Source organism: Eulemur rufifrons, chromosome 14 (genome assembly GCF_041146395.1).
Source record: "Eulemur rufifrons isolate Redbay chromosome 14, OSU_ERuf_1, whole genome shotgun sequence".
In the NCBI taxonomy this organism is placed as follows: Eukaryota; Metazoa; Chordata; class Mammalia; order Primates; family Lemuridae; genus Eulemur; species Eulemur rufifrons.
Window position 1 is genome coordinate 17947185 of NC_090996.1, and position 572124 is coordinate 18519308.

General features: G+C 50.2%; 5 protein-coding genes, 1 non-coding gene and 3 pseudogenes across 12 annotated transcripts; 3 read left to right on the top strand and 6 right to left on the bottom strand.

Annotated features, from left to right (window-relative positions):
- Positions 1-11555: 11555 nt before the first annotated feature.
- On the top strand, positions 11556-196823 carry GSG1L (GSG1 like). Of its 3 annotated transcripts, XM_069486679.1 has the most exons (8): positions 11556-11892; positions 79867-79914; positions 136822-136974; positions 164774-164885; positions 172663-172830; positions 176653-176706; positions 185810-185880; positions 196726-196823. In XM_069486679.1, the coding sequence occupies exons 1-8, from the start codon at positions 11556-11558 to the stop codon at positions 196821-196823; spliced, it is 1041 nt and encodes a 346-aa protein (XP_069342780.1). The 3 variants fall into 3 exon arrangements, with proteins under 3 accessions (XP_069342780.1, XP_069342781.1, XP_069342782.1); XM_069486680.1 differs by lacking the exon at positions 176653-176706; XM_069486681.1 differs by lacking the exons at positions 136822-136974; positions 176653-176706.
- Positions 196824-206470: 9647 nt separating this feature from the next.
- KATNIP (katanin interacting protein) lies at positions 206471-375524 on the bottom strand. The gene is made up of 29 exons (XM_069486777.1): positions 375505-375524; positions 355338-355393; positions 330139-330215; positions 321480-321649; positions 318917-319014; positions 307113-307244; positions 302559-302687; positions 286567-286822; positions 281661-281792; positions 269613-269770; positions 268540-268605; positions 266966-267072; positions 265302-265404; positions 260735-260950; positions 250033-250170; positions 239197-240070; positions 232158-232883; positions 230476-230681; positions 229154-229232; positions 223591-223768; positions 219316-219481; positions 216229-216386; positions 214599-214663; positions 213260-213370; positions 211030-211169; positions 209620-209721; positions 208924-209084; positions 208720-208808; positions 206471-208135 (listed from the first exon to the last, which is right to left on the bottom strand). Exons 1-29 carry the CDS (start codon positions 375509-375511, stop codon positions 208077-208079), a joined length of 4959 nt encoding a protein of 1652 aa, XP_069342878.1. The 5' UTR covers positions 375512-375524; the 3' UTR covers positions 206471-208076.
- Positions 375525-375792: 268 nt separating this feature from the next.
- On the top strand, positions 375793-450947 carry GTF3C1 (general transcription factor IIIC subunit 1). The gene is made up of 37 exons (XM_069486778.1): positions 375793-376013; positions 379389-379598; positions 384561-384737; positions 385008-385151; positions 388973-389069; positions 392591-392714; positions 402792-402953; positions 403899-404014; positions 405027-405342; positions 406112-406329; positions 411901-412037; positions 413190-413343; positions 415881-415984; positions 416789-416973; positions 418573-418845; positions 419147-419292; positions 420382-420479; positions 420938-421034; positions 421151-421328; positions 424125-424266; positions 424724-424859; positions 425318-425399; positions 425537-425725; positions 427813-427970; positions 430327-430469; positions 432549-432630; positions 434484-434596; positions 436660-436722; positions 438270-438363; positions 440930-441102; positions 442373-442660; positions 443346-443605; positions 447160-447440; positions 447761-448209; positions 448947-448985; positions 450016-450208; positions 450726-450947. Exons 1-37 carry the CDS (start codon positions 375793-375795, stop codon positions 450936-450938), a joined length of 6255 nt encoding a protein of 2084 aa, XP_069342879.1. The 3' UTR covers positions 450939-450947.
- Positions 377035-377095, bottom strand: LOC138394929 (U6 spliceosomal RNA; annotated as a pseudogene).
- Positions 387114-387300, top strand: LOC138394950 (small Cajal body-specific RNA 16). The gene has a single exon (XR_011235458.1). It is a non-coding gene; the product is annotated as a small Cajal body-specific RNA 16 (non-coding RNA).
- Positions 429102-429490, bottom strand: LOC138394688 (small ribosomal subunit protein uS8 pseudogene; annotated as a pseudogene).
- Positions 450948-460637: 9690 nt separating the features above from the next.
- Positions 460638-472955, bottom strand: IL21R (interleukin 21 receptor). Its single transcript, XM_069485681.1, has 9 exons — positions 472933-472955; positions 471954-472114; positions 468696-468798; positions 467652-467851; positions 465589-465743; positions 464443-464620; positions 463888-463990; positions 463148-463229; positions 460638-461405 (listed from the first exon to the last, which is right to left on the bottom strand). The coding sequence occupies exons 1-9, from the start codon at positions 472953-472955 to the stop codon at positions 460638-460640; spliced, it is 1773 nt and encodes a 590-aa protein (XP_069341782.1).
- An 18607-nt stretch (positions 472956-491562) lies between these two features.
- Positions 491563-491660, bottom strand: LOC138394895 (small nucleolar RNA U3; annotated as a pseudogene).
- A 25345-nt stretch (positions 491661-517005) lies between these two features.
- Positions 517006-553856, bottom strand: IL4R (interleukin 4 receptor). Of its 5 annotated transcripts, none has more exons than XM_069486788.1 (11): positions 553755-553856; positions 549519-549593; positions 534795-534882; positions 533217-533355; positions 531303-531454; positions 530012-530163; positions 524959-525115; positions 523747-523846; positions 522154-522232; positions 520377-520426; positions 517006-519565 (listed from the first exon to the last, which is right to left on the bottom strand). In XM_069486788.1, the coding sequence occupies exons 3-11, from the start codon at positions 534862-534864 to the stop codon at positions 518011-518013; spliced, it is 2454 nt and encodes an 817-aa protein (XP_069342889.1). In that variant the 5' UTR covers positions 534865-534882; positions 549519-549593; positions 553755-553856; the 3' UTR covers positions 517006-518010. The 5 variants fall into 5 exon arrangements, with proteins under 5 accessions (XP_069342889.1, XP_069342888.1, XP_069342887.1 ...); XM_069486787.1 differs by having other exon boundaries at positions 534795-534885; XM_069486786.1 differs by lacking the exon at positions 549519-549593.
- Between the last annotated feature and the right edge of the window lie 18268 nt (positions 553857-572124).

Sequence of the window (572124 nt, forward strand, 5' to 3'; positions counted from 1 at the left end):
AATTAATAAAAATTTATAATATCACAGGGTTGTCACGAAGATGAAAAGAGTCGTTGAATCTAAAGGGCCCAGCACTGCGGCTGGCACACAGGAAGCCGGGTGTGCGTGTGAGCTGCTGTCATTAGCATTAATTACATTACTGTTTTCTCTTATTAATCTGCTTTATTGTGAGTTGGTTTTTTAGCAAATGTCCCGAGGGTGAAGGGGAAGTTGTCCCTTCATCCCAACGCCAGCCTGCTGCGGACACCCCGAGAGGCCACGGAGGTCGCCCCAGGGTGGTGAGCAAGCTGACCTCAGCCACCCCTAGATGGAGGAGGGACCCCGTCAAGATCAACAGAGCTGTCCCAGCCAAGCTATGGGACATTCTAGATCATCCAGCTGCCATCAGCTGGCCCCCACCCCAAACTCAGGCAGCCCAGAAGCCCCCCAGCCCCTCTGGCCCCATTAGGGAGCAGCAGACCCCCGGGGAGGCTGCTCGGAGGCTGTTTGCCAGTGTGGCCGCCTGGTGCAGGTGACATGACAGATTTGTGAATCACCCGCTGGAGCTGCGCTTGTGGGGACTGTTCTCTGGGATAATTGACCTTGAAAGTCACAACAGGACAATCAGCCGGCCCCTCCCAAGCTGCTCCAAAGCCTCCTGCTGTCGCGGAAAACTCGTTTGCTCTTCAATCCTGGCCAGGCTGAATTTCTGTTCCCTCCAACTGGCCTCCCTTTTTCTTCTTTGTTTCTAGAAAACCCCTTCTGCAGGTGCTGGGAGGGAGCGGTGGGGCTGGGGACCCTGGGCTGAGATGCCAGCACCATGGCCTACTCCCTAACTGACCTCCCACGCGTCACCTTAGTGTCCTTATCAAAACAATGGTAGGTGTTTTGATATTATCATCCAAACAGTGAGTATAAACAACTTTGTGATGGAAAAAACAGTTCTTTTCTCTCGGCTCACACTCCACATGAACATTTCTAGGTCCAAGGGCTGTCCTCTAATTCGATTTAGTTCTGACATTACCCACCTAAAGGTAGCGGCAGACCCCACAGACTGAGGGCTCAGTCTTGCACGAGACCCCCCCCACTCCAGATGCCAACCCCCATCCCCGGATGTGACCTGTGCCTCCTACCCTGCCACGGCCCCCCCCTTGGTTTTGATAAACTTGCCGGAGCAGCTCACGGGACTCAGGGAAGCGTTTGGTTTATCCATCATTACAAGGGGTAATGTTACGGCCCAGCCAGGTTCGTTGCCCGCTGCTCGGGAGGAAGCCAATACACCGAGACAGCAGGGTCACAGCAGAGAAAGCGTTTGCTGTCGCAGGTGCCATGCGAGAAGATGGAAGGACTTGCTCAAATCCATCTCCCCGAAAATTGGAGAGGAAGGGTTTTGAAAGACAGTGTGGCGGGCAAAAGGCTGGGCAATTGGGTTGGGAAGGACCACAGTGGTATAGAAATTGTCTTCTTTGCTGTGTCGGTTCTTGGGTGGGGGTCGCAAGACCACATTAATGCTACAACTTGCATTTGCAACTTGTTCCCCTCTTTGGGAACAGTGGCCATATTATGATTATTAGGATTATGGTGAAGATTTGATTACTCCTACTACAACTATAAACCTCAGGACTCCCACACCCACAGCCCCACATCCTGCACCCCACACCCAGGGAGTAAATCTCAGTTTTAACCACCCAGCTACCAGGCCACGCCTCCTCCACCCACCCCTGCCCGCCACTGTTGGGTTCCGCCTAGCCCAGCCAGGCCATCTGGTCACCTTCAGTTGCAGGGGACAGGAAGGTGATATTCAGGTTTCTGGAGGGACAAAGCCATGCAGGATCCTCCTCCTTGGTTGATGGAGAAGTGACTGGGCACACGCACCCACGTCTGGTGGAAGCGGCTGTCACTCGTGTCTGCGACGGAGGCAGCTCTTCTGTGAAACCTTGGGGAAAATGGAGGTGGCCGCCGTGCTACGCTCTTCGGGGCCTTGGAAAGCACTTTGCACGTGCTCGGCGGACTGGACAGCCCCTTCTGCACACCCCTCTGTCTCCCCGCTCCTGTCACAATGCCATCAGAATTGGTGACTGCACTAGGGGAGAAGGATTTGCTCTTAATGACTCTGCCCAGAGCTGCCTTGTTTTCTCAGCGTTGACAAACTAGATCCCTTAATAAAAGTTTCATGACTCAATTTAGCGTGGGAGATAAGTCATTCCAGACCCTCCTACCCTGGAATCAAAGATGGTCTCTGAGTGTTGGTCCCAGGGACACTCCTGGGTTTGACGCAAGCTGTCTTCAGGGCCATGGCCCCAGAGATCCAACGGGGCGTCGGCAGGCAGAAGGCACCAACCTCTGGCCAGGACTCTCCGCCATTTCCTCTTTCTGCCCCCTTGTGGTGGTGGCAGGTCATTCTGGCCGTCCAGATCTGTCCTCGTCACCTGTGGTAGGGTGTTGGCAGAGTCAGCCACAAGTATTCCTCCCATCCCACCAGCCCAGACCCTCCCTCCTGTGTGGACCCAGCCAGGCCCCTCCCCAGGTCAGCATCCCCTTCCCACCGGGCTGCACCCCAGCTGCGCACGGGGCTTGCCTCACTCTTGGGGAGCAGGAGGGGACCACCTCTGCTCCTCCTGTTTCTGTGTCCTGCTTTCCCGACTTCACCTATTAATATTTCAATGAAACCCTCTTGTAATTTAATAGATTTCTTTTCTCAAAAACTCTCAATACACGGAATGGGGTTGACCACGCAGAGGGGTCTTGGAAAGGCCCCTTCTGCAGGTGACACCTGCCAGGTGGAGGCATCCTGGGCCACTGAGATTGGGGTCACACACCTGGAGTTGAAGCCTAGCCCTGCCACCGACCGTGGGCAGGTCACACCTCTTTTAGCCTCAGTCTTCCCATCTAGAGGATGGAGGTATAAGAGCCCCTGCCTTATAGGGCTGTGGCCATGAGTAAATGAAGTCACGTGTGTAAGGCCCTGGGTCCACTGTGTGGCACTTAGTAAATGCTCAATAAATTGTCTTTCTCTTTGCTTTACTTGGGAGACTGAACCAATAAAAGACGTGCAGGGGAGTGTGCGTGAGCATCTGCACTAGTTAAGGCACGCTCTGTGCGGTGAGGGAAGGGGAAGCGGCTGCAGAGGATACGTCTTGATCATCGACCCGGGTAGAGAAGGCCGTGCTCACTGAAAGCAAGGATTCACCCTTTCCCACCGAGCTCTGCGCCCTCTGCTTCCGTTAGAGCCTGGGACTTCGCGTCCCTTGTTCCCTGGGCCATAACCACAGGCCTGGAGCCAAACCTGCTAGAAACTCACGGTGTCTCCTGGGTGGTAGGGGAAGCTCTGGTTCCCTGGTTTGAGGGTCCCCATGTTCTCAGACTGACCCACCAACAGTCTCCTCTTTGACGGCATCCTCTGTCACACTCACAATAATGTCCTAAAAGGCTTTCCAAGTGAGCTCTCCCAGTTCTGCCACTTCCGGGCCTCAGTTTCCCCATCTGTCAAAGAGGACTAGAATCATACCTGCCTCACAGGTTGTCTGCGGACGTGATGACTTAGTACCTGTGAATCCGCTTACCACAGTGCCTGACACAGATGCAATCCTTTTTATTGTTATTTATTAGTGGTACTATTACTACTAAAAAGGAGACCTTCCTGGAGAAGACCCTTCAATGACACTTTGTTATGAGACAGGGAGTGACTGCAAGGCTAACTCCAAACAGCCGCTGAGCCTGAAGACGGGTTGTCATGGTTTTCTTTTATGAAAAAGACAAACACCCACATTTGCTGACCTCTTCTGGGGTGACACGTGACTGTCAGCTATTTGTCTGCCCCAAAACAAAGCAGCTAATCTGCCTCTTCAAGAGGAAGGTGATTTTTAAACAATGAAGGAGAGGGTAACTGCTTTTCGAGAGAAACTCATGTTTTGGAAAGAGCATTTTGAAAGCAGATGTTTGAAAATGCTTCCATTGTTATGAGTTTTTTTTTTTTTTGAGACAGAGTCTCTCTCTGGGTAGAGTGGTGTCATCACAGCTCACTGCAGCCTCCAACTCCTGGCCTCAAGCGATCCTCCTGCCTCAGCCTCCCAAATAGCTGGGACTACAGGCGCGCGCCACCACATCCAGCTAATTTTTTCTATTTCTTTCTTTCTTTTTTTTTTTTTTTGTAGAGACGGTGCCTTGTTCTTGCTCAGGCTGGTCTCGAACTCCTGAGCTCAAGCGATCCTCCCTCCTCAGCCTCCCAGGGTGAGCCACCGCACCAGGGCCTTTATGAGCTTTTATTGCCAAAAAGCAATGAAAATGTGTTTTCTTTTAAAAATTCTCCATGTCTGCATACTTTAAGAACTGGGAAACAAAAAATTCTAACCAATTTCAAAATCTTCCAAAAGAAAACTTTTAGGGCATTTTGAATCCATTTGTTAAAAATCCGCAAATGCCAATCTTCTGATTTGTTTGTAAGACCATACAAGGGACATTAGGGAAGATGGATGTATACAGTATTAGCCAAATTTCAGGGAAAAAAAATTACCGTATTTGGTGAATGGGATTAAAATATGAGTATTGATATTTAGAAAGTACAGCCTTCAGATACTGTTTCCATTTGGATTTACAAATCTCTCTGAGGCATTGCTTTTAGCTGTAAAAGCCACTGAAACCAAGTATGGAAGTGACTTTGCATAGAACGGGACCCTTGAAGCACCATAGCACTGGTGCTAAACTAAGCATTTCAAAAAATAAAAGAAGCAGATCCAATCTCACTGCTATCAGTAAAAAAATTAAGAATGTTTAAACGAAAGTCAAAAGGTTTGTTGTACTGTTGGTAAATGAAATAAAAACATTTAAAAGTAGTGCTTATTATATCTTTATGTCCTCCTCAAACAATTTCTAGTTTTTATACAAGTCGAGCATCCCAAATCCGAAAATCTGAAACTACATGATGCTCAAATGAAATGCTCCGCTGAGCAATTGCAGATTTCTGCTTTCCGGATTTGAGATGATCAGCTGGTACGTATAAAGGGAATATTCCAAACTCGGAAAAAAATCAGAAATCTGAAACACTTCTGGTCCCTAGCATTTTGGATGAGGGATACTCAACCTGCATACGATTTATATACTGTTTACAGTGTATTTGTGCATCATCATGTAGTTTATAAATATTTCTACCCCGTTGGAGACCTCTGCTCTTAACCATTTAATTGACTCCCAGGTCCCTCTCCCTGGCATTTTTTGCTCCTATGGTGGGAGGCTGGAGAGGGGTCTCTCTCTGCTTGGTCCTGGTGAGCCAGACTGCTGGCCCAGCCCTTGGCCCCTAGAGGGCAGCAGAGGGAAGCAAACAACAGCTTTGAAAACAGCAGAAAAACAGCCCAAGACCGGCTCGTCCAGTAGAAACCTTATAATGTCTGTTTGCTCTCCAAGCTTCCTTGCCATCCCTCCTCAGGACCAGGGTAAAATAAACCAGCTACGGACCCCGAGGACTGAGAGAAATCCCTTTGAGTGAGGGGTACGTGGAGGGAGTCAGGGACCCCCATGGCCCGTTTTGAGCTTTGGAGCTTTAACCTGAACACGTGATTCATCTGAAGACGACAGAGGGAAGATCGATTGAGGGGACCCAGGGTGGCCCTGGACTCTGACCCCTGTCCTGATATTTCTTAAGCCTCAGTTTCTCCAGCTGAGATCTAGTAAGAATTCTATAAGGGTTTATTTAACTGCATCCCTTTAGCCAAATTGCCTGACATGCAGTCGGTGCCAAATCAATGTTCACAGACTCTGACTTGAGTAACTATTTCTCAGCGTGATGTGTTTCTGTTCCATCCCACCAAAATCTTCCCTGACCTCGCACCGGTTCCCCTCCTGACCGGGAAGTCGGAGTCAGGGCTCATTTGCTGGCCGCTGTGTCGCTGGGGTCTCACGGCATCTTCCAGCAGACGCCCTGGAGCCCTTGCGTGGCGGGGCTTCGGGCTGGTTTTCTGAAAATGTGCTGGGGAACAAGTGTGCGGTTCCTTCTCATCGCTCAGAGCAGGCTTCAGTGCTTGGCATGGACCACATGGGAGCCTCCTGTCACATCTGCGCACGCCTCACCTCCCATCCACCTGCCTGCCAGCCCCGACAGCCGCCTTCCAGAGTCGCAGCCCCGAGCACATCAGGAACCTGTCCCGCAGTCCTCACTGGACCCTCATCGCTGACGAGTAAAATCCAAGCTCCTGGGCTGGTCCTGAGGGCCCTGGGATAGGAGCTTTCCTGACCTCAGTGCTCCCAGCCTTCTCCGCACGTGCCCAGGCTTCCGTCCAACAGGCATGGCGCCGGGCAGTTGATAGAACCTCTCCGAGCAGCCTGTTTCCTCATCTATAAAACGGACACAACTAACCCCTTGAGGGTTGATAGTGACAGGACATGGCGGCCGTGTGTGGAAAACTGCTCCTGTGGTGAGAGTACTCGGCACATGTTGATGTCCCTTCTCCATCCCATTTTACAGATGAGAAAACCGAGGCTCTCAGAGAGAGGTTCGGGAACGGGTCCAAAGATGCACAGCCCGGATGTGGCAGAGCCAGGGTTAGAATTCAGACCTTCCCACCCGTGATATGGAACATCTCCTAACTCTTCCCAGCTCTTTTTTTTATTAAGTAATTTTTAAGTTTATAATCGACACACAACAATTCTGCGTACTTACGGGGCGCAGTGTGATGTGTGGATGGCGCATGCGTACATTGTATATAACAATCCCTCCCCTGGGATCCTCTTTCCCTCCCTCCCCTGCATCTTACCACCATCTGCGACTATGGGATTTATTAGCTGCTTCCTTGTTTATTGTTGTCTCCCCTTCTAGAATGGAAGCCTCATGAAGGACCGGGCCTGGTCCGGCTTGTTCACTGAATGCCCCGCGTGCAAGAGGGGCCTGATGAATACGTCTTGAATAGCCAAAGAGCTCGGACAGTTTCGAAGAACACGCTGAGCTCCAGCTGATCACTTTCTGATGAAGCTGGTTTCTTTCTGCTAGGGAGAATCTACCCCCTGGGATGTCTTTGATTGCACAGAGCTCCAGGGCGTTCCCTCCCCTGGGACCAGCCACCAGAGAGCAGCCTCGTAAACACACCGGGGCTGCGAGTCTGGCTTTCCCGGAAAAACCCGGAGTGATGGGTTAACTAGGGTAGTAAAATGGGCATTAAGCCTCGATACCTTGGGAGTCAACGTTTAAAAGACCTCCCTGATAATTGGAAATTGGCTAATCTCCTTGTATAATTAGGACGGCGCGGAGGCGGGGGGGTGTTCGGTTTTCCCAAGCTCTGTTTTGAAGCTTTAGGAAACAGGAAGTGATTTAGGAAGCCCCAAAGCTAGTGCATGTCTTTGTAGCAGCCGACCACGAGGAAAAGTGGAAAGCGAAATGCATCTGGGACATGGCCCTTCAAAGCAGATTCACATTTCCTGAAAAATACGAACTTCTTTATTAATAGCAACAGTTTTTCTGGTAAAGTTTGTGGAGTAGAAAGAAATACACAATTTCCAACTGTACAGCTCCATGAGATTTCAGAACCTGAACAGGCTCGTGTCACTGGCCCCCAGAAGTCCCCCTCCCGGCCCCTCCCAGGCACTATTCCACCTCCTGAGGGGAACTATCACCTGACTTTCAGCGTCATACATGGGTTTTATCAAGAACGTTTTGGGCTTTAATACCGGGTTCTCCAATTCAAATGCTCCCAGGGGCTCGACAGGTGTCCTCAATGCTGGGAGGGCCCGTCTGCCCCTGTACAGGTGTACTTGCTGATGGTAGCCAAAGACTCAGGCCCGGTGTCCGCAGGTAATTTGATTATGCAAGAGAAGCTGGAAGTCTAGATTTTGATGTGAAATTGTATGATTCTGGAATGTTGGCAACTCATGAAAATTTAACGTGTTGTGGAGTCCAACTCCATCCAGAACAAACAACACATGCTTATGGGCCAAATGTGGCGGGCAGGGTGCCAGTGGGGACAAGCTGGAGGGGCCCCCAGGTGTGTGGGGAGACAGGTGTGACACCCCAGTTCAGAGTGATTCACTGACATTGAAGATCAGTGGAGGGGTGACCGACTGCCGGGGCGTGGAGGCGGGGTCAGGGAGGCTCTGCAGTGGCAGTGAGGTTTCAATGGGTGCCCTGAAGGATGACACCAGGGTGAGGACAGTAAGGATCTTCCAGACAGAGGCCTGGGCTCAGTCTGAGCATTGGGTGGTCGGGAACTGCAAAGCCATCTGGTGTGACCGTGGCGGGGGCTGGAGACGTGAGCAGAAGCTACTCACTAGGCTCTGCACGGGCTGACTTGGGCAGTGAGGCGGGACAGGCGCTGGAGCCTCAGAGGAGGTTAAGCAGAGGCACGTGTAGCTGCTCTCTCTGGCAGCAAGTGTGGGGGGTGGGGTAGGGCAGCTAGGGGACACCAGGGACACAGGAGGCTGCTGTGGGGCCTTGGCCTATAATTGGGGTTCAAAGAGAGGCTGCCAGAGGCTTGGGCCCAAATTTCTGGCCTCCTAAACAAATCTTAGTCCCCACCCACCCTTGTCCATGCCCAAGGTAATTCCAACTGTATGACTATTTGGGATAAAGAAAAGTCCCCATCCTATCTAAGGGGCTTGCTGGTAAGTTTGGATTTACTTCAGGAAGGGTGTGTAGACACCCTAAGCGGCAGATCTGCTTCCGTTTCAAACGGCCACCCCGTCCCTGCAGGAGCTCTCGCCGGACACCTTGGAGTCCTACTTCTCTCCCACCCCACGTCCTGTCCTTGAGCAAATTCTTCCACATCTGCCTTGAAAGCCAATCCGGACTCTCCACCGCCACTGCCACCACCCTGGTCTGAGCCCTGGCATCGCCCGCCAGGGTCCCCTCGCCAGCCCGCAGGCTGGTCTCCCTGCTTCTGCCCTCCTCCCTGCAGCAGCCAGAGTGGTCCCATTTGACCCTAAGCCAGACGTGGCTCCCTCTGCCCGGACCCTCCACCAGCTTCTGCCTGGCTCAGAGTGAAGGCCCGAGGCCCGGCAAGGGCTACGCAGACCTGTGATCTGTCGCCCCCAGCACCCCTCGCTCACCAGGTCCAGCCATGCCACGCCTCAGTTATCCCCCCAGGGCCAGGCAGGGCTTCCGTGCTGCCTGGAACTTTCTTCCCCTTATATCCTCATGGCTTGCTCCCATGTCTCCTTCAGGTCTTGGCTTTGATGTCACCTTCTCACGGAGGCCTTCCTCGAGGCTCTCCCTCTTCCCTCCCTCCCTGCTGTAGTTTCCTTCCCGGCCTTACCCTACGCACTTGCCCATGTTCCTTCTTATTGATGTTGTTCGTGTCCTTGCTTCTCCCTGGTGCCCAACATTCAGCAGGTGCTCAGTGAGTGGATAGAAATTTCAAATCCCTCTGTGCTTCCTCTGGGTGTTTCTTATAAGACTGTGGTCCCTGAGACGTAGTTCACCTGGGCTTCTATGGCTCTGGACGCCCAGGACAGGGTTCCCAGCTAGTAGGTCCCCGAGCCCCGCCCATGTGCACACCAACCCCAGTCTCAGGCCCAGAGAAGCACCTGCTAGAGCACGCGAGGTGGGACTGGTTTTCAATGGCATACAGACACTATTGTGATGAATGTTGGATGCCTGTTTAAAAGTGCTACTGGATTCCTTGTAGCTGTTTAGCCATGATACATTTCCTCTGTCAACCAATGTCCTCAATGTCACCATTATTACATGGAAGTCCTCTCCCTCAAAATAGCTGGGAACCTGTTGCCTAGCGCCAGAGAAAGGCTCTAATAAGCAAGTCTGGAGACCCCTGGCCATCCTTCATGTGGGTTCCTGCCGGGGACACTGGCCACGATGCTTTACTCTCACCTACCCCCGGGCAGGGTGGCAGCAGCTGAGGGCAAGCATGGGCTCACCCACAGGAGCAAGGCAATTCATAATCTGTTAACCTTGAATTCTGCAAAGCCTGCCACTTGGCAAGCCAGGGGTTGTTGGAACAGTTCTCAGCTTGGGCAGAATTCAAATTAGCTCTTGCAATCAACATGCAATTAATTGTTGCATATCCTGGGCATCCGGACACTCTGCGCTGTGCAGTGTGAGGGGAGTTCAGGGAACACGGTCATCTTCCAGCAGAGGTGGGGATGGGGTTGCACACAGTTCTTACTTTGCACAAGAGTGCCTAAAAGGGTTTGTGTGAGTTTGGCCAGCTGATCTTGTTCAGATGTTAACAATAGCGGCTAGCATTCATTGAATCTACTATGTGCTGAATGTTTTTTACAGGCATGATCTCATTACAGCAGGCCAATGTGATATACCTCTGAGGTCTATTCCTCCTCTTTTTATAGTTATGGAAATTGAGGCTCAGAGAGGGTAAGTGACTTGTTCAAAGCCACACAGCTGGTCAAACCCCAGATTTGCCTTATCCCAAAGTCACTATGCCTGACCACTCTGCCCCCACTCAACCTTGAAGATTTCAGATTGGCAGCCCCTGTACAATACCCCACAACAATTTTGTGTCTGGCCTGGGACTTCCGTGGGTCATTGGGTCACGCTGTTCAGGATCTTGGGGGGAGGGAGGGGAGAGCCTGCCTGCAGAAGCCCTATTTGTCCTGCCCAACACTTGGAACCCTATATGGGGTACCTCTTTGCCACTCTTCCTGCTGTTCCCTGACATGGCAGGGAGCACAAATGACTGCTTCATCCTCGGAGGGGAGCTCTTCCCAGACACTGGAGGTGACCCCTTCCCAGACACTGGAGGTGACCCCTTCCCAGACACTGGAGGTGACCCCCAGGGGGCAGACAAACCTTTCAAACTCTACAACCCTGCGTTCCGGTAGGATACCCCCCGACCAGTCCCCCCCCACCAGTCCTGCAACTCCAGGTGCATCATGAAGCGTCCCTTCCCGCGGGCCCTGCAGGCTCTGCAGCTTCCACCCTTTGGAGAGCTCCTTTCTCAGGATCTGGAGTGGGGCTCCTTTCCGGGACCCCTTCTGCAGGAGGGTTCTGCTGGTCTGTGCCCCTCCTGGGGAGCCCCAGCAGGCTCTGCCCCAGTCTCCCATGGGCAGGGCCTCTTTGGGTCTCACGTGAGATGCCCCCTCCAGGCCGCTTGTGTTGCCCCACGTCCAGCTGTGGAGATCCTTTCTCTGGGAGCGCCTAGCCTAGCACTGTCCTCGCTTCTCAGCCCCTCCACTCGGGTGAGGGTCTCTTTCGGGGCGTCCCTGCTTTCTCAGTGCCCCTCCCGCGCCCGCGCGGGGCGCCCCCTCTCCCCGTGCGGGCGGGCGCCGGAACAGTGTCGCCGGCCGCCTGCAGGTGTCTCCCCACGGAGGGGCGCGCGTCCCTGCGCCGTGGCCGCTGCCAGGCGCCAGCGGCTCCTCGCCGAGGTGCACTCGCGCTCTGGGCTCCGGGCGCGCCGGAGCCGCTCCGCCGCCGCCGCCCGCCCCGCGCGCCCCCCGCGCCCCCCGCGCCCGCCGCGCCGCGCCCCCACCCCGGGGGGGCCATGGGCCCGCGCCGTGTCCGCCGCCGCCGATCCCAGGCGCCTCAGCCCCGGGGCGCGGCAGGCAGCGGCCGCTGACGCGGGGCGCCGGCTGCCAACTTCGCGCGCGGAGCTCCCCGGCGGTGCGGTCCCGGCGGCGCGGGCGGCATGAAGACGAGCCGCCGCGGCCGAGCGCTCCTGGCCGTGGCCCTGAACCTGCTGGCGCTGCTCTTCGCCACCACCGCCTTCCTCACCACGTACTGGTGCCAGGGCACGCAGCGGGTGCCCAAGCCCGGCTGTGGCCAGGGCGGGCGCGCCAACTGCCCCAACTCGGGCGCCAACGCCACGGCCAACGGCACCGCCGCCCCCGCCGCCGCCGCCGCCGCCGGGAACGGCCCCCCTGGCGGCGCGCTCTACAGCTGGGAGACCGGCGACGACCGCTTCCTCTTCAGGAATTTCCACACCGGCATCTGGTACTCGTGCGAGGAGGAGCTCGGCGGGCTCGGTGAGTGAGCGGCGGCGCCGGCGGGCTCGGCTCGGCTCCCCCGGGCTGCGCGGCCCCGGCGGCCCGAGCCCCAGACCCGCGCTCGCTGCTCCGGCAGGGCGAGGGGCCCCGCGCCGCCGCCGCGACACCGATCCCCGCGCTCGGCAGCGCTGAGGGGACGTTCGGCGCGGGGGACGCGCGTGGCCAAGGTCCGGGGGCCAGAATGTTGGGCGTCCGGGACGCCCCGCGTTCGAAGGTTCGAGGCAGAGCTCCGGCCCCTGGTGAACGCCCGCTGGCTGCTCTGGGGACGTTGCCGCGCGCCGGGAAGGTGCGTGTCCCGGGCACCCACCCCAGCTGCCGGTCGGAGGGGCGCGCGTTCCTCTCGGCGCCTGAACTCATCTCCATGCGTGCCCCCTCCTCTTCGTCCTCTCCCGGGGCGCTGGGTACCCCCACCCACCCCGGGGCACCTCTGGGGGTGGCGGTGGTGCAGGGACTCCTGCTACAAGCCACCCCTCCCACCACAGATTCTCAGAGCCGGAGCCGAGGGGGTCATTCTACTCCCACCTTCAACCGCACAGAACCTCCCAGACGGAGTGGGGATTGGGGGGAGTCCCGTGGGTCCCCGGGAAAGCTGACCCGCCCAGAGGCACCCCTATTTCCAGAAGCCAGGGAGCCCTCGGTGCCCTGGCCCCTTCCGGGGAGAGGACGCGCCTGGGGAGAAAGGAGGCAGGCGGGAAAGCATGGACAGCTCGGCGAACTCCAGGTTGTGGAGTCCGAGGGGCTTAGCTTAGCCCAAGGCTGCGATCGGAATCGGGGGGCTGACTTTTCCGAAGGCCGATCAAATTGCCCCTTGCCTGTACCCCTTTCTCTGCCCTGATAGGCAGCCAGGGCTGGAGTGAGTGTCCCAAGGCGGACAGCTAGGCAATGGCAGGGCTCAGGGACCTCTGCCTGGCCAGATCCAGGGTGGTGCTGGCCCACAAGACCCGGTCCCTTTAAAGGGGTGCTGCTCCACGGGCAGGTGTGGGGACCCTCCTGAGTGAATTGACCCCTTTCCCCAAGGTTACAACTCCCCCAGGCATGTATAGCTCTTCCCTGTGGACGTGGCATGTGTGTGTGTACTCAAGGGTAGAGGGGAGTGGACGCCAACTCCTCCTTTGCCCTGAATAAGCGATCGGCCTAAGTGGCTTAAAGGACAGAGGGGTGAGGGTGTAAACCCAGCGAGGAGCTCCTGGCCTTTGCACTAGCTGCCCCTCTGCCTGGGGGGCCCTTCCCTCCCCTGGCCGGCTCCCCCTTAGCTTTGGTGGGACGCTCCTTCCTGCCTTCTGGGGCAGGATCTTCTGGGGAGAAGACCTTGGGACCCCCCCTTTGGAGGCAGGGTCTTGTGGTCTTTGCATCTCACCACTGCCTTTACCTCCCTGTCGTGCTTGGCACAACCTGACATTTTCTGGGGCCTGTCTTTGGTCATGAGCTTGTCGCCCTTGTTCCCATAGGATGTCACTCTGCGAGGGCCAGGCGGGGTTGGTCTCATTCACTGCTGCACCCCCCCCCCCGCCTCTGGGTAGTGTCCAGTGCACAGTAGGTTTTCAATAAGTATTTGCAGGATACATGTTGGATGAGGTCTTGGGACGATGGACTGCGGGAGGCTTCCTGGGGTGCTGCTGGCTCTGGCTCGATTCTGGGGGTGTCCAACAGAACTTTTCTGCGACTCCACTTGAGCGGTGCTGGCCGTTTGTGAAAGATACGTGGTGTTTGAGTAGATCCTGTCCCCAGCTGGTTCCACCCCAGAAGACTCACTTCTGGTGTACACCCAGGACTTGAATTTTTACTGTGGGATGTAATAAAACAAATTAACTTCAAAAGGCATCTTGGCTAAAATTCCCTGCCTTCCACACAGCCCAACCCTGCCCTCTCGTACAGAGGCCTTGCCCTTGGAAACATCTGCATCCTTCGAGGCAGAGGTCCCTACGCATCCTTCTCCAAATTCAAGATGTTTCCAAGGTTTAGGACTTAACACCTCTGCCTCTCGCCAAGTTTCTCCTTTGTGTAGAATCCAGCCTCCAAGCTCCCTCACTTGGAAATACAACGCCACGCCTGGCACCGGCAATGTCCCCTCCTATGGGGAGTGTCCTGGCCCAGGCTGGTCAGCTGAGCCTCTTAACTGTCCGTGGTCTCTTCTGGCCTGAAGGTCACGGCCCCAACGCTTGCAGTTATTTCCTTGTAGCTCATCCAGGGCTTGACTTGGGATGTTCAAGCCTGAGTAATTTAAAAAATTATTAATTGAAAAATATAGAAAAACGATGTCAGCTAACATTTACGGAGCCCTTAACATGCACCAGGCCCTGTTAAAACTTCTCACCTCCAGAATTTTGTGAAATTCTGGCCACTGCCTTAGAGGTAGACACTTCTTGGGGGTGGGGTGGGGTCACTTGATCAGATGAGGAATTGGAGGCTCAGAGAGGTTTCTGACAAGGGAGCCTGAACTGTCTTCTTGGGGACAGAAAAGAATCCCAGTAAAGTGACTCGGGAGAGAATGGCGCAGGTGGGGGAGGTCAGAGAAGGCGACATTCTGGGGCCTCGGCTAAGACCTCCGCTCCCAGTCCTCTGGTAGTTAAAAACACGGATGGTTAATTTGTTGAGCAAATAAATGAAACAAACCCACAATTTCCTCTTGGCCGCTGTTGGCTAGAGATCATCCCTCTCAGAAAATCACAGTTTTCCTCTCTGGGAGCTTGGAAAATAGTTATCGGCTTGTCAGTGCCGGTGAGAAATGTGGAAGGTTGGAGCCGGCGGGGGTGGTTTCTGAAGCTGATCCCACAGCGCCCAAATCCTGCCTTCCACAAGGCTGCGGTCCTAAAAGGATGTTAGGAAGTACCTGGCCACAAACTTTTGTTGCCTTGACAACCCTTTTTGTGGGTTCTGCGACCATTGTATTTTTTTTGACGTGAAGAGGAAATAACACCCCAACAATCCCCTGAACAAAATCCTGCCTCCCACCCCCAGACATCGAGGATGAACTAACTTCCTCCCCTCCCTTCCCGTGAAACTCCGGGCAAAGCTTCCTTCCCGTCTCTGTGTTTTCCATACACCCAGATGAAAACACCAGCCGGCAAATCCTAACCTCTCCGTGAGAAGCGGCCGCTAACTGTTCCTTCCTTCTCGAACGCCTGTTTGCCTGTTCGGTGATTTCTTTCTGTGCTCGGAAAAACCTCTCCCCACTCTGGGCAGCTACAGGGAAATCTAATAAGCCCTTTTTCCCACACTAAAAATCTCCAGCGTTCACAAAGGAAACTGCAGCCTGCCCTAAACAGACACACTTTCACCAGACCCGGCACAAAGGAACCTTTTCTCCTTGCTCCAAGAAGGAGCATCGGCGGCCTTCCACACAGAAAGGGAAGCGTGGCCTCGACACAGACTCACCCCAAGCCCTTCACGCAAATTGGATTTCTCTTCTGGTTTAGATGTGCGGGGAGGTGGGGTGGGGGAACGTGCAGCCTTCTTGGCGGCGTGGGTGGAGGGAGCAGAGGAGAGGCCTGGAGGAGGGAAGAGTGAGGGTCTGGGGTAGGAGCCATGCTGGAGCAGGTGGGGGCTCGCGCCAGCTGGAAGCACAGGTGACATTCGTGGGCATCGGGCCCACGCGTTGGACTTCATTCTGCACCCGTTCGAGCCTGAGAAGATGGGTGGCCTGGGGAGATTGCGGGAACAGCAGGGTCTTGCAGGGGCGGGTTGTAAGGCTGCCAGGAGGGAGGTGGGATTGGAGAGAGAAGGGAGAGACCAGTCACAGGGCCAGGTGGCCGGGTGAAGCCACAAGGTGCATGTGGGACCCAGCGTGCCCCGCACAGTGGCGGCCCCACCCGCAGTCCCAGAGACTTTGGAGGAGGAGCACGTTTCCAATGGACTCTATCTAGAACCACTCTCCCCTGTATGACAGGTGGAAGTTCAAGGCTGGGCTCCACCTCTTACTAGCAGTGTGGCTTCAGGACAGAGCCTCCCTCGGCTACCCGGCAGACGGGGATCGGAGCAGCTAGCACCTGCCCGAGGTGCGTGGAGTCAGTGAACACCCTGGGCACAATCTGGCCTCAGGGCCTTTGTATAGGCTGTTCCCTCTTCCTGGAATGCTCTTCCTGCAGACATGCCCACGAGCGTTTCCCACAACTTCAAGCCTGGGCTCAGCTCTCTCCAACCACCTCATTCAAGATCAATCCCCCACATCTGCTGCTTAACTTTTATTCAAGTGCTTCCCGCCATTGACCTTCCCTCAGTGGTACTTGCTTTGTGAATTGCGCTGATGTTTCATCTGCATTGCTCGCTGCTGGTTCCCTGGTGGTCAGAACGCCAGCACGTGGCAGGTGCTCAGTGAGTATTTGTGGCATGCACTTTGGTGATGGTTACTGCTGTCGCTCTTGGGATCCGGTTCTTTCCCCAGGCTGAGGCGGGGGGCTGACCGGGGACCCTGCCCCTTCTAGTGAGGTGCCCCTTCTACCTGCTCCCCCTCTCCCCTGAGCCTGGGAGAACCTCCCCCCCCCGCTAGCCTCCCAGTACCTCTCTTGCCTCCCCTTCTTTGCTGCATGAACCCCAGCTCTTCTGTCCAATCCCCTAAATTATGATGCTACATTTTTCACTAGCGTGATGTCCCCGACCAGGAGGTTTCTAGTACTTGGGAGTATGTTGGTATAATATATATTTTTTGGCTTTTTAAAATTTTTAATTTCTGGTTTTTAAATTTTAATAGATGGAGGGGGTCCAAGTTGAATTCCATGACATGTATACTTTGTATAGCGGTGGGGTGTAATGTTATATTAGCCAGGGTTCCTGCGGGAGCATCTGACGGGCAAAGATTGGGACTTTGGAAGGTGCTGCTCTAAGCCCTCGACAAGTGTTACTTCCTTTCACCCCCTAATAGCCCTATGAGGTGGGTGCCATGGTTATACCCCCATTTTCCAGATGAGGAAACCGAGGCACAGAGAGGTGAAGTGACTTGCTCAAGGTCACACAGCTAGTAAGTGGCAGAGCTGGGATCTGCACCAGGCAGGAGGCTCCAGAGCCTGGCTGTCACCTGCCCCCTCCACGCCCACACCCCCATTCATTCAGGCTCCCTGGGCTCCTCCATCCGGCCTCATGGGGAGGAGTCACGTGCCCCAGGCTCGACTGTAGGCTGATGCCATTGTGCTGGGTGGCTGGGGGTAAGTCACACTCCGCCTCTCTGGCCCTTTCTATCTCACGTGTGCAATGAGGGCTTTGTTCTGTTTTTGTCTGGACGATGGAGGTGGCTGATCACTGTTCTCGTGACCACAGGCTTTGGGGCCAGACAGTTTGGGTTCCAGTCCCCGTGTCACCACTTGCCTGCTGTGTAGCCTTGGGTAGGGCTTTGCCCTCACTGGGCCTCAGTTTCCCTGGCAGGGGCCTGAGGATGACACCTGCCTCGCCATCACATGGTGCCTGCTGTCACCTGACCCTCATGTCAGAGGCTGCACGCAGCTGGCCCTCGGTCAGATCGGGACTGGATCTTTGTTTTCTTTGGCCCTGCAGTGTTGACAGTGTGTTTGGATAAGTTGCCAACGTTTGAAAATTGAGGAACTTCACAGAAACATCTGGATTTATGGCTTTTCTTGAAAAGCTGGCAGATCTGTCGGTACCAGGCCAAGGTTCCTGTGGGAGGGGGCTGTCCTTCTGGGGAGCCCATAGCCTGTGCCCCTGTTCCACCTCCTCCCCGTTTTCATGAATTGCCACCCCTGCCAGTGCTGGGGCCTCTGCGTCCTCATCGATGCCCATGTCTGGTCCACTGGCCAGTCCTGCTGGCTGGTCATTCGGCGTCCAGCCCAGCCCGACCACACCCTGCAGCCCCGGCGCCCCCCTGGGCCAGGGCAGCAGCCCTTGCTGGGCCTTGCTTCTGCCTTTGGCCCCCAGGGTCTGTTCTCCACCCAGCAGCCAGAGGGGCCCTGTTACACCTGAGCCAGATCGCCTCCTTCCTCTGCTCAGGACCTCCAATGCATCCTGCCTCACTCAGGGCCACAGCTGAGGGCCTTTGATGCCTGCTAGGCCTACTCTGACTTGTCCCACTGCCTCTCCGACCATCCCTTCTCTTCTCCACCCCCGCAGTCACTCCGCCCCAGCCACACCAGCCCTCTTGCTGGGCCTTGAGCAGGACATGATGCTCCTGCCTCAGGACTCTTGCACTTGCTGTTCCTTCTGTCTGGGACTCCTCCCCCAGAAATCCACAAGGCACAAGCACAGGGACACACTCAGGCAGGTCACTGCTCAAATGTCCTCTTGTCAGTTAGGACTTCCTGGCCTACCCCACTGAAATCAGCCCCCTCATCGCCCTCAGCACGTCCTCCTCCCAGCCGGTTTCCCCAGTGCTCTGATTGCTGTCCTACTGCTACACAGCATGCTTGTTTCCCCTCAGTCTCCCTGTCCCCTGCCGACGCTGTGGGCATAGGCCGTGTCCAGTTCACATATGCTCCATCCCAGAACCCGGGCGAGCCGGCACTTAGTAAGGGTTCGGTGTGCCAGCTGGTCTAGGTTCTGCGATGGACATTGTGTGAATGCACCGAGCCTTTAGAAGGGCTCCGTGAGTACTCGTTGCATGCGCTTGGGGTTCTGGGAACTTCTGTGTGCAGAGAGAGGGTCTGTCCTCTGTGCCATCGTTCCCTGGACTCATCGCCTGTTCTTTCTTCCCTCCTCCCTCTCTTGTTTTGCTCCTGAGAAGAGGTGTTCGGTGGGACACCGTAGGGGCTGAAGGGGCTCACGGTCATCCCATGTTTAAATCCTGGGGTGCCAGACTCATCCCAGGGATACCGCGACCTCTGGCCTCTGCGCTGCCTGCAGGACAGTGGTGCTTAAGCTCTTTGGGTCCCAAGCGACAGGAACAGGCTTGATCCCAAGTAAGAGTAAAGGAGAGTTTATTAGGACGGTGCTGCTGCTCACAGGGGCCAGGGAAAGGGGAAATCGCTAGCCCTCAGGGTTGATGGTCCAGAGCCATCAACCAGAATCCCGCAGGGGCCAGGCTGGAAACCTAAGAGGGTGACAGGAAGAGGGAGTGGTGGGGGCTGGGAGGGCGGGGGCAAGAGCTCCTCACTCCAGGTGATTGTTACCATTGCAGGATGGGGGCCCAGGTGGGGCCAGTTGTCCTTTTTATCAAAACTCCAGGTTTTTATATGAAATCTCTTGATTGATTGTTAACATCTGACGATGCATTCAATTTATATAAACGACACCTGGCCTGCGGGCCAATGCCAAACACTTCGAGAGTTGGGAGATCCTCGTCCCGCCAGGTTGCAACTTCTAGGCCAGCGGTTCGCTGTCACAGGATTGGGGGCCAGTGCCCGGGTCTAATGGGCCGAGGTCTTGCGAGAGAGTCTGATTGGACAGTGGGGATCGGGCGGCCCTGGCTGTTCTGCGCTGGAAGTGGGGACGTCTGCGGCAGACCCCCACCCTGCAGGTAGGTGGGCACAACTCTGAGATGGGTGTACGGACCAGGCCTTGGGCAGATGACCCCAAAGGAGCAGCTCTGGTGGCCAAGACTCCAGGGCTCAGTGCCAGTGAGGGGGGCTCAATGGCAGTGGGCGCAGGGAAAAAGCGTCTCTCATCAGGGAATCTCATGGTAGAAAAGTCCAGGGTGGTGATGTGGCTGGGTTGCACGATGCTATTGGGACTTTGTCTCTTCCTAGCGCTTGGCTCTGCCTTCCTCTGGGTTAGCGTCACCTCCAGGTGGGCTCTCCCTATGTGGTAGTCCCTGAAGACTTTGAACTTACCTCTTATCCTTAACTTCAGGGGAGAAGAGAGATCTTCCTCCCCAAGGTGTACACAGAAGTCCCAGCACTGGTTCTCACTGGATCAGCTTGGCTGTGTCCTCACCCCTAGACCTGTTGGTGGGGCCCGTGGGGATGGATTGTGTTGAAAGGCCAGGCCTTGGTCACATGCCCACCCTCGGATGGGAGCTGAGGACAGCCCCACCTAAACCATGTAGAAGAGAGAGTACATGGGTTAGCTATTGTCACAGTCATGCTGTGTAACAACAACCGCAAAACCTCAGTGGCACACAATTGCAAGTATTTATTCAGAGTCTGTGGTCAGTAATTTAGGTTGGGCTGTGCTGGGTCCTTCCCATGTGTGGCTTTTCTGGAGCAGTGGGGGTAGCTGGGCTGTGTGTCTCTTGTACTCCAACAGGCTGGCCGGCCAGATCCTCATGGTGGTGGCAGAGATGTGAAAGCCAGAGCAGGCCACGTGGTGCCCATGCTTTTCAAGCCTCTACTTACGTGGCATTTGCCTATATCCCACTGGCCAAAGCAAGTGGCACGGCTGAGCCCAGCGTTGGCGTGGGAGGGCACTGCTGGGTTACAACCGCCAAGGGCCTGGGCACAGGGAGGGTTGAGGAATTGGGCCATTAAAACAATCACTTGTGGCCGGACACAGTGGCTCACGCCTGTAATCCCAGCACTCTGGGAGGCCGAGGTGGGAGGATCACTTGGGCCCAGGAGTTTGAGACCAGCCTGAGCAACATAGTAAGACCCTGTCTATACAAAACAATAGAAAAAAAATTAGCAGGGCGTGGTGTCGCAAGCCTGTAGTCCCAACTACTCAGGAGGCTGAGGCAGGAGGATCACTTGAACCCAGGAGTTTGAGGTTGCTGTGAGCTGTGATGACACCACTGCACGCTAGCCTGGGTGACAGAGTGAGACTCTGTCTCAAGAAATAAACAAACAAACAAATGAAAGCCTGAAAAACAATCACTCTGCCACAGGTGGTTCCTCAAAATTGGGGCTGGTCCCGTAAAGGGGCAACAGGTGCTGGTGATGGCGCACAACGAGGAAACTGAAGGAGTCTGTGGCCACGTCTTCCGTCCTGTTAGCCAAGTGGCTGCAGCTGTGCCTGAGTTCAGAGGTCTTTATTGTTTGGTGTAACAGGACGCTATGATGGTGCACTAGAACCTTCCTCCCAGAGACGTGCATCCCTGGAAACACACCATTTGGCCCAGGTCTTCCTCAGCGCCGTCACCAGAGCCCACCCCAGCCAGGGTGAGGAGCTCTGATCCATCTGGTGGGTCCCAGGCTTGGCAGTGCCACAGGATGATTGAGGGACCTTGTTGAGATTTAGAGGCCCAGGGCCTTGCCCTTGGACCGTCTGCTTGGTGGGTCTGGGGGGAGGCCCAGGAATCTGCATTTCTAACCGGCTCCCCAGGGCTTTCTGGAGCACAGCCAGGCAGGGGGCCAGTGTCCTGGTCCCCTTTCACTTTGCAGCCCAGAGTGGGCAGGGCTGGGTGGGCGTCTGCAGCATCTGGGGCGGAGCTGGGCGTGGGCCAGGGCCCTGCTGCCAGCCGGTGCTTGCTCTTGGTCTAGCCCCTGCCACTGCTGTGACCTCTCTCGGTGCCACCTTCTCTCACTCTGCTCCACCGCGCAGGCCTCCCTGCAGCTCCAGGGACACACCAGGCTCATTCGCCACCTCAGGGCATTTGCTCTTGCTGGTCCCTCGCCCGGAATTCCCTTTCTCTGTACGTGGAAGACTGTATGCTTTTGGTGTCAGCTCAGCTGCCACATCTGCGGGTGCCCCCAGCCCCCCAGCCCTCCCGCTGTCTCCTCTCAAGGCCTCTTTCCTTCGCTGCATGGACCACTTGCTGAAGTGACCTTGAGTCTTTATTTCTGTGTGTGTTTATGGTTCGTATCTCTTGTCCTTAAGTGAGCACCTTATGAGCAGAGCAGACACCGTGATTAACTTCCCCACTGTGGTGTCCCCGGGACCCAGTGGCCCTTAGTAGGCAGCAGAATCCCTTTGGACGGGAAAGCTGGTACCCCGTGTCTCACCAGGGTGTCTCTGGTCATTCTGTGGAACGTGCGTGTTACCTTGGAAATGCTCAAAACAGAATTAAGAGCAGGTGTACGAAGCAAAGCATTCAGGGCCACTGGGAGCCGGGGCAGCTGGGGGAGGAGATTGGGGGGTGGGGTGACTGCAGGACCACACAGACCAGGGCAGACGCCCTCCTGGGTGGAGCCCGGGCTCCAGGACCCCTTGACCCGAGGCCTGGGCAGGTGCTTGAGGGTCCTGAGGAAGGTGTGGCCCGGGAGGGACAGGGGTGGAGACAGTGTTCAGGACGGAGGAAGCTGGAGTTTTTCGGAACTCTTGCGGGTTGTCAGAGGAAACGCGGCTCTCGGTTTCCTTACCTGAAAGGTGGGGATAGTAGCGGCACTGAGTTCTTGCATTTTCCTTCCTGCGATTCCTGATTGCTTTTTATCTACTATAGCATTGAGTCCAAAAACTAATACAATGGAGCTGAGCTCTATCACCGGATGCAGCGAGGTGTGGAAGGTGGTCTGGCCCTGAACGTGGCTGTGGGAGGCAGGGTCCCCTGTCAGGGGCTGTCCCTGTCCCCGATGGTGGGGCCTGGGCACGGGCGCCTGTGCTCAGCTTCTGGCTGCAGAGCCAGGTGGGTGCTCAGGCCAGAGCCCGGGCAGGGCTGCAGCTGTGGCAGCCTTGTCCCGTGTCCCAGCCTCCCCAGGGTGTGGGTCAGGGATGGCCGTGGGGCAGGGGAGGGAAGGAGACAGGTATTGTGAGGGCTGACAGACACAGAGGGAGCGACACACACACTCTGAGAGGGACACACCGAATGGCTGAGATGGGGCAGAGGGAGCCAGAAGGGCAGGTGGAGGGGACAGAGACAGAGCGAGAGGGAGACGCAGGGACAGGGAGACATGTGCAGAGGGAAAGAGGGGGAGAGATGGAGACCCAGAGACAGACAAAGGACACGGAGGCACAAACATAGGGACACATACACAGGGGGAGATACAGAGAGAAACAAAGACAGAAACAGAAAAAGAGAAATAGACAAAGGGAGAGTGACGGAGACACGTGCACACACATGCACACATACAAGCACACAGGTGTGCTCACGCACAGGGAGGAGGGGGCCAGTGAGGGGAGGCGGGAGGTGCACGCATGTCCCCTCCCACTCTCTCTGTCCCAGGGCCTGTGTCTAGGCAAGAGGAGGCCCCTGCAGGGAGGCAGGTGCCAGGCCAGGCCCTCCGCCAGCCTCTCCTCCACACCCCAGGGTGGCAGTGGGTGGGCGCAGTGTTTGGACGAGGGGGCTTCAGTCCCTCCCTGGCCCCTGTCCAAGCTGCCCAAGTCACAGCAATAATAACAAGTCTTACATAAAGCATGAATAGAATAGTAAAAACATTTAGGAGAACTGTGCTATTTTTACAAGACTCTCACACTCTTAAGTAAACCCAGTACGTGGGAAGTCACTCGGAATGTGCCCTGTCCCCTCTGGATGCGCTCGTGGAGCCGTCACTCTCCTGTCTGTATCCTCGTCTCCCTTCTTTGCGGGCCTCTCTCCACCCTGCTTTCTCCACGGGGTCCCGTGCTGGAAGGGGGAGAGGGAGGCCACTGGCTACCCCGCCTGTGCCCTCTGTGTCCTTGTCCCCTGCAGCCCCACCCCCTGGGGGAGCTTACGGGTGGTCCCTGAAGGAGCCTCCCCAGATCACAGTTGCGTGGAGTGTGGGGGCAGGAGACTTGGACACAAGTCACTGGTCACTGTCTGCTCGGTGGCTCTCTCCATGTGGGGGCCTAACAGACGTCTCACATTAAGTCCCAAACCAGCCATCTGCTCCTCGGCCCTCCTTGGCCAGATCTCCCGATCTGGGAGGCTTCGGGTGAGCGTGGTTTGTTTCTTGCTCAGGTGACATCACAGCAGGTCAGCTGGGGCCATCCCATGCTGTCCTCCTCTGTCTCTGGGTCCCACGGCTGGCAAGGCAGGGGAGGCAGAGGCGTTCTTGCCTGCAGGTGGCACGTACCCTGCTGCCTGCATTTCACTGGCCACCTCTGCCTGCTCAGGGACTGGAGAATTGCAGTCCCACCGTGTGCCCGGAAAGCGGACAGCTGGGAACAATGGCGACAGCACAGGTGACGCTTCCACCCCCACGCACCCCTCCCTCAGCCCCATCTCAACACGTGGCAGCATCGTCCTTCCACTTTCTCAGGCAAAAGGCCTTGGACCCGTCTCACCTCCTTTTCTCTTGATCTTTCTTTCTCTCTCTCTTTCCTTCTCTCTCTTTCACACACCATTCGGTCCACAGGATCCGGCCATCTCTCCCTGTCCGTCTCCTCTGCAGTCTGCACCTGCACCGTCGCTTGTCTGGATGACTCCAGCTCCCCTCCCTGGTCCTCCTGCTTCCACATGTCCCCACAGTCTGCTGAGCGATCCCCCTGGACGCTGGTGATGTCCCTCTGCTCAGACCCTCCAGCGGCTCCCATCTCACTCTGGGCAAAGCCAGCGTCCTCCCAGTGGCTCCAAGCCCCGCCCTGCCCTTCTGTTTTATTCTCTGACTTACCTCTTCCTCGCCTTCTCTGCTCCAGCCCCACTGTCCTCTTGCCTTTTGCTCACACAGCTCCAGGCTGCTCCTGCCCCAGGGCCTTTGCACTTGAGGTTCCCTTAGCCTGAAACTCTTTCCCCAGTGTCCACTGCCTCACTTGGCCCAGAAGCTCCCTTGTGAGTGAGGTCTTCCCTGGCCACCCTGTTGGAAATTGCAGCCCGCACCCCCGGCCCACACCTTTTTCTACTACGCAGCTTCATTTTTTGTTTTTCATAACAGTTCTCCCCACCTGACATGCTGCCAGTCGCTGGATCTACCTCAGTGCCTCAGTGATGTGCAGCCCACGCTTGAAGAATCACTGTTTGCATTAACTCTTTGTTTTAGGAACAAGGAAACGCAAGTCTCTGCAGGAAAAGGCCCTTTTCCAAACCATCCCCCAGTCACTGGCAGAGCTGGCAGGAGAACCTGGGGCCTTGCTTTCTAGTTGCTGACCTTTGATTATCCCTTAGGGATCCACTAGACCTTGACCTTCACTTTTATGACTTACGCCCTGTTTGTCAGAACGACTGTTCTTTTAAAAATGCTTCCACACTCCTCCCCTAAAAGCCACATTTCCTGGGACAGGTAGGAAATGAACAGTTGAAATTACTTAGAAGAAAGGCTTTGAATTCTTGTTCATTCTTTTGTTCATTTTCATGAACACCTACTATGTGCTAGGTTTTGTCTGGGTGCGGGGGATTATAGCAGGAAACAAGACAGATGATGGTTTTACATTCTAGAGAAGGAAGACAGACAAGAGTTTGTTTCTCCATTCGTGCATGGAAACTATATTTACTGAGCCCCTGCCAAGGCCACCGTGGATTCAGTGGTGGATGAAACAGACAAAGCTCTTGTCTTCACGGAGCTTACACTCCAGTGGAGACAGACGATGAGAACAGATGTATTGGTGACTGTGGCTTAGACAGCACCAGACTCAGACTAAGAATGGCCCTTGGGACTCAGGGGGTCAGAGGAGCGGTTGGTTCCCTCTGAGGAGGGGAAAGCTAACAGGCTCTTGATCGTGTAAGCCAGTCCCAGCGTCTCTGTGACTTTTGAAGCCTATATTTAATTCTTCCTCTAATCGTAACGGAGTAGAATTTTGAGACCCGTGGTCAACTTCCCATCCATGAACTTGCTGGCTGAGTTGTTCAACCCTTGAAGTATTTTCTAGGAATGTTATTACTGTCTTTAAAGATTTGTCCTCCTTTATATCATAAGAGATTACTTGGAAGGATTTTCTGGAAGCCTGTCTTGCTTCCTTTGGTCTTCATTCATTGACTCATTCATCACATATATACCTAGAGGAATACTTGGTGAACAAGAGAAACAAGGTCCCTGCCCACAAGGAGCTTCCATTCCAGGGGAGGGAGAGCAAATGAATAAGTTCAAACATAGATAAATCAATAGTTTCATACAGACACCAGTGTGGTGAATGCTATGAAGCAGGGTCATGAGGTCGCTTTTGAGGGTGGAGCTTTTGATAGGATGTCTGGAAGTTTCTATGACATGGTGACATTTGAACTGAGACCTGAATGGCCAGAGGGGGCCAGCCACACAGAGTTCTGGGAGGTAGGGGGAGGGGAAGCATTCCTGGCAGAATAAGTTTGTCCTGGGTGATTGGTCACTAGTTTTCTACTTCTCGAGCCAATTTGTAGTGAGTTGTTTTCTCAGAAAATCATTTCTTCACCAAAAGTTTCAAATTTATTTGCATAAAATTTAGCTTAGTATATTCCAGGGATTAAAAGAAAAAGCCCCTCTATCATGAGTTTCCTTTTCTCACTCCTCATTGTATATATTTATGTTTTGTTTTTTTTTTTCCCCTCTTTCCCTTGTCTTGCCCAGTCTGTTGCAGGTGATAATTGCTTTGCAGAGAGAGCTGACTGGCTTGATGCCTTTACATGGATCTGTACTGAGATTTCACATCCTTGGACCCCAGGCTTGGTGATTTTGTTCCAGTCACTTCTTTTTTCCCCCCACCCCAGTCTGGATCTTGCCAGCTTGGCCGTTTTATTGCTCCCCACCCGTTCTCCCCTCCCTTTAAAAAAAAAAAAAAAAAAAAAAGAATCAGTACTCTTGTATTTATTGATTCTGTTTAAATTTTCTGATACGGCTTTGTTTTCTTTTGGCCTACTTTTCTGAGCTTTGTTCTTGTTTTCAAGTTTTTGGGTTGAAAACTTTATTTTCATGGTGAAAAAAATAATGAATGCATTTAATGCTATGAGTTTGCCTCTGAGCACCACTTTGGCCATATCCTATGAGTTTGAAAACGTGCTTTCTTTGGAATGATTTTCTAAAAATTCTGCAATTATAGTTTTGTTTCTAAAAGTTCTGATTTCAGTTTTGTTACTCCATGGATCCAAGAATAATTTGGTAGAGTGTTTAGAAATTTATCAGTGCTTTGTGTTCTTTTGCCTAAATTTTTGTCCTCAATTTCTGATTTTACTGAATGGTAGAGGAGAAGGTGCCCTGTGCAATTTCTGCTCCATATTTTTTTGTTGGTAAATGTTTTATTTGAAAAAGCAGGCATATTCCCTGTGTGGTTTAAAGCAGCTTTATAAATAGCATTATTTAAGGACTCTATATTATTTATTTATCTTTACTCTCTTGATCTGCCAAAAGCTGAATGAGGTAGGTCAAACTCTTTCTCTTCAATAGGATTCTTTCCCTTTTTGCTTGAATTTCTGATAGTTTTTGTTTTTATAAAGTTTGATTCTGTGTTATTCATCACAGAAAGATTCATGACAGTTATATTTTCATTGTGGAATTGTGGATTTTATCTTTTGTCAAGATAAAATGACTATTTTCCCCTAGCGAATGCTTTTTACTTTGAATTCTATTTTTTCATATTTTAATATTGCTATCCCTGAATTCTTTTGTTTGTGTTACCTTGGTAGATCTCTTAGTAGCCTTTTTATTTTAACTTTTCCATGTCTTTTTGTTGGGTGCATAGCTGGTAAGAACAGTAAAGTTGGCTTTATTTATTTATTTTTGGTGCAACCTGAGGGTCTTAACCAAATAACATTTATTTCTATAATGAATGCATTTGATCTCAGTTCTTTCTTTTTGTTGAATGCGTTTGATTCTTAATTCTTTTTTCTTGAAACATTTTCTCTGTTTTATCTTCTATAAGGTTTTGCTTCTTTTTTCTTTACCAATGATTTAAAAAGCATACATACTGATGTTAATTCTATTTTTAAGAGTTAGACTTCTATTTCTCTTATAATTATCAAGAACAAAACAGTATATGTTACATTTTCCCTGGTAGGATGGGAAAATTGGTTGCTCTTGAATGCTGTTTTTTACTCATATTTGTAACCATAATTGCAACTGAATTCCATGCTTAACTAATTTCATTGCTAACTGTAAGTCCCTTTAGTAAACTTTGTCCTTCTTTTTATTCACATGTCTTGGTGGTTTTTGAACGCTAGATATGACGGTGCCTGGGCTGGCCACGAGCTATGCTGTGTGCCAGATCCCTGCTGGGTAGCGGTGAAGAGGACCACTAGGTTCCTGCCCTTGTGGAACTATCAGTCATGTGTTTGTGTTCATGTATGTGTGTATGCATACACATGTGTGTACATGCGTGTGAACGATACACAATTCATCCTCCTCTGAGGAAGTGATATCTAAGTTCAACTTGAAGAGTGACAGGAAGCCGGCCATGGGCAATCAGAGGAAGTGGTGCCCAGACAGAGGGCACGGCACACGCAAAGGCCGTGTGTGTTACGGAGAGAAGCCTGGGGTGGCCGGAGCGCCGTGAGCAAGGGAGTGGTGTGAGCGCAGTGGGAGGGCGAGGGTGGACTCTGTCCTCAGTGCTCGTGTCGCCCTTCCCAGCTCTTGTTTACCTAAGAGTATCTCCGCCTGGCGACACAGCGGGGCAGAGAACCTACAGGTTCAAACCTTTCCCCTCAACATCTCGCAGGCATCACTCCCTACCTTCCGGCATCTAGTGTTGAGAAAGAGATGTCTGAGGTCAGCCCAATTTTGTTCCTTTGTGGGCCGCTTATTATTATTTTTTCCTGAATTCTTGTATGATTTTTTCCCCCATTCATCCTCAAAATAGAGAATTTCATCATGGAATATAGACATGTTGGTTTTCTCGTTGGCCTGGCACCTGTTGAGGTCAGCTTGGGAAGGCTTGATTGTACTATCATAATTTTTATTATTGGGGAAACTTTATTTTTTAAAGCAGTTTTAGGTTCACAGTGAAATTGAGCAGAAGGTATAGACATAGCCCACCTACTCCCTCCCCCGACACATGCACAGCCTCTGCCATTATCAACACCCCTGCCGGAGTGGTCATTTGTCACAATTGATGAACCTACCTTGACACATCGTCGTCACCCCAGGTGCGTAGTTTACATTAGAGTTCATTTGTGGTGCTGTGTGTTCGGTGAGTTTGGACAGCTGTAGAATGACATATATCAACTATTACAGCATCATACAATTTTTCACTTCCTTAAAAATCCTCTGTGCTCTGCTCGTTCATGCTTTCCTCCCCCGAACCCCATGACAACCACACATCTTTTTACTGTCTCCATAGTTTGCATGTTGCAGAATGTATATAGCTGAAATCATATACGTAGCCTTTTTGGATGGTTTCTTTCACTGACTAATATGCATGTAAGTTTTCTCCATGTCTTTTCCTGGCTTGATAGCACGTTTCTCTTTCGTGCAGAATTGCCTGGATATACCACAGTTGATTCATTCACTTCCTGAAGGACATCTTGGCTGCCTCCAAGTTTTGGCAATTGTGAATACAGCTGCTATAAACATCTGTGTGCAGCTTTTTGTGTGGGCATAAGTTTTCAACTAAATACCAAGAAGTGTGATTTTTGGGTCGTATGGGAAAGTTATATTTAGTTTTGTAAGAAACCACTAAACTGTCTTTCAAAGTGGCTGTACCATTTTTCATTCTCAGGAGCAATGAGTGAGAGTTCTCTTTCTCCACATCCTTGCCAGCATTGGGTGTTGTCAGTTTTCTGGGTTTTACATTTTAAATTGTTTCTATCATCCTGTTTCCTGCTACTTCCTCCCATCCATCCGGGCTTTTCTTGAGGAGCACCACTTATTTATGGGATTGGTTTCTGTTCTCTGACCTCTTGTCTATCATTTTAATGTTCTTTTTGTCTCATTCTTTTGTATTCTATACTTTAGAAAGTTCATTCTCCAGCTGTTGGTGTCTCCGAATGTTCGAGAGATAGGACTCCAAGCCTCAAATCCTTTATACTTTTCTACACTGGTCATCAAAGCTAGCCTCGCTAGACCAGCTTTGAGGATGCCTTTGTCTGGACTGAGAGCTCTCTTCCTTGCTGCCTCCCCCTTGCGGTCCAGCCTGACTCCTGTTTGGTCTTCTAAGGATGGGAAATGAGGTACTTCCACCAAAGCGAGAGAAGGCTCTAGGCCCTAGTTCCAGTTCCAGCTCAGAGAAGACACATAAAAGAAAGAAAAATTTCTCTCTGCCCCTAGTGTTGTGCCTAATTATGTCCCTGACTCATATCAAAATGCCTCCTCCTTGGCAGTGAATTAACTTTCTAGAGCTCAGTGTCACAAACACTCTACATTGTTGATTCAATTTTCTGTAGGATTGAGTCTGCTCTTTGCTGCTTCAAATATGTATTTAAACTCTGCTTTTGCATTTTTAGTTCCTTTTCAGTCCTCCCTTTCCTCATTTGGCTTCTATTTCACCTAGACCGCCTTTCTGGCAGCTTTCCGTAACTAAATCTGTTGTCTTATCTTCCAATCTGCCAAGTTTTAGTTATAGCGTTTGTATTTTCTTAGGGACACAAACACATGCTTTCATGAATGATTTCGTGTTTCCCGTAATAGTTACATCTCAAAGACCTGCTTTTATTCCCTACCTTGTGTGTATCCTTCCTCTGGTTAGGTTGTAGAATTGTCCGCAGCATCCCACTCGTAAGGATTTTCCCTCCTCTCCATTTTCTTTTGGGCGTGGGCGGGTCTCAGGCCTCGCGTTTACTCATAAGTAGGGTGAGTGGGTTCTCCTGGATTCTTCTCACTTTTCATGGGGTTGCCGTTGGCCCTCCTCTTCCACGGTACCGCTGGCTGGCGTTTGTATCACCGAACAGGTTTCTGTTCTTTCGGGTTTACATTTTGTGACTTTGTTAGCTGGAGGTAGGATCCGCCTCTCTCACCTCCTGGCGGTTTAATTATGGAAAAAAGGGACCATCTGCGTGTTATTTGGAGCACTCTGTAGTTCCTTTCTTAACAGAAATGGTTAATGTAAAACTACAGTTCCCAACGTGCACCGTTTCTACATTTCTCCTAGTCTCTGCCCGGTTTTCTTTTGCAGCTCAAGATGCTGAATGGATGGAAGTGGGGAATGCACAGTCCTGGTCGGCTCAGAAACTTCCAGCCATTCAGCATCTGCGACGCTCGGGGAAGGCACGTGGCTGCCGGGTGTAAAGGAGTGTGCCTGGCGTCTTGAGTGACAAAGAGTTTAGTGCTACAGACACCAGCCAGCGTTAGCACTGACAATATGAGAGGGAAGATCTGACAGCCACCAGGTGAAAAATGAGGCGGTTCAAAGAAAACCCACCTGCTCTATCTGTGAGTAAATGTTAGGCCTGGAGACACCTGTGCAGTGTAGGCTTTGCTGAAGGGCAGGGGAGGGCGTGGCAGACGTCATCACAGGATTTAGAATCAAAACGATGTGAGTAGAACTGTGGTCCATGTATTCATTCATTGACTTTCTCATTCACTCATTCGTTCCATGAGCATCAGTAAGCTGTGGGTGTGCATGAGTATTATATCAGGGGCTCTGTCCTCGTGAGTATCTTCGTCCCGATAGCTACTGGAGGTGAGAGACAATGCATTGGGTCTTTGTCCTGCGAGGAACCCTGCTATTGCTAGCTCTGTGTGACCTTGAGGACATGACTCCACCTAATAGGGCCTCATTTTACCCGGCAATAAAATGGCGATAAAAACCAAACATCTTAGGAGTTGTCATGAGGTTGAGAGGACACAGCACGTGATACACATTTGCTACCATGACGTCTACTTAGGCACTGGGAATGCACAGAGATGGCCTGAGAGGGCACGGGTTGGGAAGATGGAGTTTGGCCAGATCTTAAGTGATTCTAAGGGATGCCTGGTGGCCAGCACCGCCCTGCCTGCACATTCGCCACCTGCCCGGTGACCAGAGGGGCTGCCAGAGCCCAGTGGAGGGAAGGTTCTCAGGCTTAGAGGGGCTGTGAGTGCATCTTCATCTCCTGGGAGTCTCGGGTTGCTGGAAGGGCATGTGTTGTTGACATTTCATTCATTCATTTATTAAAATTTCTTTGAGTCCGTACTGTCTTCCAGGCAGTGACTTTTTGTTTTTGATACTGAGGATACAGTGGTGAACAAGACAGGGTCTCTACTCTTATAAATTCTTAATTAATTTGGAGGAGTGACCAGGCAACAAATAAACAAAGAAAATGGTTTTAGAGAGTGATAATTACAACGAGAGAAAGAAAAAATCTAGCGATGGCAGGGAGGGTCACAGAGGAGCTGCTCTGATTGGGTGCTCAGGAGAGGGAGGCCTCTTTTGAAACCTGAATGTTGAAAAGGAACCTCTCTGGGACTCTATCTGGAGAAAGGATAGCAGAGGGGACAGCAAGTGCAAAGGTCCTGAGGTGCGTGGCTGGGGTCCGGTTAGGAGGTGATTACAGTGGTTCATGGAAGAGATGACGGCAGCGTGAGCCATGGCCATGGGCTTAGCAGGCGTTTTCCGGGAAGAACTGATGGGACTTGACGAGGCCAGTGAAGGAAACAGAGGAGTCAGGAGTCCGGGATTTGGGCCTGGGAAACTGGCGGGTGATGCCATTTACCGAGATGGAGAAAAATGGGGAGGAACAGGTTTAGGGAGAAAATCAGGAGTTTTGTTTCTTACGTATGAAGGTATATCTAGATACTCATATTCACTCTGACCTGCCGAGGATCGAAGACAGAAGCCCACAGCGCTGTGTGTACGTGTGTGGGTGCGGGCATGAGAATGTGTATGTGTGTGTGGGTGTGTTTGCTGGGAGTTTCTCAACCTTGGCACTGTGGACATTTTGTGCTGGATCATTCTTTGTTGTGGGGGGCTGTCCTGGGCATTGTGGGGTTTTGAGAAGGCTCTGTGGCTCCTACCAGCCAGCTGCCGGTAGCACCCACCCCCGGCCGTGAACGTCTCCAGGCATTGCCAAATATCTCCCGGGAGGCAAAATTGCTCCCAGTTGAGAACCAGCATGAAACCCTCCTAGGGACATTGACTATTGGCATAGGATGGAATGGAAAATGCACAGCACCAGCCCTGGCACCGCCCCCTTCCTTGCCCGTGGTCAACATCCTTAGTCGATCACATTGCTTTTTCCTACACATCTCAGGTACTGCCTCAGAATCCTTCTCAACACAGCCGACCATTAGCCATTATCAATGACTAGGACTGACATCTAGATGAAACCCATTTGTTCTCTCTCTTCTAGAGTTAGGTAGAGAAAAGGAACCCAGAATCTCTCCGTGGCCCCCATACGGATTTGCAGCCAAGTCGTAGACAGCACTCTTCACACATCTATGCCTCAGTGTCCCTGTGTGTAAACGAAAACAACCCAAACTGTTTTCTGTGGATCTGACAGAGCCTTAAGTGGGAGGATCAATGAGATAATCTCAGTAACTCAATTCGAGTTTTTGGAGGTGGGCAGAATATTACAGAAATGTGCAGCAGGATCATTATCGCACGAGGCGCTGTGAAGGTGAACCTGTAAATAATTAGAAAACATTTAGCTGTTATAAAGTGCCAGGTTTAATCACGGGAATGATGAAAAAGGAAGGTGCTCGGAAGCGGGCGGGCAGGTTGGAAGGCCTGGCAGTCGGCTCTCGGGCTACTGCCGGCAGGACGGAGCGGCGGTGTTCAAGGCTGTGGAGTCTGTGTGTGATGTTTTGTTCAGGCTCAGGGTAACCATGGAGACAGACTCTCCCTCCTTTCCGTGGTGCCGATTCCACTCTCCTGCGCAGACGTACACACCATGCATTTACCTCCTCACTCCCTTCTACCCTCACTCCCTGCGACTTGGGCAGAAGTGGGGGAGTCAGGGGAGACCCCCCGGGAGGGGCAGGCTCTTGGAAGCTGGACTCCAGTGTTGGGAGCTCAAGTCTCGCCTCTGCCCCCTCCTGAGTGTGATCTTGGATAAGTCACTTTGCTTCTGGGAGATGCCTTTCTTAATCTGTAAAACGAAGGTCAAGTCCTTTTCCCCCAGCAGGGTGACTGGGAGGGGATCACACTGCATCAACAGGGGGAAGAGCAGTGAGCTCTCAAGTACTCCGCAGCGTGGCCGGACTTGCCGTGTTGCGATGGACCCCAGAGACCCAAAACTGTAGCAATCAAAATCTTTGGTTACAACGAAACAAAACAAAACCAAAGAAACTAAACCCTAGATTTGCCACGTCCTCTCACCCAGCTCTGTGTGTGGCTTTGCTGTGTTTTATTTGTGTATTTAGTAAGAGCCGCTGAGCACTAGACCGTGGCCTGGAGTTGTGCTGAGTGCGGGGGCTGGGGCCAGCCTGCCTGGGCTCCGTCTCAGCTCAGCCTTGCAGGATGCGGGACCGCAAGGTGACTGCTCTGTGCCTCAGGCTCCTCATCTGTGAAGCGGGATGATAATTGTACCTCCCCCAGAGGTCCCCAGCCTGCTGATGGGGACACAGTTAATCCATGATCTGCAAGAGGGAATGGGGCACTTTGATCAAACATGTAGATACTAGGCAGTCACAGGAGGGCTTGGGGTGCGCAGAGATGGGAGAGGCTGGAGTTGGCTGCATCCCACTGGGGAGATATTAGATGGGAAAATGTACCTTGTGGCACTTAGGTGCGAGCAAACAGACAGGATCTAATGGGTGAGTGCGGCAACATGGGAGAGACTCCTTAGGGCTTTGGTGAACTGTGAATTTGCTAGGAGAACAGGGCCCCTCACATAATGAAGATATATATGGGTCTTTATATTGTTGTTGTTATTGTTGCTGCTGCGATTTTTGTTATTGTTATTTTGTATCAACAGTGAAAAAATGGTTTCCAAAACCAGAATGTGACCTTAGGTTATATCAACAGGAACATTATCTACAGCATGAGGGAGGTGATGATCTCTCTCTTCTCTGCCATAGTAGGGACTCACCTGAAACATTTAGGTTCAGTTCTGGGTGGCCTCTATTGAGAGGGACCTTAATGAACTAGAATCTTCTGGAGAGGAACTGGATGGTGACATCCACGGGGAAACAGGCTGTGTTTTATTCATCCACTAATGGCTTGTGTTTCTAAGAATTAAGAAAGATACAAAGAAGAATGTGCCCAGGCAGAGAGCACAGTCTTCTAGGGGCGATAAACCAGGCACGTGACTCTCTTACCTGTGGGAAAGGTGTTAAAAGGGTGGGGAGTACGACGTGGAAAGAAGCATTTTAAGCCAAGGAGAGAGGAGAATGGGAGTGGGAGTCGTCTGGGGCATCTGGGAGCTGTCTTGAATGTGTCAAGGGCTTCTGTGGGGAAAAGGGCCCTGATTTGTCCTCTGAGAGCCCAGTCACCATCAGAGGGGGACGGTGATGGGGAGGACATGGTGAGGACTCGACTCAAACTGGACTGGGCAGCTTGGCTATGACCTGTGGGGGACCCCGGGAAGCCAGTCCTAAATAGTGAGCATTCTTGAGCGGGTCCCTCGGGGCAACATGGAATCCCACTGGAGGGCCCTGGGAGCTGGGGGCTTCCCCCACAACTGCCACCCACCATTGGTGGAGGGCTTCGCTGGCCGGGCACAGAGGGAGTCCCAGGAGCTTGCAGCAGGGAACCTCTGGCCTTCCGGGGTCTGGCGAGGTCCGCGGCTGTGGGGGTGGTAGTGAGTTTCCCGGCACAGGGTTATGTAAATGGTGCCTGCCTGCATGTCCGTTTGGTGAGGAGTCGGGCAGAGTCGACTCTGGCAATAGGGAATCTGTAAAGCGTTTTGTATGTGTTGCCCGCTTGAGAGATGATGTAATCGCAGACCTCGTCATCCTACAGATGATGTGGGGAGTTTGCAGGTGGGTGGATGCGGAGGAAGAATAACTTTCCAAGCTGTTTTTTTCCCCCCTAAACCTCCCACTCCAGCCTCACTCGCGGGCTAATTCCAAATAGGAGAGCCCACTCGGATGCTCAGCTTTCGGTCACAAGTGCCCATTTGCTGACCCAAACGAATCCTACACTGATTAATGGTGTTTTCCGGAGAGAGTGTGGTCTGGCGGCAAGGAGGGGCCCAGCAAACCAGGAGAACGGCTCTCGAGCCAGCTGTGTCCCGTATGTGCTGTGCAGCTTCAGCCAGGTCATTCCTGGGGGGGGGGAGGAGCTCAGACTTTCCATCTGTACAAAGAGGGGTCGGGTGAGAAAGTCTCTAAATCTAGATCTGTCATTCTCGGCCCCTGGAAAACTTCGAACGAGACTTGAAAGCGATTTATTATTGGAGCTGCCATTAAACTCCAGTGACCCCTGTGTGGAGCTCGGCGCTGTGACCGTGATGGAGCACTTTGCGTAGTAAAGTGCTTCCCGATATTTCATTGATTAAACATGGCCCCGGGAAAGCCCCCGCTGCCCGTCCGTGGGAGGGTGCAGACGTTGCCGTACAATCCACCAGTCCGTGTGCGGGGATGAGTAGATGGTGAGTAGTGATTGTCACTGAGATGCCACTGAAAAGCTGGCAGCTGGGATTCCCGTAAGAGAAGGATCCTCACCTATTTTCATTTAAAAGGCACTCTAAAAATCATTTAAAATGTAAATACTTTACAAACATATGGCTGTAATTAGTGCGTCCCTGGGGAGGGGAGAGAAGTTATCTCTGTGCTGGGTACTCCTCCTCCCCACCTCGTACAGGAGGGGAAACTGGCAGTCAGAGAAGTTATTTGCCTGGTACAGGGGTTATCTACTGTGTCCCAGGGGACGTTTGGCAATGTCTGGGGACGTTTCTGTTTGTCATGCCTGGAGGTGGCGGTGCTGCTGACATCCAGGGGTAGAGGCCAGGGATGCTGATAAATGGTGCCCAGGGCAGCTCCAACAGAGAATGACCCAGGCCCCGAATGTCAACAGTGCTGAGGCTGAGAAACCCTGGCCCCGCTGAGATCTCCCCGAGTCCTAACCTTGGCATCGCAGCCGCCTTTGCTGCCACCCCCGGTCCTGCTCGGGAAGCTTGGGGGCCTCGGGCCCTGATGTCTAAGATGGGCTGATGGTCAGAGCTGAGACGCTACCAGCAGTTCCCATGTTGCGGACTCCCTTGAGAAGGGATATGGAAGCTGAAGACCGGCCCTCTTCAACAGTCTTCCCCTTTCCACTGCACTGTTTTCTCTTCTTAACATACTCTTTGATAGTCTGCTTCTCCATGAATTATCCTCATAAGCGTTTCTCCACATTCCCGCAGTCCTAATAATGATCATTATTAATGGCTTCGTACTACTCCATCCTGTTCACAAAGCACTATTTCCTCAGTCAGTCCTGTGTTGCTGGACATTTATTTTATTTTATTTGTTTCCTTATAGTTTAATACACAACAGTTATTTTCTGGAATAGAACATTTTTGTTTGTTGAATTATTTCTTTAGGACAATTTCCTGAAATGATTTCTCTTTCTCTTTCTCCTTCTCTCTCTTCCATCCTTCTCTTTCTTTCTCTCTCCCTTTTCCTCCCTCTTTCCCTCCCTCCCTCCCTCTCTTCCTTCCTTCCTTCCTTCCTTCCTTCCTTCCTTCCTTCCTCCCTTCTTTCCTCATTTTATTTGATTTAATTAAATAATTTTTTTGAATAATGACATATGGACCTGGTTTAAAGTTCAAAGGTGGGAAACAATGCCTGGTAAAAAGTCTCCTTATTTCTAGCCACCCACTTCCTCCCAGGGGCAACCGTTGTAGCATTTTTCAAGTGTGTGTCTACATCTGTTTTTTGTAAATGGTATCACGCTGTCTGCACTCTTCTGCCCTTGGGGGTGCATATGGGGGGCAGATCTCCTTCAGATGGGGTGGACAGAGGCCTCTCTGAGGAGGTGACACTTTGAGTTATCTAGAAGATGGTCAGAGTGGAAGGAAGAGCAGTACAGGAAGAAGCGGTGGCAAGTGCAAAGGCCCTGGGGTAGGAATCCATGGGCAGATTTGAAGAACTCCAAGGAGGCCAGTGGGGCTGTTGTGGAATGAAAGAGGTCAAATTGCCCGGGAGGGTCGTGAAGAGTTGTTGGCTGTGTATAAGATTTGGACTTTATTCTAAATATACTAAAAAGATGCCTTTGAGGGCCTTTAAGCAGGGAGGTGTTAGGATATGATTTGCATTTAACAAAAGAGCATTCTGACCAGGGGGTGGAGAGTGCTACATAGAGGCAAGCAGAAGTGGAAGGGTTAACAGGTGCAGGGGAGAGATGCCAGTGGCTTGGTCTTTGGGGACATAGAGAGAACTGGGTGGATTCAGGATGTAGTTTGAAGACGGAGCCCATCAGACCTGCTGACCAATTCGAAGTGGAGTAAGGAGAAAAGGCATTGAGAATAACTCGTAGATTTTTGAAGAGATAGTTGTATCCGTTACTGAGATGGAGGAGATTGAAGTGGAAACAGATTTTGGTGTTTGTTTGTTTGTTTGATTATTTAGCGGGAGGGGAGAGATCTTGAATTCAGAGCTGGCCTGTTAACGTTTGTTATGTCTGTGTGACAGCCCAGAGGCAATGTCAGGTAGACAGGGGAACAACAAAATGTGTCCCAGAGCCCAGAAGTGCCATCCAGGCTGGAGACGTCATTGAAATGGCTCCAGGACAGGCTAAGACGACCGGGTGGCGCTTACTGCACGAATCTATTCACTTCACCCTAACTACACCAGCGTCGCCTGTTATGTTCATTTTTGTTATGTATTTTGTAATTTTCTAATTTTCAAAAGCAAACGCGGCCTATCGTGAATTTAAAGAAATGGTGCGACCGCCTGTATTTGGATTCTAGGGGCTTTCTTACTTGTTCTAGCGGCTTTACCTAATCCGAGGTGCGAATCCGAGTCTGACGGATACCAAAATTAAGAAAAACAGCCTTTCTGGTTTCCCCGTCATGTTCATGCATCTCCCGCTATTTCTGCCTCGAGAGTCAGAGGTGCTCACTGGAGAGGAACCTCCCGTGAAGCGCCGGGGCTGTCTCCTCCCTTCCGTGTCTCCTGCATACCCACGAGACGCGGCTCCCTTCCGATCTCGCTGTAATGAATTCTGGTCGCTTTGTCATTAGAAGTCCTCAGTCTCTCCACTTCCAGATGATTTCCCTTTCCAGTGGGGTTATTATTCCTTCTGGAAGCTCCAGAAGCCTCAGGACATATTCTTTTTTCGCTCTCTGACATCAAGACAAGGGATTAGGAAATGCATGAGGAGTCCTGCTCTTTGGCACCTGCTCGGGGTTCGCCTTCGATCAGAAACAGCTCTGCGCACATCCAGATAGTGACGGTCGTGTCCACGTCAACGTTTCCGTAAGGTAGCACTAGCTAATTGATCTAACAGATACTTGTGGAGCACCACCGAGTGCTAGGGTCAGAGGGGAGGTGTCCCTCGGCTTTACCACCGAGAATCTGGGATCTCTCAGATGGCAGGAAAGGGTAGGTCACCCCTCTGGTCAAGCCTGTCACAAATGGACAAACGGTGCATCCTTTTATAATCAAGCTCTTGGGACGGTAATAGATGAGCTCGAGTCACAGGCTTCCCAGGCTCAGCCAGGCGTGGTGGCTCTGAGTCGTGGCCTGGGCACTGGGATCCAAAAATGAATTAGGAAACCTGTTTGTTTGCAAATGACAGAATCCAACTCAAACCAGCACAAGCAAAAAGGGTGGATTTTTACCGGCTCACGTGAAAAGAAGGGTAGTGTGGCTTCCGCTCAGCCGGATGTGGGTGCTCATTTGGCGTCAACAGTTTTAGTGTCTCTCTCTCTCCCTCTTAACCTCTCTTTGTCCCTCGTCTCTGATTTTTTTCTCTTTCCTTCTATCTCTCAGACCTCTGCATCCTTTGTCGGTTTCCCTCTCTGGCAGCCCTCTTCGTGCAGCGGCCCCAGCATCTGCAGGTTTCTGTCCACCCAGTTTAGCCCAGTGAAAGTCCCCAGAGGGTTCTCGTTCGCCGGGTTTGGGTCCATTGCCACCCCCCAGCCTGCCACGGATGCGCGAGGGATGCGGTGTCCCCACAGGCCAGGCCTGGGTCATCCGCTGCCCTCGGGAGCTGGGGCGGGGCCGTCCCCAGCGGAGTCTCGGACTGACCTCGTGGCTCCCCAAAGGAAGGTCAAGGTGCCGTGACCAGGGAAGGGGGGCAGGGACGCTGGCAGACAGAAGCGCAGATGAACACTCCGCTCCGCCTTTCTTCAGAGAGCTGCTTCATGCCTCTGTGCCTTTTACAAGCAGTTCCCTTCTGAAATGGCCTTGTCTGGTCCTCCTGGAAAATTCCTTCTTGCTCGTCCTTCAGGGTTGTCTGAGGCCCCCCCCCGCCGCCGCCCGGTCTGTGATGTTTCCTCCTCCCCGCAGCCCTGCGTGTCTTACTGGGCCCTGCTCCTGGGTCACAGCTCCCAGAGAAGCTTGGAGACACGAAGTCACCTCTCTGCCCACATTCCACTGTGACTGTTTACCAGCGAACGCACAGCCAGCATGAGGGTGAGCCCCCAGAATATTCTGGACTGCGTGCTCTGCAAGCCACCCCAAGACTTCGGGTGGTCTCCTATTACTCTTCAAGCCTTAACTCGAAGTCAGACACCACTCTCTTGCTAAAACTTTCTTGGCCCCTTGCAGACGTGGCTAGCTACTCATTTGTGTTCCCATTGGGGAGGTTAGGGAGAGGGGCTGCGAATTGGGACACGCCAGATGACCACCTGTTGACAGGACTATTGCCCTGTCTCTACCTCCGGCCAAAGGAGGCCCCAAGAGACCTATGGTTAAGTGGGCAGGGCTGAGACCAACCCATCATACGCAGGCTTCCTAGAGCGTGGGCCACTCCAGGTAACGGAAAATTCTGGGAACGGACAGTTAACCAGAGAGCTCTCATTCCCAAACATTCATGAAAGTCCTTCTGAGCTAAATTAGTGCTCCCAGGACTGTGTGGTGTTGAGCACACAGTGGGTGCCTTCTCAGAGGGTCCTTCACCCTGCTGGACGGGCAGCCTCCTAAACACTAGCCGTCCTCGCATGGGGCTGCGGTGTGGCTGGTTAGGAGACACAGGAGCACGCGGACGGGCGGAAGGCGTACTCCCGAAATTGATTTTAAAGTGCACGCTTGTTTGAACTTTTTCCCCCACAGCCTGCTTTCTCTGCCAAATTCTCCTCAGGCCAGCAGAACCCATCAGCATGCTCGCGTGCATGCGCGGTGGGTGTACACACACACACACACACACACACACACAATATCCTTGTGGCTAGAGTTTTGTGTCGTTGGTGGCCCGGACTAGAGGTTCTGACTCAGCAAGAGTTGCATCCTAAACTGCACTTGGGTTTCATCACCTGTCCATCACCCATTCATCCGTCTGCCCAGTATCTATCCATCACCCACGAATTCATCCTCCTGTCCACGAGCACCCATCCATTCATCCAGCCACAATCCATTCATCCACCTGCCCATTATCCATCCATCCACCCACCCCGCCACCCCTCCACGCACCCATACATCCACACATCCAGCTATCCATTTATTCCTCACCCATAAGCCGTCCATCTGACAAATATTTTTTGATGCCTCTGCTGGGCCAGGCACTGCCTCAGGCAGTGAGCTACCCAGATCTATAAGAAAACCCCTTTCCTGGAGAGCAAACTATAGGAGGGAGACAGACACAGAATCAAAGGTAATTCAGAATGAAACAGGTGATCTCTTCTCAGTCTAGTGTCAGTGACTTCTGTTGATGATCCCACTTATAAATAATCCACTTACGCTCAAGAAATGCAAAGGGCAACAGTTCACATTTGTTCAGTTCTTCACAGAGCACTTTCTCAGGTATGGCCTCATTTGTTTCTTAGGACTGTTCTTTGTGGGGTAGATATTGTTATCTCTGTTTCTCAGATAAGGAAACTAAGGCCCGGAGAGGACAGGAAACAGCTCAAGGACCTTCACCTTGAACGTGGTGGAGAAGGTATCTTTGGCTTCTAACCCTGTGCTGTGAGGCAAGGTGCTTCCTGCGGTTCCACTTTCTGCAGGTAGAGCGTCTGATATTAGCTGATGCAGGCTGTGGTGTCGCAGAAGGCTGTTCCCTGGGTGCCCTGCCACCCATCACCCTCCAAAACATACCCGGGCCAGGAAGGAGAGCCTGGCTGGCTACTGGTCACCACTGTAGGCTCTGAGAGTTCCCAGAAGCCCAGGCCTCCCCTCTCTAACCACTGTCTGTCTGGCTACAGGGAGCCACAGCAACTGTATAGGGAGGCAGTTCCTGCATGGGCCTGGGGTGTATAACGCAGAGGTTAAGCACAAGGCATAGTAGGTCCCCTCTAGACAGGATAGTCTGTTTGGAGCCTGAGGCTCGCTCGCTCTTTGTTCAAAAGAGAGATTAGCAAGTGCTAGAGAGGCATTAACGACATATCAGCACCAAGCTGAGACTTTCTCCTTGGGATTAACAGAAGGACAGGAGGAACATTAAAAGGGGAATAATTTTCTTTCTCTGAGAGTTAAAAACTGGGGCTCTGAAGCAAAACTGCCTGGGATGTAAACTCTCGGGCATGCAATGAGTGCTAACTCTTATTAATATTACTCTCATTGTTACTATGCACAGAGTTAAAAAGCCACAAACAGGCTAATGTAGCTGTGAAGAGTGTACACACTGGACTCATAGGCCTATGTTCCAATCCCAGCTTTGTCACCTCTTTCTTTTGCCGATTTGCAAGTGAATTACCCTCTGTGAGCCTCAGCTTATTTGCCTTGCAAGATCAGGATAAAAATAACAAAAATACTCAACGCTAGGGAACTTTTACTACGTGCCTGGTTCTGTGCTGAGCAGTTCACTTGTAATAACGCCCTCGGCCTTCACAGTGCTGTAAGGTAGGTCTGCCATCATCCACAATGGATGGATGAGGAAACTGAGGCAGCTGGAAGTCCAGTCCAGAGCCCCACAGCCAGTAATGGGTGAAAGCGAGATTCAAACCCAGGTATCTGACTCCTGGGCTTGGGAAAGGTTAATGAAATGACACATGTTCGGTGATCAGCTGAGTGCCCAGCTCGTGGTGTGGCAGAGTAAATAGAGGTGTTAGTTAACTAGAGCGAAGGCATTAGTGGAGACACCCGCTTCTGGCGATGGAAACCCTACTAGCTTAAGCAAAGCAAGGAAAGTTATTTGCTCTTACAAAGTCTAGGTGACATCAGGTTCACTTGGACTCGGGGGCCCCAAAATGTCACAAAAGGCTCTTTTATTTCTTTGACTCCCTCTGTATCTATTCCATCCAATACAGTAGCCCCTATGCACATGCAGCTCTTAGATGGAAATGTAAGTTACTGAACACCAAATAAAATTTCAATTAAACTCCAAATAAAATTTAAAGTTCAGTTCCCCATTTGCCCCAGCCACATGTCACATGTGGTTAGTGGCCACCGTGTTGGACAGCAAGGACATTTCCATTATCACCACTGGATTGGGCTGTGTTACTCTCTGTGGAAATCAGTGTGGCCCCTTGTAAGCCCTGCACTCAAACCCCACCTGCCTTATACCCCTACAGGGAAGCAGGCTGGTTTCCTGTAACTTCAGCAGAAAGGCTCAAGGAAGACTGTCATTGGCCTGGTGCATATCACATGTCTATTTTTGAACCAATCACCACGGCCTGCAGGTGAGAATGAAGTACTCTGATTGGCTGGCTTAAATCATGCACCTACCTCCATAGTAGGGATGGTTAGGCCTGCACAAACCACATAGAACATGTTTCCAGAATGGGGGAGACACGTGGAGCCCAGAGTAGCCAAGATCATCTGGCCGGCTGCCCTCATGCAGCAAGAACAAGAAATACACGCTTGGTATGGAAACTTCTGAGATTTTAGGACTCTGTTGTGGCAACAAAGGTGACTCACACATTCCCTGACCCTCTTTTCCCAGTGCTGTCCCGCTTTCTGCTCTATAGTCCACCCTGGGCATCTGCTGAGGTCACACGATGGTGTGTGGCAAATCCGGAGCAGGATCACACTCTGGTGCAGAACAAGCCCAGGCTGGAGTAGAAGAGTGCGTGGCGTTTCTGATTTCTCTTCAGCTTGCTGCCGTCCGTTCAGCTGTAAGCATTGACTGAGCCCTGTGATTTGCCGGGTGCCAGAGTCGCAAGCTCCCATAAGACCCAGGCCCTGCACTAGGGTGCTCCCAGCCCCTGGGGAGAGAGATGGGCGAGCAGGTGATGAGGGCGCGGCAGGACCAGGGCTCCGGCAGACCCAGGCCCAGGACGACCTGGGAGCTCGTCAATTACTGGCTGGACCCAGAGCGATGTGCTGGTCTGATTAGTTTCTTTAAAAATGACCCTGGCTAGAAGTGCTATCCTAACCATGCAGGTCATCTGGCAAGGCCAAAGGACTCGGGCGATGCTGCTTCTCGTAGCGAGGAGCCTTCTCCCCGCACTCATTATCCCCCATCCAGTGCCTGCCCTGGCATTTCTCTGCCTGGGCTCTGGGTCACATTGCACTCGTGTTGCAGTCCCTGGGGCCATCAGAATGACAGGAGTGTCACGCCTAACTGTCAGCCTCTTCTGTCCCAACACCCTGTTCTCTGACTTCAGACTTTGCCGGTCCCAATTATAAAAGGACAGGCAAGGGATGGGGTCCCCGGTCTTTCATAGGGTTCCAGGCAAAGGCCCAGCGCGCTCTCTCATTTATTCATGAATTTATCTGACATCTATTGAAAGCCAATTGTGTCTGGCTGCTAGGGTGGGCAGGGGTGACAGAGATGATTAAGATACAGTCAGCCCTGCTAGCCTGGGCCTGGGTGGGGGGCGCTGGGGAGCCAGGGAGGGCTTTCTGGAGCAGGTAGAGCATTTGAGCCGGGCTCGAGAGGGATGCTGAGATCGATGCAGCACAGAGCATTTTCGGCAGAAAGGACAGCACAGACAAAGACACGGAGACTGGACATAGGGTTTGAGCACAGCCCTGTGCGTGTGGGGCTTACGTCCTCCTCATGTCCCTGCTCCTCAGAGGAGATAGCACGAACCTCTCTGGGGAGGTGTCAGGCTCTGCCCCCATCCCAGCCCAAGCTGTGGGCTGGCCAGGCACAGCGTCTCCCTCATGTCCCTTTCCTGCACCTGCTTTCTCGGTGACACGGCTCTCTGTGTGCACCTCCTTGGCAGGCACAGGACACAGTGACTCCTGGTACATTTGCTCTTCCTGGCGCCCCCAGCCTCTTGTGCAGGCTGCCACTGAGTCACGACTCATTCCTCTCAGTCCCGCAAGGTTGGCTTTCTCCTGGCTCTGAAGGGGAGCTGTTGTCACAGCAGTGGCCAGCATGGCCTGCACCCTCCAGGTGGGAACTCTGATGCCCTGATCATAACCCTCCCGTTTACTGAGCACCTACTGTGTGCCAGGAACTTTTGGGGTTGCTACAGTACATGGGGGGCTTTGGTGAATTTGAGAGAGCCTCCCGTCTGGGTGTGGAGGATGGGCCTCAGCTAAGTGTCCTTGTTTATGCACAACATGAACAGCTGTGCTTGGCAGCCCTGGATCTTTCTAGTCAATATGTCATTGAATCCTCATAACAGCCCTATGAGGTAGGCACGGTCTGTTTTGACTCCTATTTTATAGTCAAGGAAACCGAGGCTCTGAGAGCTTCAGAAACACGTTTAAGGTCACCCAGCCAGCAAGCGTGGGAGCCACTTCACACCAGCCGTCTCTGACTCCAGCTTCTGCCCTCGCCGCCTCCGCCGTCTCCTGCCCTCCGAAGCGAAGGTCTCCCTTCTGATGGGCTCTTAGCTGATTTCCCAATAATTCTCCCCTGCTGTTCCGGGGCCTGTTACCATTCATTATTGCATTTTCATCGTTTCCTAGATTGTTTTATTTTTCGCTCCCGGTGGCTCGTTGCTTGGGAGCAGCTGAGAACCTGGCGGTGGCCCTGCTCTAAATGCATCGTGTCAGACGCAAGTTTATCTAATTTACGATCAGAGTTGGCGGCAGCACCTTGTCGATTCCATTTCGAGCTAATTTCCTCCCTGGTGATTTGCATGGAGGTGGTGGTCTACTTGCCTTCTGGGATCTGCGCCAGCCCCGGAGCCGGGCTCCACACGCCTCACCTGGCTGTGAACCCTGGGGACGTGGCGGTGCCTTCAGCCCCATGGCAGAGGTGACTCGCAGCATGTCTCGGGAGCACCTGATCTTTAGGAAGCACCGTCTGATAGCTTGGGTTTGGAGGCAAAAGATCTGAAGTTAAGACCTCTTGCTGACACTTTCCTGCTGTGTGGTCTCAGTTTCTTCATCTGTGAAATGGACAATAACGCGGCACTCTTTTTCTTCCCCAAGATGGCAGGAAATGGAACACTCTGGTAATATCATTAGCTGGTAAGGAAGTAGGAACATGGCAGTCTGCACACAACGCTGGTGGGAGAGGAACTGGTACAACCACAACGGACAACAATTTGGCAACGTTCATTAAAACCAAAAATGTTCATGCTCTTTGCCCCAGCAATTTCAACTGGGGACATATCTAAAGGAACACACATGTGCACAAGGATGTTGGTTGCAGCCTTGTTCGAAATAGAGAAAAAGGAGAAACAAACAATATGTTCATTAATAGGGGGACGGTTAAATAAACTGTGGAACACTCTAGAATATGCTGCAGCCGTTAGAATGCAGGGACTCTACAGGTGAGAAGTGGATAAAATTATTGGCAAGTGGGAAAAAAAGCAGTGTTTAGAAAGATACTTAGAAAATAGAATGGTAAATTTGATATGAAACAAAAACAAAGAACAATAATTTATATTTTCTTGAACAAAAACCTTTTAAAATTATGAATTATAACATGTATACAGGAAGGTGCACAAAACAAAGATGCCTCGCTTAGTGCTTTATCCCACATTGGACCTCATGCCCCAACTTGGACCTCTGAGGTCAAAAACGGGACATTGCCACCATCCCAGAAACTCCCCTCGTGCTCTGCCAGTGATCCTCCCACCCGTACCCTGAGAAGTACCCACTGTCCTGGTGTTATGGTGGCCAATTCCTTGATTCACTTTATATTTTTGCCACCTAAGCCTACAACCCGAAACACATTATATGGTATCATTTTGCCTGTTTTTTTTTTTTTGTTGTTGTTTGTTTGTTTTTGCATTAAAGGAATCACAGTGATCTGTTGAGACTGGGGGCTTGCATGGTGGTGTTTCGTGAGACTCACCCTTCTGGTCGCTCTGCTGTGTAGTGTTTTGGGGACATAGATATGAATGTAAGTGATTAGGAGGAAAGGTCTGGAAAGATCCCCACTGAAGGGATGAGGTCAGTTTTGGAGAGGGCCCTGGGGGTAGGGACAGGAGTGTTCTAAGGAGAGATTGAGGGGTCTTACCTACTAGTTGAATTTTCCTAAAGGAGAAATGTATCGATGTGTTATCTGGCTGATTAAATTTTAAGAGGAAGAATAAAAGGGAGAAAATCAGATCTGTTTGCCCGAGTTGTTGGGAGGATGAAATTCGTTAATGTTGGGAAAACCTGGATCACGGAGCAGGCACTCAGAGGGCGGTGAATACAGGGAAACATGAACTGAATCTCTCTTGGAAGCAGCCAGAAGAGTGTGGAGGGTCAGCTGCTCTAGCCCGGATGGCCTGGGTTCAAATCCGGGCTCCACCACCTGCCAGTTGTGTGACCTTGGGCAGATCACTTACCCTCTGTCTCCCTCCCTGAGTTTTACCACCTGTATTCATTATCACTCACTGCCTAGCCGGTCACCCCAAAACTTAGTGGCTTAAAACAACAGTAATCTCTGATTATCTTTCACAGTTTTGTGGGTCAGGAATGCAGTTGGGTGGGCAGTTCTGGGTTGGGGTCTCTCAGGAGAGAAGTGGGTTGGGGCCGCAGTCATCTGGGGCTTTGGCTGGGCCCGGAGAATCCCTCCAGGACGGCTTGCTCATGCGGCTGCCAAGCTGGGGCCGGCTGGTTGTCCGCTCTCTGTTTGAGCGTCCTCACAGCATGGCGGCTGGCTTCCCCCAGAGCCAGCAACCCAAAGACCAAGCCAGGAGTTGCAGTGCCTTTTGTGACCTAGCCTTGGAGGTCACACATTGTCACTTCTGCAGTTCTGTTGGTCACTCGGGCCATCCCCGATTTGAGGTGAGAGGGGACCACACAAAGGCATGAAGACTAGGAGGTGAGGCTCACTGGGGCTCATGGAGGGGCTGGCTGTGACATCCTCTTTAAGATGGGGACAAGAGTACCCTTGTCTCTGTTTCATTTTTGTGAGGGTTAAGTGAATTAATCGGTGTAAAAATACTTGGAACAATGGCTGGCGCGTGGTAAGCTTCAGATGAGCACTCGTTATCATTATTATTTCAGACATGCTGCCAAATGCATCTCCTTTATGCATCCTGTTGGGTTTTATTTTACTTCCTAATTTTGGAATTGCAGATTGGTTCTCAGGTTCCCTGGAACGACACCCCATGTGACAACGATTGTGAACAGCAGCACTTTGGAGTAGCCGCCAGAGCCGGTTTGAGTCACTGCACAAAGCCGGCACCCCACTTGGCCATTTTGCATGTCTGCTTCACTGCGTGGACTGAGTCGCCAACGCCCAGCAAGACAGTAGGGCCGGTTTTGATCTCTTTGGGGACAGGCATGGAGCCTTTGACTTCAATCAGTCGCCGCGTCAATGCCTCAGAGCGAACGAAGGCATTGATGCGAGAGTAGACTTGCTACTTTCACCATAGAACAGGAAACTTGACCGTCTTCAGTGCTTCAGTCGAAGGCTCCAAAACTCAAGTGCCTGCAAGACCAGACAGGTGACCCAAATCTGGGAAGTGGCCAGGGGGAAGAGGAGCCATTTGAGCACGATGATAGACAGCAGTTGGCCCTGGGCCTTGGGGTTAGAGAAAGAACAGTGAGTGGCGGGGTCCAGTGTGGCCTGAGTTCCTGCTCCCTTCTCTCCATGTTCTGCTACTGTGGCACACCACCACGGTGGCCCTCTGGGCCCGTGACACTTGAGTTGTCCTATTGATTTGCATCCATTGTTTATAGGGGCTAGTGGCCACCTTGCCCAGCTTCTCCTCTTTCTCTGGGCCTCCAGCATGGAGGGCCCACCATGTACTAGGGTTCCGCCAGGGCACACCCCACCCCTGGGGAGGATTTACTGACTTTCATCTGAAAACGTCTGTTGATTGTCAGCGTGAGGTTCTCACTCTGTGCCAGGTCATGTGCTGCGGGCTGGAGATCAAAGGCAATTCAGAGCGTCCCTCTAGCCAACTCATGTCACCAGTTCATTTGGTGCAATGCAGTGTGTGCTCTGGTTTCCAGGTGAGGTGGGACCTGGGTTATTTGACAGGTTGAAGCCATCAACAGTGGGACAGGTGTACTTAACTTGCCTTGAGATGGAGCCAGGTTGTGACAGGCATTGTGGTTTCCTGCCCAATGACCATTCCCTCTTCTTTGTCATCCTTCCTTGTCTGTCTGACAAGCGGGTTGAAAGGGCAGATACTTTCCCAGCCTCCCTTGCAGCTAGCAGTGGTTTTGTGATCGAGTCTGGTCAGATATAAGCAGGACTCTGCTGGGGACATTTTGGGATGTATTTGTCCCTTGATTGAAGGTTGTGAGCATATGAGTGAAGTCTTTCTTACCCTACTGGGTGGTCCCTACCTCTTGCATTTGGAAGTGGTTGGATGAGGATGTGATGTCTGGAGCTGCAGCAGCCATATCATGCCTCTAGGAGAAGTCCCAGAGAATCACAGGCTTAAATTCCTAGCATTGCTGAGCAACTGGATCAACCCTACCTACTTCCAGCCTTCTTGTTATGAGAGATAGTTGAATGCCTTTGTCATTTAATCCACTGCTAATTAGGTTTTTGTTGCAGCCCAAAGCTACACTCCTAATGTTAGGGAGTGTTTGAGCATGTTCTCTGAGGGTATGGTGTAGAGAATTGGGTTCCCCTTAAATACCTATAAGGGCTTGAATTTGGCTATGCTGGCTCTATCCTATCCCTAGAACCATTTTCTATTTCTTTATATCTCTAAATTAAAAAAATTAAATGTGACATATATGACTTATGCAAAAGAATGTTTGAAACATATCTGTGTAGTCTAAGTAATAATAATAAGGTACCCATGTACTTACCACCTAAGTTAAGGATTAGAACGTTACCAAATCTTAGACACTCCTTGTGTCCCCTCCCCATCATGCCCCATCCCCAAAGCTAACCATTATCCTTGATTTTGTGTTAATCGCTTTCTGCCTTTCTTTATAGTTCTAGCGCCCGCATATCCCTAAACAATGATGATGTTTAATTTTACCTGTCCTTGAATTTTATGTAAACGGAAGCAGACTGTACCCATTCTTTTGTGACTTTCGTCTTTTGTCCTCCACGCTGTACACTGTGTTTTGAGTTTGTGTGTGTGGACGCGTGCAGGAGCGGCTGTGTTGTTCTCACAGTTGCACAGTTCTGCGTTGTAAGATTAGCTTGCGGGGTGTGTACTTGTTCTGCAGTTGGCAGACGATCGCGATGCCTCCAGTTCTTTCTCCATCACCAACCCGCCCGCTCTGAACATTTTTGTCCACGTCTCAGGGGGAAAATGGGCAAGAGTCGCTCTGGGGCGCATACCTTTGAGTGGAGTTGCTGGGGCGTGGGAATGCACACGTGACCTTCAACAGGTGACGCCAGAAGGTTTGCCAAAGTGGCTGCAGCGGATCACACTCCCACTGGCAGTGGCTGAATGCTCGTGTTGCCCACATCCTCACCGACATTAGGTCCTGGGTGTGTCCTGTTCTGAAAGGCCCAGTGTCCCAGCAAAGTTGACCTCTGACCTTTGAAGATGCCTTGCCTCATTTGGCATTAATTATCAGCATTCACACTTCTTTAAATGGTCACCCCAGAATGACGTTGGGGTCCTGAAATAAGGCCATGGTCTCATCCCTGGCCTTTATTTTGGGTTCTGCTGAGTTTCCAATAAGGAGAAAAAAACACTTTGATATTATCAGGCATCAAAACTGCACCTGATTCTATTTGCCCACAAGACTGGGGGAACTTTTCTTGAAGGTCAGTGCCCAATTTCTCTCCTCGGTCCTCTCTGCCTATGCACTTGGAATAATCAACTCTAAAGTGCAGGCAGTTCCAGGGTTCTCAGACTTGGACGCTGCAGGGAGCGGAGGATGCTGTGGACGTTATGGGACAGGCAAGAAGATGTCAAAGGTGAGAGGGTCCTCTCCTGACTCCAGTGACGGACCTTGGACAGATCATTTAACCTCTCCAAGCCTCAATTTCCTCTTCTGTTAAAACAGGGATGATAATGTCAGGTTACTGTGACGAGAGGGGGTGTAGAAGTCATTTAGCACAATGCCAGCATGCAGGGAGGGACTCGATAAATGTCATCAGCTGCTATTAGTAGCAGTTCTCATCTGCACAGTGGTCTGGTGGGGCTGAGAAAAGTGCCAGGCATTACTGCTAACATGCCCTATATGCATTCCTATAAAACCTCGTGATCTGTAAAATCCCGTGCTAGTAAGAAAGAGGCTTATGAGCAAAATAGAGTTGGGGTTAGATGGAGTAGATGGCGCAAAACTCAGGGAAGCTTGCGACCGGAGCACCAACCAAATCAATAACCATCCTAATAAAAATCTGAGCACAGGCATTTGCACCCAGCCGCACAGTCAGGCAAACATTTCAGCCTTCAACCCTGAGGCATCTGCTTCCTTCTTGGAGCTGTCGGTCTGGGAGGGCATTTGCTTTAAGTTGGGACCGTTTTCATCCACATTAAAAATATGATCCAAAGTGTAGCCTTTGCCATTAGTTTATTATTTCAGTAGAGGTGGAAAGGGCTTTGTAGCTTCTTCGTCTAAACGTGCCATGTTCCCAGGCCGCATGGCGCAGTGATAGCACAGAGGTTCTGGAAGCTGCTAATCCAGCCACCACTGGTACCAAGGGGAGACACTTCTACAGACTCCAGCCTTTTTCTTAAGTTCTTCAAATCTGGCTAAGGATATTTCTTTAATTGTGCTTGTTCCTGACTATTTACAAACATTAATATGCTATGGAAAATCATGTATGGACACACTTTCCCTATTATTTCACCGTCCTTTCTTTACTTACTAATCATGCATGAATTAGTAAAAAGCATGAATTGTTAAAGGAACCTGCCTCGTAGCAGAACAGACTGTGCCTTCTAAGGGCCAAAACCAGCCCAGGGGCCAAATCCAGCCTATGACCTGGTTTTTTTTTTTGTTTGTTTGTTTTGTTAATTTTAATTTTTAAGTGTAAAAAACACAAGAGATTTACCGTCTTAACCTTTTTTTTTTTTTTTTTTTTGAGACAGAGTCTCACTCTGTTGCCTGGGCTAGAGTGCAGTGGTGTCAGCCTAGCTCACAGCAACCTCAAACTCCTGGGCTCAAGCAATCCTCTTGCCTCAGCCTCCCGAGTAGCTGGGACTGCATGCGCCACCATGCCTGGCTAATTTTTTCTATATATTTTTTAGTTTTCCATATAATTTCTTTCTATTTTTAGTAGAGACAAGGTCTTGCTCTTGCTCAGGCTGGTCTCGAACTCCTGAGCTCAAACGATCCACCCGCCTCGGCCTCCCAGGGTGCTGGGATTACAGGCGTGAGCCACCATGCCCGGCCCATCTTAACCATTTCTAAGTGTCCGGTTCAGTAGTGTTGGTGTATACACCATGTTGTGCTCACTGCCTGTAGTTGTAAATAAAGTTTTATTGGAACACAGCCATGCCCATTTGTTTGTATATTATCTATGGCTGCCTTTTTGTTACAACGTCAGAATTGAATAATTGTGACAGGGACTGTGTGGCCTACAAAACCTGAGATATTTATTACTTGGCTATTTTCAGAAAAAGTTTTCTGACCCCTGTTGTAGAATTATAAAAATTCCCAGTTTTCTATGTCCAGGGCCTCTTTCTGCTCTGAGTTCTTATAGCCCCAGCCCTTTGCCAGTGTCACTCAGGATTAAGCTGTGCTGCTGTAACAGAGTCAGCGAGTACGAGTGAGCCATCACCAGCCAAGCTGCCTCAGTTTCTCCTTTGTGACTGAGGACAGATCCAATTTGAAGAGTAATCGAAGCAGCTGGGATTCATCTGGCCACCTTTTGAGTGGCTACCTTTTGAGCTCCCCCTTCTGAGTCACCATCCACGCATGGTGCCACCAGGGAACAAGGACCTGCCCCACGTTTGATAGGACGCTGCCCAGGCCTTCATGGGTTGGCCATGTCCTGGCCCCAGGAGATCGAATTTCCTGGCTCCCGGCCCAGGCAAAGAGGGTGCACTCCTTGCCCCTAAGACTTTTGCCTCTGGGAAATCACTGAGCTCAGATATAATTGGAAATTGATGCCTAAAATGACAGCGTTGGTCTCTGTCCTGGCAGCACCTGAGTTCTGTATGGGACTCAGAAGACTAGCAGTTACACCAGCGTCTCCTCTCTAAGCTCACGACCCGCCAGGAAAGGGCAATGTCCCGCTGAGCACAGAGAGCAGCTCCTTTCCTGAGAGGGCAGGATGAGCAGATTTCTAACTTGCTTTAGAAATACAAATAAGTTCTATCAAACCATAATAGATATTCATCGCCAAAAGACGTAACAGCCCAGGAGGATGAAAAAGTGAAAATTAAGATAATTCCACCCCTTTCCTGTGCTTGGCTCCACTCTCCTGTTTGGCCTGAATTTTCCCAGTTGTTTTGTCTGTAATCAACCACACACTTATGTAAAGAAATGGAAGCATGGAGGTGGTGTGATTTTGCCCTTTTGCTTTCTTCCCGTGACAACAGAACCCAGGCACTTTGCTATGTCCGCACATGTGGATCTGCCTCGTGTATTTAATAGCTGTTGATTAGTGTTTCCCCCAATGGATGCACCTTTTTTATTCAGACTTCCTTTGGGCCTAGTGCAAATGCCATCTTCCTCCAGGAAGTCTTCCGTGATTGCTGCATCTCAAAACAGCCACTTCCTTGGCTCTCGCATGTAATCCTAGCACTCTGGGAGGCCGAGGTGGGAGGACTGCTTGAGCTCAGGAGTTCAAGATCAAAATGACCACTTCCTGCTCCAAACTCCTAGGTTTGTAAGCTCCGTGATGACAGGTGTCTTTTTGTCTGCTCAGCACCTAGCAGAATAATGCCTGGTACACTGGTATTCTGCCTATACTTGTTCAATGTCTAATCAGTATTGCCACCAATTCACAGATGAAGAAATTGAGGCTCAGAGAGGTTGAGTGGTTGGCCTAAGATCACACAGCAAGTGAGTTTAGGCACTGGGGTTTCAGTGCCTGCCACCAGAGCCCTTGCTTTCACAGCTTTGATGCAGTTAGAATGCCACATGATGTGTGCTAGAATAGGGTATTAATAGGGTACGTTTAAGGGGTGGTGGGAGGGCAGAGGAGGGCGTGACTGACTCAGCCTGGGGGAGGGGGATGGCTGCTGGAGGAGGCGGTGACCTTGAGCGCTCAGAACCCGTGGGTAGTTCGGAGCAGCTGCGGCGACTGCGTGGGAGTGTGAGAGCGGAGACCAAAGCAGGGCTGGTTGTAAAGCCCCTGCTTTGGGTGCCAGGGACTTTGGATTCAGTTGAGCTGGTGGGAACTCTCAGAGGTTCGGGAGCAGGGGAGGGACATGGTCCAGTAGGTTCCGTTTAGAATATCACCTTAGGCCAGGGTTGCAGACTGGTGGCTGCTGGCTGACAGAGTTGGCTGGGCTCACTTAGCATCTTAAAATGGAATTTGTATTAGTTAGGATTTAAGTCCGACTGCTGAGCCAAATGCCCAAAAATAACAGTGGCTTAAACGAGATAGAAGCTTTTTTTCTCTCTCTCGTACAAGTCCTAACGAGTCAGGTGTCTCCACTCCCCATCCAGGGCCCAGGATCCTTCCAGATAGTTGCTCTGCCATCCCCAAGGCACTACCCTTGTCCCTGTGGTCCAAGGTGGCCCTGAAGCCACCAGAGGAGAAGGGGGGTGGGTGGGTGTTAGGGCCAAAGAGCAGTCTCTCTGACTTTGAACTTGAAAAATCAGGAGGTCCTATGTAAAAGCCAGGGTTCTGGCTTCTCTTGGACATCAGGAAGGATCTAGCAGCTCTGGGTCCCACCTGGCCACAGCAGGCTGGAGTTGAGCAGTGTCTGCCTTGAGTGCTCTAGTTCTCCAAAGTCCCCACTGCTCCCTTTTGTCCCTGACCACCAGGTGGTGTGTCCGCTGCCGTCAAATCCTCTTACATCAGCCCCTTTGCTCAGTTTCGTCACCCTTGGCCCCCGAGGTGCGTGAGTTCACGGCCCCCACCTCGGGCAGAGGGTGCCAGGTGGGCTGCTGAGCTGGGGTTCTCACTTAGGCGGGGGCGGCTGGCACGACGCAGTACTGGCTTTGTATGAGGACTACCCTTCCTTCCTCTGTCCTGGCGATGCCATCCAGCTAGTCCCTCTGCCTTCAAGATCCTTAGATGCCCCAGGAAACCTTGTTGGAAATCAGGGTGAGGCTCTTCTAAGGGCCCTTTGGGCCTGTATACAGGCTGCCATCTGTTCCCCTGGGAGTCTGCGCTCACGGGGGCTCCGACCCAGGGCTGAGCAGGCACAGGGGAGACGCCGGGTGACCTGGGATGGCTGCTTAGACTTCTGTCACGGGCTGGGCAGTTTGGCTGTGGATGAGCTCTACAGCTACAGTTCCGTGGGAGCTCCAGTTGACATCCTCCCCACTCCTGCTGGGAACCAGTTGCCAAGGACTGATTTCCTGTGCAGGGATGTTTGCCGCCATCTTTAGCCATCATGCCTGACCCCAGTCCTCCACAGCTGTGACGCGTCAGGCAGGACAGGGGACGAATGGCTTCTCCTTTCAGAGGCAATGTGAATGAGTACACCCCAGCTGGGAGCAGAAGAACCTGCTTCCCGGTGGGCACAGGTCTCCTATGGGCAGGAGGCAGCCTGGGGATGGTGGCACCTCAAGGCTGAGTAGCACTTTGTGGTTTCCAAAAGGTCGGCTGGAGCCTCCTGTGCCCCCTTGGGGAGCACTGGGTACATTTTGACAAAATTCCCCACAGAGCCTTCCTCTCTGGGGTCCAAGCCCTCCCACGGTTCCCAGATTCCCAAGAGGCCTCCTCTGCATCCGGGGTCTGGGCTCCTCATGGCTGACTCCTCCTTAATGGGGTTAGCTTCAAGATGAGATGCTGTCCCTTCTTGGGTTTCCATAGTGACAAATCCCTCTCAAAGAGCGTCTGAGGACTTAGCTGACTTTACTGAAGGTCCGTGGGAGGTTCCGTCGCACAGTGCAGGTTCCAGCGTGCACCTGGCTCCCTCCTCCTTCCACCTGGGCTTCCCGAGGGGTTCCCGGGCCTCTCCCTCGCTCATGCAGAGCTGCTTCTTGAGCCTTCTCTGTTGGCAGCCCATGCACAACTCCGTGTGCACTTGTGTGTGCGTGTGCATGCGTGCACGGGCACTTTGGGGCACCCGCCTTCTACTCAAGCGCTTGTCAAAACATTTTTCTCCAGAAAGTCATTTCTGTCCCCAAGAGGAATTCCGGTGCTGGCAGCCAGGACAAGACAGTTTCTTCCCCTGGTCACACTAACAGCTGTGAAGTGGGCTGAAGCATTGGCAACACCCCCATTTTACAGATGAGGAAACTGAGACTCGGAGAGGGGCAGTGACTCCCTCAGGGTCACCCCGCGGGGTGAGGTTCAGCCTGGGAGTCAGGGTCCCGCCAGGCACCTCTGCCTTGTGGAAGCCTCTTTCCTGGAGTGTGGTCCTGAGTTTGCTGCCGTGGGGAGCCTTGCCCTGGTAGGACCTGGGACCAGGGGTGACAGCAAAGCGTTTGTTTACTCATTCAACAAATACATAGTGAGCCTGCGCTCTGTGCTGGGGAGTCAGTGCGGAGTGAGATCCTGCCCTCTGGAGCTGACGGCCTAGTGAGGGGACAGATTCATACACACAAACGCCCTGTCCCCACAGTCGGGCACGCATGCAGGAGTGGAGTGCTATTTTATAATGGGGGGTCAAGAAAGCTTCCTTCTGCAGAAGCCCCAAAGGTATCAGGGCAAGCAGTGCAGTGTCTGAACCGGGACAGAGCGGACACTGGCTGTGGTTGGCTGAATAATGCCCTCCACTGTCCCCGTGGGCGCCCTCAGGTGTCTGCCTGGACTGGGCACAGATGCCCCTTGGCTTTTCCCTCTGCCTTCAGACGCTGTGCCAGCTTCAGAGGCCAGTGCGTTGGTCCCACCCCTGTTCCCGAGGGGTCCTCCCTCCCTGTGGCCACTAGAGCGGCTCCCTGCCCCTAGGGGGCGCTGGTGTCCACCTGGTTTCCTGTGAGCGGGCTTGGGGGACCAGATCACCCACTCGCATTGGACTGACGTTTTGAGAATGTATTAGTGTCCTGTGGCTGCTGTAACAAAGGACCACAAACAGCACAAACTTATCTCACGGTTCTGCAGGTCACAAATCCGGTACAGTCACATCCACCTAACATCAAGGTGTCCTCAGCTTGGTTCTCAGCCCTCGGTGTCCATTTGTGTCACCTGGGGAGCTTTTAGAAAAGAACCAATGTCCAGGACGTGGGGTCCAGGTGTCAGTACTTTTTAAACTCCCCGGCTGGCTCTAAAGGACAGCCAGGTCCGTTCTGGAAGCTCCGGGGGAGAATCTGTTCCTGCTTATTCTGACTGTTGGCAGAATCCTGTTCCCCAGTGTACGGGACTGAGGTCCCCATTTCCTTGCTAGCTCTGAGGGCTGTTCTCCTCGGGGTCTCCCTGTTCCTTGTCTGGGCACCCCCGTCCATCTCCAAAGCCAGCGGCGGAGGGTTGAGCCCTCACGTGGCATCTCCCTCTCTCCCCACCGCGGGGAAGGTTCTCTGCCGTTAAGGACTCATGATTACATTGGATCCACGTGGCTAATCTGGGATAATCGCCCCATCTCAAGGTCTGCAACCCTAATCACGTCTGCAAAGTCCCTTTTGTTTTGTAAAGTAACATAGTTACAGGTTCTAAGGATGTTTTGGGGGCCATTATTCTGCCTACCACACCAAATAATGAGAATAACAATGATAACGTAACTAGCGCTTCCTGAGCCTTGATCACTTGCTGGGCTGTACGTTTGGTAGCTCACTGACTGCTGGGAATGATCCGCTCAAGAAGGTACTATTATTATGCCCACTTTACAGTGAGGAAACTGAGGCACAGAGAGCTTAAGTAATGTGATGGGCTGTCCCCCAAATTCATATATCGACGTCCTAACCCCCAGTGCCTCAGAATGTGACATCTGAAGATAGGGTCTTTATGGAGGTAACTGGCGTCCTTATAAAAGGGGGAGATCAGAAATGCAAACACAGGGCAGACGCCTGGTGAGCGCAAAGACAGCCATCTGTGAGCCAAGGAGAGGCTGGACAGAGCCTCCCGCAATAGCCCTAGGAGGGAACCAACCCTGCCAACCCTTGGTTTCGAATTTCCAGCTTCCGGAACCAGGAGACAATAAATGTCTGCTGTTGAAGCCACCCATTTTGTGGCACATTGTTATGGCTTCCCCAGCAATCGAATACGTGTCACTTGTCAGCTGTGGCAGCTGGACCTGAGCCCCGGCAGTTCTCCCTCTGTGGCTCTCCGGCTGTTTTTCTCTTTGCTTGTGTCTCCATCTCTTTACTCTGCCCTGATCTTTCTTTTCTTGCTCACTCTCCCTGCCTCCCTCCTTCCCTCCTCCTGGCCCTGAGCAGGGGCCCCACCACTGCCTCTCAGCTCCCCCAACCTCTCCAGCCGCTCTTCCTCCCAGAACACCCTTTTGTAATTAAACCGCGACAGACTGAGGCCCAGATGCCAGTGTCCCGGATGCCCGCCCTGGCTTGTTGGGGTCTCAAGAGAGCTGCCAGTGCTGAGAAGGGTGGGTGGAGAGCTTCCCCCTCCAGGAGGAGCCCAGCAGGCCCCCCAACCCCGAGGGCTCTCTCCTGCCCGCTCCACACTGCTGCACACGGGTGCCTTGGGCTGAGTGGCTGGCAGCCCAGCTGCCCTACTAAAGCCTGGCTGGCACATGACACCCGCCATGGGCACCAGCAGCTGTTCCACCAGTGTCAGCCTGCCACATGGACTCTCGTTTTTATGCTCCTGGTTCCTGCTTCAGGGTCTTCAGACCAGTCTTCCTGCCCTCCAGATCCCAGCCTCCACCTTTTGGATTTGGCCTTTACCCTCTGTTGCCCCTGCTTCTGGGGCCCCTGTTGCTTCCAATGGGAAACTCCCTACTCCCCAAGCTCCAAGGAACGCCATGGTCTGGCCAGCCCGGTCCCCCTGTTGAGTTGGGGGTAGGGACTGAGATGGAGACAGGGATGGAGGAAGTCAACCTTGAATTCTGGGGAAGGGCCGAGGAGTGGACACTTTGGAGGGGCCTGCCCACTCCAGTCCTCCTCTGAGACGTCCCCACCCACAGTCATGGCCGTTGCTGGCAGCCATGTTTCCTTGGGCAGTGCTGATTGGCCGGTAGAGCCGGACACCTGACCTGAGCTGAGCCAATCAGCTCCTGTCCCCTGGGAATTTGGGGGACCCTGAGAGACTGGCCAGGCTCTATAGGGCTGGGTACAGAGCAGGGGCTGGAGAAGTTGCGGGAGGTAGGCCTGTGCTCAGAGGAGCAGAGAGGGGCTGCCCTGACTCTGATGGCTCCCCTTCCCTCCCTGCAGTCCCTGCTCCTGGGTTCAGCGGGACACTCTTGTACCCTTCTATGTTAACAAGCTTCCATGCTCAAGCTTGTGTGAGTGGGTTGCCTTTTGCAACCACCCAGCCTCCAGAATAAGCTCTTAAGAATGTAAATCAGATCACAGTGCTCTTCTGCTTGGATCTCTCCAGCAGCTTCCCAGAGCTGCAGCATTGCTCCTTGCAGCTGTCCTGGCCCGAGGCTGAGTGACCTGGCCCTGCCCACTCCTCCAGTTTCCTCTCCTGCTGTGGCCCCAGGACCCTCTCAGCCTCAGGCCTCCAGCCTCCCTGTGGCTCCTCGGCACTGCAAGCTCCTTCCTGCCCCAGGGCCTTTGTTCTTGATATGCCTTCTGCCTGGATGCTGTCCCCCTAGATCTTTGCAGGCTGGCTTGTCCTCATCGGGTTTTGGCTGGAATACTCTCTCATCAGAGAAAAGGCCCTGCTAAGGCTATCAGAGAAACCTTGCTCACCCGCTTACTCCATCGCAGCACCCTGTTTTATTTTATTCAGGGTGCACACACCATCTGTTGTTTATTTATTTATTTACTTGTTTGCTGCCTATCTCTCCTGCTGGAGTGAAAACTTCACGTTTTGTGCACCACAGAATCCTCTGTGCTTCCATCAGAGCCTGACGCATAGTAGGTGCTTAAGGAATGTTTGTTGATTGAATGCAAAAATGAGGCAGGAAGGGGCCAGAGTTTGATTGCCAGGAGTTTGACCGGGCTTGCTGGAAGACAGTTAAAGGACCCATCTCGTTCTCTCCCGCAGGACCCCTACTCCTGCCCATAGGCTGCTTGACCTTGTAGATGACAGTTCTGAAGGTTGCCAAGCAGCGGGTGGAGACCAGGCTGCTGGGCTGCAGGAGGTGGGGAGTGTAGCCAAGGTGACTCAGTTCTGCCTGGGCTGACCTCTGGCTCCCTTCTGGGCTGACACACACTCTGCCCACAGAGTGGTGTCTGTTCTTTCTCTTGTGGGCCCTGTGATGATCTCCCCAAAAGGATCCCCAGTTGTCCTACAATCCATCTATAAGGGACCATGGTTCACAGTCCAGGGGGTTTTGGTCTCTGGGAGAGCCTAGAGTCTCTTATCTGAAAACAAACCCCGTTTCGGCAGAGACCATTTCACGCGAGGGCAAATTGCCTTCCATCTGTCTCTTTCTCTGCTTTGTTTTTTAAAATTCATTGTATTTATTAGATATGCCTTCACACAATGGTCCCTCGACATATTTCACACTGCAAAGAGACAGCCCCTGCCATCAAGCCGTACTCGGTAGCTGACAACATCGGGTGTCTTGTGCATACACACGCGCACACTCACACGTGGGCACGCACTGTTGTCAAGCACGCAGACGTCACAGGCTGGTGGGAGCAGCCCTGGGGATGAAAGACCCAGGCTGGTGTGTTGGCTGTACCTCCCTCTGTTTCCTGGAAAAATCTGAATTATCTATGCTAATGGGGAAGAGGCAGCAGGAATGGACCAAGTCCAGAATCCCAGTCGCCTCCCTGGCCAAACACAAATGGCTAACGAGCTGCTGGTTTTGATGGATGGGAGTTTGGAAAACTTTCTTTCGTTTCTTGCCTGCTTGCGGAGGTGTTAATGAGTAGTAGGAAGCCCACAGAGAAAGGGGAAGCAGGAAGCCTGAACAATCCACTCCCTGAATAATCAGCCCTGAATAATTGACAATTGACTTGTAATTGCGATTGTCTCAGCATAGAGACGCTGACGTTGGAAGACGAGGAACAGGCAGAAGACAGTGGCAGGGTTTGGAGAGAGGGCTGCCACTCTGCACTGATGCCGGACAAAGCAAGTGGGGTGGGGGGTGAGGCTTGGGGGGACGAGGGGAAATTTTTTATTACAATTTTAAACTACAAGGGCAAAGGGCTAATGCTGCTGGGGAAGGTTGCAGGGAAGAGGAGGGGAGCAACATATACAGGAAGGAGCGATATTTCTTTCCAGACAGTAAACAACTGCCAAATAAACCCCAGAAATGACACTGTGAGAGTGTCTGTGGGAAGCTCAGAGAGCTGCTCGTCCTGAAAGAGTTATTGGTTTTGTTCAAGCTTCATCTGATGCTCGCTTAAAAAAATAGATTTTGTTTCCCCTCTTGCAACAATCTGGAGGGGAAAATCAGCGCATAACATCTGCCTCGTGTCATCGTTTAAATGCTTATGAATAAACTGACACTGGCAGGGATGAGCAAATAGATCGTGAAATCCGGGACCCAGCCAACTGCCGATTATCTCCTGGTGGATTATCCGCTGGGGGATTGTTCAGAGGAAATGTCCCACCCCGGGGTGGAGTCCTTCCTGCCATGCAGTGTGGAACTAGGCTTTGCCTTCCAACTTCTGAGCACACAGAATGTGGACAAGCGGTGGTTAAGAGCGTGGTCCGTGCAGGCAGGCAGATCTGCAGTTGAACTTGTCCCTCACACACACTAGCTGAAAAGTCTCGGGCAATGTTTCCATTTCTCTGTTTCTTCAACTCTAAGATCAGGAAGACAATGATTGTGGCTGTAACTGCGATGCTTATCGAGAGCCATGAGCTGTGCATTTTCTAGCCCCCTTTGCACTTGGATTGGCCACGTGACTGGTCCGGCCAATGGGGTATGAGTGGGAGTGATCTGTGTCACTTCTCAGCTGAGGGGGCGCTGTATACAGTGTGCCCTCCCCTACTTTGTCTCCCTCATGTATGGTACAGCTACACCATGCAAGGATCCTGGGTCCCTGAGTCACTGCATGGATGTGAGCCGTGCAGGAGAGGCAGCTGAGAAAGAAACCTTTACGATTTTGAGGTGTTTATACCAGGAGCTGCTATTAACTACCCCAATGAACACAGTAGTGCTTCCTTGAGAATTGTTGTGAAAAATTAAATGACGGAGGCAGAGCTTATAAGAGCTTAGCAAAGTGTCTGGCATATAGAAAATGCTTAGTACGTGTTAGGTGTGAGTACTAATTTATTTGCTCAGCAAGTATTTATTGAGGCCCCATCATGGGCCAGGCACGTGGAATGACAACAGACATGTAAGATCATATTTTGGATTGCATATTGAATAGTGCACTCCACAGTAAAATAGAGAAGGAGTCATTCATTCCGTCAGTGTTTATTAAACCCTACCCTGCACCAGGCGTGAGGAGTGGTGGGGATGTGTGGCTGAATAAATCAGTTTTTACTCTTAAATTGCTTGCAGGCTACTGGGAGGTGTACAAGTAGATGCATAATTCAAATGCCAAGTGACAAGTATCATAGAGAGAGATTTTCTTAACATACTAGCCGTGTCACTAATTCTGCTTAGGGGAATTAGGAAAGGCTTCACAGAGGAGGTGGCTTTTGAGTTCAGCCTTGAAGGTCTGAGTAGGATTTGGCAGATGAGAAAGAACTTTTCAGGCAGAGGGACCAGTATGTAGTTCTGAGGTCTTGTGTTGGATGAGATGTGATAAATGCTTTGGTGGCTGGCGTCTGGAGTATCTCTGCTCAGCAAAATAATGTCCCCTACTCCAAAGATGTCCACATCATAAACCTTGTGAATATGTCATTTTACATGGTGAAGGGGACTTTTTCAGATGTGATCACATTAAGGATTTTGAGGTGGGGACATTAGCTTGGATTATCCAGATGGGACCGACCTAATGACACGAGTCCTGAAAAGTGGAGAATCTTTCCCAGCTGTAGTCAGAGAGAGAGGTGTGTCGGTGGGCAGAGAGAGATTCAACACAGCTGGTTCCTAGAGTGGAGGGAGGGAGCCACCAGGCAAGGAATGTAGGTGGCCAGAAGCTGGAAAAGGCTGGGAAATGGAATCTTCCCTGGAGCCTCCACAAAGGAACATGGCCACCCCCACACCTTCACTGTAGCCCAGTGAGACCCGTGGTGGACTGCTGACCTGTACAATTATAAGATAAAAGATTTTGTGTTGTTTAAGCCATGAAGTTGGTGGTAATTTGTTACAGCAGCAATAGAAAACTAATAAAGTATCTGCTGAGGATGTCAAGAGACCACAGGGGACAGGAGGGGAGGCAGAGATGTTTGGACTTATTCTGCACAAGCAGTGGGTCTCAAGCTTCAGTGGGGTCCCCACTTTGTTATGTAACATTAATATTATGTGTAAATTTAAATTATTATTGATAGTCTGTGTTAATATCAGAGAGAGAGAGAGAGAGAGAGAGAGCGTGAGCTGCCTTATTTGTTTTAATGGGCTTGAGCCTTCCATAAATTGAATTTATGTTTCTTATTTAATTAATGGAAATTTAGGTTATTTCCAGTCCTTTGCTATTAAAATAATGCTGCAATGAATGATCTTGACCTTGTGTTATTTTGTACACGTGAATGTCTGTAAGACGAATTCCCAGAAATGAAATCATTGGGTCACAAAGAGTACGCATCTTTAGGAGTCTGAATTTTCCATAAATGTCCGAGGGCATGATGATTGCGCTGAGAACTGAAGGCAAGTGGAGGTTCCCGAACAGAATTCAGATATGGGCTCTACAAACACTCCTGTGGCTACGGTGCAGAGATAGTGGACCTGGAGGGAGATGAGTGTGTGTGTGTGTGTGTGTGTGTGTGTGTTCTCTCTCTCTCTCTCTCTCTTTTTTTTTTTAATCAGCATGGACAATTCCTTGGACATGACAGGTCCTTCTTCAATGGCCCCGGGTTAGAGAGCCACTGGGCATGGCATCCCTGAAGACAAGTGAGGCCCACTGTGTGTTCACATGTCAGGCCTGAATTCTAATCCTCATTCTCTCCTGCCTGGTCATTTTGACCCTGGGTAGATAACTTGGTGGTTTTTAGGGGGCAGGGAGGAAGAGACGTGTGTCATTGCAGTCTTTAAACCAGGTGTTTCCAGTACCAAACCACTTCGAAGAAATACGTGGTGACTAGCATTCACACTGCCTCTGACCTCCTGATTTTTGGTGTTTCTATGATTTTTATAGTATCAAGGTGTTCCAACTACAGTGTTTCCAATTGTTTCATTTTGGTTGTGTGCTTACATAGATTCCTTACTCGCCCTGGTGTTTTTGCTATGAATTCTCCATCTTTGGGTTTATTTTCATGCTTCCCCTGGTGAGCTGGCTTTCAATGTCAGCTAGCTTTTTCGTGGATACTGTTGTCTCCAAGTGCTTTCACGTCTGGGGACGTCTGCCTGCTGCCTTTACACTTGAACATGCAGCTCATCTTCCTGCAGCCTCGCCGGGATTGTGTTCATGAGTCTCCCTGGGGAAGAACCCTGGGCCTGTTTCTTCCATTCTTGCTCCCGAGGATGGGTTGGGTCCCAGAGCTGCCTGGGCTTCCTGGTGGCTCCTGAGCTTGGGGATTCCGTAAGAGGATCATGACCAGAAAACCACATAATTTGGAGTGAGGAACTTTGGCTGCCAATTTTAGGGCAGCCGACCAAGAGATTATCTATTTCTCTTCCCTCATATGTTTGGGATATTTGTTACTCTAAAAATATCCATGGCTGCTGTGTACAGCCGTTCAGGCTGTGCACTGCATGACTCCGAGGAATGTCATTCCCATAAACCGCAACGTGAACGGTGCTCCCAGTTTTAGGTACCGTGAACTCTCGGCCTGGAGTGGACCTGGAATGTAGAATTCTTTTATCCCAGTGTTTTCTAGACTGGTCATTTTTATTTCACCTGTATAAATTTATTCCTAGCCACATTCCTTGGTCTATGAATTTTTTTCTTTACATTGGTTCTAATATTCTTACATAAATGACTTTAAAAGGGAAGCCTTTCTATCATAATTGGAAGTGGAAAACCAGTGCAACTTGCTAAAAATAGAAGAAATATACACATACAGGTGTGTGTGTCCATGTGCGTGTGCATGTGTGAGCATAAAACAAAAACAAAGCTATCAAATTCTGGCTGAATACTTTGGCCTTTTCTCTCTTTTTAAAATAGGAAATCAGCCAGTATTAGAGTGATGTTAAGGAGAGGCTAGCACGAAACTGAAATTTTCTCCTGGAAGTCATCTGAAGGGTTGGAAAGGAATTGGGAGGTAAAATTGTTCCCCACGATGCAATTCAGTGTAACTTAACACCACATCCCCTCCTCATGGGCCATCCGAGGGACCTGTGCAAACACTGGCCCAGCCGATCTGCCACCAGCAGCTTGAACATCTTGGTGACAGCTTCACGTGGTGGTCCAAGCCTTTCTTATATCCTTCTGCTGTTGGGAAGTTTAATGCCACCACAGAGGGGCTCTTTCCGAGGCTGGACGGTTGTTTGATTGCATTGGATGGAGTCCTGCTCCTTGGGCCCACTGGGTTTGGTTCTGCTTCCTGGAGTCAAGCAGAATAGATCAAATCCTTTTTCCGAGTTCCATCCCTCCAAATGGGATCGAAAGTGGGGGCTGTGGAGTTGGAGTGCTTGGGTTGGAGTCCCGGATCCACCACTTGGTCTCTGCGCCTTCGATGAAGCTTTACTGTGCCTCAGTTTCTTCATCCCAAAAATGGGAATATTAAGAGTACGGTTTTAATATGGTTTTTATGAGAATTAGACAAGTTAGTGCATCGGGGCATTTAAACAGCCCCTGCCGCATAGTAAGTTCTCAATCAGCATTAGCTGTTGTTATTATTTTCTGTAGCTGGGGACTGTGGTGACCTGTGCTCTCATACCTTCTTCTAGATTATACGGTGGAGGACTTGGGTCCCAACTTCAGCTTAATATCTGACTTATGATGAGCTCTTAAGCCACTTAAGAACCTCTCTGGGCCTTGGTTTGTGCATCTGGAAACTGAGGGTTCTGGGCTCTGTGATGCGGACATCCCTCCCTGTCCCATCTGTAGCAGAGCTGGGTAATTCGATTCCAAGGGAGGACAGAGGAAAGACCATGTTCCGTGGTGGGCAGGTCTATGCAAACTTACCTCCAAAGGCTGAGGGGGCTGAGAGGCCAAAGAAAGAGGCTGTCAAATCCAATTTCTCAGAAAGAATTATTTAATAGAGACTTACGAACAGAAATGATGTCTCGGGTGGCTGTGACATGGTGGATCCCCACACCCATCCTCCAGAAAGTGTCCTTTATATAGCAAGCTTTCAGGGTAAAATGTGCAGTGGGTCATGCCCCAGACTTTCTTGCAAAATTCGTGTCCACTGGGGAGGTTAGATAAGCATTTTCATGAGGAGTTATCTATATTAGGGCATTGTTTCCTTATGAGGGGTTGTCTATGCTATGGGCATTGTTTAGAGACCTTGCTGCAGGCATTATGGTCCACTGTGGCAGTTTCGCTTCAAGATGGCGCCACTCTTGCCATGCAACAAGCTGTTTTCCTATCCTTCTCCACCCCTTGAAACCTGCCCTTATGATCTCTTGTACCCACCTCTTCCACAACAATCTCTGGGCCTGGGGGTGGGGGGTGCCTGATACCGCATGGTTTAGCAGCAGTGCGTTGCAATGGAAAACAGATCAGGCCTGGGGGATTCCGCAGGAGGAAGATTCACAGGCCTTGTTGAATCATCTCTGGTCTTTGGACTATCATGATCTTGGTTTTCTTGAAAGACATAAAACAACGAGAGATACATAACATTAATAATTTGAATAGCAGAAATACATTGCACGCAAGGATTACAATGAAAATGAGAATTTGTATGTCAGAACAGGGGAAAAAAAAAAACCCTATTCCATTAGGCAGCCAACTAAAGACATGAGGAAAACTAAATCCCAGTTCTCTTTAGAGACTTCTTGTAGCCAGGAAATAATTCAGGATTTAGTCCAAATAGTGGGCAAATAATAAAAACTCAAGAAGAATGGTCAGGGTTGGAATCTAATAACTGTGTGTTGTAGTTTTCTTCTGAGTCCCTTAAATCTTTTCTGAAACATAATTTTTATCTCTCTAGTCCTTTTTTACCAAAGAGAAATCATACTAAGACCAACTCATTTGCAAAATAAGTTTTAGTTTTATTTTACTTGGCCTGATTATTTGCATCAAGAATAATGATTTGCAACAAGAATTGTGATTGGCCATATGGGCTCTTTTTAAGTTGGCTTGGCTGGAACTTTCATGAGGAATTTCAGATTAGACTTTTAAAAGCTGCTTGAGGCTAGAAAGCCACGCCAAGAATTCGCCATCAGACCGTACCCGCAATGCCTGTACAAATTGCGCTAATTCCTCTCTTCTTGAGGTCCAAAAATATCTTGAAGTTCTTGGGCCTGTTAGAAAGTCACATACTTTACTAACTGCAAGATCAGGAACCTGGTAAGGGAACCGTATAGACAAGGCACCAGGCCAGTCTTTCCAGGGGGCCTTTTATGGGCTCTATAAAGTCAACCTCAATTCCTCAAAGTAGTCTCATCATAGCTGAAAATATGTCATTCCAGTCAGAACCTTGGCAAAATAACCAGTGTCTCCAATGTGTCCTGCTACAAAAGAAAACATATTCTTATTGAACTTATGCAAATAACTATATTGTCATAAAATAAGAATACTCACGAGTAGTTTCCAAATTTTGGAGAAATCAGGTTAGAGGGAAAGGTAAATGTTTCAGTTTTGCTCACGAAAGTCTATTTTAACCAATTGTTGTAAGCTATAAATAGTTCAAAAGGAAAAAAATTTTTTCCTGACTCTGGAAAACAAAACATAAAAAGAATTACCAATGTTTCAAGCAAAAGGAGTCATTAAAATTATTTCAGTCCTCTATTAGTTCAGTCCCATGTAATTAATTCTTGTTCTGCTTGATGTTGGGTTAGCAATCCTCATGAAAATAATCATCTTTTTAATTAGAGCCCTGAATGTTTTTTCCTAGTCCAATGGTATGATCTCCAAAGTTATCAGATACCTGTATTCAAGATTACTTGTCAGAGTCCTTTCCATGAATTTCCTTGAAGGTGTAACGCTTTAGGATTTGCAAAAAGCTTTTAGAAAACAGCATCAAAATAAACGAATTTACTGCATATACCAAGACATATCAGATTTTTAGGAACCACATGCAATTTTGGAATACATGTTATTAACACACTTACAAAAATAAAACTCGAAGTTAAATACCATTTCTTATCTGACAATTTCCTGTATAATTTTAACGTGCCGAATTAGCCTAATATGTCTCTTTTGGCTTTTCAGGGGCCCTATTTGTTATGACCAAGTTAGTTTAGGTCAAAAAGACTTAATTTTAGAATTTGAAATTTGATTTTGTGAAGTATGTCAAATAGCAAAGGTTTAAAACACTTAGTATCAAAATAAGAAAGGTTCAAAACACTTGATCAACATAGGATCACAGGTCACTGTATAATAATAGTCATTCATTTAGCCAAAGTGGTAATTCAAAGATTTCAAAAAGCAAAAACCTTTACTCTTTGATGGAGAGGAGATTCAGTTTTCCAAACAATCAAAAGACCTAATAAAGACAGCATGAAATTGTTTCTCCCTCTCTCCTTTTAAAAAAAAAATTGTAGTTTACTCAAAGGTAACAAAAATGTTACCTCTTATTAATACTGCATGAAATACATGTTCAAAGCAGAAAACCAAATTTTACTTTCATATTAGTGTATTAATGCTAAAGCTAATTTTAATAAAACCTTATAAATAAATCCATCCAATCACAATCAGCTTTCGACCACACAAGATGAAATTTCTATAAACCCTTTTATAACCTCTTTTAATTTTTTTCCTATTTTTTCCCAACTTCTTAGATCCATTTAGTTTTATCTCTATCATTTTTTTCCTTCATTTTGAAACAACCTTTAAATAACCTCTAAATTTGACAAAACTACTTTTCCTCTATCAAAACCACATCTTCATGTCTTTTTTATAACCTTTTTCATCAAAACACATCTTTCTTTATAAACTCTCCATATAGAATTTTCTCTTATAGCTAGTAGTTTTAATTACATGTATTAACTACAATTTTAACTCTTAGTAACCGTAATTTCGAATAAAACACCTAGGAAGTAAGTAATTTTAAACTGTTTTAGATCAGTATTTGTAGATGAAAGCCATTTCATAATTTTTCAGAAAGATGTGTCCTCAATTCTTTGTGTATGAGCAGATCTAAATATATTTAACTTTTCTATTCTATATAAAAATAACATGCCAAAGTATATAAACTTAAACTTATGTTTGATAATTAATGTTCCATTATTTTAACTTACCTAGAAATGACTCAGACATTTTATGATTATCTGTTCCTTCATTTAATGTCATGTGACTTTAATATTCTAAATTACTGGAAAGAATTTTGAAACTATGATATAGGTGCTCTCTCTGGTGTCTTCCTTAGTCATCCTGGGTCCCAGGTACCCATGTGGCACCCAAGGATGACTATGAAGGGTGGGGCCGGGCCCAGCTGGGTCCTGAATTTATACACCAAGTGGATACAGAGGACAGAGCTGGGAAGATAATGTCTGACCCTTCGCAGCATAGCCGGGAGGCACGGGGGGGGGGGCCAGGGAGAACTCCACATATGTCCCTAGGCCTCGCCATGGCCATTTGTTTCAAGCCCAGAAACCAATGGCTCTATGACATAGGTTCATAGACAGAAGCAACAGTTTTATGACCTTAAAACATCTAGCAGAGATAGCCTAAATCTGTCTGACCACTAGACCCAGGTGAAAATGTCTAACTTACATTTAATACTGACAATCCTGAAGACATTCCTATTTTGTTTTACCAACAATTTAAAAACTAGTTTTATTTACCGAAGATGACTAAAGTCATGTGAACTTGAAAAATATTGGGGCTGATTAATTTGTGGCTACTCATTTATTTATAAGTCAATTTGGTACCATGTAGACAATATACAAACAGGTGCATGGGTATGCATAAAAATACAGACAGGTAAAGATTTTATAGCTTTGACTTTAAAATTTTAATCACACGGTAGGTAAAACTCACTAGTTTAAAAGGACAGTTGGATTCAAACTTTATAAATGGAAAAGTTAAAGTTTATCCGTTCCACATGGCCAAAGCCCTTACTGAGTTTTAGAGAAAACAAGGTGGCAAATTTCCATATTGAAGGACGGAGCCAGAATTTAAGCTTTTTCAAGAAGGATTTGGATGGGTTAGAGGAAGATTAAAAATGAATGCCAAGGTAACACAAAATCATAGGAAATCACCACAGGATTTCATAAGGAGACCAATTTCATTGAGATAGTTAGCTTCTAATTTAGTCTCTGCTTTCTAACTGGAGCACTGAGCTCAGGGCAGAGCCCGTTAACAAGTAGGGCCAACAAAGCATTTGCAGTTTCCAGGGCCTACTACTTACAGTATGTGAAAAGCAGGCACAGCTGGAAGGCAGAACACTTAGGTGCCCCCAAATCAAGGACCCACTGAATCCTGGGTCCCCCAAAAGAGGGATGCCCCATGGGACTGGACAGTGTAACACTTCCACAGTGCATCTTGCTGCAAGGACAGTCCCCTGAGGCTGGTGGGCAGCCCAGTGCCAATCGGCCCACTCTGTGGTCAGCCTATCCCCCATGGCAGTCTTACCCCTCGGTGTCGAGTGTCTCCATAACCTCTAGGTATCCAAACCACACGCTTCCTATCCAAACAGACAAAGAAATGGGTAGTCCCCTGCAGTGATAACCGCTCACTGTAAACGCTGTCAGCCACCTCTCCAGTGGCTTCCCAGCCATTGCACACTCAGGGGTCATGTTATCTCATAGCACAGAGTAATCCCTGGTACCCCCTGAAGGCAAAGAGATCAGGGGCTCAGTGCAAAAGACAGCAGAAAGTGTCCTTTACATAGCAAGCTTTTAGGGTAAAACATGTGCAGTTGGTCCTGCCTCGGATTTTCTTAGGGTCTGACCACTGGGGAGGTTAGATAAGCATCTTTATGAGGGTTGTCTATGCTATGGGCATTGTTTAAAGACCTTGCTGCAGGAGTCAAACATCAGTCACCACGGCAGTTTCGCTTCAAGATGGTGTCACTCTCGCCAAGCACCAGGCTGTTTTCCTACAAACCGAGGCGCAGATAATCGTGGGCCGTAATCTCACGGCGTTAGGTGTCGTATGCCTCGGGAAAACTACCCAATAGCCCTTCCTGCTTTTTGATTTCTCTTTCAAAACATACTTTTGGGGAATGAGACAGGGCAGCTTGTGAAGCGTTCCTCATAGTGTCATAAAAGGGCGGAAGTTAGACTGAGGTATAGAGGAGAGAGATTTGCCTCGCTTTAGACCAAACCCAACATATGGGATGGCATAAAAAAAATCTCTAAACCCTTTATGTATCCAGCTTCCCTGTAAGATAATGGTCAAAACTGAGTCCTTGTCATGTGGCAGGTCCCTCACCTGTGTTGGTTACCTGATCTGAGCCCTGGCCGCCCTGTGCGTAGGGTGGCACCAGCTGCTGTAACAGATCAGCCTGGAAATGTCGATGGATTAACAATAGATGTTTATTTCTTGCTCACGTGACACTTCAGTGCACGTGGTCCTGAGGGGTGGCAGTTCTACTCTGCGTAGTGATTTGGGGACTGGACACCTTTCATATTGTGGCCCTGCCATTTCCTAGGGCCGTAGAGCCCCCTGCGTGGAGGTGGGAGAGGAAAAGGGAGACCCACCTACTTCATACATGAGGGCACCCCCCCAGGAAGTGTCCCCCACACTCACATGCACGTCACACAGGCAGCAGCCGGTCACACGACCCCACCAGGGTGCAGGGGCTGCTGGGAAATACTGTGGCTGGCTGGGAAGCCACTTCCGAGCAACAGCTCACGCTACAGAAAGAGCAGCACATTTGTCAGTAGACGGTTAGCTGTTTCTGTCATACCATATGTGGCAGAGATGACAGTTGCACCCATTTTACAGATGTGGAAACTAAGACCCAGAGAATCTGGCCCTGAGTCACAGAGTTTATAAGTAGCAGAGCTCAGGGCTTGAACTCGGGATGCTGCAAGCTCAGAGCTCTTACATTGAACCGCTGCGATGTTGATTTTAGATAAGCCTGTAGGTTCTTCCGCTTTAAAATTCTTCTCTTGGTCAACCCACAGTGCCCCAAATGCCCAAGCAAGGGGTGTCTGGAGGCCGGGACAGTGCAGTCACGATGCCAGGCAGAGTTTTAGTCTTCAGTATTTTATCCACTTGTAGAAACGATCATTCCCAGAAAGTTGACCCACATTTTGGACTCCAGCCAGAAATCAAGGCATGGTACCATCTGTAAGAGATAAATAAATCAAAATATCATCAGCAGATAAGTGTGTACCATCTGCTGCCCTGTCAGTTGAACTGGCAGAAGCCTCCGGAGAATTCCAAGGAAGCGCTTGCCAAGCCTCTACCGCCAGCCCCGATAGCGAGAGGAGAAGCTTCATGCAAGATCTCTGGGTATTTTTTTCCTCCTCCCAGCTTCCTGGTGCCGAATTCCTTGAACCCAGCTGGCGAAGATGTGTGAACTTTTGCCCTTGCCAGGCAGTTCAAATGGTTTCATATGGGCCACGTTTTTTGGGGCACCAGGACCAATTCTACTTTCCCTCCCAGCAAGTTGAAAGCACCTGCTATAGAGAAAACCAGCCGTGCGCCTGCCAGGAAGCTGAGCGCCTCGTGGAACGTGGGTCCCAGAACCAGAGTCAAACTTAGAACCAGCCAGGTTTGAGTCCCCTTGGCTGGGCATCTTGAAACGCAGCCACCTCGGGAAGGCTGCTGGTGTCTCTTGCCACATGTGGAGCTTTGGGAGGGCACCTTGGATGTCCCTTAGGAAGAATGGATTTCTCTAGAGCCTGTCTACTCTGCTGAGAGGGAGTACGGAGTAGTGGCCAAAACAGCGGCTCTGTGCCAAACTGTCGAGCTCCGCCACTAGCTGTGTGATGTTAGACAGGTGACTCAATATTCCTGTGCCTTGGTTTCTTCATCTGTAAAATGGGAGTAGTAGTAGCGCCTGCTGCACAGGGCTCTTGTGAAGGCTGGTCGGTTGATATCCATAAAGCACTTAGACCAGGGCTTGGCACAAAGTGTGTGTACGATATATGTGAACACACGTTATTTGTTGGCAGACTTCACGAGACTAGTGTTACTGCCTCTCTCTGCTGTCCCTGCCTTCCCCAGCCTCTCCCCACCCCCCTGCTCTGCAGAAACCTCAGCAACACCATCTGGTGGGGTGTGGAATGAAGTCACGATCCTCAGACCCAGGATCTGGGGACCCGGCCAAGGATGCTGGGCTCCTCTGTGCTCCTCCCCCTCGTTGCCCACATCTCCACTGCCGGCCAAGCCCTGGGCTCCCGGCGTCCGTGCCAAGGGTAACTTGGCAGCCCCTCCACGCTCTGCACACCTTCTGCCAGCGTCAGGCATCTGCCTTTGGCCACCTCCCTGGGTTCTGCCTGTGGCCCTGCCAGGTTCCCTCCACCTGCCCAGGCTGAGGTTGCAGAATTACAGCCTCCTGCTCCTGGCCTGGGAAGGCGCACAGGCTTACAAACAACCTCGTACTGATGGGACCGAGTACGAGGGCAGGCATTTCACACACTCCCTCCTGGTTTGATCCTTTTGGCAAGCCCGGAAGGCAGTTACCCCGATGACTTCCACTGGGCAAGTGAGGAAAAGGCTCCAAGAGGTAAAGCCCCACCCCCTGAGGGCACATGGCTAGGAGGAGGCAGAGCATGGATTGGAACTCACGTCCTGTGGCTTCTGAGCTCTCCGTTTGCCTTAGATCACCTCCTTCCCAGGAGGGAGCCTCGAGACCTGTCACCAATGACATTAGGGGTGTGGGTGTCAAAACACCGAGCTGATCCCTTTGCAGATGTTGTTTCTGATTTAAATCCTAACTGAAGACATCGTGTTTTATAGCCATGACCTTGTTTAGCCCTCACAACAATCGCGGGAGGCTGGAATAATCAGCCTTAACTGGCATAAACAAACAAACAACACACACACACACACACACACATCCATTATTTATCCCCAGTCCCACAGCGAGCAGATGGCAGAGTGGGGATTTGAACTTGGGTTCGTGTGAAGCTGCGTGAGGAGTTTTCCCCTGAAGGCGTGGTGGGTGTGAATATGCACTCACACTTCTAGGCAAGGAATGTCCCATCAATTTATTTCTCTAGTAGAACAGGATGCTGGAAACTCAGTCTCTACATGATTGAGGTTCCCTCTCACCCCTGGGCCATATGAAATTTTCAGATCTTTTGGGAGAACCTGTGGTCTTCACCTGCTTTTCTGCTCTCCATGGCTGATGGGTTCCTGGCCCCTTGTTGCTGAGCCTGTAACCCCTGGCCCTAAAGCCCGGTGCTCCCAGAACATTTCCCCTTGAACGTGCTGACATCCCCTGGCGTGCTGTGGGTCCCAAACCATTTCTCCCCTGGGGGCTGGGGGCTGCTGGCCCCTCCCTTCAACCAAGCTCCCCTGTTCCCCCCTCCCAGAAGCGGGATGACGTTATCCTCCCGTGGGCCTCTGGGCATGCAAGGGGCCTTCCAGGACTGTCCCTCCTGGGAGAGGAGGTTCTGACGCCCATGCACCTTCACCTCAGTAGCTGAGTGGGCCAGCCAGGGAGCGGGTGACAGGAGCAAGGGCATCTCCAAGGGGCAAACATGAGGCAGCTACCAGCCAATGACCTTTGGTATGGGGGAGACAACGTAAGGCACACGACCCAGGCAGGGGCCCCTCAAGTAGCCCATGGCACCCCTGCAGCTGCCATGGGGGTCTGCGCTGCTGCCCACTGAGCTGTCCCAGCTGTACCGCCTGGTGGTTGACACCAGCCCCTACTGGTCCACCCTGCAAAATGCACTGTAGAAGCACCAGTGTTGGTGATTTTCAGTTTTCATAAGGAAACTGAGGCACCAAAAGGCTCATGTTGGGGTCACACATCTATTAATAGTAAGTGACGGAGCCAGACTGCACCCAGGCAGGCCTGGCTCTAGAGTCCCTGCTCTGAACCAGTGCACGACAGCCCTCCATGTGCTAGTCTCTGATGGTGCCTGCGTGTCACTCTTGTCCCCCTGAATTAGATTGCAGAGGATGGTGTCCCGGGTTTCATCTGACCCTCACTTGGGCAGGAGTGACAGTGATGACAGCCACCATCTCCTAAGCATCTACTGTGTTCCAGGCACCGTGTCTAAGCTCTGCCCATGGGCAGTCTTCACAAGACCTTTACAGGTGCTGTGGCCATCTCACCAACAAGGAAATCAAGGCACAGAAAAACTGAGGACAGGAGGTGACACAGCCAGCATTTGAACTCAGCTCTGCTGATTCCAGAGCTCAGGCCCTTGGCCACTGTCCTGCCCCGTAAATGCAGTTGCATGAAGGAGGGTCCAGGGCGATTGCATGAACCACCACCGAAGTGACTCACTGTTTCACTAATGTCGAAAGTCCATTTCTTATAAGTCAGTTTGGAGTGTGATTCTGACCCTGGGTGCCCGTTGGAATCACCTGGGCAGCTTTAAAAACCCTACTGATGTATGCAATTAAATTGGACCGATTAAATCCAAGTCCCTGTGGGTGGCACCTGGGCTTCCCACAGCTGAGAACCACTTAAACTGAACGAACTTTAGGACCCTTCCCGGGTTCCAAGTTCCGTGGCTGACGGAAGGTACGCTGCCATCGGGGCGGTAACCTGCCACAGCTCTGCGATCTCGCTGTCATGCCTCAGTCTGAAGTGCGTGTGGTGAGAGAGAAGTGCTCTTGTCTTCTGTTTTACACCCAAAATAAACCCCTTAATTAAACATGTAAACTTAATAATAATTGACACTGATGTTAATGGTTTATGGGTCACTTCCAGAAGCGGTAAGTCAATATGGTGCAGTTGATGCTTATCTCGTTAATCCTTAGCTAATCTTTATCACGGTGACTAAGGGTTTGGAGAAAAAAAATCTCTGTGTTTGGATTTCAGCTGTTAGACTTTTGACCATTGAAGTAGCCTGTGTTACTCGTGTCATCTCTACGATTTTTCCTTAAACCTCAGCTTTGCCGGGCATAGGGAGTGTGGGCTAAATTTGACCATCTTGGCTCAAACATCTTCTTGTTCAGCCTTGTCCACGTAGCAGAAATAGAAGCGTGAAAGCCACTTATTTAGCCTCTCGTGGATTTTTCCTGTCTGCACAGAGGTATGTTCCCGGGGATTCCTTTCGGGACCCAGCAGCTGTCCCCAGTGGGAACAGCTGGCTGTTGTAGGAAATCCTGACATAGCACATGGGCATAGACAGCTGGGAAGATTTTAGAGCATGGAGTTTGGATTCTATGGACCTGGGTTGAGTCCTAGTCCATCACTTACTGGCTGTGTGGTCTTGGGCAAGCCACTGAAAGTTGAGAGCCTCAGTTTGCTTGTCTCTAAAATGGGGATTCTCATTGCAGGTTGTTGTGGGATTAAAGCGAAGACAAATACCCTTTCATGATAAAAGCACTCAACAAACTAGGAATAGAAGGGAACTTCCTCAGTCTCATAAAGGGCATATATGAAAACCGCACAGCTAACAATTAACTTTATGATACAAGAATGAATGCTTCCCCTCCCGCCCCCGCAAGATCAGGAATAAGACAAGGATGTCTGCTCTTGCCACTTCTATTTAATGTTATATTGGAGTTTTAGCCAGAGCAATTAGGCAAGAAAAATAAATAGAAGAGTGAGATTGGAAAGGAAGAAGTAAAACTGTATCTATTTGCAGATGACATGATCCTGTATATAGCAAATCCTAAGAATCCACTAAAAACTGTTAGAACTAATAAATGAGTTCGGCAAGATTGCAGGGTACAAGATCAATGTATAAAAATTAATCATATTTTACACATTAGCAATGAATAATCCAAAAATGAAACTAAGAAAACAATTCCATTTATATTAGCATCAAAAAGAATAAAATACTTAGAAATAAATTTAACATAAAAAGTGTAAAACCTATATTTTGAAAACTATAAAACATTGTTGAAAGAAATTAACAGATCTAAATAAATGGAAAGATAGTATATGTTCATGGATTGGAAGATTTAATATTGTTAAAATGGTAATACTCCCCAAATTGATCTACAGATTCAGTGCAATCCCTATCAAAATTCCAACTTGCTTTTTTGAAGAAATAGACAAGTTGATCTTAAAATTCATATTGAAGTGCAAGAGACCCAGAAAAACCAAAATTATCTTAAAAATGAAAGTCAAAGTTGGAAAACTCACACTTCCCAATTTCAAAACTTACTACAAAGCTACAGTCGTTCAGACAGTGCAGTACCGGTAAAAGTATAGATATGTAGATCAGTGGAATAGAATTAAGAATACGAAATAAACCCTCACATTTACAACCAATTAATTTTGACAAGTATACCAAGACAATTCAATGGAAAAAGAACAGTTTTGCAACAGATGGTGCTGTGACAATGGGTTATCCACATACAAAAGGATGAAGCCATCTACACCATACACATAAATCAACTCTAAATGGATAATTGATCTAAATGGAAAAACGAAAATTGCAAAACTCTTAGGAGAAAGAATAAGATTGAATCTTTACAACCTTGGGTTAGGCAAGGCCTTCTTAGATATGACACCAAAAACCACAAGCAACAAAAGAAAAAAAATAGATAAATTAGACATGATTAAAATTAAAAACGCATCTGCTTCCAAAAAAAATGGAAAGACAGAGGAAATGGAGAGACACAGAGGGAGAAAATATTTATAGATCAGCTATCTGATAAGGGACTTGTGTGCAGACTATATAAAGAACTCACAAATCAGTAATAAAAAGACAACTCAATTAAAAAGTGGGTAAATGATCTGAATAGACATTTTCCCAAAGAAGATACACAAATGGTCAATAAGCACATGAAAAGATGCTCAATATCATTAGTCATTAAGGAAAATGGTAGTTAAAACCACAATGAGATACCACACCACACTGGCAAGGATGCCTATAATAAAGAAAAGACAGACAATAGCAAGCGTTGGTGAAGACGTGGAGGCACTGGAGCCCTCATACATTGCTCGTGGAATGTATGATGGTGCATCTGCTTTGGAAAACAGTCTAGCAGTTTCTCAAAAGGTTAAACATGGAGCTACCCTATGACCCAGCAATTCCACGCCTTGGTTTTATACCCAAGGGAAATGAAAACTTGCCCACACAAACTTATACATGAATGTTCATAAATAGCCAAAAAGTGGAACAAACCCAAATGGCCATCAATGGATGAATGGATAAATAAAATGTGTCATAACCATGTAATGGAATATTATTCAGCCATTCTAAAGTATTGATGCATGCTACAACATGAGCGGTCTTTGAAACCATCATGTTAAGTAAAAGAAGCCCATCACTAAAAACCGTATATGGGATGATTCCATTCGTATGAAATGCCCAGATTAGGGAAGTCTATACAGACAGAAAATAGATTAGTTGTTGCCTAGGGCCGGGAGGGTTGGGGGAAGTGGGGAATGACTGCTGATAGGTAGGGGGTTTCTTTTTGGGGTGATGAAAATATTCTAAAATTAATTATGGTGATGGTCACATAACCTTGTGAATATACCAAGAAAATCCTAAAAACCATTCAATTGTACACTTTAAATGGATGAATTGTATGGCATGTGAATTATACCTTAATAAAACTGTTAAAGAAGCTGGGCACGGTGGCTCATGCCTGTAATCCTAGCACTCTGGGAGGCCGAGGTGGGAGGATCGCTTGAGCTCAGGAGTTCAAGACCAGCCTGAACAAGAGGGAGACCCCCGTCTCTACTAAAAATAGAAAAATTAGCTGGGCACAGCGATGCATACCTATAGTCCCAGCTACTCCTGATGGCTGAGGCAGGAGGATCGCTTGAGCCTAGGAGCGTGAGGTTGCAGTGAGCTATGATGATGCCACTGCACACTAGCCTGGGTAACAAAGAGTGAGACTCTGTCTCAAAAAAGCAAACAAACAACTGTTAAAGAAAAGAGAAGGCAAAATGCCTAAGACATAAATCTTAAATATTACTGAGGAGCCCAGCCGGTGGTGGGGGCCGGAGCCTGGTGTAGGAGGGCCCAGGAGGTGTAGAGCCGATTAGCCCATAATGCTTTTACAGGCTCATGAAAATGTTTTAATTTCCTTTGAAATCAGAAGAAAAAAAAAACTTTCAGGTGAAGGGGGGAAAATGTTTCATACTTAATACATTCATCTTTATACCAATGTGGTTGTAAAATAATTCTTAGTTTTTAAAAAAATTTTTAAATTTATTTAGCAAGGGGCCACGAAGGCAAAAGTTCATAGGGTCCACCAAAGTCTTACTATGGCCCTGGGTGCTGGTCTGAATTTGGCTACTACGTTTCTCCCCTCCAGCTTTTGAGGGAACAATATAGCATTAAAGGAAGTTTAAAATAATTCATTCAAAATCCATCCGCTCTAGCGCAGCACTTCTATGCTTTTCTCTTTTTCTGTTAATCCTCCCTTCCAGTTCTTGGGGGTCGGGAAACGTCTGTTTCAGGGGGTTATAATCTCGATTCTACCAGTGTGCATCCAAGAGTCACATGTGATGGTGACCGGGTGCCCCGCAGGAAAAGGCCAAGGCCCCAGTGCGTCCATGTTCCAGGCAGGGGAACAGCATGTGCAAAGCCTCATGGTGGGAGGGAGCACGGAGCGCACAGGAGCTGGGGCAGAGGTCAGCAGGGTGGGGGTGTGGTTGGACAGGCCACGTGTGTGGCATTTGGACTTTACTTTTTTGGGGAGTCATCAAGAGTTTTCAGCAGGAGCAAGCTGTGTGTGCGTGTGTGTGTTTGACGTGACCAGAGCTGTGCGTTTTGAAAGTATCCCTGCAGCTGCAGCATGGAGAGTGGATGGGACAGAGCGGAGGCCTAGGGAGGCTGGTGGGGTGAAGCCTGGGCTGGGGGGTGCATAGAAAGGGAACAGGGGCTGTCGTGGGGGTGGGGAGCAGTAGGACTGGCTGGGTTGGACTGGGCGGGTGGGAGTCGGCAAGTCTGCCCTCGACGTTCCCGGGACTTGGGTTGCTAAGGGTCAGGGTTACAGAAAGATGCCCCTTGTGTTGAGTCAGAGATGCCGGCTTGCTCCAGGGCTCACGGGAGGGGGGCAGGCAAACTCCTGAAGCCACGTGTCCTCTCGTATTCTGAAAACCCTTCTTTTCTTTTCAAAGGTGAAACATGTCGCAGCTTCATTGACCTGGCCCCAGCGTCGGAGAAAGGTGAGTGTGGGCCAGCTCTGGGGCGGCAGCCCCACCCTCTCTGGAGACAGCGTCCCTGCCCTGGTGGCTTCTCACGGCCTGTGATAGTTTCTCCTCCAGCATCCCTGGGTGATGGGCCCCGGAAGCCAGACATTCTGTTGCAAAGCCCTGAGTTTCTTGAGCATTCAGTGGGGTGGGACAGGCTGGGGAGGAGGGCCGCGTGCCTTCTCTGTCTGGTGGGGCTGTCCTGGGAGTCGTTACCTTCAACTCCGTCCAGTGCACCTGCGACTTTGGGTGTGATGGGTGTGTGGAAGTTGGGCTCAGGCAAGTCCCGTGGTGGCCGTTTGCTTCCAGCTGTAGGCTTTGACCTTGGGAAAGGGGAGCCAGGTGTCTGGGCTCTGTTGCCTCCCAGGTGTGGGGAGGGCCAGTCTGGTTGGACGCTGCCATCCAGAGAGGTCTCATTGGTGTGCGGGGCCCCGCAGCAGAGACTCCGAGCCCACAGCAATGCTGAGCGCTGTGCGGGGCAGTAGTTGGATGGTGAGGAGCCTGCCACGGCTCCAGCAGCGGGGAATAGTAGTCAGGATTAGGTTTAGCGGTAAGTAATAGTGACCCAAAAGGACTGGCTTCAGTGAGGAAATTTATTTATATCTCTTATAAAAGTTTGAAAGTAGGCCAGGCGCGGTGGCTCATGCCTGTAATCCTAGCACTCTGGGAGGACGAGGTTGGGGGATTGCTTGAGGTCAGGAGTTTGAGACCAGCCCGAGCAAGAGTGAGAACCCTGTCTCTGCAAAAAATAGAAAAATTAGCCCAGTGTTGTGGTGTGTGCCTGTAGTCCCAGCTGTTTGGGAGGCTGAGACAGGAGCATCACTTGAGCCCAGGAGTTTGAGGTTGCAGAGAGCTGTGATGATGCTACTGTACTCTAGCCTGGGCAACAGAGGGAGACCTTGTCTCAAAAGAAAACAAAACAGAAAACACCAAACAAAAAAAAGTGAGAGAAAGAAAGTATAGATGATCCAGGCAGGCTTTGCTCCATGAAGTCCTCAGGATCCAGGCCCCTGCTGCCCTCTCCATCATCCCATGGCCTTTGTCTTCGTAGTCTAAGATGGCTGCTACAGTGCCAGTTATCACACCTGCATTCCAGGCAGCAGGATGGAGGAAGGGCAAAGATCTCATGTCAACTCTAAGGTTCCCAGACGTTGCCCCACAACACCTGCCTGTATCTCCTTCGCCAGAGCTAATCACATGGCCACACGCAGCTGTGAAGGATGCTGGGAAATGTGGTCTTTATCCTGGGGAATGCTGTGCCCAGCCAGAAGTCAGGGATCTTGTTATTATGGAAGAACAAGAGAATGGACACTGGAGGATAGCCTGCCACAGGGAGGTAGGGGAGTGTGGCCACCTCCCCACCTGCCTACCCCTGCCACCTAGGAGAAAGACTGCTAAGAGAGAAACAGGTGTGCAGGTTTCTTCCAACAGCATGGAGATTAGGAGAGGGTTATGGGCCTGGGAGTCAGAGGAGGGGAAACTGAGGCAGGAGTCCAGTCATGTAACTTGTCCAACATGGAGAGCGTGGGGTGCTTGGCTCAGGGGAAATGCTTAAGTCTGGGGTGTGTGGCCACCCATGCCACCCGCTGGTGGGACAGAGCTTGTGTTTTCACTCCCCAGGTAGTCAGCAAAGGCAGAAGGGTCCAAGGGGCCACATGTCATGGCGGCTGGTGACGATACTGTCTTGCAGATGCCATCTTCACTAAGCTCCAGCTAAGTGGCAGCTGGCGAGACTGAGGGGAAAGTGACAGGGAACCCACTGGGCCCTCAGGCCCCAGAAAGAGGCAGGGACCCCCTTGAGTAAGCTCTTGGCAGTAGGGGACCTCCTCTGTGTCCTCAATTTCCCTGTGGCTGCATCCTGTTTAATTCCTATGTGTGGACATCTCTGAAGCATTTGACTGCGCAACTTGGGCCACAGCTTCCAAATCAAGGTCTCCAGGAAACACTGCTGCCACTATTACCAATGAATGGCTGATATTTATTGAGCAGTTACTATGTGCCGGGCCCTGTGCCAGGCATTTACACGTATTAACTGAGAAAGCCCCCAACAGCCTCGTGAGGAAGGGGCTGTCATTCTCAGTCCTACTTGGCAGAAGAGGAAATGGAGGCTTAGAGGGATTAAGTCATTTAAGTCTCACATCTCATAAGGGGCAGAGCTGGGTTTAATCCAGACCCAGGTGCCACACCCCTTGGTCGTCTGCAGCTCTCGAGGATGCAGGTCCCATAGTCTCCATGGCTCCTCGGTTAACCCTGCTCCAAATCTGGCTTCCAGGAAGCAGGGCCTGTGTGTGTGCACGTGTGTGTGCATCCCCTGTTGAGGGTAAGTGTGCATGTGAGCAGGTGCTCCTGTGTGTGTGCACGCCGGTGGGCGAGCTGTGTGAGCATGCATGAGCATGGGTGCGGAGGTGTGTACACATGCATGCACATGTGAGAACATAGATGTCTCGTGTGCCCGTGTGTGCATGTGCACAGATGTGTTCAAGTGTGAGCACACACGGGTGTGTGCACGTGTGGACGTGTATACACGCGTGTGAGTGTGTGCCTGTGCCTCTGTATAGTGGCACGCGGGTTGCTCGTGCTGCTCCCAGGAGGCGCCAGACCTTCATTCCTGCTGCTTTTATGAGGACCGAGGGCCCCACAGAGCTTGTATCTTTGTATTTTACTGCCCTTGTGATTTCTCTTTAGGACTTGGCGGCCATGCCGAGAAACTTCTGGTTGTGTACATAAAAACGTTTACAAAGAGGCTTTGCCACCTAGGTGTCGAACTCCTTGCTTCTCAAACGCTGTAGCTTTCACTCGGGCTGGCAGGGTTTGGTCTGTGGTGGCCCGTGTGGCCCTCGCGCAGGCACCTGCAGGAACAGGGCACTGTTGGTTCCATCCACGCGCTCGCCGGCCGCTCGCCATGTGGGGAATCTCCGTTTCACAGATGAGGAACCCCAGGGCAGAGAGATGGAGTGACTCGTTTCGAGCCACGCCGGGAGCCTGGGTGGATGTTTGCACCCAGGTGTGTTCCCACCCAAAGAGTGTGCTTCCCCCCGGTTCTGGCCCCTGCGGCAGCTCCCCCGTCACCTCCCCCCTGCATCTTTCTGATCTTCCAAATACGATAATAATCATGACACCAACACTAACTGGCCTTCGGGCCGTGCACCCCACATGCCCGGCACTATTCTGAGAACGCTACACACATTGGCTCATGTAATCCCCGTTTTACAAATAAGGAGACCGAGGCACAGAGCGATCACATAGCTGGGAAGCAGGGCGGCTGGGATTTGAACCTGAGCAATCTGGCTCTTAAACCCCTGGTTCTTCTGCTAAAAAGCTGGGCCTCCCAAGGCCTGGGGGATACACCCGCCACCCTCACCGCGACCTCTGGGCAGCGTTCAGCCTAGCGCTTCCCTTCCTGTCTGAAGCTCTTCCCACCTCACACAATTCCAGGCCCTTCTCAAAGGTCACCTCCTCCGTCCCATTTTCTCCACTATCCTCTTGCCCCTGCTCAGCCACTCTCATCCCCCTGGCAAAATGTTTGTGCTCAGAGCTTCCTACCACGGCATGATGCACTTGGCTTTGTTTGGCTGGCTCTTCTGGTTTTGTATTTCATGTGGGGAATATCTTTTTTGTTTTACCGTTGCCTGAGCCACAACCATTTTTTATCTGGATTCCTGCCACAATCTGGTAACCGATCACCTCCTTCCATTTTTGTCTCCCGATTGCCTTGGTATCCCAAAGGATCGTTTTAAAGCATAAATCATATCGTGTGAGTCCTGGGTTTAAAGCCCTCCTGTGGCTCCCATCTCACTTGGGGTAAAAGTCAGCGTCCTCACTGTGGCCTACAAGGTCCTGCACGACCTGGCCGGCCTTCCTTCCTCCCTTCCTTCCCTCCTCCCTCCCTTCCTTCCCTCCTCCCTCCCTTCCTTCCCTCCTCCCTCCCTTCCTTCCTCCCTCCCTTCCTTCCTCCCTCCCTTCCTTCCTCCCTTCCGAACTTTTCCTATGGAGCCTTTTGGCTCCAGCCCCAATTTGGCCCAATGAATGTCTAGGGTTGTTATTCTGGAAGCCCCTTTGCTGTTATTGTGGAATTTCCTCTCCTCTCTCCTGTCGGATCCTCCGCCTCCTGGGTCCCAGGGAGTCTTTTTTCCGGTTTACTTCCTCATTTTGGGGGAAAATATCTTCCAGTAGCTCCCTGCAAAATAGCGCATGGCTGATTGAGACTTCGCATGCTTACTGTTGTCTTTACTCCTGTGTCACGCTCGAATCAGTATTATATTTGGCTGGGTATAAAATTTCAGGATGAAAATAATTTTCCTACAAGATTTGGGAAGTGCTGGCTGCCCCCTTGTCCTCTTGCTTCCAGGCACGTTTTGTTAAGCTCAATGCCATTCTGATTCTTTTGTGCGATCTGATTTTTTTCCTCCCTGGAAGCTTTTAACATCTTATTTTCTGTTCTCATTTTTTTTATTTTCTATTTTCACTTTTATTTGCCTTTTTATTTAATCCTGAGATTATTTACTCAACTTTCATCTCTCAACCACTCTATTTTTAAAGTTTCTGCGGTAATATTTTTAATTTTAAGAGCTTTTCCTTGTTATCTGAATGTTCCTTTTTATAGTCTCCTGCCTTTGTTTTATTGACATGGTATCTTCTCATATTTCTCTAAGGATATTAATTTTTTAAAAGTTTTCTTCTGTATCCTTTAATGTCTCTGTTTCTTCCAAGTTCTTTTGTCTATTTGGTTTTAATAATGCCCTCTGTCTTTCTTATTGTAAGTTTTCCTCAAATATCTGATGTTTGTATGTCAGAGTGAGGCATGAACTTGCTATTTTGAGGCTAGATGTACAGTTGTGTGGGGTAGGGGAAGGATATTGACCAATGGGCTTCCCAAACATCTAGGTGATAAACCCCATCCAAAAAGTTCATCTGGTCAACCTGTTCCCGCCTTCATCAGGCTTTTTCTCTTGTGATGATCAGTTTCCCAAAGAAGAACCCTCCCATCTCCAGTGCATTAACTCAGCCACTAGCGTTCTGAATCCAGGAGGGGAAGGGTGCCAGCTGGGCAGGTATCTCAGCGTCCCAAACGTAGGCTTCCTCTTCGTGCTTGGTTTTCAGTGTGGAACTCAGCTGGTGCCTCCCTTCCAAGGACTTTCCGAAGTTTCTCACCAGCCTCCTCCAAGCAGGTGGTCGGCTTTCAGCTTTCTTCTGCCTGTTAAGTCATTACCCACCACTCCATGAACTTTCCAGCTTTTAAAATGTTGTTGCCATCTTTTTTTCTGTTGTCATCTCCTCTCCCACCCTCTTTGTGCTGTGGATTTACGACTTTCTTATTCCTCTGCTGTAATGCTTGGTGGCCTGGAAAGAGAGCAGAGATCAAGCTTTGGTTCAGCCGCCACATTCAATCCTGCTTTTGACTCGCTGGACCCAGACCTCTCCCCTGACTGCAAGACTCTCCCTATAGCTGCCTGCTGGACACCTCCTCCTGAAAGCCCCCAGGGCCTGCAAACTCAACTTGTCCACAGTGGAAATCACTAGACCTTTTCCTTTTCCATCCATTGCCCAAGCCAGGAAGCAGAACATTGTCTTTAACTCTTCCCCCTCCAAATTCAATGACTTGCCAAGTTCAATTTCTTTTGTCTCCTAAATATCTTTCAGGAGACCTCCGTCCACCCCTCTATCTCCACTGCCACTACCTTATTCAGCTTCTCATCACTTCTTTCCTGGAATACAGCAATGATCTCTTAGCTGGCCTCCCAGACTCCAGTCTGGGCTGCTTAAAACCCATTCCTCAATGCGCATCAACAGAGTGGAATACTATACAGCAACGAAAATGAACAATATACACTGTTCACAACAACATGGATGTTGAGCAGAAGAAACTCTTTATGATCCAATGTCTATAAAATAGGAAAACGTGGGAAACCGATCTATATTGTTAGAAGTCAGGACAGGGGTTGCCCTTGCAGAGAGGGTGTACCTGGAGGGAACCGGGGGACGGCTCTGGCAGCTGGCAATGTCCTGTTTCTTGATCTGAGTGCTCCTTTTGCACCTGTGTTCAGCTGATGGAAGTTCATCACGCTGTATACTTATGATATGTGCGCTTTTCTGTATGTGTTATCCTTCATTAAAAAGGAAAGAAAAATATTTCCCACACCGAATTCTGAATTATCTTTCCAAAGTGAACATCTAATTATAACAGGCCCCTGCTTAAAATCTTTCATGGCTCTCAAACTTGCCACACAGGGCATTTTAGATTCATGGTCTGTCGTGATGTATTCCCTTCTGCCTTTTCCACTCCTCCAATCTGTGACCTAAATCTCGTGCTCTAGTCCTGCCTGTCTACTCGCATACATTGTCCCCAAACTCTCCATCCTCTCTCTCGTCCCTCTGCGCCTTTGCACATGCTGTTCCCTCCACCTGACCTGCCTTTACCACCTCTTGACTGCTTTGCAAACTTCTGTTCATCCTTCAAAACCCAGCTTAGACATGACCTCTTCTGAAAAGCCACCCCTGAACCCCTAGAGGCACCTACCTGCAGTGACTGGTCTTATTAGCGCCCATCACACTGTATTGAGGTGACCTCCTCTACCAGCCTGGACACTCCTGAGGACCAGACATTGCATCTTGTATCCTGTGGCTCCCATGCCCCAGATGAGGTTGGGATAGAGCAAGAATTTAGGAAAGGTTTGTTGAGTGAAGGGAGGAAGGAACGAACAGGGACCATGTTATAGATACTGCGTGGCCCATTTGGGTTTAGAACGTGCATCTAACTCCTGAAGCTACGATCTCCTCTGACCCACCTGGGTTGAGCTGTGTTTTAAGTCATCCCTGCTACCTGCCCCTGTTCCCCAGTGAGCCGGGATTTCTGGCAGCCGCCAGCCAGCAATTTCTGTGAAACAGTCTCCAAAGCTTGTAGGTTTCATTTGTTTAATATTTCAGGGATGTGTAACAATGTGGTAGGCTCCGCGGCCACAATCCTGAGTCTTGCGTGAGTCATTTCTCACTTCAATTCCTATAATAGCCTCTTGTTGGTCTCCTCAACCTCTCTGTTCCCTGCCTGAAATCGATTTACAATTCTCCTGCTCACTTAATTTGTTTAGTGTATTTTATTGATTTATGTCATAGAACTGAAACGTGCATAGATCAGAACACGCTGAGCAGAGAAGGGAGAGGGGAATCAACCTCCGTGGCTGCCCAAACTCTGACATCAGAGCCAAAAACAGGTCAGCCTCCTGGCTGCAGCAGGAACATGCACGTGTGGCCTGTGCGTCTTGGACCTGCCTTAGTCCTGGATGGTCTTTTCAGCCCTGGATGTCTGGGCAACGCTCCATCGACCTTCATGAGCCAACCCCAAGGCCCTGTCTCCACGAAGCCCTCCCCCGCCCCTGGACTGTGTCAGTTACTCCCACTCTGTGCTCCCAGGTGGCCAGGTGCACATCTGTGGTCCCGGGCCCAGGAAAATGGGAGCTCCGATCGCATCTATCCCAGTGAGACACACACGTCAAGACACAGAGAAGCAGGAGACCGGCCCAAGTGGTCCGCATGTCCATGACTCCCTCTCACCTGCCATTCCCAGATAATATGGGAATAATTATTAGTAATACTCACAGCCATCTGGCCCCCGATGGGAATTGCCAGCCATCTGAATGGCCCTGGTCCATTCTGGAGCTCTGGAATCTTCCTGTCATTTCCTGGACGTTCTGAATAAACTCACAACAGAGGCCAGCGAACCTGGTGCCAATTATTAATAATTCTCAGAGGCAAGGCAGACGGCAGCCGGGCTTTCAGGAATGGGCTGCGGTGGACCATCGTCTGCCTTGCCAGTGCTGTGTCCCCCGGTGCCAGGCTGTGTGTCAGGGGCTGGAGCAGGGACGAGAAGCCCCCGGCCCCTGCTCTTGAGATGTTCGCCTCCCAGTGGGGACACACACAAAGGGACAGAGAGTCACAGTCTGTGAGGGGGGACGGAAGGCTGTGGAAGGAGTAGGCTGCATGGAGGAGCACCATAGGGGAAGGTCCTGGAAGAAGTGGAATCCTTCTTGTACGTAAGGGGCAGCAGGGAAGTCACTCCTGGTAGAATGAACAGCTCATGCGAAGGGACGAGACCAGGTGTCTCAGTGCTGGGCACGTGGCGGGTGCTCAGCGGATATTGCTGAATGATTGAAGGGTGGTAGAGCCCAGAGAGATTAAGTGCCTTGCGCAAGGTCCCACAGCAGGTTTAGGTCCAAGTCTGGCTCACCTGCCAGGCTCCTGAGGTCTTTTAAGCAGCGCCCGCCCGCCTGCCTCCCACCCCTCCTTCCCCGCCATCCCTCCAGCCTAGTTTGCTGGAAAATCACACCTGGCCCTCCCACCTCCTTAATTCTGAAGTGCTGGTGCTGCCACTTTCTTTTCTGAAATTCTGGATTCCTCTAATTATGCGCTCTTACTGAGGGTGATTGAATCCCTAAGCCTGGTGGAGGATTGCTCCCGGAGATCACAACATCTAATAATTGCTTTAGTTGCTCTAATTCCAATTATTCAAGATTATCTTTCCAGGTAATTAGGTATCTGGGCAGTCTCGCCTGCTCACTCTCTCGCAGAGCGTCACATTAACCCCAAACAGTGACCGGCTCTCATGTTTCATAATTGGAAGCCATTTCTCCATGGTGAGAAGACTCCGTTAAGGGTAAACAGTGGTAATTTAAATTTCTAAATAGCTCTGTGGTCTTATCATACTTTGGTGTGAGAAATGACTGTGCAACTCTGAGGCTTATGATTTGTTCTGGTCTATGTGAGTGGCATAGGGTTGTTCAGCGAACATCCTGTACAACTGTATAAGGGGTTCAGGGATACACAGAGGACAACATTCATCATACAAGTCTAGACTTGCATCTCATTGCTAAACCACACTGCCTGTGATGTGCTGCAAATTCGTAACCCTATTTTGTCATGTTTCCTTTTTTTATAAGCAATATAATTTCATTGGTATAATTTACAAGCAGTGAATTGCACAGGTTTTAAATGTACTGTTCAAAGAATTTAAAGAAATGCATGCATCCATATAACCCTTACGCTTGTTAAGGTAGAGAACCAGGGCCAGCGTTACAGGCAGGTGACCTGTACGGTCACATAGGGCCCCATACGTAGAAGGACCCCACACTTGGTTCCTTGCTCTACTGTCACTGGTCTTGAAATTCTTAACAATTTTTCAAAAAGGGGCTGTGCATTTTCATTTTGTGTTGCCTTGGGCTGTGTAAAAAGTCTAAGTGTTTTAGCCTCATAATAATAAAAACAGTAATACCCAAAGGTTATTTCTGTGTTAGCAACATGCCAGGCCCACTTGATTCCCCAATAACTTGAAGAGGTTTGTGCTGTTGTTATACCATGTTAAGATGGGGAAACTGAGGCCCAGACAGGTTATGTCATCTTGCCCAAGATCACGTGGGTTGTAAGTGGCAGAGGTGGGTTTGAACCTGAGTTGGGGCCTGCAGGCCTGGGCTTCCCCATTCCCCTCACTGCCCCACGTGAGCTATGCACGTGGAAAAGACTCCAGCCACGCCTCGACTGGGGAAGGAGTAAAATCCGGTGAGAGGAAAGGATGAAGTCAGTGTCGGCCAGGTGGGCTGGGGACGAAGAGAAAGGGGTGTCATACCATAAGGGTGACACTCGTGATTCTCCAAGGCCCTCAGGCCTCATGCACCTCCCTCTGCTCTCTTCTTGTCATGCTTCCAGTTCCAGGAAAGGAGTCTGAGCTTCACGTACAGGTTGTCAGGGTGTGAAGGGCTCGGAGAGCTGGTCTCACTGGGTCCATTTTACAGATGAAGAAACTGAGTCCCAAGATAACACTCTTTGTGGGTGCCGTGGACTGAGGATAGTAGCTATGCCTCCTGCACACCAGTCCCTAAGAAATGGGGTCCCCATGCTGGGGCAGCCTCCCTTAGCCTGGTCCTGACACATAGAGTGAACACTTACTGAGTGCCTACTGCATACCAGGCCCTTTCAGGCGTGTTCTCCCATTTAACCCTCCCGACAGCCCACAGAGCAGGTGTTCCTCTTGTCTTGTCTCACGTTGCAAAGCTGTGGCTCAGAGAAGTTAAGAAACTTGCTCCAGGTTAAGGTGATAGCAGAGCTTATATTTAAATGCGGACCTTCTGAACACAGGTTCTGGGTTTAAATTCCAGCTGTCTTTCCAGCTGTGGGACCTCATCGTCTTCTTCATCTGTGAAATGGGGATCACAGCATCAACTTCGTGGGATTCTTCCGAGAAGCAAATGCGATAATCTGCGAATGGAGTTAGTGCAAGATTTGGCTCAATAAATGCCAGCTTGAATATCCTGTTGTATCTCCCCCCTCTCTTCAGTTCGGCCCAGCCAGCTGGAAAGCTAACTTGGAAAGCAACTCAATTTGCGTTTATTTCTACTCAACTAACATTCAACTAACCTTTATTGAATAATGTTCAGAATTCCACTCACTGCCAGGTACTTTCACACCCGTTGCTTCATCTAATTCTGTTGACAGCTCTTTGGGGTAGGTGCTATTATCTCTGGTTTCCAGCGGAGTTGCTAGGCAGCTGGCTCAGAGAAGTTGAGCTACTTGCCTGAGGTCACACAGCAAAGTGATGTGTCCCATTGGTCCTGTGCTATTTCTGCCACGTCTCATGGGTTTTTCCACCCTGCCTGATGCCTCCTGGTCCCTCCTCTGCTTCTCAGGCCTGGGAAGTTCTTTCGTCTGCTTTGCTGTGTGTTCTGACTTGGCTGGGAGGCCCCCCTGGCTCACAGCTGTCCAGGCCTGCGTGGAGAAGGAGGGTGGTGGCAGCTGAGGGGACCCGAGTCATCCTCTGCTCCTCACGCATCCCATCTGCTGGCTCCTGCAGCCTCGTCATTTGCAGCCATCTGCCAGGCTCCCTGGAGGCACTGCAAAGTCTAGAATGTCATGCAGAACCTCCAAACATGCCACCTTCAGCCTGCGTGAGGATCTGAGGCCCTGAGACCCCTGCCCACGCCTTGAAGCCACTAGGAAGCAAAAACTTGGGAGAGAGGCCCTTTCACGGGGAATGCTCCTAGAGTGGTGGATTGCCCAGGAATCGGCTTCACAAGCCTGGCTCGGGCTCCGCAGCCGGCCGGACTCCCACAGGGCTTGGCTTTGCCCAGGCTTTTGTTGAAATTTCATTTCGAATTGAAAAAGGCCTGCATCTCTTGGCGGGAATGCCCTGGCCCCGGCTGGTTGGCATCGTCGCTGGCCTCTGGGGCTTCTGATTTTCAGCACGTGTTTTGCCAAAGGACTCGATGTGGAGGGTTGGGGGCTTCTGGAGCAGGAGAAAGGACAAGTGGTTTCTCTCCAAAGCCAGTTTCTGTCCGGCTGATCTCATGACACATGCCCTTCCCAGGCCTGGTGACAAGGGCAGAGGCTGTTGATTTTATTCATTAGTTTTAAATTAAAGAAAAATTTTTAGTAACAGCCTCATTGAGATGTAATTCACTTCCCATACAATTTGCCCACTTAAAGTGTACAATTCAGTGGTTTTTAGTATATTCACGGAGTTGTGCACCATCACCACTATCAATTTCAGGACATGCTCATTATCCCGAAAAAGAACCCATTTCCTGTAGCCAGCACTCTTCAATCCTCCCATCTCCGACAGACAGAGGCAACCGCTCATCTACTTTCTGCCTCTGTAGATTTGCCAATCCCGGGCATGTGTGAATGGAATCATGTAACGTGTGGCCTTTTGTGACTGGCTTCTTTCACTGAGCATAATGTTTGCAAGGTTCATCCGTGTTGTAGCACGTGTCAGTGCTTCATTTCTTTTGATTGCCAAATAAAATATAGTATTGCATGGATCTGCCACATTTTGTTGCTATGCTCATTATTTATTTATTTTTAAAACTTTTTTAAAATCAGGAAATACAATAAAAACTCAGAAAAGTATACAATGTATAAATATGTAGCTTAACAAATTATGGTAAAGCAAAAACTTTGTTACCACCGAGGTCAGGAAGTAGGTCATTGTCGGCCTCCTGGGAGACCCGCTCCTGGCCACTACCAAATCCCTTCCCCGGGAGAAGGTTCCTCGCTGCCTTGCTTAGCTTTATAGCAAGGGTGGGCAAGCTATGGCCCATTGTCTCTTTTTTGTAAATAAAGTTTTATTAGAACACAACCACACCCATTCCTTTTTGTTTCGTCTATGGCTGCTTTTGTGCTCTGACAGCAGAGCTGAGCAATCGTGACGGAGACCATCTGGCCTGCACAGCATAAAATATTTATTCTCTGGTGCTTTACAGAAAAAGTCTGCTGACCTTCCTTTATGGTTTTACCAAGTATCCGAACCTAAACTCTCTAGATTTGCTTGTTTCTGAACTTTGTACATAAATGTGATCAGTGTGGTTTTTTTGTGTGTCTGGCTTCTTTTGCCTGCTACTATGTTGATCACGTAACTGTAGTTTGTTTCTTTTCATTGCTGTATAATATCCGATTGCATGACGACACCACCTTCTATCTGTTCATTCTACTCGTAATGGATATTTGGGTCATTTTCAGTTTTTATTATGAATAATACTGCTGGTTCTTCAAGTGTGATTCTCAGACCGGCAGCATCAGCGATACCTGGAGCTTGTTAGAAGTGCAAATTCTCAGGCTCCACGACAGACCTCCTGAACCAGAAGCTCTGAGTCTGGGGCCTGCAGACCGTGTTTAACAAGCCTTCTGGGTGATTCCGATGCACACTCCAGCTTGAGAACCACGGCTCTGTATTTACCCAGAAGTGCAATTGCTGGGTTGACTTTGCGTATCTTCAGCTTTACGAAGTAAAGCCACCCCACTTTCCAAAGTGTGCGTACCCATTTACACCCCGACTAGCACACTGTGAAAATTCCCATCTCCCTATCCTTGACGATACTTGACATTATTAGATTTATAAATTTTGCCAATCTGGTGGGTGAGACATGGCATCTCATTGTGTTTCCAATTTGCATATCTCTGATTACTAATGAAGTTGAGCATCTTTTCATGTTTATGGCTATTTGGATTTTCTCTTGCATGAAGTGCCTGTTTGCGTTTTTTTTTGCCTGTGTCTGTCCGTCTTTTCCTTATTGATTTATAGGAGTTTTTTTTTTTTACATGCTATAATCTTTTGTTGCTTGTATGTATTGCAAATACCTTTTCCCACTCTGTGGCTTGCCTTTTCTCAGATGTCTTTTGATGAACAGAACTTCTTAATTGTTTTTATTATGGTAAAATATATATAATGTAAAATTCACCATTTTAACTATTTTTAAGTGTACGGGTCAGTAGCATTAAATATATTCACATTCTATACAACTGTCACTGCCATCGATCTTCAGAACTTTTTCATCTTCCCAAACTGAAACTCTGTACCCGTTAAACACCAACGCCTCATTTGCCCCTCCCCCAACCCCTGGCAGCCACCGTTCTACTTTCTATTTCTATGAACTTGACTACTTTAGGTGACTCATAGAAGTAAAATCAGCAATATCTGACCTTTTGTGTCTGGTTTATAATGTCTTCAAGGTTCATCCACGTGTCAGAATTTCCTTCCTTCATAAGACTGAATAATATTTCATTGTGTGTGTGTTCCACATTTTGTTTATCCATTTATCTGGCAAGGGACATTGGGGTTATGTCCATCTTTGGGTGCTGTGAATAACGCTGCTTTGATTATGAGTATATCAATATCTGTTCAAGTCCCTGCTTTCAATTCTTTTGGGTGTAGACCCCTAGGTGGACTTGCTGGATCACATGGTCATTTTACACATAACTGTTGGAAGTATGGCCACACCATTTTCCATGGCAGTGGCACCATTGCATGTTCTCACCAGCAATGCACAAAGGTTCCAGTTTCTTCACCTCCTGGCCAACACTTGGTATTTTCTTTTCTTTTTTTCCCTTTTTTGATAGTAGCTATCCTAATGGGTATGAAGTAGTAACTCATTGTGATATTGATTTGTATTTTCCTAATGATGAGTGATGTTGAACATCTTGTCATGTACTCATTGGCCATTATATATCTTCTTTGGAGAAATGTCTACTCAAGTTCTTTGCCCATGTTTGAATCAGAGTGGTTTTTTTTTTGTTGTTGTTGTTGTTGAGTTAGGAGAGTTCTTTACATAGTCTGGATGTTAACTCTTTATCAAATATGTGTCTTGAAAATATTTTCTGTCATTCCATGGGTTGCCTTTTCACTCTCTTGATAGTATTCCTTGTTGCGCAAGTTTTAATTTTGATGTAATTCCACATACCTATTTTTTTCTCTTATTTTTTTCTGTGCTTTTGATTTCCTACTCAAGAAATCACTAGGTACGAAATCAAATCTAATGTCGTGAAGCTTTTCCTCTACATTTTCTCCTAAGAGCTTTATAGTTTTAGCTCTTATGCTTAGGGCTCTGATTCATATTGAGTTAATTTTTATAGATGGTGTAAGGTAAGTATTCAAAGAAATTCTTAAGTTTAGAGCTGCTAAATTTATCTACCCTTTTCTTTAAGACTTACACTTTTTTAGTCCTATTTAAGAAATGGTCCCCTCCCCCGAGTTCATGAATGGCAGTATTTTTACCAGTGTTTTTATTTACGTCTTCATGTGGGTGCCTGGTGGGAAGTGCTGAGGGGCAGCGCTGCCTGGCCCCACCCTTACCCCACCACTGTCTCTTCCGGCTTCTCCATGGGATTCCCTGGCTGTAGGCCCTGCCCAGACCCCATGTGGGATTGGCTTTGCTTTAAACACATTCCACGGTTGTCACTGGTTCTCCCTCTCTCGCTGGACTGGTAAGTTCCTGCCCCTGATTAACTTGGCATACAGTAAATGTCCCTGGGCTTCTTCCAGGGGTCACAAATTAAATACCGACAGGACACAGACAGAAATCTTGGATGAAGGAAGTGGGTGCAGGGTCTAATCAGAGCCAGACGGATAGTAGGTGCTCAGTAATCATTGAAGTTCAACCTGGATTGTACATGCCCTACCTGAGGGGGCAGCTGCTACTTAGCTCTAGCCACTTGTTGCCATGCAGACATGGGGGCCCAGGTATGCCCAATGTGGCCAAGTGAACTGGAAATGTGGATTTTTTTATTTGGTGTGAACCCATCCAGGTAAAAAATATACTAATGGTGCTGGGCATGGTGACCAGGGCCTGTAGTTCTAGCTACTCGGGTGGCTGAGATGGGAGGATCCTTTGAGTCCAGGAATTCAAGGCTGCAGTGAGCTATGATCATGCCTGTGAATAGCTAGTACACTCCATCCTGGGTGACATGGTGAGACTTCATCTCTGTTAAAAAAATGTACGCATGGTTAAGTGCGTAAGGCTCTGGAACCAGACTGCCTGGGTTCAAATCCTACCACCTGCACTTTCTAGCTATGTGATTTGGAAAAAGTTATTTAAATCTTGTTAGACCTCAGTTTACTTATCTGTAATATGAGATAGTATTTAATAATGGCATCTGTCTGGCAGAGTTGCAATGAAGCTTAACTGTGGCAATACAAAGACTAATAACTGCCACCAAAGGAAGGGATTTATGTTTGCTTTGTTCATTACTGTATTTCTAGTACTTAGAACAGTGCCTGGCACACAGCCAAACAAAGACATGAGCACACCCAAAACGTCTTCATCTAATTCACACACTCACTCACCACCCACCCATCCATCTATCCATTCATCTATCCATTCATCCACCCACCCACCCCTGTATCCATCCATTCATCCATCCATCTACCCACCCATCTATCCATCCATCCACCCATCTACCTATCCATCTACCCCCTATCTACTATCAATCCACCACCCACCCACCCATCCATCTACCCACCCCCTATCCATCCATCCATCTCTCCATCTATTCATCCATCCACCCATCCATCCATCCATCCATCCATCTACCCACCCCTCTCTCTGTCCATCCATCTATCCATCTGTCCATTCATTCACCCATCCACCCGTCCATTCACCCACCCACTCACCCATCCATCCATCTACCAACCCATCTATCCATCCATTCATCCATCTACCCACCCATCTATCCATCCATCCACTCATCCACCCATCTATCCTTCCACTAAATAAACACTCACTGGGCTCCTGCCATGTGTCAGGCACTGGGAACATATGGGTTGATCTGTGCAGGTCCTACTGGGTCCTTCTTAATCGGACCTCAAAGCCTCATTAGTTCTGCCGATTCTCCAGCTGCATTCACGTCACTTTTGGCCCATGAGAAATACACTCCAAGGCCACACCAGTGCCGTTTGTCTGGAAACCCACGGCAAACATTCATTAGCTCCTGCACTGTGCCGGGTACAGGATAACTCTTGAATCTCGCTACTCTCCTTCTCTGCTTGGGAGATGGGGTGGTCCTCTCTGCTTTGAGATTTTCTGAAGTCGGTGATTCCCTCGCAGGAAAGCTGGTGTGTGTGTGTGTGTGTGTGTGTGTGTGCGCGCGCGCGCTTGTTGGGGAGGGTGCAGGGGCACTTAGCGATCCACTCCAGCATCTCTGCTTTCTTTGCTTCCCCTGTGTTAGTAACACCAGCTGCTATAACAAACAAGCCCCCAAATCTCAGGGGGCTCTTCGTGATGAAAGTTGACTTTGTGCTCAAGGGTAAGTGTCCCTGTGACAGGCTCCCTGTCATGTATTCGTTCAGAGATCAGGCTCCTTCCCTTTGGTGGTTTTGCCCCTGCTGGGCTTTGGCGGCTTCTCCATTCAGCCGGGGGATGGGGAAAGAGAGTGAGTAGGGGGTGGTGTGGAAGTTCCCTGCGGGCCAGGCTTGGACGTGGCTCCCTCATTTCCATCCACATTCCAGTAGCCGGACTCAGTCACCCAGTCGCACCCAGCTGTGAGGGAAGGGACATCGGGAAGTGTAGTTCCACCCTGTGCCCTTGAGGAAAAGGAAGTGGATTTTGGCGTATTCCTAGAAGTCTCTGTCATACCCTCTAACTCTACTTCCTCCATCCCCCAGGCCAGGGGAGGTTCCGAGCAGGGATGGGCAACCTGTGGCCTTGGGGCCACATGTGGCACTCTGGATCCTTGAGTGCAGCCTTTTGACTGAGTCCAAATTTTACAGAATAAATCCTTTTAATAAAATGGGTGCAGCAGAGAAAGGTGAAGCTGCTATTGCCTCCTCTGGTGCTTAAAAAAGAACAATCTTGAACTCAGAAGGCTGCGGGTTCCCCACCCATGCAGGCTCTTGCAACTCAAAAGTTCTGTTTTGTGGCCTGCGAGCTCTCTGCTCGCCACTGTGTCATCCTCCCATGTGGCAGTGGGTGGGGGCGGGGGGTGTAGAGACAAGTTCAAGGAAAGGCGTGGGGAGATCTCAGCTTGGGTCTAACATTTATTCTCATCATAACTCGAGAATTTCGGCTGCAGAGTCTGCCACCCTTTGTTTGCAGATTCTCCTTTCTCTCTCTGAAATTGGAATGTCGTTAGTGCTTCCAGGTGCTGGGTTCTTCACGAGTTCCCCGGGAGTCCCCGGTGTACGCTGACAAAGGGTGCGTCAGTCCATGCAGAGGGCCCCGTGCCCCGGTCTGCGTTTGTTCGCACTGGGAGGCTGGAACAAGTTCAGAAAGCGCGGAACCTTGGCCTGCATTTGGACTCGGTTCCGCCTTGCCGGTACTCCCTCTGCCCTTTCAGTTTAAATCGCCTTCTTTCTTGCCAGAGAAGTCGGAAAGAAAGCAGAAATGGGGGAGTTCTGCTCACTTCCTGTCTTGCTTTTGATGTCAGCCCTGCCTTGTGATTCTGTCCTGAACGTAACTGAAGAGCCCTTTCTTGCGCTCGCTAGCAGTTTCCAGAGTTCAGCCCCCGGTGTGGGTGCCTGCCCGTCCCGACAGAAACCTGGTGGCCTTTGCCATTCCCTAGTGTTCACCCCGACGTGCTGCCTGTGCAGCCTTTTGGAATCTCCTTCCCCGTTAGGGCATCTGCGTCTGTCCCTCCCAAGGCTCCTGCCAGCCCTTCGGGGGATGCTTGTCTCTATGGGAACCTTTGGGAGCCTAGAATTTTGGACCCTTAGGAAGTCAATGGTCGCCCTCTCTGACCCTCTGCCCTCTCATGGGACGATCTCCCTTGCTGACAGGGTCTCTGCAAAGGGGCCATCTTTTACCTCTAGGACATTCTCTGGGTAGGACAGATTGGAAGGGTGCTTCCTAAATCCTTGGCACCATTGTTGGGTTGAGGTTGGTGGGTTTTTAGGGAAGAAAGATGGGCTGCCAGGGCCAGAAGCCCACTCAAACTAGCCCAACTGCAAAGGAGTTTGTGAGCAGATGCAGGGGACTGTCACCAGCCCCAGACAAGACGTACTGGAAGCCCAGCCTTGGAGCATGAGACGGGGACTCCCTCTGTCTGACTACCAGGGGTCTCACCTCGACTCCTCTGCACATGGTGACCATGGGCCATGGTGGTCTACCCCACCTTCCAGCTCAGCACTGCTCCCCGTCACCCCACAGTTCACAAAGGCTCTAGGTCTCGTTTAAAAAAAAAAAAATGAGGATAGAGATTCTGCTTGGTTCATTTGGAACTAGACCAGCTCTGGTCCAATGAGCTGAGGAGGGGGCGGGAGCATGTGGTGTGGTTGGCTGCAGTCAGTTTTGTTAAGAAGCGGGTGTGGTTGGGGAGATGATGATTGGCCTGGCTACTCCGGGTTGGGTATGGAATGTGCACCATTGTTTGGTTTAATAGAAAGAGGACGATTCTGAGCCAGAGGAACACAAGATCAGGGTTCATATCCCGGCACTGACTAGCAAGCTGGGCAACCTTGGCCCTCTGAGCCTCAGTCGCCTTATTTGCGATTCGGACTGGGCTATCCCGAAGTGAGGGTTCTGTGAGCATGAGCACCTCCTCTTCCCTCCCTTGCCTGGGTGTGATCAGCCTGGGCACGTGAAACGCTTAGTGTCCAGGCTGGCAGTGCCTTGTGGGGTGGGGTCGAATCCTGGATCCTGGGATATAGGGGTCTTAGGTTCTGGCGCAGTTGCCGTGTGGGTCCCAGAGCCGGACCTGACCTTGCCTGGGGCAGGGGTTCATGGGAGGCGTCGTCTGTTATGTATCTGGCAGGCTGAGTGGCTAAGGTGGGAAAGGCTCTCCAGGTGAGAGAAACAGCATGTGCAAATCCTAGGAGGGTGGATGCTCGTGGCTTGTCCTGTCCACAGCAGCTACTGGCTCTAGCTAGACACCAAGGAGCAGGGAGCGGTGAGGAGCCGGGTGCAGCGAGCCTCAGCTCTTACACCAAGGAACTTGGTCTATATCTTAGAAGCCACCGGGAGGACTAACAATGAGATCAGGGGTGACATGATCCGATTTGACCTCTGAAAACTGATTCACAGCTGCCCATAGGCAGAGGGGTGGCACTGGTGTGAAGCAGCAGTCACCAGAACTTTGGCAGAGCCCCTGGATGGCCCGAGAGGTGGGCGTTCTTCCTATCTGTCTCTGGTGTACACCCGAGAGCCTGGTGCGAATGCTCATTTAAGATTTTGACTAAATATCACACAAATGCAGGATGGAAATAGCCTCAAGTCAGGCCCTGTGTCTTAGACACCACTTAGCATCAGAAATAAAACCCCAGCAGAGCCCCGCTGTAGACTCTGAAGCCCTCCCCTCCCCCATCGGCGTGGGACGAGTTCAGGAAGGCAGGCTGGTCCGAGGCTGGTCCGAGGCTGCTCTCAGAAGCCCGGGGGCTGCGGGCCGGCCCTTCTCAGCAGCCATCCCAGGGCAGGCGGGTGCTGTTTGCACCCGGGAGTGGGGTCCTCTTGCCCCTGCCATGTCAGTGCTCCCCATGGTGGGTTCCTTCTCAGCTCCAGGTCTCACCTCAATATCATCTCCTCGGAGAAACCATCCTGAGAGACTCCCCCTCTCAAAGCACTCTGCTCTCTCCTTCCTGCAGATCCCTGAATCGATCTTGTTTTACACATTTGCTGATTTTCTGTCTTGTTCTCTTTACAAGACCTTGAACTCCACCAGGGCACTGCCTTGCCTGTATTGTTCTGTGCCAAATCCCAGCACCCAGTAAGTGCTTGGCAAATATCTGAGCTACGTCATGGAGCCTTCTCTGAGCCTCGCACCATGCACAGACCATCTTATGGTCTCATAAATTCTCCCAACAGCCTCATGAAATAGGTGCTACTTTCATCCCCATTTTGCAGATGGGAAAACTGAGGCTCAGAGAAGCAAAGCACATTACTCACAGTCGCACAGTTATGATGTGATGGAGTCAGAACTTGAACCCAGGGCTGGTACATGCCAGAACCAGAACTCCAGTGGTGCCGTTCTGCTGTGGGTTTCTTCAACTTCCCATTCAGTGTCCTCTTTTCCTTGGAAATGAAATTTATAGCTCACTTTTTAAGCCTTCCCTCCCTTTTCTGCACCTCAGTGACTCTCCTGCCCTGGAGGTTTATTTCAAATTAAATGAGCGAGAGGATAGCGTTGGGGGCAGTGGCCCTCACAAATTGACCCAGTGACCTGCCCCCAGGGCAGGTTGTCCTGCCTTGTCCTGCCTCCGTGGCGCACTGCACCTCAGGCCTCTGCTGTCCCGTTATTACCCGTGGAGTTCTCATCAGCGTCCCTTTAGGACTGGGGTTAACCGACTAAACTGGCTGTCACAGTGAGGGAGATTTAATCGAGTGCAAGTCCGAGCCCTTCATCCTCCCAGTGGAGGGAGGCTGGGTTCGCCACGCGGGCTTCAGCCCCCAGCAGGTCCAGGGTCAGATGCAGGGCCCAGCCCTTAGCAGCCTGTTTCCGAGCCTCTCTCAGACTGTGAGATAAAGATGACAAAGAAAGACACCTCTGGACATTGGAGTTTTGCATTTTGACAGGATCACGTCAAACTTTCTTCCAGAAGGAGGTTTTGGGGTTCTAAGAGTCAATTGAGGGCTTCAGATTTTTAATCTTAGTCATTGGCTCAATAAGCATGTATTAAGCACCAGCTCTGCATCTCCCCAGCACGATTTCCAGGGCCCTGCCTCGTGGACTCGTTTCTGGTGAGGCAGAGAGTGAGCTAGAGTACTGCTCAGGTCGCGGCGTGGTCCCCAGTGGTCCCTGCAATGATTAAGCAGTTGCTGTTTCTTCATTGCCCTCTGCTACTGGCAACCATCCAGTTCCAATCTAAAGGATTTGTTTGTATGCTCTTACAAAGGTGTCACTTTTTGCATGTATTTTAAATTCGCGTGAATAACGTGTATTAGTTAGCACTTTCTTCAATAAAGCGGCATAATAAATCACCCCAAAACTCAGTAAGTGGCTTGAAAAACCAAGCATTATTTTTCTTTTTTGTGGGTCTGCAGGTTGGGTGGGCTGACTGGGCCTGGGTCCAGGCTGAGGGTTGGGTTCACATCTTGCTCTAAACGTCGCCTGTGGTTCTGAGGCCCGCGTCTACCCCAGAAGATGCTGGCAACGGCGGAAACGCCAGAGGGTGAGCAGCAGTTTGTGATGCCTCCTGAGCCTTGACTGGGGCATGGCATCTGGTCACCTCTGCACCTGTTCCACTGGACAAAGCATGTCACGTGGTCAGGCCCAAAGTTAGTGGGGTGGGGAAGCGTGTTCTGCCCCAAGAGTGAGGCTGTGAATGTTTGCTGAACAGTAATCCAGTGGGTCTCAGTCTGTGCCTCACACAGGCTCTCCTATTTCTGCAGTTTTCAGCACTCCACATTTCAGATCCATCCTCGTGGCTGTGTCTACAGCTAACCCGACACCTGCCGGATGCTCCGTGTCGAGCATCTCCTGTGCGCGCCTGTCGGTTCTCCTAGGGACGCACACCGAGGTTGTTTCCAACTCCCTGTCCCCGCACAAGATGCTGCAGAGAACCTCGTCGGGGCTGTCCTCCGAAGGGCCCGTGTGAGAGCCCCCTGGGGGTGCACACAGAAGCGGAGCTGCGGAGTCACAGGCTAGATTATACTTAATTTGCAAGATTGACGCCAGCCCTGCTTGAGGTTCCCACGTGCAGCCCAACGCGGGGCACGCCCGGCTTTCTGATGTTTGCCTACCTAATCAGCGGAGAGCGCAAAGTGATGTCTCATTGCCTCAATTTGCATTTCTCTGATTAGCGGCGCGTCTGAGTGTCTCCTCATGGGCTCCTCGGGTTTGGGTTTCCGCTTCTGGAAATTGCCTCTTCCCGTCCTTCGCATTGTGCGTTCCACGAGGAGGAGAAAGGCCGGCGGGGCTGGGCGGGGGGCAGCGGCACGGAGGCACCATCTGGGTGCAGTGGGCTGAGGTCGGAGCGGGACAGCCGTGGGCGCGGGCAGGAGCTCTCAGCCGGGAAGAGGTCCAGGCGCATCCTTCTTTGTCCCAGGCATTAATTATTTAACCTCCATTAGCAGCTCTGAGATGAGAAACTTGTTGTCCCCTTGATTAGCCCCATGAAGACCCGAGTGAAGGAGCAGATGTCAAATGATCTGCTTGATTATGAATGACCCGGGCAGACATCTGGCAAAGCCACCACCGAGTTCTTCTCCCTTGGCTGGCTCTGCAGACCAAGGAAAGAGCATTTTGGAGCCACATCAATCAGGGACCTGCCGTAGGCACGGGACCTCCTCCACGTGGAATTCTCAGGGAGAATGACGTCACCTTGGGGATGCTAATAGGACTTCCCTGACTGGTTGCTTGTGAGGATTGAGTCCATTCATTCCGTCTGTGCACACTTCTTGAGCACCTGCTGTGTGCCAGGCACAGCACTAGGCCCCGGGGAGACAGCAGTGAATGGATAAAAGAGAAACAGTCCTGCCTTCCTGGAGCTTACTCCAGTGGGGGGACGTCAGATGAAAAATGAATGTGTGACACGTGGAGCATGTTAGATGGGACAAAGAAACAAGCAGGGAGGCTTGCAATTGTGAATAGGGGGACCCAGGGACGGGCTCGCCTGGAAGGTGTCATCTGAGTAAAGGCCCACGGGAGGTGAGGGGGCAGCCACGTGAGCCAAGGAGACGTCACAGGAACAGCGATGACAGCAGGACCTGACACCTCCCAGGCACTCTGTACAGTTCTTACAGTTTCAAATTGAGGAAGCGGAGGCTCAGAGGGGTTATGTAACCTGCCCTAAGTCACTCAGCTGCTAGGAGCAGGCTGGGACGAAAATTAGGGACTTAGGGCACAAAAGTTGAGGAGACCCTCACTCAGAGGCACGTAAGTCCCAGCCCTGGCCAAGAAGTGGCCTTGGGGCTCAAACCCAAGTCTCTGACTCTGACACACAGAGAGTGGGGCCCCCGGGAAGTGCCGCATGCAGGGGACTTGCACAGGGTCTTTTCTGGGGTGTGATCTGGGGTGTAAGATGCGCGAACAGGAAAGGAAGATGACGGTAAGGAAGAGGGCGCAGTGGAGGAGGGCAGAGCACAGGACTCTTCCCACCCCTTCTGACTCTCTCGCTCCATGCCGGGCACTCTGGGGCGTGAGGAATGGAATCTGAGCCACAGCCTCCCATCCCCGGCTCACCATGCAGCAGATATACCAGTAACAACTGCATCAGTGAAGACTTTTAAAAACCACACATAACAGAAACACAACTCAGGCTGAAAGGAAAAAGGGAATTTATGGGCTCAAGTAACTGCGCACAACCTTCAGGCATGGCTGGATCCAGGACTCAAACTACATCACTAGAATTGAGTCTGTCTCCTTTGAGCTCTTGACTTTGTAGTTCCACACGTAGCATTCTTGGAGGGAAGAGAGCTTTTCTTCCTCAGCAGCACTCACAGAAGCCCCAGGGCTGGTTCTCCCTGGGCTGACTTGTATTATAAACCCTTTCTGAATCAATCACTGTCACTAGGGAGATTCAGAACTCTGATGGGCGATCCTTGGTTGTGTGACCATCCCTGGGGTTAGGAGAGAGACCAAAAGTCTCAAACCACAGGGACTGATGTTGGGGAGGAGGGTTCCCTAAGTCGGCTGTTACCAGAAGAACGGAGAATGGGCTGGGTGGATCCACCCCACACAATGTGATTTCACCTCCAAGGAGCCATTTATTTGTCCTCTAGCACAGTGGTTCTTGAGAGAACCAGTCCTCTCCTGGGTCCCAGCCCTTAATGAACTCTGAGTCTTACCATTCTGTGGTTAGGAAAGAGTTTTCAGTCTCCTCATTTGTAAGGAGGAAGAGAGACAAGGATACCCAGCTGGACTCTATCTAAGCCCCTTAGCCATTCTCTGGCTCATATTAAACTGAGCCCTGGTGGGCGACTGGTCTCCTGGGACGGAGATCAGGACAGCTCCGTGGGGAGTGTGGCTTTTGACACGTATCACAGCTGCCTGCTCTGGACTAGCCGAGGACCCATGTGTCGACCCTCTGTCCTAGCCCCTTGCCATGCCAAATGTGACCACCAGCCACGTGTCAGCAGGAAGCTAGGGGTGGCTGTACAGAATCCAGTTAGCGGCTTCTCCCTGGGGTGAGGTGGGCCAGACAGACCAAGCCTGGGCTTTGTTTTGTTTTCTCTGCACTCACAAGAATTTTGTTTTCTCTTAGAACTGGGCTCAGAGGCTGTCTCAGAAGGGCCCAGGGACTGGAAGGCCCAGGTCACACACTGAAGAGAGCCTTGGTCAGGGGGGCATCTTTGCAGATGCTGTGTCCTGTGTCCTTCACAATGTCCTGAGGAGCTGGGCAGGGTTGGGGAGGGAGAAATCTCTGCAAGGCGAGTTCTGGAGTCAAGTGGATGGGGCTGGAATCCACGCTCTGGGACTTGCTTCTCTCTGACCTCCTGAGCCTCAGTTTCCCCTCCTGAAAAGTGGGGATAGTACTAATACCCACTTCGCAGGGGTGTTGGAGTAATTAGATGGGACATAATTAAATGCTTCTATCCCAGTGGGTACTTAATTGATGTCAACCCTTTATGTATGTGAGTCCCTCTCACTGCTAAATACTCACCCCAGATGCCACGTCCGCCAGCTGTTGATTCTCCCCTGGGATTCCTTGTCAAAGCATCTCACCAACCATCTTGCACTTGCCTACCTCCCACCTAGACTGTCCACGAGCTCTGCAAGGGCAGGGATCCATTCCTGGCCTGGTGCCTGGCACACAGCAGGTACTTAAGGTTTGTGGGTGAATGAATGAATGAATGAATGAACAAATATGAGAAGGAATAAACAAATGGATAACCCCTCCTTCATTTTATAGAGCCAGGACAGAGTCCAGACTGGCTTGTGGTCAGGTGGTCGTAGAACTGCACACACCTGACACACCCATGCCCAACATCTAACGTCCATTGCCTTTCCTTAGAGAAGGGGGGACCACAGCAGTAGAAAAGGCTTTGTCACTCCTTTTCACTATCTTGAGTTTATGAAGTCTCTTATTTAAAAATCCTGTTAGAAGTCCCACCTCTGCTGGGCACAGAGGCTCATGCCTATAATCCTAGCACTGTGGGAGGCTAAGGTGGGTGGGTTGCTTGAGGTCAGGAGTTCGAGACCAGCCTTAGTAAGAGCGAGACCCCGTCTCTACTAAAAATAGAAAGATTAGCCAGGCAACTTGGTGTGCTCCTGTAGTCCCAGCTACTCAGGAGGCTGAGTCAGGAGGATCGCTTGAGCCCAGGAGTTTGAGGTTGCAGTGAGCTATGATGACACCACTGCACTCTACCTGGGGTGACAGAGCAAGACTCTGTCTCAAAAACAAACCAACAAAAAACCCCCAGAAATCCCACCTCAATTGATGTATGGAAACTTTCACAGAGCATGCCACTCAAACTTTTTTTTTTTTTTTTTGAGACAGAGTCTCACTCTGTTGCCCAGGCTAGAGTGCCGTGGCATCAGCCTAGCTCATAGCAACCTCAAACTTCTGGGCTCAAGCAATCCTCCTGCCTCAGCCTTCCGAGTAGCTGGGACTACAGGCATGCGCCACCATGCCCGGCTAATTTTTTCTATATATATTTTTAGTTGTCTAGCTAATTTCTTTCCACTTTTTAGTAGAGACTGGGTCTCGCTCTTGCTCAGGCTGGTCTCGAACTCCTCAGCTCAAACGATCCGCCCGCCTTGGCCTCCCAGAGTGCTAGGATTACAGGCATGAGCCACTGCACCCGGCCACACCCAAACTTTAATATGCACACCATTTCGTTCAGCTAATTTTTCCCCCTTCCCCTCTGATGTTAGCATAAATGCTCCTGGGCTGCTCTCTGCCATCAACCATGCGAGGTGCTGGCACCTTGCCCAGAAACCCAGGACTCTATGCACGGCCCAGGCTGATTCTTGGTAGATCCTTTGTCTTCTCTCCTTTGCTGGCTGGGTTAATGATGCCATCATTCACCTTGTCACCCCCTGCCCCTCGGCTCCTGTCCTAACATGAAGACGCCCACGGGTTCTGTGGAGCCCACCTTCCTGCCTCGGGGGAGTTGCTCACCTCCTTGCCTTGGACACTGCGTGGTTGGGATGAGCGTGTGGTCCCACCCTTGGATGGTCATGGCATGTTCCTAACGGGCCCATCTGTCCCCTGCTGTGCATCCTGTATCCACTGCCACGTTTTTCTCTCCCCAGAGCTCAGCTTTTCTGCATCTCTCTTCTTCTCTGAAATCTTCAGTGGCTTCTCATGGCCACAACATTCTGGGTCCAGCCCCCTCCATCAGCATTTAAGCACTTTCTCTAATTTGGCCCCAATCGGGCCTCACCTTCCACCACCTGACACCCCAACCTTCCAGGGACACGCATCCTTTCTAGAAAATGCCCCACAATTTACTCCTCTGTGGCCCTCCCCATGCTGGAACCTCAGCCTGAAACATTGGCCCCCCCTACTGTTGACATTTACACATCTTTAAATCCAGATCAAATGCCATCTCCTTTAAGAATTTTAATTCCTGTACTCAGAATTAATTGCTCCTCCAAGTTGGATGTAAGTGAAGTGTCCAAACTAGGAACAGTTACTGTTAGCTGTCTCCCCAGTATCTGTCCACCCTACTCTCCTTCAGAGAGGGATTTGATTTTATTCCCTTGTCCACTCTTAGGGAATGTGCTTTTAAATCCCCAGCCCGGGACTGAATCCTGGTTGGTCTAAATCAACAGGGTTATCCCATCACCTTGACAGATGGGGGTAGAAGTAGGTGTGTTGATCCAGTCCTGCTGGGAGACGGTGGGAAGGTTTCTTACTCTCAAGAAGAGATATGAGTTAGCCTCTTCTTCCACTTCAGCCGGGATTGCTGCAACCACATTACAGCCATGAGGGTCAAAATTAAAGACAACCCGCCATCCATCACCCTCAGATGGCAGAGCACAAATATGGAAAGGTCCTTTGTCCTTGATGAGATTGTTGAGCTGCTAAATTAATCAACCCCAGAGATGCTTTCCTTGTAAGGTTTCTTTTGTGTGAGATAAGAGAATCTTTATTGCCTAAGGGAACTGAACCTGGGCTCCCTGTTACTTGCAGCCTAAAGCACCCCAGCAGATACAGGGGAACAGCTAAGTTGATTCAGGTCTGCCTACTTATTGGGATATTGTACAGTCATAACAAAGAAGCTCTAAGGTTGTTGTAGTCACATGAAACAATGTTCATGCACTTATTTATGCAAAACAACTTAAGACACAAAACTATAGGTCCATCATGATGTAAAAATGTATGCAAAGAAAAAGAGATCAGAAGAAAATAATTTTTTAAATGATAGCTGTGTTAGTATGGTAAATTAGTTCATTTCTCCTCTCCTTCCAACCTTTAGTAAGGTGTGTATACACACACACACACACACACACACACACACGCATTTAAATTATATTTAATATACATTCTCTATCAAGTATAGTAAATAGTATACTATAATGATATACATTTACTATATAGATCAATAAGTATATAGAGTATATACTAAATATATGACACAAATATTTGTGCATATATACATTGTATATGCTTATATATACATGTATGAATATTTGTGTATATATAATTCTACTTTTACTGATTTAAGCACTTATAAATACTACATTTAAAAATATTAAGCACTTTAATTTTAAACTGAATTAATCCTCACAAATCCTATGAGTAAGTACTATTGTTATTCCCATTTGAGGAGGACAGAGAGGTTAGGTAACCTGCCCAAAGTCACAGAGCAAGTCAGTGGGAGAGCCAAGATCTGGGCACAGGCTCCAGAGTTTGTTCTCTTAATTACTGTGGAACACTCTCTCCGAGCATACCTGAAAAAATGGCTCCCCTCCCATGATACGATTTGTAATTGGTCTTTCTTGACCTTTCTGCAGTAAGCCAGGAACCATGGATATCTCGTGAGGTCTCCCCCTTGCCATTGGACTGTGGGTGCCCTGAGGTGGGGCTCTGATAGAGAGAGTCAGGCATGTGGAGTGAGGACGGTCCTCGTGCCGGGGAGCCGGAGCCTTCTGGGAGCACAGGGGCAGAGGCAGCAGCTCAGTCATGGTCCCCAGATGGCTGTGGTGTGCTGAGTGCCACATGGATGCCTGACCCTGGCCGGGAGCAGCAGAGCAAAGCTTGATGGTCTTGTCCAGCCTGTGTCCCGGCACCAGGCTTTACACAGCTATAAATACTGTTTCAATTTGTCAAATCTGTTTATATAAATAGTATGTTTAAAGGATGATGTGTTAGAGCAGTGGTGGAGGTTAGGAGGGACGAGGAGTTTCATCCACATGGGATGCTCTGTCTGTCTGTGTTTAGGGAGGAGGCTGGAGTAGAGGATGGATTGATTGTCATCCATCATTGGATGGTGCCGGGGAGCTGTCCAGAGGGCAGTGCTGAAGCCATGAGTCAGGAGAGGAAGAAGAGTGCAGAGTGAGCAGAGGGAAGTGTGTACGTGCCTGGTGGTCGGCGGGTTGGGCCGGGGGGCACAGGGGCTGGGAATTCAGGCCAGCATCTGCATCAGAGAGTCCCAGCTTCCCACAGAGGTTATTGGCAATATCGACCTGGGGGTGATCTATTATCATCGAGTAGGGGAACTTATTAGGTTAAGTACAAAGTATATAAAATGTAATTGGTTATAGGTATGTGAAGGGAAAAGTATAATGATATGGCTATCCATGTTGGGAAATATTTTGTAGTTATGTTTTGTTGGGAGAAATAGAATATATTGGATCAATAGAATTAGACAAATATCTTGGGCCGCACGAGACTTGCAGACGCAGGAATGATGAAGAGGAGGAAACTGCAGTTTTGACATTCTTGAGGCCACAAGAGAGATGGAGGAACTAGGGGAGTGCAGAGGAGAGAGGAATAAGTCATTTTCATGAGGGAAGGCACAGTAATGGATAAGGAGATGCCTGTGGGCATGGTCACAGCAAGGGCAAATAAATGGAATGTTGATGAATTTGTTTATTATGTTCTGTTTATCAGCACAGCTGATTGGAGGACGTATTGGACTCAGGAAGGCAAGGAGACTTCCTCTGGTGGTCTTTTGAGGGTTGGCTTGAGTTATTAGGAACTGTGACATCCTGATGCCTCAGTCTCCCTGTCTCTTGCTGCTGCCAAAAATGGTGGATGAGACAGGCACCATCAAAACAGGGTCCTTGTCTTGGGAGGAGGCTAGAATCTAAGACTTGTCACTAAAATGGGAACTTGGGAAGGCAACAAACACAGAGATCTGGTTATATACAGGACAGTATCCAAGCTATCCAGCCATTTTCCTGACTGAGCAGGAAGCCCAGTTATGTGAACTGGGGCACAATTTAGAAGGCTTTTGAAGGACGAGTAGGAGTTTTGGAGGGCAGATGAGGGAGAGGGAAAATCCGGGTAGGGAGAATGTGCCTTGCATGTCTCATTTTGGGGAATGGTGGGGAATTTTTGTCGCTGGGCTCGTGATAATTGTGCTGCGAGAGATGAGACTGGAAAATTTAGTGGGGGTGATGTTGAAGTTGGACATGGCAGATGTAAGGCATAGACTTAAATAGTGTCAAGAGATCACTCAAAATCTCTGTAACAACACAAGGCACCAACCATCAGAACAGACACTGGCCATGGTCCTGGACCAAGTCTTGGAAGCGGAACCCCGGGGTCTGGGGTGGGGGTGGGGCTGGGGGAAGTAGTGTATGTTGGGGGGAGGGGAGAATGACAGGGCGACACCTGGGGGAAAGTGCTCAAGATAGCAGCTACTTACTGGTATGAACTGGCATGAACGTACCTCAGTATTTGAACCATCAGAAGGGTTGTACAGATGCATATTGGCCGGCCATCGGGCCGGAGAGGGGAGCAGGAGAGTGATACAACTGGATTTTTGCTTTGAAAAGTGGCCCTGGCCACAGCAAATGTTTGTTCATCAGGTGGATGGATGGGCGATAGAATTTCAGACTGGGTAGGGACCTGGGCTGGTTTCTTTCCATCTGACGGAATGTAAAAGTTTCCAGCCCTTCTCAGCCTGGGCATGGCCAGAAATCACCTGCTTCCATCTGGCCCCTCATTCCCTATGACTAAGCATCTCCCAGCTCCCCATGATTTCTGCTCTTGGCCACTGCAGCCCGAGCTGCCTCTGTCCCTGGCTGGTTGTCTCCGCTCAGCCCTGTCTGGACACGCCTGCTGTGTCTTGCTCTTTCCTCTCCTCACCAGCAGGAGAATTGGCAATCTTCTGGGATTTAATTACAGCTTCCCCGAGGGCCTTTCAGCCCATCACAGGACTCCTGCGGGCTGCCGGCTGGGAAGGTGACAGGCGCATGCGGTGATGAACAGCGACTTCCCGGTATGGCTGCTGTACCAAGTGGCCGGCCCACGCTTCTTAGGCTGCTCTGCATTTTCCTGAGCAAAACATGTCTCACTCCCATTTTGCAAGATCAGATAGCAAACGGGGAAAACACTTGCAGCAGGGAAGATGATAAAAGAGAGAGGGCCACGCAGCCAGGGCGGAGGACAGACAGCACAGCAGTTCCCCTGGAGGTGGTGCCTGCCTCCTAACGACTCCTGCAAACTCTTTACATCGTTAAATAATGACTTGGTAATTCTGCTCGCTTTAATTAAGTCAGCCTGGTGTGCTGACAGCTCAGGTCCAGGTGGGGTTCTTTTTGGCCTCAGGCAGCCACGCTTCAGTCCAAAAAAGTCCACAGACTAGGGTCACCAAGCACACAGAAGGCAGACCATTGTTCCCCACGCCCTCCGCCACGGCAGACATTGCTAATTGATCATGCACGGTGAAGTCTGAATGTTTTAGGAGCCTGGATGTGAGTTCTGGCTGTTCGGGGCTTGGGGGTAGCTTAAAATAAGACAATTGGAGATTCCCCCTACTCAAGATTCCACAATCTTTTCCCAGCCCAGCCCCCTCTGAACATGGCGTTTGGTGGGGGGTAGGACGGACCCACCCTGGAAGGGATGGGAGGCATCCACTCACCTCTGCACCCTTTGTCCTTGCTCCTGGGAAAATAAATAAGCATGGAAAGATCTGGGCTTTTCTAAACATCCTGTCTCTCATGTTCCTCCTTCCAGGTGACAATCAAATGATACGGACTCTGCGTTATCAACTCGGGCGTAATGTTGAGCCCACTCCCCTTCCTGTGCCAGTGTAACGTGATTTCTCCATCTAGCAACTGGTCTCCGTCCCTCTCAGTCTGTGTGGGCAGCGTGAGGCCCCCTCTGTCTCCAGGGGTGGGCACGGGGTCCCTGCCTGGCCATTCAGAGTTTTTCATCTTCTTGGCTTTCGTGTCCATTTTCTTGGCATTGTTTTGAGGAACAGAAAGACAGAATGGCGGGGGCACGGAGCGGGGAGGAAGGGGTGGAAGGAGATGGAGTCAGAGAGGAAGGCAGGGACCAGATGACGGACAGCCTTGGAGGCCACAGTAGGGAATTTGGAGTTTATTCTAAGAGCAGTGGGAAGCTGTTGCCACTTTGAGTGTCCCCATACCCTGGAACCTTCTTTGCTCCTGACTCATTCCTTTGTCTTGAGACATCTTGGACATGAATAGGTTTGATTGGCAGTTGGAAGACTCCAGGTGTCCCTAGGCTCTGCCTCAGTGAAATGGGCAGGTTGCACTCCTCTCTGGGCCTGTTTCTGCTCTAGTTCATGATGGAATTGGGCTAGTTTAAGGAGAACAGAAGATTCACACTTTCATCCCTTCTTGCTCAGTTGGTAGTGCCTGCCTGGACAGCTGTGTGAAGAAGGATCATGAGGCATCTCCCAGGCTCTGTGGGAGAGTACTGTGATCAATTAGTCATGTCTGCCCTGGGTAAAGGAAGGGGAATGGTGAATCATTCATCTCAAGACCACATGCTCCCGGAGGTGTCTCCTATAGCATTTGATGGAACTTTAAGTCAGATGTATCAGCAGCTCAGAGCATCAGACCAAGAATAAAAACATCTAGCAAGTTAGAGAACCTGTATGGGGCTTCCCATTTTACAAAGACTTTTCACACCTATTTCCTCATTGGATCCTCTTGTCCTCTTCACACTGTCTCAATAGGAAAACAATCTATTGTGTTTGCCTCCCACTCAACCATCCCTTTTTCTGGTAACCATGCTCCAGTTTTTTCCGGGGCATCAATCCCTTCCTCTGCTCGGGCCATGTGCTTTGGGATTGAGGATGAAGCAGGAGACCTGGGCCCATGGCAATCAAAGCATCACAATCCCCTGACCTTGGCATTGGTTGAAAGATGGGTCCATGACCAAATCAGAGGTTATGTGATGTGACGAAATATTTGCTGCAATCTCAGGGGAAGGGGATTGTGCCCAGTGGATTTGAGGGTGCTAAGATAGGGGTCTGGGTGTGCCGGGGCTGTTTCTTATGAACAAGCAAAATTGAGAACCAATTTTGCACATTTATTCTCAACTTGGCATTCAAAATAAGCCACAGTAGAAGTATTTTCTATAAATCAGGGATTTTTATTTTTTTTATTTTTATTTTTTTTTTTTTTGCCCCCTGAGATCTGGGTTGGCTTCCAGCCACTTTCTCACCACTGCTTGGAGCCTGAGATGCAAGCCACAAAGTGGGAAGTGGAACCAAAAGATAGAAAAAGACTGAGTCTTCAATCCAGCTGTGCCTGAGGATAGATCTGCCTTTAAATTTTTTAGCCGATAAATTATTTTTCTGTTTAAGCCTGTTTGGGTTGTATTTCTGTCGTTTGCAACGAAGAGAGGCCTGATATAAATTTTATATTCAGCAGGCAAAAGAAGAGATGATTTAATACTCATTTCTTTAAAACTCTGGGAATAGTTCCCCACTGCCTTGAGAGGAATGTCCAAATTCTCACTTGGCACCCAAGGTTTTCCACAGTCTGGCTCCACTTTCTCTCTCTGGCCTCAGATTAAGTTCTCTTGTGCTCTGGGTTAATTAACTGTCCTCGACAAAGCCTCCTCTTTCCCTCCTCTGTGCCTTTACACATTCTGTTCCCTCTACCTGGAACACACTTTCTCTTTCCACATCTACTTTCCTGTCACTGTTTAAGGTCCAGATGTTTCTCCTCAACTTTCCCTGCCCCTCCCTGTCAGCACACAGCACTTTGTAGATTGTAGAGTCATAGGGCCCCGGGTCACTGCCCCTTCTGGATTTGAGCTCCTTGAGGTCAGAGAATGCATCGAGCTCATCTTCAAATCCTTCAAAGTACCGGTTATATCACTTTGCACAAAATAGGCCACCAGGAAATACTTGTTAAGCCAACAAATCTATTCTCAACCCAGCAGCCAGAGTGACCTACTGCAAATGCAAATTAAGTTAGGCCACATCCTTACTTAAAACCATCTGAAATTCCAGCCACACTGGCCTTTCTGTTACAGGAGCTATGCACAAAGCAAGCTTGTTCCTACCTCAGGACCTTTGCACTTGCTATGTGTGGATTTTTCTTCATCTAGCTCTATACTTAGCCAACTTTTTCCCATCACTCAGGCTTTAGCTCAAATGTCACCTTCTCATAGACACCTTCCCTGGACACTCTTAACTAATGTAGCCCCTTTCTAAACACTTTTTCTTGCATTAAACAATTTTATTTTTTTCGGTAATGATGATCAATGCTAAAACAGCACTTATAATGTGCTACATACTGTCCTAAGCATATATAAAAATATATTGACTCATTTCATCTTTAACAAGCCCCTAAGGGAGGTACCCCCCTTTACCAATGAAGAATGAGTATCTTAAGTTGGTTCCCCAGAAACATAGCCTGAGATGGGGATTCTGGCACCCGTGATTTTTAAAGAGATTTTCTTGGGAAAAGGGGAGTGAGGGGGCAGGATGTGGCAGGGAAGGGGCTGAGCAATGGTGTGGTCTCCCTAGAGAAGGAGACCTAGAGAAGGGAAGCTCTGGAGTGAGGATCGTGCCACAGAGTTGGTTCCACCTTCAGCAAAGGGGACAGGCTTTTGTCCTCATTGTCTGCCTGAGGGGTGAGGGGGAATAACCTTCCAGGTGAGGTGGCTCCAATCTAGCCAAGGGCCCAATTTTCTGCAGAAGGGGTTAGTGGGAGACTAGTGGCCCAGTCCTGGCAGCCAGGGGGTCATACACCCACTGTGGGAGGGGATCTGGGTAGGGTACCAGTATCATTCACTGCAGAGGGAGGTTAAGTAATTCCTAAGGGCTTTCCTTAGTAAGTGGCAGAGCCAGGATTTGAACCCAGGCTATCTGTCTGGCTCCAGAGTCTGTGCCTTCAACTGCTCTGCTGTGGCTGTCACTATCTAACGTGATCTTACTGACCTTTTTTTTTTTTTTTTTTAGAGATGGGGTCTGGCTGTGCTGTCCAGGCTAGAGTGCAGTGGCTATTCACAGGCACGATCATAATGCACTATAGCCTCAAACTCTTGGCCTTGAGCAATCCTCCCACCTCAGCCTCCCAAGTTCTATAGACTTTGGAAAGCTTCTTTTCTACCTCCCCCAGAGAGCAGATTCATTTGTTTCATGCATACCTATGTTCCCAGCACCTTGAACAGCATCCAGCACACGGTCGGTGCTCAGGAAATATTTGTGGAGTGAACGAGTGAATGAATGAATGAATGAGGACCGTGTGACTATGGGCTGCGAAGCCAAGCTGACACTCTTGCCTGTGGGCTGTTTGTTTAGTGCCCTGCCCGGTACGCCCAACCTTTATTCATAGCCCCACAAAGCCTTCTGCTGTTCATGGATTTCTTTGCTTTCAAATATTTCTTTTATAACTGAAATGAAAGTCTGGCGCACTGCCCCTAAATCACCAGACTCCCTTGGCTTTTCAACCCCCACCCTGCCCCTCCTTCCCTAGTCTCTGGTGAGTCTTCAAAACCAGCATGGGGTGTGTGTGTGTGTGTGTGTGTGTGTGTGTGTCTGTGTCCTCTGGGGGGAGGGACACCCCTGTTCTTCCGTCCCTTTTGTAGATGCCCCATTGCTCAGCTTGGGCTCAGCACCGATCAATAACTGCTTGGTGGCGGCTTACTCACGTCTGCAGTTGAGAGCCATTTGCTCCTTTCTTGCATGCAGTAGATTCTCATCAAAGCCCTTCTGGGATCACAGCCCTTCAATTATTACCACACAGATGATAAGGGGACAGTAATCACAATGCTTCAAAGTCGAGGCAGAAGAGTGGCACCTGCCACTTGTCTGGGGCCCCTTCCAGACACTTGTTACTTTCACTTAAGTGGGTGTAGCCAGGGCAATCTTCAAAATATTTAGCAGCTGGTAGGATGCAGGACCAACCACCATCCTGGTTGTATCCTTCCCCCCTCCCCCCAATTTAATATTATCGTTATTTAATAATAATAACTCTAGCATAGGGAATACAACCTATATGCCAGGCTCGTTTGTGCTAGAGGCTTTCAAAAATCCTCCTAAAACAACTGTGGGAGGCACTATCCTCACTTTGCAGATCAGGAAACCAAGACTCAGAGAGAGAGGCTCACAGAGATAACCGTTTTTCCATTCTTCATGATCACACTTAAAAGCTAAGAATATTCCATCCAATGATCTACCAGTTCATAAGACGACTCTCCCACCGCCAAGCCATTCATATTGTTCCCAGTCTTTTTGCTGGTATAAATAATGCAGCTGTGACAGTCTCTATATCATCAGAGATTCCTTGAAGAATTCATTTTGGACGACTATGTAATATTTCATGTTGTCAACGAAGACGTGTGTACAAGGATACTAATTGCATCATTACTTATAATAGCAAAAATGGAATGTTATGAAGACACACAGAAAAATGCTCTTGAGATGATATTAAGTGAAAGTATCAGGGTCCAAAAATTGCATAATCAGCATACTCCTTGTTATGGGGTGGGGAGAACTTATATGCCAAAAAAAACCAAAACAAAACTGGAAGGAAATCATTCCCAATTTAACCAATGATTATTGCTGGGTGGTGGCCTTATATGAAAAACTGTTTTTTAAATTTTCAAATTCTTCACAATGAGCATGTATTACCTTTAAATTAAAAAATGAGTAGAAAATAATTTTAAAAAATGAAGTTTAATCTGTAATTTTAGATCATTGCTCTAGCTCTGGGTTGGCAAACTCCTCTTAAACAGAGCCAGAAAGTAAACATCTGAATAGTAAGTACTGGCCTTGTGAGCCATACGGTCTCTGTTGCACCTACTCAACTGTACCATTGCTGTACGGAAGCAGCCATAGACAATACGGAACTGAATGGACACGGCTGTGTCCCAGTAAAACTTTATTTACAAAAATGGGAGGCAGGCCAGATTTGGCCCATGGGCTGTAGTTTGCCAACCCCTGGTTTAGCCTACCTGTATCATTATTTTCCTTTTATAAACTGACTGTATTAAATATTGGAGTAGATACAAAAGAATATTTATGAAAATAAGTTCAAAATACCATAACAAAAACGCAGTCAATCACCAGTTTAAGCAGTACATCATTGCTATTAGCTTTGGATTCCTGGGTCCTTCCATTCTTAGATCCCAACTCCTTCCCTCAAAGGGAGCCTCTTTCTTGACTTCTGTATATGAGATTCCCTTGTATTTGTTCCTAGTTTTGCCCCAAGTTAGTATCTCTAAATACGTTGTTTTGCCCATCTTTGAACTTTAGATAAACTGGATCATGGTGCATGTGTTAGCATGTTAAATTAACGTGGTACATATGCACATAATGTTAACTTGTTTGCATTGCTTCTTAGGATGCCTCCCTGTGGATGTCTGTAGCCATAATCCATTTCTTTTCCCAGCTGCGTAGCATTCCATTGTGTGAATACACCACAATTTATTTATCCATTCCCTTTTTGATGGCCATTTGGTTGTTTCTGTTTTTTTTTCCATTTTAAACTGTGCTGTTAAGAACATTCTTGCACTTGTATTATGGTGCAAGAATGTTTTTAAATTTTATAAATAGGACTAGGATTACTGGGACATAGGACAAGAAGATCTTCAACCACACTAGGTAAAGCCAAATTGCTCTCCAAGGTGGTAGCGACCATCCACACTCCCTCTACTGTGGGTCAAGATTCCCATTGCTTCCCATTCTTCCCAACACTTGCTATCGTCATACCTTAAAATTTTTAATCTTAATGTTGTTACTGAATATATTAACTTACCCACCAAAGATCTGTGAAATCTGAGAACATAACAACCAGACCTTTGGTCTTCATGACAGTTGTCTGACCTTGGGTGGGCTTGGCCTTGAGGCATGATGGGAGCTTGGGTGCATGGATGGGGGTGTCAGACCCCGGTAGGGTTTGCGGGAACTCACAAAACCCCAGCCTGACCCTCCCAAAGCAGGTGGCAAGTGTCCTGATAGCTGGAATTTGAAGCTGACAAATCAATTGTTCATTTATTGAACAAGTATTATGGAATGCTACTATGTAGCAGGCGCGGCTCACGATGCTGGGGTGCAGTGGTATACATGAGACACAAAAGTTCCTGCCTCCATGGAGCTAGCACTCGCAAAGAGAAACAAACTTTCAAAAACGTCAGTCATCAGTCACATGGTGTTATTAGATGGCGATAAGTGTGGAGAGGAATAAGGGGTGAGGGTATAAGGAGTGGCAGGGAGTGAGAGGGAGCCACAGAGGGCCACACTGAGAAGGTGACATTTGGGCAAAGATCAGAGGAGGTGCAGGAGCAAGCCATGAGGATGTGCAGTGGAGAATGTTCTCAGCAACAGAAAGAGCTGGTGCAAAGGCCCTGTGGCAGGGAAATGCCCAGTATATTCAAAGAGCAGCCAAGCAGCAAGGAGACCAATATGCCCAGAGTGAAGAGAGCAAGAAGGAGAGTGAGAGGAGATGGGGCTACAGAGGACAGGGGGCCGGACTGTGCTGGGCCACCAGGAAACTCCGAGGGAATGTGGTGAGGCTGGGGCTGGGGGCAGGGGCTGGTAGCTGCTAGGGAGGAAATGGGCAGGATCTACTGTGGGCGTCCTGGGGCTCTGGGCAGAGGACTGGGGCTCTTGGGGAGACTGAGGCAGGCTCCTACTTGTGTAATGCAGGCTGACCAGGGCTGTGTGTACCTGTAATCATGAAGTGTGTGGTTCGTGGTCTGCGGCAGTGAGACTCACGCCAGAACTCACAGGCTAGGAGGGCGCAGATAGGGGCACGTTGACCCCGGAGCAGGAGCCAGGAGAGCCAGGCTGAGCCCAGAATGGAGCACGAGCCCCAGGCCGAAGTGGCGGTGCTGGGTCGCCCTCTCCACCCCTTGTATCCTGTCCTCCTCCACAGCCCTTCAGCATCTGGGCCTAGAAAGTTCCACGGCACCAAGTAGCCTGCTTCAGATCCTGGTATTGCTGTTTAGCAGCTGTGTGACCTTAAGCAGTCAACGAACCTTCTGTGCCTCAGAGAGGTTTTGGTGAAGATGAAATCAATTAAAATAGGTCAAGTGATTAGAACGGCATGAGTAGTATAGTGAATGCTTTACAAATACTAGCTTTTATCATTAGTGGTAGTGTTTTTCCTGAAGGAAATCATTCATTTCCCTTGGATATCACATTTGTCCTTGTCCCAAATGTGTACCTGCTTGGGAAGGGCTCCCCAATATGTCCCAGGAGGTGCATGGAAGGATGCACGTGACTTCATGGCTGTGTGCTCATGTGCAGGGTACGCTGCTTCCCTGAAACTTGGTTTTCTGAACAATAAAATGGGACTATGCATTCCGCCTGCAGAGAACCCCCAGTGGCGGCTTATACAGAGCCGGGCGCAGTGCCGGGTCAGGGCAGGTGTCCGGTCAGTCCCTTCCCCTTCTCCGTCATTCCATGACAACTGTCCTCTCCTTCTGGGCCGAGGGCAGATAGTGCTGAACCAGGTGAGGGTCCTGGGTTCTCATAAGGGAGGTGAATAGTTGCATTTTGATGAGATAAACACCATAGTGACAAGAATGACAGCTACGATTGGGAACACTTACTATGTGTTGGACACTGTGTGAAGCGAGGTGAGCGATGTTGTCATCATCCCCATTTTCAGGTGGGGAAACTGAGGTTTACAAAGGTTGAATGATGGGCTCAAAGTCCCCAGAGCTGGTAAATGCTGGCACCAGGACTGGAACCACACTGAGTCCAGCCTGTTTTAACACAGAGGTGCTGCCAGGGCACAGGGATGTGAGCTGTCACCCTGTGGAGCGGGGCAGGAAGAGGACATTCCTGAAGGCCTCCGCTGGATGGGACACTGAGCTCAGTTTTGTAGGATGTGTAGGAGTTGACCGGGCCAAGTACTATGGTTTGAATGTTTTTGTCCCCTCCTAAAATTCATGTGTTGAGATTTAATCCCCAAGGAAACAGTGCTGGGAGGCGGGGCCTTTGGGAGCTTTTTAGGCCACAGGAGCTTTGTCCTCAAGCGTGGATTAACGCTGCTACAGAGGGGGCTCGCAGGAGCGGGTTAGCTCTCTCTGGTCCTTCCACCTCCTGCCCGGAGGGTGCGGCAAGAAGGCCCACGCCAGATGCCAGTGCCTTGATCTTGGACTTCCCAGCCTCTAGAACTGTGAGAAGTAAATTTCTGTTTTTTTATAAATTACCCAGTCTCGGGATTCTGTTATAGCTGCACAAAATGGACCAAGACACAGATCAAAGTGGAGACAGGAAGGGCCCTTGCCAAGGCTCAAGGGATTTGGGGGAAACTGTAACATGTATCAGTTCTCTATTGTCACAATAATGCTGTGGACTGGCCACAGCCCTCTGAGGCCTTATAAGAATGAGTGTTTATTGCTGAAACATGGGGAAGTCAGCTAGATGGCTGTGCTGGTTGTGGCTGGCTTGCTCCCATGTCTAGGTGCAAGCTGACTGTCAGCTGACCTCGGCTAGCCTCAGCGAGGATGATTAGAACACGGCCCTGAGCAATGGGTCCCTTGTCCTCCAGAAAACTAGCCTGGGCCTGTCCCTGTGGTGATGACAGGTGCAAACAAGAGGCATTGCACCGGTTGTGCAATGTGCTTGTGTCTCGTTCAGTAACACCCCGTTGGCCAAAGCAAGTCCCACGGCTGAGCTCAATGTCAGAGTGGGAGGATGCTGCAAAGGGCGCAGGCCCGGTAGGGGTGAAGAATTTGGGACCCTGCTTGCAATCTGCCACGTAGCGAGACGGGTGGGGGTGGGGAAGCTGCAGATGAAGTTGCAGGGGTCACCGGGGACAAGTTGTGGACGTGGACAAGCGTGGTCAGCGGGAAGTGGGGAGGAGTTAGGAAGCTGTTGCAAGCACAGGGAAGGACACAGGCCTCACCCCGGGCAACAGCATTGGGGATAGAAGAGATTGATTACGCTACATTCGTCCTATAAAAACCAAGACAGTCAGGCTGAGGCACTTGGTCTGTTACACAGATGTCACAGATGGCCCCCGGGATATAATTGGCCTTGGCCTCTGTAGAAAGGTTAATTGCTCAGATCACACAGTCTGACGCTTCCCGGACTGACAGAGCAGCTCCCCAATTAAGGCCCCGGAGCTGCCGAGCTTGCTGTCTTCTCTGGTCACTTGGCCAGGGCTACGCAGGGCAGTGGAGGGGCAGAGAGGCTGGGGGCCCTTTCCTGGGCCTCAGGGAGCTCGTAGCCCCAGGGGGACACTAACCAATAAACAGACATTCTGTCTGTAAGGACAGACATCCTTACAGGGACAGTGAAGGTGAAAGTCTGTTTTGGCTGTAAGAGAGAGAAAACTCATTTCAAATAGGCTTGAGCCAAAAGACGAATTTCCTGGCCCAGGTAACTCAGGGATCAGGGACAGATCTCGATAATGTGTGGCAGGGTCCAGATGCTCCAACGGTGCTCTTGGCTTCTCTGCCTCTCAGCTCGGCTCTCCTGGGCTCCATTCTCAGGTGGCTACATCCTGGCAGGGATGCTCCCGGAAGCTCCAGGTTCCCCCCCACCCCAGTTTAGAAACCCCCAGTGGAAAGGGAATGCCTCTTGACAGATGTTTCTATAGAGTCCCAGGACTGGCTCCGATTGGTCCAGCTTGAGTCACATGACCGTCTCTGAACCAATCATGGAGAACTCTGATGATTAGCCTGGGGCATAGCCTACCCTGCAGCCGGGAGCAGAGAGTCTGCCTCATCGCACCACAAGGGCTGAGGGGCTGAGAATGGGGCCATGGGGTGGTCTCTGAAAGGAAGAGCAGGTTCTATTCCCCAGAGGGATGCTGGCTGGCCCAGGGTGCAGGAGGGGCGGCGGTGGTGGAGACGGGATGTCAATATCCACCAGGCTCTCTGGAGTCATGTTGGAGAGGAAAAGGCCTTTAGGAATTGCCCATTTCACATAAGAGGAAACTGAGGCAAAGATATGATCATTTCAAAATGGGGACAGTGATAGAAAGACAGCTGAGCAAGATGTCAGAATGGGGAGTGTCCAGGGGAGGGGAGCACTGGGTAGGTGGAAAGGTTGAGAACTTTCTGGAGCCTTAATGAGAAGCTGATATTTGAACTGAGATCTGAATGTGGAAGAGGAGCCGGCCATGCACGTATAAGAGGAAAGAAGGTTCCAGAGGGAGCAGCTAGGTGCAGAGGGCCCCAGGCAGAAGCAAATGTGGTCTCTTAGGGACCCAGGCTGATGGACACACTAACGTCTCAACATGCGGCCTCCCCAGGCCCCGCAGCAGGTGACAGGAGGTAAGAGCTGGGCAGGTCACACACCACCTATTTTATGCATCATCCCTGAAGTGACACATGTTATTTCTGCTCAGTGCCTGGTGGCCAGGACTAGTCACACAGCCGTCCTTATCTGCAAGGGAGCCCGGGAAAGGAGGGGCTTGCCTGGCTTCTGAGTGAGAAGTTTGTAAATGTTTCCGCAAGAGAAACACACTTTCCCTTCACCATCTGATTCTACCCCAAGCTCTTATTTGAAAGATCTTTGCTTAATATGCTGGCGATGAGCACTATCTCATGGGTGTTTTAATTTAAATTTTATTACTAGTAAGGTTGAATCTATTTTTCCATGTGATTTTAACTAGGTTGGTTTCTTCTTTTGTGAACTATCTGGAAATCTAACCTTTCAGGCCTCCTTAAAAAACTTTTTTTTTTTTTTTTTAAACCTGAAACAGAAGGCATTTGGAAGCTACGATCTCAAAGGCCCCGTCCAGCTAGCATATTCCCTTGGATTCTCTGATCTTTAAAAATACCAAAGGAAATGCCATTTATATTGGCAAAAGCTTTGTGGGCACCTCCCAGATGAGAGAACAAACCCCTGAAGTTGTGAGTCTAGATATTTTTAGACTCTTCTGCCGGAGTGATCCTTTTGGTCAAGGTGGTGGTGGGAAGTGGGGGGTAGTGAGAAAAAAGATGCTGTCTGGTTCCAGGGTAAAAAAATAGACATTTTGCACACGCAATAGACTCAGGAAGGATCATGCATTATTTCCCCCCAACCCCTGGCCAAGACAAATGTCCTACTCAGACAGAAGAAGTCCATCCTTTGTGCCAAACCAGCCCTTCATGTACCCTTGCAGATAAGCCTTAAAAGATTTCTGTCCACAAACATTTTTTTTTCATTATTCTGTCCATGCCTTAAAGATGCCGAACATGAACTTGAACAGCATTTTCCCCTTTGTGTGGTCTAGCTGGGTGCATAGTAGGAGTTGTGGAAACATCTGCCGTTAAGAATCAGAAGTCCCATGCTGGAGCCGTGTGACCCTGTTCAAGTCTCGTTCCCTCTCTGGAATGAATTTTTTACCATCTGAACGATGACGTGAAACGCACTCGATGGCCAGTGGGTCTCTGAGCTCTGGGAAGGGTCGTAGCTGGTGTCCTGGGCCCTGCCACTGCTCAAATGTGTTTCATTAATTCACCTGACGTTTGAAAAAATTTGAATTCGTCATTATTTCAAAATGGGGAGATTTCACATAAAATTCAGGGTTTCTGGCTTCTTTTTAAAAGTCAGAAGATCTGGCAGTCCTGCGCACATTCCAGAGAGTTGGCTGGAGTCGAGCCGTGGCCTCTCCCTGGATGTGGGCCCCTCGGGCGGCTGCAGTTACCACGACTCTCTGTTGTCTTCTTGACGTGCGGCAGAGCGTTGCTTCCCGTTGATTATTGTACTTGTGCCCTTGCTTAAGGAGGAAAGGGAGAGAGTTCTCGTAGCCGTGTGTCTATCAAAGGTGGGGGAAGCACATGCAAAGGCCCTGAGGTGGGAGTGAGTTTTGTCCATTTGTGGATGGGGAGGATCTTTGCAGAGGAAGGGAAGGGGGGGCTGAGGCCGGTGAGGCAGGTGGGGCCAGGGCACTTAGGGTCCTGGAAGGAACTTGGATTTTTTTTTTTTTTTTTTTTTGTGGGATGGGAAACCATTGGAACATTGGAGGGCTTTAAGGAGGGGAGATTCAATTTACATTCTACAAAGATCCCTTTGGCTGCTGAATGGTGCTAAATGCTAGGGAGAACAAAAAGGAAGCAGCTAGGGAGTATTAGGGACGGGTGTTGGCAATTTAAAATAGTGGGATCAGGGCTGACATCACTGAGAAGTAACATTTAGGTAAAACTTAGAGGAGGTTGGGGAGACCCAGGGGAAGAGCATTCCAGGCAGAGGGAATAGCAAATGCAAAGGCCCTGGGGCAGGAGCGTGCCTGGTGCATTTAAGGAAGAGCAAGGAGGCTGTTGTGACAGGAGGGATGTGAGCCAGGGGGAGGGGGCAGGAGATGGGGTCAGAGGTGAGGGGGAATTCAAAGCCATCGTTCAGGTGGCTGCTGTCCCAAACAGGTGACTGAGTGCCCAGCCAGTGGGATGCACCCTGAGTGGCTTCATGGAGGACCTCGGGGGTGGGGGGTCTCAGTCTTGGTTGGAGCCCTCCTGGGTCTGGGACTTCCAAATCTGGCAGCATGGACAGCCCTGAACTCTGCCAGGGTACTGCCCTCTGACCACGAAGCCCCCGACTCCCGGCCTGCTCTGGAGGGCTTGGTCCGGGGGGCTCGTTCCAGCTTTGAGGCCGCTCCCCTCACCGCCCCAGCGTCTCAGCAGTGGACCCCTCCCTGTGCACCGAGAGCGGGCCGTGATGCAGTGGTGGGAATAGGGTTGACAGAGTTGGGGAGAGTCCCACAGTCCTTTAGGTACTTGTCCTTGTGGGACATACCAGACGCACGTGACCTGGAGTCCGCAGGGGGCAAGTCCGTTCGTCTTGCCTGGTGCTGCCTTGGTGGCCAGTGCTCCGGTGACTGGCGCTGCTTGCAGGGATCCCCACGGGAGTCTCCCCATGGGTGGCCTTGACTGCAGGCATGCCCCTCCCTCTCTCACGTGGCAGCCAGCGTGAGTCTTGGGCTGACAGTGTCACTCCCCCGGCGGGAGCCTCCAATAGCTCCCTGCTGCCTCGGGATCAAGCAGTCTCCTCTGCCCGCTTCCCGCCCTTCACGGTTTGGCCTCGGGGTCCTGCGCTAGCTCCTAGGTCCCACTCCCGGGGTCTGGCTCACCTTGCCTGGACTCCCTCTTGTCCTTGAAGACCCAGGGAGGCAGCACCTCCTCCAGAAATCCTGGGGACTCCCCAGCCTGGGCCAGGCTGGTCCCTTCTCTGCCCCCACACCCCTGTTCGCCTGGCTCGTTGGCTCAGCGTGGCTGGTTTGCCCCTAAGCTGCTGGTCTCTGTGGCCCAGCCCCCAGCTGCAACAAGGAGACAAAGGATTACACTTACGGGCACTTCCTGGTACCCCGCTGTGTTCCACAAACATCACTGAACCCTCACTATGACCCTTGAGGTGGGCATCATTATTCCATTTTACAGATGGGGAAACTGAGGCTTGGCAAGATTTAAATCGCTTGCCCAAGTCACCCGGCTGGTATGTGGAGGAGGTGAGATTTGAACCCACCCCACCCGGCTCCAGGGCCCTGCCTCTGGCCTCCCTTGCCCCTGCTTGCAGAAAGTGAATTAATGAGTGAGTCAGTGGAACCAGGTGACCAAGCCAGTGGCCCTCCTCTCCTCCCGCCTCTGCTCTGAGGCTTGAGTAAACCTCCCAGGGCTCATCAGTCCCTCTGGGTTCTGCCCCGCAGCCTCGCACCCCTCCCTCCCCACCCCTGCAGTCAGATTCCCCTTGGCAATAACCTCTCTGGAGAATCTGCTTCCTTCCCCCAAATGCCACCAGAAGGTCCAAATCACCAAAGCCCGTGGCCTTTTCTCAAGTCACGGTCCTCATCTCCCTTCCTTTGACCTTTTGGTGGCATTCACGGTGGCGGCTCCCTCCTCCTGGAAGCAGCTTCTTCCCTTGGCCCCTCTGCTGCTGAGGAATCTGGCTGTCTCCTCCTCCTCTTGGCTGCTGCCATTTCTTCACTCATTCATTTAGCAAGTGTTTGCTGAGTGCCTCCCGTGCCAGGCCAGATGCTGTTCCGGGAGCCGGAGCAGACGGCATCCTGCTAGCCTGGAACTGTCCTTACAGACGGAGGCAGACTGGACCTGAGCAAACCGTGAATAACGCCTCTTCCAGTACTGATGCAGGCGGGGAAAATCCAACAGGAGGAAGGGCGGAAAGTGACCATGCGTGATGGTGTGATGGGATGGAGGCTACCTTAGATGAAGGGGGCAGTGACGTCTGAGCTAGGAAGCAGCCAGCTGAGTGACACAGGGCGAAAGGCATTCTGGGCAGAGAGCAGAGCAAGTGCAAAGGGCCTGGGGAACCATCTCTGTGGCTGGAGTGTTGGGGTGAGGGAACGACAAAGGGTGGGCAGTGGCCTGACAGTTTGGTGGAATGTCAAAGGCCAAGGCAGGGAGTTGGGGTCTACCCCAAGTGTAATGGGAAGTCACAGGAGTTTGCAGCAGGAGAGAGACGGGATGGGATTCACGTTTTAAAAAGACGCCTCTGTCTCATAATACGGCCTGTCTTTCAGAATGACCTGGGGCGCTTGCTCCAAATGCAGATCCCAGCCTCTTCCCGAACCTGCAGCCTCCGTTTCCTTGGGGCCCAGCCCAGGAAGCTGCATTTTAACAGACACTTATAAACTTGAGAACCGCCGCTTTAGTAAAGATTCTTTCCCTGGCTGTTCCCAAGGGGCTGATGGACACAATCCAGAGGATGTAAGAACCTGGGTGGCAAAATATGACATCTTTACTCTCGCTAGCTTCTCAGTTGTCTCATGCAGCCCGTAGCCCCTACCTCAAATGCTGGTTGGAAGGGACCAGCCAGGCCCCCAGCATCAGGGAGGGGCTCTGGATCCCGGCCACTGTCCCAGAGCTGCCACTTCCCTGCCCGCTCTGGCCCTGTCATCTGTAACCTGGAGATAGCAAGGGCACCCAAGCCACAGGGTAGTCGTGGAGCTGGAACGAGTTTCTGTTTGTGAGGATACGGCACGGTGCTCGGCACTCCTTGGGTGCTGTAGGATGTGGCTGTCATTTTGCGTTCCCAGAGGCCTGGAGTCAAATCTTGCTGCCACCTGCACCCCCGTAGTACCTGACACAGAGTCTGGGTTTGGGACATTTGTTTGGTGCAGTGACTGCTAGTTTTCAGGTGGGATTAGGAGAGGAGGGACTTCAGCGCCCAGGATGGGGACAGCGAGGCAGAATGCCACCAGGGCGCAGGGGACCCCGGGTTCAGCGAGGGGCGGTGCGGAGAAACAAGGAGCAGAGGCTGGAGCCTGCGTGGTCCTGAGTGCCCGGGCCAATGTTGAACCCACGTCACGAGTGGCCCGGTGTCTCCCCACCGCCCACTCCGTCTGGCTCCGTCAGGCTTGAGACAGCCGAGTATTTTTCCCAAGCCTCAGCTGTTCCACGGGGACAGCTGGCACGGATCGGGGCCCATCACGCATGAACCTGGGTTGTGCCTCCGTATGCGTCTCATGTAATCCTCACAACCACCCTCCGAGGTGGATGAGGAAACTGAGGTGCAGACGGGGGAGGAAGCTCGCCCAGGGCCACACGGCAAGCCAGTAGCAGAGACGGGGGTTGCCTGCGGGTGGTCTGACACCCCAGGCCACCCCCAACCACTGGGTGACACTGCCACCTCACAGCAAGTAAGCGTTTTCTTTCTTTTCTCCCCTCCACTCCGCAGCGACCAGCCCCATGTCATGTTCACAGGCATGTTTTTGAGGGTGGCAGCAGGTGGCAGCTGGAGTGGGAGCTAGCGGGTGTCCCATGCAAGGTTCCTCCCTGAGCGCTGCCCACCTCTGCCCTCCATGACTGCACACCGCCTGGCATTTCCTTCCCTCTCCCTGCTTGCTTACAGCTCTCGTTATAAAGGCCCCTGCCCGCACTCTGGGATGGTTCTCTGGGCTGTAGCCCTTGGAGTCTTTGGTGGGAGACAATAGGGAGGAGTGGGGATTGCGGCAAACAGGAGCGCACCCACCCCACCTGAAGGGAGCAGCACCACTCGGCTCAGCCCCTGTCTTCATGTGGGAATATGGCCCTGGTCTGCTAGATTTTCCAAAGAATCGAGAGTTTCATGTGATTTTCCCACGTGTAAATATTGCCGGTGGTGTCTGACTCAAATTTTTAAAAATACCATGTGTTTACCAAGAGAGAAAGAGAGACAGTAAGAGAGACAGAAAGGGAGGAGGAGACAGAGAGAGAGAAAGAGAGAGAGAGAGAGAGAGAGAGAAGGAGGAGTCGGAGGTAAAGGTTGGGTGAGGGGATAAAACCAACAGAAAACAAAATGAAACAAAAAGTCTCAAAGACCCGTCTTTGGGCCAGGCTGGGACTTCTGATCTGCCCTATCTTAGTTCCTTTGCCTGAACTGCCACCCCCTTTTATACATGGGAAAAGGAGGCCCAGAGAGAGGAGAGGACTTTCCCCAGGCAGCCTGGCAGGGCAGGGGGGCCTTTGGGGCCAGAACTCAACCTTGGACTTCTAAGTTCTTCTGAGTCACCAGGCCCCCAGCCTGTGTGGCCAGAGCTTATTTTCAAAATTCACTTGTGGATCCTGAAGAGAAAGAAAAATCACTGTAGTCTGATGCTGAAGCCCTAGGTCACCATGACACATCTCAGCTGCTCGGCGATTGTCCCCAGGTCCCAACAGAGCCATTTCTAAAGGGCACGTCTGCCAGAGACATCTCTGAATTGACAGGGACTGAGCCTTGTGGAACCGTAGGGGCAATAAGACATTGTCAAAATCCGTTCCCATGATAAACTAGTTTGTTCAATTGTGAGTGTGGCGGAGAAAGGACATCAGCTGATGGTCACCATTTACTGAGGACCTGCCACGTGCCAAGAACTAGTCTGAGGCTTTGCAGCCATTACCTCATGGAACTTGCCAGCAAAACCTGTAAGGTTGGTAGTGTTGACTCCACTTTATAGCTAAAGAGACTGAGGCTTAGGTCAGGTAAGGGCCAAGGTCAAAGCCAGACCTGTTTGACCCCAAGTCAGGCTCTTCCCACCACAACGAGGTATCTCTCGTGGAGGTGATGGAGAAGCTTCCTTCTTTGCTGAGGTCTGTCTGGGAGCTGCAGGGTGCTGGGGTGGTCATGGGAGCCTTCTTGGAGGAGGTGATCTTGCACAAAGAAAGAGGCATATTCGTTTCCTATTGCTGATGTAACAGATTACCACAAACTTAGTGGCTAAAAACAACGTGGATTTATCTCACAGTTCTGGAGGTCAGAATTTCTAAATGCGTCTTATGGGGCTAAAATCAAAGTGTCGTAGGACTGTGTTCCTTCCGGGTGGCTCCAGGGGACAATGTGCTTCCTTGCATTTTCTGGCTTCTAGAGGCCACCTGCATCCCTTGGCTCACGGCCCCACATCACTCCAACCCCTCCTCTGACTCCGAGCCGCCTGCCTCCCTCTCACGAGGCCCCCGTGATCACATGGGGCCCACCCAGATAATCCGGATCCTCTCTCCATCTCAAGACTTTAATCACATCTGCAGAGTCCCTTCTGCCATGTGAAGTGACATGTTCACAGGATCCAGGGATCAGGATGTGGATGTCTTTGGGGGTCGTTGTCCAGCTGCCCCTAGAAGGGGACAGCAGTCCAAGGGGTGGGGCACGAGGGGATGGAATGATCCGCCGGCAGCTGCACTTCCGTCTTGTCGAGGGCACCGCACGCTGCATGGAGACACTGGGACGTCACCCTCCACAGCAGTGCCCCTCACACTCGCGCTGCGCCAGAGCCAGCCGGGGCTGTGGTTAGCGTGCAGCTCCAGGGTCAGTAGATCTGGGTGGGGCGTGGGATTCTGCATTTTCTGCATGCTCCCAGGTTGACACTGGTGCTGCTGGTTTGTGGCCCTCATTCTGAGTCGTGAGGCTGCAGAAAAGACCGTTACACAGAAAACAGTCACCAACACCGGCTCCCGCCGCTCCCCCCCCCCCCCCCCGCCCCCGCCGCCTCCACCCAGGCCCTGTGTTTCCGAAGTAGCACGTGGATTGGTGTTGGAGTGCTGTTATGTTCCCAAGTGCTTGCTTGCCCAGCTTTTTTTTGCACGTCCCATTAGAGCAGCCCCTGAAAGTCTCTCTATGACCTTGAGTCAAAGTCTGAAAGGTTTCCCGAGTCTTTAAAGGAAGATTCCAAGCGTTGTGACCTTGGGCAACTCATTTGCCCTCTCTGGGCGTTTGTGGAAAGGACGTGGGGCTGTCTGGACAGGATGACTCTGGGGAACAGAGCTCAGATCGGTGCTCTTGGCTCAGATAAGCCAACCCAGGCATCTGAGCTGAATGTCCTTCCTTTTAATCTACCTCTGAAAATCGACACCCTTGTGTATGGGATGACGGTGTGGCGTTTGCTAGAACCCTGGTCCCCGAGAAAGCTGGATAACAGAGTTTGTGGGATATTCACTCCTCTCTGTAGATACCGGGGGACCATACAGGGTCCTAAAATGTTGCACTGCTGTGGAATGTCAGGGACAGACACGACTTAGACAAAGTCCTGCAGGGAGGCTGCAAACGCTGCTCACCAGAGCCAGGCGGGAGCCATGAAGGGTTGGAGGGGGCTGGGCAGGGTCTGTGCGCCCGGTCTGCGGGGGGCTGCTCCGGCTCAGCCCCACAGTTGTTCTCACGTGAGGATGCCGGTCCAGTATTGCGGCATCCATCTATTTTGCAAATGAATCCAGAAATCTGGATTTTTATGTGAAGTCTCCTATTTTTAAATGTTGATAATGAATTCAGATATTTTTAAAAGACTGTGTGGGCCAAACAAGACATTTCTGTGGGCTGCATTCGGCCTGTTGGCAGCTTGTTGGAGAATCCACTCACTTTGCCGAGAGGGAAACTGAGGCTTGTGGCAGCGAAGGCATCTTCCAGAGGTCTGCGGCGGCAGGGTCTGAGCTCCAGGCTGCTGACACCTGGTGGAGCCACCCCGTGCTGGTCTCGCTACATCCCCTTCCCCCGAATTCCAGCCCCTGTGCCTCCGATGGAGCCAGTCCCTGCCTCCTACCCCGGCTCTGCCCCCGACTGGCTCTGTGACACGGGCACGTCCTAGCTTCTCTCTGGGCCTGAGATTCTCATCTGCAGAAGGGGAGGGATGGGGGCTCAGTGAACCCAAAGTCCCTCTGGCCTTTTTCTTCCAGCCCCCGAGCATCCCTTCCTCTGAGCTTCCAGTATTGGCATTTCGCAAACGGCAGCTGTCACCGAGCCGTCCCCAGCCCCAGAGGTCCGGGCCCACGTCATTTACATGATTTAACATGCTCAGTATCAGGAGGCCTGTCACCCATCTCGCAGCCAGCGGCCACTGCACTGTGCCTTATTGATTTGATGTATTAAACTGATGGATTTTTTGAGGGGAAAAAAATGTTTTCTGTTGAAATGCCGTTGCATCTTGGGATTTCATATGACTTTGCAACAATTTCCCTCTCATCCTCATAAAGGTTTTATTTGTCCAAGGGCTGATAAACATTTGTTCCAGGCTTCCTGATCCTCCTACATCACATGAGGAAAAAACAACAACAGTAACATCTCACAGGGCACTTTTAATGGGCCAGGAACTGCCCTAAACACTCATTGGTGAATTCACTTAATCCTTACAGCAGTCTGTGAACTGGGTACTATATTTACGCCCAATTTACAGGTGAGAAAACTGAGGTTCATGGGGACACATCATTTGCCTGGTGTCTTAGCTCGTCTTTGGCAGAAGTAGGAGTCACCTGGGTGGGCTGGCCCAGGTTCACGATCTTCACCCCTGGGCCTTACTGCCTTGAATAATTATTATAATGGCTAATAAGGATACTTATTAGCAAGTAATAGTGATGCTTCACTTTCTCCAACACTTTCCAGGTGCCAGGCTTGTGTGATTTACACACATTGGTCTCATTGAATATTCACAACTAATCTGTCATGCCCCTTTTAGGAACGAGGACCCCCCCACCAGGGACGGAGAGGTCAGGCTGCCACTCAAGGTCACACAAGACACGGTTCCCACCCTTGTTTTGCCCCTTGGCCAAGGAGCTGGCCCTGGAAACTCCCTCCACAAGGGAAGGATCCAGGGCGAGAGTGAAATCATTCTCGCAAACCCATCAATTCCATCAATGAAGGGTCAGAGTGGGTGTCACGGAGCTGTTTTTAAAAAAGGCAAAAAATGCAGCTAACAGGATTAGCTGTCACCCCGCAGTCCCAAACCTGATGAGAAATCATTTCATTTCTTCTGTCCCCCAGAGGTCACCTGTTCTCCGCTGCAAATCGAGCCATTAGCGAAAGTTTCAGAGGCGTGGGACAATCATCTCCACCACTGATGAGCCTTTCCCCAGTGTCACCAAGGCAGGGCCCGGCTGGCCTGCCTGGGGCTGTCATTTCTGCCTGCCTTTCTCACACGTGTGTGCATCCGTAGCATCAGTAACGAAGTGAGCGTGCGCCTCAGGCCGGACACTCTGCAGTGATTCCCAATTCTGTCATTATTCCCCTGCCACCCTCCATCTGCCAGACGCCAACACCTACCACCCTAGCATTGACTCAGTTTTTCCTGAAGACGACTCATTTTTTACATGTACATTTAAAACAGGACTTTAGATCACCAAATTTAAGCGTGTACCAACATCACCTGGAGGGCCCATTAAAACATAGAATGGGTCCCACTCTCAGAGTGTCTGATTTAGCAGGCCGGGGCTGGGGGTGGAGAATTTGCACCCCAAGTTCACAGGTGATGCCGATGCTGCTAGCAGGCACCGTGCTGGGACCCACAGTTAGGTGGCTACTTTAAGTGGAAACCAGGATTCTTGGTCATAAAAAACCGGTGTGTCACTGAGGGTCCCTGCAGGACATAGATTCCCCGGACGGTTCAGGTGAAGACAGTTTAATGAAAGAACTCCTTATAGAGGTGTGGGAAGGGCTAAGAGAACTTGAGGCCCCCCAAGGCTAGCAGCAGTGGGGAGCTGTTACTACCCTTGGGCTGGAAGGGGAAAAGGACAGGAACAGTGTCCTAGAGGGCAAACGGGGGGCAGTAGCCCCAGGCAGGAGGACGAGGTCATGCACAGATGCGGCTCACACAGGGAAGGAGCAGGGAAGAAATACCCCGGCCTCCCCCTCCTTACCCCTGCCCATCTCCAGCTGGTCCTCCCATTTGACGAACCCAGTGGCAGGGCTGGGGGCCTGGGTGACGGTTCCAAGGGGCGAGACTCCTGGTCTGGGGGAGGAGGAGCACCAGGCCATGGAGAAGGACCAGCACCCAAAGTCACTGTCAAAATGTTACTCGAGTTTGGCTGGGAACTGCGGAAGATTCTGAGCCTGGGGCCTGGCCTTGTCTTTGTTATGAAAAATTGACAACTGTTAGAAAGGTGTTAAGGACATATTGGCGCCACACAGAGACTCTTTTGGTTGAGGCAATAAGAATTTTAAAAATAATGAGAAACCAAATAGCTTTTTCCCTCTTTGGCTCAGACAGCTTAATGTTGTGACTCAACACCACCTTAAACCACCTCTCCCCTGGGGGGAAACACAATGTGTAGATCCCACCTCCTTCATGGGGCTTGGGGGAGGGCTGCTGCTGGGGTGGGGGCAGGGTGGCCTTCATGCCCCAGTGTGTCCAGCCTGCCTCCGAGGTGGGCAGAGTGGGCTCTGGTGGCCAGGGCAAGCCCCCAGGCAGAGAGATGCAGGTGCCAGCTGGGGGGCACCCACAGTGCCTGCTGCGCCTTCACGGCCCTCTGCTCCTGCCCCCTCCTCTTAGGTATTGGTGTCCCCTTGGGTCCCACCCTGTTCTCTTTTGCCCCACGTGCTTTCAGAAGCATCCCCTTGGCTCCAAGTACCATCTGTTTGACAATCGCAGCAAATACTAGGTGAGTGCCTACGCCTTGCCAACGCTCCCTGTCTGTCTGAGCTCCAGCTGCCTCCTGGACATCTCGGCTGGACGTCCCGCAGCTAATGTAGACTCTGCGTGTCATCGTCCTCCTGCCTTGGTGTCTTCCCATGCTCAGCGAAGAATATCACTGTCTGCTTAGGTGTCCAGGCCGGGAACACGGTGCCACTCTTGCACGGACCCTCACTTGCCTCTGAGCACGAGTCGTGCCCAGCTTTCCCAGCCAGGCTTCCCAGAGTCCTCAAGACCAACTTCTCCACCCTGTAGCCTCCTTCCGCATCACACCGCCTGGTGGCCGGCTGGGCTCAGGATCTCTGGGAACCAAAGGGCCACTCCATCCCACTCAGTGGCCACCCTCTTTCTGGAATCCTGGCTCAGGAGTTGCTTGGGGCACTGGATAATATCTCCAGTGACAGCCTTGGCCTGGGCCGAGAGCGGGAGAATTTGATCTCAAAGTGGCTACTCTTTCCCGATTGCAGCCTCCCTACTGTTAAACGAAAAACTTTAGATGAATTAAATTGAACAGAGTTTAATTGAGTAAAAAATAATTTGCTAATCAGGCAGCTCCCAGAACCAGAGTTCAGAGTGACACTGAGGCTGCCACATGGCCAGATAACATTTATGGACAGAAAAAAGAAAGTGACAGACAGAAAACAGAAGTCAGGTCCAGAAACAGCTGGATTGGTGACAGCTGGGCGTTTGCCCTACTTGAACATGGCTCGAACAGCTGGCTGCTTGTGATGGGCTGAAACCCTGTGATTGGTACAAGAGTAGATGACACATTCAGTTAGGTTACTGCTCACTATGTAACTAGAGAAACTTTTAGGCTGAACTCAAAATACGTAAGGAGACAGCTTTTCACTTAATTTAACACTACCCATCATGGGTCCTGCAGCCAGAGAAGCCCGGATTTGAATCTAGACTGTGCATGACCTAGCTTCGTAGAACAGTCCCTTAATCTCTAGGAACCTAAGTTTTCTCATCTGTGAAATGGGTGATGCATTGCTACCTTGCAGGGTTGTTAGGAGGATTTGGGGATATCATTCATGTGAATACTTGAGTCTGAGGTCAGATTCCCTAGAGGCAGACCCTGAGACGAGGACGAGGACGCATAGCAAAGTCATTTGCAAAGGCAATGCTCCCTGCGGAGGCTGGGGAGGGAATGGGGTTGCAGGACAGGGAAGGGAGAAGGGAAAGTGAGGGGACGATGTCAGGCCAGTCTGACCCCGTGGGGGCTTTGCAGTATGGGACACATCTCAGAGTTGTCCCAGCCAAAGCCACAGGACAGGACCCTGCTGGTCAGCCACTCGGTGACAGCAGTGCCGAAAGGGAAATGTAAGTTTCTAGTCACTTTCCAAACAAAGATGGACAAAATGGGCTCCCGTTGCCCACGGACAGTCTTCCAAAGAAAGAAACTCTAAAACGAAAGCCAAGGAGATTGGGTGGGACATCAACATTGTCCCTTTTGACTTGGCACGTCATAAAGACTTCATAACTTTTGGCCCTTATTTTGACTGGTGTTGCTACAACAGCAACAATTATTATTATTATTGTGAATTTCCATGGCTTGGGCGGGCTGCAACTTTCAGATAGATTCCCCTGAGCCCAGTGAGAAGACGAGGAAGCAAACCTGGCGATCTAGCACAGCCCCAGCCCGGCGTCTGAGCAGCAGTGCCGGTTTCTCCACAGTTAACTTATTTCCGCAGCATCCAGCCCCCACGGCCCAGCCCATCTCCCATCATGTCTGAAAGAGCAGAGCTGGCCCTGCTGTGAGGGGAGGTGGGAGGGGGAGGCCTGGCCCCGGGCCCATGTGGGCAGGGATGAGCTCACCCCCTGGGGCACGGGGGCCGTGCGAGGGTGGCAGCTGAGTCAGTGAGCCGCACTGTGATGAGGGTTCTGGAAATGCAGCGAGAGAAGCAGCAGCAGCTCTGAAGTGAAGGCTTGGAGTTGGGGACGCAACCTCCCGGGGGCAGCCACCCGCCTGGCAGGGCTCAGTGCTCCCTGAACTTCCTGCCTTCCACCCTGCTGCCGGGTGGGCCTTGGGCCAGCGAAGGGCCTCAGACGCTGTGCGTGTGCAGTGCCAGGGGGTGTTTTAACAACATCCAGGCTGCCAAGAGCACATTATTCTCTTACAGAAATCCAGGGAATTGCCCAGGAGATGCGATATTTTTGTAGCATTAAAAAAAAAAAAAAAAAAAAAAAAAAGGAGGAAAGAGAAAAAGAAAAGTTCTCCAAAACTCTAAAAGCCCTGTTGTGCTAGCAAGGATAGTGGGTGTTTCAGAATTTGGGTTCTTCATCAGGGAGCAGATAGGGACTCAGCATTGGCTGTTTGTTTGTTTCATTTGATAAATAGTATTTATCGGATATCCCCGGGACATTCCAGGTAGAAGGAACAACTTGTGCAAAGGCAGAGAGAGAGAGGTAGGAAAGGACGTGTTTGACAGCTTCGGAGAACAGAAAAGCTGAAGAGGAGGGCTCTTGTTTGTAAGTGATGGAAATTCTACCTCGGACTGGCTTAGGCATAGACAAGTAATTAATTGGTTCACGAGATTGAAAGAAGAAAGGACTGGTAACTTCAGGCACAGCGGGATCTGGGCGCTTAAACAATGTCATCAGGACACAGTGTTCCTTTGTCCCTTGGCTCTGCCTGCCTCGGCATTGGCTTCACTCTCAGGAAGGCTTTTGCCACCTGGTGGTTTAGTAAGTTCCATCCTTCCATCCTTCCAGGCTCAAAACTGGTAGAAAGAAAGGGCTTCTCTTTCCTAATAGTTCCCTGCAAAAGTCCCGTGGCCGACTCTCCTTGAATGGACTTGGGTCACAGGTCCAGCTCCGACTGGCCAGGCCTGCTCCGTAGTCCCTTCTCTAAAGTGTGGGCCTTGTTCATGCGGTCAAAGTCCTCGCGGTCACAGTCCTTGGGCTCTTGTCTGGGCTTCTTTCTCCCTCTTGGTCTGTTTCTGTGGTTCTACACACAGATTCCTAGAGAAGGGCTTTGATTGGCCAATTCTAGGTCAGATGATCATATTGGACGAATCATCTGTACCCAGGAGGGCGGGATCACACCAAAACATGGCAGCTCTCAGAAGAACCATGTGGTTGAAGCTGTTGGAGTAACTGTGGTGGTTTCTAGGAAAAAGTGGGGTAGGGTACAGGGCAGACAAAAGTGCAGGTGTCCCTTGAGGGCAAGCTTAATGTGTGTGTATGATTTGGGACACTTAGAGCTGCAGGTGACAGACAACCTCTCACTAACTGACTTAACAATAGGGCAACTTTCTCACAGAAAAAGTCTAGAATGGGGTAGTCCTCAGGGCTGGTGAGTGGCCTGGTGATGTCATCTTTCCGTCACTCTGCTCAGCAACAAGAGTGTCAGCTCCATCCTAAACTGATGCCTCGTGGCCCTAAAATGGCTCCCAATAGCAATCACCTGACAGGTGAGGAAGAGGAAGGGGAGCGTCTCGTCCAGCCACAGAATAAAAGTTTTTCCCCAATAACAACCACCCAGAGAATGCCACGCTCTGACTGACTTAGGGTTGGGTTCCTAAGCCGGTCCCTGGTGATGGGATGGGACTTGCGTGGGGTGGAATGGATGCAGGGAGAGTCTGCCGGGTGGGCCCCTCGTTTCACGGCCTTTCTGCCTCTGTTGGACAGGGGTTCTGTGGCTGTCGGTGGTCTCCGAGGTGCTGTATATCCTCCTGCTGGTGGTCGGCTTCAGCCTCATGTGTCTTGAGCTCTTCCACTCCAGCAATGTCATCGACGGACTCAAGCTCAACGCCTTCGCGGCCGTCTTCACGGTGCTCTCAGGTAAGGCCATGGGCCTCAGGCCAGCAGCCCAAGGGCACACCCAACTCAGGTGCTGCGAACAGAGGGGAGAACTGGAGCCTCCCTTGGGGTGAGTCCAGGTTGTACCAATGGGGAGACTTTGGGTGAATCACTTCTCTTCTCTGAGCCTCGGTTTTAGCATTTGTAGAAATGTCTGCTCACTATCCACTCATTCGACTATCGCATGCCGGGCGCTGTGCCAAGCACTGGGGTTATAGTGATGAATAAAAGCAGACAGTTCCAGCCCTCAAGGAGTGTAACACACGTGGGAGAGAGAGGCGGATTAACTTGAGATGCCTTTAGGAGATACACGCCACGTGGTCTGTGATGCACTGGATTTGTGACGTGAGGGAGAGGGCAGTGGTTGCACAGAGTGGGCTGACGGTGGTGCCTTTCATGGGGACATTAATGAGGAGCCTGTTTGGGGTGGAGGGAAGACACGTCACTACTCTGCTTGAGCTCATTTGCCTTTGAGACACCACAGGGAGATTCCAGGTAGGACGCTGAATGATCAAACACATCCAGAAGTTCAAGGGCAAGTGGGGGGGTGGGCAGAGGTTTTGCGCAAAGACCACAGAGCCAAGGGCCTTGAGGGTTTTTAGGAAGAATGGGATGGCAACAGCATCACATGATGCAGACAGGTGGGACTGAGGACTCTAAGACAAAGCTACGGGATCAGGTGGCCAGGTGCCCAGAGTCATTTCAAGAGACTCAGGTCATAAGGGGTTAAGTGGGGAGTGCACCAGAAAGGAATAAAGGAAGCCCATAAACTAGAACTTCAGGAAGCCTGACACAGAGAGCAGTGGCTTGGCCGTGTAAGACATTCGTTCCTAAAAAGCCAAATGTAAATTGAATTTCTATAAATCTAATCCTATTCTTCACGCATTGGAAGAACTCTCTACTTAATGAAACCGAAACGATGAGGCTTTGGGTAAGGGAAATAATCGCTCCCTAAATGTGGTATGTACGTATAACAGAGGGACCCCTCGAAGAATAGAGAGTGTGGAAGAGATTATAGCACCCGCCACAGATCAAAACATGCTGACTTGTCTTTCTCAGAGTGTGGGAAATCTCACCATCGTAAAGAAGAAAAGTAGAACAGTCATCATGGCACACAAAATGTCAAATTTGGCCTCCACTAATCCCATTCCTGGCTATGCAGGACTGACAGCCTGTTTATTGTTTTTTTTTTCCCCCCCATCTTTTATTTGTTTACTCAACCGACGTTCATTGATAGGCCTACTGGGAACCAGGCGCTGTACTAGGCTTGGGAGAGTCAAGGGAAAAAGGCTCAGTCCTCACCCTCATGAAGTTTGTGACATTGTGGAGAAGCATGTTGACCTCTATGGTGTGGGGCGAGCCCTGCATGGGGGCACCCACATTTGCCCAGGGAGTGGGGATGGGAGAGGGGGAGCGTGGGGAGCTGAGACTTGGAAAACAAGTGAAAGTTTGCTTGGTGGACAACTTGGGGAGGGCGTTCCAGTTGGAGGGCACAGCACGGGCAAAGGCCTGGGGAGGTGGTGTGTTCTGGGAACGTCATGTGGCTCAGAAGAGTGGGAAGGCAGAGAGTGGGGAGAGTGGGAGTGTGGAGAGATGAGGCTGGAGAGCTTGGTGGGTCTTGGTGCTTCCCAGAGGTCTTTAGATTTTACCATACAGGCAATAGGGAGCCGCTGAGGATTTTGGAGCACGGGGGTGACATGGTCAGGTTTGCATTTTGGGATGATCTCTCTGGGTGGGGCACAGATGGCGTGGAGCAAGAGTGCTGGTGGGGAGACCAGCCAGAGGGGCTGCCGGAAACGATGAGGCCCCAGGAGAGTATCAGTGGGGATGGGGAACCCCCACCACACAGGAGGTAAAGACAGCAGGGCCTGGGGGCTGGTTAGGGGAGTTGGGGAACTGGGTGGTTGAGGAAAAAAGAGAGTCAAGGTCAAGGGTTCCTAGCTCAGAGTCCACAGAATTCAGGAGGTCCGTGAGCCTGGATGGGGGACAATAACATCTTTATTTCTCTGACTCAAAACTGTCGTTTATCATTTCCTTCAACAAATCGCAGTAGTGGGGGCAGGACCCCTGACATACTCACTGAGAGTAACCCGTCCTTTTCAGATCACACGGACGTTTTTGTAGGGATCTCGGAACGCTCTCTTCCAACAGTGTGCTTCTTAGAGCTTCTACTGAATGTCGTTTACTATATTAACGAAACAGCACATAAATTCCTAGACAACAGTGTGTTTGAATAGTTTACTAATTGTATTTCGTGTCATCAGTTTTCTCTGTAAGCCCATGTGTTTTACTTTACGCAGCTGGAAACATGCATCTGGATGGCCAGAGAGCCCCAGATCAGGGTGACGCCTTGGCTGTCCTTTGGCGTGGGATGGGATGAACTGTGGTCTCACCAGATGGGGAAGGCAGGAAAAGAGCCGGAGAGGAGATGACCCGTCTGTTTTGGACAGACTGGGCGTACCATGCCATGGGGCATCATGGCTTCTGTCCTTTGTCAGTGGCTTCATCTCCCCTCCTTTTCTTTCCTTCCACCAAGCATCAGAGTCCCCTCTACCGTGCCAGGCATGCAGCCCTTCCTCTCCACCTGGTCGCTCCACTCACACAACGAAAGTTGGTTGCCGGCCCAAGGCAGCCACCTCCAGTTCTTCAGGCAGGCTCCTTTTGGGGCAGGAGGTGGGGGGCTCTTTCCTCTACCTTCAAGTTCTCATCAAAGTTTATATCCCTCCAAAAACCCCAGCTTTCCACCCAGTGGAATCCCACCACGAAAGCAAATAAGATTGTCTCCGTAACTCCAGGCAGATAAACAATCCAGGGATCAGGGAGGTTAATTAACTTGCCCAAGAGCACACAGCTGGTCAATTATGTAGCTGGGATTAAAGCCCCTCCGGTTAGCTTCAAAGCCCGGTACTTTTTTCACAGGGTCACATTGCGGGAGTGACCAGTTGGGAGGAAGAAGACTTTTTAAGTTCTCAGAAAACAGTAACCGAGAAGTATGTAGCAGCCAGATGATGTAATAAGACCAAAGTACCAAGTGGTGGAGAGAAAGGATTTTGTATTCACGCCCAGGAGGAGGTAAACGGGAGAGAGACGAGAGAGACGGGATCCGGGGAGATAAACTTTAAAGCTGCCATGGAAAGAGCCCTGCCTGGCCAGGAAGAAACGGGAGGCTGGTCGTTAGGGAGCCCCTCGAGAAACGGGCAAGGGTGGCGAGGGGCTTGGCGGAGGTGGCGTGGCTCTGGTTCGCTCCTGTGGGCGGGGCAGTGCTGCCGCGTCTAGGAAGGAGCTGGCAGGCAGCGGTGGGCACAGACCAGCAACCGCGTCCGCCTGGGGAGAGGCTGGTTTCTGACGCCTGCTGGACCAGCTCAGCCCAAAGGCAGTGCCGTCTGGCGCAGAGGAGAAAGCAGAGTTTGGGGCAGGCCCTACTCAAACAGTGATGGTCAGTCGGCCCTCCCCACCCGAGAGTTCCACAGCCATGGATTCAACCCACTGCAGATGAAAATATTTGGCCAAAAAAGAACAATTCAACAATACAAATAATAGAAAATTTAAAACAATACAGAATAACAGCTGTGTACATAGCATTTACATTGTGTTAGGTATTTTAAGTAATCTAGAGATGATTTAAAGTATAGGAGAGGATGTGCATAGGTTATATGCAAATGCTACACCACTTCGTATAAAGCAGTGGTCCCAACCTTTTTGGCACCAGGGATTGGTTTTATGGAAAACAAATTTTTCCACGGACAGAGGGTGGGGATGGTTTCCGGGATGATTCAAGCACATTACATTTATTGTGCAGTCAGACCTCTCTGCTAATGATAATCTGTATTTGCAGCTGCTCCCCAGCACTAGCATCGCCGCCTCAGCTCCACCTCAGATCATCAGGCATTAGATTCTCACAAGGAGCCACAACCTAGATCCCTCACATGTGCAGTTTACGGTAAGGTTCACGCTCCTATGAGAATCTAATGCTGCTGATGATCTGGCAGGAGGCGGAGCTCAGGTGGTGACGTGAGCCATGGGGAACGGCTGTAAACACAGATGAAGCTTTGCTCACTCACCTGACGCTCACCTCCTGCCGTGCAGCCTGATTCCTAACAGGTCATGGTCTGGGGGTGGAGGACTGCAGATATTGAAGACTTGAGCATCCACAGATTTTGATATCCATGGAAGGTCCTGGAACCAATACCCTGTAGATACAGAGGGACCACTGTATTAAAATTAATTATTATAATTAACTGATTATGACTTGTTGTAATAGCCAATGTGGACTGAAATGTGACAAAGCCTCTCTCTTTTGATCCACTTTGAATCCGGCTCCTCTGAGCCCTCTCTCCGACCAGGCCCCGACCTTGGGCTCCGTCCTTGGCTCACTTAGTCCAGTTTTAGCAAGAACCCTGCTGATGAGTTTATTGAAAATTCCACACCCTTGGTATGTGACCAGATTCCTCCTCCCTCACCCTCGATTATGTTATCACACCTTAGCCTTCCTTCAGCAAAACCCTGTCAGGTCGGTTTAGCCATAATCCCCCTTACCCCTTGTGTGTCCTCCTAGTAATTTTCCATCCACGGCTGCCCACCCTGCTCCTTGGCCATAAAGCCCTACTTGTCCTTGTGTTCAGAGTTGAGCCCGATCTCTCTCCCCTACTGCAAAACCCCCATTTCAGTGGTCCCTCTTGAATTAGGTCTTCCTGTCTTTAGCTAAAGTGTCCAAATAATTTTTTCTTTAATAGATGCTACCATGCACTGGCTCCAGGGGAAGCCTGCCACATGTGTTACTATCTTTACTCCTCGTAGTGTCCCTGTGAGGGAGGGACTAACATTATGTCCATTCTATGGATGAGAAAACTGACTTGCCCATAGTCGCTTAGCCAGTACGTTTTTGAACCCTAGAGTCTGCCATGTTGAAGTGCTCTGAGCAGGGCTTAGCACCTGGGACTTCAGGTTATTGTTGCTATTTTATTTTTTTAGAGACAGTGTCTTGCTCTGTTGACCAGGCTGGAGTGCAGTGGTGTGGTCACAGCTCACTGCAGCCTTGAACTCCTAGGCTCAAGCGATCCTCCTGCCTCAGCCTCCTGAGTAGCTTGGGACTACAGATGCATCACCATGACTGGCTAATTTTCTTTTGAAATTTTTTTTTGTAGAGATAGGTTCTCACTATGTTGTCCATGCTGGTCTCAAAGTCCTGGCCTCAAATCATGCTCCTGCCCTGGCTTCCCAAAGTGCTGGGATTGCAGGCGTGAGCCACTGTTATGATTATTCCCACTGGCCCACAGCTGCCCCTTCCAGCAGGTGCAGGGCTCTGAGCTCAGGGTACATCTAGGGACCCACGAAATGTTTAACTTTGACTTCTTTTCAAATCAGGGAAAAATAATGAATATAATAATAATGAAGATACAAGAATGAATCTGGACTGAATTATATTAGTCTTTATACCATTACAGTCATAAAAGGTAATTTTTAATGTATGTTTTATGGAGGAACAGGCCCATAAAGGCAGAAATGTCTAGGGCCCATGAAAGTCGTAATGTGGTTCTGAACTGGGCCACGGCTTTTCTCGGGCTCTTGGGACTGAGCAAGACTAATTCCAGACCAGGCGCAGTCCGGCTGCCCATGTCCCCCAGTCTCTGTCTTGTGACTGCAGCCGAGAGGTGCAGGAGGAGACAGGGCCCCATCACCTTCTCATCCCCAGTTGAGAGGGTCCCAGATCCTGGAAGGGCTGTGAGAGCAGGCTGGGCAGATTTCTGTTCTTCTCCAGCTCCTCTGAAAAACGAGGCTGATCTACTTGGGGTGGTGGGGGGGGGGGGGGGGGGAAGAAAGTCATTTAGAAAATTCCTGCATGGTCCAGCTAATTGTGGGCTTTTAGTAAAAATGTACCGGCACCAAGAGAAACCTGTCCATGTCTAGAAATGATCTGCCTCATGGAGAAGTCAGCAACAGTGGCGGGTTTGGGAACCTGGAGGCCTGGGGCCCGAGGGACAAAGCACACAGACCCGGCTGCACTGCCAACGCCCACATGCTCAAGAACTAGGTTGTGAGCAGGCGGAGTGCTACTCCCGTGGGTCATTACCAGCCCTGGGACCCAGGAAGCATGTGGCCACCTGGAAAAGCACGTTTGCAGAGCCACTTGCCTGAACACCTGGCCTGCGCTGCCTTTTGGGAGCAAACGTGAGCTGTGTGGCTCATCAGGTTTGCCTTTCCATTGGCTGCCGGGAAGCTAGGGGCTGAGTTCCGTGTTCTGCCCTGGTTCCTTCCCCCAAGCAGGGCTCCTGCCCGTTCCACCCCTCCCTTCATCCTTTGCCTTTTTCCTGGAGCCCATTCTTGTTGCAGTGGTTTGTGGTTTTACTGTGTTTATGCTTCTTATGATCAACTGCCACAAATTATTTTAGGACCCCGATTTCACTAGCCACCTCTGCCACCATAGTCTGTGCTGAAAGAATCCCCCACCATACCTCCCTCTGTTCAGTCTCCCTCCCTGGCAGACTGAGTCTCTTGCCCAGAACTTAGAGGGCAAGTACTTTTGTATATTCTTGCATCTAAAAATGCAGAGGGTCTAAATCAGAGAAATGAGTATTTACATATTATTAAAGATTCTTTTGGTTACAAGTGATGAGAATGCAACTAGCTGAAAGAAAAAAGGGGGCAGTGCTGGAAATCTGTTGGTTCAGTAATTGAAAGGTACAGTGGTAGGTTTCAGGCATAGCTGCATCCAGGAGATCGTGTAATCAGGAATCTGTCTGTATCTCTAAACTCTGCCTTCTTTTGTGTTAGCGTCATTCTCAGTCTGGCTCTGTCCATGCGGAGAGAAGGATGGTCACAGGCAGCTCCAGGCTCACGTAAGATTCCAGAGGTCGTGAGAGCTCCTTTCCAGTAGCTTCTGCCTGGAGTGTTCTCCAAGGAGGGCTGTGATTGGACCAACTAGGTTCATAGACTTATTTCTGAACCGGTCATCATGCCAGAGACGAACTACTCTGATTGAGGCCAGGCATGCCCATGGTGTGGGCTTAGTCATGGACCAGGCAGGATTATTATGCAACGATAGACAAGTGGTTGCCCAAACAAACTGGCTGACTACAAGTCCACATGTGTTGTCAAATTGGGAGATTATCAGAGGGTCAGTGGTGGAGTTGAAGGACTCAGAGCCCCAGAACTGGCCGAGTTCTTAATCTGGGTTCCTGCAAAGCAGATCTGAAGATGAAGCTATAGGTGCAAGTAGTTTATCTGGGAAGTGATCCAGGAAGTGTGGTGGGAGGGTGAAGAAGGAGGCCCGAAAGGGAGGCATGCCAACAGAGGGAGTCTTGATGAGGAGGTGACAACTGTGGCCCACTGGGCTCAGTCCCGCTTGTAGAACACACCTCTGAACTGCTCACCCAAGGGCCGAGCAAGCAGTGTTATTTATGTATTTCCCAGCTCTCATCTGCCGTCAGTTTAGGGTCGCTCCTGAGGCATTAACTCCCCACAATCTCCAGCCTTCCCCACCTAAGAAAGCAAGTGTTTAAGGAAAGAAACCACCAACATGCATGGGGTCTTCCCAGCCCAAACTGCAGGCGACCCCTGGCAAGGGCCAAGGAGGTGTGGGTGGGGGCCGGAGACGTCTGCTGCAGAGTCAAGACAGAGGGTGGTCCTGACGCCAGCCGGTGTCTGTAGTGCGACTGCCCAGAGGCAGCATCTGACTCCACAGGTTTAAGTGCATGGTCCCCAGCAAGACTGTCCCCACTTCAGATGCCAGCCGTGAGTTCAGGGGGTCCCCAGGCCACCCTCACTTCTGGCCAACTGACTACAAATTCAGGATCCCCATCCTCAGGCTCGATAATTCACTAGAGCAACACACAGAAATGGCTATACTTAGGATTATAGTTTTATTATAAGACTGTAATCAGTCTAGGAAGGTCCAAACACCCTGTACCCTGTCCTCGTGGAATCAGGGAGCGTCCCCCTCTGTCGCCAGGAAGCTCCCCTGTGCCTCAGTATCCAGAGTTTGTGTTGAGGTTTTATGGCAGAGACATGATTGACTGGATCCCGAGCCTTGCGGGTGACCTCAGTCTCCAGCCGCCCTTCCATCCCGGAGCTCAGCCTGGCCGGAAGCCCCGGCTCTCTAATCCTATGGCTGGTCCTTCTGGTGCCCCCCACCCCCATCCGGAGTCATCTCATCTCACTGCCATAAACTCCGACGGGATCCAGCCCATGAATAACAAAGACACTCCTATTACTCAGGAAATTCCAAGGATTTAGAATGTCCCTCCCAGGAATCAGAGATAAGGGCCAGTTACATTCTTTATTGTACAACAGGGGGTCTGGCTGGGCAGACAGGAGCGGTATCTGCAGCTGAGTATCTGCAGCTGAGCTGTCACCTGCTCCCGGCTGTGTTTTGTTTGGGCAGACTGGAGCCATTGATAATGTTTGAAGGAGGGAGGGGCCTGGACAGTCTTCCCTGATCTGGGGCAAATGCCTTTAGTATTTGCAAGAGAACTGGGCCCCCTTGGCCTGGGCCCCGGTGGGGAGTCCCTGTGAATTTTGGAGGCTGCAGCTTTGCCCCTCTGCCCATGCGATGGTGGCCCACGCTGAGACTCTCCAAACTCAGTCCTCTAAAACCAGTGTGGCCAGTGCTATTCTCATCTCCTGGACCTAGGTGTGCAAGCAGTGCTACAGCTCTGTCGTTTCTGGGGAGGTCCTTAATTTTAATTCTAAGCTCCCACCCCCACTGGGCTGGTAGAAGATTTATCTTCAGAATTTTGGGGGGTTTCTACCTCCTGCCTTTGCCCGGGGCTGTGCCACAATTTTATGGTCTTATGCAATGTTAGGCTAAGAGGGGAAGTGGTTTGGTTTTTCTCATTATCATCTTCATCAAGCAGGTCACAGTCCCTGATCTGAAACCCTTGAGGCCAAAAGTGTTCCAGAATTCAGAACCTTGCAGATTTTAGAGGGAAACATCATACCTAGACCATCTATTACATAACACCCCAGCAGGGGCTGGGGAAGAACCCTGTAATCAAACACACTCATATTTCTGCAGCCAAACACATGAATATGCACAGTGGGGGGATAAACGAAGACAATAAGTAGCCTCACATCCATTCAGTCAGACTTACGTTCTGAAGGAGTTTAGGCCAAATGGTCTTTGGTCTTATGGTCAAATGAGTTATGAAAAAGCTTTTGCATTTTAGAATTGCTGGGAATTTGAAACTGCAAACAAGGAGTTATGGAGTCAGTAGCTCACATTTGTTGAGCACCTACTGCATGCAAAGCACATTTCTTCTGACCTATGATGGCAGGTGCTCTTGTCTGCATTTCGTAGTTGAAAGAAGCGAGGCCCAGAGCTGATCAGTGGCAATGCCGGCTTCAAAGCTCACATGTTTTGCTACTAGACTGGTCCATGTAGGTTACTACTAAGCATCTACGGCCCTGTCCACATGGTCCCTTCTGGTGCTCAGGACTCTTTGCTGCTAAGGCCAGACGTGAGATGGGAGAATGGGGCTGGGACCTTCAGTACCTGTGATCTCATCACTGCAGATTGGGGGGTCTCATGTCTAATGCCCACAGGGACCACACAGGTGACATAAATTCGTGAAGCTGCCCAGAGGTAACACAAGAGAGAATGTGGGGCTGCGTCAAACCTGGGAGCGCACGCCCCGTCAGCAGCCCATCGCTGCTAGAGAGAAATGTGCATGGCATTCAAGGAAAGCCAAAGTCTGGGGTTTTGTGAAAAAAAAAAAAAAAAATAATAATAATAATAAAAATAAATAAATAAATAAAATAATAAAATCTGATTTTTTACTTCAAAATGTTTTTAAATAACTTTATTGAGGCATAATTTACATATCATGTTTACAGTATATATTAATAATTCAGTGATTTTTAGTAACCATTGCCATAACCTAATAATCTCAAAACATTTATTAATACATCATCCCCAAAAGAAACCCCATACCCATTAGCAGTCACTCCTTTTCCACCAACCCCTCTAGGCTTAAGCAAGCACTGATCTATTTTCTATGCTATAGATATTTGTGCCTATTCTAGACATTTTATATAAATGGGATTATGTGATATATGGTCTTTTATAACTGGCTTCTTTCACTTAACGTAATATTTTCAGGGTTCATCCACATTGTAGCTTATATCAGTACTTCATTCCTTTTCATGGCGGAATAATATTCCATTGTATGGCTATCCTACATTTTCTTTATACATTCATCAGCTGATAGACACTTGGGTTGTCTCTACCCCTTCCCTTTTATGAATAGTGCTACTATGAACATTCACGTACAAGTGTTTGTGTGGACATATGTTTTCATTTCTTTTGGGTCAGAACCTAGGAGAGGAATTGCTGGATTACATGGTTAACCCTATGTTTAGCTTTTAATTCAAAATGTTTTAAATCACTGTACCAGCCAACAAAACATCACCCCAGATCTTCAGCTCCCTCCTCTGCCTCAGCCAAGGAAAACCCAATGTCTTTTTGTTCTGAGAGTTAGAAGGTAACTACTCTTTCCCTCTCTCCCACAGAGATCCAGGCATAATCTCCTCAATAAATTGAAGCCAGGAAGGGAAGTAGTTTGCATATGGGTTCTGCTTCCTCCTTTCCTGCAAAGCCCCTGGGGCAGGAAGTCCAGGACCTGCTACTTGCTGGATGAAAGGAAAGAGAAGTGGGAAAATATAGGAGGAAAGGCAGAAAACATACATTAGCACATCGAAATATTATCCAGGTATACCCGCTTGCATCATGATCCATTTGTGTGCTAACAACTGCTTTAAAGTTGATGTTCATCGAATGTACAGCTCTGTGTGTGATAATAAACTTCCAGCCCCTTTAGAGAGTTAAAAATACATAGAAGTCTTTCCTAAGCCAAACTTGACCATTTTAAGGATTTATTAGATAGTCTATTTTTATCATTTCTAGTTGGTATTTATCAAATGTTCCATTTGTAGAATAAAATCCAAACTCCTTACCATGACTACAAAATGTGGCCCGTGCCTTTTCCCTTGACTTCGCCTCCGACCACCCAGGCTCCCGAATCGCTGTTCCGCACATCCTCAGAGCTTGTCCCTGCCCAGCTAAGCCCTCTGCCTCTCCCCCACTGTCTCCCTGTCACGTCCTGGGGTGCTCAGGCCTTGCTCCCCCACCACCTTCCGTTCTCTCCTGCTTTGTTTTTCTCATGCACACTCACCGCTTTCCCCACAGTTCCTAGAACATGGCAGGCACTCAATAAATGTTTGTCGAGTAGATAAAAGAACTTATATATTCATTCGTTTATTTTCTGCGCTCCCGATTCCCCAGGCCAGGCTCTCTCAACCTTGGCACTGCTGATGTCTTGGGCCAGCGCCTTCCCTGGTGTCCTCTGCACTGCAGGCTGTTCAGCGGCAGCCCTGGCCTTGATCCCGTAGATGCCAGTAGCCACCCCTCCCAAGTCATGACAACTCTGAGTTTTCAGCAGGGAATGTTCGGGACGGTGGCTCCCCTCGAGTGGCCGGACGGACGCAGAGTCAGGATGGGGAAGTGGAAAGTGGGGTCAGATCGTGGCTGACCTCGGGTGCCAGGCTAGGACACCGGGGCCTCACCCAGGGTGGGAGTGTAATGGGGAACCACTGAGGGCTTTGAGCGAAGGAGTGACAAAGTCAGGGTGAGTGTTGGAAAGACTGTTCTTTCTGGTATAGATTAGGGATCCCGGATGGGAGGTGACTGCAGGTGTCTGGCCATAAGGAGATGGTGGCAGAGGGAACCGAGGAATGTGGATGGATTGGAGAGAAGTAGAATTGGCAGGACTCGATGATCCATGAACTGGAGGGCAAGGGTGGGTGTCACTGAGGACGTAGATGCCCAGGTTGTGGCTGTGATGGGGAAACAGGGGAGATGTCCCCTGAGGTCAAGAACACTGGCGGAGGACAGTGGGTGCATTCTGGGTGTGAGAGGCTGCAGGCGGGACCTCCGGTGGGAAATACATCATCATCATGTCTGGGTCTCTGCAGGGCTGGGAGGGAGGGGCAGGGAGGAGAGCAGAGGGGAAGGCCCCAGTGAGGAAGGAGATGGAGCAGGAGATGGGAGGCAGAGGAGGATGAACAGAGCCACTGGGGCAGAGGGACAGGGACAGAGAAGACAGATGGAGACAGAGAGGGGGAGAGAAGGGGGGCGGGAAGGGAAAGCAAGGGAGAAACAGGGAGAAAACAGCAGCAAAGAGGCCAGCATTTACTGAGCACCTACTGTGTACCAGCCTGATCCCAAAGTTAATCCTAGGAGGGAGGGTCACTGACGCTTCTCAAAACCCCCTCCCCACTCCTAGGACCTTGAGGACCCTCCTTTTTATGTACCCTGTGCCTCTGTGGCCTACACTCACCTGTGGCCTTGTTCTCACCTGGCCTGGGCAGGTCCAGGACAGAAGGGGAACTGGGACCATCCTCCATCAGGAGACCCCCAGCTCTGGCAGGTCTGGGAGGCCCCAAGCCCCGCCTCTGGCTGCCGCACTGCCTCTGCCTTCCTCTTCCTCCCCTCCGGCTTCTTGGTGATAGTGTGCTGGGCCTTCCCCGCCCAGCTCCAAGCTCACCTCCTCTTTGAGGGCTTCCCCGTGCCCGGGAACACTGACCTCTTGTCTCCTTCAGGCTCCTTCAACTCTCAGGGGCTGAAGCTCAGATGCCTTCAGCAGCTGGAGGGAACGTGGGTGAGGGAGTGAGCTGGGGACACTGCAGGAGCCACAGCAAAGGGCAGAGGACAGGCAGTGGATGGCCACCGTGGGGCTGCGGGGTTGGCAGCCGCAGGCCCTAAGTGGGCCAGCTCTGGCCAAGGGTCGCCAGAGAGAAAATGTGGATCCAGTGTTGCCAGGAGTTTCTGATTTTTACAGGAGAAGCCAAAACCCCCATCTTTTGATGGAAATCCTCCAGATTTTTAAATGTTGGCCCCAAAATTCCTCATTTTTTTACAGTTTTTGCCAACATCTGCAGGTTGGATTTGGCCCATGGGCTGCCAATTTTAGATGGTGGCTGTATCTATTTCTATTTTAGCATTTGTAATAATTGATTCTACGTCACTGTTTATGTCATTCTCCTCGTTAGCCTCGGGGAATGGCCGTGCTGTATTTACGGCTGTATCCCCAGTGGCTGTCCCGGTGCTTTGCATATAGAGGATGCATAATAAATGTTAGCTGAATGAATGAGCTGGAGTGTTAGAAGCAAGTCAGCGGCCTGCAAAGGGGTCTGAAGATTCTAGAGGGGAACTGGAACCCGTCATCTGGGGGCAGCCAGTGAGTCTTCAGGAGGTGGGACTGAGGGGGCAGGCTGCGTCCTGTATCCTGTTGTCCTCCCACCCGAGCCTGGTCATTTTAATTTAAATTCCGCCACATCCTTTGCATGCTCCTAGAAGCAAGGACTGGGTGAGTTTGCAGGCCATGGGGCCTTTCATACAAATGAGCCTGGCCCCAGGCACAGGGCCAGGTAGAAACTGGGCTCTGGGGAGATGGGGAGAGGTACGAATTTTAAAAGTTTAATAAAAATTGGAAGTAAACCTCTAATGGAGGAACTGGGGTTGGTGTAGCAAGGGATTCTGGGAACTCAGGGGCATGGTCTGGGGAAAAGCAAGGGAAGCCCTGGCACCACCCCAACCTGGAAGCTGGGTCTGAGGGGCGTGGCTAGGAAGTGCCTGGCCTGAGGGGCGTGACCACGGGAAGAAACCATATCGGTGGGCGGGACCGTGGGAGATCCTCAGGCTGCGGCTCAGGTTGCTGTGTGTACACTCTTCCTGGTGGCCAGCAGAGGGCAGTACAGGTGTAGGATCCAGCCCCAGGGGAGTGGGTTGGGTAGGGACCCAGGCAGGGAAACTGAGGCCAACCCCTACTGTAGGGAAAGGCTGAGGGTCCGGAGGCTCAGTGGGGAGAGTCTAATCCAGTCTCTCCACCAGGACGGGGAGAGCCAGGGTCTGGGGAATCCTGGGATAGCCTGTGGGGTGAGGCCCACTGATCCAGGTGGGACCAGGCCTACCCTCTGCCTCCCAGGGGTTCCCACCTCATTGCCAAGGGGCCAGACCCTTGGGCATCTCACTCCATTTTAGAGAGGAGGAGGAGGTCCAGAGAGGTTCACTAACATGCCTAAAGTCACACATCTGTGAGTGGGAGAGCTGGGTCTAGAGCCATACAGTGTCTACCCTCTTGAACACCACATCACTTGCCTGCTCTGAAACGAGCTTGTGCATTGTTCTGAGTAGGTGTGAGCTAGAGTGTGAGCTTTAGGGCAGGACTTGGTCTGTCTTGGTCATTCCTGTATCCCTCGTACCAGGCACAAAGTTGGCCTCCGTAAATGCTGCTGAAGGAATGAGAGTAGCAGAAACCTTCCCTACTCTAGCCCACGGTGCTGTGTGTGGTGGGAGGTGGCGGTGCGGGGAGAGACATGTGAATCTGCCCCTAAAAAATAGGCCGCTCTCTCCTCTGCCCCTGGGCCAGGATGGGCCACTGGTGGGGGTTGGCGTGGGCTGTCCATCAGCCTGAGCTCATTCTTGGGGAGGGGCTGGACGTTCTCTACGTGCTCCACTGTAGGCCTGGAAAAGTGAAGGTGAGACGCTTCACTGCCCAGGTGCAGGTCCTGGCCTCACCACCAGCGTGTGCCTTTGGTCAAGTTCTCCATCTTCCCTGAGCCTCAGTTACCCGTCTCCAAAATGGGATGACAGTCATACCTACCAGGGGCTGTGATGACTCTTCCTTTTCTCTACCTCCACTGTGGGGTAGATTGTGGGGATCTAAGGAGTGAGTATGTGTAAACTGCTTAGCACAGAGCTTGGTGTGTGGTTGACTGTCAGGGTGATGACTAGAACAGAATTGGTAAGATCGTAGCAGCTCCGAGACCTTCATGGTGTGTCATGATTTGGTGTTACGGTGACAGCACATGTAGTTCATGTACTGGGGGTGGGGGACGTGGACCAGATCAGGTGCAGAGAGGAAAGGATGTGTCTGTATGGGAGATAGGGAGACAGAGATAGGGAGAAAGACAGAGAGAGAGGCAGGAAGAGACATACAGAGAAAAATAGAAGAGGAAAATAGAGACACAGGAAGGCAGAACTAGAGAGAGAAAGAAAAAGATACTAAGTGAATTTACTGCTAGTGATTAAAGCAGAAACAGAGATGGAGATAAAGAGAGGTAGAGGGAGGGAGGGAAAGAGAACGAGGAGAGGTGTGGACATTTATCCAGTGTGGCCACTCCCGCCTCCACTCTCCACCGTGTGGCAGTTGTCTCAATCCCCCAGGGGCTGAGAAGGCCGGTAGGGCTCCTAGTCATGTGATCAGAACAGCCAGGGATTGGACCTCGGGTGATGCTGGGGCAAAGGACTCTTCCCAAGGTGACCAGGAGCGTGTAAAGCCAAAGGAGCCTGTGGGTGAATCTCAGTGAATTCAGGAAAACACGTTCCAAGGCCCAGGCCAGGAGTGGGATGGCAAAGGGTCAGAGCCTGGCACACCTGAGCACAGCGGGATAGAGGTGGAGGAAAGTAAGGAGGGTCCCAGGAGATATGGGCCTGGAGCTCAGCGTGACCAGGAGGGGTGGGTCGGGCTGACTCACAGAAGAAAGGGAGGAGCTGGTGCCATCTGGATGTCAGGCACCAGACATCATAGCTGCCCCCAAATCTAAGGAGACCCAACAAACCTGTCTCCCAAGCCTGAACCAAACCCTGAGGCTCATGGCAGGGACCAGGTTCTGTTCATCTCCGTGTCTCTGAACTCCAGTGGGACTTGGTGGGGCCTCTGTGAATGTCAGTTGGACGAATGACTGGGTGTGATTGTAGTGTTAGAGGTGGCCCAGGCACATAGTCTGGGCTCCTTCCTGGTGACCCCAGGAGGGCAGGGTTTCACCTTCAGCTTTGTAGGCTGAGGTTCACAGCTCTCCTGAGGGTTCACAGGAGGGCTTTGTGACCTCCATTTTGCTGTGTCAGAGACTTTTTGGTCTCATTCCTAGGTTTTGGTTGCTCGTGGTCCTAGGGGCTGAGCTCTCTGATCCGAGGCAGAGCCATACCTTTCTAAAGGTCAGTCTGTAATTTCATCTCACAACGCTTTCCTTGGTGGTGGCTGCAGGCCGGCAGAGGGGAGGGCAGCTGCCTTTGAGAAGATTAAGTCCAGTCGATGACCTTGGCTTTGGGGGATTTTGCTAAGAACTACAGGGCCGTGGCAGTCTTAGGAGGGAGGCAGTGAAGGGCTGTGTTGCATCCAGCCTCTGACTGTCTCCGTGTTGCAGTGTTTGTAGTGGTTTTGTCTGTGGTTTTTTTCTTTCTAGCATCCTTTTCCCCTGCTTCGGCTCTTAGAACACCATGATTTTCCTTCAGAAACCATCTCTTCTCTGCTCTCAGGCCGTGTGGACCACACCCCACCCGCTACAGAAGTGGCCCCATGGCCTGGCCAATCAAAGCGTTCCATCCCCTTGGCCACAATGAATGGTCCAGGGATGAGCACGTGATACAAACCAGGGCAGTGAGGTTCAGTTCTATGATGTTTGTAGCAACTGCTGGAACACCAGAAATGCTTTTCTAAGATGAAAGAGTGTAAGCTTGGAGTGGATGGGTTCACCGTGGGGGGAGCCTACCTGAGAATGAAGCCAACACAGAGGAAGGAAGTATTTGAGAGAGGAAGAGAGAGATTCCTGACCTCACCATCTGAGCACCTGGATCACACTATACCTAATGCTGGATGATTCAGGGACCTTTCGGTTACATGAGTTTTTTTTTTTTTTTTCTATTTCCTCCACTTTTAAATCTAGTTGGCGCAATGTTGCCACCACTTGTGACAGTGAAGCCTAATACAGCTGGGATAGGCTTAGCCACAAAGTACTGCGGGTCTTCAGTGCAGCGTAGCTGAGCCAGGGCCACAGAAATTCCCTGGGCTGTTGATGCTATTTCTCCTGCCCCAATATGAGGAGGCTGGGCTTGCTTTTGGCTGTCACCTCTAAATTATAATATTTTCCTGAGCTGACTCAGGCCTCTGCGTTTGGGTCCCCCTGTTGCCTTGCCATACTGTGCCTCTGAGATATCAGTGGCACAACTAGTAAGCACTGGAGTTGGTAGAAATAAATTCAAATCACAATAAATGTAAGTGGGTTAAATTCACCAGTTATAATTCAGAGCTCTTGGGCTGTAGAAATAAAAGCAACCAGATCCAACAATACAAGAAGCACACTTTAAAAGACATAGAAGGGTAGAAGAGAAAAGAATGGAAAAAACATATGCCTGGAAAATATGAACAAAAGAAAGCTGGGTTAACAGCTTTGTTAACTGATTGAATAGAATTTAAAACCAAAAAGTTATAAGGGACAAATAAATAAATTATAGATGGGTAAAAAGAGTAACAAAGCAAGAAAAAATTTATCCATCCTAAGCATATGTTTGTCTAACAACATAAGCTTTAAATTATAACAAGCAAAAAGTGACAGAACCTCAAAAAGAAATAAATAAATCAAAATGATAGAGATTTTTAGCGCGCGCGTGCACACACATACACACACACACATCTCAGAAACTGACAGAGAAACAGACAAAAAATTCAGCCGAACCGCTGAAGATTTGAACAGTACAATCAGTAAGCTCAAATTATTAAGAATATGTAGGCCGGGTGCGGTGGCTCACGCCTGTAATCCTAGCACTCTGGGAGGCCGAGGTGGGCGGATCGCTTGAGGTCAGGAGTTCAAGACCAGCCTGAGCAAGAGCGAGACCCCGTCTCTACTAAAAATAGAAAGAAATTATACGGCCAACTAAAAATCTATATAGAAAAAATTAGCCGGGCATGGTGGCGCATGCCTGTAGTCCCAGCTACTCAGGAGGCTGAGGCAGTAGGATTGCTTAAGCCCAGGAGTTTGAGGTTGCTGTGAGCTAGGCTGACGCCACGGCACTCATTCTAGCCAGGGCAATAAAGCGACACTCTGTCTCAAAAAAAAAAAAAAAAAAAAAAAGAATATGTAGAACTCTGTTACTCTCCACTGCTCAAAAGACCCTAGAGAACACAGGTTTATTTCAAACCCACAGATACAGAACATAAACACACATGCTGGAGCCAGGATTTGAACCTGTAACACCTTGTTCTGTTTCCAAGGCTCTGTGGTATTCTGTGTGCTGTGTGTGTAGACAGGGTATAGGTGCTGGCAAAGAGAAACTGGCTGCAGCCAGGCTGGGGCTCGGGGATTGAGGGGACTAATCTCGGCAGGGTAGTTAGGTGTCAAGACCATATGTGTGGCCTGGGCTAGGCTGTGAATGCGACCCCCCCAGGAGAGAGCAACCAGCCCAGGCCCCCCAGCCAGCTGGGCTGAGCCCATGGCCGTCTTGCCTGCCCTAGGCAGGCCTTGGCTCAGGGCCCACAGCTGTATTTTCCAGATGTTTACCTGTGTGCCTGTTATCTGTGGTTGTGTAAACTTAGCAACTTCAAACAGCACACGTGTATTAGCTCACGGTTCTGTGGGTCGGGGGTCCTGGTCTGGCCTAGGTGGGTCTTTGCAGGGCTGCAGTCAAAGTGTCAGCCAGAGCTGGGTTCTCCCCGGGAGCCCCCCTGGGAAAGGGTCTACCTCAAGCTCAAACGATTGTCAGGAGATTTCGGTTCCTTGTGATTCCTTTCAGGGCTTCAGTTTCCTGTAGGTTGTAGGCTGGAGACCACCCTGAGGAGGTCACCTTCAGTCCCTTGCTGTGCAGAGCCCCAACGTGACTACTAATTTCATCAAACCATCAAGGGAAAGAGTCTCCTTGCCAGAGAGGCGTCACAATCTTATGTAACGCAATCATGTACATCCTGTCCCCTCTGCCGTAGCCTACTGATGTTGCAATTAACGGGAAGAGATTACACGAAGGCATGGGATCACCTGAGAATCGGTTCGCCATGTCTTAATAAATGGCAGTTTGGCAGGCTTGGCAGATGGTGCCCTGTAACTAGAAAGCTGAATGGTGTGTGACCCATCCACTCAGGCTAGGTCACCTCTGAGAGAGTCGAGACCCCCTAGGCCACCGGCTCCTCTGGGCTTGAGGGTCTCTGGCCACCCCCCAGAGTGGATGAGTCTGCACCGGTGTTTCTGAAGCCCAGGCAATACGGCCTTGAAATTGCTACAGCCATGCTTGTGGAGAGGACTGGAATCTGACCTGAGACAGTGATAACTAACAACACATGTGGATATCTGGGGTAAGAAGGGCTCAAGCAGCAGAAACAGCAGGTGCAAAGGCCCTGAGGCAGGAATATGCCTGCGGTATTCAAGGGACAGCAAGGAGGCCAGAGTGGGAAAAGGGGCAGGAGTTGAGGTCAGGGATGGACAGTAGATTTCCACTGCTGTAGCTTAATCTATTAGTTCCCTATTGGTAGACTTTTAGGGTATTTTCAGTCTTCTGCTGCAGTGAAAACCCTTGTCCATACGTCTTTGCCCACACTTGCAGATATGTCTGAGGGCAGATTCCTGGCGGTGGAATTGCTGGGTCAAGAGGAAGGTGCATTTTCAGTTTGACAGTCGTTGCCAAATTCTGGCCCCCCTCCCAGAGAGTTGACACCCCCGCCGGCCCCTCTGAGGGTCCTCCGTGCCCGTGACTTCCTTGGTCCCTGCCTGGGCCTGGCGTCCTGTCTTGGCTTCACAATGAAGAGCTGCTGCTGTCTCCCTGGGCTGCCGTCGTCCCTCCGTCCCGGCCCCTCCCTCCAGACGGCCGTTCTGCCGCCGCAGATGGCTGGGGAGCCCGAGAGCCCCACAGAGGACACTTTGCCGGGATGGAAATTCTCCACGCTGGGAAAATTCTCACAAACAATATTTTCCGTGTGCTTTTCCCAGGACTGGAAGCTCCCTGATGGCTACTCTGAGACAATGTGTGAGCTCGCGTTTACCCAGCATTTGTCTCTGGAAGGTGGCCGGCTGGCGGGGTCTGCCAGAGAACAGAGAGCACCTTGTCGGGAAGGAAGGGCTGCTGTCCTCTCGTTCTCCCCCCCCGCCCCCCCCCCCCCCATAAAGCCAACCCGCACATGCCCGTGTGATATTACAGGGGCTGGAGAGGCCCAGGGCTGAGACCCACCGGGACAGAGACCACGGAGCAGCCACTGTGTGAGCCCTGTAGACCCCACTTCCAGGAGGGGGGGCCCCTGTACTTCCCTGCTCGGCCAGGCCTGAAATTGCAGTCCCCAACCTGTCCCAGGTGTCCCTGTGCAGGTCAGGGGCCTTGGTGGGCAAAATGGGAGGAGAGGAGGAGGCTTACCATGGATGCCTGAATTCAGTGAATATTCCTGCTTGTAACCTGGGCAAATTTAATGGGACATTCTGAGGAAGGAAGGAGAGAAAGAGAGAGAGGGAGAGACAAAGGCAAGATAGAGGGAATGAGGGAAACAGAGATGGAAAGAGACAGAAAGAGAGAAAGACAAAAGACACCCCAGAGAGGGGGACTCTGCCCAGTGTCCCCAGAAGGAACGTGAGCCAGGCTTGTCCAGGGCGCCGCCCACCCCCTGCACTGATTTCAGGTCCCTCCACGCCTTTCCTGGTGTGAGCATCTTGCCTCAAAGAGCATGCTAGTGTCCAAAGATCCTTATCTTTCCCCCAAAGTGGAGCCAACCCCTTTCTATGGTGCCCGACCAAAGAGAGAGAATCTGTGGCCAGGCTGGAGGAAAGCTGGCCTTGAACTTCCGAAAGAAAGCGTGTGCACGCCCAGGTGGCACCTCCCTAAGGGATTCCCGGGCCTGTCACGTGTGTGCAGCACGTTTAGAGCCCACCCCCACGTGCGGGTGGGACCCCCTCCCCGCCAGACGTGGCATTTCTCACCTTTTACCTGTCTGGATCCCCCCGCCCCCGCTGCGACTGTTGCCGCATCCACCTGCCACAGGTGCATGGCTCACTTAGCATTTTTCTCTAAATCACTCACTTTTTTCGCAACTTATATTTATTCAGAAAGGAAACTTCAGCTCACTACCGGAAATGAAAAGCCAGTATCACTTGCAATAAATAGAAAAGAACTGTAAAAAAAAAAAAAAAAAAAAATTACCATTGTAAAAACGTTTGTGGAGCATCTAAACCAGTGTTCTCAACCAATGGGTGATTTTGCCCCCTCACTGCCCTCCCCAAGGACATTTGGCCAAGGTATGGAGACTGGGGTGGGTGTGCAGGGGGTGTGGCTATTCCTGGCATCGCGTGAATAGCGGCCAGGGATGCTGCTAGACGTCCTACAATGCCCAGGACAGGGCCCCACAACAAAGGCTTCTCTGTCCTCAAATGTCAGCGGTGCTGAGGTTTAGAAATCCTGCTCTAAAATAAGCTTGCACAGCCCAGAAGGGGGTGTCCCGTGCTTTGGGCAGCTCTGCCCTGGTTTACCCCTCCTCATCCTCAGGTGCAGCTGAAGCATCCCGCCTCCGGGAGGCCTTCTGACTCCCCGGGCAGAGGACCCCTGTACCGCCGTCTCCAACTCTCCGGCCCTTTGATGGTTATTTCCTGCCTGTGTCCGTCTCTTCCACTAGCGCAGGAGCTCCCAGCAGACACTGTCCCTGGTCTTTCTTTACAGTCCTTAGCACAGCGCCAGGCTCCTATCGGGGGCTCAAGAGCTGCATGCGGAATGAATGAATGAAGGTCGGCCACAATGAGACCCTCACTGTGCCCCTGGGTTTGCGGCAGTCTGCCAGGCAGCCAGCCTCACCTCAGCCCACTTTGGTTGTCACCTGTGCAGTGCACACCTCATAGGCCTGCTGTGCGGGTCAGAGAGACGGTACCTGGCAGGGGACAAGCTCTCGGGAAAGCAAGGGCATCCGAAAGCCGAAGGGTCCCTGGCGGATTGGGAGCTCGTTCCCGTGTTCATCTATTCTGCCCTCCTGAGCGGGTGCCCTGCACGCCTGTGGTTGTCCCAGGGTCATCTTTAGCAGCGCCCCTGTTCTCGCTCAGAAGTGTTCCGGCCTGGGCCATGCATCATCTGGGCCCCTAAGCCTCAGCCATTCTGGTCCAGTGAGGCACGTGGTGAGCGGAGAAGGTGATGGAGGCTTGACGGGGCATCTGCACGGGCCCTGCGGTGGGCTCCTTGGCCCCACCCTCCCCGTCCACTCACGCAGGCGCACGGCGTCTCCTGTTAGCAGCCCATCTCCAGGTGGGGGCTGGGCTGGTGGGGGCTGCTAAGAAGGTGACCAGTGGCAGACAGGGCGAGGGGATCACATCCAGGGTCAAAGGCCATTCCCCATAGGGGCAGCCGGAGTCCACGGCTTGGGCAGAACGTCAGGAGCACAGTCCGTGGTGTGTGAGTTTCTGGTGTAGACGCGTGGGAGAAGGGAGGAGGCGAGGGGGCAGGACCGTGACTTAGGGGTGTGTACACCCAAGGGCGTCTTCGCCTGTGTCCTGGCTCTCTGCACGAGACCTCCAGCTTGTTTTACGCATTCCCACCAAGCACAGGCTCGGGGACTTTCTCCTGTCCTCCCACCACCATCCTCTAGGTGAGGATCTCAGCTCTTGGGGCCCAGGGGGCATCCCAGGCCACCACTGTGGGGCTCAGCCCATGTGAAGAGGCACCGGGGAGTCAGGGCCACAGGTGGACGCGGGTGGAGAACACACCAGCTGTGTCGGTGACTCCCTGGGTGTTCACTGTCCACGCAGACTGGGAAAGGACCCTCTGTGGGTGCCGGCTTCACTTGTCATGGCTCCGGGGATGTAACAGAAGGGGCTGGAAGTGGAGGCTGGGGCCCTTTAGGGATGTCCTGCTTCATGTCTACCTAGTTTAGTATGTTCCTTCCTGGGACTCACCATCCCCCCTCCCCCCTCCCCCTCCCCCCTTTTCTCCTGCCCTGCCTCCCACTGTCCCCCAGGCGGGCACCTTTGCCTGGTCTGTGGGTGGGAGGGGAAGAGAAATGGGGCCTGCTCGATCTTGTATTCTTCCAGACCTTTTTCTTCCAGCACCTGACATAGGCTTTTGAAATCCCGGAAGCCAGAGTTTGGCTCTCTCTTCTGCAACAGCTGTGCCCGGAGGCCATGGGTGCTTTGTGTCTAGTTATCCACATGGGGAGGGTAGCGGGCAACAGGCAATGGTGGGGGTGCGGGGGCATAGCCATTAGTATCAAAAGTCGTCCCTCTACCATTTGCCCCTGGGTCACCCCAAGACCCACAAAGACCTGGGACCAGGGCCTCTGGACTCATTCTGGGCCCCAACTTGAGGGGAGTCTGAGCTCATTCATCATTGCCTCAGGGTTGGATGGGGTGGGCAAGGCTGGTGGGAGTTCAATAAACCCATTGCTTGAACTTGGAAGGTCCCCATTAGATGCTGCCTTGGTTTGGCCACTTCACTTTAAAAGGCAGAATCCAAACAAGAGTGACGCTAATGACTCAAGTAATCTAAAACGAGCCCTCGGGAGAAAGGGCAGAGAAATTGGAATGGTCCAGACACGACGAGGTTGGGGGCACCTGGGTAATTGCTGTGCTCCCGAAAGGCTCCTCTGAGGATGACACCAGCCGGCTCACCTCCCTCGTCCTCACAGGGCAAAGCAAGAAATTGGCTCAAATTGGAGCTGGAAAGATTTAGGTTATGTGTAAGGAGGAACTTTTTAAACCCTGAAATATGCTACCAAGAGAGGCTGTGGGTTCTCGAGAGAGTGGCTAAAAATAGCTTTTTCTTTAAAAATAGGTCTGGGCAAGCTTTAAACATAGCATCAGCTCAGCTTCTCGGGCTGGTTTTAAGTGCAGGTGCACCTGGCCATGTGGGGTCCCCCAGGCTGCGGGGCACGAGGACGAGTTGGCCTTTGGTCTCTGTCGTGACCAGCAGCTGGATATTTTAGATCTGTGTACATGAGGGATTTATTTTTTCACCTGCCCCCAGCTGACTGGTGTCATGGAATACCAGGCTTTAGGATTTCAAGGTTTTCTTTCTGCGGGAGCTCATTCCAGGGCTCATGTAAATTGGGTCAGTCCCCACAGCTTCTCCCAGTTGCTCCCAGTCGCCCCGAGTCCTTCCCCATTCCTGAGCCCAGGCTCCCCAGTGCCTGAAGGTTTGCCAGGATGTGATCCATCTCCGTGGTGCCTGCATCTCAGCACCCCGGCCTGCCTGGGGGGACTGCAGCTGCCCGGCCCCGGACACCCTGCCCGCTGCCCCCCCAGCAGCCAGAGGGGGCTTTCACCAAGCATGTCTGATGCTCGTTCCACCTCCGCCCCTTCCAGTGATTTCCAATGATGTAATTCCTGCCTCCTGCCCTTGGGGTAAAGTCCAGCCTCCCCCCCCCCCATGGCTTAGGACTTCTCAGGAAGTGTCCTTGTTTATACCTCCAGTAGCACCTCTCACCTCCCACGTGGCCCGCCTGCCTGTGACAGCCACACCCAACCATGTTGCCTGAGCGCTTCTGCATGCGCCTCCCTGCCTGCCCTGCCGTCCTCCTCCCTCTGACTTTCAACTCTCAGCTTGGGTATTGCCTCCTCTAGGGGCCTTTTCTCACCTCCCTTCCCCCCCCCCCCAGAGCCCTGGACCTCCCCTCTTGGCTGCTGTGACACACAGTGGCACCCAGTTCGTGTGTCCGTCCCTCCCATCCCGCTGGAGCACTGGGAGGGAAGCCTACGTCTCCCCAGGAGAAAAGCCTGGTACACAGCAGACACTTAGTGTTTGCTCAGCGACTAACCGATTGTCAGGGGTTTCCCTTTGCGACCGTCCTGCCCCATCTCATCCGGCTCCAGCTTCCCCCAGCTCCCCGCCAGCCCCTCTGTGGCTCACGTCCCCGACTTGACACGCTTGGAATGTTGGCACGTCCAGCTCCGTGCCCGACATCTACAAGAATATTTATTTAGACATGAGCGCTCTCCACGTGTTCTCAGTAATAACTTAGCATCTTTAATAATAAACCCTATTATAAATTAATTAACCAGCTACCTCCCTGATATCTCAATGAAATGGAGCATGGCATCCGCATAAAACATCTAAACCCTGCCAGGGAGAGCCAGGTCGGTGGCACGAGGAGTCTGGGATTCAGACGGCCACTGTGCTCCGTGTCCTTACCTGGCAGCAGGGCCAGGCTGGAGAGGGATCCCTCAGGAGGAGCCACCGGGGTGCTGGTCCACCCCACCTCGAGGCATAGCCAGGAACCTGCCGCCCCTTCCCCCAGCGATGAAACAAGAGGTGATGTGGGGAACCCCGAATTGGCAGTCCCGTGTGTCTTCCAGACCTATTGCCAGGCCGGCTCCTCTCTCCCCACCTGGATGCCACAGCCTTGCTCGCTGGGCTCACTTTAAATTCCCGAGCACAGTCTCACATGGCACGCAACGCTGGCCCGCACGCCGCATGCACTTGCTCGCTGTGTTCGTGCTTTTCCACTCTGGAAAAGACTGTTTCACACCTTTTCCTCGCTCCCCCCTCGCCGCCCATCTGCCGCCTCACTCTCAGCTGGTGACCTTGTCTCACGCTTGCTGGAGAAGAGGGAAGCGAATCTACCCAGGAACTGGGATCTCACTCGCAGGCTCTCCCGCCCGGGCTCCCTTGGGCGAGGCATCCCGACACCGGTCAAAAATCAGCCCCCTGTGTTCGGGAACCTCCCCCACCTGCTTGTCTTCTCTCCGCCTTGCTTCCACCGTCGCCCTCTCGCTCCTCTGCACCATCCATCTCTCCTGCTAGATCATTCTGGATGGGCATGGAAACATTCTCCGTCTCCCATCTTTAAAATCCCTTTCTGAACCCCAGGCCCTCTCCAGCTGTCACCCATTTTCCTGCTTTTCCAGGCAGCATGAGGCTTCGAAAGCACCCTCTGTCACTATCTGGTGTCCTCTCGACCTGTCCCAGCTGGCGACCCCGCACTGGTCTTCCTCCTAATTCCCTTCCCCGGCCTCTGAGCGTCCTTTGCTGTCCCTCTTACTCTGCTGGAGCGCCAGATGTTGCCTCCTTCCTGGCACCTGCCCCCTCTCTTCCTACAGTCTCTCTCCAGGTGGTGTCTTCTAGGCACATAGTATTATTTACCGTCCGTATGCCAGTGACATCACGCACCTTCTGGTGCACATGGTCTCTTCATTCTGAGCCCACGCCGGCCCCCTGGGCTGGGCGACAGAATTCGGTTTCCCCAGTCTGACCCACGGAGAGCAGGGCTGGGAATTAAGGCATCTCTTCCTGCCCTGGGTGGCACCAGCGCTGGCCCTTTGGCCAACATCCCACAGCCCTCAATGTCCTTCAGGGTCCCCCAGGGTCCAGGAGAGGTGATACTTACCTGTCCACTCCAGTTGGGAGATTCTGGAAACCACAAAGAGATGTTTACAGCTGTGGCTTTCCTGGGGTGCGTCCGAGCCAGGAAGTAATAGCAGCAGCAGGAAAGTCTCATTCATTCAGTCGTCCCTAATTTGGGAGGTGCAGTCACTCAGCAGAAAGTCACTTTTTAATTCAGCTGAGCTGGAAATGATCCTTTCTACCGAGGATTCGCAGGACAGATGCTTGGGATGGACCTCGCTTTGCAGAACAAACGTGCTTCTAGGAATGTGGACAAGGGCCAGATTTTTGAAGCAGAATCTTTAAAATGCAGAGAGTTCCACCCAGGTATCTTTGAGTGAATTGTAATTTTCATGTATTGAATTTTCTTAAGGCATGGCTTTTCATATTTGGCGATAAACAGAATTCAATTTAAGAATCAATGCCTTTCTAAATGAAGAATTTGGAAAATTAATTATTCTGCCACCAGGCTGGGTCCAGCTTCTGGGTCTAGCCGGGAGATTTTATAGTAAAATACTGTTACGGCCCTACTGTCCTGACACAGGCCGTGGGCTTTCTCATGAATGTTTTCCTTCGTCAGTGGATGCTCCTGTGTCTACCATGATCCCATGTTGTACGTGAGGAAACCACGGCACTGAGAGGTCAAATAACTCAGAGAGCATCTGGACGGGTATAGTGAGGAAGGAATCGGAGAAGCTGCAGCAACTGAGGATTTGGAGGGCAGGGTCCAGCCCAGCAAAGGGACTGCCAGAAACCTAAGTCTGCCTTACCTCCTTTCGCTGACTCTCCACCATACCTGTCGTGATCCTCATCTTCCGATTGAAAGATTTGAGGCTCAGCGGGGTGAAGGGCTTTGCCCAGGGCAGCAAGGGGACAGCGTGGTGGGAGAGGATTCCCGGTCAGACCCTCTGGGACCAGAGTTCTCCAAGCCAGTGGGTTTGGGAGCCACAGAAAAGACATTTCATATTATGAATACAATCACTACACACACCCACACATGGATAGAAGCGGAAAGTTTCACGAAACAATATTTCCTCCTGCTGCATTGGATAGTATCAGCTAGTCCCATCCCATTCCACATTCCTTTTTTTTTTTTTTGTTATGCTGGTTGCACTAAAAGTCCATGAAGCTGATTTCGTGACCCGCTAGTCTAATGATTCAAGACCTGCAGTTTGGAAAACAATCTCTAGGCTGCTTCCCTCAAATTGACTTTCTAACACAGGTGTGCGAAAACTACGACTCACAAGCTAAATCTGGCCCGATGCCTATTTGGTGTATAAAGTTTTATTGGAGCACAGCCAAGCTCTTTCATTTATGTATTGTCTGTGGCTCCTTTTGTGCTACAACAGTGGACTTGGGTAGCTGCAACAGAGACCACCTGGCCCACGGAACCTAAAGTATTTCCTTTTCTGGCTCTGTACGGAAAAGGTTTGCTGATGCACACACAGATCTGACTCTGTGTCTCCTTTGCTTAAATTTTTCCAGGGCTTCCCTTGGCCCTCTGGCCCGAACTCAAGCTCCTTGGCCTAGCTCAGAAAACTGCCCCTGTGGCCTCCCATGCTCTGTTCCTGCTATTCTCTCATTCCCAGGGGTCCCTGTTCTCCCCCAGCACTAACAAGGAGGCAGGAAAAGCCTAGAAAAGCCCTTTGTTGCTTCCTGACACCTGTTCTGCTCCCTGCCCCGCAGGCCTCCTGGGAATGGTGGCCCACATGATGTACACGCAGGTGTTCCAGGTCACCGTGAGCCTCGGCCCCGAAGACTGGAGACCCCATTCCTGGGACTACGGGTGGTCCTTCTGGTAAGTGGCTTTTGACCTTCAGGCAACAGAGCCTTGTGGCCTGCTGCCACTTCAGCAGCTCAGCCCAGTCGGGGAGGGCAGAGAAGGCGGGGTGGGGGGGCAGTAACCGCCCAAAGGTGTTTTGAGACCCTAGAGCTGGGATTGGCGAACACGGCCCGCTGGTCACATCCAGCCCAACACTTGTTTTTATGCAGCCCTCGAGCTAAGGGTGGGTTTTACATTTTCAAATGCTTGAAAACAAATCAGAAGATGATACTATTTTGTGACATGGGAAAATAATATGAAATTCAAATTTCAATGTCCATAAATAAATTTTTCTTGGAACACAGATAGCCCCATTGTTTGCGTATTATCTACGGCTGCTTTCACACTGCCACGGCAGCCTGAGCAGGGAGCAAAGTCTGAAATATTTACTCTCTGGTCCTTTGCCGACCCCTGCCTTAGCGACCTGCTCTGGAAGGGAGAACGGAAGCTGGCAAGACCTGGAGTCAGGAGAGCCGTGGAGGGTTCTGGGCGGTCTGATGGGGTGGGAGGACCCCAGGGAGGGCCCTGAATACTGGGAGTGGGTCAGCACCTCCGAGCAGGGTGTGCACGAGAAAGGCGGAATTAGTCAGGTTTCTTTTGCTTGCGAATGGTAGAATCCCAAGCTTAAATAAGCAAGGGGTGTTTATTATTAGTTCATGTAACTGAGAAGTCCCCGTAGGGAACTCCGGGTTGCAGCGGAAAAGTCCACCCACATCGGTCTAAGCAAAGAGATACGCTGGTCCATGAAAGGGAAAAGCACAGAGAGATGTGGACGTCAGGGCCCGTTTGATCCAGAGCGACTGGCGTCACCAGGGCCGAGTTCTGTTCTTCTGTGATCCTCCGAGTGTGGTCCTCTCTACATAGTAACTCTGTCCCTGGGCTGGCTTCCCCCTTGAGGGTGAGAAAGCTCCTCCTGAGGCTGGTGCACATACAGGAGAGAAAGGACTTCTCTTTCTAACACAGACTAGTTACCCAAGCTTCCCTCTGATGGGCTGAGGTCATCTTCTGTCTCCTGAATCATCACTGCGGCTGGGGGAATGTCATGAGCTTATTAGCTCAGCCCAGCCAGGCCCACCTCTGAAGCCAGGAATGAGTCCAAAATTCCCAAATGGCGAGCAGGTGGAGCAGGTGCTGGGTGAGCTACCACAAGGTCTGCTTCAGGAACAGCTGGATCCAGGTGATCAGGTGATTTCTTCAGGAATTCAGTCATTCTCTCCCCTTTTCCTGTCACTGTTCCTTTTGCATTGATGTTGGCTTCATTCTCAAGCAGATTTTCCCTAAGCGCTAGCAAAAATGGTCACCACACCCAGTTCCGGGCCTACATCTTAACAAATGTAATAGTATCAACAGAGAGACGGGGTTTCTTTCCAATATTTCAAGCTAAAATTCTGGTTATGACTTTCATTTGTCTAGCTTAAGTCATGTGACTATCTCTGAACCAATGGTTTAGACCCTGGGAAGGCTGAGATGCTCCAGTTGCTCTGGCCTGAGTCAGGTGGTCCAGGGAAGGGCGTGGCCCCACCCAAACTCTGGACAGAGGGAGAAGGAGGAGAGGTCTCTGATGGAAAATTGGCAGGGGTGATGGAGTGAGCTGCTATCAGAAGAGAGAATGGGCTGGGCGTGGTGGCTCAGGCCTGTAACTCCAGCACTTTGGGAGGCTGAAACAGGAGGTTCGCCTGAGTGCTCTGTAAACACCAGCTCTTCTTGCTGCTACTGACATGAAATTTAACACATGCAAGAAACTCCTGTTGTCTATGTGGAACTAAGGTTCAGAGAGGTTGGGCCACTTGCCCTGGGTCCCACAGCCTTAAGTGAAAACGGCCTTCTCCCCTAGGCCTCTCTTCCCAGAAGCCCCTGTGTCTGCAACGGAGCCTGCCGGTGTCGGCCATGGGCACCTTTCCTTCCCTGGAAGCCTCCCTGCCCCTCTGCTCCCTCGGTGCTGGCCTCTGAGGGGCACCGATTCCCACGGGACTTGTTAAAGGCCGGGGCCCACCGTGCGGCCCCTCTAAGAGCTGATCCGTTTCCCCCTGTCACTGAGCTGCAAGATGGATCAGCTCCATTTTCATCCCTCACATTTGTGGCCCTGCGGGGGCTGCGCCATGTCATCTCTCTCACTTAATATGTGTGAGGCCATTTGTCAAAACTCTGGCCCCAGAGCCTTCCCTGCTCCCGCCCCGGTACCAGAGAGGAGACAGGCTCTGAGGAGAGACAGCACCGGCCTCTGCGTTCCGGCCCAGCAGGGAGGAGGAACAAACAGGTTCTGAGGAGCTCGGAGGTCCCCATCTCACCCTGATGCCCATTGCCGGGCGGCAGAGGCAGCCTGGAGGGGCGGGTGAGGGTGTGGCCTCCAGAATCAGGCAGCTTGGGTTCAGGTCCTGACTCCAACCCTCTCCCCCTGTGGACCTTAGCCAAGGCACTCACCCTCTCTGTGCCTCATTGTACTCAGCTGTAAAATGGGGACAGCCCAAGTTGCTGCCTCGTGGGGCTCTCATGAGTAGCGTTCCAGTTCGCTATTGATGTGTAACATAATGCCCCAAAATCTAGTGGATTAACACTAACATTTATTATTGTCGCTTATGGTTTGGGTGGTTGACTGGGCTCGGCTGGGTGGTGCTTGCTGGGGTCTAACCCCGCAGCGTCAGTCGGATGTCAGCTGGGGCTAGAGCCACTAGGGCATGACTGGGGGGTATCTGAGAGGGCCCCTCGCGATGCTGGCAGCTGGTGCTGGCTGGTGATGGCCGGTGGTGACTGGCGGTGGCTGGTAGCCAGAGTGACTCCTCACAGCACAGAGGCTGAGTCCCTGGGGAGAAAGTCCCAAGAGCAAGCATTCCAAGACACCCAGGTGGAAGCTGCAGGGTTTTATGACCTTGCTCAGAAGCCACACAGTGTTGCTTCTGCTGCATTCTGTAAGTGACAGGGCCAGATGCAACGGGAAGCGTGAGCCGGTGGAGAGGTGGCTCAGGGCGGGGCATCTTTGGGGACTGGTGACCACAAGGGGTAAGTGACCTGATGCATGTGGAGCACTTAGGAAACAGGCTCAGACAGGGTTAATTCTGTTGTCCAAAGTCACACATTGATCCTCAGAGGCTGCAAATTCCGTGCAGTCTGAGGCCGAACCCAGCTGCCGATGTTTTGTTTGACCTTCCACTGTTTTTTATAAAAGTTTGTATTTGTTCTTAACACCTATCTAAAAAGGCAACATTTTACACAAAATCCAGGTTCCTGGTTTGTCTTGACCATGGGCAGATCTGTCCCTGTGTAACCAGCACTGCCTGTGGCAGCAGGCGGCGAGAGTTGAGTACGGCTGCCCCTTTGCATGGGGTGTATGCTCTCCAGTTTGCCCCAGTCCCCTCCACTCCCTATTGCCTTACACTTCCCACACTTCCCTCACTTAGTCATCTGCCTGACCCTGCAGGAATTTGAGTTTGTGGCCCCTGCTTGGAATGTCAACACCTCAGCTTCCCTGCTGATGGCGGGAGAGTAGAAAGCTAGTCCTGGACAAACACTTTCTGCTTCTGTTTTGCATTTGATCAAAGGCAGGGGGTGGGAAATGGGCCCCTTCTACCCCAACATGCACAGTGACACCCCATCCTGAGCATTCACTCTGCAGACTGAGGGCAGTGGGACATCATGGAGCTGTGGTAGCAGATCCTAAGAGCTGGAAGGCCCAGAGAGGTTAAGTATTTTGGCCCACATCACACAGCAAGAGAGTGGCAAGTTGGGCTGTGTCCCAGGAGAGTTCTCCTTCCTGTCCTGGTGGTGCCTCTCTGCTTCCGGGCCCCTGTCCCTATGGAATACGTGGCCTCACTGCTACCCGCCCCTCCTGTCTAGTCCCTACAACCCTGTGGAGACAGGAGGCCAGTCTCTTCCCTCTCTGGGGACCCCAGGCCACCTCTCCTGTCTCTGCAGGGCTTGGCTGGCATTTCTTTAGGCTCATCCCTTAGGGACACGGGTCTACCACTGTGACCCTGTGAGAGCCTCAGCCCCAAAGACCATGGGGGGACAGGTAGCTGGTGTCATTGCTGAGAGGCTGTGTGGTCAGCAGGAAGCTTGCTCTTACTCATCCTCCCCGAGGCAGGTGGCTCTGGCCTCCTTATCTCTGAGACCAGGGTTGGGGACAGGGGTGTGGCCACCCAAGGGTGCCCTGCTGGCTCCATGGAGGGACCAGCTGGGCCCTCAGAGCCTGCCGCCACTCAGCTCCCAGTCTCACCAGCTGTTGGGCCCTGAGGGTGGCGTGGCACCCAGGCATTTGTGCCGGGCCCTGTCCCACACCAGAGTCTGTGCCCCTCTGGCCTCAGGCAGCGAGGCCTCCCTTAGTGATCAGTTACAACTTTCCCACGGAGCAGGGCCTGGAGTACAGTGCAGGGTGGCGTCCACGTGTCCCTCTGCCCCCGTGCCCCTCTGCCCCTGCAGCTCCCGGGGGATGGCGAGGGGGCTGACAGCGCCCTCCTCCCCCATCACCGCTCTCCCCCCTCCTCCCCTTGGTGTCCACTCTTGCTCTTGGCTCTGAAAACCAGGCCAGCCACCCACGTGCCTCACTGCACCAGCTCAGAAATGCAAGCTGCCAACACCAGCAGGTGCTCCAGCCCCAGCGTTTTCAAACTGTGCCCTGTGTGGGCACCTCGAGGAGGAGGGTGAGAGGATTGGGGAGATGAGGGCTTATGGGTGTAGCCCTGAACCACGCCCCCCACTAAAACCAGAACATTGTTTTCATATCTGTTTTTACCAATCTGTTTTTATTTTATCTGTATTTGTTAATTCACTCATTCATTCTACAGGAATTTACAGAGCACCTACTATGTGCCAGGCACTGTTCTAGGTACTAACAGCTAGTGGTGACGCTTATACATTGCTGGCAGGAATACTGTTCAGTATAAAGGAACAAACTGCTGATACACACACCTTTGCTGATTCTCTACAGAATTATACTGAGTGGAAGAAGCCAATCCCAAACATACATACTGTATGATTTCGTTGACATAAAATTCTCAAAGTGGTAAAATTATAGAAATGAAGAAAAAAATCATGGTTTCCAGGAGTTGGGAGAGGTCGGGAGGGAAGTAGGTGTGGCTATAAAGTGGCAACCGGGCAAAATACAGTGGTCTGTGTTTTGACTGTGCTGATATCAGTATCCTTCTTGTGATACTGTGATATTTTATGACACTAGTTTTGCAAGATGTTACCGCTGGGGGCGACTGGCTAAAGTGTCCACAGGATCTTTCTCTGTATTACTTCTCACAGCTGCAATGTGAATCTGTAGTTATCTCAATATGAAAATTTTACTTGAAAAACAAAGGATACATACATGAAAGGGGGAAAAAGATACAAGAGAATTACAGGGTGTGATGAGACGAAGGCTGTGATGAAATTAAACAAGGACAGGTGACAGTGATGGGGAGGGGACAGCCCATAAAGGGAGGGGGTGACATTCAAGGGTGAGAAGGGACCAGCCTTCTCTATCCCCTGCCTGGGCCATCGGGGTTGAGAGTCAGCTTTGGCCATGGTTAAAATCTCTGGCTATATAGACTAGAAATTCACTTCGGCTAACTTATGCAAAAGAAGATAATTCATAAAAAGTAATCGTATAAGAACTTTTCTGCCACTGACAGAAACCCAATTCAAATTGGCTTAAGGGGAAAACAATTTTTTTAGAAAAAGGAATGTGGGCTCCCATGATGAAGAGTCCGGGGATAATGGCTTCAGCTTGGAGATCTGGCTGCTTTCCAAGGCTCTGCTTTCTCCTGGGTCAGCTTCATCCTCAGGCCAGCGGGTGGCAAGAGGGTCCCCATCAACGGCTGGCTCAGATCCCACTAGCTTAGTACCCCAGAAGAAAGAGGAGCTCTGCTTCCCAATAGCTTCACCCAAAGTCCTGGGAGTGAGTGTCACAAGTTTGACTTGGGTCCCATGCCTGTCCCTGAACCAATTACTGTGGCCGGAGGGAAGCAGCACTCTCATTGGCCAGGCCGAGGTCATGTGCTCTCCAGGAGAGGGTGGGGGTGGGGCCAGCCCACGTGGCCTTCGAGGAAGGGTGGGTGATCCCTTAGCAGGTTCAGGGTGCTGTCCCCGGAAGGAAGAACAGATGCGGGCCAGGCAAAACCAACGTCGTCGCAGAATGCCAGAGAAAGCCTCCTTCTGCATTCTCCATCTTCAGGTTCTGAGTTTCCACCATGCTGGTTCAAAGAGGCATCCCAGACTGAACTAGAATCTCCAGCTTCCCTGCTCGGGAGAGAGTGTCTGACGGGACCAGCTTTGGCCAGATGTTCAGCCGGTGTCCAGTCGTCTTTGAACAGGGAGTGGGTCACATACTGGACCCTTTGGTGAACAGAGAAGTTCTTAGAGGGGCCAGGCTGACACCCCAAAACTGTCCATTACAGACACTCAGGGCTTCCAGAAGATCTAAATTAGCTCCTCCTCTTCAGAATATCAGGAAAATCTATTAATGGGTTAGGTGTTAAGGGAAATAACATGATTATCGCCGATCCCTTTGGGAAGGGCTGAATCCTCAGATTTTCCCTTGCTTCCCCTGGGGTGCTCGGAGGCTGACGAGGGGAAGAGCGGTGGGCTGCCCTGACCGTGGGGAATGCGGGGGTGGGGGGGTGACGTTCAGAGACCAGCTGCGTGCACCAGCAGCAGGGGAGGCCTGGAGTGCTCAGGCAGGGCAGGGCTGGAACAGCAAAATTGAGCCCTTGATTTGGGGGAAACCAGTCACCAAGGCAGAGATGGAAGACGGGGACCCAGAAACTGGAGCCAGGAAGGCACCCCACTCCTGGAACTAAATGTGAATGCGTGGTCTCGGTCAGGGGGATTAGGCCGGAGGCCATGCCTAGAACTGGAACCGCTCGTTCCACTCCCACCTTTCCCGTCTTTCCAGATGTGGACGGGATATATTCTCCAGCATGGGGCGGGGCTCAGCACGCACCAGGTGAGGGCAGCTGTGGAGACAGAAAGGTGCAGAGGAAAGAGCCAGGCAGGTCATTATAACATCACCTCTCACAGGGAGAGCTTGCAAACCAAGTCCCATAGAAATAGGTGGGAAGAACGTTCCTAGTAACGGTGATAATGGCGGCATGCGTTTCTTGAGTGCCTACCCTGTGCCAGACACTGGGCTAACATGTCAATGGATCATCTTTAACCCCTGAAACAAGCCTTTGGGGTCGTGCTATTGGTATGTCCGTCAAAATGGACATGAGGAACGTGAGTCCGAGTAAGCATCTTGCCCAGGGCACAGGGGAACAAAGGTGATTTAGCGCTCACGGAAAACAAGCTCGCATCTCCTTCTCCATCATCAACTCCAACTAATCTCGTGCATCCTCGCTCCAGTACAAGCCTCCGACAGGAGTGGAAGGCTCCCTGCTGTCTCACGGCTCCGGGCCTTGGCACACGCTGCTCCCCTCTCCTGGAAGGCCCTGTCCCCTGGCCAGCTCCCAGTGACCCTACCAGACCCAGCACGAGCATTGCTGTATCCTGGGTAACCTTCCCTGTTGCCAGCCCCCTTGGACGGCATGATGTGCTCTCCTTGTGCCACCCCGTAATGAACTCTGTCTTATCACTGTCACAATGTGCAGATCATTCTGTCCCCAGACCAGCCTGTGAGTGGGGCAGGGACCAAGTCTGTTCTCTACGGCCGCACCTGCTCAGGGTCTGGCCCAGAGGAGGCAGCCGAGCAGGGATACATGAATGTTTGGTGGCTGGGGGATGTTTCCTGTCCCTTGCCCACCCTCACCATGGCATCTCTCTCCTGATCTCTTGGCAGCCTGGCATGGGGCTCCTTTACCTGCTGCATGGCAGCCTCTGTCACCACGCTCAACTCCTACACCAAGACGGTCATTGAGTTCCGGCACAAGCGCAAGGTCTTTGAGCAGGGCTACCGAGAGGAGCCGACCTTCATAGACCCTGAGGCCATCAAGTACTTCCGGGAGAGGTCAGTGCACACGGGGTCACCTCTTGCCACCACTGGCAATCTGAAGTGCAGGGCCTGGCCTCAATGGCCACAGGGCCCCCAGTCAAGAAGTGGAGTGAGTGGTCTGACAGAGGTGCTCCGGGAGGCTGTGGGGCAGAAGGGGCAGGCTGAGCGAGGCAGAGTTCGGACCCCACTGAGTTGGAATTTCTGGGACATTTTAATGTTTTATGGGGCATGAGGTTGCCTTGGGCTGACGTGATCACAGCACGTGAAACCCAGATGGGAACCAAGTTTGAGTGCCATCAGGCCCCGTGCTTCTCAGAACCATGATAAAGAGGCTGAAGCGAGATTTCCTTCTGGGGCTCTGTCATGGCACTGAGCAAAAAGAGGACCCACTGTGGGATTGGTGACAGCTGCTAGAGGAGGTGACTCCTCAGGGACAGGGACTATATCTGGTCACATGAGTCTTCAGAGTCCAGCTGGGAACAGGTGGCAATAAATGGTGGATGGATGGATAGGTAAGTGGATAGGTGGATGGATGGGTGGGTGGATGGATGGATGGATAGGTGGATGGATGGGTGGGTGGATAGCAGGACAGGTGAGTGGATAGGTGAGTGGATGGGTGGGTGGCTGGGTGGGTGGATGGATGGATAGATGGGTGGATGGATGGATGGATGGATGGATAGGTGAGTGGATGGGTGGGTGGGTGGATGGATAGATGAGTGGATAGATGAGTGGATAGATGGGTGGATGAGTGGGTTGATAATTAGGTGGATAGATTAGTGGATGGAGGGAGGGAGACAGGGAGGGAAGGAAGATGAGTGGAAAGACATAGGCAGATGGCTGGCTGGGTGGATTTCACAAGCTGGAGTTATCCTTAGGCAGAACTCCTCCCAGACCTCCTCTTCTGATGAAGCCACTCGGAACACCAGTGCCCTGAAATCTGGGATTTCCGAGCCCTCCCTGCAGAGAGTGAGCTCAGTGTTCCCGCTGTATCCACCTCGCCTCCCCCTGCTCTTCTCCTGGCTCCACCCAGAGCCGCTCCCTGGTCTGGCACCAGCCTACACCTCGGTAGCAGCTCCAGTCTCTTCTGGGCTGTGAGGGGCGCGGTCCTCCTTGGTCCGTCCCACGTCCCCGTGCCTGTGTGTGCAGCAGGCCCCACGTAACCACAGCTGTGCCACTGCCTGACCTCCATCTGCCTCCCAGGCCTGCCGCAGTCGGTGGCAACAGAGGTGGGGCCTGGGCTGTTCTGATTCACATCTTGGCCACACCCCAGCCCGTCCTACCTGGTCCCCTATACCTGTGGGGCCCAAGAACGATCAATGACCAATCTCCTCTTGAGAGAGGAGAGACAGCAGCAGCCCTAGGCCAGAGTCAGCCATCACAACTGCTGTTCATGGAGCATGAGTTGTGTGCCAGGCCCTGAGCCCCAGGCGTTTAACTTCATCCTCAGGACCTCCCTATGCCATTGGTATGTTAGCCCCAAGTTACAGATGAGGAAACTGAGGCTCGGAGAAATTAAGACATGTAAGCTTGCACAGTGGTGGAGGTGGAGTTGGGCCCTAGGTCTGTGTGGCTGTCTCCAAGACTGAAGACAGTCAGAGCTGGCAGTGCCCCCAGGGATCAGGCCACCCAGACGGAGGAAGCAGAGCCGGGATCACACCCAGGCAGCCGCTGGAGTCCAAGCAGGTGCTGTGATGCCCTGGACAGATGTGCTCAGTGCTGGTGGTTCGTGTGTAGTCTGGGGGCCTCCTCCCGCCCTCTCGGACCCTCCTCCTGCTCTCTCGGACCCTCCTCCTGCTCTCTTGGACCCTCCTCCTGCTCTCTCGGACCCGTGTGCTTTGTCTCCCACGGGTTGGGGGGGGAGCTGGGCTGGCAGGAGCTGGTGGGTGTTGGTGGCTGAAGACCCCAACTTCCTGCCCCTGGGTAAGACAGCGCCAGGGTGTGCTCTGCAGCACCTCTCAGAGGGCCCCAGCGGGACTGGGTGCCAGGTACCCTCAGCAGGGACCTGCCTGTCAACACACCCTGTACTGGTTCCTCCCTTCCCTGTCTCACTCCTCCTCCCCACCCCCCATGTGTGCTGGCACCCCCTCCCCAGTTAACTATCTGTCCCCAAATCCTTGTCACTGGGTCTACTTCTGGGGGAGCCCAACGCGACAGGCAGTGATGCCTTTCGGTAGCAGGGAGCTGAAAGCGCTTTGGGGCCCGAGACAGCAGAGCAGGAGCATGGGGGGCCATGGCAGGGCCACACAGGCACCCTCTCTGTCACGGAGCCCTCTCTTTCCTCTGCCACGTGGCCCTCCTTTCCATCCCTGGACACTTTGTGCTCAGCCCCACCGCACGGCATCTGTCCGTGCTGTGCCCCTGCCTGGAATGCTCCCGTGAGGCCTTCCCTGGTCACCTGATTTAAATGTGCACAGCCCACACGCCCCGTCCTGGTCACACTTTATCCTGTTGCTATTTTTTGTAGCACCTGACACCCCCTGCCAGGGTTTTCCTTGTTCCCCTGCTTGCTGGTTTGCAGGCTGCGAGCTCCGCGATAGAAGGTCTTTGCCGTTTTGTTCCCTGCCGTCTCCTGAGCCCCTAGCATTGGGCCGGACACTTAGAAGCGCTCATGCAGGGTTTTCTGGTGACCGACTGGATTCTTCTCTTTGGAGGCCTCAGCCCCGGCTCCCTCATGCCCTTTCAGCGCCACCCCCACCACCATCTCGAGGATGCCGAGTGCCAGCGCCTCTCTGCCAGAGCCCCGGGAGAGAGGATGGATTGCCCGGCGTGAGGCAGGTGTTTGGTGCCAGGCCGGTCGGCTGTGGCCAGGGAGGCCAGGCTGACCTGGTGCACGGCTCCCCTCGCCCCGGGCTGCGGAAGGTGCAGTGCCCAGCGTGGCACGGGGCCCAGAGCAGGCGCAGAAACAGCCTGATGTCTGAAACGGCCCCATTAACGCTGCTGTCAGTTGTTACCTCGGCCGGGGGAGATCTGCCTCCTGGGGCGTCAGAGGGTCAAACGCACCTTGTCCTGCTGAGGCAGAGGACAGGACCGCTCCGAATGCCATCAGCAAGACGCTGCTGTCCGCAGGCGCCCCAGTTCCAATGGTCCCTAACAGCTCAGGCCCCAGGACGAATGCTCTCCGGCATATGTGCAGATCGCTTTACACATTCATGACTTGAACGTTATGCAGAGGTTCATCAAATTTTATTTCCCTTTCCCTCTGAGGAGAGCATTTCAGCTTAGCTGGGCTGTTCTATTTCCTCCCCTACAAAGAGCTCAGAGCACATAGATCTCTGCACGTTTGCCAGGGGTTGGGGTGGGGGGGTTTGGAAGCAGGGCTGAAATCCCACAGTGGCCGGTGTCCCTGAAACCACAGGCAGGGACACAAGAGAAGGAGATCCACGGCCCCACCTGCCAATGTGTCCTCCTCCTCGGGGGACAGAGAGTGGTGTGGGAAGAGCAGGGGTTTGGAGCGAGTTTTCTAGTTTCTGTCCCTTCACTGCTGTGTGACTTGTGGCAAGGCAGTGAGCCCCTCTGGGCTTGTTTCTTCTGATCCAGGATGGGAGGGTCCAGAGTTCTCCACGTCTTGGGAAGACTGAAATTTGATCACCCAGGTGACATGCTGGGCACAATGCCTAGCACATGGAGGGCTTTGTGCATGACAGTTCCTGTCCCTTTTGCTCCTAATGCTGGACCTCAGAGCCAAGCATGAGCTTGGCCGTGACCAAGAGGTACTGCTAATAATCATGTTATTATATCTTGCCCTGAATCAGGCCCTCAAGTGCCTTAGATGTGACTCAGTTAATGTCCCCAATGCCTCTATGAAGTGTAGGTATTATTGTCATCCAGATTTTACAGATGCAAAATCGAGGCACAGAGAGGGAAAGTGACTTGTCCAAGGTCACGCAGCTGGTAAATGCCAGAGCTGGGATTTGAACCCAGGCCACACAGTCAATCCCCGTGCTGTGCAGTTGCTCGGGCCTGATCAGCAGTCTGTGCCGGGCACTGAGGTGGGACCTGGTACACGGGGGAGGGGAGTCCCATGGCAGACGAGCTCCCCTTGTGGGGGGCAGGCGAGGTGCAGAATGGGGGTCTGGGGTGATGCACGTCCTGGGTCGGGGTGTGAGGTCTCCCTGATGCCCTGCTGTTCCTCTCTGCAGGAGAGGCCTTTGTAGAGCCCACTCCATCCTGGCCTCTCACGCTGTCCTCCTGGAGACTGGGGTCAAGGTGGTGCCCTGTGGGGGCTGATGGCCAGGAAAGGCCTGGACTGTCCCTTCCCCACCCCGACCCCCTCCCAGCTCCTTGTAGATTGTTTTCATGCAAGAGATGATTGCAGATCTGAGGATCAGGTGGGCAGATTCCGAATGGTTTTCAGGGCCTTTCAAGTATAGTGGTGTGTGGAAGAAAGGTGTGTGTGCACGTGTGTGTGTGTGTGCGTGCGTGTACTCACGTGGGAGGGCCAGTATGCACCTGTGTCGGGTTGGGGGGGAGGAAAAGCCTGTACCCCCCTGCCTGGGAGCAGCCTCGCCTGTCCCAGCTCTGGGGAACATCCCAGATCAGCATCACCCTGCCCGCTGTCCCCAAGGAGGGTGTCTTAATTGGGCCTCCCAAAGGGAGGGTCGGAAGCTGCCGCACAAAAGGTAAATATTTGCAGATCGGGACTTTCCTGAATGCTTAATGCTCAGATCTGGTTTAACAATGTGTGCAAGAAAATGAGACCTGTTGGATTAGACTCCAGAGGGAATTCGGCCGCCCTGAGCAAACATCCTGCCCCACCCAGGAAGTGGCAGCCTGTGGTTGACAAGGCCCTGGAGCTCCCTGGGAGGGCAGCCCCTGCTCCTGGGGACAGCCTCCTCCCCGGGCCCTGCACCTCTTTCTGTGGCACTGGGACTCTCTGAAATTACTCGTTTATGTCTGTCCCCTTCCTATGTGTGCTCCACTCCACGAGAGCAGAGCGCTTGGCTTTCTCTGTCCCTAGCACCTAGAACCACAGGGGGTCCATAAATTATGGCATTCATTAAGAGTAATTATATTGTTAAGTATAGTAGAAAGTTATGCAGGGATTTCTGTTGCAGGCACGGTGTGAGTGCCTGGCCCGTAGCCACGCATTTGGCCTTCGTGTCGTGCATGAAGAAATAGACCAGAGTTGGAATCAACTCTGCAGTTGACGAGCTGCGAGTCCCCGGACAAGTCACTTCACCTCCCAGAGCGTCAGTTGCCTGGCTGGAAAATAGATTAATGCCCACTCCGAAGCTCTGTGGTGAGGGTTACGTGAGAGGCTGCCATGAAGTTTCTGGCACGAAGCTGGGGGTTCCTTCTCCCTACTCCCCCCCAGAGACCTCCCTCTCTCTGTACGAATAAGACACCCTCCCTGCCCGAAAAGGGGGCGTATAGCACCTGGCAAACTGGCAGCCCTGGAGAATCCTGCCTGGAGATGTACATTGTTTGACCCCAGGGTGGTTTCAAAATTCTTAAATTTTGGCTGAGTTATAACAACCGGGAGATTTCACATTAAAAATCAAGGTGTTGGGCTTCTCATGAAAAAGATCTGGCCACACTGGCCCGCATTCATGCATGGTGACAATGGCCCGAGGCGTGTGAGTTTGCAGCCGCCTGCTCTCAGTCTAGTGCCCGCAGCAAAGCAGTCTCCTGGGAGTGGCTCCAGGCAGGGAGGGGTCAGTCCCAGCCTGGTGGGAGGTATCGGATAGAAAAGGTTTCACAGAAGAGACCCTCAAGCCAAGGTTTTCAAGACCCAGGAAGTATTCACCGGCCGACTGGCGGTGGGTGAGGAAGGGTATTTCAGGCACAGGCAAAGGCCGGGAGTGGCCAGGACACTAAGGGTATTTAGGAAAACCTGGGTGTCGTGGTGTGGTGTGAGAGTAAGGCAGGAGAGGGAGCCGAGCCCGAGTCTCAGATTCCTCTGATCCTCCCACGGTGTTTGAGGCTGGGGGCTGGTGGCAGCAGCTATTCGGCTACTCCTGGGAAAATTTTACCTTCCGAGAGGGAAGAGATGGAGTAGAGACCGTCCCTCAGCCACAGTCCTTGGTGCCAGCCCTCACCGGGCTCCGAGCTGACACACAGCAGCCAGATCCCGGGTGTGGGGGGACAGCGTGGACATAAGTCACTCCCACGCGGGGAGGGGAGACCTCACTGCGGCTCTGCACACACCTCGGGGATTGGCTCCGGCGGGGGTGGGTGCGGCGACCCCGTGCCCCACCAGCTGTGTTCCCTCTCTCCTGTCTTTCCGAAGGGCTTGTCTCCACTTCGTCACCTCCCAGTCACCGCCCAGCCCACGCCAATCTGGCTCCCTCCCCCTCACTCCACGGAGCTGTCACCGCACACCCGCCTGGAGGGTTGCTCTTTCCTCCGCCCCAGGAGCCACTCCTCCCGCTCACAGGGCGGCCGTCCTCCGCTCCCTTCTGCTCCATGTTGGTCATTGTCCTCGGTGCCTGCGTGGCTGGCGATGATCACATTCTGAGAGTCCCCCCACTGCACCGCCCAGTGCCATACCTTGGCAGTTCCACTTCGGATTGTCAAAGGCACCTCACATCAACACGTCCAAGTCTCATGCGTGACACCCGCCCCCCGACCCCAGCTCAGGCTTACGGGTCTCTCTCTGTGAGCGGCTCTGCTCGTGCAAGCCGGACACCTGCACTCCTGACAGATGTCCCCTTCTTCACCACCCCCACCGCCCTCCTGTCACCGCAAGCCCAGTGCATTCTCCACTTCCGTCCAAAGCTGCACGGGGCTCACCTGGGCGATTCTAGCCGGCTCCTGGCTGGTCTTTGCACATCCACTTTGCCCCGTCTAGACCGGTCTCCCCTGGCAGCTGGAATGGCTCTTCAGTACGGTAATGCGATCCGGGTGACGCCACCCCAGCTTTCTGCCTAAAACACTGGAGTGGCTGCCCACGGCCGCCAGGACAAAGACCCAATTCCTCGCCGTAACTTCTAAGCCTCACAGTGTACCCCGTGCACGCAGCACCCCCCAGCCCCCTCCCCATGCACACAGCGCCCCCTCACCCCTGCAGTCCCCCAACCCGGCCATCCTCCTGCCTCGTAGCTCTGACCTCCTCTTCTCTGTGCTGCAGACTCCCCAACACCTCCCCCTCCTGGCCTCAGGTATCCCCACCTCCGGGACTTTGCTCACCTGTTCTCTCCCCTGGTGTCCAGTCTGGGCTGTGGAAGGAACTAGGCACATCCCGTCTAGAGGCTTTATGCTGCGGGTGAGGCCCTGGCGGCTGGAGGAACCCCCTAGGGGCTGTTGAAAGTGGCCGTGGGGAGTTTGGGGCAGGGGCACCACTAATGCTGGTGATTATTTATATTTCCAGATAATAATTTCCAACCCACATGATTGTAAAAATCATCCCAAGGTGTCAATACCTAGAGGTCTCTTTTTAAGACCCAGCATTGGAGAAACGGGAAATGGGCCGTAAACTGCACACAGGGACCAGGCTAAGGCATTGACACTGTGGATCGCTTTGTCTTCTGTTATTTCCCAAATGTTTTGTATCACGATGGTATTACTCAAAAAATGGGAAAGGGAGGAAAAAAAGAATCTTTTTAAAAAACCCATTTATTTCTCTCTATCTTGGAATGGCCTTTTTGCTACGATGTTATGGAATCTTAATTTACTGTCTGTGGTCATTTATTTGCCAAAATTCCTTTTAATTCCATTTTTCATTCCGTTGCAAATTGCTCGTTTAAAAATCAATGTGTTTTTTTGTCCTCTGCGACTGTTTGCTGGGTGTTTAACCTCCGAGACGTGAGCAATCACGGCTCCATTTTATCCGTCTGGTGTCCCGGCTGGAACGTCACTTCTCAGCAACACCTTGCGCTTCGCCGCTCTGTGCTGGGGGGGCTTCGAGATTGCTGTTGGTTCCCGAGAGGAGCGTGGTGCCCAGGAGTCAGAGATGGCACCGCAGAGACCGCGGGGCCCTCGCGTGGCTCACACGACGAGCTCACCGGCCAACGCCAGCGTACAAGGAAGGGGAGAAGCACAGGGTCGTCCTTGAAGTGGAAAATGATTGAAAGACGGTGGGAGGAACAACTGGGAGGAACGGCCGCTCCCTGAATGCCCACCTTTTCTCCTCCATGTCGCCAGCCAGAGGGACATTGAGAGGCTCTTTTGCCCACTGTCACCACAGCTGGCGCTTGATCATGCCCGCTTGTAACCAGGACTGTGGGGAGGGGACAGGGGACCAGGCTGAGCGGAGCCGCTCACATGCCCAAAGCCTCTTGAACTGTGAGGTGGGGCTGAGTGTGGATCACAGAGTGACGGGACCCCAAGGGCCCCACAGGTGAGGATGGTGACAATGGAAACAGTAATGACATGACGATCATCAAAGTCAGTGCCACGCAGTGTTCTAAGTACCACCCTAAATAGACTGAGCTTTGCATCTGTTAGTTCACGTAATCCTTACAAGAGGTAGGTGCATTATGTGCCCATTTAACAGATGAGGAAATCAAGGCTTGTCCAGACACAAGTAGCTGGTGAGTAGTGGAGCCACCACCCCACCCCCTGGGGGGACGTGACCCACTCGGGGCGCCTGGGTCCCAGCTGCTGCCAGCCCTGTGCGCTGTTTCACTCCAGGTGTCCCCGTTAACCCTTCAGGACACTTACTTAGATTTGTGGGTATTATCATACACCACCAATTCCTTGACAAAAGCAAATCTGTCTTTAGAGAACGCATAAGATTCCCTGTAGGAAATTACCGTTCAAATCAAAGGGAATTGTGCCTAGTGCCATTTGCGGTTGTTCCTTTCTTAACACAGAGCTCAGCATCCCTGCTGGCCCTGGGCTGCTCTTAGCTTCAGACTGTTTTACCTCGTGTCCTTCCCTCCCTCCCTCCCTCCCTTCCTTCCTTTACTTGAGATACTTTGTACTAAGCACCGTGCTAGACCTTGAGGCTACAAGCAGAGAATGAGATAAACTCCATCCTTCTCTCTGAACCGAAAATGTATCAGGGAAGACGGACTAGTAAGCAAGTTTAGAGATGGTGGTAGTTGACATGCCTGAGCCCTTCCTCTGTGCCAGGTCCTGGGCTCTAGTCTGTACAACCAGGCAGGCATTGGTGGCGGCTGTTACTGTCATGACTGTGGCTGCCACTGTTATGCCAATTGCACACATAAGAAAACTGGGATTCGGAGCGGCCAGAGGAGTTGCACAGGGTCGTGCTGCCTGCTCCTAGCAGAGCTGAGCTCAACCCCGATTTCTCCCCACTCCAGGGCCCAAGGTCTCGTGGCGCCCGAAGCCTCCCTTATCCTCTGTGTGTTTCCTGCTGGGAAGCCCAGATGCCAGGGCCACTTGGCCCTTGAGGAAGCTGCAGAAGGGTCGTCAGCCCTTGCCCAGAACCACTGCCCAGCCCTAGCCGTGCCCACGTGGCTGCCAAGAGGCTGCAGATTCTGCAGATCCGGTGCTGTCCCTGGTGAATCTGGTGGGGAGGGCTGTTTGTGCAAGGAAACCAGCTCTTTCCGCAATGGCAACACAGCGTCGTAGAAAGGTAGACCCGGGCTTGGAGCTCAGCTCCCTCTCTGAGAAGTAAGCAGGTGTCGTATGGTCTTCAGGAGGTGGCCCAGGCATCATGTCCCCGAGGAAGCCTCCGCTGGAACCTATGCCGGTGGTTCTCAGCCCTGGCTGCACATGGCAACCCCCTGGTAATCAAAAACTCCCCGGTGACTTCGATGGGCAGCAGAGTTGAGAACCACCGGGCTTGGCCACGCCACCTCCGCAAGCTGAATCCTGCCCACCACCTGCTGTTGTAAATGAACGGCGACACACACCACGGCCATCTGTTTACGTCTCGTCTGCGGCTGCTTTCACACGGCAGGGCAGGGTTGAGTAGTTGTGGGAGAGACCATGTGACTCGCAGAGCCTCCAATATTTACTATAGGGACCTTTACAGGAGTTCGCCGACCCCTGGACTAGGCCTAGGCCGTTATTCATCTTGCCAACCTTCTTAACGTCCTTCCAGCCTGAAACTTAGCATGTGACCCGTGATGATTTGTGTAAAACAAGCAGGAGCTCCTGGGGTGGGGGCCTCTCTGGGTCGTCCCTGTGGCCCCCAAGCCCAGCACAAGGCCTGGAGCACACAGATGCTCACTAGTGGCAGGTGTGACTTGATGTTTAGCTGTTGCACTGGGGGCTGGGCAGCAAGGTCTGGGTGAGCAGGGAGGGAAGGTTTGTGCCAGGCTGGGCTGGTTCTCTCCTTAGACACCAGCTCTTTTGCTCCGTGGGCCCCACTTCCCAGGGCTGAGGTTCCCAGCAAAGGCCAATGTGGTGCCCAGCAGGAAGCCTGGAGGAAGGTGAATCTCAAGGAACCAGGAGAATTGGGAGCCTGGGGTGGATGGAGGAATTGGCCCCAAGTTGAGGCCATGAAAAGCTGCCCTTAACCTGGCAGGACTGGCATCTGTTGACCCAGAGGTGCTGGATGTGGCCAGGCTGGTGGAGCTCTGGGATGAGGATGGGGCTCAGTTCCCTGGCCTGGCCTCCCATCCAATGTTTGAATCCAGTTACCACTTAATGACCAGTGATCCTCCAGTCTTGAATGCTTCTGGTGATGGGGAACTCACCACATGCACCATTATCTGGAAGAGGAAAAAATGAGAAAACACCTAAATGTCCATCAATAGACTATTGAGGCCAGGCACAGTGGCTCACACCTGTAATTCCAGCACTTTGAGAGGCTGAGGTGGGAGGATCGCTTGAGGCCAGGAGTTCAAGACCAGTCTGAGCAACATAGCAAGATCCTGTCTCTACCAAAAAATTTTCAAAAATTAGCTGGGTATGGTGGTGTGCACCTGTAGTCCCAGCCACTCAGGAGGCTGAGGCAGTAAGATCACTTCAGCCCAGAAGTGTGAGGTTGCAGTGAGCTGTAACAACGCCAGTGCACTCTAGACTGGGCAACAGAGCAAGACCCTATCTACAAAAAAATAAAATAAAGCATTGAATATTAATTATTCCTTCATATAACCTATAAGGAAAAAAAGATGCCTGAGATCTAGGTGTAGTAATACAGGAAAATTTCTGGGTAAGTAAAAAAAAAAACAATCAGGTTATAAGACAGTATTCATTTGCATCTATTTATGGAAAAAAAAAAGTATAAATTCTGAAAATATAAACAGCAGACTGCGAACAGTGGTGATCCCACTACATGCAGACGTGATTATAGGGGGACTTCAGCTCTCTCTATGGCACTGGAATTTCTTTTGTTTGTTTTTGGAACAAGCTTGTGTTATCAGGAAAATAAACAAGATGTTTCTATTAAAAGACAAGGAAAACAAAACATTCTCCCTTATATTGAACTAAAATTTGCCTTCCTACGGCATCAACACACATGCCTTTGTTTTGCCATCTGGGGCCACCCAGGCCACGGGAGATATTTGTGAACAGAACCTGTGTTCAGATTTTGCTCCCTGGGAAGCTCAGGCCTGGCCCCCTGGTACAGACGGCGTGGACAGTCCCCGTGTGGGGTGACTCAGAGCCTGCCTTTTTCTAACCCTGTGCGAGCGTGTCTCCCCTACCAGGCTGGAAGCTCTCTGAGGGCAGAGACTATGAAGTAGACATTTCTGTCCTCCACACAGCACCTGGTGCCAACCACACAGAGTAAGTCCACGGGACGTTCCTGGTGGACGGGTGAATGGATGAATGAATGATCTTAGGGGACCAAAATACGCATGTATGAGTAGCTGTTTCTCTTCTGCTGAGGACACTGTGGCATTGCTTGCCACCTTCCCCAAGTCTCTGCGCCAGCCCAGGCTCCTGGATATGCAGCTAGGAATAGGAGGTGTCAGGAAGAACCAGAGAACAGAGATGGGGCATTTGCTCTGGAAAGGACTGAGACATCCTTGCACGAGAGGAAAGAGGATGGCGGTGAGAAGACAGGGAGGGCCCTGGGGACCATTTGCGGGTAGCGTTGAGAGTGAGAGGTTTCAGGACAGGTGCAGGGCACGGGAAAGGCAGAGAGGGCAGTGGAGGAAGGATGCCAAGGTGTGTGAATTGGAGGACCTTCCGGGGTCTTTAGGAGATGCAAAAATGATTGGAGTTGTTTTTATTAGTTCAGGGGACTGGATTCTGTTCCTGTACACGTGATGCCCTTTGGGACTGAGCCACGTGGGGCTCTGGAATTTATCTGGGTTACAGTAGAATGACGTGCAGTGAGGGAACACAGCCCCACACATTCTCTGGCGCAGCCGTTGGTGGGATGCGGGTGAAGATCTAGGTTTGGAGCTATGTCAGAGAGTGTGTGATGGCCTCCACTGTCCAGGTCCCTGTCACCCTCTGCTCCATGCTACACCTGCTGCCACCCCACAGAGCCTGCTCCCTCTGGGACCACAGCAATCTTGAGATGCCGGAGAGGAGGGAAACCACACCCAAGAAGCTCTTACGGTGGTTGGTGGGAAGGAGCACTGTGCCAGAAGTTGGTAGACCGGGGCTGTGTTTGCATGCAGAATTATCTTTAGGAAGTGTTTTGATTTAGCTAAGAAATGTTATACAGCTCAGAAAAGACCATTGCCTCTCAAATCGGAAAATGGAGTTAAGCAAAAAGAAGACTCCAGATTTAATCCCCTGTATTTTTGGTATGTGGGATGATCACCACTAACCTTTTGATATATATTCTGCCAAATAATGTGTGTGCATGTCAATACACAACTTTTAAAACAAATCAAACTGGACGCATCTTTTGTAATACACCATTTGCACATAAATGATGTTTGTCTTTTTGCAAGAACAATGGGTTTGCATCCCTATTCTGCCAAATTTACTAGCTGCGTGGCACTGGTTGGTCACGCCAACTCCAAACGCCTCGGTTTCTCCATCAATAGAATGGGAATAATGATGCTCAGCTTGCAGGGTTGTGGTCCCTATGAGAGCCCGTGGGGCGGCAGGTGGAAAGTTACTTTGCAAGATGGTCTCCCAAGGGGAGGGACTGCCTGTTTTCAGGTCCTGGGCCTCTGCCTGTCTCAGCCTGCTCTTTCTCACACACCTTTTTTTTTGTTTGTTTTTTCCTCTGCAGGATCGAGAAGGGGGATGGAAGCGAGGAGGAGGACTTTCGCTTGGACTGCCGCCACGAGAGATACCCCACCCGTAAGTGGCCTCATCTGCAGGCGTCTGCCGCTACAGGTTCATGGGCCGTCGGAGGAGAGAGAAAGCCCGGGGATGAGCTAGGCCAGCCCCCTGTGTCCCTGCATTCTCCTGCAGACACCTGCCACACATGGGGAAACTGAGGCTGGTGTGTCAGTGTGGCAAGTGCCCTGCAAGCCGCAGCCGTAGCCCTTCCAGCGGGGGTGGGATGCTAAGAGAGGAGGCGGGACTGCGGTGCCTCAAAGGCAGGCAGGGAAACCACGGCGCAGGGGTCGACCACTGGCCCGAGGGAGAGCAGTCCCGGGTAGAATTAGCTGAGTCAGGGAGGTGACAGTGAACAAGAGACGTTTGAGCCACCGATGATGCTCTTGCTAGCTCAGAATGCGTGAACTTCATACGCCTCACTGTAAGACGGAATCCAGGGTGTACATCAGAAAGACAAATGTCAGGACTGGAAGGCCACGGGATGCAGGAGAGAAAGGGCCTTGCTCAAGAGAGAAAAGGAAAGAACCAACTTAAGACCAGAGTTAAAATGGTCCAATCTCGGCTGAGCCTGCTGAGGGCCCCCCACGTGTCTCCTTGCCCACCCCACCCTGCCCAAAGGGTGACCTGACCTCATATTCTTGCTGACCCCAACCCCTTCGGCCGGCATTGCTACCCACATTTTTCAGATGACGGAACTAAGGCTCAGAGAGGTGGAGTGACTTGCCCAAGGTCACCCAGCTTAGTCAGTGGCAGAGGAGTGACAGCAGACACTGTCAGTGCTCCGGTCACGTCTCTCAGGTCTCTCAGGAAGCTCCAGTGACTTCCATCTGTGTCTGCATCTCTGTGCCTGGCGGGCTCCCCCCCCTCCACCCGCAGAAGGCTGGAAGTGTCGCCGTATAGACACCCCGGCTCCCTCCCCCTGGAGTGGGATCCCCAGGGCATGGCCTCTGCACTTGCCCTGCGGCACGGACAGTCGGACAGTCAGTGGTCGTCAGGGTGGTAGCGCCCTCCCCTCCCCCGTGCCACCTTTCCTCTCTGCACCCCCTTACTCATCACCTGCGCTCCAGTTCTTATCTCAGCGTTTGCTCCTGGGGAATCCAAACTAAGGCAGGAGAGGTTTAAACGCAGGTCTATCTGCCCCAGGTCTGTCTGCCCCCTGACCCTGCCATCCTCAGAACTGAATGAGAAATGGCCCTGCGGGGGCGGCCCGGCTGGAGCAGAGGAGAGGAGGGGGTCTGGTCTTTACTGCGGGGAGGAAGCCCCTGAGGGAGGCATCAGCCCAGGGAGGTGGCCAAGACGCCAGTCACCTGCTTGAGGAGCAGGGTGGCACTGAAGTGGACGCTGCGTGTCTGTGTTAGCGTGGGGGGCTTCCTGGAAGGAGGGGTCAGGAACAATGGGGTGGAGGTGACTGGGACACTCCTGCCTTAAGGGCACCAGAGGGGAGAAATCCGTCGGGGAGGGGCTTAGGAGCACACAGCAGGGACGGAGGCTGGGAGCCCTGGCGCAGCCGGACCCCATCAGCTCCCTGCTTGGCCTGAGCCTCCTGGGCCCCCCACAGAGTGGCTGGAAACCCCGGGTGGGAAGAGGCTGTGGGGGTCGTCTTAGGGGCATTTGGGGGAACTGGGCAGAGGGAAGGCCGAAGTCCCAAGGCCTGGGAATGGAAGAAAGAGTCTGGGGGGGGAGGGCGGGCCACGGTGGCCCTAAAAGCATGCCTGGGATTGAGAAGGAGAGTGCCCAGGGCCAGGAAACTGCAAAAGACCCCCACAGCCCCCCACAAAACCCAGCTCCCACAGTCCTCACCCTGCCCTGGCACCAGCTCATCTCCTGGGCAGCGTTTGCCAGGCCAGCAGCCTGTGGGTAGCCCCGGCTGCCACTCCCTCGGCAAGTACTCGCCGGGCACCCACCGCGTGCCAGGCCGTGCCAGGCCGTGCCAGGCCGTGCCAGGCCGTGCCAGGCGCTGGAGAGACGGCAGGAGACCGGTCCGGGTCAGGGGGAGTCGTTTGATGAGTGAACTCATAACGCGCACGACCATGTCCCGTGCAGACAGTGCCAAGGGCGGGACGTGTGATGATAGAAAGGACACGGGAGAGGGGCTGTCCTGTAGAGTCAGCTCTCCGAGGGCCCGCTGGGCTGGGACCTGCAGGATGGGAAGGAGTCAGCCAGTGAACCCGCAGACGCAAAGGCTCGGAGCCGGGAGGGCCGTGGCTCGCTGTGCAGGGGGGGGAAGGGCCAAGTCTGCAGGGGGGCCTGGGTAGGAGCAGGTGGGAGACGTGCCCAAGTCGTATTTCTCTCCCACCTCCCCTCTCTCCCCCCCATATTTATTATCTCTGTTTATTATTTATCTTTGTCTCTCTCTCATGAGATAGAGAGATTTGTCTTTATCTCTCTATCATGAGACTTTCCAAATCCTGGCTTCTCGGGGAAGAAAAGACCCTCGGATCCCACAGCCCCTGCGCTGGGTGTGCCCTTAGAGGGAGGGAGCATTAGCGGGGATGGCCGTCTTTCCCCAGGGCCACAGAGGGGCTGGGGACACCATGTCCAACAAGGTGGAAGGAAAAGACCCATCCGTCGTCTGCGGAATGAGGACTGGAGGCTGGCACGAGAGATGGTCACCTCAGTTGTCCTAAACGGCTGCCTCATTTATTGCACAAATCCTTATTGAAGAGATTCCCGGGTCCCAGGCTTCTCTGGGTCCCGGGAACGTGGTGACCGATAAGGAACGTCACTGGCCCCTGGCGAGTTCCCGGTCCCGTGGGTGAGACAGACCCAAGTCATTACCTCAGAGCTGTAGCGGGGCCAGGCAGGCTCCAAGGTAGCAGAGACTCCTCATCCAGCTCAGGGGGATGGTGGGGGGCAGGAGACGGAGGGAGAGAGAGGAGGGGGACTGAGCCAGGGGTGCCCCAACTTTGTAGGATCTCTACAGCTACAGTGATGACACCTCATTTGATTATGAAAATGGCCAACAGGAAGAACTCAGTCCCCACAGATCCAATCATAGTATCTCACCCTTGTGTATGTTCCGAGGACTTTACGCTTACTCATGTCATCCTAAATACAGCCCCATTTTACAGATGGGGAAACTGAGCCCCAGGAGGTTAAAAGCGTGGCTTACCCAGCATGACACAGCCAGGAAGTGGCAGAGCTGGGGTTTGAACCGGCCAGTGTGACTCCACGGCCCACTGTCAGTCGGTGGCTGCGCTCCCGGGCCTGGGCGGGGTGCTGAGGGTGCGTGGGGCCCCTTCCTCGCAGAGCTCGTGGTCTAGATGAGCAGCCGATCAGACCGGCTGTGGAAAGGGTGCCGTCTCCAGAATTCGGCCTCTTAGCTGCTAGTGGGTTTTCAGCCAAGAAAATGTTTTGGAAATGCCTGGACGAGTTTTGCGATATGTCTGCAGGGAGCAGCTGCTCAGATCCTGCCAGGGGCTGACTGGCTGGCAGGAGGACGGGGGAGGAGGGTGTCAGGGAGCCCGCATGATCCACGCTGACTGTGTGCAGGTCTGTGCTAAGCACTCGGCTGTCTTCTCCCTTGATGGCCGACCCAGCCCCCAGGAAGAGGGATTATTCTTCCCCTTATGCAGATGGAGACATCGAGGCGCTGGAAGGCAAGTCGACCTTGCTGAGATCTCTGGTCCACGTGGCGATCAGACTCAGTTTGGCGTTTGGATCTTTCTCCTTACCTGGGGACGAGGCTGTTCCTGCTCAGGTCCCTGGGCCCCTGACCTCACTCCTCCCACTCTCGCCTCTCCCAGGCTGCCCCAGCCAGCCCGGCTTCCTCTTTCTTGAACATGCAAAACTCATTCCCTTTGCAGGGCCCTTGCGCTTGCTATTCTGTCTGCCTGAATGCTCTCCCTCCAAATCTGTGCATGGCTGGCTGTCTCATCTTGATGCCTTGGCCGGAAGGCCACCTCCTCCAAGAAGCTCTCCTTGATCTCCACCAGCGTCCCAGTTACCCTCGTATCTCCACGTTCTCTCTTCTTCACAGCATTCGTCCCTCTCTGAAATGATCTTTTATATTGATGTGCTTGGTTTTTGTTTTGTTATCTCTCTCCACTAAGCGCCATGAGAGCAGGCACCTTGTCTATATCCCAAGAGCCTAAAACAGTGTGTGCACATAGTAGGTGCTCAGTTGCCGGCTCTAAACCTCCAAGTGTCTCCCCCTGCCTCCCATCTGAGAAACCACTTTTGTATAAACAGTTACATAAAGTTTTGGTTGTCCTCACTGTCCCCGAAGTTGCTATTTTTGGGGGGCTGCTATGTTATGGATTCTGTCACAATCTTTTTCTTTTCCTGATGAAAGAGTTTGCTTTTCAAACCTGCCTTTGGGGCTTTGCAGTGCCACCAGCTAGCTCGGGAGCACATCAGACGTGACATTTGATGGAGGCGACGCTGCCGTGTGGTCCAGGTGTCTGCGTCTTCCTTTCGGGGGCGACTGAGGTTTGCAGCTGATTGCAGCTGTCAAGTTCAATGCCCAGGACGAGCTTTTGATTTTGCCAGGTGTGTCTGGAAGGCTCTGGGCTCGGCGAGAGGCTGTCACTCGCCGGGCACAGAGGTGGCTTCTGGGAGCTCCGTCTAGATGGGTCTCTGCCGATGCTGTCCCCAAAATAGCAGAGGGAATTTCAAGGAAGACTTTTTCTGGACCCAGAGCAACTTGGCATTTTTATTAGATCAAAATCAAATCCAATATAGCACTGCTTGAGTTGTTGCTTTTATTAAAATGGAAACAGACAATATTTCTGAAATAAGTATCAATGCGGGCCCCGCCCTCAGAGTTTCTGGCTCGGGAGCTCTGCAGTGGGACCCAGGATCCTGCATTTCTAGCAAGTTCCCAGAGTTGCTGGGAGCAGTCTTCAGCCCTTGGCCAATACTTGTCCCTCTGAAGCTGCTGCCAGCAGCGAGTCTGCATTTTGTCACTTGCTTGGGCTATTCAGCAACTTCCAGATGGGAATTGCTGCTTCTAGGGCCGGTCCCCCTCCAGTCCATCTTCCTGAGACGTAAACTTGACTGTGTCTTCCGGGGCCCCTCCCAGCCCCAAAGCCTCCTGTGGTGACAGCCCTGGTGGGCGTGGGCACTGTGCCAGCCCCTCTCTCGTGTTCCCGTGGAGGCGTCTCCCCATCCTCTCCCCATCCTCTTCCTTCAGTGACTCTGACCTGTCAGCCCTTCTTTGCTTTGCTAATTTGTTTATTTCCAGTCTCTCCCCACCGGACTGGAAATGTGACAAGGACAGGGGTCTTGTTGCTGCAGCCCCCGTGGCAGCCCCTGTGCCCAGCACACAGAAGGTCCCCGGTACATTTCTGGTGAATGATTTAGCTCACTTAGTCCTTGACTAGTATTTCCATTTTATAGGGGAGGATACTAGGCTCTGAGAAACAAAGTCATTTGTCCTGTTTCACAAAGCTATGTCATGGTTCTTCTATGTGCCCATTTTTTTCCCACAGTCGTGGTACCCCGATCATGCCCGCCCCTAAGAATCACTCTCACAGGTGTTTTGTTTTGTTTTGTTTTTTGAGACAGAGTCTCACTCTGTTGCTCTGGGTAGAGTGCAGTGGCGTTATCATAGCTCACTGCAGCCTCAAACTCCTGGGCTCAAGTGATCCTCCTGCCTCAGCCTCCCAAGTAGCTGGGACTAGACACTCACCATGACACCCGGCTAATTTTTCTTTTTTCTTTTTTTTGAGACAGAGTCTCACTCTGTTCCAGGGCTAGAGTGCCATGGTATCAGCCTAGCTCACAGCAACCTCAAACTCCTGGGCTCCAGTGATCCTCCTGTCTCAGCCTCCCAACTATCTGGGACTACAGGCATGTGCCACCATGCCTGGTTAATTTTTTCTATATATATTTTTAGTTGCCCAGCTAATTTCTTTCTATCTTTTTTTAGTAGAGACAGGGTCTTGCTCTTGCTTAGGCTGGTCTCAAACTCTTGAGTTCTAGTGATCCTCCCGCCTCGGCCTCCCGGAGTGCTAGGATTACAGGAGTGAGCCACTGCACCCGGCCCCAACACGTGTTTAATAAAGGAGCCAAGGAACCAGTGGCTCTGAGGAAGGGTGGCAGGCTAAGTGGATGCTACCTGATCCCCAGTATCAGAAAGAGACAGAGAGAACGTTATGATCCAGAGACATGGCGCCCCCGCAAAGATGAGTCCAGTGAAGAGAAGGATGGGGGCCCCCTTCAGTCTCCTAAAACAGCCAGCCCCGAGGTAGACCAGCAGACCCAACCTTCCCATCCACGTGGGTCCCCAACAGACCTGCTGTTCCTCCAGAATCCTCCACTGTTTGTCCATTCAACGGACAGGGATTGTGAACGCCTGGGACTGTGCCGGGTGCTGGGGCAGCAGCCATGAGTAAAAGCAGAGCTGGCCGTGTCCTCCTGTGACATACAGCCTGGCAGGGAGCCGAGACACTCCCAAGTACAGTGGTGCCTCTGACGCCCCCCCATGGTAGAGATTACAGGGCAGCAAGGACCTGGAGAGGCAGTCAGGGTGCCCTCGCTGAGGTGGTGACATTTTGGGCAACAGAAGAGGGATGATGGCGTCACTAGCTGACAGGTGTCCAAATCCAGATACCTGGGTGCCAGCCTTGATTCATTCTCCGTCACTCTCCACGTCTCATCTTCCTAGAGGGCAGAGTCAAGCTTGGGCAGCCAGACCGCGGGCTCTGAGCCTGCCGGCCTCGGGAGAGGCTTTCAGCACCTTGGACAGCGGGTGCGCGAGTTCCCGGAAGGAACTTCCTCATAAAGGGACTAAGCTCTTCCTTGAGACGGGGTTGGGAACAGCAATACCCCCCACCTGCCCACCCTCGAGGCCTGCCCACCCCCACTCCACCAGCTTCAGAGCCACCTTGGCCAAGTCAGTTTTCCTCTAAGTGCCTCAGTTTCTCTGCGCATTTATGGTGGTATTGACATTTTTGGTCACAAAGGGCCTTTCCAACCCAATGAATCCATTTTGAAACAGTAGATGCGATTTAATTCAATCCAGCAGGACGGGGAGCTGCTCCCTGGGGTGTTGGTGGCTTGGAGGGGGTTCGAGAGAGTGATTTCCCTCTGGAGGATTGGGAAGTCGGGACTGGAGGGGATCAGATGTTGAATGTCTTCATGTTTTGATACATGGATTCAAAAGGGAAGAGAAATCACATCTTTCAAGAACCTCCTATAGGTCAAATACTCTGCTAACCCTGAGGGGTTTCCAGTGAATTTAAAACACAGTGTCTGCTACCAACCCTCTGAGTGGGACCCTGCACAAACTTCTCCCCACCCATGGGCCCAGTTTCCCCGTCTGTGCAGAGAGGCTGTCGAACCCACCCCCTCCTAGTGCTGACCCCTCGTATGTTCACATCCATCAGTATCCGCGATCAGATGATGAAGGGCTTCTGTGCAGGGGTCCTGCTGGGCCCACTGACTCCTTTGCATCTTACATCCATTTGGAGGCTCAGAAAGGTGAAGTTGCTCGTCGAAAGCCACACAGCTTGAACAAAATTCACACAGCTTGTAAGTGGTGGAGCCTGGATTTGAACCTCTGGCTGCTAGACCCAAGCACAGTTCCCCCCGCACCCCCCCCCCCCGAGCTTGCACCCAGAGGAGGAGAGGCTGAGCGAAGAGATTCTTTATAATGTGCAGAGTCTGAGAGCGGGGAGGGTGGCTGGGGATCATGCCCCAAACTCAGGAATCCTTCCTCCTCTTCCATAGTTTCTTCATTTGTTAAAAACTGAAGTCAGCTCAGGACTTGCTCTGTGCTGGGCCTGGGGGCCGGGGGGCTCCAGGATGGAGCAGACCCCGTCCCCTTGCAGAGATGTCCTCCTCCCCCAGGTTAGTTGGGGAGAGCCATGCTGAGCTGGCTGTGACAGCACGGTGACAATCACAGGGAGAGGTTCGACAGCTGAAGGGCACAGAGGAGCGAGCGAGGCCTCTGCCCATAGGGCCGTGTTCTGCCTCCCAGAGGAGGGAGCATTTGAAAGAAGAGTCGAGAAGGGCAGGGAAGGGCACTCCCAGCCCAGGGATCAGCATGTGCAAAGCTGTGGAACAGAGTCATGCAGCAAAGACACAGACTGGGAAACACGCAGAGGTCACGAAATGACCTCGGGTGGGCTGGGACCACCCTGAGAGATACTACGTGGCCCGTAGACTATTCAAAATATTTTAAAAACCTTAATTGTCATAGCTGAAAACCCAGGAGGTTTTATTTTGAAATCCAGATTTTCAGTTTCTTGGAATGTTTGGAAGCTCTGAGCCCACATTCCCTGGGGTGTCAACTGTGGGAGCTCGGGGACCGCTGGCCCTGGCCCACCCCACCCGTCGGCATCCTCCGCTGGACTCTGGGGACATTTGGGGTTGAGATTCCCAATCTACCGCACAAGGCCTTTTTCTCTGGCTGGTGACTGGCCCCAAGGTAAAGGGCCCTGGAGAGAAAGAAAGTGAGTGGGGGGTCCTAGTGGGCCAGGGGGTGCTCCTCAGGCATGGTGAGGACCTCCTTCCCACGCACTCTGTAAATGGTTCTGGGCCCCAAGCCCCTCCCAGGAGGCCAGAGAAGGGGACGAGGGACCTAGTCCTCAGTGGCTAGCCCTCCAGATCCAGGGGACAGAGAGGCTGATTTTAACTCGAGGAAGAACAGGGATGGTGGCCTTTCTTTGTCCTTAAAAAATGGATGATTCACTTACCATTCTCCCTGGTTCTGCCTGTTGGCCACCATAAGAGCAGCTACAATCACTTCTAAATGCTCACTTAGAAAAACAATCAGACCTTTCTATGTGCCAAATATTTACTTCTAGATTAAAAAAAAACCCCAAACACCTTTATGCTGGCAGCAAGCACTTCCAAAACAATGTGACTGTTTCCTCAACTGAGGCCAAAACAAATGTTTTTTTTCCTGAGGCCAAATTATTCCAGAATGTTTGCAAAATATTTCCCGCTGCTTTAACAAATACAGTAAAATTTGCAAAGCACAAACGTCAAAGAACATTAAAAACAGAAGGAGAAAAAAAAGCAAAAAAAAAAAAAAAAAAAAATCCCCTCCCAGCACTGGCACAAGCATCTTCTTCTTTGCTGCTTCCCTGCCAGCCTTGTTATTAGGAAGAATCTCCTAACAGTCAGAGCTGCTTTGGAGATGGAGAAAGAGCAATGAGTGAGCTCTCCATCATTAGGGGTGTGCAAGCAGGAGCTTGGCTTCACTGGGAATTCCCACCTCAGTGGGTTTTCCACAAAGAACCAGTCTGACCCTGAAGTGTGGCCAGGTGTGTCTGAGCATCCATTGGAGCTCAGAGTAGGAAAACAACACGACATGGAACAAATTTCTTTCTTTTTTTAATTTTTTATTTTTTGAGACAGGGTCTCACTCTGTCACCCAGGCTGGAGTGCAGTGGCGTCATCGTAACTCACTGCAGCCTGGAACTCCTGGGCTCAGTTGATCCTCCTGCCTCAGCCTCCCGAGGAGCTGGGACTACAGGCGTGAGCCACCTTGCCCGGCACAAATTTCTTTTGATGCTGAGGTTTGGAGTCAGGAAGGAAAGGATTCCGTCCAGCCCCACCGGGCTGTGAATCCTAGGGCAGCTGCTCATCCTCGCGGAGCCGCAGCCCCAGTCTGTACGATGGGCAGCAGCTGCCCCGCGGCCGGCTGCGAGTGTGGACTCCAGCGAGCGCGGGCTGCGTGTGCTCAGGAACTCGGTTTCCTTCCTCCTGCCCTTCAGCCCCCAACCACCACACCATCTTCCTCAGCTCTCCTCTTTCCCCTCCACCTCGCTGATCCACCGCAGAGCACCCACCCTGGGGTCAGTCCTTGCTGTCCTGGGCTCGGGGTCCCACGGGGGCAAAGCTGGCAGGTGTGCCACTCGGGGCTCCGAGATGAGGAGAGCCCCCAGGGCCAGGGAGAGGACTCGGAGGGCTTCTTGGAGCAGGCGAACCTCTAGCCGGGCCTTGAGGGTTTCCTGCAGCAGGAGGTACTAGGACGTTTTGGGCGGGCCACGGCGGGAGATGGGACTGGTGCTGGGGTGCTAGAAAGACTCCGCAGAGACACGCGATCGAGGGCAGGGGAGGGGGCTTCCGAGAGTCAGGAAGCCCCCCAGCTCTCCCCGAGCCCGGGCGCCAAGAGCAGCAGGCAGTGGCGGGGGACGCAGAGCCCACGGCCCTGGCTCACGAGCAGTTGCTCTGAGTCACACACGTGCCACGTTCGCTGCTCCCGGGGTCTGTAAGGACGAGGCCCAGGGAGGCCTCTGCTCTTGTCCTCCTCTTACACCCCCCATGGCTCCCTGGACACGGATGGGCACACGGGGCACCTCGGAGGCCTGCCGGGTGGGGGACGGTTACAGGACGTGGCTGGGCGCTGGGTGGGTTGTGGGGCTGGGGCTCAGCCAAGGGGTGGGTGGCAGAAGGGACTGGGCGAGGGAAAGTGGGTGGGCGGTTGGCAGGGGTGGGTGGAGGTGGGGCGGGTGGGTGCATGGTGGTGAGGGTTCGTGCTGGGCTGTTGGGTGGGTGTGAGGGTGAGCTGGGGTCAGGAGGGCAGAGTGTGGGTGCAGTGGGCGGGTATGGGGACGTTTGGGGTGCGTGGAGAGGTGGCTGGTGGGTGTGTTACTGGTGGGACAGGATGGATGGGTTGGCGGGGGGAGGTGTGTGAGCGGGCAGGGGGTGAGCAGAGTGGGTGGAGAGCGGGTGGCCGTAGACGTTGGCACGAGTAGTCCAGGAGCGCTGGGGAACGGCGGGGAGGCCGGGTGGGCAGGGGCGGGATGGGCGGAGGGCCGGCTATGCGGGTGGGTTGACAGACGGGAGGACAGGTGGCGGGCGTGGTGAATGGCGTGGGTGAGGGACGTGCAGGTTGGGGCTGGGGGGCTGTCGGGGTGTGGGTGGAGGAAGGCGGCTTTCAGCACTGCCCACCTTGTCTCTTGGCAGGACACCAGGCACACCTGGGGGACTCCTGGCCCCGGAGCTCGGCACAGGAGGCCCCGGAGCTGAGCCGCCAGTGCTGGGTGCTAGGACACTGGGTGTGACCGAGATCCCAGCCCAGTGCCTGGTCCTCAGGCCGTCACCGGCGCCACCCCCTGCCGCAAGACCACCAGTCTGGTGCCCCTGGAACCCTGGCCTGTGGGCTGTGAACTCAGCCAGCCTGCGTGGGAGACACCAGGCCCGTCCTGCCCACTGCCGCCCGGGTCCCAGGGCCCTGGAAAGGGGACCACGTGGGCCTGAGGGAAGGGACAGGGCTGCACAGAGTGACTCTGGGACAGCGGCCACCGATCTTGCACCGTCACACGCGGAGCCCTTCCGGGTGCGGCTGCGACACCAGGAAATACACGGACACTGGCCACTGGACGCCGGGCACCCGCAAGCCCGCCAGGACCCTAAGGAGGTGCCCAGAGGGGCAGAGCCCGTGGGAGACAGGGAGTCGGCTTCCTGGAGGAGGGGGCAGCTGGCACTGCAGGGGGTCACGCAGCAGGCACACAGCAGGGGCTCAATAAATGCTTGCTGAACCTGTCTCCTTTCGGTGTGTGGAGGCCAGTTGCTGTCTGGGCCGTGCTGCCCCCTCATTGCCCCACCCCACTGCTGCCCCGGAGCCTCTCGGTGACACCCCGGAGCGTGCCGGGGCCAGGGCCAGCCCTGGGAGCCGAGGCTGGGAAGGACGGGCGGGAAGGACACAGGCTGGCAGGGCTGCGCGGGTCCCAAAGGGGGCGCAAGGCAGGGGCCAGGCAAGCGGGAAACGCGGGGTGGGCGAGAGATGGCCCCAAACTCAGGCCTTAAGCTGGGAGCGGGGAGAAGCCACATTGCTCCTGAGAGCTTAGCAACGTCACACCACCCTGACCCCTGTTGAGACCCTTCGCTCCGTGTCCAGGGCCACCTTTACACAAAATCCCAGGGCTTAGATGCCTGGGAGACGGATTCCTATTGTAAAGATGAGGGAACTTAGGGTTGCAGAGGTGAAGTAACTTGCCTAAGATTATAGAGCTAGTGAATGGCAGAGCTGGGCTTGAACTGGGACCCCTGACTGCAAGTTCAGGCATCTCCCAGGAGGCCTTATCCCTTTCGGGAAGGATTTCTAGAGCTTTTCCCCAAGTAGAACACGTTCTTTTACTCCATCCTTCCATAGTTCATTCCATCTATCCATCATCCATCCATTCGTTACCCAACCATCATCCAACCCTCCATCATCCCTCCATCATCCCTCCGTCCCTCCATCATCCCTCCATCTCTCCATCATCCCTCCAACCCTCTATCATCCCTCCATCATCCCTCCAACCCTCTATCATCCTTCCATCATCCCTCCAACCCTCTATCATCCCTCCAACCCTCTCATCCCTCCATCATCCCTCCATCTCTCCATCATCCCTCCAACCCTCTATCATCCCTCCATCATCCCTCCAACCCTCTATCATCCCTCCAACCCTCTATCATCCCTCCATCATCCCTCCAACCCTCTATCATCCCTCCATCATCCCTCCAACCCTCCATCATCCAACCCTCTATCATCCCTCCATCATCCCTCCAACCCTCTATCATCCCTCCATCCCTCCATCATCCCTCCATCATCCCTCCATCTCTTCATCCCTCCAACCCTCCATCATCCCTCCAACCCTCTATCATCCCTCCATCATCCCTCCATCTCTCCATCATCCCTCCAACCCTCTATCATCCCTCCATCTCTCCATCATCCCTCCAACCCTCTATCATCCCTCCATCATCCCTCCAACCCTCCATCATCCCTCCAACCCTCTATCATCCCTCCATCATCCCTCCAACCCTCCATCATCCCTCCAACCCTCTATCATCCCTCCATCATCCCTCCATCATCCCTCCAACCCTTCATCATCCCTCCATCCCTCCATCATCCCTCCATCTCTTCATCATCCCTCCAACCCTCCATCATCCCTCCAACCCTCCATCATCCCTCCATCCCTCCATCATCTCTCCATCCCTCCATCATTCCTCCAACCCTCCATCATCCCTCCAACCCTCCATTGTTCCTCCATCCCTCCATCATCCATCATCCATCCTTGTATCAGACATCCGTCCATCATCTTTCCATGCACCCATCCTCGCTATTCAGCCATGCACCTGTGCATCCATCATCCGCCATGGTAGAATTCATTGTGCCCTCCCATGTGCCAAGACCTGTGCCAGGCACCTGAGGTCGGGCACTGAGGCATCCAGAGAGGGCATCTGTGGTCACTGAGTGCCGTGGTGCCTGCTCCAGGGCCACTGCCTGGGTTCAGATTCCCCCTCCTCCTCATGACCTTGGGCAAGTTACTCCACCACTCTGTGCCTCAGTTTCCTCACCTATTAAATGGGGGTAATCATTATAGCTACCTCTTAAAGCTGCTGTGGGGATTCAATGAGCTGACGTAGGCGAAGCGTGTTCAGAACGGAGCCTGGTGCATGGCCAACGTGTAGTCATGGCTTCCTCTCGTGACGGTGAGGGAAGCCGGGGCGTGGGAGCCCACGGGCGGGGGGCAGGCTCCTTTGGGAGAAGGTGGGTGTCAGGTGGGCAAGAGTACAGAGGGGAACGAAAGCACGTTACGGGCTTTAAGATAGTCCAGGGGGCAGGTGTGGGGAGAAGGGGGGTCACGGGCGTGGCGGGAGATCAGGTCAGGGAGCCAGGAGGGACTGGATGCCCCGCTGGGAAGCATAGAGTTTACCCTGGGGGCAGAGGGCAGCGGGCTGCGCCCAGGTGTGCGCCCAGGTGTGTGTTCCAGGAAGCTCGCGCAGCTAAGGGCAGGGGATGGGGAGGGAGACACGCCGTCCTTGCCTCTCTCAAGTGAGAGAAGAGAGTGGTCTGGCTTAGGAACGCGGCCCTGAGAAGGGGACCGTGGGGGCAGATTGGGGAGCTAGCCAGGAGGGAAAATCAACAGGTGTGGGACGGCCTGGTGGGGGAGGAGCGAAGGTGGCGCTGACTTTCGGGTTATGGGGTTCAGGTGTGGGAAATGGGGAAGACGGAGACTTCGTGGTCCAGATGTCCTGAGTCACAGGGGCCCCGGGGACGTCCAGGTGGAGGTGTGCTCATTCAGTCACGCATTGACTAATCAAAGGAGTGACTTGTGAATTCACTTTTCATTCATTCAGTAAATACTGAGGACCTACTGTGCGGGGCTGGAGACGGGCCTGGGAGGAAGACTGGGGCCCAGCTACTCAGGCCTTGAAACGTCGGGACAAGGAGTTCAGGCTCTGGCCTCGTGCAAGAGGGGAACACTGTGATTTGGGGCTGGAATCCGGCCCAGGCCACCCGGCACCTCGGAGCTCTTGTTCTCACCCGGGGTCCTTCTGAAGTTGGCGAGCGGACGCAGGAGGCCAGAAGATGATTTTAGTTGACACATGGGCAAAATTTTAATCTATTTTAATAGTTGTGTTTATGTAAATGTGTATTAGAAAAAAATGTATAACGGGCACATCAGTGCTATGATTTCACAGACGTCGTCACTTAGGATGAAACCAAAATAGGCATTTAAGTAAAAAGAAAAAGAGTCGGTTTAAAGAAAAATATTAAATAAATAATTGTGCAAGTGGTATGTGACTATGATATGTGGATGGCTCGAATGAGGGCCATTGTCACAAAAGGGAAAGAGGACCTCAGGGCCACTTAGGCTTCAAGTCCTCCTGTATCCTTTTGGGCACCTCCTGGGCAGGGGCTGAGAACAAGCTGTCTTTCAGTCTCACGGAGCCTGCAGCAAGAAGGCTGCTAGTTAGATAAAAGGAAGCACTTCCAGGCAGGCGGGGTGAGTAATCCAGTGGGTCACTGAGAGGTACTGTGAGAGTTGTCTTCATACGGGGAGCAAATGCTGCTGTCGCCCCAGTCTGGGAGGAGGGCGGCACCAGCTGGATTGAAGAAAGAGGGTGGCTGGGTGAGGACCCAGAGAGACCTGGACAGGGAAGAAATGGCCTCCTCCTTCCACTCTGCAAACAGCTTTCCCAGCTAACGCCCCCGCCCCCGCCCCGCCCCGCACTGGGCAGACGTGTTCTGAGGGAACGGCTGGCTGGCTGTTGGCTTTACGTGTGTGCCTTTGACCTTGACACCTGCACACTGGCCTGACCCACAGCCCGAGGCTCGGCACCCGCACCCAGTGCCTCTGTAGCCACGTGCCCTGGGCTGGCATGCACAGTGGCCCAGGCACACATACACATGGACATCTGAGGCTGGCCTTGGCCAGAGGTGCCGACCCTACACACACACACACACACACACACACACAGACACACACACACACACACACACGTGCTGACATTGCATATGTGGAGTCAGCACTTTGTACGGACCTGCGTGCTGTGTGTACGCCGTGCTCATCCACGCCGTGTTCCCCTGTTGATCCTGTGTGCTCAGCCATGTGTGCGTGTGCGGGCCCTGGACAAAGTGCCACACAGGTGCTGGTGCTCACACACGGCCCTGTGCACCCATCTGCGCCCCCACACGCCGGGCGCTTCTCTCGTTTGCCGCCACCCGCTCTCTGCCTGGGGCCACAGTCCTTCCCCGGCCAAGCGTTGATGGGCAGGCCCAGGCCTCGGTCAGTAACGGAGCTGACGTCCCTCCCTGGCTGGTGGCTGAGATGAGCAGTCATCCCGCCACCCCCGCCCAAGCCGGAGTCCCGGCCACACACTTGCCTCCCTCAGGGTAATGGAAATGTCAGCGTGATTCATGGGCACCCGTCTGCGGCAGCCGGGCCTGAGGGCCAGGCTCTCCCGGGGAGCCTCGTCCCAGGGACGAGCCGCCGCTGCCAGGGTGCCAGCCCCTCGCTTGGGAGGAAGTGCGGACGGAGATGGGCAGCCTGGGCTCAGCCCTGCGGTGGGCCGCGCTCCCCCAGGCAGCACCGGTTACTGCGCCAGGCACTGAGCCGTGCCCTGCAGCCGCCACAACCCCCGAGAAACCATCTTCACCCTCCCCGGAGGGTGCCCTCTAGTGGAGGAGATGGAGGTTACGCAAATAATCCTAAACAATAAAAAGATCACTTCAAAGAGTGAGACGTGTTATGCAGGTGACCCAAGGAAAGATCTGATTTGGACCAGAGGGTGGGGGAGGCCCCTCAGAGGAAAAGCCATTGCAGCGCCGACCAGAGGAGAAAGAAGCCAGCGAGTAGAGTGTGGGCAGAGGGACAGCACGTGCAGAGGTCCTGGGGTTTGGGGGCGCGCCATGTGGCTGTGTGCAACACCAGGACAGGACAGAGTGCTTGGAGCGAGGTCTGCTGCGGGCCAGTCTCCTGGGCTCAGAGGTGCGGGGCCCCGTGGGGTGTGGCAAGGAGTTTGGCATTCACCTTGACGGCCATGGGAGCCGTTGATCAGAGGGTTTTAAAAGACAGATCAGGTCTGCATTTGGGGAACTTCCTTCTGGCCATGTGTGGGGCTGGCCTGGGAGATAGGGTGCAAGAGAGAGGCAGGGTGACCAGAGGGGCCCAGCGGGGTCCTTGTGGGAGGCGGTGGTGGCTTGGGCTGCATTGGCACTGGGCATGGAGGGAAGTGGGTGTCTGGGCAGTGGCAGCTATGGGGCTTGGAAGTGAGTGATGGGGTGGGGGTGCCTGGCTCCGCCCAGGCTCCTGTTTGGGGCTTTGATGCTATGCGGGGGGGTGGGGGGGGAACGCTGCAGCCATATGAGGCCTCGGTGCAGACCAGGGAAAGGTGCCTTCTGAGTGGGTGGGTTAGAAGAGGGTGCCCCTGCCTGCCCCCAAACACAGACTATGTGGCCCCAGAGCACGCAGCTCGGAGGGCTGGAGTTGAGTGTCAACCCGGCCCCATGGCCTGTAGGGCCGTGACCAACTGCACCTGCCCCGGGCCTGGGCTGTCTGTGGGCCGAGGACAAACTCAGCCCAGCCCAGGACCACCAGTCATGAGGAAAAACCAATCTCCTCTGCGTGGGGATTTACTGCCTGGACAGACAGGAAATCACCGTGCAGGACCCCTGCCCTGTCCCCAGCCCGGCCCAGCCCGTGTTACCCTGGCAATTGCTTCTAGGGCCACGTCTCATCCTGGTCTGACACTGTCTGAGCCTCTGCCTAGCGGGGGTTAGTTAGTGGCCGCGCTGATGGCTGCAGCCTGGCAGGGGCGTGGGCAGCCGCAGGGCAGGCCGGAGCGGGGAGTGAGGGGCCCTGGGGCTGCAGGGGGAGCGGCGGGGCCTCTGCGGGGGCGCAGCTCGGTGGTGGGAGGCCAAGCCCACCAGTGGGTGCACACCTGAGCCTGGTGCACCCACCCCGCCCCTTCCCTCCTGGGGACTTCCAGGGTGTGCGTGTTGGGGTGGGGGGGTGCAGGCAGAGTGGGTGAGGGAGAGGAGGCAGAGATGAAGAATACGGGAGGAAACTCAACCGCTGGGGGAAGGGGTGAACCAGAGCCAGGAAAAAAGTGGCAGCAGAAGGGGCGGGACATAGTCTCTGCCCAGCCAATGGGCTGGCTGCGCTAAGGCCAGTGCCCTTCATGGACCAATCAGCTGGGGCCACGAGGGCGCCCCGGAAACTCGCGAGGGCGCAGGTGGGAGTCGGTGCCGCTCCTCCTGTGAAGAGCCCAGGCTCAGGAATCACGTCCCTGCCCCGAGGTCACTCTTACTCAGCCTCAGGTTGCACACCCATAAGATGAGGGTGACCATGAAACGTAGTGCAGGCGTCCTCCCTCCCAGGAGGGCTGAGCTCCAAGGGCCAGGGGTCACTGATGCCCTCACAGCTCCATGCCACAGGTCCCGCCGGTGACCCTGCAGCCTGAGTAAGGAAGCCCAGCCTCCAGGGCGTAAGGCCCCTCGCCACGGTGGCACAGCCAGGAAGTGGTGCAGCCTGGACTCCACCCCATTGCCCGTGGGTCACCACCAGCTCGCTGGGGAGCTGAGGTCTCAGTGCTGTCACCGCACGTGCCTTCATGACGAACCTGCAGAGCATTCTCGCGGGGTGGAGGCTCAGCAGTATCAGCTGTTTTTGCTATCACAGCAGGCGCTGCTAAAGGCCGCCCCCTCCACAGGGGCTGTGGGTGTCCCAGAGAGGATGGGTGGCCTGAACACCACAGGGCACACGGAGATCCCAGACACGCCTGCACAGGGACAGACCCGCACAGACACCCCGAGGCACTCAGGGACACACACAACACAGTGCACAGAAGCCACTTGCCTTTCCCAGCCCCTGGGTGGCCCTGCTGCCTGGACGCCAGAGGCCTGAGTCCCAGGCCCGGGAGGGCCCTCTGCATGCCCGGGAAGCTGGGGCCTCATTGCCAGCCCCGCGCCTGCTGGACCCCGCAGCACTGTCTCTGCAGCACTGTCCCCACGTCCCCTTCTGCTTCTCCACGGTCCTCACCTACCTCTATCTCGGGGGTTGCAAATCCGCATGCTGGCAGGGGTGTGTGTGTGCGTGTGTGTGTGTGTGACGGTCATGCCAGTGACGGTGGCAGACCAAGGGTAGGGATGGGGGTGACCAGGAGAGCCCGCCAGGAACGTGGGACCAGACTGGCCAGATCTCCCCACCTTTCCAGAGAAGCGGGGAATCTGAATTTTAATGTGAAAGCTGATAGTGAAGGATGGCAAATAATTAAAAAAAAAATTAAACATTGTCTAGGCCAGCAGAGTTGGCCAAACCCAGCAGGCTGAGCCACCAGACTGAGGCCTGCGAAGAGCCCGGCAGGGCCTGGAGGGCTGGGAAAGGGACGGTCCTGGCTCCGGTGAGGAGGGAGGTGAGGCCCAGTCTCGGCACACAAGCCCGGGTAGGGGGCAGCTGCCATCCGCCTGCTGCAGAACCTGCCTTGGCGGCCCTGGGGGCCTTCTGGGGCCTTCTGAGGTGGTGGTGCCAGTGTTGGAACCAAACTGACTCTCAATAAAGGGAAGCAGGTCCTGGACAGAGAAGCGGGGTCCCTAGGGGCTGGCTGCTTGAGGGGAGCATCCTCTGGGAGCCCGAGCCTGCTCTTCCCAACCCTCTTGTCAGCTGCGGCCAAGACCCTTTTCCAGTGGCCTATGCCAGGGTGTCAGGAAGCCCCCAGCCTCTGACAGCTGCAGCCTTGGGGTCTTTTTGCCCCCTGTGTGTATGGCGGGGGCTGCACAGAGGGAAGCAGCAGGACGTGGGGGGAGGGGAGGGCCTCTGTCTACCCACGACAGCCGGGCTCACCCATCTCCGGGACCAAGGCTCACGATGGACGCCCTGTTCTCCTGCCCACACGGGGGCCGACAGGCCGGGAAGGGGCGGGGCGGAGGCCGGCAGGATCCAGCCCTGGGCATTCCTGGGCCGGGGCAGGAAAGAGGCAGGCCCACGGCCACGCAGGACTTGTGCAGGGACGGGCTCACTCAGTGTGTGTTTGCTTGTTTAAGCTGAGCCAGCATTTAAAATTTAGATTTCACATTAAAGATAAATATTAATAAAACGCCTGGATGTCTGGCATTGCTGGCCCCTCAGAGCCGAGCTGCAGCTAATCCCTTAGGGGGCCTGTGCTACGCGGTTGCCGTCCCTGCCGGCCAGCGTTGCTCCCTGACACTGCTTGCCTGGGCCCTGGATAGCTGGGAGGCTGGGACGCCCCCGCCAGCTGCCCACAGGGGTCTCCCAGGGTGGCCTAGAGATCCCTCCATGGGAGGAGTGAGGGTCTCTCTCCCGCACAGGATGGCTGGGCAGAGCAGGGCCCCTGTCTTCGTAGGAACTCAGGGAGGCAGGCAGTGGGGGGCGGAGCCCAGCTACTTTCCCTCCATGCTTAGGGCCGGGACAGTGGAGGGAAGGGCGGTTTCTTTTTTTTTTTTGAGACAGAGTCTCACTCTGTTGCCCGGGCTAGAGTGCCGTGGCGTCAGCCTAGCTCACAGCAACCTCAAACTCCTGGGCTCAGGCGATCCTCCTGCCTCAGCCTCCTGAGTAGCTGGGAGTACAGGCATGCGCCACCATGCCCAGCTAATTTTTTTTCCTCTCTCTATATATTTTTAGCTGTCCATATAATTTCTTTCTATTTTTAGTAGAGACGGGGGCGGGGGGGGGGGGGTCTCGCTCTTGCTCAGGCTGGTCTCGAACTCCTGACCTCGAGCGATCCACCTGCCTCAGCCTCCCAGAGTGCTAGGATTACAGGCGTGAGCCACCGCGCCCGGCTGGGAAGTGCGGTTTCTAAAGAACCTGCTTACTTGGGATTCATCCTGTTGCTGGCACCTGAGCTGCAGTTTAGACCTGCCCCACTGAACCTTCTCCCCCTATCCAGAAGCAACAGCAGCCAACACTCACCCCTGAAGGAAGCAGGCATCTGGGGGCCGGTGTCCCACAAGGTTATCACCCCAGCCTCACCAGGGATTTTGCATTGACTGTACCAGCTTCCAAAGCTGTGTGTCCTTGGAAAGTTACACCACCTCTCTGAGCTTCAGCTCGCTTATCTGTAAAGTGAAGATAATAATAGTGCCTGCCCCATAGGGTTGTTAGGTGGACTGAATAAGATACTGCCAGGCATGTAATAAGCAGTATATGTGTGTGGGCCACTCTCATCTGTCCACACGGCATGACAATCCCAGTGAGCAGGCAGGACCAGGACCACAGCGCCCTTGGCAGTGGGGAAAGGGCCGCTCAGAGAGGGCAACCCTTGCCCGTGTTGCCCAGCCAGCCTCCAGGGGCCTCTGACTCGGGTCTTGGAGGCAGCATGGGCTCCCTCCGTTTGCCCCCAAATCCAGTGGGTCAGACCGTATTCTTAATAACATCTTTTATTGATTTTGCAAGAGAAAAATAGAAATTTATTTTAGAGTTAATGCCTGTACAGCTTCTTTTTCCCCTCCCAGATTGCACGGTACATGCAATTGTTATAAACATCAACTGAGATTCCGGGAGCGGGCGTGTGTAGTGTGCGCGCCGCCTCCCTGAAGAATCTGACCTGTACCCACGCCTCGGGCAGGGAGGGGTAGGTGGGGCTTCCCTTTAAAGCAGTGGCACTGGTTTTGGTCACGAGAGCTGGTGTGCTCAGCCCCTGACTCCCCCAGGCGGGAGGTGCTCACCACATCTGGGAGCGGAGCAGAGGTGCCGGGGGCCTGGAAGCTTCCGAAATGATGGATCTTCTCGGAGAGAAACAATTCTTATCTGCGCATCAGCCCCGTGCTCCAAATGAAAAGCGCATTTGCATAGCTGCTCCAGCCGAGGCTGCAAAGCTCATAAAGTATTTGCTGGGGCTCTCGGTTGCATAGGAACGTACTTGGAGTACAGTACTGCGGCGGGGCCGGGCTGGGCGCCAGGAAAACAACGGATTAATATTTGGAACGAGAAATTACCCACCACTGGGAAACCAATTAGGTCCCTGATCTGCGCTTGTTACATCGATGGAAATAGATGCGTCCTGGGCCTCACTCGGCTGGGGGTGCAAGGCACGTTTCCAACTGGCTGGGAAGCGGGTGCAGAGGGAGAAGGGTGGGGGGCAACGAGAGCCTCCCCGCCTGACTCCAAGGGCGCGGGGCACGGACAAAGGGCGGGAAGCCAGCAAGTGAGGCCGGCGATCGGATCAGGAGGGACTTGGCAGCGGTGTGCGGTGAGGCCAGCCTTCGTCCACACTAAGTTCAAGTGTAAAAGGGAGTGGGGGGTGTGTCCTCAGCCTCCCCCCAACGCCTGCATCCAGAGGGCATTTGGAGGGTTCTTCTGGCCCTCTGGGTCTGAAGCCGCCACCCTGGAGCCTTTCTGGACCTGGTAGCAGCACAGAGAAGGTGCTCTGGCGTGCCAGAGTGGCCCAGCTCATGCTGGAGTGCCCAGCGGGTGGGTCTGGCTCAGTTTCTTTCCCAGCAGGACACGTACCCTTGGCCAGTCCCTTGATAAGAGGAGAGAGGCCCCTGCAGAGCCAGCGCCTCCCTCTCAACCGGACCGGAGGCACACTGGGGGCCAGGAAAGGACCCCAGCCTCTCAGCCAGCTCTGCCCATGCCCAGATGGGGCAGGGGGTGTTGGTCACCTCCGAGGGGGCCCCTGCCCCTGGGTGCTGGGGTTGGGGCGTGGGGCCTGGTCTCCCTGCTGCTCTGCTGAGCCGTGCTCTGGGCCCTGAGGAGGCTGGAGGTGGCCCCCCCGGCCCACCACACTGTCCTGGCGTCAGCCCAGGCCTGAGTGGTCACGGGCCCTGCTCTGCTGGATCTTGAAGGAGAAGCAGGAAGCACCAGCCCAGAGCTGCAGGGGATGGCCCAAGGCCACACCACTCATTATCTGTCACTCCTCTAGTTTCCAGGGTTGTCACCCCCGAGTCCCCTCTCCCCAGCGGGCTCCCCTCCCCGCTGCTGCAGTTCTCTTCCAGGCCCTGGGGCTGAGGGCGGGGGACACGGGTGCTGAGTGAGGCCGTGACGGAGCCCCAGCCTGGCTGGGAGGACCCGCTCTCCCTCCTCCGCCAGTCAGCACTGCCATCGTCTCGCTGGCTCCTTCTCGCTTATGCAGGTTTTGGGACGTAAGGCTGTCAAGGCAGAGCACGGAGGGACCTAGTTACCGAGCCTCAAACCCTTGAAGGGTGCCCCACGCCCTCGGGGTGAAATTGGAGTGCTTGGGTTGCCATTCAAGGCCCTTGGAGAACACCCCCCGCACGCTGGGCGCCTGGCACGCTGGCCCTTCCCTCTGCTGGAGTGGGCGCCGCCACGCCAGGCCCAGGCCTTTGCCCAGCTGCTGGGCACACCCCTCACATCCTCTAGCACCCAGCTCAAATATCACCCCCTCTGGGAAGCCTTGGGCACCCTCTACCGGTTTCCCACGGCACCGGGCAAAGGCCTTCCACACAGTACTGGTGCCCCCAACTGCCTGTCCCTTCTGTACCTGCTACTCTTGGCTACAGGGAGCCGCACCATGTGACAGGTGCCTGCAGGAAGCAGGTGACATGTTCCTCCCGAGGTTCTGTCCCCATCAGCGCCTTCCCAGCCCCTGGGCAGGCTCCTGGGTGGGGTCTGAGGCAGGCAGGGGCGAGGGCAGGGGTGAGGGCCCCAGCTCCTCCTGTAGTCAGACCAGACTCCAGGAGCCGGATGCTCTGGACGAGGACACGCCACTGACCTGGGTCAGCGGCACTCTGCTTCCTTTTCGAGTTGGTGATGATTTGGTTTTCGTTCATCATCTGGACGTCCTGATCCTCGACCTGGTTGCTGCGGGGATGGGGGAGACACAAGATGCAATCGGGCTCCAGGACGCGTGTCCGGCCCCCAGTCCTCGTTAGGGCTGGCGGTGGGGAGGGGGGCGTGGGTCCGACTGGGGCCGCACCTGATGGTGGTGTGTTTCTCCTGGTGACAGATGCTCGCGTCCTCGGTGAAGAGGATGGTGTGGTGGGGCACCATGGGCTCACACGTGGGCAGGATGCCCCCTACCAGGTGGCTCACCATGGCCAGGATCCCGTTGTACACGAGCAGGTCGTCCACCAGCAGCTGCACGGACAGAGGCGGGGCTGACGGATCCCCCCTCCCACCCACATTGACCTTGGGCAAAGCAGGTGACCGCTCTGAGCCCAGGCTTTCTCCCCTGGAAGACGGGTGTCGGCAACAGCGCCTACTGTGTGCCCAGCCTGCCTTAAGATGTCAGACCTGCCCGTGCTGTCAGCCCTGTGTCGCAGACAAGGAAGCTGAGGCTCGGAGGCTTAAATACCGTTGGCACAAGTGGCCGAGAGGGGAGGCAGACTCGGGTCTCTGGCCCCCAGGGTCCCCGCTCTCCCCATCTCAGAGTTGCCCCCCAGACCAGTGGGATTTCAGAGGAAAAGATGAAAGAAAAGCCACTTTCTATTCACTGCAAGGGGGTTTTGGATTCGTGGTTGGATGACACACTTCCCTGCCTCTGAGGACCAGGCATTTGTGTCTAAGGTTGCGACAGAGAGAAGTAAATCAAACTGCGACAAATGATAATTGCTGGTGGCCTAATTACCAATGAGCATAATTATCTCAAAAAATCCAGCTAATAAGTACTTACACCAAACTCCTTCACCCCTCGATGGGGTGTTTTCGCGTAATTCCACAGTTTGATCATTGACACGGTGGTAGGCAGATCGAAAATCACATAGACCCGGTTTACCTGTCAGAGAGCAGAACTAATTAAAACAGGCATGTTTGGAAACAGAGGCGCTCGGCTGGGCCGGGGGCGCCAGGCGAGGGCCGGGGCGAGCTGGGGGCTGGGGCGGCGCCTGCCCCTGTCGGCCAGCCGGGAGCTCCGCCCCCTCATCTTGAGTCAGGTCACGTGCGGCTGCGTTTGCAACAAACTGCTGAGCTGGCTCTTGGAGGGCCTGTGCTCTTGGAGCTGGAGTGGCCCTCATTTACATGCCAACGGAGAGCCGGGAACATCCTCCGCCTTCCCCCAGTTCAGGCCCAGAAACAGTCTGGGGCCCCACGGGCCGAAGGGGCAGTCCCCAACTCAAGTGGAGCACTAGCCACAGGCGAGCTCGCCTGACCCCTGCTTGTCCTTTCCTTGAGTCATAAGTGAGGAGCAGAGCAAAGGCACTGCGGGGGCGTTCCCAGCATGTGTCTTTGTGCCCCTGCTGGGGGTGTGTGCAGGGGCCTGTCCCGCTCAGGGGCAGAGTCAGCTGGCACAGTCGGACCCAACAGCCCTCTCCCTGTCCCTAACAAAGACTCTCAAATATTAGGGGCCCCTTGCAAGACCTAATAGAGAAATAAGCATGCCCTGTTGGCTACAAGCTGCAGCCTCAGTCTTGCCCAGGCCCTGGCCTGAGGTGGGGGGAGCTTTGGGGGAGGGTCCTCCTCCCGCTGTCCAGTGGCAACAATGCCTGATGCCTGCCCCACTGAGTCCAGCTGCCTCTCTGAGTCCAGCTGCGAGAGCGGCATAAAGATAAGCAGGGCCAAGAGCAGGGCTTGAGACCCCGGAAACTGAGTCAATTGGTCGGAAGAGCTGACCAGGCAGGTTTGGGGCCAGAGAGGGGCCAGGGCGGCCAGGTTGGGGTCCAGTGCGCGGTGACACAGGAAGGAGCAGAGGCAGTGAGTGTACAGGGAGGGGGTGGGGAGGAAGAGGGCAGAGCTGTCTGCAGAGAAGGGAGGCAGAACAGAGAACCAGACGGGGGTGTCCACAGGGACCCCAAGCCCTCAGGCTGCTGCATGGGGTTCCTGGCTTCAGAATCCCCTGTGGCCCCTTTAGCTCCTGGGGTCCCCTTATACTAAGTTCCCCCAGAGCAAAGAGAAAGAATTGCTGGCCCGGAGAGCTGAGCCCATCAGGCGCGTTAGCAAAGACCCAAGCCTTTCCAACGGCTCCCTCTCAAGCATCCTGACTTGTCTGAGATTAACTTGACCTTGGAAGAAAGAGACCAGGGACAGAAAGTTCCCCTGCCCGCCCCAGGGCCAGGCGCTGCCGTGGCTGCCGCCGCTGGGAACCCACCAGGCCTGGCAGGATGGGGGCCAGCCACATGTGCCTGCCGTCGCTGGTGTTGTTCACTTGGTCGATGAGCTTGTCCGGGGTGCGGATGTCCCCGTTCACGCCCTCCAGGGAGTTCACGCTGTCGGGGAAGGCGGCGATGTCTGAGGAGGTGTCAAAGCTGCCATAACCAAAAGGCTGCGTGCTCGGCACAGCGCGACGCTCTTGGGGCTGCAGCCTCCGTCAGGCTGACGGCGTGGCTCGGGGGGACGCTGGGGCTGGCGGGCCTGCTGCTCTGGGCAGCCAGAGCGCTGACAGCTAAATTAGACGTGTTCCTGGGAAACTGGGCACGTGGAGGCCAGGGGGCGCGGGCGTGTGTGTGGAGGGCTGGCCGGCTTCAAGCACAGAGGGGTGGAAACCACACAGAGGGCTGGCTGAAAAAGGGACTTTCACGGAACTGCCAGAGGTGGGAACAAAAAATGCTGTTGCTGTTTTGGAGAGCAAATGGCCAACTCCACGGAGGTTTTCTTTTGGATGGGGACAGGGTGATGGCTGAATGTGAAGATGATGCCAAGACTGTCTCCCTGGCCAGGTGGCGGGACTGCGGCAGCCTGACCCAGCTGTCGCCACTCAACCGATGGGCGTTACCGTGGATCTGCAGAGCCCAGGTTCTAGCGCCGGCCCTGCCACTATGACCGTGAGAGCTTGGGCAAGTCACGTGACCCCCGGGCCTGTTTCCTCATCTGTAAAATGGGTATGAAAACATCTATGTCTGGCCAGGCGTAGTGGCTCATGCCTGTAATCCTAGCATTCTGGGAGGCCGAGGTGGGAGGATCACTTGAGCTCAGGAGTTCGAGACCAGCCTGAGCAAGAGTGAGACCCTTGTCTCTACTAAAAATAGAAAGAAATTAGCTGGACAACTAAAAATATATATAGAAAAAATTAGCCAGGCATGGTGGCATATGCCTGTAGTCCCTGCTATCTGGAGGCTGAGGCAGGAGGATTGCTTGAGCCCAGGAGTTTGAGGTTGCAGTGAGCTAGGCTGATGCCACAGCACTTTAGCGCAGGCAACAGAGTGAGACTCTGTCTCAAGAAAACCCAAAAAACAAAAAAACATCCATGTCCCAGAAGTGGTGTGAGGATCTCAGAGGACACTGGACGTGAGCCCTCTTAGTAAAACCAGTGGAGCCTTATACATCCCAGCAATCACTAATAATGATCAAAACCATCAAGAATCATTAATCCCAGCTGAGGAGGGTGGTACAGTAGGAGAAGGCAGAAAAGGATCCAGCTGGAGCCCAGGAACCCCAAGCAGATGCAAGGCAGACTTTGTAACCTGCTCCGGCATTTCCCTAACTGGTGGGTTGGGATTATTGACGCAAGAGCCTAGAGGGGTCAGGACAGATTACATAAAAGAGAGGCAGGATAGCTTGGTGGTTAAAAGCCAGCATCTAGAGTCAGACTCACTGGCTGTGTGACCTTAGGCAAGTTACTCAACCTCTCTGTGTCTCGGGCTCCACATCTGTAAAATGGGATAACAACAGCACTTTCTTCACAAGATCACTGTGAGGGCAAACGAGGCACCAAGTGACAAGCTCTGACACAGTACCTGGCACAGAGTGAGCCCTCAGTAAATATTAACAGTATGTCTTGGGGGCCTGGCAGACAACAGTGGGAGGGGCGGGGACTTGGATGGATGTGCCGGGGAGGAAAGGCAGTGGCCACTCGGGTGCAGCCGTTATCGCTATACTTGACCGCGGGCCTCGTGTTGCCAATTTCTCAGAGAGAAGCTGGACAGCAGGGTTTTCATGTGAAACCTCCTGATTTTTAAAAATATTAGCAAGCAATTTAAAATATTTTAAAACACACTGGGCTTACAGTTTGCAAATTCTGGCGTGGGTATACCGGAAGCAAAGGGTTCCATGGTTAATAAATTTAGGACACGGTGAGTTGCATACAGCGCAACAGGTCAGAGCCTTTAGAACCCAAAATATCTACAGTTCTCTGCGAGGGGGCTGCAGCTGGCAGCCTCTCCCGATGCACTTGACCACAGGACTCTGGTGTGTGGAATTCCGGCTCCCGATGGCCTGGCAGGGTGCTGCTCTCTGCTTTTCCACCGCCCCCTCCCACGGCCAGGGGGACTCTGGTTCCCAGAGGGACACTTCCCCCTGCATTCAAGGATTCTGTCCCTGTCCAGACCCTCCTGTGCTCCCTCGGGTCTGGATGGAGCCCCTTCCCATCCTGGAAAGGATACTGTTCTCCGACAAGGGGATTTTCTCTCCCCGCTCGTCGTACAGCTCTAAGCCCGTGAGACCGATGTAATAGGGGTCGCCCCAGCTGGTCAGGAGCTGAAACTGGAAAATGACTGGGGACATTATTAAGGAAATCAGGCTTAAATTTTTGGAGAACAAAGTAAAACAATGACAAAGATAACAAGATTTTTTTTGGATTATATTGATGAAAAAGAAAATGTTTTCTCTCTCTGAGACTAAAGCCTATCAAAATATAGGTGGCATCAAAGTTTCTTTAATTTAAACTGCATACTCCTGTGTGTGTGTGTGCGTGTGTGTGCGTGTGTGTGTGTGTGTGTGTGTGAAGGATTCCAAACCTTTCTCCAGGCCTCAGGAGACGGGACAAGCGGAGGGTGCTCCCCAGGGAGCAGGCAGGATGGGGGAACATTGTGTCACAAACTCATTGGATGGTGTTGAACAAATTGCTTCCCTCTCTCATGCCTCAGTTTCCCTGGCTGTAGAATGGTAAGAGCAGAGTACCTGTTCCCTCCTCCACCCTTTTCAGGTATGCAGGGGGCTAAAAGGGGGGACACATGAGCCTTAGAGCATCAGGGGCTGTGGGACATGGCAGGGTGACCCACGTGTACAACCGGGCATCAAGCCCTTCCCAGGCTCTGTCCCCTGTTCCTGCCAGCATGCCCAGGAGCCCGCAGGGCAGGAGACCCGAGAAGGGTGAGGTGGCTCCCAGGCGATGTCATAGCAAGAGGCGGCACTTCTAGGAGAGCCGACTAGCTAGACAGCAGGTCTTAGAGCCAGGCTGCCAGGTCCACTAACCTGGTCCTACACCTTCCCAGCTGTGTAGCCCTGAGCGAGTGACTGAGCCTCTCCTGCCTCAGTCTTCCTAGCTGTGCAATGGGGTTGCTAGCAGTACCACCTCACAGGGCGGCGTGAAGACTGCGTGAAGACAGGTGAGGCACTGAGAACAGTGCTAGGCCACTTCTGTCTTCACCTCGTCCCAGCCTGGCTCCAGGACAGCCCCGGGTCCAGTCCCTGGGCTCAGTTTCAGCTTCTCCACCCCCAGCCCCATAGCTGGAGTCCTGGGTGCTGCCTTCTGCAGCCTCTGCCTGCCAGGAGGTGGGACCTAGAAGGAAGACCTAGAAGGAGGTGGGGCATGGCTGCCCCAGTCCCAGCAGCACCCAGTAGGCTGGGGAACCTGGGAGTCCTTCCATCCTCTGCCTCAGTTTCCCTACATGGCACTCCAGCTGCCTTAGCTGTGGCTGTCTGAAACCCCGGCCGGGCAGCTGAGGCCCAGAGCCTGCCCTGGGGCCCGGGCTGCGCTGCGGGGTGGGACGAGGAGGATACAGCCACACGGCATCAGCGGCGCCTCATAGTCCATGCTCGCCCGCTCCAGGCTGTTCCTGTCCAGCCTGAAAAAACACAAAACAGCAAATGAAGAAGATCACGACGGCCCCAAATCACTGGTCAGTTATTCCCCGGGCAACAGACTGAAGAAATACGCCAGTTGAGCATTCCCTGGGATGCAGAAGTGCTAAGACAGATGAGGGCCCTGCTCCCTGGAGTTCCCTTCCCAGATGACAGTCATTGCCGGGCCGGCGGGAGGCTGTGCCAGGAGGCCTGGTGCTCGGCTTTCCTGACACGGACTCTTTTATCCCTCAACACCACCCTGGGGGGTGGGTGCTTTGATGTCCCTGGGTTGTGGAGGAGGAAACTGGAACAATGAGAAATGCAGTCACTTGCTCAAGGCCATGGAGCTGGCAGGTGGTGGTGCTGGCATGTGACCTGAGGTTGTCTGGGCCCACTGCCCACTCTCTTATCCACCCCACTCTGCTGCCTCCATGAACAAGGAGAGTCCACGCTGTGCTGAGAACCATGAGAGACCCATGATGGGGTGATGGGACAGAGGGCCCGGGTGGGGCAGGGTACGTCAAGGGGTAGCCCAGGAAGGCCCCTCGGAGGGGGCAGCCATGGGAACGTCAGAGCTGAGCCTTCCACGCAGAGAAGCAGCAGAGCGAAGTCCCCAGGGTGGGAAGGAGCTGGGCGCTCCAGAGGGCTGGATCGGGGCAGGATGGGGAGAGGGAGTGAGAGGAGGCTGGAAGGTGGGGAGGGCCCTGAAGGCTTTGGCTTCACGATCCCGTGCACCTGCCTCCACCGGCCAGGGCCTCAGTTCCTATATCTGTAAAATGGGCATGATACTCCCTACTTCAAAGGGTGGAGGGTGGGATTCCCCAAAGGACGGATAGGAAGCACCCAGTGCTCAGCAGGCCCTCCAGAGAGAGCGACTCCCCCGCCAGCCTCCCCACCGCGCTCCGCTCCCTGGTCCATGGTCAAGGCCTCCAGCCCTGGCCTGGTTCTCTTCAATTTTAAGGGAAATGTTACAATTAATTGACTGTTCCCAGTGACCATACCAACAAGCCATCCCCACAACGGCGGAGGGAAGCTCATTTTGTTTCGAGAGCTTGGCCTCTGGTGTTTGGACATCAGGGAGTTTAAATGAGTAAACTTAATGTGACATTTACAAATCGTTATGAACTTCATGCAGCTGAGACTGGGGCCAAGAAATCCCAGCGAATCCATGAGATATTAGGCTCTACTTTTCTCTTTGAATCTTTCTAAATCAGGAACACAGAAACAAGAGAAGCAAGGCCCTTCCCCGAACTGGCCAGTGGACATTTCTGGCATTTCTGGAACGGAGGCCGGCTGTAGCCTCTTTTTCCCAGCGGGATGCGCAACAAAGTATTTAAAATCTTAAGCTCTCCAGACTATGAAAAATCCAAACATCCCCAGACAAGGCTGGTACATCCCACAGGCTTCCGGGGAGGCTTGGCTGAGCTTTAGAAAACGGTCAAGTTGAAAAGCAATGCGTTTGATCATCGTTTCAAAACCCTTTCAGTGTACACACTTCAGAGCAAGTCACACAGCAAGCGAGCCCAGGCACGGGGAGGACCTGTGCCCGGTGCCCAGTCCCCCTCACCTCCTGGCCGGCTGGGGCAGCAGTCGAGCCTGTAGGTAGTCCACGAAGAGGATTTCTTGAGCAAAATCAAAATGACAGTTGCCTGGCCCCTTCCGGATGAGAAAGCCCTCGGGAGGGGAGACGCACAAGCCGTCCAGGGAGACGTGCACGATTTTGGCCTGGCAAACAGAAGAAACAGCACACCTGAAGGGGAGAAGCCAGAGCAGGGTGGGCTGCGAGACTGACACGGCTGGGGCTGGGGCAGCTGGCGGTCACCACGGACGGCCCTTTGCAGAGCCCCAGGCTTGAGACACAGCCTGGGCTGGCCTTTCCCCTGAGCCAGAGCCACCTGGCCAGGGTCCGCTTTCCAGTGTCATCCCTACTCCGTGTCAGGCGCTGTGCCAGGTGCTGGGCAGAGAGCAGACGACAAGACAGGCAAGGCCCCTGCCGCAGTGGACATGTACATCCATTCTCTGGTCACAAGTTTCAGGGGTGGCACTTGACTTGGCCAAGGCCCCACCCACCTGCAGCAGCCTGGGGCGGTATGACATGGTGACCAAGGGCATGGACTCAGGTGCTCCAACATCCACCACCAGTAGCTGTGGATGTGACTTAACTTCCCTATGCCTCAATTTCCTCACCTGTTCAATGGGCACAGTAATGAGTTAACTTAGTAAAGTGCCCAAAACAGTGTGTGGCACAAAATGTGCACCCCATGGGGGATATCACTCATTCCTTCTTCAAATCCCGGCTCACACATCAACACTTCTCCTGGAACTTTCCCGCAGGACATGATCAGCTAATTCCTGATCTTTCTTCTCATAGCACTTAACTTTTTTTTTTTTTTTGGTGGTGAGGGGTGGCATGTACTACCTAGCAGTGTCCTCAGTGGTTTCTGGGGCTCTCTTATGGCAGAGACCCCAGCCGGACCATCTCTATATCTGTCTCAGGGCCTGGAACACAGTAGGTGCTTACTAAGAGCTTAGTGTATTCATGAGGATTTGGGCCAACCTGCCCCCCATTCTAGCCAGATCTCCAGCCAGATGGTGAGATGTACCAGTAAGTCTCAGGGTCTCGGGGCAGGAGAGGGCAGGCGGGCAGAGGGGTGGTAGCTGGCCCCCTCTTTCTCTCTACCGATTCCAGAGCCAGGTTCTCCTCAACACCTTACTCCGCCTTCATGGCCAGCAGTGGGCGCAGCTGCTGATGACATTGGTGGAGCCTCCCCTTCAGGAGATGCTGAGAAGAAGTGGGGGGCTGCCCTGGGTCTCATGTGCCCCTGGGGTCCTTTGCTCCCTCAGCATTGGGGGATCCCTCTGTCAGTCACCCACAGGACGTGCAAACCTGAGAAGTGTGGGCTTGTTGGCCGCAGGTGCGGCAGCCACGTGGACCTGGTCTCTGTCTCTCCGCACCTGTCCACCCTGCGTCCTCAAGGCTGACTCCTCGTGCGTCCCAGACTTTTGCCACTTGCCTCAAGGGGGCGCCTGCTGGGCTTGGAGCCAGCAGGACATAGCCTGGAGCTGCCAGGGTCACAGAGTAAAGCAGAGGTGGAGGAAGCCTCTTATCCACCCCCCAGGGCCAACGCCTCCTCCAGGAAGCAGCTGTGACTTCCCCCAGGCAGAGCCAGTCCCCTGTCCTCTGTTCATTCCCAGGGAGGTGGTTTCTATGATCAGCTTCATCTAAGGAAACCGGAGTTCAGAGAGGCCGAGCAACGTGCCCCAGGGCCCTGGCACCAAGCGCGTGCGGGGCCAGGACCAGGTGCTCAGGAGGGCCTCGGAGGGTGGGCATCTCAGTCACAGCCTCCACACACTGCACGTGGGGATCTGCCCCTCAGGCCACGTGCCGTCCCATCTCCCTCACCACAGGTGGCCCTTGTCATTGGCCCTGAGGCTGCTGGGGCCCAGACCTGTGAAGCAGGCACTCAGTCACAGAAGCTCAGCTAGTCAAGGGAACGTAAAGGCCCCAGGGCACGACTCAAGGCAGAAGATGGTGTTTCTAGTGCCGATATAGCCGACTCTCAACACGCGGAGCCTGAGGGACGGCACGAAACTGCCTGGTCAGAGGAGCCCCAGACACACGCTGGCTCGGCTCCCGCCATCCCCCGAGGGTTGCGGGGCTGCTGACCCCATGGCGGTAAATGTGACAGAGTCCTCGAGGCCCTACGGGTCTCACAGAAGAGACTCCCCGCCATGGTGCACAGTGAGGAGCCCACGGCTGGGGACCACCCAAGACCGGGTCCTGGCTTTGTTGACTTTTATGTGGCAAAGGTGAGGCCACCCCTCCTGAGGCAGGTGTCGCCCCCTCCTCATTTTACAGATGAGGACACAGCCCAGGGAAAGCTGGCCTCTCGCCAAACGTCACACAGCTGGTAAGGGTCAGAGCTGTGATCAGGCTCCGGTCCCCCTGAGATCAGGGCCCCAACTGCATTGCTGCCTTTTCGGTGGCCTTACATGATGGGAGGGACCAAACGTGCATCACCCATAGTCACCTGAGGTCAGAAAGGCCTGTGGAAAGGGGCTGTTCCGGTGCTGTCTTCTCCTTCCCACCCGGCTGTGTCTTATTAGCCCCCTGCTTCTTCACGCCCAGCAAGAGAAGACCACCAGGTGGAAGTCACAGGTGTGGGCTCCGGGCCTGGCGGGCCTGCACGGACCCTCTAGCTGTGTGACCTCGGGCCAGTGACTGAGACTTTCTGAGCGTCAGTTTAATACCCTGCGAGACAGGGGCAATGACACCTGGCTCCAGCGGCGGGACGAGGATCAGCGCAATGACAAATGCACGTGAGTGTCCGGCACAGGCCTGGCCACCGAGGTGCTCAGCGGGTATCAGAGCCGTAATGACCGAGACAAGCTGGGGGCCGGGCCTGCTGAGGGCCCCCCGGCACCAGAAGAATCAACGCTCTGTAGTCTCCTGAGGCTGCCCTGGGCTCTCTAGTCTGCGTTTGCTGTTTGCAGAAGGAAACAGCAGCGTGTGCCCTCCCTAGACATTACGCCCCCAGCTCCCTTTGGAAGGTTCTAGAGGATTTATGTTCCTCTCCGGCAGCCATGGCAGCCATTCATCAAGGTGCCATTTTCCTGACAGTGGACTGAGCGCGGCCGCTGTCCCCCGGCTTACCCCTCGATAGGTGTCCTCGGGAGATTTATTGTAGTTCCAGAAACGCAGGCCCGCGATGCTTTCGGCCCTGTCGAAGCGGATGGTGACCACGTGGTCCAGCCCCGGCGAGAAGGGGATCAGCCACATGTGCTCGTCCTCCATGGTGATGTTGGTGCCATCGATTAACCTGCACGCAGTGGGGACGGAGCGGCGGGCTGGGGCGGGGCAGAGGGGGATGCCCCCCGCCCACCCGTCTCCCCAGGGCACCCCCTGCCTGGCACTGGCCTGGCGGGGTCAGGCTCACTGGGGGGAGATGTGACTAATTAGAGCCACAGTGAGGAGTCATCTCTCATCTATGAAATTTGACAAAATTTTAAAGAAAGGGAAAAAAAAAAAAAAAAACCAGCCTATGCTCTTAAAGGAGTGGTGAAACAATCCCCAGCGTTTTTTTTAAAAAGGGAAAATGTGTCATTTTCAGAATTCTTTAACTCAACGATCCTATTTCTAGGATTTTTTTTTCCCCTAATGAAAATTGATTCCACATGTTGGAAAGGCTATCTGCACAAAGATATTCATTACAGAGTTAATTATGCTGGCAAAAGAAAAAAAAAAAAGATAACCTAAAAGATCTCAAAATAGGGAAATGGCTAAGTATTTTTTTTTTTTTTTATTTTTTAAAACCAACCTGACCTGGGATAAAGTAAATTGTCTAGTGGTTCACAGGACACTCATGAGGACGCTGCAGTGACATGGAAAAGGCTGGCCACGGGACGGCAGGGACACTGATTATAATGCTATAAAACGAGGACAAGGACCAGGGGGGGTTGTACAAAAGTAAAAAACATATTTGGGTCAGAGGGTATGGAAGTGAATATTTTCTCAATTTTCCAAACTTCCTGTACAGTTGCTGTGTTGACTTCATGGCGTATTTGGAAGGAAGTGTGGCCCTTCCTCCTTGTGCTGCGTAAGGGGACATCCTAAAGCTCCAGGGTGAACTTGGCAGCTCTTCGCTTGGGACAAGCACAGCAGGGGCAGGTGACTCTGTGTAACTGCGCAGCCTGGGAATCCCAGGGAGGCTCCTAGCCACTGGGAGGGCAGCCCCGGCGCCCTCGTGCTCTTCCCAGCCATTGTCCTGGGCCTGTCACCTCAGCCCCATCGCACTCTCGTCCTTGCCAATTTCTGCCTCCTCTGATTGGGATGTCCTGCCTCCGTCTCAAGTCTGCCTGTGTTTGTCCCAAGGACCAGACCTCTTCTGGCTGCCCGGGACTGCCCAGTGCGCCTTAGCACAGACCCCAGACCTTGTCCTCATGGCTCTGGCCACGTGTGCGGCATTGCCATTCAGAGGCCCGGCCCCGGAGAAAGGGGCCCAGCTCTCAGCCTCTTTAGCAAGCCCTGCCCTCTCCCCGCCCAGTTACCTGAGCTTCCTCTCCCCCCCACCCCTGGATTCCTGGTGCCTTGAGGCCGCTGCACTGGGAGAAACTCAGCCTGCTGCCACATTGCCTAGATTTTTCAAATAAACTTTTTTTCCTTTTATATTTTAAAGTTTTGGATTTAGAATAAATCTAAGTGTTCATCCAAGAAGGTAATGTTTCTTTTTTCTCTAAAAGGCTGTTATTAAATTGATGGATGATGTGTCTTACAATTGCTGGCATCTTAAAACTGAAGACATTCAGCAGTTCAACACGGGGATGTTTATGGAACTAAGCTGACTGAGGACTACCACTAGAGAACCTTTTATTTCTTTCCAAAAGCAATTACCCTTCTGTCCTAGAAATGGATCTGCCCCCATAGCAAAACTGCTGCCCAGTCTTGCGAGCAGAGAGAATTGCTGAGGAATTTATAGCTGACAGTGAAAAGAGGGCGCTACAGACACTCTCAGGAATATCTACATGAATTCCTAGCCCTGTCCATAAAAATCCCTGGAAACACTGACCAACCCAGTAGCAGAGTGCATCCCTAGTGGCCAGATTATGGTCTCTACATACCACTTCCCACTAAAAGGAATCAGGGCTTCTTGGAGAAATGCCTGATTCCAGGTCTGGGACAAGAAATATACAAGATGAGCCTGGAACATCCTGTACATCAAAAGGCAAGAAAGTTGGTAGAGATGACTTTGTCAAAAGGACCCAGGAGCTCCTAGTGTCCAAGAGGGGACCATTTGAGTATCAGTAAGGATTAAAACCCTTCCAACACAGTACTGTAAGTTTAAACCCATACATTTATAATAATATTCAAAAACAAACAGACAAATGTTTTAGAAGATGCTAGAGAAACAGTTTGTTATTTTGACAATTGAAGGAACAAAGGCTGCCTTTCCTGTTTGAATTGTACCGCAGAGTAACCAAATAATTGAGGATAATTTTCTCTTTACGGCAGTAATTTCAGCAAATACATGAAAACAGGAATGATACGACTAGAGAATTACCATTTTGCAATCTCTAATGAATTAACGGACTTAGGCACAGAGGAGAACTGGCCGCCATCATCACAAAAAGCCCAGACATTATGCACGTCCCGATCGATGCACACACAGAGCATCCACATGGTCATCTCACCCCGATGCTCAAACCTCAATCTGATCAGGCCTCTGGATCTAATTAACAATGTACCAGAAATACAGGGCACTGAGGAAGCAGTTTAGATGCAACCGGCAAAATCTACTTGGTTTCTTCAACACAGATACAAATTTATAAGAAAAAAAGAGAAAAAGATGGAAGGCAACTAGAGATTACATGAGGTTTCAGATACACATCAACCGATCCCAATGCACGGGTCTACGCGGATCTCAATTCCAGTGAGCACACCGTTAACAAGCGGGAGGGAGACTGTCAGGGGATCACGGACCTGCTGGGTATCTGGAATCTCAGAAATCACTGCTAACTTTTTAAAGTATAACAATGGTACTGAGATTACATTTTCTTTTTAAAGTCCTTATTGTTTAGAGATACATCTTGTAATACGTAGAGATGAAATGCTGTCAGGCCTGGGATTTGCTGCCCGATGACTGGGACCAAGGGGGTGGGTGGTAAGGGGGTGGGTGGATGAACACGCTGGGCCATGTGTCGATCACTTCTGCAGCTGACCGGGAGCTGGGTACACAGGCTCCAAGTCTAAGCCATCAGGAAGGTGACGGGCTGGGATCCAGGGGTTCAGAGTGGCCCATGAGCCGTCAATGACAGTAGGGGTGAGGGCCACCTTAAAGGAGAGCAGGGAAGAGCCCTCTACTGCCCCCCCAGGCATGCTCTGGGCCAGGCCAAGCGGAGGGTGGGGGGTGGGGCTGCAATGTGACAATCCCCTTCCCATCCCCCAGCCATGGGAATTATTGGCCCTGATTCCACTGGGAAGGAAACCAAGACGGAGGGGGACAGTATAACTCAGTGGTTAGGTGCATGGGTGTTGGTGTCCCACGGGCCTGCATTCAGACCATGACTCTGCCACTTAATTGGTCGGGGTGGCCTCTGGCCGGTTTTAGTGTCCCTGTATCTCAGTTTCCTCATCAGTAAAGTAGGGGTGATGATACCACTTTTCTCATAGGGCTGTTTGAGGCTCCAATGAATGAACATCTGTAACCTGCTTAGCATAGTCCAGTGCCTGGCATTTATTTAATAAGTGCTCAATAAATGGCAGCTATAGAAGAGTTACTATTACCATTACTGCTATGATTGGAGAGGTTAAGAAACTTACTTAATGGTTGGCGTGGGGCAGGGAGGGATTTGAACTCTCATCTCTCTGACTCCCCAAGCCTCTCGTTCACACCTCCAGGCAGTGCCCAGGCCCTGCAGCTGTCCAGAGCAGGGGGCCTGAGCGCCGGCCTGTGGGTTACAGGGTCCCTGTGGATCAGTGCTATCGCTGAGGTTTGTTCCCGTATCGACTTGATCCAACCTGGGCTTATGAAATCTGACAAGTGCAGGCGAAAGTGTAGCTGCAGCTGCCTGAGGAGACTTGCTCAGCAATCACCTCCAGCCTCAGTCCCCCAAGAGGCCTGGGTCACTCATGCGTAGACGCGGAGCCGTCCTCTGCAGAGGTTTACAGGCAGCCACTGCGGGTGAGGCACTACGCTAAGCACAGTGGAGAAAACAAACCACAGAGGTGTCTGGAAGCATGAAGACCTGCCTTTGAATCCTGCCTACCACTGCTGGCTGTGTGGCCCTGGGAGGCTCAGCCCCCTTTCCACAGGGTGGCCAGGGGAGGTGACATAGGGGATGCCATTTGATGTTTGTGTCTGAAGTCTAAGATGCTGAAAAGGGTCCCCAAAACCCTGCGGCCAGGAAAGTTAAGCTTCTAATAGCCACTTACTTGTCCAGGGTCCGGGAGTCATCGGTGTACTCGGGGAGGTCATTTAAGTCTCGGGGGGAGGCGGAGATCTGGTGCAGGAGGACGGGCAGGGCCTGTCCATCCTTGCCCACCACTTCCAGGCCAGTGAGCCCCAGGTAGTGGAGGTCCCCCCAGGACGCAGAGAAATTCAGCTGAAGGCCTGCAACAGCAACAAGAGTGGCCTATCAGCTCCAGACACTCCGTAGGGTATCTAAGACGGAGACAGGAAGAGGAGTGAGCCTCAGCCTCCTTCTATCAACTTGAACCCAGACTGAAAGTGCCTCGAGAGTGGGCTCTGCACCTTTCCTCCCGGTGACCTCAGGCCCAGGCCACTGCTGATGCTCAGGAAATGCCTGCAGGCTGAAGGGACTTAGTGTTTTTTAGACCCACACATGGCCCTCTCTTCACCTATCAGATCACGGCACCCTGCCCCACACTGAACACCCTTGTGCCACTTCCCATGCTGTTTGGCCAACAGGGCATTCCCCATATGGCTTCTGCCGCTTCTCCTGTCTCATCATGCACCAGGGACCCTGGGCCCACCCAGACTGTCTTCCAGTTGCTCATATTCATATTCCTCTCTCCCACCACAGGGCCTTTGCACATGCTGGTCCCCCCCTCTAGAACTCACCCTTCAGCTCCCAGCTCCCTTCCTCGGGGAAGCCCTCCTGACTTCTTTCCCCAGGTCAAACCTCCCTTTGTAGCCTCCCGTGCCACTGGGCACTTCCTCTTCCAAGCCCTGGTCACCACTGTAATCTTGTGATCTGGCATCTTCCCTGCTAGCTGGTTAACTCCCCGAGGGAGAAACCCCGTCTGTTTTTCTAGACTCTTGTGTCCTCAGAGCCTGGCACAGTGCCTAGCACATAGTAAGAGCTCGGTACAGATGGAATGATTGTTTTTTTTTTATCTGTTAATTGTTTATTTATCATGAGAAACTATTCCTTAGCCCTCCTATTCATGTCTCATCGCTCCGGAACACAGGTCAGTGACAAACTCCTGTGCAACTCAACCCAAAGAAATTTTTTTTTTTTTTTTTTTTTTTTGAGACAGAGTCTCACTCTGTTGCCCGGACTAGAGTGCCGTGGCGTCAGCCTAGCTCACAGCAACCTCAAACTCCTGAGCTCAAGCGATCCTCCTGTCTCAGCCTCCCGAGTAGCTGGGACTACAGGCATGCGCCACCATGCCCGGCTAATTTTTTCTATATATATTTTTAGCTGTCCATATAATTTCTTTCTATTTTTAGTAGAGATGGGGTCTCGTTCTTGCTCAGGCTGGTCTCGAACTCCTGAGCTCAAACGATCCGCCCACCTCGGCCTCCCAGAGTGCTAGGATTACAGGCGTGAGCCACCGCGCCCGGCCCCAAAGAAATTCTTTACATTCAAAAATCACTCTCCATTCTGAAAGATACCAGCCTTCCTCATCTCCTCAAAATCTTTCCCGGAATCATAATTTCTATAGAAATGTGCATATGCCTCCTCCTTTCTCAGTTCAGCCACAGCAAACTCAGAGAGAGCTGCAACCCCCAGGGATAGAGCAAATGTTCCAGCACTATGAAATTGCAGACGTCTGGCCAGAAGGCCGCACATCTGAGGCTCCGCTAAAGCACTGGAAGCAGTGGTAGTTATTGTCCTTGATAGGTTTGTCAACCTCAAGACGTCCTTCCTGGCTGACGGAGAAATGAACTGCCCGAATGATTAGGCAAGTCACTAAGTGGCGGCGGTTCCATCAGTGAACCCCGACGTCGGGAACTGACATCTTGTGCAAATTGGCTACCGTCATAAGGATTCACGTGGACTCAGGGTAAAAGAAGTGACCTGTGGTGACACCTCCATCCTTTTGCCCCTGCTCTATCAGAGACCATTTAGAAGTGACCTTCTGTGGCCCTGGGGCAAAATGGCCCAGGTGAGTCATTCATTTGCCCAGAAAGTTTACATCAAATGAATCTCTTGGTCAAGCCCTGTCTGATAACTGGCAGAACTTCTCTCTCCTTAATGGTCTCCCACTGGAGCAGGACCAAGCTCAATGAACGCTTCTACCCTTGGAGAATTTGTCGCTCATCTTAGCACCCTTTTGGGCGGCTGAGTTGAAAAGACACTCTTTGCAGGTTTGCAGAGTGCCAGCACTGCAGGTCTGGCAGGGGAAGGATGCCACCTGGTCCCAGTCCGCTGCAACTCAGACGGGGACCCGGAAGGCCAGAGAGGTGAAGGGGCTTCTTTGTGGCAGGAAGTGGGGCCGGGTCACCTAACCTCCCTGGAGCTCAGTGTCCTCTCTTATGTCCCTGTCATTTCCTGACATTCTTTTTGTAACTCAGCCCTCAGATCCTTCTGCACCTTACTTCCAAGAGTGAGGGAGCAACACCACCTCCCCTTGTGAAAACAAAAGAGATGGTGGCCCGGGTCCTCCCAAGCCTGAAATGTCTTTGTTTGCCTGGCAACTGTGCTATGATTCCATCGAATTTGGGGCAGATCCGAAAAGTGATTACTCTCCTTTTTGAGCTAATACCCAACGTTCCATATTCATTTTCCTCGGCTGTATCAATTAGTATTTATACAAATGGAAATTAATTTTGTTATTTCTCTCCCATGTTTCAGCCCTCTCAGCTCCTTTCTTATTCATCACTGCTGATATTTGCAAAACTTCCAAAATTAGTGTCATCCGCAAATTAGCAAGTCACATCTCCCCTTTCAAAACATTAATAGGATTGGCTGTATTTACCAGCCCCAACGTGCTCCCCGGGGTCACTTTATTGAAGCTCTCCCCATCTGCACAGGCTGGGGGAGCGGACTGAGGATTTTGGATCCAGTGAGGGAAAAGGCAAAGGTTCAGAGAGGAGAGACGCAGAAATCACAGGCCTCAAAACACACGCAGAACGTGCTCGGCTGAGAGGCTCTCCTGCCTTCCTACTGAGAGGAGGAGAGATGAGAAATTACATTTTTCCTTGTAGTAAAAAGGTCTCTGAGCTCTACTCCAGGGCGAAATTCCCAAAGGCATTGAAATAACATCTCTGGGAAAGGTCAGGAGCCGGTTCAGCAGGAAGCACACGTACAGACCGCATCATCAGAGGAAGGGGACAGCGGCTGCCTCTGCCCGGCCAGCACTCCCGCCTGCCTTCCTCCTTCTCCTGGTTATGCGGCACTCTGATCTCCTCCCGAGAACCGCCCAGTGCTCGGGCTACACTCTCTGAGTGGCTGACCCCTCGCCCTGGGCCCAGAGGTGGGCCTGTGACCCGTGTTTTCCATCTCCCACGGCCACCCACCGTGGTGAGTCACAGCGATGGGTTTCAGGAGGGACACCTGACCCAAACCAGGCCCAGAGACTTCATTCTAGGACAGTTATTGGACCTATTGGGAAACAGAAGTTCTCTTTTATCTGGGGCTTCTGTGTAGAAGGTAGATGAAACAGAGCTTCCAGGAGTTTCTATGTGGACAGGCCTGAATGGGAGAAGGGGAAGGGAGGAAAACAAGGCAGAAAGAAGGAGAGAGATACCAAGTCTCGATGGCATCACTTTTGTATCTGGATCCAGCTTTGTGGGAAACTAGCGACCCCTAACTTTTAGTAGCACAAGCCAATAAATTGCCTTTTTTGCTTAACTCAGTTTGAATTCAATTTCCATTCATTGTTCAACAACAACAACAACAACAACAACAAAAAAAAAAAAAAAAAAAAAAAAGAATCCTGACGAACCTAGGGAGCACCAAACTGAATAAAAAATGATTGCTGTCTTTTGGAACCTCGCAGCTTCATGGGAGATGCTGACTCTTGCATAAAGAGGAAGCTTTGAAGGTGGCCTGTAATCCCAGCACTTTGGGAGGCTGAGGCAGGAATATGGCCTGAGACCAGGAGTTTGAGACCAGCCTGGGCAACATAGTAAGACCCTGTCTCTAGAAAAAAAAAAAAAAAAAAATTAGCTGGGTGTGGTGGCACGAGCCTGTAGTCCCAGTTACTCAGGAGGCTGAGGCAGGAGGATCACTTGAGCCCAGAAGCTTGAGGCTGCAGTGAGCTATGATGGCACCACTGCACTCCAGCCTGAGTGACAGAGTGAGACTCTGTCTCTAACAAAAAGAGGAAGGGGATGTGGAGCACACCCAGGCACTGCCCAGACTCCCATCCCACCCCCAGGACCAAAGGACTTAGTCCTCCAGTGGCCGGAAGTGCTCACCCCTGGGCCCCCACCATGACTGTCTTTGGCTGAAGACAGTCGCCTTGCGGAAGGCCATGCTCCTCCTGAGGGACAGCCCACACCCGACGCCGTGTTGATGCAGATGTGTAAGGACGGCCTCCTCACCCAACTCAGACAGCCCCAGATCACCTTCCCAGCTCCCATGGTCCCCGTGGAGCTGGCTGAGGCCTCGATGTGGCCGCACCACAGACCAGCTTCTTCCTCTGCCCAGTCCTGCCTCCTGCCCTTGGCCGTAAGAGCCCGTCCCAGGAGACGCCAATTCAGAGTCTGCCTCTGGGGCACCCAAGCAGCACCAAGCAGGGATGGACAGAGCAGGCCCCAAGCTGAGGACGTGGCTTGCACAGAAGCCTGCGTGTGAGTGGTGTGGGGAGGAGTGTGACAGGGGCTAACACCGGAACACACGGGAATGTTCCAGCTTCCTTCTGAAGAGGAGGCTGGGGACGGGGGCAGAGGGAGAACGACAGTGTCACATCTTTTATTTTCAAAGATTAACTGGAAGCAGGTGACGGGCACAGGGGGCAGGAAAGAGCAGGAGGTGAGGCTCCTGCAGGAGCCTCGTTAACAGGGTCTGGCGGGGAGGAGATCACAGTCAGCCGTGACCTCAGGCCCGAGGCCTGCCCGGGGCGGACGCTGACGTGGATGGTGTGGATTAAGATGGAACTGTCTGGAAGGGTAAATGGAAAGAGAAGACAGATGAAGAGACAGGTGATGGACCTAGATGGGACCCAGATGGGACCTACTCAGAGGTCACAAACGGGCAGCTGGCTGGCCAGACACACAATATGTGTTTTATTTGGCTCATGCAATATTTTAAAACATTAAAAAATTAGTCACTAACATTTAAGGATCAGGAGATTTCACATAAAAGTCTGGATCTCCAACTTCTGAGATGAAGACCTGGTACCCTGGGCCCGCCCGTGGAGCAGGGGGATGCGGGTTTTTTCTGCTCACGTGTCTGCTCTGAGGTGGAGTTTGAAGAGGCCGCCTGACCCACTGCCCTGACAGAGGCTTTGCGTCTCTTCTGGCTCTAACGCCCTCTTGTTCTATACTTTCTAGGTGCCAACTACAGCCTCCTGGGTCAGGGGCACAGCTAACATGCAGGGCGCCTGCATGCAGAATGCAAAAATGCCTCTCTGGGAGGGCAAATGGCAAAGAGTTGCCCCTCTCTGGAGCGGCGCAGCCCTGCTAGGCCAGTGAGCCAAGTGCTGGCTGGTTTCAGCCCCTACTTGCCCCCATGGTGTGTCTGAACAGTGTACAACTGGCCCGACTGTCCAGGGAGACCCTATCCCAAGTGACCACAACCCCTCCCCCCAACCCATAAAAGTCCTCCTTCCACCTGACACTGTCCCAGGAGTTGGTACTCACAGATCCCATGGTAGATGCCTGGCTCTGGCGTGGTGACTTCAGGGACAGGGGGACAGGGTGGCAGCTCTAGCTCCAGGACCTGCACACGGGTTTGGGGAGAAGCAGAGGAAAAAGGTGGTGGTTTTAGTGATACCCACACAGCTGGCTGGCTGTTTCTCCAGACACTGCTGCCCACCCCATGCCCAGGGAAGTCCTGTGTCTTTTCTTGGATTCCCTGCCTCTGTGGAAGCTCCGTGACTAGCGAGATGGGCAGGCCCAGAGAGACTCGCGTGTCTGAATCCCTGCCGGCAGCTCCTGTTGGTAGGGGAGGGGCCGGAAGCTAACAGCTAAGATGCTGAGATTTTCTTGAACAAGGAAGGACTCAATAAATGTTTATCTAGTGATCTGGAGGAAGGAAGGAAGGAAGAAGGGAGGAGGTGGGGAGGGAAGGAGGAAGAATTCAAACCACAGAGAGTGATTCTCAGCCTTGGCTGTTCACTGAATCAGAATTTCTATGGGTGGGGCCCAGGCATCTGCATTTTTAAAGCTCGCCAGGTGATTCCCTTGGGTGCCCAGGACGAACAGTCCTGGTCTATATATAGACAGTCCAAGGGGGGCTGCTACATGCCACTTCTTGGGTCTCATGTATAAACTATTTGCTCATTATCTCTCTGCACCATAAATTAGGGCAAAGTGCCTCTACTACTTTACAGACAGGAAAGCGGAGAAGTGAAAAGATGAGAAGTTGCTGATCTTCCGTGACATGGAGAGAGGGCTCCCTCTCTGTCCTCTCAGGGCTGGGCCCCAATAGAGTGGCTTGTAAGGGCCTTTGTCATTTGGAAAATAGTTTCTGCTCAAAGGGCTGTCATGAGGGTGAAACACAATAACACCGTGCACCCTGCTTGGATCGCGATACACGTTCAACACACCATGGCTATGACGATCACTATTGGAGTCATAACTCTGCCTGCTAAAGGCATTTCTGCGCCCTTCCATCAAAAACAACAGTGAGTGATCAAAACGCAACCCAAAGCACAGATTCCCCGAGACTGCCAACCTCTAAATGACAGAGATGACACAAAGCCGATTTCTCCTGGCTTTGATTAAAATCTGAATACTTTCTTTACTTCGGCTAAAATAAATAAATAAATAAATAAATAAAAAATAAGAAATAATTAGAGAATGAAATATGACATCCAGGACAAAACAACGAAGTAGAAAAATGGGAAATGTCAAAACAGTGGCACCTGCAGCTTAAAAGACGTTCATCTTCATTCTCCTGACTCTACTCTGAATCAGGAGAAGAAACGTACCCAGGGGTCCCCCGGGGCCCCAGTTCCTACCGGGTCCCCAGCCCACAGGCCGGCCTGGGTGAAGGGCCGCTCGTCCCTGTCGCCGTCGGCCGTGCTGGGCCTCCTCAGCGCCTCCTCGTACTGCAGGCTGCCCGGGCCCTCCGTGTCGATGTCAAACGTCTCATCAGAACAGAATATGGCCTCGAGAATGTCGTCGTCGGTCGTGAATAAGATCGTGTCTCCAAAGTGCTCTGGGGCTGGTGGGTTACCAAGAAGACGGAACGGTCACCTCACCCCAAATCCCAATGATTTGTAGGTCAATAACCTAAACTCATTAACCTTTGTGCTACACAATCCCATACCACTAACCGGTATTGATTGGTGTAAGTGAACCTTATGATTCTTCACATGGTTGGGAATGGGATTCATGTATGGTAAGAACCACACAGATCTGAGGAAGGGACCTAATCTAATGAGAATCACTGTGATCCGTCATCAAGCAAGTGACATCTGTTTGATGTGGACAAGGCAGTGTAGCAGATGCTGTGGGTGCCTCACCCAGATCCCTGCTGATCCTTTTTGCAGACTGCCTTGCCTAGGAGTTACGCCTCCAACCGGGGCAGCCTGGCTCCCCTGACCCACCGGCCTGTGGGCTCCAGCAGCCTGCTCCTTTGCCTTACAGCAGGAAAGACCCTGCAGTTTATGCTCCAGAGCTCCCCCGGGATCGGGCTGAGGCTGGGCTTCCCCTGAACTATCCTTGCCTGACTGCCCCAGCTTTCTCTTAAAGACTCCCTCAATAAGTCACTCGTTGAAGAATCCCTTGTCAGACTGAAATTCTAGGAACCTAAGCCAGGTACCTAATGGAGGAGTTTTGGGTTTTTTTTGTTTGTTTGCTTTGTTTTGTTTTGAGACAGAGTCTTGCTCTGTCGCCCCAGCTGGAGTGCAGTGGGGTCATCATAGCTCACTGCAACCTCAAACTCCTGGGCTTAAGGGATCCTCCTGCCTCAGTCTCCTGAGTGGCTGGGACTACAGCGTGCACTAGCACACCCGGCTAATTTTTTCTATTTTTATTTGCCAGGCTAATTTTTTTTTTTCCTATTTTTTTTTTTTTTTTTTTGGTTGAGACAGAGTCTCACTGTTGCCCAGGCTAGAGTGAGTGCCGTGGCGTCAGCCTAGTTCACAGCAACCTCAGACTTCTCGGCTTAAGCGATCCTACTGCCTCAGCCTCCTGAGTAGCTGGGACTACAGGCATGTGCCACTATGTCCGGCTAATTTTTTCTATATAGATTTTTAGTTGTCCATATAATTTCTTTCTATTTTTAGTAGAGACGGGGTCTCGCTCTTGCTCAGGCTGGTCTCGAACTCCTGACCTCGAGCGATCCACCCGCCTCAGCCTCCCAGAGTGCTAGGATTACAGGTGTGAGCCACCACGCCCGGCCTTTTTCCTATTTTTTAGTAGAGACAGGGTCTCGCTCTTGCTCAGACTGGTCTCGAACTCCTGCCCTCAAGCAATCCTCCTGCCGCAGCCTCCCAGAGTGCTAGGATTACAGGCGTGAGCCACCGCACCCCGCCTTTAATGGAGGAGTTTAAGTGAGGTCTGCTCTAGCACACCCATGCTCCAAGAGGTGAGGAGTAGACCAGGTCTATGCTAGCCACTGGGTTTATTTTTATCCTCAGATCCTCAGTGAGTAGCAGACAGGGGCTTTGAGAACATTCTTATAGACATACCGTACCTCCCGTCAGGGTTCCGGAGGCCTTGGCGATTTCTCCTTCAAAGATGCACTGGGCGTCTAATAGCATCGTGATGTCCTTCACGCCGCGGAAGGAATGGATCCGAGATTTATTGTAATTCCAAATCCTGATCAGGGCGACATGGCAAGGGTACACGAAGTCGATGGAGATGGAGTGGGACTTGCCCGGCGTGAAAGGGGCCAGCCAGACGTGCATGTCATCCTGGGTCCTGTTCACCCCGTCGATGAGGTTGGTGACCACACGGGGGTCCTTCCCATAGGCTGGTAAAATATTGATGTCGGGGGGTTCTGCTTTAATGTTTGAAATTTGCACCGGCTCTCCCTTGGAACTGAATATTTCTACTCCGTTGAGGCCAACATAGTGTCTGTCCCCCCACGTAGACTGGATGTGGATGACCAAGTGCTGTCCATAAGGCAAGGTGGGGATTTTAAAGTCACCCCCATCATCTGTCTCTCCAGAGCAGCCATCCTGCGCTCTCAGTGGCTCTGGCTTCTCGTCCTTCCAGGGTGGCGGCTGGTCGCTGTGCCGGCCGCTCCTCTGCTGCTGCAGGAACTCGTCCAGGACGTCCCCCTGGAACTCCATGCTGGAGATGCGTCCCCGGTGGGAGCGGTCAAAGGCACTGAGGGAGTTCCACGACTCCTGCAGCATGTGTTCCTGTTCACTGTGCCACTTCGACCGTGGCGGCTTCCTGGTGGACCAGGGGTCTTCTGGAAGAAAGGACACAGGAGGGGTGAAGCCCTGTTAGCAGCACGTGTGGCAGTGGGGACCCTTAGAGACTGTCTCATATAGCAGCTCTCAGCTAACAGGGCCACCTCGCGGGGGGCGGGGGTGGTGCATTCTAGAAACCAGTGGGGCTGCTCTTGGCTGTCTCATTGCCAGAGAGGCCCTCCTGGCGCTTGACTTATGGGGCTGGGGATGCTACAACCCGCACTGCCTGGGACGGTCCCGGCACACAGTGTGGTCTCCTGTCCCACACAACTTTTGACTGTCCTGCTGGACACTAAGGTTGGTAAAAAAAAAAAAATTATTTATGATCACTCAAGTCTAGAACCTGTTTGTTTTTACAGAAAAACAAAGTATTTTTGATAGACTTTGAATTTTCTCAGAATGCAACTCTCATGACCGGGGCCAACGCAGCTGCCCGGGGCTCCTGAGTCAGCAACATGAGGATTCGCGCTCGCGGCTGACACAGTCATGTGACACTAACAGCGCTTTCAGAGACGATTTAATGGCAGGTGGAAGGCTCATAAAAGAATGTTAAATGGAAGAAAGCCAGATACGCAATTTTAGATGCAGCACATCTTAGAGCGGGTGACATGCACCAGTGTGCTAACAGCGATGTTCATAGTTTCTGGGTGGTGAGTCAGAAGGACTTTTATTTTCTTCTTTGTAAGTTTATCTTCTAAGTTCCCTCCGTGTATTGCTTTTATTTTTTTTTTATTTTAATTTATTTTATTTTATTTTAAAAAGAGAGATGGGGGTCTCATTCTTGCTCAGGCTGGTCTTGAACTCCTGACCTCAAGCAATCCTCCTGCCTTGGCCTCCCAGAGTGCTAGCATTACAGGCGTGAGCCACCCGTGCCTGGCCTTTTTAATTTAATTTTATAATTTTTTTTCTTTCCTTTCACTTTTTCTGGCCATGTGAGGTAGAACGTGTATTGCTTTTATAATCAAGAAAGAATGCTATTGAAAAAGCCAACGCGCCAGGTATATTACAAGGTAGGGAATTTCCTTCTCCACGTGGCTGAGCCCCGTGTCCCAAGCACGTGGAGGGCGCAGGCCCAGCCCTCAGAGGGGCAGCTCGGCAGGCCTCACTCTCCTCCCTGGAAAATCGAAAAGTCCCGGTGTGCGCATCAAGTAGGGGCCTGTCCTCACAGCCACGCCGCGGCTAACCGCCATCTAAGGGTGTCATTCTGGAAAAACAGCAGCTGATGACACTGACATTCTGTTTTTTCTGCTCTCATATCGTACTGTGCACTCCATTTTCTGCCTGTCTCCTAGGGGGCTTGGCGCCATCAATTATCTCCTCTCTCCAGAATCTTCAATCACTCCTTCCCCACTGGTGCCTTCCCCTCTCTCTGCCTGCAGACATGCATACATCTCTCCTACCTAAAAGAGAAGAAAGGAAAAGGAAGCTGCCCTGCTCCTGTGGCTCCCTCCGACCACTGTCCTATTTTCTCTCTGTCGCTCAGAGGCTCTGCCTCCCACCACTCCCAGCTTCTCTCAACCCCCTGCCACCTGGAGCCTCTTTCCAGTGTGATTGTTTGACCCACCCAAACTCCACTTCCCCCTCTCCTGGGAGCAACACCCTGGGTCCCCCCACCTTTGGGCCACCTAGGTCGGCGCTGACGGAATCTTTCTAAGCTAGGCTCGGAGGGGCTATCTTTAAACTGGCGGGGCTGAGCTGGTAGGACGGAGGCACGAAATTGCCAGGGGCCATACTGCTACTCTGTGGGGAGAACCAGCCAACCTGAGAATGAAGCCAACATGGGGAATGTGAGCCCAGAGATGGAGACAGAGTCCTGATGACATCATTTGAGCTCCTGGATCCAGCCATGCCTGAAGTCAATCTCCTGGTGGCTTTCTGTTCTTCGCATTTATAATAGTCCCACAGTTTCCTCGGCCCTCCACTGAAATGGCTTTCTCCAGGTGAACAATGACTCCCAGTCTTTGTCAGTCCTCATTCCGTGTTTGACATCACAGGCAAACCTCTTCCATTGCACCTGCCCCTCCACTGGCTTAGGAGACACTATATGTCCCTGGTTCTCTGCCTCCCCCACTCACAGCTCCTCTCTCTCCATCATCACAGTGCCACCCTTTGACACCCTCAGTCTGGGGGTGGCTCAAGGCCCGGGCCAGTCCTCTCCCGACATTGCCATCCCTTGTCACCCCTCTTCTGGCTCCTGGCTCCCAGGGAGGTACTGTTCAACTTTACACATCAAGTTCTGCCTTTTCTACCCCGGGCACCATCTTCCAATTCCAACCATCCTTGGGGGGCCCAGACATGTCCACTCTGTCACTTCAGTCCCCACGTGCCTGAAACTGAGTTTGTCATGACCCCTCTAGCTGGCATTGCCTCTCTTGCCCTGAGAATCAAGACAACCCAAGTCACCATGCCCACGGGGCCGAGTGTGGCCCTGCTGACTTCCCAGCCTCCCCCGCCTCCCCCAACAGCCATCTGCTCCAGCCACGCTGGCCCCTGATCATGGACACACCCAGTCCCTTTGTGCCCCTGCCAGAAATGCTCTGCCTCCAGATGCCCACTTAGCTGGCTTTCTTGTCACCTGCCTCCTTGGGGAGGCCTTCTCTGCCACCTCATCCTTGTTCCCCGATGTGTCCCAGAGCCTAGCACAGCACCTGGTACCTGGTACCTGGAAATGCCAGTGAAGGATGGACTGTTGGCACCATCCCTTCCGCAGCCCCTGGGATCAGGCCTGGAGGCTGAGGGACTCCCCCTTCAACTGTCCTCTCCCTTCCCCTCCTTCTCATCTGCCACTGAAAAAGATACCAGAAGTTTCTTCCATCCTGTCCTCCCAGGCATGATGCTTAACATCTGGCAGAAAGCACTACCCATATGGGTCACCATGACTTCAGTTTATGTGATTTGATTTCCACTGACTACAACGAATGGCCTGGGTCAGTCTGCAAGTGCATCGAGGAGACAGCACCAAGCGTCATGTGTCAGGGACTCACCCTGTGCTGCCTCTGCCTGGGTGTCTGAGATAGGCAGGGACTTTGGTGTCATTCTGTGTCTGTTTTCTAACCTATTCTCCCTGAGTTGCATACTCTGGGTTTAAAAGCAGAGAAGTGTAGCCTTGCTCCTGGACCTGTTAGATGTCACAGCTGGCTGGGGGCCCACGTGTCTCTCTGTCTGGAGAACACGCTGCTCACCACTCCTTGAGTGTTGGGAGCTGCTGGGATCAGTGCTTTGTCCTGTCATTGCCAACATTTCTATCTACAAGCTGAACAGACAGCAGAAAGCTGCTGCTTCAGTCTCCAGTCAACACAGTCTGGGCGGGACCACCAATTACGAGGTGACGGGATCAAAGATTCCAAAATACTCCTGGTTTGAGACTAATAGGAACCATGGAGCTCTGAATTTTAGTTTATCAAAATCGACTATACCACCACGAGATATGCAGTAATTGCTACTAAAACAAGAAATGAAAAAGGACATAGAGAGATATAACAGAGCCATGTTTATTCTAATGAACTGCCTTCCAGCCACTGCTGATTGGACAAGGACTGGACACTTGACCCAAGTAGACCAATCAGCGTCTCCCCTGAGACTGTGGAATTGGCTGCTGGAAGAAGAGCTGGGACACAGTCACTCTAGGGCTGTGAGGCCATTTCCTGCCATGGGAATAGAGCATAGAAAGCCAGTCTCACGAGGACGGTGAGGAGAAGTGGACCCACAGAGAAACAGAGGTAAGGCCTAGCAACCCTGGACAGACAGGGAGAAGCTTCCTTGGTTCCCTGGCTCTCTGGCTCCTCGTTCTGGTTCTGTGATGAGCAGCTATACTTCCTGCCTCTGGGGTTGAGGAGCTCTTTGAGCTTTCTCCAAATAACACTCCCTTTACTGCTCAAGCGGGGCTGATAAGATCTCATTTACCTACAGCCAACTGACCCCTCTGAAAGATGACCATACCTCTGAAATGCAGATGACATTCAATGAGACGCTCTGTTGGGCAAAAGGATTCCCAGGCTCTCTCTCATGGCGACAACGCGATTCCAATACCTGGGAAACACTTGGGCACTCACTCATTCTGCCAGCGTCGTTGGAGGGCTTGGCCTGCACCTTTCCTGAAGGGCATAGCTATGGGATTTGGCTCTGGGTAATGGAGAGTTTAAAATTTCTAAGCAACTTTCCTTTTTAGCATGACCAGCTTAACAAGCATTAAATCTCGAGGGCTCAGTATTTAATGTGTCATTGAAGCAAGCACTGAAATGCCTAGAAAGAAATTAAAGTGAGAGAAAGTCTTCTGATGTTAGAATAATGCCCGTCATCCTGGAACTCCCAGAGGCTCTGTGTGTCTGTTTACTGGGAAAGGTTGCAATTGCCCGGCTCTCCTGGGTGGGCTGCTGACAACAGCTGTGTTGACAGGCCACTGTAGTGATCTGAAGCATGTGTGTTGGAGCTGGCCAGCCTGGATTAGAATCACGCTCTCACCCTTACTGGCTATGACCAGAAGAAAACTACTGAAACCTTGCATTCTCTTTATCTGTAAAATGGGACTGTCGTGAGGCTTACAGCTCACTCAGGTAACATGCCTGGCCCACGCCATGCATGTGGCCGTCACAGTTCCTTCTTACCATCCTTCCTGCCACTCTGCAGAGGACCTGCCATCAGCCAGGCACCTGTCCTCAGAGAGCTTCTTGATTCTTCCCTCCCGCTCTGCTCTTCTTCCTGACACCCAGCCTCCGTGTTAAGTCTGAGAAGGGGTGAGTCACAAAAATCTGTAAGGCTGGGGAACCAGAGGGGCAGCTCTGCACAGGAAGGCACTCAGGGTCAGAGGAACTCGCTCCAGTATCCCAAGTGACATATCAGGTGTCTGTCTACCAGACAAACAGAGTAGATGCCGATTTGATTCATTAAAAAATAAGTGCATCAGTTTTGCATACAGATACACCACCTAGAGGCAGAACCAGAGTGGGGTGATGGTGATGACGACAGTAACAGCGACAGCTAACATCTTTGGGATGCTCCCATGGGCCAGACACTGTGCCACACGCTGGGCCAGTATGATCCCATCTGATCCTCCCAGCACCCCAGTGGGTACTATTAGCATCATTTTACAGATGAGGAAATGAGGTTCAGAGGAGTTTCAGAACCTGCCCAAGGGTGGACTGGAGTTGACAAAGCCAGGATACATGTCCAGGCAGTCTGACTCCAGGGCTTGTGCTCTCCTGCGGTGTGGGGTGGGCTTAAATTCAGAGAACCTTCAGGTAAGCCCTGGTGTGGTAGGTCTGAGTGCTCACATCCACGTGAGTGTAAAGTAGGGTAAAGGACGTCCACGTCTGAGCTAATGTTGAAATAATAGCCACTACTCCCCAAGCACTCTCCACATGCCAGGCCCTGTGTCACCATTTTGAAGCCATCATCTTATTCATTCCTTGAAACGCTAAGGGGAGGGAGTCATTCCCATTTTACAGATGAAAACAGTGAGGCTCATAAAGTGGAGCACCTGGCTAGAGGTCCCAGACCTATAAGTAGCAGAGCTTGGACTCAAATAGTTTGACCCCCAGCTGCTGCACTGCACTTCTTCCCAGGAGCCAAATCTGAGAGCAAATATTTAGACTCCCAGACTCCGCCAGATAGATCCTCCTTTCAGAATCGGGAACGTCCGAGGAGATAATCTACTGCAAAGTTCACACAGCTCTCACCGTGAGTCCTGCCGACAGATGTGACTTTCTGGACACACACAGTGGTTTATAAATAATTTCAATGAGTTGCTAATGTTGAAACAAAAGAATATTCCATTTTTCTAGCTTCTCTTGAAAAAAGGAAAGGGGAAGTCTGGCAGGCTGGCCTTGCATTCCTGAGTGCCGACCGGAAGCCCGAGTGGAACGGCAGGTGTCCCCTTAGTGGGGTTGGGCTTTCCAGTTTGCCAAACTCCTCACCACTCCCTATGCTACTTCTGACACCCAGGCAAGTATCCACTGCTAGGTGTCGTCACACTTGTGTCATTTTTCTAACAGAACAGTGAGAACAAAGTGAAGTAATTAGAGACCAATGTCTCTATTAAAGGTAGAATAACGAAGTCCAGATTGCAAAAGCCATGCATTATAAGAAAAATGGGCAAAGGGACATATCTTGGTTGCAATGACAAGTATATGTATGAGTTTATCATGCAAAAATGTATCTTGCCCATTTCACTTTTATCCCACCTCTGTGGCCCCTGAGACAGTGAATTTGTGACCCCTAATTGAAGACAATGCCCTGTTTCACAGATGAGGGAACTGAGGTCCAGGGAGGCTCAGGGATGACAGTGCCCGAGTCAGGCTGCTTCCTGGAGCTTACCTCTGCTGGCCGGTTGGTTGTCACCATGGCTGCCGCTGATGGTATCCTTCCTCATGCTCCTCCTCCCACTAGCAGGGCGCTCCCTGGTGGGGGGCTGGTTAAAGATGTCTAAGTCATCACTATACATTTTTGGGGTTCCCCTCTGCAGTCTCTCACTGGCGATGACATTCCGGCTGGTCACCCGCCCTTGCTCATGCCAGGGGCCTTTATCCCCAGCCTCGGTCTGTCCAGGACCTTCACCAGTGACATCTGACAGGAGTCTGCCCTTCTGGTCGGGGGGCTTCTCAGGACTCAGCCAGAGGGGTTTGGGCTTCCCGTCTTCCTGCTTCCTGCCTTTCCCTGTGGGAGAAGGTTGTAACCAGGATGGAGTTTTCCCAGGTGGCTCAGAGATTTTTCTGCTCGTGAGGTTTTCCAGTTGTTGGATCAGAGAGGGCTCCTCGTCAAGAGGAGGGCATCCCCCACGTGGGGAGGTGGCAGGGGCACCGGGCAGGTCACCCATCGAAGCAGGGGCTGCCAGCAATCTTAAATCTTCCTCCAACTTGGACAAACTGTCTTTCGTGCAATTAGTAGAATTCATCCTTTCTCCAGATAAATCACCTTGTGAAGAAAGCTTCACATCCACTAATGCTTCAGCTGGCTGCGAGCAACTGAGACCGGGCTCCTTGTCCCCATCGGTGCCAGGCATCTTGGGGACATCCTTGCTTTCCTCTGCGCAAGCACTCACGGAGATCTCTCGCTCACTGTCCTCCCTCTTCACACTGACCGGGATGCTGCGGTCCACTGGGGCCTCCCCATCTCCTTTGTCTAACTCGCCATCAAAGATGAGGTTTTTGTTGACATAAAGCTTCACGTTCTTGGCACCAATGCTGGGATCCTAAAAACACAAAATTTAACAAAATGAAGATGCTTGGCATCAGACTGCTGTATCAAATTTTGGAAGTAGAAGATACCAAAAGAGAAAAATGTAAAATGCTAGAAACGTGAGCTTTATAAAAACCCCAGCGCTGGGGGTGTTAAACAAGGCTTGGCCTCATTTCTGTGTGAACCGTTACATACTCTATAAATCAAAGGACTTTCACAAAGGGATGGCCTCAATCGCTGTCTTCGTCATCATTACCGCCTGGCGGGACATTTGTAACAGCCTACTAATTGGTCTCCCTGCTTCCCGGCTCTTGCTACTTCAACCTCAACTTCACATTGCCACCAGAGTTCATTTTCTCCAACAGCAAATCTGCCCAGTCATTCCCCTTTGTGAAATCCTTCATGTTTTTTCACAGCGGATGGCAACGGGTCTTTAAGCACGGTTCCTGGGCCGTCTGCATGAGAAGAGCCCGGCGTGTGTATTAAATGCAGGCTCCCTGGGCTCCACGGGTGACATAATTTGGGTGTCCTGAAAGCAAAGCCAGAGAAAGGACTCGGGGGGTGTAAGTAGCTTATTTGGCAAGTGATCCCAAGGGGAAGTGGAGAAGATAAGATAGGGAAGGGAAAAAACACAAAAACTTTTGATCTGGTCATTCTGTGGCCAGCTAGGGCTCCTTCCCACTGGTGCCCACTGAGGAACCCAAAGAATGAATGAACGCCTCTCAGAAACGCCGCTACAGAGACCGGGGCGTTTATCCACTGCTTGTTGAAGGCTGCCCTGGGGGGCACGGATGCCCCACACGTGTGCAAGCTGAGTGCGCCCCCATGGCAGAGGGCCTGGCAGCCCCTGAGGTGGAGCACGGTCCCCACGGCGGGGATGGGGGAGGCAAGGGCATGCGCTGTGGGGACCCCTGCCTCAAGGGTGGTCTCTAGGGAGTCTCCAACAAGTTTTCTAGATGATTCCTTTGCAGGAGGAGGTGGGGAACCCAGGACGACGGATGACTTCCAAACCCCTTGGCATGACACACAGTGACTTTCACAAAAGGGCCTCCCTCTAGCTTTCCCGTGTCCTTGTGCCCCTATGTCGTGCAGGTGTTCAGCGTCCCTCTGTTTATGCCTAAAATACAATCACACTTCCTCCTGCTGCTGTGTCTCGTCTGCTTTACAGTAAAACTCTGGGCTTTTTTTTTTTCACAGCTTTATCGAGGAAGATAATATATACCTCATACACTAACCTTTGCGTACTTAAAGGGAGCAACTTGATAAGTTTCAACACGTGTGTACACCCATGAAGCCACCTCCACTCTCAAGAGAATGAAATGCCCATCACCCCCAAAGTTTCCTCGTTCCCTTGGTAATCCCTCACCCGCCTTCTGCCCCGGCCCCAGGCCACCCTCCAGCTACTTTCCCTCACTACCCATTGTTTGCCTTTTTTGGAAATTTTATTTAAAGGAACCATGCAGTATGCACTCTTTTTTTTTGCCTGGCTTCTCTCACTCAGCATAACTACTCTTGAGATTTATCTGTGTTGTGTGAATCAATAGTTTTTTCCCTTTTTATGGCTGTGGAATATTCCATTGCAGGGGCACCCCACGATTCGTCTGTCACCCTTACAGCGAAACTCTGAGAGCTGCTGTCACTGTGGCCCCTCCTCCCGTGGCCTCCGTGGGGCTCCTGCCTGTGCCTCCCCATGGATCCAACAGCTAGGGTGAGGGACTGTCCTTGCTTGTCTGGGACGATGCTGATTTACACCTGTTGTCCTGGTGTAATCACTATAGAGTCCTCCTTTCACTCTCAGCAGTGTCCAGGTTCCAACAATAAATTACCAGGTGTGGGCAACTGCCAAAGCCAATGGAAAATTCTCGGTCCTCAGTAGTGCAGCAGCTCAGCAGTAACTAGGCAGTCAGCCACTCCTTCTCCTTGATGGATTTCCTTCCATGGGCTTCCATGGGCTTCTGCGACTCTGCATCCATCCGCTTTTCCTCCTGCCCCTTGGGCTGTCCCTGTCCGGGCAGGGGCCTGAGCCTCCCTGGGCTCCCCCCGGGGCTCCTGCGCTGCCCACTAGCTGGTCCCATCCAGCTCACCCTCGTGGCAATGGCTGCCAGTCATTTTAATCTGCACCCCTGGCCTCTCCCCAAGCGACCACTTGACCCCTCTTCCTGGCTATTGAATGGGTATCTCAACCTTAAAATGCCCCAAACAAAATTCTTAGATCACTTTCCCCAAACCTGGTCTTCTCCATCTTAAAGATGGTTCCACCACTGGAGAAGTTGCCAAGAAACTAGGGGTCGCCTCAGTCTTTCTCGCTTTCTCACTCACATGTCCAGTCTGTCGGCAAGTCCCTCAGCTCCATTTCCAAAACACACCCCGACTCTGACCCCTTCTCTCCCAGCGCGCTGCTGCCTCCCTCGCCCAGGCCACTGTCATCTCTCCCGGGGACGCCACCGTCGCCTCCTAACTGGTCTCTCTGCTTCCACTCTGGGCTCTCCCCACCCTGCACACCGCTTCATTTCTACGCAGCGGCAGTTGTTTTGTTTAACAACTTAAATCGGATCATGGTGGCCTCCTGTTGAAAGCTGCCCAACTGACGCTAAATCCTAACCCCCTCCAGGGGCCCCTGCCGACCTCTCTGGCTCTGCCTCCTGGCGTGTGTCCCCAGCTCACTCCACGCAGACACACTGGTCTGACTGCTGTCCTTGACGCTGCCAAGCTCGGTCCTGCCTTCGGACCTGTGCACTTGCCTGGAATGTTCTGCCCCAGGTGCTGGTGGTCTTGCTCCATCTTGTCTTCGGTGACTTCTCCTGACCACCCCTTTGGAGTGGCCCCCGCCCCGTGAGTCCCCTCCCCATCACACTGCCCTGTGTTCGTTCCTTTTCATCTCTGAAATGGTCCTATAAGCTTTTTAATTTATTTATTATCCCTCCCACTCGAAGTGCAGGACAGCCGAGGCCCTGCCAGTCTTACCCAGGGGCCTGGCACAGCAATGCTTACTTTGGAATTAATATATGAATACACACGGGCAGCTCTGCTCTCTGACAGTGTTCTAGGAATGCACCTGTTGGAAAAACGGCGGCCTGCTGGTGTCACCTCCAGGTCATTTCCATCTTGCTTTAGCTTCTGATCTGCTCTTGGGATCTGGGATCTGAGACCCTAGAGACGTCCACCTACACTTGTTCCCCTCCTCAGCCTTCCTGAAAGCGAGGGGAGTGAGCGCTGGCTGAATTTCAGCATCACTGAGTCGCAGGGGTTTCCGTCGCAATTGAGAATGAGAACCACCCGGCCTGCGTTACGCCACAGGAACTCGGCTTCAATCATCCAATTGCAGGCTGGCAGGCTACTATTTGTCGACTGTCAGAAAAGTCGATTCTCAAAGCACTCTTTTACATGTTTATACGGGTACGTTCTCTGTTTAGCAGAGGCGCAGAGCAGACGCGTGCTGTGAATGCATCAGGAAATCGCTGTTGGAGAAGGACATCACAGGCAGCTTTCAATGACTAGTTCCACAAAATTACTGTCACGGAGACATCTGGTGAGGCAGAAACACCCTCATTTAAAGAGGTGCTGTGTGGTGGGGACGCCGTCCAGCCCAGCGCAGTCAACGGGGGCATCCTAGCTTTCCTAACGGGATGTCTCGCTCCCACCGCACAGTTTAAAGCCGCATCTGCCCTCCAGCCATCTGCTGCCCAGCCCCCACCGAGAGGTCTGGCTCAGGGGACCCGGGGAGGGAGGCAGGCTGAGGCGGGGGTCAGGAGCAGGGGGCTCAGGTGGGAACCGTGGGGGGAGGCGCATGCCCTGCCTGATGGTGCAGAGAGCACGTTTCCAGCCCTCTGTGGGCCAAACGAGTCTTATCTGCGGTGGATGTGGCCCCCCGATCACCAGAGTGGGATCCCAGGGAGGGAACAAGTATTCATCACTTGTCTGGATATTCTAAGGCTAAAAAAATAAAAGACCGCATTGTCCCAGTCCATCCTCGGAACAACTCCGCAAGGTGGGCATTAGCTCCATCTTACAGATGAAGAAACTGAGGCACGTGCCTTCCCCAAAGTCACACAGCTGGTGTGCAGTGAGCTGCTCCGGCTGGCATGCCCAAGGTCTTCACTGCCACCTCCCTCTGGGTCAAGCTAGACCCCAAGAAGGCCCCAGCTCTGCCCCGTGTAGCCTGGCCACTGGCAGAAGCACCTGCACCAGGTAGAGCTCTGAGCCCTCACTCTTTCTTTTTAAAAATACAGTAAGTCCCTACAGACCAGCTGTCTCTTACCCACATCCTGGCTCCCTCCTCCCCACTGGGCGGTGTGTGTGTGTGTCCATGTGCATGTGATCGCGTTCTTCCAGACTTTTCTTTCTTTACACATATATGTGCGTACCATGTAAGTGTCATTATACCTCCAGGGCTGCACTTAGAAGCTGTACAAGAGCCACATCGGCACCATGGGGAACACAGGGTGAGGATCTTGCAGGTCCAGATTCCTCAACGTCCCCTCAGTGAAGCTCTGTATAAGGGACATCTTTAGGAAAGGATGGGGGCGGGGCGCGGAATCCTCTGTGTCCTAAAGGACCAGCCTGCTTCCTGCTTTCCAGTAACCAGCGCTTTAACCCCAGACTCTTTCTTCCTTTGGCCCAGCTTCCAGAAAGTCCACGGTGAAACGCCATCCTGCCAACTACCTTAACCTTTAGAACCGTGTGTGTGGGGGCACGTTTCTTGTCTGCTTGGTGGGAATATTTTCTTCCTTGTTCAATCAGAGTTACTGTTATACGTTTTGTTGACGTTGTGTCAAACCCCCTTTGCAATGGGTTTTCAAAAGGACACTTTGACACCCTGTGGCTGCCATGTGGTTAATGGAAGCACGTTTCCTGGCCCATATTTTGCCTTTATGCTCCTTTATAGTTGCTGAGAACTAACCGTGCGGAGACTGCAATGCATTTGTAATGCAACGATACTAATATTATTTCAATCTAAGCAATTAGTTAACTCGGCAGGCTACTTTCCTCCCTGGCCCCGGTGTAGAGTGGCATGTCTCTTCCAATGAACACACGGCTGCTCAACAAAGATTAATGACGGCGCACTTCCACTGTGACAGCCACCAAAGCAGAGCTGTGGGCTTTAGCACTGTCACGTCACTTTCCCCAGAGACAAGCACCTGTCAGCACAGCCAATACAGCCTGAAGGGAAGCCTCCGGAGCAAAGCATCGGCAAGGCCTGAACACCAATCCAGGGTGGGGCCATTAAAGCCGCTGTTCCTTGGCCTGACACAACTGGAGTCGGGCCAGATGTGCACGGGTCAGACTTCATTCATGCACCACCCTGGGCACCCACGCTGACAGTGACCCCACTCTGGAGGCTCTGCCATTGGCTGGGAGCACACACTGGTCCCTCTGTGTAGAGGAAGCATGAGCTGCCGTCCCTCCTTGCACTTTTGCTGGAGTGCTCGCTCCAGAACAGGAGGGAACCAGGGCTTTGGGCTGATTGGAAGGGGACCCAGGGTTTGCCTCCCAGGCCCACTGCTTCTCCCGTGACTGTAGGTGCATCCAGGCACAGGGTGCTTTGGGGAGTGAGCTGCTGCTGCCTGGAGCCCACAACCCATGCTTCGGGACCTGGCTCACAGCCAACTCCTCCAGGAAGCCCCTGGCCCCCTGTCTGCCCCTCCTCCCTGACTCCAGTTGAATTGGGGGTCTTCCTCTGGGCTCTCAGAGTTGGGCTTCCAACCCGGCCCCCTGCACATATTATTACTAGCCAAGTGTACGCATGTACCTGTCCTGGCCAGGATGCATGGACTTCAAGAACAGAGGATGGGCCTATTTCTATCTTGAGGCCTGCTCTGGGGACCAAACTTGCTCCTCCCCTTGAGTGCTTGAACTTGAGAAGTCCCAGAGAGTTCTGGTTTCATGGGGAGGAGACCTCCGTGGCCTTTCACATGTCCCTTGGGAGGAAGACTAATGAAAACCATGCTTTGTGATGTGAAAATTTAATTTCCTTGAAGGGGCAGAAGAAGATGGTGGGACACTGTGACATTGACAAGCGCCTACAACATACCAGGCTCTGAACAGACCACTCCGTGTCACACCCAACATCACTCAGACAATGAAGAGCATGGATGGCACCTGACAGATTAGACCACAAACTGGTGGCCCTGCTGGTGGCCTGAACTCATGCTGATTTAGCCGTAGACCATTTAATGATGTCAGAATTAGTTGACAATATTTAAAAATTGGGAGCTTTCCCATAACGATGTGCATTTCTGGCCTCTCTTGAAATCTTAAGCTACCTGGTGGCACCAGGCCAGTGCTAAGTGCTGAGTCACGGCTGCCCTCCAGCACATCATGGCGCTCCTGCGACCACAGTCTCTCCCTATTGAGGGCAGGACTGTGTAGTGGGCACCAGACTGCCTGGTAGTCATGTGATGACCAGCAAGTTGTTGCTCTGCTTTTCTGTGGCTCAATTTCCCCACCTGTAAAATGGAGCTGGTAATTGCAGGACCCATCTCATAGGTTCTGCTGTGTAGAACAAATGAGCTGATAATATATGTAAAGTGCTTTAAATGCCACCTGCCACGTGCTCAAGGAACGTGAGCTACCACCATGTCTAGTCCTCGATCCACTGCCTGGACGTACACCCCTGTCAAGGCTGGCTGCTCAGGGTTAGCACGGCCTGGAGGTGCCCTGCCCCTGTACGGCCCTGTACGGTGCAGCAACCCCCCTGTCACTCACACAGGCTGGCAGCAGGCATGGGAGGAACCTCATCCACTCTGGGGTGGGCCTTTTAATGACTCTCGCTACCTTAGGTCAAGACTCCACTGAGTCTGGGCTGAGGCCCCGATTTTTGCAATTTTATTCAATCCAACCAATACCACATGGAGGTCTGCTGGGGGGTCCTGGCCTGTGTGGGATGCAAGAAAGCAAGCAAGGGTCCTTGGACGGGGGGCAGCCTCTGTGTCCTCGCTTCCCCTCTACAGTCCCTGTCCCCAGGCCAGATCACACTTACCATATCGCCTAATGAGGGGGAAAGGAGCCCATAAATGTTAGCGCAGGGATTTAACAGGCGGCACATTTTCCAATAAAAAAGACTCCCCTTTTTCTAGTACCTTCTTTTCTTATGTTCTAAATAAGCCTTGGTTGGATTAGCTCCCCACATTTAACTTTTCTTCCTTGGATTCCCACACACAAAACACTGTATTAACAAGCCGTGTCTACCAGGCCGAGCTATATTTCCTATAAACTCTCATTTTATCTCCTCTAAAACACACAGTAATAGCATTCTCCGGAGAATATTAAATCAAACCAACCTGCAGCTGCATTTGTTTGCGCTTTTCTGCCCCCAGTAAATTCTGGCAACAGATGGGTGTGCGTTACATAAGCGGTGCCCTGGCAGGGCCTGCAGTCTTCCGCGCTCCCCCTGGTGTAGAAAGACCTCGGCTTTCTAATTCCCGCAGCCAGCGGCTCCCCAAGCACCGCAACGACACCGTGATGCTCCTGTGGGACTCCTGAGACCCTGGTCCTTTTTAAATTTGCATACGCACAAGGGAGGCTGAGCGCAGGTTAAAGAAGAAAGGCAGGCCTGGGCCAAAAGGGATGAGAAGCTTATCTTCTTTGTAATCCAGCACACAAAATCTGCTTTCCTGGGCCTGAGATGTATTAATATATTCACTGACAGGGCTGAGCTACAGGGTACAGGCTTGGGCAGCCAGTATTGTTCCATTCTCCATTCCAGAAGAGGGGGCTGGTGACCACCTGCCTGCAAGGGCTGAGCAGGACTTGGGAAGAGGGGACCGGGCCCTAGATGCTCGGAGCATGCTGCGGCTGTGAGGGCCCGGGCTGTGTCCTCGGCCTGGGGGTCAGCCTCTGGGCACACACGGGGCCAGCGCTGGCAGGTGGTATAAAGAGGAGGCTGACATGTCCGGAGGAACCTCCTCACTTCTTCCAGTGGCTTGGACTTCTTCTGCTCAGCTTTAAATTATAATTTCAATTTAAACTTTTTCCCAAATTAAAAAACTCATAAAACAGAAATCAGAGACAGCTTTCTATTATATTTCTCTGGGCAGCGTCGTGCACAAAGAGCCGGCTGGGGCCGTCTGCCCTGTCAGTCTCCAGCTCCGCAGTGCCTAGCGATTGACAGGCGCTCAGGACGTGGTCATGAGGAAGATGGACAGCCGGGTGGGTGGCAGAACCAGCAGGAAGCAGTGCAGGAAGGGAGGATGGGAAGGGGGGGGAGGACTGACTCTCCTGGACCAGGTCCCCAGCTCTGCCTGTCACCTGCTGTGTGGTCTTGTGCAAGCCACCTCGCCGATCCCCACGCTCTCAGCCGGATATCGGAAAGGATAATGCACCTGCTTATGGGTTACTGGGAACACCAGCTCATTCACTCGTTCATTCATTCACCGACCATTCATTTCTCTTGTCATTAGAGCAGGAGCGGAGACATCCTGGGCCATGCTCTCAAGGGGTCCATGGCACCTTGGGGGAGGTGGGGAAGTAGTGCAAGGGGCAGTGGGCAGCACTGGCTTCCTGGAGAAAATGACGTCTGGGTGTTCCTGAAATATGAGGCCAAGACGGGCCTCATATGTGGTTGAGTGAGACGGGAGGGGCTGGGGACGAAGGGAGTAACTCCCACGGGGCTTTGAAGCAGCAGAAAAGTGTTATCAGCCCTCCCCAGTGGCTGCTGGGGACAGACTGGAGGGTTGGGCCTAGGGCCAGGGAGAGAGAATCAGAGGCCGTATTCTTCCACATCTCTATGCACCCTCCACCTGGGATGTACTTTCTCCTTTCCTGCCTCAGTTTACTGCTGCTGTCTCTTCGCACCACAGCTCAGGTGTGTGTCCCTTCAAGAACCTTCTCTGATCTCTCCCAGCCTGAGGATGGCTTCCTCCTCCATGCTCCATGCAGACTGAGGCAGGCCAGTTCTAGCCCAAAGATGAGTTTTGTTTGAACAATATGGTAGTTTAAAAAGAATTCAAATTAGCTATTGACATTTACAAACCAGGAAGGTTCATATCAGGAGTCAGACTTCCAGCTCGCTGGGAAAATTTAGAAGATCTAGCAGCACTGGGATTCCTACAGAGCAATCATTAGTTGAAGCTAAAACGTGGCCTTCCCTTTACTTGGGGCATGGGCTTGCCAGGCTGCCACAGACCCCACTACTCCCTAGTGTCTCTCGACGATACCGAGGCTGAGGATCAGTTCCCTTTATAATCTCACTTGAACTATCACTTCCCTTATAGAAGATTTGAAAGGAAATTACAATTCTTGCCCCTACGTCTATCATAAGAGGGGAAACAAGACAGGCCGAGTGAGTTCCTGTCCTTCCTCGCTCATTGAGTCCCTTGCTGGAACCATGAATACCTGAAGAACAGTCCAGAGAAGGCAGGACAAGGGCATGGGTGCAGACAGTGGTGTGAGCACAAATAGTGGATAGTGTGATGACAGAAAGGAGTGGATGGGGTCTAAAACCTGAGGGCCAAAACGGCCAAAGGTCACGGCCTGGCTATGCAGAGTGGGGTCCTCAGACCAGGGAGGCTAGCACACCTGGGAGCTGGTTAGACACACAGAATCCTGGGCCCTGCCTCAGACTGGCCGGATTAGAATCCGCATTTTAGCAAGATCCCTGGGCGAGTCTTTATAGATTAATGTTAGAGAAGCCACAGCTAAGAGAACAGGCCTAGAGTGCGAACACATGGGTTCAAATTCTCATAACCTCCCTGCGTCTCTGTTTCCTTATCTGTAAAATTGAGTCTTGGTTCCTAGTTTTCCATTTCCCCAAAGGGTGGCCTGATATCGCTTCCCAAACCTTAGGAGCTGGAAGCTCTGTCCTGGTGGCCCTGAAGAACGTCGCGTGCACCCCCAGCAGGCCCCCGCTGCACACACGAGGAAGGGCAGCAGAGCCTCCCTGCATCCATGTTGCAGCTTTAGGAATCGGGCCATTGGCAAACCCCTAAGTGCTTCCACCAACCACGTGCCCAGGAGGAACTAGAGCCTGTTACTTACGCCATCCGTCATCCAGTAATTCCAAACCTTGATCTTGGCCAGATCGAAGTCGTGCAGTTGCCTTGTGTTGCGGATAACGAAAAAGAGCTGGAGCGGCGGGTGGAAGGGGCAGGTCCATAAGGAGGGCTCTTTCTTGCCCTGAAAGGTCAGCAAGAGAGGGGAGTCATTAGGCACACTCCTGCCTCTCCCCGGAGTAAAATGGTGGTGACTCTTTGGCTCACAAAAACCAGGAGAGGCCGGGGGCAGGGGGCCAGGCCACCTCTGCATCGTCCGGGTGGGACGAAGGTCTCATCCCATCTGGGCTGCGCTTCACAGCAGACTGGACTGCCCCTGTCCCCACACAAAGCTGCCACATGGGCCTCTCTGACCTGCCAACCAGATGAAATTTAAAGTGCAGTGGGCTTTATTTTAATCAACTTAATCAGCTTTGAGGAGAGCCCTGGGGGTGGGGAGAGACACCAGAGAGAAGGATGGGATGAGAGCCATCGCTTGGCCATTCCATTAACCTGGCAAACAGAGCCTCTGATTTTCTTTTGCAAAACCCTGTCGAATTTTTAAAATTTAAAAATAGAAAAGGAAGAAAGAAATTGGCTCAGGCATTTGTTGGCATTTTTTTCTCTCCTCTCAGCATCTCCAAGGCTCGAGGTCTCAGTTTGCAGTTTTTACCCAGCGGCGAGTCAGGGCTGCCCCTCAAGGCCTGAGGGGCAGAAGAGCGGAGAAGCCTCACTGCCACTGTTACTTACACCAACAAAACTGCACATCATGCGTGCTGTGGGTGCAGATGCACAGAAGCCACAGCAGGGGACTTTTCTCAGCCCCGGTGGCCTTCTCTCATCTCTTCGATACCTCTCCTGTTCTCCATCAGGAGCTGCCCCCAGACATGTCTATGCTGGCTCAACCCCAGTGCCTTTGCACAGGCTGGGCCTCCACTTCCTTGCCATTCTCCTCCTGCCCTGGCACATTCAGCTAAAATACAACGTAGCTCCCACGGTCACCTCTTCCTCTGAATCTATTGTCAATTACTGTCTCTTCGAGACACCGTCAGCTTCTGGTAGTCCCCAAGCTTGACACCTAACTCAGTGTCCCACGATCATCTCTTTTCACATCCATGTTATGCCCCCACTCAGCTGTGAGGGAAGGGGCCGTGTCATTCCAGAACCCTTAGCATTCAGCACAGTTCCTTGGCACATGGCAAATGCCAAAAAAAACTTTTTAGAATGAATAAATGACTGAATGAATGGATACACGAAATGTACCTCCTAGTATCTGCCCTCTCATGGAAACTTTAGACAAGAGATTAGAAGCTAGGTCTGGCTTGAAGAGGTATTCTGTTTCGTTCATGAAACAAAAAAAAACCAAAAAGGCAAAGACAAATTCATTGCTGACATTTAAAAATGGGAAGATTGCCCCCCCCAGCCAGATTTCTGGCTACTGCCTGGGGATTTATGTGCTCGGCCCCTGAAGCCGGCTGCTGTCTCCAGGGCCCCACAGTCCCCACCATTCCCTAGTGTTTTACACTGGTCTCACCTCCTTGTTATGTCCCTGCCTGACCGCTGCGGGCATCTGAGTTTGGGGCTCAGTCTCGGCAAGTCCCATTGGCCAATGAGCAACCACTGCGGCTGGGACACTGGCTGAGCTGTCCCTTTTATCTGCAAGGAGCAGTAACTCGTATCTGAGAACATCTCAACAGACCCTCATCGCCAGGAACGTGCCGGCTACTCCACAGAGCCAGGGAAGGGGGGTCGGCTGATCCGGGAGACGGGAGGCCCAGGCTCCAGCTGTGGGGGAGAACAAATGGGGCTTGTTTCGGTGACAATGGTGCCTTTCAGGAGGGAGGAGGTTGCCTTTGTTAAGGGGGAGTGATGTGTTCAAGGGGTTCTGACCTATTCTGGCAAGTTTCTCCAGCTCTGCAAGAACTTTCCGTGCTCTGGCCAGCTGCAAGGGGTCAAGAAACCACATCTCAAAATCCAGCATTTCAGTCTCATTCCTTCGCCGAGTGGGAGCCTGAAATGGCTCGCCGTGGCCGCCTGACAAAGGAAGAGACTGAAGACGGACCCTTAGATGCAGACGAGGGGACTGTAATTGATTTCCCTTCACATTTCTGTCGGCAGGAGGAAGAACAGGAGGGCTAAGTGGGAATTGTGGTGTTCAAAGTCAGAGAACATTAACCTGAGGATAGCTCCAGGCCTCATTAGCAAGCGAGCCTTCTGATGTTTCCTTCCCACAGACAGAATCTCAGAGAGAGGCGGGTGGAAAGCTGCCCAGGGCTGACCTGGCGCATGCTGGGCAAGCCCCTTGGTGGCAGGCCAGCAGGCAGAGCACCTCGGCTCCTCCCTCCCCATCGCAGGTGGTAAGGAAGATGGCAGACCAAGAATCAGGCAGGGCACCTACACGCTGCTGCCATTTCCCTTGGTTCGCTCAAAACCCCAGGGGGTGACTAGTGCTGTAACTAACACCTGCACTACTGATGAAGACCAACGCCCGACAAGGGTGTGATTTGCCCACGGGTGCTCAGTGCCCACGTGGTGGAGTGAAGATTTGAACCTCGATCTTTAATTCATTAATGCACTCTGTCTCAGTGCGGCTTCCCCCAGAAGCAGAGCCTGATGCACAGATCCAAGTGTGAGTATTTATTTAGACAGGGAAGGAGACGCCAGGAGGAGAGTGGGGAAGCGAGATAGGGGAGGGAAGGCAACCTGTAAAGGGCGTGTTAACAAGCCGGCTACTCCTGCGGGCACAGGGGCCCAGGGAAAGTGGGAGCCCGTGTGGAACATGCATCAGGGCGGTTCCGCCCTCGGGACAGGGCAGCTGGGATATTTACACCCCAACTCCCACAAGCGTTGGTTGGGGGCTACTCCTGGGGGCCTCAGTCCGCTCCCCCTAGTTAGGGCCTGCGACATAGGTGGCAAAGTGGGCCCTGGAGGCCAGACACAGAACCCTCCAGGATAGAAGTCTCCGTGCCAGCAGTCGGAAGAGCAGCCGGTGTGCACGGACGTAGTAGAACAAGCTGGTGTGCGGGCGAGCACGGACAGCCTCTGCTACAGGCTTGCCCAACAAATGGGGGGGGAACCGAGTCCCTTCTGGGGACAGACACTGAGCCAGACACCGGGATGTGTACAGGAACCTGACCTACCAGGTCCTAGTAGCTCTGTGCTTGTAGGGAAGGCGAACAGGTAACATTTCCAAGGAAAAAAAAAAAAAAAAAAAAAGTCAAGCAGGGATAAATTCTAGGAAGAAAATAAGAGAGAATTATTAATGGTCAGTGGAACAGCTATTTTAGAACAGGTGGTCAGGAAAGGCCTCTTTGAGGGGGTAACTTTTGAATTCCTAAACCAAAGGTGCTTTTCTATTCTAGCATTAACCTAACACAGACCCATCCACCAGCAGGGAGATGCCGGATCGCCCTTAAAAGTGGCTCTAGTTTAATAAATTATTGCATTAAAAAGGAACAAACTATGGATACATACAATAACTGGGAAGGATTTTAAAGGCAGGATGCTGAGTGAAAAAAGTCAATCTCAGAAAAGGTACCTACTATGTGATTCCATTTATATAGCATTCTTGAAATGACAAAATGTACAGAGAGGGACAGTTCAGTGGCTGCCAGTGTTAGGGATGGGCGTGGGGAGGTGTGGCTGTAAACAGAGGACAGCCTTAGGGAATTCCTTGGTGGTGATGGCACTAGTCTGTATCTTGACGTCGCAGTGATTATACAAATCTGCATATGCGATGGGATTACATAACTATATACACATGCACACAAATGAGTGTATGAAGGTCTGTACATTATACCAATGTCAAGGCCCTGGTTTTGGTGATGTATTACAGGTACATGAGATTTACCATGGGGGAAGCTGGGCAAAGACAGATGGGATTTCTGTCTTTTTAAAAAAATTGAGATATAGGGCCGGGTGCAGTGGCTTATGCCTGTAATCCTAGCACTCTGGAAGGCTGAGGAGGGTGGATCGTTTGAGCTCAGGAGTTCGAGACCAGCCTGAGCAAGAAGAGTGAGACCCCGTTCTCTACTAAAAAAATAGAAAGAAATTAGCTGGAGAACTGAAAAAATATATAGAAAAGAATTAGCCGGGCATGGTGGCACATGCCTGTAGTCCCAGCTACTCGGGAGGCTGAGGCAGGAGGATCGCTTGAGCCCACGAGTCTGAAGTTGCTGTGAGCTAGGCTGACACCACAGCACTCTAACCTGGGCAACAGAGTAAGACTCTGTCTCAAATAAATAAATAAATAAATAATTGAGATATAAATCACATACCATAAAATTCACCATTTTAAAGTATACAATTCAGTGTTTTTTTACTATATTCACAAGGTTGTGCAACCATCATCATTATGTTTTTCCGGTACATTTTCACCACCGCCAAAAGAAACCACATACCCATTACCCAGTCACTCTCCATCCCCTCCTACCCCAACCCCTGGCAACCATGAATCTACTTTTGTGTCTATGGACTTGCCTATTCTGAACATTTCATACAAATGGAATTATATGATATGCGGCCTTCTGTGTCTGGCTTTTTTTCACTTAGCATGGCATTTTCAAGGTTCATCCGGCATAAATCAATACTGCATCCCTTTTTATGGCTGAATAATACTCCATTGTATGGATAGACCACCTTTTCTTTATCTATTCATCAGTTGATGGACATTTGGGTTGTTTCTACCTCTTGGCTATTATGAATAATGTTGCTGTGAACATTCATGTACAAGTTTTTTTTAATGAACACATGTTTTTAATTCTCTTAGGAATACCTAGGAATGGCATTGCAAAGTCATAGGGTAACTCTACATTTACCTTTTGGAGAAATTGCCAAACTGTTTTCCAGAGTGGCTGTACCATTTTACATTCCCAACAGCAAAGTATGAGGGTTCTAATTTCTCCAAATGCTCACCAATACTTATTTTCACTTTTCCTTTTTTTAAATTATAGTCATCCTCGTGGGTGTGAAGTGCTATCTCATTGTTTTGATTTGCATTTTCCTAAAGATTAATAATGTTGAGTACCTTTTCATGTGCTTGTTAGTCATTTGTATATCTTCCTAGAGAAACGTCTACTCAAAGTCCTTTGGTCATACTTTAATTGGATTGTTCATCTTTTTGTTATTGAGTTTAAGATTTTTTTCTTTATATATTCTGGATACTAGATGCTGATCAGATCTAATATTGGCAGATATTTTACCTCATTTCGTGGGTTGTATTTTTACTTTCTTGATAGTGTCCTTTGAAGAAAAAATGCTTTCAATTTTGATGAAGTCTGATTTATCTAGTTTTTATACTGTTGCTTTTGCTTTGGATGTCATATCTAAGATTCCACCAACAATCGAAAACTTTAAAGATTTATACTTATGTTTTCTTCTAGGAGTTTTAAAGTTTTAGCTCTTACATTCAGGTCTTTGACTCAGTGAGTTTGTTTTGTATAAAGTATAAGATAGAAGTCCACCTTCATTTTTTTTTTAATGTGGAAATGCACTTGTCCCAATGCCACTTTTTGAAAGACTATGCTTTTTCCATTGAATGGTCTTGGCATCCTTGTCAGAATCAATTGACTATAGATGTATTGGTTTATTTCGCAACTCTCAATCCTATTCCATTGATCTATTATATGTTTTATACTTCTGTTAAATTTATTACTAAACATGTTCTTCTTTTGGTGCTGTTGTGAATAGAATTGTTTCTTAATTTCATTTTCCCTTACAATCCTTTTTACTTCCATAAAGTCCGTAGTAATGCCCCCTCTATCATTACTATAATTTGAGTAATTTGAATTTTCTTTTTTTTCTTGGTCACCCTAGCTAATGGTTTGTCAAATTTGTTGATCCTTTCAAAGAAAAAACTTTTGGTTTCAATGATCTCTTCTATTGTTTGTCTATTCCCTGTACTATTTTTACAACTTCCTGCGAGTCTATAATTATTTCTAAATAAAAAGTTTAAAAATGTGTATTATATATATTTATGTAGTGGGGACATAGTGTGAATAGGACAGATAAGACATAATAAACATGTGAACAAAGCTTTTCTTTTCTTTCTTTCTTTCTTTTCTTTCTTTCTTTCTTTTTTTTTTTTTTTTTGAGTTAGAGTCTTGTGCTGTCTTCCAGGCTAGAGTGCAATGCAGTGGCGTTATCATAGCTCACAGCAACCTCCAACTCCGGGGCTCAAGTGATCCTCCTGCCTCAGCCTCCTGAGTAGCTGGGATTACAGAGGTGTGTACCACCACTCCTGGCTAATTTTTCTACTTTTTGTATAGATGGGGTCTTGCTACGTTGCTCAGGCTGGTCTTGAATTCCTGGCCTCAAATGATCCTCCCACCTCAGCCTCCCAAAGTGCTGGCATTACAGGCGTGAGCCACTGCATGTGGCCTTTTTTTTTTTTTTTTTTTAAGATAATTTCTTATAGTGAGATGTGCTCTGAAGAAATGCAAAATGATGCCGTGATAGTGACTGGGATGGGAAGGAACAGGCCTGCTCCAGAGTGTCAGATCAGGAAAAGTCTTGCTTGGACAGTGATATTTGTGCTGAAATACGAATGTGGAGAAGCCACTTGAGAATCTGGAGGAACAGCGTTCTGGAGAGGTGGGCATGAGCTGGGCAGGTCAGAGGAGCAGAAGGCAGGCCTGTGGCTACTGGAGCCTGCGTAGGGGGGCGTCGGGAGCTGGGGGCCTGTTTGCAGAGAGACTCCAGGCCACGGGGAGGCATCTGGGCTTTATCTCTGAGGGCAAGTGGAAGTCGCAGCAGGGGCTTCAGGTTGGGGAGGGGCACAATTTTTAAAAGATAGCTTTGGATAGATACAGAGTGGGAAATGAAGTGGATGGGAAAAGAACAAAAGAAGAAAATAAGAAAGGAGGCTGTTTAATAGTCTAGGTGTGAGAAGACAGCTGATCAAACTTGGGAGGTCCCAGTGGTGACGGAGAGAAGGGGCCAGATTCAGGCTCTGTTTGGGAGGTAGAGGCCACAGGACTTGGTGTGCTGGGAGATGGTGAACAGAACAGTGTCCTGTTCACACGATATCCCTAGTACAGAAAAATGTGCAATGTATATTTTTAAATTTTTTATTTAGAAATAACTCTATACACACAGGAAATCTATAACTTCCTGGGGCAATCGAGGAAGACTCTAAGTGGCGGGCTTGGGCATCTGAGCAGACAGCGATGCCATTTACTAAACAAGAAATTCTAGAGGAGGAAGCAATGTGGGAGTGTGGGCAGGAGGAATCAAAACTTCGGTGTTAGATCTCTGATGGCTAGCGGAGGTCCAAGAGATGTCAAGCAGGAAGCTGACCTTCATGTCAGGAACTCAGAGGAACAAGCAGGGCTGGGTGTATAAATCTGGACTCATCTCAAGGCCATGGGCCAGGCTGCAGCCAGGGAGAGGTAGCGTGGGCACAGAAGGGAGGTGGGTTTGCATGGGGCCTGGGCACTCCCACATCTTCTGCATGACCCGCTCCCCCCAGCCAACTGAAGCACCTTCTCTTTGGAACCCAGACTCCACTTCCAGGTACCTCCGCTGGCAGCTGGGCTCCACCAGCCAGTGCTTCATGGTCTTGAGCAATTATAAAACAGGGAGAGTCATCCCAAGGTTCACGTGAGGGTTAAATGAAGTGGTGCACCAGGCCGTGCTGGCACACGCCAGCGAAATTGGACAGTTCTGAGAGGCAGCACGTTCTAGTCGCCCCAGGCCTGGTACACAGAGTGACCAGCAAGGAGGACCCTGCACCAGGGAAGCAGGGGGGCCAGCCTACCCAAAGCTGGGCCCCAAGATCCAGCAGCCCAGGGGGACAAAGCTGCCTCATGCCCCAACCTCGGGGCCAAAAAATAAAAAAACCCAAACCCACCAAAACCAGGGGCCATCACGTGGCAACGTTCCTCAGCCTCTGCTAAGCAGAGGAAAAGGGACAGTAAACATTAGAATTGGTCCCTATCAAATCCAATGATGCTTTTTATCGCCCCTGGTGTGCTCTGTTCTGTAGAGCAGGCATCCAAAATGCCACTGTTTTTTGAACGAGGGGGACAGCGAAGTGTGGCAAGGGCTGGAGCAAGCATCGGAGCCTACAGACTTCAATCTGGGGGCAGAGCAGGGACATGCAAGGCCAGAGCATCTCAGCAGCTCTTAAGGCCGGATCACACAGCTGCACATCTCGAAGGGGGCTCGGACCCACCCAGTCCAACCTTGGGCACGGCTGTGTCTAGGCTGTCTAGCATCTGGCCTGCCTTTTGTTTAAGGTGACAATCTTGAATTTCTTCGGGGAGAATCCCTCTGTGCCCTGTTGGGGTATCTTGGTGGAACTGGCAACAAGGTGCACCCCTGCCCCAAGCCAGGCGGGTCCATCAGCCTTCCCCTGCTGGGACTGCACATCTCCAGCAGAGTGACACGAGGACAAACGAACAAACACTGCCAAAATATCTCACTAACTGTTTGTTGTATGTACTAAGTGAAGGTAACTTTCTCTTTTTCTCCATCTCTCCTTCTCATTTTCTTCCCTTTCAGACAGTAGCCCACAACCACGAGTCCTGACCCAGCCTAAGGACACATTTCTGATGCTGTGGAAGGTGAACGCGCTACCCAAAGGCCAAATCAGTAAAGTCTCTAAGTAGGACAGCACCATCTTCCCCACAACCTCAAGTCCAACAGGAGGATCTTTCTGGCAGCATCTCATGCTCCCCTGCTCCTCCCCGCTCCCCACAGAAAGAAGACCAAGCTAATACTCAAGCTACCTAGAACCCCAGCATGACATGAGGCCTGTCCCCTTCTGGCCTGGGTGACATTGAGTACACCAGTTACTCAAAAGACTTCAAACAGATTTCTTTTTTTAAAAAAATGAGCTAATGTGAGCCAATCTCACTTTCTGCTGATAATCTAATAATCAACACGATGACCTACACCCATCTCCCATTTTACAGGGGGCAGACATACTGAATCTCAGGGAAGGCAGGTGACTCGCCCAAGGCCACAGAGGCAAGACCAGAATCTGGGTCTTGAGACCTGAGGATTTCAAAGACCCCCTTTCTTATTTCCTCTTCTTTAAAAAGGGAATAATATTACATATTTCTTAGTGTTACTAATACTATTAATAGTAGTAACAGTGAAAACAAAAATAGCTGATGTTTTGGAGCCCATAAGAGGAGCCAGGCATGATCCTTACAGCATTGCATCAAGGTAAGAGCCATTATTATCCTCAGTTTACAGATGGGGAAACCAGAGGTTAGGTGAGTTGCCTGTGGTCACAAAGTTAGAAGTGGTTGGCTTTGAACCCAGATCTTTCTGCTTCTCGAGTCTGTGCATTTAGGTATAAATAAGATCCTATGAACGAAGCATTTAGCACCATGATTAGCACAGCACAAGAACTAAACACGTGGTAGCTGTTTTCATTTTCAGGTCTTTTAAACAAATCAATAATTTGCTTTTTGGAATAGACAATACATGCACATGGTCTATGGCCATACCACCCTGAACAGCCTGATCTTGTCTCATCTCGGAAGCTAAGCAGGGTCGGGCCTGGTTAGTACTTGGATGGGAGACAAAACATGCACATGGAAGGACATGTAAAAGGTGCACAAGAGCACCCAAGGAAAAGTCTTCCTATCAGCCCTGCCCCCTGCCCACCCCGTCCCTGGCCCAGACGTGACTTCTGTTCCCAGTTTCTCAGGTTCCCGGGAGATAATCATGAACGATGCTGAGTACAGCATAGTAAAGATTACATGGCTGGTCATTCTGGCTCAACTTAGCTCGTAGTCTCTTACGTCCAACTTGCAAATGGCAGGAAGAAAAAAATGCCAGTACCTTTTTAAATTTTTTTTTTCTTTTTTTTTGAGACAGAGTCTCACTCTGTTGCCCGGGCTAGAGTGCCGTGGCATCAGCCTAGCTCACAGCAACCTCAAACTCCTGGGCTCAAGCAATCCCCCTGCCTCAGCCTCCCAAGGAGCTGGCGCTACAGGCATGCACCACCATGCCTGGCTAATTTTCTTCTATATATATTTTTAGTTGTCCAGCTAATTTCTTTCTTTCTTTTTTTTTTTTTTGTAGAGACGGGGTCTTGCTCTTGCTCAGGCTGGTCTCGAACTCCTGAGCTCAAACGATCCACCCATCTCAGCCTCCCAGAGTGCTAGGATTACAGGCGTGAGACACTGCGCCTGGCTGCCTTTTTAAAATTTTTTTAAAACTCTGTTTTAAAGGATATTTAAAGGAAAGAAACATTCGATGTTTGTTGGGTGTGCACCGCCCCCCCACCCGGCCTAGGGGAACAGGACCCTGAGCGGGTGTGGGCACAGGCCCTGGCCAGGCTGCAGGATGTGAACTTGGCTCCACTACCTTCCGGCTGTGTGACCTTGGCCAAGTCAATGCTCTTCTCCAAGCCTTAGTTTCTTCATCTGCAAAATGAGGGCATTGACCTCAATGACCCCTGAGGTCCTGTGTTTGGCAGTGACTGCAAGGTGGATCAAAGTGGGGTGAATGGGCTCCTGCAAGAAAACCCCACAGAGCGGGGAGCTAGGACAGGGCTCGGGGAGACACAGTTTGGAGGCCCCCACCAGGACCAGCCCTGAAGCTGCTCCCCTGCTTTGCCCAAATAAACGGCTGTAGGAGATTACGTTTTTCTTCCTCTCCCTGCACACACGCTTATCACACACTTAGCAAGGGCAGAGAGAATGCATAGAAAAAAGCAGCAAAGAACCAACCCAGTGTCCCCCTCCACTTACAGATAAGTTCCTGTTGACAAGGTAGCCCAGGTGCCCGGGTGTGTCTGTGTTCCGGATATCCACGTCATGGGGAGACACATAAAGCTTTGTGTCATTTAGGTCAAAGAACTCGACTTCTGTGAGACCCACCCACAGTGGGTTGCCCCAGTTGGACAGGATTTCCATGGTCACGTAGACAGCATCTTTGATCTCTTCCGCTCTCGTTCTCCGTTTGTCCTTAAAGAAGAGAAAAATAACAGCAAAGGATTAAAACGCGACAGGCTTAAATCCAGCTCTACCACTGCTGCTGGCCTTTGGCAAGTCCTTTAACCTTCAGAGTCTCAGTTTCTTCATCTGTACCATGGGGATAAGAATAGTACCCACTATGTGTGGTGATTATAAAGATTAAATGAACTCACATTGTAAAGCATTTAAAATATAGCTGCTGTGTAACCTGGCACTTAGTAAGTATTCTGTTTGAGAGTTTGCAAATAAATAAAAGTGTTTAAAAAACATCAGATTTTGCTGGGTGTGGTGACTCACGCCTGTAATCTCAGCACTTTGGAAGGCCGAAGCGGGAGGATTTCTTAAGGCCAGGAGTTCAAGACCAGCCCAGGCAACATAGCCAGACCTCATCTCTACAAAGAAATTTAAAAATTAGCCAAGTGTGGTGGCATGCACCTGTAGTCCCAGCTACTCGGGAGGCTGAGGCAGGAAGATCGCTTGAGCCCAGGAGTTTGAGGCTGCAGTGAGCTGTGATAATGCCACTGCAATCTAGACTGAGCAACAAAGTAAGACTCTGTTTCAAAAAGAAAAAAAAAAAAAAAAAAGAAAAAGAAAAGAAAAGCAAAAGCATCAGATTCTACCTGAACATGCGCATCTCTCCATCACTACCCAGGTGTCTGACATGTCACGACATCTGCTGACTTGGGTAAGTGATATGGGCTGAATTGTGTCCCTTCCAAATTCATCTGATGAAGCTCTAACCCCCAGTACCGCAGAATGTGACTGTATTTGGGGATAGGGCTTGTAAAGAGGTGATTAAATGAAAAGTAGGCTGTTAGGGTGGACCTTAATCCAATCTGATTGGTGTCCTTATAAGAAGAGGAAATCTGGACCACAGGGACACCCTAGGGACGGGTGCACACAGAAAAAAGACCATGTGATGACACAGCAACAAGGCAGCCATCTCTAAGGAGAAAGGCCTCAGAAGAAACCAAACCTGCCAACACCTTGACCTTGGACTTCCAGCCTCCAGAATTGTGAGAAAATAAATCTCTGTTGTTTAAGCTACCCAGTTTGTGGCATTTTGGTACGGCAGCCCAAGCAGACTAATACAGTAGGTAACGAGGCCCCATTGCCTTGGACAAGTCACTTTACGTCCCTGAGCCTGGTCAGGGAAGATGAGATGACACCATCTCTGTGATAATTCTGCCAAGGACATTAAGCAAGACACCAACACCCAAGAAGGTCCTATCATGAGCCCTGGCCCTGTGTGTACTCTGCAAGTGTCCATTTCTTTCTGTTTCTCTCCTTCATTGATTTTAATGCCGGCTCCTTCCAGGGTAGGCTGTCTGCTCTGAGCGTCTGCGTGAATGCCATCAGTAAACGGCCACCCTTCGCAATGGCTTCCCGAGGCCCTCGGGGCCGATTGCAGCACTGGTCGCCACGGATCAGTCACTCGTAAAATGGTGCATTCCCTCCCCGCACATGCCCTCTGTTAATTAGCGCCGCTAATCTGCAATGGTTCTGTGAGCAGGGAGCCGAGCAAATGAACAGCAACTGTTCCCCACTTATTTTTTTAATTAATAGCCAGCGAGACGTGCTATCGCTCTCAGCGTGTGTTTGGACGAGGCTTGATGGCCACGTGGTGGGAACGGGGATGGGGAGGAGGGAGGGAGGTCAGCTCCCAGCTCCCAGCAGAAACACACGGCCTGTTTTGATTAGCGCAGGCCTCGAAACCCATGGCTCCCTCCTTCTCTCCTCCCCCTCCTGGGGTCCTGGCCAAGCCCTGCGCTGCCCTGGGCTTGGGTCCCAGGCTTGCAGGATGGTGATAAAGCTAAACTGGCCTGGCCGACGCGGAGGGGACTGGGAGGTTTATGAGCTTTGTGCTTGTGAGGAGCAGTCCAGGGCCAGGTGAGCCGTGGGCCCGGGGGCGTGAAGAAGTGGCAGTGCTCACGGTGTTTGTTGGCGGGAGGGAGGAGGACCAGATGGGAGGCAGGCTGCCTCATGGAGGGGCTGCTGGATCTCCTGCCCGGTGCAATCTGAAATGTGTGAATTCCTGAGCTGAGTTTGTACATGAAGGAGCTGAAGGACCTATTAACTAAGGAAGTGTCACAACTTGTCAATGCCCTAACTCGATGGCGACTCCTGCTTTCGGTATTGCCTGGTTTAGGATCCCCGTCGTCGGTGTGAGGGGGGCACTGGCTGGGAAGTTCCTGGTCCCTGGCATTCACTGCCCCCTCTCTCACCAGGACAGCTGATTTTCCTTTGGGGAAGTCACCTCTTCTCTTTTCTCAGCCATGGAGTCGAAGGGGACTGACACTTTCCCACTCCAAGGAGGGGCCAGACTGGTCTAAGGAATCAATGCATCCTGTCCCCTGGGCCACCAAGAGGGAGCAGCTCAGCGATGGGCATGCACCCCAGCATGGGTCAGCGCGAGCACGCCAACCTCAGATTTACAGGGGGACAAACGCTCTTCTCTCTTGACAGTGGAGTCTGAGGGTGGGAGCTACCCTGCAATTTAGGGACCACGAGGAGAGAGCAGAGCTGGGACCGAGCTGCAGGGGGCAGCTGACACTGTGGAGACAGAGTGGAAAGACACGGTGTGAGCTGCTGGATCAAACCCCACCTGGCCCCACCTGTGCAATTTTCAATGACAAGTGTCTGTAATTTTTCTTCTCTTTGTTGCATAAGTCAATTTGCCTGGATTTTCTGTCTTCTGTAATATTAATATAAAGAGACTTAATTCAAGCTCTTTTTAATGTGGCTGAAGTCTCACCACACTTAGAACATTCACAGCTAAGAAAGCAATTATTCCACGTAGAGGGGGGCAAAGCTTTGATTTCTCCAGATGGCAAACCTTCAACTGATATTTACTTGTTCCTCTCTGCCACGTGCCAGGCGTTGAGTCGCACGTCCTCACAGCCCTTCCCTGTTTCCCCTTCACCGTGGCCCAGCAGGTGTGGATTATTGAGCCTATTTGACAGCCAGGACCAGAGAGCTTAAGAGGCTTGTCTGAGGTCACAGGACCTCTAAATGATGGTGCCAGATTCAAAGCTGGGACTCTAGTCCAGGCCTGCCCAGAGCCCTGTCTGCCATCATATGCGTTTTACATGTGGCTTTGGGAGGACGTGACATTAAGTCCTCATTGGCCAACAGTAAGACTGGTGACCACCATCCCAAATAGTTATAAGACTCCTTACTACGAAAACCATGGCTACCAACCGGAAAACCTCTACGCCCCCCAGCCCCCCGTGGCTCCCAGTATCTACCCAGCGTATCCGGCTCAGTACTACCCGGCCCAGGTTCCCCAGTACGCTCCGAGGGTTCTAACCAACGATCCGACTCCCGCCCTCCACACGCAGCCCAAATCCCGGTCGGGAGCCGTGTGCACCTCAAGTAGGACCCTCTTTGTGTTTGTTTCCTACCAGGTTTGAGTAAAGACAGGGGCAAGAAGGATGTGCCGGAACACACTCATTTTGACACGAAAGAAAAAAGAATCGTCACTAATCCTACCATCCTGACCCCACAGTTTCCTTTCGTATTAACGGTTTAGGTTGCAGTCCTGCGAACACGCTCACACGGACACATCTTTGTATGGTCGCAATCATTCTGGACTCGATGAAGATTAACATCACCTTTTACAGTTAAGTTTATATCCTTAACATTTTCTACCTGCATAATCTTCATAATGAGAGCTTCCATCTTTTTATACTACTGCATGGTGCTGATATATCACACTTTGCTGATTAACTCCATTGTTAGGAGACATTTAGGTGTTTTAAAAAAATTTTTCCCTACTTGCAATAATTCTGCAACAGACATCTTTGTGCCTACAGTTTTTTTGTTCCTTAGGATAAGGTAGTGGGATTGTTGGGCTGCAAGCTAAGTCTTTCTAAGGCTCTTCCTAAGTGCAACCACTCTGCTTTCCAAGAGGGTTTCACCTGCTTGTGTAGCTGCCTGCAGTGTACGCTGCCACGGCTCTAGGGTAACCTTGCCAGCACTGGAGGTTATCATCAAAAATAATTTACTATCTCAGATAGCGAATGGGACGTGGAAGTTGCTCTAATTTGCATCTCTTGATTGCCAGCAGTATGGGACATTTTCCTATGGGCTTACATGCTATTTATATTTCCTCTTGTGCAGACAGGCTTCTCTCTGTTGAAACTCCTGACCCACATCTTCCTCTCCCTCTACTCTCCACCACGTATGTGTCTGTGTGCTGGGGAGGTGGGGAGATGGAGGCACACGGGCACAGAGATGCTAAGTTGACAGTGGTCACAGCAATCCCCACCGAACAGAAATGATTGTCCCTAGGGGACCTTCCTGACTGCATTTGGACATCCCGGTAAGTCGAGGCCCTCACCTCTGGGTCTGGTAATTGTTCCTCAGTTGGTGAAACAACCCCGCCGAGGTGGGCAGAGTCACTTTCGATGGCCTGGAGGACTTTCAGAAGCTTCTGCTGTTGCCTGAAATGGGATTTTGTTTCAACAAAGAGGTAGTAACAAATGATGCACAAAACAGAACATTCTAGTCAAAGGCACCACACTGACTTTTCACCCTCCAGGAGAAGGAACAGTGTGAGAAGAAAGTTTGCACCCTGTGTACTGCTCGAAACCACAGGCAGGCAGGCCATCTTTCTCCGTTTATAAACAGCTGCACACTTAGTGATGGAATCAGAGCCCAGCGGGAGAAATAGTGCCTGGGGCAAGACAGCCCACTGACCACCTCCCTAAGCTAAGAACTTGTTCAGAGTCAAGAGCAGGGGTCCACCCAGCTGAGGCCTGCAGGTGAAATGCAGCCCAAGGCCTGTTTTTGTATGGCCTGTGAGCTAAGGATGGTGGTTACATTTTTAAAGGGTTGTTAAAACAAACAACAACTCAAGAAACAAACAACATCCTCCCCCCACCCCGCCATTTTACTATTTTACAGAAATAGTTTGCACACCCCGGGTTTGGAGATCTGCTCTGCTCCTCTTGTTTCTGGGGACATTCCAAACCCAGCAGAGTTGCAAATTTGCAAATGCTCCCACATACTCAGTTTAAGGCTGAGTGCCCCAAGACCCTGAAGCACAAAGGATCTTGATGACGAAGAAAGCAGCATTTGGCACAGTGTGTGCTCCTGTAAATAAAACTGCATCAGATGGAAAATAGCCTCCTGGTCCAGCCCTTTCACAGGCAGGAGAACCTGCAAGTTCTTACTCATGGCCACAAGGGTACACAGCCATGGCTTCCATCTAGGGTGTGCAGACTGTTGGAGCACTGCCTTCAGCCTATTCAGTTTGCCTACAGGTTAAAAGAAGGGGCTCCCTCTGGGTGGACCTAGACCTGGAGGGCACTCAGCTTGCTGGCAACTTCCTTCTTTGTGCAGAGGAAAAGCCCCCACTCTCCTTCTGGGCCGACACAGCTCCAAGTCGGGGCCTTAGCTTAGTGACAGCGTGCAGGCTGGATTTCGGCCCCCTCTAGCTCCTTAGCCAGGCACTTTGTGCAGTCCACAACGCACACAGCTGGGCACGGTGGCCCTGGGCTGGAAGTGTGTCTGTGTGCCAAGGAATGCTAGAAACTACAAGCTCAACCTGGCACATCTTTCCAAAGATCAATTTTGCCTGAAGACCAGAGGGAAGCCTTTATTTTGATAATAAAACTTGACAGTTCCAATAACTGATGCTACACGGTAATGGAACAGAATGCTGAGTTTGAACAAACTTTTAATAGAGAAAAGAAGCTTCAGAAGGATGCTGCTTTGGGCTACCTTTGCCTCCCAAGCCAGCTGAGGAACAAGTTCACCACCCTGTGCTGCATGGGGTTCTCCAATGGAAACCTGTGGGAGGTTGCAGTTTTATATAGGTTGGGAGTGAACTTAACAAGCCAAGGGCCATTTGCCGGAAGGAAATCAAGTCAATTTAATGCTTTAGGGCTGGAGAGGCAGGGAGGGTACAGTCTAAAGGAGCAGTTCAGAAGGGTCTGGAATAACACAGGAAAGGCCGCACTGCTATGGGGCTTTTGGTTTGGACTCAGCCTTGGTAAGTACCTGCTTCCCAAAAGGCCGATTCTGTCAATGGCTTGGTCGATGGCTTTGTCTCCCCCTGCTGCCCTGGACGGCTCCTGAGGGGTGGTCGCCGCGGCAATGGGAAGCAGCTGAGGATGGAAAAGCTTATTAAACAGCTGTCGAGGCAACGCTCCTGGCCCAGGGCACAGCAGGGCCACGGTCAAGGGCACATACTTCTCAGACTGTTTCCCTTTGTGGGAAACAGGAACAGGAATGTGAGGGTGACCGCGTCTGCCTGCGGCCGACTAGATCTAGAACCCATCACCCAAGCTCAGTTTCTCACGATCTGGGAGGTCCTAGGAAACAATCTGCTTCAATGAGACACTGAGAAATGTCTCTCATCAAAACCTTCCTTTCACCATCTCAATTGAGCCCCAGTTCTGTTTGCTACAAAGTAACCAGACTCCAGGGAGAATTCCAATAACATCGTTAGATCTTTTCATTTTTTTAATCGTCTGAGCCTTTTCCCCTTCTTTTCTCATTTATCATCTAAACTAGAAATGTGCCCTGCTGCTTATCTGCAGAAGATTTGAGTTGTTGGAAGCTCTGCGGGTCAGGAATCAGGTCACCCAGAGATCCTGGACCACGGCTCCTGAGTCTAAAGGAGTAGTTTTAAAGGGTCTGGAATAATGTAGGGAAAAAAAGAAAAACCTTCGTGCAGAAGAATCCTATGTCTGCACTGGCAGCCGAAGATAACCAGGAACTGGTAGGACAAGCGGGAACGATGTGAAAAGAAAACCTCTCTGGTGCTCTAGGGTGCTGTCTGCCCAGCCCCCTATCCCACTGGGGCACTGTGTCCCCTCCCTACTCCCCTCGTCCCCACCACACAAAGGGCTGCTTCTTCCTCCCTGACAGGCTGGGCTCATTCCCACGACAAAGCTTTTTCCTGTTCCTTCCACCCGGAATGCTGTTCCCTTTTGTTGGCACCTTCCAAACAGGCAGGGCTCAGCACACATGGGACGCACCTTCTGAGGGGCCTCCTGGACCACCCATCAGAGGCAGCCACCATCCCACACCTTGTCACTCTCTCACCCCTTAGCAGCTTTGACTGTCATCTCTCTCTGAAGTCACCCTGTTTATTGGTGGCTTTATTTGCGGTTGCCTGCAAGCTCCATGTGGCCAAGGGCTCATCTGTCTTAGCCATCTCTGTATTCTGAGCACACAGCATAGGCCCGTGAACAATCTAGCAGAGACATTCCTGCATGTTTTGCTAATTCACAGCCTTATTTGCCAGGGCCATCTTTGCTGAGATACACCTAATTGACCTAGATAGATACAGATATAATTTATTTATTCAAGGTACTAAGATCTGTTTTTGCCTTGTCTTGTCAGGAAATAGAAACATAACAAGGAATTTGAGTCAGCAGGCCTGGGTGAGTTCTGGCTTCAACTCATGAGCTAGGGCAGGCCACCCCAGCCCTAATGTCCCCATCTGTGAAATGGGCAGAAGGACAATGACGCTGGTGGTCAGGGCCCACAGTGAGGACCTGCTGGAAGGCCATCAGGGGCTGAGTGCATGTGTGGGGCTTTGACATCTGTTTCAGCCATGCACCGACCTCAAGGGTCTCTTCCTTCTCCTTCAGCAGTCTGGTCCACGGTTTTACTGGTAGTCCCTCTGCATCCTGGAAAGACATAATCATGTGATGTGAGGTCAGAACAAAGCCATCCACTGTGTACTTCTCACGGACAGATGAGGGCATAGAGGGGGCAGGGACAGTCTCAAGATCTCATAGATATAAACTTTAGGGGCAAGGACAGAGCTCCAGGAAAACAGACAATAGGTGCTGTTCGATGAATGTCCAAAAGAGCAGCCCTGAGATGAAGCCTGGCGAACAGGTGGCACTGCGGATGAGACCCCGGGCTCGCAGGCAGGTAGACCTTGGCCACTTCCAAGGACGTGACTCAAGCAAGCCACCTTGCTTCTTTGGGTGCCACATCTACAAAGCAAAGCAATAAATCCAGCCCTGCCCATTTCAGGGTTACTGTGAGCATCGCGGGGGACAAGCTAAGTAAAAGGATTTCAACAGGGGAGTCAGACACCACGCTTCTGAGAAAGCAGGTGCACGTTGGCATGTGTCCATGGCCTCCAGGTCCCTGAAGGACCCTGCCCCGCCTCACCGTTTCTCCTCCCGGTGGTTGTCAAAGCCAAAGGCAGCAGGCACAAGCTCAAACACCTGTATGCCCAGGGAAGTTTCAGGAACAAGTGAAACAGGCCAGGGGTAGACAACAGAGAGCAGCGAGGACTGTGGGAGCTGAAGGGCTCATGCTCTCCAGGGAGGCCAAGCTTGTTGTTTACTCCATTCCCTCACTGACCCACCAGTTTGCAACCCTGGTCTAAGGTCTCCAGGGTTTGCAGGGAAATCAGCAAAGACTGGAGGCAGATTAGCACCCACCTGAGGCTTTTTGAAATAAACAAAAAGCTGAAAGAAGGTGGAATAAATGGGAACACTGGCAGGTCAGTGACCGACTGTGGACAGTGGAAACACAGATGCGTCAGGTCAGCAATGCCCACTGCCCCTCTTTATTCTTCCCACGCGTTCTTTTCAGCTGCTGCTCAGACACTGCCTGGGCCCTGAGCAGCCCAGCGCCCTCCTGGCTTCCTTCTCCTTGTCCCCTTGCCCAGACGCACCTGCAGCTCGGCCTTCCTGCTCAGGATCGCCCTCTGCAGGGCTGCGTTCTCCACCTGAATGGCTCGGAGCACGGCAGAGGCGTCTTCCTTTCGGTCCTCAGCCTCATGAACGGTTTTGCGGGTTGCAGACAGGGGTCTCTCTCGCCGGCTTGCAGGTCCTGGGGGCAGAAATCAGGGAGATGCTCCTTTAGATTACGTGCTCAGAGTGCAGCTCAAAATCTATTAGAGCAAACTGAGGAACATTCTATTAAAAAACTGGCCTGTACTCTCCAAAAATGTCAAGGTCGTGAAAGGCAAAAAAAGGCCTGGAGAACTGATTAAAAGCGACTAGGCAGGCATGGCAACCGGATGCAGTGGTGGCCCTGGGACTGGGTCCTGAGTGGGGGAAAACTGCTATAAAGATTATTGTGGCACGTGGGGAAATTTAAATATAGTCTGTGGCTTAGAGAACAGTATTAATGCTAAATATTCTGAATTTCTTAAGTGTAGCATGGTAATGTAAAATGAATGCCCTTGTTTTTAGGAGCTACATACTGCAGTGTTCAGAGGTACAAAGGAATGATGTCTGCAACTTAATCTCAAATAGTTAAAAAAATATTTTTATATATGCACACAGACACATAAATGCCCTCTATCTATCTATACTATTTATGTAGTTTATAGAGGGCATACACATGTATGTACATAAATATAATTTCTTTATATATAAATATATAATTTGTATCTAACTATACATATATATAGTGGAAAGGGAGAAAATATAAAGCAAAAAGCAATTGGGGCAAAATGTTAACAACTGGTGAATCTGAGCATCCGGGTGAAGGGCAGAACTGACATTGGTACTATCCTGGCAACTTTTCTTAAAGTTTAAAATTGTATCAAAATACAAAGTTACAAAAAAATTAACCCTCTAACAAAATATCTGTAAGGAATATTGGAAATATCTGTAACGAATAATAATAACAAGGTTATGGAGAGAGATGGGTATTTCACAATATTTTGTGCTTCGTTCTGTTTTGTTTTTGCATGGGTAACAAGTATTGCCAAGTAATTACAGTCCAATTTAAGAGAAAAAGGATCACAAAATTGCAGTTGATTCTGAAGGTTCCCATGAATGGAAAATTGGTTTTATAAAATATAAAGTGCTATGCAAAAAGGACCAAGACTGGTTAAATAAAATAAAGTATGGTGCTCCCACTCAATAGAGTGGCATGTAGCTGTAAAAAGAAAAGAATACTAAAAGAACTACAGATAAAATTATATGAAGACTTGGATCTACTTTATAACAATCTGAGGAATGTGTAGGGATACAGACAAAATGAAATTCGTCACACATTGATTATTGCCAGGGCTAGGTAATGGGACACATGGGGTCATTGTCACATCTCAATTATTATGTTTGGATTTTTCCCATGTTAAGAAAAGTTCCATTAAAATATAGACTGTTCAAAATATTTCTGTTGGGATGCTTAAAGAGGCTTGACCTACTAAATCTCATCTCTTGGGCAAATATTTATCTGTCCGAGGCCCTGTTCTTGGCACTGGGGACACAGCAGTGACCAGAAAGACCAAGCCCACTGCCCTCATGGTGAGAGACAGTAAGTAGAGAAAATATAAAATTAAAAAAAGAGTGTTAGATGGTGGAAAACAACATGGAAAACCATGAAAAGCAGATGAGTGCAGGGCAGCAGGGTGGGACCCGCGGGGATCAAGGAAGTGCACTCCAGGCACCAGAGCTAAGGTGGGAGGTGTGTGGTGTGTTCTGGAAGAGCCAGGTGCCCGTGGGGCAGGAGCGGAACATTCTGGGGGTGTAGGTTGAGAGGAGGCCTGAGAGGGGTAGGGTGGGCAGGTCACCATGAGGCCCTTACTCTGAGTGAAACGGGGAGCCACTGAAGGATTGAGAGCAGGGGAGGACTGGGTCTGACTTAGTGCTGAGCGGAGGAGGCTCAAGGGAGGTGAGGGTGAGAGCACTGAGCCCAGCGAGGGGCTGCCGCAGCTGTCCAGGTGACAGAAGGCGGCAGCGGAGGAGGGGATGCAGAGTGTGGTCAGACTCTGGATAACCACGACGACAGAGCCAGCAGGATTTCCTGACAGTCCAGTGTGGGTGGGAGAGGCAGAGAGGAATTAAGGACGGCTCCAAGGGTTTGGTCCGAGGAAGTGGGAGATGGAGTTGCTTTCAACTGAGCTGGGGAAGGGTGTGGGAGGAGGGAGCTTGGAAGGGAGGAGCAGGGTCTCAGTGTGGGGCAAGTCGGGTTCACATGTGAGTTTGGCATCAGAGCTGAGCTCTTGAGTTGGCCTGTGCATGCAAGAGTGTGGAGTTTGAGTGGGCAGCCTGGGCTGGAGATGATGTGAATTTCACATAGGCGACTGGACTGGGTCATTTAACAGTAATATCAAAGAGTGGTGTTCGTGTTGGCCTCTAACAAACTAACTGGGACTTTGCAGGTATGACCTCTGGAGGGTTCTATATATACATGTGACCTTGTGCAAGGCCTGCTGAAAAACAGCATCCTTCCATCCCCATGACCTTAGCTGTTGATTATTAAAGATCCCTGCGGGGCACTTGACTTTCCTGCTCTGCTCCTACTAGAATGTTGCATCTGAATGTTCAAATAGCGACATCAAGAATGGCATTGGCAGGAGAGGGCAGGGGACACACAGAAGCTCTACTGGGCTGGCTTCCAGGATAGCCAGGCACGGGGCTGCTGGACGGTGGGTTTTTATGGGAACGCTAAGCTAAAATGCCAGGCACCCAGGAAAAGGGCTGAGAATGCAAATAGCCCAGGGACCAGAGCAGGCACCCTGAGTGACACTGAATGCCAGGGGCCAAGTGGCACTGAATAAGGAGACACCTCCCAGCTCTAGCCAATTCTTACTATACAGGACCGTGTTCCTAGTGTTGCCAAATGCTTTTCTTTTTTTTTTTTTTCCCCAAGGAAAGCTAGAATCTGAAATTTGTGTGAAATTCCGTTAATTTTATTTGTTCATGACTTATTCCAGTTTTTAAGAACTGCTGTGAGGGCCAACAGAACCTTGGGGCTGCTCTAATACAGGCCACGCCGTGGCCAAGCTGCTCCCCCAGAAGGTCAAGGGCACCCAAAGGAACCTTCGTGGTACCTATGCATGGCTGGCCTTGGGCGATAAACATCAAGTGGGTCACTTCCTGACTTTGATGTACTGTCCCTTGTCATCATCCCCAGTGCTGCTCCAGGGGACAGAAAAGTAAGGAGCTGCTGGAAATGTGGCCCCAGGATTCTGCTCACCCCCTCGAGGCTGCTGTGCCTTTCCTCATTTGCCTTTCTCGTCAGTTCCTTGGCCTGCTCTGCAAGTGGAGGGATGAGAAGGTCAAACAAACACGGGCAGAGAATATGAGGCTTAGAAGGAGTTCTGCCCAGCAAGCTGTGGTGGGATTCTCATTGTGATGGAAACGTGGGTGGGTAAAAGGGTGGGGAGGACCATAGGGATCTTCCTCACTCCTGGCAAAAAGGATCAGGTTCCTGAAGTAGCTGCGAGGACAGGAGAAGAAGTGCCGGAAGCTAAAGGATGTGGTCTTGAGCTACATCCTGGAGCTGGAGTCGAAACTCCCTAAAGCACAGACACATCCTGGCCCCCGATGCAGAAATGCATTCTGGGCAAGGCCAAAGGCACTGCCTTACGTAGTCCTGTGACCTGCACAGCACTGGGCGAGCTGCTGCTCTGGGTGCAGAGGTGGATGGAACAGGCACAACCCTGCCCTCACAGACCTCACAGTCGCACAGCACAGCCAGACAAAGACAGGCATGTGCACAGGGTAGAAACATGACGGGAGGGGATGCCGCTGTCACTGGAAAGGCACAGTCAAGGAAGAGGACCTCTGAGCGGAGGCCCAAAGGCAGTGAGCCCTATGAATACCCATATGTGGCGGCTGTCCCAGGCTAAGGGAATAGCAGGTGCCAAGGCCCCGAAGTGGGCAGAGCTCGGCACGCCGAAGAATGGCAAGGCGGGGGGAGAGGTTGGGAGCTCTGTTCTCGTGGGGTTGAGGCCACGAAGCCCTACGGGCCTCAGCTACTTCATGAGGTCACACCCGTCTTATTTACCATCATATCCCTGGCACCTGGCATTATAACTTTTGTCAAATGAATGGAGGAAAAATGACTTCAATCCCAAACCTTGTAAATCTCAGTATTTGTGACTCTCATGAAAGCATATGGTTTTCTCCATCATCTGCACTAAATCACAGCTGAAAAACTCAAACCCCCTTCAGACCCTATAGACAATTCTATAAATAAAGGACAAACACGCAAGCACCCCGACATTTGGGTTGCAAATGCCAGTGTTGGTGGAGGGCTCGGGCAGCACCAGGACAAGCAGAACCTGAAATTCACGAGCTCCTTTCCATTTCCCGCACAAAGCACTTACAAAATCTGTCTGAAAAGAGCCGTGTGTTGACCCTTATTTTTTTACTGCCAACACATGGGCAAGAGGCTCTTCCTCCTGGGCCTCACTGGTCTGAGGCTGGGGTACAACAGTGCACCCCCCAATATACTAGGAAGCCTGTTATCCATGGCCTGGGAGCAGTGAGGCGCTCTGTCCTCGGCCGCTGCAGCCCTGTGCTCGCTGCTGCTTCTTGGAAAAGTATATTCATGAAGGCATTTTCTTCCAGGAGGGACCAGCTTTATCTGCACAAACCCTTTTGCCCTGAGCGTCTTTCATTAGTGAGGGAATGCTCTTCTAGCAATGTGATCACCGGGCGCTTTGAGTCATATTATGCTAAGAAGATGCTTTTAAAAATTCAATCACCCTTTCTCCAAGTGAAGGTCAGCTCTGCAGCTCCACTACCAGAGCTTTCCCCGCCGTGGCTTCCCAGCACCGTCCGCACACGGTGCCCAAGTCCTTCCAGATCACATCCCTGCGGCGCATTCCCTCACGCCGGGTGAGGTGACCACCTTTTAACTCTTTTTGATGCTCCCATTGCTCACTTGGGCGAATGCTGGCCTGAACCAGCAGGAGGTGGATTTATTCTCATCACAGACCTAGAGAACGGTGGATTTATTCACACAGTAAATCTGTGCCACCAGCAAAAGCCAAATTGCACATTTTAATTTATCCCAAACTGCTCTTTTCTGGTTGAGAACCATCCCTCTTCTGAGAACTTCACTTTCTTTTTGTTTCACCAGAGCTTGGCTTTCTCTTCTGGTACAGAGAAACAAAAAGCGTATCAATTCGGGAGATTTACCACGACTGCAACACATGTCACAAAGAAGATGTGAGGCCATGAGGCTGCTGGTTGGCTCACCAGCCGCTGACTTGCTCCCACCCACCAGCTGTGACTCGAAAAGCTCAAATTCGGAGTCTCTGCAAAATTACCCCTTACTACATGCAAGGGGCCTTGGAGGTCACCTGGGAATCCACTGAAGTGGCAAATATTAAATCTGAGAACAACAAGGGTCTATTACAGCAATCAGAAACCAGCAGCCCACAGACATAACCTGCCCACAGATATGTGTTGTGTAACTTTCACTTTTTTAGAAAAATTGGAAAGGGATGCCAAGCTTTACAAAAAAGAGGAAATCCACCTGAAAATTGGGATTCCTGGCATCTTTTGAAAAGTACACCATCTGGCAACCCTGGACCAGCATTCGTAGTAACCATTGGCTGGAGCTGGGTGGTGGCACCCCCTTCAGATGGGGGCAGAAGTGCTCCAGTGTTCCCAGTGCACCCCATTCCCTGCTGTCCTATGCCCGGTAGGCCTGGAAACTGTACGCCATGTTGTATGGCAAAAGGTCCAGGGAAGATTTAGCCCTGTTTTCTCTTGAGAGGTCCACCCTCATCTCAAAAATCCAAGGGGGAGGTGGAGAAGTGGGAGGGCAGGGGGGGTGCACCCTGGAACAACGATCTACACCCGAGCACTCCGAAGCCTCCATGCATTTCAAGTTGCCTCAGCACCATGAGGCCACCTGCTTCCCATGGCACAGGAGATTGCAACAAATGGCCACAATCCCTCCCACCCCTGTATGGGGACCACTTTGCAATGTGATTTTTGCAGCATTTCCCATCAGGAGGTGAAGTCTATTTCTCTAGTGGGGCTTGGCCTGGTGAGGCTCTTGGCTAACAGGAGGTTAGCGATCATGAACAAGCAGTCTTAAAAAAGCACGCACACGCCGGGGCTTGTTCTCTCTTGCTGCCCCGAGACCACCAGTGCTGGATAATAAGACCATGCACAGCCAGGATGAGCTGTCCCAGTCAAGGTCCTCAGGACAAATTAACCTGCCAGACATGCGAGTGAGGCTGTCCTAGAGTCCTAGACCATCTGGCCCCGCCACCTGCTAGCTCACTACAGGACTGCCCAGTCCACCTACGGACTCGATAATAAGAGGGTTGCTGTTTTAAGCCACATTTTAGGGTGGATTGTTAGGCGCTAATCACCAGCTGACATCCCTGGCTTGTCAACGCCTGTGTTCTTCTCACCTCTAAAGCTTATTTTGGGGCCTCTCCGTGGCAGGAGCTGTCTGTGACCCTAACACTCATGCTTCTGTGGCCGTCTCTCCTCGAGCCCAGGAATGCATGTGATTTCCAAGGAAGGCCATCAAGGGCCCCAGACTAAATGACTTCTACTCTTTCCTCTCAGATGTTACAGTCTGTCACTCCACACCCTGCTTCTGAAGAATCTGTAGCAAAATGTTCTGTGTGTTTGATTTTTATAGGAAATGAACAGCAGCTTTTGGTCGTTCTGGAACCATGATCTTCACAGCACCCATGGTTTCCTTTGGGGAACCACCGTGCCTCACTCTGCTTAGTCTGTTGGGTGGATATAACCCCACCCCTGACCCAGCCTGGCCCATGAGGGAACTACCTCTCCCTGACCTTGGAGAATGGAGACTGACTGGCTCAGGAAACAGCTGGTTCTTGGACTCACACGGGAACTAGAAAAGGAATGCTCTCTTTTGCCTGGGGTTCCAAAGCAGATAGAAGGGGGCCTGGAGCCACTGGGGGCCATCTCTGGGCCACAAAGGCAATGCCTGCCTGACAGTGACTAGAGATGTGATTCTCAAAGTGTGGTCTCTAGACCAGTAACATCACCTGGGAACTTGCTAGGAATTAAAATACTTATGTTCCAGCCCAGACCCAGTGAATCCAAACCCCTGGAGCTGGGTTCCAACAATCTGTGTTTTACTTGGCTTTGCAAGTAATTCTGAGGCATGTCCCAGTTTGAGAACTTGGACTAGAGGAAAGCAGAGCTAAGTATTGAAAGAGCTTCCCGTGATAGCATCTGAGCACCAGGATTCTACCATGCCTGAGACCAAATCTACAATCCTGGAATTTTCAGGTCTGTGAGCAACACGTTTTCCTTTGTTGTTTAAGCTGGTTTGGATTTCTGTCACTTGCTGTTGATGAACACTGACTAATGTGAGGCTCTGCATTTCAGCAGAATGGCCTTTCTGTTGCAGGTTTTCCTGGCAGGAACGCTAACTACAGGGCTGTCAGGGTTCTCTAATTCACTCATGTTGAGGAGTGTTACTTTATTTCCATGGCTGGCAGCTTGTCTGGGGAAAGTGGTTCAGATATATCACTTCCCTAGAGCACTCTGACAACTTGGACGTAAACTTTCTGCATTAAAGACTAATGTTCTTTCACCCTCAAGAAGACAACAGTCTCTTGAACGAGTCTATAGTCTCTGAAAGGAGGCCACATTAGTTTTTTGGAAAGATTATGGACAGAGGCTGGGGTAACACAGGACATGAGGCCCTTTCATTAGAATTAGGGACAATTACAGTGATAGAGAGGAATGAAGCTACCATGGAGTTGCATCATATGCACATTTAATTGACACAAATTCAATTTTATGGGTTTAGCCCAAGAGAAGGGGGCAAGGGGAGAAATACCTCTTTAAAGAGTGCAGGCAATCGGTTACACATCTGGAATGGCAGACTAGCTCATTTGGACCAACTCTTCCCTGGAACACAACTAGAAAAGCTGGGCCAAATATTATAAAATCTGCTTGGAAAAAAGAAATCTGTTTGAAGGCACAGGGTAAAGAGGTCTATGAAGAATTACAGGACCAATAGCAGACAGAAGGAAGAAACCCAGAGAGGTGAAGCCAACATCTGGAGGCCTTTCCTCTCAACATGCTGCTGATTCTGAAGAGGCTGCCACAGGCTGGGAAGCTGAGCAGAGCTGTGACAGACTCAGAGGGGTACAGTCTGAGAGTGGGGGTGACCTGGAAGTAGCCAGGAGCAAATGGCACAGAAAGGTTAACAATATGGGTAAATCCAAATTACTACTGACTGTATAAACTAATAATAATTAATAATAACCATGTCTAGTGGGCCTTAGAACCTAGAGAGAATTAAAAATGCATGGCCCCACTGTTTAAGTTGGGAGGGGAGTAAATGGAAGGAATTACAGAGTTGTAAGGTACTTCCACTGAATGAGAAGTGGTAAACTTGCTAATTTCAAGTGGTAAACTTGCTAATTTCAACTCTAATAAGTCAAGAATGCATGTTGTAATCTCTCGTAATGACTAGAAAAATAATAAAAGGATGTATAACTAACAAGCTAATGGAGAGGAAAAAAAGAGGAATAATACAGAGCAATCAGTTCAAAAGAAGGCAAGAAAGGAGAGAAAGAGGAACATAAAACAAGCTGAACAAATAAAAAGCAAACAATAAGATAGCGGATTTAAACTCAAATATATCAGCCATTACATTAAACGTAAATGGACTAAATGTTCCCATTAAAACACACAGATTGTTAGAGGATAAAAATAAAAACCAATTACATGCTGTGTACTAGAAACAAACCTTAATTTAAAGATACAGAAAGTTTGAGAGTAAAAGGATGAAAAAAGATACACCATATAAATGCTAACCAAAAGAAAGCTGAAGTATCTCTGTATCAAAGTAGACTTTAAGGCAAAAAGCATTACTAGAGCAAAACAGAGATAATACATAATGATAAAAGGTTCAATTCACCAAGAAGATATAAAAAGTCTAATTTTTTGTGTATCAAAAAAGATAGCCCTCCCAATACAAAGTAAAGCATGTGAGCAGCCCACCCTCCAGATTTTGCCTGGAGGAGGGTGAGCTGGTTTGTGATTCCACTGTCCACGCAGGAAGTCTCGGGTTCCATGTGCCTCTGGTGGTATGAACATTCCAGTGCCCTCAGCATGACGCCAGTGTTTAAAAACACACATTTTCCCCCAAACCCTGGCCCTACACAAGGCCAACTGCTTCATTTGGGGCTCAGCCAAGAAGCTGTGATTTTTCCCACAGCTGAGTCTCTCGGGCTTGCTGAGAGATGAGATGTATATTATATATTCATCTATATTAAGCCATATATGCTGCACTTAATCACCAATAAGAGGGATTTCTAATGGTAGCCTTGGCCTCCTGCACTTTCTGCTGCCTTTAGAGCCCAATACTGGGTGAGACGTGGCTCTTCTGTAATCCCATTTCAGTGTGAGGGTAGCGGCACTGCTGGGGTTTCCAACTTTCCTATTAGCCACAGAACTCTGTCTTCAAATCTGACTTAGGTAGGAACCAAGTGTATTTACTAGATAAAGGCTGAGCTCCAAACCTGTTTAAAATAAGGATTCTACTACCTCAAATAGTTTCCTCTTAAAGAATGGGGCTGGGGGTGGTGGCTCACGCCTGTGATCCTAGCTCTCCGGGAGGCCGAGGTGGGAGGATCGCTTGAGCTCAGGGGTTCAAGACCAACCTGAGCAAGAGCAAGACCCTATCTCTACCAAAAATAGAAAAAAATCAGCCAGGTGGGGTGGTGTGCACTTGTATTCCCAGCTACTCGGGAGGCTGAGGCAGGAGGATTGCCTGAGCTCAGGAGTTTGAGGTTGCTGTGAACTGAGCGGATGCCACGGCACTCTAGCCTGGGTGACAGAGTGAGCCTCGGCTCAAAAAAAAAAAAAAAAAAGGATAGAGTACCGATGGGACAAATTGCTCTAAGAACCAAATACCAGAACAGCTGGTTATCTGACTTTATCAGATGGACCCAGTGACGCCTATCTGTATATGAACGCATGCTTCTTTGCCTTGGTGGCCAGGAACCTCACAATCACAACTGTGACTACATTAGGCATTCATTTGTTCACCTCCTGGTTTCATCTTCTCCTCCTACACTTGTTTTCTCTTCACCCCTCATTTCCTCACATTTTTTTACAGTCTTGCACTATACACTATATGTCATTTGTTAGACCACATCAGAACTCTTTGGAGAAAGGCAGATTATAGATTAATTTATTAAGCCCTATTTCTCAAAATACTGTCCATGAAGGTATGTGTTCTGGGTTAAATTGTGTCCCGAGGGGGTGCTGGGCATCACATGGCAAGGGGGCTGTGCTAGCTCAGGTGTCTCTTCCTCTTGTTACAAAGTCACTGGTCCCACTCCTATGATAACCCATTAATCCACGAATGAATTAACCCATGCACAAGGGCAGAGCCTGCATGACCCAATCACCTCTTAAAGGTCCCACCTCTCAATCCTGCCACAGTAGGGATTAAATTTCAACATGAGTTTTGGAGGGGACAAATATTTAAATGATAGCACCTAGCCACATGACAAGCCAGGGTCCTCGATCACTGCAGGCTCCCCAGTACCCAGGTTCTCACCCTCGGTTGTTTAGGATAAAAAGTCACAATGAGTCTTTTACCTATAACTGACTCCTCAACAAGCCCAACTACTGTCCAAATCCAACCACTGGTAACACTCAGAGATTGAGCCACCATCCTCTCCACCCTGAATGACCTGGCCTCTTCCCTGGTCACCTCGCATTCCCCGCCCCCCGCCCCCGGCTCCATGCGGCAGCCAGACGGATCTTTTTGAAATGTCAACCAAGTCATGGCAGCCCCTGCTACAAACCCTCAGCTGCCACATTCCAGCTGTGTGAATCGCCTGCTCTAAGCCTCAGAGAACCTATCTCCAAGGTTATGAGGATTATGTGAGAAGATAGAAGTAAACGCTTATAATGGTGGCTGGCTCATAGTAAGTGCTCAATAAATATAATCTCTCATTAAAAGAGAGAGTCTTTCACCATAAACTCTTTTGCACCTTCAGAATCTTATCCTATTTGCATGTATTATTATCCATATAAAGTACTAAAATTAATTTAAAAATAAAACAAAAGAAATTTTCAAGTATAAGCATTGCCTTGGTTGTAGAATCAGAAAGCAGCTGTGATGGTTAATTTTATGTATCCACTTGACTGGGCCACAGGGAGCCCAGATATTTGGTCAAGCATCATTCCGAGTGTTTCTAAAAGGGCATTTCTGGATGAGATTAACATATTAATCAGTTGAGTACAGCAGATTGCCCTCTACAATGTGAGTGGGCCTCACCCAATCAGTCGAAGACCAGCTCTCTAGGGGCTGGGCATGGTAGCTCACACCTGCAATCCTAGCACCCTGGGAGGTGGAGGCAGGAAGATCGCTTGAGCTCAGGAGTTCGAGACCAGCCTGAGCAACAGCAAGACCCCGTCTCTACTAAAAATAGAAAAATTAGCCAGGCACAGTGGTGTGCACCTGTAGTCCCAGCTACTTGGGAGGCTGAGGCAGGAGGATCGCTTGAGCCCAGGAGTGTGAGGTTGCAGTGAACCACGATGACGTCACTACACTCTAGCCTGGGCAATAAAGCAAGACTCTATCTCAAAAAAAAAAAAAAAAGGAAGAACGAAACAAAAACCAGACAGACTGTCCCCCAAGTAAGAGAGACTTCTCCAGCAGACTGCCTTTGAACTTCATCTGCACATGGGCTCTTCCTGCCTGACAGCCTTTGCACTGGAATATCAGCTCCGCCTGGGTCTCCAGCTGCTGACACACCCTGGAGATCAGACCTGCCAGCCTCCGTAATTGCACGAGCCAATTCCTTCCAATAATCTCTTTCTCTTTATGTATACATTTCCTCTTGGTTCTGTTTCTCTGGAGAACCCTAATACATTTGCTAAAGGTCAGCTCAGCCCTTAGCGGGGAAGGGTAATGGAGCAAAGCCTCCCATCACAGCACCCCCTGAGAATGGCCCAGCCCTGTTCCCTTGCTGCTCAAGGGCCCCCCGAATTCTTACTGGAGCAGGTCCTCTTCTGGTCTGGAAACACAGCCGGGGGCTGGGGATTCAGGTTGGTCTCGGGTTTGCTGGGAATGAAGACCTCAGCGTTGTCCTTCCGCTTTGCCGACAAATTCCTTTCTCTTTTATTACCTGTAGGAAATCAATTGTTTATCTGTCGGACACCGAGCGCAAGCAGCGTTGGGCATTCTGTTCAGGCATTTGTTTATTATCCCTTCACTTATTCATTCAAGAAATATTTATGCAACTACTCTACGTCCCTGCTAGTTTGGGATTAGAGATGTCAACGATGCCGACAGCAAAACAAGTTTGCTGAGACACTGTGTGCCCAGCGCCACATTTTGGTAAATAAATGAAATATTCCGGGACACCCACAGGTTTTCAAGTTTTAACATTTCTGAATGGCACCAAGTGTCACAATCAATGGGGTGTTGGGGTTAACTGGTGGCAGGCCACATCAGGTAGCGGTGCAACCAAGGCCACCCTGGAGTCTAGCGAGTGCAGTAAAACACATTCACTGCCCTCAAGATGCTCCCAGCCAAGCTGTGATTCTAGATGCTAGGTGGGTAAATGTTTTTTAAGCAGTTATATATCTTAATGTGTAAGGAAAAAATATGTAGCCGGCATGTCAAACCCTTGGTTTCAAAAATATTATTGCTTAGAACAAACCTACAGTTATGAAAGAAAGAAAAAGGGAGAAAAGGAGGGAGGGAGGGAGGGAGGGAAGGAAGGAAGTAAGTTAGGAAGGTAAGTGACTGGTTTACTTAAGTTGAAAAATAGTACGGAGGGTTTGTGATTATGGCAAAAAACTGTGAAGAAGGTTTACAAATGGGTCAAGCTTGGGGACAGTGGCTCCAGGGCTTGGAGCCAGCAGAGGTCCCCGAGCACCACCAGAAGGACTCACTGCAGCCCTTTGAGCTTATGGCTCCCTGCACCTGGAAGGCTGTGCCCACGGCTGGGTCCTGCTGTCATTCCTGTCCCAGCTTCAACACCTCCTCCCCTGAGAAGGCTTCCCTGACCACTCTAGATAAAGTGTTCCCCCCGCCCCACAGCCCCAGCATCCTGTTTTAGCATCTTCACAGCCTTTAAGACTGTCGGGTACCAGTCTTTCCTCTTCCCTGAATTCCTAAACTCACCCATGAACTGGCTGTCCCTTTGCCAGTTAGTGGGAAAATAGTTTCTTCCTCTGTCCGTGCCGGACACTCGCCCTGTACTCACAGTGAGGATGGAGCGGAGGGGATCAGAGAGTGCGGGGGGCACGAAGCCATGGAGGCTGGACCCAGCCCCTCCCCACTTCCTTTCTCCTTCTGGGGGAGGGTACAGTGCCTTCAGGGCACACAGCCCCCTCCCACCAGCCAACACCTGGGGCGGGGCTGGCTGCTTCTGAGGGGCAGCGCTGAATGCCACCATCCAGCCCTTATCCGCTGTGAAGGAGCATTGGCTCGCTCTCTCTCAGAGTCTCATCTCTCACGTTTCACAACTTTGGAGGGGACGTGAGGGGATGACTCATTGGCTCAAAGCCCAACTACTGCTTCATAACGTTCTTTGGTTTATTTGTTTAGCCTACTGGTTAAGAGCTCAGGCTCTGGTCTCAAAGACAGCTGGAGTTTTGACCCCAGGTCTGCCCCTTCCTAACTGTGTGACCTTGGGCAAGTTTCTTGACCTTTCTGTGACTCAGTTTCCCCATCTGTAAAACCAGGACAATGGCAGTATTTTCCTTGGGGTTGTGGTGAGGATTTAATGAGGGACTCTAGGGAAGTTCCTTGGAATAGTGCTTGGCACACGTTAACAAAAACTCAATAAATGTTGGCAATTGTTAACATACAGTCCTAATGACATTTTGGTCGATGATGGACTGCATATATGACAGTGGTCCCATAGATCATAGTATCACATTTTTACTGTACTTTTCCTGTGTTCAGATATGCTCAGATGCACAAATACTTACCGCCGTGTTACAAGTGTTTATACTATTCAGCACAGTGACAGGCTGTACAGGTTTGTGGCCTTGGAGCAGCAGGCTGTCCCATGTAGGTTTGTGTAAGCGCACTCTATGGTATTCATACAATGACGAAATTGCCTGATAACATATTTCTTGTATCGTATCCCCATTGTTAGGTGACGCTTGACCGCATATGTGTTTATGTGCTTCTTGTCTGTGTTCCTGCTAGAATGTGGTGCCACAGGAGACTGGGCCAGTCGTGTCCCAGTACAGAGCCTGGGGCATGACAGGTGACCAGGGAGTGAATGAATGGACAGCCCAGAACCACGCATTTCTTTTTAGGTCACCGCTGGCTGTTCTTGAGTACAGGCTCAGGACTAATTTGGAACTCCAGTCCCACGAGACCTTACAACAGGGCCCCTGGCCTCTGCCTGCTCTTCTGAGTGGGAGCTTGTCTCCTGCACGGCTAAAGAAGCCTCAGGTGACAGAACAGTTATGAGAAAAAAAAAAAAAGTCAACAAAATAGCCCATATTTTCTACAGGACATGCATCAATACAACTAAAGTTACCTTCATTTGCCTTGAATTTTTCCTATCCTATGTTAACCCAGCAACCTATATAAATTATACATTTTATGAGCAAGAGAGTGTATCATTGAATGTGTACACTCATGAGTAAACAGAGCTGGAACTTTGTAAAAAAAAAAAAAAAAAGCCTCAGATGAGAGGTGACAGCAGACAGCCCCTGCCCGCAGCAGACGTCACTGCAGATAATAGTGACTGGGGGGCTGCTGAGCAATCTAATTGTAAAAAACGTAAAATGTCAAGAAATTCAAGTTCTCTCTTTGCTTTCTACCCCAGTATCACTCTCAAACTGTGCCTGGTGTCAATTGTTCTGCGCCCTGGTCCTTCACACTGGGAATGACTCTCATGTCCCCCGCCCCCACTTTTTTCAGGGCCAGAGCTCAGTCAACCTCTTTAGAGCCCTGTCCTTCCCTCGCCATCTTCCCCTGCAGCCCTGCAGTCCCAGCTGGTGTCACCCGGGAGCGTTATTAACATTGGCCCTGACCATCTGATGCTCTAGCAGGTGGCATAACACCTTCCTTTGCCTGACAAAAATTTCCTGAGTGGCTGGAAAGTGCAAGGTGTGTGTATTCTGCCTGCTGGGGAAGCAACGGAGGGGAAGAGCTGGCTGCGCCCTGGCAGAGCGTCGCAGGCTGGTGAACGGGGAGGGTGTGGGGACAGAAAGACAATTCTCTGGTCAGTGAGAGCAGTGCCGTGATGATGCAACAGGAGGACAGAGGAGGCCTGACCCCCACGGCCATGGTGGGAGTGAAAAGAAGGCGTTGCAGAAGAAGCAACCTCACAGTGGAGTCTCGAGGGAAAAGCAGGGAGCCAGGTTGCAGGGTTCAGAGGGGAGAGGAAAGGGAATGTGGTCATCCCAGCAGAGGAGACCCCAAGCAAGGGTTTGAAGGTGAGAGAGAACATGGTGACAGCATGTTTGACGGACAGATGTCTTCTCTGGAGACATCAACCACTGGTGTGGGTTTTCCAGGGCTGCCAGTTATGGGATGAATTGTGTCCCTCTCACCCAGACCCATATGTTGAAGTCTCAACCACCCGTTGCCCCTGAATATGACTGTATTTGGGAAAAGGGTCTTTAAAGAGGTAATTGAGGTAAAATGAGTTCTTATGGGGGCCCCTAATCCACTGTAACTGGTGCCCTTCTAAGAAAAGGAGATCAGGACACAGACGCACACACAGAGGGGTGACGATGTGAAGATACAGGGAGAAGACCACATCTACAAGCCAAGGAGAGAGACCTCAGAAGAAACGGACTCCTGACCTTGAACTTCTAGCCTCCAAAGTGACAGGACAATAAATGTCTGTTGTTTAAACCACCCAGTGTGTGGTACTTTGTCACGGCAGCCCTGGCAAACTAAATCACTACCTGATTTCACGGATTTCCTCATTTCTCTTTGCTCAGGTTCACTCTGGGACAGCAGTGTGGCCTTGGCTGGCACACCCGGCTGTGAGGATGCACTTGGGCTGGACAGAGAGGTGCCAGCAGAGGCTGAGCCAGCCTGAGTCCTGCGTAGGGGAAAAGGACTGTTGCACGCAGGCCTCTCCCTTCCTCCCGAGCCCTCCTCTCTCCTCCTTGTCTCTCACCACTTGTTCTGCTCACCCTACTTTCCAGAATCTTCTCTGAAAACCTCCTCCAGCAGACAGTTGCTGTTTCTGCCTCCCCAAGGTCCTTCCTCCTCCTTCAGACTCACCTCAATTTTCCTGTGGAAACCACCTTTCCTGCACTATTGGTCCACGTGATTGGGTGGTCATAAACACACCCCTCAGTCCTGTTGGCTGGACCTGGCCAATCAGAGCCACAGTGATTAGATCACAGATAGCATGTGACCCAGTGTGAGGTTGAGAGCCAGGTCTGGCACTTTTGCTGGAGTTTTTAGGAAAGAAAAATTCACTTTCTGATGGGGTTGCAAAGCCAATGTCTCATAGGAAGGCAATTCTAATTCTGTATGTTGGAGAGACTACCTAAGAATGGAAAGCAGAGATGAGAGGGAGGAAAGAAAGGAGAAGGAGGAAGGGGGAAGGGGGAAGGAGAAAGGAGGAAGGGGGTCCTGCTACGGCTCTGGACTTTTCAGTTATTCAAGCCAATAAATAGTCTCTTTTGCTTAAGCTACTCCGTATTAGCATGTAGATGCTGCTAAACATCTTAACAATGCACAGGACAGCCCCCACAACTATCTGCTCAGACATTTGCCATCTGGAATTTCAGGGTTGTTTGGAAGCCTCTGCCTCTTGCAATCAACAGAGACCAGACGGATAGACTTCCCTGGCCTGTGCAATGGTCTACCCAAAGCCAAATTCAAAGTACCACTGGAAGTTCAAGTTCTACTATTAGATCCAGAGACATCAAAGGCAAAGAAATGCCACCTAAGACAAAGCTTACTTTTAGAAGCTGGGTTAAATTCCAGGACCACGAGGGTGTCTGGCCCCTGGGGAGAGTGTCCTCCTGTCTCCTGGTCCTTTGGCACTGAGTTCCCACTGGGAGGAGGAGGCTCCTCTCTGGGATGGTCCACCAGCACCTGGTCCTCAGACTCGGGCTCAGAGAGTACGTCTTCCTCAATAGAGTCATACTCTTCACTGGAATAATCCTTTTGCTTTCTTTGTAGATGTACGCTCAGTTCTAGGCTTTTTCTCAGCTCCTGCCAAAAGCCAAGAAGAGAGATGAAAAATAAATATGATACTTTTGAGAGAAATTTATTTGAAAACAGATCATTTGAACCAAAGAACTAGTCTCACCAAACTAACATTTAACAATATCATCTTGACCCATGTGCTGTCAGGGAAAAATGAGCAACTCTCTGGACAGAGCAGTATTTATAGTATTAATTGTGGTGTTTGTCCCTGCCTGAGACGCCACTGAGAGACAGAGAGAGAGAGAGAGAGAGAAGGAGAATGAATGACGGGGAAGGGTAAGAGAGACACAGACGATAGGACACTGGGGCTTGTTAAAACAGATCGTGGAGTCCCACCCACTGATTTGGGGGGCCTGGGATGGGGCTCAAGGATTTAACATTTCTAATAAGGTGATCCTGAAGCTGCTGGTCCAGGGTCCACACTTTGAATATGAAATCCCAAAAGCCTCCAAATGACCCTTCAGTTCCAGATGGTAAAATGGCCGATGGACAGTTGTTGGGGGCTGTCCTGCAGACTGTGGGATGTTCAGCAGCATCTACGTGGCATATTTGGCACTTAACCACAACTGCTTGATGATATTTTCATATATATCTTTTGTCTCCATGAGATTGTAGATTCCTTAAGGTTAAGCATTAAGATCTATACTTAGAGTGACCAGAAAATAGATCATCCAAACCAAGATACTTCTCAAAGGGAAAAAAGGCACTACTATAGTTACAGTGGGACAAAAAGTATAAACGGGACTGACTGGGCAAACCAGTATGTCTGGTCAGCCTAGCTACACTACCCCTGTAGCCCTCGTGGTGTCTAACATAGTTCTGAGAAAATGAGAAGCAATCAATAAAGGTTTGGTGATTGACCAATAAACCTAATAGTTATTGCAGTAGGCTGAATAATGGCTCCCCAAAGATGTCCATATCCTAATCCTCAGAACCTGTGGACCAGTGAGGGCCCAGGAGGAAGTAAGTAGCACTCAACAGAGACCTGACTGATACGCTTCCCCAGCCCCTGAAACGGTCTGCCCAAAGTCGAATTTAAAGTACCACTGGAAGTTTAAGCTCTACTGTTAGATCCAGTTGTATAGAAAACTTTCATCATCTCAGAGTAATCATCCTTTACAGACTTATGTCTATAGAAATGTAGACGTTAAAGGCCCTGCTGGTGAGCTCAGGAAATGAGGCAGATGTGGCCGAAGACTGCAGGAGCAGGGATCCTGCTATGTAGAAGCAGAATCTTCCCTGAATTGTGTCCTACAGTTACATGGTAAGCAGAACTTAGAAACCATGAACTTGGATATTTAGCTCAGGAGATTGCCAAACAAAGTGTTGAAGGTTCTGTCTGGTTTTTTCTTGCTGCTTAGATTAAAATGTGAGAGGAAAGAGACAGACTGAGGGAAGAACTGTTAAGGAAAAAGGAACTAGGACTTGACGATTTGGAAAAATGTTCAGCCTATCCAGATTGCAAAAGATGCTAAAATTAGGAGATTCGCTGTCAGGAAAGGGCGCTGTGGAGAGAAAATGAAGGGAATGGCTGGGCAATCTTTTGCCAGTACCAGGAGGATCCAAAGTTCAGAGTATTCAATCGTACAGAGGGCTCTTTGAAGAGATTAGACATGTGTCTCATAGATGCCCTTAGACATCTCAGCAGAGGCCAGGAATGGAGATGGGATTTTCCAGGAAAGACTTGCAGAGGGGCCTTTTGTCTAATGGGGTGAATCCTAGAGACATACACAGGAATCCCATAAGATTTTTGAGAATGTCATACCAGCAGAAACACTGCCAGCTTGGACTGAATGGGAGAAACAACAAAATGAAAGAAGGCTGTCAGACTCCCAAAAATTCTACAGGCAGGAAATAGGCTGATAAAACTACTCATCTGCGGATACACGCTACTCTTCCTGAAAAAGGAAGAATGACTCCAAAGATGAAGCTGTGGGCCAAGAGAGTAGAGCCCCGAACTGTAGAGAATTGTTCACAGGCCTTGAAAGCTCATGGAGTTTTGAAGACACTTGACTTTGGTGAGTCTCTTTTTTCTTTCATTTCCCCCCTTTCAGATGAAAATGTCTGTAACTTTTATCCTATGGCCTGATCCACCACTGAACTGGGGATCGGATAACTTTTTTCTTTTTTAGTTTTACAAGTCCACAGATGGAGAGCAACGTTGCCCCAGGATAGATCATACCCAGAGTCTCACACATAACTAATTTACACGATTTCAATGCTGAGAATTGGGTTTTTGAGCTGATGAGGCTTAGATGATATTCTGGACTTGAGCTGACACTATAATGGGTTGAGACTTTTGGGGACCTTGGGATGGGATGAATATATGGGATGGACATGAATCACTGGGGACCAGAGGGTAGACTGTCGTAGGCTGAGTAAATGGCCCACAAAGATGTCGGTGTCATAATCCCTGGAACCTGTGAATATGTTACCTTACATGGCAAAGGGACTTTGAAGATGTCCCTTAAGGATCTTGAGATGGGGAGATTATCCCAGATTGTCCACGTGAGCCCAGTGTAATCATAAGTGTCCTATAAGAGGCAGACGGGAAGATCAGAGTCAGAAAGAGAATATATAAAGGTGGAAGCAGAGGCCAGTGAGGAAGGAAGATGCTACAGTGCTGGCTTTAAAAAAGGAGGAAGGGGTCACACGTCACCAGTGATGCTGCTAAATATCCTGGAATGCATGGGGCAGCCCCTACAACAGAGAGTTATCTAGCCAAAATGGAATAGTGCTGAGGTTGAAAAACCCTGAACTAAAGCAAGTGTGTATCCACCATTGGCATTTAAAAAGATAACACGAGGTCTTCTATTATAATCGAGTGCATTGGGGTGGTCCATGCAACCTTCATGGAAACCAGGCTGAGGTCACGGTTCATGTCTTCAATGTCTGACTGCGGTGAGCAGTTGGAGGGTCAACAGATTTACTGCCCTTCCCCAGGGAAACATGAGTTCCTGGGTGACCTGCTGTTTAATGGCAATTTCAGTGATTGTAAAACTAGTAATTCTTTACAGTAGAATGATGCTCTGTGCTCTATAAAACATTTTCAACTCTTTCTCTCATTTGATCCTCAGAAACAACTCTGCAAGATAGGTAGCATAAAACCCTGTGATACCATTAATTCAGTTAAAAACAGGACAGCCCATTGGCCCTATTCTTGGGCCAACCGCATTTGAGAACGGGGCCAACTTGGGTTCTTCTGTTCTGCAGGGGGGCAAATCCCCTTCTCTGAATTCCCGGTGTCCTTGCCCAGTCACTGTGGGTTACGCTCCCAGCTGGGAGACTGCTGTCACTGTCGGGAATCCCAGCCAGTCCCAGGGCCCAGAGTCGTTCCCACTGATGTCTAAGGCAGAGTGCAGACAACGACCGCAGCCAGTTCCAGGAAGGATTTGGGTGGGGCATTGGGACTCTTGACCCCATGGTCAGCTGAGCAGGCTCCCTCTGGCCCCATATTTTAAGTGACTGAATTTTTGAGATTCCCCAGGTTTGAGAAACTGAGGCATAGAGCCTTTAAGCTGGTCCAACTTCTCACCGTGATTAAGTGTCAGAACCGTGACTTCTCCCTCAGCCACTGTTACTTGCTCCTAGATTATCCACGCATACAACAGACTCTTTTGCATTTTGTCATGGACCACTAATGGGGAGGACAATATGGCCGTTACCCTCGTTCATGTATTCACGCATGCGCTTGAGCTCAGGGCTGAAGTAACCCTGGGGAGCAAGACCTCTGCCCTTATAGAAGCCTGAGGGTGGGGCAGGGGGAGACAGGCAGGTGATCCATAATGCAAGACAAACAGGGGCATTTCAGATGTGGCCAGGACTGCAAAGGAAAGACCCCGTCTGGACAGAATGACAAGGCTGAGGGAGCCCGGATAAAAGATGGTCAGGGAAGGCTGAGCAATGAGGGGTCACCCGTTGAATATCTGGGGCACAAGAATGTCAGGCATAGGAACAGCAGAGGCAAAGGCCCTGGGGTAGGGATGGCTGGAGGGCCTGCGCTCCACAGAGGGAGAGCAGGGCCAGAGGGGAGGGGTCCTGTGGCCCGTGTAGGCCTCAGGGAAGACTCTGGATTTTGTTTCATGCACATGAGAGGCCACTGAAGGGTGCTAAGCAGAGATACAACATCATATGATTTCTGTTTTTAAAAGACTGCTATAGCTCTTGGATACCAAGTGGATTTGGGAGGTGGGTGGGGCACGGGGTGGAAATAGGGTGACCAGCTGCAATTGCAGATGAAAGAAGAAAGTGGCAGTAGAGGAAGGGACAGGGAGGTGGCCTTGAGATGTATTTTGGAGGCAGAGATGACAGAAACGGCTGACTAGAAATAAACGACATGCCTACCCTCTGATCCACTCTTTTAGAAATTTATCCTTCAGTCTTAAGTATACAAAGATCGCTGAGGCATCCTATGTAACAGAGAATGATCCAGATGTTCATCACTAAGAGATGGAGTAAATAACTAATAGAGCAGGTGTCCATGCAGCCCCAGGCGGCCCGTACAGAGAATGAGGTAGGTCTTGTACTTCCTTGGAAACTCATATCAAGATATACATTTAAGTACAAAGAAAATACACATATAGTATTGAACCTAATTTTTAAAATAATTATTATTTTCTCTTTGGTTTCTTTTAGTTTCTATTTCTGTTTAAGAAAAGAAAGAAGAAAAAAAAGAAAAAGAAAAAGAAAAAAAGAGATTATAAAGAAAAGAAAAAGGCAAGGTGCGGTGGCTCACGCCTGTAATCCTAACACTCTGGGAGGCTGAGGTGGGTGGATCGTTTGAGCTCAGGAGTTCGAGACCGGCCTGAGCAAGAGACCCCGTCTCTACTAAAAATAGAAAGAAATTAGCTGGACAACTAAAAATATAGAGAAAAAATTAGCCGGGCATGGTGGTGCATGCCTGTAGTCCCAGTTACTTCGGAGGCTGAGGCAGGAGGATCGCTTGAGCCCAGGAGTTTGAGGTTGCTGTGAGCTAGGCTGACGCCACGGCACTCTAGCCTGGGCGACAGAGTGAGACGCTGTCTCAGGGGAAAAAAAAAAAAAGAAAAGAAGAGAAAAAGAAAATTTTAAAAATAAAATAATTATTTTCTATGCATGTATATATGCATATATACATACAGAAAGCCTTGAAAAAATAGACACAGAACTATAGCAGTGTTCTCTTTGTAACATTATGGGGACTTTCCTTCTCTGCTCTGTCTTATTTATTTATTTATTTGCATGTATCCAGTTTTGTAACGAGAGAAAAATTATATATTTACATTTATGTGTAATTCCTGTCCCTCATTCCTGCAAATAAATAAATCTTCCACAGGAGCGGCAGGAAACGGTGGAGTGGAAGACCTGGACAGCCAGTTGTCTGAAAAATCAGTCATCTCTACCCCTGGAAAACATCTGGTTCCCAAAAGAGTGACTCAGAAAATGGCGAGCAGCTCTCGATGCTGGGAGACAACGCAGTAGCGTCTGTCTAGCTCGAGAACAGCGTATCCAGTCAAGAGGTCCAGATGGGAAAGTAACACACCGCCAATCTCAAACAGCAAGAAACCCTGGGAATACAGCATTCATGAGCCCTTCTCATAAAAAACCTCCCAGTAACAAAATCTAGACAATGAAGGAAAGCAAAATAAAGATACAGGCATGAAGATCCCATGATCAGAGGTCAAATAGCACTGAAGCCATGTCAAGATTGAATAAATATTAGGTATTTATGCACGGTAGAGTGCTGGGCTGGCATGCAATGTTATAAACCTAAGCCCCTAGCTTAGCTAACAAAAGTCAGGAGGTGCAGGCAGTGTGCACGCATGCCTGGTCTCACCTTCCACAGCAGAGGGTCAACTCGAATCCATCTCAAATGGAAACATAGATTTTAAAAATGGCAACCCTAACCTCTTAATATTATTTCATAATGTGTTAAACTCATGGATATTTTAAGAAATAATGTTTCTTATGATGAAATTGAATGTCAATAATTTCTCCTATTTCAATTTGCTTTCTTTTTCTTCTGTTAAATTTTAATGCTGATTTAAATGCCATAATTGTATTTATAAAATACATATCAAAAAGCAGTCTAGATTCTGTATGGCTGATGCCTTCGTCACAAAGGAAAAGAATATATTTGCTCACACTGGGTGAGCAAAGTTCAAGAACGTAGGCCCTTAAAATGCTCACGTGCTCTAAACCATCTGTTCCAGGGGCAAAGGGGAGATGAACTAAGTAGCAACGCTCCCTGGAGAAAGCCGTTCAAAACCTTTCCATCTGGAAAGATGAGGACCTTGGGTTGGTCGCTTTGAAAGCCAATCTGCTGATACTTCAAAGAGGTACCATGCTGTGGGATCTACCCAGTGCTTTGAAGTCATCGTCCAGAAATTTCTCTGTAAAAACTTCCTTTATAGCTTTGCTTTAAAACCTTGTTATATTCAATTTCAGTGTTCAGTGTTTAAAATGTCAAGTTCAAGCCCTTCCAACAGAAAGCCCTCTGCATGGAGGCCAGGCTGCCAACGCTGCAGGTGGACAGCAGATGACAGAGACGACACACAAATGGGTCTCCTCGCTGGAGAGCCGGGGAGGAGGTGGAGGGATGGACACTGACATAGTTAAAACCTGAAAGGCAGCTGCTAGAAGAACCACTGACTAAAATGCAGCAGGGGTTTGATGGTCAGAGGGTTAGTACCTTTCAAGCCTGACCTTCCTCGTTCTATTGGGCTAGGAAAAGATCAAAACCAGGCAACTCTCAAACATGAAGCTTTTGCAATAATAGTAACGGTAACTATAACATTAATAAACAATAACTGCTCCCAATTGCTAAGATTTTGCTATATATCCAGCACTGAGCTCATCTCTCTAACATACCTTATCTCTTTTCAACCTCCCAGCACCTCAGTGTGGTGTGTCTACTTGGTCTCTTCATCTTATAGGCTTAGAATCCTTAAGTACAAGCCCAAGGTCAAATGGCTAATAATGGCAGAGCCAGAGTGTGGATGAATGACCACCTGACTCCGAAGTCCAGGCTCTTGAGTACGTGACCATGTTTATTCCCTGCATGGTACCAACTTAGAAGCAAGCGGTCTCTAGAGTAGGATGAAAGTCAGGTGCTCGGCGATCGTCCATTGACTTGCACAGAATTGATGAAACCTGCTCGTGAGAGCTTTACACAAAGCTGCCTTGAGGCCACTAAACGTGTTAAAGCATGTATTACGCCTTAGTGGATGAAGCATTAAACCTCCAACTATACGTAGAAAGGGGAACGAGCTGGAGAGAAGTTCTGGGCCCGGCTCCTGGCTGCCCTGTGTCCCCAGGTGAGTTGCTAAGTCTCAAGCCCCCACCCCCACTATGGGAAGATGTGCCCTATTTTACAAGGCTGCCAAAGGGACAAAACCAGGTAACAGCTAGGAATCAGTGTTTCGTGATTGCTTTAATAGAGTTCTAGTTTTTAAAGAAAATTTAAAATTGTGATGATTGCATATTCTTCTCTATTTCTCAGACACTATTGAATTCGCCTACAAAAAGCTTGGATGTTTAGACCACGAAGCCACAATGGATGCTTTAAGACAGTCTTCAAGAGGAAGGAGCGGTCTCTGGGGTAGAGGTGACTGACGTGCAGCCAGAAAGGCCCAACCTGTCCCCAGCAACCCCCAATAATGCCTCTCACTCGGTCGGCAGTTTTATAAAACTGGGATTTGAACGCCTTTGGTCTGGCATGCACCGTTAGTTGCAGTAATTCCCACTAACTTCCCTTGCCCCATATGGGGCATTTTACACGTTCATATTAACCTGCCTGGTCCACAAAGGATTTTTATCCTGTACTGAAGGGTTAGTTGACTAATTTTTTCTTTTCGTTTATTCATCAAATATTTTTTGTTGACTCTATCTGTCCCCTTTAAGCTGATCTGACTGCTAAGTGCAAGGGACAGAGTGATGAACAAGACTGAGTTCTGATGGGATTCATAATCTGGCAACAAAGACAGCCATTCCATCAGAAGTTACAAGCGTAATGAGTGTCAAAAACCCAAACCTAAAGCTCGCCCGTCCATGCCTCCAGCCCAGTGTCTCCTATATCACCAACTGCCCATAATAAAGTGGCTTGTGCCCTAACTTTAGGGTCCATTCTAAGTATTTTTAAAATCACATTCCCCTACATCAATTCTGATGGAACTACAACTAGGAAAATGTGAGTTATACAATGTGCTTCAAATACCTGGCAATGTTTTTAGTTTTCTGATACCTTCTTACTGCCCCCATTCAACTTTCAATTTTCTTTCATGAATTTTCATTCAAAGCTAAATGTATTTACGAAGTACCCTGGAGTTCAGTTTCTAAAGACTGGAGTGATACAAGAGGAAGAACACGACTGAGAAAGCAGATAGCTTGGGAGGCTGCCCGATCCCTTCCTGGCTGTGAGGCCCCTGGTCAAACCCCTCCTCACCTGACCCTGCCCTGAGCAGGGGTGTGGCTAAATGAGCAACAGACAGGAAATTGGACAGGGATGGCAGAATAGAGACCAAGCATCAAGGAATGCCACTGGCTGACTAGAAATTGACCTAGGAGACCGACAGCAAGGATCACATCTGTGAAGAGCTAAAAGGAAGGAAACTATAGACTGAAACATACATGATACATGGGCAGTAAAATTTCCCTAGAAGGAGTTGGGGAGGCGGGGGTGTGTGTGTAGCTCACTCTAGAGTCAAGATGAGTGAGAGGAAGACCTGAGGCATTCACTGGGGGCTGCTTCTAGAGCTTCAGCCCCTCCCCATCTGTATTAAGTAAGGGGCAGCAGAGAGGCTCACCTGAAGGTTGAAGCTGGGGGTGTGGGCACTGGGGCAGGAAGGCAGAGCAATGCCCCATAAGGTCACTGTCCCCAAGATAGGCTGGGAGCTCCCTTACCTGGAAGAGAAGCTAAGATCCACAGCTTCCAGGAGCATGTTTGTGGCCCAACCCCACAATCACCAGGGTCAGGCGACATCAACAGGCAGAAGCAGTGGGAGTCTCCAATACAAGAATGACCAAACATTTGGGGGAAATCAACACACTGAAAGATAGGCACCAAATTTAATTAATGAAAGAGCTCATACTCAATAAAAGGAAGCTATTAGAATAAATAGAGGAAGACTTTATAATCAGAAAATGAACATCCCTGGAGAGATGTAAGAGGATAATGTCACCCATGAAAAGGAAACAACTAGAGATCTTAAAAGGTTTAATTTTATCATTGACATTTTTTAAAAGTTAAACTAAATAGCCGAGAGAGCTAAAGAGTTACTTCTTAAGTGTGCTAGAAAACCAGGCAAGTGATTTTACAAAAACGTAGTACAAAAAGACAAAAAGAAAAGTATGAAAGGAAAATTAAGAGGCTTGAAGGATAAATCTGGACCTACATTTGTCCAACAGAAGCTCCAGAGGATAGAACAGAAACAATGAAAGAATAAAAATAATAGTAATAATAATATATGAGAAGTTTCCAGTGCTAAAGAAAGACATAAGCCTTCAAACTGAAAAGGCCCACTTAGTGCTTTAAATAGGACAAAGATATTGACACTGATATATTCATATAGATGAAAGGTATACTCTCTCAAAAAGCATCTTAACTCTATTTGCAAAAAATGACTGATATTTGAAATGTATAAAGTAAAAATAGAAATATAAGGGAAAATTGAGAAGTTCACAGAAATCAACCAGATCAAATAGATAAAAAATTAAATAGATATCTATTGCAGTGGTAATTGCTAATGAGCATAAGAATTTCCAGGGAAGCTCATAGCACTCCATGCTCCCTCCAGATCCATTTCTGTATCTTTGGGTGTGGTGTGAGAATTTACTTTTTTTTCTGAGACAAAAGACTCACTCTGTTGCTCTGTATAGAGTGCAATGGTGTCGTTGTTAGGACACTGCAACTTCAAACTCCTGGGCTCCAGCGATCCTCCTGCCTCAGCCTCTTGAGTAGCTGGGACTACAGGCAGGTGCCACAACACCCAGCTAATTTTTCTATTTTTAGTAGAGACAGGATCTTGCTCTTGATCAGGCTGGTCTTGGATTTCTGAGCTCAAGCGATCCTCCCACCTCTGCCTCCCAGAATGCTAGGATTACAGGCGTGAGCCACCGTGCCTGGCCAAGAATTTACATTTTAAATAAGCAGCCCAGGTAAAAACTGATATAGGTGGTCCAGAGCCATACTTTAAGAATTACCGAGTTAATTATCACAATTAATGGTGTGATTCAATACATATATTGAGAACTTTGTACCAAAAAGAGAATGATTATTCTTTTGAAATATCATAGAACATTCATAACAATCACCTGGCAGTCCGCAAACAAAAACTCAGTAACTTCCAAAAAATAGAAATCAAATAGATCATTCTTTAATCATAATGTAGTAATATTAGAAGTTAACACAAAAGGATAGCAAAAAACCAAAAACAGACAAAAACAAAAAACTATTTATTTAGAACATCTGGAAAAACTCCCCTAAAGAGGAGGAAAAACAAACAAGCAAACCCTAACATCACAAACCAATCAGAAATAAATGACGGTGAACACACTATATAGTCAAATTTGTGGGATGAGTACAAAGCAATAATCAGAGGAAAATTTATGGCCTTAAAATTGATATATTGGAAAACAAAATTGAAAATAAATGAATTAAACATTTAACTTAAGTCAGGTTACAGGGATAAAGTTCAGGGAGAACCAAAGCAACAAATTAAACCAAGCCCTGTCCTCCCTGGACAACCTCCCCCGCCCCCCGCCCCCCCCCCCCCCCCCCCCCGGCCCCCGGCTCTATTTTGCAGGTGACCGGGTTGGGCATTAAAGAAAAGTAATAATAATAATAAAACTAAACCAAAAAGTTTAGGGGAGGAATTAGTAAGATAAAAGCAGAAAAGAACTGAAATAGAAAATAATCCATAAATGAGTAAATGAATGAATAGATGACTAAATAAATAAAGTATACATGCTCACTACAACCAAAAGCTGGATGGTTTGGTTGGGTAGGTAGAGAGGGTGTTTCATATTATACACAGTTTACTTCTGAACTGTTTGAATCTTTTTTAATGAGAAAGCACTCATGTATTAGGTGTTATATAAAATGATACAAAATCATGTGAAAATACCTAAGAAATTTTAAGTAGGCTATAAATGTAAAATATAAAAAAGATTATTCTAATATTGATTCAGAGGTTATTCTTTATTTTCATTAAGATGGAAAAAGATGCTTTAGTAAGTTAGAGTCCATGCTGTATCTTCATTTGCAAAAATACCCTACTGGGCGGAAGGGGACAGTACATCTCTCACTTCTAGACCTGCATTTCATGGGCATTTAGTGCTCCTTTGGCAGCATTCCACATCATTCATGCTCATCACCGAATTATTCCTACTCAGCTAGCCCTGTGCTGTTTGACCCACTTGCCCAGGGCCCTGCCTAATGCCATCAGCCAGGCTGTCCTTTGGTCTGAGCTGTCCATCTGGGCATCTCCAGGTGCCTCTGACAGTTCTGGGTGGCAGAGGGGCAGATCAAGAGCCACTGGGACAGAGAAAGACCTCTTCCTCCTCTCTTGTCAAGAACTGACAAACTTTCACTGTCTAAACCGGAAGTTGTAAGTTGAATCCTAGCACTTTGGGAGGCTGAGGCAGGAGGATCACTTGAGGGCAGGAGTTTAAGACTGGCCTGGGCAACAGAGCGAGACCCTGTCTCTAAAAAGAAAACAGTAAATAAAACAAAAACAAGCAAAAAAAAAAAAAAAAAAAACAAAAACAAAAACCCATAAAGGCCAAATCGGGCTAGCAGGTGTATTTTGTTTGGTCTATAGAAAATTGTGAATTAGTGGCCAACATAAAAAATAATAGGGAGAAATTAAACATAAAGAAACTCATATACATGGCCTCTCTTAAACCTAGAAAGCCTGGCACCACTGGGCCCACATTTCTACATGATGACAATCTATACTACTGTGATTGTCTGCTACAGGCCCCGCCATTCCCTGATTTCTGACCTACCAGCCTCACTCATGTGACTTAAATTATTCTTTTACATTAACCATGTGCCAGAAACCCCAGTATTTCAGGATCCAAACTACATCTCCCAAACTGACTCTTTTACCCCAGGCAGCACAAAAATTCTCTGTCAGATTATGTGTCCTGAGTCAGAGTTTGGGAAATACTGTCACTGTAATTATAACTTAGTGAATGTGATGACTGAACTCAGCTTGTGTGGGCTGGCCAGGGTGCCTAACCAACATCTATACCACTCACTCATCGATTCAATCATTCAATCATTTGATTCACTTGCTTAACAAAGATTTATTTGCAAACTAACCCTATGACAGGCACTTTTGTAGGGATGAGAGACACAGTGGGCAATGAGACAGAGCACGTGTCTGGTACCATGAAGCTTAGATCTGGGATGGGGGAAGGGTGTTTGAAGCCCTAAATATCAAGACCTATGGAAATAGCCAGGTACGGGGTTGGAGGCGGGGGGACGAACACCTGTAGTCCTAGCTACTGGGGAGACTGAGGCAAGAGGCTTGACTAAGCCTAGGAGTTCGAGGCTGTAGGGCTACAGTCTCCAGTCCCCGTCCACGGCTTGGTACCAGTCTGTGGCCTGTTAGGAATCGGGCCAAGTATGTATCTTCTTCTATCCCACTGGATTTTGGAATATGGGAACAGAGTTTTCCTATAAACTCCACCTGGGATTTATAATTTCAGAGCTGGCAGGCACAGAAAATATCTAATTCACCCCTTCTTGTCAGAGGAGGGAATGGGGGCTCCAAAACAGGGTAACTTAGCCAAGGCCCTACAGAGAGTTTATGGAAAAGCCCAAACTACCTTTTCCAGGTTTGCTACATCTCAGTGACTTGCTCTTTCTATTCCCTAAAACAGGACTCACAAACTCCAGCATCCTTAGGAGATGTACATGATGAAAACATCAAGATGAGTTGCAGTGTCACACAGTAGGGAATGGGGACCAGGACAAACTGGAGGGTGCATGCTCAGAAGAAAAGTTTTCCAATTCAAAAGAAAACAACAATGACCACAGCACACCAGCAGGCTGGCCGACAGGGCACGTCTGGAGCTGGAGCTGGTTCTTCCAGCCACAAGTCCAAGCCCTGTCCTTTGGCTACACTCCCTGCCATTCATCACTACATTTCTATCCTTATCCTGAATTTTAGCATGTTTTTCAAGTCATCCCTGATAATAACGCCTCTCCTACATGCCTCTATTTTCCCTGCATTGTTTTCTTCGCAAGTTTGAGCCACATTTTGAAATGTGACCAAAGTGAGGACAACCAGATAGAATGGGTGCATATTTATTTTCATAATATAATGCTGTCTTAATATAATAACACAAAATTAATTTTCTATTTACCTAACATTCACCTTTTTAAATAGTCAAAAACCTAAATAGTTTTACACAAAAATATTTCTAAAATATATTGACTTCCTTGTCTTCTTAAATGAGTACGTTGAATATAATTTAGTCTTTTCCTGATGTTAATGGTTAATATTTTAGATCAAAATTGACCTATAATACAGGAGATATTGTCAGGAGCTATTATGTTTTTGAATCTTTCATATATTATATATTTTTTTAAATTTTTAATTATTATGGGTACATAATAGTTGTACATGTTTATAGGGTATCATGTATTATATACTTTTAAGTGCCATCCTCTCCCTCTTGGGTTTCTAGAAGTACAGGATATGGTTTCACAGAGAAGAGTAGGACTCCCCCGCCCCATTCTGTATCTTTTTGGCCTTGAAGAGCTTTTTTTGCTTTTTTTTCAGAGACAGGGTCTTGCTCTGTCACCCAGGCTGTAGTGCAGTGGTACGATCAGAGCTCACTGGAGCCTTGAACTCTGGACTTCAAGGGACCCTCCCACCTCAGCCTCCCTAAGTACTGCGATTACAGGCGTGAGCCACTGCACCTGGCCTAGAAGAGCTTTCAACTTTGATTTTTTAAACTTCTTTCTTTTATAGTACCCAAATCCAAGCTGCAAAGTCCAAAATACCTCAAAAAATGTTCAGAATCCGCTGGGATTTCTTTTGTTAAAAAACGTGCTACCTCCTATATACACATTCCCTTAGCTTACAAATTAGGCCTAAAATATGCATTTTCCATAAATATCCTAAGTGATTCTTGTGCATACGGAACTTTGAGAACCACCATTCTACCTTCTCTTTGTAACTGTGGTTCGCAAACACAGCTGCAAATTACAGTCAGGTGAGCAGCTTCAGAAACGGAATAATGGCTGAGTCCAAACCCAGAGTCAGAATCCGAAGCAGACTTTGTGCTTTTATCTATTTATTTTTTACTCTTTATTTTGGGATAATTGTAGATTTCACATGGCATTTATTTCCCCTAATGGTAACTTCTGGCGTAACTATAGTGCAACTTCAGAGCCAGGAAGCTGACACTAATACAATCTTACTATGGTAACTAGGTCTCCTTTTTCACTTTTCTCTATTTCTTGTTTTGCTAATGCTTGATTCTACCGAAGCAGGTCATCTCCTCTTTAATGTGCTTTTTTTTTTTTCATTTTGAAAAAATGTAAAAGCCACAGAAAATTTATGTTAGTATAATGAGCACTCAAAAATCCTTTACCTGCAATCACATTTGTTAGTATTTTGCCACATTGCTTTCTCGCTCCTTCTACTTCCTCCTTCTCAATAGGTACACACAAATTCTTTATTCTGACCCATTTATGCACTAGCTGTTGACATCTCAAGTCCTTATGCCTGCACACTTCAGCTGGTGTCTCCTGAGAACAAGGACATTCTCTTACCTGGCCACAAGATAACTACTGAGCTCAGGCAAATTAATGTCTATACAATATTATTATTTAATACAATATAGCCCATTTTCAAATTTCATTAATTTTCTAAAACAATTCTTAAATTTAGCAATTCCTCCCCCGCCCCAGATCTTACACGTCATTATTGTGGTATCTCTTTATTCTGCATTAACCTAGAACAGTCTCCTTTCTTTGTCTCTCATGCCACTGACATTTATGAAGACTCCAGGCCAGTTATTTTATAGATTGCCCCTCAATTTGGGTTTGTTTGGTTGTTTCCTCATTGGATTTTGGTTTTGAAAAACATTTTTCATCCAGGTTCTCAGCTATGGGTTCACTGGGGAGATATTTGGCTAAGGAGAGTTTCTCTCTATCATTGTTTAAAACACTATTAGGCATAACTGATGGACGGTCACCTCTGAACACCTTGCTCCCAGGCAGAACATCAATAATATTCACAACAGACTGTGGCACATTCTGAAACAGAAATAGGTCAGCGCCATTCCCAGCCTGTGACTGTTAATTCCAAAGAACAAGGAGTCATGGAGCCTGGGCCTTCAGAGGGGGCTTCCCTGAGGCCTGAATGAGCAACATCATTTCTCTGTTCCTCAGTTTCTCCAAACTATAACGTGGGAAGGAAAATATCTAGCACTTAACTCACAGAGTTAATATAGTGATGGATGTTACATGCTCAACACGGTGCTCAGCACTTAGTAAGGTGCTCATTTAATGTGAGATCTTATGCTTTTTTTTTTTTTAAATAATGTCATTAAGTCACATCTCTCATGTTATTTTAAATCTTTTGGTGGGTGGGTCAGAGGGGTTTTTTTTGTTAAAGCTAAATTCTATTGCAAGTCTGTGTTGTTTTCATAGAACCTCTTGCAGGACCCATTTTAAGGCACAGGTGCTTGGCTATGGAAAAGACCCCAGCCTTTCAGTTAGGATGCTGCAAATTGATCTTACCATTACATCCTGAATGGTCAAGAGGATCCTTTCTTTGTCTGTATTGCTTGGAGGGTCAGAATGTCCCTGTGCGTTCAGAAGAGAGAAATTAAAATCACAGGGCGTGGTGCTGGTGGGAGACTTGGTATCCTAGAGATAAGCACAGAGAAGTGGGCATGGTCAAAGCAACTCACTGTCCCTGAAGACAGGCGGGGGCCTCATTCTTCTCTTGGTCTCCCTGCCTCCAGCCTCTCCTCACTAAATCACCCTCTGCTCTCACTCCCAAAATAGACCTGACTGCACTCAATCCCCACGGTATCAACACCACAGAAGACACAGCTAGGCAGGCCTGAAACCCAGGCTGCCAGCTCCCAATACAGTGCTCTGAACCACTGGGCTATACATGGGTTGAGTGAGTATTAGTGTGGAAAGATGCCCACGGTATGTTGTTGAGTAAAAAAAAAAAAATTGGATTATCAAATAGAATGGATGGTATAATCTCAATTCTGTTAATATAATAAAAAGTTTTTTAAAAAGGCACTTGCTCAGAGATGATTTATTTGGTAGTCCCAAACAGCAGAAGTATCCAAGCAGTGGAATTTTCCTAAAAGCAATCCCTCATTTTTTAAGTCTCGCCATTGAAATGAACGAAAGAGGACAGAAGGGATTTGTGGAAGAGCCCTGCTGGGGACGGGGTGGGGGTGGGCCGTTCCACTGGAGGAGTTTGGTCAAGGATGATGGCCTTTAATTGTTTATATGTGTCAGTAAAAATGACAACTTTAAGACATTGAATTGTAATTGGGGGAAAATACCTAATTCACCCCACTCGAGATCCACCCATTGGAAAGAGAAACTCAGAAGCCATTCCAGAGGAAGTCAGGGTGGTCAAGCCTTCCTGCCATCTGTCATGTTCTCAGATAACTGAACTTGGGACACATCACTCACTGGGAATGGGACAGGATTGAGACATTCCAGATTCACTATCTTCTCTTGGATATAATGAGATATGCCATTTTCAGTCTAGATGAATGTACCCACATACTCACAATAATTATCTCTGGGGCAGGGGGACAATGAGAGGACTTTTCTTTGTATTAATATCATTTGAATTTTTTATATTGATCATGTATTATTGGGAAAATAAGATACCTTACTTTCTAAAAATGTACACTTTGTTTTGTTCCTAATGCTTCTTCCATGGAGCCAATATCATTGAAATGGAGATCGTATTGTCCGCGGCAGCACACAGCCATGTCCCAGGGAAGCCGACATGACTGAGACCTGGCAGTTTGGTGGTACTCTCTGGGAAGAGGCACCCTCCTCTCACTGGAGTTGTGAAACTGCTCAAAACCCTGTGACGGCTTCCTGTCTGATTGAAAGACAATCCCCATCTTATGCCACAGTCCTCAAAAGCCCGATGCAATCTGACCTTGACTGCTTCTCTGACCTCACCCCTCTTCCTCACCCCCCACTGGCCACACTGGCCTCCTCCCTGGCTCCCCCCCTGCCCCGGGGCCTTTTCACTGCTCCCTGTGCCTAGAAGGCTCTTCCCCACCTGGCTCCCTCCTTTCCCTCCTGGAGGTCTCTACTCAAATATCACCCCATCAAGGGGAGGCCCTTGCCCATCCTTCTCTGTCCCCTTTCTCTGCTTTATTTTTAGCAGCCGTGTCACCTCCTGGCACATTATGTACTCATTTATCTTCTGCTTTATCTTCAGTGTCTGGAACGGTGCCTGGGACTGGGGCATGTTGGAGCACACAGCCCTGTCTAAGGGGACAGCTGCTCCTCAGCTCTAGTCATTGTCGGCATGTGAGAATGTGGACCCCCCCACCAAATCCCCCAATTTTTCAAGCCCCCAATTCAGATGTTCACATGGAATCTCCTGATTCTTAAATGTCAGCTAGTAATTCACATCCTTTAAAAGCACTGTGCAAGTCAACGGGGTGCAGGCCAACAGAACGTGTCTGCAGCATGCCGGTCTGTGAACTCAGAGCCGGCAAGAAATTGAAGTTCACTGAGGATGTGATTGAAGGCGAGAGGCTGCTGTGTTTCAACAGTGAAGGTCAGATGAAAAGTACATATGCGGACACGCGTTTCCTTTTGCTCCATTTCAGGCTGCACTTGCAAACAGTGTGAGGTGGCTGAGTATATTTAGCCACGTGCTTTTTTTTCTTTTTTTTCCTTTTCCTGTTCAGATTGCATCTCTTAAGACTTCTGCCTTTACCGAAAACGGGCACTGCCATTTTACTCCTTCACTTTGCAGGAAAATAACTCCAAGGGGAAATTGACTGTGAAGCCTTATGTAGTGCCCCCTCAAGATGGGGAAAAAAAAAAGGAAAGAAAGAAATATAATCAAGCACTCAGAGTGGAGAAAATTAAGTGCCGTGGAGCAGCAGCCATGCCAATTCAGAGCACGTGCACAAAGGAATGCTAATGGAACTTAATAGCTTATGAGGGACGCCGCGGCTGCCTTGTGTTGCAGGGAGTTTGGGAGCTTGCAAAGGAAGGACTGCATGTTAATTTAACAAGAGGTGCCCGATGCTTGACCAAAGGCAAACTAGCACGGCCTCCTGCTTGAAGGGCATACACACATCCTGTGACATGGGGCTGGGCTGGGACCGTAACAGACTGGTACGTGGCTAAAACCGAGCCCCCCAAATGAAGGGAAACCGATGACTGTTTGGCACAGACTGATCCTGAGCAGGGGGCTGTTTGGTTGATTCAAAAGTAAAGAGTGTGTGGTGTGTGGGTGTGTGTGTGAGTTGTGTGTTTGTGTGTGTGTGTGTGTTGTGTGGGAGGTGGTTTGAAAGGTAATAAAGCCCACAAGTTTGCCTACTGTTTAAATCTCACTTTTATGGACTACATAGAGAAACAAGGTCATTGGGTCATTCCATAGAAAAGGACTTTTATCTAGCCTGGAGCAAGAGCGAGACCTTGTCTCTGCTAAAAATAGAAAAATTAGCCCGGTGTCATGGTGCATGCCTGCTGTCCCAGACACTTGGGAGGCTGAGGCAGGAGGATGGCTTGAGCCCAGGAGTTGGAGGTTGCAATGAGCTATTATGACGCCACTGCACCCTAGCCTGGATGACAGAGCACTCTAGCCCGGGTAACAAAGTGAGATCTTGTTTCAAAAAAAGAAAAGAAAAGAAAAGAAAAGAAAAGAAAGGGACTTTTGTTTTCTTTTTCAGGAAGACAAAAATTTCCAATTAACTCTCGGGCTTTTTGCAACCAGGATGTGAAACACAGTGATCCTTGCTCCTTACCCACATGCAACAAAAACTAGAGGAATGTTTCCTGGACAGCATTCCCATGTCCTTTGTGAGGCATTTTCTTTTCATAAAAGCAACACACGGAGGCAAGACTCTGCCCTTGCAGTGAGGCTATTGAATCCGCAGCTCTAGCAAATGGGGCAGGGTCTGGCTTACCAACTTGACTTTAATCTGCCACTTCTTGGTCATTTTGCTTGTACATAACCACGGAGATGATCTACTCATTCTAATTATAAAAACAATGCCTCTGGAATAAACTCTAACCGTCCACCCCACCCCCATCCCAGGCCTGTTCTGTTTTCTTTAGAGAACTTACGGCTATCTGAAATTACCTCATTGCTGATTTCTTGCCCTTTTTTTTTTTTTTTATTGTCTGTCCCCCCTTTGGTATATAAGTTGCTTAGGAATAGACATCACATCAGTTTTATTCATTTCCAGATCTCTGGTGCCTAGGACAAAGCCTGATGCTCAAAAATAGGTACTCAACAAATGCTTGTTGGAGGAAAGACTAGGATATATTTTTGCAGCTCAGTGGATTTCAGAAATGAAATGGCAATTTGAGGAAGGGAGTAAAATGCCCCGTCATCACCCTTGTCAGCCACTAAACCCACACAGACGCTGAGCTATAGCTGCATGGACTTCTGGGATTTTACACGTGTGGCTTTTCCTACCCCAGGTGATGATATTCAAATATTTAACAGGTGCATATATACACGTGTGGACAGGCTGGTATCAGCTCTGCCTGCCTGCCCTCACCTCCGTGCTCCTCAAACTCATTCCCAGCTTCTAGGGCCCAGGGCAAATGTCACTCCCTCTGGAAGTTGGGGTAGCTTAGAAATGTTGGGGTGACCTAGGGAGATTGCTGGCCTGGACCAGTTTTCCACCCCAGGAGAGAGACTGTTTTCAGTTCTTCCTGCCCTTGGAATGTCCTTACCATCTGGAAAACAGCCACACCTATGCAGACTGTCATGTCCACAGAGGTTTTGATGCCAGCAATCTCCCTAGGTCACCCCAACATTTCTAAGCTACCCCAACATCTGGGAAGTCTTCCAGGGTGCTCTGCCCCCACCCCCGCACTCTCTTGCTGTACAGGGATTGCATGCTGTTGACTCTTCCAGGTCAGACACCAGACACCGGTGCCTCTGCACACTGACCTCCTCGCGCACGGTTTGTGTGCCCACCAGAGTGTGCGAAATCCATGCAAGAGAGACGGAAAGCAGGGGCGAGTGAAAGAATAAATAACTGCCAGACAGTGACCCCCCCCCACCAAGGGCCACTGCGGCATGAGGCTGAGGCCAGTCCCTACCTGCAGACGACCCTCAGGAGCATCCTTTGCCTTGATCGTCACGTCCCCACACGGCTCAAAATCTTCAGAATAGTCCAGAGGAGGTTTGACGTGGAGCCGTGGGCCAGCTTCGGTTCTGATCTGCACAGATTCCTACATACAAAAATTCAGACCGTTTCAGATATGGTGGCATGAACACCTTTATCCTCCGAGGGGCAAGGACTGGCAGTGGAGGGTGGAGCCAGGACCTCAGGATTTGGATTCTACAGGCCGCGTGCCTATATGGAATAGCAGTGTGTCACAACGAACGCTGGCCCGGCAGCACCCATCCCCTACCGGCCAGCACCAGTCTTGACTGCTTCTTACCGTCCAAAGTGTGCTTAGTAGAATTTTTTAAAAAAACTTCTCGGTTTGAAATTATTTATCGGTAGAATTTTAGCAGGTGTTAAGCTTTTCAGAAAGAGCTTTGTGATCAAATGCCTTTGGGAAACCCTGGCCACACAGACACACACTACGGACATCCTACGATGGAACGTTCCAGACTGTGGAAACGGTGTGGTGGGGCCTCTTTTTTTTCTGGCATTCCTGGGATCATTCTTTGGGAAACAAGCTCATTGGCCTGAGCTGGCAGACGCTGGGCTGCCTCCCACCATCCATTGTCCCCTTCTTCCCTTGCGTCAGGTTTCCAGATGGTGCACATGGCGTTCCCAGCCTCCCCTGCAGCCGGGAGGGACCACGTGGACACGTCTGGCAAATGAGGTGGGGCGGGAGGGAGAAGTGTGCACGGCATCCTCCAGGTGTGCCTGTAAAGGGAAGGGGCCAGCCTCCCCATAACCTGCTCCCCTTCCTGCCAGCTGGCACGTGGAGGGGTGAGCTGCCTGGCACCAGGGGAGGAGAGCAACAGCTGGAGGATGGCAGAGCGACAAGACCATTAGTGCCTGGGCTCCTCAATGACCTCTTGGGCCGGGGTGACTGCCCCCATCTAAGCAGTGTCACATCAGAGACATCAGCTTTCATGCTGTCGAGACACTGTTACTTGGGTCTCCCTGTGGGAGCAGCCAAACCTGTGCCTTAACCAACACTCCCGGCACAATACTCTACAGTCTGGCCACAGCCTGTCTTCCTACAGACTCCTGTGCGTATAATCACACGCCTGACAATTAGGCCAAAAACAACTGCTTCCTGGGCCCTGGGATCTGCAGCTCTGTCAGTCCAGCATCCAGGCTCTGTCCTCTGGGAAACACCTCCCCTGTTTTCTTCTGGGGCCCATTTCCTTCCCTGTTCTCAGTCCATGTGTGGCCCAGTGGTGGGGATGTGAGGCAGGCCTGGCCAGGCAGCCCATTCCGCCCCTCATCACATGCCCTGGCCAGCTGGTTCAGGGATGGAAATGAACCTAAGGCAGCCAATGAGAACAGTCCTGGACTCCTGTTAGAACAGTGGGGAGGAGGTGCCCTCTTCCTGCAGGGATGCTAAGCTAAAGGGATTTCTGCCAGGAGCTTCTGGGGACCATCCTGCCCCAAACACAGAGAGAGCAAAGAAAGCTGAGAGGATGAAGCCAAGTGCTGATGAGTTTGTTTAGGACCCCTGGATGCAGCCGCACCTGAAGCAAGACCCACTGAAACTTCCTCTTTTTCACTCAAGCCAATGTAAATAGGATTTATGTTATTTGTGATAGTGTCTTGACCCTCCTCTGTGCCCTAAACTCTCTTACCTCTGTGCCTTTGCTCATGCTGCTCTCCCAATTTTAACTCCATTCTCCCAGATCTTCTCCATGTACCCACACCCTACCTGACCAGCTTTGGCGACACTGCTCTCTCTCTGCCTACCCAGCATCTGTCCACTGCCTGGTTCTGTTGAAGTGGCAATGTGCCCTGTTAGGATGGTGACATTGCCTTGCAGCTAGGGAAGGCCAAATGATCCAGGTGTGACAATGCCACTGGTTAGATGCCCCCAGGGTGGAGCTTCTGTATTCCTGGTGATCAGGACAGACTCAGTGATACAGCATATTTGCGCTTTATCCTTCCACCCTTCTTCCTGACTGCAATGGGGATGGGTGTTTGGGAGCAGAGCAGCCATCTTGTGAAAATAAGGAAGAAAGCCACACATCAAAGACGGCCCAGTGGAAACACAGAGGAGCCCACCGGGTTCCCGGTAGGGTCATCCACTCGTCCCAGCAGCTGCCTCTAAATGCCTTGTTCACGAGAAAACAGCAACTGAAGCCACCGTGTTCAGCCCAGCTTCTGTAGCATGCGGCACCTCCATCCCAGTTGACGATGCCCTCTGGGCACTCGCCATCTCTGTGGTTGTATTACAGTTGCTCCTGCCTGGGGAAGGGTCTGAGTTCCAAACTCAGGCAGACTGGTTCAATTCCTGGAACTCTGATGCTTGTTCTCTGGGTGACCTTGAACAAGTCACCTAACCTCCCTGAGTACCACTTTCCACGTCTGTTAAGATGGCTCTCATGAGACTGTCATCGCAGAGCTGCCAAGAGGATGGCACGCCGTGATGCAGTCTGAGCCCTCAGCATGGGGCTTTGGCACACAGCGTGGGGAGGTTGTGCCTATTCACGCGGCATCCACTCTACAGAGGTGGCCAGACCTCTTCTCAGGCATTTATTTTGTTCAATGTGGCCCCTAAAAGCAAGCCAACTACGCTATCTGGTAGTGAACTGCAGAAACCACCACCCGATTGGAGGCTGGCGGGAAAGCTGGCTGTGTTGGGCTCAGCACGCAGGGGCTGGGCAGGGTGGAGGTGGGCGAGGGCCCAGGGAGTGGTGTGTACGGGGGGCCGCGCTCTCAGGTGCTGACCTGCACGTGCACACATCGAGAGTGAGGCCTCCTGAAATATTCTGCTCTAGGTACCTTGCTTACCTCATCCTAGTCTTGACCCTGTGACTGAGGGATGGAAGAGGACACAAAGTCACATGTAGGGACTCCACGACCCATCTAAGTGACATTCAAGGGTAATACAGGTCATGCATTTCCCCCGACGCCCTGGCGCTAGAACCTTTCACCCCTGTAAAAGTCAACTTCCCACATGCTTAGTAAACACAGCTATTATCTTGATGATGAAGAAAATGATGTCAGAGCCTTACTGCCCCACAGACTCTCAGCAGCTTAGGACAGGTCTCCTTGCTGATCCAAGTTCACGATGCCCTGCCCCCCCGAATTGGCGCTTTCATACTAGGTAGGTGCTGTGCCACTTAAAGCGGACCAAGTGCCACTCCAAGTCCTAGGTACATTTGCTCATTTAGTTCTTACAGCAACCCCAGGGGGAAACCGTGGGACAAAGGTACAAGCCACTTGCCCATGGCCACACAGCTAGGAAGCCACAGAGCCTAATCAGAGGCCTGAGTCTAAACAAGGGGTGGGCTGGCATTTACTATAAAGGGCCGGAGGGGACATATTTTAGGCTTTGTAAGCCATGTAGTCTCTGTCGGGATATTCAGCAGTCCCACTGTAGGTCAAAAGCAGCCAGACGGTGCCTGAGTAAATGGCATGGCTGTGTTTCCACAACCCTTTATGGACAAAAACAGGCGGAAGTTGGATTTGGCCCAAGGCTGTAGTTTGTGGACTGACCCTTGTTCTAAATTCCCACACTGTACTGCCTCCAGCAGGCACACTGAAAAATAAATGTGTCCACCCTGGGCTACAGTGGCATTTGGAGAGAGTGGATGGGGTTAGAGAATTTTTGGAGAATATCTAACACACAAAAAGGAGGCAGGGGCTGAGCTACAGATCACTCGAGGAAAAGATCTTGGAGAGAAGGAGCATAACGGGCTGATATGAGGCAGGTGGGGGTCTCCCTGGGAGAACAGGGAGGAGGAAGGGGTGCAGAAGGAAGGGGCCACGGGACATATTCCGCTTTAAGGAGCTCCAGTTACTCCGAGATGCCCCTCCCTGCCCCAAGTATCCCATGCTGTGTCTGGGCCCCCTCACATTCCCTCTGTCCTCTGATCCCCCCTTCTCCCGCCCTCTTGACATCTGTCTTGTTGCCCTGACCTCCAGCTCTGAGTGTGCCATGTTCCTCCCAGGTTTTGTCGACTTGCTCTCAGAGGGCGTGTTAGCCTCAGCACCAGGGCCGTGGAGGGAATACACTAATGGAACACATAACATGGGGGTTTCTAGGCCAGGAGATTCCTGGAGGCCTTCCTGCCTCGGCTGGGATGAAGCTGTAAAGGCTTTGAAGTTCATTGCTGAGATGGATTTTCCATGATACCTCCCGGGAGAGCACACTCACCCCCTGCCCCAGGAACCACTCAATAATGTCCAAATGCTAGGAGGCCTTCTAGCTGGGGAAGAGTCAGGGCGAGAGAGGGGGAGGGAGGGAGGCCCCTGGGCCCAGCCCAGGCCTGGGGAGGAGCTAGGGCCTGGGTGCAGTCAGCCTCTCCACAGGTTTCTAGTCCTTTATCTAGAAAAGAAGGGGCTGGGACCAAGGCCTTGCTATTCCAAGCGTGGTCTCTGGACCCGCAGCACTGGCCTTTCCTGGGAATTTGTAAAAAATGCAGAATTTCAGGCCCCATCTCAGCCCTGGGAATCAGAATCTGCATTTTAGCAAAACCCAAGGTGATTTATACATGCATTCAATCTCAAATAGCATGAGGTTCGGAGATCTATGAGGCTCTGCGGCAGGTCCTGTTGTTTCTGCCTGCCTGGCACACATTCCCCCGTCTTATGGTAAAAACAGCCTGGTTTTCTTTTGGGAAATCCTCTCCCCTTCCTGCCCCCAACCCAAGTAGTTCAGGTGGAAATAAATCCCCATCCCCACTCCGTGGATGAAGCGTGTGACCCAGGTCTGGACAATCAGAGCGTGAGATTCCCCTGGCTCATGGTATTGGTTCAGAGGAGCCCAAGAGACACAGGAGCAGGGTGACAGGATGAAGCAGGGAGCTGCTGGTGGCCACCCAGGTACCACATGGGGCACAGTGGGGATGGGAGAGTTGAGAGACGAAGAATGAGTCCTGTCACGTTGTTTGAGCTCCTGGGCCAACTCCCGCCCGAGTGTAAGAGACAGTTGGGATGAACGCAACTCTGCTGGCCTCGGACTGGAATCAGAAACGTGAGCCAGCGCTCCAGCGCTCACAGAGAGCCCGGCTGTGCCTTTCTTTTCTGCAGTTTCCCCATCTGCCCTTCCCAGCAGTTTAGCACAACTGCACACACGCCGCCAAGGTGTCAGGACACAGGTTTGCAGGCGGCACTAAGGCACTTAAATCAGTGAGTCCTTACTGAGCACAGGCTGCATACAAGGTGCTGGAAACGTGGCGAGATACAAAATAATTTTAAAACCAATGCCCTGCCCTCACGGAGGTCACATGGCACACATAATGGAAGAATGTGTTTATGAAGCAACATGTGACAAAGTTAATGTGGTCCAGAAAGAGTTTCTAAGGCTGAGTGGGTGCCGGAGAGAGGAATAAATAGTCCCTCCATCTGGTTTACTCTCCCGCCCCCAGCCCCAGGGAGGCTCCTCTGCCCCCACGGGGAGGAGATTTTGTGAGCAGCCCCCCACACATGAGAAGGCTCACCTCCCAGTGAGGAGCCTGGGCTGGCAGGTTCCAGCCCAGCCCCCAGGCCGTGCACGCATGCTGCCTCCTACCTTCCCGCCCTTGCAAAGGCTGATGACTGTGCTCCGGGCTTGGCACACTGCTGTACCCGAGTGGGTGTTCCTGAGTGGCTGCTCTTTCCTGCCTACTTGCAGCACCCAGACCTGGGTAGACCCCTGCAGGATCAATCATACGCCCGAAGAGAATTTTAAAAGCCCTGCTACCCCCCCAAACCCATGTTCCCATTTGCTAGCCCCAGGCTAGCTTATTTCATACCCGGCCTACACTCAGCCCAGTTCCTGCCCAGAGTTATCTGTATGTATCTGCCACTCCTCTTCGCGAAGTGTTCTAAGAGGTGTGCATGAAAGCTTGTTGTCAAGTGAGAAAAAAAAAGAGCAAGGCTGGGGGCTGCCCTGTATGGTTGCGCAGGTTGTGCGATATGCAAGTGGCTCCCTCTAGAGGTAGGAGAACTCTGAAAATACTGACAAAGGTAGGTTTAGGGTGGGGAGGTCTACCTTGATATGTTCTTCCCAGATTTATCTGATCTCTTATAAATAGCAGCGCTCAACACTCTGACAATCCGTGTAGTGCAAGGTCAATGGAAAGGCTTATCTTTCTGGGTTGTTGCGCTTATTGTTCTCACTGCAGGGGTTTCAGAACTGAGAAAGAGGACGACAAAAGAAAGGGCCCCCAACATTTCATTCACATTTTCACTTGTGAGCCTTCCGGAAGGTGCTGAAGCTGCCCAGGTCACAACAGGAGACTGGATGTGGCAATGGAGTGAGAGCAAAGCCTCTGCCTGAATAATTGCGATGAACCTTCTTCCGAGACCTTTAAGGAAAGCCCACCGCACAGTAAATTGCTGGAAGGCCAATCCCTTCACTACCAATTTAATGCTAACAGCCGATGACGTTCATCAAATCTGACAGCATTTTGGTAAAAGACGGCTCTGTTGATTAGGCCGCTGTCCACCCAAGTATTACAAGGCTGGGGAAGCCATAAATCTTAATCCACTGATAGCAGCAGAAAGATCTAAGGCCCAGAAGTGGTGAGGGAAAAAAGGACAGTATGAGCAAGAGCCCATATATCACCACCGGCCCATCCCACAGGAAAGGCAGCAGCCCAGAAGCCCGACACAGCCAGCGTCATCAGCCTCCCCAAGGCCCCTGAACCAGAGAGTCTTGGGAAGGGTTTTATGGGTGGAGCCCATCAGCCTCTTGGCCAGCAGACAACGTTTGGTGACACTGTGACCTTCAGCTCCAGGGATCCTCAGGTCTGGGCGCCTGAGGCCGCCCCTCTGTCGGGGCAGCTCTACCCCAACCAAAGTGCTTTCTTGTTGCTGGGCAAGACCACAGAAGGGACATCCTTTCTACTGAAGAAAGCAACTGTATCTTGGTCAATGGAAATGGGACGTGTGACTCGAGAGAGTTTTGGAGAGACACCACGGGTAATATGGCCAGATGGCCGGTAGGAGAGAAGGGAGCTTGTGACGGGGAGGAGATGGTGCTGTGGACTGGGGGAACGGCTGTGGCTGCACATGCTCACTGTTTTCTGTGACCACTGTCAGACCACTATGTCCCCCCCTGACCCGGCCATGATCCGTGTGATTATACCAGGTGACCCCGTGGCCCTGCTGGTCCCCCCAGGTGGACACTGCCCTACGGGAGAAGGCCCAAGACTGGGAAAGGGCTGTGGACTCTCCCCTGATGGGGTGGCTTTTGAGAACTGGCCACTGGCCATCGGGGACTTGGCTGCCTTGACCACTCTGCCTACGCCTGGCTGCCTCCAAGCATGGAGGAGCCATCCAACAGGGTCAGGACAGAAAGATCGTCTTCCTTGCTATCCTGTGGGCTCCAGACTGTCTCCTTGTACTTTCTACCTGGGAGAAACTTTACTCAACTCCACTTCTTGGGGCCACAGGAAAGCATTCCAGTCCTTCTCCCTCACGACAGCAGTAATAGTGTAGTTGGCACACTGAGTTTCTTTCCTATCTCCAGCCCCCTTGACCGGAAGCTACGGGACAAGGGGCAGCGCTAGGGCAGGCAGGACAGCTTCAGATGACCTGGCCCCACCTCTGGTCACAGCCCATGGGCTGGTGGGGGGTGCGGGGGTCGTCCAGGCTAACCAGCCAGCACTGCAGGCCATGACCTGGGAACAAAGACGAGCTGAGAGATTCAGACTGTCTCTCTCTCTCTCTCTCTCTCTCTCTCTCTCGGAAACTTTCTGCAAACCAGTATGGAGGGAGTGAAAACCCTGTCTGGAGGAGGCTCGATGGGTCAGGCGAATGCTGAAGGTACGAGTCAGCAGAAGCATGGGGACAGGGGACAGAGGTGCGAGGAGGGGGTCTGCGGAAGGTTGGTAGGGAGCCAGGAGCTGCATTAGGCTCCCAGGTAGCCTCTCCCTGCACACACAGCTGGGGACCTTTCCATCACATGGACCCAGACGTGGTGCTGTCCTGGGGAGTCCTCGCGTTTGGATGGAAACCCAAACTCCTTCCCGTGGTCTTCTAGGCCCTGCCTGATCGGCCCCTTCTACCTGCAGCCCTGACCCCCACCCCCACCTGCTCCCCCTTCCCGCACTGGCCACCATGCCTCTCAGCTCCGGCCCACTGCCCATTGCCCTGGCTGTGCCCCACCTGGGAGACTCTCCCCCCAGATCTCAGGGCAGGTCTCAGCTGAGATATGGCCCCTTGGGAGGCCTTGTTGCCCACCCTTGCTAAAGTGACTCTTCCCGCAGACGCAGTGTAGCCCATGTCCCTGCTCACTGTCTACCTACCTGCCTGCTCTGGCCATGTGCCTCCCTACTCGTCCCCACAAATGTGAGCTCCAGGAGGGCAGAGCCTGACTGGCCTTACTCACTGCTCTGACCCCAGCACCCATAAGTGTCCAAAACTCAGTAGGTACTCTGTAAGGGATCACAGAATGAAGGAAGTAACGCATGAATGAGTAAAGGAACCCACTAGAGTGAAAAGCCCTGCGGTCTCCAGGCCGAGCCACCCTCACCATCTGCGGCCAGTACTGTTCAGTGACTCCCGTGCCAGGCCCTGCTTGACCTCTCTACAAACACTACTAGCTCGCCCGATCCTCATTAACTCCCTGATGAGGCAGGGACCATTATGAATTCCACTGGACAAGTGAGAAAGCAGGCACCGAGGGGTTAAGTGGCTTAGCCAAGACCAGACCATACAACCAGTAAAGGGTGGAGCTGAGGTTTGAACCTGGGCTGCTGGGTTCCAGGGTCTCTGAACCATTCCTCTAGACTTGCCTGTAACCTGCTGCCAGGTGCTCCCAACTGAGGCAGCAGACACCCCTGCTGACCAACCACCTATGACACACACTGCACACTTTCCCCATCAGTAGCCCTGGGAGGTTGCATCGATGGTTAAACCAAAGCTTAGCGAGGTTGTGTTGCCGGCTCCAGGGCACACAGCTAGTAAACAGTCCAAAGCCCATCTCCTTCCACTCTCCAAGGGCCACAAAATCAAACACCCCAATGAGCTGGGTGGGAAATGGAAGCACGAGATAAGAGAAATGGCCGCCCAAGCGTGATACCACTCGGCCTCACCACTGGAGCGCTGGGGAGCGGTGGGGACTGCGACAAACAGGAGGGCTCCTGCCCTGTCCAAAGAGGGCAGCCACGACTCCACTCTTCTTGCCGGCCGCCTAATGGGAAGAAGGGGACCAGATCTTTCCATTTTTTTCCAGGGAAGTAGGAATATAGATTTTTTTATATGTATGAAATCTTTTGAATCTAAATGTTAGTAAGTGACCAAAAGTCTTTTCATAAACTGTGTGAGTCCAAAAAACATTATCTGGAAGCAAGTTTGACCCACAGACTTCAAGTTGTTAACCTCTGGACTCCACCAGGCCAGCCTTTCATGTGTTTGAAATCAATTGTCACACCCTCCGCCCACTTATACAGTCCCCATGTCTTTACAGTAGTAACTTCAAGGGCAGGAACTGAGCCTTTTAGATGTTTGGTTTTTGTTTTTTTTTTTTTTTACCCCAGAGCCCTGCACAGTGTCTGGGGCCCTGGCAGGTGCCAATAAAGTCTGTTAAATTAATGGCTGATTTCTTCCATGACATGCATTGGAGCCCACATACCACTCGGGAATGCCCCCTGGTTTGTCTGTATCTCTGAGTGGTGGCCCTCAAACGCTCGTGTGTAGGTGGAACAGAGTTCGCACAGCACCTGTCACCCAGCACTCATCCCGCTTCCATCCCAGGGGGCCTGGCTGTGGGGTAGAGGCAGAAAGCAACTGCGTTTCCCAGGCTCCCTGGCAGCCTAGATGGTGGGTGTGACTCAGGTTCAGCCTCACATGTGACAGGGAAAGCAGAAGTGAGGTGTGGTGATGAGGGGGACAGAGGCTGGCTGATTCTGTGCTGAACATGGTCATGGAGGTGACAGGGTTTTCAACACTGCCCCTCACTTCCTAGCCAGGCTACAGGATAGGGGTCAACTTTTCTTTGCACTGTTGCTCTAGCAGGCCCGGGGTCACTCGGAGGCCAACAGTGGTGGCAGTGGCTCCCTGATTCCTGGGTTGCAGCTAAGGGGATGCTTCCTGATGTGGATCCTGTGCCTTTCCGACCGTCCCGCCGCAGCCCAGGGCGAAGCGACTATGCTTTCTGGGCGCCAACCTGGAGGCCCAGCCTAGAGCCCACCCCTCAGCCAGCCCGAGGATTTTGTAAGCACCTGACTCCCTGTCTCGCCTCCTTTCTGCTCAAAATAGCCGAGTGTCTCTGTGTTGGATACTGACTGACCCCAGACGGATACGGTGTAGAAGGACAATTACAGCCCTCAAGGCATCAGGAAGCCAGGAAATTAGCTATGATTAGGCCCTGTGAAGTGTGGGACCACAAGGAGAGGCAGGAGAGAGATGCTAATTAATCTTAGGCCAAGTCTTTTAAATTGCACAGACTCTGGGGCCAGCCATTAAGCCACAGTCTCAGACACAAATATGGCTCCTGGTAATAGAAGGCTCTCAAAACAACTAGAAGAACTGTCTTAAGTGGGAAGTGGAGAAAGGCCTCATTAACGACAAATTAATATTCATTGCTGGGGACAAAAGGAGGCCTCCAGGCTGTGTGCCCTCTAGGCCTTGCTCATCAGCACTCAGATAGGCAGGAACCTTCCAGGTTTAATCACAGACTTGCCAATGCCTGGTGAGGAAAAGGAAAGACCACTGGGTTTGCCTTCACAGGTCCAGGGTTCAAGTCCCAGCCTACCCTCTTCCCTTAGTAGCTGTGTGACTCTGAGCAAGTCACCTTACCCCTCTGGGCCTCCATTTCTTCAGAGGCACAATGAGGACATTTCCGGACCTAACAGTAAAGGAGGCTGGGCCCATAAGGCATATGAAAGCATGTACTGTAGACCCATCCATTTGGCACAGTGCAAAATGTTACACAGCAGTAGTTCTCAATCTCGGTGAACACAAGATTCATAATAACAATAATTTTTAACAACCCACTGCTTAAGCCTCACCAGGTTAGAATCTCCGAGGGCGGGGACTGGGCATCTGTATTTTAAAACCTCCCCAGGTGATTCAAATGTGCAATCAGGGCTGAGACCCACCGGTCCCAGGGAAGGTGTGAGTGACTGCAAGGTCGGGTCTCAAGGGCTGTATGAGCAAGAACACAGAACTTGGAGCGAAAGATCTGAGTGTGAGTTTTGTTTCTGCCACTTCTTAACTGTTGACCTTGAAAAATTCACAGAACTTTTCTGAGCATTCACCTCCTCCACTCCCTAAAAAGAGGGACACCATTGAAACTTACCCACCAGGGCTAGGTTTCAATGGGGGCAAAGGAGGAGTCCTGTAGGAGCTGAGCCCACGCCTGCTACCCAGGGTAGGGGCTCCGAAATGGGAGCTTCTGACACGAGCAGCAACCCAAACTGGCATCTCAGTTCCATGGGGCAGGCGTTCCATCTTATTCACCCACTGTATCCCTGGCATCTAAGACCGTGTCTGACTCATAATAGGTGCTCAATTAAAAACTGCTGTATGAATGAGTTGTCGTGATGGGGCTCTGAGTCTGACCTTCTTACACTCTTGAGTGGGGCTGGGGTGGCTCCAGCCAGAGAGAGGACCCATGCAGCAGAGAGAGGACTCTTCAGAGCCCAGTTCCACATGCTGAAAGGCTCCACTGCAGTGCCCAGCCAGACCCACCTACTGCCTATGGGGTTTTCAATGCCCTCATTCTATTTCTATTCCCACGATAACCCCACACTCCTTATTCTAAAGTGTGAGCTGGGGCTATGGTCTTGACTCTGGCCTGGGTTTTCAGACCTGGTGCCATCCTCGGCGCTGAACTTTGCTGGGGGCTGTCCGTGAATTGCGTCTTAACGCTTCTTCAGCTTCTCGAAACACGGTTCTTCGTCCGTAATCTGTGCCAGAGATGAGGGAAAGAGACTTGGTAAGGCACCGATGATAAGCTCACACTTATGGATGGTTTTGTGACTTACACCTAAAATGCATGTCAGTGTGCCCAAAGTCTCAAACATGATAATATTCACTGTAGCACTGCATGTAGCAACAAAACATTTGAAAACAAACTCAATGCCTACCAAAAAGAAAATGGGTAAATAAGTCCTAGCACATCCATGCCATGGAATAATATGTACAACGTACAGCCAAACCAGGCAGATCTATATACAAAGAATAATCTCCAAGATGTAGGAGCAATGTACAGGACAGTATGTACAATAGGTCCATTTGTGTAATAGAGTGTAGAGGGTGGATATATTTGGTCAATGAATGAATGAATGTACTGCTGGTGCTCCACGGACACAGAATCCTATTATCTGTTCCTCCTTGAAACCTGGACCAGGGAAGGCCTAATTCTAACGAGCAGCATGTCTGCCCTGCCTCGTCCACCATGAAAGCTAGGAGAGCCACTGATTTCCCTCTTTGCCCTGGTGGTTAGGAAGCTCATGCTAAATTCCATGTTGAACTGCAGTCGCTCTCCGAGGAAAACATTTTGGAACATCACTTTCTCTTCCTATCCTTTTGTTGTTGTTTTGACTTTTACTATCTATTAATGCTTGGGATCTTACCATATCTGTGAAGCCATGAATTAGAGTAACACAAATCAAAGTTACTGTGTGCCACTTTACATTTCTTATGTCATTTAATTTTCCTGGCAAGTCTGCAAGGTGGGCATAATTATTCCCATTTTATGGGAAACTAAGGGTCAGAGAAGTTCCAATTGCCTAAGGTCTCAAAGCTTGAATACGGCAGAACAGGGCTCATTCAAATACAGCTCTGCTTCATTCCAAAACCTCTTCTTGTAATTCATAGCACACTGGCCTCTACACGAGGTAGGCTGCCTTGAAGGGCATTCTGACACACCCTAGTGTCCTAAGTCCTAAGAAATTAAAATCCTAAGCTTCCCAACTGACTGAATGGGCCCCATTTTGGCCAAGTGGACCCCAGTTGGCCAAGGGGACCCTGGAACTGAGTTCCCTATCATGAAGGGTCAGACACACCTCATTATACCCCCCCCTTTTGGAGTTTAGACACAATAATTGACCAACATTAATGTTAAAATAGAGATCATAAGACTGATGAAACAGACTCTTTGCGGCAATAAGATACCAAATTATAAATAAGACATAAGGCCACATAAGGCAAGGGTTAATCCACACCTTACAATCCATAAAATCTAGTTAACAAGTCTTTTTTTTTTGCTGGCAGGGTATCACATAATAGATAACAGACCCCCTTATCTTAACTTAGGCATCCCTTCCTACTGACTCCAAATTTTTAGACAAAGCTTAACTTTCTCAAACAAGTGTCAATTAAAGAATCTCTAAATCCACCTTTGACTTTTCAGGCCAAACCAATGTACACCTTCCATGTATTGATTTATGTCTTTGCCTATAACTAACTAACTCCTGCCTCCCTGAAATGTATAAAACCAAGCTGTAATCTGACCATCTCAGGACCACTTACTCAGGGCTCCTTGGGTTTGTGCATTCCTGGGCCACAGTTACTCATATTAGCTCAGAATAAGCATCTTTAAATTATTGTACAGTTTGGTTTCTTTTCATTAACAGTCCCATTTTAAAGATGAGCGAAGGCACAAAGAGACAAAGTGGCTTCCCCATGGTAACCTGACTCCATGAGCTGTGCCATTTCATTCATTCAACTGCCAAATCATTTTTGGTACCTACCCTAGGCCAGACACTCTGTTGTGTGCTTTCCTATTACATTCTTGGGTTTTCTGTGCTTTTCTTTGGGGACACATGAAATTGATTTAAAGTATGCAAGGTATGGATTAACTAAATGCAGAAATGAACGGTGGATTCAAATATTACACAGAGGTCAGGTACCCGAGTTAAGACATATCAAGTGAAAATCAGATATAATCCAAAATTACACTAGAAATTTCCTTAAATACTGACACTTGAAATGCAGGAAATGTAAAAGCTAGGAATTAACTGCTCTGGCCACCTTTGGTCTGGGCCAGTAGAAGCCAAGACTAGTTTAAAAAGGAATAAACAGGCTCAGCGTGGTGGTTCACGCCTATAATTCTAGCACTCTGGGAGGCTGAGGCGGGAGGATCACTTGAGCCCAGGAGTTGGAGGTTGCAGTGAGCTATGATGATGCCACTGTACTCTACCCAGGGCAATGGAGCAAGACTGTCTCAAAAAAAAAAAAAAAAAAAAAGAATAAACAGGATTTCTCGTTTTTACTCTCATGCTCTCTTTCTGGCCAAGTGGGTATAGTTAACTTGTGTTCATTAACTAGTTATCTGCTGGGAAATTCATGTGCACAGGATGTGGTTCCATGGTCCCTAGTTAATTCTAACTAACGGAGCTGCGGCGCCGCCTGGAGGCCCTGCACTCACCACGTGTCCCCTCGGCGTGCGAGGCACTTCTGGAGAAGTCGAGGTGAACAGCTTTGCGTGGTGAGGTCTTCAGCTCAGAATTGGCCCCGTTGACGTAGACAGAGAAACCTTGCTCCAAGTGCTCCAGCCTCAATTGCATGGGGTCCTTGGTTTTCAACTGCTTTAATATCCTGCAAGAGAAATGATTGCTTGCTCCTCATCGTATGAGAGTCTGGGCGGCTGCCACCCACAAGCCAGGAGTGAACTGCTGTTCTGAGGGTGAAGCGTGTCTAATCAGAGGCCGGGGGACGTGTGCCCAGCTGTTTGTCTACAAATAGCTTCTAAAGAGGCCCATTACACACGCAGAGAAGCAGCGAGGGGGAGACTGTCTGGGGCCCTGCAGGGAAGTTTCTGCTCTCGTTCTAAGGCTCAAACGCACGTTAGCAAAAACAAAAGCACAGTCCCTGCCCCACGGTGGCTGAGGCAGAGAGGGACCACGTGTGTGCATCCTGCTATCACACAACCTGGATTTTCTGAGAGGATCCCAATTTTATGCAATCGCACTTTGTGTGGATAGTGAAAATTTGTTTGACGTGTAACAAAAAGTGGCTTAGAGTCTAAGGCTTTGCGAGAGAGATTTCACATAACACGTTTACAAATCAGAAAACATCCTTCGCAAGACTGGGCAGGCTAATTTTTTGCTTCAGTGAATATATGTGTTCTCAAACATTCACCCTTGATATCTCAAATGGCATCATTTCGTATTCTGATGCAGTTAAAAAATATATCCATGTTTGATTATAGGTGTTTGTTCAGGATTAATGATATGATTATCACATCCTTTGGCTAAAAGGGTCTTGGCATGAGTGTGGCCAGGTCTCTAATTTAGCTTTCACTAAAGCCCATCCTCACACTTCGAACTTGGTCCTTTTCCCACTCCTGAGAGTCCATTGCCATAAACAGTGCACAATGTACTCTTTAGCCCCCTCCAGAGCTGCTTCCATGTGACACCAAACCCTCCAGTATCTTTACAAACACCTTTTTACCCACCCCCACAACCAGATTTATACAGACAACCAACCAACACGGCAACAGGTGTGCATCTTCTTTAGTAATTAAATAGGTACCTACCAAATTAGCAAAATTTAAATTTAAAAAAATAATAGCAGTCACGTAAAAGGTATGTTCTGTGTGCCAAACTCTGTTCTAAATGCATATACAGTTAATTCTCATTATTTGCTGTAGGTGTGGTCTAGAAAGCCACTGTGAACGTAGAATTCGTGAATACTGAACCATTGCTTCTAGAGGAAATACAGGGTTAGGTTCCTGAGAGTCTCTGCTCACATTATTTTCATGAACCGATCACTACACAACCTTGTTTTATGCGTGCTTCTGTGCAAAGATGCCCTCTTACACTGTTGATTCATTCACCTAGAGCTCGCAGTCAAAAGCATCACAACTCATGCCTGAACAAAGCTTACCTAACACACATATTATCTTCAGAAGGCACATCCCAGCCTTCTTGTGCTTAGGAACACTGGACAGCATTCCAGCAGAATGTCTGGGGGCCAACTTAAACAGCAAAATCGTCAACAAAAAGCACAAAAATGTGAAAACTGTGGCATTAGGCATACCTCCAAAAGGATACTTGTTTACACCAAGAGAAGGTGGCAAAAGTGTTGCCTGGTTCTACCTCAGCTGGGGATGTGAGCGTCAGGTGACTACAGTTTTCTGCTGCTCTGCACATGTCTGTGAATGACCAAAAATGCGCAGGAATGGACTGCGGGTAACAGATAAGCAGTAGTGAGCGGGCAAATTCACAGATACGGAATCTGAGAATGAGAATTAACTGTATTAAGACATTAACCTCTACAACAACCCTACAGGGTAGTGGTCCCCAACCTTTTTGGCACCTGGGACCGGTTTCATGGAAGACAATTTTTCCATGGATTGGCGTGGGATGGTTTCGGGATGATTCAAGTGCATTACATTTATTGTGCAGTCAGACCTCTCTGCCAATGATAATCTGTACTTGCAGCTGCTCCCCAGCACTAGCATCACTGCCTCAGCTCCACCTCAGATCATCAGGTGTTAGATTCTCATAAGGAGAGTGAAGCCTAGATCCCTCACACGTGCAGTTTATGGTAGGGTTCGTGCTCCTATGAGAATTGAATGCGGCCGCTCATCTGACAGGAGGCGGAGCTCAGGTGGTGATGTGAGCGATGGGGAGCGGCCGTAAGTACAGACGAAGCTTCCCTCACTTGCCCCTCACTTCCTGCTGTGCGGCCCAGTTCCTAACAGTCCACAGACCTATACTGGTCTGTGGCCCAGGGTTTGGGGACCACAGCTATAGGGTATATACTTTTATTATCCCCACTTAGCAGATAAGGAGACTGAGGCAAAGAGAGGTTAAGTAACTTGCCCTAAGTCACATAGCTGGTCCAAGGCAGGGCTGGGATGGAAACTTAGGCAATTTGCCTCCAGGGTCTTCACCACAACAAAGATAACGTCTAAAGCTATCAAGATGCTGTTGAAATTGGCAAACCTAGACATTGCTTGTAACTCACAGCACCTTGTTGGAAGTAATATGAAAACATAGAGAATGCTATGCTGGGTCTTTCCCCAGTAAGCACATTCTGGCAAATTGTTCCTGAGCAAGAAGATGGTTAGTGTTTAGTCATAACAAAACCCTGACAACAAGCCAAATGTCCACCGCCAGGTAGGAGGAAGCTGGGATATTGCGCGGCTGTTATAATCGTGAAGACTGTGTAGAAACATGGGGGATTGTTTATCATCTGTCCAGAGAGGGGTGAAAAAAGGGCACCTGCATGGTAAAAGCAAAGTTGGAAAAAAGTGAGTTTCTGGCCTCAGAGTGGAAGGTGATAGACGTAAAATGAAATCGGCTGTTGAGGTAAGGTGGTGGCATTGTCCGTGACTTCTTTGTTTACTTTTTAAATGTTTCTTTAGTGGCTGATACATCCGTCTTTTCAACAATCGTGGCAGGAGCATTTATTATAGACTGCTTATCTCTTCCAGGCTTGGAAGCCTGGGAGATGCCTGATTGTTGGACGACAACATAAAACAGAAGGAAAACACAAGTAACTAAGAGACAATTTCCAAACATGGCAATAGCTATGCTCGCTGGAGCAAACCATCAAGGGACGCCGTGGCCACCAGAAGTCTCCGGGGAGAGAGAAGGAGCCCACATCCTGGGAGACCCTGTGGCGGGGCGGGGCAGGAAATCTGATCACCCAAGCAGAGAGCCCGCCTCAACTTCTCTCCCTGTCCTCTGATGCCATGTTAACAGTCTTGGCATCCAGTCACCCGGGATCCAGGGCGGGTACTCCACGTGTGCCTCTCCTTAAACAGAATGATTTATGAAAATGTGGATTTATGAAACTGATAAATTAGTAGATAATTATTCAGACTTGTGAAAGGAATTGCTAAAGGAACTCCCCTACTGCAGCTGAGAGCATCAGTAATATTCAGGTGGCATCGAAGAAAAGTGTGTTTTTTAATTGATAGCCTGCTTTGCATAAAAAGCTGTCCTAGGTGCAGGGGATTCAGATAAATCAGAGTCAGTCTCTGCCCTATCTAAAATCGAGCCCCACCACCTGCTGCCCTGTCACCCTCTACTCTCTTCCCGGTTTGAGTTTTTTCACGGCACATATATCACACCGCCTGACATTATACCATGCTTTATCTGTGTATTTGTTTGTACTCCATCCCTTCCTCCCCACCAGAATCCAAGCCCCTGGGACAGGCATTGTCCTGTCAGCCATGGTGAGGAACAATGCCTATTTCTTTTTTTTTTTTAAATTTTTTAAATTTATTTTATTTATTTATGTTTTTTTTTGAGACAGAATCTCGCTCTGTTGCCCGGGCTAGAGTGCCATGGCGTCAAGCTCACAGCAACTTCAAACTCCTGGGCTCCAGCAATCCTTCTTGCCTCAGCCTCCCGAGTAGCTGAGACTACAGGCATGTGCCACCATGCCTGCATAATTTTTCTATATATATATATTTAGCTGTCCATATAATTTCTTTCTATTTTTTAGTAGAGACGGGGTCTCACTCTTGCTCAGGCTGGTCTCTAACTCCTGAGCTCAAACGATCCACCCACCTCGGCCTCCCAGAGTGCTAGGATTACAGGCGTGAGCCACCGCGCCTGGCAACAATGCCTATTTCTGGAACAAGTGGCCCCATGGTCCCGAGGAACTCAAGGTCTAGCAGGAGACATTGCTGAGTATCCTACTGGTCACAGATACCATTTTCTTGGTGCATGTCACAGCCACCATTTCCATTTTACCTGACCTTTAGAGTCACCTGTGCAGAGCTCCTTTGCACGGAGGAGGAACTGGAAGCTCAGGGAGCTGGGAGCACCGGGTGTCAGGAGGGAGTGTGTGACTGGGGACCTACATGGTTGAGGGCTGGGGTGGTCGGGGAGGGCTGTCCCCCTCATGGGCCACCACAGCCAGGACCCAGATGGTGAGGAGGACCTAGGGAGCACACAGGGTAGGACCTGATTGTGACTGGGCTTCTGTCTCTGGCCTCTGAGCGGTGTGGTTGCCATGGCATGCGGGTGAGCCACGTGGTTCCACCAGACACACTTATCTCAGGGTCCACCTAGGAGTCCTCCCAGAGTCAGCCCTGGATATGGACTCGGGGAGAGGGCCTGTTTAATATTAACAAGATGATCATGATGACAATGATCGCTGACTTGGCTGGTAGGATTATTGTGGGATCCCTTCATCCTTCAGTGGCCCTGGGACTTAGGTTCCACCACTGGCCTGTTTTATCAGGAAGCCACGGAAGCAGCTGAGCCTGGATTTAAGTTCCGGCTCCTAGTAAGCCACCACCCAAGTGGGGCTCCAGAGCCTGTGCTCTCACCTACCCCGTTCTGCTGCTTCTTGCCTCCAACGCCAGGCATCACGCAACAAGGGCTCTGAGCAAAGAGCAGAGCAGGGAGCAACGGCTCCCAGCTGGGACTTCCCTGGAGATGGTGGCATTTGAGTCCAGCCTTGAAAGGTGACGAGGGAGAGGGGAGGGGTACACAAAGTCTGCCATTCCTCCCCAGGACCCGGGTGGCCCACAGAATGCCCCTCAGAACAGTGTCTGTGTAGGTTGAGGTGGTGCAGCGTGGAGGACAGAGCTCGGTGCAAAAGGCTCTTATGACAAAATGGGACGCTGGGTTAAAGCTGCGACGCAGAGAGTGGCCGTGTAAAGCCCCCAGGGTGCTGGTTTTCTCCTTCCTTCTCTCTGCCTGCATCTGCTCTTGGGGCAGATTTTTCTGTACGTTTCCCTCAAATGACTGTTCAAGGACCAAGTGATAATAGCATCGCTGGATTCTTAGATCTGGTGGACAAATCTGTGTCCACTCTGCAATCCAGAGGCGGCCATCACCTCTTCAGATACAGGGGTCCTCATCTTTTCGGTCCATACTCATAGCTCTTTGATCACGCTGCTTGCTCTTTCATGAATCTTGTCAGGTGTGATTACATCTTTCACGACACTGAATGACCAGAATCACTAAGAGCCCACTGGGACAGGCGGCTGGGAGGGTTGTGCAGGGTGTGGGTGAGGCCGTCACATCTCCAAAGTCTCTCCATCGTCCCCTCTGCCCTGAGTCTTTCCTGGAGCACATGATCACTTTCTGCTCCTACTGGCAAAGTTATAGGTGGCCTCGTGCTTATCCTGCTACTAGCCAGGGAGTTCCTCAAGGGCAAGGATTATATGGTAGACACCTGTCTTTTTGCTGCCTGGTATCCCCCCCATCCTCCAAACAATGCCCCTCCAATTTCCTCTGGGTCCAGCTACACTCCTCTTACTCTACTGCCCAATTTAGTGGGGTGGCCACAGAGTAGCCAGTAGGGTTATGCCACCTAAGCAGACACATGGAGTGATTGGTTCAGGATGAGAATGCGGCCAAGCCGGGCCAACGGGAGCCTCCTCAGCACTTCTGCTGGAGTACTAGGAAAGAAACACTCTCTGCCCTTTGAGGTAGGATGTAAGTAGGGGCTTCCACTGGCTGTCTTGGCCATTGTGAGGGAAGCACCTGCTTGAGAATGACTCCAACATGGGAAAACAAACATAAGAGATGGAGAATGATTGGTTTTGGTGACAAAATTTAAGCACCTTGATCCAGCTATGCCTGAAGCCAAAGTATCTCCTGGATTTCTTAACTTCATGAGCCAATAAGTTTCCTAGCTGCTTAAGCCCACTTACCTTGGGTTTCTGTCCCTTATGACCACAAGAGCACTAATTAATACAGTCTGTGCCTCCTTCATCACAGTGTGCAAAGTTGACCTTTGCACTAATGGTAACACCGGGCACTTATAAGGTACTCAGTGAAATCCTCCTGAATGAATGGAAGAACATTACCCAGCATCTCTGGCAGTTGTGTTCTGGGCAGATCCTTGCTAAGAATTCACTCCAGTGACTGCACACCCCCCTCAAGGGTTATAGGCAGCCCAGACAAGCAGCCTGAGTCTTCATCTCCCTCAGTGATCACTGGAAAGCTCAGAGGCTGGTTTTCGACTTGTCATATAACTGGGTTTCCGAGTAAATTGCAACGTATTCCCACAAAATCCCTCCTTATCGAACTTTACGGCCATCGGCAACCCAGTCAGTTTTCTCGCCTCTTGATTATTTATGACAACGTCAAACAAAACCTAAAGCACAGCCCAGCTCCACCACTTCCTGGCTGTGGGACCTGGGGCAAGTTGCTCACTCCTCTGGGACTCTACTTCCTCGTCTGTAAAATGGGTGCAATAACCCTATCTGCCTCCCTGGGTAGTGTGCAGATAAAGTGAAATGGCAGGGCCAAGGGCCTAGCACGTGGCTGGTACCCTGCAAAAGGTTCCTTTGAGGCTTGACTCAACCTTAGCTCACGGCATTCCTGTTCTCTACGGGGCTCCATCTAAAGGTGTTTCTTTCCATCTGTACCTTCTGACATCCCATCATCCAGACAGCTCCCTCTCCGTGGCAACACATCCCCCCCAAATTTTATGTCAACTCCTTTTTGATATAGTTTTTAATTGTCTTTGTGCTGCAACCTTGTCTCTGAATATTCTCATTTATGCTATCAGCCAGTACCTCTTTGCACACTTATTGATCCCTTGATTAATGAGAAACAATTTGCTCATAAGGAACTATGACAGTCTCTCCCCAGACAAGTCCCATGTAGATGATTAAACGATCACCCAGGTGTTTGGTGGCACCATCTAGCCTGCCAGAAACTGAATAAAAACATCCCACTCCGTGGCATTAATGATGACAAAAACCCACGTTGGTCTAATCAGCACAAGCCTTCGCTATTCTAGTTTGAGGCTGGCGCTGGGATGGCGGGAGATGAACGCAGAGCAGCTGGGCACAGAGGACACCATCATGGTGTTTCCAGCAGGTCCTAAAGAGTTTATCTGTTCAGAAATTCTCCATCAGGGATGGCGCTGCCTCGTGGGGGCAGGTATCTGGAAAGTGGGCAGGTGTTGTTGTCATAGATACTAGGACACTTAATGAAATTTAGTAAAGGAGCCGGGGGGCCAGGGATGCTAAACTCTTACTATAATGCACTGGACTATACTGTACCACAAAAACCTGTCCCACCCAACATGCCACCACGGCCCATTTTGACACCACTAGGAGTCCAATTGGTGAGACAAGGGCTGAATCCACATTCAGAATGACACTACCTCTCCCCTTCTAAGACTCTTGTCTGCAAGACCCCAAACCCCCTCCCATAACACAAGGATCCAAATTAGTACCCAGCTTGTTTCCTTCCCCTCGTCCAACCAGTTTTGTGGGCCAGCAGTGTTCCGTTTGTTTTGTGCTTTAATTTGAATTCATTACTGACATTTTAAAACTCAGGAGATTTCACAACACAAAGCTAGGTTTCCAGCTTCTCTGGCAAACCTGGAAGACCTGGACCCCAGGGGACTGTGTTCCCACAAACAACTGGCCTGAGCTGAGCAGCTTGGAGATGAGAGTTGAAGGTGCCCACTGTCCCCCTGAACTGGCTTCACACACTACCTGGCATCTCCTAGAATTTGAGTTTGCAAGTTCAGCTTACTGCAAGGTTCAAGGCCTGAAGACAAACCACAGTGAATTGAAAATGAACCCTCTCAGCCCTGCAAATGAACCGAGGAGGCAACGCCTCTTTCAAAGCAGACCACAATGCATTGACCTTGATCACTAAACATCGCACCTATTGCACACTTTTTCAAGAACCAGCACTCTAGAGACAAAATCAGTCCTAACTTTAAATGACATATCGACCAACTTCAAACACAAACGTAAAACGACTCCACCTTTACGTAACAGGACATGATTATAGGCTCAGGTTTCAAGAGACCTTCAAAGCCCGTAAGATTGCAGACGGGGCTATTCAGGTGACTATTGCACAAGCCCTGCCAAATTCAAGCTTTTCTCAACAATCCTACCTTCTCCCAGAACAGAAGCAGGGTGGCAAGAGGCGGCACTTACACATCGAACAGTTTGCAACAGCTCAATCCAAAGATGCAATTAAATCAGTGAATGGAGAAATGGGAGCTGAGATTGCAGATCACGTTCTAAGCCTCTGCATCCTATTTCTACGTGAAACAGGGCCTGCATGCTGTTAATAAATCTAAATAGATTTTTATTTGTGGCTAATATTAAGGGCTGCCGTCGAGCGGCTTCATCTTACCGGTTCCTCTGCTGAAGCAATATTAAATACTCATCATGTTTCTCATCAAAGTCTGTCACCATGTCCTTAGTGTAACCCTGAAACGAAGAAACAAAGCAGTGTGATATCGGAATGCAGGGAAGCACTGACTGAGAGCCCAGGGCCTGCCACACAGGCACAGGAAGCCGAGAGGCAGAGGCTGGACTGTGACGAAGGCCCAGCTCCCCAGGCGCATCACTCCGGCAACCCAGAGCCCCAGAGACTGTCTGATGGCCCAGTGGGCATTAGACATGCACAACTTTAATAATCTACGCAAAGGAGAAGGTCAACCCCCCAGTCTCGCTACTGTATCCTCCTCCTGTGCCCTGTAAAGTCAAGGGCTCTGACAAGGTTTGGGCTCTACTGTTTTCTCAACACTCATCATTTAGTTATCTCAATTGTCATAACAAGATGCAACTCAAATCAGTTGTTTAAAAGGGGATCTCATTTTCCCCTTGCCATTGCAAGAGAAGTGCAGGTTTATGTTAAACAATGCAGTCATTACAGAAATATCTGACCCAGAGAGCAAAGTCACGCTGGAGGTGGACATTTGAGGTTCTGCTCCTTTTCCACAACAGGGCTGTGGATTTCCATTAAGGAACCATTCAGCCCCTTTTAGTTCATTGGCTTCCTTAGGTGCCCTTGAAAGTGCCTTTGTGTTCCTGTTGGGTCACATGACCTTGGCCTTGCCAGTCAGCATGGTGCTTCCCCCAGCCACACCAAGTCACTGTTTTGGGAGTGAATCACGATCCAAGTCAGCCCTAGGAATTTGCTGATACACTTGGGAAAGAGCTGCACTCTTTCCATTCGGGTGCTGGGCCAATGAGATGCAGGCCTGGAATTACTTGAGTGTGAAGCCAATAAAAAGGACAGCAGATCCAAGAGACTGGAGAGAAACGGGTTGCTAATGATATCATTGGAGTCCCTGGATCCACCCATGCATGAAGAAGTATCTGGACAATTCAGTTATTGCTTTAGAAGTTTCAGCTGAGTTTCTGTCATATGTAGCCAAAAGAATTTTAAGTAATATGCCATAATCTAACCATCAGAGATAACCCCTATTATAATTTATTGCAGCTTTAAAGAGGGATACTTAATGTGTAATAAATGTCGTATATTTAAAGTGGACATATACATATACCAGTGAAACCCCTGTTATAATTTGATATCTATTCCTCTGAATGTTTTTCTTTGTTCATAATACACATAAATACATATCTATACACAAACATGTACATTCTTTTAAACAAAAATGGGATCATACTATAAACAATGCCTTGCGATTTCCTGTCTCTTAAATAACTTTTTGCCAAGTAATGGATTAAAGATACAACATCAGCTTGGTACCGGTCACAAATTATAGCAAGTTAGAGGGATTAAGTTTTAAATGGCAAGTAGGACATTTGTAACAAATGCAATTTGTGTAGGCATCTTAGTGATTATCATGGGGAGAAGAGAGAGAGGAAAAAAAGAATCCCCATTATTTCTCTTCTTAAAATCTCACTTTAACCCCATTATCTTACTAGAACCCTATCCAAGGGTGACTCAAGACCCCCTTAACTAAATGTCATGGTCCTTCTCCTGATCTTTCCCAACTGCTGCAGGCATGGGGAACTGCTAACCCCAGATTCTCTTCCTTGGTGCCTGCAGGACTGAATGAGCCTCCCTTCCTTCCCACGTGGCTTTCTGCCTGTGCCTTCTCCGGCCACCCTTCCTCCTTTGCCCTCGGTTGTAGAGAGTCGGTATCTGTCTGTCTCTCTCTCTCTCCATCTCACCTGTCTTGAGTCTCTCTCCCTATCTTCACTCCTCCCTCTGATTACAAGGAAACAGGGCCCTCTGGATGGGGAGACCAGATAGTCTCCTAGTCCAGGGCCGACAGCGTGGTCCTCCTTTCTCCTGGTTGCTGCCATTTGCTTATCTCGTCCCCTGCCACCCCCACTTTGCCTCCCCAACACCCCTCTCTCTAGACCCACTTGGGAAGAGGATGTGGTACCCTCATCTTCTATCCTGATGTCTCTGAAACATCTGAGTTTTACTGGGGCTTTCCTGCTAGCCAGTCTGGCCAACGAGGAAGTGAGCAACAACAAGAAAGAGTGATATTATGAAATTATAAGAAATTTTTTTAAGAAAACCAAACTAGCAATAAGCTTTCTCTACTCTTTTATTTTCCTGGCTTCCTGAGATGCCCAAAGAAGTTACTCTGTCCTCTCCTGGGTCTGAGCCCTCCCTCACGTTGAGGGCAAGAACAGTACATGAGACCTCAGCAGTCCGGAGAGCTGCCTTGCAGGGTGCTGGGTCTGGGGAGGATTCTCAGTTCCTTCCAGAATAACAACACATGTATCGTGCAAACAGTTTACGCGGCATTTCCAAATACATGATTCTGCTTTGATCTTCACAGCAGCCCTTGAAGTAGTTATTATTACCCCATTTAAGATACAAGGAAATCCATCCCATGCATCTTCCCAGAACGCAGATCCTACTCCATGGCAATTTACATAACCATTTTGAAATATTAAAATGACCGTTGCTATATTATGGTATGGAATGAAACATTTCATGACATTTTTAGATGAAATATGGGACTTCAAAGAGATGTCAGCTTGTGCTGGGCTGCCCTGGGCTTTCACCTCAAACCCTCCAGGGAATGCATCTATTCTCCTCCATTGGGAGGGGGATGTCATCAGAGAGACCTGAACAGGAGCATCCATCCATCCCTACTTCTTACCAGCCCTGTGATGTGCATATAAATCACCTGGGAATTGTGGCAAAATGCAAATTCTAATTCAGGAGGACTGGGAGGTGCCCATGTCTGTATTTTTTTTTTTCCCTAGAGACAGGGTCTTGCTCTGCCACGTAGGCTGGAGTGCAGTGGTGCAATCATAGTTCATGGTAACCTCGGACTCCTGGGCTCGAGCAATCTTCCTACCTCAGCCTTCTGAGTAGCTGGGACTACAGTCTGTGCCACCACACTTGGCTAATTTTTGTTTGTTTGTTTTAGAGATGGGGTCTTGCTATGTTGCCCAGGCTGGTCTTGAACCCCTGGTCTCAAGCGATTCTCCCATCTCGGCCTCCGAAAGTGCTGGAATTACAGGCCAACCTGTAATCCCATGCCTGGCCCCAACTCTGCACCTTTAACGAGCTCCCAGCTGATGCCCATGGCCCACACTTTGAGTAGCAAGGCCCTACTAGCCAATCTTATTTCTCACGATTCACGACACCCCACCTCCAGTTAGATTATCTTTGAACTTGAGCTGCCAAGAACATGAGTTTTGGAGTCCAGGCCTGGCTCCAAGTCCCAATACTGCCACTTAATTTATCTGTAGAATGGGGGCAATGCCAGTACTTGTCTGGTTGGACTTTTCTTTCCCTTACAGGGTTAAACATGGGATGGATACAATAACAGTGGAAAGGTCTTAGCACAATACCTGGAGCTTATGAAGTTCTCAATGAATATCGGTTATGTTCACATTTCTAGAGCTCCAATACTGAAATAGCACTATCCTAGCCCCTCCCTCCCCACCCCATGCTTACTCCTAACCTGATGGCTCAATCATTCTATTCCCTTTTCCAGAAATCCACCCCATCTCCTCCAGCCTCCATTCACACACTTTCCAAGACCCAGCTCATTCCCAAAGTCCCCATGAAATCTCCCCTTGCCATTTTCCACACCCCCCTCAACTTCAGTTCATTCTGAAACCCTGCAATTAGTATTAGATTATACACAATACAGTGGGAAATAGGATATAATTAAATGCTAAGTTGTTAGCATTTAACTATATATATTGCTCACTGATTATCTGGGGATTCGGAGACTCGGGGTGAGTCCAGAACTCTGCTATTTATCTCCTCTGAGCCTCAGTTTCCTCGTCCGTAAAAAGGGGATATTAATGAGGTCCACCTCACAGGGCTGCTATAAGGATTAACTGGGATAAAAATAGAAGCAATTTGAGATCTTTTTCTTTCTTGCTTTGCTTATCGATTCCCCAGTTGGATTATAAATTCCTGGAGGAGGAATGGGGAAGAGGAAGGAGAAGGAATATTGCTTGGGAGCCTGGCTCCAGTCTGGGCGTCACCACTGTCCAGCTCTGAGATGGTAATTGCTAAGGTTGACTAAGTACTTAGTACGTGCCAGGCACTATTTGAACCCTTTCCATGCATAATTTGGTTAATCCTCATCACAACCCTGGTCAGACACCAGACACTGCCTCTCCCTGGCACGGCACCCTTCATTGTGCTGAGGATTTATTTCCTTATCTATGAAATGGAGGTATGAATACTTAAGGCACCCGATAAAGCGTGAGGACCCTGTAAAATGCCAAGTTTATCATCAGTGTTTTCCAGCAAACATTTACCTAGTGCTTACTGGGAGGCCGGCCCCCTTACATATGCGAGCAGGGCTTAACACAAGCTATGGCCCAGTGCATGTTCGGATACCAAGTTCCCGTGTTGGTTGTGCTGAACTGGTGGTGCAGCCCCCATTTATGTCTTGTGCGGTGTGAATGGTACCTCCCGCCGCTGGGCGACCACAGGCAGCAGCTGCAACCAGCCAAGCACCCACACACTGTCCAGGGGGCCCTGCAGAGGGTTCTGGAATACCCATTCAATTGAAAGCACAAGGGTATTTTTCTGCAAAGACAGTCCATAACTTTCATCAGATTACCACCTCGGCCCCCCAAAAGGAGACAAATAATTATAATAAAATGCACAAAATGGAATGCCAAGGGTCTGAATAAGGGGACCAGCAAGGCCTCTGGGAGCACAGCCAGGCCCTAGTCCTTGGAGTCATCTTCAAAGCCACGATCCCTCTCCCACCCCACATCTAATCCATCAGCTCCATGTGAAAACTACGGTATATCCCAGTCTGACCGCTGTTCCCCCCTCCCCTCCCACGCTGGTCCAGGGACCTGACCGGACTCTTGCTTTTGCCTTTGCCCCTGCAGTCCGTTCTTCTTGCAGCCAGGGAGGCTTGAAGAAAGGTGTGTGGAATCATGTCACTCCTCTGCTCAGAGTCCCAAGTGGGCTGCTGTCCCACTCAGAGTCTAGGACAAGGCCCTCCCAATGGCCATGAGGCCTCCACCCCATCTCTAACCCATGCCACCCTCCTCCTCACTCCAGTGTCCTTAACACTCCCACATCCCCACCTCAGGGCCTTTGACCCATCATTCCTTCTGCCTGGAATGCTCTTCTCCCAGGAAAACACCCAGATTCCTCATCTCCTTCAAGACCAGGCCCTGATAGTCTCTTCTCAGTGAGGTCTCCCCTGACCACCCTATTTAAACTTGCAAGCTGTGCACACACTGCCCCCACTCCCCATCCCCCCCAACACAATGTCTAGTTTATCTTATTTATTATGCCCCTTATTTACTGGGCTGTCCCCACACTAGAATGAAAGTTCTATGAAGGCAGGGAGCTTTGTCTGTTTTGTTCATGGTGAATTCCAAGCCCCCAGAACAGTGCCTGGCATGCAGCTGGGGCCCTTAATGAAAAGTGGTTGAGTGAATGAATATGTGGGAGACATTTGAGCTAGCTGGGCAACAAGAAGAGGGAAGGGCATTCCAGGCAGCAGGACCAGCATGTGCTAAGGCTCTGGGGCCTAAAAAAGCATACAACATTCAAGGATGGGCCAGGAACTGGGTTAACTAGAGTGGTGGGTGCTAGGGAAGAGTGACGCACAACAAAGGGTTTAAGGAGTTTGGATGTGACACGAAAGCAAAGTCTCATTGTCCTTATAGTTACCCTTATCGTCCTCATCCCCAATGCCAGCCCCAGAGAAGGCACAGAATTTTATCAATGGCCATGTTATTAATTCTCTCTGGGGGGAAAAAAAAAACTGGAATTGGAATGAAACGCCAAAAATCAGTACTTAAAGATGTTTGACGGACTCCACATTTCAGAGATCACGTACTTCTGTGGGGCCAGACTATTGGAATTCTCCTAAACAGGGCTGATTTAGTAAGTGCCAGCGCCGTTAAAGGCAGCTGAAAGCACAGTGTTGGTTTCCAGGGCCTGACCCTGCTGGCGTCAGGTCCCCGCAGAGAACACTCGCTTAGAGTGGGTTAATAATGAGGGCACAAAGACACTGTGTCTGGGGGCATTGCATGTTCGCAGAGCACTGTCACACACCCGAGTCACTCCATCCCCCCCTGCCGACCCCCAGACTCCGCATTCTAACTGAGGTGATTTATGAGTGACAAGACTCCAGCTCCTCAGGCCGCCTCAACTGCCACTTATCATGCCCTCCATGGGTGCTTATTTAATTCCCACAATACTCCTATGCTCTAGGATCATCCTCCCCATTTTGCAGAGGAAGAAACTGTGCCTTTGAAAGCTGAAGCCAATTGCCTGAAGGCCAAAAAGCCTCTAAGGGGAGACAGCGGGCACTGTTCTGGTTACATCACCTTGATTTTTCCTTTGGGAAACCACCTCTCCTTCACTCTCAGTCCATGTGGTGTGGGTGGAAATAACCCACCACCACATGGTTGGGTTCTGCAAGGGTGGACACGTGACCTAGGCCTGGCCAGTGTATTCCATCTCCCTGGCCCTGTGATGGTTTAGGGCTTGGCACACCTCCCAAGCTAGGCCAACAGACTCAATTCAGCGATTGGTTGAATCTCCTGGAAAAGTCCCTGTCTCTCTTCCCCTGGAATTATTAGCTGATATGAGCCGAGAACTACTAGGGAAGAAAGGAAGATGTCATTTTTTTCACACACAAAGGAAGAAGTCATTTTTATCAACTTATTAGGGTTCTTCTTGTGAACATCTTTATATGTTCCATGGAGAAATCAGGGCCACAGTGACACCTACATAGGGGCAGCAGAATTGGGGACAGTGAGAGCCAGACCAGATAGGAGCTAGATTATTTTAACAGTGGTTAATTCCCCGTATCCAGCTATGCCTGAAGCCAGCACTATCTTGGACTTTTCAGTTACTTGAGCTGATACATTCCTTTCTTTGCTCAAGCCAGTTTGGATTGTGTGTGTGTGTGTGTGTGTGTGTATGTGTGTATGCGTGCACAGATTTACACCTGGCTGAGCTCTGGGTGTTACAGTGGTAGAGATAATCCTCAGTGGTGTCTGAATCCAATGTCTGTGCCATGTCCAAGAGCTCAGAGAAACATTTAGTAGAGGATTAAATGATACCTCAATAAATGTTCTTAATGGCCCTAAGCCCACAATAAAAAATGACCCAAATAGATCTTGTGGTGCAGAACTCCTATTCTTCCTCCAAAACCCACTCCAAGTGCCAACTCCTCTGTTCTCCCCGTGATTCTGTTGTGTCCCAGTGCTGTGTCCCAGTCCTCAGTGCATATTAGTTGAATGGAAAAGTATGGTTCTGAGCCTGCTTTTTACTGCATTTGCTAATGTATCAGATGTACTCCCATCCCCCCAAAAAGGAACAACACTCTGCATTCAATGTGCCTATATTGCAACAGAAGCCAAGCAACAAACACCTAAAGCAATGGCTGATACTGCCCCCTAGAGGCGAAACAAAACAAAACAAAACACTGCAGCAAACATTTGAGTTTCTCACGCCCTGAGGTAGACATCCTAAGAAAATATTACATCCTGGGTATCTGTGCTTTAAAATACTAAAAAAAAAAAAAAAAAAAAAAAGGTAAAAAAAAAAGAAAATATTACATCTTATACACACACCAGATGGACAATCAAAGGGAGAGTTTGGACTATTTTTCACATACCTTAGACTTACATTTATTACTACCATACCTGCTATGTACCATTCTTTACTTCTACCAAGATTTTATACTTAATTTCAGGGTTTATGGAATACCAATGCAGAATCTAGGATCCCAGGACACAGTACCCTGTATTGGTATGAAAATGTTTTTCTTACATAGCTATCCAAAAAATCATTTTCAATCCATATCTGATAAAAAATAATTAGCATTTCTTTTTATTCTCAGGAAAGTTTTCTTGGAAAACTGCGAAGTGTACTATAAACTATCTTGTAGGCTGGCAAATATAGAAGATTTTTAAAAATCTTGAATGAGTTTATTTTAAAAAGGAAACTTTATATTAACGCCATAAATGGAAAACCATTATCACTTGCCAGAAGGTAACCGTAGACATAAATACAGACCTACTAAAACAGGAAATGTTTACATGCCACCTCCGAGGCGGCAGAGGTATGCAGAACACACACTGGGAAACACAGTGCCAGAACTTCCACATTCACACAACCCTGGGAGGTGGGCGGCGTGGACTTCATTTTACACATAGGTTCATTCACTCACTAGCCACTCAACACCTCCTCTGGCCGGGCACTGATCTAGGTGCTGGAGTCACAGCAGTGAACACAGCAAAGTCTCTGGTACCAGGGAGTTCACGTTCTAGTGAAAGAAGACAGACAAAAAAGGAAAACGCAATATGTCAGCTGGTGGTAAGTGCTATGGGGAATAGATGGCAGGGAGGGGCTCTTTTCACCAGGAGGATCAGAGAAGATCTCTCTGGTGAGGTGACATTCAAGCAGAGACCTGAAGGCCACGAAGGAGGTGCACCCTGAGAGTATCTGGTCAAAGGGGGGGTTCCAGATGGCAGGACCTGCAAGGGGTGGGAGTGTGCTGCACGTTTGGGGAAGAGCTCAGAGGCCAGCAAGGCCAGAGCAGAGTGAGTGAGGCAGGGGTGTGGGAGGAGGAGGGTGGGACAGGTGGCCAGAGGCTGGCGGACCTTGCAGGCCACAATGAGGACTCTGGCCTTACACTGACGGGGCCAGGAAGCTACTGGAGTGTTCTGGGCAGACCCGACATCATCTTGCTTAAGGTTTTAAGCGAGTCTGGAGTAGAGAAGTGCTACAGAGGTTCAGACCCTTTCCAAAGGGCCTGCTGGTAGGAGGGCCGAGGCAGCTCCCACCCTCCTCCAAGAGCTGGGAAGAGGCTTAGCCCTGAGGCAGTGTAAACAGTGCAAGACTATTAAGGAGGAGGAAAGGAGAGGAGCTGCTTCGCCCTCCCAGGCTGGTGCTATTAGTGAAACTGATTTAGGGCTGTTTCTACCTGTCAGAGCCTCTCAGTCTGGAAGGACTGGCCACTTGGCCTGATGGGAGGAGAGAGGCAGCCACAGTAGAATTTTCCCTCTGCCAAGCTCTGCCTCCATCCACCTGCTCTGCATCAGAGTACTCTTCCTGCTAAGGGAATGAGCCTCCCAATACAGGGCGTCTAGCACCAGGACCACACCTGTCTCCACCAGCCCAGCAGGTGGGGCGGTCTGAACACATGCTCAGGCACGCCCCAGGGACTGCCACCGGCCCCCTGAAGAGGAGAGAGCACTCCCTTCTAATTTAGCCTACAAACATTCCCTGAGCTTCTCCTATGGGTCGGGCCATGCATAAGGGCTAGAGACAGACAAGGATAAATGTAGTCTGGCCCCACCACCCTTCCCCAAATCATTTCCATCTTCCCCATCCCCACGCCATCCCAACAGCCACTTAGCCCTTCTGGCTGTTTCTCTTCAAGGTCATTGCTGTGAACTAAAACAAAATCTTAAACCCCCAGCTGACTGAATGGACCCCCTCTTGGCCAAGGAGACCCCAGAAATACCCTAAAGTTGAGTTGCTGGTCATGAGAAGGGAGGTCCAACATGTCTCACCATGCCGCCTTCTCTTCTTGGAGATGTCCTTTGTAACTCATTGACAGGCCTAAGGCTATGCAAGACAAAGCTTTTTTTTTTTTTGCCTTTTTTTTGAGACAGAATCTCACTCTGTCGCTCAGGCTAGAGTGCCGTGCTATGGCATCAATATAGCTCACTGCAACCTCAAACTCCTGGGCTCAAGTGATCCTCCTGCCTCAGCCTCCTGAGTAGCTGGGACTACAGGTGCGCACCACCACACCTGGCTAATTTTTTCTGTTTTTAGAAGAGACGGGGTCTCGCTCTTGTTCAGGCTGCTCTCAAACTCCTGACCTCAAGCAATCCTCCCGTCTCGGCCTCCCAGAGTGCTAGGATTACAGGCATGAGCCACTGTGCCAGGCCAAGACAAAGCTTAAACCACACCTACAGGTTCTCAATTTACAGATCACTTGAGTCTGGGTATATGTCTGGTGGCTTGTCTCTGATTAACAGAATTTCTTAACTTAAAACATTCCAAGCCTTTAGACAAAGCTTCATTTCCTTATGGTTAAATGATCACAAATCAAATAATCTTTAAACCCGCCTATAACCTAAAAGCCCCTGCTTTGAGATGTCCTGCCTTTTCGGGCCAAACCAATGTATGCCTTCCATGTATTGACTTATGACTATATGTGTAATTCTTGTCTCCCTGAAATGTATCAACCAAACTGTAACCCAACCATGGTGAGATCGCTTGCTCAAGGCTTCTTAGGTGTGGCTCTCTGGGCCATGGTCACACATATTCAGCCCAGAACAAACCTCTTTACACTATTTTACAGACATTGGGTTCTTTTCCATTGACATTGCCCTTGCTGTTTCCCCGGCCTAGAATGTTTCCCTGCTTGCTTGAGGGTGAGTGTGTTTGGCCTGTGTCTCCTCTTCCAGGGGCCTCTACCCTCGTCCCCAGCCTCCTCACCCTGCTCCCACTCCCTGAAAGCATCTCTTTGTGCATTTGTCTGTGGCGCCCCACCCCCCATCAGGACTCCAGACCCACCAGGGCAGGGACGGTGCCAGCTTGCTCACTGCTGTATCTCCCAGCACCCGACCAATTCCTGGCACACATGAGGAGCTTATAAGGTATTTGTGGAAAGGAGGGAACAAGGAGGAACAGAAGGAAAGGGAGGAAGACAAAATCCCTGGCCTCAAGGAACTTGGAGTGGAGGGTTGGAAGCGGAAAATCAATTGCTCCAGTGCAGTGTGGCAGGTCAGAGGAAGGGACCTGTGCCATGTAGGGTGGCGGGGAGAGCGGAGGGCCTGGCATTGCTGGCAGGGCTTGGCGGGCTTTGCCGAGGAAAGGACAAGGCACTGGATTGTAAAGGAGCTCACCAGGAGGATAGGGGAGGGCCGGGGGTGGGCAGCAGGGCATGCAGAAGGGGAACAGCATGTGCAAAAGCACGATGCCAGAGGACCCCTCGAGGCTGTCTTGGGGCTGGGCAGAGTGGTCAGAGAATGTTGGCTGAACCCAGGGGACAGCCAGAGGGACCTGGCTCTGACATTCCAGGCCTGCTTTCCACGTGATGAGGGCAAAGCCTGTCTGTGCTGCTGAAACCTTATGCTTAAGTCTAGGGCAGCGCAGCAGGGTTCAGGGGTCTCAAATTGGATTTACTCTCACGTACTACAGTCAGGATTTTTGCCATATGAGATAATGTCGATCTGGGAATATGAAGGCGACAGTTTAGTTTCCTCTCGCTCCCATCCCCTCCCTGAGCATCTGGGACTACGTTCCTTCCAGCCTCACCCCCCTCCTCTCTTCCCTACTTTCCTTCAGACTTACTGACACCTCCTAGTCCGTGCCAGGGCATGTCCTAGCTGGCAGTCTAGTGAGGAGGGCAGATTTTAAACAAATAACCCCACCACCGCCACCAAATGTGTGACGTCAATGCTCTGGTGGGGGTTGGAGTATGAGTGGCTTTAAAAGGGAGGTCAGGCAGAGATGCTTCCCTGCAAGTGACAACAGAACCAACACCTGAGGTATGCACAGGCTAATTAGGGGAGGAGGGGGAGAGTGTTCTAAGCAAAGTGGACGCATGCGCCAAGGCCACAGGCCAGCCTAAGTACTGAGCACAGAAGGGACAAGGAAGGCGGGTGGGACAAAGAGACCAGGGCCTGACACAGGCTGAGGCCAGACCACAAACACCAGGGGGCCAAGGCAGGAGTTTTCCCCTTAGCCTCAGATCTGTGGGAAGCCACACAGCATCACTGGAGCGGAGGGTGGGAGTTGGAATTAAGGGCTGTGGTGGCCGAGTCTGGGTGCCAGGGAGCAGATGTCAGCAGTGTGGAGGGACAGGGAGGAGGGATTTCCAAGGTAAAGGCACAGGGCTTGGTGATGGGTTGGGAAGAAGAGGAGAGGGAGACGGGGTACCAAGGATGACCCCGGGTTTCTGGCCTGTGTCACTGGAGGGATGGAGGTTCCTTTCCTGGAGAGGTGCAGGCTGGAGGAAGAGCAGATCTGAGTTTGGGTGGGGCATGTTGTGGTGAGGAGCCTCTGCAGCCCCCAAGAGGAGCAGTCGGGTGCTGGCAGTGGGTGTACAGGTTTGGGGTTCAGGGCTTCCTCTCTGCAAGCCTCCATCCCAGGCTGGGTCCCCTCTCCCTCAGCTGTGTTCCCGAGGCATTTCCACAGAGCCTGTGCTGGAGCACTTATCACAGGCTCATGGCCAGGGGCTTAGGGGTGGGAAGTAGATGCTGCGCACTGCGGGGCCTGGATCGCTCATGCCTCAGCTGCCGGGAGTGCAGATGGCTGGTGGCTCACTGCTGGGTCCCTTCCCAGGAAGAAACCTGTCTTGCCCAAGGTAATGCCTGCTCTCTGATACTGGTTGATGCCAAGGGTACAAAGACCCTGGCTCCTTGCCTCAACTGAGGGCATTTCTGAAGGGCCACCCATCCCCACCCAGGATCTGTGGGATCCCTGGGGCCTGCCTCACAGGTCAACTCCTCCCTCCACCCCTGCTGCCCTCACCCCCCAGGTATCATCCTGAGAGCCTTCCCCAGTACACGTCCTGTGCACGCATCTCCAGCTCAGAGACTGCTCCCTGGGGAACCCAAGACGGCACATGGCTCCACCCTGACCATGAGCTCCCAGGGCATGTTGGGACTCGTTACACCAAAGGCCACTGATAAATGCATTCGGAACTGGACGGACACGCCTGATATCCAGGACTTCCCGCAATGATCCTGAATTCAAACAGGCCAGACCCAAGTCCCAAACGTACAATTAATTGGGTCACAGGCTGCAATTTTAATTCTGAAGTATGGTCATTATGAAGGTGTATGACATATGGTCCTCAACTCCTGCGTTTTTGTTCAACAGCTGAGCCACCAAGTGGGGTGGCCAGGACTCTGGGTGGCGAAGCCAATTTAGGAACAGCAACCAGCTCTCGGGGAAGAGGCCGGGCGTGCAGACTGGGGGAGGTGGTGTTCGATAGTGCTGCTCTATTTTCAGGAAGGAAGGAAGGGATTGGGAGAATCTTGTCAGCCCCCAAAGTAGTGTGACACAAATGCCACGGTTTCTCAGCCTCCTGAGGATGCCCTCCTACCCATGGCCCTGCCAATGTGCTTTGCTCTAAAACACAGATCTCGGTGGCTTCTTCATTCAAAACCTGCAAAGGCTGGGAAGGCCAGTTAACAGAGCACTTTGGGGAGCAATGAGGCAGTATCCACTAAAACCAGACAAAAACCACACCCTGCATAGCCTCAATCTGCTCAGACCCGGCCATTTCACTCCTCAGAGTCCAGCCTAGAGAAAGACTCAACAGGAGCCTGGGGAAGAATGTGCAGAATGCTAGTTGAAAGCAAACCTTACGGCCAAATAACCCACAGCCTGTCCATCCCAGGAAATACTATGCAACAGGTTAAAAAAGAAAAGAGCAGATGACACCAAGCACGAATCTCCAAGACACGTATTTCAGGGAGAGTGGGCAAGTTGAGAGTTACAAAAGCATGTTGCAAAATGATACATCCAGTATGATACCACCTATGGTAAAAAAAAAAAAAAATACATTAAAAAACCCCCACATATACTTTATGACTACACAGGTATATAAATGCACACAGAAAGGTCTAGAAGGATATATGCTAAGCTCATGGCAACAGCTGCTCCAGGAGAGGATTATGGAGCAGTAGGAATTAGCAAAAGGAATATTAGCCTTATCTGGAAAGTTATAAATAATTTTTTATTTTATATTTTATTTTTGAGACTGTCTCACCCTGTCATTCAGGCTAGAGTGCCATGGTATCAGCCTAGCTCACAGCAACCTCAAACTCCTGGGCTCAAGCAATCCTGCCTCAGCCTCCCGAATAGCTGGGACTACAGGCATGTACCACCATGCCCGGCTAATTTTTTCTATATATTTTTAGTGGTCCAGATCATTTCTTTCTATTTTTAGTAGAGACAGGGCTCACTCTTGCTTAGGCTGGTCTCAAACTCCTGACCTCAAGCGACCCTCCCGCCTCGGGCCTCCCAGAGTGCTAGGATTATAGGCGTGAGCCACCACGCCCAGCCACACACCCACTTCAGAGCCTTGTGATAAAGTAACATAGTTCCACTCTTGCTAAAGCTAGGTTGAGTTTATTTTTTTTAACCAAGTCCTAAAATACAAGTACTTACCTTGCAGAGTTGCTATAAGAAATAAAAGTAATATGTGAAAAACCCTTACCTCAGTGCCTGGCCCATGAGAAGTAACATGCAATGCACGGTTGCTAATATTATTATTATAATCAAGCCACAAGGACATACTATTACAGGAACTGGACAAATTAATCATCTTTCCCAGTCATCTAAATGACTCTTCCCGGGAAGGGTGGCATGCCACGGGGTTCTGTCCTTGGTCCTATCCCAGGCCATAATTTTATCAATGGCTGGGTCTGACTGCTGAGGCTGTTCATTAAGTCTGTGGATAACATTCAGACGGGAGGTACACGGAATAAACTGGATGACGGAATCCGAGTTTAGATCACTTTCTTCAGGCTAGAGATGGAGGAAGACCAGTTTGACAAAATGCACCACGGTCAAGGTAAAGGTCCTACGCAAGGTCGGGGACACTGGAGGGAAGTGTGACTTGAGCAGAGTTCATGAGACAAAAGACAGGGCTTTAGCTGATGTGCTCAGTATGAGCTAACAGAATGGAGTAGCTGCCAAGATCTACCACCAGCACAGCACGCACAAGGAGTGTGTTAAAGACATTTGCTCACACTAAGAGAGAGGAGGGGCACTAACATGTTTGAATACCCATAGTGTGCCATGCCCCATGTTGAACACTCGACATCCACTGTTGCAATTAACACTCTTGTTAACCCAGTGAGGTAGGTATTATTATCATCATCCCCATTTAACAGGTAAGGACACTGAGGCTGAGACAGGTGAAGAAACTTGACCAAAGCAGTATAGAGCAGTGGCAGTATTTGAACCCAGTTCTTACTAGGAAAGGGCGCTCCATTCCTATATTCTACACTGATCAGTTCGCAGTTGGAATTTTCCATTTGGTTCTCAGACAGTGTACTTTCAGAGAAAAATGAACTTGTCTAGATGAAGGTGACCAGGGAAGTGAAAACTCTGAACAAGAAGTCACCTTGAGAATGAAGCAAGTTAGGAAAACCAAGAGCAAGTACACACATCAGCCTCTCCTACCCAAGTCCACAGAAATACCATTTAAAATCTATGACAGCATGGGACAATAAGGAGGGGTGCCACTGGCAGATTAAAAATGTTGAGGCATCCCCAAGAAATGGATGGCAGACAGAATCAGACTAATGCACAAAAACAGAGGCCAAAACAGCAGCTAGGAGGGACTGCCGTGAAAGGTGGAGGTGGCCCTGGGCTGCTCCAAACCCAGAGGCGGTACACTCTCCAGGGAGGGGCGAAGGCCCCAGGTTAAGGGTCAGAGAGATTGACTGAGAACTCTTGTGGGCATTCCAGGAGGTGGCCCTTTAATCCAGTTAGCCTTTGGGAGCTGTGACCATGGGTCTCTGGGACAAAAAGGCAGGGCATAGCTAGAAGGAAAAGGGAGATCTTGTGCTCACAAGATAAACTATTAGCATGACGCTTCTTGCACCATATTCTGCCCCTGGCTAATTTTTCTATTTTTTTGTAGAGATGGGGTCTCACTATATCGTCCAGGCTGGCCTTGAACTCCTGGCCTCAAGGAATCCTCCCACATTTGACTCCCAAGGTCCTAGGACTATAGGCGAGAGCCACTGTGCCTGGCCTTCAGTGGCTTTTAATTGGAATCCAGTCATGGTTAATTTATTGGGTTGGGGGAGGTATCAGACTATCTCCACTTGTCAGATGAGTAACCTGAGGCTCACATGTATCTGGCAGTCATTGCCCCTGCCTCCTTACAGGAGGGGAAGTCAAGTCACAGAGAGGGTAAGGACCCAGGCAAGGGTCCTCCTCTCTGGCTCTAAACAGGCAGCAGGGTCCTGGGAGATTCTAGGGGAAAGGAGAGAAAGTGACATATTCTTTCCACTTTGCACGGAACACAGGGAATCAGCTTGGCCCTGCACTTGCTGTGTTAACTGGGGCAAGTCATCTCACTGCTCTGAGCCTAGATTTCCTCTCGAGCAAGATGAGGATATTATTGCTCACCTCGCCAGAGTATTGTGAGGAGCAAGTACGACAATGGATGTGAAAGCAATTTTTAACAATTGTGCAATCTGTCTGTTTTACTGTTCCCATCACCCAGTGGCCAGGATGTGGACGGTACGTGTTTTTCACCTGCCCACTATCCTGTCCCCTTTCATCTGTCAACAGTCTCCTGATTTTCCTTTGGGAAAACACCCCTTCCTTCCCATAAGTTTAACATGGGATTCACCCCAGCCTACCCTCATCTCCAGGATGAATACACAACCGTGGACTGGCCAGCCAGTCTCAATCTGGGGACGTGGCTGGACTGTCACCCTTGGAGAATGCTCTCTTTTGCTGAAGTTGCTGAGAGAATTACACTAATGACAGGAAGGAGAAGAGGAGGAAGAGGCACCTATCACTTATTCAGGGATTATTAGGTGTCAGACACTGTTCTAGGCACCCCTGACTGCCCAGTGAGGAGGGTGCTATTACTGTACCCATTCTATATAGGAAGAAACTGAGGCTCAGAAGTGGTTAGGCTGCTTGGGTAGGTGATGAGCCAGGATTCGTCCCCAAGCCTTCTGGCTCCAGTGCCTGAACTTTCCCCTCCAGGCTATCTGGCCTCTCTGCTGTAAGCCTGGGGCTACTGGTGGCCATCTTGGCACTGAGTGAGAACAGCCTGCTGGAGAATAGATCTGCCACGGGAGAAGGCAGAGTTGAGAGGGACTGAGTCTGAGCACCTAGATCAAGCCATGCCTGATGTCCACCCCTGAATGTTTCAGCTAAGTAAGGCAACAAATTCTCTTTTTGGCTGAAGCTGGTTTGAGGATGGCTTCTATCACTTAAACAGAGTCTGAGAGACATGGACTGAGGACCCTAACAAAGTCCAAGTCAGAGAACCATTGGTTCTTGTCAGACTTGGGGGACCACAGAGGAAACAGTGGCCCAGCAAGGGGAGATCCAGTCCAGAGGCAGCAGCCTGGACTGGAGCCGACATGGTCTGGCACTTTTATGACCCTTGTGCTGCCTCTCCAGAGGTGTCCCCAGACTAAGGGACAGTTTTCACAGGGGTGTTTTTAGCCTAGAGAAATACCTTTCACGAGTACCTTGCAATAAATTCCTCTTAGTAACATTCTTTTTACTAATCATATTGTATATTCCATAAAGTGATTTTGGAGGATAGAGGAAGGAGGTAAAGGGAGACACTTTAAAGGCAATTTCATGCCTAAGATCTAAGGATAGAGAAAACTTTGATGATGCTCTACTGAAGGGCACATTGCTTATCCAAAACAGACGTGGGAAGGGAAAGCTGTCAACATTATCTCTTTCTGGTCACAAATTGCAGTTCTCTGATGGGTTTTTCCTAGAGTTTAATCTTGTGCTGGAAGCTAAGCTGATACCAGGAAGGTTTTAGACATGTCAATCTTCTGCCTGGCATTTTATCAGAAATTGATTCTCTTTGCTTTTCGAGGCTGAAGCCTTGGCCTTGTTGTTGTTAAACTTGGGATCTAGGCACTGTGTTTGCGTACATGTCTCCTACAGCGCCCAAGCTGGTTGCAGGGGTCCCGGAGTCGACTGGGGATTCATATGCAAGCAATTCCAACAGGGAGGGATTATGTGTCATTCTTCGATCCACCAAAGGGGTGAGGAACCCTGGTCCAATCCATGTCCTGCTCTTTCTTGGCAAGATTTTTCTATCTCCGACTTTGAAGGGATTATCTTTTTAAACGGGCTGTTTTGCCTCTGCCAGTCCTAAATTATAATCCTTAACATTTATTGATCTCCTAGTATGTACTAGGCACAGTTCTAAGCACTTTATACTTATGAACTCACCAAATCCTTACCACTGCCCTGTGACACAGGTTCTGTATCATGCCTACCTCATAGGAGGGGAAGTCAAGTCACAGACAGGGTAGGTAACTTGCCTAAGTGGCAGAGCTAGCCTAGCAATCCAGGCTGTTCACAGGCTCAACTGCTTTGCTGCACAGCTTCCAACCCTGCCATGTGACCTATTTGCCCTGCATAAATCAGAAGCTGTCAATGTTACCACGGGCCCAATTTTCCAAGTTCTCAAAGCTACAGAGACCAAGACCTCAAGAAGCAGAAAGACTGACAACAGTAATTTCCCAACAGGGAATGCATTTGGCAATTGGATCTACAATATATTTAGTTCTCCTCTGCCCAGAAATAGGAACTAAAAGGTTTCATTCCGGTAAAAGTGCAGACTTGGAATGTCAGCTGTCATATCAGGCTCTTTGTAATGCACCACCAGCAGCTCACATTTCCTTTTTTCTTTCTTCCTTTAAAAAAAAAAAAAATTAAACAAAGCAATTGAGATCTGTAAATATGGACGGGAAAGCTCCTGATTCCCCAGAGGCTGAAGATGCAAGAACACTGAGAACTGAGCTGAGGAAAGGGAAGGAAGTGTCTGCTGTTTGCTTGCTAGTGGAGTCTGACACTCACACTAAAAGTCATCAGTCCCACTGGCCTCCTGCAATCAGCCAGGACAGCTGCCCTGAGTTAAGGGCCATGAGTGATAGCTTGCAGAAATCAAGGTAAACTTCTCAGCCAGGCGTGGTGGCTCACGCCTGTAATCCTAGCACTCTGGGAGGCCAAGGCGGGAGGATTGCTCAAGGTCAGAAGCTTGAGACCAGCCTGAGCAAGAGCAAGACCCCGTCTCTACTAAAAAATAGAGAGAAATTATCTGGACAACTAAAAATATATATAGAAAAAATTAGTTGGGCATGGTGGCGTATGCCTGTAGTCCCAGCAACTCAGGAGGCTGAGGCAGAAGGATCGCTTGAGCCCAGGAGTTTGAGGTTGCTGTGAGCTAGGCTGACGCCACGGAACTCTAGCCAGGGCAAAAAAGTGAGACTCTGTCTCAAAAAACAAAACAAAACAAAACAAAACACAACTTCCCTGCTCCCACCCTCTCTGAGACTAGGGAACAAACTATAGGGGTGGCCACTAAATTGCTCCATTGTGGGTACCTCGGCCAAGGACAGCCACACCTGAATCTGGCCAGCCCTCTACAAGTTGCCTGGAACAAAAAGCTCTGCCCCTTTCATGCATTGTTAGGAGATAAATTGGAAACATCAATTTAAATAAAGCACACACTCTTTCATCCATTAATTCTACTTCTAAAAATTTAACCTTTGGCTATTCCTGCACATGTACACAAAGATATCTGCTCTAGAATATTCTTTAAAGTATTCTTATAGTAGCAAAAGACTATGAATTGCCTAGATGTTCATTAATTGGGAACTAGTAATACATGTATGCAATTATTTAGTAGCGAAAACTGATCTGAACTAACGTGGAATTTATAGCCTTTATCCCACTTAGTAGGAATATTCATATGTTGCTGTATATAATAACGTATTTGATTATCAAATGCTTTTCTGGGCCCTACTGGGATGGTATTACTTTTTAAATCTAAAAAAATGAAACAGATTTGGCCCTAAAGGGTTCAAATAAAGGATTATGCTCCTATACATCCACAATGGAATACTATGCAGCCAAGAAAAGAATGAAGTTTATCCACTTATCCTGCTATGGAAGGATGACTCCAAGACATGTTGTTAAATGAAAAAAAAAAAAAAATCAGGAACAAAACAATGTGTGTTCTATGCTATCGTGTTAAATAAGGGAGGAGGATGGATAGGTGGGTAAAGGAGATAGAACATATTTGTTCTGCATAGTTCCATAGCTGTAGAGCATTTCTGGAAGGACACATAAGAAATTGATTACAGTGGCTGCCTCTTGGGAGAGGAGGGGATGGCTGTCAGGAGTACTGTACCCCGCAGATACTCTTGAGTATTGATTAGCAAGGCCAATCAGCCTCTGTCTCTGGCTTCTGACCTGGGCTTATAAAGAAGAAACAGTTAATAAACAAGAGCATCAAGACAGAAAGCAGCAAGGTTCAGAGACCCAGAGGGGACAGAGATGGTTGTCCAGATAACCTCATCCCTGGAGGCACTCTGGATCCTGGGCTCCCGCCTTTGCTGTATTCCCCTGAGATCTCTGTCTCCTCCTTTGCTTAGGAAAAATGAAGGGAGTCTCTAGTCTTGCACCAAAGTCTCTGCTAACAGTAGGAAGTTGTTTGTGTGTGTATGCGCATGCCCGTGTGCGTGTACGTGCATGCAAAGGGAAGGCTTAGAAGGCTTAACATTTTCTAGGTGGGTGAGTTAAATGACTTTTGCAATCCTTTACAAAGTCAGCTCCAGAAATGAGTGTGCTGTCAAGAGCATTTTTTGGAATCTCCAATCAACTGCAAATGATGGCAGCCCATTATCATGGGAGGCTCTCTGAGTGGTTAAGAATGGGGGCTCTGGGACTAGCCTGCCTGGTACCCACTTGGTCTGGGGACACACAGCCAGGAAGCAGGAAGGCTGGAGTCAGCCTACAGTCCAGCTGGAGAGAGGGAGGCCCCTTTGGTAAGAAGTGCAGTTGCGCTGCCTGTATCCTGTTAATCTCTCTGCTAAAAGCTATACGCTCTGAATCTGCAGTTCCGCAACCCCTGGGCCACAGAGCTCCACCACTAACCCCCATCGCCTGTCCATGGAAAAATTGTCTTCCATGAAACCGATCCCTGGTGCCAAAAAGGTTGGGGACCGCTGCTGTAAATGACATACCTAACATTCCTGTGCCTAGAGCACTGTGCCAGGTACTTTAATATGTTACTGCCTTTAATCTGTACATCTGCTCTCCAAGAGGGGCATTATCAAATGAGGTGAGAGGGTCAAGACACTTGTCCAAGGTCACACAACTGGGACTTGAGGCAGAGCTGCTTGACTCCAGGACCTGATCTGCTGCCCCCACAGCACCTTGTGGGTACTAATTCACGGAGTCGCCAGGAGCCTCTGTGGCTCTGTGTGGTACGAGGACATGTCCCCAGGACTACACCCATGACCCCCACAGTGCCCTGGGAACCAGCATGGACGCTGTGGACTGGATGACGAATAAAGATTTCTTCCTCCTCTGCTATTTCCTTTTTATATTTTTTTTAACACTGCCTGATAAATCTACTTCCTAATGATTTTTGAGTAAACTACAATGACCACAATTTCAAAATCATTAATAATTCATGACCAAAGGCCATAAACACTATATAATCTCCGTAGGCAGGAACCATGAATACTCGTTAGAGACGAGGCTGAGAATATTTTTACCAGCTGAACTGGAAATATCTACCGACTTTAAGCCAACCTCCAAAAGCTACATTTTCCAGAAGTGACAGAGACCTTTCCATCACCTCAGTTCAGGACACCTCTTCTGAGAAGTCTTCTCTCCCTCCTCTGGTACCCCCTGGAGCTTTATCTGGGATTCCTCTGTGATGTTTGTCATTCTCTTCTTTGACGGGTGGCTACTGGTATCTGAGAGGGTAGGGAAGTGCGGTGCCCTCGGGGCCGGGCAGGCCATGCACAGTGCGCAGTGTAGCCCCAGGCTCCAGAGCAGGGGCTGCCTGGGTCAGCGCTGCACGGATGAGCACCGGGTCTCACCCACGGCTGCACTTCGGAACCACTTGGGGGGACTGCAAAATTCTGATGCCTGGCTTGCATCTCCAGAGGTACTGACTTAACTGGCTTGGAGGCCTGGACATCGGGATATTTAAAAGCTCCCAGGTAATCCTAATGTGCAGCAGCTGGTGACCCACCGATGTAAAGCACTCAGCACAGGACCTGGCACAAGGTGGGTGCTGTGTCCCTGTTCACTAGGAGCAGGTGTTGGGGGAGGGCAGGGATGGCAAACTAGGGGGCCGCCATCTAATGGGGACAGCACTGCTAACAACAGCCATTGCCCACTGGTGTCATTCTCCATTTTTCCAAAGAAGCCAGAAGTCTGCATTTTTATGTGAATCGTGGACACCTAATTTTTAAAAAATTATAACAGGGTATGGGCCAGATACAATGCATCTTTGGGCTGAACTTGGCCCGGCAAGCTCACTGAGAGCAGTCTCACCCTCCCTTTGCTGTGTCGGCCTGCACAACCTCACCACCGAAGGAACATGAAGCGTGTCCCGGGCTGCTCGCTGCAACCAGCTCTGGGAGAGACACAGCTTGTCTTTTCCCTGCCTTTCGTGGTGCTATACCTGATCTATACCTGGCATCCTGTGTAAGGCACGGAGTGCCAGGAAGCCCAGATTCCACAGACGAGGGCGGGGGAGGGATGCCGAAAGATGAAGTAGGTGGAAAAGCCAAGTTATAATATATCAGATGAGAGTCCTGGCAGCTTGCTAGTAGTTTTTTGTTTTTTTTTTTTTCTATTGTTTTCCTAACCAAACAAAAGCCTCATTGAGAGAGTCAGCACCTTCCTTTTTAGAAGGCCCGAAACCATCTTAAATATCTTTCAGGGTTAAGCCTGGGTATTGTGATAAACAGTTTCACCATTTTCTCTCACCTCCAGCACTTTTCAGAAGAGGAATGATCTGAAATGCTTTCAGGCGACCAGTATGATGGGAGTTGCCACAAAAGTGGCAATTAGGGAAGCCCTGTTGCCAGAGAGACAAAGACAAGGGTACCCTATCTCAACTAGTTCTCCACCGTCTTGCTCTGTCATTTCCCAGCTCATTTCTCTCTCTCTCTCTCTCTTTTTTTTTTTTTTTTGCTTTTTTCTTTTTTGTAAAAATGGGGTCTTCTTGTGTTGCCCAGGCTGGTCTTGAACTCCTGGCCTCGAATGATCCTCCCACCTTGGCCTCCCAAAGTGCTGGGATTACAGGCATGAGCCACCGTGCCTGGTCCCTAGCTAATTTCTTAATGTGGGTAAATGGGATGCTGCTATTCTGTGACCAAAGGCCTGGGGTCAGTTTAATCGATTCATTCCTGGCTTGGGGGCTGGGCTCCGCCCATGGTCAAAGAACTGAGGGAGGCCAGGAGGCCTGCGCTCACTTTTCCAGCTCCTCTATCTCAGGGTCTCCGGAAGGACTTTGTGGGAAGACAGACACCTGCTCCAGCCTACAGAAGAAATATCCTTACCAGAGGGAGTGGGAAATCCACACAGGCTCAGCCTCTAGACTGCCCACTGGAGCTGACATTTAGATCTGTTCAACAGCACCAGAGTTCCTAAGCCTTCTCCCGGCCCTCCTCCCAGGTGGGCCAACTGAAATAAGAAAACCCACACTGGCTGTTCTGGCTACAGCTGAGAAAGGAAATGACAGGAGAGAGGGAGGACGTCAGAGCAAGGCGCACGAGGCCCTTTGCAGACCAACCCAATGTACCTCCTCGGAGCTGGCTGAGAACCGGGAGATGGAAGGAGAAAGGCTGAGTCCTGTTGGCATTTTGGAGCCCCTGAACACAGCTAAGCCTGACAAATGCCCTTTTGTCATTGGAATTACGTCACTTTACAATAAAAGGGTTAGTACATAAGTGTTGATGGATTTCAGAATTGATCAGTGATATAGTTAGGATATTTGGCCCCTCCAAATCTCATGTTGAAATTTGATACTCAGTGTTGGAAGTGGGCCCAGTGGGAGGTGTTTGGGTCATAGGAGCGGGTCCCTCATGAATGGCTTGGTGCCATCCTGGTGGTAATGAGTGAGTTCTCGCTCCATTAGCTCGTGCCAGAGCTGGTTGCTTAAAAGAGCCTGGGCACCCCCTCCTCTCTCTCTTGCTCCCTCCCTCGCCATGTGACATGCCTGCTCCCCCTTCGCCTTCTGTCATGAGAGGAGGCTTCCTGAGGCCCTCATCGGAAGCACATGCCGGGACCAGGCTTCTTGTACAGCCTGCAGAACTGCGAGCCAAATAAACCTCTTTTCTTTATAAATTACCCAGCCTCAGGTATTACTTTATAGAAACGTAAAACAGACTAACATAGTCGATATTTCTGACAACCCACACACCTTCATTTCCCTGCACTCCTGCACCCATCTGCCACTAAATCAGACTCAAGTTTAAACTCCCATGAGCTTGGGACTTGATCAAAGAGCCCTGCCGTAGCCCGTGGGTCCTTGCTACCACTTTCCACCCACCTTGGGCTCAATGATCTTGCACCTTTCCTTATTCATGTCTCTCTGACTTTGGCCACACTGTTTCCTTGGCTTGGAAAACTTCCAGTCACCCTTCAAGAGATGGCCTGCACGTCACCCTTTCTGCAAAGTCTTTCTTGATACTACTGGCAGAGGTAGATGGCCTGGTTTCTGCATTAAAATCCCACTTTCTCTGTCCTGTGATGGCACTTGTCACACTGTATTGTAACGATCATGTTGCGCCTCTCTTCCAACTAGACAGTGCCTGCCCTGAGACCAAGGACTGTGTCTTACCCATCTCCTAATCCCAGTCCCCTGGTGCCTGGCACAGAGCAGGTGGGCTCAGTGGGGAAGGTTCCAGTAATGGCTACAATATTATTATGTAGCTCTTCCCATCAAGAGATGAGGCCTGTTTTCCCACCCCTTGAATCTGGGCTGACCCTGTGACCTGCTTTAAAGAATGGAAAGTGGCAGAAGTGACACTGTGCCAGGTGTAAGCCTAGCCTAGGACTCAAGAGGTCCTGCAGCTGCCACTCCTGTACTCTTGAACCCCTGAAGCACCACGTGAGCAAGCCTGGCTAGCTTGCTGGAGCATGAGAGGGCACATGGTGGAGAACTGAGGTACCCTGAGAGACACTCAGCTGGCCCCCAGGTGACACAGGCATCTCTGGCAGGTGCATGAGTGAGCTCCATGCAGAGACTGAGATCAGCAGAGCCTGGCCCGTCCTGGAACTGCCCAGATGGGCCCAAACTGCTAACTCAGAGAACCGGGAGCTAAATGCATGGTTGTTGTTTTAAACCACTAAAATTTGGGGTGACTTGTTACACAGACAAGCTAACTGATATGCTCAGTAAGAGATGGTTATCACAAGTGACACTGGGTTGAAAGTCTAGCTACCAACCAGCATTTGCTCCAGGATTCAAGCTTGAGACTCCAAGAGAAAAAGGGTAGGAGATCCAGGAATACTTATGCGCCACCCTGTCCCTCAGGTCCTTTTAAACAGAGTTGTGTCCCAGAAGCCCTCACCAGAGACACGCTTACCTCCTTTTTCTCCCGTGAGCAGGACCGGCTTCTGTCAGCCTTTCGCAGAGTCTGACCTGTAGCGGTTCAAAAGCAGAATCGGAGATGAAGGCTGTTTTAGAACAGCTAGTTTATCACCGCAAAAGCTTTTTATTTGCAAACGGAATAGATGGGACCAATCATAATCAGATGATTTTAAGAAAATGAAGCCTATTATTATAATGGGAAAATGGCACACTTTTGAAATAGTCCAACAGCAAGGAAAATGGTAATTCACACACTCACATTATTTGACTATAATGAACAAGGCTCCAGCCCTTTAATCTGGACCATTATCTGTACTCTGAAAGGGCCGATGGACTGTAGTTTTCCCAGTTGAATTACATTTTTATTAAATTGTTTGGAATTATATAAAATGCCTTCCACAAAAATGCCTTCCACCGTGTGCATACCCATAACCCTTGATGAGTGCATACCAATGTGCTGTACCAGCCCCCCAAATTCACCACATAGGTGACAGTGCAGATGTGAATTAGCGGTAATCACCCGTATTTCACATAATGGGCAATTTCAGAGAGAATTGTTGCTTTTCTCAGAAAGCTAGAAGACTAACATTGGAAGGTATGCATAAATTCAACAGACTGACATCATAATGTTTAAGTGTGCTGTTTCAAGTATAGTTCTCACAACTTTTATGGAAGTGTCCGTTGTAAAAGAATCCCTTGATGGAAAATGAATCGGTTGCTTTGGTTTTAAAATATAAAACAGGTATCACTGCACATTTTAAATGTATCTCCCAAATTGCCCAGTTTTGCTCCCAAATGGCTATTTGTGAGGATGCCACAACCACATGTCCCATTAGGTAAGAAAACCCAGAAGGCAGGAGCAAAGATGGGGACGGAGTCTCAGAGAAAAGATGTTCACCTTTGGACGTGGTCACTTTCAGTGAGTTTATACGCGAATGGAGGTGGGGAGAGGTCGTAGCTGGTGACAAGGCTCAAAGTATGACGCTTTTTCCAAGAAAGTGTGAATGAGGAGAAGAGCAAAGGCCCAAGGATGAACCTCTTGCAGTGGCCAAACTCTGGGGCTAATATATATTAATAATAGTAATATAAAAGGATTTAGAGAAGAGGCCACTAACGAATTTATAGACTATGGATTATACAGTGTCACAGAATGGTAGACGGCCTTTGGATCATCTGCTCAGCTCATAATGACACCCTAAACTGCCCTCTTCTCTCTTTCTCTCCTCCCTGGCCACAGGGTGGGCCCCGGGGCAGACATATCTACACACGACCCCACACCTTGAACCGCAGTTTGCTGCACTAGGGACGGACCACTGACTCAAGTGTAGCCAATCAGAGTCCCAGACACAGGAATTAGGATTGGTTCTGAGTGACAGAGAGGAGAAAGGGGCAGGGCAGGGCTATCTTCCTGTGTAAACTTTGATGCCAGCCTTTGGGCAGACTAACATAGAAGGCCAGGATGCCAGGACAGAATGAACTAACCTTAAACTGACTACATGCCTGCCTTTGTGTTCCATAGACACCCACTTATATCTAGTGTGTGTGCGTGTGTGTGTGTGTGTGTGTTTTCTTTTTTGCCCAAAGACAAAGAACCTAGGATTTAGGGATGAAAAGGAGTATCCAGGATAATGTACCACTGTAGTGTGGGGTGTTGACTGTGGGGGAGATTGTATATGGGGACAAGGTGTATACGGGAACTCTCTGTGCTTTCTACTTAAATTTGCTAAAAGCTCCAAAAAATAAAGTTTATTAATTAAACACACACACACACATATACAAAGGCCCAGGATTTAGGGATCAAGAGATCTGGTTGTTGGGCCAATGTTATCATAACCTCCTGACCCCTGTTGATCTGGAGTAGGAACCAAGTGAGCGCTCCCAGAAACCCTTGACCACACACACTATGTGTCTAAGGATTCCGAGGGGGCCCTAATGCAGTCAGAGTGGATGACACACCAGGTAGTGAGGCCACGCGATGCAGAGCCAGGAGATGGACCTTGAGCTGGAAGGGACAGAGTAGGTTTGGGTCAGGGCTGCTAACAGACCAGGGTGTCCTAGCAGTGGAGGCAGTGAGAGTAAGATGCCAGCGGAGCCCTGCAGGACCCAGAGCAAGGGCAGGGGAGCAGGAGGGAGCAGAGCTACTCCTGGGGCGAGCCTGGCAGACCCCAGAGTCTGGCTGAGGCCCTTCCTTTGCTGGCCACACAGTCTCCTGGGGATCTGGTCCTCGTGGACAGCTGACCAGCTAAGGGACCTTAGATAAATCATAGGATCTCTCTGGGCCATAGTCTCCTAGTTTATTTTTTAAAATAAGAGGCTGAATTATCTCTAGGTTTGCTTTTCATCCCTAAAATTTTGTTATACCAATAAAGAACAGTTAAGAAAATTAAGGTGGACCACAAAAATAAAATATTAACACAAAGAATAATACAGAGCTTAACTACTGAAATTTGAGAGCAAATCTTTCCATTAATTAGAAGCTTCTTTATTCACTAAATTGTAAAATAATTTGCTTATTTTCTAACAAAGATTAATTCATTCAATTAAAAGCATGTGTTATCTAAACTCCCTAGCAGAATGGTTGCCCCCATCCTCACACCACTGAACCTCTTTTTCTCCTCCAAGTAACTCCATGAAGAGACAGCTCCTTCTTGCCATGGACACAAGTGCTGTGACCAGGTAACACTGAGCCCGTCTACTGCACTGAGCTTCTCTGAGTATCCTACCTATATCTCATTTATTTTCACAACTCAGGGAGGGACGTGGAAGAAGGTGACATTAATATCAATATATGCCACTTGCAAAATTAAAGGGGTGTTACTCTGTATTTTGCAAGGTGACCTGCCTGCTTCGGCTACAAAGCAATAAGTAAGGCCAAATGTAAATGATACCTGTGTACTTCACTTTATAGAACAGATGTGTGCCTGGGAAAAAAAAAAGTGAATGCATGGAATTATTGTAACTATAATACTGTTCTTCCATTATGATTTAAGAAAGGTTTTATCTGCACTTAGGATTTATTTTCAATGGTTAGCAGATTCTGCTACTTTAGTTTTACTTTGCTCTAGATGTAGATGATATCCATCACTACCATTTAGAGGGGAGTCGCATCTTCCTTGGATGTTAGTTTCTGAAGTCGTCAGGCAAGGGAAAATCAGTGCCAAAATTACTCTTGAAAAAGTATCTTAAACCACCCGTATAGTCTACAGGACACAGCTTTTTCTATCCATTGCTGCAGGGTAATATGCATGTGTAATATTTGATGCATATGGAAATGTATAGTACATGATAAAATACATATGCAAAATATAATTTTATGTTATTTCTAATTGAAGTATTCATATTGTAATTACTCCCTCTATTTTTCCTCTTCAGGTGGGAGGAGAGTGGTGGCGGGAGGAGGCCAGAGCCTGGCACTGAGTTCAGAAAAGTGAAATGCTTGGTTGATACGGCTTCACTCTACTGGCACCTGCTACGCAGCCAGGTTCTGTGCATAGACAGTGTCTCCTGCATCCTCACAACCACTCCTTTAGACCAGGCTCAGCAAATCTTTTTCTGTAAAAGGCCAGATAGTAAATATTTTGGGGTTTGTAGGCCATTAGGTCATAAGACCACAGGGTCTCCAGTGCAACCACTCAACTCTATCATTGTAGCATAAAAACAGTCATAAATATGTAAACAAGTGGGTATGACTGTGTTCCAACAAAACTTTATTTAAAATAACAGGCAGCAGGCCAGACTGGGCCCCAGAGGCTGAAGTTTGTTGACTCTTGCTTTAAAGGGACAGGACTATTCTCATCGGTACAAACCAATGAAGAAATGGGAAACAAACGAACAGGGTAAGGGAGTGAACTGCTTGCTCACGGTCACAAAACTGTAGCTTGTAAGTGGCAGGGCTCAGTGTGCTTGGAATTACCATCATCACTAATATTATTATCACATCATCACCATTCATCATTACCATCACCATCACTGTCATCACGCGCATCATCACTATCGCCATCCCTACCACTGCCATCATCAGCATCACCATCGCCATGGGAGCTCACCCTTAGTCAGGGTTTACTATGTGCCGGGCACTGGGCTCCAGGCTAAGTCAACTCATCTACTCCTCCTATGAAATAGATACTACTATCATCCCACTTGTCAGATGAAGGCACTGAGATCCAAAGAGGTTTGGAAACTTGCTCAATATCACACAGCTAGTGAGTAGAGCAGCTCTAATTTGAATCTGGCCAATCAGGCCCCAGAGCCTGCATTCCTAACCACTAGAGACACACTGTCTCTCAGCCATGTCATTAAAGACCAGTACAAGAACAAAGACAGTACAAGCAGGTGCTGCAGAGGGAGTCTGAGTTAGGGAACTCTTTCTGTGATGCAGCTTTTTAACGTGCTGTGGACTCCCAGAGCAATTAATGAAGGGATTAGAGGAAAATAATTCCCCAGTGAAGGTGGAGCTCCTTTCTAGCCAGATGGTTTACTGAGAAGATCTAGAATATGGCAAGGGGCATAAAATGCCAAATGTGCAGAGGCAGGCTTGACATTAGACGCTCGCTCTCATATACTCAGGTAAAATGCTTAGCCTTGGCAGGAAGCACTGGGCCTCAGAGAATAAAAGGGACTCAATGAAAATCTTGCAGGCAAAGAAAGCCTGTGCAGGGACTTCCCCATCACAAAGGAGTTTTTAGCAAAGAACTTATTCCCCCACCAGTAGGGTGATGGTGCTTCTATTAGGTTACTAAAATGAGGGGCAATTAATCTCTCTGTTTTCTAAATATGAAGACTCATGTTATATTCATTTTAATATCTATGCAATTTAATTTACAAGACAAACATCCCACTGAGATATCATTTTCTCTCACCTATAAGATTGGCAAAAATCCAGAGGTTTGACCGTATACTCTTGGCAAGATCTGAGAAACAGCATTGCTGGGAGGAGCATCAAATGGCACAGTCCCTTTGGAAGGTATTTTGAGAACATTCTCAAGAGCACAAGTGCATTTTCCCTTTGAGCTAGCAATATCACTACTAGGAATCTGCCATGAAGAAACACTTCTACAAACAGAAAACAAACGTGCACAAAGTAGTCCCTGTATCATAATTTGCAACAGTAAATGTTATTAATATAGATAACCCATAAGTCCATCAATAGGGAACTACTGAATAAATATGGTGGACCTACACAATGGAACAGAACACTATGACGCTGGAAGAAAGAATGAGCAAGTTCTTATATTCTACTCCTTACATATCCTTAAAAGATGCCCATATTTCTTTTTTTTTCTTTTTTTTTTTTTTTTTTTGAGACAGAGTCTCACTCTGTTGCCCAGGCTAGAGTGAGTGCCGTGGCGTCAGCCTAGCTCACAGCAACCTCAAACTCCTGAGCTCAGGCGATCCTCCTGTCTCAGCCTCCCGAGTAGCTGGGACTACAGGCATGCACCACCATGCCCGGCTAATTTTTTCTATATATATATTTTTAGCTGTCCATATAATTTCTTTCTATTTTTAGTAGAGATGGGGTCTCGCTCTTGCTCAGGCTGGTCTCGAACTCCTGAGCTCAAATGATCCGCCCACCTCGGCCTCCCAGAGTGCTAGGATTACAGGCGTGAGCCACCGCACCCGGCCATGCCCATATTTCAAGTGCGAAAAAAAATCAAGGGCAGAAAGTATATGTAATATGTAACCTTTTCTCTAAGAAAGAGGGAAATCTTTCTCTGAAGCAGGTTAGAGAATATATATATAGTTGAAAGAATAAGAAGGAAGGAAAATAAAAATATATGCTTATATTGGTTCTATTTGTATAAAGAACCACCCAGAGGGTACATGTGAGGGACTTCTGAATGTCACTTTTTTATATTGTTTTTATTTTTGAATGACTTATTTGAATCCATTTCTCATTCAAAAAACTAAAATAAACTTAAAATATTAAATGTCCAAAGGCTCATTTAAATATGTAAAAACATAATATGAGAAATGCTTTAGACTTTCCCACCGGAGGCCCAAGAGGGGGCGGCAGTCTGTCATCTCCCTGATGGAGTAGCCTCTGAGAACCTCAGGACCCTGAAACTTGCTGGAAAGCAAATACAATATTTTTGGAGGACAAACTGCCTTCTTTTAAGAGATCAATCTGTAATGCATGAGAGATAAGAATGAAATGATGACAAAATATGGTCTCTGGAAATTGAAACAACAATTTCTTAGCGAAGCCAATAGGCTCTTGGTGACCTGCTCATTTATTTGAGGGCAAAGTTTTTATGAACTGGCTACAGAAGATGAGAATGGAAAAAGAAAAAGGGAAAAAAGATAAAGGAACGTTGAGACCCGTCCAGATGTGTTGTGTGGCCATCTGGTGTCGCCTGGGGTCAGCGCTTACCAAGCACCGACCACCGGTAGGTTCTTCTCTAGGTGATAGCTCTTGGGATTTCCTGCCACGTGCAGCAACAAAGCTCAATAGCTCAGAGAAGCAAAGCAGACTGCCCAAGGTCACAGAACAAGGAAGGGGACACACTTGGGTTTGAATCCAGCCAGTCTGACTACTAACCCAGTGCTCAGTATGCCCACCACACCCTGCTGCCCACCTGCCTGCGTGCCCTTCTTCAAGCCCAGGAACGGGCTCAGATCCACTGTCATGACTGCCCCCGCCCCCACACGCCAGGAATGGGCTCAGATCCACTGTCATGACTGCCCCCACCCCCACACGCCAGGAATGGGCTCAGATCCACTGTCATAACTGTTCCCCCCCCAGGAATGGACTCAGATCCACTGTCATGACTGTTCCCCCCCCCATGGGCTCAGATCCACTGTCATGACTGCCCCCGTCCCCACGCGCCCTCAGCCCCATTTCAACTTCCTGCGTGCTTCCTGAACCTTGAATCTAGCTTCTACCCACCATGTTTTGCAAAGACACATGCATGTCGGGGCCAGACAGATACAGGGAGGTGGCAGGGAGGGGACAGGGAGGGGACAGGGCAGCCTCCAGAGCAGCTGCCCAGCCTCCTCAGGGGGTAATCACTGTTGGGCTCCAGCTGCTGGTTTCCTTGTAGGAATGCGGGCTCGGTTTTGCAGAATTAGATTTTTCCAGAGAAGTTGCAAGTCCAGTCTTGTGCAAAAGCTTCTAATTTTTAAATGTTGACAAGTAATTAAAAAAATTTAAAGCCCTGTACAGGCTAAACGAAAGAGACCTCTAGTTTCCAACCTAATAGATAACTAGGCAGAGCACTGGAAAAATTTCCTACTTTCCCCATTATTTCTTTATCTCAATGCCATGTACCCCTTTTGAGGGGTCTTCTTTAAAGATATCCCATTAAAGTAACAGAAATCTATTAGGCAAAGCGCAGGATTGTTGGAAAGCCAGGTAAACACTCCTTTTCATTCCTGCCAGGCTGGTCTTCCGTCTTCGGAAGATTGAAACAATATCCCTGTCACTTTTCCGTTGCATTTTCTGTGTAACCCGACTTCTGGGGCCCAGTTTACTGCCATATTACCTGAGATAAACAAGTCATGCTAAGATCCTCTTTTCTTTTCCAAACCCAAACAGCAGCTGGCGCTAGAAATGGTTATTTATAACCTGCACACCGTTACGCGATTTGCTCGGTTTAGAAATGCTTAGCCATGCGTTCTTGGCCGGCTGCAGACTTCATAATTAGAGGAGAGCCTGGGGACAGTGCTGTACGGTGGCTGGGAGGGGAGGCTCTGGGTCAGCTTGTCTGGCTCAGCCTCTCATTACCTGTTTGGGCACCCTGTTAGTCCCAAGTCCATTTAAGACGACCGTCAGGGTTAAGATGGTACAAGTAAAACACTTAGAACAGCACTGCATACAGTAGGTACTTAGCAGTTATTAGCTCCCTCCCTCATAAACTGCTGACTTTTCATGGATCTCAACAATCCACAAATACTGAACTCTGGTTTCCAAATATATCCTGAGTCTGTCCGTTTCTCTCTAAGCCCAGTCATTTCTCTCTAAACTTTTTCTTTTTTCTCCCTGGACTCTTTTTCTTTCTTTTTTTAGAGGCAGGGTCCTGCTCTGTCACCTGGGCTGAAGTGCAGTGGCACAAACATAGCTCACTGCAGCCTCAAACTCCTGGGCTCAAGTGATCCTCTTGCCTTAGCTTCCCGAGTAGCTGGGACTATAGGCGTGCCACCATGCCCAAGCCCAGCCAATTAAAACAAAATTATTTGTAAAGATTGGTCTCACTGTGTTGCCCAGGATGTCTGGTACTCCTGGGCTCCAGCGATCCTCCTGCCTTGGCCTCCCAAAGTGCTGGGATTACAGGCATGAGCCACCGCACTGGGCCTCCCCTGGTCTTTTTCAATAGCCACCTAGTAGGTCTCCCTGTCTCTGCTCTTGCCAGATTTTCCCATGGCAGCCCTATAAAAGGAGACCCTATCACTTGCCTGCTGGACCCTATAATGTTTCCTCTGCATGTAGAAGAGAATACAAACCCCTTGTCCTGGCTGACCAGGCTCGGCCTGGCCTGGCCCATGTGACATTCTGACCTCCCCTTCCCCTTCCCTCAAGCTCACACTCCTGCTGCCCCACCTCTTTCTTCTGCTTCTTAGATCCAACACTTCTTCCTGCCTCAGGGCCTTGGCCCTCTTCCTTCCCTCTTTCTCAGCACTCCTCCCCTTGGTCTTATGCAGGATCCTTCTTTTATTATTTTTCTTAATCCCCAATGTTATAGTGATTTTTTTCTTTTCTTTCCTTTTTTTTTGAGACAGAGTCTCACCCTGTTGCCTGGGCTAGAGTGCCGTGGTGTCAGCTTAGCTCACAGCAACCTGTGCTCAAGTGATCCTTCCACCTCAGCCTCTCCAGTAGCTGGAACTACAGGCATGCACCACCATGCCCGGCTAATATTTTTGCATATATTTTTAGTTGTCCGGCTACTTTCTATTTTTTTAGTAGAGACAGGGTCTTGCTCTTGCTCAGGCTGGTCTTGAGTTCAAACGATCCTCCTGCCTCGGCCTCCCAGAGTGCTAGGATTATAGGCGTGAGCCTCCATGCCCGGCCTGATTTTTTCTTTTTTGTAGAGATGAGGTCTCACAATGTTGCCCAGGCTGGTCTCAAATTCCTGGCCTCAAGCAATCCTCCCACCTCAGCCTCCCAAAGCACTGGGATTACAGGCCACTGCCAGGTCAAGGGCTCCTTCTTATCAATCAGATCTCAGTGTAAAGGGACCCACCTCGCCAGAGTGAATTAGCTCTCAATCCTCCCTACTTTAATCTTCTGTATAGCACTTATTTTTTTCTTATTAGTGCATTTGTGGTCTGTCTCCCCCACTAAATATTAGTCCCTTGAAATCGGAGGCCACTTTCTGGCTTTTTTATCACCGAATCCCCCACACCTGGAACAGTGCCTGGAATGGAGTAGGCATTGGTAGACATTTCTGGAATTGAAGCATGAGTAAATGACTGAATTTCTGAATGGACGATGCTAGGAGGGACACAGGGCATGATTATGAACCACAGTAAGGACTTCATCTTCTCTGCCAGTGTGCTTTCCTGACCCTTTCCCCTTGCTCTTTCTGAGATGGTGAAACAAAATATGAGAAAGTAAGTCTGATATGCCATTGGAGATAATTGGAAAATATTGATTTTTTTTCTATTTGAAATAGTAAAGATGAGTAAATGCCACATTCTGTAATCTAATCAGTGGCTTATGTGACAACATGCTTCTGAGGCCGAAACGTATTTTGGTCTCTCTCTGAATCCATCATACAAGCTCCTAAGCCCATCGCCACTCGAACCCAGCCCCGTCCACCCATCCCAGCTCCCCATAGGATACAAGTGAGGACTTTGCATTTATGATAATGTGTGTGTGTATTCAAACTAAAGTGCCTGCTGAGTGTTTGCATCCCCAAAACATGATCTGCCAAACCGTCTTGAAAAATGTGGGAAATAGTACATGAGATTCCCCAGAATCCTAAGGAAAAAGATATGTTCCTTCCCCAGATAGCTAATTTTTACTGAGAGCCCACTAAACACCAGGCCCTCTTCTAAGGGCTTTAGATGAATGAATTCATTTGAGTCTCCTATGAGAAGGTCCTATTATTAATCTCCACTTTACAATTTAAGAGCCTAGGGCCTGCATCTAACTCCCCAGAGGTCACACAGCTGATACAAGTAGTCAGAGTTTGAACCCCCTCCACTGGACTCCACAGGCTCTGCCCCTTCTGCTCCTGTCCAGAATCAGGAAGGTTGGGCATGGTGAGCGACAACAGGAAGACAGGGAGAGAAGGAGCGTCTGATCCTCTGCCCTGACGTTTCAGTTTCCTTCTGCAGGCGTAAGATGAAACAGGTCTGGGCCTTGCTCTCCCACTCCCAGGCTGCCCTGCAGCAGGCACTTAGCTCCTCTGTGCCTTAGCCTCGGCACCTGGTAAGTGACAGTGATCAAACTAGACCCAAAGTCACTACCTGGCTAAATTCAGCCCACACACATTTGTCTGGTCTCTACAATGTTAAATATTTTTTTTTTTTTCTGCCAACATTTAAAGCTTGGGAGATTTCACATTTTATTTTATTTTATTTTATTTTATTTTTGAGACAGAGTCTCACTCTGTTGCCCGGGGTAGTAGAGTGCCGTGGCATCAGCCTAGCTCACAGCAACCTCAAACTCCTGGACTCACGCAATCTTTCTGCCTCAGCCTCCCAAGTAGCTGGGACTGTAGGCATGTGCCACCATGCCTGGCTAATTTTTTCTGCATATTTTTAGTTGTCCAGCTAATTTCTTTCTATTTTTTAGTAGAGACGGGGGTCTTGCTCTTGCTCAGGCTGGTCTCGAACTCCTGAACTCAAACGATCTACCCGCCTCGGCCTCCCAGCATGCTAGGATTACCGGCGTGAGCCACCACACCCGGTCAAGAGATTTCACATTTTAAAATCCTGAGTTCTGGATTCTCTTGAAAAACCTAAAGAACTGGCATTGCAGGGCCTGCATTCCTGCCTGGCAACACTTGTCTAGAGTTGAGGTCAGCAGCCTGCCAGGTGGCACAGTGCCCTTGATCCCCACCTCCACCTCTCTTCCTGTTGCCTCCCTGCCACTGAGGTCAAGTCCAAGATGCCATTTACCAGCAGGTCTCAGAGGTTTTTCCCTATAAAAAAGATGAAAGTGAAGGTTCATGTGTGCACACTTCCAGCAAAAGTGAGACTTGTTGTTACCATCACAGCTACCACAGATGCACTTACTGTGGGCCAGGCCCTAATCCAAGGGTGTTGTGTCTATTGATGCATTTAATTTTTACAACTCTAGGAGGTAGATTCAATTATTATCTCTATACATGATGGAGAAATTGAGGAGGCCACATGTTTCAAGAAATTAGTAGATAGATTTCCTTATAAAATTGAAGAATACTCCTGGGTATGCCAAGTGGCACTGGAACATTTAGGCGTTGAAAGAAACCAATGTAAACAGCATAATGAAATAAACCCCAGTCACAGCAGTCATTTTTATTACTGGCAGCCATTTATATTACCTGGTTCTTGTAAGCCCCTAAATTTGAGACCCTGCATGGGATCCTCAGGGTTCTGAGGTACCTCAAATTCCCCAAAATGGGACCCTGGTCTAGATTTGTCAAGTCTCTTCCAGCTCTAACCTTCTGTGATTTTAGATGAGTTCATAAAATGTATCTAAATAGTTTGGGACGCTTTGGAGAGGAAACACACACACACACACACACACACAGAGCATCGCTAGTTACTTAGAGTTTAGAAAAGTGTGGTGTCCCTGCAGGTGACCAGACATCTGTGGTTCTCCCACTTTCTGCCAGGGGCTGCATTCACCCATAACTTTCTTCTCCCTGAAGTCAGAGAATCCATCAGCTTAGGATGGTCAAGGTAGCAGCAGGCTCCAAAGTGAGGCAAGAGCTGTAGTGAAAGTGACTTCACTGGGACAGGAAGTGGGGCAGGGAGGGAATGCACTGGAAAGCAGGTAAGCGGTTGTGGGGTGCAGGGGGTAAAGGTAGCTAGGAGAGGGCATGTTATGAGGACTGGGTTGTCTGAGCGAACCATACTTGTGCACTAGAGAAAAAGGATCCAGCCAAGGTTTCTGGAAGCTTGGCTATGATGAACTTTTCTCTCTCTGCTTCATGGACACTGGCCAGCAATTCAATAGGTGGCAAGTCAGTTAATCTCTTTCCTGGATACGATGTCAAGCCAGCAAACACTCAGGCGATCTACCTGTGCCAGTCCTTGTGCCAGGTGGTGGGCATACAAAGGAACAAGAGTGGGTCTCTACCCTCGCAGAGAGAGAAAGGCATGTAGCCCACACCTGTGATACAACACGATGTATGAGGAACTATGCAGTCCCACCATGGGGGAGGAGTTAATCCTGTGGCTGGTCCCGGTCACTGCAATCTACAGTGTGGAAGTCACTTGAAAGAAGGGCACAGCCAGCAGGGAACACAGCATGAGCGAGGCAGGGAGGTGGGAAAGAGTATGGTGCGCTCAAGAGCTGGCCAGCTTCCCGATGCCTGCAAGGGACGCCAATATGCTCAACGCAAATGAGCACCTGACGACTGGCACCACCAGCCAGAAGGGGTCAAACCATCAGCACATGTCCAAGGTCAAGGGGATGGTCACTGTCCAGCACTAGAAAACTGGAGCAGTGTGACAAGAGGCAGGCCCAGTGGGGCCAAAGCACCCTATTTATCAAGAGACTGAAAAGTCCAGGTTCTTACATGAAATCACTATTTTTGAATATGGGAAAACACATCTATGGACCCAGTACAGCACAGTGTAATACCTCTGGGCATAAGAGTGGGTAAGTGTCTAAAGATGAAGCTGGAGTGGGAACTGCTTCCCTGAGAAATTCTCCAATGATACATCCACAGGGCAATTGTTAAGGCCAGAAGGGCTGGGCTGTTCAAAACCCCATGGGACATGAGTAGTCCATACTTTCTTATTTTTACGTAAAGTGCCCTGCAAAGAGCTTCAAGCTCCTCCTTCCAGCCAACCATATTGCTTCTCATAAGACCTCTTCTACTTGGCAGTAGAAGAGCTGTCACAGGGCCAGACCCCAAGAGAGCCAAGAAGGTGTCAATGGTGATGTCTTTTAAACTATATATTCTTCCACTAGCCCAATGGGCAGGTCTTACCCAAAGACTTTCTCCTGGCCACACACTGGCAGGGACAGGTTTGAATCAAGTCTTCGATAACATACTGAAGAGTATAGACCTATTCAGCTGAGCCCTGGCACTGTTTCCTACTAGCTATATGGTATAAAACAGGCACAATCACAGTAGCATATTAAGCTGTCTTTTTTTTTTTTTTTTTTGAGACAGAGTCTCACTTTGTTGCCCAGGCTAGAGTGAGTGCCGTGGCGTCAGCCTAGCTCACAGCAACCTCAAACTCCTGGGCTCAGGCGATCCTCCTGCCTCAGCCTCCCGAGTAGCTGGGACTACAGGTATGCGCCACTATGCCCGGCTAATTTTTCTATATATATATTTTTAGTTGTCCATATAATTTTTTTCTGTTTTTAGTAGAGACGGGGTCTCGCTCTTGCTCAGGCTGGTCTCGAACTCCTGACCTTGAGCGATCCACCTGCCTCGGCCTCCCAGAGTGCTAGGATTACAGGCGTGAGCCACCGTGCCCGGCCATTAAGCTGTCTTAAGAGTCAAATCAGAGGCCAGACATGGTGGCTTGCTCCTGTAATCTCAGCAGTTTGGGAGGCCAAGGTGGGAGAATCACTTGAACCTAAGAGTTCCAGACCAGCCTGAGTAATAGCGTGAGACCCCCATCTCTACAAAAAAAAAAAAATTAGTCAGATGTGGTGGCATGCATCTGTAGTCCCAGCTACTTGGGAGGCTGAGGCACGAGGATACCTTGAGGCCAGGAGTTTAGGCTGCAATGAGCTATGACCACACCACTGCACTCCAACCTGGGTGACAAGCAAGACGCTATCTCAAAAAAAAAAAAAAAAAAAGAAAAAGAAAATGAAAAAAGAATCAAATCAGATCCTATATGGCAGTAGTCAGCAAACTTTTCCTGTAAAGGTGCAAAGGGCCAGATAATAAATATTTTGGGCCTTGTGGACCATATGGTCTCTGCTATAACTAGTCAACTCTTCATGAAAACAGCCACAGACTACATGTATGTGAAAGGGCATAGATGTGTTCCAATAAAACTTTACTTACAACAGCAGGCAGTGGACCCGAGTGTTTGGGAAGGGGGAAGACCTTTACAAACGTTATCTTTTAGGGACTCCCACATTGAATTGTAGTTATGTCTGGCTTTTTCACCAGACTATGAAGTTCTTAAGGGCAGAGAATATATTCCTTTTTTTCCCCTTCAGATTAAAACTAAAAGTATAGTACAGTATAGCACACAATGAAGTCCACAGGGATTTTCAAAACTGTACCAGTTAACAATAAAGCAGAATTGTAACTTCAAATGCTGATGGGCCCAGGCAGGTAATAGATGCAATGAACCAGTCACTGGAAAGGGCACCTCTCGTCTTAGCTCTACTGGTGGGGGAATCTTGCCATGCAGAATTCTGATTTGGTGTTAATAGACTTTATTGACATTTACAAGAAAACACCATAATCAGATACTTACGAGAAATTTGTCAATTTTCCAATGTTGACAACTAATTTAAAAACTGAAAAAACAAAACATTAAGGGCCAAATAAACATGCCTGTGGGCTCATTTTGCAACCTCTGATATAAAGAATTCATTTTCAAATTTGCTATATCTCCATGTTTTAAAATTAATTATTTTTCTTTTTCTTTTTTTTTTTTTTTCCAGACAGAGTCTCCCTCTGTTACCCAGGCTAGAGTGCAGTGGAGTTATTATACACAGCTCACTGCAACCTCAAACTTGTGGGCTCAAGTGATGCTCCTGGCCTCAGTCTCCCAAAGAGCAGGGACTACAGGCGAGCGCCACCACGTCCTGCTAATTTTTCTATTTTTAGTAGAGACAGGGTCTCACTCTTGCTCAGGCTGGTCTCAAAATCCTGGCTTCAAGTGATCCTTCCACCTCGAGCTCCCAAATTGCTAAGATTACAGGCATGAGCCACTGCGCCTGGCTGTAAAATTAAAAAATTTTAAACTTATATCATTAAAAAACACTAACTGGCCGGGCGCGGTGGCTTACGCCTGTAATCCTAGCACTCTGGGAGGCCGAGGTGGGCGGATCGTTTGAGCTCAGGAGTTCGAGACCAGCCTGAGCAAGAGCGAGACCCCATCTCTACTAAAAAAAAATAGAAAGAAATTATATGGACAGCTAAAAATATATGTAGAAAAAATTAGCCGGGCATGGTGGTGCATGCCTGTAGTCCCAGCTACTCGGGAGGCTAGGCAGGAGGATCCCTTGAACTCAGGAGTTTGAGGTTGCTGTGAGCTAGGCTGACGCCACGGCACTCACTCTAGCCTGGGCAACAGAGTGAGACTCTGTCTCAAAAAAACAAAACAAAACAAACAAACAAACAAAAAAACCCACTAACTTTGAGAATAGTATAATGAACTCCTATATCACCTTCACCTAAATCCAATCTTACTCATTTTGGTATCTGGGAATTGAGCACACAGAGGCACTGAAATATTATTGAATCACTGAATGAATGTCCTAAGGAAAAATAAGCAAAACATAGTGTGCCAACTTCCTATAAGTTAAAATGACAGGGAGGAATAAATGCTGAAAAAATTCAAGAGAAAAGAAACGAATTAGATAGGAGGATGGAAGCAAGGAAGAAAAGAAAACAGAACAGACACAAATACTATTACAGTATACACATTTATTTTGCCTGCTGAATGCTCGCTTTGTTTTATTTTATTTTATTGTTGGTTTTTTTTGCTTGGTCTATCTTAAGTAGTAAGGGAAACAGACAAATCACCAGGAGCCCAGGTAAATACCATAAAAAGACAGAAGCGACCACACATGCTGACAGTGTTCTTTCAGCAAAACCTTACTAATTCAACCGTCACTCGTTCTGCAGTTTGGGATTATTTGGACAAGCTAGGCTAAATTTCATCTTGGCATTATTAATTCTTCGAGAAAGTTTGCTAAGCAAATGAACAGTATAAACAGGGGAAATGTTGAATATTTGCTTGGTGGGGGCAGGGGGAGTAAAAAGCAAATGAACAGCCTTCCAATCCTTTCTAATTATATTGATGTGCTGAACTTTTGTCTAATTATTATGTTCCTTGAAAACGAAGTATAATTTTTTTCCCCCCAAACCATCTCATATTTTAAAAACACTGGGGAAAATTTGACTTTAACACAAAGGTGAGCGAACATTTTCACAGGCAGAAAGCTCACACACTGCCAATTTGCCTTGATGTAAATAAAAGATGTCAAACATTGGGTTTTCTTTTAAACAAAGAGTGAGCTAATTGCAAAGATTATTATTTGCTAGAGGCTTCATCGGCAGCGCTCCCCTCTTCTGTCAGTAGTGTGGAAGAAGCCTGCCCTTTTGCAGATAATGATAGCATCAGCTACCATGTAGGAACACTTTTCTACATTCCAGACTTGGTGTTAAGTGCTTTCAGGCATTGTTTCATTGAATCCACAACACAAGGTAGGCTTCATCATCATCTCCATTTTACTAACCTCAAAACTGAGATTCGGGGAGATCAAAGTACATGGCTGAGATCCAAATCCAAGGCTATATGGCCCTCAAAACCTAAGAGCATTACACACGCTGCATCACAGAGACAGATAGACAATGCCATATGGCCCCCCAAACCTCAGAGCATTATACACGTTGCATTCCCAGAGTCAAAACCAGGGAAAGTGTTGTGAAAAGCTAGTATCATTTGGACATGCATAATAAACCAAACTACAGTCTAATTTGGGGATATTTGCTAGACATTTGAGCTTTTGTGAGTTTAGGAAGTAAACGTCTTTCTAATAAGGCCAGGCTTAGCCTATCTATTTGGATAGAATCACAATTCTTTAAGGTATACTTCACTTTATCTGATAGCTTTGTGCTCATAAAATTATGTGTAAATCAAAGTTTTAAAAATTAGGACAGAAAATGTGATTCTTTGAAAGTTAAATCTAATATTAGGGTAAAGACTTTCTTAGAATAAATCACTCCTTTTTGTAATCAGTCTAAAAATGAACAGATTCCTCCATTGGGCCCTAATAATGTTCTAGGAGTAGAACAATTAGAAGTGACTAAACAGACTTCTTCAAAATGGTCTATAGCAGTGTTTCTCAAAGTGTGTTCCACAGATCCTGGGGGGGGTGGGGGTTCCACAAAGACAAAACTATTTTCATCATAATTCTAAGACTTTTTCATTGTGTTGACATTTGTACTGCTGACACAAAGCAATGATGGGGAAAACTGCTTGTAGCTTGAATCAAGGCAGTGGTGCCAAACTGTACTAGTAGCTATTCTTCACCACCCTGTACTCACAGTAAAACAAACAAACAAATCATTTTCACTTAAGTATGTCCTGATGGAACAGTAAAAATTAATTTTATTAAATCTCAACTCATGAGTACACATCTTTTTAAATATTCTGTGTGGAAAAATGGGAAGTATACATAAACACTTATGTTGCAAACCAAGAACAAAGGTTGATCTCAGAAAACACTTCTGCAATTATTTGAGTTGCCAGGTGAACTAACTGCATTTTGTATGAAATGCCATTTTGACTTGCATGAACAAGTAACAGAGAAATTATGGTTATTCAGACTTGGGTACCTGGCAGACATTTTCTCAAATACAAATGAAGTGAGCCTGCCACTTCAAGTAAACAACTGGCAGAATTTGTTGCCAATGATGAAATTCAAGCTTTCAAATGAAAACAAGTGGAAAACTTGTTTCTATTACCTTGAGTTTAATAGCTTTCCAGTACTTAAACTCTTTTTTTAAAAAACGAGATACGTGGTAATATTAACAAATGTGATTTTTGATATTGTATAATGACATTTCAAAAGTCAACATTTAGAAGATGTGCATATCACAGTGAACCAACATTTTCAAAATAACCAATGGCTGATATTATATAACCATATATGGATAAAGTAACCAATCAAAGGACAAGGTAGACCAATAGATTTTAATATAACACAGTAAAAAGTTCACCAATATGGTTTCAGATGCTACATTGTGACTAACCTGAAACTGTCATTTGCTAAGTTCTAGTGTAGTATCAAAAAAGAGTGTCTAGGCCGGGCGTGGTGGCTCACGCCTGTAATCCTAGCACTCTGGGAGGCCGAGGCGGGCGGATCGTTTGAGCTCAGGAGTTCGAGACCAGCCTGAGCAAGAGCGAGACCCCATCTCTACTAAAAATAGAAAGAAATTATATGGACAGCTAAAAATATATATAGAAAAAAAAAAAAAATTAGCCGGGCATGGTGGCGCATGCCTGTAGTCCCAGCTACTCGGGAGGCTGAGACAGGAGGATCGCTTGAGCTCAGGAGTTTGAGGTTGCTGTGAGCTAGGCTGACGCCACGGCACTCACTCTAGCCTGGGCAACAGAGTGAGACTCTGTCTCAAAAAAAAAAAAAAAAAAAAAAAAAGAGTGTCTATAGTTATCTCAAAAGGCAATTAAAATATTCCTCTCTGTTCAAATTATTTATGTGTGAGGCCAGATTTTCTTTGTATACATCAGCCAAAATAGCATAACAAAACGGTGTGAATGCTAAAGCAGAAATGAGAGTCTAGCTGTTTTCTACTACTTCTATTAACCCACACATGGCAAAGATTTGAGAAAATGTAAAAAAATGCTATGCTTCCTATTAATTTTTTGGGAGGGGAATATAGCTGTTTTTCATTAAAAATGGTATTTATATTTAGAAGTAATGGGGTTTATTGTTGCTATTTTAAAGGAACTAATAAATGAATGTTTTAAGATTTTCTGTTTTAATTTCTGATATGGTAAATATCATAAATATAATATGTATAAGAAAAGCTCTTTGAGGTAAGAGCATAAAGGTGTTCTGAGGCTAAAAGGTTTCAGAATGGTTGTTCTATAGCAACATTACATTGACCCTTCCACAGGGCAAACTGGTAAATGACATTTTATAGGACCTCTAAAGTACAAAGGGCAAAGACATCTTTTAAGCACATGACGGAATGTTCAACTAAAAACATTTTTTCCACACTGCATTCACTGGATATCAAAGAAATGCAAATTCCCCAGGAACAAATTCCCCAGAAGTGAAAGGATGATGGTGTAATAAGGAAAATGATCTGGATTCTAGTACAGACTCTCCCAGTCTCTCTAGATGTTAGTCTTTCCATCTGCAAAGTGAGATACTAGAGTAGCCTATTTTCTGATTACTTCCAATTGTCAATACGATGATTCTAATCAGGGATCCCTAAATGGTGGCCCACCGGCTGCCTCTGGTCTTCAGACTGATTGGCCATCACAGTATCTGAGAAGTGCCTCGTGAAGACAACTGACTGGAGCTCAGGGAGCAGCTTCTCTTTTAGACGGAGAATTGATTTTCAGTGACAGCCCCAGTCCAGCCCACTAGACTTTCCTCTGCAGACATTTGCATTTGCAACCTCTGCAATGAAGGATCCCTGAAAACCTTTCCAAATCTCAAATTCCATAATTCAGCTCCAGAGGCAGTGTGTCTGGGTTCCTCACTCACTCTGCCACTTGCTGGCTGTTTGACTTTGGGCAAGTTATTTAACTTCTCTGGGCCTCAGTTTCCTCATCTGTAAAATGGGATAACACTGACCTCAGAAGGCTCTTATGAAGCTTAGCAAGGTGTTGCCTGACAGCACTCACAGAGTTCCTGGCACCGGACAGTACTCTGTTAACGTGGGCTATTATATTAATGTCAAAGCACAGAAAGGGAGTATTTTCATTCTCCCTCCACTCGCCATACTATTAAGAACTCCCTTCCTAGTAGCTGCTGACGGTACTCCCCACCATCAAGCTTACCTCCACACCAATTCCCAGATCCCACAGTTCCACATCCCAGGTCACACAAGATTCTCCTCAGACCTCTACTTCTTCCCCACCCTAAGTCCCTTCACTGAGCCCCCGGCCAGTATCGGTTCCTTCACCACCACATCTCGGCAGAATGACCACTCCCCCAGCCTCTCCTCATTCCGGACCACTAAGCCTCCCTTTCCCTCCGATCGAAGAACATCTTGGGACCGAAAGTGGTGGTCCAGGGGTCTGTGGCCTAGGGTCCTGCCCACGGCGGGCTCAGGAGGGATGGGAGAATAACTCCCGACCTCCTGAAGGGGCCCACGGACACTCACCATCCATCCCTAAAGGCGGCGGTTCCGGGTGCTCGAACCGGAAGCGGCCTCCACACTGTTTGCAGTTCCCCTGGTTACTGTAGGGTTCCGGACCAATGGCGGTGGCGCTCCACTCACTGAGTCCGTCCCCAGGCGAGTGACGTCACGCCGGCGCGCTGGAACTCCTCCTCCGAGCTCCAAGTCCGGCCCGCCTTCCTAGGCCGCCGATCGTTGTGCGCAGGCGCTTTGGACCAGGGCCCTGGGTTGTGTGGTGCGCAGGCGCCCCAGGCACTGCCAACCGAAGTAGCAATGGACGCGTTGGAGTCGTTGTTGGACGAAGTGTCTCTGGAGGGGCTCGATGGCCTGTGTCTGCCTGCGCTGTGGAGCCGTCTGGAGACGCGAGTGCCGCCCTTCCCGCTGCCTTTGGAGCCCTACACGCAGGAGTTTCTGTGGCGGGCCCTTGCCACGCACCCGGGCATCAGCTTCTATGAGGAGCCTCGGGAGCGACCGGACCTCCAGCTCCAGGACCGGTCAGCGAGCGGCCTGGCCCAGCGGGCGGGCGCAGGGCCCAGGGGCTGAAGGAGCCCAGAGCGGGGCGGGGGAACGGAGGGGAGCCGAGGGGGGCCCCGCGAGTCTGAATGGGGGCGGGAGCGGCGCAGCGGTAAGGCTGATTTGGGGTCCCTCAGGCCTGGTAGGGCCCAGGAGTCGGATGGAGTTGGGGTGTTATCTGATATCCCGTCTCGTCCGTGTGTGTGTGTTTGTTTGGGAGTGGTGGTGAGCAGGACTGGGAGGGTATTTTTCAGGCTTCAAAGAGCATTTCCTTTAAATTGTAGGATAGCTTTGGAGCAGGAAGGCAATTCAGAACCAGACTAGGAACAATTGAAATGAGCAAACCTTTGTGGAGCATTCACTCAGTGCCAGAATGGAGAGGCTAAGGCAACTAGAGAGCTGCACATTAGCAAGCTTAGCGATAATACTAATAGTTGACCTTTAAAGGTGCTTTCTACGGCCAGGTACTATTCTAAGATCCTAGTCTAGGAGCGTCAGGAGATTGAACTCACTTAGTCCTCACAATGACCCTAGGAGGTAGGTGCCATTATCGTCCCCATTTTACAGAGGAGGAAAGTGAGTCACAGAGAGAGGTTAGGTAACCTATCCAAGGTTATGGGGGTAATAAGTGACTAAGAATTGGTTTGAACCCCACGCTCTCTATCTCCAGAGTCTGTTCTCTTAAGCCATGTTGTGAGGTTCAGGGGAGATTCCCAGAGGTAATAACGTCCAAGACAAAACTCAAAGATTGGATTTAGGCAGCCAGTTGGCAGAGTACTGTGGACAGAGAACAGCAAGTGTGAAAGGAAGGAGGAGAAGTTTGGCAGAAGTGTGGAACTGGAGGTAGGGAATGAGGAATAATAGTAGACTTTTATATGTACTTATTATGATCAGGGACTGTGCTAAGATCCTTACATATAGCATGTTATTTAATTTTTACAACAACCTTAGGAGGTGGGTCGTATTATCCGCATTTTCTTTTTTTTTTTTTTTTTTTTATTTGGCCATGCTAATCTTCTCTGTATCGTTCCAATTTTAGTATATGTGCTGCCGAAGTGAGCACTATCCACATTTTCTTGAAGAGAATATCAAGGTGCTGAGGGTTAAGTGACTTGCTCAAAGTCATCAACTAGCAAGGGCAGAACCCAGAATTTGAATCCAGGAGGTCTAGGTCCAGAATCCACTTTGCTCTTAACCAAAATGGACTGGAATCAATGAACTTTTCTTTCTTTCTTTCTTTTTTGAGACAGAGTCACACTCTGTTGCCTGGGCTAGAGTGCCGTGGCGTCAGCCTAGCTCATAGCAACCTCAAACTTCTGGGCTCAAGCAATCCTCCTGCCTAGCCTCCTGAGTAGCTGGGACTACAGGCGTGTGTCACCACGCCTAGCTAATTTCTTTTTTTTTTTTTTTTTTTTTTTTTGAGACAGAGTCTCACTTTGTTGCCCAGGCTAGAGTGAGTGCCGTGGCGTCAGCCTAGCTCACAGCAACCTCAAACTCCGGGGCTCAAGCGATCCTCCTGCCTCAGCCTCCCGAGTAGCTGGGACTACAGGCATGCGCCACTATGCCCGGCTAATTTTTCTATATATATATTTTTAGTTGTCCATATAATTTTTTTTTCTATTTTTAGTAGAGATGGGGTCTCGCTCTTGCTCAGGCTGGTCTCGAACTCCTGACCTTGAGCGATCCACCCGCCTCGGCCTCCCAGAGTGCTAGGATTACAGGCATGAGCCACCACGCCCGGCCAGCTAATTTCTTTCTGTTTCTCGTAGAGACAGGGTCTCACTCTTGCTGAGGCTGGTCTGGAACTCCTGACCTCAAACGATCCTCCCGCCTTGGCCTCCCGGAGTGCTAGGATTACAGGCGTGAGCCACCATGCCCAGCCTCAGTGAACTTTTAATCCACTTATAGAGTTTATCCAAAGGACAGATGGAAGCCATTGAAGAGAGGGTCAGACTAGGGGCAAAGAGAAAGTGCAGAGATTCGTAGTAATCTAGTCATGGACAAGCAGTCATGGTCTATCCTACCATAGTGGGTGTGGGAATGAAGAAAAGATGGAACGAAGATATATAAGGCAGAAGAATCAAGGGGATTTGGAGATTGATTGGATGTGGGGTGTAAGGAAGATCAAAATCAAGGATGGTGCCCTTTGGTGTCTGCTGTTTGGGCACCTGAGTGAATCCTGATACCCTTCCCTGAGGCAGGGAATACAGAAGAGCAATAGTTGGGGTGGTTGAGTCTGGGGGAGGTGGGAAAGGTGCTGGATGGACTTTAGACACATTGAAGTTCTTTTGGGTTGTCGAATTGAAGAGTCTAACTAGTAAACATCTGGCTTCACAGAGCAACAGCAGGCCAGAGGGAGGAACTGAGCTAGACATCTGTGAGTCATCCCATATAGTTGGTAATTAAAGCTGTTGGCTAAGATCAGCCCTAGGAGAGAGTGCAGTATGATTGGAGGTCTTCAGACATAGCCCTGAGATGCTGAGTGGAGGATAAGGAACCTTCAAAAGAAGATTGAGGAGGTGTGGCTGGAGAGGTGGAGAGCAGTCAGGCCAGATGGTGTCCTGGAAGCTGGGAGAAGACATGATTTGAGAATGGAGGGTTAAATAGTGCAGAAGTCACAGAGAGGGCAAGAAAGGAAAGGGTTGAAAAGTGCGTATGGGATTTAGCCTCAGCTAGACTAGTGCAGGATGTGAGTGAGATTTCAATGGAAAACGTGGCAAACTTGACTGACTAGATAAAAGAAGAAACACAAATCAAAGATATCTCCATGGTGTTGTTAAGAGGCAACTGGGAGAATGTGGTACCAAGGAGGGGAAAGGAGGGACTTGATTGGAGATGGGGAGAGGAAGCCATAACTTTGGAATGAGAGGTGTTTGACAGATGATTGAAGACATTGGATTGGTGTTTGGGGGAAAAGACAGGACCAAGGATTCAAGGGTGAGAGTTGTTAACATGCAGATGATAATTAAAACCATAAAAATGGATGAGGGTACTAGAGAGCTAAATAGGGACAGATAGAAAGGTGACATCTTAAAGAAGAAAAGCCTTGAATCATTCAGTCCAAGCTTGTTGGTTTGGAGACTAAGTGCCAGATTTGGAGGAAATCCAAACGCCATAACAGTATGGTGGTTTAGGTCCCAGCTTCTGGGGTAGTTTGGGGGATCGTGGAAAGGTCTGTGTTCTCTGGGATGGAAAGACAAGAACCTGCTTGTCCTGATTATCTGCCTTAGTAAGGCAGGAAGACTGAGTGATCTCACTGCTCTCTGATCTCTGCTGGAGGTTGTCGGAGAACAAAGCCAAACACGCATTATTTCTGAAGCTGAGTTGGGGTGTGATATTTGTGTTTTTTCCCTTAGGTATGAAGAAATTGATTTGGAAACTGGAATTTTGGAGTCCAGGCGGGACCCAGTCCCTTTGGAAGATGTCTACCCCATTCATATGATCTTAGAGAATAAGGATGGCATCCAGGGCTCGTGCCGCTACTTTAAGGAGAGGAAAAACATTACCAATGACATCAGGACCAAGTCTTTGCAGCCTCGCTGTACGATGGTGGAAGCCTTTGACAGGTAACTGATTTGTACCATCAGAAATTGCTAGAAATCTGGGTGCTTTGAAGTCGTGTGTGCAGTCAGAGCACTTGGATCTGGCCTGCAGCCTCAGTGTCGGTTGGGGTTCACCAGCCCTGCACTAAGCCAGTTCTCTGCCTTTTTCACTCCACTCCTACTGGAGGTAAATAAGGTCCAGCCGTTCTCTTGCTTTTGTGTCCACAGTTCTTGCACAGTTGGGCATGGCCAGCAGCTGACATTTGGATGGTGTCTTTTGTTCTCTCTTCCTAGCTGGGCCCTGTGTTCACCAGCTATTCTTTTGTGACTCCTCAGTCAGTGTCCCGAGTTCCCAGAGTGGCTAATCCGTATTGTCATTTGTCTCAAGCACCCAACCCCATTCTTGCCTCCCTTCCTACTTGGAGAAGATGAGAAACAGTGGCCCTGTCTAAGGCTGTGTTCTGGATGCTTCTCTTTCTCTTCTTCTCCCCTCCCTGCAGCCCAGTTCCCTGTACCTTCTGTTCCTTTTTTTTTTTTTTTGACGGAGTCTCGCTCTATCACCTAGGCTAGAGTGCCGTGGCGTCAGCCTAGCTCACAGCAACCTCAAACTCCTGGGCTCAAGCAATCCTTCTGCCTCAGCCTCCTCAGTAGCTGGGACTACAGGCATGTGCCACCATGCCCGGCTAATTTTTTCTATATATATTTTTAGTTGGCCAGATAATTTCTTTCTATTTTTAGTAGAGACAAGGTCTCGTTCTTGCTGGTCTTGAACTCCTGACCTCGAGCGATCCTCCCGCCTCGGCCTCCCAGAGTGCTAAGGATTACAGGCGTGAGCCACCATGCCCAGCCCATAAGGGACTCTTGAAGCTTTTGTCCCTATGACTTCCTGCCTTATTTTGTTTTTCTGCTTTCCTCATTGTTCCTCACCAGTTTCTCTGTGGCCTCATCTCCTCCTTCCTTCCACCCCTTAAGTGTTGGCTGCTCCCCAGACCTCTCTCCCAAGCACATATGTATTATTTCAGTCACCCGCCCCCTCACACTTAGTGTGCTCATCACTCTCCATCACCCCAAACCTGCCTTCTCCTCCAGTCTTAGTCTGTTTTGTGTTGCCGTGACAGAATACCTGAGGCTAGGTAATTTATAAACAAAGGAGGTTTATTTAGCCCACAGTTCTGCAGGCAGGGAAGCTCAAGGGTATGGCACTGGCTTCTGGCAAGGCCTTTGTGCTACATCATAACATGGCAGAAGGTCAAAGGGGAAGCAGACATGTGCGAAGAGATGTCCTTGCTTTATAACAACTCCATCTCACTGGAACTAATCTGTTCCCACCAGAACGAGAACTCAGTCCTGCCAGAGGGCATTAATCTAGTCATGAAGGATCCACCCCAATGACCCAGACACCTCTTACTTGGCCCCGCCTCCCAACACTGCTGCACTGGCCATTAAACTTCAACATGAGTTTTAGCGGTGACAAACTATAGCACTTCCTTTTCTCTCTTGTTTCTTTTTTCTGGTGGTAGGTGTTCCCTTTAGCTCTACAAGTACCTGGCTCTATGACCCATAAATGTGGGGCATTTCCTGGGCCCTAATGTGATGGGATGTGTCCTGATGGCTCAGGGCAGAGGTTCCAAATTGGCCAAATCTGCCCACATGGTAGGAAAAAAAAAGCCGTTTGCCCAGCATGGTTTTGTGTTTTGCTTTTAATTTTATTTCATTGCTAATATTTAAAAACCTGATTTCTAGCTTCTCTTGAAAAATCACCAGATCTGGTTACATTGATACCAATTTTTAAATTGCAGTGTAGGCCTTCAGATGAGCATGTACTGTCCAGTTCCGCACACCCTATGATTTCCTTTATGTGTGCTGCCTGCTCTCCTGACCGTGGCCTAGAAGGCTCTATGTGACCTAGCTCCTGCCCCCAGCACTCTGACCTCAGCCTCCTCAGTTTCCCCACTCCTCACTGTGCTTCAGCCTGAACAGGTGGGGCTCCTTTCTGTCTCAGAGCAATGGTGTGTGCTATTCCTGCCACCTAGAATGTTCTACCCTCAGATCTTCACATTGCTACATCATTCAGGCTTCAACCTGACTCCTCAAGAAGTGTCCCCCATTACTTAGTCACTATCATATTACTTTTTTGTGGTACCAAAAATGGTTTTAATTATTTATGTCACTCTTTCCTCACCACACTATGGGCAGGGACTCTGTGCATCTTGTTCACCACTATATCTCTCAAGTCTATAATAGGCCTGGCACAAAGTCAGCTCCTAGAGATACATGTTGACTGTTGGGTTTGAAGTTGTAGCCTCTGACCTGTGTCACAGTGTCTGAACTGCCCAGCATGGCATCACAAGGCTGTTCAGGATGTGGCCTCCCTCTCAAGCTTTCCTTTCTTCCACTTGCCAGCTTGCTATTGCACTCCAGACTTCGCAGCTGCGCTAACCGCTTACCTCCCAGAGCAGGTGTACTCCTTCATGCCTCTGTAACCTTGCAGGTTCCCTTCCTTGCCCTTCCCCCTCTCATCCACCCAGCTTACTGCTAACTCAAGAATCACCTCCTTGAGAGGTTTCTCTAATTACTATGCACATGCTCTAAAAACACATAGGTTTGAACTGAGGCTCTTCATATATGCCGTTTCATAGCCTTGACAACCAGAGCTTCTGTCTGTCAGAGACATTATCACCTTATCACCTCGTAGTGTAATTGCGTGGTTTTTTATTGTTCTTCAGTAGACTGAGCTCCTTGAAGGTATATACTATTTTTATTTGTCTTGGTGTCTTGGTACTTTGCACAGTACGTAATCGGTATTTGGACCATCGCCAACAATTTAGAACTAGCAGGAGTCATTGAATCAGCTAATTGGCAATAATTAACAGAAACATTGGAATTGTGATGGTCAAAAATAGTAAACTAATCTGAGTAATAAAATTTAAAAAGCAGCAAACCGGTTTGCTGTCTTCAAACTTTTTTTCCCAACTGACCTCTTATAATTTATCTTAATGAGTCTGTTCTGAGAAAAGAGAGCATAGGTCCTAAGTTTGTGACATTCAGATGTGTAAAGTAGACTCTTTCATGTGTATTCACAACCTAACATCCTGTTTGGAGACAGACTATCCAGACTTCTGTGACTTATGCAGAAGACTAATTATAGATCACAAACAATGTGAAGGAAAATGCAGTTGAGTTACAACAAAGATAGCCTGTTCTTTTTTATTTTTGCCTACTTGGTGATAGAAGTAAAGTTATCTGGTATGGGGAAGGAGGAAGGAAAAGTGTCAGACTGAGTTGAGTGGTGTGACTGCAGATAGACTCTGTGACCGGGCGTCTATAAACAACAGGGCCAGAAAGAGTGAATGTTTGGCTCCAGATGAGAAGAATTGATATCTTGTGAGCTCTTATATGTGGACCCCTGGTGACTCCTCTGTCCAGGAAAGGGAGGTCATCTATTGTAGTCCATTTCCTGTTATAACAGAATACCATAGACTGAGCAATTTAAAAAGAACAGAAATTTATCTGGCTCATGACTCTGGGGTCTAGGAAGTCCAAGAACATGGCTCCAGCATCTGGCAAGTGTCATCCCATAGTGGCATCACGTGGTGAGGAAGTGTATACACGTGCATGCAGAACAGAAAGAAATGGGGCCAAACTTAACTTTTTATCAGGAGTTTACTTCTGTGATAACTGACCCACTCCCACGATGACCACATTAATCCATTCATGAGGGCAGAGCCTTCATGGCCTGATTACCTCTTAAAGGTTCTGCCTCTTAATATTATTAAAATGGAAATTAATTTTCCAACATGTGAACTTTTGGGGGACACATTCAAACCATAGCGTCCTTCAGTTGCTATGAGTAACTTCATGCTAAGGAGTAAGTGAGGGATGGGTTCTCTGCCAGGATTTCCTTGAAGGATCTCTCTGCTGCAGAACCAGGGCTTGGACCCTGAAGGTGGGTGAATGGAGCAGGTCAGTTTGCTCAAGACATCAGTTTAATTTAACAGGCAAGGCTCTGTGGTGGGGAATGCATCGTAAGAACTCTCAGGTCTCAGCAGAGAAAGCAGTCTTCTCACTTTGGGTACCTTGAAGTGCCTTGCTAGGAAGTGTTTTTTGGCCTCTTTTTAGGCATTATTTTCATGCATCAGTTCAGTAGAAGAAACTAATGATTTGTTCAAGGTCTGGTCTTCAATGGTGAAGTCAAAATTAGACTACAGGTTTGCTGATTACATAGTTTAGTGTTTTTGACTCTGAAGTTTGTTTCATTAGTCCAGTTCACTAGGGTAGTTTATTTACTTAACAAATATATACAGAGCCCCTACCATGCACCCACATTATTCTAGGCACTAACGATATCCTGGTGAACAAGTTAATAATGTCCCTGCTCTTACAGCACTTATATTTGAATGAGGGAAACTGATAAGAATGTTGGAAAAAAACTGTGGCCGTTTCTGAGAGTGCTGAGTGCTATGAAGACTATGGGAATGGTTGAGGAGGGCCTGGAACTCTAGTTGGCACTTTCTAGAAGGCCTGGGGAGTTGATAGCTGAGCTGTGACCTGAATGATGATAAGAAATTGGTCACGTAAATATCCAGAAGAAGAGCTACCAGCCAGAGGAAACAGCAAGGGCAATGACCTCGAGGCTTTTTTAGGAAAAAGAAGACTGTTGTGGGTGGGAGGCAGAGTTGTGGAAGATGAGATGAGTGAGGCAGGGAGGTTCAGATCGTGGAAGGCCTTCCTGGCCATGATGAGGAGTTTGGATTTGGTGTGAGTGCCCTGGCAAGCCCTGGGGTGGCTTTCAGCAAGGAAATAAGATCATCTTTTTTCCTTCAGTTCTAAGGCTCTGAAAACTTGCTTAGATTCATTTGGGGTTATTATGGACTTCTGAGAAGAAGCAGAAAATGAAGATTCTGAAAAGTTCTATTTTTTCATATTTCAGTTTTCTTAAAATCAGTTAAACCTATTTATTTCTTTGTGGTCGTTTCTGATTTGTAGGTGGGGGAAGAAACTGATCATTGTTGCCTCCCAGGCCATGCGGTACAGGGCCTTGATAGGCCAGGAGGGGGATCCTGACCTGAGGCTCCCCGACTTCTCTTACTGCATCCTGGAGCGATTAGGCCGGTCCAGGTGGCAAGGAGAGCTCCAGCGAGACCTTCACAGCACTGCTTTCAAGTAAGGAGGAGGATTTGCTTCTCTGCTTTAAATTATGGGGCTCACTAGTCATTGCATCTTGTACCCCAAATGTAGGGACCTGCTGCCTTGTCTTCCCCGAGGCATGGCTTTTCTTTCTAAGGCCATTGTCTCACAGTGACTGTTCTCTTGGGTTGGCTGGGCAGGAGGTATGTGTCTGGTGTGTATGTCCAAGTGAGAGACTCTATACAGTGTGGGGTTAAAGCTGTGAACAAAGTAAATGACACAGCCCGTGCTCATTTCCTTCTCTAGGGTTGATGCTGGGAAGCTACACTATCATAGGAAAATTTTGAACAAAAATGGGCTCATTACGATGCAGTCCCATGTGATCCGATTACCCACTGGAGCCCAACAACACTCAATCCTCCTCCTCCTGAACCGGTTTCATGTGGACAGGTACGTTTGTAGAGGTCAAGGCATGAGGTTACTTTTTTGTTGCAGCCATGTGTATTATGCTTTTAAAAATCATAGAGGCCAAATCAGAATATGACTGTAGTTTTTAAAAAAGGATATTTATTATCTGTTGCTGGTGAAAATAAGTCCTGCTTATTTAGAAAGCCTGGAAATTATGCATAAAAGAGGGAAAAAATTACCTACAACCCCACAGTGCAACAATAGAAACTATTAACATTTTGGAGAAGTGTAAAAATTAAAGTAAATAAGTCAAATTTGATTTGTCATGGTGACAGAATTATGGTTGAATTATGTCAGTTGCAAATTGGATGTTTTACAACACACAGCCATAATAATCAATGTTATATGGATGAGACAGTGAGGTTCTGCTAAATGATTGCAATGCATGCTATGGCTATTCCAGCTGGGTATCATAGTCCAGGCAATGTAGCAAACTGGTAAAATATGCACATTCTCTTCTGAGAACCAGGGAGTCTCTGAGAGTGAGTAGGTTATCTCTGACTCTTTAATCCTTGCTGTTGGGGTGACTAATTACCTGGCACAGGAATGGGGGAAAGAAATGTTCCACCACTCTGCAGAGGTCTCGGTCTATATTCTACAACCCCATGCCCTGCTTTGTGGAAGGGGCAGAAGCCAGCATGGGGAAAGGTCAAGCTGGTATAGGGCCTAGGAAAAAGAGTCCTTGGGTGAGTAGTTCTGGGCCTCGCAGTGCCTGGCTACCAGCACTTGTGGTAGTGGTAGACAGTACTGAGGGATAATGGGGAGGTGAGTAGGCAGACCCTTCCCTGGACCACGGGGAATGATTCTGTTGTTCTCCCTGGCCAGTTGACAGAGTCCCTGCCCTTCACCCCCGTGGCCAGGTGCACCCCCCAAAGGGGAGGGGAGTGAACGCTCAGGATTAAGTGTAAGTTTTAAAGTTTGCAGTGCCCACTGCATTGCACATGCCTTGGCCCCAAAAAAGTGCTTGACACACGTATATACACTATCTATTGACTATGGATCTCTGGGGGTGAAAATCTTCTCTGTCTAATGGCCTAACAGTTGTCTAATGGCCTTCAAACCTGCCAAGATGTTCAAAATGTTCTGAATTCCTAATTTATCTTCTCACTTATGTTTTGGAAATACAGTTGACCTTTGAACAATGCTAGAGGTTAGAGGTGCCAGTCTCCCGCACAGTTGAAAATCCACATATAACTTTTGACTCCCCAAAACTTAACTTCTGATAGCCTACTGTTGACCAGAAGCCTTACTGATAATATAAACAGTTAACACATATTTTGTTATATGTGATACATGTCTTATATACTGTATTAGTGTAATAAGTAAGCTAGAGAAAAGAAACTGTTATTAAAATCATAAGGAAGAGAAAAGACATTTATAGTACTGTACTGTATTTATGAATACCGTAAGCTTATGTCATCTGTTTACAAGATGAGTTGTCTGTCTGAAACGGTGGGCAGCCGCATCTGCAGACCTTAATCTATGGTTCATATCAAGCAGTTTAACTTTTTCTGGTAATGTCATGACTTTTCTCTCCTTCTAGGGAGCACTTCTAGCATCACTAGTGGCATTTCATATGGATCCCGTGGTATCTTTCAAGGTTTATGATATTGCACTAAACACAATGAAAAATACACGAGAACTATGAGAGATCACTTTTTACTGTGATAAGCAATTTACTGGAGAGACGAACTGCTCACAAAGCGGTGATTAGTGTCACATGGCATTTTAAGGCAATACTGTCAACACTTGAGCTTGCCACACTTGAGCTTGCCACAATAGCAACAGGAGGTGGCTACAAAATTACTACAGTAGTATAGTTTGTATTATAATTAATTTTATTCAGTTATGATGCATCTTTACATTGAGTTACATTTCATTCAACTGCAAATGGTACCCTGTACGGTCTGTAAGTATTTGTATATATAAGTTTTGATAAATTTTATGGTCTGGGGAAAGGCTCCTGTGTTGTTGAACCTGCCCAGTTGTGGGTGCAGCCTTGTACCAGGCAGCCCGACCCTGACCTAAAGTAAAGTCTCAGGAGAAGTCTTACCTGGGTTTTGAATTTGCAGTAACAGGTGTGAGCATTCTAGCAGCAGTTTCATGATCATGTATGATACTGCAAACAGGAAGGACAAAAATAAAATTTTTTTTAATAGATTTGTGTACATTTGAGGGTAGTAAATGATAAAATAGACTAGTATCTACATATATTTTATGCATTCATGGCACACCCTTTTCTTAATTTTTTCGATATTTCTAGGTTATATGGTTCATCTGTGAACAATTTTTTCAAATTGTGACAGATCTCCGAAAAAGTTTTTAATATATTTATTGAAAAAAAAAAAAACCATGTATAAATGGGCCCGCCCAGTTCAAACCCATGTTGTGGAAGAGTCAACTGTACTTATATTGGAGAGAATCATGTTTTGGGAATTCACATTTTAATTAGTCATACTATCCATTAGTTAGATAACTATCTCACCAAACTCATAAGTGGTGTGTAGCCTGTGATCTACAAAGAACATAGGGTGGCAGCCATGGGGCAGGAGAGAGAACACTGGATTAAATCAAGATCTGTGTTTCAACTACCTCTCACTTGACCTCTTTGACCCACTGTTAACTCTTGTGGAAAATGGCTATGGTACAGTGTTTAAAATGCATAATAGTTCATATGCAGTAAATATCTGTCCCTTCATTTATTTTTTCACTCATTAAGTGGCAGTACAAATGGAGAAGTGGGTGTAGTCTCTGGCTCCCACAGATGTACTCGCCCTTTCCCTAGGACTGTGGGTCAAGCTATGCTGTCCTTGTCCAGCTGAACTGGCAGCAAGGCCTCTCTCTGTACCTCTTCCCTAGTTTCCCCGGGGCACACATAGTCAAGAGGCCTTGATGCTTTTTAGCTTGGAAGTATTTGTCATGACATCCACTTCACAGTAGAAATGAGATGGAAGGTGGGATCGATCACATCAGTGAATCAGAGGCAGAAACCAGGGCTTCAGAATCAGAGAGGTGTCACAGTGTAGGGAAGAGAGTACTAGATTTAGAAGAAGACCTAGGTTCCTGTCTCAGGCCTGAATTTGGGGGAAGCCTGTTAATTTCTTTATGAAATAATCCCTATCCTTCACCAAGTGATTTATAAAGAAATATATAAGATGCTTCCCAAACTTTAGAAGTATTATAAAGATGTAAGGTGTTTTAAAGAATCATTTCATTCAAGTTTTGGTCTTAGGGTCTAGTTTGTATACTGCCACTAGTTAGGTGACCTTGGACACACAACCAAACCTCTCAACAGCCACAGTCTCTCCCATTGTAAAATGTGGGCACTGGGCTGGATGGTCTCTGAGACGCATGTGGTCATTTAAGTTGTGCTGTGTCATCTTCAGAAAACAGGCAGGAGGCCGGGCGCGGTGGCTCACGCCTGTAATCCTAGCACTCTGGGAGGCCGAGGTGGGCGGATCGTTTGAGCTCAGGAGTTCGAGACCAGCCTGAGCAAGAGCGAGACCCCATCTCTACTAAAAATAGAAAGAAATTATATGGACAGCTAAAAATATATATAGAAAAAATTAGCCGGGCATGGTGGTGCATGCCTGTAGTCCCAGCTACTCGGGAGGCTGAGACAGGAGGATCGCTTGAGCTCAGGAGTTTGAGGTTGCTGTGAGCTAGGCTGATGCCACGGCACTCACTCTAGCCTGGGCAACAGAGTGAGACTCTGTCTCAAAAAAAAAAAAAAAAAAGAAAACAGGCAGTAAATGTTGTCTTTAGCTATAGGTGAAAAACGAACTGTTTGGTTTTCCTTACAGGAGGAGCAAATATGACATCCTCATGGAGAAGCTTTCAGCCATGCTGAGCACGCGGAGTAACCAGATGGAGACACTAGGAAAGCTGAGGGAAGAACTGGTGAGCCTGGGGGTGCCCATGTGCTGGGCTGCTGGGGAATCTTTGTCAGGCAGAGATGGATGAATTGCAACCCAAAACCCTGTGGTGGGTTTGAAATAAATGGGATTTTCCTTCGTTTCACAGAATGAATAAGTGCTGTCCTTCATTTAAATTCTTGCTCTTGCCTGACTTTTATTTTCCTCTGGGGTTTGTTCTGGAACCTGTTACCAAAGTTCACTTGCAATGGTAAATCTTGGTGTTTAGATTTACTTCTGTAATCAAGCCTGTAATTTTGTTCCCAGTGGTTTTATACTGAAATAGCAGATTGGTGACGGTCCTGGAAAGGAGGTGAGAGAGGCAGGGAGTAAGGCAGTCATTGACCTACTTTGTCTTTGGGCCCAGGGCAGTCGGCAGCTAGAATCAGGGGTCAGAGAGAGCTGAGCAGGATTTAGTGAATACATTAGCCAGTAGGTGAGGTTAATGCCATGAATATGGATGCTGTCTTTTTTGGGGAGCTGTGGGAGGGGAGCTCATTGCTTCTTTCTCTTTTTGCTGGCCAGATTGTGTGAGTCCTTGATGGCAGCCCCCCAGAAGACAAGACTACATCATCTTCTCTCGCTTAGGACGGTCATTCTAGGGCTTAGTACCATATGTTGAGGGCTGGGGTCTGACGGATGAGTTTCTGTAGGGTCTTTGCATGATGCTGGGGGTAACGATAGATGCCATTTACAAGCCAGTGGGTTTGAATGAGCCATATGTGAGTCATCTGTATTGTTTTGATAGCCATATGTTCTGCCCTCCAAAGGCTAGAGTGCTGGGTGTCTGAGAGTTGATCACACATATGCGGTGGCAGCAGCCCACAGACATTTGCTCCCAGTCTCTCCCCCAGAGTGTAAGAAGGAACCCGTAAGGCTTAACGAACACCCCTTTGTCATGAGCACCTCCTGTTCAACCCGTAACTTAGAGCCGTGGTAACTTGCCTGACTCTTCCAGGGGCTGCAAAATCAAATGGCAGCAGTACCCAGGAGGGTGATAGAAATGAACAGAATGGGCCAAGTATAGAAAAATTTCTGATAGCAGTATAGATTTAAGAAATTAACTTTCCTCTTAGCTACCATTAGAGAAAAGCAGTACAAAAATGGTGATAAATGGCAACTGACCTTCAGTTTCATTGTCCAAGGGTCTGATGGGGAGCATGGAGGCGGTGGCCCTGCAGAGATGGGCGTGCCTGCTGAAGGGAGGCGGCTGGTCCTCAGCTCCTGCTCGCTGCTGCTGGGAGGAGCTGCAGGCCTAGCACTGGGTGTCAGACCTTAGTTTTTCAAAAGGAGCCAAAATGTTGGTGCTTTTCTTTTTTTTTTTTTATTAATTGGAGAAAAAGATACAAATTTATTTACCATGTGTACACAAGAGCCTTCAGAATGAAAATTCAACTCTGCAAGGGGATTTAGCTTATATGCCTTTCTGGTAAAATGGGTTACTGGGAGTGGGGAAGAGGAATTCTGTTGAGTGGCAATAAAAGATTACTAGGGAGGATGAATGGGTGGAGAACAAAGAGGAACTAGTTCTCTGTGGAATTTGAATTAGTCTGAGAGGCAGGCCATTATCTTCTTAAAGAGTGTTCAGGTGTCCTGGTCACATTCCTGGTCCTACAGGGAGGGGAAGAAAAGAACAATTGTCCTACTAGGTGGGTCTGGATCTTTAGGCAGATAAAGAAGCTTTAACTTTTTTTTTTAATAGTTTTTAATCTGTTTTTCTTCACATTTTTTTTCTTTCTTTCTTCTTTTTTTGGTCTTCGTGGCTCACAAGAAACTTTAACTTTTTGGGGGAGTGCCTGTTGGTGGGGTGGTGGGAAAGGGCAGAGAGACCCTGAGCCTTCTTCCCTCAGTGCAGCGTGTCAAAATGCCGTATGTTGGGGTAAAATATTTCTAATTTTCTTCAGTCCCCACTTTGAAACTAAAAAGTTTCACATATTAAAAGCCAAGCTGATAACTTTGGAGAAATTTGAGTTAGAGGTTGTTAGTAGAGATATACAAAGGAGTGAAAAAAAAATTGGGATAAACGGAAAACAGCAAATTTAAACATATTGTTCCATATCTTCCTTAGTCAGTCTCTTAGTCCTGTGAATAGATCAGTTCAGTTAAACAGCTTTGTCCCATTCTAGAAGCTGGCATTGCAGTTGAGCTTGCACATAGAAGAAAAACAAAGGTTAATATTTGTAACCGTTCCTTAGAGTCTGGAGGGCATCCAGCTGAGGTGTCTAGATGTTAAACTCAAAACATCTTCAGTTAAAGTGGAAGTAGGCAGTGGCTTTCTCGCCTGGAGTTTGTATGTCACAAAGTATACCTGCAGGGCCTCAGGAAACAGGTAGGGGCAATTTCATTGAGTCCCCGTCATAAAAATGGAAGAAAAATTTGAAAACATTACTTGGAGACTTGTAGCCAGGGTAGAATTCAGGATTCAAACTAGAATCTAATAATGGGTTTACTATAATTTCTTCTGAAATGTAATTTTCTCTCTACAGTTTCCCATTTCTACTAAAGACAAATCATTGTAGGACCAATTTATTTGTGAAATAAATTTTAGTCTCATTATACTTGGCCTGGTTATTTGCATAAAGTGCAGCAAGAATGGTTATTGCTGTGTAGGCTTTCCTTTTTCCGTTTTTTTCAGTTGGCTTTGCTGGAATTTTTTTCATGAGGAATCTCAGGTTAGACTTTAAAGCCTGTTGAGCCAAGCCAAGGATTTAACTCTGTCTGTAGGAATTGGATAAATTCCTCTTTTCTCGAGATCTCAGAGTAACTTAGGGTTCCTGGACCTATCAGAAAGTGACATTCTTTGCTTACCACAAATCTGGGAATGTCATGGGTGAGGTACCAGCTGGGTGCTTTTTTTTTTTTTTTTAATGAGTCTCTTCACTTTTGAAATTTGACAGGTAAATTGCTTTCTTAAAAAAACATTATATAGATGAAAAAGTGTGGCCTGTCCTGGAGGCTGCTGTTCGGTAACCCCCGCAGAGATGTGCTTAGGGTCATTTTGGTTGTACCAGCCGAGTAGAAACATGAGTGTTAGGAAGGATATACTCATCCTCATTTCGTTGTAGCTGCACAGGTAGACCACACTTAAAAATTTTTTTAATCTGTTTTTTCCACTGCCTGTGGGAAGTGTGTGTGTATGTGTACATATTAATAATCAATACCTTTGTTTAAAAAAATCAAAACAACAGGAAAAGGTTGATACCTTTTCAAGTGAAAATCCCCCTCCCACCTGCCTCATTCCCACCCCTGTATACCCTTCCAGGATCTCTTCGGGCAAAGCTCCTTCCCCTTGTCATCAACAGGTAGAATCATTTCTGTCCTGCTCTGGACTTTGTTTTGTTCCCTTGACGATGTAGCTTGGCAACCTCTGCTCGTTAGTACCGCCAGCATTTCTCCATTCGAGATAATTAATTCAGGTCCTGAACTTGTGTTCATTTACATGACTTTTTAGTCATTTCAAACATCTTCCTTATACCTAATAGTAGCTTTTAAATTGTGTTTTGGCAGGGGCTGTGTGAAAGGACATTTAAGCGTCTGTACCAGTACATGCTGAATGCCGGACTAGCCAAAGTGGTTTCTCTTCCCTTGCAAGAGATTCACCCTGAATGTGGACCTTGTAAGACAAAGAAAGGTAACGGCAGATCTCAGCCTCCATTCCCTGGGGTGGATGAATGGGTGTCACTTCTCTCTTCTAAGCTCCAGCTTCTCGTTCTGATCACATTCTGCCTTACAGCATGATCTCACATGTTTATTCAACTTCTAATGCCTCAGTGCCTGGCTCAGGACTTTCTATATCAAAAGTGCCCAGAAAATGTTTGCTGAGCGAAAGCAGATCTCATGTCCAGCAAACATCTCTATGTGGTGTCCTCCAACATCTCAAATTTACAGTGCCCATAAAGCAAGTGCATATTTTCCTTCTGACGCTAAGCCACTCTTAAAGCCACTCTAAAGCCATTCTTTAGCCAGCTGTTATTATAATAAGTACCTACTCTGTGCTGCATGTTCTCATCAGCTAGCCCTATAATGTTGGTGATATTTTCTCCATTTTACATGTAAGAAAATTAAAGTTAAGAGATGTTAAGTAACTTACGGAAGGTTAAGCAATCAGTATGTGGCAAATATAGGATTTGAGCCTTCTGAGAAAGTTAAACTAAGGACAGTAGCCTATAAAACTTTAAAAACCTTTGCCGTCCTCTATTTTTCTTTATTCTTCATTTTTGTCCCGTGCTGTTTAACCTCCTGACTCACCAAAATCATTTTACTTTTCTTTTTTTTTTTCTGAGACAGAGTCTTGCTTTGTTGCCCGGGCTAGAGTGAGTGCCGTGGCGTCAGTCTAGCTCACAGCAACCTCAAACTCCTGGACTTAAGCGATCCTCCTGCCTCAGCCTCCCAAGTAGCTGGGACTACAGGCATGCGCCACCATGCCCGGCTAATTTTTTGTATATATATATATTTCAGTTGTCCATATAATTTCTTTCTATTTTTAGTAGAGACGGGGTCTCACTCTTGCTCAGGCTGGTCTCAAACTCCTGACCTTGAGTGATCCACCCACCTCGGCCACCCAGAGTGCTAGGATCACAGGCGTGAGGCACCGCGCCCGGCCCAAAATCATTTTAAAAGCTGAGGGTTAGACCTTTCAGCGGAAGGTGATAGTCAGAATACATGCGTTTCTCCACATCCACCCAGACTCCACCTCACATGCAAAGAGAATAGGACAGGAAATGACAGCAGAGAGAGCTGGCGGCAACATTTAGGTGTTCAAAGGCAGATGGACAAATGGTGACTGACGCGACAGACTGGGAAAGCTAAGTGTGTGTGAAGCGCGATAGCCAAGAGTTGACACCTCCAAACTTGAAATAAACTACAAAGTTGGAGATTCCAGGGACTTTTGAGAGCACAGATGTGGATGGGGCTAGAGATGAGAGGATTGGCTGATAGTCTGTATGAGAAGTTGCACCCACCTAAGAAGCCCTTTCCCACAAAGACAGAAGTCTGGAGTTAACAGAGCAGGTGCCAGAAGGTTTCTAGACTCAGAGATGTGAGCCCAGGCTGGGGACAGGGCACCGTGCCCAAAACGGGTATGTAACAATCTCCATAGGTGAAAATTCCCCCAGCTGCCTTTCCCGACTTGGCTGTCTCTTGGTTTATGCTGTCGTTTCGTGCACATCCTCCAGTAGCTTCCTAAAAGGGAACGTGGGCTCCTAGAACACTGGCAGCCAGTCTTCCAGTCCCCAAGGCTGGAGGCTGGAAAGTTCTTTTCTGAAGAAACTGGTGAGTCCACGAGAAAAGTCCTCCAGATACTGAAATTTGGGGGGTTGCCACAAATAGCAGCCCCTGCTGGCTCACCTCCACTGAAGCCCACCTGATGGTGGGCTCCTCTTCCTTCCTCTTCCCCACTCCTCAGAGGTGCGCTTCATGTTCAGAGAGTCTGAGTGTGGGTTAGTGTTAGGCATATAGAAAACCAAGCAAATGGAAATAAATGAGTTATTAACTCCAAGGAAAACCAAAAGGTGTACAAGAAAAAATTGTGTAGGGCCTGTGTGTATGACTTTGTAGGCATAGCAGGTACCCTGTGGAAACTGGCTTCGTCAACACATCTGAGCAGAGTGTGTGCAGGAGGACAGACCCACAGAATCCCCAGCACCTAGCTCGATGCCCTGCAGGAGGCAGGCGGCCATGTTTGTTGAGGCAGTAGGAACTGCCAGTCCAAGGGGATTCTGTTTCTTCCTTTATTTCCCAGCTTAGTTGTTGGAATCACTGGCTACCGTGTCTGGCTTCTTTGTGTCTGAGAAAAGTCTTGTGGAAGGATGGTAGCACACAGATAATTACAAGTGTATAAACAAAGAAGGAGCAGCTGGGAGGTAGGGAAGCCCTCCTGGAGTGAAACCTCATCTTTGAGTCCCTGGTTCTTAACACTTTCTTCAGTGCTGAGTAAATGTGTGATTGATGGAATGACTGGAACTCCTCAAGGGAAAGAGTGGGTGGCATCAGCCTTTGAGTGGAGAGATTAGAAAGGATTGCTGGGTCCTGTGGCAAGGAAGAAAAGGTTCACGAACTGAGAGGTGTCCTGGGGAACTTAACCGTTAGGAGATTCTTTAGTATTTGACTTAGAGGTCTGATGTTTCTGAATGCTGAAAATACTCATGGCCTGTGGCTTTATTAATCACTTTTATTTCCCGAGCTGTTGGAAGAAGGGTGTTAAAAATAAACAAACTGGAATAATTTTATATTTAAAATAAAGAGAAACTAAAGAGGAACCTTAGTGCCTTAAAGAACCTTTTTTCCTGGGCAGGCAATCATGGAGAAAGGCTCCTCCCAAACTTGAGGTCCCTGGAAATTCAAGTTAACCACTTGAAACTAACAGACACCCGAATGGGCTTTGAGATACGACAGCCCTGGGTTAGAATTTTTGTTCCATCACTTTCTGGTGGGGTAATTTTGAGCGAGGTGTTTGACTTCTGTGTATCTGTTTCATCATCTGGATTTTCTGGGGGTGGTGTCAGTACTCAGTTTCCAGGGTGCTGTGGGGCTTACATGTGACAGTGTCCACAGAGTATGGGTCAAAAACTGGTGCCATGTAGGTCAAATCTAGCAATTTCAAGTATTTTGTTTGGCTCAGTGTTTGGTTTTGTTGAGTTTGTTACTGGCATTTAAAAATCAGAATTTTCACCTAAAGAGTTTGACTTTCAACTTCTCTGTAAAAATAAAATTAGCCAACATTTGACTGCATTTCTTTACTAGCAATTGGCTAGGCAGAGAGGTGCTGCCCCATTTTGAGGGGACCCACGTTCCTCGTTCACCACGAACACCCTGCTTGCTGCTGCGTAACCCACAGCCTGCCTCACTCTGGTGTGTCTTGTGCCTGACCCTTGGAGGTGTTTCCTTCTATAGGACCTGCACAGTGAGTGGTCCTAGTCATCCTGAGGCCTGGGACTGGGAGGGAAGATTTCCCGGAAGAAGGGTTGGTAAGACACAGATACTGGTGGCTTCAGCTCCTCATGCAAGATTAAGAGGGCAGGCACCCAAGACGATGACAATCAGATTATTTAGATTGTCACACGTACACACACTGAGCCATTCTGATGGCAGGAGGCTCATGTCATTCCCATGGTGGTCCCTCTGCCCACACTGTCGCCTACCTGTCTCTGCTCAGGTTGGAAACCTGGGCTCATGGTTAGTCCTTCCCTCATGTCCATGGCACTTCGTGGCTCAGTTATTTATCTGTGTGACTTTTTTCCAGCTAGATTGTGAGCTTCTGGAGGGTGGTGGCCACACCCCTTACATACTTTATATCCTTAATGCCTGTGCAGTGTCTGCTTGGAACAGAGTAGGGGCTAAGCATATGCTTAGCACATTTAATTAAGTGCCACTGCAGTTACTTTCCTTGTGCAGGAGATGATGAATGCACAGTTTTCAGGGGTTTTGTTTTTTGCCTTGAGTTTTGTCATTCGGCTTTGCAAAATTAACATAAAAATTTCCCTTAAAGGCATTATGAAGTAGAGAAGACTTAAATAATAAATGAAGGTGATATATTACTTCATGTAAATTTACAGGTGTGCCTAAGATACAGTATATGAATTGTTTCTAAAATTCCTTAAAGAGCTTAGATTTAGGCATATTTGAAATGCATATTTCATTGCACAGAATATTGCAGCGATCTGTTTTGCAAAAAGTGAAAAAACCTTCATAATGAAAACAATCACCCTGAACTGATCTGTTTTGCAAATTTGGATTATTTTCTTTGAATGTTTACCAGTAATCCTGTGTTGAAAATTGTGCTGAGGAAAGGAAGGAAGAGAAATAGAAGTTAACTTTGCAATCCCTCAGAAAATGATCACAGTTGGAAGCAATTGACAGAAGTTGTGCTCCCTGGGGCTGATGACTGAGATTGGCATGTGAGTGGGTTTTCCAGGTTAGAAAGGGATGGCAGGGAAGCTGTTGCCCCTGGGAGTCTTAAAAAATAAACCCTTCACTTAGCCAAGGTCGTGCAACTGGCCAAGGCTGGCAGAGGCAGGTTCACACGGGACAGACTGACTCCAGAGCCCACACTTCTAACCTGTCCTGTTGTCCTGGGGTGTGGGCCGCAGCAGCCTCCTCCACTGTTGTGGTGTTGCCTGAATGCTGTACTTCCTGCCTCTGGTCAGGCTGCTCTGCAGTCACCTAAGGCCGTTACCTGCCCCAAGCTGTCCTGTGGGCTTGCCCACTGTTTCAGTTCCCCAGACTCTCTGAAGGACTGCCAGCACTGCCCAGCCTGTCCCCTGCTGGGGAGTGGCGGGGAGTGGGTGGGTGTCTGTGTGTTGGGGGCGAGAGGAGGAGGAAACACTCTGAATCCACATGACATCTGCCTGGCTCACCAATAGGACTGTCCCTTTGCTTGTGACCCTTAAGAGGAAAGCTGCCCTGGGGCTCATTTCCATCTTGCTTTTGTTCTTTCGCAGGTTAATCACAGGAGAGAGCACCATTTTGCTAGGAGGCCAGATGAGAATTTTTACCGGGAATGTGAGAAACAGGCTGTTGGTTCCACTTCACAGCTGTTACTCTAGGTTTCCCTTTACAGTGAATAGTGCTTTCTGACAGAAACTTGAAATTCTAGCCTAGCCAGGTAGCCTAGCGTGAAAGATATTGGTTAGATCACGTGACCCCTCTGAGCATCAGATTTCTTTTTCCTACAATGGCCGTAATAACTTGCAGAATCCATGTGAAGAATAAGGAAAATAGCTTCTAAAAACACCTAACACAATGCATCATGCCAGGTGCTCAATAAGGGTTTACTCCTTCATTTTCCTTTCTGGGTCTTCAAAATGTCTAAATTAAGCCTGTCCTGGATCTTGGACCCAGAAGTTCTACGTGATTCCTTTGTGTTGAACTGCTGACATTCATGTGCCGTATCTTTAAAATGCCTAAAAGGCCTTGCACTTGTGAGCGTGTGCTGGTTGTCTCTCTCCTGCCTTTTGTTCCTGGAAAGAAAGCCCTGCATCCAGGGATCAGCGGTTGCCATTAACAGGTCGCCATTTCCTGCCAGGGGAATTGGTGGTCATTCCAGCAGCAAGGGAGTGGCAGCTCGAAGGGAGTGATGGGCCCCATTCATCCTGGGTGCCACGTGCTTACTCGGGTCTCCCTCTGGCCCCTTTTGCTTTTGCCTTTAGAAGAAAGACAAGTAGGAGCTGAAGGGATTTTAATAATAAAAACTGAAATTCTGAGGCCAGTAGAACTGTGGGAAAGGCAGAAAGGGCTAAGGAAACTAATTCCAAGTGGCCCCTGGAAACATGAAGCACAGACTACAGTGCGTTCCGTCACTTACCTGCCTTGTCTCTTACAGTTCTCCCCATGGCCCGGTGGGGTTAAATGTTGTCGTCAGCCTCACTTTCCACTTGAGGCAGAGGGAGGTCAACCGGCTTGGCCCAGGCCCACCCGACAGCATCAGGGCTCACAGCCAGCTGTGTGTCTGGGAAGTGCGGATTCTTCACCTCTGTGCTGTGCGCCTGACACAAGGTTTTCCAAAGTGAAGATGTGCATGACTTGTCCTGGGGAAGGGAAGCGTTTCTGTGGTTGTGTGTTGAGAAGACACAGAGCCGGACACAGCTTGGTTAAATACAACAGGGCTTACTTGTCTGAGGGGTGCAGAAGAAGGTCAGTGCGGTTGGGATTCACGGCAGAGAAATCAGCTATGCTCTGTGGGGCAGGCAGAGCCACACACCCCATTGGCCCAACACCTGCCAGCAGCCCCCCACATGAGTCCCTTCAGGCCTCCTGGAAGCCACAGCAGCCTTGTGCTAGGCCCAGCCTTGGGGTGTTTGAGCAGACCCACCCAAAGCGCCTCCTCTGGGCCTCATGCTCCTTGTCAATCTTGGGGCTACTGATGTCCATCATGATGGCAGGGAATAGCTCCTAGTCCCTGGGCATCACCCTCAACCTCCCTGACTAACAGCCTGGCTGTCCAAGTGCCTTCCTGAGCCCCATGCTCAGAACCAGAGCCACGAGTCTGAAGGAGCCAGGCCACGACCACAGAGGCCAGCGGTGGGGCTCATCCTATAAAAGGAAGGGACCAACTCTCTTTACTTCCACTAGTGTTTGTCATGTCCCTACCCTGTGCTAGGTGCTGGTGATACTATTCAGAACAACTGCCCTGTTGGTTGAGAGCATCAACGCTGGAGGCAGATAGCCTGGGCCTAAATCCTAGCTCTGCAACTTTATAGCTCCATCACCTTGAACAAGTGCCTCAGCTTCCCCATCTGTAAAATGGAGCTACAGGGGCCGGCCTGCCTTGAGATTGTGAGATTTTATGGGTTAATTCATGTAGCGCCCATGACACGGTGCCTGGCCCACAGCAGGTGCTGGGAGCTTGTGTTGAGGTACTGCTCCATGCCAGCCTCTGCACAGATGTCATCTTGGTCATCCTAACATTAACCCTGTGAAGTAGAGAACATTGTCATCCCATTTTATTTATTGGAAAACAGAGTTATGCTCAGTAATTTCCCCAAAGACACTGACATGGAAACCTGTGTTTGCCTGGCCCTGGTGCCCAGGTGTGTCCCTTCCGTCCCCCCAGATGTCCGTGCGGGCTGTCAGCAGGAGAGGCAGGTGTGCCACTGGCGAAGGCATTGACGGGGTGGGTGTCCAGTACTGCGGTGGCAGAGAGGGGACAGCAGTGAACCGACTCAGTGGTGAGCAGATGAGAAGCTCTGAAGGTTGAGAGAACGTTTTCACTTTTCTGTCCACTGAGTCCATAAGTGTGCCAGTAATGCTTCTCCTTTTCTGCTTGTGTTTATTTTGAGGGCTGTTCTGGGTGTCTTTCCTAGCTAATTAGCCCCTTAAGGAAGTTAAAGAAGAGTGGAGGAAATACTGCCTGGCTGCCGGCTGAGAGAGCCTCAGATCTGCCTCCCTGCGTGCTGTGCTGTGCTGCTGGTGTCCCTGGCCCTGGGTCACCCAGCTGTTCTCGGTCACATTGATGCCTTTGCATCAGGGGCAGCTGTCACCAGAGGTTTAGAGCCTGGGCTCCAGAGCCAGACTGCCTGGCAAATGCTGGCTCCTCACTTGTTAAGGGGCAGTTATTTGGGCAGGTTTCTTAGCTCCTCAGTGTTCTCGTGTGGGAAATGAGAACGACAGCCCCTGTACCTCCTGAGGTTGTGATGAGGATCACCTCATACAGCACATGTAAGGAGCTCAAGACAGAGCCCAGGACGTGGTGTGTGCTTGATAAATGGTTGTAGTGTTGTTATTAGGAGCAATAGGTTGGTTCTGTGAGCACCACCATAGGGTAAGGTGGGTGGGGGTGGGAGTGAGAGGGGATTGAACAGAGGACAAGAGGGAGACACAGTGGGGAAGGGCTTGGTGGTCAGTGTCAGCCTGTGTGCTGGGTGTGCTAGCATCTGCTGCCAGAGGTGCTACTGGCATAAGAAAATCCTAAGGGGGCCCTGTCCCAGGCATCCAAACCTTCAAATAGTTTTCACCCATTGAGATGGATCCAAGAGTCTCCACTTCCCTAAACCTCCCTGCTGGTTGCTTGAGACTCCCATCCTGGGAGAGAAAGATGATGGGAGAGGGCAGGGCAGGGGCTTGGGCACAGGACAGAGCCACATTGGAAAGCCGGAGCCTGCTGGGCACTGTGATACGTGTCTGTAGTCCCAGCTACTCAGGAGGCTCAGGTGGGAGGATCACTTTAGCCCAGGAGTTCAAGGCTGCAGTGAGCTATGATTGTGCCACTGCACCCTAGCCTGGAAGACAGAGCAAGACCCTATCTCAAAAAAACAAAAACAAAAACTTCCCAGAATACCCATCAAAACAAAAAGCAGGAACCCCCAGGGGAGGACCTGGCAGGAGCAGAGGGAGCCAAGACTTCTAATAAAATGCCGTGGGCTAGGGGACTTTCTGTCACAGCTAGGAGTGGACGGGATCAGTACCAGGCTGGTGCCTGGGGATGGCTGAGGCTACCGTACTCCTGCTGGTCACCAGTCCCAGGCCAGTCCTCCCAGAGGGTCTCCTTATGTAAGTCTTTGATGAGGTCAGGGCCCTGGGTTGCTTGTTTGTGAACTCCACCTGTATGCCATGTGCTCTGACCCCAGGGGAATTCCACTGCCCAAGTTGGGGTGGTCAGGCCTGACCTTCCTTAGACCTTGGTTTTCTGTGCTCTGAGGGGATGGTTGTTTCACATCTCATAGGCAGGGTCCTCAGTGGGCCACAGAGACCAGCTGTAGCACCCTCGCTCCTTGCTGTAGCACCCAAGGATTCTGCACATCGAAGCTGCTGGAGAAACAGTCCACATTATTCCTATTACTGCTATAACAAATTACTACCAACTTAGTGACTTAAAACAACACAAATGTGTTATTGTCCAAAATGGTTTTACTAAGCTAAAATCAAGATGTCTGTGGGGCTGTGTTTACTCTGGAGGCTCTAGAAGAAAATCTATTCCTTGGCCTTTTTCAGTTTCTTTTAAATCACCTGCATTCCTTGGCTTGTGATCTCTTCCTCCATCTTCAAACCCAGCATCTTCCCATCTCTCACTCCGACCCTCTGTCCCCCTCTTGTAAGGACTGTGTGATACTATATTGGGCCCACCCAGATAATCTAGGCTAATCTCCTCGTCCCAAAATCCTTAACTTCACCAGCACAACAATAACAAAAGAGAAAAAATCCTTAATCACTTGTGCAAAGTCCCCTTTGCCATGTGAGGCCACGTATTCACAGGTTCTTGGGATTAGGACGTGGACATCTTTGAGGGCTTCTTATTCCGTCTCCCATGCTGTCGCGTATCAGGACATCTCAGTGTTCCGTGTTGGAGGTCTGTGGCCCTGCCTGAGTAACTTTGCCCCTCATTTACAAGCTGTTGGGAGCTTGGGCAAGTTATTTAACCCCTCTATATCTCAGTTTCTTCATCTGTAGGGTTGTTAGGATTAAATGAGTTAGCACATGTAAAGTATCAAGATGGTTCTGTTCTTCCTTGTACCTTTTTAGTCCTTCTACACATCTTGTTACAGCTATATGCACAGCTTGTTATTTTTCCCCGTTTCATGCTTTTATAAGTTGTGATACAGGCACAGTGTGATTATTTGAAGACAGATGCTAGCTAGTCCACAGAGAGTGTGGTGGCTTGTTGGTGTATACTGCTTAGTCCCCTGTTGCTGATTTTTTAAGTATATTACTCATAAGAGCTAATGCTATAAAGGGTGCTGTAACGGACCTATTAGTGCCGGTGGGCTTTGCCTCTTTTTGAGTTGTTTTCTTGGAATAAATTCCCATACTTGGAATTATTGTAAAGCCCTCTTAGAAATACTCTAGAAGAGTTATAGAACTTGTTTGCACTGTTGCCATACCTTATCGGCAGTGGTATTAGCTTAAAAGGAAAAATGTTTTAATCCTTTTAGTAAATACTACTTTCATGCCTCCTGAGCGCTGAGTGCAGGCCCTATCCTGGTGCTGGGAAGAGACAGGCACATTGCCTGTTGTCATGGCGCTGGTCTCCACCCCCTTATGCTTTTCACTTGAATTTCTTTATTCACTAATTCTACTAAAATCAAAGGAAGCAGTTTTATGGAATAAATTTTCAGGTCCTGCGCCCCCAAGACACGTTCCAGACATAATGATGTGTACGACCTTTCTTGGGCCGTCTGTCTCTGCTGAAGTCTACTGTGATACTTCAGGACTCTTCACTCCCCCCCGCACGGCACTGTTTTTGCTCATTGCCGGCAAACCTGTGCTGTGTTCCTAGGGACTGACGTCATGGTTCGGTGCCTGAAGCTGCTGAAGGAATTTAAGCGGAAGGTCGAAGATGACCAGGAGGAGGATGAGGACGAGGAGGTCATCTCCAAGGCAGTGCGTCCAATGGATATTGTGTTTGAGCGGGATATGCTCACACAGACCTATGAGCTCAGTAAGTCCTGTTCTCACACCAGCTCGGGTGTGGTTCCCAAGTGTTTGAATGGAGCAATGTTTTGCCCATGTGTCAAAAGAGGGCTCTTCTGTTGAGAATGTCGCACAACGGGAATTACCCTGGTTCCCTTGAAGGGTTTAGGCTTTCAGGTCAGATTGGAGTTTGAATTCTTGCTCTGTCACTTTTAGGTCTATGACTTTAGCAAGGTCTCTGAGCCTCAGTTTCCTCATCTGTAAAGTAGGGTGTGTGAGGGTTCTTCAGAGAGACAGAAACAGTAGCATAAATATATATAGATAATATGAGAGGGGATTATTGGGGGAACTGACTCCTGCAGGCTAAGTCCCACGATCGGTTTTCTGCATGCTAGAGAACCAGGGAGGCCACTGGTGCAAGCCTGGAGTCCAAAGGCCAGAGAGCCTGGAGTCCTGATGTCCAAGAGGAGGAAAACTATTGCCCTGTTATGAGACAGTGCAATAGTTGGTGTCCATAATGCCTCTGTGTCTATTGAGAAAGACAAGGAAGTGAAAAATACACATTAAAAAAAGTTCTTAATTAAAAATTATTTTGATGCTTCTTAAAGGGGCCAATTTCATTTATCTGAAAAAGTTCATTCAGGTGAAAGGGCTAATTTCCTGCTGCTGAGAAAAAAACGCTGTTCCTGGAACTTAGTCATCAGCCTTTGATTCCTGACATTTGGTGTTTTAACATGGAGGAGTCAGATAGTAAGCTCTCAAAAATTAGCTATTGGTATTGTAATATTACTGGTATAGTACAGTATTGTTATTCAGAGTCTTGGGAGGAGAAGGGAGAGAAATGGCGTGTATTTTATTCTATCTCTTGGTTTCACTGCATTGAAATGTCTGTGCTTAAAAGTGGAGTGGGAATTGACTTGTGCAGAACAGCTGCTGTGCAGGGGTTTGGGTTCATGCGTGTTGTTTCTCACAGTTGAGCGCAGAGGCACGAAAGGAATTTCCCAAGCTGAAATCCGAGTGGCTATGAACGTGGGAAAGCTAGAAGCAAGAATGCTGTGCCGGCTTCTTCAAAGATTCAAGGTGGTCAAGGTAACATCGTGAGTCTTCCCCACAATTCGTTGTCTTTGGATGTGCTCACAGTGTGGTTATGAAGGAGCATCTCACACAGTCAGGAAACTAGATCACCTGCCATCGCAAATGTATGTCTCCCCCTCACTGTGGTTTCTGTTGGTATTCACTTTTTAAAGATTGAATGAGTTGTCAGTATTAAAAATTCAGAAGGGGAAGTGGAGGCACCAGGAGCCCACTCCTGAGCGGGCACAGTCAGCTGGCGCTGGCTGGTGTCCTCCACCCCCTTGAGAAAAAGCGGTGCTCTCCAGGGTTCCTCTCTCTCCACCTGGCCCCCCTTCTCACCTGTGTCACTCACCTGGCTCCTCGGGACATCAAGGTGGCCAAGTATGTCCGGCACTCCCCTTTTGTCACTCGGACCTGTCCTCTCAGCCCTTGGTGCATCACTTTCCTCTTGCACACCTTTTGGCCACTTGGCTGGAAGGTAGGATTGTAGTTGAGCTGCTGACTGCAGAGCACTTAGCACCATCCCTGGCATGTGGTTGGTACATAGAAAATGCCATTCTTTCTCTCAATAAGGGCCCTGGGAGGAGCCCCTTTCCCCTGTTCTAAAAGACAAAATGGATGTGGATTGTGGCCCCAATGCCCCTAATTCCCATGGCAGTGGCCAGGTGGAGCTGGAGCCCTCTGGGCCCTCTTTAATCTATGGAAACTGTTGAATTCTGAGTAACAAACACTTACTACTTACCCTTTTTTGGGGGCCAGTGGAAGACCAAGTCAGGGCCCTGTCCCCAAGGAGCTCACGGTCTCCTAGAGCAGACACAAATTCAGGATTGTGCTTCAGAAAACAGTCTCCAACAGGCCTGTGGAAGCAGGGCCTGAGGGCTGATGAGACAGGAAGAGCCAAGAGGGCTGCCCGGGGTCTCGGCAGTGAGGCAGGAGACAAAGGTGAAACAGACACCACAGGCCACCTGAATGCCTGGGGGTGCGACACCCTCTCTTGAGTGTGATAAACACATCTAATTCGCTCTAGGGATTCATGGAAGATGAAGGTCGGCAGCGGACCACCAAGTACATCTCCTGCGTGTTTGCAGAGGAGAGCGACCTGAGCCGGCAGTACCAGAGAGAGAAAGCCCGGAGTGAGCTCCTGACCACAGTGAGCCTGGCCTCCGTGCAGGAGGAGTCGCTTCTGCCAGAAGGCGAAGACACCTTCCTCTCCGAGTCAGACAGCGAGGAGGAGGGCAGCAGCAGCAGCAGCAAGCGGAAGGGCAGAGGGTCCCAGGGGAATGCGAGATCCTCAGCACACCCCGGGCCGGGGACTCAGTTTCATCACTCTACCCCGACCAAGGGTAGGGAGTGCTCAGCAGGGGCGAGGGCAGGCAGGGGCTGCATGCACTGGCGCCGCTGGGCATCCGCAGGCAACTGCTGTTCAGTTCAGCTACACCTATGGGTCCCCCTGGTGCTGTCCTAATTTGGGGCCTGACAGTGGCACTAACATCACATCTTAGTAGCGTGGAGGAGAGAGGCCTGTGGTCTGTCTCCTGGCTGCTTGCAAGTCTGTTCTTTTTGGGAAATGTTTTGTTTGGTTGTGTTCTAATATTAAAGGGGAGGAATTTCATAAGCTTCCTCTATCCCCTTCTCTCCAACAATCTATTTAAGAATCCCTCAGGTTTTTAGTTTAGTTATAGAAGACTATTTTTGAAGCGTGTGGAGGGTGGTGCTGATGACAAATTTGCAGATCTGGTATCCAGCTAAGATCCCCCAAGGGGACATTTGGCAATGTCTGGAGACATTTTTGAGTGTCACAATTTAGGGAAGGGAATGCTACTGGATGGAGTAGGTAGAGGCTCAGGGTGCTGTTAAATATCCTATCAGCACAGGACAGCCCCTCACAACAGAGAATTACCCAGCCCAAATGTCAGTGCTGCCAAAGTCAGGAAACCCTGCTTAGATGAAAAGGCCAGGAGGAGGGGCACCGAGCTGCTTGTTGGTCCACCACCCTCACCTTTACACCACCTTGAAACAGCACCCTGTGACCTGCTGGTCTGGTCTGGCTGCCAAGCACACGTGCCCCTCTCACCCTCCCCTTGATTTGTTCTAACTCTGCCTCCACCACAGGTGGGTGGAAAGTCCTAAACCTACACCCGTTGAAGAAGCAGCCGTCTTCCTCCCCAGGAGCTGCTGAGGAGAAACCCTGCCGGAGCTCAGTCAGCAGGGACAACCTCCTGGACACCAGCAGCACCTCAGACCCCAACGTGTCCTTTGGCTCCCACTGCCTAGGCAGTAACAGCGGCGACATAGCTGTGATCGAGGAGGTCCGGCTGGAAAACCCAAAGGTCAGTGCTCACAAAGGGAGTGTGTTGTCTCTGGGAAGGAGCCTGTGGCAGGTGGGCATCAACCTCATCACTTCTGCCCTTAAGAATCACACAACAGGCCGGGCCCGGGCGCGGTGGCTCACGCCTGTAATCCTAGCACTCTGGGAGGCCGAGGTGGGCGGATCGTTTGAGCTCAGGAGTTTGAGACCAGCCTGAGCAAGAGCTGGTCTAAACTATCTCTACTAAACCATCTCTACTAAAAATAGAAAGAAATTATATGGACAGCTAAAAATATATATAGAAAAAATTAGCCGGGCATGGTGGTGCATGCCTGTAGTCCCAGCTACTCGGGAGGCTGAGACAGGAGGATTGCTTGAGCTCAGGAGTTTGAGGTTGCTGTGAGCTAGGCTAATGCCACGGCACTCACTCTAGCCTGGGCAACAGAGTGAGACTCTGTCTCAAAATAAATAAATAAAGAAAGAAAGAAAGAAAGAAAGAATCACACAACAACTGCAAAATCAGTAAGAGCACCCATGCTGAGTGCCTGCCCTGTGCCGGGGTTGGTGAGGGGCTTCCCGAGGAATAACGTGGTACTCACTCACTTAACACCACTATGCAGCCTGTGTCCACACAGGTTTCTCCTGCATGTTGTTTACCCAGTGTTTTAATTTCTAGCAACTTATTCTTTTCACTTAAATTTGAATGGCTAATTTAGATCAGTGATTCTCACCCTGGGCCAATTTTGCCCCCAGAGCATGTTTGACAGTGTCTGGAGACGTTTTTGAGTATCATGAGTTCTGGAGGGGATGCTACTGACGTGGAGTAGGTGGAAGCCAGGATGCTGTTAAATATTCTGTAATGCACAGGACAGCCCTCATGACAGGATTATCCAGCCTAAATATCAATACCACCGAGGTTGAGAATCCCTGCTTTAGATGAAAGACCAAGATCATTTGCCATAAAAAAGAAGGTAATCATAAAATAGATACAAAAACAACAACCCTAAGTTAGTGTATCCTGGCCAGATACTGTTGTATGTCAAGGTATTAAAGATGCAGTAGATTCAGACCAATACTTTTTCATTGGTGTAATCAAAAAGATTAAAAGATCAATTGTCTAATTGACCACTAAGTGCATGGCTCATACTTGTAATCCCAGCACTTTGGGAGGCTGAGGCAGGAAGACAGCTTGAGGCCAAGGAGTTCAAGACCAGCCTGGGCAACATAGTGAGACTCCAACTCTACAAAAAAAAAAAAAAAAAAAAAAAAAGACAACTGATAGAGGAACGCCTTTCTCATTATGTAATTCAGTCACTTAATGCCATGTCCTTTGTCACCTATAAGTACCTCAGATCTGCCAGTGGCACCTCATGTATTTTGGAAACACAGAGTAGAGGACAAGGCACCTAGTATGGAATAGATGTGTGATATAGGGTGGATTTTGATGCTATTGCTGCTGTTTGGTGCAGGCTTCACCACAACCCTGTAGATAAATGTCAGCTTCAGTCTGTGAGGAGGAAATCAAGGCCCCTAGGGACATAGTAATTTGCCTGTTCAGATAATGACAAAGTGAGGATTAAAGGTTGTGTGTGTGGAGTCCCTGCCCTGTGTTGCGTCTCCCTTTCTGGGATGGGGGCCTGTGTTTGGAAATGTCCATATAGCAGAGGTGATGGGGCATGGGGTGGATTTTTCTGGATCAGGGGTGGGGAACCTTTTCATGTTGGAAGCCACATTGATTTAGCTATAATCAAAGTTGCAGTCAAGAAACTTCAATTAGATATACTTAAAATGTACATTTTGTAAAAATCTAACCACTATGTATTTAATAACTTGAAAAAATTAAAACTATTTGTTAATTTTGAAGGTAACCTTTTAATGACTGTGTTGTGTCTGCTCTTTTTTGGAAAGCATTTGAGTATTTGGTTGCAGCATGGAGGTCCGCAGTTTCAGTTGATCCTCTAGATGGGTGTCAGTCCTTTATGATTGGATCTTGATTTGGGTTGGGTAGGAGAATGCAGCTTCACAGCAATACGTGTTTGAAAATCAAGAAAGCATTTTTCAGGCATGTTGCTGAAGTCGTGGGTATTCTCCTGCATTTTTACATATTTCAATTGGATCTTTCTTAGCATCAATGACTTTAAAATGTCATCTACTGACAGCTCAATCAATTCCATCTGTAGTTCTTTAGGTGCCTTGGTAATATCAACTAGGTGAGGCTGAAATGCTAATTTGAGTGTGATGTCATGATTCTCAAAGTCAGTGAACCTTTCATTATATTCTCCAATTAATAGGTCTATAACAGCTGAATATTCTTCAAATGATTCGCATATATCATCCTGCTTATCAATGACCTTTGCTAACTGGGGAAAATATTCATCCAAAATTTCCTTTTGAAGAAGAAGTGTTTTGAAAAAAGATAGCTTTTTTTCAAAATGGTTGGATTTTTTGCCACATATCATATATAGACTTAGTTTTACCTTGCAAAAAAATATTCAAGTCATTTTGTTTGATATGGTATCATACAGAAATGCTGCATTCCTATAGAAATCTTCTTTCAATAATTCACACTGCTGATTCTGGTCCATAAAACTTAACTATCTGTTCTCACAAGATAAAATTTTGGCTAACACCACTTTGGAATAATATGGCAAATCCACACTGAATACCTCAGTCATTTAACTTTAGCATGTTACGAAACTGAAGATGCTGTGTTGCATTTGCATGAATATAGTTAACAATACTTATAAGCTGTTGCAAAGTGTCACTGTCACTTAGAAGCTTTAGTGCAGAGATTTTGCTGATGCAAGATACAATGAAAAGAAATGAGAACATTTGGATCTGTTAATATTTTTTTTTTATCTGTGCAATAAACCCTTCATGTTTTCCTGTCATGGAAGATGCACCATCTGTACATACACTCACTGAATTTACCAAATTCAGTCCAACTTCACAACATTAATCTTGAAACTTGTTGAAGATATCTATTTCTTGTGTTTTTAGTAAATAAAATCTTCTGTTATGACCCAAATAAAGTATAAAACTTGTGCAGAGTCAGTATTATCAGTTGATTCATCCAAAGTGATTGAATAATATATATTTTCCTTTTGAAGTATTGCATGAAGTTGTTCTGTGAAGTTGAAAGCTAATTCATGCTGCCGATCACTTATTGTTCTCCTTGAAAGAGGCAGTTGTTTGTACTTTGAAAAGTTATTGGGGTCTAAGCATCCTACAACTTCAACAATGCAGTCTTTCACAATTTCTGCATCACTGAATGGCTTCCCCTTTTTCATGAGTATATAAGCTACTTTATAAGTTGCTTCAGTGACATTATTTCCAGGTGTTATTGCTGCTTGAAAGAATTGTCTTTGCTTTTCTTTTTCATCTTTTAATTTCTGCAATATAACCTTTTACTCCCCCCCAATTTAAAATATTTGTAGTCCTTATGAGTGTTATAATGCTGATGAGCATTGAATTTCTTTAATGTTGATACTGCAGTATCACAAAGCAAGCAAATCATCTTATCTTTAGCAGAAACAAGATACTATTGCAACTCACAATCTTCATTAAAAAATCTATTTTCTTCCTTCAGTGTTTTCTTGGTCGTCTTTGACATGCTGGGCTGTTCAGCAGATAGAATTTAAAAATACTGTTGAGCTGAGCAACTATTCAAATTCCACTTCACACAGAAACACGGTGCACTGTTGTCAAAAGGTGATAACAGACTGGCATTGGCATACTCGACCCCCATAAAGTCTCACCAACTGGCCTTGTGTGGTAATGGCGCCAGTCAGGCAGGGAAAGTTAAAACTAAATCATGAGTGTAGTAGCTGTCGATTTAGCCCTTATTGCTTACTAATGTTCTAATTGTGCTGGTCAATCTGGGAGAATTATTTTGTTGAAACTTATTTTATTCTTTGATATTTTAAATATGTTCATTTTAGAAATAAAATAAAAATATAAAAGATGAACAAAAATGTATTAGTAAAAATAAAATGATTTGTTCTGCAAAATATGGATTCAGTCAAAAGGCTGCCCTTAAGGACCTAGCAGGCTACTTGTTGCCTTAGGGCTGCAGGTTCCCTACCCCTGTTCTAGACCCTTTTTCAGCCCTTTCCTATTTGTTGGATGCCATAACTCTCTACAGAGTAGGATTGATAGCAGCTCTAACCGAGGCACTGGGCCTGCCAGCGGGGGTCCCTGTAGGCCCTGAGGGTTCCCCCTGCCTTCCTCAGCCACCACCCACTTTATACCTCTCATCAGGTTCCCACGAGGCCAGCAGTGTGCTCCCTGCAGGTCTTAGGACTCTATGATTTGTTTTCTAGCCAAGCTCTTCCTCCTTCTGATGGAAATCCATTTCCAGAGTGATGGCAGCAATGTTTCCCTGCTGAGGACTGTGGTGTGGACTGCTCACCTGGAGGCTCTTGGCAGAGCTTGTCCACTTTGCTCTCCAGCAGCCCCATGGAAAGTGGCCAGATTTACTCCCGTGACTTTCCTCCAGCTGTTCCCTCTGAAATGCAAAGGAGAACAAAGGTCTCTCTGCCAGTCTTTCTACCCTTCTAGACTCTTTGAATCTTTCCCCCTCCAGCCCTTCCTTCCCCCTTCGCAAGAGAACTGTGCCTCACCTGGAGCTCCCATGGTCGGCAGAAAGTGGGCTGGGGGCTGACTGTTCTGCCATCATCGAGCAACCTCCTTGGGCACCTTCTCACTTCCTGGAAGTGCTACTCTGAGCGAGGAGGCGGCAAGTGGAGTGTCCCGGGGCTGCCACAAGTCGCTGACTGGGGCCCACTGATTCACAAGGCTTCTGTTAGAGTTAGGATTTCCTTTCCATTCAGCGTTCATATTTGGGCTTTAACATATTCTGATCCAAGGGCAGGTGGAACAAGTTCATTTTAAGCTCATGGAAGACAGAAAGGAGACATTAAGGCAGAAGTGGACATTTTGGCAGGGATAAAAGAGGAAGCACAGATCCATTCATCCTGATTTACCTCGTGGAACCCTGCTCTGAACCTGGAAGCCTGCCTCTGCTCCGCGTCCTCTGCTGCCCAGAGACGTCCCGTGGCTCCCGCTGTTTGGAGTCAGAAGCCCGTCCTGGTACACATTCCCTCTGTGGCACCCTGGATGGTTACTCAGCCACACTGAATCCTGGTTTCCTCTTCTGTGAAATGAAAATGATACTGATAAATTTGTTGAGAGTTTTTGATGAAAATAGCCTAATAGAGTAACTGGCATGCAGGTGTCTGTCGGTATGTCAGTTTCTTCCATTCCACTGTGGAAGAAGCAAGGGAAAATGGAGGGAATGCTTTCTACTTTTTTTAAGAGTTGCTGTAGTGGATGCCTCTTAGTTCTGTTCTGAAACCAGCTGATCTTCATCGAGTTGCCCAGGCTCCTCTGCAGGCAGATGTCTTTGCTATTTCAAAGCATTGAAATGGTAGGGCAGTGGAATCCTGTGTAGGAGAACGGATTTCTTGACTTTCCTTCTTGAAAGATGGGAGTAGAAATTCCTTAAAGAAGGAAAGTGTACCCACAAGAGTGGTGTGTGGCCCCCAATCCGTGCTCAGCCCTTTGTAGCTTGTGCTTTTGGTCTCTGTTCTAGGAGAGTAGCAGTTCCCAGAAGACCGGGAGGCATGGCCCAGGCCAAGACAAACCCCACGAAACTTACCGACTGCTGAAACGTAGGAATCTGATCATAGAAGCCGTCACCAACCTCCGCTTAATCGAGAGCTTATTCACGTAAGGAGTAGTCTGTCTGTGTGTCTGTCTTGCACTAACAATGATTCTTATTCCAGTTAGTCATCACAAGCCACAGAAATGACTGAGAGGCATTTGAATCTCTGCTTCACTGTGTAGATTCTTCTGGTATCCCTTTGTGGTAGGAGGAATTAGAGTTTGTTCTTATTATTCAAAAATTGTAGACATTGAGGACTATCAGTATGCTAGGCAGGGAGAGAATGATTGAGCAAGAAATAGAAGTCGTGGGGAAAGTGCATTTGCCTTTCTCCTTTCCTGGAAAATTGTTGCTAAGGCAGGAGTGTAAAGATACTTCGACAGGTAGTAGCATTACTCATAAACTTTTATTTCTCCATGGAGGCTTTTGTTCAAACAGAATCTTCTATGGAAATAAAAACAAGAGACATAAACAGAGCTTCTGTGTTTTTGGTGGATTAGAGGCTCTGAGCTCTGGTTTGGTCCTTATAATCCCCCATTACCCCCACCTCCTGGGGTGGCATCTTCAGGGCTTCTGAGACACCTAGTGTGAAGGTCACTCGAGGAGAAGGAGCCTTACCCTCCAGTCAAGGACACGGGTCCTTCTTCATACTCTGTGTCTATAATGAGGGCTGAATGGGGCCAGGGACTGTCTGCAGATACCGTCCCCTCAGTCCCCTTTCTATACAGTGAAGGGCTTGGCTGAGTGTTCCTAATGTCCCTTCTGGCCCTGCCATTCTATGATCTGTGATCTAGAAGTATTACTGTAGTGATTCAGTAAGCTCTAGAGAGGAAGAGATATCAAAAGAGAAATCAAGAAGAGCTTCAGATCTGAGGGGACAGTGGTGAACTGGAATGTCGCTTGGCTGGATGTTAAATTAGCAGGCAGACTTGGAGAACACAGATGTCCATCATGGTGCTCAGTTTCCCTGCCGTCATGGTCATAAATCAGGTCAAGTTGCTGTGAAAGGCTCAGCATGTGGAGTGCTGTGGCTTGTCCTTAGTTAACTCTTTTGCCACAGAGAGACATGATCTTTAACATTTCCAGAGTGGGTGAGAACCCTCTGTAATTCTTCCCTAGTGTCCGTGAGATACCATTAGGCGCGTGTCTGTAGCTGTGTTGAGGAAGGCTCTCACGTTGAGACTGGAAATGTTAACTGCTTGTTTGTGATGCCCCAGGATTCAGAAGATGATCATGGACCAGGAGAAGCAAGAAGGCGTGTCCACCAAGTGCTGTAAGAAGTCCATCGTCCGTTTGGTGCGGAACCTGTCTGAGGAAGGTCTCTTGAGACTGTATCGGACTACAGTCATCCAAGATGGCATCAAGAAGAAGGTAACCCTGGCTCTCCCGCTGCCTACAAAGCCAGCCTCCCTCGTGCTGTTGGAGGTTTTCTTGTCTGGCTTGTGCTGTCAGTGTTTATCTCGGTTGTTCCTTTGTTACCAATGACTTGGAATTTCCCTCATAATTTGGGGGCAAGGGTTATCCTAACTTTACATGGAATCTGGAAACAGAAAAGAGCAGTCACTTGCTTGCATCTTAGAGCAGTATGTCCGCTCCAAGCCACACCTGGCAGGCACCTCGCCCTGCAGCCAGCCTTGAAAAAAGAGGAAGGAAAGTGGAGGCACATTGAAGTTCAGCAGAGTAGTGTTGGGAGAAATTAAATAACATTTAGAAGGTGGAAAATTTAGACTAAGCAGCAAGAACGTTTTCCACGGAGATCTGAGGAAGCACATCCCAGGGGAAATGATGGCAGCGACTCAATTAGGAGGCACCGCTGCGCTTACCCGATGAGGAACCATACATCTCTTCCATCTCAATTTATCTGTTTCTGTGAAATTTAAAGTGTGGGGCCATTCCCATGGTAACTGTAGCTCAGCAGCTTTGCACATATTCTAAGGCACACAGTTTTCAGGGTCAGAGTGATTTGCAATAGACAGCTAGGCACTGAGGCCAAAGGGAATAGTTCTGTGGGGACACTTTTAATTTCCTGAACTTTTTTCTGACTGCATTTCTGATCTCTGCCTTAAGACGGCTCTGCTTTGATATTTTGTTTGCTTAATAAGCTGGCAAGGTCATTTCTGCTTTTGTACTTTTTATTTTTTTGAGAAATTTGAAAAATACAGAGCAGTGCAAAAAATGACTTAAGAAACACAGTGTCTACTATTCCAAGTTCCAAGCTTTCATCAGTTTTTATATCTGCTGTGAGTCTTTTTTAAATAAAACAGTCTCCTTGACCCTGCAGCCCTCCCCCGCCAGCCTGCCACTTGTCCCCTTAAGCAATGGCAATAGGTCCCTGTGCTAACCTCTCTCTGAAGGACAAGAAAAGGACAATCTCTGATTTCTGTTGATCTTCAGAGAGCAGGCTTCTCCGTGTTCTCGTCTTAGGCTGTCTTCTTAGTGCGGCAATTGAGGGCAAGAAAACCTGCCCTGGTTTAGGGCTGGGGAGAGGCATCTGGCATAGGTGTCAGCTGTGTCTCCAGCTGCACCCACCAGGCTGTACCAGAGGGAGCAGAGGAGGGGCTGGGGTGAGGGACGAGTGCAGCGGGTAAACACTGGGGATCACATAACCTCAGAAACGAAACTGCCCGGAAATGGGGGCCCTGGGCACAGGGTACCACTATAGTAGCCCATTTTTCCTGCTGAGAAAGACAGTAGTATCATATGTATGCCTCTAGAACAGGCTTGGGCTCTGGCACCCAGAGCAGGTGCTGCTGGCAGCCTCCCAATCTGCTAGAGCCGCGCTGGCTGGAGTTGATGCGCCTGCGTCAGCCTTTTGCCTTTGCTTCTGCATCCTGCCCTGACCGTCGTGCCTTTGGGCAGTTTGCTGGGCCATTTGACAGTGGAAAGTGGGGAGATACGAGTGTTGTGTATTTGTATCGTGCCTTTAAATTCTCTAAGATTTTACTGAACTGTATCTCATTTGAGCCTCACAAAAGCAACAATTCGGCAGCTCAGTGTATGTGCGAGGTGGTGTCCTCATTTTACAAATGAGGATCTGGAGATGATGACCTGAGTACGGCCTTCTAGAGCCTTCATCTAGGTGTTGCTGCCTGCTCCCTGTTTCCAAACCTATCTGAGCCCATTTCTGGCATGAAACTGCTGGCCAGAGTTGACGCTCAGACAACCTTACCTTGCCGTCTCCTGCCAGTGACAGAGACAAACAAGAATCCTGGCTCTCCAGGTGCCCAGGTCATCGTGCCTCGCCATCCGTGGCGCGGCTGCTCAACTCCAGCTCTATCTGCTGGGCATTCAAGTTCCTTCCCTTCCGCACAGTTTCCATTTTTCATTCTGTATCTCTCATGAAATGATAACCACCTTAACCGTTCAGCTCCAGTAGCTCGGAAAAGGTAAAGAACAACAAAAGCAGCCTAAATCCTCTGCCAGTTTGTTTGGAAGTGCGCCCGGCAGGAGTCCCATGATGGCACTCTCAGAGAGGGGAGATTAATGAAAGCTGCTTACCTTTTTCAAATGGAAGCCCTCAGGACTCAGGAGCGACTGGGAAATTCTCAGAGAGCGGGAGCGGGGCTTTGGGAGCAGCCCGTCAGGTCACTGCAGAGACCAGTGGGCTGTGACAGGCCAGCGAGGGAACTGCAGGTTGGACGGCTCTGTCCAGGCCAGAATTCTTCACCCAAGCAGAAAAGCCACAGCGCTGATGGCAGAGCTTCATCGCTTGGTCACTTGAGGGATTTTGATGCCAGTAGCTGTAAGGGCAAACTGTTTAGCAGCACAATTTGCCTCAATCTGATAATATTCTTTTGGAAATGTTCATGAAAACAAGTGTAACCAGTGCTCCACTAAGGACCGAATTGTGGAGCCAAGTCTCCCTCAGCTCTTGCCCTGCCCTTTGGAACACTCTACCCTCTCTACAGGTGGACCTGGTTGTGCACCCGTCCATGGACCAGAATGACCCTCTTGTGAGAAGTGCCATTGAGCAGGTTCGCTTCCGGATCTCCAATTCAAGCACAGCCAACAGGCAAGTGACGGTTCCCGGGAATAATCCACAGCAAGGCCACCTCAGCCTGTGTGTTCCAGCCTGAAGCAGTTTTCCCAAAGTCCTTTATTTATAAATCAGTGAATTTATTTTATAAATAAAATCAGTGAATTCATTGGTTCAGAGTCTGTGGTTCACGATCCCCTAGTCTAAACAAGGATCAATTTCTAGATTCTTTAAGATGAAAAATAATAATGTTCAGTGGACAAAACGCTCCCAATCATAGGCCTCTGATGTCTGAAACTCGATTCAGTTCACAATGGCTTGAAGTGATTCTAGTTGCCTTTCTGAGATCTTCTCTGGCTTTGTTCATAAACTGTCCAATTGGCCGAGAAAAAACTCAGAGGTGAAAGTTCTTAACTGCATCTCAACTAGAGACGGCCCCAGTGGGCGAGGGCTGATTTGTCCTGAAGACACTGGTTTGTGTAGTCTGCCAAGTATTGGCCACCTATACTTTGAATCAGTTGCTAATTTGTTTCTCATAAAATTCCTGATTTCTGGCATTTATGAAAGTGTGAGAAGACCTAGTACATTGGGCTCCCTTTCTCACATGCCAGCAGCTACTCTTGTGGGGTTCCCCTCGCCACAGTCCCCACCACCCCCAAAATGCCTCAGTGACCTGACATAAATTTTGCTTGTTTGCGTCATCTGCCTGGCTCCTATGGGCAGTTGAGTTTCAACCCCCCAGGACTGATGGCTTCCTCTGATCCATGTGGACAGACCCTGTCCTTTCTCCCAGCCCTTGTTTTTTTCCACTTATTATTGCATCTTGTATTTGAACTGCAGGGTTAAAGTTTCCCAACCTCCAGCGCCCCAAGGGGAGGCAGAAGAAGAAAGTCAAGGAAAAGAGGGCCCAAGTGGATCAGAAGACTCTCACCTGAGTGCTTCTTCTAAATCAGAAAGTGGACGGACGAAAAAAAGTGATGAGAAAATGGGCATAACCCAGCTTAGAAATTATAACCCTGTTGTAGGTAAAAAGCAGCTTCTTGTCTGTGTTTGATTGTATTTTCTTTGTTGTTTGCATGATGATGTTTGAATTACTTGATGTTCTCCTCCGCTGGAGCTCTGAGCTGCAGTTAGGAGAATTGGGTCTGAATTACTGACTGGATCGGTTGGACCAGCCGCATAACTTCTGCCAGCATCTGTTTCCCTGTCTGCGAAGTGGGGGTAATTCTGCCTGGCATACCTCAAAGGCTGCTGAGACTCAGATGAAGTTGTGCTAGATCCCAATGTAAGGAAAGAGTAATTCCTTCTGCTGAATATCCTTGGGCTGGAACATTCTGTAAACCACAGAAAATCTCTCCCTGTCCTGACCCCACAAATCCTCCGGCAGCACAGTCATTGCTGAGTCTGAGCCCTCATATCATTTTCCCAGAGTCAGGTCTCTAACGGGGTCACCTCCTCACTCACTCCCCACTGAGCTGCTCTGATAACAAACCTGTGCTGAGCAAGTGCAGGTGGCCAGGGCTTTATGCGAGGTGCCCTGCGCCTTTCCTGGCCACAGCATGTGTGCTGGTTGCAGGAAGGAGGGCAGACTTGCCTCCCCAGGGCCCAGACCTCTGCCAAGCAGCATCTGGTATCGGGCACAGCAGACCTAGGGATTCCAAGCTTAAGAGGTCGTTTATGTGACTTCCCTGTCTGAGGCTCCAGTCCCATTGTATGGCCTTTACTCGTGTGGTTTCCCATGCAAATGTTCCAGCCCAAGGATATTCAGCAGAAGGAATTCATCCTTGCTGACATTGGGATCTATTAGTGGCATAATTTCATCTCTCTCTCAACAGCCATGCGAGTTTCCCATGCTAGTAAAGGCCAGATTAAGGAGAAACAGGAGCATGAGTATGTGTAGCTGAACAGCACGTGCACCTGGGTAGAGCACAAACAGTGACTGTGTTCTTCAGTGGGCCTTCTGGTCACTTGTCCCACCACCCTCTTCCTCCCTGTCTCACACCTGTCCTCTCTCACTGAGGAAAATTAGGGAACAGTTTATTTGCATCTACAAAGAAATGAGGTACTTTAAAAGAACCAAGATTGTGGAATATTTGGCATAGTTCTCATCAAGCCAGAAGTCCTTATCCATTAGCCTCTCAGCCCCTCCTTGCTGGTTCCCTTCTCCATTATACTCCAGCCTCAGCTCTGCTGGCTCCTTCCTGCTCCACTCTGCCCTCTGGCCTCCTGGCTCCCTGCAGTGTGCCAGGCATGCCCCCATCTCAGGCGCCTTGCACACCTGGTCTGCACATCTCCAGATACCTGCACAGCTCGCTCCCTCACCAACGTGAGGACTTCACTCCAAGGCCTCTCCTCAGCAAGGCCTTTCCTGGCCTCTGCATGTAGAATTACAGCCTTCCTCCCATCCTTGCTTTATTTTCTGCACCAGTAATTTCCATCTGATGTGCTATTTTTGGTATTTTATTGTCTGTCCTCGCCCACTAGAAAGTGAGCTCCAAGAGAATAAGAATATTTGCCATCGCCCTGGCACCTGGCACATAGTGGGACTCAATAGTTCTTTAATGGATTGAACTGAATCCAGTCTGGAGTATTTCAAGCACTGCCCTCCCCATTTCTTGCTTCAGTTCCTGGACTCGGGCGTTCTCTAGGGTTTCTGCCCAAAATGCCTCGCCTGCGGGTGGTCCACATGTTTCTGTGGTACCTGATCTATGGGCACCCTGCCAGCAACACAGCGGAGAAGCCGAGTCACGTCAGTGAAAGAAGAACAATAAAGCAGGAGTCCGGCAGGGCAGGAGCCCAGGCCTCGTCCTCCAGAAGCATCTGGGAGGCCTCCCCATCCAAAGACAGCCAAGATGGCGTCACCTGGGAGGCTGAAGTGGAGCTTGCCACGGAGACAGGTGAGATGCTCCTGCCATCCCTGCACCTAGGGCAGGCAGGCCCTGGCAGGATCCAGGGAGAAACACAATGGATAGTTCTTTATCCTGATCTGAACTGGCTGTGTCTCAACACAGTCCCCTGATCCAAATGGAGACATAATCCAAACTCCCTGAACCTCCAGGCCTCCTGTCGCCTCCTCCTTCCTGCCTGACAAGTAGGGTTTTGCCCAAGTTTGTGGTAAAGGAACCAAGACCTACTGGGAGATGTCACCATTGTGACTGAGATCCTGTCTGCTGGGAGTGACTCTGATTTTTTTCCTAGTATATGTGGATGAAGCCTCGTGGACGCGCTACATCCCTCCCATCCCAGTCCACAGGGACTTTGGATTTGGCTGGGCCCTCGTCAGTGACATTCTCCTCTGTCTGCCACTCTCCATCTTTGTCCAGATCGTGCAAGTCAGCTACAAGGTACCGGTGACTCTGGGGCCATCACAGGTCCTCTGAGCGGAAGGGCCTACACTCCCCTGGTCAAGGGAAAATGCTTCAAGATAGATGGATGGATGGATGGTCAGTCAAGGGAAAATACTTTAAGGATTTGTTCTTCTAGATAAATTAGATTAGATAGATAATTGGGTGGATGGGTGGATGGATGGATGGATGATTGGTCAAGGGTAAATACTTCAAAGGCTTGTTCTTTTAGGTCTGTCGATAAGTAGGTAGGTGAATAGACAGAAAGACAAATAATTATGGTACAACAACAAAACATTTTTAGACATTTAGTTAATATAGAAAAAGGAGAAAATAGAAATTACCCACAACTCATCCCTCAGATACAGTCACTGCTAGTGTTTTTGGTACATTTTCTTCTAGTCTTTGTTACTATGCCATGTTTGTGTGTGTGTGTGTGTGTGTGTGTGTGTAATCTCCCTTTTTCTAAACTCAATTTAAACTGTATTTACTCTTTTATTATCTGTTCTTTTGACTGAACAGTGTATCATATTTTCCACATCATTAACTTTTTTAACTTGATATTAAGTAGATTCATAGCATTCCTTCTTATGCGTGTACTCTTGATTTATTTAACCAATAATATTTTCTATTTTGGGACATTTAAATTCCAGTTTCTTGCTATTATAAATGGCATGTTGATGAATAACTTTCGGTAGACATAGCTGTGGGCAGCTCCACCATTTTTCTGTAGGGTGAGGGTAGAGGTGGAATCACTGGCTTCAAAGGGAGCGAGCAGTCCTCTCCTTTTTTTGTTTAATATAAATAAGTATATGCCCACATTGCCCCTCAGAGGTGCTTTAGCAATCTGTGTGTTCACAGCAGGGTATAAGGCCGCTTGTTTATTGCCCCCAGCAGTGTGGTGGATGGGCTGTAAGGGGGCTGGTGAGACCAGAGGCAGAGAAAGGAGGGTTTGAAGAGGTAGGAAGGAGGGGCCCATGGGCAGGTTCAGGGCGCTGGCAGTTGGAAGATAGCGGTGAGTATTTCTCAGTGATGCTTGCAGTTCACCCTGGCCTTGCAGGGTGAGCTGAACCTGAAAAATCATTCTAGGTGGACAACCTGGAGGAGTATCTGAATGACCCTCTGAAGAAGCACACGCTGATCCGGTTTCTCCCCAGGCCCATCCGGCAGCAGCTCCTGTATAAGAGGTGAGGCCGTTGAACCTGACCCAAAGTGGCTTCAGGTCCAGAGAGGCCCCTAAAAGTTAGGGTGTTGAGTAATCATTCACCAGGAAAAGGTAAAAGTTTCTGCCTTCCAGGTAATAAACGTTTAAGGTTTTTATTAATGCAGTCACCAATGAAGTAGGACTGGTAAATTTTATTATTAATACTTGATTTCAGGGTTCTTTTAAAGTAAAATCTGCTGCTAGCCTGCAAGCATTGAAGTTTTTTTCTTTTTTCCTTTCATTACTTTTGCTCTCCAAGTGTGACCCCAAGAGTAGGGTCAGTGCTGCATTGCCCTGGTTGGATGTTGGGAAAGGGTGGTTCTGGACCCTGAGACAGCGCGGGCCTGAGGATGGCCCTCCTGGTAGCACCAGGTAGAAAAGAGAAGTGAGCCCCACCCCTTGCCCCAGGTGTGGACCCCTGCTGCCCCTTCTGTTTTGCAGACGTTACATTTTTTCAGTGGTGGAGAACCTTCAGAGGCTGTGCTACATGGGGCTGCTACAGTTTGGTCCCACGGAAAAGTTTCAGGACAAAGATCAGGTAACGTCTTTCAAGCCCAATGAAAGTGGTCCCGATTATTAAACATGGTCTCCAAACAGCCACACCCAACGCTGATCCTGAGGTGCTGCTCTCTCCCCATCTGTTGTCTCCTGTAGGTCTTTATCTTCTTGAAGAAGAACGCGGTCATCGTTGACACCACCATCTGCGACCCACATTACAACCTTGCCCGCAGCAGCCGACCCTTCGAAAGGCGTCTCTACGTCCTCAACTCAATGCAGGATGTGGAAAACTACTGGTTTGATCTACAGTGTGTCTGCCTCAATACCCCATTAGGTAGGTACCACCTGTCTTTGCTGGGCCTTACTGTTGCCCTTCCTTTCTGTGTGATAAGTGAGATTTAGAGCTAGAAGTGCCTAGAAGTCACCTCGCCTGGTGGTTTTCAGACTCTCCCAGAGGCCTGGAACACCCCTGGGGCTCCCTTGGAGAGGAGAGTCATGGGCCCTTGGATGAGGCCAGCTCCCGTTCCCTGATCCAGTCCAGCCCAAGCAGCCCCTCTTGTCTTCATGCACTTGTTCATTGAGTGGGTATTTATTGGACACCTGCTGTGTGTCATTTCCTGTGTCTGCCCATGCAGCAATGAGAACACACCCTGCCCTGCCTTCACGAGGCTTACGTTCTAGTAAAGAAGAGACACAGCTCCCGAGAGCACTTTGGAGTGTGACGTATGCCATGGTGGCACACAGGGTGATGTGGATTCCAGGGCTCGGGAACAGCCTTGCTGAAGAGGAGACATTTGAGCTGAGCCCTAAAGGATGAGGCTGTGGCTAACCATGGCCAGAGCTGGGGAGGGCACCCCAACCAGGGGCAATGGCACAGACAGAGGCCCTGAGTGGCATGTTGGAGAAAGAAGAGGCTGGCACACATGGGAGGAGGGTGGCTGCCGAGAGTGGAGACGTGGCGGGAGCCAGTGCAGGACACGGAGTTTCGGTTCATTGGAGGAGCAATGAGGAGCCATGGGTGGTTGTAGGCAGGGAGTACCAAGATAACTTGTTTTTAAAAGCTTACCTGGCTGCTGTGTGGAGAATGGGCTAGGCTGGGGCCAAAGTGGAGTGGAAGCAGGGAGGCCAGTAAGGACGTGAGATCCTATCTAAGAGAGACGTCCACTGGTGGCTGGGGAGCAGGGTAGAGGGTGGGGGAGGTGGGAAGTGTTTTGAAGGAAGAACTGCCCAGATGTGCAGGGGGGTTGGCTGAGTTGGGCTTTGGGTGGGGCCTTTGTTCATACCCTTTCCCCTCCCTGGATGGCCCTCCCACCAGTGCTCGCCTCACACATGGCCCCTCCTACTTCAAGCATCACCTCTCCGAGAAAGCCTTTCTAGCATCTTTATTGCCATCATCCCATTTCATCCTGTGAGTTCCTTGAGCACGGGAAATTTGGCTTCTATCCCCAGGGTGTCGCAAAGTGCCTGGTACACAGTTGACGTCTGTGAATGTTTCTCGAATGAATAGAGGGATTTGTGGAAGGCAATAGAGCCTCCACTCCAGTGCTCTTTCCTCCAGGCCATTCTCCATCTGGTCTTTTCTTGCCACCTCTGCCAGGAGGACAAGGATGCCGCATTCAGTTTGCACCTGTGAGAGGAATTATATTCTGTTCCTCCCATCACAGGGCGGAAAGATCCATATCACACTTTGATTTTTGTAAAGCAGGCGTCACACAGTTATTTGGTAGAATTATTTAATGCCAGCCGGGTAATGAGCACTTGCATTTAGAAACTTTAATGGGTCCAGACAAGTTTGAGAACAGTATATTTCATAGAATCTTCTGGCATTTGGTGGTGAGCTAGGTAGGCTTTTACCACTTTAGATTTTAATAATGCCCTAATTCCCCCACATTTTATGCCTAGATAAAAATTTGTGAACCAGTATGTAATTTGCACCAAAGTTTTTCAGGCCTGATAATTGGTGAATTTCCATCCCTTTTAGAGTTCATGAGCAGAAATGTCAGACGCTCATTGAATCCATGAATCAGGCATTGATTGTCTCTTCATTCAACAAACATTTGAAGAGGTTCTGCCCCAAGGACTGAGGGAAGAGCATCATGTAATAAGATGAATCATCTTTTAAAGCAGGTGCTGCCCCAAAGTTCGCATGCACAAGAATAACAGCTTGGTGGGCAGCTGTTAGTCGTACATGAGGAGCAGGGCCTTAAGTAGTCCCCATTTCAAGTGTCCATTCAAATGGATGACCTTGGCCAAGCTATTTGTAACCTCCTTAGCCTTAGTTTCTTTATTTCTAAGCTGAAAACACCACTGCATGGGGCCGAGGTGAAGCTTGAATGAGGTGTCTTATGTAAAGTTCCAGCTGTGAGGTGCGGGGCACGAGTTCTCACTGCCTCTGGCCCCCACCGGCCACACCATCGAGCCACGGTGTCTATTTGAGCATATTGTGAGAGGGTCTTTGAGAGTCTGCAAACTAATCTAACCATACCTCACCTAGTTGAGCAAATAGTTATAGTTGTATAACATTTGATATTTTTTGTAAGAAATATAATTTCCTTTATTGTAGGATAACTGAATATAATTTCTCAACCACATTAGTGTACCTCTTGAGCACTCAGGAGACATCTGGCTGCTCGTGGAGCCTAGTGAGGCCCAGGGACGCTGTGATGCCATCTCAGCTGTCTGTGCAGGTCCCTCCTGATCCCTGCTCTGCCACCCAGTGTAATCATTTCTGCTGTGGCTTCTGCGTGCTGGCTCACAGCATCTCCCAGGGCTTTCCAATTGCCAATTTCCAAAGCCCCAGGCAGGAGGGCCTGACTTTCCTCTGCTCTGGACTCCCGAGCCTGTTGGCCTCTCGGATTCCTGTCTGCCTTCCATCCTTAGCGGGGTCAGCCTGATATAGGCCCTTTTCTCAGGTTCACCCACCAGCATTTTAACTCTCTTCCTCGCTCCCTCAGACTCCTGTTTATGAGGCAATTTGTATGAAGAGGTTCTGTCACTTTCAGACCCCCTCATCTGGTTCCCTTTTTCACAGATGGGGAATCCACTCTTCTCTCCTCACCTAGCAGCTTGTTGTAGCCACCAGAGCCGCAGTAAGAAGGTGTGACAGTCATGCCCGTGTTTGGTTTTCTAGGCGTGGTGCGCTGCCCACGCGTCAGGAAGAGCAGCAGCCCAGACCAGGGCAGTGACGAGGAGGGCAGCCTGCAGAAGGAGCAAGAGAGCGCCATCGACAAGCACAACCTGGAGCGCAAGTGTGCCATGATGGAGTACACCACGTGCGTCCTGTCCCCACAAGGGCCATCCCCAAGCATGGGCCCAGCACAGGGCTGCGGTGGTCCTCGTCCCAGATACCCTGCTCCTGCCTGTCAGCTGAGGCTGTCAGACCAGCAGGCCTGCATCTCTGGTGCACAGGCTGTAAATTGCTGGCCACAGGCCAAAGCTGACCCTAGACATACTTTATTTAGCCCATATATTGCTTTTAAAAATTCAATCACTTGTCTAAATTTAAGTTGGAAATGTTATATAAAAATCTGGATTTTTTACTTACCCTTGCAAAAGTGGAAACCTACCAGCACTAGGGCCCCAAATTCTTCACTTCTACCTGCTGGGTGTTTTTCTGGGAAGGTTAAAGTTGGTTATAAATAAATGGCCCACACCCCATGTCTTACCCCCTCTCTCTTTTCTATTATTTGAGCCTGAGAAAGGTTCTTTTCTATTTGTTTCCCCTCCCAGCGGGAGCCGTGAGGTTGTGGATGAAGGCTTGATCCCTGGAGATGGGCTGGGAGCCGCTGGCCTGGATTCCAGCTTCTATGGACACCTAAAGCGCAACTGGATCTGGACCAGCTATATCATCAACAAAGCCAGAAAGGTGGGCTCTGGGGCGGTGACCACCACCTCAGGGTGTCACCACTGCTCATCCTTCTCCAGTCCCTTGCTGGTTCACAGTTTCTGAACTGGTGAAATCAAAATTGGCCAGAGACACGAATATTATCTTCCCGTTTGTATTGAAGGTACCTCAGGCCCCTTAAATATTTGCCTGACCTATTTTTTTTCCAATGGATTCTAACTTACTTTGTGACGTGGACAGGTTTTCCTTTTTAATGAAGGAATGGAAAGTCTGGGTGACACAGGTCCTCCAGAGGGAGGGCGTGTACTCTGATAAAGTGGCTCTGCGCTCCCAAGCGGCCTGGGGCCAGGCCCTGGCAGTCCCTGTGCAGCGGTCCTTGGCTTCCTTAGAAGCTGTGCGTCTTAGTGCTTTTGTCAGTCTGAGCTCCTGGGGATGCGTGGCGGCTCGTGCTTCACTGCAGCGCCATACTTGGTTTTCAGGAGAACACCACTGCAGAGAACGGGCTCACAGTGAGGCTCCAGACGTTCCTGTCCAAGCGCCCACTGCCACTCAGTGCCGGAGGTACGTGTGCTGGGAGCCGACCCCAGAAACAAACATGGTACCAGTTCACGCCAAAGCGACCACCCTCCGTTCAATTTGGCCTTTTTGGCCTTTGCGGAGCTCATCCCGAAACAGTTGTCTTCTGTGCTTATTTCTAGGCAATGGCAGGTTGAATATCTGGGGAGAAGCAAGAGCAGGCTCCGAGCTCTGCACTGACAAGGAAGAACAGTTTGAGATTGACCGAGAGCCCACCCTGGACAGAAACCGGAGAGTGAGGGGTGGGAAAAGCCAGAGGCGGAAACGGCTGAAGAAGGACCCTGGAAAGAAGATCAAGAGGAAGAGAAAAGGTTGCATGATGATTGTTTGCATTTTCCAGGCCTTATCTTTGTAAGCCACATCTTGGAGACGTGCAATAGTCTTGCTCCAGCAGGGCCCGAGCTCTAACCTCAGATGCAGGCTCCCATTTTCCCCTGATTTGTAGCACTAGCTCTGTGTGATGGTCGTTTATTTTCCAAACCCATCTGGCAGGCTGAGAGATCCTTGAATTTCCCATATGCTTCCCCTGCTTTCTCTGTCTTTGTTTTTTGTAGAGTCTTTTACTTTAGTAACTCCCTCAGTTCGTATTTCTAATTTCATCTCAACTGAAAAAACCTTAGCAAAAGCCTCACCACATCCAGCCAAAATCCTGTTGTTCTTTTGGTTTACCTTTTTTTTTTTTGTTGTTGAGACAGAGTCTCACTTTGTTGCCCAGGCTAGAGTGAGTGCCGTGGCGTCAGCTTAGCTCACAGCAACCTCAGACTCCTGGGCTTAAGCGATCCTACTGCCTCAGCCTCCCAAGTAGCTGGGACTACAGGCATGCGCCACTATGCCCGGCTAATTTTTTCTATATAGATTTTTAGTTGTCCATATAATGTCTTTCTATTTTTAGTAGAGACGGGGTCTCGCTCAGGCTGGTCTCGAACTCCTGACCTTGAGCAATCCACCCGCCTCGGCCTCCCAGAGTGCTAGGATTACAGGCGTGAGCCACCGCGCCCGGCCTGGTTTACCTTTTAATGTCTGCGTTTACGCTAATCAGGCCAAAGTTCAAAGGCATGCTGTATTTTTAAATTAGAGGAAATCTGGGAGTCACATAAGCCTGCAGGATCTCTTGCGATGTGCCGCGGCCCCTGGCGTGGTGCCTTGAGTTGCCATTTGGATTCCTCATCCGGTCAGTATTTATAGCAGAAGGGGGCTGGTAAGGAGACCAGTGTCTATTTTTTAGACCACTTTTATATCACCTAAGTGGTCCATATGTTTTAACAACCATCTGATGGCTGTAGCTATTTCAGATAAAAACAGAATGTTTAAATAGGAGCCTGTTTTATTTAGCTGCCATTTGTAACAAATAGCAGTCCGTCAGTTGAAATGGTCCCTTAGTTTAGCCTCTTGCAGACACATGTGAGACCGGCTCACAGAGACCTGAATTCATCACAAGGCAAAATATGGTGGTGGCATCGCTTTGATTCCAAATTTCCTTGTCCCACTTGTCTTCTGCCTTAATTTGGAAGACACTCACTAAACAATCTTCTGGAATTGGCAGTGGCACATGGTGTCTGCCCTGAGGAACTGCAGTTAGCACCTCCCTAGGGCAGGAGACCCTGGAAAACCTCATGGCTACGCACTCAAGGCTCAGATCCTAAGTCTGCTGCCGACTCAGCTGTGTGACTGGGGCAAGTTGCTGTACCTCGCTGTGTTTCAGATAAAATGGTGATAATAACTGTACCCATCTCATAAGGCTGGTGCAAAGTAGTAGTCTAATTTTAAGTTAATATGTGTAAAAAGCTTAAACCAGTGGTTAGCACATGGTGAATATTACGTGGTGTTAGCGACTGTTATTTATTTAATAGCTACTTTGTGCCTGGTACTACACTGGGTGTTTTATATCCCATCTTGTTTAATCCTCAAGATAGTCCTGGAACATAGGCCTTGTTGTCCCCATGGTGCACAAGGGTCTACACAACGCCCCTGAGGTCACAGAGCAAGGGCGAGGTGGGGACCCAGTGATGCCACAGTGGATGGTCCTGCTCACGCGGCAGGCATGCCCTCTGTGTGCTGCAAGCTCCTGCACAAGTTGCCTTCCAAGTCTCAGCGTCTCAGTGGGAGAGATTGGAGATTGGCAGATAACTAGCTGGAGGATGCATTTAGGCCATCCAACCCATCACTGTGAAAGCTGACCAAAGAGAAGTTATGAAAGGGGTTTATTAAAAAAATCTGTCATAAAGGGCCAAGTCTTTTGTGGTTAGTTTGCATGACTGTCGACACAATGAGAATCTGTTAACTGATACCCCAGGTCTAATCTTACCAGCTGGGTAGGGACCCTTCCCCTCTCCAGTGTGGCCGCTCCAAATCAGTTGTTAGAGCCTCCTCTCCTCTCTTCTCCCTTGCGTGTTTTTAGGAGAGTTTCCAGGAGGAAAAAGCAAAAGGCTGCGCTACCACGACGAGGCCGACCAGAGCGCCCTGCAGAGGATGACGCGGCTGCGCGTCACCTGGTCTATGCAGGAGGATGGGCTACTCATGCTCTGCCGGATCGCCAGCAACGTCCTCAACACCAAGGTGCTGGGCCCCAGCCCCTGCCCTCCCAGCCTCCAGTTGGCACGCTGTCCCCTCTCTCAGAGCTCACAGCCCTGGGCTAACTCACCTCATCTACTCCACTTGGCTGCCGGGAGAAGCATTGCCCAGAATCCTACAAATTTATACGATTTTTGCAAATTTCTTTTTGGCTTTCAGCTAGATACATGTAAATTTTTCCCTAGCTCCAGGCAGAATAGTTCATCGCTGTTCTTTCTCTCTCTTCACTAGGAATCTGACCCTTTCCTGCTCCCCTTCTCCCACCCTCATTGCCTGAAAAACTCTGATTTATCTTTCTCTAACTACTTGTCCTCTCTGGAAAGGTGTCATCGATCCTGCCAAATGGGTATAATTACTGGGTTCTCTCTCTGTCCCTTGGACGTATACTTCTCACACTGTTTCTGTTGCCTGTGGTACCTCTTGACCCACAGGGGTAGCTCTTCCTCAAGGCAGAGAGACTTGCTATTTGCCCTCCTCACTGCAGCCCCCAGCATGGAGCCTACACTCAGCAATCCCACAGTCAGTATTGACTGAGTCCATATGGAGTGGGGACGGTAGCTCCGCCTGGCTCCCCGGGCGCCTCGTATTCACTGCCCTGCCCTCTATACTGTAGTCCCCCATACTTGGCACATCCTCCCTACCTGTGTCTCTCAGTCGCAGGTGGGTGGGGAGGGCCTTGCTCTGTGTCCAGCAAACTCTTCCTCTTTCCTGTGACATCACTACCTCTGAGAAGGATCCACAGCCCAAGCCAGAGTTCACCTCCCACCTTGTTCCCCAGAACACCTGATTGACTCCTAGACTGTACATTTTGCTACTTTGTGCTGTCCTCAGCATTTCAGTTTGCAGCAAGATGTAGGGAAAGCAACAAGGTGGACAAATGTCCAATCAAACTGACTCAGAAACCACCAGGGCCCTCATCCAGGGCCCTTGCAGGCAATAGTGCCACCAGGTAGAGTAGGTGAGACACCTTCATGAGAACCTGGTTGTGTATCCAGGTCTCAGCCACAGAAGCCGGGAGAAACCCAGTTAGAGGTCCTGTGCTCAGGATGCTCTTTGTCTACAGGCTCATTAGATCTATCCCTTAAGGCATTTTCTTTATAAGTGTGTATTACATTCCTAGAAAAGGAATCCCAGGATTTTTCCCCCTGTGTGTTTTCGTCTTGCTTCATCGTGGTCCATCATGCAAACCGAGGTTGTCAGTGTCATGAAACCAAACTGGCAGGATGGGAACAGATTATTCTGCCATTTTTCTAGGTCTTGGAGTTGCACATCAAACCTGAGACTGATCACTCACACTTGTTTAACCTGCCTGTGAGGTTCACAATTTTCCCAGCTCTCTGATCATCAGTGATTTCAAATTCGCCAACGTAACCATGCTTCATCATCACAGTTAGAAACTGGATGATGACTTTGGAGCACGGCCTAGGAAGAACCTGGCATTTGCCTGGCTTTTCAGCATCTTTGGTGCCCTTGAGAGCATCGGCCAGGACGTTCATGCACACCATCATGGCAGCATGAAAAGATGGCAGAAAGAGCTAGATCCCTTTTCGTCACCATTTTCCCATATTCTCACACCTCTCAGTCTTCTTCTGAATTCCAACCAACCCCTTCTTCAAGGAAGATCCCAAAAGATGACGTGTTTTCTGTTCCCTGCATCTGCAATGGTTTTGTCACTACAGTGCTGATGGGAGGGCATCCTTCCCTCTGCCCGACCCTCGATGCAGCTGGAGGGGCCAGGGGGGCCCTGCACAGTTCAATGTTGGCGGACCCTCCACTCCACTCACTGAAACTTACACTGTCTCCTTTCTGGGCCACCCCATTCTTGGCGACATAAGAAAATAACCTGTCATCAAGCTGCTTCCTTACGTCAGCTCTGCCTTCCTTTGTGTTCTTGGCTGAGATGTTCTCCCGAGTCTGCTCGTGTAGTACATTCTGTTTCTACTCATGTAACATACAAGCACGATGTGCAGAATGTCTCTGAGCGTACATGGTGTATAATTAAGACATGAAGACCCTCTCTCTGAGCACCTTTTATGTCCCTGTAATCTCCCTAATGTATTGCCCTTCATTCGGTATGACCCACACTCTCTGGGCCCCTCTGTCATGGCACTTGCCAAAAGACACCTTCCCACTGGACATTGAGGGCTTGTCCTGTTCTGCTATGCCCAGAATCTCAATGCCAGCCACATAGCTGGTACCCCGTGAATGTGATTGAATAGACATGGGAGGTGACAGGTGTGAGGCTCCACAGAACACATTTTCCCCGCTCCTTTATGGTAATTCCCCATAACGTGGGCTCCAAGGGTACTGATACTCTGTCTCGGCTCTATATTTGATCCAGGTGAAGGGCCCGTTTGTCCCCTGGCAAGTCGTGCGAGACATTCTGCACGCTACCTTTGAAGAGTCTTTGGATAAAACGTCTCACTCAGTTGGACGAAGAGCTCGCTACATAGTCAAAAATCCACAAGCCTATCTGAACTATAAGTAAGCCATATTTGAAATTTCATCATTTCAGGACATGGTTATTCCAACATTTCTAGTTCATTCTTTATTTTTTCATCCCATTTGCTTAAGAGTCTGGTGTGAAATCCAGATGGAGCACACTAAGCTATCCGATAGGCTGCCCAAGTGCTGGAGGCTGGTGGTGAGATTGACCTTGATTTTTTGAGGGCCAGGCATGATTCTGGGCGCTTTCACATGCATGGTGTTATTTGGACTTTAGAACAGCCTTGAGAAGTAGATGAAGAGATGGAGGCTGGACAGGCTGGCTGACTCACTGAGTACCACATGTCTAGTGGGTGGCTGAGGCAGAGGCTGACTCTCACTGGTGTTTTAGCACTCAGAGCAGCTCCTGAGAGCTATGTATTTGTGGCCCATCACCATAGCGAAAAGTTAGACAGGACCTGGGATTATTGGAGAGAATGCACTCACCGTGTTCTTGGCAGAGCTGGGTGTTCCCTGAGTGTTACTAGCCATGGCCTGGGACGTGTGGGGAAGGCAGCTGCCTGGGAGTGTAAAAGCATCCACCCATGATCTGTTGCCAGTGAGCTGCTTATTAGAGCTCTACTAATAATAAACACCAATGCCCCACCGTCTCCTTCTCACAGGGCTAAGGCCATAAAGCCACCACCAGCCCCACCAGATTCCTCCTCCAACTCCCTCCACAAGGAGGACTTGAGTGGGGAGGACCAGAGAGCATCAGAGTGGTGGTACAGGGAGGTACCTAAGCATTGCAGCCAGCATGAGAGTAGGGTAGGACAGGGCTGGTCGTTCATGCCACTGCCACAAATCAGGAAGGGAGCTTGGCTGCAGGTTGAGCCACGGGCTACCTGCAGTCAGTCAGATTGTAGAGAGAAATCAGCCCAGCCCTGGATTGTGGAGAAAATTCAATTCTAGACAGGGTTTCTCAGCCTTGGCACTATTGGCATTTGGGGCCAGATAATTCTTTATTGTGGGGGTTGGCCTGTGTGTGTTGTAGGAGATTTAGCAGCGTCTTTGGCCTCTCTCTACCTGCTAGATGCCAGTGGCACCTCCCCTTCCCAGTGTGACAATCAGAAATGTTTCCAGATGCCCCTATGGGAAAGAATTGCTCTAGTTGAGAACCGAGTTAGTTATAACAAGGGGGCTTCCTGTGTGAAGCCACTTTGTCCTGTGCACAGGATTTTAGACTTTTTATCTGAAAGGGCTCAGATCACCTGGTCCAGCAGGGCCAGAGAGAGGGTGCAAGTTGGCCAGGGTGACAGGAGTTGGCAGTGGAGTAAGATCTTGAACTTGGGCTTCCTGAGCCCTGGCTGAGGCCCTTCCTCTTCCCCTGGCAGCAGTCCCGGGAAGTGGAGCCAGACGTGGCTCCTGAGCCACAGGGTGGGGATCTACCTACACAGGGACAGTTTTCTTGCTGGTGATGCAGGATAATATTACCCATAATAACCATACTGTCCCACCTGCCCAGCCCTTGGTGTATGTGTGACCTCAGGGAGTCTCTTTACCTAACCAAGCTGTGAAATGGAGTGACAGTCTCTGCCTGGCCAGCTCTTTGTGAAGGTTGCAGTGCCTGGCTAACAGGAGTCCAGCAAATGCTGGTCGTCGTCCCTTCCTTTCCTTTCGGGCAAGCCCGCCTCTCCTTATGTCATGGAGAAATGAAGATTAGTGGAGCAGACAAATCTCCTGCTTTGCAGGCTTTCAGAGCTCTTAGTAATAATTAACACCAAAGCCTGTGTAGTATTTTTCAATGTACAATACACTTTCACATAGGTCAGCTCATTTGGCCTTGGCCGAATCCCTGTGAGGGGCAGGTGGGATTTGCTGTTCTCAGTTACCGGTGGAGGACGGGAGCTCAGAGGAGCCAAGCTGTAAAGTGTGAGCAACAGCAGGGCCTGCCTTGGCAGGTTCGGCTCACCCCAAATCCTTCATTGGTAGAAGCTGTAGTCATCCAGCAGCTGTATTAGTAAGTCATATTTCATGGTTAGCCAAGGCCAGAAATGGTAGAACAGAATTCTTCTGATACTTCTGAACATAGACAGCATCGTAATTCCCAGGCTTCATTTTTGTCTCCTCTTTCTACAGGGTTTGCCTCGCTGAGGTGTACCAGGATAAAGCACTTGTTGGCGATTTCATGAATCGAAGATGTGACTATGATGACCCAAAGGTAGGCCCTGCTCTGAAGGCAGAGGTGACTAGGTGCTGGCCTCGTCTCTGGGCCCCACAGTGCCTCTGCCAGCCTCACAAACATGGATTTTTTTTTCCCCCTCTGCTCTTTTGGGAAATCAATTTGTCAGTTCTTTGGCTTTGGATCTCATTTGATCTGGCTTCAAGCATCAGTTTTTAAAGATGGTTAGAATTTGACATGCCACTCTGAAATGCCTTGGGGCTATTTTGTTAAGAGACTAGGACAGCTCTTCAGAAATTACAGACACACTTCCCAGAAGGCTTGCAGCTAGGGTATGAGTTTCTTTCTGAGTTTTCTGTCCAGATGGGGCTGGGGTGGGTGGCTGAAAAGGAAGGAAGCTGTCTGCAGACCCAGACTTTTCTGCTTGGCCCTGAGTCTGCTCAGCCCTGGCTTGTGGAGCTCCCACTGGACTCTGCTGCACGTGAGTCGGGCTTTGTGCCAGGCAAGGCCAAAGGAGGAGGAGGCGCAGCCTTACCCTGAGGGAGCCACAGGCAAGTGGCACGGGCAGAGGAGTAGACGGCCCTCGCAGAACAGTACAGTCAGCTCCCAGAGAGAGAAAGGCACGGGCCCACAGAGGTCAGGGAGGGAGGATCAGCAATGCTTTGGGATGCAAGTGACAGAAAAACCCAACCTAGCGGGAGCTTAGGGCATTTTCCCAAATGCCAAGCTGTCCAGAAGGAGGCAGTCCTGGGCTGGTGCAGCAGAGCAGAGATGTCTTCCAGTTGCCAGGTTCATTCTGTCACTTTGTTCTCCACTCTCAGTGGTCAGCGTGCCGTCCTCATGCTGGTCACCCTTTGGTTGCAAGTTGGCTTTTAGAGCTCAGGTCCTCACAACAGAATCCCAGGGCAGAAGAAATGGGGAGAGGGGATGCACTGGGCCCATAGGGGTGGGGGGCAGCCTTTCCTAGGAGCCCCTGGCAGATCTGGGCCGCATGGCTGGAAACAGTTACCTAACATAGGGGACCGAGGCTGCCGTAAGTGGCTTAGACTGTCCTGATTCATCCCGGGAGGCCAGGCATCCTGTCTCCCCAAAGCAAATCTGGACCCACTCCTCTAATTAAGAAAGACTGGGGAAGAACAGGTTAAGTGCCCTGCGTTATCTGCCACTAAGGGCTTTGCAAAGGTGTCGGCACTAGAGGAGTCCCGAAAGCCACTAGAGGAGTCCCGAAAGCCGCAGCAGCTGAGGCAGAGGCAGTGAGGGGAGAGGGAGCACAGGGCCCTGTGGGCACAGCATCAGGGCTGTAGCCAGGTGCAGCAGGGGTGCGTCCTGCACGGCCACAATGCCCGGGGAGGAACGGGAACTTATTCTGTCACAGTGGACACAGGGTGATGTGATGAGTTTGCTCACCAGAGCCAGGTCCGGACTGAGACGGCTGCAGTGCAGGTGTGGGGGACTGGACTGACTTGGAGACCACCAGTTGAGTGTGGAGTGGGGGGAGAGGAAGGAGGCTGGCTGCACAGGGGAGCCGGGGGAGCCAGGCCTGGGAGGAGGGAGGCAACACGGGGGCACAGGCCTGACTGGAGGTGCCCAGTGGGTGTCATTTGAGTCTTCTCTTCATTGTGGGAATGCCAGCCATGCAGGTGTGAGGCCCGTCATCGTGTTAGGCAGCAGCAGGTGCTCCAGAGTCCTGAGCTTAGAGACAGGCATCTGCTGCCTCCACAGCGCAGCCTTCTCAGGCGACAGGTGACCCTGCAGCAGACAGGCAGCTGGTCAGTGGTTCTGGGCTGGAGCTGGTGCCAGAGTTTGTTCAACAAAATGTTCCTTGGTGCATCTTAGCAAAGGCCTCCTTTGGGGAGAAAAGGACTTAACGTCTCATTCTCTCATGTCGAAAGGTTTGTGCCAGTGAGTTTAAAGAGTTTGTGGAGAAGCTTAAGGAGAAGTTCAGTTCAGCCCTAAGGAATTCTAACCTTGAAATCCCAGACACACTCCAGGAGCTGTTTGCCAGGTAAGGGACTTCTGGGGTGGTTCCCTGGGACCCTCACAGGGCAAGAGGAAAAGGTCAGCTGGCTAGGACTGCCGTGGCGTATCCCTTGTCAGCACGCCCGGAAGCACACAGCACCTGCGTGGCTGTGTAGGCCTTGCAGCTCACCCTCCTGTGTCCCTTGCTTCTGGACCCCCTGGCCTCTCACGGGTGACTTAAAAGCAGCGAAAGACCTACTTTTCCAAGCACCCCACCAGGAACTTACATTCATTCTCCTATTGAGTCCCTGCTGTTGACTTAATTCAGGCTTCTTTGTCTGGGAGGTGTATTTTTGCTAAGTTTGCTTACTTTACAGGTGAGGAAACACTGAGATGTAAGTAATATGCCCAAGGTCACCGTGCTTGTAAGCAACAGGGCCAGGACTTGAACGCAGGCGGGTCTCACTCTAGAGCCCCACTTTTTCCCGCTCAACCCCTAAGCATCTGGAAGAACATGCTTGGGTGTGAACACAGAACCCTGTACAATTTTAAATCTTAAGTTCTGTGAACGAGTTATCCAAATGTGACTTCTCTCCACCATCCTCATCAAAAAAGCTCCTCTAGCCACTGTATTTCTGAATTTCTTTCTATAAAGCAACGATGTTCATCCATCAGTTCCTATTTGTGAACTGTACAATACTTTTGCTCTCTGCATTTCAACTGGAGATCGCATTCTTTCTTTCATTTGATGAATAATTTATGTATTCCTTACTGTATGCCAGGCCTGAAGAGCAATTTGTAGTCATTTTCAGAGTTGTTATCCTTTAGCTGTTTGTTTTTGGTTTTGCAGTAAACTGAGTTCCCAAATGGCATGGTTAAAATTCAGTCCTAAGAGTGTTTCAATGGCCTGTTTACCTAGTTATAATTTATATCCCCACATATTTGTAATATGGTTATGGGGCAACTGTTAGTCATAAAAGAAGACAGTTAAATATTTTTAAAGGAGAGTTCATGACCCACTTAAAGGAAAGAAAAAGCTGCATTTGTAACAGTTTAACACTAATTTTGATCCTGAACTTTCTGGCAGGCAAGGCAGAATAGAAAATGATTCCATATTTTCCCTTGTTTGACCAAAAGTCATTCACATGTATTTCCGAAAAGGTGCTTTTTCTTGACACCAGGTTTTAGGAGGAATTTACAAAGAATTCATTGCAAAGATGAATTTTTACTTTAGTTTTGTAGAAACCAAAGAAATGTCTTAGAAATGGCCATGCTTTTTAAAAGTCAGTTCTGTGATTTATTCTTACATTTATATGCTCAGTATGAATACAGTAAAATATTACATGAAGCTCAAAAAAAAAAAAAAAAGATGGGGAAATCATCTGAGTTCTAGTACCTAAAACAGCTATTCTCTTTTTTAATTTTTTAATTGATGATAATTATATATATTTATGGGGAACAGTGATGTTTTGATATATGTATACATTTTAGAAAGATTGAATCAAGCTAATTAATACACCCATCACCTCACCAGCTTATTTTTTTATGATGAGAACATTAAAAATCTATTCTTTTAGCAATTTTGAAATAGACAGTATGTTAATATTAATATTAACTATAGTCACCATCCTAACTGAAACTTTGTATCCTTTGATCAACATCTCCCCTTCCCCTGCCCCTGTTCCTCTGGTGACCACCTCTCTACTCTCTATTTCTATGAGATTTAGTTTTTTAGATTACTTTTGGGAATTTTCTTACAGTCTTCTTTCTTGTGCTTATTTTCTAATTGTAATGAGCCCACAGTTTTCTATCCTGCTCCCTTAACAATTAACGGGGGATCTGTGCCAAGTCACATTTTTCCATGTTGCTACATAATTGCAAGCAAGCATTTCACATTTTCTCAACCCTTATTTTCATAACAGCCTCATTCAATGGGTAGAACATGGTATATTCTTATTTTAGTTTACATGTACTGTGTTTGACTTTTGGTGAGTTTAACATTCTGCCCAACATTTTGGCCAATAAATGGCCATCTTGAGCAAGCAGCAGCCCAGTGAGTGAAGGTCTGCTTTGTTCCATTGACATGCTCTTCTTTTGTTTCTTGTGCAGATACCGAGTTTTGGCAATTGGGGACGAGAAAGATCAAATCAGGAAAGAGGATGAACTTAATAGGCAAGTACTGATATATACAGTGCCTTTCCTCAGCTATTCGATTTGGTTGCCTACAACCTAGCACAGGGGTAAAAAAGGGCCAAATCCAGCCCAGCACCTGTTTTTGTAAATAAAGTTTTATTGGAACACAGCTTCGCCCATTCTATGTGGTATTTATGCTGCTTTTATGCTAGAACGTCAGAGTTGAGTACAGCTGACCCTTGAACAACTCAGTGATCAGGGGATGCCAATCTTGTGCAGTCAAAAATCCACATATAACTTTTTGACTCTCCAGAAGCTTAACTACTAGGAGCCTACGGTTGACCAGAATTCTACCTTACTGATAAATAAATAAATAGATTAACACTTACACTGTATGTTATATGTATTATATACTGTATTCTTACAATAAAATTAGCTAGGTAAAAGAAAATGGTAATAAGAAAATCATAAAGAATAGAAAATATGGCCGGGCGCGGTGGCTCACGCCTGTAATCCTAGCACTCTGGGAGGCCGAGGCGGGTGGATCGCTGGAGGTCAGGAGTTCGAGACCAGCCTGAGCAAGAGCGAGACCCCGTCTCTACTAAAAATAGAAAGAAATTATATGGACAACTAAAATATATATATACAAAAAATTAGCCGGGCATGGTGGCGCATGCCTGTAGTCCCAGCTACTCGGGAGGCTGAGGCAGTAGGATCACTTAAGCCCAGGAGTTTGAGGTTGCTGTGAGCTAGGCTGATGCCACGGCACTCACTCTAGCCCGGGCAACAGAGTGAGACTCTGTCTCAAAAAAAAAAAAAAAAAAAAAAAAGCAAAAGAATAGAAAATATGTTTATTCATTAAGTAGAAGTGGATTATCAGAAAGGTCCTCGTCCTCATCTTCATGTCAAGTAGGTGGACGAGGAGGAGGAGGAGGAGGAGGGGTTGGTCTTGCTGTCTCAGGGGTGACAGAGGCAGAAGAAAATCCACATATAAGTGGGCCTGCAGTTCAAACCTGTGTTGTTCAAGGGTCAACTATAGTTGCAACAAAGTCCATGCAGTCCACAAAGACTAAAATATTTATTATCTGGCCCTTTATAGAAAACAATTCCAACCCCCTAACCTGAAATGTCACTGGCCTAGCCTTAAGGAAGGTTGGGAAAGGATTCGAACTCTCAGCCTATGAGCTTCCAAGCAAAACTCTGTTCAGAAAGCTCGGCTTTTTTTTTCCATCTTGGATAATCAATATTCCATTTGATTTTAGCTCTATATCTCAGTGAGAAACCTATTGTGTTTGAAGGAAAACTTGTTTAGAATTAGAGGGAAAGAAAAATATAAGCACTAACTACATTTGCTAGTTGTCAAATGTGAGAAATGTCACCCTTTATCCACTAGATGGGAACTTTTTACCTACAAAAATTGACCAGGTAAGCCTAAAAATCATCATTTATTTCATTTTATTTTATGAATAGTTTTGGTATTCATGTTATTTTTGTGAGAATGAAAGCCTTTTTTTCACTGAGAATTGCACCCCAAGATGAGTGGTACCCTGTGGCCTCATGTTGTCCCGCCACCCCCTCTTTTTCAGCGTGGATGACATCCACTTCCTGGTGCTCCAGAACCTGATCCAGAGCACACTGGCCCTCTCCGACAGTCAGATGAAGTCCTGCCAGTCATTTCAGGTGGGTACCTGGCAGCAGAGCTGGGACATGAGGCCCTCAGAGGCCGAGCCAGGTGAGGCGTTGACTCTGCTCTTCTCGCCTGGGGGCTCTCAGGGCCCAATTGCCCCAAGACACCAGCCCTTGCATCTTTCATCTTTATTTTTTTGTTGTTTTATTTTTCTTTATTTTTATAGTATATATTTAAGATGTACAATAGGATGTTTTGATGTTTCTCTACATTGTGAAATAATCACCACAATCAAGCTAATTAATATATCCATCATGTCACATAGTTCTCTCTTTTCTTTTAATGGTGAGAACACTCAGGATCCTCCCCCCTTAGCACATTTCAAGTAGACCGTATGGTATTGTCACCTGTAGTCACCATACTGTACATTAGCTCTCCAGGACATAATTCATCTCACATAACTGAAGCTTTGTGCCCCTTGGCCAATATCTCTCCATCTCTCTCATATGGGGACAGGATCCAGTGACCTCCAAAATTCCTCCCAAAGCTGAGGTTTTGTTTTGTTTGAGACAGGGTCTCGCCCTGTTGCACGTGCTAGAGTGCAGTGGCATCATCAGAGCTCACTGCAACCTCAAACTCCTGGGCTCAAGTGATCCTCCTGCCTCAGCCTCCCAAAGTATTAGGATTACAGGCATGAGCTACCCGCACCCAGCCAAAAGCTGAGATTTTAAGTCTAATATTTAAGACAGAAAATTAGGCAGAAGAGGAAATGAGGTGTGGCAACGGAACAATTAATAAAAAAGTAATTGAGCCATACAACGTATCTTTTCAAATTATAAATGCCGAGATATTTTGGTGGTTGGAGATCACTGAATGGAAAGCTGCCTTTCTCTGGGCGGTGAGTTGCCTGTCTCTTGAGAACGCAGATCTGTGCTGCTGCTCGGCTGTGGCTGAGGGAGGATGAAATAGAGGAAGGCAGATCCCATTTAAGCCCGTATGGAGCCTGGGAAGTTGGTGGTCTTGTTACTTTTTTACAAACACGGACACTTGAGGGTCAGAGAAGTTAATCCGTGCCCAAGGCCATGCAGCTCAGGCATCACACAACCCAACTGAGAGTGGCTGAGAGGGGCCTTCACCCCAGCCAGTGCTGCTGGAGCATCGTTCTCCCTTGTTCTTAATCCTCACAAAAATGAATTCCAAGTGGATCCGATTCACTTTTATATTTAATCTCTAACCCTAATAATCTGCTCCTCTGGCTTGTATTAACAAGCCAGCCTGATTTCGAATGTGAGGGGAAAAAATAAGAAAGCAAAGGGATGGTGTTTTCTAGTTCCACTGATGCACTTAGATGGGTGGGGTCCCAAACTCGAGGGTCCCTCAGATCAACAGGAGAGTTGTAGCGTGTGGAGCCAAGCCCCACCCTCAGAGATTCCAGTCGGGAGTGGAAGGTGGGGCCCTCACAAGTGTGTGCCACACCCTCCCCTGGATCCTGATGCGGGGGTCCACAGACCACCCTTAAGGAAATGCTGGCATAGACCCAGCTGGGGCACTGCGGATACTGTGGCCACGCGGGACGGGGTGGGGGGAAGGGCTGGGGGAAAATGGAGCTGTTTAAGGAAAATACGTGGCCAGGTTTGAATGCCTTGCTTCAGAACACCACCCTGGCCCTGGTCGTTTAACAGCCATGCCCAGGCCTCTGCAGACCCCAGGCCAAGTGTGCCTTTGATCTCTCCTGTTTTCATTCATGGGGGGGCGGGGTGCAGTGGCCTCCTGCAGGGACATCTGGGACCAACAAATCCAAGAGGCCCAATAAACATTCTCCACACACATGTTGCCAGGCAGCACTGGAACCCTGCGTTTTATTTTCTTGTGCCTATTTTACACGCAGTAAAGGGTGTACGTGTCAGACCGGGAGGCTGGTGTCAGTGCCGTGCGCCCCTCTGCCGCCCCAGCATTGTGCAGATGGAGAAAGCAAAGCTCCATCTGAGCCTGATCATGCAGAGAGCAAGAACGAGCAGTGGAAGGCAGAAGTCCCAGATAGCCCACAGGCCACATCCGGCCTGTGGCTTTGTTTTGTTGGACTCACACTTGTTTTTAAAAAAAGAATTCTTTTTTTTTTTTGTTGGTTTACTTCAACATTACACAAAAGAATCCAAGTTTCTGACTGCCTGGTGGCTACGGAGTGGACCTTCTAACTCTTCTGCTCAGCAGTGTGTCAGAGCTGTAAGGGACGTAGGGTTGGCTGAGATGATTCTGTTGACTCCCGGTGTCTTTGTGTCCAAAGAAATGGGCTTGGGGGTGAATAGCTTTCTTGTATCTGCAGTTGTCTGACCCTCTCTGTGGTGTCTGGAAGTGTGGTGTGATGGTCTGACAGTTGGGATTGTTGCTTCCTCCAGGCTTCCCCTACACACACGCGCACACACACATACACATGCACACACACACACACATACACACGCGCACACACACACACACACACTCACACTGCCTGCCCCCATCCCTGATCGCCTTCTTCCTCTCTAAAGGGTCAGCTGTAGCTTCTGCGCGTCCATAAGCTCCGGCTCGGGCATCCCCTGGCTGGCTGGAGAGCCCTGCTCACCTCACCACGCTGTGTTTCAGACCTTCCGCCTCTACCGGGAGTACAAGGACCAGACCCTGGTGAAGGCCTTCATGGAGTGCCAGAAAAGGAGCTTGGTCAACCGGCGCCGGGTCAACCACACGCTGGGCCCCAAGAAGAACCGGGCCCTGCCCTTCGTGCCCATGTCCTACCAGTTATCCCAGACCTACTACAGGTGAGCGCCCGCTCAGGAGCCCTCGTTGGCCCAGGGTCGGAGGCCGAGCCACACCCTGTCTGCAAACAGTAGCAAAAGAACATCTGTTTGCATGAGAGAATGTGGGGGCTGGGAAGAAGCTTCCTCATCAGCACCTGTCCTCCTTCCTTGTGTGGGAATCAGTGAACACTGGCAGTGTTTTGAGGGGGGCATTGCCATTTTCACAGGTAGGTTTTTTCCCTTCTGTCAGATGGGGCACAGTCAGTGTTGACTTTAATAATTGGTCCCATTGGAAGTCCACCCTCCTGGTTGGGCATAGGCTTGGTCCCTTGTCCTCACAGCGCCAAGCCCTGTGAAGCCTCCTGCTTTGCAGGCTCTCGTGCCGCCTCCCGGGCCTGTTTGCAGCACGGGCAGCCTGCGCGGAGCTGCGGCGTGGAGGTGTGTTCAGAGGAGCGTTTTCCTAGAGCTTCCTCCTGGAGGGTGCTCTTAGCACAGCACGTGTGGCACCACCAGCCTCCTACCCACATGCAGGGGAAGTCCCTTAGAACGTTCCCAAGCCGTAGCCTTGACGGCTTCCCCTTCTCTGCATTGTTCTCCTTGCCAGCACCAAGGCCATGTGGGGGCTGCAGTCACATCCTTGAAGACGCCATAAGTCATCTTTTGGTTCTTTGACCTCATTCCTGTGTGTGTGGCTCCAGGCACTTCCTCCTTCCTAAAACCTCTCCTTGTTGGCCCAAGTCCAGCAAGGCCATCTGACCGGGAGCCACTGCACTGGACTGCTCGTCCTTGTCTGTGAACCGAGGGCTGTGGTCAGCAGACCGGGAAGACGTCTTGGATCCCTTCTCCCTGACTGTTATTGCAGAGTCGTGAACATCACACTCTTGGACAGAGACAGGGGCTCGACTCTGCAGGCCCCAGATGGAGACAGTGAGATGGAACACACAGTGTCCTCTCATCTCCCTATGAATCAGGGCCAGTCTTGTGTAAAGATTGCTATTACCTCTTCCCTAGTTCAGCAGCTGTTCATAGCGAGCTCCTGCAAGGTGAGGCGTGGAGCCCTGGGTGAAAAGATAGGACCCTGCCTCGAAGGTGCTCGGGCAAGTGGAGAAGAGATACAGACACCACTCGGTGCCCATGTAGTACCTTCATCTGAGATGGAGAAGAGAGCTCTAGGGGAGAGCTGGGGGAGTGTGGACTCACCATGATGATTCGTGTGCTCATAGCCCAGCCAAATGGATTCATCCCATGGCCTGTCCTCAGTCAGGCCCTTCCTTTCTTTCTGTCTCTGTAGGATTTTCACATGGCGATTTCCAAGCACCATCTGCACGGAATCATTCCAGTTTCTTGACAGAATCCGGGCTGCCGGCAAGTTGGACCAGCCTGATAATTTTTCTTTCAAAGACCAGGATAATAATGACTCCACAAATGACATGGTGGCATTTTCTTTGGACGGCCCTGGAGGACACTGTGTGGCTGCCCTCACCCTTTTCTCCCTGGGCCTTATGTCTGTGGATGTCAGGATCCCGGAGCAGATCATAGTGGTGGACAGTTCCATGGTGGAGAACGAGGTCATTAAGAGGTAAGAGCCCGGAGTCCACAGAGGTGGGAGGCCTGGCACTGCGCATGCTGCTCTAGCCGCAGTTTGGGCTCGAGCGTGTTCTCAGAGCTTCAGGCATCGCTGTTTGCTCTTGTCTCTGTGGTGTTTGCAACTTTATTTGCTGAGTCTTCTTGTCTTATTCACTCAACAGACATGTACTGAGTGTTTCTGCTTTGTGTCCGGCACTGTGCGAGGAATTTGCCAGACACAGACAAGCAGGGTGTAGCGGTGCCTTTAGGGGGTCACAGGACAGGGCTTCCCAGATCAGTAACTAGGAATGACAGGACAATGTCCATGGCGTCCTCTTCTGGGGCCTCCCAGTTGCCACGGGCACCTGCCAGAGAGGAGGGCAGGGTGTAGCAGGGTGAGGCAGGGGTAGGAAGAGAAGTGGGATCGGCCCAGGCTCCTTGAAGGCCTCACAGCCGAACTGGGACTTCATGGGAAGGGAAGTGCTTTCTGGACAGCAATCCAGCCAAAAGGAACAGCCCTTGCAAAGTCACAGATATGTTACCAGGGGTCACTGAGGTGTGTGGGAAGGGAAGAGGGAGGTGGGTGTGGAGGGGCAGACCATGCTGAGCCTAGGCAGCAGAGCACAGCCAGATACCGCTGTTTGGGCAGCTGCCGGGCTGGCCTGGGTCCAGGTGTCGAGATCTCAGTTCTCTTCCAGCTTGGGAAAGGACGGTGGCTTGGAGGACGACGAGGATGAAGAGGAAGACTTGGACGAAGGCTCAGGGGGCAAGCGCCGGGCCATGGAGGTGAAGCCCGCCCAGGCCTCCCACACCAACTACCTGCTGATGAGGGGCTACTACTCCCCTGGCATCGTCAGCACCCGCAACCTCAACCCCAACGACAGCATCGTGGTCAACTCCTGCCAAGTGAAGTTCCGGCTCCGCCGCACCCCTCTGCCCACCCAGCTCGGGCCCACTGGTGAGCGCTCCCCACGGGGGCTGGGGGAGGGGCTCACCCATCAGCCAGAAAGTCCGTTTGGCCTGTCCTGTGGCCCAGGCCAGGTATGCAGCCACAGCTGACATGAAGAAAAACACTCCCATTCTTGCAGCTGACTCAAGGAGAGCGTGTCCTGAGACACCTTCTCAGGTGACAGCGTTGTGCCCACAGCTCTGTGGGGGAGCTCAGCATGCTGCCTCTTCCTGTCTTTCAATCACAGTCATGTGGGCAGGAGCCGGCAGCCTGGTGGAGTGAATGTCCTACTGCCTGCTCCCCACGGTGGCCTCCTTGCTGCTCCTGGTCTCAGTCTCCTGGGGCTTACTTAGCTCCGTGACTCTGAAGTCCACTTTTAGGAAATTTTCAGGTCTTATCTTTTGACCTCGGTAGGATAGATGAGTATTCTGCTCACGGTGGTGATCTCCTCTCTCCTTTACTTCCAATTTTAGTTCTTCTATTGATGACCTTTGAAACTTTAACTTATTAAACCCCAGTTCCCCATGCGCTCAATTTTAGACAGGCCCTCTCTCCTCCTATGACATAACATTAGGGCCCCTTTTCTTCCCTACATTCCCCCCCTTCTGCTTTCCCACCTCTGGCTGACTTACCTTTATGTGCACAGCCACTCCTCGGAGACATTGCAGGGTCGGCTCCAGACCGTCGCAGTAAGGTGGATATCGCAGTAAAGCAAGTCACACGGATGTTTCTGGTTTCCCAGTGCATATGCACGTTACGTCCACACCATACTGTAGTCTGTTAAGTGTGTAACAGCATTGTGTCTAAAAATACAATGTACATACCTTAATTAAAAAACACCTTATTGCTAAATAATGCTAACGATCATATCTGAGCCTTCAGCCAGTTGTAATCTTTTTGCTGGAGGGTCTCGCCTCGGTGTTGATGGCTGTGGACTGATCAGGGTGGTGGTTGCCGAAGGTTGGGGTGACTGTGGCAGTTTCTTAAAATAAGACAACAATGATGTTTGCGTCATCAGTTGACTTTTCCTTTCACGAAAGATTTCTCTGTAGCATGCAATGCTGTTGATAGCATTTTACCCACAGTAGAACTTCTTTCAAAATTGGAGTAAACCTCTCAAAACCTGCCTGTCACTTCTTTACCAAGTAAGTTTATGTAATATTCTAAATCCTTTGTTGTCATTTCAACAATGTTTCCAGCATCTTCACCAGGAGTAGATCCCATCTCAAGAAGCAACTCCTCATCTGTTCAAGTTTGATCATGAGCTTGCAGCAATTCAGTCACATCTTTAGGCCCCACTTCCAATCCTAGTTCTCTTGCTGTTTCTACCACATCTGCAGTTACTTCCTCCACTGAAGTCTTGAGCCCCTCAAAGTCATCCATGAGGACTGGAATCAGCTTCTTCCAAACTCCTGTTAAGTTGCTATTTTGACCTCCTCCCATGAGTCATGAATGTTCTTAATGGTGTCTATAATGGTGAATCCTTTTTAGAAGGTTTTTAATTTACTTTGCCCAGATTCATCAGAGGAATCACTATCTATGGCAGCTATAGCCTTATGAAATGTATTTCTTAAATAATAAGACTTGAAAGTCAAAATTACTCCTTGATCCATGGGCTACAGAATGGATGTCATGTTCGCTGGCATGAAAACAACATTCATCTCCTTGTACGTCTCCATCAGAGCTCTTGGGTGACCAAGTACATTGTCAATGAGCAGTAATATTTTGAAAGGGATCTTTTTTCTGAGCAGTAGGTCTCAACAGTGGGCTTAAAATATTTAGATTATGTTGTAAACAGATGTGCTGTCATCCAGGCTTTGTTGTTCCATTTCTAGAGCACAGGCAGAGTAGATGTAGCATAATTCTTAAAGGCCCTAAGATTTTTGGAATGGAAAATGAGCATTGGCTTCAACTTAAAGTCACCAGCTGCATTAGTCTCCAACAAGACAGTTGGCCTGACTGTCCTTTGAAGCTTTGAGGCCAGGCATTGACTGCTTCTCTCTAGCTGCAAAAGTCCTAGACAGCATCTTTTTCCAATATAAAGCTGTTTCATCTACATTAAAAATCTGTTGTTTAGTGTAGCCACCTTCATCAATGGTCTTAGCTAGATCTTCTGGATAACTCGCGCCAGCTTCTACATCAGCAGTCGCTGCCTCACCTTGCACTTTTTTATGTTATGGAGATGGCTTCTTGCCTTAAGCCTCATGAACCAACCTCTGCTGGCTTCCAACTTTTCTTCTGTAGCTTCCTCACCTCTCTCAGCCTTCACAGAATTGAAGAGAGGTAGGGCCTTGCTCTGTACTAGGTTTTGGTTTAAGGGAATGTTGTGGCTGGGTTGATCTTCTGTGTGGACTACTAAAACTTTCCCCGTATCAACAATAATAAGGCTGTTTTGCTTTCTTATCATTCAATCAAGCAGCACTTTTAAATTTCCTTCAAGAACTTTTTCTTTACACTCACGACTTGGCTTACCGTTGGCACAAGAACCCTAGCTTTTGGCCCATCTGGGCTTTCGACATGCCTTCCTCACTAAGCTTAATCATTTCTAGCTTTTGATTTAACGTGAGAGGTGACGTTTTCTTTCACTTGAACACTTAGAGGCCATCGTGGGGTTATTAATTGGCCTTATTTCAATATTGTCATGTTTCAGGGAACAGGGAGGCCCAAGGAGAGGGAGCGAGATGGGGGATCAGCTGGTCGGTGGAGCAGTCAGATCACACAAAACATGTATCAGTTTAGTCCACCATCTCATATGGGTGTAGTTTGTGGTGCCCCAAAACCATTATAATAATAACATAAAAAAAGATCACTGATCAGAGATCACCATAACAAATATAATAATGAAAAAGTTTGAAATATTGTAAGAATTACCATGATGTGACACAAAGACTACAAAATGAGCAAAATGCTGTTGGGGAAATGGGGCACTAACCGACCTGCCCAGCGCAGGGTTGTTACGGATCTCCAGTTTGTTACAAACGCAGTGTCCGCGAGGTGCAGTAAAGCGAGGCACGCTGTTGAGGTTGATGGCGTTTACGGTTGGTTTTGTAACCACAGTTAGGATTCTGTGCTTTGTCTAGAGTTTGAACCAGGCACAAATGTAGTGCTAACCTATAGATTGTGGCCTTCGCAGACATCTTTTATAGGAAGCAAGAGAAAGCAGCCCCGGCTGGTGTAGGCAGAAGTGCGAAGGAGCAATGAGCGCGTGAGCTGCAGGAAGGGCTGGGACGAGAGCAGCCCTGGTGGAGGCCCTCCCCTCCAGGGCTCTGGGGTTTATGGTTCTCAGATCCCGTCCCTGGCCTGTGTCTTCCCTCTGTGTCTTGAGCAGGAGGAACACAGAGGCCGGGGGAAATCTAGTCCAGTAGCTGCAGTCAGGGGCCCAGGGCAGAGTGTCAGGAGCCTGACTGGCAGGGGCCCGGCGTGCCCACCCAGAAGGTGACCCTGTGGCTGTCGGGGAGCAGTGAGTTGGAGCTGGAGCTTGCCCTGCCTCAGTGTCACCTGTTTGTGGGTCTGGGGAGGGGCTTCTGTCAAGCTGCCTCTGATCTTCCTCCTTGTCCTCGCAGCCACTTCTCTGGACGAGCTAACAGCGGGCATCTCCTTCCTTCCTGACACATTCACCAGGCTGATAAACCCCCAAGAAAACCCCTGTGGCCTGGAAGCGTTTGTCCGCCAGCTGGAGCTGTCCGGGTATAAACCCGAAGATGTGTCTGCCACCTTGGAGATCCGGGAAGCCATTGTGGCCTCGGGCTGTTTCGGGGTTGACAAGGAGGAGCTGCGCAGACGCTTCCCGGCCCTTGAGGAGACAGGCAGCGAGCGCACCCGGACGTTCGCAGACTGCGTCCAGGTGAGCTGCGCTTTAGGCTCTCCTGGTGTCATTAAAGCAGAATTTTCAGCTCCCGGGCAGATGCGCTCTGCAAATGGCCTCGTTTCATGAGTGGCCACGCTGAGTGGAGAGAGGGAAGGACACTGCCCCAGGGCACACGGCCAGCTGGTGGCAGCCCCAGGGCCAGAAACCAGGCCTTGTCCTGATGGAGCTGGGCTTGCTGCCTGCTCAGGACACCTAACACATCAGGCAGGGTAGCCCACTCCATTCGCCACCCGTCAGGCCAACCCCAACGATCCTGGGTTCCCAGGCTGACCCAATGTGTCCCCTGCTTTCCCTAGGACCTCCTGGAGAGACAGCAGGTGCTGGAAGTTGGCGGCAACACCATTCGCCTGGTGGCCATGACTGCTGCCCAGCCCTGGCTCCTACACTCAGTACGGCTAAAAGGCAAAGAGGAGGAGGCCGACGCCCAAAGAGAAGACCCCTCGGCCAGGGCCCTGGAGGGCCCTTCCAGTGAGGACAGCCCCACTGAGAGGCCGGCACCGCCTTCTCAGGGTTCCCAGAGCGCCAAGAGGCGCGCCAGCTGGGCCGATCAGAGTGGGGAGGCCGATGCTGAGGGTACCGAGAAGCCCCCCGCAAAGAGGCCTGCACTCGAGGACATGCGGCTGGCCCCCAGCCCCGGGCCCAGGGCAGAAAAGGAGGCAGAAACCCCGGCCCCAGCTCCGCCTGCAGCTCTGGAAGAGACTGCTGCAGGGGGGGCTGGACAGGAGGACCAAGAGGCTATTGGGGTGTCCATCTCTCCAGGCCAAGAGCAGCTGAGCTGTCAGGCCCCGCTTCCAGAAGGCTCTGAAGACCCTAGAGGTACCACCTTGTCCCCTACCCCACCTTTCCCCACCCCACCCCCCTTCTCTGCCCTCACCCTGATTGGCCCACACCTTCCCCCCGAGCTGGGGGACCTCTTGCCCCCGGCCATAGAAGGGCTTCAGTGTTTTAGAGCTTACACCCTGAGGTGAGGAAGACAGTCTTGCCTGTAAGTGTTTCCACTGGAGGGCAGAAGGCCTCCCAGACGCCCACAGGGATCACTGAGTCCCAAGTGCAGGCCTCTGGCTGTGTGGTGTGACAGACAGGCAGACGCTGTCTACTGAGACCCACCCTTCCTCCCCTGCTCTGTCTGGAATCAGCAGTGGCTTTCCCTGGTGGCTTCTCTTGTTCTCCTGGGGGGTTTGCACACAGCCCTTGTGGTGAGGGCATCGGGATGGAAATGGGGTGTTCGCTGCCTGGGAGCAAGCTCAGCACGTTTGCACGCTGTGTGTTCTGGTGTCACGTGCTGGCGTCAGCCTCTAATGCCCAGCCGCCTTGAGGATGGACACTCTGAGAGGAGATGATCGTTGTCCTTTTGTGTCATCCCAGAAGTGCCCGGCACACATTGGGCGCTCAGGGCCGGCTTGGATGAGTGGAGGAAAGACAGCTCCTCCCACTTTCTGAGCCCCTCCCGTCCTTTCCTCTTCCACCAGGGTTGGCAGAGAGTTCTGAAGCGGCCAGCCTCTCCCAGGCAGCACGGGAAAGGTGAGTGTGGGCCCGCCCAGGGCCTGGGGCAGGCCTAAGCCTGGGGAAGTTTGTCCTCAGGGTTCCCGACAAGGGACGGGGAGTTAATGATTCACATGAAGGTCTTTCACGGAGACGCCGCTGGGACAGTCTGCCCGGCACAGTGGGCAAGGACTAGTGTGCTAGGCGTTCACGGCACCCAGATCTGCCTGGAACAGGCTGTGCTTCTAGAACGCGCGTAGCATTGGCTGAGAACCCTGAGCCAGGCGCTTCCACATTGTCACTAGGGCTCCTGACAGCCCGCAGGGACCCTCATTCCCATCTTACAGATGAGCAGAGGGCCCAGAGCCACTGCCCCTGCCCCCATCACAGAGCCGGTGCGAGGCCAGGTCAGCTGAGTGCCCAAGTGCTGGCCCTGCAGCCTCCTCTCCAGGGACTGCTGTGCCCGAGAGTTGGGAGGTGGCTCAGGCCACAGAAACCTTTCCGGTGAGGGGCACCTCCCACAGTTGTGTGCGTTGCCCGCAGCGGGGCAGGGCCCAAGTGCCCTGGGCCCCGGCTCCCAGGAGTTCAGATCCAGCCCCCCAGGGCCCAGCCATGGCAGCCAGAGCCAAGTGTCCAGCTAGTCCTGGGCCCCATGTGGCAGGTCAGTCCCTGGTTTAGCAGCAGAACCACTTTCCTTGGTTCAAAGGAAAGTGTGTCTGGAACCCTGCAGATGGCGCAGAGCAGAACTTCTGGGCAATGACTCTGTGAGCTTGGCGGGGGGTGGAAGCAGCCACTAGCCCAGGGTGCCAGGTGGAGCCCTAACCCTTGTCCTTCCCCTGCCAGCGTGGAGGGACCTGGGGGCCATGGGCTCATGGTGGCCTTGGCTACAGCTGCATCTGAGCAGGTCCCCACAGCTGAGGTGACACCCTCAGCTGGCCACCGTGGGCCCCTCTGTCCAGATAGGAGGGAGAGGGGAGGCCAGAGAACAGAAGATGGACGTTCCCCAGCCCTGAACAAGCTGCCGCCTCCCTGCCCCACTGAGCCCTGACGCCGACTGCTCTCCCTGCAGGGACTGCGAGAGCGTCTGCTTCATCGGCCGCCCGTGGCGCGTGGTGGACGGCCACCTGAACATGCCCGTGTGCAAGGGCATGATGGAGGCCCTGCTGTACCACATCATGACCAGGCCCGGCGTCCCTGAGAGCTGCCTGCTGCGCCACTACCAGGGCGTCCTGCAGCCCGTCGCGGTGCTGGAGCTGCTGCAGGTGCGGCCCCTGCTGGGGCTCAGCGGGGCGGGGCTGGGGGGCTGGGTGCGCTCCAGGGGGTGCCGCAGGTGAGGGGGCTTCTGCTCCAGTGTCCCACCTGCCGGCTCACCCTCAGCTCCCTCCGCCACCCTCAGCAGGGGCCCTGGCTGACAGGTGCCACCTGGGAACTCACCTCCCGCCTTTCACACTGTGTGGCCCAGCCCTGTTCCCAGCACTCTGCCCCCTGGAAGCTTGAAGTTCACTGTGACCTTTCCTCAACTTCAAGGTGGATACAGGCCAAACAAAACCCACCTGGAAGCCAGTCTTGGCCCACGGAAGCCCATTTGCAGCCCCTGCTATGTACCTGTCCTCCGGCAACGGCGTTTCCTGTGGTGGCCCCCGCACTGTACAAACGCTGCTCATGCCCCTCCCTCCCCTGCCCCGGCCTTCTGCGTAAACCCTGCTGGTAAATCCCTACTTGTCTCTCAAGGCCAAGTTCAGGTGCCCCCGTAACCTGTGTGTCTTGTGGTGTCTCCAGGGCCTGGAGTCCCTTGGCTGCATCAGGAGGCGCCTGCTGAGGAAGCCCAAGCCCGTCTCCCTCTTCTCCAAGCCCGAGGTGGGGGAGGCAGAGGCCCCCTGCAGCCCCGGCGAGAGCCCCACGGCATTCTATGAGCCCACGCTGGACTGCGCCCTCCGGCTGGGCCGCGTGTTCCCCCACGAGGTCAACTGGAACAAGTGGATCCACTTATAGGGCACCTGTGGGCATCACCTCCCCTCTCAGCCGCCGCTGCCACGCCAGCCCCACTTGGTGGTCCGCAGACCCCACTGCTGCCCCAGGACATCGGTCTGTGCCGAGCCTCCTGCAGCAGGGGACAGTACTCCGGCTCGAGCAGTGCCTGACAGGTGCAGCCCACTGTCCCGGGACTCTGGAAAGAGGCCCCCCACCTGCCTGTCCCCGGGCTCTTCCGGGGCTGCTCCTCGGGAACCTGCTTTATCACACCGGAGTAGGTGCTTCTTGTCCCGGCCAGGCTGGGACGTGGTGGAGCAGCTGCGGGGACTGTGGCCCTTCCACTCTCCCCTCCTGTTCCCGTGGTCTCAGCCACTGGCTGCTGCGGCGTGTTTCCTGCTCTCAGTGGAGCTGCGTGTGGCTCTCTCTGGAGCCTGGGCCGTAGTGGGGTTTGAGAGGTCCTGGGGGGCGTCTGAGGAGGGGCTGCCGTCCGGGAGCGGAGCTGCCTCCCAGGCCCTGGCCTTCCGTGCACACCCCAGAGCCATCGTCGGGGACCAGTGGGGCCTCGGGGTTCGCCCTGCCTGTGCACCCTCGCGTTCCAGACTCCAGCCACCTCAGCAGTCTTGGATCCTTGCGTGCCCAGGCGCCACCGAGAGGGAGGGTCTCGTGGGAAACACGTCACAGAACAAGGGCCATGTTCCCTGCTGCCAAGGGGCCCCTGCGGAGACTGCAGCTCCTCCCCAGGCAGACGTCCCGGCCCTGCTGGCGTTGAGCCACCCAGAGCGGAGCTGGGGTCCCTTTCCTAGCCTCGGGGGCCACCTGGCAGGCCCGCTGGGCTGGGTGCCCGGCTTCCCCAGCCTGGCCGGCAATTTCCTGCCGGCCCCAGATGTGAGGCGTCCCTGTAGGTTTTGGTTTTGTTTGTTTTGTATTTGTTCTTTAACCTTTTTCCTCATTAAAAAAAAAATAGTCCCTCTGGCATGTATTTATTTTTTAATTAAAGTGAAGTAAATGCATTTAGTTTTGTGAGTGTCCTAAAGAGTTGTTGATTTTCTGGGGGACTGCCCGCTTTCAGCTGTGCAACGTCAGGGGACGCCATCCCCAGTGACACCCAGGGGCGAGGGGCGGTGTCGTGCTGAGCGCAGCAGCCCCAGGCCCGGCCCCGCAAGCAGGTGGACGGACAGCTTGGGGATGAGAGGGACCCGGGCAGCCCCCTCACCTGCCCCCTCGGCCTCAAACGCCCTCCGGCCTTCCCAGCTGGCGCCGGGCCTGTCCCTGCACAGAGCAGCCCACCCGCCTGTGTCCGGCGGCTCCCAGCCCAGCGCCAGGCCCACGCTGGCTCTGCACCACGGCGCTGTCAGTGGGTCACCCAGGTCTCAGGCCTGCGGGATGGACGAGGCCCCGTGAAGGTCTCTTCAGCACTGTTGTTGACATTTCTTTTTTAGTTAGTTGCCAACATTTTTAAAAAATTGGAGGTTTCACCTTTTTTTAAAAAAACTCAGATTTCTATCTTCTCTTGGAAAATGGAAAGTTCTAGCAATAGTGGACTTAGCTTCCTACATGTGACAGTCGGAAGTGGTGAGTAGGGGCTGCTCCCTGTAGGCGGGATGTGTCCCAGCCTGGTCATCTGTGTCTCACACCCACCTGCAGCTCCTCTCACAGAACAAGCCCCTCTGGGGGGCTTCTGACCTTACGGCCCCTGACCTGGCCAACTTTCCCCCCTGTGCCTGTGTCCTCCCTCTGCCCGGGGCCCGGCCCTGGCCACCCCAGCCAGACCTCTGGGTAAGGAGGGACAGAGACAGCTTGGGGGGTCACAGTCCTGGGGGAGAAGCCAAGGCTGGGCAAGTCTCAGCATCGGTTTTTTCTTCTTTTTTCATTTTCACTAAAGTGTTAAAAAAAAAAAAAATTAGTATTTTGGGGGATTTTTTGTGGTGTTCAAGTAAAATAACGGATGTGATCTGCTCTGTAAACAGAAAACACTGTACAAATGTTACCCTGGGAATGCGCTATGTGGTGGGAGGAAGGTAGGTTTGGGGATCCAGCAAATGTGTCTTAAAATACTGACCTTTTTTTTTTTTTTTTTTTTGAGACAGAGTCTCACTCTGTTGCCCAGGCTAGAGTGAGTGCCGTGGCGTTAGCCTAGCTCACAGCAACCTCACACTCCTGAGCTCAAGCGATCCTCCTGTCTCAGCCTCCCGAGTAGTTGGGACTACAGGCATGCACCACCATGCCCGGCTAATTTTTTCTATATATATTTTTAGCTGTCCATATAATTTCTTTCTATTTTTAGTAGAGATGGGGTCTCGCTCTTGCTCAGGCTGGTCTCGAACTCCTGAGCTCAAACGATCCGCCCACCTCGGCCTCCCAGAGTGCTAGGATTACAGGCGTGAGCCACCGCGCCCGGCCTTAAAATACTGACCTTGACATTCACATCCCAGAGCCTTAGTTTTTGCATCTGAAAAATTGGGGATGGAGTATCTCCCTCGAGGGGGCACAAGGTGAGCTGAAGATCACCAAGTGCCAGCACACGGGAGGGTTTGGCCAAGTTTGTTTCCTGTGCCCCTAGATGAGGGACAGTGTGGGCACCTGTCGGAGACGGGACACAGTGGCGGGGACCTCTAGCAGAGAGATGGGGCTTCCGGGAGCACCACTCCACATTCCCACGGCCGTTCTGCCTGAGGATGACCGGGTCCTTCTGCCTCCCTCTGCCATCATGACACCCGCCATCCACCCACCCCTCCAGGCAGCTCTGCCCTTCCCAGCTCTGCACAAAGGTCTCCAGAAGGCCCAGTGTCGCCCAGAAGTGAGCTGAGCTGCCTTCAGGGGCCAAGCAGGTAACAAATGAGACGCAGGGAGGGGTATTCGGGTTGATACTAGGGAGTGGCGGCGACTGTGGAAAACTAAAGTGCGTGTTGTGCCCAGGCTGTGAGGAATGCAAATTTAGAAGAAAAGTGTTAAGTACTGACTACCAAATAAAACCCACAAAGAGGCAAAAACGGGTCTACCGCCCCTTTGCAGCTGCCAGAGCAGTGCTAGGTGCTTGTTCCAGGTCACCCCTACCTGTCATTTCTCACTCGGAGAGGACGCAGCCCAGATGGGCACAGACTCCCTGGGCTTTGTGTCCCCAGGTTGCCTGCACTCCACGGTCTCGTCCTCCAGACTCCTAACTCCTTTTCCTTCCCTCAGATGAGCAGTATGTGACCCCACTCTCTCTTAGCACTTAGAACACTACAGATCTGGCTGCAGCTCCGCCCCTCTCCTTCGGGCCCCTCCCAGGCCCGGTCTGTGCATTTACAACCACATCCGTCAGTGCAGCCCTGGAAAACACGGCCCTGTGACGCCATGCGACATCAAACACCCTGAGAGCAGCGCGCTCTGCCACTCAGAGACACCCTGGCACGCCCGCATCGGTGTGCAGAGAGCTCCCAGCTCAGCCGCAGGAGTCTCTCCCCGGGGCTGATGTCCTGACGTCACGCGCTCTTTCCTAATGGCCTCCCCGTCTTCCCCTGCGTCATGGCGCATCCTCCAGGCTGCCGTCTTGGGCTCGGCCTCTGTCTCTTCTCCAGGCTTTTCTCAGATCTTGTTCAGCCTGTTGCCACCAGCCACACGTGTGCCCATCCTCCCAGCCTCGGCAGGATGACTGCACGTCCTCGTCCTCTGAACCGTGACAACCATCCCTCCCGTGGGCCTTGACACTCTTCCACCGGGGTTTTCCAGATGTGCGTGTGCATATCTGTGTGTGTACATGCACCTGTGTGTGTGTTTGCCTGTGGGTGGATGTGTGATCTCCCTCTTCTAGGGAGCTCCCAGCACCCAGGGCGGGTCCACCTACCCAAGGGTAGCAGTCAGGCCTGGCTGAATTACAAAAGACCCTCCAAATTTACCTGCTGTCCTCCTCCCCGACGTTCCCTGGTGCAGAGGGCTGCTGTGACTATTGTCTGAGGTCCCCTGTCTGAGCGCCGGACAGGTGCACATGTGTGTCCCCTTCCCCCTGGACAGCAGAGGGCGCGCGGGCACCGCCTCCAGCCAGCACTGCCGGTTCCAGCGCTCGTCAGCAGGTGGCGCCAGCGGCCCACGCATCTTTGTTTCCTGCCGGCTCGTCGTGGTCCCCGCCTGCCTGGCGTTCTTTGTCCGCTCATCTTTGTCGGGGAGACCAGGAGAAGCTGACTGCAGTCATAAAATTTGACTTATCATAAAATTGATGATATAATAATAACAACAACATTTTCTGAGCACTTGCAACGTGCCGGGCGCTGCTCTGGGCGCTTGACACAGCTGAGCTCCTGGTCTCACCACAGCTGGAGTAAGTCCCACAGGTGTACCCAATTCTCCGACAGGTGTACCCAATTCACGAGCGAGGAAACCGAGGCATCGGGGGTAGAATAATCCCCACAAGGCTGGAAGCTACGAAGCGGACCTGCTGGCATTCCACCCCAGTGCCCAGCCTCAGTGCCCTGCCCCCAACACCACCTTCCTGGGATGGGGTTTGCTTTGGGGTGGGGGGCCCCCAAAAGAGCAGAATGTAAGGGTTTCTTATCTGGGGACGTCCATTTTAGAAAGAAAAGCCTCCACATTTGTCGTCCTAGGGATGGGGGCCACGCGTGGTCGCCCCACGGTCTGACCCACCGGGGAGGGGCTCTCGCCCGGTGCACACACTCCCCAGGAGGCTGCCTGTTTCCTCTTCACGTCCCAATCTGTGGCCTTTCCAGCTCCAGGGGCGGGTGGTTCCCTCCTCTCCTCCCGCTGCTTTGCCAATGGCTGCTCTGCCACTGATTGATTCATTCATTCAATCCCTCGATATTTTTGAGCACCTGCTCCTGCCCGGCACCCAGACACAGCAGTGCCTTCGGCCCCTGCCCTCGCGGGCTAGACAGTGAATGTGCTGGAAGAGAGAAAGGCACATGGCACGGTGTGCTAAGTGCGCTGGGAGAAACAAAGCCAGGTCAGTGGGCTGTTGCATTTGAAACAAGGGCCCAGCCCAGGGACCCGCTGGGGGGGCACACCTGAGCACAGGTCACCTCCCGCCTCCACTTTTCCACGAATGTGCAGGTGTTTCCTGATGGCAGCGGCCCCCCTCCCGCCTTCTTCCTTGTTGGGAGTTTATGCTGCTGCTGCTCCCCCCTCTGTTGACAGAATGGGCTCCCAGGAGGGGTACGCAGGCCCGCTGCCCCATGTCCCAGCAGATGTCCCCTTCCTAGTTTCTGATGATGCATCTGGGGCTCCGGTGGGCTGGGGAGGGCTGTGCTGCACCCAGGGCAGCAGCCAGGCTCGTGTAAACCGCCTTCCCGGGTAGGAGGAAGGAAGGGGCTCCCCTTCCAGCAGGGAGGGCCAAGGAGCAGGGCCGTGGAGTGAGGCGTGCATGGACTCTGGGTGAATCGCTGCCTGTCCCTGGGCCCCCCACTCCCCTCTGGCTCCTGCCCTTGGTAGAGCCTGTGGGACCCCCAGACGGCATCCCAGGCTGACCTTGGCCGGGGAGCTGGGTTCTGGTGCAGAGGGCGATGCAAGCTTCGTGGCACCTGGCTGGAAGCCTTCCAGAACTCTGCGGAGGAGACCGGGAAGGGGTGGGGCCACAGCCCTCCTCTCCCCTGCCCCGCAGCCCAGCTCCAGGTGACGCTAGAAAGAAGGAAACCCACATCTAACGAGGGGCGGGCCCCACCCTCTCTGTTCATCCCCAGAGCAAGCCGAGAGGCTGATTCCTGCCCCACCTTACAAAAGAGGAAACTGAGGCTCAGAGATAGCAGGCAACTTGCCCCAGGTCATTCATGGGAAATACTGGAGCCTGGTCCTCTGGACCCTTTGAATGTGGCCCTTCCTCCCGACAGAAGGAGTATCCTTACCACTGGGGTGACTCCAACGTAACGCTGGAACTCTTTCTGCTGTGAGCGACAGAAACTCACCTCAAACCAGCGTAAGCCAGAAACGGAAATACATCAGCTCATTGATTCCGTCAGGATGGGCTGGGTTATGCTGTGGTGACAAACAGCCCTCATCACAGCAGCCGGGAGCAAAGGGTGGGTTTCCTGCTCTTAGTACACGTCCAACACGGTGGAACCAGGAGCTCCGGCCTGTGTCTCCTTACTAGAGCCCAGCCTGAGGGAGCAGTCACCTTCTCAACCACCACTGGTCACCGTGGCCAACGGGAAAACACGGGGGTGCATCACGACCATCAGCGAAATGCTCTGTCCAGAAGTGAGCCTTGGCCCTCCTGCTCACTGGCCCGTCCGTCGTGTGGCCCTGTCTGATCACGAAGGGCCAGGAGGTACAGTCCTGCCATGTGCCCAGAAGGCCAAAAGCTGGAACTGTTTAGTGGATAGCGTAATGACTTCCTTACCCATGTGCCTAAAATATCCAGGAGGAGGAATGTGCTTTCAGGCCTGGCTGGATCCAGGAGCCCAAGAGATATCACCGGGAATATGTCTGCATCGCTCAGCTCTGCTTTCTTGCGTGTTGGCTTCATCTCAGGCAAGCTGTCCCCTCCTGGCGCCCTCCCTACAGCTCAGTGAGCCCAGCAGAAAGAGAGCATGGGCAGCTGGGGTCACGTGTCTGTCCCTGAACTGTACTGCTGCCGGGATCGTGTTGCCACTTTCAGAGCTGGGGTCAGCCACTCCCACAAAGCTACCGTACAGGCAGAAGCAACAGGGCACCCGCAGGTGTTCGCTAAGTTTCTTACCTTTTGGTCTAGGTCCCTTCCAGCAGAGCAGCGTGAGCAGAGTTTGGGTTCGGACTCTGAGTGCTGATTCAGTGTGTGGCCTCCGGCAGGCCACCCGCTGTTCTGTGCACCCACCTGCTCTGTCAGATGGAACCCTGTTCCCTCGGAGCCTGCAGGTGGCAAGGAGCAGGCTGCGGCATCGTGGGGGTGTTGCTTATCAATCCTCCTTCCTCTTAAGAGAAGGTCGTTGGCAATTCTGGCCTGGACTCTGGGGGACAAGGAGCCGCCTTGCCCACCTGCTCCCTGGTCCTTGGTCACACCTCCAGGCCTTTGCCTGAGCTCTTCCTTCTGCCTGGGATAGTGGGTGCCCCTAACAATTCCTATTCATTTTTCAAAGTCCAACAAACACCACCTCCTCCCTGAAGGCCCCTGCGATGTCCCCTCTGGGCTCCCAGTGGCAGCGCGCCGGGGCTGGCTCAGACTAGCAGGAGAGCTGACTGTGCGCATCTCTTCCCAGCTCTGTGTTCGGAGTCAAGTAGGGAGCTTGAACGTGGCCATGGTGGAAGTATTTACCCCACAGAAATGAGCAAACGCCACAAGTCAGGCTTTATTGAGTGCCTACTGTGTGCCAGGCTGCGGCTAAAACAATGAACAAGGCAGACGCAGCTGCCAGCCTCGCGGAGCTCGTGTTCACTCTCCGTCTTTGTGCCAGCAACAGTTTATCTCCGTCTGTCCATCCAGCCGCTCTTCCTCCAAGCTTTTCACCACCCTTCCACCCGTCCACGCAGCCGTCCATCCTCCATCCCCCCACCTACCTGCTAATCCCCCCTCCAGGTGAGCCAGCTCTTAGCTCCAACTTTTTGCACCTATGTTTTAGCTGAGTCCCCTTCAAAGGTGACATTTTGAGGGGCCTTTTCTGCCCCGGGCCAGAGCCCCAGGCCAGGCCTCCGTCAGTCTCCGTCTGTCCCCTCCCCCACCCCCCGCTGAGCTCTGTGTGCAGGAGAGCTGAGCGGTTACCCAGCGAGCCTGTGGCTCAGGTGGCACTTGGAACCTGTCAGCCCCAAGGGGTGTGAAAACCGCAGCACACCTTGTCCCAAGAGTCTCTAGGGTGCTGGGGGGAGGACGGTGAGGTCTGCTCACCCATGCAGGAGCTGTGGTTTCATACTCGTGCTCCCGTCTGAGTCTCACACACCCTGACGCCAAGCTCATTGTCCCAGTATGCAAACCATCAGTGTTCTAGAACTTTCCAGCCTCATGCCAGGCACCACCAAGGACTCTCAAACTTTCAGCGACCTCTTCAGACCACCCCATTTTACAGAGGAGTCCCGGAGAAGCTTGTGGCAGGACTGGCTTCTGCTGACCTCTAACCCGGCCCCGCTACCAAGGCAGAGACCACCCAGAGCTGTTTCTTTCAGGTGGCGCCTGCAGCCCGGCCCCGGGGAAGTGGTGGGGTCGGGTGGGCCCAGGCCTGGGTGGGGGGTTCCCCTCAAGGCTCCTGAGCTGAATCACACTCTCTGCTGCCTTCACCCTGCTTGGTCTTGAAAAAGCCAAGCCATCTCCGAGATGGGCACGCTTGGAGGGAAAACAATCTATTTTCTTTAAAAAAAAGAAAAAGTCTTGAGTTTTATACACTGCCTAGATCTGGCTTCTGTACTAAACTGATGTTCAGTGAGGTGCCTTCAAACCATGCTAAGAAGTATTTTATTAGTTTCTTGATTCACATTTCAACAGGCTTTCTGAGAAATCATTGACGAGCGACTTGACCTCCCCGACTCCCCGGGATGAACAAGTCAGATGCCAGGAGTGAGCAGAGGGCGACTTGTGGAGCTGGGAGCAACCTTGTCATTCTTGCTGTTCCTCCTCTGCCTGCCAGGAGTGCCCCAGGGGAGGCCCGCGTGGGCCTCGTGCCTGGCAAGTCCTTTGTGTTCAATAAATAGTTCTTGGGCGCCTAGAGGGAGGTTTTATTTTTCATGGGCAGCAGAAGCCAGAAAAAGAAACCTTGGTTGGTGGGGGACTGTTTCTGAGAGACAAGACTGATTGATTTTAAGCCTGGAAACCCCCCTAGTGCCCCTCGGCAGGGTGGGACAATCCCGCAGGCGCCCGGCTGTCACTGTTGGCTGGTTTTCTCACCCCCGCCTGCCTCCTGCGCAAGCCGTGGTCCTGGCCGCAGAAGGAAGGAAGCTGACGTTTACGGAGGGTCCGTTCTGGGCTGCACACTGTACGTGGGTGACCTGGCCCATTTCCCCCGAGGCAGGCCATGCCATCCCCATTGTCCCCACAAGGAAGCTCTAGCTCAGAGAGGGGAAGTGACTTGCCCCAGAGAGCACAGCCAGGGGCCGTCAGAGTTGGGATTCAGATCTACACCCATGGGGCCCCCAGTTCTTCCCGCCCCCAGGGTCACTGTGGCACATTCTGTCCCCTTCCCCTTGCTGCTGAGAGGGGATAAGGAACAGTGTGGACTTCTTGGGGCTCCTGGAGCAGGACCTGAGGGCTGTGCCTGGTGTAATTCCCTGATCCCAAGAGGCCCCCGGGGGTAACCCTGGAAGGGAGGGAGTCTGTCACCTGTGTACCACGGGCACACCTGCTGCTCACACTCGTGAGCTCCACAGGCTCAGACACACGTGTGCAGGTAAACATACGGCATACCATGGGCGTGCTCTGATGTCCGTGGGCACATGCAATGCACACACAGACACACCAGTGTGCAGCTGAGCCACACATGCACATGCACGCACGTACACACATGCACACACATGCGCATGTGCACACCCACACGTGCGTGCACACACATGCACACTCATGTACACACGTGCATGTGCACACATGCACACACATGCACACACATGCGCATGCACACACACCCACACGTGCATGCACACACATGCACACACATGCACATACACACATGCACACTCATGTACACATGCACACACACACACACACGCTGTAAACATCAGGCTCAGATGCCCATCAGGGAGACCAAAGGCTGCAGGTCTCTTCACATCACAGCCCAGGTGACCGTGTCTCTGGCCCGGGGCCTGGTGGCCTGGCCAGCTCTGGACAGCAAGTCAGCCTCGTTAGCTGGCCTGAGGCCCAGGTCCTGCAAGCGGGGGGGCCATGACCACCCACTGGCGGAGGTAGCTCCTGGGGGGCCCTTCATCCTTGGGGCTGGCAAAGTCACACTCCACAGGGCTGCCACAGTCAGAGCCCGCAAAGCCGCTGTCAAATGTGTCCATGTCCAGGCCGACTGGGGGCGAGCCCGCCTCACTCTCCGAGACCTCTCCGGGTGGCCTGTCACCCCAGGGCGGCCCCACGGCCCAGCCCTCCTCCTCTGCAAGTGGCAGCCTTAGTCTGTCCAGGAGGCTGCCCATGGTCCCTCCCAGCCCGGGGCCACCAGCCGAGACGCAGCCACAGGAGAGGACAGTGGTCCCTGTGACCAAGAGTGGGTCCTCTAGGCCTGGGCCAGGCTCCAGGCCAGCATCCAGGTCCAGGGCTGGGTAGCCGTCGTCCTCACAGCTGCAGGGCCAGGAGTCAGGCCCCTCTGCGTCCGCCACGGTCACTGTGTCAATGGACACAGACACCAGGCCATACGGCCGGTCCCTCTCCTCACTGCAGGCTGAGCCACCGGGGCTGTGGGCCTCAGAGGGCACGGACCCCCAGCAGCTGGGCTCAGGCAGGCCGTCGGACTCCAGCAGGTCTGCCAGCTCCGGCAGCTCGGTGGGCCCCGGCCCCTTGGCCGGACTCCGTGACAGGCGGCAGTTATACACCTCCAGGGGCGATGGAGCCCCTGGGCTCCAGGGTCCCAGCTCCAGGCTGGAGGCAGTGAAAGGTGCACCCACCCATTTCTGCGAGAGAGCAAAACAGAGAGTCAGGGGACAGGGTGGGGTGGGGTGGGGTGAGGGTATAAAGAGACAGACACAGAGACAAGGCAAAGGGACAGCAAGAGACAGGGACAGAGACACAGAGAGAAACAAAGACACAGCAAGACAGAGAAAGGAAGAGAGGAACCAGAGCCATGATGTGCCCTGTCCAGTGGGGGTCCCTGCCACTGTCCTCTCCCCACTCCGGGCCTGTTTCCCCACCTGTAGCAAGGAGTTGCTGCTGCCCTAGTAGCCTGCCCACTCAGACAAGCGGTGGTCCCATGGCCTGGGCAGGGGACAAGATTCCCCAGTCTAGGGGACATGGGAGCAGGAGGGCTTGAGGTCTGAGTGACAGAGCCCCTACCCCACCCCCTGCCTTACTGCCTCCTTGAAATTTCTGGAAACCCAGCATTCCCCTGTCTAAGTGTCCCCACCAGACCGACACTCAGCTGGGGCTGAAGCCCCATCTCTTCAGTCCACAGCTGTGTCCCCAGTGCCTGGCACACAGTAGGTGCTCAATAAATGTTTATTCACTAAATGAATGAGTGGAGTGACTCAAGGAAAAGCCACTCGGAAAGGCCTTTGCGCACTTTGTAGGTAAAGGCTGTGGGCGATGCTGGCCGAGGCAGTGGCCTTAAGCTTTGAGGACCCTCCTCCCCTCCCTTGCCGGGAGTCCCACTCGGGACACAGGAATCTCCATCCCATCGGCAGAGAAAATCCCTGAGGATGGGAATCTCCCAGTTTTGCCCTGATCTTCCTCGGAAAACTCATCTCAGAACCATGATGTGAACTCACTGATTTGAAGTCACTTCTAAGCTGTGTGCCCTTGAGCCAGTTACTTACCCTCTCTGGGCCTCAGTTTCCTCATCTGTAAAATAGACCTAACAGTAGTACCCACCCATAGGGTTGTTGCGCGGGTTGAATGCGTTAATGTTTTTGAAGCTCCTAGCACAGCGCCTGGTACATGGCAAGTGTCATAGGAGTACTGGTAAAATCACAAAATAAATGTGACGTTTGAATTTTAGGGAAGAGGAAAGGGTGAGTCGCTTGTGGGTTGGAGCCCAGGTTCCTCCCCTGCCCCGCTTAAGTGGCTGCCCCTCTCCGAGCCTGGGTCTCCCCGTGGGTACCCTGGGGATGGCCGAGTATCCACCCCGCAGGGGCCGCTGGGAGGGTGAGAGGACGGAGCGTGCCCAGCACGGACCCTGGCAGACAGCAGGTGCCAGTCCCGCTCCGGGTCGCGCTGCCTGACTGCCGGGCTGGGCTGGAGCAGGCGGGGCTGCCCCTCCCCCATCACCACATCCTCTCTGCGGGGGCCCCTCCCTCTGCTGCAGGGTGGCTGAGGAGCCCTAAACCGGGCGAGGTGGCGGCTTGGCCGGGGTTGGCATGTTGTGCAGGGGGGCCAGACCCTTCCCAGAACCCGCTCCCTCCCCACCCCGGATCAAGGGCACCTAAGAAAGGACCTGGGGGCCAATTTGTGACTCAAGGAGCCACCAGGATAGTGCCTAGTTTGGCTCCTTGGGCTGGGCAATGCTGCCTGATCTTGGTTAATTCTTACGCCGATTCTACACCACGGGAGTGATTGCACTTTACAGATGGGGAAACTGAGGCTTGGCTTGAGGCCTGGCTGGGACCCGGTGCTCTGGACCTGCAGGGTGAGCTGGGACCCTGGGGTGAGGGTGGAGCAGGGCTCCCAAGAGAAGGGGCTCAGAGGGGCTTGTCACACTCACCTTGAAGTCCCCTCTGTGGCCGTCGTACAGGGCCTGGAAGAACTGCTCGGGGCTGGGCACCGGCCACACCTTCTCCCACAGCCTGGGGGGCACAGATGGGTGAGACCCCAACAGCACCCAGAGGGCAGCCGGCCATCCACTCAGCCGCCCCAGCTCGGCGCCTCCCTTCCCTCCCAGGGCTCAGTTTCCACATCTGTAAAGTGGGAGCAGCGAGTCTCCCTCGCAGGTTCCTGAAGACCTGTCGAGGTGGTGGGCTTGGCTGCCCACCACGAGCCGGGCCAGTGCCGCCCCCGCTTCTAAGTGTCCACGTCCTCGTGGACAGCCAGGGACAGGGTGTGGTTGTCACACCAGCCCCTCCACCCCACCCGCCGGCCCCCACTGCCCCTCGGGCCTCATAGCTTCAAATTCACTGGACAAAGTCACAGCGGAGGGCCCTGTTTAAGAGGACAGGGTTTCAATCCTGCCTCCTCCACTCCAGAGCTGTGTGACTTGGGCAAGTTCCTCGGCTGCTCTGTGCCTCAGTCTCCCCACTTGTAAAATAGGGGTAACTGTGGTGTGTCGCACACACAGGCGAGCACCCTGCACATGCCCCGCGCACAGTAACTTCAGCGAGCTGGTTATATCACCATCATCGTCATCGCTGTCATGACGACAGGTGTGTCCCCCAACCCGGGGTGAGTCGTAGAGGGGCTGTGACCCAGGTCGACCACCTCCCTGCCTCCCCGATGTCCTGGCCTCACCTCCAGGACGGGCGGGACTTCAGGCTCCAGAGGACAAGGCTGCAGGCCACGGCGAGCAGGAGGAGGAGCAGCAGCAGGTGAGGGTCCCAGGCCTCCTTTGACTCTGGGCAGGGAGCAGATAAAGGGTTAAATGGCACCAACTCTACGAGAGGCCACAGAGGCGGTGTGGCAGGAAATGGGTCTGGGGTGGAGCAGAAGGGGTGGGGAGGCTGCTAGAGCCTCGAAGTGCGATGGATCTGGGTGCAAATCCTGCTCTCACCCCCACCCCAGGCAAGTAATGTCATCTCTCTCAGCCTCGGTTTTCTCATCTGCAAAATGGGCGTAATGATTCCCGCTTCAGAATTAGGAGGATCAAATGCCTGGCAGAAGCAGCAGCCAGCACCCAACGCAAGGCCCGGCCAGCCGGGGCTCCAGTAATGTCGAGTGGCTACAGCTGGGGATGAGCAAGGAAACAGACACCTCCCAGCCGCGCCAGAAAGCGCAGGGCTTGGGGTGGCTGGACTGAGACAAGATTCGCTGCCAGGAGTGGGGCGTCCACACCAGCTTCACACCTACCCTCTGGCTGGGTCTGAAAGATGACTGGGTCACTCCACTCGCTCCAGGTCCCCTGGAAGGAGGAGCCGGGCCGGGGCCCCGCCCGCACCTGCAGCTCATAGCTCGAGTCTCTGCGGAACTCCAGCGCGAGGAGGGAGACGCTTCTCGAGTCCACCGAGATCAGCTTTCTCCTCGGACTCTGCCAGTGCAGGGGAAGGGTGCTGGGGTGGCGTTGAACCGGCCGGCCCCTGCCTCCGGCAGAACCGCCCCTTTGCCAGCCCCCGTCGAAGGGGCTGTCTCCTCCTCTCCCACCAGAATCAGGCCGCGCCTGAGCCCCGGCCACTCAAGCGTGGGCAGCACGGACTCGGTACTGCCTGTCCTCGCCCGCAACACGACCCTTTGTTCTCTTTCTCTTGGATCCCAGCTCAGCCACTCGCAGACCCTGCCTGCTGGGACCGGGATGTCCCAGGAGAGGCGGCGGTCTGGAAGCATTCCACACAAAGGGCTACTGCAATCTCAGCTGACATGTTGACGTGCCCAGTAGTGGGCATTTCTGGAAGTCTCCAATGTAGACATCTTGGCAATGGGTACCTCTGCAAGTCTTCCGCTGGGGACATGCTAGACTGTGGCATTTATGAAAATCTTCAACTGGGAGCACTCTAAAGGACAGATAATTCTAGAACTCTTCAGCCATGACTTCTAAATAGTGGGCTGGAAAGACACCTCTCAAAGTCTCCACATCTGAAACAATGGGCCCTCTAACACCGGACCTTCTTAATTATTCATATTTCTGGAACTCTCCAACCATGGCCAGACTGAGCAAGTGCGAAGGTTCCCAATTGCCCTATTTCTGAAACTTCCTCCACTGTGACTGTTCTAGACTGGAGATGGAAGCTGGGAAAGTGACGGTCCCTTCCTTCCCAGCATGCTGACAAAGGAAGAGACAGGGACAATAGGAGCGGATGGGCAAGGGGTCTCCTACCCCAGGGAGAAGGGTGGAGAGGGCAGGAGAGGCGCCGCAGGGAGCGCTCACATCCTCGGTGTAGCCCAGGTTTCTGGCCTTGGCTGTGAGTGATGAGGCTCACCTGTCCCTCAGACCCCCCCCCCAACCTGGTCGCCCTCGCACTCCCCACGCCCAGAGCTGGGCAGACCCTCTGCCTTCCTCACCAGAGCCCAGGGGTCGCCCCGGTTCCTGTACTGCAGCTCGTACTGAAGCTTGCCCCTCAGCGCGTAGAAAGCAGGGTCTTCGTAATCGGAGCGCCAGGAGACGTTATACTGTTCCGAGAAGGTCACGGTCACGTTGAAAGGGGGAGCCGGCTTGACTAGGTGGAAAAACCCAGAAAGGTGAAACAGGACGAGATGTTGCTGCAGACGAGAAGTACTTGGTGGCGGGAAGATGTGCCTCCCCCACGCCAAGTGGTCTCATCATTTGTGAGACCGGGATTAGCAACCCCGAGTGACTTTGGGCAAAGCACTCCCTGCCTCTGGGCCTCAATTCATTCAACCAAAAATGAGAGGCTTAGATTAGATCAGGGTTGTAAACTCAGAGGCGGGCACAACAGAAATGGGTGAAGTATATTGGGGGACCATGGAAAAACGGGGTGCTCCCAGGCTAAGAGCAGCTGGCCAGACGCAGACCCGGGGCAGTATGACACCTGCAGTGGCCCCTGAGTTGGGCTTAACTGTCCGCATCTTTTGGACGCCTTCTAGGAAGTGCAGGGGCCGAGCTCTGGGCCACAACCCCAAGCCTCCAGGGCGTCCCTCCCCCGCCCCCCTCCCACCCCCCGTCCAAGGTCAAAGCCCGCACTCCAGTTTTGCTTTAGCCCAATTTTGTCTTATGAACTTGAGCAGGACGTCATGTGCCTTAATGTCCCCTCTGTAAAATGGTGCCAGGTCCCGTGTCACGGGGCTTCACATGCACGGGGACCAGGCTGAATAGCAGATGGCGGCAACTTCAGGGGGACCACAGGACAAGTGTCCTGGCAGCGTAAGAAAGGACGGTGGCTTCTGCCCTCTGAACCCACCTTGTCGGCTATTTGCCACCGTGCAGCGTCTGCCATATGTCTACACCTGCGCCCTGCTCTGGGCTCGCAGGGTCTCGGGGCAGAGGGTTTGTGGTCCTGGCCCCACCTGTGCCCACAGCTCCTAGAACAGAGCCCGGCGCACAGGGGCCTCAGTAAATATTTGTCAAATTAACAAACGAGCCTTTCCGGGCTTCCCACATGGAGCTCCGAAGCTGCTTACGGCTGTGAAACTTGCACTGCGGGCTGTCCCCATGGCCCGGGGTGGGAGGAAGGGCACGTTTTCTGGAATGCCAGAAATGGAATTCTGGAATGCCGGGTGGCTGCCGTTGCTATTTCAGCGATGGGACCTTTCTGACCCAAATAGTCCCTAAGCCTCTTCTCTCTTCCCCAGGGCAGGGGGAGGCCTGGGCTTGGCGGCGAGGACACATGCAGGGAGACACTGGGTGACCAAGAGCCTCCCTGTGGACACCGGGAGAGGTTTGCGGACCCCGGGACCCAGGAGGAGGAGGCCGTTCAGCCCGGAGAGGCCCAGGGCCCAGCAGGAGGACGGGGTCCAGGTCGGGGTCCAGGTCGGGTGGGGGTGGCGGACAGAAAATCACTTCCTGCCCTAGCTGGCCCGGTTGGCCTCAGACCCTGGCAGGGAGGAAGGGAGGAGGCCACAGAGAAATGCTACTTGGGGCCACCCTGCAAGCCTCCTTCTTGGCCCTGCTGTCGTCCTAGACCCACAGACACAACTGGTTCCGCCGGCCAGGCCCCCCTGCCCCCGATGCCCCCTCTCCAGCCTGCGCCCCGGAGCTAATGAAGGGACGGAACTCTGGAGGTTTTTTCTTGTGACTCAGTGTCCTCTGCTTGCCTCCTCACGGGGACAGAATCCCAGAGCGTCAGGGATGAAAGGGCATCCACCGTACAAATGGGGAAACAGTCCAAGAGGTAGGTGTGCCCTGTCCAAGGTCACACTGACAGGCAGGGGCTGAGCCCAAACACAAGCCTGGCAGTCCTCGGTCCCTGGCAGCTCTTTCCCATACCTCTGCTGCCTCTCTTTGGGGTAAAGGCCCAAACCTAATATCAACCCATCACACCTTAGTAAAAAGTAGTACATCTAAAAAGCAGAGTGGCGAGATACAGAGCAGGGCAGGGGGCGCCCAGAGGGCAGGGGCCCAGCCCCCACCTGGCTTTCCCTCAGCCTGGGACCCAAAGGGTACTCACTGCTCTCAGCCAGGATGAAGCTGCCGCACTCCTGGGAGTGGTTGCCAGACTGGTCTGTCATGTTGACGCTGAAAATGTCGTCGGCCATGAGGCGGAACACATCCATGTGGCATGTGTACTTAGCATGCGTGGTGTTGTGGGTGGACCTGTGGAGGCTGCAGGAGGTGACCTCATCCTCCAGTTCTCCATACTGGTCTTGCCTTTAAGGACAGAGCAGCTGGTCACGGCTGGAGGCCAGGGGGGTCAGTGCTTGGCCAGGGCAGAAACCTAGAATCCCAGGGCTGGGAGGGGTTTGAGGTGGGGCTGGGGGTCACCTGGTCCAACCAACCCTCTCCTGGGGAAGGTGTCCCCTCCCCTACACCATCCCTGATGGATTGTGTCCAGGCTCTGCTTGCATACCTCCAAGGGACCAGGAACTCACTACCTCATTAGGGCAGCAGCTCTGAACTTTGGAAATTTGGGCCATTCTTGCTTAGACCAAGTCTAGATCTGTTCCTGTCAATTCCAACCACCGGATCGCTGTCCTACAGGAGGGGGCCGATATCCACTGAATGCCTGCTTAGAGCCTGCACTGAGGGCTGAGATAAGAGCAAAATGAAGCTCTTCCCCTGCTCTGCGTGAACTTCCAGGGAAGCTGGCAGGTGGGAGAGTTGGGGGTTGGGGAAATGCTCTGGCTTTTTAACTCCCATTGGACAAAAGTGAGAGGTGTTGAAGTATGTATAGGAGTTCACCAGATATTTATTTCCCTACCTACATGTTCAGCTTCTGAACATGACCACCCTCCAGGGCCAATAGAGATGTGCAGACTAAGTTCTCTGCTAAGTTTGCTGCAACAAGAGATTTGGAAATAACTTCTGCTAAATAAACACTCTCCAGTTCTCCAGTCTGGACCACTGCAGTGTCTGCCTGGGGGTGTCCCTGCCCTCCCTGAAATCTATCCCCAGCCAGGGGGATCTTTAAAAAGTCTCCTGTAGTCCTGCCCCACCCCAGCCCGCTGGGCACCCTGAGTCACGTCCCCTGTGCTGGTGCGGCCTGGCCACTTACCAGGCAAGCGTGAGGGTGCTGGGGTGCAGGGTCCACATCTCCAGGATGCAGGTGACCGTCTGGAGGTAATCGGTGTAGCAGACGAGGTACGGGCAGCCCCAGCCTGGAGAGTCAGCGGAGAGAGAGGCCTCGGTGGGGGGGTGGCCGGGGACTGCGGGGCTCACCCCTCGCCCCCCTCAAGGGCTGGATGCTGAGTGGGGGACACGGGTCTCAGGGCCAGGATGAACATGGGGACTCGGGGGCCACTAAGATGTAGGCCTGGGGTACAGGGGTCCTCCCCACCTGGGAGCTCCTTGTTTGGGCCCCAAAGCTTCCAGGCTGGCTGTACAGATAAGACGCCCCAACTCCGAGCCCCATGTCCAGCCACCAGGCCGATGTCTCTCCTGGCCAGGCTCCCACTCAGAATGGCATGTCCTGGGTGCCCCAGATGCGGGGCCAACCGAGCCAGCACAAACCCGCGCACCCCAAGAGGGTCAGGACCTCACGGAGTCAGCGGTGCTGAAAACACCTCAAGGTTCTCAGCTCTGCGTCGTTGGTCCCCCAGGACGTGGACCCTCACAGATGCAGGAAGGTGTCACAGGGCAGGAAAACGTGAGAAAACTGAGAGGCCCTGGAATGCTTTTGCAAAAATGTCTGTATTATCCTACGGCCAAAATGACACCACCACCGCCACCAAGAAGTGACAATGTATCGCCCCATCAGGCCGTTTTGTTGGCAGATTTAATACCTTCCTACTCCGCAAACATTAATTGTTTCACTGTGTTCTAAAATATAGGCACGATTGTCATCTCAATTTTGTTAAATGTTTGCCAAAATAAACTTCATAATTTGTAGTTTTGTTTTATCAAGTCAACTGCCAATGCCACTATTTTTTCCCCCACTATTGATGAAAAAACGTGTTCCTCCTTTGAAGTGGATTCATATTCAGTGGCTTTTCCTGCTTTTTCTTGACTAATGAAGACCCGTGAGGGGGTGGTGGTGGCATGTTCCTTCCCAGGGCTCACCATAGGTCAGAACCTGGATTGGGAGCCCAGGACATTGTTGCTGGAAATGTCCTTTAATCCACTCCCACCCCATTGTACAGATGAGAACACTGAGGCTCCAAGACGAGACCACACCCCTTGTCTGTCTTGGTCTGGGCCACTGAGACTCGCATCCGGGGCAGGCAGAACCTAGTCCGTGCTAGTTATCCGCACACGTGGCAGACATTGCTAATCGATCACAGCACTCTATCCCCTAGGGGCAGCCTCAGGACCCTTCTCAACACGGTCCTCCAGGCAGCTGCTACCAAGGGGTCTGAGTCGTGGAAAAGAATTTTGTTCTAGGAGGGGGCTTTCCTCAGGGAGGCACACAGGACCTGTCGGCAGGACACAGAGGGGCTGCTCCAAGCATTTTGTGGAGAAAGAGGACTGATTTTGGCAGAATCTAAACCCAGGGCTGCAGAAGCCTCCAGACAGCTGTGTCTTCTCTGAGTTTGTACCCTGGTTCTTCTATCTCGGGGCTCCGGGAACATGGAGGCTCAAATGTTTGTCCCCAAACTTGGGATGAAACTTTGGGGAGGGAACAGCAACCCCTGAAATGGCTTCAGGGACCAGCGGGAGTGACAAAGCCAGTCGGTGCCCTGGTCACCGGATGCCTGGGGCTAGTAAAGCACACAGAACGCAGTGAGGGACTCTCAAAGTGGCAGGGTCGTTTCCCAGCCCTGTGACCACGGACATGTGGCTCAAAACTGCCTCCCCTCCCTATTTGTAAGCTGCAGCTACTGGTGTCCCCCAGAGGCTGTTGAGGGGTTGAGACGAGACGACACTTGTGCCGCCCACACTGCCCGCGCCCAGTGGTCACTCACCAAGTAGCAGCAGAGCGTGGTGGCTGAGACCATGCTATGGTTTGATGTGTGTGTCCCCCCCGAATTCACATGTTGAAACTTAATCGCCAACGTGATAATATTAAGCAGTGGCACCTTCAGGAGGGACCAAGGCATGAGGGCAGAGCCTGTATAAATGAATTAGTGACCTTATAAAAGAGCTGGAGGGAACCAGCGTTCGGCCCCTTTTTGCCCGTCTGTCCCTGCTGCCAGGTGAGGACACAGTGTTCAAGGTGCCACCTTGGAAGCAGAGACGGGGCCCTCACCAGACACTGACCCTGCTGGCGCCTTGATTTTGGACTTCCCAGCCCCCAGAACTGTGCGAAATGAATCTCTGTTATTTATAAATTGCCCAGACGCAGGTGTTTTGTTATAGCAGCACGAATGCACTGAAACAGGCTGTGAGAGTCGAGAACCAGTCCCAGCTCTGCCACCTCCCAGCTGTGTGCCCGTGGGCCTGCTCCTTATCTGCCCTGAGCCTCAGTTTCCTCAACTAAAGGCCAGGCCTCATCGCAGCCTGGACCTCGCAGCGCCGCTGGGAGAACGGAATGAGATGATGCTCGGGGCTCGGTATACAGCAGGGGCTTGCTACTTGCTCCCTGCGAGGTGTTGAGCCATGGCGGGTGATGCTTGCCACTCAAAAGGGGAAAATAAACTCCTGACATGTGTTTCCTGAAGCAGCTATTTGAGGCGCTGGGTCTTTTGGTAAAAACCAGAAAAAAATTGCCTATGAGTCAGCAGGGCAGCAGCTGAGTTCTCGCCCTGTTCCTGCCCCTGGGCCAGCCTCTGTGCAAGCCCTGGCTGCATCCCGCCTCCTCGTGGCCCCCTCCTCCGGGAAGGCCTCCTGGATCTCTTAGCCCTGGGCAGCGCCCCGCAGTCAGACTCCTGGCCTTCCCAGCTCTGGGCTCCAACGTCTCTCCCTGTGACTGCAGCATGTCCTGGTCCTCCAGGGGCTGCCTGCCATGGCTTTGGCTCATTCTATCTCTCCCTCCCCTGCTCCACCCCAGGAAATGCCAGTTGAAAACCATCTCTAAGGAGAGCCATGACATAAGGAAAAACTGAGGTTAGACCCAAGGCAGGACTTCCTCCCTCTGAGGGCTGGGAGCCAGCCAAGGCACAGAGCAATAGAAAGGAAGGATGAAGTCCCGCACCCTCCCAGTCTCATCGCAGACTCGCACATGCCACCTCTGGCTCACGGAGCTCTGGCTGGATGGGTTCTGGCTAACGGAGGGAGACCTACTTGTGCAGTAGACGAGGCCATAGATTCCGGGTCCGTGGACTCTAGCCATGTCCTGGAGCCCACAGGCCAGCTCGGCCCCAGCTCAACTCTGTGGGGGGAAGGGGAGGCCCCCCTCCCCTGCTGCAGAGCCGGGGTGGGGGAGGCAGCTACTTACCACCCTGCAGCGCCAGCAGGAGCAGAAGGGCCGTCCAGCCACAGGGCACGGGCATGCTGACTCTGGGAGCCTGCTGGTGGCCTGCGGGAGGGTGGCCCAGGCCTGGGGGCTCCCGCTTGTCCCCGTCCCTTGCTGGGCAGACTTGCCTCCAATTCTCGGATCTGTCTCAAAAGAACAAAAGTCTGAGGGTCCCATGGATGCCCCTAAGGGTCCCTGCCCCTGGGACGTGGGTGATTCCCCTGCGGGTCCTTCCCCATTTCTCCCACTTGCTCCCGGCTCCTGGAACAGCCCCAGACGGAGGTGGAAGAGGGAGGGGGTTGCTGCTCCTCTGCCTTTGCTAGGCCCACTGACGTAGCAGTGTGTGTGACATTAAACTTGTGCATTTATCTGTCTAAGTAAGACAGACGGGGGGGAGGGAGGCAGGGAGATGGGGAGGGAAAAAGGCAGACGTGGCTTGGACAGCAGCAACCTTGGGTCTTCCTTCCCTGAAACAACCGTGGGCTTCTCGCGGAAGAACACACCCAAAGCCAGCCCACACGGGAGACCCCCGCTGAGTACTTAAGATAAGGTCAGCCCAAGAACGAGGCTTCTTATGCCATCACAAAGCCCAGGCTGGCCCCCTGGGCACACTAGGGAATCCAGGCCTGCCAAACAAAGGCAGCCTGGACTCGTGATTCTGGCCAAGATGGAGCCTCCTTGGGGAACAGGGTGAGCTTATACAGGAACAGTGACCTTTGATCCTTGGGCAGAGGAATGACCTGCCAGACTGGCACCTTGCCTGCTATACCCTTCCGGCTCTGTGTCTTGGGGAGGTGCCAGCCAGAGGCCAGCGGGTCCACCACCCCAGGCTCCACCCAAACAGTCCGCCCCCCACCCTGCCCCCGACACACACAGAAGTGTAGCTGGAACTAGAGCCTAGACGGATGTCCCACGCAGGACCAAGTCACATGTGCGGCTCTTCCCAGACATCATCCCTGACCCCACAATGGGAAGCTCCTCCATCCCCGCTACTGGGGTCCCCCCAGATCCTACTCTGTCCCCATCCGTAGTTCCCTCTGACCTCCCTAACAAAGTCACCAAGGAAGCAGTGGCGAAGGACACAGGCTGTGGGGACAGAGAGGTTCAGATTACCAGCTGTGTGGCTCCAGGCAAGTCCCTTGCCTCTCTGAGCCTTATAAAGTGGAGACAGTAAAGCCTGCGTCCAGGGTTCTTGTGAGAATTCGAGGAGAATTGCAGAAAACCCTGGATGTGGCCCCCGACATATAAACACTTGATAAACAGCTGTGATGGGTAGAGAATTTGGAGCACCAGCGATGGAGGGCGTCCCAGAATGATCTAGCCACGAGGTTGCACAATTTCTCACTTTCAAAATTTTGGCCATATTTGTACACTGTGTGCACTGTTACTTACTTAGTATATTTTCTATAAATGAACTCACTTAAAACCTTAACTCCAGTAACATCCATGGCTGTGTATTTTTTATAACACTTTGAAATGAATATCATCACTATTAAAATAAAATGATGGGTGGATAGATGCCCTTTAAGCCTGCTTTGAGGAATGCTGATCTTGCGTGGCCCCAAGGCTTGCAGGAGCTCTGCTATTATGCTTTGAAGGTGTGACCTCCGATCACAGGAGGGGGAGTCTGTGTCTGCGCCTCACTGTCCCGCTCACACCTATGACCCCAGCCCCAGCACAAGGCCTGGCATAGACAGCTCCGTCCACGCCACTCCCCAGTGGCTCCATCCCAACCACAGGAGAAGTGCAAACTCCTTTGCCAGATGCAAAGCTCCTCATCCCTCCAAATTCCTTAGCTCTGCATAAATCACAGGGCCCTGGTGATGCAGAGGAAGGACCCGCTGCCTCTGTCTGTCTGGCATCTCCCCCCACCGCCCCATCTTTTGAGGAACTCTCAATCTGGAGCATTCTCTTGTGCTTTGGGCAGAGCTGACTCCATCCCCTGTTCCAGGAGTGGGCACCTGACCCAGGCCTGGCCAACCAAAGCACCCCCTCTATCTGGCCACAGTGATTGGATCAGGGATGGACATCAACCCAGTCAAGGTCAATGAGAGCAGTCCTGGGTTTTTTTCTAGAACTCTAGCAGAGAGGTGCATTTCTTCCCTACCTGCTAGAAGCTTGTAGCCATCTCTCTTGCCTCTTAGAGAGACCCTGCCTGAAAATGATGCCAATATTGAGAATACAGGTCCAGAGTCCCCATGGCATCATGTGAGGACCTGGATCCAGCCATATCTGATGTCTGCCCCTGGACTTTTTATTTCTAGGAGCCAACGAACACCTGTGTTGCTCAGCCATATTGAATTTTATTTCTGTTGCTTGCTACCAAATATATCTGACACAATGGAGTAGAATTTAAAGCCAGAGGATCTTGGAGCAAACAGCAGCTCTCCTCTGGCTCTTCCACTCTCTGACCTCAGTTACCATCTCAAAAATGGGGACAATAATGCCCATTGCACCTGGCAGTTAAGAAGAGTCCTTGACTCCTGGAGAGAGTTGGAACCCATTATATTAAGTGAAGTATCCCAAGAATGGAAAAACAAGCATCACATGTACTCACCAGAAAATTGGCTTCCCTGATCATCACCTAAATACAAATCTGGGAACGACACCAATTGGACATCAGACTGAGGTGGGGGGTGGGGGAGGGGATGGGGGTATGCCTACACAATGAGTGCATTGCGCACCGTTTGGGGAGTGGTAACACTTGAAGGTGCTGACTCGGGAAAGGGGGGGTGGGGAAAAAATATGAAACTATTGTTTTTAACTTGCACTGTTCACTTAATAATTTATCATGAATATTTCCCATATTATTTCATATCATTGTACAAGAAATAATGTATACATTATGAGGACATACTGTATCTAACAAGATATACCGTTAGACTCTTTGATTCTGTAAAATTAAATTAAAAAAAAAAAAGAAAGAATTAAACTATCAGAAATTAAAAAAAAAAAAAAAAAGAAGAGTCTTTGAGAAAGCAGAAGCGGTGGTGCTTTGTGAGCTGTGAAGTGTTGTGCTGGGAGCTGGCCTCCTAATGTTACCATCCAGCTGCCCTGAATGACTCAGCACCTCCCTGGCACCCCAGGCCCTGCCATGTGCCTCTGCCTCTGCACAAGCTGAGTCCTCTCCTTGAATACCTTCCCCCTGCCTATCCTCTAAGCTCAAGCTCTCACGGCCCACCTGCTCCACCCCTGAAGCCACACTGGGAAGTTTCAGAACTCTTGCCACTCCCTTATTGCCTTCAAAGTTTCCGCTGGTGCTATTGTCTACTTGCTATTTATCTCTACCTTGCCCGCATTTTTTACTCCAATAAGCATGTGTCAAAAGAAAATATTATATCGCTACCATTAACAGATAACTAGTATAGAATAGCAAAGCAGCGTGTGCCATGTTGGTTAAAACACAGACCGTGGAGTGGCCTGCCTCAGTTCAAATCCCAACACTGCCACGGAGGGGAGGATTAGTCTAATACCAGCTACTCCATCATCGCTGCATACACAATGTCCAGCACACAATTAAAATTACAAGGCAAACCAGGAAACAGTATCAAATGATCAACAACTAAGATTTTTTAAAAAGACAATAGAAACAGGCAAGTGATTGGGGGAAATAGCATTATCAGACACGATTTTAAATAACTATGATTTAGTATGTTCAAGAATTCTACTAGAAGGCCAGGCACGGTGACTCACGCCTGTAATCTTAGCACTCTGGGAGGCCAAGGCAGGAGGATTGCTTGAGCTCAAGAGTTCAAGATCAGCCTGAGCAAGAGTAAGACCCCCGTCTCTACTAAAAATAAAAAAATTAGCTATGCATGGTTGCACATGCCTGTAGCCCCAGCTACTCGGGAGGCTGAGGCAGAAGGATTGCTTGAGCCCAGGAGTTTGAGGTTGCTGTGAGCTAGGCTGATGCTACGGCACTCTAGCCTGGGCAACAGGGCCAGACTCTGTCTCAAGAAAAAAAAAAAATACATGACTATGAAACCACAAAGGTAAGAAAAGGTGAATAAAGTTAAAGGTTATTGTATGAAGAGACTTCAAAAAATTCATGACAAAATGAAATTAAAAGATTAAAATAAAAATATAAACTTTATTTCTTAGCATAGTCTCCTAGGCCATCAATTTCAAGACACTTTTGTAAGCAATGATATCAGCTATTTGATCCATCCTTAAAGAGCTAAGAGCCCTGGAAATTTAAGCATGATAAATTTAATCTCATAAAGATTATACACACACACACACACATGTACACAATATACATAACTCATATTATCCTTAATGGTCAAATATTGAACCCTTTCTCCCTGAGGAAAGAAAAAAAAAGGATGTCCTGTTGTACTAGAGGTCTTAATTAACACAATAAGGCAGGAAAAAGAAAATATAAACTTATAAAGATGAGAAATCTATAAGTATTGAAATAGTAAAAGGATTGAGAACCTAGAAAAGTCCATGATATCTATTGACATAGATAAACTATTAGAATAAAAATTGTTAAACAAGGAAACTGAAGATGAGATCAATATAAAAAATCTGTTGTATTTCTAAAGATCATCAAAATTGACAAACCCTTAGTTAGACTAACTAAGAAAAAAGAGAGAAGACTCAAATAACTAAAATCAAAAAGGAAAGAGGAGACATTGCAAATGACGCCACAGGAATAAAAGGGATTATAAGAGACCAGTATAAACAATCATATGCCGACAAATTGGACGCCTTGAAGAAATTGATAAATTCCTAGAAACATACACCCTACCAAGACTGAATCATGAAAAAATAGAAAATCTGAACAGACTTATAATTAGAAAGGAGATTGAATCAGTAATCAAAAGCTTCCCCACAAAGAAAAGCCCAGAACCAGATGGCTTCACTAGAGAATTCTACCAAACATTTGAGGAAGAATTAACACCACTCCTTCTCAAACTCTTCCAAAAAATTGAAGAGAAAAGAACATTTTCAAACTCATTTTATGAGGCTCCAATACCAAAGCCAAAGATACAAGAAAAGAAAACTACAGACCAATACTCCTGATGAATATTGATGTGAAAATCCTAACAAACTGAATTCAACAACACATTAAAAAGAGTATTCACCATGACCAAGTGGGATTGATCCCTGGAATGCAAGGATGGTTCAAGGATGGTTCAAATTACGAAAAGCAAAAAATATAATATACAATATTAACAAAACAAAGAACAAAAATCAATTGATGCAGAAAATGCATTTGACAAAATCAACCCCTTTTATGATTAAAAAAACACTCAATAAACTAGAAATAGAAATAAATTACCTCAACATAATAAAGTTCATATATAAAAAGCCCACAGCTAACATACTCAACAGTGAAAAACTGGAAAGCTTTTCCTCTAAGATCAGGAACAAGACAATGATGCCCACACTTGTCACTTCTATTAAACATAATACTGAAAGTCCTAGCCAGAGAAATTAGGCAATAAAAAGAAATAAAAGGCATCTAAATTGAAAAGGAAAAATTAAAATTATCTCTGTCACAGATGACATGTTCTTACATGGTGAAAACTGTAAGGGTTAGAAAAAACTGTTAGAACTAATACAAGCATTCAGCAAAGTTGCAGGATACAAAACCAACTCCCAAAAATCAGTTGCATTTTGTATACTAACAATGAAAAATCCAAAAAGAAAATTAAGAATACAATTTTATTTATAATAGCATCAAAAAGAATAAAGTACTTAGGAATAAACTTAACCAAGGAGGAGAAAAGCTGTACAAAACATTATCTAAGGAAATTAAAGAAGACACAAATAAGTGGAAAGACATCCTATGTTCATGGATTGGAAGACTTAATATTGTTAAGATGATAATACTACCCAAGGTGACAATACTATCCAAGGCAAACCATGGATATAATGCAATCCCTGTCAAAATCCCAATGACATTTTTTACAGAAATAAGTCCATCCTAAAATTCAATTGGAATCTCAAGGGACCCTAAATAGCCAAAACAATCTTAAGAAAGAAGAGCAAAGCTGGAAGCCTCACATTTCCTGATTTCAGAAAAACTGTAGTAATCAGTACAGTATGATAGTGGCATAATGACAGACATATATACCAATGGAACAGAATAGACAGCCCAGAAATAAACCCTTGTGTATATGGTCAAATGATCTTCTACAAGAGCTCCAAGTTTATGCAAGGGGGAAAAGATAGTCTCCTCAAGAAATAGTGCTGGGAAAGTGAATATCCACATGCAAAGGAATCAAGTTGGACCCTTGTTTTACACCATATACAAACATTAACTCAAAGTGGGTTGAAGACCTAAACATAATACCTGAAAGCATAAAACTCCTAGAAGAAAGTATACAGGAACATCTTCATGACATTGGAATTGGCAATGATTTCTTGGCTATGACACCAAAATCACAGGCAACAAAGAAAAAAACAGATACATGGGGCTGCATAAAACTTAAAAAATTCTGTTCAGCAAAGGAAATAGTCAACAGAGTCAAAAGGCAACCTACAGAATGGGAGAAAATATTTGCAAACCATATATCAGGATAAGGGGTTAATATCCAGCATATATAAAGAACTCCTACAATTCAATAACAAGAACAAAATGACACAATTTAAAAATGGACAAAGGACTTAAATAGACATTTCTCCAAAGAAGATAAGCAAATGGCTAACAAGCATATGAAAAGATGTTTAACAATCACTAATCTTTAGGGAAATTCAAATTAAAGTCACAATGAAATAGCACCTCACACCTGTTATTATGGCCATAATAATAAAAAAAAAAAAAAATCCCAGAAAATAACAAGTGTTGCTGAGGATGTGGAGAATTGGAATCCATGTGTTCTTTTGGTAAGATTGTAAAATGGTGTAAAACATTTTAAAATTTCTTAAAAATAAAAATAGCAGGTATATATTCAAAAGAAATGAAAGCAGCATATCAAAGAGATATTTGCACACCCATGCTTATTTGCAGCATTATTTACAATAGCCAAGAAGTATAAGCAACCTAAATTCATTGACAGATGAATAGATAAAGAAAATGTGGTATATACACATAATGAAATATTATCCAGCCTTTAAAAAGAAGGAAATATTTTCATATGCTACAACATGGGTGAACCTAGTGGACATTGTGCTAAGTGAAATAAACCAAATACAAAAAGACATATACTGCATGATTACACTTACATGATATGTCTACAGTAAATCAAGCACATAAAAACAGAAAGTAGACGGATGATTGCCAGGGACTGGGGGAAGGGAGAAGTGAGAAGTTGTTCAATGGGTATAGAGTTTCACTCATACAACATGAAAAAATTCTAGAGATCTGTTGTACAACAATGTGCATACAGTTAACAATACTGTACTGTACACTTAAAAATTGTTGAGTGTAAAAAAATCTACTGGTTAATGAAATCCAAGTCTGAGACACTGCTTTGCTTTGCAATACCCTTTCTCTTAAGTAGACAAAGAGGTCTACGCACATTATCAAAGCAAAAGCAGAAAGTCCCTAACTGGTGATCAGTTGAAGTGGGCTGGGGCTGGCAGCTATTTCTTCCTACATCTAGAACTCAAGCTTGAAAAGTGTGTTAACAAGGTTATAAAGTACAAAAAAATTATTATATTTCTATACAGTAATAACAAATATGAAATTTTAGAATTATGTAATTTACATTAGCATCAAAAAATCAAATACCCAAGAGAGACTCTAATGAAACATGGGCAAGATTTCTACACAGAAAAATACAAGACATTACTAAGAAAAATTAAAGAAAATATAAATAAGTGGGGGTACATATTGTGTTCATGGATTGGAAAATTTAATATTTTAAAAATGTCAGTTCTCTCCAAATGGAACTAAAGTTTCCATAAAATCTCAAGGTTCAAAGAAAAAAAACATCCCCAGCAGGATTTTCTTTGTTGCAACTTGACAAGATATTTGTAAAATTTATATAGAAATGCAAAGTGTTGAAAATAGTTTAGAAAATTTTGAAGAAGAACATCAAGACTTATAATTTAAAAAGTATAGTATTGTTGCAAGGAAAAACAAACTGGCCAATGGAAAAGAATAGGGACTCCAGAAATAGACTCACATATATAACCACTTAATTTTCAGTAAAGGCACATTGTAAAGAAGTGGTGAAAACATAACAGTTTTTAAAAGATGGCATACCAGTTGTATATTCATATGGGAAAAACAAGCCTTGATCCCTACCTCACACCATACAGAAAAATAAATTTCAGATAGATTGTAGACACAAATGAGAAAGGTAAAATATTAAATAATCTAGAAGAAAACATAGCATAATAGTTTCATAACCTTAATGCCGGCAATACTTCTTAAACAGCACATAGAAAGCGCTAGCCACAGAGAAAAAGACTGATCCATTGGACTTCATTAAAATTAAGACTTTTTCTTTACCAAAAGTTTCCATGAAGAGAATGGAAAAGAAACTGAAATGGTGGTGGGAGGGGGAGGATTATATATATAATGAAAAACAAAGACAATTCCAAGTGCTGGAAAGGAGGTAGAGTAACCAAACTCTCCACCTCTGCCCAGTATTCTGGTCCAAGTGCAAGTTGATACAACCACCGTGGGGAACTTGTGCTGAGCAGGAGACCCAGCACTTCCATGTGTAGGTTAGGCACCAAAGAGAACCGTGCACATGTGCATACAAGCGAACATGTACCGGCGTGTTCACAGCAGCGTTATTTACACCTCCCCAAACTGGAAAGAACGCAAGTTCTTGGTTTCCCTGAAACTTCTTTCCCTCACTGATGATTCAGGAAAGGGATCCGTCTAGTTTCTCAAGCCAGCGTCCTCTGCAGGGTGACCCAGGTGGGGGCGGGTGCCTGCATGTGAAAGGTGAGGAGCGTGGTAAAAGTAAAAGCGTCCATTCCCCTAGGGACCAAGAAGAAATGAGACGGGTGAAGAGGGACTCCCCAGAAGTGCCAGGAACAAGAGCCAACAGGTCACCAGAAAGGGAAGTGTCAAGACCAAGGGACTTCCCGAGAGGGAACACAGAAGAAAGAGCTCCCATGTTCTCCTGGGTCTTCAAGGACTTCTGCCACCTGCTCTCCTGCGGGTCCTCCTGCCTGACCTCCCTGCCTGCAGCTGCGCTTCCTCCAGCCCCCTCCTCAGTTCAGCCACGTCATTCCGTGGCTTCCCATTGGCCCTCAAAGAAACCCCCAAATTCCTTCGCCCAGCATTCAAGATGTTTCGGCATCCGGCCCCAGTATTCCTCCCGGACTCCGGGCACACGGGACTGCTGGCGGCTTCACTAACATGCCCCATTCATCAGGCTCCCCCGCTTTGCATGTTCTGTTTCAGCCACCGGAACTCTCCACCCTCGTTGGCTGTCAGCCTCCTACTCAATCTTCAAAATCCCATTCAAATGTCACCTCCTCTGTCAATCTTTGACCTCTCCAAGGAGTATGAGTCACCCCTTCCTCTGTGGTCCCCCCCTCCACTGGAGCACACAGCGCGGGGTGTTTTCGTTTACATCCTGAGCACCGTCAAGGCAGGGACTATGTGTTTCTTGGTTACGGCTGGATCCCCGGTGACTAACCAGTGCCTGACACATAGTAGGTGCCCAAAACATTTGTTACAGGAATGACTAAATGAAAGAGAAAGTTTTAATGGTGATGGATTGTGCAGATTACCCTCAATGTTAAAACCTGCATGGACTATACACTCCAAGGTTAAACCATCTTCTTTTCAGCACTTCTTCCTTAAATTCAGGGCATTGAGAGCCTATGTGCTTAAGGAGGATAAAAGCTTCAGTGCTGCAATCTTTCTCCTGCCTCAGGACCTTTGCACAAACAGCCCTTGCCCTCTGCCTAGATCACTTCCCCAGCTTCTTTGCTTTTTCATCCTCAGGTTGCAACTTCAGAGGCGCTGCCTCTCCGAGGAGGCCATCTGCCCCGTCTGGCCTGGGTCTCCTCTGAGGCTGTCTGCACCTAACATTTCCCCGTCTGTCTCCCTCACAGCAGTTGTAATGCTAGGATTAGGTTAGCAAATCTCTCTGCTTTTGTTTTGTGTTTATAACTTGTCTCCACGCCAGAGCAAAAGCTCCCAGAGCTTGGGTCATTTGCCTGTTCTGCCCACCACGGTACCCCCAGTGCATAGAACGGGGGTCCTGGAGCACAGTGGGGTGCTCAACGGGTCGCTGAAGAAGAACGGCGAGTGAATGACTGAATGGGAAGAAGAGTTGCGGTGTCTAGTTACAAGAAGCAGGCCCTGAGGCAGCCCCGAGAGGTCTTGGTTTCCCCATCAGCTTCCTCACCGACCCCACCTCGCCCTCAGCAACACCCTCGGCTGGTAGAGTCTGAGCGATCGGGACTGCTGTCATCAGATTAATAATAAGGGACTTTCAGAGAGGGATAGTGGGTTGCCCAGGGCCACACAGCAAGTTCTCACCTAAGCAGAGTCCTCAGGCTGGGAGGAGCTAGCCCGGTGGCCCTGGATCAGAAAGGAGGTTCTGCCACTAACTCCCGATGGGACCGTGGCCACAGCCCTTCCTTTCTCTGAGCCTCAGCTGTCCTCACCTGTGGGATGGGGGCAGTGGCCCTGGCCTGGCTGGGGACCGTGAGGAGGCAGGTGCTACACACTGTAGGTGTGTGGTTAATGTTAGTTGCTTTTCACTTTTTTTTTTGCCAGTGACAAGCGTGTCTGGAGACAGGTGTGTCAGGTACCTTACACTTAGAGCTTAGTCAGTGGGAGACAAAGGTGAGGGGAAGGGCCTGCCCCCCGAAACCCATGCAACCCCTGAGGCTGTGCAACCTCTCCGCCTATCCACCTCTCCCAGCCAGAGGCATCTTTCCCTCCTGGAACTTCTTCCAGCCTGCGCAACCTCTCCTGGCTGAGGAGCCTGCCCCCGTCTCAGCAACCTCATCCTGACTGAGCAACCCCTACCCCGCTGTGACCTGTGCCTGTGCCTGTGACCAGGCACCCTTGCCCAGACTGTGCAGCCTCTCTCAGCGCCTGCAGCCACACCGCATTTCGGCCCCATTTCCCCAGACCCTGGGGCGCTGGCCGTGAAGCAGAGAGAGGACGCTTTGAACTGTGACTGCTGGAGCTGCCAGGAAGGGACCTGGCACAGAGCTGGTGACCTGCCCTCTCTCTCCTCCGTTCCCAGCAGGCCCCCCAGCCTGCCCTGGCCCTGGCCGAAGGAGACCGAGTGTTACTAATTCGTACTGGAGAAAGCTGGCAGGCCCTCGTCTACACTTGGCAGATGGGGAAAGGCCACCCAGGGTGGCCCAGAACCTTGTCCATGGTCACAAAGCCTGAGGCGGGAGCCAGGCTGGCAACTTGCCCCACCTCTCTGGGGACAATTTGGATATGGTGGCCGGACCCTCCCTGCAGCTGCAGGGACCAGAAGGCTGGTCCCTGATGCAGATGTCCTGGGCCGTCGGGGGCCTCCAGGGGGCCCTGCCCGCACCCCGGGGAATATTCTCAGGTGGTTTCAGAAGTTCCAAGTTTACTCAGAGCTCTCATTTGAGCTGTCTGAAAAGTCCCTTTGGCCTGGGGCCAGGGCAGGGAGTGGGGGCGGTGGCACCTGTGAGCCGTGGGGTGGGGGTGGGGCTCCCCCAGCCCTCCGCCCCCCCCCCCCCCCCCCCGCACGGCCTTCAAGAGTCCGGGGGCACTGGAGGGCGGGGAAGGAGAACTTGTGAGGAAGAGGCTACGAGGCTGGGAAGACCCTCTTCCCCAAGGAAGCGTCCATTCCCCTTCACGGCTCTCTTCCCTCCCCGTCTAGATGACTCCCTGAGTGACCCTAGGAAATCCCCACCCCTCTCTGAACCTCAGTTTCCCCATCTGTAAAAGGGGGGAGTAGAATCGTCACAAGAGCTGTCATTATCGAGGACTCGTCTATGTCAGCAGCTGTGGCACGTGTTCTAGACAGTAGCGAGACGACTATGACCAGCAATAGTAAAGCAAAACGTAATGGCCACCGTTGTCTGTGGGCCACCTGTGGGTCACCGCTAAGCTCTTCCCCTCTGGCACGGGCTGTGTCTGCCTGTGCGTCACCGAGCCCTGGGACCTGGGAAGGGGCCTGACGCCTAGCAGGTGTGTGACACGTCCATGTTGACTAAGCCCTCACGACAGAGGTGAGACGGGCATCCTCATTCCTGCTGTCACCCTTACAGCGTGTCCTCAGATTACGGATCAGGCAGCTGAGGTTCAGAGACGTTAAGTGGCTTCCTCAAGGTCACACAGGTACTAAGAGGTGGAGCTGGGACTTGAACCCAGGTCTGGCTGATTCGAAAGCCCCAAATCACAATGGGTGGCATGGGGTCAGCCAGGTCCAGCGCCCCTGGACCGCGGGGACCCCCAGTTGCCGTCGGCCTGCCCGAGAGGATCCTGAGGGCGCTAGCTGCCCGCGCTGGCCATGGAAGAAAGGGACGCACCTTCTTCTCAGTCCTGTATTTATTTGTCAGGCGCCAGCCCGTCCTGATGCTGCCAGAGGCGGGCGCCTCCCAGAGCTCTGGTGGCCTGTGCGCCTCCTTCCCAGCTTCTCCTGGCTGGCCGCCTCCTGCAGCTGCCCCCGCCCACCGGCCACAAGCCCCCACCTCCCACTGTCTTCTCTGGGCCCCCGGCTCAGCCCTCCCGGCCTGGATTTGGCCAGGTGCTGTCACAAGGGCTGTCAGCTGCCCCCGCTGCAGGCTTGGGCAAGGACCCGACATCCTGCCAGCAGCGGGGCGGGAGGCTCAGGGCTCAGAGGGGGCCCGGCCGTCCCGATCCCATGCCCCTTCTCAGAGGGTGCCCCAGGCCCTGAGTCTCATTTCTGTTTTACCCTATCCAGCGGGTGTGGCCTTGCTGTCACACAGACAGGGGTCCAGCCCCAGCTCCACATCTCCCGGTCACAGCTAACCCGGGGCAAGGTTGTGCCCACTGAGCCTCAGTCTCCTCATGTGTGAAATGGGCCGAATGAGGCCACAGCCTCACCTGATGCCGTGAGGATTATGGGAGACTCACAAGTGCCTCCAATATGGTGAGCCGGTGCCGGAGACCACAGCCCAGGGCGCCGGGGAAGGCAGGACCACAGCTCCCCTACTGTGTCCCTGTGCCCTCTGCCACTCTTGGAGTCTGGCCCTTCCCTCCCAGGCTCAAGGTCCCTCGTGACGCCAACTCCCTTCCAAATGGGGAGGGGGCATCTGCCATCACAGCGTTCAGGTTGTTACGCCCCAGAGCCCTCACAGACGGCCCCACGAGGAAGACGCCACCCTGGTCCATTTTACAGATGAGAAAACTGAGGCTCCATGAGGTTAGAAGCAGAGAGACTTACCCGAGTTCACCCAGCCTGGAAGTCACATGGCCAGATTTTGACCCGCAGGTCTCTCCCACTCCACGTGCGCTTCTGAAACCCCCGCCCTCCCCACCGGGGAGCGCGGACGTTCTCCCAAGAGCAGCCGCGTGGCTTTGCAATGGCCCTGCACTTGGCCTCCTGCTGTGGCTGAGCAGTGACTAGTCATTCCCTCAACAAGTCTGAGGGTCCATCCAGGCCTCCCCTCCGCCAGGCTCCTCCGCCAGGAACGCATCTGCCCATTTCTTTCTTTCCCGTCCTTCAAGGCTCAGCCTCCCGTGTCCTCCACTCGCACACAGAACCGGGTTGGCCTCTTATCATCTGACTCCCACCCTGTGCTTCATGAGAAAAGTGACAGCTCACGGGGCCACCTGGCTTGATGGCCCACCCTGCTACGTCCTAGCTGAGTCACCGAGGAAACGTCACTCTATCTCTCGGAACCTCACTTCCTCATCTGTGAAATGGGCACACCGACCCCGGTGTGGAAGGATTAGATGGACTAACGGTGGTAAAACGCAGAAGCTGGCACAAAGTTGGCGCCAGCATGCCTCAGCCCCACCTGCGTCCATCACTGCCTGTGCCCATCACTGCCTAGCGGGCTGCCCAGAGTCTGCGGGCTTGTCACGTCATGTCTGGCCGGAAGCTGGCTTTCCTCCCCCAGCCCCCTGAGTTTTGGAAGCCGGCTTCCACAGACGGGGGTCCTACCAGCCGTGCCCCTGCTGCCAGGCCCCCAGCCCGCGGCGCTTGGCGGAATCAGGGACTCCAACCCCAACTCTGCCTGGCCTCACTGCATGAGGCTCCTGTGCCTCTGTGTCCCCAACTGGGGCACAAGACTCCTCAGAGTCCTCCCGCAGTGACGCTGGGTGCCCTGGCAAGAACAGGCCCTCCTGGGCGGAGAACCGCGGCTGCAGTCCCTTTACCTGCAGTTCCAGCTTCTCCCTCAGAAATCCATTCTGCGCGCGCGGGGCAATCTGGTGGGCTCCCGGGGGTGGCAGCTGGGTTGGCGTGGGGGTGGGAGAGGAGGGTCCGAGAAAGCAGGCAGGGGCCTGGGGTGGGAAAATCCACAAGCTGCCCTGATTCCCCAACCAGTCATAAGACCTGTCGCCCAGACTTGTCGGCGCGGCCGGGACTCCGGGCAGCTGTCCCACACGGGCAGCGGGCGAGCGCCACAGGGCAGCCGGACAGAGGAAGGCGATGGCAGGGCAGGGACAGGCAGCCGCGCCAGGGGTGGCCCCGCCGGCAGACGGACGGGCAGACGCGCGGCTGTCGCTCACGCGCAGGGAGAAGCGGGCAGGCGGTGGGACGCCCGGCCCATGGTCACTCAGCAGAGACGCCGGTGGGTCGTCTGAGGCTGCTGGCTGCCACCCCGCGTGTGCAGCGCGGGGAGGAAGAGGAGGATGTGGTGAGCCGCTCCCCACCGCCCCGCCCCCCGGCGGCCGCCCCGCCTCGGAGGGAGTGAGAAAGAGGTGGGAGGGGGCCCGGCTCCACAGCAGGCACCCGCTGTCGCCAAAGGTCACCCGCTAGGAAGACGACTGGGGCCAGCAGGGTGACATTTGCATCTTGGGGACAGGTGACATCATCCCCATAGGCCTCACGGTCGCGACCCATGAGGCAGGCAGTGTGGCCGGGAGCCACCGCATCTCACAGATGTGGAAACCGAAGCCCCAAGGTGTGAAGAGGCGGCACAACTGGACCCGGAGGCCTGCGGTGGCTGAGACCAACCCCTCAGCTCAGAGAGAAGGGCCAGAGACACGCCCAAGGTCCCATGGCCGCCCCTCTGCCAGGCTTTGCAAACTGGCCTGTTTCCGTCATTCCTGAGCCTTCCCGCCCAGGTCTGAGCTGGGGACCCCTGCTCTGGCCTGACCCAGGCTCCTCTCTGCCCCCGTTGCCTTGGGATCCAGCCTCCTGCTGCAGAGCTAGAGGGAGCAGGACCCTGTCCCCATGCCCTTGAGAAGAGAGACCCTTGAGCACGTCACATCACCTCTCTGAATGCCTCGCTTTGCCCATCTGTCAAATGGGGACACCCACCCACAGGAGAGAGGGCAGCCATTAACACATGGGAACCCAAGAAGAAAACAGAGAAAAGAAATTCTCAAGAGAGTGTTCATCTTGCTAACAAGCCAGGGGCCCACGAGAGGGTCAGGTGTCTCTGGCTGAAGAAACCGGGGGACAAAATGTAACAAGTTCATGCCTAGCAGCCTTGAAAGAAGGAGAGCAAGAGAACTGTCACCACCGCCACCACCACCTTGCATTACGTGGGCACCGACGTGACCTCATTTTTGTCTCCCAAGCCTGTGATGTGCACAAGATGAGTCCCATTTGCAGATGGAGAGACTGAGGCTCAGAGGGGTGAAACATCACACAAGCCGAGCGGTGTCAGAGCTGGGGTTTGGACCTGGGGTATTGGATTCCTAAGCTTGCACCAGGCTGTGAAAACGGGCCCAAAGTGGGCTGCAAAGTTACCAGGCTGAGTGGAGGCTGTTGTGTGCTGTTTTGATGACACAGGGCAGCTCCAATGCGCATGCTCTCTTTCCCAGCTGACTCATTTTTGGGAAACAACTTACCGCTGACCCGTATGACCACTCCAGAGAAAAAAGAGAAAGCATCTTGCTATTCTTTATTTACTTATTTTTTTTTCCCTTTTTCTAACTGTTTTGAGGAACTTGGTACAAATTCCCCTGTGATCGATTTGAAGGATGTTTGCCCTATAGAGCTTCTCCTCCTGACAACCAAAACATCTTGTGTCCTCCGGAGAACAAATCTTAGGAGGAAGGCAGCTTTTGTTTTGTTTTCTCTTGATCTTCAGGGTGAATTCTCTGATACCCTGCAATGGAGTTTGCGGTGGGGGGGTCGAAAGATCAAGAAAAGGAATGCTAAAAAGAGCTGATAGCTCCCGCTGTGCCAGGGTTTTAAGGACTTTAAGGATGTATCGTCCCACTTAAACCTCAGAATAACTTGAGAAGATAGTTATCATCATATTGTCCCTGTTTTATAGATAAGAAAACTCAGGCTCAGAGAGGTTAAGTGACTTGCTCAAGGTCACACAGCAGGTGAGTGGCAGAGTTGGGATTTGAACTCAATCATTGGAACCCATGCTGTTTGTTAACTCATCACACTGCTTCTGGATGTGTGTTAACACAAGGATGTTCAATCCCTCCTCCCTCCCGCCCACCTGCCTGCCGTCCTTCCACCAATATTTGTTTAGCAGGCTACATACTGGTGACATCCCACAGAAATATACACACAATGACTGCCTTCATGGAGCCTATATTCTAGTGGGGGAGAGACAGACAAAAAGAAGTATCAGACAAACTAAGTGCAAATCGTACTCAATGTCATAGAAAAACCAGGGAGAGATCAAGGTTGTGACATTTAGGGGCAGTACGCTAGGTGACAAGAAGGAAGCAGCCATGGGGGAATATTTTAGGCAGAAGTACCTACAAATGAAAAGGCACTGAGGTAGGGGAAATGTGGCTTGCTTCAGGAACTTGAGGACAGCGTGGCAGAATAGAGTGAGCAAGCAGATAAATGACAGGTGAAGTCACACCACATGGGACCTTACAGGACAGGGAAAGGAAGGTAGATTGTTCCAAGGGAAGTGGGAAGTCATGTGAGGAGTGCTTAATCCAGTTTACATTTTCAAAAGAGTACTAAGGCCACGACTTGGGAAGGGGGTGGGATTGGCAGGGGCCACTTAGCCCCCTGGTGGTTGAAAAGCAGGTGCTTTTGGAAGTGGAAATTTAACAGACCCATTTTACAGATGGAGAGACTGAGGCTGCCAGACCCATGTCCATTGGAGTGAACATGAGTCCCTTCAGAAACAGAAATAGTTCAGGAACAGGTCCCTTGAGGGGTCCCTCTGGGTCTGTAAATGCCTCTTAAGTATGGTTCCCATATCCTTGAAAGGAAGGTGTGTTAGAGCTCTGAGACTTGCCCCCACAACCTCTCAGTATTCGTGGCCGGACATCGGGGAGGAAGTGGTCACATTTGCATTTCAGCCAAGGGGCCTCCTAAGAAAAAAATAATTGAGACGTCCCCTCCCTCTACCCATTTCCTCTTTTTAATTTAGTTTAACAGCTTTATTTAGCTATACTTTATATAACATAAAATTCAGTCACTGTAAGTACACAATTCAATGATCTTTAGTAAATTTATTGAATTGTGCAGCCATCATCCATGATCTAATTTTAGGACATTTCCATCACCCCCAGAATATCCCTTGTGCCCATTTTCAGTCAGTCCCCATGGCCATTCCCAGCTGCACTACTCTGCTTTTGGTCTCTACTGATTTTCCGTTTTCTTTTCTGGGCATTTCATATAAATTGAATCGTACAATATGTGGTCTTTTTCATTTGGTTTCTTTCAGCATCCTGTGTTTGAGGCTCAACCATGTTATAGCATGTATTGGCACCGCATTGGTTTTTGCTGCTGAGTAATATTATAGTGCATGGATATGACACGTTGTTTATTCATTCATCAGGTGATGGACCTTTAGCTAGTGTCCATTTTTTCCTTTAGTATGAATAAGAGTGCCATGAACACTTACATGCAAGTCTTTGTGTGGACATGCATTTCAAAACCTCCTGATATATACCCAGGAGTAGAATTGCTGGGTCATGTGGTAATTCTATGTTTAACTTATTAAGGAAACAACAAACTGTTTTCCACAACAGCTGCACCATATTTCTCTCCAACTAGCAATGTAGGAGAGTTCCAATGACATCCTTACCAACCCTTATTTTCTATTTTTATTTATTATAGCCATCCTAGTGGGTATGAAGTTGTATCTCATTGTGGTTTTGCTTTGCATTTCCCGAATGGTTAATGATGTTGAACATCTTTTCATGTGCTTGGTAGTCATTTGCATATCTTCTTTGGAGAAATGTCTGTTCAAGCCATTGGCCAATTTTTAATTTGGTTGCTTGTCATTTGTGGTTGAGTTGTAAGAGTTCTTTGAATATTCTGTATACTAGACCTTTTACCAGATATATGATTTGCAAATATTTTCTCCCATTCTGTGGCTTGTTTTTTCACTTTCTTGATAGTGTGTTTTAATGCAAAAAAGTTTTTAGTTTTTAGGAAGGACAATTTATTATTTTTTTTCTTTTGTTGCTCGTGCTTTTGTTATCATATGTAAGAATCCATTGCCAAATCTAAGGTCATAAAGATTTGCCCCTACGTTTTCTTCTGAGAGGAGATAGGGTCTTGCTCTGTCACCCTGGGTAGAATACAGTGGTGTCATCATAGCTCACTGCAACCTCAAACTCCTGGGCTTAAGTGATCCTCCTGCCTCAGCCTCCTGAGTAGGCTACAGGGACTACAGGCATGCACCATTGCACCTGGCTAATTTTTCTATTTTTAGTAGAGACAGGGTCTCGCTGTTGCTTAGGCTGGTCTCAAACTTGTGAGCTCAAGCAATCCTCCCGCCTCTGTCTCCCAGAGTGCTAGGATTACAGGCATGAGCCACCGTGCCCAGCTGTGTTAGCGCTTATATTTAGGTCTTTGATACATTGTGCATTAATTTTTGTGTATGGTGTGAGATAAGGGTCTAATTTCATTCTTTTGTATGTGGAAACCTAGTTGTTCCAACACCATTTGCTAAAGAGACTATCCTTTCCCCATTGAATTGTCCTGACATCCTTATCCAAAATCAATTGACTATAGATGCATGGGTTTATTTCTGGACTTTTGGTTCAATTCTATTGATCTATATGACTATCCTTGTGCCAGTATCACGCTGCTTTGTAGCTCTGCAATAAGTTTTGAAATTGGGGAATTTGAGTTCTCCAATTTTGTTGTTATTTTTAGAGATCATTTTGGCTATTCTGGGTCCCTTGAAATTCCACACAATTTTTAGGATCAGCTTTTCCATTTAAAAAAAGGCCACCAGAATTTTGATAGGGATTACATTAAATCTACAAACTGCTTTGAGGAGTATTGCCATCTTAATGATGTTAAATCTTCCATTACATGAACATGGAATATTCTTAAATTTATTTAGGTCTTCTTTAATTTTTTTTAGCAATCTTTTATAGTATTCAGTGTACAAATCTTTTATATCCTTAGTTAAATCTATTCCTAAGTATTTGATTCTTTTTAATGCTATTATAAATGGAATTGTTTTCTTAATTTCCTTTTGGGATTATTTATTGCTGGTATATATAATAGAAACATAATTTTTGTATGTTGATCTGGTACCTTGTCACGTTGCTGAATTTGTTAGCCCTAATAATTTCTTTGCGGATTCTTTAGAATTTTCTACATATAGGATCGTGTCATCTGTAAATAGAGGTACTTTTACTTCTTCCTTTTTTTGTTGTTGTTTTTTTTTAAACACACATTCAGAGAAACTTCTCTAGTAATAAACTATAGAAATGACCCCTGAAAGTATAGTCCTACTTATTCCTTCTAATTTGGATGCCTTTTCTTTTTCTCAATTTTTCTGGTTAAAACTTTTAGTACGATGTTGAATAGCAGTGGTGAAATTGGCATCCTTGCTCTTGACCTCAGGGGGAAAGTTTTCAGTCTCTCACCCACTGAGTATGACATTAGCTGTGGATTTTGCTATGACAAAGGCCATACAGACAACCTTTATCATGTTGAGGGAATTCCCTTTTATTCCTAGTTTGCTGAGTGATTTATAGTGAAAAGGTGTCCAATTTTGTCAAATGCTTTTCTGCATACATTAAGATGATCATGTGGGTGTTTTTCATTCGTTCTATTAATGCAGTGTACTATGTTCAACAATTTTCTTACCTTCAACCACCCTTGCGTTCCTGGGATAACTCTTATTTAGTCACAGTGTATTAAAACATCCTGTATGATTCAGTTTGCTGGATTTTGTGACGATTTTTGCATCTCTATGTATAAGGAATATTGGTCTGCAGTTTTCTTTTCTGTGGTGCCTTTGTCTGGATTTGGTATCATGGAATGAATTAGGAAGTGTTCCCTCCTCTTTTATTTGGAGGAAGAATTTGAGAAGGGTTGATAGTAATTCTTTAAATGTTTGGTAGAATTCACCAGTGAAGCCATCTTACCCTGAACTTATCTTTGTTGGGAGGTTTTTCATTACTGATTCAACTCTTTACTTGTAATATGTTTTTTAAGATTTTCTATTTTGTCTTGAGTACGTTTTGGTAATTTGTGTGACCAAACTTTGGTATTAAAGTCTCCAACTATTATATAGTATTTCCAGGAATTTTTCCGTTTTGCCTAGGTTATCTAATTGGTTGGCATACAATTAATTGTTCAGAGTATTCTGTTATGATCCTTTTTATTTCTGTATGGTTGGCAGTAATGTCCCCCATTTCTATTTCTGATTGTAGTTATTTGCATTTTCTCTCTTTCTTGCTTAGTCCAGCTAAAAGTTTGTCAATTTTGTCAGTCTTTTCAAAACTTTTGGTTTTGTCGATCCTTTCTATTGACTTTCAATTGTTTGTTTGTTTCCACTCTAGTCTTTCTTATTTCCTTCCTTCCTTTGGTTTCATTTACTCTTCTTTTTTTAGTTCTTTAAAAAGTACAGTTAGGCTATTGAATTGTGGTCTTGCTCATTTTTTAACAAAGACATTTATGGTGGATACAAATTTCCCTCTTTGGACTGCCTTTGCTATATCCCATAATTTTTGGTATGTTGTGTTTCCATTTGCATTTGTCTCTAGGTATTTTCTTATTTACCTTGTGATTGCTTCTTTGACCCATTGAAGCAGTTGAACACATTGACTGCCACACCAGAAAACAAAATTTTTCCCTGGGGCCATGGTGGTTTATTAAAACAAAATGATCCTTTCTAATTTGTTATTTTTTTATTGTTTTCTGTTCATGAATTATATACAATGCAATCCATGTTTTTAGAATTAAATTGTCAATATGAATTGTAACAATAGGGACATCAACACATAAGATTTTCACTAACCAACTGCAGGGTTTTGCTTCATGAGGCCCCAGACTTAAAACTAGCCTGAGTTAAATACAACCCACATGGCAGTCAACGTGTTAAGAGTATACTGATTAATTTCTACATGTGTGTAAGTTTCCAGTTTTTCTTCTACTATTGATATCTAGCTTCACTCCACTGCAGTCAGAGAAGATATTAATAATGATTTCAATCTTTTTAAATTTATTGAGACTTGTTTTGTGGCTTAACATATGGTCTATCCTGGAGAATGTTCCATATGCCCTTTGTAGTCACTGTTGTTATGGGGTGGAGTGCTATATATATGTCTGTTAGCTCTAGTGGGTTCATAGTGTTGTACAAGGCCTCTGTTTCCTTATCATCCTTCTGTCTAGATGGTATATCCACTATTGAAAGTGTGGCACTGAAGTCACCAACTATTATTGTAGAACTGTCTATTTCTCCATTAAGTTCTGTCAATATTTGCTTCATATATTTTGGGGCTCTGATGTTTAATACATGTATATTTATAATTATTGTATCTTTTTGGTGCCTTGACACATTTATCAACATATAATGTCCTTCTTTGTCTCTTGTAACAACTTTTTACTTAAAGCCTATTTTATCTGACATTAGTATAGCCACTCCAGCTCTCTCTTGGTTGCTGTTTGCATTAAATGTTTTTTTTTTTTTATCCTTTCACCTTCAACTTGTTTGTGTCCTGGATATAAAGTGAGTTCTCTTTTAGAAAGTGTATAGTTGAATCATGTTTCTTATTCATCTGCCAATTTCTGTCTTTTAACCAGTGAGTATAACCCATTCACATTTAAAGCAATCATTGATAAGAAAGGGCTTACTCTTGCATTTTGCTAGTTGTTTTATATATGTCAAGTCTTCTTTTGCAATTCAATTTATCCATTTCTGCCTTTTTTGTGCTTGATTTATTTTCTTCTAGTGTACCATTTTGATGCTCTCCTTATTTTCTTTCTGTATGTTTTTCAGTTATTTTTTTAGTGGCTACCATGGGGTTTACAATTAACATAAGAAATTTATAACAGTGTAGTTTGAATTGATGCCAACTAGATTCAATAGCATACAAAACTCTACTCCTTTATAGCTGCACCTCTGACCCCCTCATGTTTTTATTGCCACAAACTACATCTTTATGCATCATGTTCCCATTAACATAAATTTATAATTATTGTTTATGCATTTGTCTTTCAAATCAGACAGGAAACAAAAAGAGAAGTTACAAACCAAAGATACAATAATGCTGGCTTTTATATTTACCTGTGTATTTGCCTTTCCTGGTGTTCTTTATTTATTTATATGACTTTGAGTTACCTTCTAGTGTCCTTTCATTTCAGTATGAAAGATTCCCTGTTTCTTGTAGGGGAAATCCACTAGTGATGAATACTTCCGCTTTTGTTTATCTTGGAATACCTTAATGTTGCCATCGTTTTGGAAATATAGTTTTGTCATTTATAGTATTCTTGGTTGACGATTTTTCCCCTAGCACTTTAAATATGTCATTCCTCTGCCTTCTGTCCTTTATGGCTTCTGATAAGGTTTTGGATGTTAATCTTATTGAGGATCCCTTGTATGTAACAAGACACTTCTCTTGCTGGCTCATGATTCTCTATTTGTCTTTCAACAGTTTGATTATAATGTGTCTTGGTGTAGATTTCTTTGGGTTTATCCTAGTTGGAGTTCATTGAGCTTCTTGGATGTGTATATTCATGTCCTTCATCAAATTTGGGAAGTTTTGGCTATTATTCAAATATTCTTTCTGGCCTTTTCTTTTTTAAAATTTTATTTTATTTATTTTTTGAGACAGAGTCTCACTCTGTTGCCCGCGCTAGGGTGCCATGACTTCAGCCTAGCTCACAGCAACCTCAAACTCCTGAGCCCAAGCAATCTTCCTGCCTCAGCCTCACGAGTAGCTGGGACTACCAGCACTCAGCCCTGGACCACCTCCCTCCATGCTGTTACATGTGAGATAAATCTCAATCTTAGTTAAGCCACTGTCAATTTGAGTTCCGGCTATAGGCAGCTGAACCTGTCTTCGAACTAATACTCACAAATACAGGTTCGATATGGATGTGGATGTAGACATAGATATAGACGGAGATATCAATGTATTCCTGACTGATGGATCCATTGCTACTGGGGGCCGGTTACTGAGGATACCAGTAGGTAGCTTAACCATCTCTGTCATATCCCAGAATAATGCAAAACAAATTTGATTACTCAAGGCTGGTTAGTAACATTATTATAGTCAGTCCTCTGTATCCGTGGGCCCTACATCTGTGGGTTTGACCAACCACAGTATAAATACACAGTATAACAACTATTTACATAGCATTTACACCATATTAGGAATCATAGGACGTGTAGAGATGATTTAAAGCACATGGTAGGATGTGCGTAGGTTATATGCAAACTCGGCATCATTTTATGTAAGGGACTTGAGCATCTGTGGATTTTGGTGTCCTCGGGGCATCCTAGAACCAATCCCCCATGTATATGCAGGGATGACTGTATTTGAGTTGCAGCTGTAGAAAACCAAACCAAACAAGCTTAGCAAAAACGGGAATTTATCGCATCACATAGTGAAAGCTCAGAAAGACTGGAATTGCTCTGGGAGTAATATTTGAGCTCAGAGTGCTTAGGGGACTCTTTCATCTGTCTGTGCCTGTCTCTGGGCTCCTGTCTCTGGTGCACCAGCCCCATTCTCTCCTGCTGCAGTTAGGCTTTCCCTGTGCAGCATCTGGAAAACCTAAACTCCCTCTCGCCAGCTCTGCAGCCAGAGAGGAAAGAAGTTGTTCCCATGGACTCCAGCTAGAAAATAGAAAACCCCAGGGAATTATTGACATTAGTTCGGACTGAATGACAAGCTAACATGTGCACCAGTCTGGGGTCAATGACTGGCTCAGCCTGCGTAACCTGGAAATCCCTGGACAAAGTCACTATGGCCAGAGAGAGGGGCCTCTGATTGTGTAACTGCCAACCCACGCTGTGGTTGTCATAAAAAGATGGGGACACAGATATAAGATCATGCTGTGCAAAGACAGTAGCTCCTACGTATGCTGATATTATTGCTCTGGGCTGAATTGTGTCCTCACCCCCAAATCATATGTTGAAGCCCTAACCCCCAAAATGAGTGCATCTAGGATCTTTAGGATGTAATTAAAGTTAAATGAGGTCATGAGGGTAAGGCCAGCAGAACCCGATAAGACCGTAGCCATATAAGAAGGGAAAGAGAGAGCTCTCTCTGCCATGTGAGGATGCGGCAAGACGTGGCCGTCTGCAAGCTGGGAAGAGAGCCCTCCCCAGAAAATGACCATGCCGACACCTTGATCTGGGACTTCCAGCCTCAGAACTGTGAGAAAATACATCTCTGTGGTTGATGCTGCCCAGTCTACGGCATTTTGTCATGGCAGCCCGAGCTGACTCAGACAGGTCTATCTATATTAGTCAGGGTTCTCCAGAGAAACAGAACTCTGACTAATACAATCAGTAACAACAAAAATACAAAACTGTTTACATTTGTAAGGAGCTTGCCATCTATCAGGCACTGTGCTAAGCTATCACGACCACCTTTTAATGTCCCCTTTTTAGAAAACAGGGATGCAGGAGATTGAGCAACCTGCCCCCAGTCACACAGCTAGCACGTGGTAGGATCAGGATTAGAAGCCGGGCAGTCCAGCTCCAAGTGCTAATAGGGCTACTTCTGGTGGGGGGGGGGGATTTATTTTGAATTTTTTTTAATGCTTTTCTGTATTGTCTGATTTTTAAAAGGATATATCAGTTCAAGAATCTGGGAAAAATAATGAAGCTATTTCCAGTTTGGAAAGAAACAAAAGGAAGGTTGCACAGCATCAGCGTGCTAGGGAAAGGGGACAGCAAAAAGGGAAGGCATTAAAATCTACAGAGATGTGAGTAGTGATCCTTCTGAAGACACTGACCTAGGACATGTGCAGTGTCCTTTACTTCAGGTGGAATGGTCAACTATACATGTATGAGAATTGGAACCACTGAAGCAACACGTCACGTAGAAAATGCTTGGGGGCTTTTCCCAAAGTCAAGAGTGCATCACAGTCAAGAGAAACTTGAACCACTCTGAGGTTGCATTAATAGAGGTATGGTGTCCAAAACAAGGGAGGCCATGCCTACAGTCTATGTCCAGTTCCAGGCCTTCATTTTTAGGAAAACATTGGCAAACTGGAGTATATTTAGAAGAGGCAACAAAGAAGGTGGAGGAGCCAGTGTGGAGAGAGGCTGAAAACCATGCGAGAGCAGATGTATTTAGCTTGGAGAGAGAAGACTCAGGTGAGGGCTATGAGAGCTGCCATTTAGGGCCAGACCAGTGCAGTCAGAGTTGCCTCATTGGAATAGACGGTGAACTCCCTGCCCCTGGTGGTACGTACGCCGCCCCTTGCTGTGGGTGTGTGGTTGGACTGACTGTGTGTGTGGTTGGACCACTGGGCCATGCTGAGTCGAGTGTCTGTGCATCCCTGGTTCTTAGGAATATGGAGGAGGGCTTGTCTTAGAAGGAGAGGGTCATGGACTGAATGTTTGTGCCCCACCCCCACTTCACATGTGAAAGCCTTAAGTCCCAGCGCGGCTGTATTTGGAGAGGAGTCCTTTAAGGAGGTAATTAAGATCAGATGAGCTCAGGAGGGTGGAGTCCTGATCTGCTGGTGTTGGTGTCCTTATAAGAAGAGACACCAGGGAGCTTGTTCTCAGTCTCTCCCACAATGAGCAGGTGGCTGTCTGCAAGCCAGGCAGAGAGCCCTTTCCTGATACCCAGTCAGCCGGCACCTTGAGCATGGACTTTCCAGCCTCCAGAACTGTGTGGGACAAATCAATGTCTGTCGTTTAAGCCCCCAGCCTGTGGCATGTTGTTATGGCACCTTGAGCAGACTAAGACAGAGTTAGTGCAGTAGCTGGACTGATCCGGCACCTCTGCAAGCTTCCTCTCGGGGATCCTGGGGCTGAGCCCCGGCCCACCATCCTCCAAGGTCAGGGTGGGGTGGAGCGGGGCTGACCGGGGGCGAGATCCCCCCTCCTCTGCTGCCTCCAGAGTTTTCTCAGTTAACAGAACAGATCTTTTCCCTGTCAAAAGTCTCAAGTCCAGTGAGCAGGTCAGCACAAGGGACTAAAAGTAAAGCACCTGGATTTAGTATCATGTTGTAAGTACAAGAGGTACTATGGCTGTTCCTGTACTACTATTAGTAGTAGTGATAGCAGTATTGCTTTTTTTTTTTAAGCTTTCCATCTCTGATTCACTCTTCTCCTGGTAACTGTCTCCCTATTTGTTCTGTGATATCATCCCTCCCACCCTCAGTCCCTTCTGCTGGGGGAGCACAAGACCTGGGCCTAAGCCAATCCACTCTATTCCCCAGGCCACACTGATGGACCCAGTCAGAGCCAATGAGACCTCATGAGACCCTTGGTGGGGTGTTTGGGGCAAAGATTCCAGGTGCATGGACAGAATGTGCTCTCTGGAGCCGCCCTACAGCTCTGGCCACAGCAGAGGAAGCTGCCTCGGAATGGAGTCAACATAGAGGAAGTGACCCAACAGAAGAGCTGGCTCAGCAGGAATCAGACCCCTGGATCCAGCTGTGCCTGAAAGCCAGGACTTCCTAGTTCAATGAGAAAACAAGTTCCCTTTTGGCTTCACTCGTTTTAGATTAGTTTTCTTTCATTAGAAACTGAAAGAATCTTGACAGATACATTACCGTGTGACCCAAAAGTACTACAATGGTGGTCTGTTCAAAGTGCAATGGGGGGCAGACAGGAGACAACCCCTAACTGTGCCTGCAGTGGTGTGGAGGGAGTGTCTGGGGAGGTCTGCATAGAGGAGATGTCACCTGCATGGAATTTGGCAGGAAGAAGAGCAGTTCACTGTGTTGGGTAGAGGAGGGCATTGCAAAACATTCCAGAAATGCAGATGGGGAAACCAAGAAACGCACGTCCAAATCACCCAAGGGCCAGTGAGAAAAATTGCAACAGAAAAATTAAAAAATAGTTTGAACTGAATGATAGAAAAAATACACATCCAAATTTGTGAGTTGCAGCTAAAACAATACTTAGAGGGAAATTTGTAGCCCTAAAGTTCATAAATTAGCAAAGAATAAAAGCTAAAAATGAATGTTCCGAACATCCCTCTCAAGAAGTTAGAAAATGACAGCAAAATAAACCCAGAAGAGGCCGGGCACGGTGGCTCCCGCCTGTAATCCTAACACTCTGGGCAGCTGAGGCGGGAAGATTGCTTGAGCTTAGGAGTTCAAGACCAGTCTGAGCAAGAGCGAGACGCCATCTCTACTAAAAATAAAAAAATTAGCCGGGCATGGTGGCACATGCCTGTAGTTCCAGCTGCTTGGGAGGCTGAGGCAGGAGGATCACTTGAGCCCAGGAGTTTGAGGTTGCTGTTAGCTAGACTAATGCCACGGCACTCTAGCTCTCCCTACCCCTGTCCCCAAAAAAGAAACAGAAGAAAGAGAGAAGAGAAATAGTAAAGACTAGAACCAGCTGAAAGAGGAAGGAAGCTTCCCAGAGGACCAACCAAGCCCAAGGTTTTTTGGTAAAGCCAGAGGCGTGGGGTGTGACCGCGCCGCCCATTCGGGGAATGCTGAGGGCCCTGGGTGGGTGGAGGGGACAGCGGGGGCCATTGGAACAGGGGGAAGTGGTGAGGACACGGCCTGGAGAAGGCAGTGCCTGAGGCTGAAAGAGCTTCCCCGCAGAGGAGCCAGACCAGGCCCCCGCCCCGTGGGTAGACAGAGCCACGGAAGGTTCCCAGGAGGGAGGCAATGAGACCCAGCCACGTGGCCCCCCCACTGCGGGGGGGACTGCAGGGCCCTCGGTGACCATCTGCAGATGTGGGGGGGGGGGAGCCTGGCACGGGGCTGATGGGAAAGGAGAAGAGAAGCCGCACAGAGAATGCCAAGTTCAGTTTTCCAGGAACCTGCTTCTGTCACCGGGGAAACTGCCACCACAGCTGCCTACTTGGCACAGGCTGGCTTCCCTTTCAGGAAGGCGCTCCCAGACCTGTGGGGTGGTCTCCGAGAAGGCCCTGGGGGGCTGGCGGAGGCCGAGGAGCTGTAGCGTCTCCGGCCCTTCTGTAGAACGTTGGGCGAGGCCTCAGCCTCGGCCCTGTCGCCATTTGGGCCGGATGTTCTTTGCTGCGGGGCTGTCCTGTGCAGGGCGGCATGGCCGGAGCAGCCCTGCCCCTCCCCACTGGGTGATGCCAGGAGCACCTCCCCTCACTTTGCTGAGCGTGGCCTGGAGGACAAAACAGCCCCAGGTGTCACAGGAGGAGGAGCTCTGACCCAACAGAGCCCCGCAAGGACGTCACAGTGTCAACCTCACCCTCGGGCTGCATGACCTTGGGCAAGGCCCTTCCTCTCTTTGCACCTCTGCACCCTCCCCTGCCAACTGGGGCTGAGAATACGAAGCCCAGGACAATCGTGAGGGTGCAGTGAGGTCACCGCGCCTGGAGGAGAAGGGATGAAACAGACAGCAGCGGCCACGCCATGCTCCTCAGTGAGGGTCATTCCGCTGCCCGGGACGAGGCCAAAGGGGGAGCTGCCCACAGGGCCGGGTCCCCAAGGTGGTGACAGCTCAATCACCCGTGTCTCCTCGTGTTCTCTCCCTACCCTGATCCCACCTGTCAGGAACTCTTACGGGTCATCCCACCTTCAGAGCGTGCCCAGAATCCATGGCCACCGGAGCCAACCTGCCCTGAGGCACCAGCATCCCTCACCTGGACAAGGACGCTTCTCCCTGTGGGCCTCCCCCACCAAAAACACTCCCTCCTCCTCACTGCAGCCAAAGCCAGCAGAAATCAGATCATGTCACTTCCACGTCCTGACCCCTCCAAAGTCTTCCCGTCATCGGTAGAACAACCCCCCTGGCTGGTCTGTGTGTCCCCTGCACGCACCCCTCCCTTCTCCCCCGTCTCTGCAGACACCCCGGCCACCCTGCCCTGCAGCCTTCGCAGGGCCCTTGCACTGACTGCTCCCGCCCCCAGAACATTCCCCTCCCCCGTCCCTGCAGGTATCTGTGTGGCTCACTCCCACTTTCTCACTTCACTCAAACCCGTGTCCAAAATGTCCCCTTCTCAGCGAGTGGTCCCTGGCCACCTCCTGAACAGCCCTCCAGCCCCTCTGGGCCCTCCCTGCCTGGCCTTCTGCACGGCACTCAAGGCCTCTGATGGACAGTGCGCTGTGTGTTCACGTGCACGCTCGTGGCCTGTCACCCACACTACACTGTCAGCTTCACGAGGGCAGGGACTTTGTTCTGTTCACTGCAGAAGCCTCGGCCCCTAGGATAGTGCCTGGTACATAGTAGATGCTCACTAAATATTTGTCAAATGAATGAATAAATGTTTCAAGGCCCTCCTTGCCACAGTTAGCCCTGCTCCACCCCCATTTTGGACTCACTCCAGGAAATAGAATCACCCCTGCCACCCCGAGTCGCATTGGCCCACAAACGACGAGACCCTCTCAGTCTCATACTCCATGTGTGGTCCACACGGCTCTGTTCCCCCTCTCACCTGGCCCGTCTCTCAGTATGTGCCCCAGCCAGCTTGGGCCCTGGTGTGTGTGCCATGTCCTCCGCCTGGCGCACTCTTTCCCCTACCGTCTCCTGGAAAACTAGTTCCCATCCTTCAGATTTCAACTTAGACGTCACCCCCTCCAGGAAGCCTTTCCTGATCCCCTAAGTCTGGGTGAGCCGTCCCTCCTCTGAGCCCCATGATGTCACGCCCACACTGCATTGCTGCTGCTTAAGTACTTAACTTCATGTTCTATGTAGGCAGGGACCAGTCTTGTATCCCCCAGGGCCGAGAACAGTGCTGGGACCCAAGAAATGTGATTTGAGCAAATCAGTGGATGAATGAACATTCAGAATTAGACAACATCAAAGGGCCCTTCCTGCCCCTGGGGCCGGGGCATCCTCTTACAGGAGCCAGTCTCCTGGGCTGCCCTCCCAGGGACTGTGTTTCCTGCCTGAGAATCACAGCGCTTTTTAGACCCCTCAAAGGCACCTGGCTCTTGCAGTTTTACGGGCATTTGTGGAAGAAGCTGGGCCAACAGACCTCTGACGGGCACTCTCAGAAACCACCCCCTGCCCGTGCCCACCTCTACCTCGGCGTGAGGTCCCCTCGCCCCACCCTCTCATTCGGCCTCCCCTGAGCCCAGCGAGCTGGCCTGGGAAACACTGGCCTCTCCAGGCAGGGACAGTGGAGTCGGGTGACCAAGGGAAGATCAAGTTGAAGGTCAGCTGAGCAGACGGTGGCGTTATGCTGCGTAGACACCCCTCCCGTCCCCATCCCACCTCCAGCTCTCACACCAGGAGCCTGATAAAGTCCCTGGAGCCCACACGCTAGTCTTGGCACCTGTCAGAGACTGTCCTCATCTCTCCAGGGCTGGGGTGGGGAGCACGTTGGGAGCACAGATGTGTGCATACAGCTGTGCACAACACACAAAGGCAAGCAGCAACAGGGAGCAGGTATTGAGCTCTTGCTGTATGCCAGATGCTCGTATCCTATTTAATCCCCTAAACAACTCTAGGAGGAGGATGTTATTATCAGTCCGTATCGAAGATGAAGAAATGGAGGCACAAGGAATTGAAGTAACTCGTCCGTGGTCGCGCAGCTAAGAAGACATGAAACTGGGATTCAGATGCGGACGGTTTGGCTGCAGCCCTTGTGCTGTTAACCGCTGCACCGTGCTCTTTCTCACAAATGCCCGCGCGAGCCCCCTTGTGTGCACGTGAACATAACTCACGTGCACATACGTGCAAATTGGCGTACGAAATCCCACCCTCGCTCACGCACGCTTGTACACATACAACCCGAGTGCAGAGACATGGATTCATCGAGAACGATCTGTACACCAGAGAGCGTTCACCCCACTCGCACAGGCCGCTTGCTCTGTAAGCACGTTCACACGCAGGCACGCACGTCCCTGCTAACATCCCTGCGGGAAGAGCGTGCAGAGCCCCAGCCACAAGCTCGCACACGTGCAAGGACACACACATTGTCATGTAAGCGATTTGCATATGAACAAATGTGTATCGCCCACCTGTTATGTGCCAGGCACTGTGCTAGGTGCTGGGAGTGTAGCCATGAAGAAAACAGAGTCCCCGCCCTCCCAGAGTGAGGAATCTAGTGTGGGGGGACATGCAGGTTCTGTGGCCAAATGAGATAGAAACGCCCCAGTCACCGAGTGCTCACTATGCCTCAGGGGCAGAGCTGAATCGGCCACCGACGCTCACACGCACACACATGAATATATACCTCCCTCTCTGCAGAAGCCACATGGCACTGCCTGGGCCCTGGGCAGGGGTGGATGAGGCACAGGGGACAGAGATCAGCATTATTTTCAGCACCGCTTGTGGTCTGAGGATCTCGAGCCTCCACCCACCCACTGAGACCAGACCATGATCCAAGCGACAAATGCCACATACATTTGCAGACATGCATACTCCCCCACGTGTGCCTGCGTGTGTGCACATGTGTGTAAGCCCCTCACACTCCCCCATCCCTCCCAGGGCCTCCCGCCTGACCAAGAGCTCTGTCCCTAAGTCACCAACCTGCCCCTCTACCCCCGCCTTGCACTAAGCGAGCCATGGGACAGAGTCACCTGGGTCTTCCAAGAGGCTGCAAGCACAGGGAGGATGGGCTGCAATGACTCGGCTTCCAGGCAGCTGTGGTAAGTTTCTGCAAAGACTCCCTTCCTCAAAGAGGCTCTGCTTTACTGAAAGTTCGGGCTGCCGTGGTTTCCCCACATTCACATGGGGGAAAGGTCAATGTCTCACAAAAATATTTACCAAGAACTTTCTGTCAGTCAATCAACAAGCATTTACTGACAGCTGTAGCACACATGCTGGGGAGAGAGAGGCTGAATAAGCACAGGCTTTGTCCTGCAAAAGATGCGGGGCCACAAGGGAGCTGTGGTATGTCCCGCAGGGGAAGGAGTGGCCCAGGAAGAGGCAGTTGCTTGCACAAAATCTGGCAGTGGGAAAGCATGCCCTGGTCAGACCAAAACAGCCATTCTTGCGGCCCCCCAAATCACACCCAGCGGTAAGCTGGTAAGCCTACAATCAACAAGCAAAAAGCACACCAAAAACCCCGATATGCTCTGGTGTTTGCTGCTTCCTGTGGTGTAAACATTCCCAGCATGGCCAGTTGCAAGCTACCAGCGTGGTCTCAGGGAACACAGAGCTAAAGGTGAGCAATTCGGCTCTTACTAGGGGACTCAGCACGACTTTGCTTCCCATAGACACAAAGAGGATGGAGCCAGTGCTTTGGTCCCTGCGGCAGGGCAAAGAGTCCCATTTAGAAGGGCCGGGGGAAAAAGAACAAAACCTCTCGTTCATCCTTTCATGCGTGTTCTGATTTGTTCTTTCATGAACTCAGCACCCACTCTGTGTCGGGTATCTGGCACCTGGATGTCTAAGACCATCCCTATCTATGACGATGGGGAGGCGCAGACGCTCAGATGCTAAGGAGACTGGAAAAGCGGCACCTAACCAAGGCCTGGGGAGCCAGAGGACGTCCTGGAGGAGGTGGCATCTGAGCAAAAACGTAATGGAATGAGGCGGCAAGCGAGGGGTGGAAAAGAGTTATTTCCAAGCAGAGGAAATGGCGTGTGCGACAGCTTAGTGATCTCAGGCAGCACTGGCTTGGCCCCGCAGAAGCATCCTGTTTAGCAGACTTCTTAAATGAGCCAGCACTGTCCTAAGTGCTTCACAAATATTCACTCACTTAATCCTTTATGACCCTGCAAGGTATTTAATGTTCTTAGCCCCATTGTACAGATGGAACAACTGAGACAGAGAGAAGTCAATGTGCCCACTAACCCTGGTCCACTCTGCCTCCCCATTAATGCTTACCTAGAGGCATCTGAAGTAGGTGCAGCTTGGGGAAATTTTGTGGGGTACCCAGATATAGCAAATAACTGTAAGTTTAGTTTTGGGTTTAATTAAATGTCAGAGTGTGGGAAGTGATCGGTTCAGCTAACATCCTTCCTCTGCTCCCTCTAGCCCTTTACACACAAAGACAACAAGAGTACTGTTGGTGGATTTGTTTACCAAGGATGTCAGTCAGCCAATCAACAAACATTGGTCAGAATCTTTATGTCTAGGTCTGGTCCAGGACTGGGAATGAGCCCTTGCTTGTGTTTTGTTTTTTCCAGAACACTTCACCTGGGCCAGGCCCTAGGATGGACATTGCTGAGTCAGAAAAAGTAACAAATCTGAGTCCTGGCTGTCAAGGAGTCTAGCAGGAGACACATACAGAAAACCACATGCATAGTGGTTTTCTGTATGTTTGAAATGTTCCATTATTAAAAATAAAACGGACAATTACAATAAGTGATAAAAGAAGCAGGCACACACAGCAGAGAACAATTCTGCCCGCTGTTTAGGGCAGGGCTCCCAGGGAAATGCCCACCGATGATCTACTGTGGCTGCCAGGGAATCGGGGGAAGGGAATTGGGAATGACTACTAATGAGTCAGGGGGTTTTTGGAGGAGAGGTAGTGATAGAAATGTTCTGGAATTACATATGGTGATGTGTGTACTAAAACATGGTGCACATACTAAAACCCACTGAATTATATACTTTTAAGTGATTAAAATGGTGAATTTTATGTTATGTGAATTTTGTCTCAATAAAAATTAAGCATATGTTTCAACCAGCTTTGTGGTTGTAAGTGACAGAAATGGCTTTTTAAAAATGGGTTTATTGGGTCATTGTTAAAGGCCAGGTACAGTGGTTCACACCTGTAATCCCAGCACTTTGGGAGGATGGCTTGAGGCCAGGAGTTTGAGACCAGCCTGGGCAATATAGCAAGACCCCATCTCTATGAAAAATAAGAAAACTTAGTCAAGGATGGTAGTGTAAGCCAGTAGTCCCAGCTACTTGGGAGGCTGAGGCAGGAGGATTGCTTGAGCCTAGGAGTTTAATTTCTTCAGGTTGGAGGGCTCTGCTTCTGGGATCTGCTTTCTTTTGTATTGGCTTTATTCTCATTCTGAAGCAGGCTGAGTAGGCCTCAGTGGTACAAAAATGGGGGCGCTCTCAGGAGTTAAGACTTAGGACCTACCAATTTATGAAGCACAAAGGAAAGACAGTATCTTTTTTCCTAATGATTCTAAAGGTGGCAGCAGGAAAGGCTCTCACTGGTCAGTTTTAATCCTATGCCCATCCCTGAACCAACCACTCTATAGATTGGGGAAGGAATGCTGTGATTGGCCAAGCCTGAGTCATGTGCCCTATCGGAAAGCTGGGAGTTAGATCAGTTCCATGGAAGCTACATGAACTGAGAGTGGGGCGAGACTGTCCCCTGAGGACACCAGCTGATGTTTTCAAAAGAAGGGGGCACAGAGGCGGAGCAGGCAGAACCGCAGGGTCCTGCTGGGAGAGGCGGGGGAGGGCACGCTTGCTAGAGACAGGCGTGAATAAAGGCTTGGGGGTTTGGCATCACATAGTGTGGTCTGGGAATGGTGGCTGGGTCACCGTGTTGAGAGGTGGTCAGGTCATGTGTCTGAAGACATGAGAAGTGAGGGGACCAGAGCCAGGTTGCAAAGAGGTTTGGACACTGGCCTGTAGACCAGTGTTTCCCAAATTCTTACCCCCATGCACATGGCCACAAGTTATTTCTACCATATTTACATTTTTTTCTCCATCATATTGGTTTACTTGTTTTATTTAAATAACTTTATTTTCAAATGAAACATTAACGCCATCACAAAAAAAAAAAAAAAAAAAACCGGCATCCTTTATCTTAAATAGAAGGGAACTATAAAAGCAAATACAATGAAACCAAAACCGCGTTATTAAATTCCAGCCAGACACTGCAGCCCATGGAAGGCTAATCAGAAGAAGAGAAAGAGAACTGAAAAAGAAATCACTTTCTCAGTTTGCCATGCACACAGGCCACTCAGAATCATCTTAGGGACCCAGGGGTATGTGTCCCACTGTGAGCAGGGAAGGGACACGGTCACAAAGATGGCCCTTGTCCTGGAGCAGACATTATTGGAGAAAGAAGGTATGGGCATAAATCCAGGTGGCACAAATGGGGAAGCTGGCTAGGTGCAGTGGCTCACGCCTGTAATCCTAGCACTCTGGGAGGCCGAGGCAGGAGGATTGCTTGAGGTCAGGAGTTCAAGACCAGCTTGAGCAAGAGTGAGACCCTCTCTCTACCAAAAATAGAAAAATTAGCCGGGCATGGTGGCACATGCCTGTAGTCCCAGCTACTCAGGAGGCTGAGGCAGGAGGATTGCTTGAGCCCAGGAGTCTGAGGTTGCTGTGAGCTAGGCTGATGCCACGGCACTCTAGCCTGGGCAACAGAGAGAGACTTTGTCTCCAAAAAGAAAAGAAAACAAGAAAACAAATGGGGAGGCCCAGCGACCGAGCAGAGCAGCTGGAGAGCAGGGTCCCAGGGACACAGTGACAGCACCTGGACCTCTGCAGGGAAGAGGGAGGTGGGCCTCTGGCTTTAGCAGCCAAGACCAGGGCCAGGAGGAAGTGTGGAGAGGGCGATAGAGAGCCCTTGTATTAATAGGTCCACCGAATCTGAGATGTGGGAGCATCTCTGTGGAGACCCATTCATTTGTTCAAGAAATATTTGTTGAGCACCTACTGCGTACCAGACACTGTCCTCGGTCCTGGGATACAGCAGTAAACCAAACAAACAAACTCTCTGCCCCCAGGGAGTCTACCGTCTAGGGAGGGAGACGTGGGCCACCTGACGAGAGATGCGAAATGAACGAGTTAATAGTCTGCACTGCATGACACGACATGTGGCACGATGGGCGGGCACGTGCTAGCCGGCGAACGTGCCGTGCCGGGGCGGGAGATGTGGGCATTGAGAGGTGCCCAGTTGCGGCTGGCTGCATGGCTCCGGGGGTCAGGCAAGGGATCCGGGCTGGGCAAATGTACTTGGAAGACATCATTCATTCACTTGTTCATTCACTCAAGAGATGTTTATGGAGCACATTCTTTGTGCCAGGCACTGTGCTGGGCGCTGGGCTACACAGTCCCCGCCCCATGAACGTCCACTCCAGATTTAGCGCAGGTTGTAGCTAACTCCATGGAAACAGAGGGTGGGGAGGGGAGGAGAGGAGGACCTGAGATGGGCCCCGAGGACCCCAATGTTTAAGGGAGGGCGGAGGAGAAGACCCCAGGAAAGGAGACTGAGCAGGGGCAAGCAGCCAGTGGCCGGAGAACCCAGAGGGGCCGAGTTTCAGGAGTGAAGGAGAGGCTAGCGCTGCAGAGAGGTGCGGGCTGAAACCGAGACCTTGCTGGCTCCAGTGAAAGCACTTTCGTGCAGAGTCAGGCGGGCGGATTCTGCAGGGAGAGCACTGGGGAGTCGGGCACAGGGAGGAAGTGGAGCTCCGGAGAGGAGACGCTCTGCAGCTCTGTGGCTGCGGAGGGCAGGGGGGAGGGGGAGAGAGAAGCTGGTGGAGGGAAGCTTTGGTTGTTTGAAGATGGAAGGAACTTGAACAGACGTGCATGGTGACAGGCTGAAAACAGGGGGAGTGACGGTGTTTTAGGGTCCAGAGGGAGGGGAGGACTCGCCCTTGAAGAGAACGGTTGACGTCACAGCAGTAGCAGCCAGGTCACTTGAGGGCACCGTGCACAATGAAATGCAGACCTTCAAAAAGGGGCAAGAATTTGCACTGGTGACTGGTGGTGCCTGGATTAGGAGTAGGTCTAGCTGTGGCCTCTGGCTGCCCAGAAGACACTCCCGAGGCAGGGACCACTGCCACCACGCTCCGCCCCAAGATTCCAAGAGGTGAGCAATTGACCCTGCCCCTCCCTGCACCTGCGCCCAGACCGGCTTCAGGTGGAAGGGGAGGCTGAGTAGGGCCCGGTGTGCTGGGGGCGGAGCTGCAGGCTGAGAGCCTGTCCCAGGGAAGCAGGCAGGGGGCAGGAGGAGGGACCACGCGTGAGCTGAGACTCCAAGACCTTAGCTCATGCTCCCTAATCCCATTGAACTCCCCTGCAAAGCACAAACTCAGAGATAAAATGATTAAGAATTTCAGGATGGGGACTTCAGAGTATCACATTGAAGGGTGGGGTCCCTCTGAGCGTGGCACCGTGGGCCACTGCACTGGTGGCACAGCCTTGGAACCTGCCCTCCCCACATCCACTCTAACAATAGAGGGTGGGCGCAGATGGAATTAGGGGATGGGCAGGGACGTGGCAGAATCTTCTGGAAGTGGCGATCGAGTGCCAATAGAGTGGGAGGGTGGGGAGTGCGGAGGGGGCTTGAGGAAAGGAATATGCGGATTCTAAGGTCGGACGCACGGATGCATCTGTAGATCCGTGTCCTACTGCTGCTGCAACGAATTTCTTCAAATCTAGTGGCTTAAAACACAAAAATTTATTACCTTGCAATTCTGGAGGTCAGAAGTCTGAAACTGGTCTCTCTGAGCTAAAAGTCAAGGTGTCAGCACGGCTGCGTTCCTTCTGGGGACTCCTCTTTGACTTTTCCAGCTTCTAACAGTCACCTGCTTCCCTTGGCCACTTCCTCCATCTTCACAGCCAGCAGCATCATATCGTCATGTCTCTCTCTGACTCTAATCCTCCTGGGTCTCTCTCACTTATAAGGACCCCTGAGATTATATTGGGCCCAGGCAACCCGGCGTGGTCTCTCTCTATGTCTCAAGGTCGGCTGAGTAGCAGCCTTGATTCCACCGGCAGCCTTAATTCCCCCTTGCCACGTAACATAACATGTTCACAGGTTCTAGGGATTAGGACACGAACATTTTGGGAGTTCATTATTCTGCCTACTACAATCTTTAAGGCTGCTTTTTGGCTACAAAAGAAACTCCACAGTGGTTTAAACAAAAACACACTCATGGTTTATTTAAGAAGCCAGAGGTTGGTTTGATCATGTGATGACATAATTAAGGGCCCAGGCCCTTTTCTTCGTCCACTCTGCTGTATTCAGAACACCGTCTTTCATCTCCAGGCTTGCCCCCTCATGGTCACAGGGTGGCTGCCCAAGTACCAGACATCACATCCACAGCAGAAAGGAAAGTGGCAAGTGGAGAACTGCCAGCTTCCCCTGCGGGTCCATGGCAGAGAGGAAGGACAGACAGCTCAGCTGTGTGGATCAACTCAAGCTGGCTTTGCCAGCTGGAAATCAGAAAATGCTGGTTCCTAGGTGGGACCCTGCAGAGGGTGGTTGTCAGTATATAGGAGTGAGTGGTCAGGCTGGCCAGAATGAGAGGTCAGTGTGTGGCTGGGGTCAAAGATTAGTCTGTGGTCAGGATCACGAATAGATCAATGGCATGAGTCAGGAATCAGCCTCTGGCTTGAGTCAGAGGTCATTCTGTGGCTGGGGACAGGAGTCGGATTGTGGCCAGAATCAGAAGTGAGTCTGTGGCTGCTGGGTCAGAGGTCTTTCTGTGGTTGGAGTTGGAATCGGTTTAGTCTCTGTCTCTCTGTCTCACCGCATCTCTGTCTCTGTCTCATTCTCCTTTTCTGCAAATACCTGTTGGAAGCTCAGCAATTCGAGTCCATGGGGAGGAGAGAAATAGAGTCTGGGCAAGATCCTTTAAGGCAGGGCATGGAAGAACATAAGGGAAAAAGAGGAAAAGACGACAGAAAAATTGCGGGGATATCTATATATATATATATGTGGTGAGAACTATGCACGATTTGAAACTGCAAATATGCAAACATTCACTCTGCATGTAGGCAACACACAGAAGTGACGTGGGCAGACGCAAACATAAGTGGATGGGATGATGGCATCAGGACAATGTCTTGGATTTCTTTCATTCCATTCTGTTCTTTTTGCAATAAAGTAACATTACATTTAGAAGGTCATTATTTCCTTTAATTATGGGTTTGTTTGTTTGTTTTTTGTTGAGACAGAGTCTCACTTTGTTGCCCAGGCTAGGGTGAGTGCCGTGGCGTCAGCTTAGCTCACAGCAACCTCAGACTACTCGGCTTAAGCGATCCTACTGCCTCAGCCTCCCGAGTAGCTGGGACTACAGGCATGCGCCACTATGCCCGGCTAATTTTTTCTATATAGATTTTTAGTTGTTCATATAATGTCTTTCTATTTTTAGTAGAGACGGGGTCTCGCTCTTGCTCAGGCTGGTCTCGAACTCCTGACCTCGAGCGATCCACCCGCCTCGGCCTCCCAGAGTGTTAGGATTACAGGCGTGAGCCACCGCGCCCGGCCTTTTTTTTTTTTTTTTTTTGAGACAGAGTCTCACTCTGTTGCCTAGGCTCGTGGCATCAGCCTAGGTCACAGCAACCTCCAACTCCTGGGCTCAAGCGATCCTCCTGCCTCAGCCTCCCAAGTAGCTGGGACTACAGGCATGTGCCACAACGCCCAGCTAATTTTTTGTTTCTATTTTTAGTTGCCTGGCTAATTTTTTTTTCTATTTTTAGTAGAGACAGTGTCTCACTCTTGCTCAAGCTGGTCTCAAACTCCTGAGCTCAAAGCAATCCACCTGCTTTGGCCTCCCAGAGTGCTAGGATTACAGGTGTGAGCCACTGTGCCGGGCCTTTAATTATGTTTTATACCCTGGCCCCAAACAAGATCTATAGACCTGTTTAGTCTTAACATAATAATAATAATGTTAGCAAACACTTTAAGGCGTTAACTATGGGCAGGCCCTGTTCTAAGGGCCTCGGGTGTAGTAACATTTAATTCCCATGACGTCTCTATGAGGTAGGTACTATCATTATTATTATTCCCTTTTTCCAGATGAGGAAGCAAGCACAGAGAGGTTGCGTATTGGCCCAGCACCACACAGCCATCCCTGGGAGCATCCTGAATGCCTCATGCACACCAGGCTCCTCTGCCAGGTGCTAGAGGGGTTGTCAAAGAATTGCAGAGATGAAAGACAGGTGGGATCCGATGGGCGGGGTCTCCCAGGCCAAGTTTTCCGGACCTGGGGCCGCTGAGATGGAGGCGGGCGCTGGGGCCGGGTGGCCACCAGGGGGCAGCAGGGACCAAGGAGTTGACCTCCTCCTCCCGCCCCTTCCACTTCCACGGGCAGGTGCCCCTGACTCGTCCATAAGCGTCGTGGAAATAGGTGGGATTTTGATATGAGCCTGCTACCGCCATTAGGCCAGTTACCGCACAGGAGCAGCCTTGCCCCATCATGCCATCTGCTCCTCGCCCCACCACAGTGGCACGCAGGGTACTTAGGTGTCTTGCATCCGGGAGGAAACAGAGTGGTCAAGCACCTTGCCCACCGTCACACAGCTCTGAATCGGCAAGGCAGGATCTGAGGAGGCAGGGTGAGCGCAGAGCCCTCGTTCCTCCGAGTCTCACTGTTCTGAGCTCTAAAATGGAAAAAGAACGTGGGCCAATGGTACATGCAGGGGTGTCAGCAGTCAGGTTCGAATCCTGGCTGCGCTGTACATCACGGGCCAGTCCAGTGAGCTCATACCTCCCTTGCGGTGGGAGCAAATATTTGCTGGGGTTTTTTTTTGTTTTTTGTTTTTTAATTAACTTTCGTGGGAAAATATTGTCAGAAAGGTTATTCAACCGGATGTTAACGGAGATACTACGCCTTCAAAAACATTCATTTTGTGACCGCCCACAGGCTGCCAGGTGCCGCGCGGGGGATGGGATTTCCGGTGGTTTTTCACTTTCCTCTTTGTACCTTTAGGTTTTCTCTGAATAGAAGGTCTGCACGTGCTCATTTGATAATCGGAAAAATGCAATGAGCTGCTTTTTGTTAAAAAAAAAAAAAAAATTAAAGCAGACTCACTGCCCTGCCCCCTTCCAATCTTTACAAAATTGGTCTTAGGGAGTACAGTGTCGGGGAGAGGGATCCCAAAATCAACGCCTCTGGAGGCCTACCGGGGTCTGCCGAGGTCTGCCCTGGGGAGCCCAGTCCACCCCCAGCCTTCACTGGAGCTGCCACCCCTCTGGTCCAGCCCCCGGAGGTTGCTGGGAAACTCCACCAGCACCTCGCTCCGCCCACAACCCCGCCCACTTCCTGCAGGGCGGGGGGGGAGGGGCAGGTCCCGGTTGCGCCCACCTGATCCACGAGGTCCCCCGCCCACACCCCCTGTGGTTCTTGGAGTAAACTTCCGGTGCAGTCTGTTCCTCTTCTCCTTTCGTTTTCCATCTTTCCAGATCTTTCCCTCTCCCCTCCGCCCCAAGGCAATTGATCAAGGTACATGGAAATAAAGTTTAAGTGTTAATAAATAAATAAAAATAAATGTAAATATTGATTAACTACAATTAAGTAAAATTTAAAAATCATCTCCTCAGTTGCACGAGCCACAGTTACTGACCATCAGCATGAAACATTTCCATCACAGTGAACAGTTCTGCCGGACAGAGCTATTCTAGACATTCATTTGACTAACTATAAAATCCCTTCCTAAGATTGTTCTTTGAACCAATGTTCTGTCTCTTTTCTTCTGATTTCCTTCCTACAAATCCAAAAGAAAACTTTGATCCATGCTTATAATCAGAAATTTTTTTGCCTTAACAATTGCCTGTCTGGGAGAAGTTGCTCAGTGGGTGGGTGCAGGAGTGAATCACCAGGACCACCGCCAGGAAGCGCCCAGGAAGGAGTAGGCATAAAAGCTGGAGAGTGCGGGGGACCCAGGGAGGGCACAGGCTGGAGAGCTCCCTTGTACCCGTGTTAAGATTAACCAAAGGGAGCTTCTTGATAGCAGAACACGTGGGAGGTTCCTGGAGGGTGGTGCACCTGGGGAGGGCATGGGAGCTCCGCGCCCCCTCTCTCATACCTCATCCTGTGCATCTCTTCCTCACTCTTTGCAAAATCCTTCATAATAAACTAGTAAACGATCATGATGCCTGGTGAAGGCAAGGGAGCCTCCTTCTCCTAGGACTGACTGCGCCAGTGAGGAGCCATTGGATTCTACGGTGCCCTATAAACAGCTCTAGACTGGCCAATCACGAGCTGCTGTGTTTGTGGATGGCAATTCCAGGGTGAATGGACAACATCCTATACGGATGCCACTCTGATTAAAGAATGGCTAGGTTATGAATCACCGTGGGAAACTGCTAATGAGCCAATGTTAAGTGAAAAAAAAAAAAAAGCAAACTACAAAAGCACATGCCTAACTCCTCAAGAAAAAAAATTAAACATAGAACTACCATAGGATCTATCGGTTTGGGTATATACCCAAAAGAATTGAAAGCAGGGACTTCAACAGGTGTTTGTACACCCACATTCACAGTGGCATTATTCACAAGAGCCAAAAGGTGGAAGCAACCTGGGTGTCCATCAATGTATGAATGGATAAGCACAACGTAATGTATACACACAATGGAATATTCCACCTAGAAAAGGAAGGAGATTCTGTTGCATGCTACCGCCTGGCTGACCCTCAAGACATCATGCTAAATCAAATAAGCTCCTCATAAAAGGACAAATACTGTAGGATTCTGCTTGTTGTCAAATTCATAGAGACAGAAAGACCAGCTGCCAGGGGCTTCCAAGAAAGGGGAGAGGGGGAGTTAGTGTTTAATGGGTAAAGAATTTCAATTTTGCAAAATGCAAAAGTATTTCTGGGGGTGGGTTGTGGTGCTATGATTGTACAACAGTGCAAATGTTCTAAATGTCCGTAAAAATGCCTAAAATAATAAATTTTAGGTTACATGTATTATGCAATTAAAACATTAAAAGATTGAAAAATTTAAAACAAGATTAACCGAAGGCAGCAGTAGCCATTAGAGACCGTGTCATGGAGGCTTGGAGGAGGAAGCCCAGAGCAGAGGTCAGGGCTGAGCTTTCTAGATTTCCAAGCTGTTTGTACCTTTTCGTTCTTCCTCCTGTGCCCCACCCAGGTTGGAGGAGACCCAAGCAATGAAGATGAAGATGATGCTAATGGAGACCGGCGTCAGTATTTCCTATTTCACAAATGAGAAAACTAAGGCACAGGCAAGATAAAAGGGACACAGAGGACCAGAGCAGTATGGGGCTTTGTGCCCCAAATACCCCCTGGGGATTCTTAACTAATTTGGACAGTAGTGCATGGACGCCCAGGACCTATGTCATGAAAATTCCAAGGAAGGCCCTGGCAGCCGACTGTTCCCGGGGCGAATTAGCTCACTCCTGGTGCTAGTCCCTTTGCTCCATGATGAGAGGGGCAGCCATGAGGACTTTAACCATCTCAGTTGTCCCTTCAGCAAGGCGGGCGAGAGTCCCATTGGAGGAACACTTCCAAGTGGCTCCACTTCCTCTTGTTGGCTCCTGCTCGTGGGCGGGTTATGTTTGGGGACTGGGGAGATTGATGTAAGACCGGTTTTTAATGGACCAGCTTTCTCAGTGGGTGGAGCTAATGTGCATTTCAGCCAAAATACAAATTCCGCACTCTGGTCCTTGTCACGACCCAATCTTACCTCCCAACACTGTCCCTGGCTCACTTCACTGTATCTTATCTTTCTGTACTGTGATCACAACAAACTCCTTGTGCCTCAGGGCCTTTGCACTTGCTCTACCTTCTGCCCAGGTTGCTCTTGTTGTAGTTCAGCCTGGCTTCATCCAGTCGCTGAGGGCTCAGCTCAGATGTCACCTCCTCAGATCTCCTGGAGCACTGTTAGCTCCTGCATCTCAGATCTGTTTGCTTTCTTCATAGCACCCTGCAGTGTTTGGGACTTTTCCTTTGTCTGTTTATTGTCTGTCTCCTCGGCTGATAGGAGAGGAGGGGCCTCACTTGTCTCTCTCCTCAGCCCCAGCACAGTGCCTGCCTGGCACACGGCGGGCGCTCAGTAAATACTGGTGAGATTTGTGGCCCCTCTGCTTCCTCCCTCCCTATGGTAAGCAGGAGAAGCAGGAAGAGGGCCCAGTCTTTCTTTCTCCAGCTTCTCTGGGCCTGAGAGGGCGGATTTAGGGCCCGGTAGCAGGTGGGAGGTGTCTCTGTCTAGCTGTCCATTCCAGCGTCCCCAAACCCAGCCAGTTCAGCAACATGAGCCGCAGAGGAACAACTCGAGTTTCTTTCCCATAAGATCCCAGAGGGAGAACAATGAGTCTCGCCTCCACTCTGTGCAAATCGCTTTTCTTCTCTAGAGCTGTTTCTCCATCTGTGAACTGGGTAACGTGGGCAGCTAAAGGGAGCAATTTGGGCTCAGCACAAGGGAGTATTTCTAACAAACATCGGGCTGCCTGTGAGCTAGTGAGCTCCCCATCACTTCCAGCGCACGATGTAGAATCTCAGAGCAGGAAGGAACCTCAAACAGCCAAGCCTCTCAAGTGTGGGAGTCAGGGCAGCTACTCAGCGACACAGAGTGATCAGAGGCAGAGGTGTTAGGATGCCCTGCCTGCCCGTCTGAGCCACTCCCACCCCCACTCTGTCTGCCTGGGATGCGGAGCTGGGCTCACCCCCAGAGCGCCTGGGTGAGGGAGACACCACCTGGGTTCGCCTCTGGGCCTGCCACTAAGCAGCTGTCGGCCCCATCCACATCCCTGTGATGTGCCAGTCTCCTCCAACTCTCAGTCCAGGGGCTTTTTTTCCTGGAGCAGCTGGAAGTACTGGGGAACGAACGCTTCTGGAAGCAGCCCCCAACCAACACCCCGCCTCCCTGCCCTTTGCGGGGACAGCTCTGGGCAAGCGCTGTGCAGAGTTGCAGAGGGATAAGAAGCACCAGGTGCCCGCACTGGTGATCAGCTTAACACACCCTTTATTGCCTCGTGCCTTCCCCAACCCTCCTCCCCACTCCCCTAGCAGGGTTGCCCGGGATCCCGTTCTCCATCAACTCATTGCACTCAAATGCTTGTCTCGGGGAACCCAGAGACAGCAAGTCACTTAACCTCTTGTGCCCTGATTGCTCCTGATGGGAGGATCTGATGAGTTAACAAAGCACTCACAACAGTGCCCAGCAGTATGTTTATTTAATAAACAAAAAATGCAGAGATAAAGAACCTTTATACAAAACTCCACTCTCTCCTGCTCCACCCTCCTTGGCAAACACGGACACCAGGTGAAAAACGATCTTCTAGACACACACAGACATCCAGCCCAAGGTCCCCCACGCCTTCCCCCAGCACTCCACTGGCCAACGCAGGGACAGTGGTGCCCAATGTCTGCCTTCTGGGTGGGCTGGCTCATGGGACGTGAACCACTTCCTTATGGTTCCCCTGTGGCTGCCCACAATGGTGTCCACCGAGACTGGCCATGAGGAAGCCGGGCTCGTTTATTCGGGGATCCCAGGCACAACAGAAGCCCCTAGCCTTACAGTCGTGTGTGGATGCCTGGTAGCAAATGGCCGCTGCTTCGGTAATGGCAATTTTTCATGTCCTCTGTTGCCCCTACTTGACTGAACAGCCCAGATTCTGCCTCCAGCACCAACCCAAGGAAGCTGAGTTGAGTGAACGGGCACCTCCGGGCAACGGCCATCCTCCCTGAACTTCCATTTCCCAGGGACGCCCACGTCATTCCCTGGATGGCTTCGTTAGTTTGTAGGCTCAGCTTCCAGCTCAGTGAGATGGAGGCTGGTGAGGGACGTGGGCAATGGTGATTTGGTGGACAAAACATGCCTTGGGCAGGTAGGACAGGGACAGTCTGCTGCAGGGGCTGTGGATGGAGCTGCCAACAACTCTTTCACAAGTTGAGGTGCCCGGGGACCTCCTGATCCCTGTATGTGCCTGCCACGGGCATAGCTGCCCAGTGCCCTCCACTCCCACAAGGTGTGGCAAGGCCGGGCCGATGCTGGGGGGAAGGGTCCAGTCTCTGGCCCCAGTGTCAGCCACTGCACCTTCATACCATGGTTCTTCGAGACTTTCGGAAACCTGCCAGGCTGGCTGCCTGCCAGGAGGAGACATTTCCTAGGCCTGAAGAAGCCCCGGTCCTCACCTATACACCTCAGCAATGAGAGGGCGCCCACCTAGGAAACCCCCATGCAGGTGGGCTCTGTGGGGACCAGGTTCACGATTTTGGGGGTCTGGCTTGAGCCTTGAGCATTGCTGGGGGCAGGATGGAGGGACAGCGAGGACTTACCCTCCCCTGAGATGCCCAAGGGTGCCAGGGAGGCCAGAGAGAGGCTGGCCTCCAGGGGAACCCCACCTGGAGAGGGGCCCGGGGCCTTCTGGGGGCTCACTGGGGGTGAGGACCTGTCTCCACAACAGCAGCCGCAGCAGGGGCTGGTCACAGCGTGGGCCTGGCCGCCCTCCTCCTGGCCGTGACACTGCTTCAGGTGGCCACACAGGTGGCAGGTGAGGGCTGAGTAGACGATGCCACTGCCCAGGTCGTCACCAAGGGGTTCTGTGTCCTGCTCCAGGGAGAGCTGGGGCTTCTGCTTGTCCCCGTCCTTTGCCCCCAGCTCCAGACCGAGGTGCTCTGGGGAGCTGCTGGGGGTGAGGGTGCTCTGCGGGCTGTGAAGTGGCTCCATGTCCAGTCCAAAGGTGAACAGGGGCATGGGGACTGGGGTAGGGTCCCCAGGACAGCCAGGAATGAGGTTCTCGAAGGGCCTGTAGCCTCCCTGCCCACTGCTGGCCCCAAGTCCAGACATGCCTGGGGACACAGCACTGCTGGTGAGCAGACTCGAGAAGGCCTTGTACCCAGCCTCTCCCGAGGGGCCCAAGCCCGCCACCCCACTGTTCTGGGTGCTGCCCTGCTTGGCCACATGCACGAACTCCCGATAGCCACTGCTGATGGCCGGGGCGGGGGCCGGGGCCGCCCCGTGCTGGAGAACGCTCTGGCGGAGGATCTGCTCCCAGGATTCCGGCTCGGGCGGGAGCCCGGTGGGTGGCTCAGAGGGCTGGGGGGCACGGAGGATCCTGGGCTCCACCTCCCCCAGGTGCTCAGCCAGCTGCGGGTCCGCGTCAAGCTCGCTAGGACTTGGGGACTGGCTCAGGGAGCTGCTGAAGCTGCGGTAAGCGGGGTTGTCTGCGATGACGACGGGCATCTCTGTGCAAGCCACGCCGGCTGCAGGATTTGGCTCCGGGTTGAAAGGCTGCTCCCTGCCCCAGGAAGACGTCTCCTCGAGCTCTGCACCTGGGAACTCGGCCCGGGGCATCTGAGCACTCGAGCTTCCTGAAGGTGGAAGAAGGCACAACTCCCCCAGGCTCTGCTGGCCAAAGCCCCCCTCCTCACCCCTGAGCAGGTCCAGGAACAGACTCTCTGTCAGCCGGGCCATGATGCCCTCCCTGCCCTCCTGGAAGCCACCCCCGCTGCTCTCGGGCGATGTGCAGAAGCTCCCTTTGTCTTCCTCCACTTCCTCCTCCTCGCTCTCCACCTGGGCCTCAAACAACTCCACGCACCGCACCACGTGGATGCTCTCTGGCCAGAGGACCGTCTTGCTGACCTCCACAGGGTGCCACACTGATTTCCCAGGGCCCTGCAAAGGCCCCTTTCTGGCAGCCTTGGGGGAATCCTCCTCCCTTTTCATGCCACTCTCCAGCAAACAGGGCAGGAGCTTGGTGAGACAAGTCTTCCAGTGTCTGCAAAGCAAACAAAAATTTGGTCAGGGTTCAGTTTTGACACTTGAAAAACTCCTATTCATCCTTCAAAGCCCAGCTTGAAATCACCCTGTACCAATGTCTATCTATTGCAGACGTGCCTTCTGACTTTATAATCAATAATCTGTCCGTCTATCTTCATTGCTAGACTGGGAACTCCTCGAGGGCAGGGTCTGTGTCTTACTTTGGGATTTCTGGAGCCCAGTGCATGGTCTGGTACCAAATTCAAACTCAGTGTATTGAATAAGGAAGCATCTTTATCAGGGATGATGATATTTAAAAGCAACACCATACCACAAGCCACAAGCAGTTAGAATGGCTGCAGGGTCCTAGGGCTGAAGGAGGGTCCCAGAGCCCTCTGCTGTGCCAAGTGTAAACCCTTTAGTTACTCGATTGTGGGTGGGTCCAGGAGGCCCCACGGGAGGCGTTAAGAAGGCCAGAGTGATGTTGGCACGCTCGAGGGTTCTGGATAGTGGCTGTTTGCCAATGAGCATACAATTAGGTCAATATTTGAACAGCTGGCATAGCTGCCCTGGTTGTTAGCTGTATCAGCCTTGCTCAGGCTGGGCTGGGCATTCCCAAGGGAGTTCAGCACGTGCCCGGCCCACCAGTGAAAGGCAGGGGCTTAGCCAGCAGCCCACCTCCCTAGGTCATCCCCTCCCGTCACCCCTTGAAGCCTAATGTCACAGGACAACTGCCAAATGCCAGGGAAGAGAAGGCAGACATGGCCGGGGGGGGGGGCCCATCTCCCCAGTTCTATCACGCAGGCTGTGACCTAAATTCAGATACATACGGGCACTTGGCTGGCTCCTGGCCTCGGGACCGCCTCTCCCACGGTGACACCTGGAACGAAGAGACAGCCGGTGAGACCGAGCGGAGCGGCCCTCCAGCCCAGCCAGGCATGTGGCCGTGCTCAGGGAGCGTTTCCCAGGGGCAGGGCACAAGTCTTGGTGACATCACACAGGTGTGAGGTCCAAATAGTTCACTTACACTCCCGGAGCCCCAGTTTCCAGGGAATTAATAATAACGGTCACTGTGGTTGATGGCAACAGCGGCCACCATCCTCTGCCGCTCCTCCCACCCCTTGGATCTAACCTGGCCATGGGACTTGCTTTGACCAATGGAAAGAGGTAGGAGTGACATCGCGACAGTTCTGGGCCGAGGCCTCAAGAAACCTTGCGACTTCCCAGCCTTGGGAACCAGGCACCCTGTGAACAAGCCTGGGCCGGCCTGCTGGAGAGTGACAGGCGCCTGGGGAGAGTCAGCCAGGCCCGAGGGAGGCCACTGGGACTGGCCATCTCAGTCTGGATCTGTCCCGCCCAGCCCAGAACCCACTCCACCCCCGCTGCGGGGCCCAGCCCAAACTGCCCACCTGCAGACGCACCAGCTAAATGAACGGTTGTTGTCCTAACCCTTTACGCTTTGGGAGGATTTGTTACGTAGTGAATGCTACCCGACACCTAAATGGCACTTAGTATGTGCAGGACTCTGTCACACACACTGTACACGCATTGTTCCAGCAAATTCAACATCAGCCCTAACAAGTAAATGCTGCTATAACCCACACGAGGAAACTGAGGCTCAGAGAAGTTAAGCAACTGGTTCAAGTCCATGCACAGGTAAGTGTCAGCTGGGATTCAAAGCCAGCACCCTTGGACTCCAGAGCCTACTAGAAAGTCCCCGGAGAAGCAAAGACTCTTCCAGACAGGGCCTGCAGCCCCCTCGCTCCTCCCTAGAGAACCCTGATACTGCTCAGGCAAACCCCACCACTCACCCGCATGGCCACAGCCTTGGGGAGCTAACCCCACCCCACCCCCTTACCAGTGTCTGGATTAGGGAAGAGCTTGGAACACAATTCAGGCCAATGACAACTGAGGAGGGATTTGCTGCTGCTTCAGGGGCAGTTTCCTACTCTTTTTTTTTTTTTTTAGAGACAGGGTCTCCCTCTGTCACCCAGGCTGGAGTGCAGTGGTGCCATCATAGCTCACCGCAGCCTCGAATTCCTGTCCTTAAGTGACCCTCCTGCCTCAGCCTCCCCAGTAGCCGGGACTACAGGCACATGCTACCACCACACCTGGCTGATTTTTGTACTTTTTGTAGAGATGAGGTCTTGCTATGTTGCCCAGGCTGATCTTGAACTCCTGGCCTCAAGTGAGCTTCCCATCTCAGCCTCCCAAAGTATTGGGATTACAGGTGTGAGCCAGTTTCCTGCTCTTAAGAGGAAGACACAGAAAGCCTGTCCTCTCTCCCTCTCCTTCTGGCCCCCTGCCCTGGTACACGCACCTCCACAGGGGTCATCTCCCCTGAGGGGAGGGAAAAAGCCCAGAAACCAACCCCAGAGGACCCCAGAATAGCTGTGAATAGAATAGCTGTGGAAGCCAGGGAGGGGGAGGACAAGCCTCTGGGCTCCTAACAACTGCGCTAAGCTGCGGAATCGACCTGCCCTGAACCTTCCTGCCTGTCCATTTGCTGTTCCAGAAGCCAATGAATCCCCTCGACATCCCAGATGTTCTGAACCACACTCCTTGCTATGCGCAGTGCACAGCGTCCCGGCCCACACACCCTCCTACCTGCGCATCTTGGATGATGATCGCCATGAGCGGGCTGTGTGCTGGGTTGGGGATCTGGTCCCACCAGTCCTTCTTAATCCTGAGGGAAAAAAAGGCAAAGGTAGTTGGTCTCCGAAGTATCGCCAGGTTAACGCTCTTCCCATAAAAACTGTCATTGTCGTCAGTACTGATGAGGCGTCAGAGACCGTGCTGAGCTTTGGATGTCAAACCCCTGAATCCTCACCCTAACCTGATGAAATGGATTCCATTGCTAACCCCGTTCTACAGATGAGGAGACTGAGGCCCAAAGAGGTGAAGTGACAGCTGGCAGGCGGCAGAGCCAGGTTCGCACTCCAGCATTCTGCGACCCAGAGGGAGTTCTCGATGAGGCCACCTCTGCCCCCAGTGGGAAGGAAGCTCCAGGGGATGAGAGAGACTCAAATTGCAGGGAGAAGGTTCTGGGTTTTCCCCCCGACAATTTCCTCTCTGCAGCAGCTGAGGACAAACGCCCAGGGACAGGCCTAGGATGGCCTGAGAAACAGGGACCCGCAGAGAAACAGACTCCTCCTGTCTTGCTGGGCTCATGGGAGCCACCCTGCACCATCGCTGGGAGGGAAGGTCCCAGACAGCTGCCGGCTTAGCCTCCACCCACTTTTCTTGTCAAAACCTATTTATTGAGCACCTACTATGTTCCACTCACTGTGCCAGGCCCTGGAGCCACAGCAGTGAACGAGACAAAAAGATCCCTGCCTTTGTGGAGCCAACCCTTGAGAGGGGACAGACAGACGACAAAAAGACACAGAAGTGACTGCATGACATCACTCCACGTGGCAATAAGTGCCACGAATAAAGATGAAGGGGTACAGAGGGAAGGGAGTGTGACCAGGGAAGGCCTCCTTCTACCACCTCCCAGCCACCACCGCCCCCACCCACCAGGTCTTTATAGCTGATGAAGCATGTTCTCACGGTCACTGTCAACCAGCAAAGGAGGAGTCCAAGGCTCAGGGGTTTCAGCAACTTGTCAGTCACCAGCTACCAAGCACCAAGGCCAGGATTCAAACCCAGGCCTCCTGACTCCATCGGGGATACTGTCTTGAATTCCTCTGGCTCCTGCCCCTGGCCCTAGGTGCCTGAACCACACCCCAGGCACCCGGGGTGACAAGGGGACAAGGGACAACTCCATCTCCCTTGGGCCAAAGGAGGGCCCTTCCCCCAACTCCCCCCTCAGCCAGCTCACTGTCCCCAGCCAGGGCCCAGCTCAAACTCTCCTCCCTCCGAGAGGCCTGCCCTGGCCTCCCTCCAAAGAGTCTCCCGGAACATCTCTCCTCCCCTTCGCCCTGGTCTATGTCCTTTGTAGCATGGGTCACTGTGGAAAACCATCTGTTAGTGGTTGACGTGTCATTTTCTGTCTCCTCATGAGGATGCAAGTTCTAGGAACACAGAGTCCTTGTCAGTCTTACTCACAGCTCTACTCTCAAGGCTTAATGCATAGTAGCTGCTCAATAAACATGTGCTGTTGAATGAAAGGCCCACCAGTGGACGGATCAGAGGGGAGCTCCCTCCCACACCGCACCCCAGAGGGCTGGCTCAGTGGCCTCAAAGCCCAGGACTCACTTGATGATGCTGCAATAGCAGCACAGGCAGATGATCACGATCACAACGCAGGAGATGATGACGCCGACCGAGAGGCGCTGCTCAAAGGGCTCCTCGTACGCTGGAAGTGTGAGCAGACGCCATGAGCCAGGGCCACTTCCCAGAGCTGCAGACCCGGGGTCTGGCCCCTCCCCGATGACGAGACCTTCAGGATCTGGCCGCGACCACCCCTCCTGCCTCACCTCCCCCACGCTCCCTCCTGCACACCGAGCCCTCGCCTCACTGTCCCCTGCTCCTGCATAACTCAGTGCCACCTCTAGATCTTGAACGTGCCGCTCTCTCTTTCTGGAAGCACAGAGGTCATGTGCATTTCCCAGCCTCCCTTGCAGCTCATTTTCGTCATCAGAATTTGAGAGGAAGTGATGGGAGTCACTTCTGGGCTTCCTGCTGTCAGGAAGCAGGTGTGGCCCCCACGCTCCCACGCCCCTCCTGCCGGCTGCACGCACATCCTGCCAGGGCCCCAGAGCCCCGATTCTTAACTTGGGGTCCACGGACCTCCGACTTGGCTGCAGATACAACTCAGGGGTCTGGAAACTTGGAAGGGAAAAGAAATGCCATCCTTATTGTCCCCTCTGACACCTACCACCTCCTTGCACTGAGATGGGAGGGGGCAAACCACATCAGCGATTCTGAGCAGCATGAGTGATCCTGTGCCCAACAAAGACCACAGCTATTCTCATCTCACACGACAGTTGCAGCGTTGCAAAATATTATTCATGCTCATGCTCCTGACAGTATTGATAAGCACTACCACTAGATCTTGTTATTTGTTAATGAAGCACACATATTCCTAGATAAAAAAGGTGTTCGAAATATTTCTATAACTACATTTCAACATAATTAGTTTCCTTTGTAATCCCGTGCATCTTATTTTATGACGGACAGAGCTCCGCTCTCCCAATTTCCACGGGGAAGAAAACCACCTACAAATCGGCAACATTCACGCTCGACTACTGCACGAGCAAGAAATATATTCCCGTAGTGTCAAGCCATGGAAATTAGGGAACTACCTGTTACTACGGCTTAGCCTGCCCACCCTGACCGATACACTGTGTCATTAGTACCTGCTGTTTGCAGTTACAGACACCGTGATACGAAAACCCGGAGACTCAGTCAGGGGAGGTGTAAATTGGGAGGCAGCGACCCTGGTTGTTCAGGATGCCCAGTACTCACAGTTAAGCCACAGGGCGCTGGGGCTCCACTCGCTCCAGGTGCTGTTGTAGCTCTGGGCCCAGGCCCTCACCCGCGCCCTGTAGGACACCCCGGATTTTAGGGCGCTGACTGCGATGCGGAGGATGGGTTCTCTGTAGGTCACGTTATAGACTCTGAACTGGGAGAGAGAAGGGATTTGTTAGTGCCCCAGCTGGCAGGCAGTCGGCCCCAGCTGCTGTCCTCAGCTGACCCTGCAATGTTTAAGAGCCACCAGCCTGGATGCTTGGTGGTTCCCCGACTCAGGGAACATGGGACGTTCCCTGGCATGAGACGGGTCAGGGCGGTGGCTCCTATGCTAATTAGCCGTATTACATTACTCAGGCAAGTCCATTAACTTTTCCTTTTTTTTTTTTTTAACTTTTAAAAAAAATTATTATTTCAAAATATGACGAGGATACAAATGTTTTTGGTTACATGGATGGCTTTCGTTATGCTTGAGTCAGGGTTGTAAGTGTGCCCATCACCCAGAGAGCGTTCACTGTACCCGTTAGGTAGGTTTTTGCCCATCCTCTCCTCCCCCTCCCCCCTCCTTGATTTCCACTGAGTTTTACTTCCCTCTGTGCACCTGTGTACCCTTCCTGAGTTTTAGCTTCCTCATCTATAAAATAAGAGTAAGAGACCCTAGCTGTGTGATCTTGTTTGTTTTGTTAGAGACAGAGTCTGGCTATGCTGCCCAGGCTGGATTCAAATTCCTGGGCTCAAGCGATCCTCCCACCTCAGCCTCCCGAGTAGCTGGGACTACAGGTTTGTGCCACCATGCCCAGCACCAACTGGCTGTGTGATCTTAAGTAATGATGTAACCTCTCTGGATCCCAGTGTTCTCTTCTGCAAACTGGGGGTGATAAAAGTGCCTGTAGGCAGGGTGGCAGTGAGGATTAAATGGGTTAGTACAGTTAGCACTTGGAAGAGGCCTGGCACACAGGAAGCACAGGGTGATCTTTCTGAAGCACCAACAGGGTCAGTGCCTCCTTGTCTATCCTTCATGGGCTCCCTAGCGTCTCCATGGTCAAGCCCAGCGTGGCCTGAAACCAGCAGGAAGAAGCTGAGGCTCTCAATCCAGCAGCCTGCAAGGAGCTGAATGCCACCAGTATCTATGAGCTTGGAAGTGATCCTTCTCCATTTGAGCCTCGGATGAAACCCAAGCCCCGGCTCACACCTCGGGTATAGTCTGCGAGACTTGGAAACAGAGGACCCGGCTATGCTGTGCCTGATGCCTGATCCGCAGAAACTGTGAGATACCAAATGGGCGTTGTCGAAAGCCGTTTAGTTAGTGGTGATGTTATTACGTGGCAATAGAAAACTAAGACCATGATGAACACACACACACACACACACACACACACACGCCTGCTTGGACAGACATAAGCTCTCTCTGGAGGGACACGCAGGCCTCCACCCTCCGCCTGCTCTAACCTTACTGTCCTGCCCCTCCTGGCAAGAGACAAGCAACAGCGCTCACTTTCCGGGAAGAGGAATTAGCGGTTGGGGTTGGGAGAGAAACATAGTTCTATTTGAATTTTTACTTCACATACACAAATATTACTTTCACCAAAAAAAACAAAACAAAACAAAACAAAACTTAAAGAATGAAAAATAAAATGAAAGCTGTGTGCATGACAGAGTCTGGCGGAAAGCAAGTGGCATGAGCTCTAACTCCTCTCCCTGTGGGACGCAGCCTGTTGGCGGCTCCCTCTCCTCCTCCCCGGGCCCCTGTGGTTTCCCCACAGCTCCTGGCAGCCCCGTTTCTGCCTGTGGGTGGGAGAGCGTTTGTGGAAATGGTTTGGTGCAAAGGGAGCCAAGGGGAGGCTTTTCACAGCAAAGGAGCGAAGCCCCGCAGGTGGCAGAGAGGCTGGGGCAGCCGGGAGCTGTCCCCGCTGCTGCAGTGGAGCTGAGGGTGGGGGTGAGTTGGGGGCAGATCGGGGAAGGGACAAAAACCCTCTCACTCCCTTTCAACTTTCTCAACATGAGTAAACAAGCAGCAACAGCTACGTGGATGTTCCCGAAGGAACCTTACACCCTGGAAAGGAGCTGGGGATTGGGAAATGTTTTCCTAGGAAACAAAAGAGAAATCAGAGCTTCTAAGGAACTACTTGTGGTTTGTTTGTTTTTTTAATAAGAAGGTCAGGTGGTCGGGACACCGTCTCTGAGAGAAATATCGCCGGGAGGAAAAACAGCACGGGCTCTGGAGTTCAAATCCTGGGTTTGAATCCCGGCTCCGCGACTTCCCACTGTGTGACCCTGGCAAGTCACTTCACTCGTCTCAAGCCTCAGTTTCCTCATCTCTGAAATGGAGAGACCAAACGCTCCTTCCCACCTGCAGGGCTTTCACAGCTGGTGACGATATGGGTTGTGCCTAGCACACAGTAGGCATACGAGGAAAAGCAGCCATTATTATTGTGAGCATGGCATTCATAGCTCTACACAGACTTGTGGCCTCATTTTCTGCTTTTTCACAGAACACTTTCCCACATCCCCATCACTCTCAAATAGGCCATGAATTTTCAACCTCTAAACCTTTTCTCATGCAGTCCCCTCCATCCAGCCTACTTTCACCTTCCCTCCCTATCTAGAAAACGCCTATGGAGCCTTCAAGGCCCAGGCCAAAACTCCCCATCCATTGTGGAGCCTTGCCTAGAAATCATCCAGTAGAACGAGTAGCTCCATCATCAAAATTCTACAGCAAGTTCCTAATCTCTCTTCTTAGAATTTATCCTACTCTGTGTGAGCCACAGCTAGGTCTGAGTATGGTGGCAGACACGGCTGGACACCTGCCCAGCATCTATGCCACTGGGTCTAGGTACCCCCTGCCCAGGACAGGTAAACCTACCCACAGCTCCAGGGTTAATCCTCAGGGCTCTAAGCCCATCACGGCAATCCCATGCCCTGGCCTGTGATTGGTTAGAGGGGAGCATGTGACCAGCTCTGGTCCATGAATAAATTCTTTAGACTCAGCTCCGCCGTTGGGAAGGGAGAGAGAGGGTGGGGTGTCTCAGTAGCTCCTGCCCCCACCACCAAGAGAAGCTGGACTTCATCCTTCTGCCTCAGACCTGGTATCCCGAGGCCTGGGGTGGCCGTGAGCACCCACTAAGCCATGGCCCAGGCACGCTGACCAATTGAATCCCATGGCTGGCATCTGAGACCAAGTCCTAAACTCAGCGGGCATTTAAACCGGCCCAGTCCCTGTTACCCCTTCCCCAGAGTCTCCCTTGGGGAACCACTCCTACCTTATTTTCAGTCCATCTGGTTTGGGTGGTGCTCACCGCACCTGTAGCTCCAGAGGCGGGCATGTGACTCACCCCGGGCCAATCGGAGCATTCCTCTGGCACCCTCCCACCTCCCACAGCCAGTGATTGACTCAAAGACTGGCACATGATTAAAGCCAGGCTAACTGAGCATCAGCCCCAGGACTTTTATTGAAACTCTCAGGGAAAAAACCCTTTTCCCATTATGGCTTTGGGAGGTAGGCATAGAGCTACTAGTGGGCATATGTGTGGGAAGAGCCTGCCTAAAAATGAAGCCAACATCGAATAATGCAGGGCCAAGAGTGGGACAGATTCCTGGAACCTAGATCCAGCCATGCCTGAAGGCACCTCTAGAAATAAGCAAATCAGTAACATTTCTTTGGACTCTATAGGCAGTACCCTTCTCTCCCTCCAGCCCATTCCCAGACTCTCCACAGGCCTTGCACAGGCCCAGGACATGGGAAGGAGATTTACTGATAGAACGAGACCTGCCCGTTCTGTAGCATCTGTGCATACCCCGTCACCACCACCACCACTGCTCTCTGAGCCTCTGCTTTGTGAGTCCAGCTGCCCCAGCCCGGCGCCTTCCCCACAACCAGGCCCAGTGCCGAGGGGGAAACTGAGCCCTTGAGATGTGAGTCAACACTGAACCGCCTCCCTGTCTTTGCCAGGAAGAGAGGAAGCAGCGTCAGAGCCAGCCTGGGCCCCGGGACACAAGGAAGGGCACAGGCCCTCACAGACCTGAAGGAACGAATCATAGACCAGGCAGGGGACAGCTAGGCAGATGGTGGTCTCCAAGGCCTGAGTACTACTCAGGAGAAAAGGACGATGACGTTTGGGACACACGTGTGCCCAACAGGGGAGCTCATCAGTGTCACACACTTTGTGCTCTCGTAGCCCTGTGGGGTGGCTGCTCTTGTCACCCCCATGTTACAGATGGAGAAACTGAGGCACAAAGAGGTTATGTGACATGCCCAAGATCACACAGCTGGCAAGTGGCAGAGCAGGTACTGGAACCCAGCTCTGTGGGACGTGGGGGCCCACGGTGTCCAAAGGTTGTCTCTGCAATGGGCATGTGGGGAAGGTGGATTTTGGGGGGCAACATGTGTGGCAGGAGATGCTCCCCACAACCTGTAGCTAAACAGAGGGTACCAGGCCACCCCTGTGTACGGCCCGTGCTGTTATTTACTTGGCAGTTTCTGGTAAATCAACCCGCCCTTTTTAAAAGCCATTAGCACCCGTATTTAACAAAGCACCCACCGCCACTACTGTGAGTGCAAAACAAGGATCGCCTGTCACAAGGACCACACAGCAACGGCACTACACTGTGGCTGATCTGGTTTTGTCAGGGAAGGTTCTAGGCCCGCAGCCTCCTCTCTCTTCAGCAGCAGAGGAATTAGTAACCGAGTCGGCTCCCCCGAGACTTCCTCCTGCCCGGCCGGCGTGGAGGGAAACTGACAAGGGTTACTGGCTTGCTCTGGGACCTGGGTTATTCGAGTGTGCTGTCAAGGTGCCACCTACGAGCGCGTGTGTCCCCCCACTGGGAAACACAGATGTGGCCCGAAGGCCTTCCTTTACGCAGGAGAAGCAGAATGCAGAAATAAGTCCCCTTCTCTGCACCCTGGGCGTGGGCCGGGGCCGGGGGAGAAGCGGGTCTCTAGCTACTGAGGTTTGCTGTGCAGCCTCCCCGGCTCCGGCTCCAGGGCCCGAGTCTCTGCCTCCCCACCCGCTTCCGAGAGGTCACGGAGAAACCCCGAGTGGTGCACACTCACATCCGCTGGGTCGTTTTCACTTGAAATGTTGACCAGGTAGATGAGATCGTCATTCAGGAAAGTGTTAGGAGGGTACGGGTTGTTCCACGTCAGCACCAAGGTGTCGGAGATGTTGGTATGAACCGTGAGGTTTCCTGGGGCCCTGGGTTTCACTGCGGGAGAAGGGGTGTCTGAGTGAGGGGCCGGCCCAGCCCCAGCCTGCAGACACAGCCACCTAGATTCCAGGGGCCAACACCTCTGCAGGACACTTACGGGGCACCACACAGATTCAGGGCTGAACCGGAGAGGTGCAGTCAGCACGCCGATGATACGGTTGCCACGATGCGACCCAGCACTTTAGAGTGTATTAACCACCTTTTCTACAGCGGAGGCAAATCGCACCAGCCAAAGTAACCCAGACTGCAGCTTTTTCACTTTGATCCTTCACGCTTTTGGCCACATCTGTGTACTGTACTATTATTTATTGAAGAAATTTTTCTTTATTTTGACTCACTTGTTTTAAAACTTGGCGTCTTTGCAAGCAATCATATCCATGAGATCACAGGTTCATACACCCGTGATGCATATTAAATTATGCATTAAAATATACAAATGCAAAAATTATTTTGAAAGTTCATTCATGGGTCAATTTAAATAACCTCCCGGCCACCAGCAGTGTGGGTGGGAGGGGTTGGTTAGAAACACCGGCTCTGCGGGGACCTAGCCTTGGGAACTGCCTCTGCTGCCCTGCCGTGGGTTACTTGTCTTCTCAGAACTACAGTTTATTCAACTGCCAAATGGGGATAATAACTCTCTTCTGGAAACTGAGGCTCAGAGAGGTAATGTGACTTGCCCAAGGTCACACAGCAATGAGTGGTGTTTTAAACACCCCAGGCAAGCTTATAGGGGAGTTCCCGCAGGCACTGTGGGTACCCAGAATAAGGTCAGCCTCCCATGGTCAAGACCACCGGAAGAAGCAGCAGCTGTCAAGTCAACAAAAGGTGGAAGCACTGTTCCCAGTTCAATTTTTGATCTTCAGCAAACACGCCTTCCATCATGTATGTCTCATCTCAACACACCTTCCTGGGCACTTATATGCAGGAGGCTGAAGTAGCTCAGGGAAAGGCGGTTTGACGTGTTACCGAGCCCAACCACATTTGGAAGATGGGAGAAGTGAGGTCCAGAAAGGGGCAGGAAACCCATCAGTTTTGGGAAAATGCAGGCAGCTTCCTCCTGCTACGTGGAGCTGCCTCTCCTGCCCCCAAGGCGAGCACCCGCACCCGCACCTGCACCCGCACCCGCACCCGCTCACCGTGCTCGCTGGGCTTGAAGGAGCCAGTCCACAGCAGCTGCTGCCCAGCCCACAGGTCCAGCTTGTAGGTGTCCGCTCCAACCATGTTGTCCATGAACATGTTGCACATGCAGCCCGTGCCTTCGCTGTTCTTAGGGACACACGTCTGGGTTCTGCAGACATAGGGGCTGGGTGAGGCTGGGCACGTGCAGGCTGGCTGTGCCCCAAGGCTGTGCCCAGGACGTGCCTCAAGGAACCACATGCTCTTCCAGCTTCCTGGCCACCCTGACTTGAGGACACATCTGGGGGCTTGAGAGTGGCCAGGGTGTGGTGGGGACAGCAGACTAGGGTTGTCTCTCTTGCCAGCCTCAGCCCCTCAGCACGCCCCTAGCTGCAGACCCTGGTCTTAGGACTTAGCTCGTCCCTAAAAGCCAGCGAAAGGGAAGAATCAGCGGTCCTAATTAATTTATAACAACATTGCACGTGCCCAGTGTTCTCTACGTAGCAAGGTTCATGCCGCTGCACAGCCGGCTGAGGCACACCTTGGCATGCTGCCCACAGGCATGTACCCCGTGCACCCGCAGCATAATCCCAACGTGCCACTGCAGACAGCCAACTCATATCTCACAGCAAACTTTTTCTGTAAAAGGCCAAATAGTAAATATTTTAGGCTTTCAGGGCCATACAGTTTCTGTTGCAACTACTCAACTCTGCTCATGTAAATATGTAAATATGTAAATGAATGCACATGGCTATGTTCCAATAAAACTTTATTTACAAAAACAGGTAGTGGGCCAGATTTGGCCCATGGGCCATAGTTTGCCAATCCCTGGTCTAAGCCAATGGACTGAATAAAGCACAGCCCATCTGCCTTCGTGTAATTGTGGAGTATCTCCTCTGTCAGTGTACCCTATGTGCTGGAGTGCCACATAGCCCCAGCATGCCTTGTGTACCCAATCATGTCCTGGGCACCACGGTAACAGAACACCCTGGGAACCATGGAATAGTCCAGTGAACCACCTGACACCAACCCCACGTCCCGTGGTCCATCCACCATCAAAATGAACTCCACTGCTGACACCGTACCCCCATCAATGGTCTAGTACAGTGGCGCTCGAAGTGTGGTCCAGGACTCCACCAGGTCCAGCTGTTTTCATAATGAGCATACGGTGGAGTCTTCCAGAGACTACATGACATGTGATGATGTCATTGCTCTGATGACTTGTTGAATGTGTGCTTGCACGTTGTGATTTAAAATTTCTCAGTTTTAAGTTCTAATTGGGTAAATATCAAAGAATGTAAGTTACCTAGACAAATCTTTTTGGGTCCTCACTAATTTTTTTTTTTTTTTCTTTTTTTTTGAGACAGACTCTCACTCTGTTGCCCGGGCTAGAGTGCCGTGGCGTCAGCCTAGCTCACAGCAACCTCAAACTCCCGGGCTCAAGCAATCCTTCTGCCTCAGCCTCCCGAGTAGCTGGGACTACAGGCATGTGCCACTGTGCCCGGCTAATTTTTTCTGTATATATTTTTAGTTGTCCATGTAATTTCTTTCTATTTTTAGTAGAGACGGGGTCTCGCTCTTGCTCAGGCTGGTCTCAAACGCCTGAGCTCAAGCGATCCACCCGCCTCGGCCTCCCAGAGTGCTAGGATTACAGGCGTGAGCCACTGTGCCCGGCCTGTCCTCACTAATTTTTAAGTGTGCAAAGGGTTCTGAGACCAAAAAGTGTGAGAACTGCTGGTCTAGTCCAATATTCCAGCCACATCCACATGCACACCATGCACTCCTCCCTCAGCTGTGACCTCACCTCTAACATGGTACCCAGCCAGCCACAGCAAACCAAATTCGGCACCATGCACTCCAGTGCCCTGGCCAACTCCTCGGGCAAGCCCCTTGGGCACAACCTCCCCAAAGCCCCAGCTGCAGCGCAGGCTTACTTGGGTGACAGAAACTCCAGCTGGTAGGACAGGCGGAGCTCAGCGCTGCAGTTGGTGGGGCCGTCCATCTTCCACTCGCAGGTGGAGACGCTGATGTAGTCGGAGAGGCAGGTGGGCTGCAGCAGGACTTCCACACTCCCTGGGGAGACACAGGGGCGCTCTGAGCAGCCGGGAGACCAACAAGTGACTCGTGCCACCGAGGCAGGTGGGAAACTGCCCCAAACAGGACCAAGGGGACCAGCACAAAACAACAAAACCACAGTCCCAAGCAAAGTCACATGCCAATTCCCACAGAGTTGGAGCTGGGACCACGGCGGCAGGGTGATTCCTGAAGCTGAAGGAATGCTTTTGGGCGCAGGATCTGTTAGAGGGGAATGAACCTTACGCACCTTTGTCTTACACAAACTTGACTACTTGCCCTTGGCCCAATCAAAGGACACAAATGCAGCCATTTAAGGAGTGCCCCTCCACCGCTACCAGCATCTGCCCTAGGGCTGGGGGTGCTGGTGTCCACGCCCTGCCCCTTGGTGCTCAGATGCCGCCCCCATGGTCTTCACCACCCAGGTGCCCTCGTCCTTGGGCCTCCGGTCTGGTTTGGCCAATAGGAGAGAGGAGATGGATGGGCCAGGGGAGAGGTTGGGAGTCCTTCTTTCAGCCGCCTCCCAGCTGGTCAGTGGCCACGGGGACGGGGACGTGAAGTGTGCACACTGGGTGCCGGGCCACCCAGCCCCGCCCCTCAGGCCTTCTTGCTCCCCTGCTCAGCCGCAGGCCCTGCAGCCATCAGTTTGCATTTGATCCATCTCAGTGAGTACATGGACAAGGAGTGGCCTGAGATGCCGAATAAATGCTCCAGGTTCATCTCATGTCCCAAAGTAACCCCTGATTCCTGCCCCTCCCCCAACACCCGCTCCTCCTGCAGCCTCCTCTGCCTCAGAAATGACAACCGCGTCCTTCCCTGTCACTCAGGTCAGGGCTCTTGGAGCCATCCTTGACATGCCTCTCTCTCTCTCACCACAATCCCAATCTGCCCTCAAATCTACCTTCCAGAAGGATCCAGAAGCCTCTCATCTCCGCTGCCCCAGGGCAGGCCCCTTTTTAACATAATAGATCACCTTGCGCCTCTGCTCAAACCCTGCAAGGTCCTTTTTGATTTGGCTGCTCTGTTACTTCACTGCCCTCCCCTTCCTGCCTCCTGCCCACCCTCCTCCTCCCCACCTGCTCAGTGCAGGGCCGCTGCCAAGAACGCGCCTCCCGGCCCCCGTATCTGCACGGTGCCCCGCTCCAGGCTGGCTCGGTGGGCACGGCAATGCCCTCCCTGACCACCCTATTTTAAATTGCAATCCCCCCGCTCCACCAGCTTCCCTAAGCCCCCCTTGCTGTGTTCTGGGTTCTTTTCCTATCACCTTCTAACCATCTTTAGAATTTACTTATAATCAAACCGTTTATCATGGGCTGTTCCCTCCCACTACAATGTAATCTCTGTAAGGCCAGGAACTTAGCTTTGTTCACTGACGTAGCCCAGGACCCTGGCACGCAGTCAACAGTCAACAGATGAACGATTGAGAGGTGGTGACTTACCGGAGCCCGTCACCTGCACCAGGATCAGGCAGCTCACGGGGAACAGGAGCCCAGAGCAAAGCCACCCCATTGGGAGACGCGAAGGCACCTGCTGAGAGAGCGGGGGCAGGTTAGTGTTGACCTGTGGTTCCGGCAGGGCTCCCCTCACTCAATACGCCACCCTGCCACGCCCTGGCCACGGGAGCCTCTGCTGACAGTGGGTCCTCCGTGTCCACCGAGCTCTCTCTACAATCACGAAACACCACCCAGACCCACCAAGCCCGGAGCTGAGCATTGACTCCTTGTCCCAAGAGACACTCAAATGCTCTTTCTCGGAGAACCATCTCCACACATTTCTCTGCTTATTTCCCTAAGCTTAAATACCTGCTCTGGCACTTACTGGATGTGGACCTTGAGAGAGCTGTGCTTCTGTGCCTCAGTTCCTTATCTGTAAAGTGAGGCCAATAGGGGCCCCATCTCATTGTGGTGTTGTGGGGACCAAGTGAGCTAACACGTGTAGAGCCCTTAAACAGCGACCGGAACACAATGAAGCCTCAAGTAATGTGACCAGTATTTTAGCCCATTCAGGCTGCTGTAGCAGAAACACTTGAGACTGGGTCATTTATAAAGAATAGAAATTTATTGCTCACAGCTCTGGAGCCTGGGATGTCCCAGATCGAGGGACCAGGAGACTCGGTGTCTGGTGAGGGCCTGTTCCTCACAGATGACACCTTGTTGCTGTGTCCTCACATGTTGGAGGGGCCACCACACTCCCCTGAACCTCCTTATAAGGGCAAAGCCCTCTTGGCCCACACTTCCCAAAACGCCCCACCTCTTAATATTATCACACTGGGGATTAAGTTTCAACATATGAATTTGGGGGGGGCACACATTCCAACCACAGCACCAGGTATTATGATTTAAAAATTTTTTCAGCAGTAGAATCCCATGGAATCAAGAAGTGTGGGCCGGGCACGGTGGCTCACGCCTGTAATCCTAGCACTCTGGGAGGCCGAGGTGGGAGGATCGTTTGAGCTCAGGAGTTTGAGACCAGCCTGAGCAAGAGCGAGACCCCGTCTCTACTAAAAATAGAAAGAAATGATTTGGACAGCTAAAAAATATATATAGAGAGAAAAAAATAGCTGGGCATGGTGGCACATGCCTGTACTCCCAGCTACTCGGGAGGCTGAGGCAGAAGGATTGCTTGAGCCCAGGAGTTTGAGGTTGCTGTGAGCTAGGCTGACGCCACGGCACTCTAGCCTGGGCAACCGAGTGAGACTCTGTCTCAAAAAAAAAAAAAAAAAAAAAAAAAGAAGCGTGCACTGTTTTCCCCAACACTCCTGGTGCGTGACAGCAAATTCCCTTTAAAAAGCAACGCACTAGGTTATAGTTCCTGCAATGCTTCAAGCGCCCATCCCGAGCTCCCTGCTTGGGTCTCTGTCTTGGAATCTTATTCAAAAAAGCGGCTCCCAGGCCTTGTTCTGCTAGTTAGCAGCTACGTGCCGTTAAGAGAGTTTCTCTAGCTTTTGGAGATCTGGCTTCTGTTTCTTTGACATGGAATGACGTGTTAAGTGCACTGTGAACTTATGATATTACCATCTTACGATGGATTTATCGAAGCATAACCCTGTCGTTAAGTTGAGGATCGTGTGTATATGAGATACATATATACACACATCTATCTCCATAATCAATAAACTACCCCCCAATACTGACGCATATCAGAAGAACGAGGACATTCTCTGCATAGCCGCAATACAACCACTGAAATCAGGAAATCAACCTCGATGCGTCACTGCCAACTAACCCACAGTCCCTATTTATGTTTCACTAACTGCCTCAACAACGCCCCTTTCTAAGTCCAGGATGCAATCCAGGGTCGTTCTTAGCATTTGATCCCGTGTCGTCCTAGCACCCAGGTCTTGGCTGCGAAAGACTATTCTGCATTGAAAGGAACCAGAGCTGCTGAGAGAAATGGCTGATTCCAGGAGACAGGAAAGTACCAGAAGTTCCAGTACGAGCCTGGAATTCTTGTGCCAGAAAGTAAGGAAGTGCTCAAAGAATGACGGGGACATGACAAAAAAGACGCAGGAGCTGGCTTGACCTGGTCAAAGTGGGCACAATTTGAGCATCAAAATATGTATCACATAAATAAATAAACCAATCGTAACCCTTAGAGTTAAAGTCCAGGAATCTGTAGTGATGCAGATGAACACACGGGAGAGAAGGGCAAGCTCGATTTTACTACGGCAGCCTTAAAGCATCTCCCTGAAAAACTGCAATGGATTCTTTATTAATTAATGAGTCAAAACATGTCTTCATTAACTGCACAACACAGAAACCTGGCAGACACCACCTTGACGGAGTGATCCAAGCCAACCACCAGGAATGGCCCAGATCAACGTCACGCGCTCTCTGCAGCAATGCCCAGGGAAGGGCACAGTGTCACTTCTCTGACGTTCCTGCCACAGATGCCTAAGTCACCGGGAATCTTCAAACCTAAACTGAGGGACAGTCTGGAAAGGAACTGGGTGCAAAAGACAGCGAAAGTGTGGGAGAATTGTTCTTTTTCAAATCGTCCACCATCCTGAGGGCCTGGGTTTGTCTGGTTCACTGCCGAGTCCCTAGTGCCTAGACAGTGCCTGGTATACAGCACGTGCTCAGTAACTGTTGAACATATTCATTTTGGACAGGATATGGGGCCCCTCACGGGCTCAGCACGAGGCTAGAAAGCTCTCCCTAGGGGAGGCTTGGCATCTGCTCAAGGCCCAGACTCCCTCTGCCTCGCTGAGAGTTGCAGTCAAGATCAAGGGAGCAGGAGTGGGAGTCGGGGGTGGGTTCCTGAGGTCGGTTTCCTCTGCAAAGTCCCAGTGACTTTCACTCTCACAAGTTCACAGATGCCCACAGCATCCTGTGGCAGAGATAGCAAAGGTGTCCCTTTAGCCTGAATTTTGAATAAAGAAAAACAGAGACAGGCTAAGATGTCTATCCAAGGTCACACAGCAGAAGGACTTTTGCGATAAAGTCCTCCAAAGCGGGGAAAGGGAGTCAAGCAACCCAGTTAGGGTCGACTAAAACATCCCAGCAGAGTCAGGGTTGTTCTCTTTGATCCGCTGTGGAGGGCACAGCTAGACACGTGCGTGCCCGTGCATGCACACATGTGTACATGCACACGCAGCCTGGCTAGGTTCTCAGAATGTGTGGGTGCCGCATTTCAGGGGAAATCATGCCACAGATGCAGTGAGAGAAGAGGCCTCCCTGCACATCGAGGGAACAAAGGACAAAGAGCAGAAGAGTAAAGAATTAAAAGGAATAATTGCCAGGTGATCTTCGTCAAGTACGTGGCAAGGGGACATGATTCGCACTCTGAATCATGGCGTTCCCGACGTGTTGGAAAGGGTCTAAGGGGTTACCCGCTTAGCTCACCTGCCAACCTAAACAGGGATGCCCTGCAAATACCCATCTCTGACATGTTGCCAGTTTCTGCTTGCACCCCTCCACGGACGGAGCACTCACTCCCAGGTCATGGCTGAGCAGAACCTAACTATTGGAAACAGCTTCCTTATGTTGAGCCGAGGCTTTGTGTAAACAAATTCCTGCTTGTCCGGCACTTGTGTTGTTCGTGACACTTTGCTAAGTGCTTTAGAAGTATTACCTTATTTAATCCGCCCAAGAATCCTGCAAGACAGGTTGTCATCCCTACTTTCTAGCTAAGGAAACTGAGGTGAGAGAGATCGAGCAACTTGCCCACAAGGTCCCACAGCTGGCAGGAGGGCAGAGCTAGAATCAGAAGCCAGGTCTGTCTGCTACTGAGTCCAGGTGCATCCCAATATCAGTTCCTTCAACTTCTCCTAGAACTGCAGGCTGAACACAATGAGATGAAATGCAACGGGTTGGAAAGAGCTGGCCACCCTGCCTGTCAATTTCAAACATCAGTTGCCCAAGCAGAGGACCAGAAAGCCTGACTGAGCAGCAGAAAAGGCCTGGGGATTTTATTGTCTGCAAAATCCCCATGAGCCAATGGTGAAGCAGCAGCAAAAAAAAAAAAAAAAAAAAAAAAAAGTCACTTGAGGTCATATAGCAGTGCCCGACCACACCTGTGCATCCCTTTGGAAGAAATACTGTTGTGATGACAACCAACACAGAGAGGGCCTGAGCATCTCAGAGAAACTAGAAAAGTCTTTACCTAAAAAGCTCTGCCCTCCTACACCTGGCAGCCTCATCATTTACTTTACAAACACAGTGTTTACCACATACCAAGTTGTCTTCTAAACCTTTTACATATATGAATGCATTTAATACTCCATGAAGTTGGTACTGTTATTTTCCCCATTTTCAGATGAGGAAACCAAGGCACAGAAAGGTTAGTGATCTGCCTGAGGTCGCACAGTTGTGACAGTCCTGGGGTTTGAACCCGGCACTTGGGCTCTAGAGCTTTGGCTCTTAACCACCGTCTGTCTAGAAGCCAAAGTCCCTAAAGTTTTGGGGTCACTGATATATCCAAACATCTGATGCAAACTCCAAACCCTCTTTAAGTTCACGCATTTAATTCTGTGTTCCATTTTAGGAATTCACAGATCCTCCGAAGCCCGAGTGAGGATTCTGGGTCAACGGCCCCTCCTCTAAGCAGTGGGCAGATTTTGAGAGTCTCTGAGCAGGGAGTGGCAAATGTCTCAAATGCTCACTCTGGGGCTGAGAGAAGTCTCATGCCGTGGTGGCAGTTAGCCATCACTGCAGACTTGGGTCACCCTGCCTCTTCTCCAGTGTCATTTTAAATCCCAGTTGAGGCCCTGAACTGCCAGCTCACACCATTCAAGAGCTTCTGGGTCCTGAAGGGCATCTTCACTGGGGGCAGGGCAGGGATGGGGTGGGGGTGGGGTCACAGATCCCTAGGGGTCCACAGCTCATCAAAGAGGAGCATCTCTGACTCAGAACACAATCCAGGTCCCACCCCCACCCCCCGCATCCCGCACCCCAGGGAAAAAGCCAATTCCAAAAGAGTACACACTATGTGACTCTGTTTATGTAACATTCTTGAAGTCACAAAACTATGGAAATGGAAAACTGTTAGTGGCTGCCAGGGATTGGGGAAGGGAGTTGGGTGTGGCTATAAAAGGCCAACATGCGGGATCCCTGTGACGACAGAACCGTGCTGTCCTTGGCTGGGGTGGTGGATACCAAACCTACGCATGGAACTAAATACATACACACAGGCAAATACGCACAAATAAATACAGGCAGATCCGGGGAAACTGGAACAAGGCCAGTGGATTGTATCAGTGGCAATATCCTGACTGACACTATACTAGGATTTGTAGGATATTGCCCTTCGGGAAAACTGAGAGGATAGGGGATCTCTCTATTATTTCTTACAACTGCATGTGAACCTATAATTAAGTGACAAATAAAAAGTTTAATTTAAGAAAATGAAAAAAAAAATCCAAGCCCCCTGATGGTCTGGTCCCTGCTACCCCTCAGACTTTCCCTCCTAGTCCCCTTCTGCACCCTCTGAATCACTCCCAGCCCTTTCCTCCCTTGGAGTCTTTGCACCAGAAACATTTCAGAAGCCTTCCCTCCCGCCACCCCCCCATCTAATGAGGGTCCTTCCCTTCCCTGTGACTTCTTATCATTGTACTCTGTTTCTTTCTGCCACTCTACTTATCACCATCTCTAATCAGATTAGTGAGGTTACATGTGTGAATGTTTGTTTTATTTCAGGATGCAGATGACAAAGATGGAAAGATGTGACTGCAGAAATGTTTTCAACTTCCCTAGATCAAAACATGCCATAAAAAATAGAAAGCAAGCAAAAGACTAGAAAAAGGTAGCAATTTACGTTACAAAGGGTTAAGGGCCTTAATATATAGAGAGATCTTACAAATCAATAAGACAAACATCCCTTTAAGAAAAATAGGTAAAGGACATAAATGGTTCACAAAAGAAGTATTCCATAGTGGGATGCTGTGAAATGGCTACGCTCAATACGCTACTAGCTCTTGACGTTGGGAGTGTAAAGGTAACTTATAATTTAAATTATGTATTTGTCTATATATGTATTGTTTATCTCCTCCAGTGAGAATGCCAGCTCCACCAGGGCAGACATAATGTCTGCGCTGCTCATTGCTTTGGCCCCAGTGTCTAAAACAGTGCCTGACATATGCACAGCATGGGCTCGATAAACATCTATTAAATGAATGAGTGGCTAAAATTTAGCAATAACAAATTCAATAATCTATTTTTAAACACAGACAAGGTACTAAGCTTTTGCCCATAATAATTGCATATACTGTTTATTCTGTGGCCTGGCACTGCTCTAAGTGCTTACAATATATTAATCAGTTTAGTTCTCCCAACGACCCTATGAGGCCATTAACATCTCCATTTCACAGATGGGGAGACTGAGGCACAGAGAGGTTAGGCAGCTGCTGGTGATCACAGAGCTGGAATTTGAACTCAGACAGTCTCTCTCCAGAATCCATGTGCTTAACCACTGGGTTTGCTGTTTCTTGAAATACAGTCCCAGAGACCCTGGGACTTTGGCCAGGGGAGCCCCACTGGCCTGAACCCCAGAGGAGGCAAGTGACAAGGCCAAGGACACAGAGTTGGGAAGCAGGCAAAGTTGGGGAAAACCTGAGCCAGGAAGCGAACAGAAGCACCTGGGCTGGGAAAACACGCCTGCTGGCAGGAAAACTCTTAACTCACTACTTTAAAAAATTTGGGGGGAGGCTAAGTGTGAGTCTTGAAATGTCAGAAGCCAGCAGCAGTCCAGAAATGACCTGGCAGGGCTCTCCCCGAGCCCAGAGGGATGTACAAGCCACCTCCTCTTCTTTCTTCTTGGCCGAAAACCCAGCTTGAAGGAGGGGCTGTTTCTGCAGACAAGAAGCAGTCAGCCCTGTGACAAGTGGCATGTGGAGAGAAAGCCGGGGACAGCAGGGGCGTCCAGAGCCACTGACCCCTGAAACTCCACCATCGAAGCTGGCCTGGAACCGCAGCTCCAGTGGCACAATCGGTTAGCGCACGGTACTTAGAAGCAGCAGCCCTGGAGCTTCCTCTGGCCTCTGGAACAGCTGGGCTGATCTGGCAGGGGGCCAGGGACACACTTCTTCCTGGGGCAGTGGCCTTCCTAGAACAGGGGTTCCCAGAACTGGCAGCCACATCAGCAGCCCCGCCCTGGTCGGTGAGGCAGGCAGGCCAGGGCCCCAGAATGGCCTGGGCTCTGCCCGCCTGCCCCAGCCCCAGTGGGTGGCCACAGGCTGGTTCTGCTGCCCCCTGGAGCGGGGACCCTCAGCCTGCCATGGCTCCCCAGTGCCCTCCTCGCTCACACCCTCATGCACTCTGACTGCAGGCGCTTTCCAGCACTCACTATGTTCCAGCTGTTACAGATGCAAGTAGGCCATTCATTCATTCATTCACTTATTCCTTTCTTTTAACAAATATTTGAGTGGGGCAGAAAGTTACCGGGGGGTTCTGAGCAGAGAAGGGACATAAACAGAGGCCTGTGGGGCCGCCAGGGCAGAAGTGGGGACCAGCGAGGTGCCTTGCCCAGGGACAGGCTCACCGGGCTGTGGGATGGGGACTGGGATGGGGACGGTAAAAAGGGTTGAATCCGGATCCATGTGGAAGGTGGAGCTGCTGGGGGGTGGGAGAGAGAACAGGAGGGCAGATAGGAGTCAAGAATGACAGAGTGACTGCAGGGCCTTTACCAAGACGGGCTGGACGTGGACCTGTGTTGGGGGACAACGGTGTGGGAAACCGGCCCGTGAAGGGCACAGCTTCATCAGCGAGTGCAGGGGGCTGTCAGGGGGCAGGCGGGGAGACCCTCCCTGGTCCTAGGGGGCCAAGCTTCTCCAGGGGGAGGCCCAGAGTTCCTGGGGGAGGGGAGGGATGGGTGCCTGGAGAGGAAGGAACAAGGGGATCAGGATCTGTCTGTCTGTCCAAAGGCGGGGGTGGGGAGGTGGGGGGGTGGTGCTCCAGGAGGGCAGGGAGCACGTCTCCCTCTCTGCAACCAGAACGCCCAGCCTGGTGCACGCATACAGCAGGCACTCAATAAACAATAATGTGCATTCTACTTTGCTCTTATTCTAACACTTACACAGTGCTTCCTTGGTGCCAGCCATGAATTTAGGTGCTTTAAGACCACCTGATGAGGTAAGTACAATTATTAAACCTATTTTACAGATTCTGACGGTTCCTAAGAGACGGAGGGGTGGAGGGAAGGGACGATGGGAGATGAGTGAATAACCAGGCTGGAGGGAGGCCCTGGTCCACTTCCTGCCTTATAAGCTGGGCCCTCAGCAGCAGAGAGGTCAGCAGGCACAGGGACAGCACTGTCTGCCCAGCCGCAGTGACAGACTCCTACTCTGTCCCCAGGGAAGTGGGGAGCCACTGAAGGCTATTGATCGGGAGAGGCGCAGCTCTGATGATAGCGGTGCTGCTGGAGCTGGTGAAGAGGGGCAGCCTGGAAAGGGGAGGTGGCAGGGCGTGCCGATGACAGGTGCAGGGGTAGCTGGGACAGTGGGAGGACTGTGAAGACCCTCACCTTGATGGAGAGCTAGGAAGAGGAGCAGACTTGCCTGGGAACATCACATGCTCCAGTGCGCTGAGGACACATTGAGTCCAAGAGGCTGGTGGGCCCTGGAGGCACCCAGGACGCAGTACGTTCTAGTATGTTCTAGTGGGCTGGGCTAGAGACAGGTTTAAGTGGCATCCCCTGTGGCTGAAGCACAGGGGGCGGGTGCAGGGTGGGCGAGGGCCTTGTCTGAAAGGGACAGGGGGAGGCTGGAGACGTGGACCTCCTTCATGGGACAGAACAGGGCCAGATCTCCCGGAGTGGGGCACTCTCCTGGGGACAAGCTGTTACCACATGCCAGTGGCCGCTTTACAGCAATGTGGACACTCATGCTGGCTGCAGACACAGAGTCCACACGGCCAAAAGGGCCCCCGGGGAGGCATCCGGGGTCCTGGAAACCAAACCCGTCTTCAGGAGATTCCGGAGGCTCAAGGGGAGGACACTGAGCCTGAGGAACCCGTGTCCAGATGCCACCTGCTCAGGAGCAGCAGGCGACATGACCTCCGTCCCTCTGCAACCCCGTTATCTTGCTCTGTCCACCCACGTATCACCCTCCGCACACCGTGGGTTGTACACCAGGTGCTAAACCCCCACTGGAGCGCCATCTTCCACGAGGCCAGCGTTCATCCCGTTCACTGTTGTCTCCCAGAGCCTGGCACGGTGCCTGGCTTGCAGTAGGCACTCAAATGTTTGCTGAACGGAAGAATGACTGAGTGAGGTCCCCCTGGCTGTGTGCGGGGAGCCTGGCCAGCCACCCCTGCCAGAGGCGGGGCTGTTTTCCACCTCTCCCAGCTGGATAAACACCTACAAATGCCGGCTCAGAGTAAATACGCTAATGCAGGCACAGATCTCTGCCACCCCAGGGGAGCTGACCTCCAGAGCGCTGGTCATTATGACTCAGTACCCGGAACAGCAGACCAGGCATCTGGCGCCAGGACGCTGATTAGATTCTATCTGAGTGACAGCCCAGTGGGCCTCCTTCCTGAAGTCTGCAGAAGTCAACACGATTGCCCCTGCCTGTCCCTAGTTCCTCCAGCCATTACAGGCCATTCCCAGGGCCCTTCTGCCCGGTGGGTGGTGGTGGGTGGGTCTCACCCCTCCCAACTGGACAGCTTCACTCACCAGCCTCAGCTTACACAGGAGCACTTGACCTGCACTTGACTCCCTGACTCATTTACCTCTGGCACCAGCCCGAGGGTCATTGCAGATGCAGTTAATACCATCCCCACTGTAGAGACAGAGAAACTGAGACCCAGAGAGGTATAAGAACCTGCCTCAGGTTGCACAGCTAGTAAGTGGTGGGGTCAGGATTCGAACCCAGGCCTTCTAGCTCTGGAGTCCACGGTACAGCGCCTGGCACAGAGAAAGCACCCATAAACTCGCTCTCTTTTTACGCACATTACTGTTTGCTTCTCCCAGCAAGCCCAGTATGGAAGATGTGGTCAAATGTTCCCCTCTGCCCAGAGGCGAAACTGAGCCTCGGGCAGTTCAGAGATTGCCCAAGGTGATGGAGCAGGAAGTGGCCAAGCTGGAATTCGCCCTCTGTCACTGCCCAGCCCTCACCAGTGAACTTTGTCCCCTGGGCAAACCCAAAGCCAGGACAACATATGGGCACAGATAAGAACTTCCTGTTCATTTTCCGTCTGTAGACAGACATGGTGGGGGTACCCTCCATGGAGTTCTTCCTGTTGTCTTACTCCATAGCATTACTAGATGGACAGGGACACACAGACACGGGGGCCACTCGCGTGGGTAGGAACCCAGAGTATCTAAGACACACAAACCTAACTCTGTGCCTAAGTATACATGCCCCGCTGACTGGCTGGGAGATCATGGCAAGCTGGGGTCCACTCAGAGCCTTAGTCTCCTCATCTGTGCAATGAAAACAGGACCACTTGCCTCACTAGGTGGTTGCCAGGAGGCAAAGAGGCCACAGCTGGGCAGGAGAGACCTGGGACAGAGTTGATGGAGTGGGTGGCAAAGGCTTATCTCTGAGCACCAAGAAAAACTCCTCAAGACTTTGAGCAAATGACAACTGTCACGGCAGCACAGAGGGGCGTCACAGGCACGAGCTAAGTGAAGGATGCTGGGCTCAAAAAGGCCACACAGTCTGAATCCACTTATATGAAGTTGAAAAGGAGACCACTGATCTTGGGGTTGGAAGTCAGGATAGTGGCCTTGGAGGACAGGGGTGTGACCTGGCAGTAGCAGGAGGCTGGTCATGCTTTGTTTCTTGATTGAGTCACATGCGTGTGCTGATTTTGTGAAAATGCATGAAGCTTCACACATGTCTGTGCACGTGTCTGCACGTATGTTGTGACAAAAAGGTAAACAAAGCACACAAGAGGGAAGGGGGTGAGCAGAGGCTGCGATCCAGGTTGGAGCCACCTCTTTTGGAGCAAACTCTAAGACCTAAGATGACGCAGATGCAGGACATAGATGAGCAGAGAGGGGACAAGTGGCAAACCCGTGCCCAGCCCTAAAGGACAGCTGCCACTCTGCTCTGGTGGCTTTTTTGTCATGTGAAAATGAAGGCCTGGTTTTTGCTAGGTCTTTTGATTTTCCAAAAGCAGCTAGAAATCCGGATTTTTATGTGTGTTATCCTGATTTTTAAATGTGGGGAACTAATTCCATTTTTAAGGCACACACCCGTGCCCCTGAAGTCCCACATTTGTGGTCTCCATCTGGCTCACGGTCATCAGCTGGTGGCCTGGGCAGGGGCCCACTGTCCCCAGACTCCAAGGGGCCCCAACAAGAGAAAAAGAAGCAATAGATGGGACCCCCTTGCCTACCCCAAGCGCCAGCACCTCCAAAGGTGAAAGGCTGCCTTTTCAAACCGTTCCCACCCTTCTGCCCCTCTTACTGCCTGCCCATTATGGGATGCTGGTGGTTGCCATGGTGATGAGAAGAGAGCCGGGCTGGAGATGCCCGATCACCTGCTCCGTGTTGCTCAGTGTCATCATGGTGCCAGAGAGGACAGCCCACATCCCGCAAGCCCCACTGCCCTCCTCCCCACTGGGGGAGGACACGGGTCCCAGGGCAGTCTTTACAAACCCCACACCCTCCTACTCCTGCCCCACCAGTCCCCAAACATGCCGCAGACTTCCCCACTCTCTCACCTCCCTTGGGCTGTTTCCTCCACCTCTTAATGCTCTCCTCTGGTGACACCCTTGTCATATGCCTCTCACAACACTCCTGGTTAAACCCTGATCCTTCTTCAGCCCACTTCAACTCTGTCCCTCTGTCTCAAAGTCCTTTTCACTCTTGTTAACCGTGAGCCGGGCTCCTCCATTCTTTTCCTTTCCAGACTGAAAGTTCCTCCAGAGCAGGGACTGGGTCTTACCCAAGTCTCATAGAATTCAAGACAGTGAAGTATCAAGAGAGAAAGGTGGCCGCTTTATACTGATAAAAGGAGCAATTCACCAAGAAGGTATAAAAATCACAAACCCATATTCTATTTCTATGACTATGCACCCAACAACATAGCTTAAAAAGTAAAGCACAAAACTTAAAGAAACACGAGGAGAAATTAACAGATCGTCCATTACAGTGGGAGATAAATCAGGCAGAGAAAACCACAGAACATACGAAATATAAATAATATAATAGCTCACTTGATTTGACAGATATATTTCTGTAACTTCACAGTCAACGGGAAATAGACATTCTTTTCAAACACAGGAGCAAAAAAATGACCAGAAAATCCTACAAAGATCTCAACAAATTCTCCACCATTGATATCATAGATATATGATAGCCACATATATTGACTGCAATGACTATAATGACCAAGTTTAGAATTTAATAATAAAAAGAGAACTTAAAAAAATTCAGTCTGCCTCTTAAAGTGGAAACCAAAAGTGAAATTATAAACTATTTGAGCAGTGAATAACGTTGTGAAACAAGACTTGTGGAATGAAGCCAAAGCAATACTCAAAGAAAAAAATTGTAGCCTTTTGGCTTGAAGTAGCTTTATTAGAAAACACTGAAAACAGCTGTTAGCCTCAAACAAGGAATCTTAGAATGGAAGAACTTTGATTGACATCAGTTCACGCAGAAGGAGACATTGAAGTTTTAGCTGACAAGCCCAACATGAGCTCTAAGCGGGATGTGGCCGCTACTAGTATGATTGCAGGTTGCATCAACAGAGCTATGGGCTCCAGATCCAAGGAGGTGATAGTCTCCTTCCTCTCTAACCAAGCAGGCTTTAGAAGAGGCCCCAGGCTTTATGTGGGACTCTGACTAATTGAATCATGTCCAAAGCCAGATTGAACTTGTAACTTCCTGTGTCAGGGAGAATGCCTGAAACAACTACGGTTGTGTAGTCTGAATGAGAGAAAAATCGGACTGGGGCTGGAGGGAGATGGTCACAGCCTCCAAGGGGCAGTACCAGGGCCAGAAGTGGAAGCTCCTGGAAAGCTAATTGGGCCAAATCTGAAGAAAGATTTCCCCCACTGAGAGCTGCCCAGCTATGGAAATATGGCTTCTGGAAGAAAGATGCTCCTTTTCTAGAAGGAAGGCAGTGGTTCTGTGGGCTTGGCGGGCTGCCCAGACCAGAGACCTGGAATCTGTCCTCCCCGGAGAAGTTCACTCTCCTCTTCTGAAAAGGCAGAACACTCCTCCGGCTGCTTAAGGAAAACCTTATGCTTCCTTAGAGTTCTCCAAAATGGTCCCTGGTGACTATGCGCCCTTACTTCTGACCGAGAAATGCAGTTCTTTTAAACTCTATTCCTTGGGCTGGACAGCTCAGGACAGTAGTTATAAACACGTAGGCTCCCGGGCCAGCAGCCCTGGGTCTGAATCCAGACCCTGCCACTTATGAGCTGTGTCGCCCAGATAAGTCTCTACCCTGAGCCTCAGTTTCCCTCTTGGGGGAATGAGGAGGACGCCCACTCATCTTCATGCCTCCGCTCCCCTCCACCCTCTCTGCTCTGGCATTTCCTCTGAGGAAGGGGCTCTTTCATAAAATAATCTGCATAACAAATGCATTACCTGTGAAATGCGGCCTGGGGGAACCCATCCCAGGCCAACCACATTCACAGGGTCCCTGGGCAGATGGATGGCTGGTGAGCACACCAACAATGTGAGATCTGTCTAAGTGGTGGTGGCCTCCAGCCTTCCAGCAGAGTTTTTATTGTGTTTAAACACAGTGGTGAAGACTGAGGACTCAGGAGCTTCCAGGTCCATAGCCCTGCTCTGCTATCTTCCGGCTGTGTGACCCTGGACAAGTCACTGAACCTCTCTGTGCTGCTGTAACATTTGGATGAGAGTAGTTCCTACCTCATAGGTTTATTATACAAGTCAAATGAGATAATGCAGGTATCTGGCCCCTGCTTACTTCCCTGACCTCCATCTCTACCCGCTCCTTCTCGTTCAATTCCACCCAACCACACCAGCTTCCTTGCCATGGGTCAAACATACCAAGCCTGGTCCTACCTCAGGGCCTTTGTACTTGCTGTTTCCGCTGCCTGGATCAATTTCCCCAGATATTTACATCCTGTTACTTTGGGTCTCAGCTCTAAAACCACTTCCTTGGAGTCACCGCCCCACAAGGCTGTCAGCTCCACCAGGGCCCTCACTTCTGGGTCACTCGCTACCATGTCCCCAGCCACTGGCACGTTGGCTGAGTGAGTAGGCGCCTAGCTGGGTGCTGACACTAAAGATATGTGAGTGCTTGCTGTCCTTTAACTTTGCTCTGCCAGGAGGAGGCTCTCAGATCCAGAAGGACAGCCCCACCCCTCCAGGAACTCTGTTCCCGCAAACCCTCGAAAGGCCAGATGAGAGCCCTCTCCAGGCCCTACGCCCTCCCTCTCCAGATGTGGGCCCAGCTGCCGATCCTTGGCAACCAGGCCACAGCACCCAGGGTTGCTTAGCACAGACCTCAGATTTCTTAGGCAACAGAGAGGAGGCGAGGAGACCCGTGGGGGCCCCTAGTGCAAGAATGAGTCAGTCGGAACCAAACCTGAAACCTCAGAGACATCAGCACTTCTTGGAAAGGCAAGAACAGATGCATTTAAACAGAACCTTGCACACAGAGCTGAGGCGAACACGGGAAATGGGGTCTTCCATCCTCTGTGGGTCCCTCCACCTGGCCTGTTCTTCTCCAGGCCTCTTCCCCTCATCCCTCTCAAATGTCAACACCTCCTCAGAGAGGGTCTCCTTGATCCCATCCTCACCCGGCTTTGCTTTCCTTCCCAGCACTGTCTCCACCTGACAGGACACGGCAGGTCCACGTTCTCGCTTGTGAAATCCTGGAATCGTATTTCAGAATTCATAATCACTCAGGTTATGGAAAGGTCATCTTGCATAAAATACCACCCGACACGCCCGGCCCCCGCAGGATCTGCGGCAGCACCTCGCGATCAATCGCATTCGTGTCGCTGGCACCACGACATCCAAGGACCCGCGCCAAGGAGGATTAAAACTCTGCAGAGCCTCATCTGTAGCTTCCTAATGAGTTAGGAAAACACTCTCAGTTTTCAGAGCTTGTGGATTTCAGAATAATAGATAAAGGCTGTAAATGTGTATATATCTGTTTGTTTGTAAATTGCCTGTCTTCTCAGCTAGAATCTCAACTCCAGAAGAGCAAGGACTTTGTCCAATGCCCTGTCACTAGCACCTGGCACATGTAGGCGCTCAATAAATACCTGAAGAAGAAATGCATGAGGAAGCCAGGTGCTGGATATGGAGAAGCGGCTCTGTCCAAAATGGGCAGAGAAATGGCAATCACTGAGCCCCTTCCATGGGCGAGGTGTCTATCAAAACTATCTCACGGGACCAGGCACGGTGGCTCATGCCTGTAATCCCAACACTTTGGGAAGGGGAGGAGGGACGATCACTTGAGCCCAGGAGTTTGAGACTAGCTTGGGCAACAGAGCAAGACCCCGTCTCTAACAACAACAACAAAAAATAGCCAGGCGTGGTGTGGGTACCTGTAGTCCCAGCTACTCGGGAGGCTGAGGCAGGAGGATTGCTTGAGCCCAGGAGTTTGAGGCTGCAGTAATCTGTGATCATGCCACTGCACTCCAGTCTGGGCAACAGAGCAAGACCTGTCTCAAAAACCAAACAAGTAAACAAACAAACAAACAAACTATCTCATGGACAGTCTTCCCCAAAAGTACCCATGACAAGCAAAGGGAGGCTCAGAGAGGTTAAACAACTTCCTCCAGATCACACAGCTAGGAAGCAGGGAGCTCAGATTGAAACCTGGGTCTCCTATCAAGCTTGTTCCCTTCTCTCTGCCTCAGGCTCAGAGAAGCAGAACAATCTGCTTGAAGACAAAATGCAACGAGAATGCAGCTGGTCTATTGCTGGATGCCCCAGCCTCTGCAAGACCCTGGAGTGTCCGCTGGGGTGCTCTGCCACACGCTCAAGCAAGGGCAAGTCCATGCAACATCCAGGCAAGCCTCTGGCCTCTCTTGTAGCCCAGCCAAAGGCAGCCTGGCCAAGCATGGCTGGGCAGATTTCCACGGTGCTAGCTATGAAGAATGCTCAGAAACATGTCCTTCTTGGTCGCCCCAGCAAACTGGCACAGTGGGAAGGAACACAGGCTGGGATGGGAAGTAGGTTCAGATTCCACCCTCTATCACTCTCAGATGTGGGACCTTCAGCAAGGCCACTTTACACATCTGGGTCTCGGTGTTCCTACCCGCAAAATGGGTAGACTACATCCTATCCAATGAGGTTCGTCAGAGGCAACAAAAAAGATTTATTCATTTAACAAACACATAGTGATTACTACATACCAGGCATCGTTTTGTATGCTTGACATATATTAACTGGTATAGTCACTATTATTTCACAAATTGGGCAGTTGAGGTCCTGAGAAATTAGTTACATAGGAAGTGGCAAAGCCACCATTGGAACCCAGGCGATCTGGCTCCAGGGTCCACGCTCTCACCTCCACGCTAGCCCTCTTGACAAGTAACAACACACATACACATTTACTGTGGACCTACTATGTGTTGGAAATTGTCTTAGGCATCTTACGAAACGTGATGTCACTAACGCTCATGAAGGCACAAGTGTCCAAACGTGACGAAGCATGGCACCCAGGGATCTTCTGTCCCTGCCCTACTCCCAGGTGCCAGCAAGGGCAGTCGAGGGTGGGGGGCCGTCTAATCTCAAAGACTCTCCTCCATCCTCCCAGATGGGGTGGGGTAGGGCAGGGAGAGGAAGGGGTGTAGACAAGGTTCTCTCTTCTCACTTCTTTGACACTTCACTTCTTTTCAGTTCCTATTCTAACTCTGAGCATCAGAAAACTGTGAACACCGTAGGGGACAGACAGCTTCCCATCCGTGCCTGGGCTTTCTGCAACCCTGGGAACATGTTTACAAAACATACCAGGCACTGAGTCACTTCCCAGAATTTGGAAACCTGCTGGTAACTGGCTATGTTGTAACTGGGGCAGCTGATCAGCAGATCTTCCCTGCTGCCTGCCCACCACCTCCCTCCACATTCGGGTCCAGAAGTCCAGGGTGGGGCCCAGGAATCTGCATTGTGACTCTAATGGCTCCCACAAAGGTAAAATACACCGGTCCACACTCCTCAGCACGGCATTCAAGGCCTTCCACAAGGCAGCCTGGCCCACCTTGCCGAGATAAGGTTCCACACGCCGGACGCTCTCACACCTCCCAGCCTCGCCCACACTGTGCCCATGCCTCCGCCTGCCTTCACCTCCCAGTCTCCACCTGCCAAAGGCAGGCTCAGGGGTCCCCCGCTCTGAGAAGCCTTTCCCACTGCCCCGTGAAGAGCTGATCACCCAGCTTGTGCTCCCACAGCCCCTAGCGTATCCCTCCTTCAGAGCTCCCCCGCTGCCACCCCACTGCCACCCCGCTGCCACCCCGCTTTTTGCAGTCTTCCTCCAGAGGGGGAGCTCCTAGAGGGCAAACACCAGTGCCCAGAACAGCACCCCGAACTTAGCAGGAGCTGAATGAATGGCTTAACCGGTCACCTCCACTCCTGGGTTGGGCTAGCTGAGTTCTAAGAGGCTTCTATAGGACTCTGGAATCCTCTCACTATGCAGGGCACCCTGGCTAAACATACACCTGAGCCTCAGTTTCCCTATCGGAGTTGAAGATTTTAATAAAGGCACTGATGTCCCAGCACATGCCCTTGGTTCCTAAAAGGTCACCCACAGTGGAGAGCTGTGGTGGGTCATGCCTCCCAGAGGGCTGGGGAAGGGCAGAGACTAGGACTTAGGTAGGATTAGTGCTGGCCTGGGGCGCATTCCCTGAATCCCAGCAGCAGGCGAACTACTGGTCCCCTGTCTTGCCTGATTCTAAGAAATCCAGATTTTGTTTAAAAGAAGACACACCAGGCCAAGATGGGAGGGTCACTTAAGCTCAGGAGTTCAACACCAGCCTGGGCATAACAGTGAGACCCCATCTCTACAAAATTTTTTAAAAATTAGCTGGGCATGGGCCTATAGTCCCGGACACCAGGGAGGCAGAGGCAGGAGATCCCCTGAGCCCAGGAGTTCCAGGCTGCAGTGGGCTATGATCATACCACTCCACTTCAGCAGGGGTGACAGAGTGAGAACTTGTCTCAAAAAAAAAAAAAAAAAAAAGCCCAACGTCTTCCTGGGTTTACTGAATCTGAATCTCAAGGCAAGGGCCTGGAAACTGCATTTTAAGCAAATCCCTGGGACAATCCGGTCTTTGCTGTGGTTTGACAAACACTGTTGAGAGGTGGCAAGCAGCTGGCTCTGGCTTCAGACTGCCTGGGTTCGAATCCTGCTCCCCGACTTTCCAGGTGGGCGTCACCTCGGGCAAGTTATTAAAGCTGTCCGTGTCTCAGCGACCTCAGCGACCGCATCTGTACAATGGCCATGATACATCGCACCCACCGCGGAAAGGTTACCTTGGAGTCCAACTCGGAATACTTTCAATAAAATAAGTTCCAGTGCATGATCGCTGTTACTGGCTCAATCTAACACTCAGAGGAGGAGCCCAAAGGTCACAGGGCCTCCTTTCCCCAGATTCCTTGACGTAGCGCCCAACTCCACGGCTCTCAGAACTTTCCCCACCCACCCTCTCTCCCCAGTCCTCTCTAGCTACGTGAGCACAAGGCAGGGAGCGATCGCCCAGAGGACAGGGGTTGCGTGGGTGGCCCAGATCTGCCTTGTCCCAGGGCTCCCGACAGACCGTGCCTGCTGAGGTCTCAGGGCCAGCACGGGTTTGGGCGGCGCGCTGGGTGTCCGAGGACCCCCCGACTCTGCTACTCGGATCCCCTTCGGCGACACCGACAGAACCGGGCGCTGCTCCGCGCGCGCAGAGATAGCGGGGTCGGGGCTGTCCCCCGGGCCCCCACTGCCAGGGGCCCCGCCGGTGGCCAAGCCCTTCCCGGACGCCCGCAGCGTGCCGGGAGCGAAGTCCCGGAGCCCCGATCCGCGCAAGGGCCCCGGGTCCTACCTGCGCGCTCCTGCCCCATTCGCCGTCCGGGAGCCCGAGCGGGAAGTGGACACCCCGGGGCTGCCCTGCTCCGGCCCCCGCCGCGCGGGGCTTTCCTGGGCGCAGGACCCGGCCCGCCTCTGCTTCCTGCGCCCCGCCCCGGCGACCCGGCATTTGCATGCGCCGCCCCGCCGGCACCTCCGGCGTCCCGGGGGAGGGAGCCCGGCCAGCTGGGCCGGCGGAGGCCACCGGAGTCTGTGCTACTGTCGCCGTTCCCGCCGCCCCCTGCAGTCCGGGCTGCAGTCTCTCCTGGGGGCGACCCCAGCACCCCGCCACCCCCGACCCGCGGCCCGAGATTGCCCCTCCCCTCTCTCCTCCCACCCCCGAGGGCTCGGCGACAGTTCCCGTACTCTCCAAACAAAAGGCCAAACCCCAGGCCCAGCCTTCCCCCACCTCCCCTTCCTGCCAAGAACCCTCGTGGAGGGGGCAGTTGCCTTTGGGGTTGGCGGGCTGGGTGACCCTAATCCTCCTCCCCTTCCCGGCCCAACTTCCAAGTGCCAGTGTTTGTTCAGTCTTCCAATAAATGTGGACCAGCGCCAACTCCAGAAAAATTGAGATAGTAAAACAGCCCTTCAGTCAACAGCTGGTACCATCTGTCAGCCCTGGGCCAAGGCACTGCGTACTCAACTCATTTAATCCTCCAGCGACCCTAGGAGGGAGTTCTACTGTCGTCTGTTTTACAGATGGGAAACCGAGACGCAGAGCCCGTTAAGCTCACTCAGAATCTCAAGACAGGCAAGCTGAGGGAGCTGGGATTCGAACCCGCTTCATAGGCCACTAGCCACTGGACACCACAGAAGGCCTAATGGGGCCAGATGATAGGGAAAAATGCTAAACAAAGTATTTAAGGTAACAAGAGGCCCCAAGACCAAAGTAAAACAGAGGGACCTCTTAGGCCAGTGGTGCAGGTGGTCAGGACAGGCCTCTCTGAGGAGGAGACACTTGAGCTGAGAACGTGAAAAGGATATGGAGGGAGACTAGCTTAAGGAGAGGGAATAGCAAGTGCAAAGGCCCTGGGGCCGGAACCAACTTAGCATGTTGGGGGAATTGGCTGAAGGCCAGAGGTGCCTTGAGTGATGGGAGAGCAAGGGAGGTGAACCCAGAGAGTAATGTGACCCCCCCTCCTGCCCTCTAGGGGCTGTCAGTCTCCGGGTAGAGGCAGAGTTCTCCAAGCCAAGGACAGCCCAATGGGATCGAGTGCTGTGTATCCCCCCCGACCCCCCCTCCCCGTGGGTAAGGGTTGGCTTCCCAAGGCAGGGGAGCAACGCTGAGGGTGCAGACAGGAAGACATGAAACAGATGTGAGACCTTACAACCAAGTGGGTGGCAGGGACAGACACCAGCCCCCAAGTCAGGGACAGTACAGTGGACCTAGTCCCTGGGGGTCAGGGGTGGCTCCCTGGAGGAGGTGGCCTCTGACCAGTGCCTCCGAGGATCAATGCGGGGCAATTGCATGAGCAAGTACTTGGAGGTGAACTGTGGCAGGAAAGTGGGAAAAACTCCCATTATTGAGCATCTATTTATTGACGCCTCTGTGTGCCAAGACCTGGGCTGGGGAGAGCAAGAAATGGCAGACCCAGCTCCTGCTTCCCAGCCCTGGCGATCTGGTCAGGGCACTGACAAGTAAACAGACACAAGCAATCGAGTGTGATGGCCCTGCGTTGGGGGCAGCCCAGGTGGACACGGAGAGGGCAGGCGTGTTCCGGCCTCAGGAAGGGCTTTCGGGAATTCTCCAGACAAGGTGTGACTCTCCCGCACACACTCGCACTCCCTCGCACTCATTACTCACACATCCACACACACCCACGTGGTCGATATTTGAACCCAGGCAGTTCAACCCTGCACGCTGTCCCTTGTGAAGACGAAACCTTCCTTTGCCCTGTCTCTGTGTCCTTGCGTTTGTCTCATCTGGTGATGAAAGAAAAAGTCTACCCTTGACATCCTTTGGGAATGTGCAGCTTGGGCTGTTTCCCCTCCTGGTCCCCCTGAAACTGGGTCCCCATCCTGTTTTCCGAGTCCTCCAGACACCTGTGTCAGCATGCCAGCTCTGCAACTCATTGTGTGACTCTGGGCAAAGTGAATCACCCTAACTGTGCCCGAGCCTGCTCTTCTGTCGTAAAATAACAGCCCCACCTCACTGGGGTTCGAGGCAGTGAGATAGGAAGGTGCATGTAAGGCCGAGAAGGAGATGCACAAAGACTCACGTGGAGTAAAATGTTGTTTACTTTGAGTATCTGGGTGCAGATGGGTGGAGGCCAAAAGAGCGTCCACCCCGAGGGAGGGGAAAGCCTTGGGTTTTAGAGAGAGTTTCTGCCAGGGGGGTGTGAGTACCTGGGCCAGAACAGCCTCTGTAATAAAATTTTTAGATAACCAATCTCTGGGACCCCCCTGCATCAGTCTCATCCTGCAGAGATAAGGGAGGAAGGTAGCTTTGTCCTTACCCGGGGATAGGCATTAACTGCATTCGTCCTGTACATACTTTTCGGACCCCGAACAGACCTAACACTCAGAACAATGCCTGGCATGTATTAGGTGCTCAACAAACGTCAACGGTCATGCTTGTCAGCATGAAGATGAGAAAGAAGCGAAATCACAGCCTTCCCCACATCCCGTGTGCCTGATTGTGAAATGGAGACGCATGCGGTGCTGAGAGCAGATGTGTTCAGATGTGGACACATTTGGGAAAACCTGGAGAAAGGGCTGCAGGGAATTCTTTGTACACCTTTTGCAACTTTTCTGTGAATCTGAAATGATGTCAGAATAAAAAGTTAAAGAAAGCAGTACAATGTCCTGAGGCCCAAGAGAGATAGTAAGTGGGAAGTTTATCTTCTGGCACACAGCTCCACTATTCAAGCTCCTGCCCAAGACCCAAGCTTTATCTGTGGGGGCAGTCTGTGTGAGGCCTGGGAGCAGCCTGGTGCTGCCAAATGACAGCAACTCCAAATCCAGGGCTTCTCAAGTCCTGCCTGATTATAAGCTCAGCCCAGCTTATATCACCCCACACTTACTTGTTTTCAAGCCTATCTTCCAGTTTTTAAAATTAGTAGACTTTATTTTTTAGAGCAGTTTTAGATTTATGGAAAAATTGAGCAGATAGTACAGACAGTTCCTATACGCCCCCTCCGCTGTGCACAATTTCCCCACTCATCTGGCACGAGTGTGGTGCCTTTGTTACCACTAATGAATTAGTATTGATTATTATAAACTAAAGTGCATAGTTTACATTAAGTTTCACTGTCTCCTACACAGTTCTATGGGTCTTAACAAATGCATTATGTCATGGACCCACAGATGTTGCAACATGAAGAGTTTCACCACTCTCAAAATCCCCCATGCTCCCTATTTGTCCTGAGTCCTGGAAACCCCTGATCTTTTTATGGTCTTCATAGTTTTGCCTTTTTCAGTACAACCTCTATGGAAAACAGTATGGAGATTTCTGAAAGCACTAAAAGTAGACCTACCATGCGATCCAGTAATCCCACTACTGGGTATCTACCCAAAGGAAAAGAAGTCATTTTGTCAAGAAGACACCTGCACTCTAATGTTTATTGCAGCACAATTCACAATTGCAAAGATGTGGAATCAACCCCAAGTGCCCATCCATTCATGAGTGGATTCAAAAACTCTGTACCACTGTTTATAGATTCACCTACTGAAAGACATCTTGGTTGCTTTCGGTTTTCGACAGTTACGAATAAAGCTGCTATAATCACTCGTGTACAGGTTTTTGTGTAGACATAAGTTTCTCAGTGCAATTGGGTAAATACTAAGGAGCACGATTGCTGGATCATATGGTAAGAATATGTTTAGTGGTGTAAGAAACTGGCAAACTGTCTTCCAAACTGGCTGTACCATTTTGCATTCCTAACAGCAATAAATTAGAGTTTCTGTCGCTTTGTATTCTTGTCAGCATTTGGTTTTGTCAGTTTTGGGAGTGTTAGCCACTCTAGTAGGTATGTAGTGGTATCTTGTCGTTTTAATTTGCAATTCCCTAATGATATATGATGTTGAGCATCTTTTCATATGCTTTTTTGCCATCTATATGTCCACTGCCTGTTGATATTTTTTGCCCATTTTTAAATTTGTTTTCTTACTGCTGAGTTTTCAAAATTCTTAATCTATTGTGGATACAAATCCTTTATCAGATTATGTGGTTTGCAGATATTGTCTCCAAGTCTGTGGCTTAACTTTTCATTCTCTTAACAGTGTCTTTTGCAAATCAGAAGTTTTAAATTTTAACAAAGGTCAAGTTATCAATTTTTTTCTTTCATAGATCATGCTTTTGTTTTTGTTATCTAAAAACTCATTGTGAAATTCAAGGTCACCTAGATCCAGGATTTTATCCTATTGTATCTTCTAGAAGTTTTATGGTTTTCTATTTACAGTGAGGTCTATGGTTTGAGTTATTTTTTGTAAAATGTGTAAGGTCTGTGTCTAAATTATTGTTATTGCCTATAGAAATCTAGTTGTTCTAGCAACATGGGTTGAAAAGACTATCCTTTCTCCATCAAATTGCCTTTGCTACTTTGTCAAAGATCAGTTGACTATGTCGGTGTGGATATGTTTTTGGGATCTCTATTCTGTTCAGTTGATCTATTTGTTCTTTCATCAATACCATGCTGTCTTGATAGTAAGTTTTAAAGTCAGGTAGTGTCATTCCTTCAACTTTGTTGTTCTCACGACTGTGCTGGCTATTCCAGGTCTTTTGCCTTTCCATATGAACTTTAGAATCAGTAAGTCAATAATCACAAAAATAACTCACTGGGATTTTGCTTGGGATTGTGCTGAATCTATAGATCAGGTTGGGAAGAACTGACATCTTAACAATATTGAATCTTGTATTCATAAGCATGGAATATGTATCTATTTAGATCTTTGTTTTCTTTCTTCAGAGTTTGTAGCTTTCCTTCTTTTTTTGGTGCTAATATAAATGGAATTATGTTTTTAATTTCAAATTCCAATTATTTGTTGCTGGTGTTTAGGAAAGCCATTGACTTTTGTATGCTAACTTTGTATGCTGCAACCTTGCTACAAATATAATACTTATTAGTTCCAAGAGGTTTTTTTGGTGGACTCTTCGGGATTTTCTACACAGACAATAATGTCATCTGCAAACAAAGACAGTTTTGTTTCTTCCTTCCTAATCTGTATAACTTTTCTTTTTTTTTTTTCTTCATCTTATTGCATTAGGTGGGACTTTCAGCATGATATTGAATAGAAGTGGTGAGAGGGAGCATCATTGCCTTGTTCCTGACCTTTAGGGGGAAGACATCTATTTTCTCACCATTAAGTATTATGTTAGCTTAGGTTTTTTGTAGATGTTCTTTACCAAGTTGAGGCAATTCCCCTCTAATCCTAGTTTGCTGAGAGTTTTAATCACGAGTGGGTGTTAGATTTTGTCAAATGCTTTTTTCTGCAGCTATTGATATTATATGATTTTTCTTTAGCCTGTCGATGTGATAGATTACTTTAATTGACTTTTGAATGTTGAATCAGCCTCATATAGCTGGCATAAATTCTACTTGGTTGTAGTATATACTTTTTACACATTATTGAATTTGATTTGATAATATTTTGTTGAGGACTTTTGCGTCTATGTTAATGAAAGATATTGATCTGTAGTTTTTCTTTCTTATATGTCTTTATTTGGTTTCAGTATTAGGGTAATGCTGGCCTTATAGAAGGACTGAGAAAGTTTTCCTTCTGCTTTGATTTTCTGGATGAGGTTGTAGAAAACTGGTATCATTTCTTCCTTAAATGTTGGGAAGGATTCACCATTGAAACCATCTGAAGCTTTTTCTTTCTTTTAAAAAAAAGTTATTAATTGTTGATTCCATTTCTTTAATAAATATAAGTAAATTCTGATAATTATTTCTCCTTTGTGAAATTTGGTAGTTTAGGCCTCTCAAGGAATTGGCTTATTTCACCTAAGTTATCAAATTTGTGGGCATAGAGTTTTTCATAATATTCCTTTATCCTTTTCCTGTTTGTGGGATCAGCAGTAATAGCCCTTCTTTCATTTCTCCTATTATTAATTTGTATTTTCTTTCTTTTTCTTGATTAGCCTAGGCAGAGGTTTATCAATTTCATTGATCTTTTCAAAGAGCCAATTTTTAGTTTCATTGATTTTTCTCAGTTGATTTTCTGTTTTCAATTTGGTATTTATTCTTCTTGGTGTTCTTTGAGCTTCCTGGATCTGTTGACTGGTGTTTGTTATTAACTTGGAAAATTCTCCCCTATCATTACTTCAAATGTTTCTTCTGTTCCTTTATCCTTCTGATATTGCCATAACACATATGTAACATGTTTTGTAATTGTCCCACAGTTCTAGGATAGTTTTTTTTATTATTCTTTTTCTTTTTGCATTTAAGTTTGTGAAGTTTCTGATGACATATCTTCAAGCTCACCTGGATATGCCAATCAAAGACATTCTTCATTTCTTACGGTTTTTTAAAAAATAAATTTCTAGTGTTTCCTTTTAACTCTTTCTTAGAGTTTCCATTTCTCTGCTTGCATGTTGTCTACTTTTTCCATTTTATCCCTTAACATATTAATTGTTATCCCTTAATATATTAAAAGTTATTTTAAATTCCATATCTGATAATTCCAAAATCCATCTCATACCTGAGTCTGGTTCTGATGGTTGTTTTGTCTCTTCAGACTGTGTTTTTTCTTGCTTTTTAGTACGCTTCATAAGTTTTTTCTAAAAGAAAACAATGATGTCAGTGATGATGGTGGAGGTGGTGGTGGTGATGATCATGATGATAATGATGTTAATGACAGGGAGGATGATATGATCTTGTTAAGGGAGAGCACTTATATGACACTTTCTGTGTGCCAGGCCCTGTTGTAGGCTCTTGTCATATATTAACTAACCTCACAAAAACTCTAGGAAATACGTCCCATTATTAGCTCTATTTCACGGTAGAGTTCATGCATTCATACAGTGACTATTTATTGATGCCTATTATATGTCATCCCATCCCAGGAGCTAGGGACTGCAAAGGTGAACACAGCATGGTCCCTGTCCCCACAGAGCTTGTGGTCAGCTGGAAGAAAGAGTGACCAAATCATTAGGGTACAACATGGTACCAGTTCTGAGAGGGAAGCATGGAAACAGAGAAGGTTTTCTAGAGGAAGGGCCAACCAAGCAGGTATCTGATGGATGAGTAAGAGTTCTCCAGTTTGGGGGAGAGTAGGACAAAGTGGGGAGAGTGACCCAAAGGAAGGAACAGCATTTGCAAAAGCCCGAGACAAGCACTGGGCTAACTGATATGAGATCAAGGCAGTTGATGGGGAGAGAGGGTGACAAGACAGATGGAAAAGAATCACACAGTCCTAACCAGGAGAAGTTTTTGGATCAGTAACTTTTAAATCTTTTTGATTATAACCAACAGTAAGAAATGCATTTTCTATTTTGACCCAGTACCATCTCTCTCTCTCTCTCTCTCTCTCTCTCTCTCATGCACACAGCATCTAACTCTCTAAAACAAAAATCTACGAAGCAATATTTTACCCTGCAGCAGGCTGTTCATTCTGATATTTCCTATTCTGGTTTATTTTGTTTTCAAATACTGGTCAAGATCAAAATAAACTAGTCACAAAATAGTACCTATCATATGATTTCATTTACATGAAATTCCCTATCAGCAAAACTAATCTACAGTGATGGAAATGAGATGGGTGGCTGCCTGGGGTTTGGACAGGGTGGGGCAAAATTGACTGCAAAGAAGTGAAAGAAAATTTTCTTAGGAGATGGAAATGTTCTATATCTTGATTAGGGTAGTGGTTACACGGGCACATGCACTTGTGAAAAATAAATATGTAAAAATAAATGCACATGAAGGAACTTTCTGGGTGGGGGTGTTCTTTATCTTCGCAGGGATTTGCATTGCACAGGTGAATGCAGTTTGTCAACACTCATCAAATGGTACACGTTTGTGCATTTCATTGTATGTAAATGTTACATCAAAAAGAAAAAAGTTGTGGACAAATATTGAATTCTAGTTGATGACACCATGCTGAAGTGTTAGCTTCCTAACCAGTATTCTGGTGTCTGCAACTCACTTTTTGAAATGCATCAGAATAGATTGGTGAATGGGCAGAGGAATAAAAGATTGATAAATATGTGATAAAGCAAATATAAATTGTTAACATGTGTCAAGACCATTCAATGACTGGGCACGGTGGCTCACACCTATAATCCTAGCACTCTGGGAGGCCAAGGCAGGTGGATCGTTTGAGCTCAGGATTTGAAACCAGCCTGAGCAAGAGTGAGACCCTGTCTCTACTAAAAAAATAGAAAGAAATTAGCTGGACAACTAAAAATATATATATAAAAAATTAGCAGGGCATGGTGGTGCATGCCTGTAGTCCCAGCTACTCAGGAGGCTGAGGCAGTAGGATTGCTTGATCCCAGGAGTTTGAGGTTGCTGTGAGCTAGGCTGACACCACAGCATGCTAGCTCAGGCAACAGAGTGAGACTGTCTCAAAAAAAAAAAAAAAAAAAGACAATTCAATGAAGAAAGACTAGCCTTTTCAGTAGATGATGTTGGGACTGCTGGATATCCACATGCAAAATAATGAAGTTGGATCCTTACCTCACACCATACACAAAAATTCACTTAAAATGGATCAAAGACTTAAATATAGAAGCTAACTTATAAAATTGTTAGAAGAGAACATAAGTATAAATCTCCCTGACCTTGGATTAGGCAATGGTTTCTTAGCTATGATGCAAAAGTACAAGCAACAAAAGAAAAAAACAGATAGACTAGACATCACCAAATTTCAAAACTTTCATACTTTAAAGAATGCCATGAAGACAGTGAAAAGAAAATCCACAAAATAAGAGAACATTTTTTGTGAATTATATATAAGAGCCTTGTATCTAGAATATACAATTACAATTTAATAAGAACAATACAAATAAAATTTTAAAATGATCAAAGGACTGAAATAGTTCTTTAAAGATGTTAAATAAGAGGCCAAGAAACAATGACAAGATGCTCAACATCATCATGGACATGCAAATCAGAACTGCAATGAGATGCCACTGCACACCCACTAAAATGGCTATTATCAGACAGTAACAAGTGTTGATAAGAATGTAGAGAAATTAGAAACTTCATACATTGCTGGTGGGGGTGTAAAATGGTGCCACCACTTTGGGAAGCAGTATGGCAGTTCCTCAAATGGTTAAACGTACAGTTACATATGACACAGCAATTCTACTCCTAGGTATACAATCAAGAGGAACCAAAACATATGTCTATATAAGGACTTATGTACAGATGTCCACAGCAGCATCATTCATGATAGGCAAAAGGTAGACATGACGCAAATGTTTGCAACTGATGATGGATAAATAAAATGTGATATATCCATACAAGGGATACTAGTTGGCAATAAAAAGAAATGAAGTACTGATACATGCTGAAATGTGAGTGAGCCTTGAAAACATTATGCTAAGTTATGCTAAGGTGCCAGTCACAGAGGGTCACATACAGTATGATTCTATTTATGTGAAATGTCCACAATAGGTAAATCTATAGAGACAGTAAGTAGATGAGTGGTTGCCAGGGTCGGGGGGGGGGGGGGGTGGGGTGAGAGTGGGAATGAAGGTGCAGGAGACTGACAGTTAAGGGGTTCGGGGTTTCTTCCTGGGATGATGAAAATGTTCTAAAATGGATTGTGGTGAAGTCTGCACAAATCTTTGACCATATTAAAGCCACTGAATTGCACACTTTAAATGGGTAAATTGTATGGTTTGTGAATTATATATTAATAAAGGTGTCAAAAATGTTAATGTAGATATGCCACCAAAAGCATGATCCATAAAAGAAAAAATTGATAGATTGCACTTCACTAAAATTTAACACTTCTGATCTTTAAATGACACTATTAAGAAAATTTTAAAGATAAGCCACAGACTGTGACAAAATATTTTCAAATTTATATATCTATAGAAAGGACTTGTATCCAGAATATAGAAACAACTTTCAAAAATCAATAAGAAAACAAACAATTAGATTTTTTAAATGGGCGGAAATATAAATACAGAGATATGATTATAGATATATAGCAAATAAGCACTTGAAAAGATGCTCAACATCATTAGTCATTAGGGAATTGCAAATTAAACCCACAATGAAATACCGCTGCACATATATTAGAATGGCTAAAATTTTAAAAAATATCAGTGATGTCAAGTAACAGCGAGGATTGGAACAATTGGAGTTCTCATACATTGTGATGTGAATACAAAATGATACAGTCTCCTGGAAAACAGTTTGGTAGTAAAACTTATAAAGGAAACATGATAAAATATGACTCACCTTTTTACTCCTAGGTATTTACCCTACAAAAATGAAAAGTGAGCTACACACGAAAACTTGCCTGCAAATGTTTACAGTGACTTTATTCATAATTGCCAAAAAAATGGAAACAAGTTAGATGCCCCTCAGCTGGTGAATGGATAAAGAAATTGCGGTGCATCAGCACATTGGAATACTACTCAGCAACAAAAGAAACAATCTTCTAGCACACATAACATCATACACGAATGTCAAATGCTCTATGCATCATGAAAGAAGCTAGACTCAAAATGCTACATGCTATGATTCTATTTATATGGCAAAATATAAGGATAGAAAATAGACCAGCGGTTGCCAGGGGTCAGGGTTTAGAAGTATCAACTGCAAAGGTGCATGGGAGAATTTTTTGGATAGAATGAACTGTTCTGGTTCATGATTGTGGTGGTAGCTACACAACTGTGTTTGTGAAAACCCATAGGACTGAACGCTGAAAAGGGTAACTCTTACTGTATATAAATTATACCTTAATCTAAAAAATGTAAAAAATATATACTAGTGGTAGAATCTAGATGGTGGGAATATGGGTAGTCCCTGTGTAATTCTTTCAACTTTTTGGTTTGTTTGAACAGGTTCATAATCAGATGTTTGGGAAAAAAACATCAAAAAGATGTTAGCTGGTTGATAAAAGTAAGCAAACGCATGCATGGCAAAAACAACCAACCAAATAAATAGAAAATAGTCATTTCACCCTTCAAATCTTAAATAATAATGAATAATAAATATAGTAATTAAAGCATTGCAGGCCATGACCCCATAAATGGACTTTATAAGCTATTGATGGGTCATGGACCTTCAGTGTGAAAAACATTGCTTTTAGACTAGGGTATAGCATTTGAACTTTAACCTGAGAGAGCCTGGGATGATTGGGGCCTCCCAGTCAGTGATCTGAACTGGGCTGACTCCCCACTCCCAGATCAGGAGTAGTTAGGGGTCCTGGGAAGTAGCTGGGACCTATGTCCAGCTCCTTCCTGTCACTGAGGGAGGACCTCAGAGGGAAATGGCTGACTGGTGCCCCTAGGGAACCTGCACTCTGGGAGAGAAGCTTCTCCAGGGAAAGATCCTGAGTCTTGCATGGGGGAGTCAACTTGGGGAGATGGCAGAGGGCAGTCATCATGCTGGAAGTCACCCGGGTGGAGGACAACTGCAGGGCCCTCCTCAGCAGTCAGGACTAGAGCAGACCCAGGGCTTCCACCCAACTCTCTGGGTAGGAAGGGTTTCCCATAATGATGGAGATTAACCTTCTTGCTAGCCTTGTCCCTTGGGACACAGGGTCACGCTTAATTTATTAGTAAAATCAGGAGATGTTTCCCATATCCAAGAGAATCATGATTGGGGTAAAATGTATCTCTATTATATCTGATTTATGTATTGGAGCTACAGGTAAATTCAACTGATAAAGGGTTTCATGAATAAGAAAATGTTATGCTACCTAAGAGTGCAAATTTGGAAAACTCTCATTCAGACACATTTTTTGACTTTTTAAGAGCTAGACGTCCCTACCCAAGGTCTTGAAGTTCAAGATAAAATCCCAGGGTCTTCTTTACCTGCCTCATCTCCCAGCCTCTGTGCCATTTACCCCATGTCAGAATACTCACAGCTCTGAATGTTTTTTATACCTCTTTGCCTTTGTGTAGGCCTTTTCCTCTTTTGTCCCCCTAGTAAACTCCTATTCATCCTTCAGTACCCCGCTTAAATGGTACCTCATCTGTGGAGCCTTCCTGGATTCCTTCTCCTGTGACAGATGCAGTAATAATCTTTTTCTGCATTTCTACGGATCTGCATATGCAGCTCTAAAGTCAGGCTGGCTTTCTCTCTGGATGTATGAAACGCCATAGGAATTTGTTGTTCCAAATAAAATTAAGTCTGATGCCAAGCTCCAAGCCCCAGAGTATAATATTGATAAACTGCTCTCGGTGGTTGGCTGGATTCTCTCCATGCCTCCAGGGTGAAACAGAGGGCATCTTATGCAGTGCAGATACTTAGGAAGGGCCCTCTGGTCTTGTAGGTCTGCCAGCTGCCAAAGGCACCACTGTGTAGTATTGTCCAATTCTGCCTGGGCCCTGGAAGCGGGGTGTCCTTGTTGCTCCTTCCCAGTTGGTTGGGGAGCTTCACGCCCTGGGGTGCAGCCTCCCTCATAGCATCATGCAGTCACTCCTGCCAGGGTCCCGGCACCTCCTTGGGCACTCTGAGACAGCATGGCACTGTCACACACTCCCAAATGGCTCACCCTCCTTCCCAATTTGGAGAATGTTCCTGTCCTCTGAACACTTTCCTCTGTTCTCTTCCTCCCTGGGAGGTTTCACTGGAAACACGTTGGCCTGGCCGGCCCAGGCGAGCAATGCTGAGGCCAGATGTTCTCTTGCTAACACCCTGTTTCTCAGGCACTTAATCTCACTCACCATGTTGCGGTGATGAATTTCCCCACCCTGGGCCTTCCTCTGAACTGTGAGTATTCTGAGGTCAAGGACTGTCTCACTGACCTGGAGGCAAGGTCTTTAAACCTCTCTGAGCCTTAGTTTCCTTGCGTGTAAAATGGGGACAGCAATAATATTCACCTTCCAGTAGTATTGTTGGGATGAACCAAGCCAATGCATGTTAATCCCTTAGAACAGTGTGTAATGTGTATTAACAGCATAATTCATGTTAGCTGTTATTATTACTTTTTATTCCCATCACTGTTACTTGTAGTGGATCTTTAGTTGCTCACCAGGCAATCATTCCAGCTTCTTGCTTACACTACACAGACTGAAAATGCAAGCTGCTCACCTTCCCAGCCTCCCTTGCAGCTGGGGCATGGGCATAGGACCCAATCTTAGGCAATGGGACTTGAATGGAAGTGTGCAGGAGGCTCTTGGAAAAGATTTTCCTCTTTGATAAAAAGAGACAGAAAGCAACTTTGCACACTGTCATGGAGGAAGGAGATGCTTGGAGCTGTGGCAGCCATCTTGTGACCATGGGGGCAAAGCTAAGGGTAAAAATAAATGTGTTGAAGTTGTTGGATTAAAGCAGGACCCTTTATGATATTGTTGAGTTTGTGCCCTAACCCTGGAACCTCCTACCTTGGAACACTTTACTAAATTAGATTTGAAATTTCTTTATTAGGAAGATCACTTTTGGTTGGGTATTCTAGTATTAGCAGCTGAAAGTATTCCACTGAATACGTTTTTATGGAAAAAGCTGTACCAGGATGGAAACCCGGGACTCCAGAGGCCCAAGTGAGTGGCTTTGGATGAGTCCCCTTCTCCGCCCCCTGCCTTACATTAGCACAAGGACTGGCTGCCAACTGAGGTCATGGGCGGGTCATGCTTCTGGGTCCCCTAGCGCCTGACCTCATGGGCAGTTCTGCAGTCTATCCACGGAAAAGATGATAAATGCGAGGAAAAACAAAGTACAAAAGGAAGAGTGAAGAGGCAGGGAGAGACAAATCACTCATGAGTGAATAATCCCAAATCCTCAGGCTTTATTTCCGCTCGGTCTTTTCCCACAGGCTCGTTCATTTACTCTGAAACACCCCAGAATCTAATTGGGACAGGGGTTTCAATCTGCGGGGGGCCGGCAAGGAAACTGCTGTATCTCAGCTAACCTTGTTTCGTAAGTATTTCTAACTTAGTTTGGGTACATTATTCATTCTCTTGTGTTGGCGACTCTGTCTCTCTGTGCTGCTGAGAAAAGGGGGAGACGAGGTTATGCTTCTCTTATTTCTGGTTAATTTTGTGGCTAGAAAAAATTTCGTGGGAAAGACAAATACACAACGTATTTTTACCACATCAACTACCGGTCCCATGGTGATGCAGGATGTTGCAGGAATAACCGGTATGCACCCTGTACAGGTTGATGTAATGCTTACTTCTTGTTTGCAGATCAAAATCAAGCTAAAAAGGTGAGGGGTGGTCTTCTTATACATTTTAAGGATACCATCTATCGCCTGTAGTCAAGAAATATCATTTCTCTGCCCCAGTGTGTGCGTTCTCCCCTTATGTCACCACACGTCTGTATCTGCAGCTGCAGTTCACCCCCTACACTCTCATTTGCCCCTTCCAGTCTCTTCTCCTCCTGGACCACTCTACTGAAACCGTGCTTTCTAGGGTCAACCATGACAGCATTGTCCCCAAGCACAAAAGCCTTCTTTTTCCAGTTCTCATCCCATCTCCTTCTCTCTGTAGCTCTTCAATCTTCATGAAATGTTCTCTTTTGCCGATTTCCAAGATTCAATGCTGACCCTCCTGGTTTCTCTTGACCCCTCCAATCACCTCCTGCTCTTAATTCTCATCCTGCTCTCTAAATGTAACCATCTGCCACGTCCTCTTTGTTTTCCCCCAGCATTCTCCTTTTTATTCCGCTCATTTAGAAACTTGCTTTTCCCTTCCTGGGTTCATAACCATTATCAAAGGCTCCACAAGGCGTAAGTATACAGTCAATGAATGCTTTCCCCTGGCCAATCCGTCTTCCCAGAAGGCACCTCCGTGAGCAGTTGCCTGTGTGTTCTTCCAGCCCTGGGACGAGCAGAGACATCATTCAACGGCGTGGCTTCGGCTACAGCTCTGTGCTGGCCGTTCCCAGTCTCTGCAACTTGCCCTGCCCTTTCTCCCGTGTGCCAGTGTTTCAGGACCCACACCTTGAGGGCATTTCCCTCTGGCTAGCTCTCAGACACCTGAGGCAAAAGTTGTTGTCTCTCGCCAAGCTAACTTCTCCTTTCTGTGCTCTTGGCCTCAGTGCACAGTGTCCAAGTAAGCAAGCTGCAAATCATGTTGTCGTCTTTGACTTCCCTCTCTCTGTCTCTGTCCCTGTCTCCTGCTCCCATTTTCTCTCCTGTAAGGCAGGCATGGGCTGTGTACCCTTTCCTGTTCATTTGCACATCCAGCTGATTTCCCCCCTCCTTGCTGCTTCTGCCCTGACCCAGGCCCTCATCTCCTCTCACCTGAACTAAAGCCATGTCCCCCCAGCTGCTTTCCCTGCTTTTTGTCACTTGTGGCAGCCTCTGTTTGTAGCCTGCCCAGTACCATTGTACCCTTCTTCCTTCCTGACTCACTCAGGCAATGGCTCACACATGCCTGGACAATGACTCCTGGCTGACTCAGGCAATAACAGCGGTCTAGTCACTCTGCCTTATCAGATTCTCGCCTGCTCCTCGTGCTGCAAGGGGGTGCCAATGGGATTCAGTTCTGGCTGTGAGACATACGGGGGAGTCTGGAAAGAAGCCTGTGAGGGGTAAGACTTTCTGCCTCACCTCCTCCCTAGCACCATCGTTTTTATTTATGTTTTAGAAGTTTAAACTCTTTAGGCTGGCATTGGACACTGCACAGCCTAGCTCCAACTCATCTTCCCTCCAACATTACCCACTTACTACAGACTTTTTGCTGGAGCTGGGGTGGGAGTTTGGGAGCCACATGCAGGTACATCCTCTATAGGAGCTGGTCTCCAGAGATGGCCCCAAATGAAGCCAGCCTCTCAGTGTTCCCCTCTGGTGCAGCTTCTGGAACATTTTGACTCATACAATACAAAGGAAATGATGCTGTGCCAGTCTGAGCCTAAGCCTTAAAGACAACCTAGCAGATTCTGATTTTATACTCCCAGGAGCCCTAAGTCACCTTACAAGAAGAAACCCACTACCCTGAGCCCGCCATGCTGCGAGGAAGTATAAGCCGATCACACGGGAGGTCACATGGAAAACAGAGAACCTCTGGTGTATGTTCTTCTAGTTTTCTCTCTCTCTGAAAATATTCTGATTTTTTTTTTTTTCTGACATCAAGTGTTCTTTGAAAACGTGATTTTTAGTCTACATAATATTGCACAGAATTGTCACTCCAATCATGCTCCTTTATAATCATTTGGAGGCATTTAGGTTGTTTCCCTTTTTTCCCTGATGTAATTAAGGCTATGATGCACTTCCTTGTCCGTTAACTTTGGTGAGCATCTCTTCCGATTTCCCTAGACAAATTCCCAGAAGTGCAATTAATTACTGGGTCAAAGAACATGGACATGTCTGGGCTCTTGATGAGCACAGCCGAATTGCCCTGTAAGAAGACTGACCTGTCTACACTGCCTCCAGCAGTGTGCACATTTCTCAGTCCAGTGTCTGAGTCTTCTGCTGGCTTTAAATTTAGGAATTATTTTAAAAGTTAGCCTTTGGGGGCTGTCACCACCCCTTTAAGAAGAGTAATGAGTAGAGGGGGACTGTTTCCTCTTTCCATTCACCTAAATTACACCCACCACCTCCACTAGATCAAACTTAAAATCCCATGAATCCCAAAATTATGTGAGGATACAGATGCTGCCACGGACTATCACCAAAAGATCTCGACCTGGGGCTGTGGCAAAACCTGGTCTCTGTCTTCCCCTTTCCATTCTCTTCTCCACTCATTGCTGTGTACTTAAAAAAAAATTGTAAATATGCTTTTCATTCTTTTTTTCAAATTTTCACTCTTCCTATTAGAAATTTAAAAAAATACAAATAAGTGAAAGTGAAAAAAATGGCATTTGTCTATTTCCCCACCATCCGATATTAACCACTGTTAACATTTTGGCATATTTGCCTTTACCCCGTTTTAAAGTCAATGTCTGAAAAATTACACAATCACTGTACGAATAGTTTTATTATTTAAACTTGAAATTAGAATATTTCAGATAAATCTCAAGATTTCTTTACTCTCCACTCTCATTCCAATCTGTGCTTTCTTTTCCTAGAGTCCCTCTAGTTTGAGCTTTGGAACAATCTTTGCAGTCCTTAAAAAGAAAATAGTTTTGCTTTTTTTTTTTTGTTTGTTTGAGGCACAGTCTCACTCTGTTGCCCAGGCTAGAGTACCATGGTGCCAGGCTAGAGTACCATGGCATTGGCCTAGCTCACAGCAACCTCAAATTCCTGGGCTCAAGCCATCCTCCTGCCTCAGCCTCCCGAGTAGCTGGGACTACAGGGACACATCATCATGCCCAGGTAATTTTTCTGTTTTTAGTAGAGAACGGGTCTTGCTCTTGCTGTGGCTGGTCTCAAACTTCTGACCTCAAGTGATCCTCCTGCCTCAGCCTCCCAGAGTGCTAGGATTATAGGCGTGAGCCACTGAGCCTGGCCAAGAAAATAGTTTTATATGCATATATTTCTCTATTGGAAGTATATATTGCCATCATGCATTTCACCAAATTTGCATACATGGCAATCCTGCTGTATCATCTTTGTATCTTGCTTTACTTTTTTTTTCACTTCACTCTATACTTTCAAAATTTATCCATGTAGACACTTGTGAGTTAATTCATTCCTTTTAATGTTACATGATCATCCATTGTACAGGAATAATTTGCTTTTTTCCCCCTTATTAATAGCTGTTTAGGATGTTTCATTTTTTCATCCGTTGCCAACATTGTTGCAGCAAGCATTCTCAAGCACTCAAAGGAGACTTCCTCCAGTTAAATTCCTAGAAGTGGAATTGCTAGATGAGCATTTTCATTTCGATAACATCAAATTGCTCTCTAGAGTAGCTATAACATTTACAACCCCACCGTATATGTACAAGAATACTGGTCTTTCCTTACCCATAGCAACATTTTGTCATTCTTATGGGAGAAAAGTTGGTTTCTTTTTCTTGTTTTTATTTCCAACTAATAGTAAGGTTAAACATCTTCTCACATTTTTTTTAGCCATTTGAATTTATTCCTTTGGAAGAGATATTCTTTTGATACACCAGTATACCCAATTTTTGCACGTTTGTAATGCAGATGGACCTGATATTTTCTTTAATTTTGCTGTTCTTTTTTAAGTATATCAAGATTAGACTAGCCTCATAGAATGTGTTGAACAGCTTTGTCTATCTTGTTAATATTTTAGTGGAATTTGCATAATAGTCTTTTTTTTTTTTTTTTGTGGATCATTCCAGTAAAACTATTTTGGCCTAGACATCTTGGGATTTGGAGCAGATCCTAGACTACCATTTAAATTTCATTGGTGATTATTGGTCTACTTTTCTT

Excerpts from the sequence above, each read along its gene's own strand:
- GSG1L (XM_069486679.1), top strand. The coding sequence starts at position 11,556 with ATGAAGACGAGCCGCCGCGGCCGAGCGCTCCTGGCCGTGGCCCTGAAC. Across the intron at positions 11,893-79,866 it reads GGAGGAGCTCGGCGGGCTCG|GTGAAACATGTCGCAGCTTC; the intron begins GTGAGTGAGCGG and ends TTCTTTTCAAAG. Across the intron at positions 185,881-196,725 it reads CCACGAGAGATACCCCACCC|GACACCAGGCACACCTGGGG; the intron begins GTAAGTGGCCTC and ends GTCTCTTGGCAG.
- KATNIP (XM_069486777.1), bottom strand. Across the intron at positions 330,216-355,337 it reads GCTCACGGGAGAAAAAGGAG|GGTTACACTAAGGACATGGT; the intron begins GTAAGCGTGTCT and ends TCTTCGTTTCAG. Across the intron at positions 321,650-330,138 it reads TTGCTTCAGCAGAGGAACCG|GATATTAAAGCAGTTGAAAA; the intron begins GTAAGATGAAGC and ends TTTCTCTTGCAG.
- GTF3C1 (XM_069486778.1), top strand. The coding sequence starts at position 375,793 with ATGGACGCGTTGGAGTCGTTGTTGGACGAAGTGTCTCTGGAGGGGCTC. Across the intron at positions 392,715-402,791 it reads ACCTTGTAAGACAAAGAAAG|GGACTGACGTCATGGTTCGG; the intron begins GTAACGGCAGAT and ends CTGTGTTCCTAG. Across the intron at positions 450,209-450,725 it reads CGGTGCTGGAGCTGCTGCAG|GGCCTGGAGTCCCTTGGCTG; the intron begins GTGCGGCCCCTG and ends TGGTGTCTCCAG.
- IL21R (XM_069485681.1), bottom strand. The coding sequence starts at position 472,955 with ATGGAGGAGCTTCCCATTGTGGG. Across the intron at positions 468,799-471,953 it reads CCTGCTGGCGCTGCAGGGTG|GCTGGGGCTGCCCGTACCTC; the intron begins GTAAGTAGCTGC and ends CTGACTCTCCAG. Across the intron at positions 463,991-464,442 it reads CTTTCAGACCCAGCCAGAGG|AGTCAAAGGAGGCCTGGGAC; the intron begins GTAGGTGTGAAG and ends CTCCCTGCCCAG.
- IL4R (XM_069486786.1), bottom strand. The coding sequence starts at position 534,864 with ATGGGGTGGCTTTGCTCTGGGCTCCTGTTCCCCGTGAGCTGCCTGATC. Across the intron at positions 533,356-534,794 it reads GGTGCAGGTGACGGGCTCCG|GGAGTGTGGAAGTCCTGCTG; the intron begins GTAAGTCACCAC and ends GTGTCTCCCCAG. Across the intron at positions 531,455-533,216 it reads CTGGAGTTTCTGTCACCCAA|AACCCAGACGTGTGTCCCTA; the intron begins GTAAGCCTGCGC and ends CTATGTCTGCAG.